This window comes from Pongo abelii, chromosome 11 (genome assembly GCF_028885655.2).
Source record: "Pongo abelii isolate AG06213 chromosome 11, NHGRI_mPonAbe1-v2.0_pri, whole genome shotgun sequence".
Taxonomy (NCBI): domain Eukaryota; kingdom Metazoa; phylum Chordata; class Mammalia; order Primates; family Hominidae; genus Pongo; species Pongo abelii.
In genome coordinates, this window is record NC_071996.2 from 132,325,670 (window position 1) to 132,855,003 (window position 529,334).

Consider the following 529,334-nt stretch of genomic DNA (forward strand, 5'->3'; position numbering starts at 1 on the left):
TAATATATCTATCTATATTTTTATTTAAAAGTTTTCCTGAGGCTAAGAATCACGAGCATTTATTTTTCTAATAAACTTAACCTACCATCTCTTTTTATTTCTAGTGTAAACTAATTTTTCTCTATTTCCAATATACAAAATTTGGTTTCTTTTTTCAACATTTTTGTGGCCTTTTTTTTCCTTAACCAAGACTTTCCCCCACCCTCCATGGCACAACTGCTCTCCCTAACACTATCAGCATTGATCTTCTTCATGGTTCCTGTTTCATGCAGCATGTACATGCACATACACACGTATGCATGAGTTAAGACAATAATTTTTTCAGAAGAAAATGAGGAGAAAAAGTACTGTTTCTCTACACTCTTCATATCAACCACCAGCCTCTTTTCTTTGGAAGTCCATGCAATCCAGCTGAATCAGCTTTTCAGCTTTTGGGTCCAGAACTCCGTGACACTCCCATACATGCTTCAAGACCTGGCATCAGGCTCATAGTTCACATGCCATATTGAGAACCTGACTTACTTGGGTAGACATGGGAGCCATCTATGGGTTTTACATGTGACTGTTCCAGTGTCACGTTTGTCTTTTAATTAAAGTCCAGGGGCTGGATTTAAAACGGATTTGTGGGAGACACATCTGGAGTCCAGAGGCCCTTTGGGACACTGTCAGTAATGCTGAAAATATTTGGTGGGGGTTTAAATTAAGGGAATAGTACAGGCCATAAATGAAAAGAGAAGACAGATTTTTTTTAATGCTTAGTAAAATTACTGAGGGTTAGCCATTGGTAGATGTGGAGACTGAGGAAGGCAGAATCAGAAACATTCCCTAAGCTTCTAGTGTGAGTAAATGGGTAGGCTAAAATGCTCCAATGAAAAGAGAGAATGAGAATATTGAAACAGCAATAATAGCTATCTTTAATTTAGCACCTTTACACTAAGCATTCTTCACATGATTTTCACTTTTTTTAAACTTTACCCTCACAATAACCCAAGAAATCTAAATTCCATTGTTTTCATTTTAGAAGAAAAAATTGGGGTATAGGAATGTTGAATGTTTTACATAACATCACACAGGTGGGAAATGATGGAGCTGAGTTTTATACTCAGGAACTTTAGCTTCAGAACCTACACTGGGACTTTTAGTAAGCACAGTTTATGGGAATATGGAAACAGAATGAGTGGTTTGATGATGAGTTTCATTTTATAAATGCTGGGTTTCAGGTACCTGTTTGAGATCCCAGAGACTTTCATCAAGGCGTTGGGTGTAGGAGTTTAAAACTCTGGATAAATGTACCAATTTGAGAATCATTAACTTAACAGGCGAGGAGTTAAAAAACTGTTGGAGTGAATTATATCTCCAGAGAACAGTGAAGAGTGAGAATATGTGTGGGCTGAGGATACCCAAAGAACACCATTGAAGACATGGCTAGAATAAGAGAACCTGTGAGTGAGAAAGGAGCAACAGTCAGGGATGTAGATGCTGGACCAGGAGAATACAGTGGGAAAGTTCCACAAGGAGGCTGAATGACTATGCAACTGGTAGGTCTAGTAAGATAAGCACTAAAAGAAAATTAAAATTAAAAAAACCTTACTCACTACTCAATGTGAAAATAAAGGATAATGACCAGAAATATGGTGGATGTGAGTGAAGGGGTCAAAACCCAGGTGACAATAGGTTTGGAAATGAACGGGAGGAGGCCATGTGGTTAGGCAAATTTAGATCAATTTTCAAAAAGTTTGGGCAAGGAGGGTGGTTAGATAACACCTAAAAGATGTAGACTCGACACAGTTTATTTACTTTTATTATTCATCTATGTATTTCTTTAGGATGACAGCAAATCATATAGGCAATTGCAAAATTGTCTTTGTGAAGAGGGAGAATAAACTAGAATGGTTATGGGAGGAAAACCCCTCAAGAACAGCAGAGGATCAAGAACCCATGGGGTAAGATAGACTTCTATGTGAACATTCCTCTATGTCCACTCCCATTTTTTGTTCTCTCATTCCAATAGCATAAAGCATAAAAAATAAATATAAGGACAATTTCTTCTCATCTTTCTAAGATTAGATCCTACCTATCTGACCATGATTCTATCCCTACCTCAAGAACTGTGATCCTTAACTACCCCTACCATCCTTCATACTTGACGTTCACCCACTCCATTAACACCTTCCTCACTGTCTTTAAGAATACCCAAGAGATTCTACTTCTTTTCCTCAATACTACATCCCCCTCCAATTTCCAACCATTTGGGTCCTATTGTTCACTGCACTTCCTTTAGGAAGTCTGATCTATAGGCAAAGACTACATTTCTTTCTTGTTCACTCACTCTGCAAGTTTTTAGATCCCATTAAACTAGTAAATTATTCTTTCAAAAGTCAATATTGCTCTTCTTATATCCACATCTGTTGAATTGATTCCTTTTCTTCTTTTGCAACAATTGACTTCCATTTTTTCCCCTGCTTCTCCCCCTTCTAATTGTAAATCTATCACTATTTCTAGCCGTAATAACATTAACTGGAACTTCCTGAGTGCTTAAGATGTCCTATAGATTCATTTAAAGACATTACAAATATTAAACATTTAATTTGTTCACTTATATATAAAAGGTACTATTATCAGTCCCATTTTGTAATTGAGGAAACTGAGATTCTGATTGGTTAACTAACTGACTCAAGGTTACATAGCTAGTGAGTGATGTACACAACTTTTTTCTGGGGTGGGGGACACAATCTTACTCTGTTGCCCAGAATGGAGTGTAGTGACACGATCTTGGCCTACTGAAACCTCCACCTCCCAGGTTCAAGCGATTCTCCTGCCTCAGCCTCCCGAGTAGCTGGGACTACAGGCATACTCCACCACTCCCGGCTAATTTTTATATTTTTAGTAGAGACAGGGTTTCACCATGTTAGCCAGGCTGGTCTCGAACTTCTGACCTTGTGATCCGCCCGGCTCAGCTTCCCAAAGCAATGAGATTACACGCATGAGCCACTGCACCAGAATAATGTACACAAAATTTTAACCCAACAGTGTAATTCAAATCTTATGCCCTTAATGCCTGATCAGTGACACCTCATCAGTATCATTTATAAGGTGACCATATATAATGGTTGCCTAGGACTTTCCAAGTTTAGAGTGTTATTGCAGCATAATTATTAAAACGTACCCCTTTATACTGAAAGTCCCAATAACGGTAGTCAACTACATGGTCATGCTAACTTTATAGTCCCCTTTTCCTGTGTTCACCCAAAAGCTACCATTTCCTAGTAACTGTGTGAGGCATATAACATCCATAATTACTAATCGTTATAACAACACGTTGAACTTGGTTTCCTTATTTCAAAGGGGAAATGGTGAGGTTCAGGTTGAGGTTAATTGCCTTAATTAAGGCCACACATATACCAAGTGGCTGAAACTGGCAGGATAAAAACATAGATGCCTCTGGCTCTGAAATCCCTACTCTGGGTCTTTTCTTCCTTTGCATTGCAATCATTTCAGCACCACTCTCTGGGATGTCTCCAGATGCTGCCTTATCTCCTACCTTATGTCCCAGTTGTATAGCTGTCTATCCATCAGTAAAAAGTGGGCCCTCCAACAAGATGGTCTGAGCCTCAATCATTTCTGTTTCCCCAGGGTCCAGAGCATTGTTTACTCCACATAAGACCCTTAGTTTATTTATTTATTTATTTATATTTAATATTATATTTATTTATATTTAATATTATAGTCTCACTACTGTTTATGTTTAATTCAGGTGTTGAATTTAACTGCCCCATTTTTCTGGCTTTCCTAGGGGGAGGCTCCTCATATATTCATTTCACACACTACTCCATCCTCTGATGTAGTCAGACACAGTCTGCTGAACACAATTTCCACCCGATGATTAGAAAATGCAGTCCCATCAAAAGCACATCTGCCCCAACATCCTCTGTTATAATTTGCTAGCACTGGGTGCCACCTCTTGCATTCTAAAAGCATCGACCCTTTCCTGCTCTCCAAGCTGCAGAGCCACTGATGTTTTTTCCCTCGAAAGAGGAAATGTGTTCCACTTTTTTATACCCACACATTGGGAGTGGATTAGAAACAATATTATTTGATCCTCTGCTCAATGTCTGAGGCTCAGGATTACATGGTTTTAAGTTAATGCAGTGGTTCTCAATGCTGGCTGCACAATAAAATATCCGAGGAGCTTTTAAAAATACTGAAGCCTAGACTGCACCATCGACAAATTACATCAGAACTTTTGGGCATCCGTGTTATATTACACTGCCCCTCGGTGCGAATGTGCAGCCAGCTTGAGAGATACTAAGCGCAAAGAAACTTTTCTGTTCTCTTTGAGATTTCTGAAAACATTCTAAAAGAATCACCAAATAAGAAAATCTCAAAATAAGATAAAGAAACTATCATATTATTTTGGTCCAAATTTGTGGATTTTATTTTTGGTACCTATACAATCTGTGTTTCTGCAGAAATGCAGAATCATATCCATCCTTGCTCCACCAGAGGTCCAACGACATACATCTTTACTGTCTCATTTGAAAAAGACTGTTCACCTTTTCTTCATCCCAGACCATCAACCATTGCTAAGCCATATACGCATTGACTCCCTTTTTTTCTGACCTCAGAACTCCCCCAGGCCTTGTGCACCTCTGCTATTCCTAGGCAACGAGAGCCTTCCTGCAGTAGGAAACACCTATTCCACTCAGTTCTGTTTAAACTCAATCTTTTTCATGTTTCAAGTTCCTCCTGATACAAACCTGACTCCAAATCCCCCAGTGCAGATGAACTTACACTGAGCATTAGAAGCAATCTCCTAAAATTAATTCCCAGTGGGTCAGTGACTGATAGCCCATTAAAGTGTGTGAAGGTAGCTGCATTCTCTGGTGTTGAATGCCTATCAACCTAAATGAACTGGTGTTTCATGACATTTCAGGGGCTAGAAGAGTTGAATTGAGAAATCTGTCCAATTGGGCAGAGCTTTTAGTAAAACTAAAAGTATTCAGCCCAGCCAGGTGGGTGGGCCAGCCTTTTCTTCTAGTTTTATTGCCATCTATTCTCACCTCTCACAGTTTCCTTTATTCTAGTTTCACCAATAAAAATAAATAAATAAAAAACCAAACCCCTAAAATTTTATCTATGGCAGAAGAATCTGGTTATTTAGATTTTTTGTAATTTAGTTCATTGTAAATTAAAGACTGGCTCTCTACACTAGACTCTGCAACACATCTCTGACTTCTACTTTACCTAAATATATATTAAAACTAAGCCAAGGGTGAATGTGACAACCTAAGCAATTAAAAGGCAATCAACATGATTAGAAGTTTCCTTGAGTTTTCCCTAGTAAGATAGAGTAGTGGGCCTTATAGTTAGGGGCAAAGCCAGCTTCCTGCTCTGTCTTTTCTATCTGTGTGACTCAGGGCAAGTTTCCCTGACTCTTCTCTCCACCATTTGCTCTTTGACACATTTAGAAATACTGGTATATTTCCTGCCAGATTCTTGTTAAGACCGAAAAACATAACATACAAAAGTGAGTCACATGTACAAAGTTCTACAGAAGTTGGTTTCCTTCCTTCCAACTCCAGACCTAAGGATAAGGAGTATGCGTGGGAAAGAAGCAGACATCCTCATTCAAAACCCTCATCAAAATGGAACTGTAAGGTAGCATAACTACTGTTGCTATAAATGGGGCTTGAGGCAGGAATATGCCTCTTCTGCTTTTTTTAGCCATTTTTCTGGCTTATTTGGAGCAGGAAGGTATAAAGATACTACTGAAAAATTAATAGCCTTCAACATAGAATCCTGAAATAGTTACTTGGAAAGGATCAGAAGAGCTGGAGCTGAGTGGAAAAGTGGACTGAAGCACCCTCTTTGTTATTTGACTTCAGGGCCTCGGCTGGGAGCCCTTGCCTATTACACAGCCTGAACTCAGCAGTCTGCTTTGATTGATGACCCCTCATTTTCTTTTCCACTCCCTCACTCAAGCTCCAGACCTCGCCTGTCAGGTGAAAGTCCATCTGCATTGACGACCTTGACTGTATTGTCTCCAAATGACTTAAGTGCTATTGGCAAGAGAACCTGGGCTATCGTGACCCAGTAATCCCATTTATGTCATGCAATGCTAAGCTCACGGGCTTCATGAAGAGAGACTCACATTTGGGCAGAATTATAAAAATCATCATCATGTTCCTCAGAGGTCCTCATCCCAATTATGCATGCCTTCTAGGGCCATCATTTAGTTCACCTTCTAGAGCACGCTCAGCTGGGCATGATAATTACATCTGTGTTCTAAAAATGGAATAGGAGGGAGTCTTAAAGACCCATGTTTCATATTAATACCCAATTACATGTGGGATGTGTTTTTCTTAGTTTAAAAAGAACTGGTGAGGAAGGTTAATGATTTAATTAAGTCCACTGCCCACCCCCACAGCAGCCCCACTCTCACCACGGAGAACATAAAGGCGGCTAGCAGCAGACACCAGAAGGAAGGCAGACACAGAACAGTAGCTTGCACTCATCTGCTGATGACAGCTTTATTATTACATTTTAAATTAATGCCATTGGCTCAGTAAGTCGCAGGGGAAAAGTTCTGATTGATCAGACTCAAGGACACCTATGCTAATAAACAACAGGATTACAAGTGGACCACAAGGAAATCAAAACTCTCCTTTTTGACGAGAACAAAGGTCTCAGTCTGTGCATTACTGCACTTTTAATCTAACCACAGAGGTTTCAAGGACATTTTGTAGCCAATCCTGTATTCATGGACAGTAAAAGCGGCTTGGACGTTGGCTCTTTTTTCCACTGAATGCCCAGTAGCATACTTAGTACACATCTACCGAGAGAATAGTAGAAAGCAACTTCAATACAAATCCTAGCTCACCTGCAGTGTAATCATCAGTCAGTTCCTGCATTCATTTATTTCATTCATTCTTACAGCTTTTGCTTCTGTTCTTTTCATTATTAAGCATAGGCATTTGGGATACATTAGAGAAAACAGTCATCGATTTCTATCTTCATGGAGCTTACATTCTAGGCAAGGGGAGAATAATAAGAAACATAATATGTAAATTACATACTTTGTAAGAAGATGGTAGAAGCTGGAAATAAAAGAAAAACCAAAGTAGGTGAGAGGATTGGGAATGGCAGCAGAGGAAAGAGTATGTAGGTTGCAATTTCAAAGCATGAGGGTAGGTTCAATATTATTTAAGAGGTGCCCTTTGAGCAGAGACACAGGAGGTGGTGTATTAACTAGCAAACATCTGGGGGAGGAGCAATCTAGGCAAAGAGAAAAGATCTTGCAAAGGTACCTAAGCCACAACCTAAGAAATAGAAGAGGGAGCATATGGTGGGAGCTAGGCAAGAGGACATAAAGCCCGAGAAGGCACAAAAGCTAGATCACATGAGGCCTGAGAGTCACTGTGAGGACGCTGATGTTTACTTTGCGTGAAAGGAGATTTGGTGCAGGTTTTGAGCAGAGGAGTGACTTAGGTTTTGAAAGACTCTCTCTGGTTGTCTTGAATAGACCACAGGGGCTGTGGCCAAGAATGGAAGCCAACTGGGTATTTAAAGTCTTCAAGACTCAGGTTTCTTATTTAGCCTAGTGTGTAGTAGGTTGCTATTGAGTACCTTTCCATTTCTCCACTAATGTGGTGATCCTTTGGCATCTATGAACATTCGTTGCAATTATCATGTTTTTGGGGCAGCATTATGAGTTAATGTTGTCCTCAGGCTCTCTTTTCCTGAATGCCCCCAAATCTGTTTGGTCTGGTTGACAACACCTGCATGCCACAACTTTCATACTCTGAGATTCTTTGTGGTGTCCCATAACACTCTAGAGTCAGCTTTTTAACTGATACTCAAGGTTATAGATAAGCTTTGCCCCTTTTAGTCTCCCACCCTCCCACCACCATATCAGACCACACTGGCAAGGCAAGATGAGGTTCTTCTCTCCCAGGCAACCTAGTTTTGTGATTCCTTCATCCAAGTAACCTCATTCAGTGTCCTTTATTATGTCCATGATTGCAATCTTTCCCATCTATTTATATGTTATTAGCTAGTAATGATACATTTTTCTTTTCTCAATTCAGTCCTTAATCCCAGAGTGGGTAAATGTTACTTTGAGAGCTTGCTAGACTGTGTGACTATGTAGAATAAAACCATAGTGTTCACTATTAATTATGAATTGTATTCGTATTATAAAATGGCCCTTCAAACACTAAACATGATCTATATCCTTTTCTCTATAAATGGGGTAAAATAGTCCAAATGATCATGATTATAATGGAAAACTTATTCATCTTTGCTTGATCTCATACAATTCCCAAGGTTTGCTTTGTTTAGCATTGATTCAGCGAAGTGTTACATCTAGAAATTTAGAAACTAAGATATTATTTAGGAATTCTGGGAGGTTGTCATACAACGACCTTTACAACTTTTAGGTAACTCTTAAGAAACCAAATTCAGAGGCACGATTTATAGCTCCAGAAGATATCCCAGAAGACAGAAACTCGTGGATCCCTTAATAATAACAGCATAAAAATTCTGGGGTAAAATTTTTGTAAAGAATGTGCTTCATCATATCTTTCCTGAGTAACACTGACTCTGGTTTCTGACTTATATACAACATACATGAGTAAAATTTCATAAATATACATCAGCATTTTGTCCCACCCATACTTAAACTGTTGTTTATATTCTTTGAAGATTAGATTTCTTCTAGTGAAACAGTATGGGCTATGAGTTGCCTTAAGAATTATGAACATACATCCAATAATAAGAATTCAGTAATTATGACACAAGTTACAACAATTTTAAGAATTGTTTTATAATCAATGGGCTGTAATTTAAAACAAGCTTCTCTAATCTCAAATTAGCATCACTACTGGTCAAAATCAGTGTTTGTTGATACAGAGCTTTAAAAGTTGTATGTATCTGATTCATGTGATTAGATGTCAACGTTCCTATCAGATGACAAAATCCATGAAAACCGAAATCGTGCCTTTAATTGTTTTGTTTGGTTTGGTTTTGCTTTCCATAGCAGAAATCAGTTACAAAGGGGAGATATGGTAAGGACTTTATCCTCTCTTATTTTCCTTCTCAACTCATGGTGGGGCTGAGAGAGAAGCAATGGGCGTTCTTAGCATCTGTTTGTGAACAGTTTTCCTTCCCAAAGCTGTGCTCTCCAGACCACTGCCATTTGGCAAACCAAAAAGCATGATTCAAGCTTCACCCTTACCTTTTACATTAATCTGCTTTTCCTTTGAGCCTCTTTTCTCCCCATCTATGTGAATTCCAGGGGACAAGTTCATTCAAGTTCATGTGAATGTTATCAGTAAACATTAAAAAATTAATAATATGTATTATTATTTATAATAAGCTACTAATACAACTATATTCCATCCAAAATAGTTTCCTTATGCCATCAAATAAATCCATATGGTAATTTGTTTCAGTGTTAAACTTCAGTTCACTTGTCTTGTCATTTGATTGATGTTCCTTCAGCACAGCCCAAGAGTAGAGGAAAAAAAATGTAATCCATCCCCAACCTAGGAATTCAGGCAGGTAAAATCTATTTCCCAGGTCAGATTTCAGACACCATTTCAACATGAACAATAACATTAAAAAAGAAAAAGTAAAAATCTGTGGTCTTCTGGCTCACAGGAATATTTGGGGGAAAAGCATGGATGTTGGACGAATGTAAGAAAAATTTTAGGTGGAGTTTGCATAATTGTTAAAACAGAGCTGTATAAGATTCTGACTTATTAAATAGAAATATATATTTTGGCCCATCTAGGAGAAATGCTTCCAAAATGAAATGCTTGATATAATAAAAGAAGAGCAATGCTAGCCATATGACTATGATGTGACCTTAATCGAGAGGATAAAAGGCTCCAAATTGTAATTACAGATGAATTACTCCACAGTTTGCGATTTTCAAGAGGAATCTTGTTTCTAAATCTTGACACAGTGGGACCAAAGAAACCTATCTCTTTCTATTACTGGGAAAAAAGTGAATCTCAAAATGAAAAACAATCTGCGGCTTCAAAGAGAGAGAGCTGACAGCAAAATATTTGAATTAATTAAAGAACTATAGGTTGTTCATTGACGGGTTCTTTTTGCAGGCATATTCTGAAACATCTGTGCTTGTTTCCACGGAGATGTGGTTGGTTTATTTTGTTGTTAATATACCATATGAGCATGAAGGAAATTAGAGGAAGCTACCTGATGGAAAACTAAATTTAGACATTTCCAGACAGTCTGAGAGAAGTTACAACCTCCTGGGCCAGGCAGAGGGTATTTCAATTCCTTGATGAACTATGCCAAGTTAAATGAACATCAGCTATTTTTAGAACACTGACAGCCTTCTTAGACATGATACCAAAGAATATTAGTTTTGATGTCCACTGGATGGCGTGCTCAGGTCTGAAGAGTTCCAAAAAATAAAAATAAGTCCACCCATTTCTAAATTTTAAAAAATAATAATGATTTTCCTAAAGGTGCCAGCTCTGACTCTAAACACCTTCTTTGAAAGGCTCAAATGTCCAAGGGTTGGTATTCTTGTATAGGATTTCTACTGTTTCTCTCAAGGCCATGTTCTCTGTTATTGTTCTCGTATTTCCCCCTACAGCAGAGAGGTCCTTATGTACCATGAGTTAATATTTTTTTCCTAAATTTATTTTAGGGTGGAAAAGATAAATAAGGAACCCTGAAATGCTTCTAATTTGCTTTTGTTTCATCTTCTCTCTTCCTGTTGCAATCTCTCTTTTCACTAACTCTATACCTCATTAAACTTTGCCCATTTGGGAGTTCTATTTTTAATTTTCCAAAAATCCTCCATACTGTTTTCTGAAAGTTCTGTACCAATTTACATTTCCACCAACAGAGTACAGGGGTTCCCTTTTCTCCACACCATTGCCAACACTTGCCTTTTGGCTTTTTGATAGTAGCAATTCTAACAGGCATGAGGCAATATCTCATTGTGATTTTGATTTACATTTCCCTAATGATTGATGATATTCATCATCTTTTCATGTATCTGTTGGCTATTTTTGGTCTTCTTTGTGAAAATGTCTATTCATGTCCTTTACTCATTTTTAACTTGAGTTATTTGGGGTGTTTTTTATTTTTGTTACTTTTTTTTTGCAATTAAGTTATATGAGTTTCTTATATATTTTGGATATATATATATACATATATATATATATATATATATATATATGTAACACCTTACTGGATATATGGTTTACAAATATTTTCTTTTTTCTGTAGGTTGCCTTTTTGTTTCTTCATTGTTTCATTTGCTGTACAGAAGTTTTTAGTTCGATGTAGTCCTAATTGTTTATTTTTGCTTTTATTTTCTGTACTTTTGAGATCAAATCTAAAAAATCATTGCCAAGACCAATGTCAAAGAGCTTTTCCTTCATGTTTTCTTCTGGGAGTGTCATGGTTTCAGGTCTTACATGTAAGTCTTTAAACCATTTTGAATTCATTTCTGTGTATGATATAAGAGAAAGATGTGATTTTAAGGTTTGCATGTCAATATCAAGTTTTTCCAACACCATTTATTAAAGAGTCTATACTTTCCCCCATTATATATTATTGGAACCTTTGTCAAAAATTAGTTGAGCGTATATGAACGGGTTTGTTCTGGGCTCTCTATTAGGTTGCACTGGTCTATGTCAAGGCAGCCAAGATCTTTTTCCTTCAGAGCATTCAGAGTTGAAGGGAATGAAACATTAAGTCCTGTCATTTGGCATGTTCATTTAAATTTCAGCGTATTTCAGAATTTCATAGTCTTATCGTCGGGCTATCAAGCCTACATCATAACATCATTTATTTATATCATTAGCCCATATAAATCTGCTGTTCCAAGCAGAACACATTGTTAGTTCTAGAATTTTCCATGAGATGGGCAGGTACCTACAGATGCTAGACACTTTTGGGTTGTTTTATATCTAATTAGCAACAGAATTATGACACCAAATTAATTTCAGGAACTGTTCTTGAAATGCCAATATACATAAGGTTTTAAGAATTTGATACTGTGCAAGTTAGAGAAACAGATGGAACTTTCTGAACAATAGAATTCATCCCCAAGTGACATTTAATATAAAGCAATACCTGAACTATAATTGGCTTTAAAGTTATTATCTTTGAATTGTTTTCCTTTCAAACACCTACCATGCAGGTAAAAGAAAAAAAAGTGTGTGTGTGTATGTGTAGTGTTAGTCTATATATATATATATAGAGAGAGAGAGAGAAAGAATGTATATGCGTGTGTATATATATATATATACGTGTAGAGAGAAAGAGAGATTAGATTCTGAAATGCTACGTACTAATAAAAATTTGGAGATTTTCTTGAAGAGTCATAATGGCATAATTCCATAAATAGAGCAGAAGACTGAGTATACAGGAAGGAAATTTCGTTGTGTCCTAGTTTGTCCTCTCGCTGGATTTAAAATATTTATTTTTAATGAATAATGATATTATTTTCCAAGTACATATTAGCTAAGCCAAAAAATAAAACAACACAGAAAAGTGACATATTTAGCACTTACAATAAGCTAGGGAAAATGATAGCACTTTATAGTAATGGACATTTTCGTTTTTTGAATAATTCTATGAGATGTATATTATCTTTATTCTCACTTTCTAATGAGGAAACTGAAACAGCAAGCTGTAGCAACTTGTGTAAGAAGCTATAAATGGTAGGTAGTGTGTTCATTATTTTAAACTCATCTCCAGGGTCTACACCATTAACCACAAAATTCCACAGCCTCTTGTGTAAAGGAAGAAAGAATAGTCAGAAATTTAAATCAAGCTATCCTTGTTATTTTTAATTTACAGAGCATACATTTAATTGTATTTAACAGAAGAAAAATGAATTGCAGAAAAAGTGAAGGAACTATTAAAATTAAGATACCTCTTTCTTCAACAAAGAGATAGTAATTGTTCCTGAAATTGTCCCCAAAATTAAAGTAGTGGGAGTTCGTAACAACATTAAGAAGCTGGACATGTGTTTATTATTTTAGTATATATCAATTGGCTTCTTGTTTTGAAGGCAGAGGAAATAAAAAGCTTTACTACTTCTGCTCTTTATCTTGATTATTATTATTATTTTTGGGCTTTATAACATGTAAATTCTGTTCTGTAATCATAATTTCCAAAGTGATTTAATCATAATGTTATATTTTAAAGTGATGAATGCTCATTCCCACTTTGTTTACTTCATCTTTTCTGTTCTTAATTGCTTACTTTGATGCAAGTCTTTCAACTGGAATTTGACAAACAGCAGTGATTTTTTTGTTTTGTTTTGTGAGGGGGGTGATCGTTTCTCAAGAGCTCTCATGTTTATTTCTTGAATTCATGCATGCTTGAGAATCTGTTCTTCGTGTTTATACTTGAATAAAACCTTGGCTAGGTATAAAGTTCTTAGCTGTAAAATCAACCTTCCATATCTGCAGCTTCCACATATGCAGACTTACCCATGGATCAAAAATATTCAAAATAACAACAATACAACAATAAAACACAATAAAATATAACAACTATTTGCATAGCATTTACGTTGTACTAGGTATTATAAGTAATCTAGATGATTTAAAATATATGGGAGGATGTGCATACACTTTACGCAAATACAATGCCATTTTATATGAGACTTGAGTATCCTCATATTTTGGTGTCCACGGAGGTCCTGGAATCAATCTCCTGTGGATACCAAGGAATGACTATTCTTTCCTCTTAGCCTTCTGCCCACAACACTGTCAAATTTTGTTTTTTAAACATTAACACATGTTCTTCCAGCACTGAATGTGGAGAGCACTGAAATGAATGTTTCCTTTTTTTTTTTTTAATAGGTGATTTACTTTTCAGGCCACATGCTTAGACAATTTTTTTCTTTATTCTTGAATTTCAGAATATGTTTCATTGTTGACCATTCTGTTTCAGCACTGTTTCTCCCAGACATTGTGCATTTTCAATTTGCATTTTAACAAATTTATTTTAAGAAAGTTTCGTCCCATTATATCTTTTATCTTATTTTTTCAGTTCTATTGTTCTGTCTGTATGTTGGATCACTGTGTCATATATTCATATATTCTCCAAAATAATTTCAATGTCTTTGTTGTTTATTCGTTTTGTGTTTGCATTGAGAGGCCAAGAGGAAACATTTTAGTTACACTTATTCTATTTTTTGTTGCTTCTAGTGTGCAGTGTGCTTTTTTCATCTCTGTAATATTTTTTGCTTTATTCTTCCTTGGCTTTTCTGTGCACCACTAGCTTGCTTTTTGTTTCCCAGTGTTGTGATATAATCTCTTTTTTGAATCCTTGAGGCTCTTCTTTGAGCTTTCCTTAAAAAGAAAAAAAAAAGAACAACAACAATAAATCATATCACCTGTAGTTACTTTGGAACTATTAAATACATTTTTCATCTGACTTTTGCTTATGTTTCTTTTCTTTGAATTTTTTTCCCCAGTATCTATGCATAGGTCCTATGCTGATTCCTTCTATGTTATGAACAGGAGAATTAAGCTGGAAGAGCCTGCAGCTTTTACTGGTCTCCATCCCTTTATTTTGAGCCTATGCGTGTCTTTGCACGTGAGATGGGTCTCCTAAATAGAGCACACTGATGGGTTTGACTCTTTAACCAATTTGCCAGTCTGTGTTTTTTGGGGGCATTTAGCCCATTTACATTTAGGGTTAGTATTGTTACGTGTGAATTTGATCCTGTCATCATGATGCTAGATGGTTATTTTGCACACTAGTTGATGCAGTTTCTTCATAGTGTCATCGGTCTTCATATTTTGCTATATTTTTGCAGTGGCTGGTACCAGTTTTTCCTTTCCATATTTAGTGTTTCTTTCAGGAGCTCTTGCAAGGCAGGCCTGGTGGTGATGAAATCCCTTAGCATTTGCTTGTCTGGAAAGGATTTTATTTCTCCTTCACTTATGAAGCTTGGTTTGACTGGATTGAAATTCTTGGTTGAAAATTCTTTTCTTTAAGAATGTTGAATATTGGCCCCCACTCTCTTCTGGCTCATAGGGTTTCTGCTGAGGGATCAGATGTTGGTCTGATGGGCTTCCCTTTGTAGGTGGCCTGACCTTTCTCTCTGGCTGCTCTTAACACTTTTTTCTTCATTTTGACCTTGGAGAATCTGATGATTATGTGTCTTTGGGTTGATCTTCTCATGGAGTACCTTACTGGTGTTCTCTGTATTTCCTGAATTTCAATGCTGGTCTGTCTTGCTAGGTTGGGGAAGTTCTCCTGGATAATATCCTGAAGTGTGTTTTCTAACTTGGTTCCATTCTTTCCATCACTTAACCAATCGTAGGTTTGGTCTTTTCACATAGTCTTGGAGGCTTTGTTCATTCCTTATCATTCCTTTTTTTCTCTAATCTTCTCTGTATGCCTTATTTCAGCAAGGTGGTCTTCAATCTCTGATATCCTTTCTTCCATTTGATTAATTCGGCTATTCACGGAGTTCTTGTGCTCTGTTTTTCAGCTCCATCAGGTCATTTATGTTCCTCTCTAAACTGATTTTTCTAGTTATCAGTTCCTGTAACCTTTTATCAAGGTTCTTAGCTTCCTTGCATTGGGTTAGAACATGCTCCTTTAGCTCAGAGGAGTTTTTTATTACCTATCTTCTGAAGCCTACTTCTGTCAATTCTTCAATCTCATTCTCTGTCCAATTTTGCACCTTTACTGGAGAGGTGTTGCAATCATTTGAAGGAGGAGAGGCATTCTCGCTTTTGGAATTTTCATTGTTTTTGTACTGGTTTTTCCTCATCTTCATGGATTTCTCTACCTTTGACCTTTGAGGGTGGTGACCTTTGGATGGGGATTTGTGGTGGGGGTGTGGGGGTTGTTGATGTTTTGTTGCTGTTGCTTTCTGTTTGTTAGTTTGTCTTTTAACAGTCAAGCCCCCTTTTCCTCAGGTCTGCTGCAGTTTGCTGGAGGTCCACTCCAGACCCTCTTTGCCTGGGTATCAACAGTGGAGGCTGCAGTACAGCAGAGATTGCTGCCTGCTTCTTCCTCTGAAAGCTTCATTCCAGAGGGGCACTGGCTTCGTGCCAGCTGGAGCTCTCCTGTATGAGATGTCTATCAAACCCTGTTGCGAGGTCTCTACCAGCCAAGAGGCATGGGGGTCAGGGACCCACTTGAGGAGGGAGTCTGTCCCTTATTAAAGCTGGTGCACTGTGCTGGGAGAATCCCTTGTCAGGATCAGCCCCTGTCTTCAGAGCCAGCAGGCAGGAAAAATTAAGTCTGCTGAAGCTGCGCCCACAGCTGCCCCTCCCCACAGGCCCTCTGTCCTAGGGAGATGAGAGTTTTATCTGTAAGCCCCTGACTAGAGCTGCTGCATTTTCTGCAGAGATTCCCCGGCCAGTGAGGAGAAATCTAAAGAAGCAGTCTGCCCACAGATGCTTTGCCATGTTGTGGTGAATTTCGCCCAGTCCAAACCTCCCAGTTTCCTTAGCACTGTCAGGGCGAAATCGAATATAAAGCCACAGTAATGGCGGTCACCCCTCCCCCAATTAAGCTTGATACTCTTAGGTCAACCCCAGACTGCTGTGCTGGCAGTGAGAATTTCAAGTCAGTGGTTCTTAGCTTGCTGGGCTCCATGGGAGTGGGACCTACTGAGCGAGACTGCTTTGCTCCCTGGCTTTAGCCCCCTTTTCAGGGGAGTGGATGGTTGTCCTGTCTCACTGGAGTTCCAGGCACCACTGGAGTGTGAAAAAACTCCTGCAGCTCGGTGCCTGCCCTAACAACTTCCCAGTCTTTTGCTTGAAACCCAGGGCCCTGGTGGTGTCGGCTCATGAGGGAATCTCTTGATCCCTGGATTGCAAAAATCTGTGGGAAAGGGTAGTACCTGGGTGGGTAGCATAGTCCCTCACTGCTTCCCTTGGCTGGGAGAGGGAGGTCCTCCAGCTCCGTGCACTTACCAGTGAAGCAATGCCCCACCCTGTTTCTGCTCGCTCTTCATGGGTTGCACCCACTGCCTAACCAGTCTCGATGAGATGAGCTGGGTACCTCAGTTGGAAATCACCCACCTTCTCCATTGGTCTCACTGGGAGCTCCAGATCAGAGCTCTTTCTGTTTGGCCATCTTGGTCCCTCCCCCTTTTAGTTAATTTTAAATGTATAGTTAAATTATTGATGATAGTCACCCTGTTGTGTTACAAAACAGTAGGTCTTATTCTTTTTTTGTTAATGCTTATCAACCATCTTCTTCTCCCCTTCCACGCCCCCCAAACTTCCCCTTCACTATCCTTACCAGCATCTGATAACCATTTTTCTACTCTCTGTGTCCATGAGTTCAATTGTTTTGATTTTTAGATCCTACAAATAAGTGAGAACATACAATGTTTGCCTTTTTATGCCTGGCTTATTTCACCTAACATAATGATCTTTAGTTCCATCCATATTACTGCAAATGACACAATCTCATTATTTTTTATGGCTGAAGAGTACACCATGTGTATAAGTACCACATTTTCTTCATCCATTCATCTGTTGATGGATGCTTAGGTTGCTTCCAAATCCTGGCTATTGCAAACAATGCTGCAACAACCATAGGAGTGCAGATATCTCTTTGATATACTGATTTAATTTCTTTTGGGTATACACCCAGCAGTGGGATTGCTAGAACATATGGTAGCTTAATTTTTAGTTTTTTGGGGAACCTCCAAACTGTTCTCCATAGTGGTTGTACTAATTTACGTTCACACCAACTGTGTATGAGAGTTCCCTTTTCTCCGCATTCTCATCAGCATTCACTATGGCCTGTTGTATTAGTCTGTTTTCACACTGCTGATAAAGACATATTCAATTTACATGGGCAGTGTACAAAATAAAGAAGTTTAACAGTTAATTAAACCTCCCCATGGCTGGGGAGGCCTCACAATCATGGTGGAAGGTGAAACGCATGTCTCACACGGCAGCAAAGAGAAGAGAGCTTGTGCAGGGAAACTCCCATTTTTAAAACCATTAGATCTCGTGAGACTTATTTACTCTCACAAGAACAGCATGGGAAAGACCTGCCCCCATGATTCAATTACCTTCCACCAGGTAAGATTTGAGTGGGGACACAGCCAAACCATACCAGCTGTCTTTTGGATATAAACTGTTTTAACTGGTTTGAGATGATCTCCCATTGTAATTTTCATTTGCATGTCTTTCATGATCAATGATGTTGAGCACCTTTTCAAGTGCCTGTTTTCCATTTGTATATCCTCTTTTGAGAAATGTCTTTTCAAATCTTTGCCCATTTTTTAAAATCAGATTATTAGATTTTTTGTCTTATAGAGTTGTTTGAGCTCCTTATATATTCTGGTTATTAATCCTTTGTCAGATGGTTAGTATGCAAATATTCTCTCCCATTCTGTGTATTGTTTCTTCATTTTGTTAATTGTTTCTTTTGCTGTGTAGAAACTTTGTAACCTGATGTGATCCCATTTGTCCATTTTTACTTTGGTTGCTTATGGGGTATTGCTCAATAAATTTTTGCCCAAATCAAAGCCCTAGAGATTTTCTCCAATGTTTTTCTATAGTAGTTTCATAGCTGAAGAACTTAAATTAAAGTCTTTAATCCATTTTGATTTGATTTTTTAATACGGCAAGAGATAGGGGTCTAGTTTCATTCTTCTGCATATGGATACCCGATTTTCCCAGCACCATTTATTGAAGAGACTATCTTTTCTCCAAGGTACATTCTTGGCACCTTTGTCAAAACATGAGTTCATTGTAGGTGTGTGAATTTGTTTTGAGGTTCTCTAATCTGTTGCATTAGTCTATGTTTCTTTTAAAACCAGTATCATGTTGTTTTGGTTACTATAGCTCTGTAGTATAATTTGAAGACAGGTAATGTGACTCCTTCAGCTTAGTTGTTTTCCCTAGGATTGCTGTAGCTACTCTGGGTCTTTTGTGGTTCTATATAAATTTTAGGGGTTTTTTATCTATTTATGTGTAGAAGGTAATTGGTATTTTGATAGGGATTGAATTGAATCTGAAGATTGCTTTGGGTAGTAAAACATCTTAACAATATTGATTCTTCCAATTCATGAACATGGACTATCTTTCCATTTTTTGTGTGTCCTCTTCAGTCTCTCATTAGTGTTTTATAGTTTTCATTATAGAGATCTTTATCTTCTTCAGTTAAGTTAGTTGTTAGGTATTTAATTTTGTTAGTGGTTATTGTAAATGATAATACTTTTTTAAATTTTGTTAAAAAGTGTTCACTTTTGGCAAATAGAAATGCCACTAATTTTTTTGTACGTTGATTTTGTATGCTACTTTACTGAATTTGTTTATCAGTTATAATAGTTTATTTGTGAAATCTTTAGATTTTTCCTAATATAAAATTATATCATCTGCACACAAGGATAATTTGACTTCTTTCTTTCCAATTTGGATGTACTTTATTTCTTTCTCTTTTCTGATTGCTCTAGTTAGGACTTTTGAGTATTGTGTTGAGTAACAGTGGTGAAAGTGGGCATCCTTGTCATGTTCCAGATCTTAGAGAAAAGACTTTCAGTTCTTCTCTATTCAGTATGATACTAGCTTTGGATATGTCTTATATGGCTTGTATTATGTTAAGGTACATTCTATCTATTCCCAGTTTTTTGAGAATTATTATTATGAAGGGATGTTGAATTTTATCACATGCTTTTTCAACATCAATTGAAATAATCATATAGTTTGTATCTTTCATTCTGTTGATGTGATGTATCACAGTGAATGATTTGCACTTGTTGAATCATCCTTGTATCCTGGATATACATTCCATTGGTCATGATGCATGATTTTTTTAATGTATCATTGAATTCATTTTGCAAGTATTTTGTTAAGAATTTTTTCATCAATATTTATCAGAAATACTGGCCTGTAGTTTTCTTTATTTTTGATACATTTTTGGTTTTGGTATCAGGGTAATTCTGGCCTTGTAGAATGAGTTTGGAAGTAATCCCTCCTCTTCTATTTTTTCAGAACAGTTTGAGTATGACTGGTATTAATTTTTCTTTAAATGTTTGGTAGAATTCAGCAGTGAAGCCATCAGGTCCCAGACTTTTCTTTACTGGGAGAATTTTTATTATTGGCTTAAATCTCATTACTTATTAGTCTGTTCAGGTCTTGGATTTCTTCCTAATTCAGTCTTGGTAGGTTATATGCTTCTAAGAAATTTTCCATTTCTTCTAGATTTTCCAATTTATTGGCATATGGTTGCTCATAGTAGCCACTAACAATCCTTTAAATTTCTGCAATATCAGTTGTGGTGTCTACTTTTTCATCTCTGATTTTATTTATTTGGATCTTCTTTCTTTTTTTCTTAGTCAGTCTGGCTAAAGGTTTTCCAATTTTGTTTAACTTTCAAAAAACCAACTTCTTGTTTAATTGATCTTTTGGATTGTTTTCTTCATTTCAATTTTATTTATTTCCCCAATCTTTATTATTTCTTTTCTTCTACTAAGTTTGGATTTGGTTTGCTCTTGCTCTTCTCTTTCTTTAAGATGCATTGTTAGGTTGTTTATTTGAAGTTGTTCTTCTTTTTTGATGTAGGCACTTAGAGCTATAAACTTCCTTCTTTGTACTGCTTTTGCTGTATCTCATAGATTTTGGTATGTGTGTTTCCATCATCATTTGTTTCAAGAAATTTTTCAATGTTCTTAATTTATTCATTGACCCACTGGTCATTCAGGAGCATATTGCTTAATTTTCATGTGTTTCTATAGTTTCCAAAATCCCTTTTGTTGCTGGTTTCTAGTTTCAGTCCATTGTGGTCAGATAAAATGCTTGATAATATTTTAATTTTTTAAATGTCTTAAGACTTGTTTTTTGATCTAATATATGGTCTATCCTTGAGAATGACTTGTGCTGAGGAGAATGCGTATTCTGTAACCATTAGATGAAATGTTTTGTAAATATCTATTTTGTCCATTTTGTCTGTAGTGCAGATTAAGTCCAATTATTTTTGTTAATTTTATGCCTGGAAGATCTGCTCAGTGGGGTGTTGAAGTCTCCAGCTATTATCTGCTCAGTGGGGTGTTGAAGTCTCCAGCTATTATTATATTGGAGTCTATCTCTCTCTTTAGCTCTAAGAATATTTTCTTTATATACCTGTGTGCTCCAGTGTTGGGTACATATATATTTAAAATTGTTATGTCCTCTTGCTGACTTGACCCCTTTATCACTGTATAGTGACCTTTATTGTCTCTTCTTATGGTTTTTGTCTTGAAATCTATTGTATCTCATAGAGGTGTAGTTACTCCTGCCCTTTTTTCATGTTCATTGGCATGAAATGTCTTTTTCCATCTGTTTATTTTCAGTCTATATGTGTCCTTATGGGTGAGGTGTGTTTCTTGTAGGCAACAAATCAATGGTCTTTTTTTTTTAAATCCATTCAGCATCTCTATGTCTTTTTTAAAAATAAGTAATCCTGTATTTTTTAAAATTTTTTCTTTCCATAGGTTTTTGGGGAGCAAATTGTATTTGGTTACATGAATAAGTTTTTTAGTGGTGATTTGTGAGACTTTGGTGCACCTATGATGCAAGCAGTATACACTGAACCCAATTTGTAGTCTTTTATTTCTCACCCACCTCCCAAACTTTTCCCCAATCTCCCAAAGTCATTGTATCATTCTTATGCCTTTGCATCCTCATAGCTTAGCTCCCACTTATGAGTGAGAACATACGATGTTTGCTTTTCCATTCCTGAGTTACTTTACTTAGAATAATAGTCTCCAATTACAACAAGGTTGCTGTGAATGCCATTAATTCATTCCTTTTAATGGCTAAGTGGTATTCCATAATATACACCACAGTTTTATTTTATCCATTCATTGATTGATGGACATTTGGACTGGCTTAACATACACAAGTCAATAAAAGTGGTACACCACATAAACAGAATTAAAAACAATCTGCATCTGCAGAAAAGCATTTGACAATATCAAGCATCCCTTTACTATTAAAACCCTCAGAAAAATTGGCATACAAGTGACATACCTCAATGTAATAAAAGCCATCTATGACATCTGTGTCATCTATGACAAACCCATGCATAATACTGAATGGGGAAAAGTTGAAATAATTACTTCTGAGAACTGAAACAAGACAAAGGTGCCCACTCTCACCACTTCTATTCAACATAGTACTAGAAGTCCTAACCAGAGCAATAAGACAAGAGAAAGAAATAAAGGGCATTCAAATCAGTAAATAAAAGTCAAACTGTTGCTGTTTGCTGACGATATGATTGTATACCTAGAAAACTCTAAAGACTCCCCCCAAAAGCTCCTAGAACTGATAAAAGAATTCAGCAAAGTTTCAGGAAACAAAATTAATGTACACAAATCAGTAGCTCTGCCATACACCAACAGTGACCAAGCTGAGAATCAAATCAAGAACTCAACCAATTTTTCAATAGCTGCAACAAAATTAAAATACTTAGGAATATACCTAACCAAGCAGATGAAAGGCCTCTACAAGCAAAACTACAAAACACTGCTGAAAGAAATCATAGATGACGCAAACAAATGGAAACACATCCCATGCTCATGGATGGGTAGAATCAATATTGTGAAAATGACCATACTGCCAAAAGCTATCTACAAATTCAATGTAATTCCCATCAAAATATCACCATCATTCTTCTCAGAACTATTAAAAGCAGTTCTAAAATTCATATGGAACCAAAAAAGAGCTCAAACAGCCAAAGCAAGACTAAGCAAAAAGAACAAATCTGGAGGCATCACATTACCGGATTTCAAACTATACTATAAGGCCATAGTCACCAAAACAGCATGGACCTGGTATAAAAATAGGCACACAGACCAATGGAATCCAGAAATAAATCCAAATACCTACAGCCAACTGATTTTTGACAAAGAAACAAAAACATAAAGTAGGGAAAGAACACTCTGTTCAACAAATGGTTCTGGCATAATTGAAAAGCCACATGTAGGAGAATAAAACTGGATCCTCATCCCTCACCTTATACAAAAATCAGCTCAAGATGAGTCAAGGACTTAAACCTAAAACCTGAAACTATAAAAATTCTAGAAGACAACATTAAAAAAACCCTTCTACACATTGGCTTAGGCAAAGATTTTATGACTAAGAACCCAAAAGCAAATGCAACAAAAACAAAGATAAATAGGTGGGACTTAATTAAACTAAAGAGCTTCTGCATGGCAAAAGGAACAGTCAGCAGAGTAAACAGACAACTGACAGAGTGGGAGAAAATTCTCATAATCCGTACATCTGACAAAGGACTAATATCCAGAATCTACAAGGAACTCATGCAGATTAGGAGGAAAAAACAAACAATCCTATCAAAAAGTAGCCTAAAAACATGAATAGACAATTCTCAAAAGAAGATATACAGATGGCCAACAAACATATTTAAAAATGCTCAAAATCACTAATCATCAGGGAAATGCAAATTAAAACCACAATGTGATACCACCTTACTTCTGCAAGAATGGCCCTAATCAAAAAATAAAATAAAAAAAATAGATGTTGGCATGGATATGTTGAAAAGGGAACACTGCTATACTGCCGGTGGGAATGTAAACTAATACAACTACTATGGAAAATAGTGTGGAGATTCCTTAAAGAAGTAAAGATAGAACTACCATTTGATCCAGTAATCCCACTATTGAGTCCCACCCAGAGGAAAAGAAGTCATTATATGAAAAAACATACTTGCGTATGCATGTTTATAGCACAATTTGCAATTCCACTCTATTTATTTTGATTGAAAGAGTTTAGTCTGTTGACATTCAATGTTATTATTGATAAGTTAGGACTTACTCCTGTCATTTTGTTCTTTTCTGGTTGTTTTGTTGTCTTCTCTTCCTTCCTTCCTTCTTTCTTTCCTGCCTTCCTTTTAGTCAATGTGATTTTCTCACACGATATGATTTAGTTTCTTGATTTTTTTTTGTATATTAATTGTATTTTTTTGGTTTGAGGTTAGCATGAGTATTGCAAATGCTATCTTATAACCTATTATTTTAACCTGAAAACAACTTAAAACTGTATAAAAAAACAAGCAAAAGGAAAACTAATAAAAACTCTACACCTTAACTTTCCCCCCACTTTTTCACTTTTTGTTGTTTTTATTTATATCTTATTGTACTGTCTATTTCTTGAAAAGTTGTAGTTACTATTTTTGTTTGGTTCATTGTTTAATTTTTACACTTAGGATAAGAGTAGTCTACACATCACTATTACAATGTTATATAATTCTGTTTGTCTTGGTACCTACAATTACCAATGAGTTTTGTAGTTTCAGGTGATTACTTATTGCTCATCAACATCCTATCCTTTCTGATTTAAGTACTCCCTTTAACATTTCTTTCAGGACATGTCTGGTGTTGATAAAATTCCTCAACTTTTACTTATCTGGGAAAATCTTTATTTCTACTTCGTGTTTGAAGAAGATGACCCTGAATATACTATTCTAGGGTAACAGTTTTATTTTTTCCCTTCAGAACTTTAAATATGTCATGCTACTCTCTCTTGGCCTGGAAAGCTTCCACTCAAAAACCTGCTGCCAGATGTACTGGAGCTCCATTAAAACTTATTTGTTTCTTTTCTCTTGATGCGTTTAGGATTCTTTCTTTATCCTTGATCTTTGGGAGTTTGATTATTAAATGCCTTGAGGTAGTCTTTGGGTGAAATCTCCATGTGTTCTATAACCTTCTTGTACTTGATTATTTATACTTTCTCTAGGTTTGAAAAGTTCTGTTATTATCCCTTTGAATAAACTTTCTACCTCTGTCTTTTTCTCTACCTCCTCTTTAAAGCCAATAACTTTTAGATTTGCCCTTTTGAGGCTATTTTCTACATTCTGGAAGCATGCTTCATTAGTCTTTTCTCATTGTGGATTTTCAAACCGCCTATCTTCAAGCTCAGTAATTCTTTCTTTGGCTTGATCAATTTTGCCATTAAAAGACTTTGATACATTCTTCAGTATGCCAGTTTCTTTTTCAGCTCCAGAATTACTGCTTGATTCTTTTTAATTATTTCAAAGTCTTTGTTAAATTTATTTAGAAGAATTCTGAATTTCTTCTCTGCATTATCTTGAATTTCTCTGAGTTTCCTAAAAATAGCTATTTTGAGTTCTCTCTATGAAAGGTCACATACCTCTTTTTCTCCAGGATTAGTCCTTGGTGACTTACTTAGTTCATTCAGTGAAGTCCTGTTTTTCTGGATTGTCTTGATACTTGTAGATGTTCATCTGTGTTTGGACATTGAAGGGTTTGGTATTTATTGTTGTCATCAAAGTCTGGGCTTTTTTGTACTAATTCTTCTTGGGAAGGCTTTCCAGATATTTGAAAGGACTGGGGTGTTGTTATCTAAGCTGTATCTGCTTTAGGGGGCACCCCAAGCCCAGTTACATCGTGGTTCTTTTAGATTCATAGAGGTACTGCCTTGATGGTCTTGGATAAGATCTGGGAGAATTCTCTGCATTACCAGACACTCTTGTTCTCTTCCTTTACTTTCTCCAAAACAAAAGGAGTCTCTCTCTGCATTTTGGACCACCTGAAGCTGGAAGTGGAGTGACACAAGCACCCCTGTGGCTACCACCACTGTGACTGTACTAGGTCAGTCTTGAAGCTAGCACAACATTGGGTCTCACCCAAGGCCTACTGTAACCAATCCCTGGCTACTTCCTCTGTTTACTCAAGGCCCTGGAGTTCTACAATCAGTAGGTGGTTAAGTCAACCAAGCCTATGCCCTTCCTTCCAGGGTGGCTCTATCCCCCAGGTGCCAGGTGTGTCCAGAGGTGCTGGGAGCCAGGGACTAGGCTAAAAAATCTTAGAATTCTACCTGGTGCTCTATTGTACTGTAGCTGAGCAGGCACTCAGTCCACAAAACACAGTCTTTCCCACTCTTCCCTCTCCTTTCTAAAGGCAGAGGAGCCTCACTCCATGGCCACCAATACCACAGGCCCACAAGGAGTACTACCAGACTACCATTTATTTTCCCTCAAGACCCAAGGGCTCTTCAGTCAGCTTGTGATTAATGCTGATTGGCCTGGGACTAGGCCTTCAGGGCAGTGGGCTTCCCTCTGGCCCAGGGCAGGTCCAGAAATGCTGTCCAAAAGCCAAGTCCTGGAATCAGGGTACCCAAGCGCCTGCTTGGTACGCTACCCTGGTATGGTTGAGCTGGTACCTAAGGTGCAAGTCAAAGTGCCCTTTACTTTTCCCTCTGCTTTTCTGAAGCAAAAGAAGTCTCACCCTGAAGCCACAACTGTTGAAAATGTGCTAAGTCTCCCTTGAAGCTAGCACAACTCAAGGTTTTACCAAAGGCCCTCAACGTGGTACTTGGGTATCACTGCTGGTTATTTGGGACCAACGGCTCTTCAGTTAGTAGGTGATGAATGTTGCCAGAATTGGGTTCTTCCCTTCAAGGCAGTGGTTTCCCTCCTGGCCCAAGGGGTATGTAGAAATGTTGTCTGGGAGCTAGGGCTTGGAAAGGGGGCCTCACGACTCTGACCAGTGCTCTATTCTGCTGTTGGCTGAGCTGGTATCCAAGATGCAAGACAAAGTCCTCTCCACTCTTCCCTCTCCTCTCCTCTCCTCAGGCAGAAGGAAAGGGTCTCTTTTGGAGCTGTGAGCTGTGCAGCCTGTGGTTAGGAGAGGGGTGATGCCAGCATTTCTTTTGCCACCTCTGCTGGTGTCTCAGTAGGTCGTGTGCCATCCCTACAGTCTACTAGCTCTGGGTCCAGTTCAGTACTAGGACTTGCCTAAAAATTTCAGTCTTTATGGACCTAGTCCATCTGTCAATTTTATTTAGAGCACCAAAGCACTTTAGCCTGAGGTGGCAAGGCTTGTGGGAACCTAAGTTCCGACAGCTGGGATCAGCGATTCCCCTCTGATTTGAGTTAATTTAAATACTCCCTCCATAAGCAGCTGTCAGCTGAGTTTGGTCTGGTTTTCCTTTCTGCTCTAACAGGGAAGCACTGAGTTCAATGTCCCACAGTTGCTGCATGTCCCTCCATACTCCAGCACACAGAAATGCTCTCCGTGCCACACTGCCACTGCTGGGGTTTGGGGGTAAGGTGGTATCAACAATTCAAAACTGACTTTTCTACATCTTCAGTGCCTCTTTCAGTGATATGAAGTTAAAACCAAGTACTCTGAGTGGTCACTTGATTTTTTGTTCTTTTGGAGGTGCATTTTTTGTGTGTAGATAGTTGTTAAATTACTGTCCTTGTTGGGGGAGATGATTGGTGGAGCCTTCTATTCTGCCATCTTGTTCTGCTTACCTCCAAATTCTAAATAATGTTTAAATAACAGACCAAAATATGCAATCTTTGAATTATTTTCAAAATTGAGATTATTGATTTATACCTACAGTTAAATTTACACTTTGGTTTTATAAACATGGGCTACTTTCTTATCTTCCATGCCACATAGCACTTTTAATCAGTGTTTGACAAGCAAGACATGTACCTGTGCATCTGCCACAGAAAATTTGTGGTTCACATGTCTTTAAGAACATTTCATGAAACCTTTTCTAACACTGTATTATCTTAATCAATTGTTTTACTTATGATAATTCCACATAGATATTAATCTCCTTATTCAATTCCCAAAGTATATATGCAAAACTTATAAACTGTAATTTTTTCTAAATTTAGAAACATAGCAGAAGCCATTTCTAAGAAATGATAAAGAAGTTGTACTGAGAGCACTAATTAGGAACACTGCGAGGTCATTTTGAGTCTTTTACATCAGACAAGTAGAATACATTAAAATTAATGTGATAGAAAATACTCACTGGTATGTCACCCGTTAACTCATTCGGAACACACTAAACTAAACCCCCCTGGCTCTTTCAGCCCTTGCTTCAGGAAGGGTAGGCACTTAGGAGGAAGAATCTCTCACTTCCTGGGCCTTCCAAAGACCTGAAATCACAGCCTGGTCATCAGACACCATCTGCTCCTTCTAACTGCCTCTGACTTCCGGCTTTCAATCTGAGGTGAGCACATGCTAGAGGCAGCAGGTTCATTATGGGACAGCATGGCTTCTTCTGTTTTATGGGAGGTAATCATCATTAAGTTGGTTATGAAATGTTCATCAAGTATGTCTTTTTGGTTTTGTAGCAAAAACAACTCAATCAAGAAAGCTTTCTAGTAATTTCAGAGGGCTAAGTCTATAGTAAAACTCCCTTTTACTTGTTTTTTAAATAAGCACTTTATTTTAGAATGGCTTTACATTTATAGAAAAATTGAGGAGATTGTAGAGTTCCTATATACCACACAAACAGTTCTCGTATTATTAATATTTTACATTTGTCACAATTAATAAGCCAATATTGGTACTTATTAACTTTTTTCAGTTTCCTTAGTGTTTACCTCATCCTTTTTCTGTTCCAGGATCCCTTCTGGAATATCATATTACATTTAGTCATCATGTCTCCTTAGGATCTTCTTGACTCTGACAGTTTCTCATAGTCTCCGTTTTTCATGACAGTTTTTTGACAGTTTTGAGCGGTACTGGTCATGTGTTTTGTAGAATTACCCTCAGTTGGGGTGTGTCTGATGCTTTTCTCATAGTTAGATAGTGGTTTGGATTTTGGAGAGTACGACTGTGGAAGTAAAGTGCCATCTCATGACTTCATGTCAAAGGTATACAATGTCAACATGTCTTATTATTGTTGATGTTGACCTTGATCACCTGGCTGAAGTCATATTTGTCAAATTTCTGTCAAGTGACTCTTTTAGCCCCCTTCCATATTGTCCTCTTTGAAAGGCAGTCACTATGTGCAGCCCACACTTAAGGAGGAGAGAGTTATCCTCCACCTTCCTGAGGACAGATATTATGTCAGTGTTCTCATGCTGCTAATAAAACATACCCAAGGCTGGGTCATTTATAAAGGAAAGAAGTTTAATGGACTCACAGTTCAGCATGGCTGGGGAAGGCTCATAACCATAGTGGAAGGCAAAAGAGAAGCAAAAGCATGTCTTACATGGCAAGAGACAGGAGGGCTTGTGCGGGGGATCTCCCATTTATAAAACCATCAGCTCTTGTAAGACTTATTCACTACCACAAGAACAGTATGGAGGAAACTGCCCCCATGATTCAATTATGTCCACCTGACCCTGCCCTTGATTTGTGGGGATTATTACAATTCAAGGTGTGATTTGGGTAGGGATACAGCCAAACCATATCAGATATTTATTTACATTATTTGCAAATCATCTCCTTGGGAGATTCATTTTTGTTTTAATCTACAATTTTCAATTAATACTTAAAAGGAAAGTAAGACAGTTTAGGGAGGAGACTTGGTCCTGGCAGACAAGAGACATGGTAATTAGGATCCCAATGAGCCTCACGTGTCTGGGCATATCCCCTCCCCTACCTTCTTGTCTCCCTCAACAAGCTGACCCAAATCATTAGCAGAAAGAGAGACTCCTCCTAACCTAGAAGACCAGGCAAAATTCGTAACCATAAAAGGAAGAACTTAACCATTTATCTCCTTGTGTAATGTCTTCCAAGGTTGCTAACGTGCGACTCTGCCATTCCTGATAAGAACCTCACGAGATCCAGCTGGTTGGCAACAAGATGGACTTCAGTGCTGACCTTTCACTGACTTTTCTTTAACCTTTCATTGACTTTTTTCTCATTATAATCTCATTGTAATACTAAAATCTCTGCCCAAGGCATGTCCTATCTGCCATTTTCTGTACGTGCAACGCATGTTAGGGCATGATAGTTCCTATGCAGGTGCAAAGAAGACCCTACCTAAACATGTCTACATGTCTCTCCTTTTTCCCACCTCAACTTCCTTAAAAGGACAAGAGCTGAGCCCCTCAGTGGGGAGCTGGCATCAGGACTCTCCCTGTACTCTGTTCCTTTGTGTAGCTTGAACCACAGGCTTATTATACCTTGCCTTCCTGTTCACCCTGGGGTCAATTTCTATTACCCAAGAGCCCTTAGAAGTAGAAGGTGACTTCAAGCTGGAGTCACTATATATCATAAACTGCCTATTATTGTTTACTACCTCAATGTTTAAAATTTCCCACATTCCTGTAAGATTGAGGCTGCAACAGTGTTCCTGGGGGTCTGAGTTGACTCCTGAGAAGCATGCATCCTCTTTATTAGTTTCCTGTCCATTTGCTCATCCTTTGATAGTGAGTCAGTGAGGAGGCTCTTTGGAATGTTGTAATTTTCTTTATGTTTCAATTTTCAATTTTTCAATTTGCTACAGTAGAGTATAAAATGTTATTAGTCCACAGCTTGTTCAGATTGAAAACATATTTATTCATAATTAGGTTATATACTTGCCAAAGTCTATTAAGAAACTTTCAAAAATAGGTGGACCTGGGAAAGACTCTTGATCTCTTTGCACCTCAATTCTCCATCTCAAAATGGAACTCATAATAGTAATTTATAAGGTTAGCATAAGGCTTAGTGTAGGTAATTTATGTAAAGTGTCTGATGCAAATCAATAAATAGTACATATTACTATAAAGCAAAACATTTTAAAATTATTTTTGTGTCTTTTTATTGGAATTCAAATTTTTTTAAGACAGGATCTCACCTGTTCTCCAGGCTGGAGTACAGTGGTGTGATCATGGCTCGCTGCAGCCTCAACCTCCTGGGCTCAAGGGATCTTCCCACATCGACTCTCCAAGTAGCTGGTACTACAGATGTGCACCACCATGCTTAGCTAATTTTTTTTCTTAATTTTAGTAGAGATGAGGTATCACTCCGTGGATTATAGGCATGAGCCACTGTGCATGGCCCCCCAGCAGAATTTTCAATGTTATACTTTCCATAAATTTTTATGGAGTGTTTTTGTGTGCCAGGTCTTGTGTTACACCGGGCACATGAAGAGGAAACAAGGGCTCCTTTTCAAGGGGCATCAATCTTGTGGCAGCTCAGTTCAGATGATAAACTCTCCATCAACATTTGTCCAACACAATACTCTAGAAGTAATAACTATGCTTACTACATCTCTATAAATTGTTCCCAAACATTTCTATAAAATCAAAAACAAAGAGCACAAAATAATTTTTTATTAAAAAATAATTTTATATTACTCTTTAAAAAAAGGAAGAGGAACAAAATTTTCAATTCACATACAAATAAATGATAAGTCGATTAGGGATTAAAGAAAATGCTTTTTGTTTTCCTAGCAGAGGAGCCTAATAGAGAATTTATTATAATGTTTAAATGCTTTGAATTGTGACCTGCAAGATAAGAACTGAAAGAGGCTAGATTTCTTTACAGTGTAAACTCAAACCATCATTTCCTCAGGCCTTTCATCAGAGCTTCAAAGTTCTGCAAGTCACTATCACATCCTAACAATTCTTGATAAAAGTCTAACTGCTCAGCCTCAGGTTCAGAATGAGGAGAAAGAAACTCCTGTCAGTCTTTCAGCACTGAAACACAATAAAGCAAGCACAAGCAATCTGTGGGGATGCTCTGCGAACAGACACCCAGAAACTGCTCCCTTCCTTCCTCCCCCAGCTTTTCTCTCGAACCTAGATCTGGGGACGTTTTCAGTCCTGCTTCCTTTCCTCTGGTTGCTACCTCACTTCTCAAACTCCTCGGAACGGAGGGATGCTACAAGGGCAGGGCCAGCTGCAGGTGCAGTGAGAAAGGACACACAGGGCTCCTTATTCACAAGTATTAAGAATTTCAAGATGGTAACAACAGAGCCTTTCACCAAGGAACAGAGCCTTCAGAGAGCGTGGCCCTGTGTACTTGTGCAGTCACATGACCATGAAGCAACCCTATAGGATGGATATACAAATTATTCCACAGGAAAAAAAAAATATTCTCCAGAATACCAGAGAGGCTCTCCTTTCTGTTGGAACTGGTGAAGGATTGCAATTTTTAGGTGGTTGTACCCAGTGGGAAAAGTCAGGTGTTGGAATCTTCCTCTAATTACCAGCCCCTTGTTGAAAGGGAGGACTGAGAGCACTGCAGTGGGGAGGGGTCTGCATGGGAAGAGAGGGGAAGACAGCCCCCCAGCTGGGAAGGGGAGGCTTGGAAATGCAGAGAGAAGAGAACAATGAAGAGGGTTTGTTGTCATTGTTGTATCTTTTTTTGTTTGTTTGTTTGTTTAAGACAGAGTTTTGCTCTGTCACCCAGGCTGGAGTGCAGTGGCACGATCTCCACTCACTGCAACCACCGCCTCCCAGGTTCAAGCAATTCTCCTGCTTCAGCCCCCCAAGTAGCTGGAATTACAGGAAAGTGCCACCATGCCTGGCTAATTTTTGTATTTTTTAGTAGAGTCAAGTTTTCACCATGTTGGCCAGGCTGTTCTTGAACTCCTGACCTTGTGATCTGCCTGCCTCGGCCTCCCAAACTACTGGGATTACAGACATGAGCCACCATGCTCAGCCTGTCATTGTTGTTTCTTTCAAGAATATAAGAAAGCTGATAACTGGGAGAAAGTTTACTACGCACAAAGAATGAACTTCCCTTTTAGCATTTTTTTTCCAAAAGACTTAAAATTTGCAGTTCTACAATTATAGGTATTATACCATGGTGAAGTCTCAATGAATGTGATTTTGTACCAAGAAAGGTCCATGTAGAGCCCTCGGTTTCATAAGTTGCAGAGTAAAACTGCTATTGGTTAAATTCCTAATTCATAAACATAAATGTAACTGCCTTAATAAGTATTCACCGGATAGACTTAGAAATACAATTACAATTTAAATTTCGTTAAGTCAATGATTCACTCACAAAGAGAGAATTCTGAGAACATTTTAAATCACAGAATTCTCAAGAATGCCATTCAGAGCTTTATTTTTGATGCTGATGAAACCAGTGGGATAAGTAGACCCCTTCTGCTCTTACTGATGTGTCTTAAATTAGACAACAAAATAATATCCAACAAATAAAAAGTATTGTCAAGTTGAAATAGTTTTACCAGCATCTTAATATATTAACAGCTCTCTGTTGGTGCTACTGAATCAAAGACAAATTTTAGAGAGTCTAGTGAAAAAGGCAAAAGCATATTCTTTAGGAAGTTGTCTACGAATAAGATTCTCTGAACTGGGAGCAGCGAATTTGGGGTTTTAGTCCCTGACAACCCCTTGGAAGAGAGCAGAGCTAAGCCTTGACTTGATGGCCTCTTATGAAAGTGGAGAAGCCAGACGTGAATCCATACCGAAAGGAAGACCGCCTGACCTTCACACAAAGCAGCCCAGCTTTATAAATGTCAAGAAAGGACTGAGAGCTAGCCTATCCATGGCTTCACCTTTGTTGCTGAAATGGACTATTCACAAGGAAGAGGGCAACAGATAGAAGAATATCAATAATCTAGAAATTCTCCAATTCTTTCCTTTATCAGATTGCATTCGCTAAATTGCACTTTGGCTTTTTGGCCCTGGTTTACATTGACAACCAATAAAAATGACCCTTCGTGAACTCTAAGAAAAGAGTTGAAAACAACACTGTTGAGAACAGTCATGTCTCTGACATAATACCCTCGGGAAAAATGTTCCTTTGTCGTATTCTGAATAACAGATATGTTAGGGGGCTCCTACTTCTCCTTCTGATGACATTCAAGAGAGAAGGACATCCCTTTCCTATCAGAATTTTTCCTTTAGTAGAGTTAACATTTCGTATAGGCCTGAGAGGAGAATTCAGAGACCGGCTTCTTCCTCTAGGCTTCCTCTCACATAGAATAGGGACATGGTAGCCATTGTCTGCCAGTGTCAAATGCCCTGATAGAAAGTGCCCAGCCAGCAAAATCACCTTGTGCCACACCACTAGCCCCAAACTGCTCAGCATCTTTTTTTTTTTTTTTTTTTTTTTTTGAGACTGAGTCTCTCTCTGCCACCCAGGCTGGAGTGCAGGGGTGCGATCTTGGGTCACTGCAAGCTCCGCCTCCTGGGTTCATGCCATTCTCCTGCCTCAGCCTCCCGAGTAACTGGGACTACAAGTGCCCACCACCACGCCTGGCTAATTTTTTTGTATTTCTAGTAGAGACAGGGTTTCACCGTGTTCGCCAGGATGGTCTCGATCTCCTGACCTTGTGATCCACCCACCTCGGCCTCCCAACGTGCTGGGATTACAGGCGTGAGCCTGCTCAGCATCTTTATACATGAAACATATTTTTAAAAGGTGACTATCAAAGGCAGCTTTGAAGAGGAAATTAAGATACAAATGGCAATGAGCATCTAATAAATGAGGGGAAAAATGTTCCATCAACTTAAAGATGGATGTGTGTGAAAGTGCACTAATGGGTTGATTGTGTGTGTGTGGTACGTATGTGTGCACACACATATGATAGCATATGTATATATTAAATGATTATATAGGTATTATGTATTTATATATGATTGTATGTGTATATACATTATTAAATATGATTATATATGTATATATGTATTTATATAATTTCATAGGCGTGTGTGTGAGTGTATACTTCCTGTGGGTCTTTGAAAAAATGAAATCACAAGGAGTTCATCATCCTATTTCTGTACTTGGCTACTTCTTTGACTTACCAACCAATTTGTAAAAATGTAGCCCTGATCCCTAGTACGTGCCCAGAGAGCCCTGTATCTCACCATGAGCTTTGGAACTTGTCTGATCAGGGCCATGGGAAACTTGATATTTAACACTGCTGCTAACTCCTGGCTCCTACAGCAGAGTATGTTACTGGGATGGCAGTACAAGTAAAAATGGTATAGCAGTGCGGGTCATGGTGCCCATGTACGCTGCTTGGAACAAGCTTTCGCCAGCCCTCAGGATAAGGATTCATAGCCTACTATCACTTCAAGTCCAAGATGGAAAGTCCTTTTGGTGTCTTCCACATCATGGTTCATGGACAGTTAGTGTCAGCATCACTGAGGAATGTGTTAGAAAATCAGTCTCAGGCCCCAACTCAGTCCTATTAAAACAGAATCTTGCAATGAGACCGAGGAAACCACGATCTGACAAGCTGTGCAGGTGATGCACGCTGAAATTTGGGAATCAAAGAGGCCTCAGAAGTGGGTAACTGTTGTGTTATCAGAAGGTTACTCAGTCTTCTGATTTAGAGCAGGTGGTCAGGAAATATTCAGTCTCCAAGAGAATGAAAGTGGGGGGCTGACTTACTGTTGTAGACTTTTGGGAATTAATAAATATGTATATCTGAAAAAGAGAGACACTTTGTCTAAGTGAATATAGTATTAAGATTCAGTAATTGCCAGAGCATTTCAGGAAGCAACCTTCTGCCTGAGGCAGGACTGTTAGAATGAAGTCTTCTTAGTATGGTTATAATGCCTGCCAGATGCATTTTAAAACACAACTGATTTGACTGGTGTGTAAAACAGGCTGATAAGGAGTTCAGTGCCTGTGAGTCTAAAAAGGCCAATCCTAGAGTTAAAAAACATTCAAAAGCCTCAATTACTTCATTTTGAGACCATATTTTACCTGTGTTACAGTTTCCCAAAATTAGACAGCTTTGTATCATAAACAGCTGAGCAGTCATCCCGAAATTGTTAGGAATGACTGCCAAAAAGAACTTCCTGTTATGTTTTTCATTATTGTGGCTATTGATCATTTATGAGTAACAGCAAAAAATGAGGGATTTTTCTAAACATTGAGATCGTCCCATTGGGATCAAAATGCAAATAAGTCAGATGAGGTTCGGACTGGAAGAGGAAGAGGGAAAGAGAAAGTTATTCATGTGAAGCAACCAACTGCATGTTGTAGCACCTCTAAAGCATTTGGTCCATTACTTGTGTTTTCTTTAATTCTAGTTTGCTAATGTCTTTGGATGCCTAAGCTTCCCTCCTATTTTTATCCTATTAACCTTACATCTCAGTTCAAAATTATTAGGCATTCTCCACTGCTATTCAGTGTGATGATCAAGACAAATTGCCAATCCTATTTCCCTGGTAAAGAGTCCGAGGCACTGACAGTTCAGATAAGTGACGTGTTTCTACAGCAGTCAGAAGTGTACAAAAGTGTTCATCTTGGAGCCCTTAGCTTCTTTGCTCACCATCTCCATTCTTACACCACAACACATTCTGCACATAAAATACTCACATTAATTCAATCATGAAAAAACAAAGTTTACACACTGTCATAGCTCCAGCTGCTATGACAAAAATGCCATAGACTTGGTGGCTTACACAACAAACTATTTCTCAATGTTCTAGAGCCTAGAGCTTTAGTCTCTTAGAAGTAGGTATTTAGTGCAAAAAAACAAGAAACTTCTGGACAAACCAGGATCCACTTTAGGCTCAGGTCACCTCATTTCCAACTCCTTGAACCACTTGTATTGTTAAAGAAAAGTTATTCTGACACTTGCTGAAATGGTAAGGAAAACTTCATTCAAGACTTTTTTCAGGACTATTGCAATAGGTGTCAAGACTGTAGCACGCAACCGGGGAGAGATGGGGCTCCACTTCAAATACAAGAACAAGTGGAAATTTCTAGCCAAGGAGCAGGTGGGATGGGGATGGATGTTGGCAGAGGGAAAATTACTAACAGGAGACATCAAGGATAGCGGGCATTTTTGTTAGACTGACCACACAGGATTCTTGCTAAGAGCAGGCCAGGGTGATCAGAGATCAAGGGCGTGAGGGCTCTTGCTAAACTGACCTAGCAGGATTCTTGCTAAAACTGGATTCTGCCAGGAGGGAAGGCCAAGACCTAGTTGAGCACAGGGTTCAAACAAGCCTGACTCGTTTGGTCAGGGAGAGTCTTTGTCACTATGTACCATAAAAATATGCTGACTGTGTCATAACACTCTGGAAGCAGACAGCATCTATGACTGCCCTCCATAAATGACTGGGTCCCATTCCACCATGAGTTTTATTATCAAATCTTGCCCTTAAGGTCTTGTTCATGTCCTCTAGCTCAGCCTACTCAGCAGGGATATAGGAAGATTTTAAAACACAGACTCCTTCAAAGCAAAGATATGAAAGGATGTGGCTTTGTATCTACTCAGAGCTGGGAGCTGCCAGATAATCTGAATAGAACCAAGGGGCTCAGTGACACCCACCCCCCTCCCAAGTCTTAGTTTTTTGTGGTACCTGGTATTTTCACCATGGAAATAATTACTCAGAGAAATTTCTGAAAGCACCTGTCTACCTCCTTCCTTTGTCACCTATAATTTGTTGGATTTCAAAGCACAGAAATTGAGTCAGGGTTAATAGTTATGATGCTTTCAAAAGTAGCAGAAACCAGGACAGAAACTGGCTTAAACAATAATGAAACTTACTTTTACACATAAAATACTCAGAAGTAGGGAGTCTTCAGAAATAATATGAAGAGTTGCAAAATTATGTAATTTTTTTTTTTAAAAAGTTATATTTTTCTGTCTCTTTGCTATTTTTTCCTTAATACCTACTTCATCCTGGTCTTGTCATGGCTTCAGAATGACTGCCTATGAAAATTTAAGTTATATGCTTCTTTGTGCATGTTAAATAGAAAGCAGAGACACAGTGATATGGTTTGGCTGTGTCCCCACCCAAATCTCATCTTGAATTGTAGCTCCCATAATTCCCAAGTGTCGTGGGAGGGACCTGGTGGGAGGTAATTGAATCATGGGGGCAGGTCTTCTTGTGCTGTTCTTGTGATAGTGAATGTCTCACAAGATCTGATGGTTTTATAAATGGGAGTCCCTGCACAAGCACTTTCTCTTGCCTGCCGCCATGTAGGACGCCCCTTTGCTCTTCCTTCATCTTCTGCCATGATTGTGAGGCCTCCTCAGCCATGTGGAACTGTGAGTCCATTAAACCTCTTTCCTTTATAAATTACTCAGTGTTGGATATGTCTTTTTGAGCAGCATGAGAACACACTAATACACACAGAGATATGCCCCCTACACATAAGTTATGTGCCCACCCCAACCACATTTATCATCACTGGGTTAATTCCATGACAACAAAATTTAGCTCTTTCTGGAGCAAAGGATGAAGTAGATGCTTGATCCCAATCAGGGCTCTGATAAAAAAAAGGAAATGGGAAAGGATTGCAGCTAGGTGACTGTCCTTAAAATCTGTTGTTAGCACATCACCGTCACTGTACCCTCAACTTTCCTCCACAATTCAAAGGCTAAAACCCTGTAACTACATTTTATAGACACCGTTACTTGTATGATACAGGTACAAACTCCTGCAAAGAAAGACAATTCTGTGAAATGTAGAAAGTGAAAGAAAAGCAGAAGCTATAATATGATAGGCAGACTACAGTCATGAGAAGTTCAGCGATTTCCAGAAGTTCTGTGAATTGCCCTCTTCAGCAGGCAGCAGAAATCACTGGAGGCAGCATCCTATGGCCCCAGTAATTCCTGATTCCCTAAATGTTAGCACAGGTTTTCCTCAACCTTCACTTCTCCAACACTTCTGATAGTTCTGCAAACATCTATTTCTTGGTACTAAGTTTTTTCCTGTTTACAATATCTAGAAGAGTGTCATTTTTTGTGACCCTTAACTTACTGCAAACTCAGCGTCCCCTTTACCTGGAAAGAGAGTGACACCAACTAGTACAAATGCCATTAGGTGATCTGGAGGAAGGACTCCCAAAAAGGAAAACAGCATTTCCACTATCATCTCTAGTCTCCTCTTTCATGATATTTTAGATCAGTTTTGAGCATAACCACTTTCTCAATACTTATTTATTGACTAGAGAGATACCCCTCCATATATGACACAAACCTTACAGTGGTGGCCTGGAACATACATTCATGAATTAAGAAATTTACGACTGCCATCCGCTCTGCTTTTGATGAGAGCCTCGGGCTGCTTGTACTCATGGCCAAAGGCATGTGCAGAGATCACATCGGGAGAGAAGAAGCAACAGAGCACGAGGGGAGGTGCCAGGCTCTTTTTAACAACCAGCTCTCACAAGAACTCATAAGATGAAAACTCACTCACTTCCCCCTCCCAAGGAGAGCATTCATCTATTCCTGAAGGATCGCCCCCATGATAAAAACACTTCCCAGCAAGCCCCACCTCCAATACTGAAGACCACATTCCAACATGAGATTTCGAGGGGACCAATAACCAAATTATAGCAACAAATGAAAGAAATTTCCAGAAAGAAATAGTACTAATCATTTCCTAAGAGACGAAAATATTTTAACACCAAAAATATAGGAAAGAGAATTTTTTAAAAAGGACAGTCTTTTAACTTGGATATATTTACTATTTTAAAACAACCGAACAAACAAACAAACAAACACATTTTACTCAGCCCATTTCTCCACAGAGCAGTGAAGCCTCCTTTAACTGAGGAGCCAGGTTATCAGTACATTTGAAGCCACTGTCTGAGTGATGCCAGAACACATACCACCTCATGAGAGAAGCCAAAATTGATTATTTGGGATGTTTCTTAGCCTGTTTCATCATCTAATTGAAACTCTACCACTATTTTTCTTTCATAAAAATAATAGGCCCTTGGAAATCAATATCAATATGATTTGTAACTGCTCAGCTACCGGAAAAAGTTGGTTAATCTGGTCAGCGCTGTTTCAGTGGAGGGGTGATCCTGAATTTTGTAATCCCTTTCTTAGAATACCCCATCAAATTTTATTCAGTTTTTAAAATCCCCAGATATCAGACATTGTTGAAATTTGCTATGAAGTGCTGGAATGTAATAAGCAAATTAAAAGATAAAATATGCTTACTGATTTCTCTTTTATTTCTCAGTATATAACTAAGAAAATTTTCTTTTCCTTTATATTCAACACACAATTTCTTTGAATTCTCCTTGCTTTGTATGACATAGAAAAATTGTGTCACTGAGTATACATGTGGAACCTGAACAGAAAGGAGAGAAAAATAGCAACAGTAACTTTCTTTTTTTTTTTTTTTTTTTTTTAACTTTCATAGTTTCTTAGAAGCTAGTGTGATCTGAAAAAAAATCACAGCTCCACCACAGCATTGTATCTGACTCCTGGGCTCAGGTGAGAAACTTATATCTGATCACAGTTTTGTTTTATAAGTTTGCCTCTACAATTTCTTCCCTTCAAAACATGTTGAGAAATTGATATTGCGAGGGCAAGACTGTGCTATGAATACAAAAAGTAAACAGAAAACTGAAGGGCATGGTTTCATTTCAAGGTCAAGGTGAAAATGTCCTGCTAGTAATATTTTTCTGTTTTTCTCTATAATAATATATAGGCAATAATTCTGAAAAATATTCTACATTTTTACATTGGAATCCACATATAATAGTTACATTGATTAAAATGTTAACCATTCACCTATTTTTAATTAAGTATTTAACTTCCACAAATTACATTTAAATAATGAAGGCTCACAATAATGGAGAAAGATTGTTTAGGGAGTGTATTGCAGAATTTTTTTTTTTTTTTTATTTAAAAGGTGACTAAATATCACTGACTTTGTTTAAAAGCAAAGCCATCAAATATCTATAAAATACGACTTAAAGCATTTCTTTTATCGGGCAAGTCCTATTGTTATCTATTTAAAAATGCTTCAAAAATTCTATAGTATTTGTGCTCCTAATCATCATATCACATTGTCTAAAGGTTACCTTTTATACCATATTGCTCTTCTACTCAAGTTCTCCTGTGACTTTTCTTCTCACTTAGATTAAGATACAGGCCTCACATGATCTAGTCCCTAATTTCCTGTTAATCCCATCACCTGTGAATTTTCTCTTCCTAGCTCTCTCCCATCCACCCAGCCACAATGGCCTCTGCCCTGTCCCTTGAATGCACCAAGAACACTCTGGCTTACTGGTCTTTGAGCAAGTTTCCCCTTTCCTTGGAATGCTGTTCCTCAAGATAACCCTGTGGCTCACAACCTCACTTCCTTTAGCTCTCTGATCAAATATGGTTCGTCTGAGAGCCAGCCCTGACACATGTGCGTGTGTGTGTGTGTATACATGTTATGTACCAAATGTTTGTGTCCACCCCCAAATTCATATGTTGAAACCCTAACTCCCTTGTCTGATGGGATGAGTGTTCTTAAAAGAAGAAACAGCAGCTCTCTCCACCATGTGAGGACATAGCAAGAAGGTGGCCATCTGCAAGCCAGGAAGAAAGCCCTCACTAGAACCTGATTCTGCTGGCACCCTAATGTCAGACTTTCAGCCTCCAGAACTGTAGGAAAATAAATGTCTATTGTTTCAGACAACCAGTCTGTGGTTTTTGTTTTGTTTTGTTTTGTTTTTGTTGTTATGGCAGCCTGAGCTAACATAGTACACATAAACATGCATGTGTATTTGTCTGTCATGTATATGTGTGTGTGTAAAAATTCATGGATTTATTTCTTTTGCTTACATTGTTCTTGCTGCTGCTGCTGCTGCTGTCTATTCAGAATGATCCTTCTATATTTTCCTTCACAGCAATATCCCCAGCATACCTAGTGTGTACTTTACTTGTTAATTTGCTTATTGCCTTTTCTCTCCAAGTAGAATATAAGCTCCGTCATAACTAAAATGGCCATTCCATTGTAATCATTATTCTGAGCTTTTCTTAAAGCTTTTCTCTTCCCTCCTTTGGATACAACTTTTTGTTGGAAAGGCTGCAGTGAGCTGAGGCATGTGATCCACTATCCTTCTCCACCTCACTTGCTCTTTCCCTTCGTCTCCCCTACTTGCTGACTTCCATGTGGACCTGAAGGAAGTGGACAAGGTGGTGAAGAATACAGTAGAACTGGGTGAATACAGCTGGATTCTGACATGTGTTTGAGGCCTTCAAAGGCATATAAACCTTTCTTTTCCTATAGTCTTCATCGAGGTTTCTTAGATATGCTGCTTGGGTAGCCTAAGGCCTTCCTTTACGCTGGCTGTTTTTCCCTCAACCACGGTGCAATGTCAGTCATCCCTCTATAGCATCACTTTGCCTCTCTAGACATCTCTCTCTTGCCAAATCTCTTTCAGGTTGGCTTCTTGGCCTCTTCCCTTCTTCTATCTTTTCTTCTGTCTTTTCTTCTTCAAGGGATCACACATCCTTGTCCTGCACATGCAGTTTGCTCATGTATTGCCCTTTATAACTTTGCTTTGCCACAACCATGTAACTCCAGGTTCAGCCTTTCATCTTCAGTCTTCCACAGGTAGGGATAAAATGTGTTTCTCTTCTAGTTACTGAGACTGCACAACGAATTACCTTAAAACTTACATGTGCCAGATGACCGTACACTATGCTAAAGGATTCTGAGTCAAGGTTTTAAGAGACGATTCCAGGAAGTTTGTTGAGGGGCTCAGCTGCAAGGCTGAAAGCCTAGGGGCCAGGATCAGCTAAAAGTAGTTCACTCATGTCAGTGCCTAATGGAGGCTCTTGACTGGGGTCTCAGCTCCTCTCCAAGTATCCCCTCCATGTGGACTAATTTGGACTTCCTCAAAGCAAGGCGACTGGCATCCCCAGAATAAGCATCCTGAAGAAAGAAAGTTAGACAAAGACGCTTTCATTTTATGATACAGCCTCAGAAGTCACACGGCAGCAGTATTACTTCTCTGTGCTCTCCGGTCAGAGCAGTCACATCACACCCTGGTTCAACAGGAGGAAAAACAGGCTTTTCCCTTGGCAACAGGTAAAGTTCTGGAAGACCGTATTATTATGACCTTGGCAAAATGCAATATCCCAAGAATTTTTTTAACCAAACTGCTAGGGACGGATGTCATATGTTCAAGTCCTTGTTACTTAGCACGAGATAAGGAAAAGCACTTCATCCTCTGTTCCACGTGGGGAGTGAAGGGAGAAAAAAAATGACACAAAAGCCAACAACAGTCTCCAAGGAAATTCTCTTTTATTTCCATTTCTGTCTTAATTTCTTTTTATCTTCAAGAGGTGTGTACGGGCTAAGGAGGCAAAACAAGCCTTCATCATTTCCTTTGCAAACCCTGTATAAGTGGACCAGCACCTCAGTTTGGAAGCTGGGAAATGCACTAATTTTCTGCACGTTTGGCCTTTGAGGAGACTGCCGAAATGTAGAAAGTGTTCCATTTACACATTATATTAAGTATAAAGTCGAATATATCAGCACATAAAAGGAATATAGCCAAATTGAGAGAACTGAATTTTAGAAATTGAAGGATGAAAATTCTTTTCTTTAAGAATGTTGAATATTGGCCCCCACTCTCTTCTGGCTTGTAGGGTTTCTGCCGAGAGATCCGCTGTTAGTCTGATGGGCTTCCCTTTGATGGTAACCCGACCTTTCTCTCTGGCTGCCCTTAACATTTTTTCCTTCATTTCAACTTTGGTGAATCTGACAATTATGTGTCTTGGAGTTGCTCTTCTCGAGGAGTATCTTTGTGGCGTTCTCTGTATTTCCTGAATCTGAATGTTGGCCTGCCTTGCTAGATTGGGGAAGTTCTCCTGGATAATATCCTGCAGAGTGTTTTCCAACTTGGTTCCCTTCTCCCCGTCACTTTCAGGTACACCAATCAGACGTAGATTTGGTCTTTTCACATAGTCCCACATTTCTTGGAGGCTTTGCTCGTTTCTTTTTATTCTTTTTTCTCTAAACTTCCCTTCTCGCTTCATTTCATTCATTTCATCTTCCAGGGCTGATACCCTTTCTTCCATTTGATCGCATCGGCTCCTGAGGCTTCTGCATTCTTCACGTAGTTCTCGAGCCTTGGTTTTCAGCTCCATCAGCTCCTTTAAGCACTTCTCTGTATTGGTTATTCTAGTTATACATTCTTCTAAATTTTTTTCAAAGTTTTCAACTTCTTTGCCTTTGGTTTGAATATCCTCCCGTAGCTCGGAGTAATTTGATCGTCTGAAGCCTTCTTCTCTCAGCTCGTCAAAGTCATTCTCCGTCCAGCTTTGTTCCGTTGCTGGTGAGGAACTGCGTTCCTTTGGAGGAGGAGAGGTACTCTGCTTTTTAGAGTTTCCAGTTTTTCTGCTTTGTTTTTTCCCCATCTTTGTGGTTTTATCTACTTTTGGTCTTTGATGATGGTGATGTACAGATGGGCTTTTGGTGTGGATGTCCTTTCTGTTAGTTTTCCTTCTAACAGACAGGACCCTCAGCTGCAGGTCTGTTGGAGTACCTGGCCGGCTGTGTGAGGTATCAGTCTGCCCCTGCTGGGGGGTGCCTCCCAGTTAGGCTGCTCGGGGGTCAGGGGTCAGGGACCCACTTGAGGAGGCAGTCAGCCCGTTCTCAGACCTCCAGTTGCGTGCTAGGAGAACCACTGCTCTCCTCAAAGAAGAGCTAACTATCCTAAATATATATGCACCCAATACAGGAGCACCCAGATTCATAAAGCAAGTCCTGAGTGACCTACAAAGAGACTTAGACTCCCACACATTAATAATGGGAGACTTTAACACCCCACTGTCAACATTAGACAGATCAACGAAACAGAAAATCAACAAGGATACCCAGGAATTGAACTCAGCTCTGCACCAAGCGGACCTAATAGACATCTACAGAACTCTCCACCCCAAATCAACAGAATATACATTTTTTTCAGCACCACACCACACCTATTCCAAAATTGACCATATCCTTGGAAGTAAAGCTCTCCTCAATAAATGTAAAAGAACAGAAATTGTAACAAACTGTCTCTCAGATCACAGTGCAATCAAGCTAGAACTCAGGATTAAGAATCTCACTCAAAACCGCTCAACTACGTGGAAACTGAACAACCTGCTCCTGAATGACTACTGGGTACATAACGAAATGAAGGCAGAAATAAAAATGTTCTTTGAAACCAACGAGAACCAAGACACAACATACCAGAATCTCTGGGATGCATTCAAAGCAGTGTGTAGAGGGAAATTTATAGCACTAAATGCCCACAAGAGAAAGCAGGAAAGATCCAAAATTGACACCCTAACATCACAATTAAAAGAACTAGAAAAGCAAGAGCAAACACATTCAAAAGCTAGCAGAAGGCAAGAAATAACTAAAATCAGAGCAGAACTGAAGGAAATAGAGACACAAAAAACCCTTCAAAAAATCAATGAATCCAGGAGCTGGTTTTTTGAAAGGATCAACAAAATTGATAGACCGCTAGCAAGATTAATAAAGAAAAAAAGAGAGAAGAATCAAATAGATGCAATAAAAAATGATAAAGGGGATATCACCACCGATCCCACAGAAATACAAACTACCATCAGAGAATATTACAAACACCTCTATGCAAATAAACTAGAAAATCTAGAAGAAATGGATAAATTCCTCGACACATACACCCTCCCAAGACTAAACCAGGAAGAAGTTGAATCTCTGAATAGACCAATAACAGGAGCTGAAATTGTGGCAATAATCAATAGCTTACCAACCAAAAAAAGTCCAGGACCAGATGGGTTCACAGCTGAATTCTACCAGAGGTACAAGGAGGAGCTGGTACCATTCCTTCTGAAACTATTCCAATCAATAGAAAAAGAGGGAATCCTCCCTAACTCATTTTATGAGGCCAGCATCATCCTGATACCAAAGCCTGGCAGAGACACAACAAAAAAAGAGAATTTTAGACCAATATCATTGATGAACATTGATGCAAAAATCCTCAATAAAATACTGGCAAACAGAATCCAGCAGCACATCAAAAAGCTTATCCACCATGATCAAGTGGGCTTCATCCCTGGGATGCAAGGCTGGTTCAATATACACAAATCAATAAATGTAATCCAGCATATAAACAGAACCAAAGTCAAAAACCACATGATTATCTCAATAGATGCAGAAAAGGCCTTTGACAAAATTCAACAACACTTCATGCTAAAAACTCTCAATAAATTAGGTATTGATGGGTCATATCTCAAAATAATAAGAGCTATTTATGACAAACCCACAGCCAATATCATACTGAATGGGCAAAAACTGGAAGCATTCCCTTTGAAAACTGGCACAAGACAGGGATGACCTCTCTCACCACTTCTATTCAACATAGTGTTGGAAGTTCTGGCCAGGGCAATTAGGCAAGAAAAGGAAATCAAGGGTATTCAATTAGGAAAAGAGGAAGTCAAATTGTCCCTGTTTGCAGATGACATGATAGTATATCTAGAAAACTCCATTGTCTCAGCCCAAAATCTCCTTAAGCTCATAAGCAACTTCAGCAAAGTCTCAGGATACAAAATCAATGTACAAAAATCACAAGCATTCTTATACATCAATAACAGACAAACAGAGAGCCAAATCATGAGTGAACTCCCATTCACAATTGCTTCAAAGAGAATAAAATACCTAGGAATCCAACTTACAAGGGATGTGAAGGACCTCTTCAAGGAGAACTACAAACCACTGCTCAAGGAAATAAAAGAGGATACAAACAAATGGAAGAACATTCCATGCTCATGGGTAGGAAGAATCAATATCATGAAAATGGCCATCCTTCCCAAGGTAATTTACAGATTCAATGCCATCCCCATCAAGTTACCAATGACTTTCTTCACAGAATTGGAAAAAACTATTTTAAAGTTCATATGGAACCAAAAAAGAGCCTGCATCACCAAGTCAATCCTAAGCCAAAAGAACAAAGCTGGAGGCATCACGCTACCTGACTTCAAACTATACTACAAGGCTACAGTAACCAAAACAGCATGGTACTGGTACCAAAACAGAGATATAGATCAATGGAACAGAACAGAGCTGTCAGAAATAATGCCACATATCTACAACTATCTGATCTTTGACAAACCTGACAAAAACAAGAAATGGGGAAAGGATTCCCTATTTAATAAATGGTGCTGGGAAAACTGGCTAGCCATATGGAGAAAGCTGAAACTGGATCCCTTCCTTACACCTTATACAAAAATCAATTCAAGATGGATTAAAGACTTAAATGTTAGACCTAAAACCATAAAAACCCTAGAAGAAAACCTAGGCAACACCATTCAGGACATAGGCATGGGCAAGGACTTCATGTCTAAAACACCAAAAGCAATGGCAACAAAAGCCAAAATTGACAAATGGGATCTAATTAAACTCAAGAGCTTCTGCACAGCAAAGGAAACTACAATCAGAGTGAACAGGCAGCCTACAAAATGGGAGAAAATTTTCGCAACCTACTCATCTGACAAAGGGCTAATATCCAGAATCTACAATGAACTCCAACAAATTTACAAGAAAAAAACAAACAACCCCATCAAAAAGTGAGCGAAGGACATGAACAGACACTTCTCAAAAGAAGACATTTATGCAGCCAAAAAACACATGAAAAAATGCTCACCATCACTGGCCATCAGAGAAATGCAAATCAAAACCACAATGAGATACCATCTCACACCAGTTAGAATGGCAATCATTAAAAAGTCAGGAAACAACAGGTGCTGGAGAGGATGTGGAGAAATAGGAACACTTTTACACTGTTGGTGGGACTGTAAACTAGTTCAACCCTTGTGGAAGTCAGTGTGGCGATTCCTCAGGGATCTAGAACTAGAAATTCCATTCGACCCAGCCATCCCATTACTGGGTATATACCCAAAGGACTATAAATCATGCTGCTATAAAGACACATGCACACGTATGTTTATTGCGGCATTATTCACAATAGCAAAGACTTGGAACCAACCCAAATGCCCAACAATGATAGACTGGATTAAGAAAATGTGGCACATATACACCATGGAATACTATGCAGCCATAAAAAATGATGAGTTCACGTCCTTTGTAGGGACATGGATGAAATTGGAAATCATCATTCTCAGTAAACTATCGCAAGAACAAAAAACCAAACACCGCATATTCTCACTCATAGGTGGGAATTGAACAATGAGAACACATGGACACAGGAAGGGGAACATCACACTTCGGGGACTGTTGTGGGGTGTGGGGAGGGGGGAGAAAAAAATAAACAAATAAATAAATAAATAAATAAATAAAAACTCAAATTTCCTTCCAAAAAAAAAAAAAAGAAAGAAATTGAAGGATGGGTTGATATTAGGAAACCTGTTAACATATTTGTCACCCATAAGACATAGAATGCTTTTACAAAACAATATAAAAAACACAGAGAGATTTGTGAGAAAGTCTTATGAGAAATAGGCTAAGGACATGAAGTGACATACAAATTCAAATAACCAATAGAATAATGTACAAGCTAATTGGATAAACAAAGATTAGGTAAGTAATAGCAAGTACTATTTTTAATGTATACAAATTATAGGTAATATGGAATAATATAACTCAGTTTTTGTGAGTTCATAGGTAGATTTTCTTTTCCCTAACGAGCATATAACACTTTTGTGTACATGTGCACACAAGGTGTTTTTTTTTTTCTCCAATTACAAAAATACAATGTGAGCGTAGGACTAGATGATGTCTGAGTCCTTCCAGGTCTAAGGTCTCATTATTTTCAGCTTAATATTTTTATTGCAATATCCTTTCAGCAGCTGGCTTCAAAACTTAGAATATTGCCCCAAAGCCAACAAAAGAAAACCAAATGCTGTAGCTTAATGCTCAAAGGCGTCTACTCTTATTCCAGTGTACCTTCCCATTTCGACTGTGTGTACCTTAATTGCAATCATATCAAGGGACCAATTATTCTTCCTACATAGTCCCATGTCATTGTTCATATTGTTCACACCATAATTTTTACCTGGAATGCTCTCCTCTAATATTTTAATGATGCTTAAATGCTCTGTCAAGATTTAGAAAAGCATACTATCACTTTATTAAAGCTTTTGATGATTCCCCCAAAGAGAAGGAATCCTGAGCCTTTTCCCAACTACCCAGGCACTTTATTAATACCATCCTTATAGAATTTTCTACTATTCTTCTTAGTTATCTGTGTATATATCTCAACTTTACCATAGATGGTATATTCTTTGAAGGCAAAAACCATGTCTTACTAATATTTTGAATCCCTGACAGCATTTGGCCAAATATCTTATACAACAGGTTTCAATAACAAAGACAAAAATAATATTAGTAATAAGGCTGGTATTTAGTGTTTACTATGTGCCCAGCATTATATAAAACTTGACTGGAATCATTTAAGCCTCAAACTTTTGAGATAGATACTGTTATTAGTCTAGTTACAGACTAGGAGTCAAAAGCATAAAGAGAATAAGTAATTTGCCTATGCAAAAACAAATCTCTTTGAGCCCTTTTCTTTTCTCTAATGGGCCCATCAATGAATCCTGGGGGTCTCATAGCATTCTTTCAGTACATAATGACAGAGAAAATTGAAAGAAAAACAATGAAAACAATCTCCAAATAATAAAAATAGAGGCAGATAAATGGTATATACATTCAAAAGGGTAAGCAAGGAACGGATTCTAAAGTAATCTGACAATAAGAATTAGTGAAATAGAAGTAGGAAGGTAAAAGTAGTAAAAGCATATTTGTTATTTAAACATTGCCATCTTAAGAATATTTTGTTGCATGACTTTTTATATTCTTTAAAATGATAGACAAAAACAAAACCACTAATTTACGTGTAGAACAAATGGGTACAAGAACACATTTTGCCCTCTAGTTCTGCTTGAATGAGTGCTTAAATGGAAATTCTCTATTGTTATTGATTACAGCTTTCTGTAACCCAACCATCTTCCCTTTGAAAAGGAATTTTTGTCTGATAAGGATTAAAATTCTGTGTACTTTTCTAACTCGCTTGGCATTTTTTCAAACCCCACAGCCCTAGGACTTTGAGGATATTGAATTTGGATCATTCGAAGGGCAAAAGGACATGTTTAAAGAGGTTAATCGTGACCTCGTGTACTTACTGGAGGCTGTGCTTCTAGTTCCAGAACAAAGGGAAAACCTGGCTGTTTCTGTTTAGAAGTTTAAGGGCTCAGAATGCTCCAGAAATATATAGGCATTCCAGGATTGGATTGGATTGGATGAAATTGAAGCATTGGATCACAATGGAGTGTAAACCTAAACCTCTCTGAATATGGGCAGTGAAAGTGTGTAATTCATGGCAGAAACTTAAATTTGAAAAAGAGGAATGTTAGAAGTAATAAAAACAAGAAGAAATGAAGTGAGAATCCCAGAGCCTTCATTACATGCCAAAATAAAGTAGACATGTATTACATTCCTCCCTTTTGTGGGTCCCTTCCACACCTGTTGTTGCTTTCCTGGGGAATTAGCCAAAGTGATACAATTTCTAAGTTTTAGTGGGGAGAAATATTTGTATCCCAGGAAGAGGAAGCCAAGGTTCAATTTTTCCACCATTGTTCTTGTTTTTTAATATCTTTGACAGAGGACTATTGATTTAGTATAGTGGTTCAGGGAAAGCAAAAGGCACATCATGTACACACAGCACAGGAAACTTTTTAGTATGTGTTTATAAATTGCATCACCCCTGGCTCAGAGCTTCATTTGATTTTTTTTGGGGGGGGCAGGTTGGTTGATTGGTTAATTGGTCGATTGGTTTGTTGGACACGTTATGTTGGATAAATGACCCCTGAGAGGTGAGTCAGCTCTATCTCTGGAAGATTTCACACATACTTAGCTGAAAATGCTTTCCTGGACTCATGGTCTTCAGAAAAATACAGACTTTGATTTTGTTAAAGTGAAACATTATTCTGCAAAAATAGCCCATTTGTTAAGATTTATAGGAAGAATATTTCAGGCATATACTCCTTCATCAATTTTGTTCTGAGCAATTATGTGCCTGGCACTGAGCTTTACTGAAATATTGAAATGACAGAGTATTTATCCACAGGAAATCTAAAAACTAGCATGGGAGAAAAAACAATGACGGTAGTTATCAATGGCCAACTTGAAATCATTGTCACACGTTTTTTATCAAATATCGTATTAACAACAGTATCACTGTCACAAATAATTGTGTTTGTACTCAAGAACAGTAGGTTAATATTTTTTCCCTGCCACAGTGATACTTGAAAGCACAGACATTCATTCATTCCCAGTTCATAAGGCAATGCGGCCACCTACAGCAAGTCATTTAACCACATCAAGCCTGTGTTTTCTCATTTCTAGCATAGGAACTAATGATAATACTTTCTTCTGAGAGTTTATGTGAGAAGAAAATGTGACAATAAAATATGTCTTTTCAGAAAGATTAACAGCATAGCTCCTTTTAAATACGCATGCAAATCTTGATGACCAAACCACTAAGTCATAGACATTGGCACATTAGAAGATATGATTCTAGCTGTCAGAAATTTCCAAAGACAATGAATGCTATTGGGCAGTTGTGATTGCTGCCACTGGGGAGCCTTAAGCATATGACCAATTGGATGAAATGTTGCATGAGAGATGTGAGTATTAGACGGGTAGGTGGACTAATTTCAAGACCTCATTCTCTAATTCTATTATTTATGCCTCACACCCTCTTCCTGGAAGAAGTTTCTATTTTACGTTTTTCCTAGAGTTAATGAAAACAGAAACCAGCAGTGATTTGTACTTTCAGCCCAAATACCCTGGAAAAGGCTGTGTGGAGCTGATTCTTCTGGAGGGCCCAGCCTATGAACTTGGAATATTCAAAAGAATCAGGTGACTCTGATCTCACGCCAATCTGAATAGGTTAGTTAACAATTGAAAGTTCTTTATGGTACTCTTACTTCTGACCAGAAGATTCAAGTACCAGACCCAGGTCAATCCGACTACAGAACCCTTGCCCTGCATTTCTACCCTGCACAGCTTTCCAGATGGGTTTGTCCACTAGCAGGCAAGAATGGCCCAGCTCAGCAACAGAGAAGGAAGATTTCACAGCCAGCCAAATTAACTCAGTAAATAAATACTGGCCAATATTTACCAGGAACCCTGAGATTTCTACCTACATAAGCACAAAATGTGGTTGAGTTTCCTGGGCACTAGGCATGTTTAGATATGAGATATGCCTTCACGTTCTGTTTGGTTTTTTAAATGTCTTTTTATGTGCTGCTGATCTATATTAAAATATAGTAAAAAATATACTAATAAAATAAAATGTCCACACTGGAGGAATTTAACTAAATTTGAATACATTTAGACAGACTCCACACACGTACATACCAGTGAATGTAGAAACTTCTTGATGTCCACTTCATTATGAGATTCGGCACTGTGGTCCTGACTGGTGGTTATTCTGGGGCTGAGCAGGGCTGGGTTTGGCAACGGAGTAAAATACTTCTTGACCACAATTTCAGTTCATAGAATTGATAAGCAATGAACATAAATAATGTCATAAAGGTTATCCATCAGAAATAAAGGTAAATGGTCTGAATTCGACTAATAAACCCAAGAGCAAATGACTGAAAGAGGCAGCCAAGAAATAAAGCCAGAAGGGTTAGGAAAGAAGGGAAACTGACACCACAGGAAGTTTGATTCAGCTGGAAGAAATTTAATTCAGCTAGAGAACTATCCTTAGTGAATTTGATTCAGCTGGAGAAATTCTCTGGCCTTGCGTTAGACATTTACTGTCATTTATTTTTCTTAAGCAGCGTTTGTGGTAGGCAACTACAGACTTCCCTGATATCTGGTTCACTTCTACTTCCAGTTAAAAAAAACATTAGCATTCCCCACCACTTCCCTTGCCCTCTTGCTTTCAGTAGTTAGGTAGGGCCATGAAACTAACTTCAGGCAATGAAATATGAGTAGTTGGTATGTATCTCTCTTCCAGGAAAGCTTTGTAATAATTGCTGGTGGTTGACTTTCCAATCTTTCTCTTCCCGTTTCAGGGAACACTGATAATGCATGTTGAAATCGTAGTGCCGTAAAGTGGTGTAGCATAAATACAGTCATGTGCCACTTAGTAACAGGGTTCCTCCCCCAGAAATGTGTCCTTAGGTGAGTTCATCCTTGTGCAAACATCATAGAGTGTACTTACACAAACCTAGATGGTGAAGCCTACTAAACACCTAGGCCATGTGGCATAGGCTATTGCTCCTAGGCGGTACTGAATACTGTAGGTAATTGTAACACAGTGGTAACTATTCATATATCTAAATATATCTAAACATAAAAAAGGTACAGTAAAAATAGAGACTTATAATCTTATGCAACCACCATCATATATGCTATTCATTGTAGACTAAAACGTCATTATGTGGAACATGACTATATATTGAGCAGAGCCTCCCACTGACCTGCAGTGGACAGAGAACATGAGGGAGAAATAAACATTTGTTGTTCTAAGCCACTAAGATTTGAGGGTTGTTTGTTACCACAGCTAACCTGGTCTATCCTGTTAGGATGTTCACAGCCACTGGTGTGAGCACACCAGAGCTTATTAAAGGGGTTACAGCAAACAGACTGCAACAAACGTGCAACTTCATATTTCTCTCTTTCTCCAAAGCTATCATATAAGGTTTCATTTTTCTAGACATTTCCAGAAAGTAGCAAAATACTGGTGGAGAAATCAAAGATCAACTTATAAAGTATTTGGTTCTTTCATTTCATAATACATCAATCTGTATTACAGTACTTTATAACTAAGTAGGCATTAAGCTGAGTTTTTGCAGGACAGGAAACAAAACTTATTTTTCTTCCAGGTGCCCCAGTGTCTACCACATAACTTTAAAAATAGCCTGCATTGTCCTGGCACAGTGACTCACACCTGTAATCCTAGCATTTTGGGAGGCCAAGGCGGGCGGATCACCTCAGGAGTTCAAGACCAGCCTGGCCAACATGGTGAAACCTCATCTCTACTAAAAATATAAAATTAGCTGGGCATGGTGGCACATGCCTATAATCTCAACTACTTGGGAGGCTGAGGCAGGAGAATCGCTTGAACCAAGGAGGCGGAGGTTGCAGTGAGCTGAGATTGCGCCATTGCACTCCAGCCTGGGGAACAAGAGTGAAACTCTGTCTCAAAAAAAATTTAAAAAATTTAAAAAAAGAAGAGAAAAAAATAAAAGCCTACATTTACTGAATAATTACTGACTAAAATACATGATACACCATTTGAAAAGTACTCTTTACTTCCCTCTAATAAATGTAATGCCACATATTTGAGGATTACTTCCAAGAATCATCTAGCCCAAGCAATGAGCACTTTAGATGCTTAAAAATTACTGGGAATTCAGAAGAGCACTTGTTCAAATGTTTTATGGCTATTTATATTTATTGTGTAAGAAATTAAAACAGAAAATTTAGAAATACGTATTTATACTAGGTATATACCCAAAGGATTATAAATCATGCTGCTATAAAGACACATGCACACGTATGTTTATTGTGGCACTATTCACAATAGCAAAGACTTGGAACCAACCCAAATGTCCAACAACGATAGACTGGATTAAGAAAATGTGGCACATATACACCATGGAATACTATGCAGTCATAAAAAATGATGAGTTCATGTCCTTTGTAGGGACATGGATGAAGCTGGAAACCATCATTCTCAGCAAACTATCGCAAGGACAAAAAACCAAACACCGCATGTTCTCACTCATAGGTGGGAATTGAACAATGAGAACACATGGACACAGGAAGGGGAACATTACACACCAGGGCCTGTTGTGGGGTGGGGGGAGCGGGGAGGGATAGCATTAGGAGATATACCTAATGTTAAATGACGAGTTAATGGGTGCAGCACACCAACATGGCACATGTATACATATGTAACAAACCTGCAAGTTGTGCACATGTACCCTAAAACTTAAAGTATAATGGAAAAAAAAGAAATACATATTTATTAGTTTATTTAAAATAATAAAATAAATCCATTACATGTTAATGTAAATAACACTTTTTGATTTAAAAAACTACAGTTTTCAAATCAAGAACATTTTTATTGAGAAGAATACCATTGCTTTACTTTTTCCAAAATCTCTTTAATGTCTGGCTTAATAGAAGACAGCTGGATTCTCTTATCTGATTCTGCATTCAGGTGGTTACAATATCCTACACTAGGTATCTTGAGAAAAACTCCACTGTATAGTTTTGAAAGCATGAGAGTAACCATGGCAAATGCTATCTTAGTGTTATTATGGATTTGTGCACCCCCTGAAAGAGTCTTGGGGACTCTGAGGCGTCTCTCTCTTCTCTGAATGCTTTTGTGTCAGGAAACGTTATAACAAGAGTTTACCACTTGACTATTATCCAGTTGTTTTGTGTATGTTACATGGGGATCCCAACCTAGATTGTAAATTCTCTGCAGGCAGGAACAATGAATGCTTACCAAACACAGGAAAGGACAAATCCTGCTATAACCAAGGACCACAGAACAAAGATATAGAATTACTAAGTATTAAAGTGCTGTTATTTATTTTTAAAACAAATATACCGTAACATAATAAGTTTTTATTATTATTATTATACTTTAAGTTTTAGGGTACATGTGCACAATGTGCAGGTTTGTTACATATGTATACATGTGCCATGCTGGTGTGCTGCACCCATTAACTCGTCATTTAGCATTAGGTATATCTCCTAATGCTATCCCTCCCCCCTCCCCCCACCCCACCACAGTCCCCAGAGTGTGATGTTCCCCTTCCTGTGTCCATGTGTTCTCATTGTTCAATTCCCACCTATGAGTGAGAACATGCGGTGTTTGGTTTTTTGTCCTTGCGATAGTTTACTGAGAATGATGATTTCCAATTTCATCCATGTCCCTACAAAGGACATGAACTCATCATTTTTCTAATGTTATCTTTTTCAAGTCCTTCTCACCTCTAGAAAAAATGAAAATAATAAAGTGGGTAGTTATCTTTGTAGTTAGTTTTTATACTTTACACAAATATGTCTGTATACAATATTTAGCATCAGTGTTTCCCTTATATAAATAATGTTTTGTGTATCTTCTTTTTAACTCAGAATCGTGATTTTGAGATCTATCCATATTGCTACTTATAAACCTAATAAATTTATTTAAATAGCCATATGGTCTTATGTAAGTTCTTATTTGTTTACATCTAATAATGCAAATTTAAATAGTTCCCAATTTGTCACACATGCTAATGATGCCAAAATAAATATCTTTGTTCATGTTTCTTCAGTTATTTGTTCAATATTTGTTCTAACTTAAATTTTTTTAAATGAAATATCTGGGCCTTTGTATATGTACACTTTTTTGTTTAGCCAGATGTAATCCCCCAAAACTGTATGCACCAATTTAAACTTCTACCAGCAGTATATGAGAGTGCCATTTGCCTTATACTTTATGTTGTCAGGTTTTATTTATGTTTTACTCTGCCCTTCTGAGCCTAGAACAGTGTCAGGGAATAGTAGGCCTTCAGCAAATACTTGTTACCTGTAGCAACTCTAGTCTGAGGCTTGGACATTTGAATATGGACACATTTTGCAAGCATAGACACATGACCTCTTTGTCCTATGTGATCCTTGCAACAGACTAGCAGGCTGTCTCTCATGCAGACCCCACAGAGTATAAAATAAACCCAGAAGCCCATTTGGGTTTATTCCATTCCAAGAAGCACTTTGTGCTCCACATTCTGTAAGTACAGTAGTTCTGTACTTCTGTTCTTCTTTTGATTGTCCACATCCTTAGCCTCCAAGACAGCCATCCTGTCACCATGGAGGTCCCCATTACCATAGCACTGAGACAAGTGCAGCTGAAATGCTTCATCCTGGACATCAGCTGCCAGAACTCTCTTCTGCAGACTTTACTGTGGGATGCATAGCTATGCAGTGACAGACCACTGTCTGCATTCAATTACACTGCTGCAAAGCTAATGTGATTGTTTCAAGACCCTACAAATTACCAGATGTCGACAATCAGCTCAAATGTGTTTCCCTGTTCCTATAAGCTGAGGAAAAATTTAAAAGTTGAGGGCGAGAGTGGTATCTCCTTGATGCCTCAAATATGTATTTTCTCATTTCAAGGGAGTTTTGGACGTGTGTTTAAGAAAACATGATGATAGTACTGTCATAAGCCAGCTTGGCTTAAATACCCATGACAGAATAAGCTTGCAATCGTGCACACTTTATGGCAGAAAATGTGCATTAGAGATATAAATGAGCAGTGTTGAATGATATACACTAGGTATTCTTATTAATTAAGTGAAATTATGGGTCTATAATCACAAAGATTATAAGAAATCTTTGTGATTTTCTTATACGATAAAACACATATATGCAATAAAAGCCAATAAAATATAGCTACAAAGCATGTAGGACAATTGGAAAATACTGTTAAAAATCATTTAAAACACGAATATGGTCATATTCCACAGAAGAACTGAGGCATGAAGTGTGAAAGTCATTTAACAAGACAGTTCAGTAGACAGACCAGAACCCAGTTGCCCTGCCCAAACATAATCTTTGACTACTCCACCATTTCTGTTTCTAGAAACAGAATGTTCTGGTGCTCATTTCTGCTGAGCTCTAGCCTCTTGATAAAGTCCAGAAAAAACACAGAGTTCACAGAATTTGCAAGCTGACCCAACGATTTGCATATTATGAGTAGTTTCTGATATTTCTCTCGTAGCTACTTTCCTAGGATGTTTAGTGAATGAGACAATCTCTAGATTTCAGAAATTTCTAAATTAGGGCCTTATTTTTGTTTAAGTTTCAAATGTGTTTCTCCCGCATGATAGAAGTGGGTATGTTTATTCAGCCCTCTTTTCTCCAAATCTTCTGAAAATGCAGTGAGTTTTAAGTACCAGAATGTCAATTTTAGCTCTGTGCACACGGCATTCAAAGCATCAAAGCTAATAATGTTTGGTTTAATTATTATCCTAGAATATTTACAAATAATTTACCATTCTTTCTCAAAATAAAAGTCTTTCAAGGAAAGCAAATCTGCGGTGGCTCCATGTTTACTTTCTTACTATTATTACGTACAAGTATTTTGTATCCCAAATATACATTAATAGAGTGTGTAAAATATACAGTTCCTTTTGGAGCAAGAATTAGAGAAAGTGCTAAGTTTGGGTTTATGCACTTCGTGAGTCCTTTGAGTTTTGCAGTAGGCATTTGTATGATGGTTAATATTGAGTGACATCTTGACTGGATTGCAGGATGCAAAGTATTGTTCCTGGGTGTTTCTGTGAGGGTGTTGCCAAAGGCAATTAACATTTGAGTCAGTGGACTGGGAGAGTCAGACCCACCCCTAGTCTTGGTGGGCACTATCTAATCCACTGTCAGCTTGGCTAGAATAAAGCAGGCAGAGGAAGTTGGAAGGACTAGAATTGCTGAGTCTTCCGGCCTTCATCTTTCTCCCGTGCTGGATGCTTCCTGCCCTCGAACATCAGATTCCAAGTTCTTCAGCTTTTGATTCTTGGACTTACATCAGTGATTTGCCAGGGGCTCTCAGGCCTTCAGCCACAGACTGAAGGCTACACTATCAGCTTCCCTACTTTTGAGGTTTTGGGACTCAGACTGGCTTCCTTGCTCCTCAGCTTACAGATGGCCTATTATGGGACTTCACTTTATGATCATGTGAATCAATTCTCCTAATAAACTCTCTTAAAAAATACATATATTCTATTAGTTCTGTCCCTTTAGAGAACTCTGACTAATACAACTGGTAAGAAAACACCTTTTGCCAGAGAGTTATCACAAAGACAGATAATCTGGGTGTGTAACACAAAAACATTGATATGATAAAACACATGCCAAAAATGGCAAACTTGTTATAATGCAATAAATAAATTTTATTTAACAAAAGCAAACAAAAAATGAAAAGGAACAAATATAACCCCAAGCTGGGAAAACTCATTTTAAGCTTTCAAACACTTATTTGATATTATCTTTCCAAGAATAATGGATCAAAAGTAATCACATTCCTTTTCCTTTACATACTTTTGCTCAGAGAAACCAGATGCAGAATGCAAATTTGCCTCCCTGCCAAACTGTCAAGTTTGTTTAATATTTAAGTTTCATATGACATAAATGAAAGAAGCAAAAGTATTGTTAGTGCTGAGAGTTCTGAATTTGAGTCATTTTTAACTGATCACTGTATGTTCTAAAAATAGAAATGAATCTCCATCTTCCCCAGCTCGTTTGAGTGTTTCCTACTACAATTCCAGTGGTGATAAAAAGTGGAGTGGTCTTCTAAGTGTGGGCCTGCATTCATGATTTATGTAAATTGCAAGTGGTGAAGTTTTTCATGATTGAAACATATTCATGTATTCTGGAAGAATGTTTTTCATGAATAAACATTGAAAAGCTTTCAAAAAGATGAAAAAAGATAGATCATTCATCAATTTGAATTAGATTGATCTTGTTCATATCAATCATGGTTATAGTCAAAAATCATGCTATCTAAGATTTATTAAGTATTTACTTATTTACTCTGTGCTAAGCACTGATCTAATCTCCTTATCTACATGTATTCATTTAACCTTTACGACGCTTTGATGTAAACACTATTTTCATCTTCATTTTAAAGAGAAAGAAACTGAGGCACAGAGAAATTAAGTAATTTGACTGATTTCATGTGAATCATGAATTGAGTAACCTTTTCATCTCCCTTCCTCCTGAGATCCACTAAAATGGTAGTGAAAAGCTGTATTATTTAGAAATAATAATTATCATTTGTTTGCAATGATAAATTATTTTATGAACAAGTAATACAGGTTTGTATTATTTACAAATTTCATGCCCTGCCATGAGCATGCTTTCCTCTAAATGGACTATATCAAACTGCCATGTTGACTTTGGACTTGGCCATGTGACTTTCTTTGGCCTATAGGACATGGGTGAAAATTTTAATGCCAAGTTCCAAGCAGAAACTTTAAATGGGTTTGTGTGGTTTGACACTATCGCTCCTGTGTTCCTGTTCTCTGCTCTAAGAACAGCACGTCCCAGGCAGGAGCGGATCCTTCACCCTTGAAGCCACAATGAGAAGACATAAGGAGGCAGCCAAGCCCAGCACTGTCAAGCAGGGCAGCCGCTGACCCAGAGCCCTCACACAACGTAAGTGGGAAATAAATCTACGTTGTAAGCCACTGAGTTAATGTAGTTGGTGGTTACAGCAGCAAAAACAAACTGAAAAACAACAATAAAGGAAAAAAAATGCTATAAATCCACAATAATAAAAAGAGCCACAGACAGGCTATCTGAGGTTAAAAAGACTCAAAAACTTCTGAGGGATGGAAGGTTCTTGGAGGAGTACTGACTGGAACAGTTTAAGTGAAACCACAGCTTAAGAAACACACAGGGATGCTGCCACTAGGTTGGGAGAAACCTAGATTGGATCTTGGACCTAGAAAACTATAAGCTCAAAACTTATGAAGCAACTAATTTCACCTTCCAGTCATCACATTACACCTACATTATCTGGTTAAGAAGCCACACTTAGTGCACGATGCTCATGTTTCTTTATTGTCCCATTGTCATCTACCAGGAGATACTAAGCTTTTGATTAAAACCTGCAAGAGAAGAAAGACAAAGACCAATATTATCATGGATAAAACATAACTTTGTAGGAGAAGGAGATATTCATAAACACAAACATATTTTAAAATATTTCAAATTACAATTTTCTAGAGCTATTTGAGAAGAGACTACATAAATATAAATAAGAAAGCAAAAGAGTGTCAAGGAAAAAGAAAAATCAGAAACTAAGAAAGAGGTCTTGGAAATTCAAAATATTGTTCCCAGCATTGGGGATACCGAGTTTGATTACTTGATTACCCAGGAAACAATGGATATATCTATTAAGAAGGTTTGTCTTTTGTAATGTAATTGAGAAATAACTCATGGGTGGTACTTCGAGACTATGAATAGCGGGCTCTGTTTCACAGCCACCTTTCATTCAGTCAACACTAGCATTCATTGACAATCCTTACCTGCCAGTCATCCCATTGAGGGTAGTGAAATGATATTTTCAAATGTTGTCTTTCCTTTTACATTTATTGTCTGACATTGTCTCTATCTTTCTTCAGGTATCATTACAGATTCACGGGTCTTTATGAACTTTTAGTCAATGTCTTGTTATCCACTGTTATCATCTTTATTGTAGATACACAAATGTGTATCTTAAATGTGGCCTCTGGGAGCCCCTACGAACTGGCTGTTACACATGACATGTCTTAAGAATATGAGAACACATTACATCACTAGAAAAATAAATGTAACATACAGAAACCTAGGTACACCATTGTGAAATAAGAATGCCAAAAGTAAAGAGAATCTAAAACCTTCCAGATTTAAAACTAGCAGCAAGCAAATAAATGAACAACAATACAGAAAAACAGTTTTTCTATCAGGTAATGGAATGTAGACATTTTATTAGTAATATTTGAGGAAAATTTCTGAGAGAAAAATATTTTTAATCTTTAATTTTTGGCCAGGCACGGTGGCTCTTGCCTGTAATCCCAGCACTTTGGGAAGCCAAGGTGGGTGGATCACCTGAAGTCAGGAGTTTTGAGACCAGCCTGGCCAACATGGTGAAACCCTGTCTCTACTAAAAATTCAAAAAAAAAAAAAAATAGCCAGGTGTGGTGGTGTGCACCTGTAATCCCAGGTACTGGGGAGGCTAAGGCAGGAGAATCACATGAATCTGGGAGGTGGAGATTGCAGTGAACCAAGACCGCACTATTGCACTCCAGCCTGGCCAACAAGAGTGAAACTCCATCTCAAAAAAAAGAAAAAAAAAAACTTTTTATCTAAAAAAAAAAGTGTTACCTATCCAAACTATGAATAAAATGTGAAGGTAAAATATACATGTGTTCACTATTCAAAGACTGAGAATATTTACCCTGAAAACACCCTTTCTCAGGAAGTTACATCAGGTTGTACACCCGTAAATAATTAGAAAATAAACCAAGAAGACAGAAAGTGGTATCTAGGATGTGGTTGTGCCCAAGAAGGGAAGCAAAGACACAAAATCTTAGCCCATCAGTAGTGCTCCAGGGCAGAAGCACAATGTATCCAGGGTGGAGCTGGGGCGTTGGAGCCTTTCCTCAGGCAGAAATCTGGGGAAAGGGAGCAGATTCATGGCTTGAGTTGCCATAATAAAATACGAAAGACAGGGTGGCTCAAACAACACAGATGCATTTCTCAGTTTTGGAGGCTTGAAGTACACAATCAAGGTGCCAACAAATGCAGTTACTGGAGAGGTTTCTCTTCCTGGCTTTTAGACGGCACCTTTCTTGCTGTGTCCTTAAATGAACTCTTCTCTGTTCATGCGTGGGGCAGGGGTGGGAGCAGAGAGAGAGAGGCACAGATCCCTAGAGTCTCTTCCTCTTCTTACGTACACCAGCCCTAGGAATCTAAGGCCCCATCTATAGGATCTCGTCAATCTTTACCTCTGTATAAGCCCGATCTCCAAACGCAGTCGTATTGGGGGTTAGGGTTTCAACCTATGGATTTGGAGAGGACACAATTTAGTACTTAAAAGCGAGGTTTTAGAAATGTGATATTATCCTTGAAAAGTTGTATAATAATACTAGTTTAAACATACCAAAGATGAAGTATGTACTAGGCATACATATGTGTGTGTGTGTGTGTGTACCAGGCATATATTTATGTGCCTGGTACACACTGAATCCTTTATATATAGCTAGATATAGATATAGATAGGTAGATATAGATATAGATAGGTAGATATATACCATATATAATTTTATATATATATAGCTAACAGCTATATATATACCATATATACCTATATATTAACACATTTAATTCTATGAAGTCAATTACTACTGTAATTGTTGCTTTTATTTTGCAAATGATTAAATTAAGAAATGAAAAATGAAATTGGTAGTCCAAGTTCACACAGCTAGTTTCTGGTACAGCTGTAGTTCAACCTAGGCAGCTTGACTTTTTTTTTTTTTTTTTTTTGAGACGGAGTTTCACTCTGTCACCCAGGCTGGAGTGCAGTGGTGTGATATCGGCTCACTGCAAGCTCTGCCTCCCGGGTTCATGCCATTCTCCGGAGTAGCTGGGACTACAAGCGCCCGCCACCACGCCCGGCTAACATGCCCGGCTAATTTTTTGTATTTTTAGTAGAGATGGGGTTTCACCGTGTTAGCCAGGATGGTCTCGATCTCCTGACCTTGTGATCCACCTACCTCGGCCTCCCAAAGTGCTGGGATTACAGGCGTGAGCCACCGCGCCCAGCCGGCAGCTTGACTCTTAACCAGGCAATGCACTCATAAAGGCATTATACTGAAAGACCTGTAGAACATAGCAGAATGCATTAAGAAATACAGTGAAAGATCAATTATAAATCCAGGGAAAATAAAATGAAATGTAAACATAGTATATTATTTGGTTCTATAGCAAGTGACTCATTATGATCACCATAATTAAAATACCACTTATGAAATTTCAAGTTTTTAAATCAAGCTAATAGACATAGCATAAAAGGCTTAAAGATGTTTAACAGGATACAAACTTGATCACCCTTGGCAATTTAAAAGTAAAATACTGGCCAGGCGCAGTGGTTCACGCCTATAATCCCAGCACTTTCAGAGGCTGAAGTTTGAGGATTGCTTGAGGCCACAAGTTTGAGACCAGCTTGGGCAACACAGTGAAACCACGTACCTACAAAAAAATAAAAAATAAAAAATTAGCCAGCTGTGGTGGTGCCACCTATAATCCCAGCTACTCAGGAGGCTGAGGTAGGAGAATTCCTTGTTGCCCAGGAGTTTGAGGCTACAGTGAGCTGTACACTGCACTGCAGCCTGGGCCAGAGTGAGATTGTGTCTCGAAAAAAAAAGCAAAATGCAGACAGAGGATTTAGAAGAATTTAAAAGAAGGTCAAGGATGTTAACAGTTGTCATCTTATGAAGTGAAGTGTCTGGGGAAAATCTTAGTGGAACAGGAAATAAAGATATAATATCAAGATATAATAATTGTTCTGGGTTAAATTGTGCCACCTCCCAAAATATATGCTAGAGTCCTAGCCCCCAGTACCTTGGAATATGACCTTCTTTGGAGACAGGGTCTTTGTAGGGGTAATCAGGTTAAAATGAGGCCATTCAGGGGATGGGGGTGGGCAATACAAACCCGTGTCTTTATAAGAGAGGGAAAGTAGGACACAGATGCATGCACGGAGGGAAGATGCTGTGAGTAGATGGTCATCTGTAAGCCAAAGAGAGAGAGGCCTGGGGCAGATCTTTCTCTTAGAGCCCTCAGAAGGAACTAACCCTCCTTGATACCTTGATTCTGGACTTCTGGTCCTCAGAACTCTAAGACAATATTTTTTTTCCTGCTGAAGCCACCCAATTTGTAGAACTTTGTTATGGCAGCCCTAGAAAACTAATACAAGCATATTTCTTAATGTTACAAATCTATCAAATAGAGAACCAGGGAATAGTGTTATTTCTAAATTGGGAAAAGGAGGAAGTGCTACACTTACTCAATCATCTTTCATCAAAGCAGGAACCCAGGAGATGACATCTAAAATTAATAGATAAACACGCATTATTAAATGTGAGATGGGACTTTCTGAATTATTAGAGACAGATTCAATTAATTTCCTCTGGAGACAGGACTGGAGGGGGGAAAGAATGAGGCAGCTTGTCAATGAAAGTTTTTTTCTATTAACAGATTTTTAAATCACAGCATATATTACTTTGGCTAATTTTTAAAATGGATTAAAAACAATATTCATTTCAGGGTTTTGGAAGGTCAACATTTTAGATCAAAACCTGTATAATCAACTATCAGTTTTTGTAAAACAGATCTCTTTACCATGTGCAAAGGTAAGTTATAGCTGTCAGTTGATTCCAGCTGAAACCTCTCAGAGAGTCAGCAGATGATAAAGATTGCCCCTAAATCAGGGGCAAATTCCAGGCAAGTGAGGCTCTGTAAGTCCCATAGATCTTTAAAATGAATAGTTAGAAATATTGTTGACTGTTTTAGATGTTTAATTGTAATAAGAGCAGAAATAGTGTCAAGCTTGCAATATGCTGATGCTATTAAGACAGAAGAAAATAAAACAACCTTGGGAGGCTTGCATGGGGCATGAGGTGTACTATTATATAAGGTAAGGTGACAGGAGGAGCTAGCTTCATTTTATTCCACTCTATAATTTAATCATATGTGACTAGAGTTCCCATCGACAGTAGGAATACAGTCTGAAGGATTAATGGGGTCAACGTTCAAAGATAAATGGAGTCATGTCAAAAGGACACAGGAGCTCCCACTGGCCAAATGGGGGAATATATGGGCATCAAGTAGAATGACAGTGATAGATTACAACACACATAATTTTGAAAACCCACGAATGCATTGTTATAATCAGAACAAAGGGAGGGTAGAAAGAGAAAAAGAAAAGAATGTTCTTCTTTACAGAATAATATTAAAAGGTTTATCTTGTTTTTAAATAGACGAATGTGAAAATGATTGCCTTCTCTTAAATAGGAAAACAACAATTATAAATATATCAATTCTTCAAATCCTTATTATGTCAATGTATGAAGAGAATGTAATTAAATACACATAACAAATTAAATACATAAGGGATTTAGCAACATGATATTGACATTTATCTAGAAAAATAAGCTGGTAAGAATTACCTAAAAAATTCTAAGTGAGAGAGAGGGAGGTACATAGTTAGTATTATGTAGTAACTATTATTCAAACGGATTAGAAAACTGCAGAAATTAAAATTTAGATAGTTTTACAGAAATACACAGAACAATCAATGAAGCAAAATTGAGTATAGAAGTGCATCTGGGATGTTGTGCATGTTTAAGTTTGCATTTAAAAATCAATGGAGGAAATAGATCGTTAAATAAGAGAAGCTGGAACAACATCTAGCTATTTAGGACTAAAGGATGAGCAAGAGAAGGAGGAGAAGGAAGAGGAGGAGGAGGAGCAACATTAGCAGCAGCTGGATTTCTTACCTCATGTCTTATTTCCAAATATACTCTAAATTATTCTAAGATTTAAACGTATAAAATGTAACTAAATAACCCATAAAAATAGTGGAGAAAAGTATCAATATATATCTTAAAAGATTGAGTGGAGAAATGTACTAACTAGAGTTCTTATTTTCAAGTAATAACAATAAAAAAAAACCTGGTCATCCAAAGCTATAAAATAATGTATGAAAACACAGAGAATCATTGGGTGAGCTAGACAAGCAGGCTTGGAAAATGAGCAGGAACAAAGGAAGACTAGGCAGACAAAGCACCGCCACATTCATGCCACAGAACCAGTCTGTGAGTCACAATTGTTGTCACCCTGAGCCAGGAATGTTTGCATCACCTTGCTATAGGCACTGGCCATGGACTCTCGTCCCATCAGCACCATTGCCACCAGAGATCCTAAGCTAAGAATGTTGCTGCCGCTGCTGCTCCCATAGGTCTGTGTGTTTACTTCACTGGCTTCTAATGCAAAGTTCTGGGTGGGAGACTCAAATGGACTGAATCTAGATCATATACCAGCACTGTGGCTGCAAGAGAAACTGAAAAAGCAAGTATCTAGTCCTTAGATCTTCAGATTAGGAAGTGGACTCTTAGCTGGGCCTGTCAATGGAGCTTTTATGGTCAGTAATTATCAAGCATAAGAAGGGGGTTCAGATTCTGGGTAGTCCCTGAACTACAAGTATCTGTATAGGAAGTACACAAAGCCCATAGTCATATAGGAAAAGATTATTTCATTTATATAAAAAATGTTCAAAGTTGTGGGGGGAAATCAAAATTAAAAAAGAAAGTGCATGCAAGAGCTCTTTCTAACACACATAAAAAGTACATGTATTTATATAATACAGGAATCAATCCTACAAATGTGTAATTGCACGTGTATGTATACACATGCCTCCAACAGAAAATTGGGCAAAGCAGATATTTCAGAAAAATAAATATAAATGACCGCTCAGGATAAGAATAGAAAACATGATGTCTTCTAATTCAAGAAATGCAGGTTAAAATTAGATTTTTTTTTTTTTAGTAGAGACATAGTCTTGCTCAGGATGACTTAGAACTTCTTGCTTCAAGAGATCCTCCAGCCTTGGACTTCTAAAGTGCTGGGATTACAGGCATGTGCTACTGTGCCTGGCCCAGATTTAAATTTTTTACTAAAATTAAGAATGGCAAAGGATAGAGGGAAATAATGTCTCCACATAGCAGCCACTTAAAATGGGTGAATATGTAATATGTAAATACTATACCAATAAAGTTGATTTCTTTAAAGTTGCTTCTTAAGAAATGCTTGAAACACTCTAGTGTCTTCTTCTTGATCCTCAATCCAATTCCCCTTCCAGAGTCTGTGATTTTTCTTGTGCAAAATCACAAGCTCTGGCTCCCACAGCACTCCAGCCTCACATCATATCACCTTCCATTCCACCCATTTTGTTTGATTCTTTCACACTTGCCACCTTTTCTTCCAGCACTGATATGTGTCATCATCTGTGCAACTTTTAAAAAAAAATCATTAAGTAACAGAATGGCCAAAATTTGGGCAGAACAGGTATACATGAGTAATGGTAATGGATGTAGCTTCTTCTGCTGCTGGTTAAGCTATTGTCAGTGACAAAGTCAGATCAATCCTCCCCTCTCCAGCAGCCACCCTACAATATGCCTGCTGTAAAACAAGGGTGGGAAGGGATTTTAGAGAGACAAGCACAATGTTCACGCACAAACCCATTGTTTGGAGCAGCACTTCACAGAGTATGTTGCCCCCAAATATGAGGCTTCTAAAGTGTTCCACAAGGAGAATGTTTATGAGATAAAAAGTTCTGAGAAAATTTCATATCTTCTCTTTGGAAATTCACAGTAGCACATTTGACAACCTGCTTCATAACAGCCTATTTATCTGTACTTAAAATAGTATTGTCTAACAGTACCTAACTATGCAGACTTTTAAAATAATGCATAATGCCCCATGACAACAATAATGAATTAGAGGAATATAAGAATCACTGTTCTCCCCCTTCTCTGAGAACCTCTTTCAACAGCTGTAATGGCATTATAAGAGCCACTTTTGGAGTTAATAGTGAATGTGCCTGGTTTCTTGACTCATCAGTTCATGCATTTACTAAGACAGCATCACTGCGTTTTTAGAAGGTCATATTCTAGCAGAAGAGGCAGACATATATAAAACTAGCAATACACAATGAATGCCTGTAAAGTAAGTGCATGCAAGGAATTCTAGAAGCACAGGGGAGGGAGAAATTAACTCCACTGAACTTGAAGGAGCTGGTTGAGGGAAGCAAGTGGAGCAATCTTCACAATTACAGAAGAGCTCAATTATAATTGACCTTAAAGGATAGTCAAGAATGGCACAGATGGAAAGGCCATCCCAAGCATATGAAATAGCATGTACAAAAACATAGAGAAGTATCAAGAGATGTGACCCAAGGTTATGAGATAAAGAATTAAGAGAGAATTTGCATGGCATCCAAAGATACTGAAAAGAACAATCCAGGTCAAGCTGTCTAGGGAATAGTTTAGCCTCTAGACAAGTAGTTCTCAAGTTGGAATATGCATGAGAATCATCTGAATAACTTGTTAAAATACAGATTTTCTGGGTCCTAATATATGGATCCAGACTAGGTCTGGTGTAGGGCCTGAGAAATTGCATTTCTAAAGAGATGCTGATGCCCCTGGTCTGGAACCTCATTTTGAGAACTACTGCTGTATGCATTTGCAATGTTCTAAAAAATGGTACTCCAGGGGGTAAGACAGAAAGACGTTTGTTTTTGAAAGGTCACTCTTGTGGTAGATTGTGTGAAGGATGCAATAATTGTAGTAAGTAAAGAGAAGAATTTCAAGGCTTTTGACAATGGTCCAAATGAGAGATAATTAGGATCTGAACCAGGTCTGTTCTTTAGTGGGGGTATAACAGAGGATATGTTTTTGATACATATGGGAGGGAATACAGCTGTGGAGGCCATGATGATCATCTTGACGTGAAAGTGAGAGAAAGAATGAAGTGGAAAATAACCCCAGATTTCTAGGTTCCCATGTCTGGGTGAATTCTATCACCCTTAGCCAGAAGAGATAAAGTAACTGATGATATAGATAGATGGATGGATGAATAGATAGATAGATAGATAGATAGATAGATAGATAGATAGATAGATAGATCGTACATACATACTAGATAAATGGATGGCTGAATAGACAGATATAGATAGTCAGATATAATGAAGAGACACTAAAAGTTTAGCTGTGCATATTTTGAGCTTAGGGTATTTTTGGATTAATCCCTACTTGACTGTGATATTATTTGAGTCAGTCTGTCTAGGCTTTTGGCATCAAAGGATCAAAGTATTGTGAATTACAAATTGTGCATGTTCCATGAATGACCTGGAAAATCAGCTTTAAGTTGAAAAACTGGAATAATTTGAATCCTTACCTATACTACACCCATAGAAGACAGCTCTCATTATCTCTGCTAAGCCTTAACAGAGCCTCAGATTCTTCTCCAGCCAGCCCTCCAGAGGCACCCTCTGTTTACAGCTGGCAGATAATTGAAAATCATTTGCTAAACTTGATCTATAGCCAAACTCCATTTGCCTCATAAAGTTATCCTCTGAGTAGTGTCTTCATATAATTTGTCATTCAATCTAGGACATTGCAAAAATGAAATGTGACATTATTAAGAATATACTAGAACAAAAGGAATGAATCAGGGCTCTCACAAGCAAGCAAATGAGAATATTAGATCGTCCAACCTCTGAACACCAAGAAATTATAATTGTAACACAATCATGTATAACGTCAGTGGTGAATTCCCTTTCTGCTCCCTATATTACAAGTTGTTTCTCTCTCTCTCTCATTCTTCCTATCTCTCTACTCAGCTTCACCTTAATTCTGGCAGACAAAGTACACACACATGGATTGCTATGTAGACTATTCACAAGTAAGAATGAAAACCACTACATCTGGTAAAGACCCGTCTGGCCACATGAAATCAGCAAACAGTAATTTCTCTCTCACCACTGGAACAGTTGCTATAAGATGGACTGCAAGAGAGGACTAGAAGAATATGTGAAGAAGAGTGAGACCACCACACTAGTCCTCCACTTGATGATGAAGGGATTGTGGGGAGACAACTGAGGGAATCTCCCTTGATCTTTTGGTAAATATGCCCTAATCAAGACTGAAAATCAGATGTGTCCCAGATCAAGCCAGAGAGACTACCATAAGCACAGGCAGCTGCACCATGCCAGCACGGGTGGCACAGAGCTGGCAGTTGAACAGCAGACTAAAGTAGACTAGAAAAAAATACATACTTGAAATTGAATTTTTACGTGAGACTATGTTCTAAAGGTTTTCCACTGCTGAACAAGAATAAGTGCTTGTAAAGGAATTGAGAGTTATGAGCAAAAAAAAAAAAAAAAAAAAAAAGGCTTATTCCTAAACACTTCTGACTCATGGCTGTGCTATAATCCTGTGACTTTTCCTCCATTCTCATTTGGCCCTTTCCATGATTGCTTCTTACTGGAGTTAGTGTCATTTTACCTCCTGAAAACAGGATAAGGCCTTATATATTTTTTTCACACCATGTACTTATTGCAATGCCTTACAGATGGCTTGTTCCCAACATGTATCTATCTACTAAATGCATGAGAAAAAGACTATATAACAAGAGTAGAAAGCCTTCTCCAAAGTACAAGTTTATACAAGAATTGATTCAAAGCCTGGGATTCATGTTTCCATTCACTGCCAGGACTTGGATAGTTGAACTGACTGAAGAGATTTTTGTCTCTCTTCCTCATTACACTATTTATGTACACAGAACACTGCTCCTCAATAACAACATCAACAACAACGAAGATTACTTCTCTTAACTTCTGTAGTTGAATATATGAGTAGATTCATTTTCCTCTAGAACCTCAAAAGCCATTATATTTTTTAAAACAAATACAATTTAGTGTTAGAGCAAGCCTTCTGTATAAAGTCTGGTTAAATAGGCATCTCCTCAGATATTGAGAATTTTGATTTATTGAGGAAGACCAAAAATGTTGGTAACCATGACCATACATGAGTGCCTTCTCCGTAATCTGTTGATGAATCCAGATCATGTCCTCATGATTAACCAGCCAGATGAGGCTTGCTGCAAGCCAAATTGTGTTTGGCCTTAATAATAGATCATTATAATTTGGTAAAAAAAAGTCTGATAATTTAAAAGAGCTGAACATCACCAGCAAACACACAAGACCTTAGTATACAATCTTTTTTTCCAAAACATCAAATTGAGAAGATGATAAATATAGAGCATAAAATACCAAATACTTTATCATGTATCTCAGATGTGTATCACATACAAACAGTCCACAGAAACAATTCACAGAAAGCATTCTTAGTGGTCAGAATTAGTAAGAGAGCTTTCAAAAAATACTTTTAAAATACATTAGAAACAAAGAAATTCCAAACAGAGTCCAAATATCAATCTATTCCAGCTGTTTTTATGTTGATGGCTAACATCTCAATAGTAGTGAGTGGTGGGGGTTACAAATAAGATTCTGAAATCTGATTTGTATTGTGTATCAAGTCCTTCCTTTGACTTGTGGCACCATTCCAGACAAGTCGGTCATCTCTCATGAGTTTTCTTATTATTTAAGGATTTCTGATGTTTATTAGTGTCTTGACAATGTTAGAACGACAGGAAAGTTTTTCACAGCCTTGCAGATGAGCCCTTCTCCTATCTTACATGTTGGCTGTTCCATACATGACTTTTATTGGATACCCTGTTTAATGAATCTTGAACTGTTAGAACAGGAAGATAAGGAAAAGTTTGGAGATAAGGGAGTCCAGAACAGTCACGTCACAGACCACATTTAGAGTTCTCATACTCAAAAGCAAGAAGCAAACTGATCACATTATCGTAAAGTCAGAGTCTGAAGGGAAAACCAAGTTCCCTAACACTTGGAGTTTTGTTCTTTCCAAATACATTCTTGTGCCTCCTTGCATTGATGTAAATCATATTCAAATTATGTTGGAACAGGAATATAAGTTGTTCACTCATTTTATCTGTCTAGGACAGTAACAGACTTAGAGTCAGTTGGCCATAGCCTGGACTCTTAGACAATCATTTAAGCTTGCTGAATCTCAGTATATTCCCTTATAAAGTAGTTTATGCTTTTATAAAGTAGTTATAAAAATGCTTAATGTTGTGAAATGGTTAGTGTATGGAAAAACCAAACGTTGACTAAAATACAATAGGAAAGGCAGATTTTCTTCATTTTTATATAAGATTATTAGTTATTCTCTCTCTCCCTCCTGTCTCTCTCATCATTTCTTCCTACCACCAGGACTATTCTCTATGTTTACCCAAATCTTCTCTTCAGTCAGGATCCAAAACTGCATTAGTGCCTAAAATGCTTTTTTACCTTTATAGTTTAAATTACAGGTTGTAATTTAAGTCCTGCAATTTATCCACTCAAAATTTTCTTTGATAACTTCCTTCACACCCCCTCCATTAGTTCAATGGAGGTGTCCATTTAATACCAGCAGCTGAGTGCAAAGGGATTAAGGTAAAAAATTTGGATAAATATGTCGAAATAGATCATTAAACAGATGTGAATCCAGAGTTAGAGTACAACCCAGAGATGACCAGACAGATAGAATGACAGACTCATGAAGTGGTGGGGCAGGAGGGTAAATGGGAGGGTCACTTGCTGAATTCCAGAGAAAGAGAGCTCATTGCAAGTATGGATAGCCTCCACTTAAATGGCCAAGACCAAAGCTGAGCAAATGGAAAATTTTTTTAAGGTAGGAGCTCTGTGTATCTTGTTAACCTTGCCCACGGTATGTATTCACAAAGGTAAGTTGAGCTAAATATGAGAACTACTTGGTATATTTGATTCACGAGAGCTGTGCTTTCTAAGCTGCTACTGCCTTTTTTCCATTCCTTTATTCATGCATTCAATAAGTGTTCATTATGTTGTTCCAGCATATCATTTGAAGGACTAAAAATAGTGGGGGTGAAGCATGAGGCAACAGAGATTCCTTTCTTCCTAACCTTATTTTTAATGTATTTATTACATTTCTGTTTCTAATTTTTTATGCATGCCTTGAGTTGTCAAAAAAGATGATCTTGCAGTTGCCTGTGGACATGCCCTGCTGGCTTATTTATAGGGATAGGATTCCAGGTATGAGGTGCAGTGAGAACCACAAAATCTAGGGACAGAGAAACTTACGCTGTAGCCCCCAAGTCCTAGGACAATCTAGGACAAATCCTAGCTGACTTACCATTTCAAAAGTGTAGCCTCCTGAAGCCTTATTGACATGATGAAATACATCTGGAATTGTCATGTTTTCCGAGCCCCTGGGGACAAATGTGTGGGAAAAAGCATAATGCAGGACATTCTCCCAGAAACTAATGTGTACTTCAGTAGTTGAAGACGTAGACACCTGCGGTATTTTTCTTTTTCTTAAACAGCATTTGTTGACCCCTGCCCATAGGACTTAGCTCTTCAACGGACTTGAATGATTCCCTCTCACTCACACGGCTTTTTTCTTCTTTAAAAGAACAACATAAACTTCAATTTCTGGTAGATGATTGCACTCTGTAGTGACCTCATGCTCACCTAAACTCTTAGAGCTTTTATTTTGTTTATTTTTCAAAATGACAGTAATGTCTATTGAATGCTGACTATGAGGTATTTTATTTTATATTCTACGTGTGTTAACTGTTCTCCTCCTTATAACCACTCTATGAGGTAGATACCATTATTGTCTTTATTTTGCAAATGGGGAAACTGGCTCCAGAGCCCACACTGTCAGCCACTACATGCTGCACTGCCTCTTGCTAGAAAAAAAATTAAGAAAAACCCTACTAATGTGCAGACCAAATACTCCTTGTGTTAATAATATAAACAATTGCCTTTCAGTTTGGGGAACTGTTTTTTTTTTCTATTTGTATATGGTCAGGTCACAAATTCACCCATGAAACACTTAGCATTTCAAAGAAAATGTACCTTTGTTTATTTCATATAATTTACCCAACCTTTTTCACAAGTCCCCATTCACTGAATAATAAAAACAGTCATACTTGCCAATAGATACTATCTCAATCTTCTAGCATAACCAGACTCTCCAATTCTGTTCAGTCTAAAGCAGTCTTATTTGTCTCTATCTTCTTTTCCTGTCTTTTCCAGATAATGTTGGCTCTGTGGGGGAGGTGGGTCTGACATTACATGTAGTGGAGAATGGGAGGTAGAAATGACTCCTGTTCCCTTCAGCCTTCTCTGGAGCCTTACTGGTGGGTGATGCGGAGTAGCTTAGTCTAGTTTGCTCTCTTGAATGGTAAACACTTCGGGGTAACTGCTCTGAGCTGGCCTTCAAGTTTGTTTGTTTGTTTGTTTGGGCCTCCAATGCTAGATTCTGTGGTCTTGGCCAATTGATTGTCCACTTGCAAATTCCCACAAATTGAACATTCTTTGTCCTGAGCCTCACTTCCTAGGGGCCTGTTATCTCTCTAGCTTTCTGCACCTTCCCACTGAGCAATCACTACATTTTAAATTCCATGATTTTCCTGCATACGCCATGGAAAAGTCAGCAGCCCCATTTCAGGCTGATAGTCAATCATCTCCTGCTGCTAACCCTGCATTAATATTTCCATGCCATGCTCACATGGCCATGTGAGGGCTTCTCACAAGGCATTAATCAGTGTGTGGTTTTATAATCGGAACTTTATGCCCTACTTCTGTCCCACTTACAATATCCCTAAGAAAGAGAGAGAACTTTTTCCCTTTGCCTCCTCTCTGATGGGCTTTTCTATGGTACATAGGGTTCAGAGAGAGAAAACAGCATACCCTCAGGGAACATAAATTGGGAGACATTTTGAATGCAAAACTGAAATCACAGTACAGCACATACCCTCTCTAGCACTCATCATTATAATGGATTATACTTCCTGGAATTCACTGAGCACAGAATCAGGACACGGATTTATTACATAGGATTTGTCAAGTGATCCCATTATTCGGAATTCAAGATAAGAAGTAGTTTAGGCTTTTCTTTTAGTCATTTCCTTTAACTTCATCACTAGAATTCCAGATCAGCAATGTTAATTCTACACTAAAAAGTGCAGCATAGAGTTGTTCATACTATGTAGACGTGATCCTTAATTTAAAACATAGGCTTGGATAGCCTTTGTGAAAAAATAAGAGCAACAAGGATAAAACAAATTACCTATGACCCAAGAAAACATTTCCTGGCAAAAAAAAAAAGAAAAAAAAAGGGAGGGATTGTAAAATTTCCAAAAGATGCCTTTGAGACAGTTATCTAGTCTAATCTGGGCTAAGAATGATGCAAAGGAAATTGTGGGTAGAAGTAAGGAAATTGTGATCCCTATGCAAGACTTGTGATGGAAAACCTCAAGGACCCAATTACCATGATTTAAGGGTATTGCCACAAATAGGCACAGGCCAGGCATAACAGTTTTGGTAGTGATGTACAGTATCTGACCATCACCAATGACATGCATTAAATAGTGAAAGGATACCAATAAAGTTTTTTACAGCTGCAGGCCAATATAAATTTTTAACTCTACTAAACTTTTTTCTAAAAATAAAGCAAAATATACATTTTTTAAAAGAAACCTCAATGCACTCCATAATTTTGGTTAGCTGTTAATTTCAAATATAACTTTTGCTCAAAATACGTCCCTATTCTCATTCTTAATTTAGGTCTAATGCTCCAACCTGTAATTCCTCAGTGACCTCTTTACCTTAAAACTGTATCTTCTCTTCCAGTCAGCCCTTACACCTGGTTTCACTAAATGTTGAAAGAGGCGCATCCAGCTATGCATGAGCATTAGTAAATTAGTCCATTGTTTGAGGGATCACTGAGTAATAACTATTTTAAATACTGTATTCAGCAGAAGTTGGTTGCTAGTAGCAGCCTGCTATCAGTGAAATTCACCTTTAGTTGAGCTTTCATCTGGAAATTCACAGATGTCTACATTGCCTTGGAAGCTGCAGGACTGAAAAAGTGGTTCTGAAAGGTAGAGAAACTTCTTTTCTTATTCATATTGAAGCAAAGTTGATTAAAAGGGGCCAAGTGTGAGCACAGAGAAAGTAATCTAGGAATATGCTTCAAATAGAACAACAATTCCACTCAAAATTTGCTTACATAATTATGCCTTTGGTTGTGTTCACTATTTATTAGGGAGGAGGGTATGGGGGTGTGGGAGATTAGTTTTAGGACCTTCTGCAGATACCAAAATCTGAGGATGCTCAAATCCCTTTTATAAAATGGTGTAGTATTTGCACAACCCTGCACGCATCCTCCCATATACTTTAAAGCATCTCTAGTTATTGATAATACTTAATATAATGTCAATGCTATATAAATAATGATGTTGATTTTCAAATTTTGCATTATTCACTATTATTGTTTTAGAGTATTGTCTGTCTTTTGTTAGAATATTGTCTTGTTGAATCCCCAGATGTGGAACATACAAATAGGAAGGGCTGACTGTGCTTTACTTAAAATTATTGGATTAGTCCAAGACAGGAACATCTCCATCAATACTTTTGATGGCAGTAGCAGCCCATCTAGAGTGGCTGCTGCCACAATGCAGGCTGCAGTGGGGAGACTTCCTCAGCCTCCCACTCCACACAACAGACAGGAACCCCACCCTCCCCAAGTGCCACTGCACCTGCCCTGCCACGGCTCCAGAACTGAGTGTCCCTGTGCTCTTGGGGCCCTGGAAAGGCTCCCCTTCCCCCAACAGGCTCGGAAGTGCCTGCTTCTGCCACCTGACCTCTCCCTGCTACCAGTGCCCACTCCCGTCATGAAGCAAGGTTGGGCTGAGCCTGGGTGCCATCACAGCCTGGCTGGGTGTGCACACAATCAGGGCAGGGCTGACACACCAGCCCCCTGCTGCCTCGGCCCCCTTTGGACTTTGGGCACAATGAGCATGGGAGGAAAGCTGAGGAGGTCCTGATGGCAGCTTGGCACTGGTCTGCAAGTGCCCCTTGGTATGAACAGCTTGGACACCATGAATGGCAAGGCCAAGAGGAAAACAGGCTCCTGGGCAGAAGCAGGCATGTCCCCAGTGAAGCCCCACTTTCAGGCAGGGGAAGGCCTGAAGCCTGGCAGCCAGGCTGCCAGTCCTGCCAACTGGAGGGGGGAACTCATGATACTTTTTCCTGAGCCCACCCATGGTGGCTCATGGACCAATCAGCATGCACTCCTTCCCTCTGAAGACCATAAAAATTCCAGACTCAGCCAGAGCAGAGGAAACATCAGGACAACCAGCTGCAGAGAGGAGCTACCCTCTCCAGGGCCTCCCCTCTGCTGAGAGCTGCAGACTATGGGACAACCAGCTGCAGAGAGGAGCTACCCTCTCTGCTGAGAGCTGAACGCTGGATGGGACGACTTGCCTACAGAGAGGAGCTGCCCAGTGCAGGTCTCCTCTGAGCTGTTCTAAAACTCAATAAAGCTCTTCTTCATCTTGCTCACCCTCCACTTGTCTGTGTACCTCATCATTCCTGGATGCAGGACATGAACTTGGGCAAAGGAACCACAGGCCACAGAGGTTTCCAGACAGAAAAGCAACACTCCAAAGATTCCTAAGACTTTTATGTCTGGCCTATGTCTGTATGTAGCAATACCCTTAAATCATATTGGTCCATTTTAGTTGAACAAGACTGAAAATTGATATGATTCATCCCACACTGCTCCTTCTTTTTTTTTTTTTTTTTTCTATAAAATTCCCCCTCCAGGCAACCACTCTTCTGACTTCTTATGTTTTCCATTTCTTAGGATTTTTTCTTTACCCAAGAAGATTATTTAGAATTATGTTTTTAGATTTCCAAATAGTTGGGGATTTTCTAGTTATCTTTTTCTTATTGATATCTAATCTAGTTTCATTTGTCCCAGAACACAAATCTGCAAGTTTTTAATTCTTGGAAATTTACTCAGGCGTGCTCTAGGATTCAATGCATGTTTACTTTAGTGAATGTTCCATCTGAATATGAAGTGTTATATTAATGTCAATTAGGTCAATTTGGTTAAAAATGTTCAAATTTTTGCAGGTTTTTTTTTTTTTTTTTGGGACAGAGTCTCACTCTGTCACCCTGGCTGGAATGCAGTGGCATGATCTCAGCTCACAGCAACCTCTGCCTCCCGGGTTCAAATGATTCTCCTGTCTCAGCTTCCCAAGTGGCTGGAATTAAGGTGTCCACCACCATGCCCGGCAAATTTTTAATTTTTTAGTAGAGATGGGATTTCGTCATGTTGGCCAGGCTAGTCTCACACTCCTGACCTCAGGTGACCTGCCTGCCTCGGCTTCCAAAAGTGCTGGGACTACAGGCACGAGCCACTGCACCCAGAGTTTTTTTTGCTTAGCAATGACTAAGATAAAATCAGTCCAGGTAGGACTGTTGATTTGTGTATTTCTCCTTTAGTTCTGTCAAATATTGATTATTTTTTATGAATATGTGTTATTAGGTACACCTACAGTGAGATTTTTAAATAGTCATGGTGAATTTCCCTTTTATCATTATAAAAGTTACCTATTTATGATCATTTTTCTTGTCTTAGAGTCTATTTTGGTTGATATTAAAATAGCTTCTGGATATTTCTTACAATCAGTGTTTGCATTTTACATCTTTTAAAAATATTTTTATTTTTAATTTTTGTGGGTACATAATAGGTGTATATATTTATGGGGTACATGAGATATTTTGGTACAGACTGCATGTCATATCTTTTTCTATAATTTTACATTTGATGTAAATGTTTTTATATTTAAAATTTCTCTGTTATACACAGCATATAGTTGGGTATGTTTTAATCCACTCCCTAAATCTCTGCCTTGTAATTGGAGTGCTTAGTTCATTTACACCTAATGTGTTTACCTGTACAGTTGAGTTTAAATTTACCATTTTACATTTGGTCACTACCTTTCACACTTATTATGTGCTCCTTTCTTCCTTTCCTCCTTTTTGTTAGATTAGTCATGTATTTTTCATCGGCTTTTTATTTTTGGCTTTTTAGCTTTACTGTTTTTTGCTCATTTTAACAGTTTTCTAGAATAAACATTACAGCATACATTTTAATTCCACCTTAAATAAAAAACTTTAGAATAATGTCTTTTCCTTTGCTCCTCTCATTCCTTCTGTTATCACCATCATATATTATACTTCTATATCTTTTTAAAATTCCACAGCACTTTGTTATTATTTTACCTTTAGACAATCGATGGTCTCTTTTGAAATTTTACTACTTTACAACCTATTCACCATTTCCAGTGCTCTGCATTTCTCCTGGAGATCCACGTTCTCCTATGGTGCTATTCTGATCATCTTTCATGAGCATTTCTTCTAATGCAGATCAGCTGACAAGAAATTCTCTTACTTTTTGCTAATCTAAAAGAGTTTCTATTCTAATGCAGATCAGCTGACAAGAAATTCTCTTAATTTTTGCTAATCTAAAACAGTTTCTATTTTACCTTCATTTTTGATAAATACTTTTGCTAGACACTGAACTACAGGTTAATGTTTTTGTTTTGTTTTGTTTTGTTTCTTTTGCACTGTCTTCTGGCTAATTGTTTCTGTTGAGAAACCAAATTTCATTCTTACTGTTGTTCATCTGAATATGATGTCCATTCTTATTCTAACTGACTTAATGATTTTTATTGTTTGGGGATTTTTTGCATAGGTTTCTTCCTTTTTCACAAGTTTTATTTTGATGTGTCTAGTTGCCTTTATATTTAAACTGACATGCTATTGACCTATTTCTTGAGTTCCTGGTTCTATCTTCTGGTGTCCAGAATTACATTAAACCAATCCAATGAATTCTTTGTTTCATATATTGTAGCATTCTAGAATTTTCTAGAATTTTCAGTTCTAGAATTTTCATTTAGTTCACTGCTAGAGTTAGTTTCTCTGCTAAAATTCTCTATTTATGCATTTTATCCACTTGCCACTAAATGTTTTAAATTCTTCATAACAATTATTTTTAAATTCCTTATCTGCTTAGTGTAAAATCAAGGTTATATATTAGTCTGCCTTAATTGATTGCCTTTTCTCTTGATTATGGCTCATATTTTTTTGTTTAGTTGTAAATCTCATATTTTAAAAAATTATATTGTGCATTTTTTATAAAGGAACAGTAGAAACTAAAGTAGATAATATGTATACATATGTATTTTGCTTTCTTTCATTTTGTTTTTCCCAGAAAGAACACACACTTTTCTTCTCCACACAACTTGGGTGAAGGCTGATCACTAAGATACCCTCATGGGCCACAACTTTAATTAGTTTAAGTTTCTATCTGGTTTCCAACAAGATTATATAAAATCTCTCTCTGCCTTACAGCCCTACTTCTAAGTTGCCCTTATTGCCCTCTGAGGAGCCCATTTATTTAATCTTATCAGAATTTGAGTGAGAAGGAGGTTGGGTTAGTTTTAGTTTACCTCGAGACTAAACTTTATTCTTGTTTGTGATGCAAGATCTCCTGCTGCTCTCTTGCTATTTCCCCACTACTATTCAATCACTGAGATTCCCAGGACATGAGGATTTTCAGAATGAGGGATTTGTTTTTGCATTTATGCTTCCCCAGACTTCTTCTTGTCATGTCAGATCATTCTCTCCATCAAATTTTGGCTCATTTCTCTTTTCCCACCAAAATCTGTCTGCTTAAGGGAGGCGGACTGAACAGCCTCTGCCAAGGCAAAGATTAGAAAAAGGTGCCCTGTATGAAAGTGGCTGCTGTTCTTTACCTACCTATGAAGGCCTTATCCCTGCCTGGAATTTAGTTCACTTAGACTTCTATGCATCCATCACACTGTGTGGCTTAAAAATATACATATATTTAAAAGCCACTCACATATATCAAATATATATATATGTATATATATATAGAGAGAGTATATATATAAAAACTCATGAGAGTTTTAGTTTATATATATAAAACTCACATGAGTTTTAGTTTAGTTTAGTATATATATATATAACTCTTGAGTTTTAGTTTAGTATACATATATAAAACTCATATGAGTTTTAGTTTAGTATATATATATAAAACTCTTATGAGTTTTAGTTTAGTGTATATATATATATATATATATATAACTCATATGAGTTTTAGTTTATCCAGTGTTTCCTCACTGTTATAATGGAATTGACGGTCATTCCATCTTAAATGAAAGTGAAATCCACTGTGTTATTTTCATTATGGAAAGAGATATAAGCCATGAATTGTGCAATGAAAATAAATCACCAGGTATTAATAAAATGGTGGACTAGAATGAAGAATTTAGCATGAGTGTAGATTTAAAACTAACAAGCTTTTTAAGATAGTAAATCTACAGAAGAATAGGTGAGAAAATAGATACCTGAATATTAATAGGAACACCTAAATAAATACATAGAAAGAGTTTTACCAACTAAACTTCAGTGGAATTGCTAATATTCTGTCAAAAAGATAGTTTATTTCAATATCTTTTACATGACCTGAAAAATGTGCATTCCAACTGCTATTGGCTGGATTATGTTTTTCCAAAATTCATATGTTGAAGTTTTAACCTCCAGTACCTCAGAATATGACTATATGAGGAGAGATCTTTAAAGAGGTAATTAAGTTAAAATGAGGTCTCTGGTGTGGGCCTTAATCAGATCTGACTAATGTCCTTACAGGAGGAGGAAACTTAAACACAGAGAGAGACACCAGGTGTGGGTGCACACAGAGAAAAGACCACATGAGGACACAATAACAAGAAAAGCATCTGCAAGCTAAGGAGAGAAGCATCAGAGGAAACTGAGACTGAGGACAGCTTCATCTTGTTTCTAGCCTCCAGAACTGTGGCAAAATAAATTTTTGTTGTTTAGCCACTCGGTTTGTGGTATTTGCTATGGCAACTCTAGCAAACGAATATACCAACCAAGAATCAAAACTATCACGTCTTATTTCAGTCTAAAACCATAGGTATCATCTAATTAAAAGTTCAAGGCTATTTAAATTTTACAAAGTACTGGAATTTGTCATTGTCCTTTAACATGCTGGGGAGACTAATGGCCATTCTTCTCCTGAGAAGATATAGTCTGTTGGTAATAGTAAAATGTTCATGAGAATGTCTTACACTTATATCCCAGACAAGGTGGCCCCGAGGCCAGGGGAAGCATAGCTGTCATTGTCTTTTAATCACACGGAGCATAATTTTTGCTGACTTCAGAGCTAAGAATGTTAAGGCATCACTCTCCTGGAAATGAAATTAGTAGTGACAGGACAAATGGGATTGAGCATGGCTTTATGCTTCTACCATCATTTCCACAAGCTAAAGACAGAATGTATTTGTGCAGCACAAGTCAAAACTGTCCTATAGTTTATAATGCACTCATTCAAATAAAATTAAACTTTATCTACTGTGTGAGCAGTCCTATTTTATCCATCTCTGGTGATCCAAAAAATTTCATTCATGGCATTTGATTGATAGGCCTCATAAGTCTCTTCAAATCTATTATTTCCCCCTGCATTTTCCTGCTTGCCATTTTTTTTGAAGAAAATTTTTTTTGTCTCATAGAATTTCCATATTCTAGATTTTACTATTAGGATGCATGTGGTTTTAAGAAATGTTCCTTCAACCCTTAATTTCCTCTAAATCGTTGTGCGATACTGTGCTTGAGCAACTCAGATAATTTATGTCTCACTACACCACACCCTTTGTTTATTTTTAACGTGAAGATTGATTGTTCAGGTATTGTCAGCACTATTCATCCATAATCAAGATTTCTACCCTCTTTCCACCTAATAGTTTTGGCAGTCACTCATAATCATTACCTGCATCCATTACTGCACTGGGGGAACAAAATCGTTATATTCTAATTCCTTATTACTTCTGCATTTACTCACTGAATTTTTAAAACTTCAAAATATTTAGGGATTTTCTAATTATCTTTTTGTTATTGAAATCTAATATCAATAATGAATTAGCATAGGTATTGTGTTTCAAGCTGCTACAGTTATCTTTATTGATGATGTCTGATTGCCCCTATTTTGCCTGGGAGAACTCTTTCAGATTGACTCCCAACTACTCCTGACACAACCCAGAGTCTTTAACAAAGTCCTTTGCAACTGGCGTGAAGAAATATTCCTGAACTATCTTGTCCTTTTCTCATCCCATACCTGGAATCAGCCACTTCTGCAAACAGGCTGGCTTTTTTTGGCGAGAAATGATATTTAGCAATCACAATCTGGGTTCTACAGGGTGCTTATTGCTACAGATGGATCATTATTTTCATGTTTTTTCCAGAGACAGAGCTAAGAAAAAATGAAAATACAAGAACTAGAAAATGTATCGTGAGTTTATACTGTTATTTTCAATTCAAATTTGGGATTAACTGGTTTTTGCTTCACGTTTTTTGTCTTGTAATATGTCTCCTTTGTATTGAATATTACGGTTCCTAACGGCATTACCATAATCACTTATTTGCTTGTGTGTGTGTGTGTGTGTGTGTGTGTTTCAGACTAAATTCAGAGTTGTTTTTTAGAATCATATTTACATAGGAAAAATATGTTTAATGATATGTACAAACCAGTTAACTCCAAAATACATCTATAGCCCCCCTCCCACCCCACCAATCTAATTTTACAGATATTCCAGATGAGGGAAGAAACCTCATTTTACAGAAAGGGTATTTCATATAAATTTTGTCATATCTATGATAAAAATGAAAAAGCAAAACTTCAGACTAGATAACAGGGGCAGATCTTTACATTCAGATCTCAAGCTGAGTGACTGGGGCTTCTGTTTCTCCAAGTTAAAAAGGAAAAGACTAGAAAGCTAGGAGAATTTACAATAGATTTTTTTCACCGCCTGAAAAAGAAGGCCAGTGAGGTGGTGATGAGGCGTACTCCATGATGTCTGGAAATTTCTGAAGTAGGAACTGTAGAGTAAGTAAGCTGCATAGGAAGTGACAGAAGGAGAATGGCAGATGTAGAGATTGAATGATGACATAATTTCCAGGACACAACAATTTGTATGGGTGTCTAAGGGATGGAGAAGGGAGAGGCCAGTAGAGCTAAGGGAGTCAAGAATTGGGAATCCAGAGCTGGGTGGATCATCCATGTAAGTATCTGCAAAGTGAGATATGGTCAACTCAGGGAGTGCCTTAATTATGATGTGGAACTACATTACCAAGATAAATACATTACCAAGATTTCTCTTTATGCCTGCTAATGTCCTTTAAACATTCCTTTCTAGAGCATGTCTTAAACTATACCTTATGGTACAATACTTTTTTTTCTTTCTTTCTTTCTTTTATTTATTTATTTGAGACGGAGTCTCGCTCTGTTGCCCAGGCTGGAGTGCAATGGCACGATGTCTGCTCACTGCAACCTCCACCTTCCGGGTTCAAGTGATTCTCCTGCCTCAGCCTCCCGAGTAGCTGGGACTACAGGCACGCACCACTATGCCCAGCTAATTTTTGTATTTTTAGTAGAGACAGGGTTTCACCATGTTGGCCAGAATGGTCTCCATCTCTTGACCTCATGATCTACCCACCTCGGCCTCCCAAAGTGCTGGGATTACAGGCGTAAGCCACAGCGGCCAGCCACAGTACAATACTTTTTTTGGGAGTGCCTGAGCCACATGAGCAAGGAGCCTACTAAAGACTGGAGTTGGCAGACGTCTCTGCATCTCCTTCGTATCGGCCAAATTAGACTCAATGGCCTGTTTATGCTGCCCATTCTTTCTTAGGAAAGTATTTGGTTGTTTTCAAAAATGCTAGCTTAAACCCTCTTCTATATGTGTTCCTGCATACTTATTCAACTAGGATAAATTCTTAGAGATGGTAGGTTAAAAGTTATGCATTTTTAAAGGCATATTAACTTAACTGGTACTTTTAATTGGAAAAATGTCATTCTTATTGCCAAAATATCATTGAAAATGTTAATTGGTTTTTATGTAACCCAGGTCTTATTGAGTCATAATTAAAAATATTCAATAGGAGAAGGGCAAAGAAAAAAATGTAATCAGCATAAACAGAGATGAATCTAGATTTAGGAAACCTACAAACCTACTTAAATAAATATATTTCATAGTAGATTATATTTTTATTTTAATAAGAATCCCATTTTTCTAATATTTCCTTTTACATGTCTATTTTTCTGGCATAAACTAGTTTGTGTGACTCTACTAGGTGGCTGATTGGTGTCTCTAGAATCTTGGAAACTTCACCAAGCAGCACAGGAAGTGGTTTATGTGGAGATTATGTGGAGCACAGATACATAAAAGATAACATCAGGTATACCTTGTTAAGCTCAAAGTAGACAACTGGTTCTTAAAAAAACAGCAACAAAACATCAGCTAAAGCCTTCAGTCTAGTTTTTATTTATTTATGTATTTATTTATTTACTATATGACCTCTTTTTTCTATTCAATACTAGTCAATGTTATCTAATCTCAATTCATTGCTTCTGTTTCTATATCTGGAAAAACAAAAAACAAGATTGAGTTGTAGAATCAATGACATTCACCTTTAATATCAAGTTGACCTCCAACAAAATTGTTAGAAATGAAGTTTCATATAGAGCAGGAACCATTCCACTCATCTACGTAACAGCATGAGAATTGGCTTCTGTTTCTGTTGTTAATTAGGCATGCTCTAGTCTTCCAGGCTGACAATGCACAAAGGAAATGACAGAAATCTGATCGTGCAGATGAGAACAGTACAGGCCTTCTCAAAGCATATTAACCAAGGAATGGAATTTCTGTGGTTAAAGTCATAAATGGTCCCCCAGAGAAGCCATTGATAATCACGGTTTTGATTGAATGAGGTCCTTCAGCAATGCATACTGTTTACCTATTTTTAAATTATCTAACAGATTTAATGTTTTTGTTGTGGTCTCATGAGGCTTTGCCTTCTTCTATGGAATTACCTTGACCAGAGCCTCATTAAATGACATTTCCTCTAATTAGATTTCTTGGCTGTTAAAAATTATTATGCTAGAAAACCCACAACCCATCCTCCCACTTCCCTCTTCCATTACTTCCATCTCACTCTTATGTTTTTATTTATGCAAGATGCAAGCCAGATGTTATATTAATAAGAGAGCTGATTTTCCTCAAGGAGCCATTCATCAGCACAGAAGCACACCCTGTTGCAATTTCTGGGAATTCCTTAAGTTTTTTCCTTGCTTTTTTCCCTCATTTTAAGTAGAAAATTCTGGAAGATATACTTAAAAACAATATTATTGTAAGTACAGGATTACATCTGTTTATTGTGAATGCTGATAGAGATTTGGAGTTTTCACAACTAAATTTTGTGTGTAAAGAAGAAGGAATTTAGAAACAGGAAATATATTTTATATAAATGTAGGTAACATATTACAGTTGATGTGCATAAGCTTCTCAAAAAGTTAATTAAAGTGAAACAGAGATTCCTTATCAAAACATTGAATTATATGACATTTTCATTTCTGTGCTAATGAGTGACATTAAAACAAAGAAATAAGGAGCTTCTAATACTCTTCAGATGAATACATCATCTAGAACACAATAATATTTTTTTAAAAGAAAGGCCACAGTTAAATTCATTATGATTCCAAAAATAATCTTTTAAAATTGACATGAAATCCTTCAACAACCAAACTCCCAGGACTATTCAATAATAATTTTAAAAATATTTTTAAAATACTGAAAGGCTTAGTTCTAAGCCTCCCCTCATTCCCACACTGGATTTGTTTCTGCAGCTTAGATGAACTGACCGGATGACAGAGGTCACCTTGAGTCTGAGACCACACAGATAAGACTTAATCCTGGAAAGCCAAGCAGTACTTCTTCTTTTAAACATGTTGTCCAGGCACTCATAACCTATCTGTATATTTGTAAGTGGGAGCACACTTTGTTTTTTTTCAGTTGTACCCTTTAAATCAAAATACATGTATAGCCCTAGCAACCACTGCTAACTCCCCTAGCACCGTCATAGGTGGGAGCTGATAAGACAAAACCTTGATTTTACTAAGCCAGTTCTAGTAGTAGTAATTTGCAACTAAAAATCAAGTCCTCACTGATGCCATCAAAACTTTGACCAATCAAAGGAACAATGATCTTGCTACTTGAATTGATTTGAACCTCAAAGAAATTATGTGTCCCATGAAGAAGGAATACAAAGAGTAAAGAAGTTCCATGTTACTGAATAATTTTTAACATTAATTAACCAAAATAAAAGAGGTATGTACATGGACCAATGATTATCATGCATAATAAAAACTATAATTAATTCAATTTGAGACACATGTCCAAGTAAAAAATATGAATTAATGAATTATTGAACACTTCACTATAGGCCAAGCATCCTCAGATAGTTGATAAATTGTACTTATACAATTTGGAATATGTTTCATTGCAAAAAATAGAAAGCCCAAATTATGGTAGTTTAAACAAAGAGAAGTCAAGTCTATTTAACAAAATAAGAAAGCCAGAGATATGCAAAAATCTAGCCTTGGGAACTCAGGATCTTTTCATCTTTCCTCTCAAAACTTTTTTATGTATTGGCTTTTATCCTCATCTCATGGTAACAATGGAACTCCTCTAGTTTGAAACACAATTTCCATGTTCTTGTGAGGAGGAAAAGGAGAGAGAAGAAAGAGGGAACACCTGCCCTATTCTCTCTATTATCAGGAAAAACAAAAAGAGCCTTCCTTAAGCCTCTAGTAAACGCCTATTTTTTTTTTCTAATTGGCTGAAACAGATGGCATAGATACTCCTAGCTGCAAGGGAGCCAGGGACAATGAGTATCTCACCAGGGTTAGGAACTCTGACTTGCCAAAAAAAATATAGATTTGTTTTGGACAAAGAAAATGAGAAAAGATATTCGGTGTGTGCCCCAGGTTATGTCTAATACTTAGAAGAATACTGCCAATTGGGTATTTTCTCCATTTACTTTTGAGGAAACTGAGGCACACAGAATTTAAGTTATATGTTGCAAGGGCTCACAGTTGGTAAGTACCAGCCATAACTCATGGCATGCAGGCCAAACCTGGTCCATGGGAGCATGTGGCATGACCTTTAAGCCAGTCACTGACATTACCTTCTCCTCTTTAATTCCTTGTGACAATCAACATTAATGCTTCCTAATTGCTTATGAGGATGTGCACAGCATCTTTATTTTTATCCAGCTAGAACAGTGCATAAGTGATCATTGTGGCACCTCAGGGAGAATACAACACTGGGAGATTAAATAGAATTCCTTTGGTATTCTCTTCGCATTTCTTTGATAGCATCACCCAAGCCCAAATACCATCTTTACGTGCTGACTCCAAAACTTAGACCTCCATACTGTACTTTCCTCTTGAACTCCAGATTTGTATATCCAACAGCCATTCAGCATCACCATCCTAATGTCTAGAAGGCCTCTCAAGCAGTACATACTCTAAATTTCACCTGATTGCTCACACTTCTCACCTCCTCTACTGATACCACCCACATCCAAGCTACCAATATTTCCACCTTGGACCACTGCAATAAGAATCCAAACAGATTCTCCTGGCAGCCCCTTTCCCTCTTACAGTGTACCATAGACATGCCAGTCAGAGTGATCCTGATAAAACATGATAGATTATGTCACCGGTCTATTCAGCATCTTCCAAAGTCTTTCCAGCTCACTTAGAATGAAGCTCAATCTATTTGTGCTGACCAAAAAGACCTGACTTCATCCCCTAGGATTTTGCTGACCTCAGCTCCTACTACCTTGTGCCTCATTCAGCTTCAGTCACACTGACCTCCTTGGTTTACTCAAGATTCTGCCTGCCAGAGAGTCTCCCACCTCAACCCCTTTGCACATGCTGCTTCTCTGCAGTGTTCTTCCAGTATCTAGGTGGCTTGCTTCCTAGGAACCATGGGCTCCTACTTTATTTTTCACCATCACCCTTGTTGTCCAGTCACATACTCGATGTTTTATTTATTGCCTGATACCCTCAAATAAAGTTTAAACTCCCTAAAGGCAGAAATTTTTGTCTGAATTGTTCACTGATATTCTACGTTCCCTAAAACAGTACCTGGAATATAGTAAACACTCAATAAATAAGTGTTGAGTAAATGAATGTCAAATAGTCCCACCAGTCATAGATAGTATCAGTCAATCGGTTGGCAAACGTACAACATAGACCTACGACATTCATGGATGTATGTTTAGTGCATCGTGGACAAAAATAAGAAAATTATATTCTAGTTGGGGAGTTTGAGAAACATGTACATAGAACCCAAATAATCAAATACAACACAAAACTGTGGCAAATCAAATAAGAACCACATTTACTTAGGCCACTGCCATCTTCTGAGACAAGACATACAAATACATCATTATTAAATTCATTTTTTTAAAGCAAGTTTCAGGTCTATTTATTTATTGAAAATTTTCATGGTAACACAGGTTGACTTCAAAATAAATATTCATTTAAACATTCAAACATCCATTCTTTCAAACATTCATTCAAAAAATGCTTACAGTGAATGTCTTAGTTCAGGATGTGATAACAAAGTATCATAGACTGGGTGGCTTATAAAGAAGAGGGCTGGGTGAGGTGGCTTATGCCCGTAGTCCCAGAACTTTGGGAGGCTGAGGCGGGTGGATCACTTGAGATCAGGAGTATGAGACCAGCCTAACCAACATGGTCTAACCTTGTCTCTTCCAAAATTGCAAAAATTAGCCAGGCATTGGGGCATGCACCTGTAATCCCAGCTACTCAGGAGGCTGAGGCAGGAGAATAGCTTGAACCTACGAGGCAGAGGTTGCAGTAAGCTGAGATGGTGCCACTGCACTCCAGCCTGGGTGACAGAGCAAGACTCTGTCTCAAAAACAAAACAAAACCAATCAACCAAACAAACAAAAGAACAGAAATTAATTTCCCACAGTTCTGGAAGCTAAAATTTGGGATCAGGGTGCTAGCATTGGTGGGATTCTGGAGGGCTCTCTTCGTGTTGCAGACTGATGGCTTCTCATCGTGTCCTCAGATGGTGGAAAGAGAACAAGAGAGGTCTCTGGGGTCTCCTCACAGAATTTCTTCAATGGGCATGAATCCAGTTTAATTATAAGGGCTCCACTCTTATGATCCAGTTACCTCCCGAGGTTCTCACCTCCTAAATCTTCACATCGGGGATTAGGATTCCAACATATGAATTTTGGGGAGATGCAAACATTCAGTCTGTAACAATGAGCCTCTCCTGTTCCAGACATTGTCTAAAGGAGGTAGGCTCTAATTGTGGATAAGTAGAGACAGGTCACTGGCACTTAGAGAGTTTATCATCATTTACTTGAATTTTGACCTGACATATGTTGAGAAACTGCAAATTATTTTTGTGATTGTGCTCCATAGAAACATGCTTTTTCTTATGCCTGGAATTCCATTCAAAATATTTTTCCAATTATAAGCTATATGAGGAAGAGGAATATGGGCACAGGAAAATTGGGGAGGCAAAAGACAGGATATTTCATAAAAAATTAAATATATACTTACCATATGACCAGGGGTTTCACTGCAGTAGAAATGTCTTGTACACGGAATCTCATTAATAGCTAAATCAGTAATATCTAAACACTGAAAATGATCCGATGTTCATCAGCAATTCACTGGACAAACAAACTGTGATAAAACCAAACAATTGGATACTAATAAGTAATAAGAAGGACAAACTATTGATGCGCACAACAATTTTGACGGAAATCCTAGTTGTTGTGAAAATAAAAAAACAGACACAAAAATGAACTGCATTAATTCTATTTATATAGTTTCTAGAAAATGCAAACTAATCCACAAGGACAGAAAGCAGATAAGTCATTGCAGGGAGACGTGAGTGGAGAAAAGGACAGATGGCTAAAGGACTCAAGGAAATGTTTTAGGGTGATGGGAATATTTGTCATGTTGATCATGGTGACTGTTTATGAGAGTATTCATCTGCCAGTACAAATCAAATTGAACTCCTTATATATGTCCAGTTTTTTGTATTAAAAAAGTACCTAAAAAAGTTGCAAAAAAATACATGGTACAATTTATTAAAAAAAAAAATTGGTACCTCCTGTCACCCTAAGACAAAGCAGTGGCTGAAGCACATAGCAAAATATTTAGTGTATATTAACTACTAAATGCATCCTTGTTGAATTATATGTATTTGTGAATGATAGTAAACACATATAATGCTTATAATGTTCTAGCATCATTTGTCAATATATTTAAATTAATTCAATCATTTAAAATTAATTTAAATATGTTATTTTATAAAATTAATTGAAATATATTATTTAAAATATAATTTTAAAGCACTATGAAGTAAATTATACTAGTGTTACCCATTTTAAAAATAAGAATAATTAGGCATAAGTGTCCTCTATCTAGGTTAGAATATTGAAGCACTGAGAGAAGCTGAGCCATAAAGTTTACCCAGTTGGTGTCTCACAGAACTGAGACTCCTATGAAAGCCATCTATCTCCAGAGACATATTTTTAACCCCCACAACATACCACCATAAAGAAGGATGGGAAGAAGGAATTCAGGAATTCAGAAAAAAGAGAGTGCTCTGTGTGCTTGGAAGTTAGAGAAGTCTTTATCAAAAGACAGGATGTTTGCTGAGCTATGAGAGCTAGGGAAGCTCTGGAGAAGGAGGAGGGTGGACGTGCATCCCAGACAAGGCTGACCTCCAGGCATGATTGGGCCTGAGAAGCTATTTGTCCAGTCTTTGGTCACATTTCCTTAAAGGATGAGCTAGATCAAGATCCACTGACATTTTATCTTATAAATATTGCATGTAGGATATAAACAGCTGGTTCAGTAAGGAAAAGGACAGAGGAGGTGGTGTCTCCTCTGGCAGAGGCCCAGTGACAGGAAGAAACAGAATATGGAACTAGAGCTGATTGTTTAATGATTAATGAGACAATTCTTTTATTCCATGTATTACGTGACTAGGGAAACTGATGGGACTTGGCTGCTCATACTAAAAGAAAATATTGCTTTCAAAAGTGTCATTTGCCAACACCAAAATTGGTTTCCAGAATTACTGATGTGTAACAACAAAAATATTACTCTTGTGATTTTACCATGGTGGTAAAGATGGCATTGACCAGATGTCCAGGAGAACAAAATCAGTACATAGACTCAAGTCCTAAGACACCAAGAAACATCTTTTATACCAAATAACAAAATGAGAGAAAGGCAGTCAGATGAAGTAAAGGTCACACAGGGTTGCAGGAAGAAGCCAAGAGGGCATCAAGTGCACATTTGGAGACAGCTCACAAGGCAAAACCAACAAGTCTCCACTCTGAATGAAAGGAGAGCAGGGTTGCAGTGAAGCTGCCCCAAACCCTTGCTGATACAACAATGATGAAAAAAACGTGAGGCAGTAAGAAACATTGCTCATACGCCATGCTTGCAGGATGCAGTCTGCCAATGAGGAAGTGGGAGGAGACATACTCTGCATTATGAGTAACGCTGTTGCTACAGTTTGATTGGGAAAAATAGTGCTAAGATAAATTCACTCTCACATACAACCAGATGTCATAAAGAGAATTTCTGCCAGCCTAAAGCATGGCCCTCATTGCCACAGCCTCCTAAAAATAGTAAGTCTAGAAGGAATTTAACTTATTCGGATATGTGCAATGATCAAAAAACTACCCTCACCTAAACGGAAGATATTACATGCCCTCAACCAAGGGAATAAAAGAATGGAAAGTGACAAATAGAAAATTCAAAATAATGTAAAAATGGAACTAATTTAAATCGTTATAAAGACATCACCCCAACCTATAAAAACTTAATAAACAAAAGTCATGAACTAAATGCTGTCTTAAAACAAGAGCTTAAAGCAGACATATGAAACAGAAAGCCATCTCAGAAACAAATGTCATTGAAAGCAACAGAGGAAAATAAACACTGCTAAACACTTGATGGATAACTTGATAGCATGGATTATGAAAAGCAATAAGCAAAATGAAATTGAAATGAAGAAAGTCGAAAGTAAAGAGAAAAATGGTAGCTGTAAAAGTAATGCAAAGATAATCTGACAGATAGTTAATTGGTATCCTTAACAGAGAGGACCAAAATAATAAAACCAAATATATTCAAGAAAGATAAAATTCAAGAAAACATTCCAATTTACTTAAAAACATACATCAATTAGATTTTAAATATATGTAACAAATTCAGATTTTGTGGAGCATAAAGGCTAAGTGATCAAGTTACCTCTCAGATGAAAAATATCACGCTGACTTAAAATTTTCTCTCAGCACATTAAATCAGACAAGGCAGTAAACAGCATTCACAGAGTCCTTAAGGAAGCTTATGTCTATCCAAGGCACCACTCAAGTATAAAAGCAACAGACTAATATGTTTTAGATATGCGACAAATCAAGAAATATGATTTCTATGAGTCCTTCATAAAGAAACTAAAGAACTTCCTTTATCCAACCTAAATATAGATGGAATGCCATTGAACTCATTTAGCACTATGAATAAGACTAAAATAAATGTAAGGAATGTGATTAATGATAAACTAATAACAAAAAGCTAATATTTAGTCAGTGTTTAATAAATGTCAGGCACTGTTCTAAGTCCTTATAAAATTTCTGTGAATTGTATAGTGGGATAATAATAATACCCACTTCACAGAAATTTTATGAGGACTTAGAACACTGCCTGACACTTATTAAACAATAAATAAACATATGTGCACTCAGAGGTTTAGTAACAGAATACAAATATCTACCCTAATAATATACAAATAAGATAACTGAAAGAATTAAAAATAAAGGAAAAGACATTGCTCATGTCTTCACCTTCTATAGTGATAGGGAAATGACACGATTTTAAATTGATAAACTAATGTAACTCTAATTAAAAGTATAAAAGTAATCACTAAGGTAAATAATAGTAATTATTAAAATCAATTGGTTGAAAGAATGGGGATGAATCAGAAATATAATTATTTTAATGATTGATTATAATAAAAGATAACTTTTATTATATAACAGTAGAATTATGAAAATTATTGCTAATGTAAAAAGGCAAGCTCTCCAAATTATTGGAAGGAATACATGCACACAAACCAAATCAAAGACTATGCACACTACGAAAAGACTGATACAAGAACTCCAAATGCAATCAAAACAGAAAGCATAGAATAAAATATGCTTCTACAACTAAACAAAACTCTCATATCATAATTATAAGCTAATTAAAATCACATATTTAAATAAATAAAACATCTGATTGAATCACAAGGTAAAACTATTTTATATTCAAGAATCAAAGAATCAATGTTACATTCAACATTTTGTTATATGGAGGACGCATAGTGAAACAAAATTGCAACAAAAAAAAATTGAAAATAAAAGAGCATTCAAAATAACTCCTGAAAATACAAGACCAATGAAAGCAAGGTAAGTAACTTTCATATCAGACAAGACTGAATTTAGGATAAAGAGAATTAATAAATAAAATGTGAACACTTTATTGCCAAATGACTACACAACATATATCAACCAAATAATATATAACCAATCTTAAAAATAAAGTTGAAAGAAAATACAAAGAAAACTGACAGATTATATTTCATCTCTTCTTTTCTGTGAAAGATTATCAGTGGAGAAACACAAGTAAAGTTAAAGGAGATTTAATTAACAAGTTAATAATATAAATCAAGCTAATATGCATATAAAAAACTATACTTCACAAATAGAAAATACACATATTTTTTCAAAGACCCTTGGAACATTCAGAATATATTAGATCACAAAGAGAACTGCAATGAATATAAAATTGTAGAAATAACGTTTGCAATAAACTCATGAACAGAAAGAAAAGCCTACATGGGGAATTAATAATGAGCCTGAGATTGTTTCACATGGAATCTTACCAAACCTTAATTGGTTTGGTAACCAAACCAAACAATTCCAATGCTACTTAAATTATTCCGGAGTGGGAGTCTGCAAACCTTTTCTCTAAAGGGCTTTGTGGGCTACCCGGTCTCTATTGAATCTACTCAACTCTATGTCCATGCAATGAAAACAGCCATAGACAATATATAAATTAATGGACGTGGTGTGTTGTGTTCCAATAAAATTTTATTTACAAAAACTTTATTTTTATTTATTTATTACATTTTGGCAGCAGGCAGCAGTTTGTCAACCTCTGTTCTAGAATATAAGGGGGAACATTTAAAAAATTATTTTTATAAATATAATGTAACATTGATAACGAAATACAGTAAAGCGTCACAATAATCCTAGTTCTTTCTTATGAAAATCTACACAAAAATCCACACCAGAATCAGTAATAAAAATTCAGCAGCACTTTAAGAGAATAATACACAATAACCTGGTGGTCTTTATTCAGTAATGTAAGTATGGCTCAATGTTAGAAATCCATTAGCATAATTCAGTATATTAATGGTTCAATAGTGAACATTTTAACATCCATTATTTATGAAAAAATTATTTAAAACATAGTAATAGAAATATAAATCTTTAATATGTCTTTATCAAACTGGCCCAGAATTATGCTAAATAGGAAGCGGTGAAAGATTTATTTTTTAAAAATAAAATGTCCATTATCAAAAGAAAAATAAATGAGGTATGAAAATTGTAAAGGATGGAAATACATGTGTCATTATGTGCAGATGATATCGGTTTACCCATAAAACTCAAGAGACTCCATTAGGAAACAATTAAAATGCCCTGGTACTTTCTATATCTGTATCTATGTATCTGTATCTATATTAGTCCATTCTCACATTGCTATAAAGAAATACCTGAAACTAGGAAATTTATAAAGAATAGAGGTTTAGTTGGCTCATGTCCTATAGGCTGTACAGGAAGTATAGCAGCTTGTGCTTCTGGGAAGGCCTCAGGAAACTTCCAATCATGGCAGAAGATGAAGGCGAAGCAGGCACATCTTACATGGCCAGAACAGGAAGAAGGTGCTATATACGTTTTTCTTTTTTCTTTTCTTTTTTTTTTTTTTTTTTTGAGACCGAGTTTCGCTCCTGTTGCCCAGGCTGGAGTGCAATGGTGCCATTTCGACTCACCACAACCTCCACTTCCTGGGTTCAAGTGATTCTCCTGCCTCAGCCCCCCAAGTATCTGGGATTACAGGCGTATGCCACCTATCCCGGCTTATTTTGTATTTTTAGCAGGGACGGGGTTTCTCCATGGTGGTCAGGCTGGTCTCAAACTCCTGACCTCAGGTGATCTGCACGCCTTGGCCTCCCAAAGTGGTGGGATTACAGGCGTGAGCCACTGCGCCTGGCCATACCATACACTTTTAAACAACCAGATCTCGTTAGAACTCTATCAGAAGAAGAGTACCAAAGGTATGGTCCTAACTATTCATGAAGGATACACCCCCTTGATCCAATCCCCTCCCACCCGGCCCCCAATGTTGTAATTCCCCAGTGTTGGGGTTACAATTTTACATGAGATTTTGGTGGGGGCACAGATCCAAACTATATCAGTATCTGAACTTACATATATGTTATATGTAATAAGAATCAGGTAGTTTAATAGAAGAAACAGCTACAAAAGATAAAATAAATTACCAAAGCCAAATCTTATCAGAAATGTGCAAAATCCATATTAAGAAAAACTTTAAGGCATTAGCGAGGTACCCAAAAGACTGAAAAACAGTTAAAAATACACCATAATCTTAGCTAAAACTCAATGACATTATTCGATAATTTTTTCCTAAGTTACTTGATAAAGTTATAACCTTCCAAATAGAGTGGCTGGGGATTTTAAAAAATAATCAAGCTGATCCTGAAGTTAATATAGAAAAATCACTAGCAAGAGGAATCAACACCTGAAAGAAGAGGGTAATGAGGTGACACTAGCCCTGTTATAAAGGCTAATTAATTACTATAGTGTCTTACTGTGCCTGGATAAATAGATCAAAGAAAGAGTATGTAAATAGACCCAAATACATCAGGGATTTTATTTTAGGATATTCATATCATTCATATTCACATTATTGTGAATATCCTAAAGTAAAATCTGGATCTGGATTACTCAACAAATGGTAATGAGGCAATCAGGTAGCCATCTAGAGATAACAAAAACTAAATCACTATATCCCTCTCCAATAAGAGTCAAATGGGTAAAAAAATTAATTCCAGCAAGTAAAGCCATAGAATCACAAATATGTATACAGTGCAGAAAAGGCCTTTCTCAATCAATCACAAAATCCAGAAACCATTTATGGAAAGGCTAATTATTTTGAGTATATAAACTCCATAATGCATGCATGAACAAAAATATTCATAAACAGAGGCAAATATTTAAAAATATTTTTAAAAGCACATAAACCACAGTCTTTAGAGCACATCATTACAAATCAATAAAAAATTCAAATGACTATGACTGAATAAAGGTATGCCATTTTGTTATTCATTTTCTGTTTATCCCATACATCCTTTTTTGTTCTTCTGTCTCTTTTTAGCCTTCTTTTGGGTTGAGTATCTCTTAAAATTCTGTTTTAATCTCTCTATTAGATTTTTGCTTATTTTTGATAGTCAAAAAATATTGGTGGTTATTTTGGTGGTTAGCATTAAAAACAAAGTGCAAATGACTCTTATACATATTGAAAAAATGCTCAACCTCACTTTTTTATTTCATTAATTATTGCTCTTGTCTTTATTGTTTTGTTTCTTCTACTTACTTCGAGTTGATTTATAGGGTTTTTAAGATGGTTTATGCTCTTACTAATGTTTTACCTGGCTGTTTCATCAATTACTAAGAGAGAGTTGTTGAAAGCTTCAACTACGGCAGCAGATTTATACAAAGAGACACAGAGATTTTAATTCATTTAAATTATGTCAATGTATACTTCATAAATGTTGAAACTCTATTATCAGACACACACATATTCATAATTGCTATGTATTACTGAGGATCTACCATTTATTAGGATAAAATATTCCTTCTTGGTTTTGATAAAACTGTTTGTCAGTAAGTCTACTTTATCTACCATTAATATAGACATTCCAGCTTTCTTATAAGTATTTTCAGGATATATTTTTCTCTCCCTGTTTAAAGTGAATCTATCTGTGCCATGATAAGGTGTATTTCCTCTGGATCACATATACCTGCATCTTGATTTTTTGTTTTTATTGAGCCTAATAAACTGCCTTCTAATTGGAGTATGAAGTTCATTTGCATGTAATGTTAATTATCATTGAATAAAGGTACGCCATTTTGTTATTCACTTTCTGTTTATCCTATATGTCCTTTTTTTGTTCTGTCTCTTTTTAGCCTTCTTTTGGGTTGAGTATCTCTTAAAATTCTGTTTTAATGTCTCTATTAGATTTTTTGTTTATTTTTGGTAGTTAATTGGAGATTACAGTACTGTCTTTTCACAATCTATTTAGAGTGAATATCACAACACTTCAAGTAAAATGTAAGTACTTTATGACCACATAGTTTCAATTTTCCTGATCCCATTTGTTTATTTATTATGAATATATTTTCTTATAAGTCCTTGAACATCATTATAACAGCTATTTTACAGTCTTATCTGCTTATTTCAATATCTGGATCATCCTGGAGTTGATCTCAGTTGATTTCCTCTTCAGTATGTGTCACACTCTCCTTTTTCTTCATATGTCTAGCAATTTTGCATTCACTCCTATACATTTTAAAGTAAAGATTGTAGAGACTGTGAATTCTGTTGTGTTCCTCTTAAGAGAGCTAATTTTGTGGACAAGTAGGAAGTTAACTTGTTTGAACTCAAGTTCCACACTCCGTTTTCCTTGTGTTGGAGTTCAGTCAAAAATCTTTTTTCACTTCTTTTAGCCTTAATTGGTCTGCTCAGAGTCTTCCCCATGATTGTGTAATTCAAAGATACATTCTTATATTCAAAGATGTAAGAATAACTTATATCCAAAATTTAGGGCTTTCCAATTTTGAATGTCTGCTTTCCAGGGTTTTTCTCCTCGCCTTTTTAGCTGTTGTGGCCCTCAACTCTGTCCTGTGACTTGATTTCCATCCAGTTTTAGCCACCTTGAGAGGTGATAACTGGGACCTGCCTTTAGTCAAAGAATCATTAAAAACAGCATAATCACTCAGTGTCATTCTTTTCTTCTGAGTGTCCACTCACTTCCAGTTTCTTCCTGCTTTTGTCACACTCCAGGACATACAGATAGTAACAATGTTTTTACAGATTCTCTAATTATTTTGCCCAGAGTTTATTATTGCTATCTATGAAAAGCTTGGTCTGATATGAGCTATACACTACTACTAGTGGAAATGGAACTCTACCAGGTTCCCTTTTAATTTTTTAAGTGGATATTAGGATTACAACGAGATAGTGGTTTTGAAAGATAAAAGTGTATGTAATAGATAAGAAAAGATAAAACTGTATGTTGACTGCGATTGAAGGAGTAGGTATTTTGTATATTGTTAGTGGAGGTGAATTATTATGAACCATTGGTACCTAGTTGTGTGAAGTATAAAATTTCTTATTAAAACTAAAAATTTATGTTTTTGAGTGAGTAAATCCAAGTCAAATCCATTCCACAGATATCCACATGCAAGTGCCAGTGGTAATGGGTATATAAGGATATTGATTACAATATAGTAATTGCAATGGAGTTGAAAATCTTATACATCTAATAGTGGGAACCTAGTTGAATTAATTTCATTGCATCAATTGAATATAAAAATTACCATGAAGACAGCTAACACATATATAGTGGTTTGTCATACCACACAGCATTCTAAGTGCTTTACATGTATAATCTCACACAGTTTCCAAACAATAGTACTATTATCCCATATACATATGAGTCACAAAGTTCAGCAACATGCCCAAGATGACACAGATAGTAAATGCCAAGATTAGTATTAAAACCCAGGGGAATCTGATTCCAAGATCATAGAACTGACCACAATACTGTGCTGTCTCACCATAGTATAGTAATGAGCAACATAATGAGAATGAAGCAGTTTTCCAGGTACTGATATGGGACACTTTCAGGATGTAAATTTAATGAAAAAGGCAAGGTGAGGAATAAGTTTATAGAATCCCACCAATAATAACTAAACAGTAATTTACTAATTAAAGGATGATATACACACATTTTTATATATTTGCATATACATAGATTATCCCTGAAAGTGTACTTAAGAAACTGGTACTTGTGGAAATAATTGGGTAGCTGAGGCACATGGTAGCAAGGGAGAAGTTTCACTGCATACCACTTTGTGTCTTTTGAATGTTGTGCCATGCCATATGTTACCTAATGAGGGAAATGAATTAATCTTCTTTCCAGAATAACACATGTTTAGTGCTTAGTGCAGTATATGGTTTACTGTAAACACTCACTCACTTTGTAATGGAAGTGCTTATAAAGAGTGAAATGGCTGACTCTTTGTACATAGGCAACACAAGAAAGCTTCAGCCAAAAGTCTGTTAGCAGCATTGGAACTTTCCTTTTCTCCAGCGCCCTCTAGACACAGCCCACACAGAGCTGGGTCTAGAGTAGACAGTGAGTAAACACTTGTGCCCAACCAAAAATCTCAGTGCCCAACTTGAAATTGATCACACTAATTCCTTTAATTCTTAAGTTGACACATTTGAATTTTCCTTTTCCCTTATCACTTTCTGTCCTTATAATATTCATTTTGATGTTATTTACTGTGCTGTTAACCTCAAATAATATTGAAGAAAGAGATAAAATACTTATAGCTGGCATATACAAATATACAAATTTAAATGCCTGTTTACCAAGGCTTTCTATAAAATAGAGAGAATTTATTGCTCTCACAAAACATCGACACTCAGGCTGTCCATTCAACCTAGTGAAATCATTTACCTATGGTAATCTGCAATTTGCTAGTTCTGCCAATGCATTTTGTTTTTCTCTAGTGTCTGTAACATAGTAATTCTCATTTCCCTCAATGTGAACTCTAATCCAAATGATCGACCAATATGCTCCTTAAAGCTTAACTTGGAAATGGTAATCTCTTTCTAAAAACATTGCAAAATAACAAGATCCTGTCTTAATGCAAAGGCTGAAGTGTAATGAAGGATTTGTGATACTATTTGTGAATTGCTTAAGCATCTGTCAGTAGTTTGAGTTTTATGCATTCTCAGGCTGCTAAATTATGCCTTTGTATGTACCAAGAAAACATGCCTAACATTTTTTACGCAGGGGAGATAAACCCAGTTTGTGGGCTCTGCTGTAAATGAGACTGCACTCAATACTTGTTTATGGTCCCTAAGACTGTGCAAGGAGCCTGAAATTTATCAAGTAATTATATAGTGGAAGTAGAAGCTGGAGCTTTATGTTGATTGGCTCAAGTCAATTATAACTTCTATAAAACTGCTCCCATCAACTTTTGCAATTTGTAACATATATTACCATGACAGAAAGTAGGCTCATCTGTAAATTGCTTTTTTCCCCCCAAAGTCTAAACAGAAAATTCTGCCTTGACTCATAATAAATGCCTCTCTCTTTGGTATATGACTGGGACACCTAAGGATACCTGCTTTTCCTCCCTTTCATAAAATGAGAGCCTTAACTATTTCAAATAAATTGAGTTTTCCTTTTATTTTCTTATATCTCCATAGGTGTGTAAATACATCCAGTTATTGCCTATCTGGCTATTCAAGGAAGCACTGCAATTTTCTCCATAGACACTTCAGGATCAGCCTGACACAGAGTCATTAAATGCAGAAATTAATTATTTCCCCATTGTCCTCATTCTGTCTCTTGACCACCAGAACACTTGCTCCAGAACCCACTTAGACTGTGGATTATTTAGCTCAGCTCTTGCTCATCAAAACTCATCTGTCTTGTTTCTCATTCTTTCGGGCATGCATGAGACTAGCAACTCATTCCACTCTGGCCAAGCTTGAAGAAGGGAGTGAACAGCTGGTTGACTAGAACTATTATACAGAAAAAGCTTATGAGTTACATTTCCCCAGCATGGGAATGGAAACCACTTAATCCTCAGAGTTACAGTATTCTGGACATGGAAAAGATTTTTGAAATTATGCATTTTCCACATGTCATAGATCTGGAGACGGATGTTCAAAAAGACCACCTAGTATTACAGAGCTAGTTAATTGAAGATCTGGAACCAGACATCAAATCTCCTTTTTTTTTTTATAGCTTGTTTAAGTTCAGGGGTACAAGTGCAGGTTTGTTACATGGATAAACATGTGTCTTGAGGGTTTGTTGTACAGATTATTTCATCACCCAGGTATTAAGCCTAGTACTCATTAGTTGTTTTTCCTGATCCTCTTGCTCCTCCCACTTCCCACCCTCCAAAATATCCCGGTTTATGTTGTTCCCCTCTTTGTGTCCATGTGCTCTCATCATTTAGCTCCCACTTATAAGTGAGAACATGTGGTATTTGGTTTCCTGTTCCTGTGTTAATTTGCTAAAGATAATGGCCTCCAGCTCCATCCATGTCCCTGCAAAGGACATGATCTCATTGTTTTTTATGGCTACATAGTATTCTATGGTGCATATGTACCACATTTTCTTTATCCAGTCTACCATTGATGGGCATTTAGGTTGATTCCATGTCTTTGCTATTGTGAATAGTGCTGCAATGAACATACGTGTGCATGTGTCTTTATAATAGATCTTTTTTTTCTGCACTAATTTTCTGACCTCAAACCCTTAATATTTTTTGAGGTTTTGAATTGCAAAATAACCCATAAGAGAATCATTTCTATTTGAATCTCTGACATAAATCTATCAATTAATAGAAGATACAATAAAATAATAGAAAATATGTCTGCATCTACCTATCTATATATTTCCATAAAAGAATAATCAAAGATATCTGTCAGATAATGAAGAACACTGGGCACGTAGAGTAAGATGAAAATTGTCATGTTGTGTCTGCTTGTTGGAGAAGAGGACTGGTGGGCAGTAAGACCCTTCCTCCCCAATGGGAGTATGCTGTGCAAAGATATTTACACTGTGGATCACCTTCTCATATTTTAGCCAGGTAAAATTGGGTGCAAATAATCACCATGTTTATTATTAAAAGAAGAGAATCTGTTGCTCTCCTCAGGCATCAACACTCAGGCTGTCCATTCAGCTGTGAAATTGTTCACCTATAATAATCAGCTATTTGCATTTTCACAAAGATAGACTGGAAGAGGAAGACATCACAAAAGGCTTATCCTCTTAATGGGGGCAGAAAATAGTGGATTTTAGGCTTCAGCATAAAAGAGATGTAGTTGTGAGTGCCAGTTGTGCCATTTATTAACTAGGCATCTTTGAACATTTATTTTCTCATCATTGGTGAGACAGTCATCACAATGAAACCACCCCACAGAGGTTTTCCAAAGATAAATGCAATAATGAATGAGAGTGCCTAGCACTGTGCCTGATTCATAGTGAGCCCTTACTGAATGCAGCATATAATAGCCAAAGGGTATGTGGGGAAGAGAAGGAGATCTTTACAGGTTGTTTCTAGCTTTTGTTTTTGTTTTTTGTTTTAGGGTTTCTTTGTGTGATAGAGAATATTGGAAGAAAATATGTCTTGAATAGAGTTTGTGATATAAAAACATATTTATAGATGAGGCTCCATAATGTCATCTTTAATGTCAGGAATGAATGAGTCACCTCCAAATCCACCCTGAGCTCTTTCTAATCAACATTTAGTCATTTTACTTGGTTTATCTTCAGAGTTTTTCCCCACCCTGTGCTAACTGTCTGAAATGCCCTCTGCCTCTCACTATCACCCTGACTCTCTTAGTAAAGTCAAATGTTCATCATTCCCCTTTCAATTTCCCATAGCATATCCTTGACAACACTTGCCAGCATATAGTGTTTCAAGTCCACCACTTCAGGGAATCAAGCTCTTTAAGGAAATGGACTATGACAATATCTATTATCTTATTCATCGCTTTATTCCTACTACTTAGCAGAGAGTCTGATAAATAATAGTTGTCCAAACATTATTTGATGAATAAATGAATGTATGAATCACTTATTCCTCAAGGTCACTGGATTAGGACCACTAGGAAAATTCTGCTGATGGTGCTGATGTTTTTCTCCCTACAAGGAAGAGCTATTCAATTTTCTCTTGAATGAGTGTGACCAGGCACTGGTTATTCTTAATGCCTATTTTTTTTTAAACAAGCATAATTCCTCTCCTGACCAATAAACAAAGAAAAAAAAACTAGGTAAGTACTTTTTCCATTTAGATGCATTTTAAGAAACAACCCTTTATAATATAGCCAAACAAGACAGAAAAAGAAATGTAATGCCTAACCAATTTAAAGGATTATTTTACTCAGTCTCCAGAATTCACCTCTTGTCTAGATGGTCTGTATACTCTATAGTATTACTTCATCAATGTTAAATTTCTTGCATATAACAATGTTTTATATCTTCTAATAGACTCATAGCTGCAACAGTCTATCTCCAGAGACTTCTTTGAGTAAGTACATCATCTACTCCAGATTCACTGTTCTCACCTAGAAAATGAAGATAATAGTAAGACATACTTGATAAGGAGATTCTGAGGACAAAATTGCATAATACAAGTTAATCAATTAAAATAGTATTTGTTATATAATGAACAATTAATAAAGTTAATTATGATAGTATTTTAAGATTTACACTAATATACAGAATTTTAGGGTCATAACTGTGACATAACTATGCTATTTCATAACTATGTCCCTGTGATCATACACAGGTTTGTAAATAAATGACTCTTATAAAAATGGAATATTTCAGTCTGCCAATCCCCACATCATAGCTCTTTCTTATTCTCCCTTATCCTTCTTCCATTTTCTCTCTTGTTACATTTCTATCATGCACGCTAATTTACAAGTAAAATTCATGTGAGCAAGGATATATTAATAACAAGACGCATAGGTTTGAAACACCTCCGTGTTGCCTCTTGATGGCACACCCTCTCCTCTCCCTGTTACCTCTAAATGGTACACTCTCTCCACGTGGATGCAAACCATTCTTTCTTCCATATTGCCTTCTGCTTTCTCACCCTTCTTCTCACCATGTTGCCTCTTGGTGATGCACCCTTCATCTCTCCCCTCCCGTTGCCTCTTCATGATACATACTTCCACCTTTTGTGTTGTCTTTTAATGATACGCCCTCTTTGCTCCATGTTGACTCTTCACGGCACAGCCTGTCTTCTCCATGTTGCCTCCTAATGGTAGACTCTCTTCACTTCCTATTGCGAAGGGTACATTGAGGTGTACCCTTCTCCCCTCAATGTTTTCTTTTGATACTACACCCTTTTCCCTTGTGTGTTGCCTCTGATGGCACACACTCTCTCCTCCTTAGTGCCTTCTGATGGTACACCCTTTTCCCCTTCATGTTTCCTATTGATGTCACACCCTCTACCCTCCATGTTGCCCCTTGGTGGCACACCCTCTGTATTTCATGTTGCCTCTTGATGGCACACACTCTTCCCTTCCCATTACCTCTTGTTGGTACACACTGTTTTCTTCCTGTTGTCTCTCGATGGTTCACCCTCCACGTTGCTTCTTCATGGCAAAACTTCTCCCCTCCACGTTGTCTCTCGTTGGCATGTCCTCTTTCATCCGTATTGCTTCTTGAGGGTACACACTGTACCCCTTGCCTTGCCTTGTCATGGAACACTCTCTCGTCTCTTTCTTGCCTCTGGATGGCCTTTTCCTTTCCGTGTTTCCTCTTTATCTCACACCCTCGCTTTTCTGTGTTGTTTCCAGGTGGGAACCCTTTCCTTTCTTTGTTGCCTCTTGATGACACACCCTCTCCCCCACATGTTGCCTCTTGATGGCACACTCTTCTTCCTTCTATGTTTCTTTTTTTTTTTTTTTTTTTAAATTGGGACAACTTTCTCCCTTCCAGGTTGCTTCTTGATGGCACACTCTTCTTCCTTCTATGTTTCTTTTTTTTTTTTTAAATTGGGACACGTTTCTCCCTTCCAGGTTGCTTCTTGATGGCACACGCTCTACCTCATGTTGCCTTTTGATGTCAAAACCTCTTCTATGTTGTCTCTTGATTGTACACATCGTCTCCTCCATCTTGCCTCTTGATGATATGCCCTTCTCCCTTCCATGTTGCCTATTCATGGTACACTCTTCTCATCTTTATGTTGTCTCTAACGGTACAATCTTCTTTCTCCCTTTTGCTTCCTGATGGCATACCCTTCCCCCTTCCATTTTTCCTCTTGATGGCACACGATTCTCCCCTCCATGTTGCCTCTTCATGGCACACCCTCTCTGCTCCATGTTGCCTCTTGTGGCATACTCTCTTCCTTTTTGGTGTTCCCTTTTGGTGGTACACCTACCCCCCTCTGTGTTGCCTTTTGGTGGTATAAGTTCTCCCCTCCATGGTTCCTCTTGATGGCACACCCTCGCTCCTATATGTTAACTCTTCTTGGAACACCCTTCTCTCTTTCTTGTAGCCTCTCTTGATACAACCCTCTCACCTCCATGTAGCCTCTTGATGGTACACACCTCTTCCCTCTATATTGCCTCATAATGACACCAACTCTCCTCTTCATGTTGCCTGTTGATGCCACAACATTCCCTGCTCTGTGTCGCCTGTTTATGGCACACACTATTCCCTCTTGGTTGCCTCTTGGTGGTATAACCTTGTCTTCTCCATGTTTCCTTCTAATGGTACAATCTCTTCCTTGTCTGTTGCCTGATTACGCCATTCCTTCATTTCCCAGTTGCCTCTTGATGGCACACCCTTCTCTTTTCCATGTTGCCTCTTGTTGGTATGCCCTCTAACCTCCATATTGCCTCTTGATAGTAAATGCTTTCCTCTCTTTTTTGCCTCCTTGATGGTACACCTTATCCTCTCCATGTTGCCTCTTGATGACACAAATTTGTCTCTTTCATGTTGCCTATTCATGGTAGGCCCTTCTCACCTCCATGTTGTCTCTAATGGCACAATCTCTTGCCTCCATGCTGACTTTTGATCATACACCCCCTCCTTCATATTGGCTCCTGATGGACACCCTTCTCCCCTCCAGGTGGCCTCTTAATAGCACATCCCTCTTTCCTCCATGTTGCCTGTTTGTGATATACTCTTCTACTCACTATGTTGCCTCTCTTTATGTCATACAGTCTCCCCTTTTTGTTGCCTCTAGATGTGCACCCTTTCCCATCTATGTTGCCTCCTGATATGGTTTGGCTTTGTGTCCCCATCCAAATCTCTTCTAGAATTGTAATCCCCACTTGTCAAGGGAGAGGCCTGGTAGGAGGTGATTGGATCATGGGGGCAGTTTCCCCCATGTTGTTCTCATGATACTGAGAGTTCTCATGAGATCTGATGGCACTTTATAAGGGGCTCTCCCTGCTTTGCTCACCACTCTCTCTTGCCTGCCACCATGTCAGACAGGCCTTTGCTTCTCTCTCACCCTCCACCATGATTGTAAGTTTCCTGAGGCCTCCCCAGCGATGCAGAACTAAGTCAATTAAAACCCTTTCCTTTATAAATTACCCAGTCTTGGATATGTCTTTATAGCAGTGTGAGAATGGATGAATACACCTCCTAATGGTACACACTTTTCCCTTCCTCATTGCCTCTTGATAACACAATCTCTCCCCACCATATTTCCTCTTGATTACACAACCTCTCCCCACCATGTTTCCTATTAATGATGCCACAACATTCCCCACTCCATGTTGCCTCTTCATGGCACACACTATCCCCTCCCTGTTGTCTCTTGGTGGTATAATTTTTTCTTCTCTGTGTTGCCTCTTGTTGGTATACCCTCTCCCTTGCCAGTTGCCTCTTTAAGCCATGTTCTCTTTGCTTTGTTGACTCTTGATGGCACACCCTTCTCCTCTCCATCTTGCCTGTTGATGATAAACCCTTCTTCTCACTATGTTGCCACTGGATGGCACACCCTCTCCAGTCCATGTTATCTCTTAATGGAACACTCTTCTCCCCTCCATGTTGTCTCCTTATGGTACATCTTTCTTCCCTCTGTGTTGCATCTTGATGTTACATGTTCCTCTCTCCACGTTCTTCTTAATGATACACCCTATCTCCTCCGTGTTCCCTCTTGATGGTACACCTTTTTCCCTCCCTGTTGCCTCTTGATGGCACAACTTCTCTTCCTATGTTGCCTCTTGATGGTACACACCTCTCCCCTCCATGTTGCCTCTTGATGGTACACCCTCTCCCCTCTCTGTTGTCTCTTAATGTTGAAACTTTTCCCCTTCATGTCAATGAAACACCCTTCTATTCTTGGTGTTGCCTCTTGATGGTACCCTCTTCTGCCTTCTATGGTGCCTATTGATGATACAGCCTTCTCCCTTCTATGTTGCCTCTTGATGGCACATCCTTTTCCCCTCCATTATGCCTCTTGATGGCACGTCTGCTCCGCTCTATGTTATCTCTTGATGGTACACAATGTCCCCTCCGTGTTATCTCTCGATGGTAGATCCTTTTCCCTTCCATCTTGCCTCTTGATGGTGCATCTTTTCCCATCCATGTTCCTCGTGATGGTACAGTCACTCTTTTCCATGTTGCCTCCTGATGGTATGCTCTCCTCTCTCCATGTTTCCTCTTGATGGTACAAACTTCTCCCTTTCATCTTGTCTCTTGTGGTACACCTGCTGTCCTCTAAGTGGCCTCTCGTGGTACATACTTCTCCATGTTGCCTCTGGATGGTACTCACCCTCACCTCCATGTTGCCTGTTAATGGCACACACTTCTCCCTTCCTAATTACCTCGTGACGATCTATTCTCTCCCCTCCATGTTCCCTCTTGTTGGCACACCGTTCTCCCCTTCATGTTGCCTCTTGATGGTACACCCTTTTCTTTTCTATGTTGTCTCTTGTTGACACAGTCTTTTGCCTTTATGTTGCCTCTTTAAGGTATACACTACTTCTTTCCCTGTTGCTTCTTGATGGTGCACTTTTCTTTTTTTTAAATGTTGCTTCTTGATGTTACACCCTCTCCTCTCCAGGTTGTCTCCCGATGGCACACCCTTCTCCCCTCCATGTTGCCTCTTGGTGGTCCACCCTTTCTCCTCTGTGTTGAGTCTTGACGGCATATCCTCTCCCCTCTGTGCTGCTTCTTGATTGTCACATCCTCTCCCCACCATGTTTTATCTTGATGGCACAAATTCTTCCCTCCATGTTGCCTCTTTATGACATACCTTCTTCCCCTCTATATTGCCTCTTCTTGACACACCCTCTCCACTTTATGTTGGCTCTTGATGTCACACCTTCTTTCCTCTGTGTTGCCTCTTGATTGTAAACCTTCACCTCTCCATGTTGCCTCTTAATGATACATCTTCTCCCCTTTTTGTCGCCTCTTGTTGGCACACCCTTCTCCCCTCTATGCTGTCTCCCAGTGTTATACCTTCTCTACTCTATGTGTCCTCATGACGGTACACCTTTCTCTCCTCTGGCCTTTCACAGCTCTCTCCGGCCCTCTCACATCCAGTTAAATTGTTACATGATCCCTAGCTGCCACCTTGTAAAGGTGGAGATTGACAAAGGCTGAGAGACAGAGCCTAGCATCCAAACCTATAATTTGCAACTTTATTATTCAATCTCAGCAGGGTGTTTCCTGTTGCCAAGATTCCCTGCTTTGATATTATAGATGAAATGGACACTTGCAGAATGTGTTCCTCATTCCAGGGAAGAAACTGAATAGAACAGGGGGAAATGCTTTAGAGGAGCATAGGGGAATAATATTCTGTGCTAGAAGAGACTCCTGAGGTGAATGCCCAGATGATTACTTTGTTCAAAAGTCAATTGTGTCCCCAGTGGAGAAAAAAAGACAACCCATTCTTTGAAGAAAAATCATTTTACTTTCAGCCCTTTTTTTTTTCAGTTTATTTGATCAGGCCAGACATTTTCTTCCATTTTTTATTTATTTTGTACTTTTTTTCTGACAGATTTAGTTGATCTAGGATGACAACACATTTTTATCTTTGCAGTTTCAGGTTTAATTAAGCACAGAAGTGACAATTCAGTTTTTCAGGATACCCAACCTCAAAAAAAACAGGTTCTTCACCTAAAGTTTTTAGAGACAATAGCCATCTAACTTTACCCTTAGAACTTCAGTTTCTTATAAACCCAGTCAGATTCATCTTCATCCATTTATGTTGTCCAGTTTACAATCAAAGTACAAGAGACTCTTCTTTTTCCTTCTTACCACTAGCAAATTTTCTCTAAGCTTAAATACAGTCGGAAATGCACCAAGTGATATCAAAACAGAATATTATATTACATTAATTATATTATATTACATTATATAATATTTATCACAAGCAGTATTGAGGCACACCATCCATCAATCAAGAAAGTTGTTATTATGCTGTAGTATTGAATGATTAAAGTCATTGAAAAAATGTTTGTCAGGGAAATGATCTTCAGTTATGTTTAATACCAGAGCTTTTCTGCAAAGAAATTATGCATGTAATCTTATCTATAATAATTTTTGCCATCTATGTATTTTCAGTGCTTTATTTTTTTGATGTTTTCTCACAACTATCAAAAATGTAAAAATAGAAATATTCTGCTCCCATTCAGCTCAGAATAGAAAGCGAGGAAGAAAGGACACTAGTGTGGAAAAAAATGCTTTGCTTATTTATAAAATTTTATTTCTTCATTTATTCAGTAAACATTTATGGAATGCCTACTGTGCCATGTGTGGTAATAAGTCCAGTTTATAATGGAGAAAAAGACAGAATTCCTGCTTCACGAAGTATCCATTTGTCAGCAGAGGGGAAACAGAAAATAAACAAATAATCTGTGAACATATCAATTTTACACTACAGATTCTCATAGACTATAGTCAGCTCTATGAAGAAAATAAGACAGAGTAATGTGATGTGGTGGGAGGAGGGAGAGGAAATTTCAATCGGAGTGATAAGCAAAGTTCTCCCTGAAGTGGCATTTGGCTGAGCCATTAAGTTTAAGAAGAAGCCAAACGTGCAAGGTCCAGGCACAGAGTGTCCCTAACGGAAGGGTCAGTGAATGGAAAGCTCTAAGGGAACAATCAAGGCCATGGTGTCCAGATCAGATCTAGCAGGTGGAGAGGGGTGTGGGAAGAAACCTAAGAAGTAGCCAGGAGCCAAATCACATAGCCCAAAAGAAGGATGTGGCCAGGACACTCTCTGTTTGTGAATGGGCAGGAGGGCAGAAAGATGAGTGTGAAGGCAGAGTTAACAGCCTAAAGGTGTGTAAAATCATGCAACTCCAAGGGAAAATGCAGTCATCAGATGCATTTTCCACTTTGAATCTACCTCAAAAAAAAAAAAAGCACAAAATTGCGCTACACTATTTATCAACTGTGTGCTTGGTATTCCAGTGTCTGGAACTCTGAACACTTTAGATTTTTTAAATATAGGATATTGTTGCCTTGGGCAAAGTTACTTTGCAAATCTGGAATCCTCTTATATATGTAGATGTAAGCCTTTCCATGCACTAGAATGTTGGAAAGGCATATTCTAAAATACTGTTTGAAAATAATATTGAGGTTATGTGTAAAGCCACACATGTATGAAGCAAAATGTGGAAAGGAATGTGCAAAATGAAACATTTCATTAAGGTAGTAAATAAGGGAATATTTCATTTTCTTCTCTAAGGTTGTTATGATAACATTTTTATAGTAAAGAAAATCCATTTTTGGCTCCGAGGGTATGAAAGCATACATTTGCAACCAGGCGGAAAAGCTTTAAATGCTTAAAAGAGAGAAAGTAACTTTTATTTTTATTTTTATTTTTATTTTTATTTATTTTTTATTTTTTTATTTATTTATTTTTTTTTCTTTTTTTCTATTATTATTATTATTATTATTATTATTATTATTATACTTTAGGTTTTATGGTACATGTGCCCAATGTGCAGGTAAGTTACATATGTATACATGTGCCATGCTGGTGCGCTGTACGCACCAACTCGTCATCTAGCATTAGGTATATCTCCCAATGCTATCCCTCCCCCCTCCCCCCAACCCACAACAGTCCCCGAAGTGTGATGTTCCCCTTCCTGTGTCCACGTGTTCTCATTGTTCAATTCCCACCTATGAGTGAGAATATGTGGTGTTTGGTTTTTTGTTCTTGCGATAGTTTACTGAGAATGATGATTTCCAATTTCATCCATGTCCCTACAAAGGACATGAACTCATCATTTTTTATGGCTGCATAGTATTCCATGGTGTATATGTGCCACATTTTCTTAATCCAGTCTATCATTGTTGGACATTTGGGTCAGCCCAAAATCTCCTTAAGCTGATAAGCAACTTCAGCAAAGTCTCAGGATACAAAATCAATGTGCAAAAATCACAAGCATTCTTATACATCAATAACAGACAAACAGAGAGCCAAATCATGAGTGAACTCCCATTCACAATTGCTTCAAAGAGAATAAAATACCTAGGAATCCAACTTACAAGGGATGTGAAAGACCTCTTCAAGGAGAACTACAAACCACTGCTCAAGGAAATAAAAGAGGATACAAACAAATGGAAGAACATTCCATGCTCATGGGTAGGAAGAATCAATATCATGAAAATGGCCATCCTTCCCAAGGTAATTTACAGATTCAATGCCATCCCCATCAAGCTACCAATGACTTTCTTCACAGAATTGGAAAAAACTACTTTAAAGTTCATATGGAACCAAAAAAGAGCCCGCATTGCCAAGTCAATCCTAAGCCAAAAGAACAAAGCTGGAGACATCACGCTACCTGACTTCAAACTATACTACAAGGCTACAGTAACCAAAACAGCATGGTACTGGTACCAAAACAGAGATATAGATCAATGGAACAGAACAGAGAGGTCAGAAATAATGCCACATATCTACAACCATCTGATCTTTGACAAACCTGACAAAAACAAGAAATGGGGAAAGGATTCCCTATTTAATAAATGGTGCTGGGAAAACTGGCTAGCCATATGTAGAAAGCTGAAACTGGATCCCTTCCTTACACCTTATACAAAAATCAATTCAAGATGGATTAAAGACTTAAATGTTAGACCTAAAACCATAAAAACCCTAGAAGAAAACCTAGGCAATACCATTCAGGACATAGGCATGGGCAAGGACTTCATGTCTAAAACACCAAAAGCAATGGCAACAAAAGCCAAAATTGACAAATGGGATCTAATTAAACTAAAGAGCTTCTGCACAGCAAAGGAAACTACCATCAGAGTGAACAGGCAACCTACAAAATGGGAGAAAATTTTCGCAACCTACTCATCTGACAAAGGGCTAATATCCAGAATCTACAATGAACTCCAACAAATTTACAAGAAAAAAACAAACAATCCCATCAAAAAGTGGGTGAAGGACATGAACAGACACTTCTCAAAAGAAGACATTTATGCAGCCAAAAAACACATGAAAAAATGCTCACCATCACTGGCCATCAGAGAAATGCAAATCAAAACCACAATGAGATACCATCTCACACCAGTTAGAATGGCAATCATTAAAAAGTCAGGAAACAACAAGTGCTGGAGAGGATGTGGAGAAATAGGAACACTTTTACACTGTTGGTGGGACTGTAAACTAGTTCAACCCTTGTGGAAGTCAGTGTGGCGATTCCTCAGGGATCTAGAACTAGAAATTCCATTCGACCCAGCCATCCCATTACTGGGTATATACCCAAAGGACTATAAATCATGCTGCTATAAAGACACATGCACACGTATGATTTTTATTTTAAGTCCAGGTAATAGAAACCACCATAAGATAGAATGCTGGTAATCTGAATTAATAGGTATCACTTTAGAGAAGTCTAAGAGATTTCAAAAGGGGGTACAGGATTAAATGAACACCAAGCTGTTCAACAGTTAATTGACTTCTTTAAAATATTCAGTAAGTATTAGGGACTGTTATAAAGTTGTTCTGTATGGAACAGTCACAAAGAAATAGCACACAAGACCCCTACTTTATGAATTTGAGCTCAGCATGTTTTCCAGCTGAGTTATACTCCGTTAGAGATAAGATTTTTCCCAAATAATTAAGCCCTTATGTCTTTAATGTCTTTTTGCAATCTAGCATAATGATGTGACCACGGGAATGGACAAAGTGTCATATGGCCTATGGATATGAAAATTCCCCAAGTGAGTGCTACTGTCCCGCCATCAAAATTGCGCTACACTGTTTATCAACTGTGTGCTTGGTATACCAGTGTCTGGAACTCTGAACACTTTAGATTTTTTAAGTGTTTCTATCAAGAGTAGGAGTTCATCATAGGTATAAATCTTGTTGAGGTAGTTTCTTAGATATGGCATCAAAAGCACAAGCAACAAAAGGAAAAATAGATAACTTGGACTTCAAAATTAAAAACTTTTGTGTTTCAAAGGACATCATCAAGAAAGTGAAAAAAACAATCCAATCCAGGAGAAATTATTTGCAATTTGTGTATCTGATAACATATCTAGAAAATACAAAGAATCCTTACAACTCAATCATAGACAGGCAAATATTTACTGATTTGAAAATGGGTAAAAATCTGAATAAACATCACTCTAAACAAGATATAAAAATGGCCAATAACCACATGAGAATATTCTCAACATCATTAGCCATCAGGGAAGTGCTCATCAAAAGTACAATGAGATAACACTTCATACTCACTAGAATGATATTACTAAAAAGACACAATAACAAATGTTGGCAGGGATGCAGTGAACATGAATCCATCATACACTGAGTGTATGATGTAGGGCAGCTGCTTTGGCAAACAATCTGAGAGTTTCTTGAAAGGTTAAACATAGAGTTATGATATGACCCAGAAATTTTACTCCTAGGTATCAATCCAAGAGAACTAAAAACATGTCCACACAAAAACATTTATATTCAGTTCATAACAGCACTATTTATAATAACCAAAAGTGGAAGCAACCTCATTGTCCATCAATGGATAAATGGATAAATAAAATGTGATACATTCATATAATGAAATGTTATTTTGCAATAAAAAGGAATGAAGTACGGTTAGATGCTACAACATGGGTGAACATTGAAAACATCATGGTAAGGGAAAGAAGGCAGTCATGAAAGATCAAATACTATATAACACCACTTACATGAAATGTCTAGAGCAGGCAAATCCATAGACACAGAAAGGAGAATAGTGGTTTTCTAGGGGTAGAGATGGGGAGAATTCAGGAGAAGTGACTGCTAATGGGTAGAGGGCTTGGAGGTGATGGAATATTCTCATATTGAGTGTGATGATAGTTGTACAACCCTGTAAATATACTTTAAAATATTGAATGATATACTTTAAAAAGGTGAATAGTATGATGGTATGATATGTAAATTATATCTCAATAAAGCTGATGTTTTTTAAAATGATAAAAGTTCTTAACAGAGATGACTACACGATGTAATTTCTACCTTTGCACATTTCTCCCCAAAATGAAGAATACTGACATACTAAGAATGAAATTGTCAAGTAATAAGACTAGAATTAACTGTCCTTACATTGAGCTACATACGCTGCTAATTAAGCTTTTGGCGTGGATGTGAAAACCAAATGAGCCAAAAGCTAAGTAATTTTCCAAAATATACAATACTAGCAGAATTAAAATTTACTCAATATTAGTTAACTCCTCAATTACTATCAGCTTAAGACTCTAGAATTGTAGCTTCAGAAGGCACCTAAGTAATGAATCTCCACACTGTAAAACAGGGAAACAGGGCCCCAGAAATTTCAATGTTTTGACCCTAGTTCACACAGTAAATCCTAGACTGAGCAAAGAAAAAAGCCAGATCTTGTGAATTTCAGTTCAATAGAAAGCCAACTACATAAACAGTTTGTAGTACACAAACATCTTAGATAATAAGTTCAGCCATTATTTAAAGAAAAAAAAAAGGAGGTTATGTCCCCCATAATGTAATTATTTACTTTAACAACAGATATCAAATTCATTGCCTTATATTGAAAGAAGAACAAACATTTCTCCTAGGAGTGGTTGACAGTGTTGTCCTAGTGATTGCTGTCATGTGAGATTCAACCCAAGAACCAAAATTTAATGTCTCCAGACACATAAAAGCCACATTTTGTTTTCTGCTTTCTAAGGAATAAGAGATGGGCTGTAAGAATTCCAATGGAGGAGTGTTTTAGGCCTTGGACAAATCACCACTGTGATCCTTTCATGTTGCCCTGCCTCTTCCATCCCAGGATAGCACAGACAACCAGTGAGGCCAAGGCAGGAAAGGCACAATGGGGAGAAGGACGGTGACGAAAGGGAAAAGTGCCCTCTTGCCTACTTTTTGTTGGTGTGGGAGCTGGGTAGGAGAAGTGTGGATGAGACTCCAGGTTCTTCTATCTCTAAGAAAGAGTCTAGATTGCTAACCGAAGTAGGGACCAGCATCACCTTGTTAGAAATGCATACTCTAGCCCCACCTCACTGCCAAACAATCAGAATCTGCCTTTTCACAAGATCCTGGGTGATTAATATCTGAGAAGTGCTGGATACCCAGCCAGTCTGCGTCAGCTGTTCTCTGAAGCACTGCTCAGCTGTCTGCATCTTGGGGACCCAGGTGGCAGTGTCCAAGAAGGTGGGCAGCTCTAGTTTCTGGGCTTGCATGGATGACATCCATTTTTGTTCCAATTGGAAAAGAAACTATGTTAGAAGAAGTGTTAAGTCAGTCAGCTGCCTCAGTAACTCGACTCTTAGCCCAAAGTTAATGTTCCAGTTTTTTTCCATTCTTACGTTGACCTTTAAAAGCTCTCAACAAGCTCCCTCAGAATCTCTATGAGTGCCTTTTCATTACATTTCTGTGCCTTCATCCATGCAAAATAAGGAAGTCCTCTTTTCCCAGAAATTAATGTATCTCCTGTCAAACTCTTCATTTTCATGAGTTCAAACTAATTATGGCTGCAGATGGTACTGCTAAATAAGGTTCTCTATTGTGGACATTTAATCAAATCAGTGTTCCTCATAGAAATATCTGTCTTGTGGTAGAAACCTGTTGCAGGAGTTTAGTTGAGACTTTTAAGTCATTCTAGGAAGTTTTTAATCCTAATTTTATTCTGAAGCAAGGATTGCTATCAAACTCCTGTGCAGGCTTAGAAGTGTCTCATCAGGGTTTCTTTTGTCTAAATAATAAATAAAATGGTGGCATTACATTTGTATTTAAACACTACCTGGCTTGTACAGAGGAGTAAACAGCAGTAGAGTTGGTGAAGTCGCATCCGTGTTGAGCTGACTGGTGCTGTGTGGATGCGCACTTCTCCTCATCTTCAGTTGATCTAGAACTCTTCTTCCAGCTATTAACAGTCTTGAGACAATCTCATAGCAATTTCACCAGAGAGCTAGTGGCTTAGAGAGATGGTGGCGGCAGGGGGCGGGGGGGAAGAAAACAGAAACTGCATTTTTGAGTAATGTTTTACTGTGGAAAGTTAAACCCAAGGGCTGAAATGCATCTTTAAATGATCAACATTTCTCAAGTGTTCTTCCTTCCCTCTCATTGTCCGTGGAGGCAATAGAGATCTGTCTTCTCTGATTCAAAGAAATCAGCCTCAATGGCACTAAATTGTATGGGATTTCAGAACTTAATTATGGTTTTGATTTTACACTATAGTGGCATGAGATGAATCTAAGGAGAAATGCAAAACTGTACCAACTGGCAGCTCTATGTAAGAAAAGAAAATGTTCAGAGTTTCCAACCAGAGCCAAATCAAGACAGCATTTCCAGCTTCAGAAATTACTAATCACTGCCAGGGTCTCATTTTCAATGGAATAGATTTGGATGATGTGAAAGAGAAGGGTTGATTTATAGCTTAGATGGAATCCAACTCTAGCCAACATAAAGAATCTCATTATAAGCAATGGTCACATGTGTTCCCCCACTTACCTGAGTGGCCACTTGCTTGCTGGCTACACAATGACTGCAACCTTTATAATTTACAGTTCATCAAAAACAGTTGATTCCCAGACCTAACATTTTACTGTGTCCTTCTCTAGGTTCACACTGGTCCACTAGGCTTTCTCCCTGATAGTTCCAAACCCCCAAGGGGTGTCCTCAGATATTCCCACCCTCCAAGGAGTGGCCATGAGCCTGCTAGAGATGTGTGTATGGTAAATGCAAACGATTTTTATTTTATTAAAATTATCTTATCATTTTCATCATAGTAGTTAACCATCAACAGCGGTGCTGAGAGCTAAGCAGTCTGTATGGAGAATTAATTCTATCTCACCCAGTGAATGTCAAGCATTCTGGCACTTCCTTATTAGTTGAATTTAAATGAAATCACTCATCCCTCTGGGTTTCCATTTTCTATTTCTGCAAAAAAGAGCCAAGCATTGTGGAAGAAGGAACTCCACCTGCCTTTGGAGCCAGATACCTCCTCTGGTTCCTGGCTTAGCTGCCAAAAAGCACGAGCTCTGGTCAAATCCCAAAAGCTCTACACATTTCACCTATCACATAAAATGTTTATGTTTTATAATGGTATAAAATGATTAGGTTAAATTTATATGTAAAATGCTTACTGTGTTCTTTCATTCTCAAAAGTGGTTCTCAGCAATTAGATCATTCATGTGTATTTCTTTCTAAGGGAGCTTGCAATTTCTGTGCTCTTGGCAGGCTCTGTAGGCAGCTTATCTTACATTATGAATAAAATTTTGTAAACAGAGATGGACTTACTTTCATGTAAGTTCATGAATGAGAATAAAATATTTTGTTGTACATGAAAAATTATAAATCTATACTATACACAGATATATATATCCATGTCTATCCCTGTTTCTATTCTTATCTCTATCTCTATGATCAGTATATCTATGCACAATTATATCTTCTAGAGGCATGAAGATCGTGCTGTCATCTGGATTTTTCCCTTTGCAATAAAGGCTCTACTTGAAAAATCAACCTTGAATAATATAGAAAATAAGTAGAAGCATTTTTCTCTGCTAGTGAATAGATAAAACTTTTTCATTTTTATTTTTATTTTTTATTTTTTAGAGACAGGGTTTTGCTCTGTCACCCAGGCTGGAGTCCAGTGGCGTGATCATAGGTCACTGAAGCCTCAAACTCCTGGGCTCAAGGGATTCTCCCTCCTCAGCCTCCTGAGTAGCTGGGACTGTGGGTGCGTGTCACCATGCCCAACTAATTTTTAAATTATTTGTAGAGACAGGGTCTCACTATATCGCCCAGGCTGATTTCAAACTCCTGGGCTCAAGCAATCCTCATGTCTCAGCCTCCCAAGGTGCTGAGATTACAGGTGTGAGCCACCTTGTCCTACAGATAAAAACTTCTTTCTATGATAAGAAATATAATTAATGACTTTTTCCATTTAACCTGTAATGTATACTCATTTGAGTATCAAAAAAGATCGCTACTTTAGATTTGACTCCAAAAGCGCATACAACAAAAGAGAAAAGAGATCAATGGAGTCATATCAAACTAAAAATCTTCTGCACCACAAAGGAAACACTCAACAGAATGAAGAGACAATCTACAGTATGGGAGAATATATTTGCAAAACATGCATCTGACAAGAAGTTACTACCCAAAATATATAAGGAATTCAAACATCTCAGTAGGAAAAAAAGAATAACCCAATGAAAAAATGTGCAAAGGACCTGAATGGACATTTTCCTAACAAAAGGCATAAAAATGGCCAGATATATGAAAATATCCTCAACATTTCTAGTCATCAGAAAAATGCAAATTAAAACCACAATGAGATATCATGTCATGCCTATGAAGATGACTGTTATGAAAAAGACAAAAAAAAACAGGTGTTGGTGAGGATGTGGAGGAAAGGGAACCCTTGTATGCTCTTGGTGAGAACATACATTAATAGAGTCATTATGGAAAACATTATGTAGCTTCCTTAAAAATTAAAAATAGAACTACCATATGATCCAGCAATTCCACTTCTAGGTATATGTCCAAAGGAAATTAGTGTGTGAAAGACAGCTGCACTTGCATGTTTATTGCAGTATTATTTGCAACAGCCAACCTATGGAATCAACCTAAGTGTCTATCAAGGAATAAATACATAAAGAAATTATGGTGGGGCCGGGCGCAGTGGCTCACATCTGTAACCCCAGCACTTTGGGAAGCCGAGGCAGGTGGATCACCTGAGGTCAGAAGTTCAAGACCTGCCTGGTCAATATGGTGAAACCCCCTCTCTACTAAATATACAAAAATTAGCCGGGCATGGTGGTGGGCACCTGTAATCCAAGCTACTCAGGAGGCTGAGACAGGAGAATCGCTTGAACCCAGGAGGTGGAGGTTACAGTGAGCTGAGATCATGCCATTGCGCTCCAGCCTGGGAAACAAGAGCAAAACTTCATCTCAAGAAAAAAAAAAAAAAAGAAATGACGGAGCATAGACATGATAAAATACTATTCAGCCCTATAAAAAAGAGGGAAATCCTGTCATTTACAACAACATGGAGGAAACTGGTGGACATAATGTTAGGTGAAAGCCAGACCAAAAAAAAAAAAAAGACAAATACTGTCCTTTCAGGGACATGGATGAAGCTGGAAGCCATCATTCTCAGCAAACTAACACAGGAACAGAAAACCAAACACTGCATGTTCTCCCTTATAATTGGGAGTTGAGCAATGAGAACACATAGACACAGAAAGAGGAACATCACACACTGGGGCCTGTCAGGGAATGGGGTCAAGGGGAGGGAGAGCATTAGGATAAATACCTAATGAATAAAGGGTTTAAAACCTAGATTACGGGTTGATAGGTGCAGCAAAACACCATGGCACATGTATACTTATACAAGAAACCTGCATGTTCTGCACATGTATCCCATAACTTAAAGTAACATAATCAAAAAGACAAATACTTCATGAAATCCCTTATATGTGAAATCTTAAAAAGTCAAGCTCATAGCAGCAGAAAATAAAATGATGGTTATCAGAGGATGGAAGATAGGAGGACTGGGGAGATACTGGTCAAGGGATACAAAACTTCAGTTAGCAGGAAGACGCTCAAGAGCTCTATTGTATACCATAGTAACTCTTGGATTTTTTGTTTGTTCCTGTTTTTTAATTTTAAGTTCCAGGGCACATGTGGAGGATGTGCAGGTTCGTTACATAGGTAGACATGTGCCGTGATGCTTTGCTGCACTTACCAACCTATCACGTAGGTATTAAGCCCAGCATGCATTAGCTATTTTTCCTGATGCTCTCCCTGTCCCCGCACCCCCTGCTCCCAACAGGCCCCAGTGTGTGTTGTTCCCCTCCCTGTGTCTATGTGTTCACATTGTTCAGCTCCCACTTGTAAGTGAGAACATGCGGTGTTTGGTTTTCTATTCCTGCGTTAGTTTGCTGAGGATAATGGCTTCCAGCTCCACTCATGTCCCTGCAAAGACATCATCTCGTTCCTTTTTATGGTTTGATGGTTTTCCATGGTGTATATGTACCACATTTTCTTTATCCAGTCTATCATTGAGGGGCATTTGGGTTGATTACATGTCTTTGCTATTGTGAATAGTGCTGCAATGAACATATACACATGCAGATATCTTTATAATAGAATGATTTATATTCCTTTGGGTATTATAGTAATGGTATTGCTGGGACAAATGGTATTTCTGCCTCTAGGTTTTTGAGGAATCACCACACTGTCTCCCACAATGGTTGAACTAATTTATATTCCCACCAACAGTGTAAAAGTGTTCCTTTTTCTCCGCAGCCTCACCAGCATCTGTTGTCTCCTGACTTTTTAATGATTGCCATTCTAACTCGCTTGAGATGGTATCTCATTGCAGTTTTGATTTGAACTTCTCTAATGATCAGTGATGTTGAGCTTTTTTGCATATGTTTGTTGGCCGCATGAATGTCTTCTTTTGAGAAGTGTCTGTTCATGTCCTTTGCCCACTTTTTAATGAGGTTGTTTGCTTTTTTCTTGTAAATTTGTTTAAATTTCTTGTAGATTCTGGATATTAGACCTTTGTCAGATGGATAGATTGCAAAAAGTTTCCCCCATTCTGTAGGTTGTTGCTCACTCTAGTGACAGTTTCTTTTGCTGTGCAGAAGCTCATTTAATTATATCCCATTTGCCAATTTTTGTTTCGTTGCAATTGCAACAAAATTTCAGCATTTTCATAATGAAATCTTTGCTTGTGCCTATGTCCTGAATGGTATTGCCTAAGTTTTCTTCTAGGGTTTTTATAGTTTTGGGTTTTATATTTAAGTTGTTAACCTATCTTGAGTTAATTTTTGTATAAGGTGTAAGGAAGGGGTCCAGTTTCAATTTTTCTGAATATGGCTAGCCAGTTCTCCCAGCACCATTTATTAAACAGGGAATCCTTTCCTCATTGCTTGTTTATGTCAGATTTGTAGAAGATCATGTGGTTGTAGATGTGTGATCTTATTTCTGATTTCTATTCTGTTCCATTGGTCTATGTGTCTGTTTTTGTACCAGTGCTATGCTGTTTTGGTTACTTTAGCCTTGTAGTATAGTTTGAAGTCAGATAGCATGACGCCTCCAGCTTTGTTCTTTTTGCTTGGGATTGTCTTGGCTATACAGGCTCTTGTTTGGTGCCATATGAATTTTAAAAGAGTTTTTTTTCTAATTCTGTGAAGACTGTCAATGGAATGTCAATTAAGGGGAATAGCATTGAATCTATAAATTATTTTGGGCAATATGGCCATTTTCACAATATTGATTCTTCCTGTCCATAAGCATGGAATGTTTCTCCATTAGCTTGTGTATTCTCTGATTTCCTTGAGCAGTGGTTTGTAGAACTCCTTGGAGAGGTCCTTCACTTCCCTTGTTAGCTGTATTCCACCATGATCAACTCAGCTTCATTCCTGGGATTCAAGGCTGGGTCAACATACTGAAAATAAATGTAATTCATTACATAAACAGAACTAAAGACAAAAAGTACGTGATTATCTCAATAGATGCAGAAAAGGTCTTTGATAAAATTCAACATCTCTTCATGTTAAAAACTCTCAATAAACTAGGTATTGAAGGAACATACCTCAAAATAATAAGAGTCATTTATGACATACTCACAGCCAATATCATACTGAATGGGCAAAAGCTGGAAGCAATCCCCTTGAAAACTGGCACAAGACGAGGATGCTCTCACCACTCCTATTCAGCATAGTATTGGACATTCTGACCAGGGCAATCAGGCAAGAGAAAGTAATAAGTGTATTCAAATAGGAAGAGAGGAAGTCAAATTGTCTTTATTTGCAGATGACATGACCCTATATGTAGAAAATCCCATCTTCTCAGCCCACAAGTTTCTTAAGCTGATAAGCAACTTCAGCAGTCTCAGGATACAAAATCAATGTGCAAAAATCACAAACATTTCTATACACAAACAATAGGCATGCAGAGAGCCAAATCATGAATGAATTCCCATTCACAATTGCTATGATGACTATAGTTAATAGCAATGTATTCTATACTTAAAATTTGCTGACAGAGTAAAATTTAAATGTTCTCACCACAAAAAAAGATAAATATGTGGTATGGTTTGGCTCTGTGTCCCCACCCAAATCTCATCTTGTAACTCCCATAATTGCCACACGTTGTGGGAGGGACCCAGTGGGAGATGACTGAATCATAGACACGGGTCTTTCCCATGTTTTTCTCGTGATAGTGAATGAGTCTCATGAGATCTGATGGTTTTAAAACAGATATTTCTTTGCACAAGCTCTCTCTCCTTGCCCTCCACCATCCATGTAAAATGTGACTTGCTCCAACTTGCCTTCCACTGTGATTGAGTTCTCCCCAGCCATGTGGAACTGTAAGTCCAATAAACCTGTTTCTTTTGTAAATTGCCCAGTCTAGAGTATGTTTTTAACAGCAGCATGAAAACTAACTAATATGGTATGTGAGGTAATTAATATGCTAGCTAATTAATTTGATTTAGCCATTCCACAATGCATATGTATCAAAAAAACACATTGTACACCATAAATATGCACAGTTCTGTCAATTAAAAAAATTAAAAGGCTGATAATTTACAATAGAACTAAAATTTTGAACTGTTCTAAAAATAACATTTTTTGTTTATTCTGTTTGGCAGATTGGCCTGGTCCCCTTATGCTAAGTACCAAGATTAGGTGATTAAATTTAACATATGTGCATGTAGGCATAGTTCTGGATGTAAACGTGACCATCAGAAGTTTAAACCTAAAAGAACAACAATAGAACAATATTGGAAGAACAATAATGTAATAAGTAGGGGTTATGGACTGCATTGTGTTCGCTCAAAATTCATATGTTGAAACACTAACCCCCAACGTGATTGTGTTTGGCCTTCTAAAGAGGTAATTAAGGTTAAATAATGTCATACAGGTGGGGGCCTAAGTCAACATGACTGAGACACCAAGGATGTGCTCATACAGAGGAGGGGCCATGTGAGGACATAGCAAGAAGACAGCCAATCTGCAAGCCAGGAGAGAGGCTCAGGAGAAACCAATCCTGCTGGCACCCTGATCTTGGACTTCTAGCTTCCAGAAATGTGAGAAAATAAATTTCCATTCTTTAAGCCACCCAGTCCATGATATTTTTTTATGGCAACTCTGGCAAATGAATATAGTAGGTTAATATCAACTTGGAGTGGAGAAACAAACTTGGAACCTGGAGTCTTTCATTCTAGTACAGACTCAGGGAATATCTCTTTTCTCACCTTGAGCAAGCCTCACATTCTCATCAGTACAATTTAAAAACTTAGCTGAGAGAACTCTGATATTTGCTCTTGTTCTCATATATTTTGTCCTATTATAATGACAATAATAATAATAATAAGAGGTAACTTGTATTTGAGGTTCTCTATGCATCTGGCATTCTTCTATTAGTGCGTTCTGGCACAAGGATGCTGAAACCATTGCACGCTATAACTCTCCCAGGCATCCAAGGGCAAGACTGCAATACTATTCTTCATGGTGTTGCAAGCATGCAGAGGAGGATAGAATGCTATTGCATTGATTCTATCAACTGCAACTCTGCAACATCTGTTTACATTGTATTAGAATCTCTGAAGGATTACCAACAGCTTTTATTTACATGATTTCATTTATTCCTTTCAACAAACATACAGTGCCCTTACTCATCTACTCCTCAGAGCATTCCAAAAGATGAGTCTCAATATTGCTATTTCATGATTTTAAATTTCGTAAGGTCTCACGGATATACACATACACACTCCCTCACATTATATAAATATGCTTTTGTGTAATATATTTTGAAAAAATAATCTGTACACATTCATAATGGTAGCTAATATTTTAGGTACTAGAAACTTTATTAAGCAATTGACATGCATCATCAGTTCTTTGAATCCTCCCTACAATACCATAAGGTAGGAGTGTCATCAACTTCATTTTATAGCAGGAGAAAGCAATCATTCACTCAAATAATTCAAGGGAAATTTTGCTAGCAAAAGAACAGGGACATGAACCCAGAGCATCTACGCACTTTTAAGGCATACATGCTTAATAAATTATGCAATCCTGCTTCTTTGGAAAGCTACTAATTTCTGTACTGAACCACTTTAGGTTAATAAGTAGAAACAAGCCTTCAACAACAATAAAACTCAACAAATTCCTTTCCAAAATTACCGCTTCCAAAAGAATGTTTACACAAGTTTTTTTTTCCAAATTGTGACAATTATCATTTAAGAATCTAAACTAAATTCACATATAGTTCTTTCTATGTCTTCTACATATAAAGTCAAGGCCTCACTGCTATGATTTCCAACAAAACCTCAGGCTGACAGTTGTATTTAACACTTCATCTTCATACAAACAGTGTAAGCCCTGCTGGAACATTCAGTGAAACAAGGTCCAGAACTTGCCACGGAAAAGAGAAATTATCCTTCTTTATCCAGCCAACTGAACAGGCAGGCAATATCATGTTTAGAGGTGAAACTGGCACTGGACATTTTACCCATGGAGTCAGAGTTGCCTGTTCTGGTCATGACTTCACCAGAAGAAGCATAATGTCCCCAATATACAATGTGTCCTGTATTAGCCCACTAGCCATTGGAAAACATTATGACTCTTTATGGCCTATTTGAGAATAACAGGTAGCTTGAGCAAATAAAATAGAATGCTCCAACCAGAATGCTGCATTTATTTTGAAGAGTTATAGAATTATTTTAAATCTACATAGGAATGTTTTAAATCTGCATAGTAAAAATTTCTAATTTACCTGAAAAAATGATATTCCCTTAGCATCATTGCCCTAAACATTAAAGTAATACTTGCCTATTGTTTTAAAGATAAAATAACGTTAAGACTAATAAGGCATATAGTAGCATCTCACCACATCCCATTCTACTTTCCATTTGTACTCTACTGAGAAAATCATATATAGCATTTAGCTATTGCTTCCAACTAACGTATTTATACTTCTAATATATTTTCTTTTATTTTTCAGTTTTTGATATTACGCAGGATTTTCTGTTGCTAATTCATTACCACTATTATCACACACATTTGAAGCCAAAACTATGTTTCCTGAGTCTTGTTTCCTATGTGGTCCAGGTTAGAAGTTGTCATCACATAAAACTTGGAAAACATAAATGTACCAGAATATGGTAAATGGGAGGAGGCAAGAGTGATCAGTTGTGTGTGCAGACATGAGCTTCATAGTGGCTTCCTGACATGCTTGTAGAAGTCACTCACTCCACTGCTTCAGAAGAGATTCTCGCTGTCACCTTCTCCACCTTTCTGCAGCTGCTCACCAACTTTTGGTAGCGTCTTTACCAATGCTTGCTCTTTCCCACTCAACCCAGCTCTTCTGAAAGTACCACCATCTCCCAATTCTATGTAAATATTTTTTGTTCAGAATTCAGAGCTTAGTTTGTTTATTTGACCAAACCTAGACTGATATAGTTATTGATACTGGAATTAATTCCAAAAATACAGAGTTTTGAATATAAAAATCTAAATTTTGTTCTCTGATATGACTAGATATAAAGATAATACTGTCCTCTGTCCAGTGGCATATTAGTTCGTTCTCACACTGCTAACAAAGACATACTCAAGACTGGGTAATTTATAAAGGGAAGAGGTTTAATTGACTCACAGTTTCATATGACTTGGGAGGCCTCAGGAAACTTACAATCATGGCAGAAGGGGAAGCAAACACTTCCTTCTTCACACAGTGGCAAGAGAGAGAAGTGCAAAGTGAAGTGGGGAAAGCTCCTTATAAAACCATCAGATCTTGTGAGAACTCACTCACTATCCTGAGAACAGCATGGGAGAACTGCCCTCATGATCTAATCACCTCCCATGAGGTCGCTCCCTCAACACATGGGGATTACAATTCAAGATGAGATTTGGTTGGGACACAGAGCCAGGCCACATCAAGTGGCAAATGGGAAATTCTATGGTCTTCAGGGGCTACTTACCAGTAGTCACCTGGAATAAAAATGCCTAGTTGAAGATACATCCTTGAAAAATCATATAGCCAACTCAATAGAATACTATAGTGGAAATAAGGAGTGTAAATAATATAAGGTTGATTTATTACTTCTGAGTAAGCCAGTAAATGTGGAGTTAAAAAAAATGATATCAGGACCAAAAATTTCCAGGTCTACTTTCAGGTAAAAAAAACAAAAAACACAGAACTTTTCTGTGACTATCCTAAATAAATTATTTATCTTCTCTAATGATAGGGTCAACATTTCTGAAAACCAAGCTCAGAGTGTGATGTTACAGGTGAACAAATTAAATTCAAAATCTTGTGAAGCCCCTTATGATGAGGTTAAAGTTTTGATTAGGAAGGAGTAAAATTCTGAAAATTGGTATGGGATATATGGGCAGATTCTGATGAAACTAAAAACTGTGAACACTCAAATCCACCATGCCATTTTTTAAATAGAAGTGGTACTTTCTCTCTTATTTGAGAGCATTAGCCTCTCCTTGTCTTAATGACTTGTATTAAACTCTTCTGAGGTAACTGAGTTATACAGGGAATAATGATCCTTCTCAAGACCCACTCTTGTCACCTCTCATAGCTTCTAGACTTATAACAGACTCAAATCTCAGCAAGTCCCAGAAGGATAAGAACAATGCATAAGCTAGCTGAAGCCCCATATGCATGAAAATAATTTTAAAATTTTGCCAATGTATGCTAGTACAAATCTGAATAATATATATGGGAATGAATTCTAGAGATAATAGACTATGGTAGAAAATGTTAGGATATTGGATTGGGTTGAATTTATTGATGTAGTACACACTTTGAATATTCTGGATTCTGTGGCATAGCTTGAGTGGCAGGGAGTAGCTCTCACAATTTTCTTGAAGACAACAGCAGCCTATACCAAATAAAGTTGTAATGCAAGAAATCCCATGGTATGCTCAGTCTAGAGGAAAGCATGTAATACTTTAGGATGGAATCTAAAGGATTAGAGAGATACAACATGTAGTAATATTATGTACCTACTCAGTCATACTTTATCCAGGTACCCTAGAACATTCAGGATATTACCCTTACCAGAGTTTCAAAAAACACATTTTTGATGGAAGCATCAGAATCCATGAAAAGCCTTCTAGTGGATGATATCTTTAAGCCAGGAATAAGAATGGGAGATGCTACTATAAAAATGGGGTTTTTGAATCCCATGAGGTTGATGGCATTTCAGAATGGTGGGGTCTATGTGGTATGATTTAACACATAGAGACAAGGTGGACATGGACAAAATTACTGTAATGGATAGCACAGCTAAAGCAATAATGATTTGTCTCATGAGATTATTGGTATTGTCCTCAGGATTGAAATATATGAACACTCTTTTACTTAACTTCTGCAAGTGAGGAAATTTAAGTTTTGTGAACAGAAATCTGACTTGAATCATCACAAGAGGATCAAGACTCCCCAGTAAACTTCAAGACTTGATGCAGTTCACTGATTTAGAGCCAGTTGAATGGAAAGCTGAATTCTTCTAAAGAAATCTGATACAATGCCAACATTTTGCACTATATATTTTCTTCTTAGTTTTCTCCAATGAGACCTTACTTGGGATCACTTACCAAAGCAGTAAATTGAAGAAAGGAAAATACTCAGATGTTGGGGGGATTACTAGGCACCGTCTTTTAACTGACAATAATTCCTAGGAACTCAAACATTATTAAGGTTTACCAGACAGAGTAGGGGTTTACAAAAACCAGGTGATTAATGGGATTTGCCTTTGATCCCTCTAACGATGGGTCTCTTGGGTTCCTAATCCACTGTGTGGTTATTTTAATAATCTTGGAAATTATAGTTGGAAGAGAAATAACCAGCAACTGGCAGAATCCCCATGTTGTTCTCCTGACCCATAAAGTGAGGACTATTGTAGTAGGAAAATCCAAGAGGAAGCCTCTAGAATTGCCACTGTGTGCCAAAATAGTAATCAGAATCAATACTGCCTTCCTGGGAGAATTGCAGAGATACCAGCCACATCCTCATTCAATTACCCTATTCAGCCTATGTGGAAGAGAGACAGCTCTCAAAGAATGACAATGGATTACTATAAATTTAATCAAGTGGTAACTTCAATTGTAGATCATGTTCTGTATGAGGTTCTTTGCTGGAAATAATACAGTCCCTATGACCAGGCACATAGCGAGTAGTCTAATGAGTGTTTTTTCCTCTATAACTACTAGACAAACACACAGAAATGCTTATTCACTCTCCTACTTCAGGGATATATGAAATGTGCAGTCCTGTGTCATAATCTAGTCCAGAGACACTTTTATCATCCTGCATTCCACAAGATTCCACCATGATTAAAAGATACACAAGATACTATGCTAGTAATCATACTGGTGATAGCATGCTGACTGAATGTGGTGAAAAGGAAGTAGAAATATTCTGGCAAAATACATGCATACCAGAGAGTAGGAAATAAATCCAACAAAATTTCAGCAATCTGCTACTTCAGTGAAATTCCAGGAACTTGAGAGTTCCGAAGCACGTTGAGATCTATTCTCCAAAATTAAGGGCTAAATCTTGTATCTGATATCTTCTACCACTAAGAAAGGCACATAATAGCTAGCAACCTATTTGAATACTGGAGGCAAGATATACTCACATAAGTTGTGTATGAAACAAATAATTTACCAAGACCTCTGTTAGGCTTCCAGTTTAGAATGTTTGAGTGGGGCCCAGAGTAAAATACATCTCTGTAATGTGTACAGTGTACTGTGCAAGCTGCTCATTCACTTACACCATATGACCCAGCAGATGGAATAGTACTTGCAGTACATGTAGCAGACAGGGATGCTACCCCATTCTCTTTGACCAGTTGGGTAAATGCCTTTTGATTCCTTCACTCTCTTTTCACTGAACTTTTCAGAGGGGAAAATAAAAGTATGTCTTCAATCTGCCCTGTTTAAGCATAACACCCTATCATTTTACAAGAGAACTGATCTTATGGAAATTCAGGACTGAGATAAGTACCAAAATGTACTTCTTTATATTTACTTCTACGATTCCTATAACTCTCTAAAATCTAATTCATAGTCAATTATTGAATTAACCAGTGCCAGTTCTATGAACTACACTGCACGTGTGATAAGTACAATAGTTACACCTTTTCTAAACGGAACTCTGCTAGTACACCCCTAATTTGGAGGACTTGAAAACTAGAAATTTGACCTCAGAAGACCTGAATATGAGGTCTGGTGTTTCCATACTATAGGACTCTGGACAAAATCACTTCAACTCTCTGTGAACCTCAGGTTTATCTTATTTAAAGAGCAGGTGATAGTACTTGTTTTACAAAGCCAATATGATAATTAATATAAGATAATGCATATGAAACTTTCTGTAAGACCAGTCACTCAACAAGTAGAATTATAAATAGGAAATGGCCAACATCACCTGGTAATGCAAGTAAAAGTTATCTTTATTGGCTTAGCTTCACCTCCCAGGAACCATCTAATAAAGAATTGTCATTGTCATGTGCAAAGCCCTGTGGAAGTAAAATTAATCTTTTGGATGGGAACATCAGCAGAAACAAGAGATCCACCAATTATCCCCTGGTGATGCACAACATGGAACATCACAAAGGGTTTAACCCTTCTTGGCTTACAATTAACCTTACAGCTAAGAATGGTGTATAAGAAAAACAGAGATTATTAGAAACCAAAATGAATAGGTCAGTAGGCCATCAGCAAAAAGAAATCTTAATATTGAAAAATAAAGTATTACATGTCTACAAAAAATTATCTCAGTTCTGATACTATACATAGGGAGCCAGAAAATCACTGCCAACTTTGATATTACAGAAGAAGTTGTGAAAAAAAAGCTTGTCAATATATTTTTAGAAAATTTAAATTTTTTAAGTTTGAAAAATGACATAGGACTAGTCCATTAAAATATATTGTTAGAAAAAACAGCTGCTGACAATTTGATAAATTATTCATCCAAGTTGTACATTCTTGGATGTACATTCATCACTAATGTAAAACAACTTCTCCCACATATGTTGACAGAGGAAGAGACTATCTACCAAAAACGATGAAACGGAATAATTTTAGGACACTTCTAAAATGATTAGAAAATCCATTTGTCTTCTAAGTCTCTGCTCTTAATTTTAAACTAAAATTATTGGTCATTTACGCCAAAAATTTGATGCAACGTTTAAAAAATACTTATGGAACACAAAAATGCTATTTTGGCAGCATAGCAGAATTCAACATACACTAAGTGGTCTTTTGTAATAGAAATGGAAAATTTGGGAAAAGAAAACAGCAGAATGTGACTATGATATTGCCTTAACTAATATTTTGGTTGAAAGAAAAAGAGAGACTTGATGGACACAGAGATGCACAACCCAGATCCTGCTACAGGGAAGGACCCCTTGTCAGCACCTTCAGGGATTTCTTTGTAGCAAACAGCAAGTGGGCCCAGACCACACCCTGCCCATGATGGCCCACATCCACTGATTCACTAATGGAAGAGGGATATGATGGCATTGCCATTTCAATGCAATATGGGCAACTCCTACTGGTCATTTTGGCTTCAGAGCTTTGTGCAGGGTTAGCTGGGGTCATCATAGGGAATTTAACACAGCTCAACAACTTCTAGGCCCAATCCCACTTCCTCCTTGATACGATTTGTATCTGTGTCCCCATACAAACTTCATGTCTAGTTGTAATCCCCAGTGTTGGAGGAGGGACCTGGTAAGAGGTGATTGTATCATGGGGGCAGACTTCCCTCTTGCTGTTCTCATGATAGTGAGTGAGTTCTCACTAAATCTGGTTGTTTCTAAGTGTGTAGCACCTCCCACTTCCCTCTCTTTCTTCCTGTTCTGGCCACATAATACATGCCTGCTTCCTCTTGGCCTTCCACCATGATTAAAAGTTTTCTAAGGCCTCTCCAGCCATGCTACCTGTATAGCCTGTGGAACCATGAGCCAATTAAACTTCTTTTCTTTATAAATTACCCAGTCTCAGGTATTTCTTTATAGCGGTGCAAGAATGCACGAATACACTCCCCTTATTTTTCAAGGGCACTCTAATAAACATTCTGCAAACTAAACTTCATCTCATAGTCCACTTCGCAAACAATTTGCAATAAAGAGCAAATAGCAGAAGTATTAATTATTTCACCATTTCCTCATTCATTTATCAATTCAACAAGCACTAATTTAGTGCCAATTGTAAAGTAAATTAAATTGTGAGAGTTTGCAGGAAAGAAAAGGCATTTATACATCAAAGAACTTTATAATCTAATGAAGAAGATTATAAATTGCAATGAAACTATAAATTGCAATAAAAGAGGATAAGTGCTATAAAGTGGATATGAAAAGCCCCCTACAGAATAACAGAGAAGGAATGGACTTCCTTGCCCAGGAAATCAAGCAAAGAAAAAAAAAACCCTAGATTTGTATTGACTCTGGTTAGATAAGCAGGCATTTTGGGTTGAACTTAGGAAATGGTGCCCACTCTCATTTAGATTCCAAGACAACACTACGGCATTTGTTAAAGAAGGTGTACCCTGTTCCAATGCATTTGAATAATGCACTGTATAAATATTCTCCCTTACTCACCAGTGACAGAACTATCATTTTGATATCAATAGAAGTTCCAATAGGTTTTGAGTTGCTGAGGGTGGCAATCAGTGGTTAAATAAACTCTCATTATATAGAACTAAACATTTATGCCTTTGCCAAAAAGGAACTGATTTTGGCTCCTGAAGTCTTTATGAAGTCCTTTTGTGGCCAGTATATAGGGGCATAATTTTGCCTTTTTGTGTTTTAATTGGCTTGTTTTTCTTGTGTTTTTATTAGAAAACTACAGGGCAAGCAAGCAATCTTTTGACATTTATTTAAGGACACCTAGCATGCAAAAATTGACTACCAAATTGGTTTGCAAAAAAGGAGCCCACAGCATAGTGCAAAGTACAAAACCTATATTTCTAATTCTTGTTCCCAAGGAATATGATTAAAAAGATATGATGGTGCAAACCAGAAAGACCCTAACTAACATAAGAGAGCAAGGATGGAGACCCCTTTAGATGCAGACACCCAGACATGTTGCCTATGTTCTAGAAAACAGAGGCCGAACACTCAAGGTGAAGGTCAATATATAGAGTTTAATTAAAGGATCCCGGCAATTAGGGGATGAAACCATTCTCACTGACAAACTACAACAGACTAGGAGGATAGCTGGAAAAGTGAACCATAATTGAAGCATGATCTGAGACCGGACCAGCTCCATCTGATGAAGATGGAAGAAGCAGTTTCCAACACCTGAGCCAAAGTCAGAGCGTCCCAGGAGTGGAGGGACCATACCCTAGAGTGCTCTTCATTTGGGTGTGGAAGTCAAAATAAACTAACAGGCACCCAAACACCATGTTCCTCCTTGGAATACAACCTGATGTGGAGGAGGATATCCAGGTAGAAATATTGAACTTGCTGAGTAAATATAAAATTTAATCATAGCCCAAAAGTGGAAACAACTCGAAGCCCACCAACTTGTGAACAGATGAATGAAATATAATATATCTAAGCAATGAAATACTATTGGTAATAAAAAATAACAAACTACTACAGCACAGATGGTTCTCAAAATTATGAAAAGAAAAAAGCCTAACACAAAACACCACATAGTGCCTAATCCATTTATATGAAATATCCACCAAAAAAAGTAGATTAGTGGTCACCAAAGCTGGCAGTGGGAACTGGGTTTGACTGCAAATGGGATGTAGAATCTTAACAGGATGATGACAATGTTATAAAATTGTAGTGATGGTTGCACAACTCTGTAAATTTACTCAAATTTATTAAATAATTGTACACTTTTAAATGGTTGAATATTACGATATATAAATTATACCTCAAGAAAACTGTTAAAAATAAGAGACATTTGACATTTTTTCTTTAATTCCATGCACTAGATTACAAATGATTTCTGTAACTTCATTAGTCCTCAAGACCACAAGAGGAAAAACTTATTTCTTCTAAAGAATGATCTGACATAGCCATGGCCTAGGATATTTGACAAGAAAAATAACGTGAATTACAAGTTAAATGTATAAAGACCTTTAACCTCAAAAGTGGGCATGTAATTTACAGACAGCTAATTCTCAATTAGCAGGAAATATATTCTTTACATGGTCCTAACCGTAAAAATCGTCATGTTGTCTTCCCAGATTAGTTCCCGGACAGATACTATTATTTGTCCATTAATCTCTGCTGCCATTTCTTTTAGCATTTCATTTAAGACCTATCAGTACAAAGAATCTGTCCTCCCATGAGGAGGTTTTAAAAGAAAATATTAAACCTGAAGTATTAATTTGTCCCAATAATAATTATTCAGGGCTGCTTGTGTTCCCAGAGTTATAAATCCAATAATAGCTCAAAAAGAGAATATTATTATATATTTAGTTATCAAATACTTTGTTACTAGACTTAGAAATATCTTAACAAGCCTAAGGATACATTTCACCACTTCAGAAAAGAAGGATTTATACCAGTGGTCCCCACCTGTTTGGCACCAGGAAGCAGTTTCATGGAAGACAGTTTTTCCATGGATCAGGCAGGGGGTTGGAGGGAATAGTTTCAGGATGATTCAAGTGCATTACACTTATCATTAGATTCTCAAAAGGAGTTTGCAACCCTATGCAAGATCCCCCATATGCACAGTTCACAACTGGGTTTGAGCTTCTATGAGAATCTAATGTCACTGGGGGTCTGACAGGAAGTAGAGCTCAGGCAGTAATGCTCACTTGCCCATCGTGGCTCACCTCCTGCTGCTCACAGCAGCAGGTTCCTAACAGGCCACGGACCAATACCGTGGTTTATATTACCTATAATGCTGATTTGTCTAATATATTCTCTCTCTTTCTCTCTCTTCCTCCTCATAAATAACATTTGACAAACTAGCATTGCTCTATTAATTAGCTCAAAAATATTTACTGGGCTGCTACTACAAATGAGTGCTGGCATTTAATGCTGAAGACTTAACATGACATTATCTCCGACTTCAAGAAGCGTTCAGTTTAATGATTTTTAACCCAATTTTGTTTTATGATCATGCATATGTAATAGATCCATTTAAAATGCATTTTCATTGGAAAGTGATACGGTTCAGCTATGTCTCCATCCAAATCTCATCTTGAATGGTAGTTCCCACAATCCCCATGTGTCGTGGGAGGGATCTGGTGGGAGGTAATTGAATCATGAGTGTGGTTACCTTCATGCTGTTCTCAAGATAGTGAGTTCTCAGGAAATCTGATGGTTTTATAAGGGGCTTTTCCCCGTTTGCTCAGCACCTCTCTCTCCTGCCACCTTGTGAAGAAGGACGTGTTTGCTTCCCCTTCTGCCATGATTGGAAGTTTCCTGAAGCCTTGCCAGCCATGCAGAACTGTGAATCAATTAAACCTCTTTCCTTTATAAATTACCCAGTCTTGGTTATTTCTTCATAGCAGCATGAGAAGGGACTAATACAGAAAGTGAAAAATAACTTTTTGTGTAAAAGATTTTTTGAAAAACTTTAAGTTTCTTATATATGATTATTATTATTAATTATATGTATATGAATATATATATGATTAATCTCCCTGGCTATTTTTCTATGAAATTATTTAGCTTTTATTTTGCGTAGATCTCATCATTAATAATATATATCTAACATCATATCATATTCTTCATTTTGTGAGGGGATTGTAGAACTCTTACTTTGCACAAAGCATTAGGATTTAGCTGTACTTTGAAGGTGAAGAAACTAGGGCTGTAAGAGTTAGAGTCTAATTTCCTGCCCTTATCTATTGACTGTCTTGCTCTCTTCACTATTACATACATTTTTCTCTGCTCTCCTCACTCTCAGTCGATGACATGGAAAATTTAAGCAATCTTTTAAGCAACCAGGAAAGAATGTCAACAAATTCCACTACCACATCTGCATGCTTTCCAGCATCTGTTCTCACAAACTCACCATCCTTTCTATGATCAGAGATGCACTATCCATGCTCCAACCCAAAGAAAATCTCTTAATGTGTGCACTTGATTCTACCTCTTCTTGCCATCCCAAGGGCATTGTTTCAGAAATTGTTCAGTCAATTTCCTATATAATCCATATTTCCCTCTCTAATGCATCATTCCCATCAATACACTAACCTGCTACAATTTATCCCATTGTTTAAAAAGAAATCTCATCTTGACTTCTAAATATTGCCTCATTTCTCTGCTTCCTACTACAGCAAAATGCTATGTATATTGAATGCTATGTATGCCATCCCCAAAATGCTATGTATACGAAGTCTTTAATTTCTCTACTCCATTTCCTTCTTAAAATCCCAAAAGGCTTTCTGTTCCTGCCACTTCACCAAATGATCAAGTCACCAATGACTATATATAGTGAAATACATTAATTAATTCTTGGTTCGCAATTTACTAGTTTTTTTTTTTAACATTGTACACAACTGATAAACAGTTCTTCTTTAAAGCGCTTTATTCACTGGGCTATCAAGGATTCTTTTAGCTTTCCTCCAACCTCACTGATTGTTCCTTCTATGTCTCCTTTATTCCTATTCTGCTTGATGCTTCAAGGGAGTGTTCCGAGACTTGAGGCACTATCTACATTCACTCTTTGGGTCATTCTTGGTGATTATGCTTTTTGTTGTTGTTGTTCCAGCCTAAATGCAGGAGTACAGAGGCATGATCATAGCTGACTGTAACCTTGAACTCTTGGGCTCAAGCAATACTTCCTCCTCAGCCTCCCAAGTAGCTAGGACTACAGGCCCTTGCCACCATACCTGGCTAATATTTTAAATATGTTGTAGAGACAGGGCCCTGTTATGTTGCCCATGTTGGTCTCAAACTCCTAGCCTCAGGCAATCCACTTGCCTTGGCATCCCAAAGTGCTGACATTACAGCCATGAGACTGTAATGACACCTGGTCCACATTCTGTTTGGTGAAGCTGGGACAGGAACTCTGCAAATCACACTTCTCTTTTGTCTGCCGGTCCCATTTATGTTATGCCATTTGGAGGTGCGACAGGTAAATCAAAAGATTGGGAGAGGGAGAAGAAACTTGAACCACAATGGCCCATCACATTGGAAGACACAGCTAATTCCAGTAGTGGCAGTTTTTCAAACTTTCCCTGGGGAGATTGTAGGGTCCTCACACCCTACATTACCAGAATCAGTCTCCTTATGCCCTCTCAGAAACACCAGGCACATGGTGTCACCTCCTCAGAGGTCTGAGCCCTAGCCCCATGGACTTCTCTTCCAAGCCTTTAAATTTGATTAATCCCAAACTCTGTTTTGCTTCCCCAGCCAAGATGTGAAGTTATTACATATGTGATTCCTTATTAGTGTTTTGTTGTCTTCTTGTTGCTCTAATACCTAACATCTATTTTAATTGCATCCTCCAGTTAAAATAATGGTATGGTTTCTGCTTCCTGGTTGGACAGTCACCATCACAGTGATCTGCTCTTACAATACAGTTTGAAATATCACCTTACGCTGATGATTCCCAGATCTTTCTTCTAAACTCCAGAATTTTATTACGTTGAATGATGCTAACTTGATAATTTTATAGTTATATGAAATTAAATATCAGCAACTTCACGTGTTTTAACACCAATATAAAACTAATAGACATCGCATGTCCAAAACAAAACCCTCCATCAACTTTTCTGACTCTCCCATCTCAGTTTTATGGCATCATCACACCTTTCAGTTGCTCAGGCAAAAACTATGGAGTTGTCCCTAACTCTTCTCTGCCTACACCCCACATTCATACTGTAAGCAAATAATGTAGGCTCTATTTCCAAAACATACACAAAATTTGGTCATTTATCACTACTACCAACACCAACCTGAACTGAATATCAACTCTCATCTGGTTTATTGTGATACATCCTAACTAGTCTTCCTACCTCCCCTTACAGTTATTCTCATCAAAACACCCAGAATAATCCCTTTAAGTCATTAAATCAGATGATGTCACTCTTCCACTAAAAACCCTACAGTGGTTTCCCACTTTAGCTAGGATAAAAACTCCACCAACGGTGGTCTCCTTAGTATGACTTGAACATTGCAGGCAAGCTCCTGCCTTATAGTCATTATGCTGAAATTAACAGAATGTTCTTCCCAGAGATATCTGCTGGAATATCCTTCATACTTATTTCAAGACTTTGTGAAATACTACTGTTATGAACGGAACTGTTGCCCCTGCAAATTCATATGTTGAAGTCCTAATCCCCAGCACCTCAGAATGTGAATGTATTTGGAAATATGAGTCTTTACAGAGGTAATTAAGTTAAAGTAAGGTCATTGTTGTAGGTCCCAATCCAATGATGCTGGTGTCCTTATTAAATGGGGGAATTTCGAGACAGGCACGCACATGGGGACAAGACCGTGAATGTAAAGATGGCCATGTACAGGCCAAGGAAAGGGGCTTGAAACAGATCCTTCCCTCATAGTCCTCAGAAGGAACCAAGCCTGCCAACACTTTGATTTAGGACTTCTGGCCTCCAGAACTCTGAGACAATACATTTTTGTTGACTAAGCATCCAGTTTGTGGTACTTTGTTACACCAGCCCTGGCAAACTAATACATCCCCTCACAAGAGTAGATGGACATTAGGCACTGGATAAAGCCCATACTCAATCTGGCCTTTGGGAGCTGGGGACATTCAGAAAAAAAATTCTGTGAAGACATAGGGGGAAATGTCCATCTACATACCAAGTTGAGAGTCTTCAGAAGGAACTAATCTTACCTACACCTTAACCTTGGACTTCTCAATTCCAGAATTGTGAGAAAATACATTTCTGTTTAAGCCATCCAGTGTGCGGTATTTGTAATGGCAGCTCTAGAAGACTAATACCTTCACCTTCTCAAGAAGGTGACCCTAACCATTCTAATTAAAATTGCAATCAACCAAGCCTTGGTACCCCATGCCCATCTACCTTGCCTGTTTTTGTATTTCTCTTTGCAAAGAATACCTTCAAACTAACCATATGGTTATTTTACTCAAAGAATACTAGATTGCAGTATAAATAAAGCCAATGCTAGATTGCAGTATAAATAAAGCCACTTAAGAACCAAACACAATACAATTTTATTTGTCACAGGTGAAACAGTCATTGCTGCGTTTCTGGTCAGAGGGCAGCTTTTCTTTACATAGTGATTCAGTGTATGGCCCCTTCCATTCTGTAGCTCCGTCATTTCCTGGGACCTTGTGATGCGTGAAGTCAGAAGACAAATGCAGGTGAACATGCAGGGTCATGTCAGCCTTGGCCAGAACATGGCACCCTCTGCCTCCAGTCTCACTGGCAAGAATGTAGTCATAGAGGACATCTAACTGCAAGATGATCTGGGAAATATAGTCTAGCTATTTGCCCAGGAAATACAAAAATAGAATAGATAAACATCTCTTCCATGATAGCTTCCTGATTTCTCATGTTTATTGTTTAGCCATTGTCTCCCTCACTAAAGTGCAATCTCCACGAGAGCAAGAGATTTTGCAGGCTTTGTTTATTGATGTATTCCATGAAACTGGACTAGTGCCAGGTACAGAGTAGTCACTCAAAAATATTTGACTAATAAATTAATGAATACCACGTTGTATGGGATAGAAAAGGAGGAAGGATTATCCACACATTTGGAGAATTTGCTTTCTTTGGGGAAGCATAAAACATTCCTACAAATATGCAGTTAAAAGGTAAAAAACATAAGTTGAAAAGTGGGTATAGGACACACTGTGTGCATAAGCAATAAGACAACTCATTGCCAAGGGTGGAACCAGCTTTGGTTTAGATAAGAATTGGGAGTAGTGGATTTAAATTAGCTGAAAAATATGAATGTCATTGTGTGGTTTATAATTACTTAGAGGAACTTCAGAGCTCTTAGGAGGTATTTCATAAGTTCTTAAAATAATGAACTATTTTTATAAAAATTTATTAAACCCATCTTTTTTTAGCAATTGTTTTGCAAGGAACAGTGTGAAATGGTTTATACATATTACATCATTTAATCTTCAAACAATCCTAACAAGTTGGTATATTTATTTTTTTCCCAAGGAATTTGAGGAAAATAGGACTTTTAATTTAACATATTTTATAATTTTCTCCATGAGGATTTCTAAAGAATTTATTGCTAGTTAATTCACTGTTTTTTGTTGCTATTATAAATTACACTTTTTGTGCTTTAAGCTTTAGGTACATTTTTAACTTGACTACATAACAAAAGAATATATAGATATACACAATACATATACTTTTGTAACCAGAAACACTTTAAGCCAGTTCATATATTAATTTGACAATATATTCTCTAATACATTTTATGCAGAGGATCATAATATCTGCAACAAAGTTTTTCTCCTTCTAGCCAATCCTTACATTTTATTGCAGGTTCTTTCTGTTCCATTTCAGATATCTGAGGAGGAATGACAGCTATTAAAATGTTTAACACAGGTGAAAATAGCTGGCATCTTTAATCACTTATGGATGTAAATACTTTTTAAGGTTTTGGAAGATAGTCTTTAATATGTTCATTTATTTCACTTTCTCATTTTTAAATGGGTTTTTATTGTTTTTACTCTGTAATTAATGTTGAATTTCATCCATTGTTATTTCTATAACTATGAAAATGATTTCATATTTTCCTCTTTGTTAACACTGCAGGCTGTATCCAAGACATTATTTCAGGTCTACCTTACTAAGAGAACATTGATTGTGTTCAAGTATAGATAGGTCATGTAGTTCATAAGCTGGACTGCTCCTCAATTTCAAGGGTGAATTTTGATTAGTCTGAATTAACCATGGTAATTCTGTTATCTATCTCAGTGATTGGTTTAAATATAAATGAATGACATGACCTGGCCAATGAGATATAAAATGTATTCTTGCTTGGGGATTCCAGAAACAGAACATTGAAAGAACTAATCTACACAACTGTCCTGGGAACCATCACACACTAAATATTGCAAAGAGTTAAAATAAATGGAACCTAAGTCCCTGGTAACACAGTTGTGCTCCTAAGTTAGCCCTAAACTCATCCAACATCTTGGCTTCTTGTTTTGTAAAATAATACCTGCTATTTTTGTTATCGTCCATCTTACTTGAAGTCAAAAGCATCCTAACATGCAATGAATTGCCCATGTAGGCTTTCCAATGCCAAACCATTCTTGCGTCACAAAACACACCCGACCTAATCTTGATGGTATTTATTTTATGTCACCCAGGATTGGGGGTAGCTGGATTTTATTTAAACATGTGTATCTACATTCAGTTGTGAGATTGCTGTATAATTTCCCTTTTAATATTGTCAATGTACAAAGTAATAAAAGCAGCATAAGATGAGATGGGAAAATCTCTTTATTCTTTTGAAGAGCTTGTATCCAGTTTGAATTACTTATTCCTCGAACATCTGCTGTAACTTGGCTAACAATCTGAACCTAGTAGGTATTTTTTTGGTTTAGTTTTATTAGTTATGTGTGTGCGCATTTTGTGGGAGGAGAGAGAGGTGATTTATTAACCATTAATCTGATTTCTTAAGGGTCATAGAGTATTAGATTTTCTGTGTTCTTTTGAATTATTTGTGGTAGCATATATAAATGCATATTTTTACAGAAAATTATCTAATTCCAAATATGTTGGCAGAGAATTCTTTAGTATAAACACACTATATTAAAACATGGACACATTACCTCTTGCCATCCCCTGTACATTCTTAATATTCTTCTTTCTCCTAGATCAATCTTTTCAGACAATGGGGAGTTGACCCTATCCTCTCTATTGTTCTTTTGTTTCTAACTCATTAATTTTCACTTTTATTTTTTTATTCTATAGTTTTATATCGTTATTTTTTGACTTGGATTTTTAGATGATTAACCTTTTATCTTCTTTCCAAATACATAGATTAAAAACAATATATCTCTGCTTGTGTAGCACTTAGACTGTATGACACTTAATTTTCTTTGTGCTGTATACGTTTTTATTCATTTTTACTTACTTGTCAATTTCTATTAAAATATCTACTTTTGTCAATGAATTACTCAAAAATTGGCTTGTTGTTGGTGTTGTCATTAATATTGGAATGAATCAGCAAATTACACTGAGGATTTAGATCAGGATTTCTAATCACCAGACTACACATTCTCTCTAAAACATCCTGGCTTTACCGTATCTCTTCATCTATGGAATATTGGCTTTCCATTCATTTCTTTGAAAGAAAGCTTACAAATATTTTTTGATACAACTTATCCATAATTTCTATATGTATGTTGCAAGAGATAGGATTATGTTAAGTCAATCACTGTGTGGCAGAAACTAGAATTTTCTTCCAAATTATATTTTATATATTTTTTCTATGACTAGCAATGCACTTATCCAGATGGTCAAAAATTGTTGCATTCTTTGATGCTATTGTCTAGAAATTAATTGCATAGACCCAGTGGAAATCTAGTAGAAAACCAAAGGACAGTTTTTCTTTTTTTTTTTAATTATACTTTAAGTTCTGGGATACATGTGCAGAACGTGCAGGTTTGTTACACGGTGTACACATGCCATGGTGGCATGAGTACAACCCATCATCTACATGAGGTATTTCTCCTAATGCTATCCCTCCCCTAGCCCCCCATTCCATGATGTTCCCCTCCCTGTGTCTATGTGTTCTCATTGTTCAGCTCCCACTTATGAGTGAGAACATGTGGTGTTTGGTTTTCTGTTCCTGTGTTACTTTGCTGAGAATGATGGTTTCCAGCTTCATCCATGTCCCTGCAAAAGACACGAACTCATCATTTTTTATGGCTGCATAGTATTCCATGGTGTATATGTGCCACCGTTTATTTATCCAGTCTATCATTGATGGACATTTGGGTTGGTTCCAAGTCTTTGCTATTGTGAACAGCGCTGCAATAAACATACGTGTGCATGTGTCTTTATAGTAGAATGATTTATAATCCTTTGGGTATAATAGATATATTTTATATATATATATATATATATATATATATATATAAAATAATCCTTTGGGTATAGTAGAATGATTTATAATCCTTTGGCAATCCCATTACTGGGTCAAATGGTATTTCTGGTTCTAGATCCTTGAGGAATTGCCACACTGTCTTCCACAATGGTTGAACTAATTTACACTCCCACCAACAGCGTAAAAGTGTTCCTATTTCTCCACATCCTCACCAGCATCTGTTGTTTCCTGACTTTTTAATGATTGCCATTCTAACTGGCATGAGATGGTATCTCATTGTGGTTTTGATTTGCATTTCTCTAGTGGCCAGTGATGATGAGCATTTTTTCATAGGTTTATTGGCTGCATAAATGTATTCTTAAGAGAAGGGTCTGTTCACATCCTTCAAGTACCTTTTGGTGGGATTGTTTGTTTTTTCTTGTAAATTTGTTTAAGTTCTATGCAGATTCTGGATATTAGCCCTTCTTCAGGTGGATAGATTGCAAAAATGTTCTCCCATTCTGTGGGTTGCCTGTTCACTCTGAAGATAGTTTCATTTGCTGTGCAGAAGCTCTTTGGTTTAATTAGATTCCATTTGTCAATTTTGGCTTTTGTTCCTATAGCTTTTGGTGTTTTAGTCATGAAGTCTTTGCTCATGCCTATGTCCTGAATGGTATTGCCTAGGTTTTCTTCTAAAGTTTTTATGGTTTTAGGTTTTATATTTGCGTCTTTAATCCATCTTGAGTTAATTTTTGTATAAGGTGTGAGGGAAGGGTCCAGTTTCAGTTTTCTGCATGTGGCTAGCCAATTTTCCTAACACCATTTATTAAATAGGGAATCCTTTCCCCATTGCTTGTTTTTGTCAGGTTTGTCAAAAATCAGATGGTTGTAGATGTGTGGAGTTATTTCTGAGGCCTCTGTTCTGTTCCATTGGTCTATATGTCTGGTTTGGTACCAGTACCATGCTGTTTTAGTTACTGTAGACTTGTAGTATAGTTTAAAGTCAGGTAGTGTGATGCCTCCAGCTTCGTTCTTTTTGCTTAAAATTGTATTGGCTATATAAGCTATTTTTTGCTTCCATATGAAATTTAAAGTATTTTTTCTAATTCTTTGAAGAAAGTCAATGGTAGCTTGATGGGGATAGTATTGAATCTATAAATTACTTTGAGCAGTATGGCCATTTTTACAATATTGATTCTTCCTATCCATGAGCATGAAATGTTTTTCCATTTTTGGGGGTCCTCTCTTATTTCCTTGAGAAGTGGTTTGTAGTTCTCCTTGAAGAGGTCCTTCACATCCCTTGTAGGTTATATTCCTAGGTATTTTATTCTCTTCGTAGCAGTTGTGAATGGGAGTTCACTCATGATTTGGCTCTCTGTTTGTCTGTTATTGGTGCATAAGAATGCTTGTGATTTTTGCACATTGGTTTTGTATCCTGAGACTTTGCTGAAGTTGTTTATCAACTTAAGGAGATTTTGGGCTGAGACAATGGGGTTTTCTACATATACAATCATGTCGTCTGCAAACAGGGACAATTTGACTTCCTCTCTTCCTATTTGAATACTCTTTATTTCTTTCTATTGCCTGATTGCCCCGGCCAGAACATCCAATACTATGTTGAATAGGAGTGGTGAGAGAGGGCATCATTGTCTTGCACTGGTTTTCAAAGGGATGCTTCCAGGTTTTGCCCATTCAGTATGATATTGGCTGTGGGTTTTTCATTAACAGCTCTTGTTATTTTGAGATATGTTCCATCAATATCTAGTTTATTGAGAGTTTTTGGCATGAAGGAGTGATGAATCTGATTGAAGACCTTTTCTGCATCTATTGAGATAATCATGTGTTTTTTGTCATTGGTTCTGTTCATGTGATGAATTACGTTTATTGATTTGTGTGTGTTGAATGAGCCTTGCATCCCAGGGATGAAGCTAACTTGATGGTGGTGGATAAGCTTTTTGATGTGCTGCTCGATTCAGTTTGCCAGTAGTTTATCAAGGATTTTCGCATCAATGTTCATCAGGGATATTGGCCTGAAATTTTCTTTTTTTGTGGTGTCTTTGCCAGGTTTTGGTATCAGAGTGATGCTGGCATCATAAAAACAGTTAGGGAGGAGTCCTTCTTTTCCTATTGTTTGGAATAGTATCAGAAGGAATGGTACCAGCTCCTCTTTGTACCTCTGGTAGAATTCGGCTGTGGATCCACCTGGTCCTTGGCTTTTTTTTTTGGTAGGCTATCAATCACTGCCTCAACTTCAGAACTTGTTATTGGTCTATTCAGGGATTCAACTTCTTCCTGGTTTAGTCTTGGGAGGGTGTATGTGTCTAGGAATTCATCCATTTCTTCTAGATTTTCTAGTTTATTTGTGTAGATGTGTTTATAGTATTCTCTGATGGTAGTTTGTATTTCTGTGGGATCAGTGGTGATATCCCCTTTATCATTTTTTATTGTGTCTGTTTGATTCTTCTCTATTTTCTTCTTTATTAGTCTATTTTGTTGATTTTTTTAAAAAACCACCTCCTGGATTCATTGATTTTGTGAAAGGTTTTTTGAAGATTTATGACCTTCCTGACAAAGAATTCAAAATAACTCCCTTAAGGAAGTTAAGTAGGCTAGAAAAGAACACAGTAAATCTCTAAGAAAATAACAGAAAAACAAAACATGAACAAAAGAAGCTCAACAAAGAAGTATAAAATACAAAAAAGAACCAAATAGAAATTCTAGAGCTGAAGAATACAATAACTGAGTTGATCAATTCAAAAGAAAGCTTCAACACTAGGCTCAATCAAGCAGAAAAAAAATCAGTAAACTTGAAGACAAGTCATTTGAATTTATCTAGTCATAGGAACAAAAAGAAAACAGAATAACATAGGGTGAAAAAAGCCCATGAGACGCCATCAAATAAACCAATATACATATTATGAAAGTCTCAGAAGGATAAGAAAAAGAGAAAGGGTAGAAAGCATATTTAAAGAAATAGTGGATGAAAACTTCTCAAATCTAACCAAAAAAATAGACATCCAGAATTACGAAGCCCAAAGAACCCAAACAGGTTGAACTAAAAGAAGTCTACAGTAAGACACATTATAATAAAATTATCAAAAGTCAAAGACAAAGAGAGAATTTTGAAAGCAGCAAAAGATAAACAATTCGTTACATGCATAGGAAGCCTCATGAGAATATCAGCAGATTTCTCAGCAGAAATCATACTGTCCAGGAAAGAGTGAGACACTAAATTCAAAGTGCTAAAGGAAAAAACTATCAGCCAAGAATACTATCCCTGTACTTCAAACATGAAGGTTAAAGATATTCCCAGACAAACAAAAATAGAGAGTTAATCATCATTAGACCTGCTTTAGAAGTCCTAAAGGGAGATATTCAAGTTGAAACTAAAGACTGCTAAACAGAAACACAAAAGCATATGAAACTACATCTGCACTCCTATATTCATTGCAGTATTATTCATAATAGCCAAGATATGGAAGCAACCTAAATGACTCAATGAATGAAGAAAATGTGGTATATACATATCATATATACTATTATTAATAGTAAATATTATTTTAATGTTATAATTATATAACACATAATTATATCTTCTAAACATAGCACATATATAGGTTATATTACAATATATACTTATATGTTATATATATAATATATAAATAATATCATATATTAACATATGATATTATTCAGACTTTAAAAAGAAAGTCCTGCCATTTGTGACAACATGGATAAAGTGAAGTACATTACGCTACATCAAGTAAGCCAGACACAGAAGAACAAATGCTTTATAATATTATTTATATGATGAATCTAAAATAGTCAAATTCATAGAAGCAGCGAGTGGAATGGAGGTTTCCAGGTGCTGGAGCGAGGAGATGGAAATGGGGAGTTATTAGTCAAAGTACACAAAGTTTCAGTTATACAAGATGAATACATTCTAGGAATTTACTGTACATCATAGAAACTATAGTTAACAATACTGTGTTGTACACTTAAAATTTTGCTAAGAGAGTGGATCCTATGTTAAGTGACATTATTACAAAAATGCAACAAATAACTAGGGCAGGAGGAACATTTTGGAGCTGGTGGATAGATTTATGGCATGGATTATGGTGATAGTTTCATAGGCATAGGTGTATACTTACCTTCAAACTCATCATGTTGTATACTCATCATGTTGTTCATGAATGTATAAAATATGTACAACTTTTTTGTATATTAATCATACTGCAATAATTTTTTTTAAAAAAGAAGGGTAGTTCAGGTAAATGTGGGTAGGCCCAATGCCAACTTCGCAGGTCAAATAGAATGTACTTGGCCCACTAGCTTCTAAAAAGCATTCATAAAATTGATTTCAGATGAACATTCTTTTCCACAAGGAAATTAAAAACACATTCACAGACCATCTCATTTCCCTTCAGAATTTCTCTAAGCAGGCATTTTAAGGAGTTTACTTTCCCACTTTATTTCTAGGGAATCTGAAGTTTAGTATCTGAGGCCCAATTTCTGATGAAAATCCAATGTGCTATTTAAAATACAGCTTAGTGTTACAGAAAGTATCACTCTAATATTGGATTTTCTTTATGAAACAAGATATTCTTCAGGAATATGTACTGAAAGAGGCAGCATATTTCTGAAGCAAAATTTGAGCCTTCTTTGGGTTTTATTCCTTCTTCAAATAAGATCATATTTAGAATAAGGCTACGAAAGTGTCATTATATTATTCTATCCCAGTCTGTGCCATGTCTTTATGTAAATAGTTTTAAGTGACACTGTTGCTGGCCACACAGACAGAATCTAAAATACTGGGGGAAATACTTTTTCTCTTAAACATTTTCTTTCATTTTTACTGTAAGGATGATACATTCTGCAGTTACAAAGATGAGAATTACATAGTCTTAGGGATAGTGGAATAATGGCCAAAAGTCATATTTGATATAGCAAAGCTTCATTTGTTTGATCTGTAATAATTTTTAAAATTGATGAATAGACAGTGATTAGCCTTGTGTTTCTTCTGTCCTATACATCAGGAATAATTTTATTAAGTAACTTCATAGTGCAAAACATATGTAGGGAAAATACTCAAACTCTATAGGTAAACATATTTCCTTCAAATCATTCTTATCTATTCATTTAAATGTATTCCTTTAGCAATATGGTAGTCCGGATATAATTTATTAGCTATATCTAGAAGCAAATAATTGGAAATGCTTTGAAATATATTATCCTTCAAATGTCTTATTACTTTAAACTGACTATAAGTTTCTTGGCTTATATTGTATTCGCTGACATTGATCCATAACTGTGACCCAATTTCTTAAATAAATCATTATTGATTCATTTTTTGTTGTAACTCAAGAACTCATTGTGGGTGAAAAAAACTAGTTGTGGGAAAGACGAAGGAAACTTGGGCCTTCACTCATTATTGTCCTCCAGCTTGTCTCACGATCTACTTTGTACAGAGTTCAGAATCAATATCTAATTAGATGTAGTCAAATCAATGAAATAACAAACACATCATTTCTGCCTTCCTACATCAGAATGACTCTAAATAAAAGTAAGAAAATAAGCCATCATCTTTCCCGTTACTTTAAGGGTCTGTTCACTAAAAATCAATACATATTACTAAAGACTTTATAATCGTTTATCTTTTAATTACCTCTGGAATGTGAAAATACTCTGAAAACAAGACATAAAAGCTTTCCTCCATTTGTCCGTCTCTAATTCTCATGCTACAATTTTCTGTCAAGGATCTTCTGATTTTCACTAGAATCTTACATAAAGAACAATTTAAAAATATGAGCCACTTGCAGCCTTTGCAAAGAATTCTACAAATCACAGATCTGTTGGGATTTGGGGGCGATATTTGATGCTATGAAAAAATAGCAGAGCTGTTCACACTCCTGTAGTATTTGGACACATTGCTCATGCCAGGTGGTGCAGAATAAATAAAGCAAGATTGTTGACAAGAGAAAGATTACTGTAACAAAAATTTTGCACTAGTAGAGCTGCCATACCCCAGCATGGGAGATTTAGGCCATTCAGTAATATTTATAATGTTCATATTTCAGCCAAAATTAATAATAATATTTTTATGTCTTCAGTCAGTCTTTCAGGAATTAGAGAAGAAACAGTTTATGGATGGCCTTATTGATCTGCTTAGTTAAAACATTAAGAAGGCTTTTATAAGACAGCATACAGAAAAATCTCTGTTTGTGGCACCAAATGGTATTAAATATGCCCACTTCCTGTTCTAATCATTTGCCTATTTTACCTGTTCTAAAATGTTTAAATAAAGTAACTGTACTTTTATTCTAATAAATGTTTCCTATTAAAATATTCTTCTTTGTTCCCCTTTTTCTGTTGGATTTATATCACCATAACTATGTGAGAAGCTCATAATAATCATGCACCCTCCATGAATGGTACTGCAAAATGAGAAACAGCCACTTTGATTTACTCTTCCACTCAAAATGAAGGCAGCAATTTTTCGGAAAATGTACATACCAATATGCAGTTTTGGTTGATCTCATGTGATGTTTTTAGCATGAAAATAGTCATAGGTAGATTAGGTTACATAATTGTGGGAAGAGGAGGAACAAGAAAACAAAAACTATATTTTGTTCCATGAGGTAATTTTTTTGTGATAATAACACAAAACAGTACATTTTACATTTGCTCGTAGAGTAGGCATGAGAATCAGCCCTACATTGTCACACGAACTACAACTGCTCCCACCAAATGAGGTAGTGGAGGGGAACATTATTTGCTTTAGTGAATAAGTCACTCTTGCACTAGAATAAACAGTGGGTGGAAATCCACAGCAATGCATCCGTACATAAATTCCATCCCAGGCAACAAATTGATTTGAAAAGCTGTGGTGTTTAGAATAATAAAAATGATGAAGAAAGTGAAGAAGTCAGATAAGCAACATTCTAAAAGTTAAGAGACATGTGAGTAAATTAGATCAGCTTTTTAACTGGGGTAAGGAATTGAGGGAGAAAGAAGGGGCTGCCCTGTCTTGCCTGCTGACACACAGAGAGCCCTCAGCATGAAAGAAGTGACGAATATCGTGCAGTAGGCATCACAGAAGTTAGGAGCACAGACTCCAGAAGTGTTCAGTGGGCACCAACCCTACCTCTGCCACTTTCTAGCTGTGTCACCTTGGCTATGTTGTGGTCTCTCTAAGTCTCAGTTTCCTAGACAGTAAAATGAAGGTAATATTGGTACTAGGGACTTCATCGTCCACCACTCACCCACTCCTGAACATGTCAAACACCCCCGGCCTCAGGGCTGTTGCTTTTTTGTTCCATCAGTGTGGAATGTCCATCACCCAGAGAAAATCAAACTCTACTCCCTCTTATACATTCTTTGATTTTTGCCCAGATCTCTCCTACCCTATCTAAAATGGCGCTTCTTTCTACTTCCCACATTCTCAATACTTTTTCTCCATAATGTTATGCATTTATTTCCATTGCCTGTTTCTTCCACTAGAACATAAGCTCCAAAGGACATGGACTCGCTGTATTCAGTGTTGGAGCACTACCTGACCCATCATGGGTGCTTGGTTAATACTTATGGAATGAATGAATGAAAAGCTGATGAATGAATGAATTAATAAAAGGAGGGTTGTGGGTGAGGATATAATGTTTTCACTGGAGGCTTCAGTGGCCAAACCATACAAGCCATACAGAATGAGTTAACGAATTTGGCCTTTACCTTCCCCAAAAAAGGGATGTGATCTCCAAGCATTATTGTGAAAAATAAATGAGAGAGGTAAAGCAATTCAGCCCAGAATCAAAAACATCTTTTACTCAGTACATGTTAGTTACCACTGTAGTATGAGTGTAAGTCCCAATTAATCAGTTGCACGATAAAATCACTATTCAGGTGTTCATGGGAGATACCACTTCCCCTTGTAGAACTTTAGAATTTTTACAAGTAAATAGATTGTGAAATCCTCTGGCCAATTGCCTTTCAAAACTATTTTCCATTTCCTGCCTCCTAAGCTGGCTAATTGCAATGATGGTTTTATAAAATCTGACCTCCTGGGTGCTTAAAACCTCACATGCATTTGATTAGTTAAAAGAAAAAAAAGGACTCTGCAGGCATGAACAGATTGTTACTTTTATTCCCTCTTCCTTGATAAGCCAGAGTCTGCTAGGTTGAGTAACTGTACCAGCTTCCGTGTATGGCTCATTTACTAAGTGCTAGGCATTGTGTTAACCATTTTTAAATAATATTTCTTTTAGGAAGATAATCCTCACAATGACCCTCAGAGATAAATATCATTATTATGCCCAGGTTACACATGAGGAAACAGAGCCAGAATGTCTCTGTTTCCCTAGGCGCGGCAGTCAGCCACAGTACACGGCAGAGCCAGGCTTTGCAGGCATGCAGTTAGCTTCCAGAGCCGGCACTCATGAGCTCCCTGTTAGTCTCCTCCAAGGAAGGAGCACCAGAGAAGTCCAGCAAATGGTCTGCCACACAGCTGGGAAGACGGCCAGCACGGATTCAAGCCTGAGTATACAACACCAGATCCCACATTGCCAAACTGCCTCTAACTATTAATTCTTTATTATTTCTTAACAATTTAGATACCTTGGCAATTCCTCCCCACTTCAATACAGGTGTGATGCATTGCCTTCCAGAGTTGTAAAAAGTGAGAATCTGCCTACAGATGAAGTTTTCTGAAACCTGGGGTTGGAATGTTTATGATTAAACTTATGATTTGTATAATCTGGGAATTTTTAAAGTTTTCCCTTCCTACTCACATGATATAATGCTTGCACATGCGTTTGCAAATAACTGAGCAGCTTATAAACACCCATGATCAGTTCCTCTTTCTGCTTTGAATGTGATCATTACAATTAATCCTCATCACTTCTTTCTTTAAAAGGGCTAACGGAGCACAAAAGAAGAAGGGAAATACCAACTTTAGGTGACAGAAACTATTAAATCAAGTAGTTCTTTTACTTCTGGAATGAGAAAATAGGAAGCTTAGAGACACTTATTTAAATGAACTATATCATAATGCCACTTCTGATTTTTAAGGATCTGAGATAGGATGTTCATTTGGAACTTAACTGGTAAAGGGAAAAATAGCAGGAATCCAATTTCTTCAAGAAAATACTTAATGTGAAAATTGGCTCAAAAACATGATAATTGTGGTTCTGTCTTTTCAAGCCAGCAGAAATGGTGTATAATCTTAGTATCAGCTTCTCAAACACACATGTTTTCAGCTTGCCTTACCGGGCCCCATCTGGTCCTTATTGCTATAAGGTATATCCAGATGCTACTGTTAACCATTGTAGAGTTATGAAAAGTAGAAAAGTATAAGCTCAAAAAAGGATTCTGATCAATTTTTAAAAATTGGCGCATTACCACTTCTTTTGATATATCATTCTAGGCTCCCATCAAAGGTTATTAGTTCTCAAGGCAGTACCAAGCCAAGCCAATGCTTTAAAACATTTCCCAGCCATATGCTAACAATTAAGAATGGGTCTTCTCATTGCAAATAACTGCCATTACCTCATCTTTTCTAAATATAAGGTTTTCTCATCCTTTGTTGAAAATAGTGCTAAGTATCTTAGTCTAGTATATAGCATTGCTTTTCCCCTCTATTGATCAAGATGACTATCTATTAAAAAGTGTTTGATTTGGATTCAGAGAATGTTGATACATGTAGCTGCCACTGAATCACAAAGCCAAGATGTCACATTGTATATTAAATCCGAGACAAATTCCCAGCTAGAGAAAACCTCTTATTCAAGAGCAGTCAACCTCTGAATGTCTCATTCTCCCAGTTACTCTCTAGAATAGTGTGGGAAGCTTGTGGTAGCAAAAAAGAGAACATGGAGGCATCCTTTCTGCACATAAGCGTATGCCTTACTTTTTTGGAAAAAGATCCTATCATACTCCACAATGAGGGGATGGATGCAATCAATGGAACCAGAGTCTAGCTTTTTATTTTAGAAAAATCTGGAATTTGGTACTGTTTTAAGGAATGAGCATTCCATTGGCCCTAATTACCGCTGGAAACAATTCTATTGGAACTAGTGTAATTCAATACAGAATTTCTCTCCAGACCACCAGTTCAAAATTGGCTCCAATGAGAAAGAATTCAGAGTTATTATCTGATGGCTGTCTGCCTGCCAGAATGAGATGGGTTAGGGGAATTGACTACTTTCCATGTAGGGATGCAGGGCCATGTGCGTCAAACATTGTTAGTATTGGTGCTTCATCACACACCCTCTCCCCTCCATCTCCCACTGCCCTCAGCAGCACCAAAGCCAAGAAATGGTTGAGATAAAAACTATATCATTAGTTTTGCTCCATGTGTGGTCCTATCTTTCAGAGATAGCTTTAAGTCCAAAAGAACCAGTGTTAACAGTTATCACTGGTATGTAAGTCCCAAGAACTTGCTTCTGCCAAGCCAGTGTATGGGTCCATGTAAGGTCAGATTTGGATCTTTAGAGAGTCTAAAGACTGAAAAATATTGCAGTGCCACTCACACACATGCCAATGAAAGTGAAAACAGACAAAACCATAAAGCAAGTATAGGAAGGTTTAACAAAATAAAAAACTGAAAAGTGAAAAAAATTAAATATCTAATTATTTCCAAATAGTTTTCTCATTTGTGGGGGAATTTCTGTTTTATGGATGCCCTAAGCAAGTGCATAGGCTGTATATGGAGTATTAAACAAAAGGTGTGAAACAGCACAGCGATGTTCTGAACATGGTGTCCAAACATCTGTGTTTAAAATATGACTCTACCTGTCAGGAGCAAGGAGCCCTGGACAAGCCTATGAACATCATAGCACCTCCATTTCCTCACTTTTAAGCCAATGGTAATATCTGCTCCTAGGGATGTTGGCAGTGTGATGTGATTTGCTACAAGGATGTAGTTTTATAAATGATATAGTATTAAACACATGTTAGGTCTTAATATTTTAGTTAGAATTGAGATCCTTCTTTGTATCTTACTTTTCAGAAATTTAAGTAAGACTATTTCAATGTTTTCCAGTTTGTTACATAAAATTATAAACAATGCTCATCAATTTTGCCAATAAACTTTTGTTAGATTCATTTTAATATACACTCAGTAATATTTACACAATAGTAATGATAAATACTGGGCACTGGTTGTGTGTCAGGCAGTATCCTCAGTTCATTATTTATGATAACTCATGTAGCTCTTGTAACAACTCTATAAGGCAGATATTACTGTCTTTATTTAAATATGAGAAAACTAAGGCACAGAGTAGCTCAGGAGTACATCCAAGTTTATACAGTCAGTAAGTATAGAAACGGGATTTGAACTCAAGTGCCCTTGCTCCAAAATATGTATTAATTACTCAATTAAACTTACTTTCCACAAGGTGTAAATTTAAAAGAAAGATCCAGGTTGCGGGGGCAGTGCTATTTTAATGCTTTTCTTCATTTACTCATTCTTGCATCATGCCAAACACTGAAGATACAGTCACACTGCTCTTTCTAATGGGGAGACAGACAAGAAACAAGAAAAAAGAAAGATATAAATACTATTAGGAAAACAAACTGAGATAATATGTTGGAGAATGATTCTTTAGTTGGGGAAGACCAAGAAGATGATATTTGAACCAAGATGGGAATGTCAATGATGAGTTCACCATGTGAAGATCTGAGCATTCCAGGCAGAGAGAACTGCAAAGGCAAAAACTCCCAGTTGAGAATGAGCTTTGGAAATAAGGCCCGGTGTGAGTGGAAGGAAGTGCGTAAACGAGGAACATGGAGGGAGGTGAGGAAGAAGCATAACTTTTTTTGAGGAATGAAAAGATGGCTAGCATGGCTGGAGAGTACATGTGAGAAGAAAGCAGAAGGGTGACCTAAGCCACAGAAAACAGGCCTAAGAGGCCATGCCCAGCATTCTCCATCACTGAAGGACAATGGAAAGCCATAGTCACATTTCCAGCAGTTGAGAGAGACGATCAGATATGTCTGGCATGTTTTTGAAAATTATGCTGTCTGCAGAGCAGATAAACTAATGGAAATCACAAGAATGAGAGAAGAGAGAACAGTCAGGGACTACTACAATAGCACGGGCAAGAGATGACTTCCTGGACTAGGGGTGGTGGTGATGGAGATGCTGAGAAATGGATGGATTGGAGATATATTTTTGGATATAGAACTGACAGGACTTGGCAAGACTGAGCAACAAGATGGTGTAGAGGATGACTTCTAAGTATCTGGTTTTAATTAGGGAATAGATAGATCATTCCTTGAGAGCACTAAGATGCATTAGAAGATTCCAAGTTTTACTGCAGATGTTTTGAGGCCAAGAGACATACAATAATGACAGATAAAAACAAACAAAATCCAATGAAATATTTAATATATATTTGTTGAATGGTTAAAACAAACTCCTGTCCATTTTTCTGACCATGGGTCACCAGCAATCATAGAGACTCACACACAGAAAATCTACTAAAAATACAAAAATTAGCCGGGTGTGGTGGCATGCACCTGTAGTCCCAGCTACTCAGGAGGCTGAGGTAGGAGAATCACTTGAACCCAGGAGGTGAGGCTGCAGTGAGCCAAGATCACACCACTGTACTCCAGCCTGGGTGACAGAGTAACACTCTGTCTCAAAAAAAAAAAAAAAAAAAGAAAGAAAAGAAAGAAGAAAGAAACGTGGTTGTCTCTTTACGTCATTCCCAAAGTGACTTTCTCATTTGTCTGGTAAAAGTTCCCAGTTTGCTTTCAGGAAGCCATTCATACTCATTGCCTCCATCCTACTGCGGCTCTCATAGTTTGCCTGCCATTACCGCATGAGTGTCCTACACAGGCCAAGCTAAGTATTTCATGATCGTAGCACACACACATCCACACACACATACATACACAAAAACAGCTTATGGATGGCGCCAAGTTAAAATGATTTGATGACTGATATTGGAAGAGAGAAGTTTGTTCTTTTTAAAATGTCAAGCCATAAAGATGATATAATTTGGATTCTAGAGTCATTTTCCAAGGCTACATAAATGAAGTCATCTGCAGTATCAGTGAGTGAGATCAATGAAATGAGATCAAATAACAGAACAAACATCTAGCATTGGGATGACAGACTCAGGCCCAGGATCATGCCCTCAGTTATAAAAGCAAAAATAAACTCTCCTTTAAAAAAATCTACTTCAGTTGAAAGTGGATTTCTAATGCTTTCAGACAAAGGGATTTGGAAAAATAAAATTTTACTGTAAATATGACAAAATCCCAATGAATTCAGGCAATTTCAAAATGTAAGACATGGCACTATTACAAATACACCAGTGGCCAACTTGATTAAGAAGAAAATAATGAGTAATTTGGAACATAGGTTTGTCAAAAAAAATACAGAATGCCAAGTTACTAGGAAAAAGTTTTAGCATGTCATAATGCAGCATCTGAATTAATATTTTATTTATTTATCTATATTTTTTATTTTATTTATTTATTTTTGAGACAGAGTCTCACTCTGTCACCCAGGCTGGAGTGCAGTCGTGAGATCTCGGCTCACTGCAACCTCCACCTCCTGGGTTCTGATTCTCCTGCCTCAGCCTCCTGAGTAGCTGGGATTACAGGCACGAGCCACCACACCCAGCTAATTTTTGTATTTTTAGTAGAGATGGGGTTTCACCATGTTTGTTAGGCTGGTCTCGAACTCCTGACCTCATGATTCGCCCAACTCAGCCTTCCAAAATGCTGGGATTACAGGCATGAGCCACCGTGCCCGGCCCTGAATTAATATTTTAAAAGGGCAGATGACTTCATGGACACAATAGATCATGGATAAAAGAATCTTTCTAGTTGAGTGTAACTCTATGGACAAAGAGAGAATGTTTTGGAAGTATTTTGGAAGTACAAACAATGTAAAGAAAAAAATATGCAGTATGCCTTAAGAAAAAAGAATGGTCCCCAGATATGAAAGATTTCAATGTAGCAAGATTGACTTCACTGGCATATCTAAAAGAAGAATGTTTTCATCTGTAGGGGAATGTAGCAAGCCATGGAAGCAGAGTAAATGAGACTTACAGGGAGAAAACACTGTCAGCCCTCACTCAAGGACAGCACAGAGAGAATGAAGGAAAACGAAGATTTAACCTTATATTTTCCATTGCCTAGTCCTTTTGGCAGGTGTTGCCAATGTTGAGATAGTGACAAGGAATGGAGGATCAATGCACATTGAAAAGCCACCCCTATTGCTAGATGAGATGAATCCTCATCTAGCCTTCATCTCAGATGAAGCCAGTGTATAGTCAGTCCTTCTAATTCCATCCAACCACACACAATGTTTTGCCTGATTCCAGCTTAATAAAGAGACTTCAAAATTATTCTCTATATTATTGCCCAAAAAAGGTTTCCCTGCACAGAGAGAATTTTCTGATCATCACAGTCTTTGAGCATTTGAATTATAGTGACAATGATTTCTCACTACAATTTAATGAATCAAAATTCTGATTTTATGTGTCAATCAAATAGGATGGGCCAACATGAGTCTGCATCTGGGAAATGAAATTATTCTCCGTGAGTCCGTAAAATCAGGTTTGTGAGTCTCTGAAAAGTAAGATCCAGACTGTGAAACATGGTGAATCCATGAAGCCAGCAAACATCTTATTTTCTCTCTCCCTGACTCCTCAAAGCCACTTACCAGGGAACCTGTTTGGTTTATCAGGTGGAAATTTTCCTAACAGAAACACACTATTCCGTGTCTATTCATGTGTCTCTTGGTTTTGTCCTCAGGGGCCTTGGTTGCATGCTCTGGGTCATCCCACCTTTTTCTTGAAAAATAGCCTGTATTTGAAGAAGTAGCTTTCTCATTTGTTTTCCTGCCTTTGGGTCATTAATTTAGGAAAGGCACAGAAGGAATGGGCTCCTCACTTCTCACAATGAGAATATCATATACTTTCTGGGCTACAGCTGAGAATATTCAAGTATCTGGGAGTAACTCAAATGGATGGAAACAGAAATCAATTGGAGGCTACTTCAACATCTGGCATGTGGGCAGCAGTGCCCTGAAGGCTAGGCTGAGCTGAGATTACTTTACAGAGCACCTACACGTGGTCTCTCCATATTGCTTGGGATTCTCACAACATAGAAGCCACATTTCAAGAAGAATCATTCTAACACAACAGGTGAAAGATCTAAGGCTTCTTCTGACCTATCCTTGAAAGTCATGCAACTTCACTTCTATCACATTATACTGTCCATTATAATCTGAAGTCTTGTATATTTTATGGAATTTTTATTCTGTGAATAGAATTCAAAGTAAATCCCTGAGTCCAGCTGTTTCAAGGGGAGAGAAAGTAGATTCCACTCCTTTAACAAAGAATAGGAAGTTACATCTCTAAATAGAAGGTCAGTAAGGAGATATTGTTAGGCTATCTTTGTAACTATGTCATAGACCATTTAATAAAATTGCCAAACAAGGAGCAAAAATATGAGGAAAGTGACTTTAAATGCCATAAGCTTATAAAGAAAAGAAAGGCTGCTAAGAAACTGAACTGTAGCTTAGAAAAGAAGTATTTGTTCGAGTTTCACATTTCCTATACTTTGCTACAATATTCTGTCCCTAAAATGAGGCCAGCATCATCCTGACACCAAAGCCTGGCAGAGACACAACAAAAAAAGAGAATTTTAGACCAATATCCTTGATGAACATCAATGCAAAAATCCTCAATAAAATACGGGCAAATCAAATCCAGCAGCACATCAAAAAGCTTATCCACCATGATCAAGTGGGCTTCATCCCTGCAATGCAAGGCTTGTTCAACATATGCAAATCAATAAACATAATCCAGCATATAAACAGAACCGACAAAAACCACGATTATCTCAATAGATGCAGAAAAGACCTTTGACAAAATTCAACAATGCTTCATGCTAAAAACTCTCAATAAATTAGGTATTGATGGGACATATCTCAAAATAATAAGAGCTATCTATGACAAACCCACAGCCAATGTCATACTGAATGGGCAAAAACTGGAAGCATTCCCTTTGAAAACTGGCACAAGACAGGGATGACCTCTCTCACCATTCCTATTCAACATAGTGTTGGAAGTTCTGGCCAGGGCAATCAGGCAGGAGAAGGAAATAAAGGGTATGCAATTAGGAAAAGAGGAAGTCAAATTGTCCCTGTTTACAGATGACATGATTGTATATCTAGAAAACCCCACCGTCTCAGCCCAAAATCTCCTTAAGATGATTTCAGCAAAGTCTCAGGATACAAAATCAATGTGTAAAAATCACAAGCATTTTTATACACCAATAACAGACAAACAGAGAGCCAAATCATGAGTGAACTCCCATTCACAATTGCTTCAAAGAGAATAAAATACCTAGGAATCCAACTTACAAGGGACATGAAGGACCTCTTCAAAGAGAACTACAAACCACTGCTCAATGAAATAAAAGAGGATACAAACAAATGGAAGAACATTCCATGCTCATGGGTAGGAAGAATCAATATCGTGAAAATGGCCATAATGCCCAAGGTAATTTATAGATTCAGTGCCATCCCCATCAAGCTACCAATGACTTTCTTCACAGAATTGGAAAAAACTACTTTAAAGTTCATATGGAACCAAAAAAGAGCCCGCATCGCCAAGTCAATCCTAAGCCAAAAGAACAAAGCTGGAGGCATCACGCTACCTGACTTCAAACTATACTACAAGGCTACAGTAACCAAAACAGCATGGTACTGGTACCAAAACAGAGATATAGTCCAATGGAACAGAACAGAGCCCTCAGAAATAATGCGGCATATCTACAACCATCTGAACTTTGACAAACCTGACAAAAACAAGAAATGGGGAAACGATTCCCTGTTTAATAAATGGTGCTGGGAAAACTGGCTAGCCATATGTAGAAAGCTGAAACTGGATCCCTCCCTTACACCTTATACAAAAATTAATTCAAGATGGATTAAAAACTTAAATGTTAGACCTAAAACCATAAAAACCCTAGAAGAAAACCTAGGCAATACCGTTCAGTACATAGGCATGGGCAAGGACTTCATGTCTAAAACACCAAAAGCAATGGCAACAAAAGCCAAAATTGACAAATGGGATCTAATTAAACTAAAGAGCTTCTGCACAGCAAAAGAAACTACCATCAGAGTGAACAGGCAACCTACAGAATGGGAGAAAAATTTTGCAATCTACTCATCTGACAAAGGGCTAATATCCGGAATCTACAATGAACTCAAACAAATTTACAAGAAAAAAACAAACAACCCCATCAAAAAGTGGGCGAAGGATATGAACAGACACTTCTCAAAAGAAGACATTTATGCAGCCAAAACACATGTGAAAAAATGCTCATCATCACTGGCCATCAGAGAAATGCAAATCAAAACCACAATGAGATACCATCTCACACCAGTCAGAATGGCGATCATTAAAAAGTCAGGAAACAACAGGTGCTGGAGAGGATGTGGAGAAATAGGAACACTTTTACACTGTTGGTGGGACTGTAAACTAGTTCAACCATTGTGGAAGTCAATGTGGCAATTCCTCAGGGATCTAGAACTAGAAATACCATTTGACCCAGCCATCCCATTACTGGATATATACCCAAAGGATTATAAGTCAGGCTGCTATAAAGACACATGCACACGTATGTTTATTGCGGCACTATTCACAATAGCAAAGATTTGGAACCAACCCAAATGTCCAACAATGATAGACTGGATTAAGAAAATGTGGCACATATACACCATGGAATACTATGCAGCCATAAAAAATGATGAGTTCATGTCTTTGCAGGGACATGGATGAAGCTGGAAACCATCATTCTCAGCAAACTATTGCAAGGACAAAAAACCAAACACCGCATGTTCTCACTCATAGGTGGGAATTGAACAATGAGAACACATGGACGCAGGAAGGGGAACATCACACACTGGGACCTGTTGTGGGGTGGGGGGAGGGGGGAGGGATAGCATTAGGAGATATACCTAATGTTAAATGACAAATGACGAGTTAATGGGTGCAGCATACCAACATGGCACATGTATACATATGTAACAAACCTGCACAGTGTGCACATGTACCCTAAAACTTAAAGTATAATAAAAAGAATGTTCATAAGTGTCAATATAAAATAACACACTGGGGCCACCATAGAATAATTCTTGACACACTATTTCTCATAGAACTAGGCATATTTTGCCTTTCGTAAGAGATACGGAAATATAAATTCACCTGGGGAGAGTCAACTCCTTTTTTTTTTTATCCTGCCACTGAAGATTGGTTTATAGTCCATTTAAAAGACATGTCACACTTTGGCAACCAAGCAAGACCAGGATCAGCCTCTTGGGAAAAATAATAAAATTGGTTAATCAGACAGGGTTCTGGTCAAGATGCTGCAGGATAAAGATAGAACTGTGCATTGTTGGGGATTGGCAAGTATTGGGAATGATCATCCGTCATGGCAAGATCCAAATTACAAAGTATATGAACACATAGGTATTTGGGTTAAACACTGCCCGAAGTGCTTTCTTTGCTGGTGCTGTTAAAAGCCTTTAAAAAGCTAACCAGATGGCAAATGAGTGCTGTGGAGAGGCAAGAAATTCCCAGTAGTGGAAAAGTTTGGCTAAATGTGCCTTTTGTAAGTGTAGTGCTCTCTTAACTATTCAACTGTTTATTTAATGTTTCTTAAAACTTGGTGTATTCACTGAACACAAAAGGTAAATGCTGGGTTACACTACCTGAGTCAGGTGGTTTCTCTAAATCTAGACCCAGGTTGTATCTGAAGGGGAAAGTTTGGCTAGTTTTTCAGTCTTTGAGTCTTGGGCTCAATAGTTGATTAATGAAGTCTGACTTCAAACTCCTAGGATTCCTTTACCTTGGCCATGTGGTCAGAACTTCCCATCAATGACTATTTCCCCATTCGTTATCCTGCAGTATAATTCCCAGTTCAGTCTTTATACTGATAAGTTGATGATCATGATGATCAGAATAAAATCATAGACAGATGATAATTTGGCCATTGAAATTTGAAATTGTATGCTTTTTGTGGATATACAGAAATAACCAGAATCCCAAAGCTTTCCTTGCCATAACGCTTTGTTTCTTTTTCCACAGAGCATTATGTCTCTGAGATTACATTTGGATTTTTGTTTTATTCCCATGCCAAAACGAAATGTTTACAAAAGAGCCTAAAAAAGTATGCTAGAGAGATAAGTTAGCTGAGTTCACAAGTTCAAGGAGCACAAAGGCAGGAATATGCCAAAAGATGTTTTAAAATCCATAATATCTGAATAAAAAGCTAATATCCTCATATATGTGTACAGCAGATCAAAAGCATTCTTACCAATAAACTAATTATAATTTGTTCTCTGTTATGAGAGAATAAAATATTTTGTTTCTAACAGCATTAAACTGTCATTGAGAGTTTTATTAAGAAAATGGTAATCATTTCCACAAGGTATTCATTGTGATTTTTATGATAGACATGTTACTATATTTACACCAATCCTTACTAGAGTTGGTATGGAAAAGCAAAAACAGTGGAAGAATGTTCTGAAACCCATATGAGATACATATCACCTGAGACTTCTTCTTTAAGGCCATATAGATGTAGATATTGGCTTATGAACAGCATTTTATTATCTGTTCCAGTATTTATAGCCAGTTCACGAGTGCTGTCCTCCCCAACTCCATCTCTACATCTCAACTCCATCTTTTGCCTTTTACTAAAAAAATAGTCTTGAATACATGTTTTCATTATATCAATAAAACCCCTCACCTCTGAGGTAAATATAATGGTTTAAGGTGGCCAGTTCTGGTACGGTTTGAATGGAAATGAAAAATTCTTGTCAGTCTACTCACCAAGTGAGTCTTCTCACCAAGCCAAAGGTGCAAATGAGTCCCAGTGAAATTTCCAGGGACTCTTTTAAAATCATTCCAGGACATGTAGGTGTCCTACATGTGTCCTTAAATATCCTTGGTGAGGTAGTTTAGAAACGCCATCTTAAAAAGTGGCCAAACTGAAAGAGTAGCAAAGTTTGCAGCATATTATCCACAAAGATGATGCATAAAAATGTGATGCTACCCAGTCTCAACTTGGGCAGCTTTAATTCACTACAATTATTGCCTTGTCCCTTCTGCAGCGACTTTCTCTGCATTCTACTCATTTATTCTACAAATATTGTTGAAGTGTCTTCTATTTTTCAGATACTGTTCTGGGAACATGGGATATGATCAATGATCAGAGCAAAGATCCTTGCTCTCATTGAGCATTCACAAATAGATCAGAGTGAAGTGAAGAAGCCCTCAGTAATCATAAATGTAATAAATAAGCCATATGACATTTAAAATGATGTCAAGTACTATGTTAAAAAAAAAGTGAAGTCTTTGAAAGTGCAGGGGCTGGGGCAAATAACACTTTTAAATAAGGTGCTCATGATAGGTCTCATTGAGAAGATAAAAGTAAAGCAAAGATTCAAAGGGTTAACAGTAAATTAGGTGTACATGGAAAGACACTGACGTCATTAGCTTTCAGGGAAATGTAAATCAAAACCACAATGAGATACCCTTGCACACTTTTATAATGGCTATAGTCAAAAAGACAGACAATAGCAAGTGTTGACAAGGATGGGAAGAAAGGCACCTGCATTTACTACGGGTGCAGATGTTAAATTCATAGCTACTTTGGAAAATAGTCTGGTAGTTCCTCCAAAGTTACACACACCTACCCTGTGTTCCATCAAGTTTATTCTTAGGTATATGCCAAAGAGGAATGGAAACCTAGGTCCACACAAAATTTGTAGACAAATGCTCATAGCTGCATTATCCATTATAGTCAATAAGTGAATGAACCAAATATTTTTCAACTAATTAATGGATAAATAAAAAGTGGTATATCAATATAGTGAGATATTCTTTGGCAAAGAAAAGAGGTACTGACACATGCTGCAAAATGAATGAATCTAGAAAACATTATGCTAAGTAAACTAAATTGGTCAATAAGCACCCCATATTATATGATTCCATTTATATAAAATTAGCACAGTAGGAAAATCCACAGAGATAGAAAGTGAATTGTTAGGTTCCTAGGGCTGGGAGTGGAAGGGCATGGGCAGTGATTGCTAGTAGTTACAGAATTTATCTTGTGCTGATAGTTGCACAACTCTGAATATACTAAAAATCATTGATTTGTATACTTTAGATGGTTTAATTATATGTCAGTAAAGCTGTCATGTGTATATACATATATATACACATAAATATATAAGACGATCCACAAGGTGAGTATTTCAGAAGATGAAAAGAGAGCATTTTAGGCAAAATGAACAGCTAGAGCAAAAACTCACGTCCAGAGAGGGAAAAGAGGGACGGCGGCCAGTGTGGCTGATGGAGATAAGAGTGAGCAGGATAACAGGAAAAGAGGACAGAGAGGGCTTGGGGAGCTAGACCATGTAGGACTAGTAGGTTCCAGCAACGAATGTGGTTCTTATTCTGGATAAAATGAGGGAGCGCTGCACATGTTTGAGGAGAGGTGTGCCATGATATAAATCATGTTTTCAAGAGGATATCCTTGATCTCCCAAGACCTTTCCCAAGGATAGATACAGAGCAATCTGTCAGGAGGCTATGAGATAACCCAGGCAATAAGTTAGAATCTATAGGATTTGTTGGTGGATTGATGTCAGAGATGGAAGAAAGTGAGGAATCAAGGATGACTCCAAAGTTTTTTGTTTGGGCAACTGGCAGGATGGAAATACCAGCAACACGAAGAAGAAAGATACAGATGGAGAGGTGTGAGAGGGGCAGAAACCAGGGATTTGGCATACAGAACATTAAGTTCCATATGCTCTTAGTAAATGTCCAGGTAGAGATATTGAAGAGGCAGGTGTTGCAAAAGTTTGAATCTTACTGTATTTTCTCCTTTTATAGTCACCTTAATGGCCAGAAATCACAGTTCAAATTTTCTTTAAAGAGGCCGGGTGTGGTGGCTCATGCCTGTAATCCCAGCACTTTCGGAGGCTGAGGCAGGTGGATCACTTGAAGTCAGGAGTTCAAGCCTAGCCACATAGTGAAACCCTGTCTCTACTAAAAATACAAAAATTAGCTGGATGTGGTGGCAGTTGCCTGTAATCCCAGCTATTTGGGAGGCTGAGGAGGGAGAATCGCTTGAATCCGGGAGGCAGAGGTTGCAGTGAGCCGAGATTTTACCACGACACTCCAGCCTGAGTGACAGAGTGAGACTCCATCTCAAAAAAAAAAATTCTTTAAAGATAGTTAAAGTTCCTCAAGATTAAGAGAACAATCGATTTAGATTGCACTCCTATAACTAAACCAAAATGTTGCAAATTCCCAAGTGATGAGAATTGTTATAATCATGATGTGGGCACTAAAAATAAAATATAATAGTAATGATGATTTTTAAAGCACATATTATGTGTATTTCATGGACATTATGTCTTATTCAACTACTCCTCATGAAATTATCAGGATGCAGAAAAGTTACTGATCTTGCTCAACCACACTAAGCTAAATGAGTGGTTAAGCCAAGATTTGAAAACAAATCTGTCTAACACTGTTCAACACTTCCATTCTTACCCAAAACTGCACTGCAATATGAAATATTAAAATATATAGAAGTGCTTTAAATTACTTTTAGCATTACACATGTCTAAACTATAATCATTGAGCTTGGAAACCTAAACAGTATTGCTCTTGGTGATAACAACAGCAAAATACCTCTCTAATGGACCGTCTGGCTCTACTGCTATTAAGACTTTGTGTCATAAGGAGAAGAACTTTCAAAATAGCAAGCTTCCTTTGCCTTATTGGCCAAAAAAAAAAAAAAAAAAAAAACCAAGAAAAAAAGGAATTTTTAATGACAAATAATGACAAAAAGATATAGATAGAAACAAAGGCAAAGTTTAGAGAAAAGAGAAACCTTACCAGAAAAACAGAAGAAAGCTGGCTGGTTGAGGCATAAAATTAAATATAAAGTAATAACACATATTTAACGGAAAATACATTTATTTTCAGGTACACATTTAAAACAATTTTAAACATTAGCAAGGGAAATGTTTGTGCTATTGGAGATTCATAAATTAGACGAAACTGGAAGTCAAGTGTTCTGACATTAACAACATGCATTTATCTATTACTGATAATAGGTTACCTGAGAGAAACCTTAAACCCGGGGAGCTAGCAACTCAAAAGAAAATTAAGAAAATAAATGAAAAGTGAAATTTTTAGTGTTGAAAAGACTACAAGGAAGTAGAAAAGAGGAAAGCTTTAAGTCAGGAAAGCATAAAGAAGACAAAATTAAAGAGATGATTATAGGTACAAAATTATCACTTCCCAAAGCATATGCCATAGTTGAAAATATCAGTTTAAATAATAATTTAGAAATTTGCTTTTTTAAAAATATCTTGGTGCTTATCTAGTGATTCTCCTTGAAATTTCTCTAGGCACATCCCGGGACTGCAAAGGACATCAGCCAGCTCCACACCCAGATGCTAAACACATCTCCACTGGGCATCTGACCACTACCAAAAAGGATTCACTTGACATTTTGTTGTGTGATTACAAAATGTATTTACTTATTTATTTGCTAACTGAAAGACAAACAAATTGTTTCTTGAATACGATGGGCCTCCTAGGATAAATTTGGCCTATTATATACTTAGTGAAGTCCATTTTCTTTTAATTATTTGGCTTACATTCTCACAGAAAATAAATCTAGTGCACAAACAGCAAATTTTAAAAAGATCCTTGCCATCTGATATAAAGCAAGCTGACAGGTACAATATTTACAAAGTGCCCATATTATGGCCATGTAGTAGCACATCCAAGAAATTGGTTATTATATTCAAATTGTTATTTGATGATGATGGTGATGATTTTCATAATACTTATTGCACTGAATCAACATCTCTCCAATATGATATGCAACCAATCTCTTCTATTTATTAATAGATGAAGTTAAATCTCAATATCTATAGGAATCTCTATGAAAGATGAGCTGATTACAGCAGGCAATTTTTTTAGCAATCAGTTGCCAAACACAAAAGCCCATTCTGGCTAATGAAAGCACAAAAATAAATTATGAAAATAGTTTGGGGGTACTCACTTAATCAAATAGAAAGTTGAACAATTAGGTCTGGGGAGGACAGGCTCCAGGGCAGCTCAGAAAGCCTTAGTTCCACAAAGTCTGGAGGAAAATGATGTACATATCAAAGCTTGGGTCTTATGTTCAACTTTGGAGGAGAGGAAGGTCAGGGAGATAATTCTGGGATTCAAAGTCCCTGTGGACCACATGGAAAAGATAAAGGGATGTTTTCCCCCATGGAGAAATGATGTTTTATAATCAGAATAAGGAGGGAGAGATGCTGGCAGGACAAAAAACAGATAATGGTACTCACCTCCTTTACTCTGGCACATGCATTTATCAATGACAAGTTCTGTCTATACTTCAGTGCCTTCACAAGTTGTTAGCCTCCCTGCCTGGAATGCAGATCTTAGCTTGGCTGGGCCCATTACATCATTTAGGATCCAGCTAAATGCCCCCCCACCCCATACAGAGAGCTCTTTCCTGATTATCCTATCACAAGTATCCCCACTGCCCAGTCACTTCCCAGACCCCAAGATCCTCCCTTATTTACTTCAATGCACTCATCGGTACCTGACTTATCAGATGCTCTACTGAGATACAGATTCCATGACAGCATGGATAGTCTTGAAAGTCCAGAATGAATGAATAAATGAACAAACCATAAAAAATGAACTATTAAGGTCATTGGACATGCCTGATAATAGCTTTGCTGACTTCTTGCCTCCTTTTTTGAGCCCTTTACCCCACTCTATTGGACAGAAAGAGATGCTCTGACAGCCATGCTATTTATCCCTGCTCTGTGGACTGTTCAATATGGTCAAAGTTTGCATCCGGATGTTCCATGGCAAGAGTTTGTTTCAGAGAAAAGGAGGCTGAGGATGGGCCAGGTACTGAGCTGGCAGAGTTGATCTCTGGCTCTATTTCCTGGTGCACCTACCTCCCTGTGGGCCCTGGGGCAGGTAATCAACCTCTAAAATGAGGAGTGGAGACTGGCCCAGTGACTGGCAATGGGAGTAATACAGGCCCCTATGGAGTATTATGGGAAGCTGTAGCAGTGTTTTGTTATTCTTGTTGTTTTTATCTTCTAGTATAGTCATTTACAAGTGGCTACATGTTGTAATGCATAATACTGTCAGTTAATTTACAAAGACATCTACTTCAAAGTACAGTTTGAAATTATGTTTGTGTGTAGGTGGGTTACACAATCTATTATTATAATTCAGTAAAGAAAACCTCTCAAAATATTTGTTTTTTAAACAAGGCATGGGATTTAGCGGCTGGATAATCAAGAGACCAGGCAGTCTCTACGGTGAAACACAAAACATGCTACTTTCTATCTCCTCTTCCACAAGGTCGCCTCAGCCTGGCATCATGGTCTCATCTGCTGCAAATTCTCAGACAGGACACACTCAAGTGCAAAAACAAATGCAATGGTCCCGGGGCATGGGGAGGAGGATAGCAGGACTAGTCCACCAGCCAATTGTGATGATGTGTGGCATCTTGACAGCTCCCTTCTCCAATACAGACCTCCATCTACGCTCTCCCCTGCTCTCTCTCTCCGCCACTGTCCTCCAGACATAAGCAATCTACTCTGAGCCTCATCTACCTTCAGGATGCTTACCACCACTTTACCTTTTCTATTCTCACTGCCACCATCACTGAGGATAATACGGGAGCCAAGAGTTCTGCATTAAGTAAATAGCACCATGGCTTGTACTCTGGACAGTAAAAGCTCTTGTCTTCTTCTACTTCATTCCACCTGCCAGAATGTTTCTTCTAAACCACGAATCTTATTTTATCACTTTTTCAAAACCTTTTAAGTGCTTCCAAGAGCTACAATGAAGTCTAGCTCTCCAGACTGCCCACTGCTCCAGACGAAGCCTCCTCCAGATGAAGCCTCCTGGTGTAAGATTGGAAGCCAAGCAGAGCTTGATGTCTGGCAGTTACTTATAGTCTAAAATATACTAAATATGATTTTCTGTAGGAAAAGGAGATTTTCCTCATCGTGCTAGGTTTTATCTCTCTGATGATGACCTTATCAAAGTCCCTAATTCATCCTATAGCTTTATACTCCTCTGACAAACCAGTGGTAACCATGCAGATAAATCAGAGATCTGCATTCCTTTTTAGCTCTTAGAGGGTGCTAATAAAGAATGAAATCTCCTAAAGAAGGGCACTAAAGCAAACAAAAATGAAAGCACCCGAAGTATCTGCCCCATGTAGATGGCATGCCCTATGCAAATTGCAAAGGCGATGCATACTCTTAGATGGCTCTGAAGGGGTGTTTCTGAATGTCACTGGAACAAACGTGCTTGCAGCCGGGGTCTGGGCCTTGCTTGCCAGGAAAGATTTTCATTATCGTGGTGTTGACTGTGCTTTGATTTGATTTGTGCTGTGTGCAAACAGGAGTCTTAGGTTATGGGAATCACTTGATAAAGACTTTTTGGCTACTGGCTGATATGAGGCAAATAAAGTGAGCTCCTGCAGGAAGATGCTCTTTCTCAAAACCTTCCCGAATACATTTGAAACATATTCATATACATAATTTATCACATATTCAATACTAAATTGTAGAAGGGGTGTTGCAAGGCTTTTATTCCTCATTTACTGCCAACTATAGGGTTCAGTTGTATTTGTTAGCTTTTGTCTGCCTGGAATCTTTTTATGTGGGAACTTTCCTTTTACCCATTCTCATGGTGGGGCTGTGAAATCAATGATCCTATGATCAGTCGTCCTCATCAGAAGGGTAGTTCCATGACCCAAGTCAAGCAATTAGTATGTTCCCCTGGTAGGACCTTTGTTAGATCAATCAGGAAAGATCTGCTTATTTTAATCTGGGACCCTGTGTAGAAACCCTGCCTGAGATTAAAGCCAATCAAACAGAAAAACTCAAAGGAGAGCAGGAAAAAGAACAATTGGTGGCATGATTTGACCCTCTGAATCGGACCTTGCCTGAAGCCTGTGACCTTTTTTTATTTTACTTAAGCTAGTTTGAGTTTTGATTTATCATCTATCACTCACTATCAAAAAGAAATATTAACTAATAAATATGGATTAAATACTGACTAGTAATATGGGGAAATAACATTTACTTTAAACCATTGAAAATTCATCTTCACTCTTTAAACTCTGTTGTGATACGAAAAAGGCTCACTGTAGTGCAGGCATGAACCTACGCATTTAATGTATCAATTAGTCCTTAAAATATGAAGTAAATACTATTATTATCTCCATTGTTACATGACACACAGAGATTTGCTGAACTGCAAAACTCTCATGCAACTTGTCATTTTCAGAGCTGGAATCCCTTCCACTCTTCACCATTATGCAAATTTGCTTTCCGAGATACCATCAAAACACTAGACTCTTTCTGTGCTCAGTGGCAAGGCTTTTCCAATTCTTCCACACACGTGTTTCCCAGTTGCCTTCCTACAGTATTTACAAGCGCATAAGGGAATGGCTGGCTGTGTTCACTCTAGGCGTCCTCAGATCCGGGTTGAAACTCTGACTTTATTAATGGCATTACCTGAACCTATGTCTCATTTACCTTTTCTAAAAAGAATACAATGCCAAAGGCTCTTACCTACCCCATGGGTTGCTGTGAGTGTTAAATGAGTCCATGCACACGAAGGATAGAGCAGACCGTGGCTGGGACTCAGCAAGTGCTCAACAAAGGCCACCAGCAGGACCCAGACCATGTGTCCTGCCAGCATGGTCCACCTCTCCAGGAGCGTCCGCCACACTTGCCACACACTTCAGGAGCCATCAGTCATCATCTTGGACCAGTGTGAGGTCACTCCTCATGGATTTCTCCCAATCCATTTTTCTCATCTCAATTCTGCTGTTGAAATAAACTTCAATCACATATCCTGGAGGCCTGCCCACCACACTTCCTCAGTGCCCACCCATGAATCCTTGTCACTACTCAAGCAAGGAGTTCACCTCTGGAGAGCCAAGGGCTTCCTCCTCCCAGTGCTTATTATCCAAGTTACGGACTCTGTTTTCCTTTTGCCAAACAACTCAACTGTGCCATTAGATAAACACTATCTGATTTAGAAACATGCCAGGAGAGGTTACAGAAGCCAAAATTCTTGCAGGGAATGGGATCTGACTAAGGTTTCCCAAACCTCATTTACTTGCTGACACCATTTTAAGGTAGGTCAGATCCAACCTGATTCAGTCTCTTCTAGTGTAGATTACGGAAACTGGACAAGGCAATTTTTCTAAGTCCCTGTAGGCTATAATGTACCCTAAGTCTTTTTTTTTTTTAGTGCAGCACGCTAAAGGAAGAATTAAACTACAGGATAACTTACTCAGAATACATTGAGGCGACCTTGGCTGGATCTGTAACAGTCAGGTAGACACACAGGGAAGGACATCAGGTGCCCACCAGCGTGTGCCAGAGCCATGCTTCAGCCTTGCTGACGCCCACAGATCCCTCTCCCACTTCCTTCTGCAGGAGTTGTTCACAGGTCACAGAGTCTTTAGTCACCTGATTACCCTATTTAATGCACCTTTGCAAAGGCAACAAACAAGCACTCCTGAGACCTTAGGATCCGGATGCTTTCATAGCTGCCACCTCCTGAGAATGTGTTGTGTTGTGCAAACCTCCCCTCTTCACCAGTGACTTCCAGATTGATGACACCCTGCCTTTGGCTTTGCCTTGTCCTCAGTTACTGAGCCCACTGTACTTGTGGGCTGACACTCTGCAGAAATCATCCCATCATTACAGCGATTTCTACATTTTCCAATTCGTGTGAACGCCTCTGAGGCTTGAAGCATCTAACTTGCATTAAATCTGTGAGGAACTCTGCTTAAAAATAAAGGGCCTGTGTTTTCAATTATATGATTCATTGCATTACCTGAACCTATGTCTCATTTACCTTCTCTAAAAAAAAAAAAAAAAAAAAAAAAAAAAAGCAATAAGGCTACTACTGACCCCAAGGGTTGCTGTGAGTGTTAAATAAGCTCATGCATGTGGAGCACAGACCAGACCGTGCTTCTGAGGGTGTTATTTCTAGGTTGCAGTGTATTAATTTTATTATATAAAATTATTATATGATACATAATTATATATTTAGATAAAAATTACATAATAGTCATTAAATGAGTGAACAAGTGAATTAATGGTCAGGAGAATAGATAAACAAATGACTACACAAATAAATGAAGATGGAACCATCCCAGGAGCAGCCCACACCCTGTATCCATTACTGCATTGATGACTTACATAGATACTATCTCAATCACGCATGACAACAACCTTCTGAGGCAGGAAACTTTAATTGTGCTTCCATTTTAAAATCAGAGAGCTGAGCTTCAGTTCATTTACTTTACTTATATTATCTAGAAAGAAAATACACTACTTTGCCCACACAATTACCTAACTCAAAAGGTTTTATTTTTACCACTATTTTGGTGCTTTTTCCTAATATTGAACTAAGCTACAGCTGCTTTCCCATCCAAATAAAGAGCGAATAGTGAGCTCCCAAAGGCACTGGGAGAATAAATCAAAGCAGCCAGTGGCAGGATAATTTCCCTTAAAACCTCATATTTTACTTAAAAACTTACGTAAATTTTTCCTTTTACCTCAAAATAGGAATGAATTTTATTATGATCAAGATAATGTGGTTTTGCTGTTTGCATTAGTCTGTTCTCACATTGCTAACAAAGACATACCCGAGACAGGGTAATTTATAAAGGAAAGAGGTTTAATTGACTCACAGTTCCACATGGCTGGGGAGACCTCACAATCATGTTAGAAGATGAAGGAAGAGCAAAGGGATGTTTTACATGGCAGCAGGCAAGAGAGCTTGTGCAAGGGAACTCCTCTTTATAAAACCATCGGAACTTGTGAGACTTATTCACTACCACGAGAAAAGTATGGGGGAAACCACCACCTTGATTCAATTATCTCCACCTGGTCCTGCCCTTGACACATAGGAATTTATTAAAATTCAAGGTGAGATTTGGGTGGGGATACAGCCAAACCACATCACTGTTGCTTTTGCTATTTTTTTCTCCCAGATTGTCTACTAAAAAATCATTGCCCCTTAAAGAGAAGCCACCTTTGCAGTGTGGCTCTACATATTCCCATCACTCCAACAAGGTACACTTCAGGTGGAGAAGCAGCTGATGCACTTGACAGGTGCATTTTGATGGGAGATCAAGGAATATGGTGGCATTTCCCAGGGATAATTGAGCCCTATGGGGTGCCACACTCGAGGGCTCTGTACACTCAAGACAGAGATCAAGAGCCCTGAGATTCTGAAAAAGAGGAAACAGCACAGAAGTGGAGAGTAAAGTGGGTTAGTGTGATGTGCAGAGCAAAAATATTTTTTCTCCCCTTCATTTATTTTTATCTTATTTATTAAAATGTTTTTTATTTAATGTATTGGTTTTGCTGCTGTTAAGGGGTAAGTGTGAAGTGGTTGGCAGGGACCTCCTCCCTATATCTGCTGGGTTCTTCCACATACAGGGGCTTTGTTATTATAACATTTCCACCTTGCTCCTTCCCCAGGGGAGGAAAGCTCTTACTGATGAGGTGAAGAGAGGGACTGGGCATTTGTAAACATGCCTCTTTCTCCCCCTTTGTTTTCCAGAGCCAGCTGTGCCCAGAAGCATGAGTTCTGGTCTGTTCCGCCTTGTTCTAAGTTTTACAGTGGCCTGCGTGGGGATACCTATGATGATCCAGCTTTCCTGTGACCAGTAGGTACAGCTGAGGTTGGGGTTCAGTTTGGCAAAGCTCACTTGCCCCCAGGTATATGCTGCATTCCTCAAAATCAGCATTATTGCAAATTAAAATAGCATTTTCATTTCCCATCTGCCTTATTTTTCAGTTGGTTCAAAACTCGGGTGAGAGATTACTGCTTATTGGGCCTTTCTCAAACTCCGTATTTATTATGCAGGGCCAGAGACCTTGAGAAAGAAAGACTGGAATCTGTGGACCAAAATGTAGGTGAGTTTGAGGCACATAGCTTTGGATCTTGAACTTCAGTGTGCAATGTTCGAGTGGATGTCTAGACTTTGCGATTTGAGACTTATATTGGGCCATGAGGTTGGATGCAACCTGAGTTTGCAATAGACCTTTGACTCTTGATACCTGGTGGGTAGGTGTAAGTTGAGTTGTGTGTCAGTCAGGACTCTAGCCTTGGCAGCTCACTGCAGCCAGATGATGGCCATGTCCGCAGGCAAATTGCCATCTTAATAGAGTCAGGGCTGTGGATGTTAGGCCTGAAGTAAGTAGCTTGCAGGCCTTACTTGCTTGAAGCAAATTTGAACTCTTCAGCAGAGGCCTCAGGGAACAGATCAGATGCTGGCTAGGAAGGAATAGGGCTATAACTTGACTTATAAAGATATATAGTCCTTTTCTTAAGCTTTTCTTAAGGTGGTATAGCTGAGACAACAATCTATTATAGACCAAAAAAAAAAGTGTACGTTTCTATATATGGGACTTTCAGGCCTTAGTGAATAGAAAAGTATATGCCATTTTTTAGAAGGCAAGGCCAGCTAGTTTTTCATGCCCTATGATGCATTCATTAGTGAGAATCAAGCTCAAACTTTTAGCTCTGGGCCTAGAAAGCTGTATCAGTTGCCCCAAATTCCATTCTGTTTGTAAAGCCATGGAGGGAATTATGGCAGAATCGATCTTTCTGCCATGTGGCTTCACAGATTGGGGAGTTAGGAAATACTCCAAATCAAAGAAATATACAAGGAAAAAAAAGGTACTTATTCCAGAAGACAGCACCTGTGTTAGAGAAGGGAGAAGGCCATCCACCTTAGTAGGCAGGTTAAACCTTTATCATTTCGTCTGAATCTTTCTGAGGGAAGCATGGAAAGAGCAGAAGAAAATCAAACCAGAAAGGCATGTCTGTCTTCTGCACATGTGTGTGACATACTGAACAGAAGCTGGGTCTCCGGGCACACACGCCACCCAGCTTGAAGCTTCAGAAGCATCAAGAGCAATATGAGTTCAGGGATCAGGACGCAGCCTTTCCCCAGCTGAAACACATTGCAAGGTGAGACGAGCCTTCCCTCAGAGGCGGTTTCCTACATCATAGTGAGAGAAGCCTAGGATGAAAGTGCCCACTGATACGGGTGGAATTTTATTCTCCCTCCTGAATGTGTATGTTGAAGTGCTAATGCCAAGTACCTCGGAATGTGACTTTATTTGAAGATAAGGTCCTTATGGTGGTAATTAAGGTAAAATTAGATCATTGCGGGGGGGGTCTCTAATCCACCATGATGGCATCCTAATAAAAAGGGGGGAATTTTGAGACAGACAGACAGACACACACACACACACAGAGAGAGATGGCCATGAACGTGAAAATGGCCACCTATAAGCCAAGGAAGAGCCTGGAACAGATCCTTCCCTCACAGACCTAAGAAGGAACCAGTGCTGCCAACCAGGACTGCCAAGTCCTTTGATATAGGACTTCTAGCCCTCAGAACTTTGAAACCATGCATTTTTGTTGAGTAAGCACTCAGTTTGTAGTGCTTTGCTACAGTAGCCCTGGAAGACAAATACACCCCCTCACAAGGGTGTGTGGACGTTAGGCCCTGGATAGAGCCCATACTCCATCTGGTCCTTGGGAGCCAGGGGCATGAGGCTTACCAGAGAAATAAGAATTAAGAGATTTTAGATTAAATCAATAAAGAAAATAAATGCAAATTAAATCTTGTGATTGGAGCTTCTACCATTGCAAATTTCTGGTCTTTGCAAGAAGGTAGCAGTTTTTAATATTGCCCTTTGAATGGGTTTGTAGAAAGATTTCCTCCTGGGTAAGGTAAGTGCACAGTACTTAGGTTCCTTACATATCTCTGAGTACTTAAGTATCTAATTAGTAAGTACTTAGTATCTCAGAGTACTTAGGTATGTCTGCTGAGAAGCTTCTCTTAATTTATTTTAAGTTCACAGATCATGTATTCTGGCTGGTCACTAAGACTGAAAATCACTATGGAGAAGCTAAAACCCAAGATGTTCTCTTTCTACCATTGTTTTGAACTTCAATTATTATTCTCATTGGTAACCTTTCTGCAAGGTGACTTAAGGTTTTCATAAAAATTAATAATGAAAGAGGATTTGTATTCAAGTTTGGGGCATCTAATATTGACATTTTAATACTGAAAAATACTTATGAGCTCTTCGACAATCTCTAAACTCTAGGCTTACTTGTAGGTGGCTGGACATAATTTGGGATCAGAAATATAATAGGATGTGAAATTTTAGCCTTGAGCAACAAATGACCATGGGTTTTGATTTGAACAATACACTGTTCTAAAACCCAATACCCATCCTAAAACTTTCTGGGGGAAATCTGGACCACTCCCAGAGGTCCAATTAGGGTAACCAACATCAGGTATTGGTACTGGGAAGTGGACTCCTGGAACAGCCTCGCTCTTTAGACCACACAGCACTAGGAGTAAGCCAGCCTCTCTAGATTTTTCAGAAAGCACCATTTAAAAAGCCAGGAGCAAATTCCATTAGAAGAGACTGTCTTAAAGTGACTCTATTACTGGAAGAAATTAGATTAGACATGCTTCTCTAATCTTCTCCACGAAACAGTGGTAACACTCTTCCCAGGAAGCCAAATTGACTCTGTCACCCTTCTCCGTGTGCAGCAGCTGTTTAAATTCACAGCCAGTTTTTAAAGAAGAGTTATAAGACACTCAGAATTGCCTGTGATCGATAGAAGGGGAGATGAGCCACATCTCTGGAATTGCTGTGCCCGAATTGAAGCACACCTCAAGAAATGTACAAAACCTCATTTCATGCAAAGTCAAGGTCCTTACTATCCTCCAAACCAATTTTCTTCTGTTGTCAAGTGTTCAGCTCAAACAGACATGCTGAAGTCTGCTGGAGCTCTGCCTGCTGATTACGAAAAGTCCTCTGTTTGCACCAGCATGCATAGGAGAGACTGACAATCCACCTGAAGTCAATTGACAAATGATGTAGAGCTATCCCTGTTTCTAAATTTGACCAATACCACTCAGCAGAGCCATCAAAAGAGGCAAATGAAATGCTCATGGAAATCTGGTCTGCCCCTGTGGTGCCTCTCCCCCGACAGAGATGGCCAACGTTGAATAGATATGCATTACATCAATGTCACTTTCCAGTGCAGGAGTGCAACAGAACCTGTATCTCAGAAACATGCAAAGTGTGGATGTTTTTATGTCTGAAGTTGATGGGGTTGAACATAAACGTAAGGGAAGGTGAAAGAATGCAAAGAGAATGCCATCAGCTTCCAGTGTGGCCAGTTCAAACTCTTACCTCAGCATAGTAAAGGCAAACATGTACAGGAGTAAAAGCAGCAAAAAATTACAATTCAAAAATGAGCCCATGAAAATCTGTGTGAGTCCTTCAATTATAACAGTATAACAGAAAATAAATGGGGCAAGCATATACAAATTTGCAAGAAACCATGATTGTCATGACAAGTCGATTCTGCAGCTGGGGCTCCAGCATCAATCTAATCACCCAAAACGAAGCGCAATAATGATTTCACTAGCTCTGAATCCTGGTCTGAATTATCCTCCAATCATTGTGATCATCTCACCAAGAGAAAGGTAATAGAATAATGAAATGCCTAAGAAATGTTCTTTTTCAACTTTAAGGAGAAAGATTGTGAAGCAACCATTCTGGGGATCTTATTTATAAACAGAGATGTTTGGGTTTTTTTAGTCCAAAAAAGGTAAATTTAGAAAATAAAAAAGTGAATAACAGAAAAAAATTATCCATTTGCAATCTCTATGATTAACATTTGTGTGAACTTCCATTTTCTCATATGCATGGAAAATCTAGTGCATATGCTGGTAGTAATGTAATATACAATATCATTTGTATTTTTGGTTTTTTACCTAACAGTATATTATTAGCATTTTTAACGTTTCCATGTTGTCTTCCTAGCCATCATTTTTAATGGTTGCATAGCACTCCTCTATAAATATGTCTAATTCCCTCCTATATTGGATAGTTTCTTCTTCTTTCTTCATCATTTTTCCATTGAAACTTACAGAGCTGATAAATTTAATAAAAACAGGCATGCATATATACCAGTTAGTAAATGAGATTTACTATCCTAAGCACTTTACATATACTAACTCATGTAATACAGTGGGCGGTGGGGGGACTGTGAAGTGGAGGCTTTTTATTTCCATTTTACAATGAAGAAACTGAGGCACAGAGAATACACCCAGCTTCTGTAGCAAACCAGAGTTTCTGACCCAGACAATCTGGCCCTTGAGTCCAGGTTTTCAATTACGACTCTTTACTACCTCTAGACATGAAGTCTTTATCCCCTCACTTAGGATTGTTTTTCTTAAGATAGACTTTCTTTTCTGAGAAGGAAAATAAGTGAACCAGGAAGTAAGAGCACTTCAAAGATTCCCAAAATGTAATTGCTGAATTGCTTCCCAAACCCGTTACAAATATTGTACCTGTCATTTTCTCCTAAGTCTATACATTGTGAAGTCATCATATTCAGTTTCTAAAGCTTCAAGACTGTTTTATCTTCAGCACATTTTTTTAGTCAATAAAACATGACTCCTCATATTTCCTGTTAGATATTTCCCTCATAATTAACCCTTTTGGTCAATTTTCATGCTATTAGCTTCAATTGGTTTTTTGGTTGTGTTTGTATTTGCCTGTTACATGGTTGTCCATCCTTTCACTTTAATTCTCCAGTATCTTTTTGTTTTCAGTGTATTTCTTATAGGAAGGTAATTGCTGACTTGATTTTCATAGTCTGATAAATTCATAGGCTTTCCATTAATACACTACTGGTATCCTTCAGACTACTGAGTATATATTTATAATAAAAAGGCATTGAAAAATTGAATAATTTTCTACTACTCTCATCATTTGGATACCTGAGTTTTAGTTGCTTCTTAACATTAATTTGTAACTTTTTAAATGTTCTGGATCATTTTAAGTAACATGAGAATGATCAACTGACAATATCTAAATGCAAAATTAAACTTTCCAGATCCAGAATAATTTGGGGAAAGGAGAGAAGACTTTTTTATAATGATTTTCAGTTTCCTTCATAGTTACAGGTCAATTCAGATTTTAAAAATTTCTTCTGAAGCAATTTTACAATAGCATAATTTTAAATACTGTTCTTTCATAATTAAAAATAACTCTATCTGTGGTTGTATCTTTTTTCACATTTCTAATGCAGTGTGTTTATGGTTACTCATTCTTTCTCTCTGAAGTTAGCCTACTTTCTTGGGCCTTCCAGAGCACTGGGACCTTATTTTTTTATTTTTTATTTATTTATTTTGAGATGAAGTCTTGCTCTGTCACCCAAGCTGGAGTGCAGTGGTGTGATCTTGGCTCACTGCAACCTCCCAGGTCCAAGAGATTCTCCTGCCTTAGCCTCCTGAGTAGCCAGGATTACAGGCATGTGCTACCACGCCCAGCTGATTTTTGTATTTTTAGCAGAGACAGGGTTTTGCCATATTGGCCAGGGTGGGCTCGAACTACTGACCTCAAGTGATCCGCCCGCCTTAGCCTCCCAAAGTGCTGGGATTACAGGCATGAGCCACTGCACCTGGCCAGCACTGGGACTTTAAATTAGTTCATATAGTTCAATATTTATTTTCTTTTATTTATTTATATACTTAATTTCTGCTTTGATCTTTGTAAACAATTTTTCCCTTCTATGAATGTGCTGTTTCTGCTTTTCTTAGCCTCTTCAACTTAAAATTTTATTTCCCTTTAATTCTTCTTCATTTTATCTGGTTAAATAATAAAAGCTTCCATCACTGATGTGGGTTGACTGTCCCCACCCAAATCTCATCCCAAATTGTAATCCAAATTGTAATCCCCACGTGTCGGGGGAGGGACCTGGTAGGAGGTGATTGGATCATGGGGGCCGTTTCCCCCATGCTATTCTCATGAAAGTGAGTGAGTTCTCACAAGATCTGATGGTTTTATAAGGGGTGGTTTCCCCTCCTCTCTCTCTCTCCTGCTGCCTTATGAAGAAGGTGTCTGCTTCCCCTTCTGCCATGATTGTAAGTTTCCTGAGGTTTCCCCAGCCATGCAGAACTGTGAGTCAATTAAGCCTCCTTTATTTATAAATTACCCAATCTCCCATAGTGTCTTTACAGCAGTGTGAAAATGGACTAATACAGTCACACTTCACAAATATTGATAAGTATTAAGATTATAATCTTTAAAACGGTGTAATGTAGTATAAAATATGTTCACAAATTTTGAGACACTCTCTTCAAAAGGGGCCACCTAATTTATTTCCTAAGTGTGGGCTGTTCTCAGCAACCCACCATTAATAGAATAAGACGCAAGCGACCATGTATACTTGGATTAGGTCATAAAAGACACAGACGCTTCCTCCTTTCTCTATGGATCACTTGTTCTAGGTAAAACCAGCTGCCACGTTTCATACAGCCTTATGGCGAAGTACTAGACTAGGCCCTATGGCTATATTCTGAGGAGTCCTGCCAACAGCCATCTGTTGATCACAAGTGCACCATCTTGGAAGTGGAACTTCCAGTTCCAGTCAAGCCTTCAGATGACCAGGGCCTTAGCTGACATCTTGACTGCAAGTTCAGGAGAAACCCTGAGGTAGAACCACCCAGCTAAGCTGCTCCTAAATTCTGCCCCACAGAAACTGAGAGATAATAAATGTTTGTTGTTTTAGTCTTGAAATTTTAGGGCAATTTGTTATACAGTAGGAAATAATACATCAAATATCACAGTTTTTTATTTTTTTCTTTGACCCTGAATTTGAGTTGCTTTCACTCTACATCATTGTATTTATTTTTGTCGTGGTTCTGGTTGTAACCTTTTCTAAGGCGTTTGTAATTAGAAAGTGGAGTTTATACAATTTCAGCTATTTAGGACTTATTAAGATTTTATTTGTAGCTTAATATATCACTAAATTTTGTCAATATAATGTAGATGTTGAAAAGAAGTGATGTGACTCTATACCTATGGCACGAATCTGATAAATCAATCTGATAAAGTGTATTAGTCAAACCTTATATAATCTCATTTATGTTTTATTTACTTCATCTTTAATAACTGAGGATGATAGGGTAAAATCTTTCATCCTTATGGCATTTCTGTTCACATTTTATCTTAATTTTTAACAAATTTTTATGTATGCATTTTAGTGGGGTTTTTTTGTTAAAAAGTTTCTTAGTCATTATATATTTATTATAAATTTAATCATTTAGTTTTATGAGAGCCATTTTAAAAACTAGTTTAACGAAATCTTCCTGTAGACCTTTATTATATTTATTGCATTCCTGATACTAATATTGTAGTGCTCTATTTTCTTTTTAGATTTTGCTGATATAGCTTTCTTCATTTTTAACATTTTAATCTCCTTTCAATCTCTGTTATGGGTTCATCTTTTGTACGCAAAACGCAATTGCTATTCTTTGATCTGAAAGACTTTGACTTTTAATTGGGGAATTTAATTAATTTACTTTTTAAATTATAATCATTTTGTTCTAAGCTTTTCTTTTCTTCTTTAATTTTTCACTGGTATCTTTTGCCCTTGTCTTTTAATGTGTAAAATCTGTTGGTGGTGGTGGTGATGGTTGTTTTGCTTAAATTAAGCAGTATTTTTGAAGGTGATTATGCCAGTGATAATTTTAACAGTTCCCTGTAAGTTTGTCAGGAGTACTCCTCAACTTATATGCATGTAAATATCAAAGACTAAAATGAAATGTTCATTTTGGTCTCTTACATGAGATGAACTTTATATGAGCGTGTACTTTTACTCTCCTTCATCTATTAATCTATTTGAAGTTTTGGATCAAGAATATCATATTTGTTTCATGACATGGAATCATACTGTGCCCCAAGATGAGGTTTTCCAGAGATTTTCTTAACTCACACTCTTCCTTCAAATGAGTATCACTTCTTTTTAGATTCTAACTTTCAGTATTAGATTCTTAAAAGTTGCTATTTTATTTTTCACATATCATCAGGGATTCTGAGGAAAATTTGCACTGGAGACTGCTAGTGAGAGTTCATTTTAGACTAGATATCTACGCTAGAACTTAAAGTATATTAAAAAAAATTTTTTTAAAAAGACTATCCCAACCTCTTCTGCTTTCTTCAAACGTCCGTCCTCTGCTCTCACATCCCCATTCACTCTTAGCAGATAAAGTCATCACCTACTTCACAGAGAAAAGAGAAGTAAACAGACAGGAATGTCCACTCTTTCCTGTAACCATATTGATCTTTTTGTTTTCTCATGCTTCCTTTTCATTCTATCCTTGCAACAGAGTAATGTTTTGTTTGCATTTATCTTCTGCAAAAATAAAGTTAAAAGTAACTCCAACTGGTAGGTCCCATTAAAATTTCTCAAAGTAACTAACATTATATCACATGTATCTAATATTATATATATTACAAAACTGAGTTAGCATCCATTTTCAAATAAAAACATTAAGTGTTTTAAAATATACTATATACATAATATCATAGATAAATAATAAAACAATACATTTTGATATCCATTCCCAAATAAAATAACTTTAATGATTTTGGTACTTCTGACTTGGGTTTATATAATCCCATAATTTTAAAAAATAAAAATAAATAATTATTCTCAAATGTGAACATTGCTTAGATACTAGATAAGTTTAAGAAATTACTCTAATTGTGTGGTGTGATTTTTCTACTGTGGTTGTATTTGCCTTAAAAGTCCTTATCTTTTTAGATATGCCTATTGAAATAATTATTAATGAAAGTATATGGTCTTCAATTTGTTTTTAAGTAATCCAGTGATTGGTGGAGTAGGGGGCTGTTAGGGAGACAGGGTTCGGATATAGAGGAAACAAACTTGGTCCTGGATTAGCAACTGTTGAAGCTGAGTGGTATGTATATGGGAGTTCATTATGCTTTTTTCTCTCTTTTGGTATAGTTTTGAAATTATCACTTTAACAAAATTTTAATTGCTACAATTGTATAAACACATATGAAGCTGATTTTAACAATCACTGCCAGTCTCTGCTACAACTTCCTTTCCATTTTTCTAATGATGTGGGAATAAGTATATCTTTTGGGATAGCCTTTTTCAGGAATTACTAAGGGTAGTATGTTTTCAGGGAAGAAGAACAAGATATATTTATGAAAGCTAAATATGAGAATATATCTATTGTCTTCATTTGGCCTGGATATTCGCGAACCCAAAAAAATTTTATGCTGGCATCTGCCTAACTACAAGTACCTGCCACTAAAATACATTTGACTTACTAAAGTACGTGTGACTTGATGTAATTTTTTTGATTTACAAGTAATAGAAACTACTTCAGCTCTGATGATTTCTTTGAACAGTGGTAAACACTATGAGTTTCTAAATCAAGTCTTATGGATCACAAAAGCATAAACACTGTGATCTAGAGTAAGCAGGGGAGTTACAGGAGAACACTTATTCCTGTTTATATCCCTTGCTTACTGAACTAAAGCCAGTTGACATTTTTTCCTGTGGTATTACTAAGACTTTCTTCTGCTGACCCACAAATCCTAATACTTTGGTTGACTTGACCAACACTAAGAGTAGAAAAATATTGTGAAATGAAAAAATTATACTTCTTCATCGTCTCATTCTATAAAATCTTAGAAATTGTAGGATTTTTATTTTTTATCACTGTCCTATGTTAGTTTCAGTTTTTCTATGAAAAGTTGTAAAAATTATGTGTCTGTGTATTGTTGGTGTTGTCAATATGAATCTAACAAGAAAACTTACGTTGAGTCCTACTGCATCCATACATCTATTAATCCATTCTTTTATTCAAACAAGTTTATTGAGTGCTTAGCACACTCAAGACAATGTGTTCAGCTTACAAATATTCTCCATCCCTGACTTCATGTAATTTCCATCTCAGAGCTAGTGGCTTTTTGGAGGGAAGATAAGAGGATAAACACTTAGCCTGACAGGTCATGATGGAATTAGTGTCTACTTCTCATAGGTTAAGAGAGGGAAACCCAAGTTTCTCCATCTCCCTGGCTCCAGGCTTAGGTATGGCAAATGACTTAGACTAATCATTTTTAATGTGGTGCCCACGGATTCTAGGAGGGGTCTATGTTGCCATTTTGTGCTTCGCACATTCTATCTATTCATAGAGACTTCCTCAAAGTCTCAGAATAGCTCATAATATTAAAAGGGTTAAAAGCCACTACCTTGCTAGCCTATTCTAATAAGACATGAATAAATATGAGTCATAAATGATGATGTATTAATTTTTCTCATCCACACTATGTGGGAATTCTGGAAGACTGCTGGTGTGTTATAGGAGCAGACTACAAGGAGATCCATTTAGAATGATAAGTGGCTTGCAAGACAAAGACTTCCTAATCAGTCCTTTCTTGGCATGGCACATGTTCTTCTGCAGTTTAGAATCAATTATTAGAATTATTGATACCCATGGAAAATGAAAGAGATTTTGCTCATTCTAAAAAGCTGGAGAATTCTTTTGTTTGAGGTGATGATGGTCCAGTTTTAGTGCAATGGTCCCAAAGAATAATGGATGAGGTTTATTTCTCTTTTAAAATTTAATACAGAACATCTATTTGATAGCTACTAAACTTAGTTTCTTCAGAGATGACTTGACATTATATAAAGCATTATTTTATTTTATTTATTTCCATAGGTTTGTGGGGAACAGGTGGTGTTTTGTTACATGAGTTAAGTTCTTCAGTGGTGATTTGTGAGCTTTTGGTGCACACATCATCCGGAGCAGTAAACATTGTACCCAATTTGCAGTCTTTTATCCTTCACCCACCTCCCACCCTTTCCCCCAAGTGCCTAAAGTCCTTTGTACATTGTATCACTCTTAGGTCTTTGCATCCTCATAGCTTAGCTCTCACTCATTCTTAACGACACAGTAGTGGTTAAACAGAAAAAAAAAAAAAAAGACTTTACAAATTGAAATGCAATGCCCTTGTTTCAAAATAGTCTAATGTCCATAAATGTCTTCTTAAAATAAACACTAAATGCATGTTTGACACTTTAAACTTTGTATAACTTCAATACCACAAAATATGCAAATTATATTACATAGACGTGGAAAAAGTGGGTTGTATATAAGCAACACTTTTCACTACTAACAATTTGATAATATGAAATGCACATATTGACTTAGAAATCTAGTTTTGAGCTCAAAAAGTAACTTTGAAATATTACTGTATTGTTACAATAGAAATAAAATAAAAATTACAGAATATCATTTAAAATGTTTTAAAATATCAGCTGCCTAGCACTGGGTTATAACCCAAAGCATAAAATAAATATCCATGAGTTATTTCCAATATAAATAAGTTGTTGCATAAACAAATAAATAAATGAGGGAGAAGAGACAAATCTCCCATGCAAAATAATTTCATAAAATTATGTAGATGCTCCACCCTCAAGGAGGAGGAGTAACTCCCCACTCTGTATGGTGACTTTCTTCTGGAGAGCACAGAATGGAAAGAGAGAAGTTAAAAGGGTAACTTTACAGTGGAGAAACCTGGCAGACACTCATTCAGCAGGTGATCAAGGTCAACATCAAGAGTGAAAAGTCACATCGATAGAATGTACCCTTGCTGTGGCGTGATGAAATGACATTTTACTTGTGTGCTTTCCCTACCAAAACCCCATGGCTCCAGTCTAATCATGAGAAAAATATCAAACAAACCACAGAAGAGATTTTACAAAACACATGATCAACACTCCTCAGACTCAGTTATCAAAATCAAGAAAAGTCTGAGTAACTGTCACGACCAAGAGAAATCTAAGGAGACTTGATGACTAAATGTAATATGGTATCCTGGATGATATCCCAGAACAAAAAAAAAAAAGAAGAACATTAGGCAAAAATTAAGGAAATTTGAATAAAGCATGGACTTCAGTTAATAATAGTATGCCAGTATGGATTCATTAATTGTGACAAATGTACCATACTAAATTAATATGTTAATAATAAGAGAAACTGGATATAGAGGAACTATAAATAGTCCTGGAATACAACTGGAAATATAGGAGAGCTCTCTGTACCATATTTGTAATTTTTCTGTAAATCTAAAGCTATTCCACAAAATAAAGTTTATTTTAAAAAATGTCATCTGCTTAGAAATACTTTGTATATAAGAAATGTCAAACAAAAATTTGATCACGTACAAAATGGGAACATTCTATCAGTCTTCAGCAATACTTTTCAGCCAAATCTTTAAAGAATTTTAATGACTATGTAAGCACTTCATCCTTCATATGCATAACTTTCTAAAGTCTTTCAAATAAGAGTCTAGATAGCAATTTCATAACTGTGCCTACCTACCCCATACTGGATTTCAGGTACTGCTGCCAATCCAGCCAACTCTGTGGGTGAGCTCCCAACCTTTATCTCCCAACCTCGGTAGTGTTGAAAGCTTGCGCCAATGATTTGTCAGTTGAGTGCATAAAGTCATGAAACAGGGATCCTTCCTGAAAAGCAACAAAAACTCAATGGTATAAATAATCATGGCATTGATTTGAATTACATTTTCCGATAGGTTTATCTAGAAGGAACTGAGCAAGTAAAGAATTCTAGAGACAGGAGAATTGATTGCTTGATTCTAAGAGTCCAAGGCTGTAGTGTGCCATGTTAGTGCTTGTGAATAGCCACTGCACTCCAGCCTGAGCAACAGAGTAAGACCCATCTCAAAAACAAACAAACAAACAAACAAAAACAGTAGAAAGAAAGTACATGTGGAATCAGTAAGAAATCTGAACTGAATATCTTTACTAGAATTTCTGGAAGGGAGCTTTCCTACACTCTTGTAGAAGGCTTTGTTTGTTAATTTTAAGAATGTCATTTTATTCTTAGCTGGGTAGTGGTAAAAAGAGAGGCCGGGTGCGGTGGCTCACGCCTGTAATCCTAGCACTTTGGGAGGCCGAGGCAGCGGATTGCCTGAGCTCAGGAGTCAGAGACAAGCCTGGGAAACACGGTGAAACCCTGTCTCTACTAAAATACAAAAAAATTAGCTGGGCGTGGTGGCAGGTACCGTTAGTCCCAGCTACTCAGGAGGCTGAAGCAGGAGAATTGCTTGAACTCAGGAGGTGGAGATTGCAGTGAGCCAAGATTACGCCACAGCACTCCAGCCTGGGTGACAGAGAGAAACTCCATCTCCAAAAAAAAAAAAAAAAGAGGGCAATCAACATACATGAACATATGTGTACATATGTCTTTTTGGTACAATGATTTATTTTCCTTTGGGTATACAACCAGTAACAAGATTGTCAGGTCAAATGGTAGCTCTCTTTTAAGTTCTTTGAGAAACTGCTTCTCAAAGTAGCTGGACTAATTTACATTCCCACCAACAGTGTACAAATGCTCCCTTTTCTCCACAGCCTTGGCAGAATCTATTGATTTTTGACTTTTTAATAATAGCCATTCTGACTGATGTGAGATGGTATCTCACTGTAGATAAAGAAAATGTGGTACATATACACAATGGTATGCTACACAGCCATAAAAAAAAATACAATCATGTCCTTTGCAACAACATGGATGCATCTGGAGGCCATAATCCTAAGCAACTTAACACGGGAAAAGAAAACCAAATACCACAGATTCTCACACATAAGGGAGAGCTAAACATTGAGCACACATAGACACATACTTCGGAACAGTAGACACTGTGGACTACTGGAAGTGGGAGGGAGAGGAGATGTGGGTTGAAAAACAACTTAGTATGTACTATACTCATGACCTGGGTGATGGGATCCATATCCCAGACCTCAGCATCATGCAATATAATCATGTAACAAACCTGCATATGCACTCCATGTATCTAAAATAAACTTGAAATTTAAAAAAATAAATAAAGTAAAAGATAGTTAAAAAGACACAGAGGGCCATCATACTGTCATTCCTAAAAGACAACTTCATAATATGACAATTCTATGGTATTTTAGGATGCTTATAGATTTACATGACTTAATTTAAACCAAACTCTGATGTCTTCATAATCTATCACCAAATTGCATAGAAAAGAATGCTGCTTGACCAGGCACGATGGCTCACGCCTGTAATCCCAGCGCTTTGGGAGGCTGAGGCAGGTGGATCACAAGGGCAGGAGTTTGAGACCAGCATGACCAACATGGTGAAACCCTGTCTCTACTAAAAATACAAAAATTAGCCAGGCGTGGTGGTGGACGCCTGTAATTCCAACTACTCAGGAGGCTGAGGCAGGAGAATCACTTGAACCAGGGAGGCAGAGATTGCAGTGAGCTGAGATTGCACCATTACACTCTAGCCTGGGTGAAAGAGCAAGACTCTGTCTCACAGAAAACAAAACAAAACAAAAAAACCTGTTTATTTTAAATATTTTCCATTCCTTTTCTCAGAGATAGCAAATTCTTTTTACTGAAACAAAGGAGTCATTCTCATTAGAGTTTGGCAAGACCTGCATCGACTACCAACCATTAGTAACTTCCTGTCCCTGGGTAGCTTGGCTTCAGGGTCTAGAGGTCTGATATGAGATTTTCCATAGGTGAATTTTGTGAAGATATGCTCATAAACTTGACCAGTTTGGCCTGTTGTCAACATACAACACAAGTCACTCCACTAATAGTTATCTCGTCTGTTACTTATTTAATAAGCAAGCTTAGATGTCCAATATTATTCCTTATTGAGGGAAGAATCTGCCTCTTCAATGTACTGAACAATTAAGCTGAAATATTACTTGAGGTAATTTGTTTTTTTCTCTATGTTTGACAGAATTTTAAATTTACATAAGAGTTGTAATAAAGTACAAAAGCCCTCTGATGCCCTTCATTCAGTAATTTTCTCCTTCTCTTTTCTTTCTTTATTCATTATCCTTCTCCCTTTTCCTTCTCTCCTTCTTCTTCATGTTCTTCTCTCTGTTATTTTTTAATAATGCATACATAAATGTCTCTTTATCCCTATACTATAATGTATATTTTCTCTCTCCATTGTTTTTGTTTGTTTGTTTTTGTTTTGAGACAGGGTCTCACTCTGTCACCCAGGCTGGAGTGCCCTGATGCAATCACGGCTCACTGTGACCTCAACCACCTGGGCTCAATCAGTCCTCCCGCCTCAGAATTCCAGGTAGTTGGGACTACAGGCATGTTTGACTGTACCTGGCTAATTTTCATATTTTTTGCATAGACAGGTTTTTGACACATTACCAAGACTGGTGTTGACCTCCTGAGTTCAAGGGATCCACTCGCCTCGGCCTCCCAAAGTGCTGGAATTACAGGCATGACCCACCACACCTGACCAAATACAGAATTTTTTTACCTATCTGTAGGAAAATTAGCAAAATCAGGATACTAACATGGATAATATATTATCTAATTCCACAGAACTCATTCATATGTTGCCAATTCTACAATAACATGTCCTTCATTGCAAAAAAAAAAAAATCCAAGATAATTCACTGTATTTATTTTCAGTCATCCTGTCTCTAATCATTTTTAATTTGGAGTGTTTCATGATTTTTTATTTGTTTTTTATGACATTGATAACTTTGAGAAGTACAGATGATCAGTTATTTCATGTGCTGCCCCTCAATTTATGTTTGTTTGATGGTTCCTTATGGTTAGATTCAAGTTATGCATTGTTGTCAGAAATACAATAGAAATCAGACTGACATCTTAGTGTGTAATACCAGGATGCACATGCTGTTGATTATTCCATTGCTGGCAATGTTAATTTTCACGATTAGGTTAAGATGGTATCTACTGGTTTGTTTAAGCTTGGTTTCCACAGTAAGGAAGAGTTGTCTTTTCTCTGTCAATTATTTATTGTTTGTTTTTCTATTTCTAAAATTTCCCTTAGTATGTAGGAAGCTTTGTGTTTTGGGCAAGTGATAACCTTTGTATTTATCTTTCTGATGTTGTTATTTTATGTTTCCTTTTTTAACCTTTAATATCTTATCAGTTTTTAATGGTATCCTTAATTTTCACCTATTGCCTATATAACAATCGATGACTTCACTCCAATTTCCTTTTGCCCTGAGACATTTCCTCCCAAATTTTAGTTGCCCTAATTCTATCAGAACGTACAACATGTAACTTATAGCTTGTGTTGTATAACATTTCACCCTTGACTGCACCTTCATCTTGGTCTCATTCCAACAAATCTTTACTCATTATCTGTCATTTTTCTTAATTGATTGAAGTTCATCTTATAGTAGATTCTTTAAGATGGGATAATGAGTATAAAATTCCTTGATCTCTTGAATGTCTAAAAGTTTTTTTTATAGCAATAATACTTGAAGAATGGCTTGACTGGGTATGCAATTCTTAGGTCATTTTTTCATCCCTTGAGGCTTTTGAAAATGCTCCTCCATTATTGCCTTGCCTTGTATTTTGTTTCTGAGACAGGTGATAATAATCTTTTCCCCTTGTAAGTTATTTGATCTTTTCCCTAGAGGTCGGCAGGCATTTTCTTTATCTTCCAACTTTAATATTTTTTCTAAGATATGGCTTGGAGTTTAACATTTTGTTAAATTTTCCTGGTAGTAAGATGACCCTATTGTTACGTACATTCAGGTCTTCTCTTTCCAGAAAGTATTATTAAATTATAGTTTCCTTTCAACACATAAAAAAAATGTTGTTCCACTCTCCTTCGAGATTAAAAATTTCTGATATCACCACTTGATATGGTTTGACTGTGTTCCCACCCATATCTCATCTTGAATTGTAGCTCCCATAATTCCCATGTGTCATGGGAGGGACGCAGTGGGGAGTAATTAAATCATGGGGGTGGGTCTTTCCCATGCTGTTCTCATGATAGTGAATAACTCTCATGAGATATGATGGTTTTATAAAGGAAAGTTCCCCCGCACATGCTCTCTTGCCTGCCGCCATGTAAGACATGCTTTTCCTCCTCTTTTGTCTTCCACTATGATTGTGAGGTGAACTGTGAGTCAATTAAACCTCTTTCCTTTATAAATTACCCAGTCTTGGGTAATCTTTATTAGCAGCTTGAGAACAGACTAATACACCTCTTAATCAAATTATCACTCACTTTTATGCAACTTGTCATCTTTTTCTTGCTCCTCTCAAAGTTTCTTTTTTACGTTGGCTTTCAGCAGGTTGACTATAATGTGCCTAGGCATAACCATATTTTTTCATCTTTTTCATGCTTAATGTTTGGTGAGTATCTCAAATATGTAAATGTCTTTCCCTATTTGGAGAAATTTCAGCCATTATTATTTTCAAACACTTTTTTTCTGCCTGATAGTTTTTCTCCTCATGACAAGGGACTCTGGTTACATGTATGTTTGACCTTTTAATATTATTTAACAAGTTTTTAATGTTCTATTTATTTTTTAACGAATTTGTCATTATTTTCAAATTGAATGCTTCTTTTATTTATTTTAAAGTTCACTGAGTCTCTCCTCTATCTTCCCCATTCTGCTATCTGGTAAGTTTATTTCAGTTCTAATGTTTTGATGAAGTTATCTCGTATCCATTTTTCTGCTGAGATTTCATATTTTTAAATTGATTGAAAACATACAATCCTTTACATTATCAAGGATATTTATACAGGATTCTTTGAAATACTCAAACGTTATTTCTAACATTTATTCTATCTCATGTCTGGCCTTCATTGATTTTTTTTTCCATTGAGAATGGATTCTATTTTCCTGGTTCTTCATATGTCAGGTAATTTTGAATTACATCCTCAATATTCTAATGTTAAGCTATAGAGATTCTGGATTTATTTATTTTTATCTGATAACTGGTTTTTAGGGGTATTGTTGCTTGTTCTAACAGACACTTAATTTGGTTGGATTGAACTACAAATGCACTCCTGGGAGTTAGCTAAAATTTTAAAATAAAAATTTTGTAATTAAGCTGTCTTCAGTCTAATGCTCCTCCAGCTGAGCTATTTCAGCAAAGACAGTTAAACTGTTCTGAGTATGCTCCAACCATGCATGTTTCAACAGTCATTCAGAGATGCAGGTAGACATAAACCAAATAGTCCTTGGCTGACTCTTCCTCATCTGTGAATACTCCTCCCTCTCCAATGGTTATGGTTGTCTCATCCTAAATCTTCTAATTAACCAGAAAGATTGTCATTTTTCCAACAGTGCCCTGACAACTGCACCTTCTTCAGGCTAAAAGGATAAAAATAGAGATTTCTTACTATACAACTCCTGCTTACAAGCATGGACTCCACTAGAATCTGCTTCCATCTATTGTTTTCCAGTAACTGCCTTTTGTGTTTTTTTTTTTCAGAGTTTATTTTTACCTGCAGTAGAGTTTGTCTGTTTAATTGGAGTTTCCTCACCCATTACTGAAAGTAGAACAATGGATAATACTTTTAAACATTATTTCTGTTTTCTTGTTTTTTTTAAAAAAAAGTCCTTTTCAGTACTCCAATTATACGTATACGTTATTTCTTTGCTTGTCCTTCATTTAAACCACTTTCTTTCTGACTCTTTTTACTGCTTTCTTTACGTAATTTTTATTATATTTTATATTTTCCTGCTTTTACTCAATGTTTTTCATATTGTTTCAAATTGTTTTTATCTTCCTTGGGCAACTTCTAATTTAATCTTCATTACTGGTGTATTTTGTCTTTTTAAATTTATTTTTTGAGTTCAATTAATTTTAATTTCATTGAGAGAATTTTCCTGATGTGAAATGTTTAGATTTTAATTTTCTAAGTTGTTTAAAGTACTTATAGATAGATGAATAAATGGATACTGGTTTTTGTATCTGCAGTCTGTGGATGGAGCTGGTAGTTTAGTGTGGTTTATGAGGTTCCAGGCACAAAGCATATCTTCAGCCAGCATAGAAAAAAAGGGTTTCTTTACTGATTTGGTAATGGGAGATAAATAAATGAGAGAAAATATATAAGAAGGTGTTTTGTGTTCCTCTTTATTTGATTTAGTAATCTTGCAGGATAATGAATTGCCTCTTCTTGCTTATTTTTTCATTTTCTACTCGATTTCTAAAAGGCACCACTCCACTTTTTCTAAAAATATTTTTCCCTTCAAACAATATTTTTCTAAGGCTCACTTTTTAGGTTCTGGATGCATTTTTAGTGTTTTTCCTGTAAACTGTGCCCTGAAGAATACATTATTTCAGCGTTTTTTACATCTGTGCCTACTTTCTTTTTTGGTATTGTTTTTCTGATCAATTTTAGGCTTGTCATAAATTTTGTATACTCTATGTCTTGCAATTTTTCCAGAGCTATTTTTGTATTACCCAAAAGCTTGTATCAAGAATGGTAGGAGACACCTTGCTAGGATTTGGTATTTATTTTTCTACTTACAACTAATTTGAGGGTTGAATGGTCTCTGTTTTTTTGTTTTGGGTATAAGTTTTACATAGGTTTTTTTTGTTTGTTTGCTTGAGAAGTTAGGAATGACCTCCATTGCTTCCCCCACTAATAATTTTACATTTAGTATATTGGCATGAAATTAGAGTTTAGGTTACAAACATACTACTCACTCTGCAGATCAGCAAATGAGTGTGAAAATTCTCATTTTTGATGAGGATTTATATATCTGCATTCATCAACTGGAGAAATAACTGTAGGATGAACTGAGAGGTGGACCTCTTGGGAGACAGCCTCAGTTCAAAATTTTATTTATAACTTAACCCATTAAATCCCAAATCACTGAAGGTTTGTTCTAAGTCTCTCTATGACCAGGTTAAACAACTTCCACACGTCTAAGCATTACCGTCTAAATGGATGCAAGTTCTTCTAAGAAAGGCTGAATGAAGATTCACATGACATGCCCGTTATGATATTGTGAGTTTCTTCTTTTTGAGTTCCTGGCATTCACTTTATTAGGGCTTTGGATATGTGAAAAGACACATCTATTTGAATTTGATAAGAAACTATGTTTAAGGAGATCTCAAAATTTTTGGTTTATATTTTTTTAATGTGAAATAGCTGTTTAGTAAGTTATCCCTTGTTTTAGCCCCTAGGAGTCCGTGATCAGAAAGTCATAATCGAAGCTCACTTGGAGTCAGGACGTTTAGTTCACCCCCTTGGTCTCAATATGTGGGTACCTTTTCCACCATGCTTGTAGTGATCCCATGCTACTTATTGGTGTCTGCCATCCTACATAGTTTAATGTCATTAAAATTAGATAGCCCATTTGAACTACCTTGTTGTCCACATGCATCATCAGCCCAGAGAGAACCACTAAACTATTTTAAGAAATACTAATATTCATAAGAACATATGGATACAGGGAGGGAAACAACACACACTGGGGCCTGTTGGGGTATGGAGAGCAAGGGGAGGAAGAGCATTAGGACGAATACCTAATGCATGTAGGACGTAAAACCTAGATGACAGGTTGATGGGGCAGCAAACCACCATGTCACATGTGTACCTATGTAACTAATCTGCACATTCTGCACATGTATCCCAGAACTTAAAGTAAAATAAAAAATAAAAAACTATAAAATTAATATATTCAAAGTGATAGTTATCTACAAAATAAATTCCTGTTGACAAAAAAAGAAATACTAATGTTCCTTTCACTAATGACTTCTTTAAGGTTTTAGAAAAGTCATGTCTTCTGTGTCTTCCTATAGACTATAGGTGAATAATGAATGGATTACACTCAATAATTCCACCCCAGCATTTTTCTCTTTGTTATCTGAAAGAATTTATGGTATCTCAAATTAACTTAGATTGTGCCTCTCTAGTAGACCAAGCAAACCTTTAAAACTACTCCTACTGCTCTAAGTAGCATATTGAATCCAGAATCTCATATGCCTTCCAGATTTTAAAATAAATTAGTCTGATCTATATTTATATCCTTCCCTATTTGTTCTAGCATCCCTGGAATCCATTCCTACACATACTGCTCAGATTGTTTTTGCTGATACAAATTAACAAAGAACTGACTTCTTCAGACCTCTTAGGCATGCATGCTGCAATGTGTCTGCACCTATGTATCTGGAGGAAATGAGGGTTGGGAGGGAAGGGAAGGAACAAAGTTGAGGTTCTTTTGCAAAATCGACAAGGGAGACACAATGACTTTAAGCCAAGCTGGAACAGACTCTTTAGACAAAAACAAGCTTGCTTCAGCCAGCAAGGTAGGCTCAGCAGTGTTAGAAGCTTGGGTAGCTCCAATTTTTTCAAATGCTACTACGGCAATTCTTAGAGCCCATTCTTTCTTAATCAAGTTCCTAAGAGATTTGGAAACACTATATATTTAACCAATGTTGTAATTTGGCAAAGCATATAATCCTCGACGCACTTGTTTTTCAGCTTACGATCTCAGCACTTAGGTATAAAATGTATTAAAGATGTTATTTTAGTAGTTATAGAAAGTTCTTAGTTTTCAGTTTGTGCTTTCATACAAGAATATACTGATTTCAGCATATTATTCCTTTTCAAGCTATCCAGTGCTCTTAGATGTGACCACCCCACATCTAATAATGAATACTTTATTCATTCTTTGAATAATGTATATTCTTTATAATACTTTATAGCAGTAGTCAGTTAGTGGCTTTCAGTGTGTATTCCAGGTTACAATTAGGTAATAATTTAACAAATTATGTTGCAACTATATATCATAGGCTGCTACAGGCTCATCCTTCAATGCTCTGGAAGGCACTAGATTTTCATTGCCTTCTTTTCCACACAGGTCAGATAACAATGTGAGATTCCCCCAAACCCAATAAGGAAAGACCATTCACTCCCTTAATAGTCCCCATACTATATATCAAGGTTCTTTGTTACAAGAAGCAGAAGCAAACACTGATTTAAGTGGAAAAGACTTTTGTTGGAAAGATATTGAAAAACACATATATGGTCATTTGCTTTACCTTCCTCATTTCTTCACCCTTCTTCGTGTTCACAGCCTCAGCTTTTGTAATATCCACTCCCTAAGATGTTACATTTCTTTCCACTAGAGGCAGCATATATTCCTTACCCCATCGATTTTGGGCTCAACCATGGAATTTGCATAGTCCAATCAGGCATTAGAAGGTGTGACGTAAGCAGAGACTTCAAATGTGCTTGCTCGCTTGGGCCTTCTGTCATGCATTGTTACCTTTCATCATCAGAAAGACATCCCTCCAATAACTGGTAGTCCAAGAAACATAAAGAAATGTGGAGGAGACCTGGACCTAACCACAGCTTGTAGCCACACCCTGCAAAGTCCAGCCTAGAAGGGCTGATCTTCTATCAACCTGCATCTATAAAAGTTTAAATAAAAGCTTATGTTGAATGTGTTAAATGCCATTGATTTTTTTTTTTTTTTTGTAGGGAGCAGGGAGTATTGTGTTGAAGAATTTTTGTGGATATAGCTGATGGACACATCACGAAATCATAGAATCACCAGAATTACTAGATAACCAAGATTGAGAATGGAGGCAAGAGCCAAAGGAAACTAGGAATAGCTAAGACTCCACCACAGAAGGGGTTTCTTGGGAGGGTACTATAGGTCTCGTCACCACTGGATACTCCACTCTCCCAGCATATTCTGCAAACCTCAGGTACATGCTGAGAGTTTACTATTCAGCCACAGCTTCAGAAAACAATCCCTAGTGACCTCTGCTCTCTTCATCACTCTTCCATATTCAAAACCCAAGTAACTAGCCAGCCAAGGTCACGTGTTTCCATTCTCATTGCCAGAAAGTTGGGAGAAGGAATATCCTCCTTGCTGTGGCTTATAACAATCATGTGATTCCTGAAGCATGTAAAAGGTATGTGAAATCTGGGTAGCTATAACATGACAAATGTCTATTACAAGTCTTTGTCTGAAGGGGAATGATAACTCAGTGGAACCCACAGTCATATTTTCAAGCCAGACTATACCTAAACATTACAGCAGTAACAGTAACAGCCAACATGCATTTACTTTGTGTTAACCAATTGTTAAAAGAATGATATATCCTTTTATTGTAGATAATGTATCTCCTTTATAGAAATGAGAAAAATGGGGTTGAAGATGGTTAAGTAAACTGCTCAAATTCATATAGCTCAATGTGGCAAAGCCAAGCAACAAACCAGGTTGGTCAGATTACTAAACCCTGACTCTTAACCACTGGGATGCACTATTTCTCAAGAACTAAAGAACCATTTCCAGGACACAATGAGCTCTACATCTTGTTAAGACTAAGAGAGTTGATTACTGCATAAGCATCATCAATATCCTCCTTCGAGTCTTAATTCCATCGCTAGTTATTTTGTTATTGCTTTTATGCTACATTTTAAGCCAAGTTCCTCCTCTATTTTTTGCACAGATGAAATGGGAAATAACTGATCTTCCTCGAGTACTTGAAAACCTATTATAAAGCTTCCTCTCTGCTTCTCTCAACCAGTCTCTCGCAATTTTTCTGTCTCTTAACGGAGCATGCTATTTTTTTCATTTCGTTTTCTTTAATATTTTGAGTGGTTAGTGCTCCAAATATTTTCTAGAGAAAAGAATAGTTTTACATTTTCCCTAAGCCCTGACAAGCTATGAAAGCTCTTTGAGGTTTGTGGTGTATGTATATGTGCATGTGTGTCTCTGTGTGTATGCCCTACTATTGTTGTTAACAGAGTCTCTTAGAGGCCTGACAGTTACACTGTTCTCCACAAATACCTTGACAACTTACTAAAAAAAAGGAGTCATGAGAGACAGAAGGGTGGAGAAAACCATCTAGTGACCAGAGTCGTATGGTTGAAATTCTCACTTGGCCATTAACAAGCTATGTGGCACTGGCAATGCACTCAGATTATCTCAGCATTTATTCCACTGTTTACATAAGAGGATAAAGAAGAAAGAATGTTGGCTGTGCGCAGTGGCTCATACTTGTAATCTCAGCACTTTGGGAGGCCAAGGCACATGTATCACCTGAGGTCAGGAGTTCAAGACCAGGCTGGCCAACATGGTAAAACCCTGTCTCTACTAAAAACACAAAAATTAGCCAGGCATGGTGGTGGGAGCCTGTAATCCCAGCTACTTGGGAGGCTGAGGCAGGAGAATCACTTGAATCTGGGAGGCGGAGGTTGTAGTGAGCCGAGATCTTGCCACTGCACTCCAGCCTGGTGACAGAGTGAGACTCCATCCAAAAAAAAAAAAAAAAAGGCAGAAGAAGAAAGAAAGAAAGAAGGAAAGAAAGCTGCACACAGTTCAGAGCCTAACAAAAAGTAGGTACTTAATGACTTAATGGTGGCAACTATCATCACTATTGCTGCTGTTGCTGTTGTAATGGTGGTGAAAATATTGATCTTCCATACATATTCATTGGAGACCATTTCTTAGCATTTTTGATAATTACTACTAATCATATTAATAAAAACCCACATCTTAAGCAATTCAGTTTATTTTGAGGAATAACAGTAAAATGTATTCCTGAATTTTAAAAATTACTATCCCATGAAATCATTCTCAGGGATCCTTTAACAGTTAGATATTCATGTGGGCATTATTTAAGTTGTCCATGGTGCAGTTCTTGTGTTACTACCACATAAGTGAGTTGGCTATAACCACTAATAACCTACCTGAAAGCCAGGCCCAGGATTAAAACACGTCTCATTGTGTTCTCACTACTTACCTCACTTCCCTAGTGTTTCCTACCCTTACAACAGGCTCTCAATTTTGAAGGATTCCTTGCAATGTGAGCACTGAAATATGACCGAGAGGAGGAAGAAGTGGAGTTCACAATGCTTGGGCTAGAAGGATTGAGGGGAAACCATTGAGGAAACACCTATATATGTTGGCCAGAAGCATTTTTACATGTGTTATTTTCATTTTTTTTTCAGCATCTGAAACCTAAAATATATGGTGTTTTTGGGCCTTGAAGTCATTGTGTTTCCTATAAATGATCTTTCAGACAATCTAGCGTGATATGTAACAGAATTACTGAGTAAATAAGGAGCCGGCAAACTCAAAGGGTATCATAGTTGAAGGACTATCATGTCATATCATGGCAGTGTGGAAAGTCAACTTGATGCACGACTGAGATTTCTCGTCTTTCAGGAAGTCATCTTACATTGTGAATGCCAAGTATTAAAGAGGCAGGGAATTAGTGATGTCGGTTTGAAGAACTGGGAAGTGATTTTCCTTTCATTTTTCATTACCTTCTCATCGGCTGCAGAAGCAGGAAGTGAGATCATTTGTATTCGTAGAGACAAAGAGAATGACATGTCATAAGCAGGGAGAAAAATTACTATGGCCTGGTTATACTCATACATGTTTCTAGCTGACTTGAGCCCTTTTAGAAGTTAGTGGGATATAAATCTTTAGTATTGTATGAAGCAAAGTTTATTAGGTACCATAGCTATGCAATGAGTAACTAAGCAATACTAAAGTATTTGGGTAGGATTGGGATGGGGACAAAAATAATTTTATTATTGAATCAGAAATGAGCTAATTAGTTGAAGGACTTCAAAAATGGTCTAGATGATTCATGCTCTTAACTAAAAATAACCAAAGAAAGAGAATTATAAACTAAAATGTCTGATATTGTTTGGTATTTTTCACCTTGACTATATATTATTGTCTATCTTCTACTTTTTTTTTTACTTAAAATGATATACAGTAGAAAGGATGCTCTCAGACGCCATTTGTTTGTTTTCTGTAATATAAATAACAGAGCTAAATATGTGCACTAAACAAAAATAAGTTATTTGTCTCCAAAACACATTCCATTAGTCATCTGGAAAACATCCGAGGTCACACTTCATGATCCTCAGATGAAATAAGTGATATGAATGAAAAATGATGGGGTTTCTCCAAAGGATGGCAAAAGAAAGATTTGAAAATGAGTTTTTAATCTTCTTTCTTTGGTGCATTTCCTGATCCTTATTAAAAGACAACAAAATGAGCTCAAGACTCCCTGGCAGGGCCCACACATAAATGAGCTGGGCTGGGGCTTCTGCAATCATCAGATACTTCAAAGAAGTGTTCTTGATGTTCATCTTACTCAGTGCATTTTACACCCAGTTGTCTAGTACCACATTCCCAGGGGGAAATTTGGGTACTTCCATCACCACCTGAAATTACAGCTCCAGCTGTCAATGGACATAACAGCCCATTCTACTGTGACCAGATATATCAGCCAAGTATGCCATTGTGCAGGGGTCAAAGGAGGCTGGGTAGACTCTCCATGCTGGCTGGCTGTGGAACTGTTTCTTGCATACTTGCTACAGGAGGGTTCTCAACCATTGGTTATCCATGAATACAATTATATTCATTTAAATGGAAATAGAATTATTCCCTCTCTGCCTCTCCCCTAATTTCTATCTGAAATTATTCTCTGTCTCTCTCTCCCCTGATATCTATCTGAATTTCTCTCTTTCTCTCTCTCTCTCACTCTCTCTCTCTCCTAATTTATTTCTGAAATGTAGCAATTGCTTCCATTCTATTTTCATCCTTGAAATACTGTTCTAGGTCAGATTCATGATTGAATTCTACCAGATGCCCAAAGAAGAGCTGGTACTATTCTTACTGAAGCTATTCCAAAGAATTGAGGAGGAGAGTCTCATCCCCAACTCATTTTATGAGACATTATCCTTATACCAGTACTTATAGGTATCATCCTTATACCAGTACTTGGTATAAGGTACTGGTATAAGAATCATCCTTATACCAGTACTTGGCAGAGACACAACAAAAAATGAAAACTTCAGGCAAATATCCTTAATTTATATAGATGCAAAAATCCTTAAAAAATACTAGCAAACTGAATCCAACAATACATCAAAAATCCAATCTACCACAATCAAGTAGAGTTTGTCCCTGGGATGCAAGATTGGTTCAACATATGCAAATCAATAAATGCAATACATCACATAAACAAAACTAAAGACAAAAACCACATGACTGTATCAATAGGTGCAGAAAAGACTTTGAATAAAATTCAACATCCTTCATGTTAAAAACCCTCAAAAACTAGGCATTGAAGGAACATATTTCAAAATTGTAAGAGCCAAATATGACAAACCCACAGCCAACATCATACTCAATGAGCAAAAGCTGGAGGCATTCCCCTTGAAAACTGGAACACTGGAAAAAGACAAGGATTTCCACTCTCACCACTCCTGTTCAACATAATATTCGAAGTCTTGGCCAGAGCAATCTGTCAAGAGAAAAAAAATGAAAAGCATCCAAATAGAAAGAGAGGAAGTCAAACTATCGCTGTTCACAGATGACATGATTCTATATCTAGAAAACCCCTTAGTATCTGCCTCAAAACTCCTCGAGCTGAAGTAGCTTCACAAAGTTTTGGACTACAAAATCAATGTACAAAAATAAGTAGTATTCCCATATACAAACAGCACCTGAGCCAAGAGTCGAATCAGGAAGGCAATGCCATTCACAACTGCCACAAAAAAAGAATTAGATACCTAGGAATACAGCTAACCAGGGAGGTGAAAGATGTCTACAGTGAGAATTACAAAAAACACTACTCAAAGAAATCAGATATGACACAAACAAATGAAAGAACACCCCATGCTCATAAATAGGAAGAATCAGTGAAATTAAAATGACCATACTGCCCAAAGCAATTTACACATTCAATGATATTCTTATCAAACTACCAGTGACATTCTTCACAGAACTAGAAAAAGCTATTCTAAAATTCATATGGAACCATAAAACAGCCAGAATAGCCAAGGCAATCCTAAGCAAAAAGAACAAAGCTGGAGGAATCACATTGCCTGACTTCAAACTGTAGTACAAGGCTACAACAAACAAAACATCATGGTACTGGTACAGAAACAGACACATAGACCAATGGAACAGAATAGGGAACCCAGAAATAAGGCCACAAGTCTACAATCATCTGATATTTGAGAAAGCTGACAAAAACAAGAAGTAGAGAAAAGAGTCCCTGTTTAATAAATGGTGCTGGGATAACTGGCTAGCTATATGGAGAAGATTGAAACTGGACCCCTTCCCTACACCACATACAAAAATCAACTAAAGATGGAGTAAAGACTTAAATATAAAACTCAAAACTACAAAAACCCTGGAAGACAACCTAGGCAACGCCATGCTGGACACAGGAAAAGGCAAAAATTTTATGATGAAGATGAGATGCCAAAAACAATTGCAACAAAAGCAAAAATTGACAAACGGAACCTAAACTAAAGAGCTTCTGCACAGCAAAAGAAACAATTAACAGAGTGAAAAGGCAACCTACAGATTGAGAGAAAGTATTTGAAACTCTACATCTGCTGACAAAGGTCTAATACCCAGAATCTACAAGGAACTTATACAAATGTACAAACAAAAAACAACACCATTCAAAAGTGCGCAAAGGACACAAACACTTTTCAAAAGAAGACATACATGTGTCCAACAAGCATATAAAAAATGCTCAATATCACTAATCCCTAGAGAAATGCAAATAAAAACCACAATGAAATACTATCTCACACCAGCCAGAATGGCTATTATTTAAAAGTCAAAATATAACATGCTGGTGAGGTTATGAAGAAAAGAAAATGCTTAACACTGCTGGTGGGAGTGTAAATTTGTTCAATCATTGTGGAATGCACTGTGATGATTCCTCAAATAACTAAGAATGGAACTACTATTTGGCCCAGCAATCTCACTACTGGGTATATACCCAAAGGAACATAAATTGTTCTACCATAAAGATGCATGCACGTCTATGATCATTGCAGCATTATTCATGACAGCAGGGACATGAAATCAATGTAAATACCTATCAATGGTAGAGTGGATAAAGAAAATGTGATACATGTACACCATGAAATACTAGGCAGCCATAAAAAAGAATAAGATCATGTCCTTTGTTCAAGAATATATGGATGGAACTGGAGGCCTTTATCCTTAGCAAACTAAAGCAGGAACAGAAAACCAAATACTGCATGTTCTCACTTATAAGTGGGAACTAAATAATGACAGCACATGGACAGGAAGAGGGAAACAACAAACACTGGTGCCTACTGGCGGGAGGAGGATAGGAGGAGGAAAGGGTTCAGAAAAAAAAAAACTGTTAAGTAATCTCCTTAGTACCCAGGTGACAGAATAATCTGTACACCAAACCCCTGATTCACGAGTTTACCTATATAACGTACCTGTATATGTGCCCCTGAACCTAAAATAAAAGTTACAATATTAACAAAAAAAAGTTCTAAGAATTTTAGAAAATGAAGTGTTGCCTCTACTCCCTTTTATTTTTATTTCTTTTATATTTTCTCTTCTGTCTTCTCCGACTTCTCTTATTTTAGAGACAAGGTCTTGCTCTGTTGCCCAGGCTGAAATACAGTGGCACAGTCTTGGCTCACTACAACCTCAACCATCTGGGCTCAAGCAATCTTCTCACCTTAGCCTCCCAAGTAACTGGGACTAAAGGCACATACCACCATGCCTGGCTAATTAAAAATAAATAAATTTTAGAGACAAGGTTTCACTATATTGCCTTGGCTGGTCTCAAACTCCTGGCCTCCAAAGTGCTGGGATTATAAGAGTGAGCCATGCACCCAACCTGTCTTCATTTTTAATCATATTGTGCAGTATCCTTGGGGTGTCACTTTTCTGGCAGGAAACCTCTATGGCTGGTGGCACCTTTGCCTGAGTTTTGCTTGGGCCCACTGAGCTGGTTCCACCCACTCAGCCTGGCAAGGTTGCACTTGGCTCACACTACCAGCCTGGATCCCATGCCTCACAAGGGCGAGCCAGGTGTGGAGTGGTGAGGGGTGTGTGAAAGAGTGACTGTGGGGTCTGGCCACTGCACAAAGTCAAGCGTGCTGGCTACTGCAGTAAGGCGGGCAGCTCCAGGTGGTGGCATGGGCACTGGCTCTCTGGAAAACTGCAGCTGGACCAGGTGCACCGCAAGCAGCTTCCACAAATGCCAATGGGAAATGTGGTGGCACCCAAAATATTGGAGACTGCAGGAACCGCTGGCCCCAGAAGAGGGAGTCACAGCCCTGGTTCAGGGGGGCTCCCATGTCTGCACTCCGCAAAGGGACACAGCTCTTCTCATTCTCTTCACCTGCAATGTGGCAAGCAAGGGGCGTGTTTCGGCCATTTGTGTTACAACTCTTTCACCCTGCCATTTGGCAGGTCTTGGGTTCTTGTCCTGCATCCAAGAAGAACAAGGTATGCAGACAAGTGGAAGGTGAGCAAGGCGTAGAGGAGCTTTATTGAGTGACACAATAGCTCAGAGGAGGCCCAGGAGTGGGTAGCTCCTCTCTGTAGGCAAGTTGTCACATCAAGTGTTCAGCTGTCAGCAGAGAGGAGGCCCCTGGAGTGGGTAGATTCTCTCTGCAGGCAGATTGTCCCATTGTCTCTGCAGAGAATTGCAGAGAGGAGGCCCTGGAGTGGGTAGCTACTCTCTGCAGCTGGTCATCCTGACATCTGCAGCTCTCAGCAGAGAGGAGGCCCTGTAGTGGGCAGCTCCTCTCTGTAGCTGATCATCCCATCTGCTCAGCTCTGGCTGAGCCCAGGACTTTTACGGGCCACAGATTGGAGGAAGTGCATGCCAATTGGTCCATGGGCAGCCATGAGCAGGCCCAGAAAAGGCACCACAAGTTCCCACTCTGGTCCACGGGACTGGCAGCCTGATCCCCAGCCTTCAGTTCCTCCCTGGCCTGAAAGTGGGGCCTCACCAGGGACCCACCCCATTTTGCCCTGTCTGCCTCCCATTGCTGTTCATGGTGCCCAGGCTTTCATGCCAAGGGGCACCTGCAGGCCAGAGCCAAGCTGCCCTCGGCACCCCTTCAACTTCCCTCCCATACTTGTCAGCACCCGAAGTCTGGAGGGGGCTGAAGTGGCAGTGGGCTGGCGTGTCAGCACTGCCCTGAGTGTGCACATGGCTGGCCAGGCTGCAACAGCACCTGGGCTTGACCCGAACCTTGTTCTAAGATCAGAGGGGGTGCTAGAAATGGGGAGAGGCCAGGTAGTGGGAACAGACACCACCAAGCCTGTGAAGGCAGGGGGTGGGTCCTTCCTGGGCCCCCAGAGTGCAGAGGTGCCCAGGTCTGTAGCTGTGGCTTGGGTGGATATAGCTTCCCCAGGGAGGGCAGGGCTCCTGACTGCTCTGTGGAGCAGGAGGCCCAGGTCTGCAGCCACCACTTGGGTGGTTGCATCTGCGCCCAGCAGGGCAGGACTCCTTCCTACTCCTGGCACCCCCAAGAGCACAGGGAAGCCTGGATCTGCAGCCATGACTTGGGCAGCTATAGCTGCACCCAGAAGGGTGGAGCTCCTGTCTGCTCCATGGAGTGAGAAGCCCGTGTCCACAGCCACGACTTGGGTGGCTGCAGTTGCACCCGGGGAGCTCCTGCCCCACCAACTTGGAAGGGGCAGGGCTCCCTCTTGTCCCTGGCTCCCACTGGCTCTGTTGATGGAGTGTGCAGCCCTGGCCATCCTTCCCTGCTGCAGCCAGAGTGATGGCAGCAACCACTCCAGATGGGCCACCACTGCCATCAATATCATTTCAGCCAAACTAAGGGAACCTATCCAGTTTGAACTCAGTTCTCTTTTGTATTCTCTAAGACAATTGCATTTCCAAATCTTCAGAGTCATGTTCATTTTAAAAGGTTTTCATTGTAAAGGCTCGTGTTCTTTAACTTGAATAACAATGTTATACTGTGGAATGGTCTCTGACTAAATTTTATCCAAATATTGATCAACATAAGATTAAATAGAGAGGATATACTGTAATGCAGATGTAGTTGTGTGTATACTGTAATGTAGATGTTTCAGTCACCAATATAACATGTTGCTAAACTGTAGACTTATTTGATAGTTGGCCATTTATGTTGTGTAATAATCTGTACAGAAAACCGTAATCATGTGGAAGAGCATAGTTTAAATGTACTATACAAAATGAGGTACTAAAACTTATTCTGGGAAGAGGCCAATAAGATTCACCATATTGCCAAAGAATCCATGGAATTAAAGGATTTGGAACTCTGCTCTAAGTCACAAACAGTGGCTTGTACTGCATGAGGAGATAATGGAAGAGCTGATGAGGTCAAGGACACACCTGAAGCAGGGCTAGTATCATGGGCATGTGGCCACTACAGTTACACAGGGCCCCATACTCAGAAGGGGACATTATGCTTGGAGTTAATGCTCTGCAGTTGTCATCTTGAAATTCTTAAACATTTTATCTTTGGGTTTAATTTTGCAAGTGAAGTCAGTTGAAAAAAACAGAACATGTGCCAGTGGCCTGGAGACTTGGTTCATCCACCTACTGCTTCCTCCTCACCTTCCTGCCTCTCTAGGACAGGTTCTTGGCCATCAGTTCCCTCAACACTGCACAAAGCCTGCTGCCACCATATACCTGGGCTACAGCTTAGGCATTAGTGCAGGGAGGGTTGATGTTAGACACCACCAAAGGCTGAGTCATGGGATAAGGCCCTCGTGCCTCAAGAGTATTCTATACCCAAGGGAGGAAGACATTTAAACAGCAAAAACATCTTGACAGATCAAGGCTTCAGACTACAGGGAAAAAGAACAAGCACTTTTCTCCCCCTGCTTTTTGAACAAAGGAAACTGTATTAAAAAAAAAAAAAACTATGAGGATGTTACAGAGAGGTCTCATATACCCAACCCTTAGCCAACTAGTGATGAAGTTGGAATTCAGACCCAGTTTATGGGGTCCCAAGACTCACAATTATGTAAGTTGATGGAGCCATTATTTGTTTTCTAGCCAAGGGCATTGAAAGGTTATGTTGTAGGCCATCTACATCTCATTGAATTTCCCCAAACTCAGCTTCCTCTTCCACCTAACATCACCAAATGCCACACTCCTTTCTCTCACGACTGAATTTGGAGGCCTTTTTTAAACCCCTGTAATCACCATCCTGGTGGCACAAGAGTTCAAAATATTCAGTGGCCAGGCACTTAAAAATACAATTATCAGACCTTGAATTTGAAGGTGAAAGTCAAATTTTCCAATTCTGCTTTTTAAAAATGCAAAGGTCTGCAGCATCCCCTAAGAGAAGAAACTTGGTAGTTCACTTTTCAAATAGGGATAAGGAATGTTCTACCTCTGAGTGAATCCTTATAGAAATCTAGCAGTTTCCTCTCAGCATCTTATTCTCCCAATCAAACTAGTTTTCTCTGGCTCCCTTAAGTGTTGGCACTATTGCTTATTTTATTACCTACAGCAATAGAGTTTGTCATCAGTCTTATATCTGTGCCTAATTACATCTATTCCAAATGTAAATCAAATCCAGACTTACCACAGTTGCCAGCCTCCCCTGAGCTCCTACCAAACATTGAGAGTAAGAAGCATGAACAAGGCTGTCCACAGGAGCCCATAAGCCCTACTTGGCCTATCCCCCTCAGTGCTGTGGTCCTGAACCAGGTGTTGCTGTCACATGAAGAGCACAGTGATTGAACAATATGACTGAAACTCAGCATGGCACCCATTTTACATTCACCATAGAATGATCAAAATTAATCATGTTCCAGCTCTAGAGTTGGAGAAGAAAAGAAAAAATCCACTCTAAGTACAGCAAAAAAAAGTATTATATTATGTTAACTATCTATTTTTTTTTAACTTGTTCCTATGGTTGAGTAAGGCTGGCCTTTCTCATGGTTAGAAAAATAGCCAAGAGAGATCAAGATGTGAATTTGAGTGTTTCTTCTTGGGGGTTTGCTTTGAAGTGTTTCTAGTATTTAATTATCCTCTAGGGTTCTAAAACAGGTTATGTTTCTTGAAGCTGCACTGAATCTGGAATTCATTACATATTTTTTTTGGTTTGGTGGAAAATAATTTAACAACAGGTAGTATTCGAAATTAAGACCATGTTTGCTAAGGCTGGAACACCAGAGAGAAGCAAAGGTGGACAATCTAGTGAAGCTATTCTGAATAAATACTATTTTAAAATCATGCAACTTTTCTTTCCCCTTGTAAACATCTCTAAATCATTTCTTTCCCATCATTTCTACATATCTTGCTGTAAGAGACATAGCTGAGGTCAGATGAGTGATGTGATTTCTGGGAAAGTAAAGGAGACATCCAGTGTGGAACAAACACTGGATGGTAACCTTGGAGTGAGGCTCAGCAGAAGTTCCCAAAAACAGGATTTTGGGAGGAAAATGTTTGCTTTGCTTTTTAGTTTCCATAGAATATATGTGGCTAGACTAGAGAATAGTGACATAAGCTGAAACCAGCTTAGGTTCTACTTTATCCTTAGCTTGGTGGAATAAAAATATTAAGCCATAAACATAATTTCACAATAAGAGACAATCTTTACATCACTCTTCTCCTAGAGTTGTCTTTTCATCAGCTCAAAACACATATTTAGAACATGAAAATAACATATGCCATGAGCTGTGTTAACATAGAATTGCTAATATTAAAACAGCTGCCTAGTCTTATCAGTAGAATAAAGGTTTGTTTGTTTGCCTTAAATTTTCCTCTTGAAAATGTCCAAAAAGTGGCAAGAAGGAAGAGATGATGAGTGTTAACATGAAATCCAAAATACATCATTGATGAAACTAAATAAAATTGGTCTCTCTGAAACACATTATCAAGAGAAAGCCTGGCTGATTCAGGGAAGACCAAAGACCCTCTTGGCAGAAGAGCCAGAAGAACACAGTTGTTGAAAGAAAGGAACATGTCCAAAACTTTCCTCCTGGGTATGCCAAGAATGGACGCACATGCTGGCAGTGGGAGGATCCTTGAACTTTTATAGCATAAGGTTTTGAGGAGCAGGGAAAGTAAGTATGAATGAGGGATCACCAAGTAAATCAAATAATCCCAAGGCCACTCACCAAGGATGGCAGATGGAGGAAAAACATTGCATACTAAGGAATTCTGCAGTAATTCATCCCAGCTGGGAAACAGCAAAGGCTAAAGGAACTCACATGCCTAACCTGAAATTATGAACAGAATTCCATGTAGTTTATGGCACGGGCTTTGCTCCTTCCCTAAATAAATTTCACAAAATATCTATCCAAGAATACATAATGTAAATCAAATCTAAATAATTATATTTGTTGTCATGAATCTGATAGTAACATATATAGATCATACTATCTGCTAGGCAAAATGCTATGCATGTTACATGTATTATACTTAATCCTCAATATAATCCATAGGTTAAAAGCTCCTATTATCTTTATTTAACAGATGAGGGAACTGAAAGCACGTAGGGGGTTTAAATAACCTAGTGGAGTTAGGTAAATTCCTTGAGGTCATACAACTAGAAGGAGGTAGTCAGAATTTGCATCCAAGCTATCTGGCCCCGGAGTCTACACTGTTAACCACCACACCAGCCAATGTCAAACTTTTTGGCCTCAGGACTTTGTCATGCATGAAACATTATTAAGGATACCAAAGGACTTTTGTTTCTGTGGGCTGTATCTACTGATATTTACCATATTAGAAATAAAAAACAAGTGATTTAAACATATTTAACAATTTGTTTAAAATAAGACTCATTAATTTTTAGCATAAATAGAAAAATGTTAATAAAGTATAACGTATTTTTCAACCCCCCAAAAAAATTAGTGAGAAGAGTCATACTGTTTTACATGTTTAAATCTTTTAATGTCTGTCTTACTGGAAAAAAAAGTTGGATTCTATATCTGTTTCTGTTGAGATATATTGTTTTGGTTAAAGTATATGAAGAAAATTTGGCCTCACACAGATATGTAGTTGGAATAGGATTTTACTATAAGCTTATTCAAATAATTGTGGAAAAACGTCTTTAATATCACAAAACTTGAAAAGTAGTTTCCTAGAGGATGGTGTGTGGAGTATAAATCCATAACAATGAAGTTCTCTTACTGTAGTACAAACAAATCCATTGGTCTACCTTACCCTTTGAATGAATCTTACTTGACTTTATAGTATCATGAATTGCTCATTTGGTTCACCAGGTATGTAGATCTTTTAAATGTTGACACATTTGATTGTGTGATATTAAGAAATTATATTGTCAACATACCACTTAACTCCTCATAAAAGTCAGTAAGTGTTGGGAAGATGTCAAGCTCAGAATGGTAAAGATTTTCCATACTTGTCATTTTGACTTGAAAATTTGAATTTTATTATTGACAAGTGTTGTCAATTACCTTCCTTGATATGACAGGCTTACTTAATTCATTTTTGAGAAAATATCTGCAAAATTCCCAAATATGAATAACCTTAGTGATATGGTTTGGCTCTGTGTCCCTACCCAAATCTCATCTTGAATTATAATCCCCACATATTGAGGGAGAGACCTAGTGGGAGGTGATTGGATCATGGGAGTGGGTTCCTCCATGCTGATCTCATGATAGTGAGTGAGTTCTCATGAGATCTGATGGTTTAAAAGTGTTTGGTAGTTCCCGATTGCTTTCTCTGTCTCTCTCTCTCTCTCTCTCCTGCCGCCCTGTGAAGACGGTAGGCACCTTCCCCTTCACCTTCTGCCATGATTGTAAGTTTCCTGAGGCCTCCTCAGCCATATAGAACTGTGAGTCAATTAAACCTCTTTTCTTCTTTAATTAACCAGTCTCAAGTATTTTTTATAGCAGCATGAAAAATGGACTAATAAAGAGAATTGGTACTGGGAGTTTGGGTCACTGCTATTAAAATGCATGAACATGTGAAAGCAACTTTGTAACAGGGTAATGGGCAGAGGTTGGAACAGGTTGGAAGGCCTGGAAGAAGGCAGGAAGATGTGGGAAAGCTTGGAATTTCCTAGGGACTTGTTGAATGGTTTTGATCAAAATGCTGATAGTGATATGGATAGTGAAGCACAGACTGAGGTGTTTTCAGATGGATGAGGAACTAATTGGGAACTGGAGTAAAGGTGACTCTTGCTATGCTTTAGCAAAGAGACTGGAAGCATCTTCCCCCTTCCCTAAAGATCTGTGGAACATTGAACTTGAGTGAGATGATTTAGGGTATATGGTTTTGCTGTGTCCCACTCAAATCTCATCTTGAATTGCAACTCCCACAGTTCCCACATGTCATGGAAGGAACCTGATGGGAGGTAATTGAATCATGGGGGCAGGTCTTTCCCATGCTGTTCTCGTGATAGTGAATAAGTCTCATGAGATGAGATGGTTTTAAAAACAGGAGTTTCCCTGCACAACCTCCCTCTGTTTGACTGCTGCCATCCATGTAAGAAGTGACTTGCTCCTCCTTGCCTTCCACCATGATTGTGAGGCCTTCTCAGCCTTGTGGAACTGTAAATCCATTAAACCTCTTTTTCTTCTCAGCCGCAGGCATGTATTTATCAACAGTCTGAAAACAGACTAATACAGGGTATCTGGCAGAAGAAATCTTTAAGTAGCAAAGCATTCAATATGTGATCTGGCTTTTTCTGAAAACATATAGTCATATACATTCACTAAGAGATGGTCTGAAACTGGAACTTATGTTTAAAAGGGAAACAGAGTGAAAAGGTTTGGAAAATTTGTAGCATTACCATGTAGTAAGGAAAAAAACCAAACATTTTCTGGGGAGAAATTTAAGCCACAGCTGCAGAAATTTCCATAAGTAACAAGGAGGTGACTGTTAATAGCCAAGACAATGGGGAAAATGTCTCCAGGGCACATCAGAGATCTTCGTGGCAGCCCCTCCCATCACAGGCCTGCAGGCCTGGGAGAAGAAAATGGTTTCGTGGGCTGGGCCCAGGGCCCCACTGCTCTGTGCAGCCTCAGGACATGGTGCCCTGTATCCCCACCATTCCAGCTCCAGCTATGGCTAAAAGGGGCCAATGTACAGCTTGGGCCATAGCTTCAAATGGTATAGGCCTTGGTGGCTTCCATGTGGTTCGGGGCCTGTGGGTGCACAGAAGGCAAGAATTTAGATTTGAGAGCCTCTGCCTAGATATCAGAGCATGTATGGAAAGGCCTGGAGGTCCAGGAAGAAGTATGCTGCAGGGGTGGAGCCCTAATGGAGAACCTCTACTAGGGCAATGCAAAGGGGAAATGTGGGATTAGTGCCCCCACACAGAGTTCCCACTGGAGTACTGCCTCATGGAGCTGTGAGAAAAGGACCACCATTCTCCAGACCCCATAATGGTGGATCCACTAACAGTTTGCACTATGCATTTGGAAAAGCAGTAGGCATTCAATGCCAGTTTGTGAAAACAGCCCTGGTGGCTGTACCCTGCAGAGCCACAGGGGTGGAGTTGCCTAAGGCCTTGGGAGCCCAACACTCATGTCAGCGTGCCCTGGGTGTGAGACATGAAGCCAAAGGAAATCATTTCAGAGCTTTAAGATTTAATGATTGCCCCACTGGGTTTCAGACTTGCATGGGGCCTATAGCCCCTTTGTTTTGGCCAATTTTTCCCATTTAGAACCAAAGAATTCACCCAATGCCTGTCTCCCATTGTATCTTGGAAGTAACTAGCTTGTTTTTCATTTTCAGTTTCATAGGTAGAAGAGGCTTGCTTTGTCTCAGATGAGACATTGGACTTGGAATTTTGAGTTAATGCTGGAATAAGTTAAGACTTTGGGGGAATGTTAGGAAGACATAATTGCATTTTGAAATGTGAAAAGGACATGAGATTTGGGAGGGGCCAGGGGCAGAATGATATTGTTTGGTTCTGCATGCCTAACCAAATCTCCTCTTGAATTGTAATCTCCACGTGTCAAAGGAGGGACGTAATGGGAGGTGGTTGAATCATGGGGGCAGTTTCCTCCATGCTGGTCTCATGATAGCAAGTGATTTCTCACAAGATTTGATGGTTTAAAAGTGTTCAGCAGTTCCCGCCTCATTCTCTCTCTTTCTTGCCACCTTGTGAAGAAGGTGCCTGCTTCCTGTTCTCCTTCCATCATGATTGTAAGTTTCCTGAGGCTTCCCGAGCCATGAGGAACTGAGTCAATAAAATCTCCTTCCTTTAAGTTACTCAGTCTCAGTTCTTTATAGCAGTGTGAAAATGGACTAATATATTCAATTTCTCCATCAGTTATTTCAATGTAAAAATGATATTCCATTAACAAGGAGCTCGTTTTCTTTGAGATGACCATTATATTTTCATATTCAGCAGAAGTGCCTTATGTGTAATTCCCATTTCATTATGCAGAGGATTGTAAAGCTATGTACTCAAAGAACAAAATTTAATAAAAATTAACCATAATTTTCGCTTTATTAAGAACATCTAGCCAGGTGTTCTGGTGCATGCTGGTAGTCCTAAGTACTTAAGAGGCTGAGGTGGGAGAACCGGTTGCAACCAGGAGATTGAGGCTTCAGTGAGCTGTGATCATGCCACTGCACTCCAGCCTAGGTGACAGAGCAAGGGCCCTGTCTCAAAAAAATTACATATATATATAATATATATAACATATATATATCATATATGTTATATATATGTATATGATATATATGATATATATGTTATATATATTATATATATATATCTTATGGAAAACTAAAACTGGGAAGTTTCTGAAACTGTGAATTTGTGGCTGTGAAGGCTTCAATGACTACTGGTACTTTTTGGTGGTACTTCCTAAATTGATGCTAAGACATAAGCAATTTTACTCACCATTGCTTTTGCAACATCAGCACAAACATAAAAACAATAAAAGATTAAAAAAGTTTCAGCATTATTATCAAAATAGTTTTGACCTTGCAGATCCCCTAAAAATGTTCTCAGGAAACACCAGGATTCAGCAAACCACATTTTAAGAAACATGGAGAGAAACATGTGGTTAAGAAACCACACTTTAAGAAACACATTATACTCAGTATAAAATTAAAAATGATTAAGTATAGCATATATACAAAGATATGGCAAAAGAAAAACAAAGTCTTGCTTATTGAATGTTTGTGATCCCCCCACAACTCATATATTGAAGCCCTAACATCTAATGTAGCAGCATTTGAAAATGGGGCTTTTGGCAGATAATTGGATTTAGATGAGATCATGAGAGCAGCAACCTTATGAGATTAGTGCCCTTATAAGAAGAGAAACCAGAGAGCTTTCTCTCTCAGCCATATCAGGACACAGTGAGAAGGTAATAATCCACAAGCCAGGAAAACAGCCTTCACCAGAACCTGACCATGCTGGTGTCCTGATCTCAAACTTCTAGCCTCCAGCACTGTGAAAAAGTAAATGTCTGCTGTTGAAGCCAGCCAGTCTGTTGTACTCGAGACACAATTCACTCTGAGGAGAAATTTCTCTCCTGCTGTAAACCTGTGACACAAGACAAGCACAAGTTATATGCTTCCAAAACATAATAATGGGCAGACATAGAATATAAATATTCCTATTCCAAAAGGGAGAGATGAGAAGAAAAAAATGGGTAATTGATCCCAAGCAGGATCCAAAACCTTTCAAGGCAAACGCCATTATATCTTAATGTTTGAAAATAATCTTCTTTGGCTTGATGCCCTGCCTTCTGGACATGTTGGGGTGACAATCCCACCCCTGAGGCTCTGCCAAGCTGTAAGGTTACATCTCCAAGACCTGCTGGGTAGGGGTCTTGCATCCAAGGCTCTTCCGGGCATAGTCATGCTCTCAAATCTCTTCTGGGCAGGAGTTGTGTCCCCCAGGATCTTCCAGGCAGACCTGCCTCTACAGATTTGGACAGAAGATTTCTAGCCTGTTGAAACCAAGGTGGTGGCTGTGATGGTCTCTGAATTTCCTTTGGTCTAGTTGGTCTTCTTGAAGAACAGCACATGTTCATAGCCAAATAGTTCTATCATCCCATCTTGTCAAATCCAAGAAGCCTGACAGCCTTCCTTCATTCACCCCCTTTTCTGTTATCTTTAGTGGCAGCTAGTAGTGTTTCTGCTGGTAAAATGCAATCTCTATTCTAAGTCACTGCTGATATAGCTGATTAGATCCACGGTTCATACCCACACTAATCATCTTGAATGGTTATTCAGCCACACCCTTCGTATTCTCTTCAGAAAAAGCTTTCTCATTTTTTGCAATATAGGCAGGCTGAGAATTTTCCAAATCTTCCAGTTCTGGACCGTTTTTGCTTAATAATTCCTTCTTTAATTTATTTCTCTCTTTTTGCATTCTACTATAAGCAGTCAGGAGGGACCAAGCCACTCCTTCAGTACTCTGCTTGGAAATACCCTCAGCTAAATACTCAATTTTATTGCTTGTAAGTTCTAATTCCACAAAACCCCAGTACATAAATGCCACTTAGCCAAGTTCTTTGCCATTTCATAACAAAGATTGCCTTTTCTACATTGCCCAATAAACTCTTCCTCATTCCCATCAGACATCAGTAGAACAGCCTTTAACATCCATATTTATATCACCATACTTTTCATGATTACTTACATAGTCTCTACGATGAAAACTTTCTCACCAGCTCTCCTCTTTTCTCTCTGAGCCATCACTAGAATCACTATTAACATCCATATTTCTGACATGCACCTCAAAACTCTCTCAGACTTTACCCATTACCCAGTTTTAAAGCCTGTTCCATATTTTTAGGTGTTTGTTACACAGCATCCCACTTCTTGTACCAAAATTTGCCCTACTTAGCTTGAACTGTCATAACGAAATATCACAGTCTGAATGGTTTAAACAATAGAAATGTATTTCTCATAGTTCTGGAGGCTTCTTGGGAAGTCTGAGGTCATGGTGCTGGCCAATTTTGCTTCCTAATAAGGAATCTCTTTGTGGCATGCTCGTGGCTACCTTCTCACTGGGTCCTGATATTGCAGAGAGAGGGAGAGATCAAGCTCTCTGGTTTCTCCTCTTATAAGTGCACTAATCCCATCATGAGGTCCCTAATCTCATTATCTCATCTAAACCTAATAATCTCCCAAAGGCCCTAACTTTGGGAGTTAGAGCTTCAACACACAAATTTTGAAGGGGGCACACAATTTAGTTTATAACACACAAATATAAAACCAAAAGAAATCAAAAAAGCTTTTTTGTTGATATAGCATATATATACACATTATGTATTTATACACACACACACATTACATGTATATATGGTATCACTTCAAATTAGAAGGTGAGAACTGTGTAAAGGATGATGGGCTCTTTCCTGAGTGGCCTGAAGTGATCTGTAAAAATGGTCCACTATTCGCTTGACCAAGAAAACCCCACAAAATCATGCAAATCAAGAGGTTCAAATCTTCATGTTCACTCTAAAAACACCCATGAAACTGCCCAGGCCACCAAGGGTATGCATATATAAAAAGCCATCAAGTATCTGAAAGATGTCACTGTATAGAAACAGTCTGTACCATTCCAGTGTTACAATGGTGGAGTTGGGAGGTGTGCCCAAGCCAAACATTGGGGCTAGACACATGGTCAGTGGCCCAAAAAGAATGCTGAATTTTTGCCGCACATGCTTAAAAATGCAGAAAATAAGTCAGAACCTAGGGGTTTCGATGTAGATCCTTTGGCCATTGAGCATATCCAGTTGAACAAAGCACCCAAGATGCTCTGCCAGACTTACAAAGCTCATGGTTGGATTAACCCATACAGGACCTCCCCTGCCACATGGAGATGATCTTTATTGAAAAGAAACAAAATCAGAAGAGAAAGATATCCCAGAGGAAACTGAAGAAACCAATACATAAGGCACAGAAATACATTCAGAATAAAAGAAATGCAATTAAAAGTTAATAAATAAATAAATAATGATGGGTCAACTATTAGCCATACAGAAAAAAATTAAATGGATCACTACCTCATAATTTACACAAAAAGGAAATCGAATGTAAGGGAGATTGATATATACAAAATAGTAGTATGAAAATAAAGAGCTGGGGGAAATTGTTTCTTAACTTTTGGGTCAGGATGACTCTTCAGGAAAAAAGTCAGGGAAGAGACATCCCCTTCTACCACTCTCCAATCTCCAGCCAGTGCTCCTCAGTGACTGAAGCCAGGTGATGTGGATGACACGTGAGCATGTATGTGCAGTCCTTCATTACAGAAAAGGCTGGAGAGTTGATCCAGGGGGAAAAATGGAAAGTATCTAGCCCATTTAGTGAGACGGGTTCCACCGTGTCTTCCCCAAATGTATGTTTAAGCCTTAACCCCTGGTACTTCAGAATGTGTCCTTATGTGGAATAGGGTTGTTGCGGATTTAATTAGTTAACATGAAGTCATATCGAAATAGAAGGAGCCCCTAATCCAATATGACCTGTGTCCTTATTATATAAACAAGAAATTTGCAAAGAGACACACACAGAGGGGAAATGCCATGGAAAGACTGGAGTAATGTTGCCACAAGTCAAAAAAAAAAAAAAAAACAAAACACGGATTGCCAGCAAACCAGCAGAAGCTAGGAGGAAGGCATGGATTCACCTTCACAACCCGCCAATCCCCCGCCAAAAAAAAAACCCTTCCAGTATCTTGATTTAGGACATCTAGCCCCCAGAATTGTAAATGAATTCCTGTTGTGTGAGCCACCCAATTTGTAGTTCTTTGTTATGGCACCCCATCAAAATAATACACAAAGTCATCACTGCATTTTTCGTAATAATGAGAGATTGGAAATAGTGTGTCTATCTACCTATGTCTTTATCTACCTTCTGAGTTCTATACAGTATTTACGCAGGTGGGGAAGAGGAGAGCCAGGGTTTGTGAAGCTTAAGCCTGTGCAATTTTAGGCGGTCAGTTGAATTTAAAGGAACACAGAAATTTCATAGTTTTGCAAAGTTTACAAAAACTCATGACACAGTGAACACATTGTTAGGCCTGTCCAATGGCCATGTGCAAGGAAGGGCCCTAAAGCTTAAGCCTCATTATCTCCTGTATACAGTTCCTATAAATAGTAAATAAAATAAATAAATAAAGATACAACATAAAACTTAACAACAGAACTAAGACACAACAGTTTTCTTATACACATGAATTTAAATAACTATGCTTTCATGTTAAAATAGACCTTTATATTGGATAATAAAATTAAAAATGCATATAAACAAATAAGTAAGTAAAAGAAGACAAAATTTAAAAGGCCTGACAGATTGGACAACTGAGTTTACTAGCTTTGCCGTATCCCCATCTCCCTAACCATAAAAACCACCCCATGGGAACAAACACAACTTGGCATTTTTCATTTCTCTGAAGTGAGTGCCCATCATTTTCTCATTTTTACGACTGAATTTTATTAATTTGCAAATGAAAACAAGGAAACATTAAAAGATTGGCTCAGCCATTAGCCATCCCAATATAGTTGAGGTTTAGTCCTCCTAACTGAAACCAAGCTTTCGGTTTCCTGGAAAATGTCAGAAATTGGCAGCTAAATACTAGACTGTTCATTTCTCAGGGCCTGTTATCTGTCCATCATGAGGAGGAGCTGGAAATCTGTCAGATCAGATGGTTTCATTTTTGAGTACTGATGCCCTATGGACATCATCAGCCTCACTCACTCAGCCACACAGAGCTCAGAAGCTGACCCCAGCCAGAGAATAGGTGTTTGTTTTCTATGATTGTTTAAGATTTATATGATTGTTTATAATTTTCCAGTTCTTTGCAAGCTTGTATCTTTTCCTATTCTTTTTAAAATTGTATATACTCCTAGGAAATGAAATTTTATTTGTATTTAAATGTCTTGATTCTATGTGACACTGGTTTTCTTTCCAAATGAGCTAAACATTACCCAGGAGGGGTGTAGGAATGGAGTTGTAAGGATGAGGGAGGAAAAAGTATTATTTAAAACAAATCTTTACTCTTGAAACATGTAAATCCATTATGTAGAATAAGATATTCAATTGAGCATCCCAAAACAACTCTGGTCATGCTAAACCACTAGGGATTGTCATTTACATGGTAGTTCATTCAGAATTAAACCCATGAAGTCAATATGACACTACGTCTCAAGACTAATTCATCTTGAGTATTCTATATGCTAGAGCTCCTGTGCTATATGAAGCATTCAAATTTCAGCATTTGTCAGAATCACCTTCTTATAGCACAGATTGGTCTGCCCCATCTCCACATTTTCCGAGTCAGTAGGTTTAAGGAGAGGCCCAGAAATCTGTGTTTCTAACAAGTTGCCAAATGATGCTGCTGCTGCTGATCTAGATACCACACTTTGAGAACAACTGTTATAGGCATTTTGTTGGGTTCAGGCTACCAGAGTTATATTTGGATGGGAGACAAGATACTGGATACCCAGAGGGTGGGCCACGTAGATCTGAGGATACAGGAAGATAATCAGTTGATTTAAAGACGTGTGAACATTCTAAATCATTGTGAAGGGTTTATGGAAAGTGAAAATTCACAAATGAAGCTTGGAAAGACAGAGACGAATGTAAAATCTGTTGAAAGGAATGGCATGAAGAGTCTAGAGTGTCTCTGGAAACTTAGCTATTCCCATTCTAGCACTCATCAAAAATTTTTTACCCGTTTTTGTAAGATTATTTGGTTAACCTGACCCTTTATTACGTTCCCCCATGAAGAAATGAAGAGTAACTTCTTACTCACAATAGAGTGCCTGTCACAGAGTTGGATAAAGAAGTGAGTCTCCAAATACTTGATGAATTAATGAAGTAGTGAAAAATGCATGAATGAACACATGAATAGCTGTAGCAAATGTGGGGGAGGTTGCTGTAGCCAGAGGCTGGAAAAGACTACATGAAGATGAGCTCTTAGTAGATGACTGCACAGTAAAAACCACCTTCTTGACCATGAGGGCTGTTAGGCTGCAGGTTTGAAGAAGGGCTTGTGGTATATTTTGTCCTTAGGGATAAAGAGGGGGTGGGCATGGGGGTGATGTAAGAACCAGAATTGATATCCAGATCTTGGAGGAGGATGTGAAGGCACCTAGGTCTATCTGAAGCTATGGATAGGGCTCTCACATCGTGGGTACCAGTCTTGTCCAGAGAGTCACAGTGGACTCTGGAGCTTCAGAAATTCAACAGTCTTGCAGAGGACAAAAGAAGACGGATCTCATAATTGGCTAGGTTTCCCTAGTTTGCCTGAATTCATGTGACGAAAAAGAAAAATATAGGAGAAAAAAAGATAAAAGAAAATGAAAGTGGGTAGAAGACAATACCTTTTTTCTGAAATTCCTGAAACAATATTTTAAGGATGAAAATAAAATTGAGCTCCATTTTAAGAGTTTAGGGAATGTCTCTCTTGACCAAATGGCTTTTTTTTGTTCTGTTTCATTTTGTTTTTTAATATAACGGACTTCATTCCACTATTTTGCTTGTTATCAGAATAATATGTGGAGATTCTTTAAAATTTTTTTCCAATTCCTGTCTCACATAGATGAAAGTTTCCAGGTGGTATTCTTTCTTTCTTTCTTTCTTTTTTTTCCTTTCTTTACATTCACTACTAGGACACCCAGAACCACATCTAGGAAAGTGTTCCAAAGACTTTTGGTATTGACCCTATCCATCGACTTTCCTTCCCCTTTATTTATTCATAAATTGTGTATGTGGTATAGTGTATACATCAGTAAATTACTACTAATCCTTTTGGAAAAGGAGTAGTATATAAACAAAAATATAAAAGGCAAAGTCCACTTTGCACAGACAGTTGTCTGTAAATTAAGTCTGTACGGACTCTGGAGACAGACTGCACGTATTCAAGTCTGAGCCCTACTGCGTAGGATCTGTGAGACCTTGTGTATGACTTTTAAGTTTTCTGTATGTCAGTTTTCCCATCTGTGAAATGGAAATAAATACTAGTCTTTCCCATAAGGTCACTGTAAGTATTAAATTAGTTGCTATATGTGTGTCTAGCATATAGTAAATGCTATATTTACACTACTGATTATTAATGCTGAACTTTCATATCACACTAAGTGGGTTTGGAAATGATGTCCAAGGCATCATGCAGTATGAGAAGAGCAGAGGGTTTGTTGATAATAACAAAAAATTTACAATTCAAAAGGATTTTTAGACATTATCTAGCACAGCCCTGTTCTTTTACATCTGGGAAATAAAAGCCTGAGGTCCCTGAAGGTTAAGTGGTTTTCCCAGGTCACCTGCTCCTAGGTAGCAAGGCATACGAGTGAGTGGCTCCAGGTATATAAGCAGCAGACTTGCTGTAGGAAAAGCAGGCAAGTAGCCTGATAGAAAGAGGGCTGGATTCCAGACCTGATGCTGGTGTGTGGACAGGGTCAGGTCTGGAATCCAGCACTCTTGGTGACTGTGGGCAAGTCACTACCCTTCTCCAGGTCTCCATCTTGGGGAAAAAAGCATTAAACCGTTTTCTAAGGCTTTTCCCAGTTCTTACAATTTATATTTCTAGTCATTACTCTTGTCTTTGGGCACATGCCTAGAACTGAACTGGAAACATTTGCAATATGATAGAAACAGAGCTTCATAAAGTCAGAATAGAAGATTTAACGTTTCCTACATCCAGACCTTCATCTTCCTCGGAACTCTTGCCCAATTTTCCAATACAGAAGTTTATTTGAAGTCCTTCTGACTGGGTTGATTAAGGAATCAGTTGCTCTAATTCTTCCCACCTACTTTGATCTCCACACAACCCAGATAGTTTCAAACTGATGAAATCACTATTCCTCAGTCCCTAGCCATGCTTGAAGGCAGCCAGCAAAGCGTGCCAACCACCAGCTGAACCACTGCTGCTTAGTAAAACTAGTGGTGAACTTCAGGATGGTGGTCTGTAGCCACAGTCATCACTACTATAAAGCCAAGTCGTTGATTCTTTCAGAACATATTTATGAGTCCCTTCTAAGTGGCAGGCATTGAGTTAGATACTTTGGGAACTTAAAATCTAGCAGGTAATGGACAACCATTATTCAAAAAGTCCTGCCAATAGAACACAATTACAACTGTGATAAGTGCATAGAAAATGCTCACAGCGACATGCAAGTGGTGTATAGTAAGGGCTTTTTGATCCCTCCTCTAGAGGCTAAAGCAGTATTGCTTATGTCATAGGGGTTGGGTTTAAGACTGGGGAACTGGGGCCAGGAAGCTGGAACTGCTCCAGGCAGAGGGAACAACAAGTGTGAAGGCCATTGGTGTGAGTATATGAGGAACTAGGAGATGACCAGGACACTGAGGCACAGAGAATGACATGGACATTGGGTCAAGCTCATCACAGGTTTACTTAAGGATAACTCTAAGAAACAGAGTTTTTTCAGTCTTATTAAGCCTCAAGGCTCCCCCATCCCTCTTCCCGCATTTTATCCAGCACATGGAAACAGGCACATGGTCTTGGTTCAGTTCCTCTTACTTTGAAATGCATGAAGTCATAGCCAGAAAATATAACCAAAGCCTGTTCATAATGACTCTTTCCAAATGCTCTTCCATTTTCTACTAAAAAACTACTTTGTTGACGCAATTACTATCATCATTAACCTAAGATAACATAATCATACCGACATGCATTTCCACAAATTGTCTTTTTCCAGATGGTATATTTTCCAGTAGAAATGGCTTTGTATATTGCCTGCTGTTAGTGAATATCTCATACCATATTGTGTCTTCTGGAAAGAATTTTCACCAGGGAAACCAATATTGTGTTTCTATTTTTTTTTCAAAAATCAGAGAGCAACAGAAGTTTTAAATGAAGCACTTATGCATAATGTGCACATATATAAAATGTTCATATATAATTTTCATATATTTATTATATATACATATGAAAAGCATTCCATATTCATCAGCAAATGAGGAGAACTTTGGAAGCAACAATCATTCCCTAATCACAACAGCATGAGAAGGTCACTGTCAACATGAGATATATTAGGACTAACACTTCCTTTTCTCTCTGTTATAAATGTGTTTTCTTAGATGATGAAATGAAGTTACAGGAGAGAATGCCAAAAAATAAAACCACAATTGTTATATCTCCCCCTGGAATAACAATCTGATTGTAAATTGTAACAACTTCTTTCAAAGTTGTTGAAATTTCAAAGTTGTTTATCTTCTCTTTAATAAAGAGAAGATAATACAAAAGAACATAAGTGCACTCTCAGGATGATTTTCACAAAAATACTGATATTAAACAGACGTAATGGGTCCTGAGTTTTAAAAACTGAACAATAATTATGATGCAATGGCCTACATTTTTACTGATGTTATGAAAATTAGTGTTATACCATTTATTAAAGTAAATGGTACATTTGATTAAATGGCAGTGCATGAAATAACACATTTGTAATAATGAAAGGGCTCAGGAAACCATCAAAGATCCAGTTGTCTCATTTGACTATGCTCAGTATAGATTCAGTACTTTATTTTGTTTATATATGTTCCAATTATTTGAAGAGTGTCCCTAGACAGGGTGTATGTTATCTCTGTAACCTTAGAGTTATTGATTCATGATGTCTTCTGTATTTCCAGTCTTAAAGTCGCTGGATAAGAAATTAACATGTTAAGAAAAAATAAAAAGAATGATGTGTCTAAGACACGCTCCCAGTAATTTAGAGATCATCTCTTGTTTTATCATAGAAGGTGCCCCCCATGCAAAGAATTGGGAGGAGTGTCTTGAGTGTCAGTCTAGCTTTGTGTAAAGTAGAAGTCAATCTCTCTGGGTCTCAATATTGATATCTGAAAAATGTTTTAATAACACCTGCTGTTTAAATAAATAATATGTAAAAATGCCCAGTCATAACCTGACTTGTTAGTTCTTCTCTTCCTTATTGGAGAAAAGAAATCTTTGAAGCGGGCTCCCAACTGTAACTTATTTTACCAATAAGAAAGGTGCTGGCCTGACAAGAGTGGCTTAGAAGAGAGACTGCAGAAACATTTTTGTGACTTAACTGAGCTAAGCGTGCCTTGCGCCAGACACCAGCCAAGGGCCTTCATTCACCTGAAAGGCTGGAAAAGATGTCAAACTAAGGGTTCAGACAGCCTCAATAGGGTGGTGACATTTAGCAAAAGGATTAACATCTCTGCACTTAATTGTCTTCAACTATAAAATAAGGATAACAATAGTTCTCTCTGTATATGGTTTTTGTGAGGTATAAAATTAGGGAATGACAGTAAAAAGCTGCAAGTGTGATACATGGTAAGTACTCAATAAATGCTCACTTCTTTTTTTATCTCATTTAAATCTTACATGACTTAGGCTCAGCATTTAGATTGTGACGTGCACATAGGAAAAGAAGGACTGAAATGTATTTTCTGATTCGACACTGGGTGCCCAGGAAGGCATCAGAAAGAATCGCTGGAATAGTCCATGGGAAATTTTGCATTTTGACTTCCTGGGAAGGGGCTCTGATGGGAAGGGGCTCTGGGGTATGTCTTGCAGCACAAGCGCTGGGGGTGAAACTTTCTTTGTGGCTGGCTCACCAACAGCTGGCCAGGGAGGAGGCACTATGTCCTCTAAACCTGAGCTGAACCTCAATCTGTTGGAAAAGTTTGAGGCCCAACCTAGAAGTCCAAAATGCCATGTGGAAAAAGCTAATCAGGGTGGGAGCAGCTCTGGGGTGTCTGTGGGACATGTAAGCACATCACAGGCTTTCGGATCAAGTGCCCTGAGCTCAGACTTAGCTCTGTTTCTGAGTCATGGTGGGCTTCCACCAACTTCCTTAGGCTTTTGCAACGTCAACCCTTTACCCATAATGAGTGAATGTTAATTCCTACTGTCATAAGGTTCTGTCATCTTAAATGAGATGATGTATTTAGGGTGTTACGACCTTGCATATATGCTCAAAACTATTAGCTCTTATTATTTTGATTCCCTCGAAACTCTCTTCTCTCTTTAATCCTCATCCCCAGCTCCTACCCATGGGGGAGCCTAATGGAGCAGCTAGTACATAGTGTTGAGCCTGAATGAAATGACTTGTTATTCACCATCTTGTATCTAATTTTCTCTCCAAGAACAGGGGGACCTACAGAAGTATTTTCTTGATTTCTTTTTCTAGTATATTCTGAGTTTATAAAGAAAGCCTGGAACATATTACTCCAAATCCCATGTCCTAAATGCTTAAATAACTCCTGAAATAGTCTCCATTGGATACTCGATATATTACAGTGTCAGTTGGATTTGCCTAGAAACAGAAAGACAAATTTTAGCACTACCAAAATTATTAGGTTGAAAGGAATTGCAAAACTCATTATTTTTTCAGAGAAAAGGAGAAATAAAAAGTTTTCCAAGTCCTCTGACAGGAGCCCATTTTGGCAAAAAAAAAAAAAAAAAAAAAAAAGGCAATTTAAAAAAGGAATCTTTAATCATAATGTAACAAAGTCTGACCTTTAGAAAAGAAATTAAATAATCGGTCTGGAAAATAATTTTTAGTAATAAATTCTCCCAGCTGCACAGAAGTTCTTTGGTTGCGGGCCAATTGAATGCTGGTATGGGCTTATCTTAAACAAAGTGGCATTGAAGTAGCTTTTTAAATGCTGGCAAAAGATGTTCCTCCACAGTGAGGCAGAGGAATAGGATTCCTCAGTGTGTTGCAGAGGGAGAAGTAACCACATGACCTGGGTCTGCAAACGCAGCAATGCACCACAGTCCCGGCATTATTGGCAAATCCCAGATTCCGGCCTTCAAAGCCTTCTCCTCTTTGTGACGTGGAGATTTTAGCTAGATCATCACGCTGAGATGCCTAAAAAACACCCATGCCCAAAGGAAACAAGGGACACCACGAGACGGACTGTGGCATTGGCTTAGACCAGAGTTGGCCCTGTCTGGGAAACTTGACCTCAAAAGAGTTGGCTAATGTCATTACACAGAGAAAGGGGCCATCCTGCCGACTTGAAACCTTCTTATTTCCTTCATTCTCAAACTGCTTCCCCCTCATAACCTCATTTTCCTCAGCAGACAACCCAAGCCAGTGGTTGGCAGACACCAATGCAATAAAAGGAAGCAGCTATGATGGAGAAATGAAAGACGACAAAGGGCAAGTTCAGGGAAATTTCATCTTCTTGTAATGTGGGTGTATTTAGATCCATGTTAGTTTTATTTCACGAAATATTTTTTGAAAATTAAGTAATAATAGGCTTCAAAGAAACTGTCTGCTCTGTCCTTGATAACCCAACCACAACCCTGGCTGGCCAGGAGAAACCAAGCCCAGACACTGAGGGCTCCCCAAAGTCGGGAAGTGGGGATTTGGGAATCACACAACCTGGAGAGAAGCCTGCGGTGCCCCTCCAAGCTGTGAGACCTGAAGCAAGACTCAGCATTAATATCTGCCTTATTGTGATGGGGTGAATTGTGTTCCCAGCCACCCGGATTCATATGATGAAGCCTCAGCCTCAGTATCTCAGAATGTGGCCTTATCTGGGAATAGTGTCATCGCAGATATAATTAGTTAAGATCAACTCCTAATCTAATATGACTGGTGTCCTTATAAAACAGGAAAATTTGGAAACAGTCAGACAGACGCAGGCACAGACACAGACACGCACACAGAGGAGAACATGATGTGAAGATGAAACCAGAGACTGGAGTGATGCAGCAGAAGCCAAATGCAATCAAAGATGGCCAGCATGCGCCGGAAGCTAGGAGACAGGCATGGAACAGGTTCTCCCTCACAGCCTCAGAAAGAATCAACTTTGCCAGCACCTTGATCTCAGCCTCCTGACCCTTAGAACTGGGAGACAATACATTTCTGTTCTTTATTTTTCTTTTTTTATTTTTCGTTTATTTATATTTTGAGATAGAGTCTTGCTGTGTTGCCCAGGCTGGAGTGCAGTGGCACAATCTCAGCTCACTGCAACCTCGGGCTCCCGGTTCAAGCGATCTTCCCACCTATTTCTCAAGTAGCTGGGACCACAGGCATGTACCACCACGTCTGGCTAATTCATCTCTGTTTTTTAAGCCACACATTTAATGGTACTTCGGTACAGCAGCGCCAGAAAACTAACACACTTACATACTCGCAGGATTTGTTCATGTTCAACACTTTACTGACTAAACAAACATTTACGAGTCCCTCTTAAGTGTCAGCCACCGGGATGGGTTCTGTCAAGGAGGGAGGATCAGGATGTGGTTCTCACCCTCTTGGGCTATGCAGCTCAACACAATAGCCACTAGTCATATGTGGCTACAGAGCATTTGTGCTATACAGTATAAAATATATCCTCAATTTCACACAATACAACAAGAATAAAATATCACATAAATAAATTTTATATTGATCATGTGTTGAATGGCAACTTTTTTAATATATTGGGTTAAAGTCTGCTATTGAGATGAACTTCATCTATTTCTTTTTACGTTTTTAATCAGGCTGCTAGAAATTACACATGTGGTTGGCAACACAGAGAGATTGGACAGCATTGCCCTGGGAGCTCTCGGACTAGGAATGAAAGCTTTATATGAAGGTGGTGGTGGGCGTGTCTTCACATGACTGGAAGGAAGAGCTGAATAAGCAAACGTGGGTTCGTTATATGATCTAGGAGCAGGGCATGTCAAGGTGAGTCCAGCCCTTTGGAGAAATTGAAAAGTGCTCTTCTGGTGATCTGACAGGTATCCATTGAGGAGTAAAAGAAGAAAATGAAAACCCTAACACAGGCGGCATTGACTGAACACTCAAAAGGCACCAACCCCTAGACTAAATGCTTCACATATATTCACTCCTTTAATTCTCATTGCAGCTCTGTGATTTAGGCATCATTTTCCCCATTTTACAGATGAGAAAACTGAGGCCCAAGTTGTTAAGTTCTTTGCCCAGAGCAACGTAGGCCCAGGGTTTGAACCTGAACCTGGAATTTCAGGTGAGAGGCAGCTCATGCATATTTTTTTATAAGCAGGTTGCAGTGGCTCACGCCTGTAATCCCAGCACTTCAGAAGGCCAAGGCGGGAGGATCACATGAGCTCAGGAGCACGAGACCAACCGGCACAACATAGTGAGACCCTGTCTCAAAAAAATTATTTATTATAATAAAATATAAAATTAGGGAAGGGAAGCAAGCAGGGAGGGAGGTAAAATGTTAATTAGTTTCTCTTGCAGACAAGAAGAAGGCCACGAAGGAGTTTTTTTTTTTTTTTTTTTTTTTTGAGACGGAGTTTCATTCTTGTTTCCCAGGCTGGAGTGTGATGGTGCAATCTCAGCTCACAGCAACCTCCACCTCCTGGATTCAAGCAATCCTCCTAGCTGGGATTACAGGCGCCCGCCACCATGCATGGCTAATTTTGTATTTTTAGTACAGATGGGGTTTCTCCATGTTGGTCAGGCTGGTCTTGAACTCCTGACCTCAGGTGATGTGCCAGCCTCAGCCTCCCAAATTGCTGGGATTACAGGCGTAAGCCACTACGCTCCGCCGCCATGAAGGGTTTTAAGCGAAAGTCTGAGGTAATCAAATTCGGGTTTTAGAACAACAGGATCTTTGGAGGCTGAGAAGAACGGTGGGGCTAGAGGCTTTGTGTTCAAATTCCTTGCCCAGAAATATTAGAATAAACCAGACAGATCCCTGTTACTATGGACTTTGAAGGATATAGCGCCCTCAGGAGGCATTTTCCAGAGAAAAGACAAATGTCACACAAATGTCTTTTCCAGAGAAAAGACAAATGTCACACATTGAGAAGATCTGAGGGCACAGAGCTGGTTCCACTGAAACTAAATTGTGGGCAATGCTGGGCCCCTTCCTTCCTTCTTCAGGAGTTCTGTTGTTTGGCATCAGTCCATCCCTGCCACGACACTTCCGGGGCTGGGAAAGCGTGGTCAGTGGAAGGGCTGAGACAGAAGAAATCAATGAGACATCTGCCCAGGATCCCACCTTGGGAAATGAGTGTGACGCCAGGTTTTCCCTTCAGGTTTCCGGGCTTTCTGGCATGGACTTTAGAAAGCTCATCCCTGGGTTTCCCCAGAATGGATTTTATCTCATTTTCTGATGTGCCTGATGCGTGTGTTGTGCCACACTTTCCCTCGAGAGTAGCAGAGAAGAAATATCACTAAGGAAACAATGATTTTGGTTCTTTAAAAAAGCCATTTTCATACAATAGCATTAAGGATGTGATGGGCCAAAGTTCTCAATTGTTTTGATTCTGAGGGTTAGAAGGAAGACAACCACCACTGCGTGAGATTAGATGGCTTTTCTCCAGAAGATGACCTTTGAGTCATCAATGGCTCCCTAGAGGTCCCTGGGTCTCCCTCTGTGAGCTCTTTTGTTTGTGAAGCATGTGTCTAGTGAAGTACCCAGCCTTTGGTGTGTTATGCATCTGAGCTTCGGTCCTGATCCTGTCTCTGACTGGCAGTACAAACTTTGGCAAATGTCTTAACTTCTTTCAGGCGAGATGCCTCACTCTCATAAACTTTAACACAGTGCCTGGCCCAGCGTGTGTATGCGTTCAAAATGTGAAGTCCCACCTTTTTCCCATCTCCTTAAGCACAGACCATGTGAGTTAATGATAGGCAATAAGAGAAGAAGAAAAAAGATCAAATTGTAATCACTTTTAGGAAAAAATTATATAAGTATTAACCAAAAACTCCTGAAAAAAATTACCCTAAGTACCAATATATGGGTCAAACTCATGCCTGCTATTTCTAAGGTAAAGCACACCCTCTGGAGAGATAATTACACAAAGGCACTTCTCTTGGCTGATGGGTTGCAAAAGGGTTCCTCTTCCTCTGGCCTGATGCCACCTCACCCCAATTTCCAAGGCACAGGCTCTGCTAGAGGAGGTGGTTTCCAACAGCCACTTGGCTATGTTCACTGTGGCCCTTTGGTCAGGGCATAAGCTGCGTGTGCATTCATCCTCAGAATCTCATACATTATTTGGATGGAGCTAACATATAGTAAATTGGCAGTGGAGCAATGCAATCACAATAGCAGACCCGAAAAATCACAAAATACTGAACTTTAAATACAAAACAGACCACTACAAATAATTGTCATAATTGTTTTACTATATGACTTGATAAGTTATTGGACTTCTTAAGGTGATCTACAATAATGCTGGGTCTTGATAATTTAAGAAAAAGAAGGAAAAAAAAGCGACTAGTAGCAAAGTGAAGACTATTACAGGTTGGTGATCAGAAAAATAATTTCAACTGTTTCAACAGCTGTTTTTATGAGAAAAAACAATACTTCAGTCATTTTTAGTTTTTGTTTTTTGGTTAATTGAACCAAACATTTATACAAACTAAAAGGGAAGATGTATATAAATTATGGATATTTTAAAAGAAGAGGGCTTATATTACTTTCAAGACTCCAAATCCTAGAATTACATTAACCATCTGTTGCTCCATTGAGAACCCGTTTTAATAAATAAAGAAGAATGGCTTGAAACTAGCACATCAAAGCCACAATTTCAGTCATGCCAACTTCCACTTATGCTGAAATTACACTATATCTAGTAAATTGCTATTTTAATATGTGAAAGCAGTGTTTTCCCAAGTAGGCAATACTTCCAATAGCAGTGTTATTCATCCTATTTATTTGCTTATTAAAATAAGCATAAAATTTAAATTTTCAAGGCTAAAACCACAAACTCATAATTAGTTTTATCTAAATTAACGAGGTTTTACTTTCAGTACTAAATTCTAGGAAAAGCTACTGCAATTAAAATGGGAAAGGCAAAAAGATAATTTGGCAGAAGGCTGATTAAAGGTCCAATTCCATCTCAAGCCCCCCATTTAAGATGTTTCTATACTGATAATACCATCTATGTGAAGATAATCTAATTATGAACATAATGAAATTTGTTAGATTTTGTTTTCTGTGCAAAATTGGAATCGGAACCATTCCATTCAGACCTATAATGAGCTTTAGTCTTTGTTGATCCCAAATTTACTTTAAAAATGACCATAGATGAGGCCTGGCACTGCGGCTCTCGCCTGTAATCCCAGCACTTTGAAAGGCCAAGGTGGGTAGATCACTTGAGCCCAGGAGTTCAAGATCAGCCTGGGCAACAGAATGACACTCTGTTTCTGAAAACATACGAAAATTAGCCAGGGGTGGTTCTGTGAATGTATAGTCCTAGCTTCTTGGGAGGCTGAGGAAAGAGGATTGCTTAACCGCAGGAGGTGGAGGCTGCAATGAACCAAAATCGTGCCACCACACTTCAACTTGAACAACAGATCGAGACCCTGACTCCAAAAACAAAAACAAAAACAAAAGACGATGGATGGACACAATGCATTGTTATCAACTGTAGTCAGCATGTTGTACAATGTTCTTTTGAACTTATTCCTCCTATTTACCTAAAATTTTGTATCTTTTGACCAACATCTCCTCAACTCCCAAATCCCCAGCCCATAGTAATCACAATTTTTCTCTCTGCTTCTGTGAGTTTGACATTTTAAGATTCTACACATATGTGAGATCACGCAGTATTTGTCTTTCTGTGTCTGGTTTTCTTTACTTCATGTCCTCTAGGTTAATCCATGTAGTTGCAAATGACAGGATTTCCATATTGTTTAAGGCTGAATGGTATCCCCTGTGAATATGCACCACATTTTCTTTATCCATTCATCCTTTGATGGACACTTTGTTCTCACATCTTGGCTATTGTGATTAGTGTTGCAATAAACATGGGAGCTCAGATATCTCCTTGACACATTGATTTCCTTTCCTTTGTATATATACCCAGTAGTGGAATTGCTGGATGATATGGTAGTTCCACTTTTAATATTTTGAGCAACTTCCATACTGTTTTTCATAATAGCTGTACTAATTTACATTCCCACCAAAAGTGTGCAAGGGTTTTTTCTCCACATCCTTGCCAGCACTTGTTATCTTTTGACTCTTTGATGATAGCCATCCAAACATGTGTGAGATGATATCTTATTGTGTTTTTAATTTCCTGAAAATTGCTGAGAGTAGATTTTAAGTGTTGTCGCCAGAAAAGATTACACGTATGTGAGAGAATGTATACATTAATTAGCTTAGTCATTCCACAATGTATACATACTTCAAAACATAATTTTGTACACTATAAATATATACAAATTTTTATTTGTCCATTGAAATAAATTAATTTTAAACAATTAGTGACCTTGGATGCATCCAACTCTTGGCTCTTCCTTGAAAGTGGGTATTTCCTTAAGTGTTTCTCTTAAACTTTGCTTCCAGAGGATAAAGAATGTCTAGAATAGCAACCAAGGCCATGTAATGACAGGCCTTTTATCGAGCAGATCTCAAATAGTACCATGTTTTATTTCACAAACCTCAGAATGCTTTTGAATAACCCAATTTTAATATAAATGCTTAAAGAGATGAATACATCCTCATTAAGAAAATATATTATCAGGGAGGGTGAGATGGCCAAATTTCTTGAGCTCAGGAGTTTGAGGCCAGCCTAGACAACATGGTGAAACCCCATCTCTACAAAAAATTAAAAAAATTAACTAGGCATGATGGCAGGCACCTGTAGTCCAAGCTACTCAGAAGGCTGAAGTAGGAGGATCGCTTGGGCCCAGGAGTTTAAGGCTATAGTGAGCTGTGGTCAAGCCACTGCACTCCAGCCTGGGTGACAGAGTGAGACCCTATATATTAAAAAAAGTGTATATATATATATATATATATATATATATATATATATATGTATGTGTGTGTATATATATGTGTATATATATATAAAATATATGTGTGTGTATGTGTGCGTATTTTTAAAAAGGTATAGACATAAAAGTATTGGTAATTATTGGTAATTCATTTACTAGCACATTCCAAAAAAAACACTTTCCCCATAAGATTGTGTCTTAGATTCAACAAAAAGGGTTTATTAGTATATGTCCAAAATAAGGTCATTCAGATTTTTCTGCTTCTTAGCAATTCGCTTTTACCCATCCAGATGTTTTTCTTTCTAAGCTTGAGTTTCAGCATCATACGTAGTTTTCTTCTGGTGACTAGTATCAATTGGTGCCACTTCAGAAGGAGCAGCACAAGTTCTCAAGCTGGACAATGTATCCTATAAAATTACTCCAAGAGCCAAATCTTGGCATCTCACAGGAAAATTTCTTGAAGGTCAATAAGAATCTGGGAGTTACCTCTGACAATTACGGGAATCTTTACCTTCACTCTAGGTTAAGGTGTAGCTGGGAGATAGAAAGATACTTCAAAAATTACTTAAGTAAGCTATGAAGAAGCAAGTTGTCATCAAGTCCTACCTGACTGAAAAAACAATAAATCCGTAAAGGGAATTTAGGATAATCTGCAGTGTTCCACAATCTGGTCTAATTTTGTGTCAATGGATCATGAACCAAAAATGTGTTCTCTGGAATTCAGAGCACAGATGCTCTTCCCTTCTAAAATGTGAGAAAGTCTGAAAAGTGTCATGTAAATAAACACCGAAGGCAGAAAAAAAGAGAAACAACCCCATCAAAAAGTGGGCAAAGGATATGAACAGACACTTCTCAAAAGAAAACATTTATGCAGCCAAGACATGTGAAAAAATGCTCATCATCACTGGCCATCAGAGAAATGCAAATCAAAACCACAATGAGATACCATCTCACACCAGTTAGAATGGCAATCATTAAAAAGTCAGGAAAAAACAGGTGCTGGAGAGGATGTGGAGAAATAGGAACACTTTTACACTGTTAGTGGGACTGTAGATTAGTTCAACCATTGTGGAAGGCAGTGTGGCGATTCCTCAGGGATCTAGAACTAGAAATACCATCTGATCCAGCAATCCCATTACTGGGTATATACCCAAAGGACTATAAATCATGCTGCTATAAAGACACATGCACATGTATGTTTATTGCGGCACTATTTACAATAGCAAAGACTTGGAACCAACCCAAATATCCAACAATGATAGACTGGATTAAGAAAATGTGGCACATATACACCATGGAATACTATGCAGCCATAAAAATGATGAGTTCATGTCCTTTGTAGGGACATGGATGAAGCTGGAAACCATCATTCTCAGCAAACTATTGCAAGGACAGAAAACCAAACACCACATGTTCTCATAGGTGGGAATTGAACAATGAGAACACATGGACACAGGAAGGGGAACATCACACACCAGGGCCTGTTGTGGGGTGGGGGGAGGGGGGAAGGGATAGCATTAGGAGATATACCTAATGTAAATGACGAGTTAATGGGTGCAGCACACCAACATGGCACATGTACACACATGTAACTAACCTGCCCGTTGTGCCCATGTACCCTAAAACTTAAAGTATAATTTAAAAAAAAAGAAGGAAAGAGGAAGGAAGGCTGAAAGAAGAAAAAGAGAAATGAGAAAAAGTAGGAGAGAGTGCATAAGGAAAACAATGTTTTCTAACGTATAAATTTGGGGAAAACTCAGCTGAATTCATATGCTTTATACTGTCAGAAAGTAAAAACACCCTCTCCCAACATTCTCTCTCTTCTCTTTCAGCATCAGAAATGAACAGGAGCAGACGCATGACAGGAGTGCTTTAATCTGCTAAATGCAGGTGTCTTAAAATGCAGCATCTGTCTGCTTCCTTGGGATAATGTTCATTTCATTTCAATCATGTGGCATTGAGTAACATTGTTTTTCTATGTATAAGCAGCCATAATTTCCTTTTGGAATTAGGTAAGGGCCAAGGTTTTTCTTCAGTAAAAAGCCATTTGCTAACCTTTGGAGAACTGAACAAGGAAGTCGCTAGGATACCTTTCAGGGTTTCAATACTCTGTCCTAGAACTTGCAAATCGACGAAACACATGGTGATTTTCCTTCCATCTGCCTATCCCTCCATCCATCCTGCCAGCCAGCTAACAGAAACTAAATAAGTTCTTCCCACGTTCCTGGTCCTGCCATAGGAGCTGGCAATAAACATGAACAAAAGAGATAAAACCCTCATCTCAAAAACGTTGACACCCAAGAGGTTTAAACAGACATTTACATAATTATACAAATAAATATGTAATTAAAAACTGCAATGAACGACATGAAGGAAAATGACAAGAGGGCATAGAATCCTGTAACAGAAGGACTTGATTGAGAATTTTAACATGTCCTCAGAGAAACAAAACAAACAAAACAGGCATCTTGATTTTGTAGAAGTAGAAAAATGTATCGATTTTGCCTATAGCCATTAAAATACTTAAGCAAAACTTCATATTTTGTTATCTGGGCTCAAAAAAAATTCTTGGGACTTTGCTTTTAATACTGTTGGTGTCAAAAATACTTCAAAAATGAACAGCAAAGAATGCTTATTTTTAATGGTTTAGTGTGCTTCTTTAAAATAAGCTAGAAGGTTTTAAGAGGAATAGAAATGAAAAATCGAAAGGAGGTAGATCTTGTCTTGACAGAGCCACAGCCCTGGACCAGAAGTCAGAGGTTTCTAGTCTCATCAATCATGCCCTAGCTGTGCTACCATGGCCAAGTGATGTAACCTCTCTCAGGGTGAGTTTCCTCGTCTCTGAAATAACTGCTACGCTTGCCTATGAGGTTCTTTTCAGGAGCATCTGAGTAATGTACATGAAAGTACTTTGTGATCACTAGCATAGAAAATATAGTACAGAAAGTGGGTATACAAAGCATAAAAAAATAATAATGCAAAGCTGAATCACCCTTCAGAGAGGAATTAGGATTGGCCATCCCAAAAGACTTCATCAGCTAATTGGAAAACATCATTATGTGTCTATCTTTAAATTGCTACCAATCACCCCAAGCAAAAACTTATGCCAATATTATCAGAGACAATTACTTAGCAAGTCACACTTGGTAGTCTGAAAAAAAACTAGCAAATGCTTCCTGCAACAAATAACCACGTGTGCACTTAGGATTCAACTTAACTTTTACTCAGTGAGGAAAAGGGCACTGTTGAAATACATGCTGGCTGTTTTTTTTTTTTTTTTCTTTTTCTTTGTTTCTTCTTTTTAAATGTATATTCAAGGACAACACAGAAACTGAAATTGGGAAAAGTTTGACCTGAGAGAACTGCCATTTCAATCAGAGGAGTTAGGTTATAATTCTCACTTGAATTCATCTCTTTATAACAGGCACCTATACTTTTACTTTGGAAGCCTTTATATTTGTTATTGATTCCATGAAGGGCATTGCTCAAAAAACACAGGCTCCATGGCCACCTGTCTTGCTTGTTTAATGGGGCCATTCTGAGATATCAAAGCCTGGAGGAGACATTCTTTAACCAGTCCCATCAGAAAAAAATCACTCAGTGTTTACTTTTCAGGATTTCAGTCTAGGTTCTTCAAAGACATACACGAGATTTTTGTAAATAGCAATCATTTGCAACATGTTCTGGAAGACCCTGCACTGAAACAAACCCATCATACTATAGAACTATTTCAACTGTTGCCACTTCACCATCTCAGGGGCGTGCAAAAATTAAAAACAAATTGAGCATTTAGAAAATAAAACAAGATTTTTAAACGCAATCAAGGAATAGTTTATTTATGACCCAGTTTAAAAATATTTTTAATGGAACTATTTGATCTAATTTGTTCTTCATGTTTTTATTACTTGAAAGAGGACAGACACATAAAGTATGAAACTCCTCAGCTTTATTAATGCAAACATATTTTTATTAAAGAATGAATGCATTTATGCTAAAGAATAGCTTACATATGTTGTAAAGCAACAAGCATATCTTCAAGAAGTGAGTCCTCCTCAATATGACTCCATGCTTATTCTACATGCCTGAAAACTGGGCCCACACACAGGGGCACACGTACACGCACACAAACGCAGATACGGACACGCAGATATGCAGACTGAAATGCTGACACCATCGCTCTCTAGATTGGATTAGCTCTCATTTAAGGCTTCTTAGGTGCCTCAGTGCCCCTAATATTACCAGGATTGAAAACAGACTTTTAGGAAGGAGCAGCATTACTTGGAAAAGTAGTCATCTGCTCTTGGACTCCAATGTATGTATTTTAACAATTTCATTCTATGTTGACTGTGTTTATAATATTTAAAGAACCACGAAATTAAGAAATCTCAGGATTTTTTTAGTGAGAACTACTCATTCAAAATTAAAAAAAAAGGGCAATTCTGACCCTAAGATATCATCAATTGTATGATAACGCAATAAGATTTCCCTTTAGGTTAAGATGGCATGGGTCTCTAGACAAGCCAAGTTTATCTAACTCATTCTCTATCTAAGTGCAATGCTGAGTGATGGGGGCAAGGCTTCCTTGGTGATACCAAATCGGATTTGAAGCTTGCCATCAAGGATGCATCAGACAGGACCATTAATTAAATAAGTTACCATAAATCTCAGCTGGATAAAAGGAGAGCTGACATAGAGTGTGTTCACTTGCTGATCACTCATTCCCCTTTGCCAAGGCTTCTGTTGTTGGGGTTGTTGTTTTAAACTCCTGGTTTGTTTAACTGTTTATTTTATTTGCTTGATTGTTTTCTTCCTTTTGGTGTCCTGCAATGTATGTTGAGATTTCATCCCTCTAGGGATGTTAGAAGGGGAAAGAGGGTGGACAGGGTAGGAGGAGGGAAAGGGAAGGGGTCATTAGTAATTGCAAGTATTCTAAGAAAATAGATGAAGCGAATACAATAAGAGGGTACTACTTGGTATATTTATGTAAATAAAAGCATTATCTGTAACTGTGAATTAACTGCCAACTATCAGGTTGTTAGTTGTAAAGCTCAATAAAGGCTGTGCTGATTTGCATACAGAGAAGGGCATCTGCCGTGGGAGAGGAACAGAGGGCCCTCCCGAGATGTTCCTTCCTCCCTGCGGCCAGCATCCCCATCAGCACCCTGCCCACCCCACTAGAGATTCCATAGGTGCCCCTAACATTCTTGTGGAATTTCATAAGGCAGATAGGAATGGCCCCTCCAATAACAGCTGCAGAGTATTCGCCTGAGAGTGGTGAACACTGGCATGGAGCTCTCCCACAGAGAGGCATTGGGAAATGAGAAAAATAAGAAGAGAGCCTAGAACCTTCCTCCCCATCCACACTCCCACCCTCCTCACAGTCACAGCAGCAGCAGGTTTCAATGTAACGTAATTACTTTAATGATACATTTCTTTAGATTTAGAATTGCTCTTCTGAATTTAAAAAGCTTGGTCAGCCAATAGTTTGGCAGTCTTTTCATCCCAAATTTGAAACGTTGCTTACTCATCTATTCCCTTGAACTCCATGACTGGTGCTGCCTTTGCTGAAGCGTCTCAAGTTCATTCAGCCATCATCGGATTCCAATTCCTGGGAAACCTCTTCGGAGGAGCTGTTGCTGTGGATCCGCCCGTCGCTCTTCATACTGTGGAAAGTCTTCCTGAAGGCCTCCATCATGGCGTGGGCCAGTTTCTTGGCCTCGAGCTTGCTCTCGCACTCCACGGCGTGGCAGTCCATCTGGTAGGACAGGTCGTCATTGATCTCCCTATAGACCCAGGCGAAGATGTTGGGGCTCACGTTGTGGTCGGCAGTGCAGTAGGCGATGCGGGCCACCTGGAAGGTATCCATGTGCACGGTGGCCTCCCCTTTGTGGTCGAGGTGATGGAGCCACACTTGGAATGGCCGAATTTCCAGGAGGGCATTGGCTGGAAAGACATCCTCTCGGGCTAGCGTGTGCTTCTTCCAGAGCTCAATGACTGGCTTTTCTGTGCAGCCTGACAAAAATTGCATGCCAGTAGTGGAGACTTTGCCCAGGTAGGTAACCTACAGATGCAAGAGAGGAAGAAAAGGGAGGCATCAGCAGAAGGCTCTTTGTTCTGATAGACTGAATGAGCAGGTGTTTCACACAGTCATGGTGTCACATTGGGAAGGTGAAGACACTTCTTTCTTGCTCCCTGAAAGAATAACTCATCCAAATTTCTACCTTTTCCCTCTAATGAGTTGCCTACTTGGCAAATGTATTGAAATTATTTGAATAGAGTTGGATTTTAAAATCTAATTTCTAGAGAACTACTCTCCCCCTCCTTACTCCTTTTTTAAACCCCAATTAAAATGAAGAGTATGATCTTTTACATAATTTGGCATTTCTTTAACATCATAAAGTCACTCAAAGTTTATTTTCGGCCAAACACACACAGAATTGAATAATAGGAAGGAATCAAAAGGACGCTGTGTTGGAAAAACAAAATCTTTATTAAACTTATCTCCTAGCCTGGGTCTCTTTCCAAATCTCTCAATGTTTGATTTCACTTAGGCTGCCTGCTTCTAATGCCAAGGACGCAAAAACTGTTCTCTTGAAATTATGGCCTAAAGCATGATAGTTTTCTTTCCCAAGATAATTTTTAAAAATAACAGCAGTGCCCAGTTCTTTTTGAACCTAAACTGTTTTTGAACTGATGAGCATCTGGTGATCTGATAATAAATGAAAGATCTACAGATGAATCAAGAGTAGAATGCTGGCTTATCACGTGGCTAGGTAGGTAGTATGAAAACTAAGAAAAACAATTCCAAACGATTCAAATACTGTCTTTTTAAAAACGTGTTTATAATATGCCAAGAAGGGATTTTCATTCTTTCATTGTTTTATTCATCCCACAAAATGCACAGAATTACTATTATTGGGGCATAGGCATTATGGAAAGGCATAAAACTTCAGAGATCATCTAAGAAATAAAATGAAATAGTACATACTTACATTTAAAATTAGTGACACAAATAGAAATACTATGAATGCAAGGAGAGAAAGACCAGAAGAAGGTCCGTGGAAACCGTGAGAACTGAGAGGGGACATTTGGTCAGAATGATTCCAAACAATGTTTATATTTAGTGGGACAATACAGGCCACATATAAAAAATTAAAACACAGAAGTTAAGGACTATTGTATTTTTGTGACAAGAGTAGTCCCTTTAAGAAGGTAACTTTTTAATAAAGATGTGTAAGTGTGGTACATTCCAGAAGTATTTATTGGGAACCTCTTATACACAATGGCAATATAACACATAGGCATGGGGGTTGCTATGAAACTGGGGAGGGCCGAATATCCACAGGAAAGAAATACTTGAATATTCATTCAGAGCACAGTCTTTGAGGCAGGGTGAAGTTGAGGTTTAAATCCTAGCTCCACAGTTCACCAGCGCAAAACTCTCACCCTTGGCACGTGCACAGCTATGACTCTGATGTAAGGCAGGCCATGGAAAGGGCAGGAAGGGGAACAGCAAAGTACTGTGAGTGTTCAGTGGAGAAGGCAGTGATATACTGACGACAGAAGGCCTCAGGAAGAGGCACTGAATTTCAAAGCGTCGGCCTCCAACTACATAGGAGCCCAGTAAGTCAAGATGGCTAAAGAGGAGGAGGGAGCAGTAAAGGCAAGTAGTAGAGGAAGTCTCAATCAGCTTGGACAAAGAGGCTGTGCTAACCTGAGCACACGTAAAGCGGTAGCCTAAGACAGCCCTGGAGCAGAGGCTGTGTAAGAGGTCCACGACCTCTGGATAAAAATAGGCTGACGTTTGCAGGATCGCCCCACATGCGGTCTGAGGAATCGGGGCGTCGTTGCTCCTGCTGGAATGCCACTGAAGGGCTAAGGTCCAAGGAGTGCCTGGATGTGACACAGGCTGTGAACTCAGACTTTCCTGATGACAGGAAGAAAGGTGGATGGGGAGGCCTGACTTATAGCAGAGACACAGCCAGCAGGCAAGGGTGGCCTGAATGAGGAACAGAGGCAGTGGGAAAGGACAGGAGGAGGCAGAGGGAATAATATTGCAGGATGAAAACTAACAATACAGGGTGAGTATCCCTTAGAGAAAATGCTCGGGACCAGAAGTATTTCAAATTTCAGCTATTTTCAGATGTTGGAATACTTGCATATACATAATGAGATATCTTGGGGAGATAACCTAAGTTTGAACTGAAATTTATTTATGATTATGAATCATATATACCTTATACACATAGCCATTAGTTTTACACAATATTTTTAATCACTTTATGCATCAAAGTTCATGTAAATTGAGCCATCAGAAAGCAAACGTGTCACTATCTCAGCCACTCATGTGGACAATCTGTGATCGTTTGGGACCAAATAAATTGTGGTGCTTATGCACCAAATAAATTGTGCATAAGCAGAAAATGTCAACATATTTAAAAAGGCAGCCCACCCAATGGGAGAAAATATTTGCAAATCATATATGTAATAAGTAATTAATATCTGGAATATATACAGAACACCTAAAAGTCAACAACAAAAAGTCAAAAACCCCAACTTAAAAATGGGCAAAGGCATCCACAGTGGACCTAATAAAGAAAACGTGGTACATATACACCATGTATAAATACTATGCAGCCATGAAAAGAACAAAATCATGTCCTTTGCGACAATATGGACATAGCTGGAGGCCACTGTCTGAAGTGAATGCAGGAACAGAAAACCAAATACCACATGTTCTCAGCATCCAATTCAAACTATGCACTAATTAGCGCATTACGAGCTCTTGCCCAAACAATTTCATACGAAGTTACCCTAGCCATCATCCTATTACCCTATTATCAGTTATACTAATAAGTGGCTATTATCAGTTCTACTAATAAGCGGCTCACTCAATTTATATATACTTATCACAACACAAGAACCCCTCTGACTACCCCTACCACTTGTTTACTCACTTATAAGTAGGAGTAAACATTGAGTACACATGGACATAAAGATGGGAACAACAGACACTGGGGACCACTAGGAGGGGAGGGTTGTGGGGGTGAGGGTTGAAAACTACCTACCAAGCATCACGCTCACTACCTGGGTAATGGGACCATTAACACACCAAACCTCAGCAACATGCAATTTACCCATGTAACAAACCTGCACTTGTACCCCTGGACCTAAAAGTTGAAAAAAGGCTTTAAAAAAATAAAGTTTCTGTATGTCAATCCCTGGGGAAAAAAATGGGCAATGGAAATTAATAGATATTTTTTGAAGCCAAAAAAAAAAAAAAACATGAAAAGATGCTACCATCCTTAGAAAAATGCAAACCAAAACTACAGTTAAATACCACTTCACATCTGTTAGGATGGCGGCTATCAAAAAAGCAGAAAATAACAAGTGTTGGGAAGGATGAAGAAAAATTGGAATTGATGTACCCTGTTGGTGGGAATTTAAAACAGTACAGCTGCTGTAGAAAACAGCATGGTGGTTCCTCAAAAAATTAAAAGTACAGGCTGGGCGCGGTGGCTCACGCTTATAATCCCAGCACTTTGGAAGGAGAAGCAGGCGGATCACAAGGTCAGGAGTTTGAGACCAGCCTGATTGACATGATGAAACTCTGTCTCTACTAAAAAAGCAAAAATTAGCCAGGCATGATAGTGTGCGCCTGTAATCCCACATACTCAGAAGGCTGAGGCAGGAGAATCACTTGAAACCGGGAGGCAGAGGTTGAAGTGAGCTGAGATCATATCACTGCACTCCAGCCTGGGTGACAAAGTGACACTCCATCTCAAAAAAAAAAAAAAAAAATTAAAAGTAGAATTACTATATGACTCTGTAGTTCCACTTCTGGGTATATACCCCAAAGAATTGAAAGATGTATATCAAAGAGATATTGTACACATGTTTATAGCAGCACTATTTACAATAGCTAAAAAGTAGAAGAAATCCAAGTGTCCGTTGATAGATGAATGAATAAACAAAATACAGTATATATGTATAATGTATACTGGAATATTATTCAGCCTTAAAAAGGAAGCAAATTCTGACAGATACTACAACATGGATGAATTTTGATGACATTATGCTAAGTAAAATACACCAGCCACAAAAAGACAAGTACTGTATGATTCTACTTGTATGAGGTATTTAGAGTAGTTAACATCATAGAAACAGACCAATTAGAATTGTGGTTGCCAGGGGATTGGGGGAGGGACGAATGAGGAGTTACTGTTTAATGGGTGCAGAGTTTCAGCTTCGCAAGATGAAGACGGTTCTGGAGATGGTTGGTGGTGATAGTTGTGTACATTATGAATGTGTTTAATATCACTGAACTGTGCACTTAAAAATGGTTAAGATGGTAAGTTTTATGTTGTATGTATTTTACCAAAATAAAAATAAATTAGGGGAAAAAGCATATGGAGGAAATTAACTTTAGTGCCTGAAATGAGGTATATTTATTTTTATTATTCACTGAAACTAGAAATAACTGTTTTTATGTTTGGTAGAAAAAAATCCTGATTTGCTCTAAAGGCACACTCTCTCTCTGATATTTTTCTAAAAAATTACATACAGAAATATATATCATGACATAATTTAAAAATACTTCTAAAAATACAAAAAAATTAGCCTGGCGTGGTGGCGGGTGCCTGTAGTCCCAGCTGCTCGGGAGGCTGAGGCAGGAGAATGGCGTGAACCCGGGAGGCAGAGCTTGCAGTGAGCCGAGATCGCGCCACTGCATTCCAGCCTGGGCGACAGAGCGAGACTCCGTCTCAAAAAAAAAAAAAAAAAAAAAAAAAAAACTTCTAAAAAACTTTATTGAAAGTTGTAGATGATTCACTCCAATGAAAACCAATTTCATAGTAGTAAAATTTTGATAACTAAGAGAAAATATCTTCCTCTTTATAAATATGTATTACTTATAAAGATTTTAAAAGAAATAAAGTTGTATTTTGGAGGTGTACTGGAGAGACGAGTGGCGCACAGATGTGTAGCTTATATGAGATTATATAAATTCAAAATATATTATTTATATGAGATTATATAAATTCAAATATTGTTAATGGCCAGGTGCAGTGGCTCACGCCTATAATCCCAGCCCTTTGGGAGGCCGAGGCGGGCAGATCACGAGGTCAGGAGTTTGAGACCAGCCTGGCCAATATGGTGAAACCCCATCTCTACTAAAAATACAAAAATTAGCCAGGTGTAGTGGCAGACACCTGGCTGCTGGGTCCCAGCTACTGGGGAGGCTGAGGCAGAAGAATCGCTTGAACCTGCGAGGCAGAGGTTGCAGTGAGCTGAGATCGTGCTACTGCACTCCAGCCTGGGCAACAGAAGGAGACTCTGTCTCAAAAAAAAAAAACAAAAAAAACAGAAAGAAAAGAAATATTGTTAACAAGTTGGCACTTCTTAAAGAAATATAGGGGCTGGGCGTGGTGGCTCAGGCCTGTAATCCCAACACTTTGGGAGGCCAAAGCGGGTGGATCACTTGAGGTCAGGAGTTCAAGACCAGCCTGGCCAATATGGTGAAACCCATCTCTACGAAAAATACAAAAATTAGCTGGGTATGGTGGTGCATGCCTGTAGTCCCAGCTACTCAGGAGGCTGAGCAGGAGAACTGCTTGAACCTGCAGGAGGCAGAGGCTGCAGAGGGCTATGACTGCACCGCTGCACTCCAGCCTGGGCAACAGAGTGTGACCTTGTTTCAAAAAAGAAAAGAAAAGAAAGGAAAAGAGAAACATAGGAAAACAATTATCTGAATGGGGTTTCCTAGAAATGGAATGGAAAGAATTCTTTAAATAGCGTGTTCCTAAAAATGGAATGCAGAGGGATAAAATGATGTAGCAAGACCGTCTCCCCTCAGAAACTCTTTTAAATCAGCCCTGCTGTTATCCATAACGGCCCAAGTTCCGGAATCCTGACCTATGACTGTGCACTTTGCTCTAGGAAGTCAATTTTTTACTGCCTGTCCACATATTTCTTAATTCTCCCATTAAATTCTCCAGAGTTTGGCATTAACCCATAATGTTGACTGTAAGTCACTGAAAAACACTATTCAGACCTTTTTTCAAAAAGTGAACTTCCCTCTTTATTTTTTTGCATACAGTTTAATAGAAATGCATCTTATGGCTCTGAGTTTCAAGGGAAATTGAGTAAAAACTTAAAAAAAAAATTAATTGTCTCAAAATACCAATGATTCAGTTATGCTCTGCATGCAACCATGCCCCCTGTGTATTTGGGCCATGGAGTTCCCCCATCTCAATAAACAGAAACCCTATAATGTGGGCCATTATACCTGTATATTTCTATATCAACACTGTTACAGGGACTTACTCTAAACATAGAGAGGTCTCCTCCTGCCATGGTTTCTCTCTTGTGGGAAAATTCCCTTTAATATTCTTCTGTGGGCACATCCTCCTTATGAGTAAGAACACAGAACTCAATGTGTAAGGCTGCTTCTGGAGGTTCCGCAACCAACATAGCTGTGCACCAACGTCAGGTTTGGTTAAGGAGAATCCTGTTATCCTGTCTATGAAAGAGGTGGATACTTTCTAGATGAATGATAGGCCCTGTCTTTAAGAGTCGCAATCTTCCAGAGCCACAAAGTAGACAGAAAACACCAACTTATAAAATTGGTCACAATATGTGTCCAAAATGATACACAGATTTTTATTTGAGCCTTCACCACCCAGGGTGCTGGAACAAAGGGACGTGGAAGATGACAAGAGGAATCTTCAGGAAAAGTAACAACGAGCTGGAAATTGCAGTAAATACCAGCATCTTTTCTATGGTTGCAGAAACAGGCCTTGGGCATGAAACTTATTACAAATGAATCATTCTGAGAGAAATAAAATGAACACTTTCCCCATGTGTCATTCCATGGCATAAACTGATGTCCCAAACACAGACATTTGCAGTGTGTGTAAATGGACTTGCCCAACCCCAACTGAAGAAGTTATTTGAGAATATCCACAGCCTGTGAAAATACAGAGAGGCTGTGAAGCCAAGGGACCCGCCAGAGTGTCTGCAGTGTTAACAGCGTTGGATCAGGAGAGAGCAGTGTCCTCAGAATCTCTCCTTCCAACTCATGAGTTTTCCAACACCCCAGCCAGCTCTTCATTCATAAATCACCATTCCCTGCTCATCTGTGGCAAAACAAACTTGATTGCCCGACATTTATCCTTCTGGTTGAGCAGTACCATTTGTTTCCCTTGGTGGCCGGTCCCTATTTCATTCTGGCCTGAGAAGCCGCTGTTTGGAACCTGACTCACCTCACGCTAGACTGGAGAGTGGGATCAAAAGGGTAATGTCAAGGGTTCCCAAACAAAGATGGAAGATGGGATGGATGATTGTGCAAGAACCCAAGCACCTGCTTTCCTGGAGTTCTTCGACTTTCCAAGCTGGATGAGCCCAGCTTCACAAGCTTAGCTTGGGTTCCACTTACTGCTGGGCTTCTCAAGAATGACAAGCCAAGAATAAAGACTTTCTAGAGGTCTCTCTTGAGATATAAAAGACTTTGCTGTGACTAACACAAGAACAGAAAACCAAACACTGCATGTTCTCTTTCATAAGTGGGAGTTGAACAATGAGAACACATGGACACCAGGAGGGGAACATCACACACCAAGGCCTGTTGGGGGGCGGGGGGCTAGGGGAGGGAGAGCATTAGGAGAAATACCTAATGTAGATGACGGGTTGATGGGTGCAGCAAACCACCATGGCACCTGTATGCCTATGTAATAAACCTGCACGTTCTGCACATGTATCCCAGAACTGAAAGTACAACAAAAAAATTAAAAAAATATTTTGCTGTTTTTCCATTGTCTGTAGGACATAAAATATGTACCCAGCTGACATAAAATAGCATGATAGGAAAAGAGAATGGAGGAAACTTTGCTGGGAATCCTAATAGCCTTTGGGTTCCAAGGCAGAAGATGAGAAAAAGAAAAGCCACTCTTAACCCTGGGCAAAATACCAGAGTCAAGCTCTTCTTCCATCACATGGATTCCCACCTGCGCATTCCAGAGAAAAGGCAAAGGGTGCAACACAGAGATTTATGACCTCAGCTTGAATCTGCTCCTTTCTTGCTGGCCACAGAGGCACAGAATCCACTGGGCACTTTGAAGAGTGGAGATGGACCTGCATGCCAATTTCCCAACAATCTAAACCACAAACACTGATTTGATAATTATGACCATGAACCTGTATTACAAGCTTTAAGCCATGAAGAAGGTATTAAAGGATAGATGCTGTTCATAGTGAAATCTATGAAATTATTGTCGGCACAATAATAAATTTTGGAGGTCTAGAAGAATGCAGAGGGAAGACCCAAAGGGGGCTACTAGAACCAATTCCTGGTTCCTGGGAATCACTAACAGGAACAGGACCAGCAACTAACATTTATCCAGGACTTACTCTATGCCAGGTACTTGGCTAAATGCTTTATATGGATCATTAATCCTCATAATAATTCCATAGGTATGTACTAGCTGTTTCTATAGATTAGGGAACTTGTAAGAGGTTGAAGTAACTTGCCCAAGGTCACAGAGTGGCCAGAACTTGAACCTGGATAGTAGGACCCAGAAACCTGGCTCACATTTGCCACATCCCAACTGCCCTTCCCAAGGCTGGTCCCTTTAGACTTGTGGTGAGCCTGCCAACAGGATCCTGTCTGGCTCCTCCTGGAGCTCTCTGCCCAGTTTCAGCATCAGCCATCAAGGAATTGCAGGGTCCTCCATCAGTCTTCCTGGACCCTGAAGAAACCTATAACAATAGCAAAGGGGAGTGGTAATCTGGGAACTATTTTCAATACTTCAAAAGGGCCAAGAAAAGCTGTTTTCTGACAGTGTCTCCTTTATTGTGTGTGTGTGTGTGTGTGTGTGTGTGTGTATAAGCAAAAAATGAATTCACATTTACATAATGGTGATTTATTGGGCAAATAAAATTGCTCAAAACATGGAGCCTATGATGGAAAATGTGTACCTGTCAGTGATCACATTGGAACTCAGTGATCAAAACTAGGCCACTCATTTTCCACTGAGAAGTCAGTGGCAGTCCCAGAGCCCACCAGTGAGAGAATCAGCTCTTGGGCCCATGTCTCCCAACTCTAAGAAAAATGTTCCTTCCATCTCAGCATGTGACTCCTTAAGCTAACTTCTATAATAAGGCATATCATTAGATACAGTGATGGCTGATTTTATGCATGGATTTGGGTAGAGCATGGTGCCCACTCTTAGGTCAAACACCAGCCTAGATGTTGCTGTGAAGGTATTCTTTTTTAGATGTGATTAACATTTAAATCAATAGACTAAGAATAAAGCAGATTACCCTTCATAATGTAGGTAGGTCTCATCCAATAAGGTTAAGACCTTAGTAGAGAGAACAGATGCCCAAGAAGGAAGAAAATCTGCTTCTAGACTGATTTCTGACTCAAGACTGCAACGCCTCTTCCCTGGATTTCCTGTCTGCCCACCTTCCCTTAAAATGTTGGGACTTGCCAGCACCTACAACCATGTGAGTCAATTATTTTAAAGACATGTCTCTCTCTCTCTCTCTCTCTCTCCCTCCCTCCCTCCCTCCCTCTACTCACACATACACATATAAATGGGGTCAATCATTTATATATGTGTGTGTTTGTGTGCCAACCTAACACCACTCCTTTGTTGCAAATGCAATGATTCTGCCAAAGATCTGAGAACACTTGCCCCAAATCCCACAGCTGGTCTCGGAAAAGTGAGATGTAGAACCCAAGTCCTCCACCACAAAACAAAAGCTCTTTCCACCGCTTTAATTTCTTCCCTTGAAGAGGATTCAGACACCTTAGTTTCCATTCTTATATCATTTACCTTTTCTCTGGCCATTTCTTCAAATGTCCATACTGAGACCAAGGCCTGGTCAGGGACAGCAAAAAGCAATAGGCACCCTACCAAGGCTTTTTAAACATCCTGCAAGGTGGCTGGGGTCAAAGGCAGTTAAACTGTCCTTAACCAGAGATGTGTTTGCATAGCCCAAGGATTTTAAATTATAATGCATCAATCATTGAAAGAAAAAGACAGTGTGCATAGTTAATATTCAGACATCATATTCCTAAAGAACTCTGAAATGGTGTTTAACAAAGCAAACCATTCCCACTTCAAAGAATAATTCCAAAAAGCAAACATTAAATCTGTGCCATGTTTGTTATTACCCTGCCTCTCGTGCATTGTGTATCAACATACTAGACAACACATGTTAAAAAATTGCTCTTGGAGCCCAACACTATGGTGGGTAGGACTTTGCACATCCCTCAATAAAGGCAGTTGAAACCCTCAGAAGGCCAACCCAAGAGGCTTGGTCTCAGCTCAGAGCAGGCCTGGGCATCCTTTTTGGTTGCAATGGCTCCAGAGTCCTACTCCTCAGTCCTACAGGCTTGTGTGTGTCATCCTCAGGAAGCTCATATGACTCTGAATCAAAGCCAGGGTTTTTTCTTTTGTTTGGTTTCTTCCCAGAGTGAGTCTTTGATACCATTTTGGGGTCTGCCTTTTGGCAGACCTACTTCACTTCATCAGGATAAAAGTGGATCTAGGCCGGGTGTGGTGGCTCACGACTGTAATCCTAGCACTTTGGGAGGCTGAGGCAGGCAGATCATGAGGTCAGGAGTTCGAGACCAGCCTGGCCAACACAGTGAAACCCCGCCTCTACTAAAAATATAGAAATTAGCTGGGTGTGGTGGCAGGCACCTGTAAACCCAGCTACTTGGAAGGCTGAGGCAGGAGAATTGCTTGAACCCGGGAGGCGGAGGTGGCCGTGAGCTGAAATCACGCCACTGCACTCCAGTCTGGGCAACAGAGCTGGACTCCGGCTCAAAAAAAACAAAACATAACAAAACGAAAAAACGAAAATGGATCTAGCTGTCCTATGGCTAGACTGGGATGAAGTCTACTAATTGTCATTCACCATGGGGTTATCCCTCCAAGTCTTCTGCCTAATGTCTGCTTAGCCAGGTTTACTTGCCTGACCATAAAGTAGAGGGTAAGCTTCGCTGCCTAAACAAGGCCTTCCTCTGACTTTAACAGTCTGTCTTGGTTTGTTTTTCTAAATGGAATGATTATGACCCAGAAAGGCATACAGACTTACTCTTAATTTTTTTAACAGTATCAAACATGCCGATTTTATAAAGTACACAATCTCTAGGGCACATTTACACACATGCCTTGGTTGGGAGATATTTATTTCAGTAACTTTGCTAAGGCTAAAAATATTGAGAAAATTTAAAAAATGTGTAGCACTTTTCCCCAAGTATTTGCACAGATTATGTTGATGTAATCTATAAAAATATTAATAGAAATTTTCTTAGGAAATACATTTTTTATTATAGAAATATATACCATGGAGGAAAAAGCAAATTTACCAAGACCCAATATCAAGTAATAACTAAGTACTACTTTTGAACTCTAGCAAAGAGGTGAACATTCCTTCAGCTGTTAAATACAGCATGTGTCCCACAATTAGGTAGTAAAGTGACAGGTTTATTTCTGCTACTTGTATTATAACTTAGTTCCAATGATGCAGAGTGACTTGAGATTTTGTGCCCCATTTTGCACTTATCAAGCAGTCCCCATGTGCAATTTGTCCTGTCAATTGGCTCTTGGATGTGTGAAGCTTGGAAATATTGTCATGCCACTGTCAAAGACAGAAGCGATTCATCTTGAAGGTACTGAAGTGTGCCCCTGAAGACAAAGTCACTTAATAAAAACGACACCACATTGAAATACACATCCCCTCATGTGGCCCCTTCTGGTGAGCTGGCCTTAGGATGATAAAACCTGGAGCTGTTCCACACAGAGGCCCAAGAACAATTTATTTCCTGACAGGTCTGATACCTCTCCCTCTGCTTTCTAGTCAGAAGAGTATACTGAAAAGCGACAGAAATTCAGCAGAGCTCTCTAGGCCATAACATGTTCACAACGAGAAAATTCTCTAAATGACAAATCAATATCAAGCACACTGCTTGAGAGTCATCCTGACAAATGGATTCAAGGGACAAACAGTGTGGCAGGTGAAAAATGTCACCAATTTTAGTCCTTGTAGCACTTTATCAATTCATTTTCCTTCGTGCACAACTCATTAAGAATGGATCACAGAAGGCACTAAACATTTAGAAAGAATAATGTTGCGACAGCGTGTGGTTAGAGGTCATAAACACACAAATCTACTGGCTACAAGTCTAGAGATCCTAGTAAGCAACCAGTGGAGATTTGGAACAAAAGAAGGAGAGGTACACTGAGGCTAATTAGACCTGGAATTGTCATATATTCTAGAGAAATGAAGACATATTTAAATAAAAACCTTTACATGAATGTTCATAACTTTATTTGCAATAGCCAAAAACTAGCAGTCCAGATGTCTTTCATCAGATAAATGGTTAAGTAAACTGTGGTACATCCATATCACGGGATACTACTCAGCAATAAGAAGGAATAAACTTTGATATGTGGAACAACTTGGATGAATCTCTAGGGAATTATACTGAGTGAAAGTCATCCTCCAAAGGTTACATACTATATGATTCCATTTATATATAAATTTTGATATAACAAAACTTTAGAACTGGAGAACAGATTACTGGTTGTCAGGGATCAGGGATGGGGACTACCTTTTATTTATAATTATCAGAATATATCATATATTTATGTTGTTCTGATCAATGGATATTAATACTAATTGTAAGGATAACTCAAACCAAAGAAATATTTAAACTTAAAGATGTATTGTTACAGAAAATAATTTTTGAAAATTTCAATTGCTTATATATTTATCTTGCAGAGAAAATATGACGTGGCAGACAATAAATGATTAAGCAACAGTTATGAAATCCACTGTCTCCCTTTATGAGGGAGAAAGGGAGGTAACCCTACAGAAAGAAAGAACCTAGTCTAATCTTATTGTCAACTTGTTAATGACTGCAACTTCTGCTGTTTGCAAGTAAGCAAATCCTTATCTGTGGAATTCTTTTTGTAGGATATACCTGTTTGCCTAGAATCAGTAAACAAACCTGAAATCTGTGGATTTATGGCATATAGCTTCCAAGAAAGAATCTCACAATGTAACTAAGTATAAAATGGAGATGTTTCAAGATTAAAAGGGTGCCCTCTACTTAAGTAACGCCACTGTATACAGTATTAGGTATCTTCTGTGCTGATTTGAGCCAGACCATGTATAATGCAGCGAGAAAGGACTGAGGGTGCTGTACTGACAGTCCTAGCTCACATTCTGTTTTGCTTGTGCTTTATAATTATTTGGTTATTTGTAATTATTAGTAAAGTTTGGTATTAGATGAGCTTTTTGATTTGAATATTCAATTCTCTGTGTAATCTCACAGAGTAATATATAAAAGACTGAACCACAAACTTATATTAGGTTGAAATTCTGTGTGGAAAATAGAAGGGCTATTAAAGTTCAAGGAAAACAAACATAAAATTTATGATTATTAAAGAAGAGCTTGTTTGTGATATTTTTAAAGAGATGCCAGCTTGGTGTTTAGATTATATTAGCTACATTTAAAACAGCCATGTAGAAAATTATTTAAAATGACAGTCTTCAACATATGCTAGAAATTATATCCCTTGCAACTATTTAAACTTAGAACAAAAATATTTGATATATACTTAAAAATGTGTGGTTAACTAGAATATTAATATATTTGGTAGAAAACTGAATGAAATCCTTAGATTATCTCTTACCTGATGGATTCTTATTTAAAATATCTACTCATAGTATTACATAATTAGAGAAACGCAAATTAAAACAACACTGAGATACCTCTCTCACCGGACATACTAATGAAAAGTAAAATGTATGGCCCATATTCTGTTAGCAAGGCTGCAGAGAAACAGACACTCATATATTGATGGTTAGAATGCAACTTAGTACAACCCTTTTGGAAGGGAACTGTCATTCTATAACAAAACTCTATATGTCTTTTGAATCATTAATATCATACCTAGGAATTTATACGGAAGATACTCTTCAATATGAAAATACATAATCACAGTTCATCCAATGTTGCATTATTTGTAATCATAAGATACATAAAACAATCTAAATGCTCATACCTAATAAAGCAGTTGAATACATTACAGTAAATCCATCTAATCTACTATTCCACCTGTGTGAAAAGGAGCGAGAAAGAGTATATGTACTTATATGAAGTGATTTATTGGGTATATTGTTATGTGGGGAAAAAAAGGCTGGGCACAGTGGCTCACGCCAACAATCCCAGCACTTTGGGAAGCTGAGGAGGGCGGATCACCTGAGGTCAGGAATTTGAGACCAGCCTGGCCAACATGGTGAAACCCCGTCTCTACTAAAAATACAAAAAAAATTGCACCCCAGCCTGGGCAACAAAGCAAGACATCGTCAAAAAAAAAAAAAAAAAAAAAGTAAAAAAATTTTTTTTTGTGTAAGCAAGTAGGAGAAGTGAAAGTGTATATTTTTATATATTTGTGAGAAAAGAAACCAGAAGAAAAAAACCAATTACCAACATGCAGTGGTTGCTTGGGAATGGGGTTAAAATAATGGGGATGTGGGAATGGGTAGAAGGCATGAAGAAGTGATACTTCTTTAACTATACCTTTTTGTATAGTTGCGACTTTCAGAATCATGGATACAAAAATTAATACAATCAAGAGAAACAGGGAGAAAATATTGAACATATAACCAAAATAAAAATGAGTAAACCTAACCGGATTGCAAATGAAAAACATAACTGCAGTGAAGAGAGGAAAAAACAAGCTGAAATAACATTTTAACACAATATTTGGACAATATTCCCTCTGGCTAAAGACAGAAAAACTATAAACCATTATTGTACTTTAGTTAGTAGGTTTGTTTATCAAAGTGCCATAGACTTACAATGCTGAACTTACTTCATGCGTATTAAACAAATAAGTTAAAAAGCTATATAGTAAATGTTGAGAACCACGTTTCTCATTGTTAAAGAGAGTTACAAATATGCAAAGTGGGGAGGCTACACAGAACCCTGGGACATTAGAGTGGAATTGGAGTAATTCCAAATCCATGGTTTCAATATGTATAGAAATGTAGACACTGACATCAATATACAGGTGAGTTTGTGTGTACGTGCATATATACATATACTTCTTAGCTGTGCCTAGCACCCTGCGAGCAGTAATGTGCCAGTCACTGTGAGCATAACTAAAGCCCAGATCTTGGTTTCTAAATATTGTTCCCCACTAAAAGAAGCCAGCCCTACTCAGACACAGCTGCTTTCAGGGCTGTCACACAAAACAGTGACATGGTCCTGGAACATCACGCTGTACCAGAAAGGAGGAAAGTGCTCAAAGAATGATATAAACATGTGCAAAGGACAGAGGCACTTGAAGGGGCTCCTGCTGGCCAAACTGGGGACAATTAGACCATCAAAGTAAATTATTATAGTAATGATTACAACCCACAGAATGGGTAGGAATCCATGAATCAATATTGATCTAAATAGATAAATGAATAAGTTGTACGAAGAAAAAGAAAAGTTCCTATACTAGAGCACAAACTAATAAGGTAGAAGAGGCGATGAGACTAGAAAATCACCGTTTGACTCCCAGTGAAGTAATAAATGTTTCAGGCAAGAAGTATCAGTGGATGCTAAAATTTGGGACTAAACATGATGAGAAATCGGATATGTACACAGAAACAAAGTACCTCCACAAGACACCTATTATTTATAAATGGAGAGTAATAAATTTTCAATGGACAAATCTAACACACCCCATCACAACTAAGTGATAAAGTCATATACACTGTGAAGAATTCAACATTACTTTCATTGCTCCCCTGCCAACCCCGTGAACCCAATCTTATGGAAATGTTGAACAAATCCAAATGGAAGGGCATTGCTTAAACTTCCAAAGTTATAAAGGTCAGAAAGACTGAGAAAGAATAAAGATCTGCTCCAGATTAAAGGACATGAATGAGACCAATCTCATTATCCTGGATCAGTTCCTGGGCACTCATTTACCTTTAGTTTGATATAAAGTACAATAGTTTACAATTGTGAAAATATGATTAATGTCTCTAGATTATACAATAGTATTGTATAAACGTCAATTTTCTGATTTTGATAACTGTCCTGTGGATAAGAGAACCTCTTACTTTCTAGGAACCACACTCTGAAGTACGGAGACATCATGTCTACATTTTGCTATCAAACAGTTCAAAAGACAATAATTGTGTGTCTGTAAGAGAAAAAGATAGAAATATACACATACATATAGAATATAAATGATAAAGTAAACAAATATTGGGGGAATACGGGAAAAAGAAACCTATGTATATTGAAATATTTTATAATAATTTTTCAACATTTTTGTGTTAAAATTATTTCATAATAAAAAGCTAAAAAGAATATCAATGAAGACGTGTCCTTGGCTCAATCCTAATTTAAGTGAAAAAGATGAAGATTTTCATGAGCATATACAGTTGACTAAGCAATGTTCATATCCTGAAGAGTAAATTTAAGATATATTCAAAAGACCTGTTTGTGATCAAGATCCACCTTCTCATGCTGGCTGGATCAATCTATTTTAGTGATATGTGACAAATTCTACTCTGACCATACTGGAGCATGCACGTGTGTGGTGAGGGGAGGGCCGAGGGAGGAGGAGAGTGTATCCAGGGATTTAACTGGAAATACACCAGGTTAAAAATAATACCTTTGGCAATAAAATCTGTGACCACTCAAAAGCTTTCAATGTCATATTCTACATTCTCTTTCCAAAATAGAACCCAATGCATGATGCGAAAGTAATTTTTAATGACTAGTCCCGTACATTTTCATATTCTTAACATAATCTTGGAACCACAGATTTTCTGCTATTACCTAATGAGCTGATCAAAGGAAATAGTGACAATTTGATAATATTGTTACTATTCATCTCCATATTAGAGTTACTACATTGAAAAAGATCCTACAGGAGTTTCCTATTAGATTTCTTTTTATTTTTTTTTAAATTTTTTTTTGAGAGAGAGAGGAGAGAGAGAGGGGAGAAAGAGAGAGAGGAGAAAGGGAGAATTTTTTTTTTTTTTGAGATGGAGTCTTGTTCTGTCTCCCAGGCTGGAGTGCAGTGGAGCGATCTTGGCTCACTGCAACCTCCGATTCCTGGGTTCAAGCGATTCTCCTGCCTCAGCCTCCAGAGTAGCTGTGATTACAGAGGCTTGCCACCAAGCTCGGCTAATTTTTGTATTTTTAGTAGGGACGAGGTTTCACCATGTTGGCCTGGCTGATCTCAAACTCCTAACCTCAGGTGATCCACCTGTCTTGGCCTCCCAAAGTGCTGGGATTACAGGTGTGAGCCACCACACCTAGCTGAGAAATTTCTTTTTAAGAAAGGAGAATGATATCAAATATTTAGAAATACAGAAGAAAGTACTGATAATATAGAGGCTTATGGATTGTAATTTGAAGGGTGTCTAGTTAAAGTCATTGCCAAGTGTATTCTTAAGGGAAGAAAAAAAAAGAAGTTTTTCTCTTCTTTAACGTTTGGAAAACAAGAATAAAGAACGAAGCGGACTCAGGATATTTTGAGATGAATGGCTACTTCAGCAAGCACATTTATTTTTAGTGAGAGTGTACTTGCACTGGTGCAAAGGTTTCAAATCATGATGGATTAAGGAAAAGCATGAAGCTCTTTCATTATTTTTCAAGAAGCACCTTCTCAGTGTTCCAGGGACCAGTCTTATTTCCTTATTTTAGGACACAGTAGTACATTACTAGCAGGGCAAAGCAGGCAATCACTGTCTAGTAGACAGATTCAGAATTGCTTCCTTCTGATTCACTCAGAAGGAGAGAGCCATGCCTGACCAGCCATGGAAGCTGCCGGTTTAGGTAAGCAGAAAATGCATGCTGGCAATGCCTGGGGCAGACCTGTTCACCACATTAGAAGGAATGGCTCTGTGGCCAGCCAAGGAAGAGCAAGGACCACATCCAGCTCAAATCCTTTGAAGTCCTTTAAAAGATGATTATCTGAATCTCTGGGCCCCTTCCATATTTCAGGACCTCGTATGTGTAAAGCAAAGATACAGAAACTGTGACTCACAGATTTAAACCAGGAAAGCAGATCTCTTTTTAAAGAGAACTTTATTTTTATTGTTTTAGGAAATGTCCCTTTATGATGAATGTCCTTGTAAACTCAGTGGATTTTCCATGTGGCCATTTGCATGTTGACTTTTTCGACTGTGCTTTTCCCAAAACCCTTCTGTTGGGCTGGAGTGTACCTGAGTGTTCCTGCTTTCCCCCATCACCTGACTCATGAGGATGCTGAGATGCTTGTGTGAGAAGATCTACCAGGACTTAAAGGGCAATCTATATCCTGCAGGAATACAGAGGCAGATCATTGACAGAGCTGGTGCTGGGTTAGCTCCTCTCTGCCTATCCCACCAAGAAGAAGGAGGGATCTGCACTCCACCACCACCTGGCCCCTCTCCCCTGCTTCCCCCACAAATGCTCTCCCTCACTATCCTAGTTGAGAGACAGCCCTGCATGTGCCTCTCCTTCCTATCTTAGAGACAGTTCCAAATGTCCCTCCATTATTGCCAGCTCTCAAACTCTACACTAGTGATTTGATACTGAATCTAAGTTGGAAAGTCAAGCTTGATTTCCCTGTAACACCAAGTTCTACAATGGACAATAATGAAGATAAGTCTTTGTGCTCATCATTTCATGAGGAAATGGCCATCACAGCCTCGCTCTGCCCCTTGGACTCAGGACTCCTTTATGCTTCTTGCCAGGCCCCTCCATTTTGCTTTGTGTACGACTGTCTAGGAATTCACAGTAACAGCGCATGCTAAAGTGTAAATTCCTAGAATGTAGAGATGTGAGTCATAGTAACAGCATACCACACACTACTTGAGCCCAATAAAGACTAACGAATAAAAAATAAATTAATTCTCCTTAACGTCCAACATTTTAATGGCATAAAAACATATTAGGTATTACAATTTTTAAATCTTTTAAAATTCAGGCTAGTTTTTTTTTAGATGGAGTCTCACTCTGTTGCCCAGGCTGGAGTGCAATGGTACAATCTCCGCTCACTGCAACCTCTGCCTCCCAGGTTCAAGCAATTCTCCTGCCTCAATCTCCCAAGTAGCTGGGAATACAGGCACCCACCATCACACCCGGCCAATTTTTGTATTTTTAGTAGACGTGGGGTTTTGCCATGTTGGCCAGGTTAGTGTCCAACTCCTGACTTCAAATGATCCACCCACCTTGGCCTCCCAAAATCTTGGGATTACAGGCCATAAGCCACTGCGCCCAGCGATTCAGGCTAGTTTTATGCGGAGAGTTTATTTTTCTTTTTGATGATGGTCTATTGGTAATGGTGAATAAGTGATAATAGTTGATTAATAATAATTTCAATTAATAAAGTGAATGACTGATATCCTGATAAACATAATAAAGATGTCCATGTAACCTAAAATGTGGCCAACCTGATACTTATGCTCTTTCCTAAGTTAATTTTCCTTAATGATTGCTTCAAATGAACAGGAGCTGCTGGTGGCTTGACTTGTGTCCATGGTTCTGTTCATTTGTTCAAGGTTTCTGGGCTGTCAGGTCTCTACTATCACAGGTGGCAGTGATGTCTTATTTTACTTGGGGAGTGCTTTGCACAAAACTTGTGAACATTCTCAGAAAGTAACAGTGAGCAGTGCCTTGCATGGGCTATACAACAAAACAGAGTTTGGGATGGGAGTGAATTGATGAGGAAACCTTTCTTTTGTGAACATACTGATGAATTTCAGGAGACTTCAATCAACAGCAAATGTCTCAAGCCAAGGTGCTGCATTGCCTGCCCAGCACACTGTCATGGAGTGTGCCCTTCTGGGCCACTCCCATAGCCTTCTCTGTCAGTCACTGTCGCTGTGTCTGTCAAGAGCAGAGAGCCCTTGCCTGGTCACTTAACATGCTTTGATTTGGCAGTCACAGAATAGGCTGCAATTGCTGAGGCTCATTCTGTGACAGGAAGGCCTCCGCTGCCTGCCTCAAGTGCCACAGCCCAAATTAAACTTGACATAGCCCATCTCTGACCACCATCGTTCTGCCCCTGGTTGGTAGCAATTCAATCAGGGCCTAAAGGAAAAAACGGCTTTTGCAACGTCTCACATATTCCATCAACGACCCCACCGACTCTGCAGGGAACCATGCTGCAATAAGGCAATATTTCCTCATCTTTAACTAGTAGATCGTATTAAAAAAATAAACAAGATGAAAGAATGCTACATTTTCTCAGCAAAGCTTAGTCCTATAAATAATACGCAGACATACACATATAACTAACTTCCTAAACATCTTTTCCTCCAAGTTTTTCTTGTTTTGTTTTGGTAAATGCTGAAACTTTAGCATCCCTAAATTAGGAAAGTGCGTGTGTCTGTGTGTGTGTGTGTGTGTGTGTGAGTCAGGAGAGGGAACCAAAAAATGCACTTTGTGGTAAAAAAATTTAAAACATGCCTCAAACAGCTTTTCTTTTTGGAGAGGTATATAGAGGAAAAATTAATAAACTTGGCTAGATCTTATGGTGAAAAATCTTAAGTTCTTTCTTAGTTTACCTTAATTTCTTTCAGAAAAAGTAAAAAAAAAAATTATATAATTTAAGCCCTAGATAATGAAAAACTATCCCTAAATGAATTAAATTCACCCCTACCCACAATCAGCTTCCAAAAGCAGATAGGTGAGGTTTTTATTCTTCAGACTAGAACCCTAGATTCAAAGAGGAACCCAAACAGTCACTCCAAAAAACATTTGATCTCGCTGTTAGATTTTGGTTTAGACAAAAATTACAATTTGATGATACCATCTTGCTTTCAAAATGCATAGAAAATCCCAGCAATTTAAACTCAGTGTTCTACAGTCCAACGGTCTACTCATTCTTGACTGCACATGAACCTTCAATCTCCCAAAACCCCCAGCCTGTGCTTATAAAAATTGAATCACTCTCAGTTTATATACACCCAAATAATGTGGCAAGATCTCCTACCATCCTGATAGCTGCAAAATAGCTCCCAATAAAAGAATAGCCAGTTAATTCAGGGTGTCTCCAAGGAAATGTCCTCTATGGCCCCACAAAGTCTGTAGTCACCATTTAACACCACCATGTTCTTCTTCCCCAGTCCTGTCTGCCGCTGCTCATGCATTTTGGAGCAGCATCACATCCATGAGGGTAATACCAATGTTCATGCCAAGGATACAGACCCCGCTGTCAACCGTTGGCCTTCCAGAACCATGTAGAGTGAGAATCAACCCTGGAAAGGGCTTCTGCCCAGGTTCCCTTGAGATGATCCTTCCATCTGGCCCTCACTCTGCTAGCAAAAGGAATTTACACTCAGGCCAAAGGTCTGGACAGAAAGCCTAGTTCAGCCAGGTATAGATGGTCTTTTGGTCCCACAGTAAGATTGAAACAAAACAAAAACATAATCCACTGGAAGCCAATATCACAGTAAGTAATGATCTAATTAGAAAACAAAGGAATAAAAACAAAACAAAAGTTAAAGAAAGTTTTATGTCACCAGGTAATTATATTATAATGAATTTATAGGACTTCTATTTATTTTATGGATCTCATCCAAAATATAAAGATAATAACATTTAGCATTTATTGAGTGCTATTAGACACTGTTTTATACGCCTAATGTATGAAGTCATTAAATTCTCACAGTAGCCTTGGAAAATAAGGACTGTTATACCCAATTATACGCCAGTTCAGGAAATGAGGAACAGCGAGGTTAAGTCATTTGTCCGGTGATACACAGGCAGTTTGGAATCAAAGCTCTTACCCAACTCTCACAACACCTCTTAGAAACAAACTGGGATCTGAATTCAGACACTCTCCCTCTGAGCCCAAGAGCTTGAACAAAGGTTTTTGAATGGCTTAGCTTTAAGAAGCTGTTCTACATCTTGCTGTAAGATCTCAGCCAGAGATGCTGCAATCACAAAAGAAGAAAAGCAGGAGAGTCTGCATAGTAAGACTGCTGACATGAAGAAACCAAGATGTCCCTTTATGACAATATACTGTCACTTCCACAGATTTTGCTTTTCAGGGTGAGCCTCAGAGTGGCAGATGACTTCTTGATACATTCTACTCATCATACCAAGAGCTATTTTCTAACTCTGAGACAGTTTGTTGGGTGTGAATAAATCAGTTACAACAGCATGGTATAGGATCTAGTGATTTTCCCCTCATTCTAAAATCCCTCTGAATTGGCTTAAGTCACAGATGTTCTCCTAACTCAGGAAGCCCCTTTAAAGCAGCACCGTCTCAGCCTTTTTTACTACCTACCAAGCTTGATCACCCCATTGTTCCCATCTACATTGTGTCAATCTGCACTGCAGCCCTCACTCCCTAAAAACATTAACAAAACGCTGCACTTGGCCCAGGAGGAGGGAATCCTCTGGAGCGTCTCTCTATTGCAAAGAAGAGTTGAATTCCCTCCTGTGCGGGCATTTAATTTTGCTCTCACAAATCCCTCTCCTTGGTAGAGGAAAGAGAAAAAGCAAAATTTGCAAGTGGAAGGTGCTGGCTAGAGCAAAGGAGCAGCCCAAAATTTGGTTCTTAAAACTCCACTCAGAGGCACTAACCATGGCAGGAAGGGACTGAAATTCCATCAGCTCCATGCAGGCTGCAGCTCTGGTGGGGTAGTCTGGAAGTCAAAAGGAAGGGCAGACAGCAGTGGCTAGTAATGTATGTTACAACGATAATATGTGCTTAATTTTTTAACTTTTCTAAATGTAAAATTTTACTTTGTGCCTTGTTTTTATAATTTAATATATGAAATGTATTAAATGTAAAGTTTCCCAGACTCGAGTTTATGGATTCCTTCCAATTTTTAAAGTAACAGTATTTTGGGTGTTATGCAAAATCAATATTGCAATAGAGGGTGCTGTGATTTTGCTGGGGTTTGGAAATCACCACAGGGCCTGAGAAATTAAATGCAAACTTGATTGTATATTTGCATTTTTCTAAGAGAGAATTCATCACTTTCATCAGATTCTCAAAGGGAGTAGCAATGCAAAAGAAGAGAGGAGACACTGCCGATAGTAAATTCCTAGAAGTGGAGCTGTGGTAGCAATGACTATGGGCATCTTTAAGATTTTGATGTATATATTAAATTCTCTTTCAGAAATAATTTTCCCATCTTTCTTTCCAATAGCTACATAGGAGACTCCCCTGACATACCACATGTTTTTCAATAATGATGATCATCATTTTATCGTCTTTGCTAATTTGACAGATAAAAAATGGTATCCTGTTATTTTTTGATTGCTAGTTAAGATTACATTTTTTTCACATGTACGTTGGCAATCTGTATTTCTTTTTTGGTAAATGACCTGTTCAATTTCTCTGACCCTCTTTGTTTCCACAGAGGGTTGTTTATCTTCTTTCTAATATTTATAGTTCATTTTGTTTTATACCACACTCCATTGGCCAGAATGTCTAGAACAATGATAAATAAATAATACAGGGTGGTAATGACAATCCTGGTCGGTAGCTGAATTTATTTGAAATGCAAGGCAATTCTAGAACATTAGAAACACACCATGAGCAAATATAAGCACCCAAATACATTTTACCAACTTACATGTCACCTAGTAATTTATTAGTAGTAGCTCAGATAACTGATAACCAAGAGCTTAATATAGTATAAGATGATATAAGAGACATGTTCTCATTTCTATCCCAAGTTTAACAGCTCAGAAATCTAGAGGTTAACCTCTTTGCATTCAGAAGACCATAAAAAACTTTCTCACTGTATTTATGCTGTTTTGAAATTCAATCAGAGGGGCGAAATCAGGAAAAGTCATCTACACAGAACACACGTAACTCTGGAAAAAGTTTGCTGCATTACAGTGTCATGATATTGAGCTGCCTTTTCCCAGAAGCACCCAATTCTTTTATAACCAGTTTAGTTTACACACCAAGAGATATATATATACACATGCATAGAAGTATTTATATATACACATTTATATCCACATGTACACACCTACGTATAATTAACCTCAGGCAGTCAAAATTTCTATAAACATTAATTATAACAGAGAAAAAATGTGAAAAAATGTCCAAATAATAAGTCATTTGTCTATAGAACTTTTCCTAAATGACAGCTCCCGATTCTTTAGGTTATCTTTCTGCGAATCTCAACAGAAGCACAATCCCTGGGGCAAGACAAGAGACTCTAAAATCTTGGCCAACCATACAAAAGGCCCACAGCTATATCTGTACAATCCCCCATTAGAGCATGTGGTCATTAGTTCCGCTTCTCTCTCACATATCACAATGCAAAATGAGGGCCATGACTGATGAAAACCATGGAGATGGCTCTGGCTGTCAAAATGTATAGCCTCTCCAGCAGAGCTCTAGTGCTCTGTCGATCCTAAATCAAGGGCTCAGGACTGCTGCAGCAGCAAACCCCTTGTTCTGTGGTGAAACAGATGCTACACATCTGGAGAGTGTTTTCGATTATACTGAATTGAGTCATGGGCCCTTAACAATATTTCTTTCCTAAAAAGTCTTTCTTTCCAAATGTTTACATGATTAGTATACCCTCAGTTCACAGCATGGTAGCTGCCAAATAATGGTGGATTGGGAAGAGTCCCATGAAGCTGTGGCCACTCTACCTAGTACAGTGTGTAAACTGGTGTGTACATGCAATAGACTTGCACAGGACTCCCACAGACACATACTTGTTCTGCCATTAGCCATCTGGTCACTGAGTGTCCCATCTCAAGCTCTGGGTGTAGCTCAGATGGAAGTCACTGTAGGCCTTCTAGTAAATAAGCCACGATACCCTACTGTCTTGGGAGTGGCATAAAGGTCATATGCCAAACAAAAACAAGAACAAAATCATATGGTTAAAAGCCAATCACTGCTCTTCAAATGATATGCCTTTTATGCATCTCCTAATATTTTCTATGAAGAAAATAGCTATTTTCTATCCACAGTAGGCCAGCAATGCATACAATGAAAGAGAAAAGCTTAACAAAACTTAGGTAGGAAGGCCAGTTGAAAAGATGATATGAATCTAGTCTGAATTCTGAATTTCTTTTAGGATTCTCTACGTGTACTCTCAATGATCACCATAACTCCTGGGCTCTGTAGGAATTCTAGTCTCACTCCATGACTATTTCAGGTGTGAAGCCCTGTACCTTTCCATTTTCCTACTGCAAGGAGGAAATTAACGCAAATTCTCCAGAGAATTTTATTAGAAGAAAAGGAACACAAAGGTAAACAAATAGAAAAATTTAATCTACTAAAACAGATAAATAAGCAAAAAAAGATTTTGGATCCTAAGATATCTGATTGTTATTATCATGTGAATTATGGTCTTTTCTATTTTAATTTTTTGAGACAGGGTCTTACTCTGTTGCCCCGGCTGTAGTGAGTGAGGTGATCTCAGCTCACTGCAGCCTCTGCCTCCCCAGTACAAGCAGTTCTTCTGCCTCAGCCTCCCAAGTAGCTGGGATTACAGGCATGCACCACCACCCCTAGCTAATTTTTGTATTTTTAGTAGAGACAGGGTTTCACCATGCTGCCCAGGCTGGTCTCGAACTCCAGAGCCCAAGCAATCTGCTTGCCTCGGCCTCCCAAAATGCTGGGGTTACGGGCATGAGCCACCACACCACGGACTTTTTAAAGCTAACAGTCCACCACCATTACATAAGAAAGTAACAATATCTAAGGTGTAAGTGTGTTGCAGGGAACAAACTTAATGAGGTAACATGCATAAAAAGTCAGCATCATGTCTGCCTCATTGTAAAGTCTCCAAACTGTTGTGCCCCAGCTTGTCAGTCCAACTTGGATTCTTCTGCAGCTCCCAATTCTCTTTCTCCCTGCCTTGTGGTAGGTAACACATTCTTCCTATAACATTGGCCTAAATTCTTCACATCCTGTCTAAAGCCAGACCTAGACTAAATATCTCCCTTTAGAAAAGTCCCAGCTGCCTAGTATTCAGGTCAGGAGTGTCCTTTGGTCCCCAGCTCAACTGAAGAACAGGGAAATGTGTGGGCTCTGGGGCTGACAGACACTCAGAATGTCCTGGTTCAGGCTTTCGTTGCTGGTCTTATCCAGGGGACACCGGATAGTTGACACCCTCCACTTCACTATTTCCAAATTTTACTAAAGTGATTTAACAACATTATAGTGCCAAAATATTCAGTGACAGGAATAAACATAATTTATATATGAAGGCATTCTCATAATTCATATATGTGGACCCAAAGGTTACAACCGCCCAGAGGAAAGTACAAACTACAAATCATCTTCTTGAGGCCCCTGGGGAAAAAAAAATCCCATAGAATAAAATATACTATGAATGTTTGCACCAAATAAATTTCAGACTTCTTTATAATACTGGATATAGGCAGAAATTCTCCAATTAAATATTCTGTTTTGAAGATAGTTTAATTTTAACTAAGGTGTTTAGCAATAAAATTTCATAGTAAGTTTTTACTGCTCTAAAGAGCTGAAAGACCATTTCTACTGCTACCAAGGATCTTTCCACCTATTATTTTAGATGGGACTTGGCTTAGAGAGCTTTTTTTTTCAACAAATGGGGATCAATAAAGTACTTGCTTCTTTTAAGACAGATTTATGTGTCGGTTTACTTTCTCCTCCAGAAGCCCTCATACATGAAATAAATTTACTTGGTAATCTCTTGTCTAATTTGACTGGTGGGAAATGTTCATTTCAAGCAGAAAGGAAAAAAAAATTACCCTGAAAACTACTGGAGGCAACCTGGCTTCTAGTTGACATGAGGAAAAAAGGTATCCAACAACCAGTTCAGGAGCTAGCTCAATGTGGATACTGATAGTGGACCAAGAATAATTAACATAAGCAGATTTTTACTTTGAGTCATTTGAAAGTTTCTTTCATAAGTAGGATTTTTTTAAATAAAAAGTTCCAATACTAAAACACAGCTTTGTCTCAAATGACTTCTATTCTTCCATATGCGCCATGTATAATTATTATGAAAGCTGTATTTAATAAGTAAATAATTTTGTGAGATTTTAGTCAATTATAATTTACAGCAACAAAAGCCTGTGCCACAAGAACCTAATAGAACACTTATAAACGTAACCACTTATAGGTAGAAGGCAGAGTTCTATCAATTAAAATATATGTGAGGCATATAAATGTATGTAAATATGTAATACATGTGTCATATTTTGGCTGTAATTATATTAATTCCTTTTTTTCTTGACTGGACATTTCTCATACAACTGGGTTTCTTGAGCTTCTCGATTAGAGAAAACAGTTTCATTTGAATTCCACCAAAATGGGATTTTCAAAAACTATAAACTCAGAAACTATAAATATGTTACACTGATTAGAGAATGAAAAACAAGCATTTGTTTATTCGAAAGCAAACATTTACTGAGCACTTAAAATAAGCCAGAACTGTTATAGGCATGTGGAGACAGAAGTGAATAAAACAGACACAAATTTCTGCCTTCCTGAAGGAAGAGAAAAATCATATCCTCTCCTTTGCTGTAATCCAAACTAGAACTTGTGGCACCTGCCAACCCCAGGGGCCGCATGGGGCTTCAAGGGAGGTCTCCCCCAGCGAGCCCGAGGAACAGCCTCAGTTTCCCTCTCTTGGCCTGCATGGAGTTCCCAACTCACTTCACTTTGGGCTGAGAGAAGTTAACTTTTTGCCTTCCAAACTGGTCTATTGTTTTTGGACACAATATAAAATGTAATTTTGTGGTTTATAGTTACTTGAACAGTTGCTCTGAAGGGGCTTAATGATAAAATATCAAATGATTGTCTGTTCCCATTAAGTACATTCTTTCTAAAATGAAACCCAGCAATCAGGGAGAGCCCAATCAGTCAAGACAGAGTCATGACCAACGTTTTGGGATCTCCTGGGGGCAGGTTTTAGAATTAAGATTCAGGTAAGTGCTTTGAATCTTAGAGAACAACTTTAAGAAATGAAAATTTTCCCTGTCTCTCCTCATTTATTCAATTCTTGTTCTAATCACACAAATGGAAGGTAACCAAAGACTGGATCATTACAGAGCAGGAAGTATATAACAGGTGGTTTTTATATGCTCATAATGCTATTAGGCAGGGTGGGATATTAAAAAAAGAGCTCGCAATCAAATTGAAATCAGCAAACACAAAGTGAACCCCAATAATGCAAGAAAGCAGGTAATTAAGCAATGGTTTGCTCAGTACAACTGATACTCCCAACAGGGGATCAGAAAAGACCAGGCTTAATAAGGCAGAATAAACTTTTCAACAAGGGAAAGATCTGCGTAAAGCTTGGCTGAAGGAAGAATTGTGCAAATGTAGAGTGGAGAAGCCCATCTGACTGGAGTAGGGTTTGTGTTTTCAGGAGAAGTGGCATGTGATGCTGAAAATGGAAGCGATTATCAAAGGACCAGATGACTGGGAAGACTTCACACTAGGTAGAATCTATGATGGAAAGCCAAGGAACATTTGGTGGGAATGAGTCAAATGTTGAAAGCAGTGTTTATACAAGTTTATTTTGGTGGTGGTGGTGGTCAAAGTCAACCGCAATGTGACTAGCCAATCACAGGGAAAAATGTTACGTTGTGTTTCCATATAATATGGTACATTGTCTAGACCCTAGAGAACCCCTCCAGGTTATCTGATTGTGGTTATATGGGAGTATTTTACAACTGCTGCAATTCCATAAGCTCTAGGTAAATGACAGTAACGCAGTGTGTGTGTGTGTGTGTGTGTGTGTGTGTGTGTCTGGTTTTACTCAATTTGTACATTCATTTCAATATTCCTGACCTATCAGTGAATCTGCTTTTTGGATTTTCCTTGAGAATTTGTTATAGCATCTGCTTGGCTCCCTCATGGATTCGTAAGTATTAACAGAAAAAATTACTAACTCATGTTCATTTCATATCTGTATAAAAGTTAGGATTTTGTCTTTTTCTGAAAGTTACTGTCTTTTAACACAAACTAGAAGATAAAGTCAAGTCATGGTGCAGACATGAGTACCTCAACAGAGGTCAGTATCAGTTCAAATGAAGAAGAGGGAGAATACCAGATTCTTCAAATAAAATGATGGACAAGACATGGTGACTGACTAGGTACTCTGAATTCGTCCATTGTGGTCTCAACACCTGCCATTCATCATTGGTGCTCACACTCTCAAAGTTTACAGATCCTTCAATAACAGGTGAAACATGCATGGGTGCCTGATGCAAGAAGAGAGGTGAAGCAACTCAAGCAACTTAGGCTCCCTCGACATGGCCTCCTTTTGCAACCTTTCCTTCTCCTCATGGGCAGCTGACTTCCTACAATTTATTTCAAACACCAGCCTTTCTACCTGTGACTTCTCTCCTTGAACCTTCCCTGAGGAAGGTAGGAAGGTAGGGTGAGAAAAATAAGGGTAGTTTAGCATGTTTAAAAGGCTTTTCCTTTTGTCCCGCCAAACCACAATTTAAAGGAGAAAACTAAAAGATAAGCAGAGGAGAAAATACTGTCAGGAAAAAGATAAAAAGTGGAGTTGCCTTGGGTACGTGCCCATTTGATTAATCTATATGTGGATAATTGGAAATTGATTCTGATTATAACTATGACTTTTCCTATTCATAAAAGCCCCAGATATTTGTATCTTTTAAGTTCTCTGTACATATAATATGTTTTTGGTTTGATACACAAAATACAGCATGTGGTAAATTCAAGATAACATTATACTCATATTTAAGCAAACAAACTTACAAAGATATCTACCAATTTTGCCGTGTAAAGCAGGATAAAGCCTGAGAATATGGCCATAAAGGCCGGATTTGAACATTCTTAGGCATACAGCCTGATTTCAATAAAATAACTCATCTGTAGTGCTTTAAAAGTTTCCAGAGCACATCCACATAGGGCATTATACTCAACTGTAATCTTGTAAATCAAAGCTCCCATTTCACATAGGAGCAAGTTAAGGCTGAGAGGATGAATTGCCTGTCCAAGTGGACACAGCTGGCTGTTAAGAGCTGGAATTCAAATCCTGAGAAACCTCACATTCAATTAACCCTTCATTAACCAGAAAAGGCAAGTCATTTGTGTACTATACATAATCTGGGTATTTTGAGTGGTAGAGTATATCTATTCATGGGTACTGTTCCCCATTTCCAAATGAAGTCTCAGTGGCTGGTCTCAAGAATGTTTTTCACAGCTCCTGGATCCAGATTAGCCAAGAGATAAGAATATTAACAAGAGTATAAAATCCACTGAATAAAGCCCCAACCTCTGGAAGACTAGAAGACTAATGACTCATGCCCTAATTAACGGCCAAACCCTTGCCATTTATGGTCACGAGAGTGCCACATAACAAGCCACTGAGTTTTGGGGTGACTTGTTATGTAGCAATATTGTGGCCTTAGATAACTGATACACACTGCTTCTGTTAGGCACACTACCAACTTGCCTTTGATCTCTGAACATATCCCTCTTGCAAGGAGGAGTAATTTGTAGGATTAAGTCATCTGTCTTTAGGAAACTAAACCCTGACATGCCAAATGTAACAAATCAATAAGGCCTCAGCATAATGTAGTATAAATAAATCTCTTTCAAAAAATATAAAAACCATATTTCTCTTTGACTACAGCCCAGAATATAAATAAATAAAAATAAAAAATATATATATTTCTCTTTGACTGTAGCCCTTTCACCTGATCTGGCTTTTTTTTCCCTCCCTTCCCAATGCAACCACCAAGCAATCTGATAATCAAAAGGTATTCACACATTTCTTGCTAAAATCAATTTCCAGGGTAATAAAGGGCATTGCCAGTATGATTAAAATAATTCTGCCTCAGTGTCCCTAGCAGTTCCTCCTCTAATACACTCTAATATTAGAGATTCATATTTCCTGATTTTTCATGCCCTGAGGTGAAGAAGAGAGAGGCAGGATCACCTAGTCCTTATGTAGCTAGAAGAGACAAAGTATCTATTCCAACAAAGGATTGTCGGCTTTACCTGACATAGTATTTTTCTAGGATTTTAAAAATTCCAAAAAGAAAGTAATATAAACCACTTTATCATAACAGAAAGAAATTATTATTTTTGCTGACCTCAAGATGTGTTGAATATCACTGTTACAACATAAGAAATAATAAACAAAACATCCACAACAAGCTAGAAGAACATAAAAGTTAAAAACAAACTACTGGCCAGGCCTGGTGGCTCATGCCTGTAATCCCAGCACTTTGGGAGGCCGAGGAGGGCAGATTATTTAAGGTCAGGAGTTCAAAACCAGCCTGGCCAACATGGCAAAACCCCATCTCTACAAAAATACAAAAATTAGCCGGGCATGATGGTGGGTGCCTGTAATCCCAGCTACTCAGGAGGCTGAGGTGGGAGAGTCGCTTGGAGGCCGGAGAGTCGCTTGAACCCAGGAGGCGGAGGTGGCAGTGGGCAGAGATCATGCCATTGCACTCCAGCCTGACTGACAGGGCCAAACTCTGTCTAAAAAAAAAAAAAGAAAGAAAAAACCTACTAATTTTTCTTCTTTCTGCAACTGCAAAGAAGCTACTGCATTTTGCCTTATCAAAATAAAGATACACACTGCAAACAGAATTGGAACTGACTGAGAAAATTTTTGATACTATGATAACTAAAATTATGAAAAAATAATAATTTAGCAAGTAAAATACCTAAATAGTGTATCAGAAATATCACCAACATAGGAGAGCCTAATTAAAATAATATTGCAGATTGTATGAGTTGGTAGAATTGGTTAGCTTTAAGAATTATCAGTGTGGGTTTTTGTTTCAACTTTCCAGGGAGATGTTGACAAGGCATTTAAGATTACATACCTATGAATAATTCTCTTCTGAAAACTATGATTGCAAAGATAATGGACACAGCATTCTACCTCCACATTCCTTAAAAGCTGGATAGGAGCAGAAGATATTAAAATCAGTATTCAATACATGTCAGCAATGGGACAATGACATTGTGCTGACTTAAATGTTTACAAAGGAATTAGAAAGCAATTAGAAATGCAAAGCCTTTCTTCCTCCAAGGCAGGATACAATTCATAAGGTTAATTGTGCTATGGTGAATGGCTGTGTCCCCTAGGTAGAGGAGAAGCCAGAATAAGTATAATTTTCATGGCTTGCAAGGGGCTGCTTCTCCGTGGACACCCAAATACTAGAGAGTTACTTCTTAATCCTACTCTACATTACATCATCCCAGGATGAATATGCAATGAACTATTACTGGAAGTCTGCTTAGAAAAATCAATAAAAACACAACCAGCATTTTTACTGACAGCTTTCAGTATGTTCTACTTCTTTAATGGAAAATACCACATTCTGAAAAGGAGAGAAGAGATGAGTTCACAGCAGGAACTTTCCAATGGTCTTCGTCTGTTCGTTTGTTTTGGTGTCTTGTCCTAGCTGTTGGTTTTCCAGCAGAGAAGGTACTCTGCAGCACGGATGCTGGTTACACCTCAGGTAAGTGCTAGAGTGGAGACACAGGATTCTCTTCTGGCTACGTGAAGGTTCAAATGCATGAACTTGTTACACCGTGAAGATGCCCATATGACAACCGCCCCTGCTGGCATGCATCATATATTCTGTAACTCTCTCAGCAGTTCTCTTGAGTATGTATTTTAAAACTACAGCTCTTGGCCAGCATCTCATTTTTATTCAACCTCAGCATCATTGCACTTTCAAAGAAACTTGGTAAGAATGCTAAGTCAATAAATGTGGCTTTGATCACATTCTTTATATTAATTAGAGAGTAATCATTTTAAAAAAAAAAGTGAGTTCCATGAGGGCAAAGACAGAATCTATTTTTTTCCCTATCACTGATGGTATCATGTCCTTGAGATATATTTGTCAACCACGAAATATACTTACAGAGAAAAAAAGCTCCAAAACCGCATCTTAAAAGAGCCTCAGAAGTCTGTGGAAAGTGAGGCAGCCCAAAGAAAAGTGTGATAATACTTCAAAAAGGAGACAAATGTGAAATTACCTGTTAGGGGAAGAACAATAATGTGTTTCTTCAGTGTCAATATAAATTTTGTAAATATAAATTTGAAGTTATTTCAAGATTCTTGAACTCAAAATAAAAAAACAAAATGAAAAACCCAAGCTAACTTAGAGACAGAGTTATCCCTATCCTTGAGTGTTTTCTATAGGATAAAATACAAAAAAACGAAATGGATGAGACATGAAGGAGTGGATGAGAAACAGAATAGAATTGATGGAAATGGGCGGGTGTGTGGCTGAGTTAGTTAAAGTTGTACTGTACATTTTTAAAGTAAAATTGAGCACACAAAGTTAAGATTGGTAAATTATGTCCCATACAGTGACTTGAATTCATGAAAAAAAAAAACTAAAGCATCTTGACCAATATGAAACATCAGTATATCTTAGCTCTCACTCATGGCAATACATGAAAGCATCACTGAATACCTATTATGTGCTAGGCACAAGGTCAGGTGTTTTCACATATAACCTCATGTGTATATGTCAGTGTCATTATCAACTCCATTAAACAGAGGAAAAATCTCAGTATCAGAAAAGTAAACTGACTTGTCCAGTTCCACAGTCTAAGGGATACCACCATGGCTTGAACCCAAAACTTTCTGGATCTAATTTTAGTGTGCTTTCCACCCAGCTATGATACAGGAGTTCAAAACTGTACACTAAATTAAATCAAATGGTCTCAGCTAGCAAGTTTACTGTGTAAGTGCCATGATGTGCTTACTTCTTATGAGAATTCTAGCAAATATAATTTGATAAACCAATTGCAAAATCTGTTAAATGACATTTTTACCTCACCTTGTGACATGCCCCAAAAGTGAACATTCTTTCACTCAATATTTACAGAGCACAGACCATGTGCCAAGCATTATGCTAGGCGCTAGGGATATGACAAGGAACAGAGTCCCTGGTCATATACAGCTTATGTGGAGGGGATGATGCAGAGTTACAAACAACACTTACAATCAGTTTCTCAGGTCCTATTTTTTCCCACCAGTTGACTTTTATTTATGTATTTTTTTTTATTTTTAATTGACAAATAATTGTATATATGTATGGGGTGGACAATGATGTTATGATATATATTTACATTCTGCAATGATTAAATCAAGTTTATTCACAAATCCATCACCAGGCTACATATTTTTGGTGGTGAAAATATTTGAAGTCTACTTTTTTGGCCATTTTGAAATATACAGTGTATTATTTATTATAGTCGCCATTCTGTGCAATAGATCACTAAAGCTTATTCTTCCTGTCTAACTAAAACATGGTACCCTTTGATGAATATCTCCCCATTCCCTATCTCCCTTCTCAAGCCTCTGGTAACTCCCATTCTACTCTCTACTTCCATGAGATCAACTCTTTTTGATTCTACATATGGATGACATCATACAGTATTTGTCTTTCTGGGCCTGGAAATAAGCACTTCACATAATGTTCTTCAGATTCACCCATGTTGCTGCAAATGACAGGACTCCCTTCTTCTTAAAGGCTGAATAGTATTCCATTGTGCATATATACCACATTCTCTTTATCCATTCATCTGATGATGGATATGTAGGTTGGCTCCATATCTTGGCTATTGCGAATAATGCTACAACGAACATGAGATCACAGATCTCTTTCGCACACTGATTCCAATTCCTCTGGTTCTATACCAAGAAGTGGGATTTCTGTATCATATGGTCATTCTAACATTAGCTTTCTGAGGCACCTCCATACAGTTTTCCGTAATAGCTGTATTAACTTATATTCCCACCAACAGTGCACAAGATTTCCCTTTTCTCCATACCCTCGCCAACACTTCTTATCATTTGTCTTTTTTTAAAAATAGTCATTTTACCAGGTTATATCTCATCGTGGTTTTAATTTGCATTTCCCTGATGATTAGTGATGAGCGATCCTTCATATATCTGTTGGCCATTTGTATGTTTTCTTTTGAGAAATATCTATTTAAGTCACTTGTCCATTTTTTGATTAGGTAATTTGTTTTCTTGTTATTGGGTTGTTTGAATTCTTTATAAATTTTGGCTTATAGCCTCTTATCCCACAAATGGTTTGCAAATATTTTCTCCCAGTCTGTGGGTTGCCACTTCATTCTACTGATTGTTCACCTTGCTGTGCAGAGGCCATATTGATGCAATCTTATTTATTTTTTGCTTTTATTGCCTGTGCTTTTAGGGTCATATCCAAGAAATCTTTGCCCAGATAAATGTCGTAGAACTTTTCCTTTATGTTTTCTTCTAGTAGTTTTAGAGTTTCAGGCCTTTCTCTTTAGTCTTTAATCCAAATTGAATTGATTTTTGTATATGATGTGAGATAAGGGTCCAATTTCATTCTTCTGCATGTGGAGAACCAGTTTTCCCAACAGCATCTATTGAAAAGATTGCCTTTCTCCATTGTGTGTTCTTGGCATCTTCATCAAAAAAAAAAACAATTGACTATAAATTGGTGGGTTAATTTCTAGGATGTTTATTTTGTTCCATTAGCTAATGTATCTCTTTTTATGCTGGTACCATGCTGTTTTGATTACTACAACTTTGTAATAGATTTTGAAGTCAGTTAGTGTGATGCATCGTTTTGTTCTTTTTGCTCAAGATTGCTTTGGCTATTTGGGGTGTTTTATGGCTCCATATGAATTTTAGGATTATATTTTCTATTTCCTTGAAAAAAATGACATTAGAATTCTGACAGAAATTGTATTGACTCTGTAGATCACTTTGGGTAGTATGGAGATTTTAATAATATTAATAGTTCCAATCCATAAGCAAAAGAGAACTTTGCATTCATGTTGCCCACAATTTCTTCCATCAGTGTTTTATAGTTTTCAGCACACAGATCTTTCATCTCCTTGGTTAAATTTACTTCTGTTTTTTTGACACATATTGTGAATAGGATTGATTTCTTAATTTCTTTTTCAGACAGCTCACTATTAAAGAAACACTATTGATTTTTGTGTGCTATTTTTTATTCTGAAACTTTACTGAATTAATTTATCCATTGTAACAGTTTTTTTTTTGGTGGAATTGTCAGGGTTTTATACATATAAGATCATGTCATCAGCAAACAGAGGTAATTTCACTTCTTCCTTTCCTATTTCAATGTTTTTAATATATTTGTATCTAATTATTCTAGCTACAACTTTCAGTACTATGCTGAGTAAAAATGGTAAGAGTGGCCATCATTGTTTTATTTCTGATTTTAGAGAAAAAGGTTTCATCTTTTCACTGTGGGGTATGATGTTAACTGTGGGCTTTTGTATATGGACTTTATTATGTGGAGGTACATTCCTTCTGTGGCTAATTTGCTGAGTTTGTATCATAAAAGGATGTTGTTTTTTGTCAAATGGTTTTTCTGCATCTAAGAAGATGACCTTATGGCTTTTGTCCTTCATTTTGTTAATATGTTGCAAAACATTTATTGATTTGTGTATATTGAACCATCCTTGTATCCCAGGAATACAAGGGATAAATCCTGCTTGATCACGTTTAACAATCCTTTTAATGCACTGTTGAATTCCATTTGCTAGTATTTTGTTGAGGATTTTTGCCTCTGTTTTCATTAGGGATACTGATCCATTATTTTCTATTCTTGTAGGTCTTGTGTGATTCTGGTGATGATGATTACCAAAATCACACAAGGCCTACAAGAATAGAATGATGATTAATGTTGGCCTCATTAAATGAGTATGAAAGTATTCCTTCTTCATCTTTTTGGAGGAGGTTTAAAATATTGGTATTAGTTCTTTAAATGTTTGGTAGAATTCAGCAGCAAAGTCGTCTGGCTCTGGGCTTTCCTTTGATAGGAAATTTATTTATTACTGATTCAGTCTCCTTACCTGTTATTTGTCTGTTCGGATTTTCTTTTTCTTCTTGAATCCGTCTTGGCAGATTCGAGGAATGTATTCATTTCTTCTAGGTTATCCAATTTGTTGGCGAATAATTTGTTCATAGTAGTATTTTATGATCCTTTGTATTTCAGTGGTATTTGTTGTAACATCTCCTCTTTTGTTTCTGATTTCATTTATCTGAGTATTCTCTCTTTTTTCTTAGTCTGGCTAAAGGTTTATTGATTTTGTTTACCTTTTCAAAAAACCAAACTTGTAGCTGCACTGACCTTTTCTATTGTCTGTCTAATATCTATTACATTTATTTCTACCCTTATCTTCATTATTTCCTTTCTTCTATTGACTTTGGGCTTAGTTTGTTCTTCTTTTTCTAGTTCCCTGAAGTATAATGTTAGATTGTTCATTTGAGATCATTTTTCTTTTTTGATGTAGGCATTTATTTCTATAAAACTTCCCTCTCAGAACTCTTTTGTTGCTTCCCACATGTTTTGGTATGTTGTGTTTCCAATTTCATTTGTCTCAAGATATTTTTTCAATTTCTTTTTTAATTTCTCATTTGACTCACTGGTTACTGAGGAGCATGTTGTTTAATTTATTTGTATTTGGGAATTCTCCAAAATTCTTCCTGTTATTGATTTCTAGTTTCATTCCATTATGGTCAGAACAGTTACCTGATATTATTTTAATCTTCTTAAATTTGTTGAAACTTGTTTTGTGGCCTAACATATGATCTATCCTGGAGAATATTTCATGTGTGCTAAAGAAGAAAGTGTAATCTGCTGCTGTTGAATGGAGTATTCTATATATATCTGTTAGGTCCATTTGATCTATAATGTTATTAAAATCCACTGTTTCCCTGTTGATTTTCTGCCTGGACGATCTATCCATTGCTGAAAGTAGAGAACTGAAGTCCCCTACTATTATTGTATTGCATTCTATAGCACCCTTTAGATCTATTAAAAATAACTTTATATATTTATGTGATTTGATGTTAGGTGCATATATATTTACAATTGTTATATATTCTTGGTGAATTGATCCATTTATCATAATATAATAACCTTCTTTGTCTCTTTTTACAGTTTTTTTGTTAGGTCCTATGTTAGGGGAAGCAATGAGTGCCCAGGGCCTTAGAGAGCTCCAGACTCAGACTCAGGAGACCAGAGAATCATCCTGGGGGAAAATATTCAAAGCTAAAGTCTAAAGAACTGAAAAGGGTGAGAGAAAATGTTGAGGCTGGAGAAGAAATATGAGTGTGTAAGTCACCTAATTGTTCAGCCATTCAAGTGTTTCAAGAAGGCAAATAATATGCACAGATCTTTTATTTTCAGGAAGATCCTTCTGAATGCAATGAGGTGAATGGATTGGGGAGATTGGAGGCAGCGAAGCAAGGTAAGAGGCTATTGCAGTAGTTACAGTGAAAGAGGATGATGGTACAAAATAGAGAGCCAGGAACAAAAGAAAGTGATGGGAAGTTAAAATTGAGCTGGTTCATGATTGACAGAATAGGCATGATCATGGTGGTTGGGATTTGACTGAGTGGGGGGTAGTGCCACTCACAGAAGAAAGAACAATTTAGGAAGAAAAATGATGAATTAAGTTTTGGATGAGATGAGTTTGTTTATCAGCCATGAAGTTTAGGGCACAGGGAAATGGTCTGAGCTGCATATAAATTATTGTTTTTCAAGAAATGTTTTGAACAACAGTAAGCACTGAACTTTCTTTTGACTTCCTCAAAACATAAGTAATTGTCCCAAGGATTAATTCATTAAATTCATAAATTATCCAATTTTTGATTAAAAAAATTGCCATATTCGAAAGTGAAAAAGCATATTTGTTTGTGTTTTTGAAGAGTCACACTGCAACTGCCCACTACTGTAATGACTTAAAATTATTTAAACTGCAGCCATTTTCCCTTTGATAAAGAGAAGTTTGAGGAAATCGTGGAACATGATCATACTGGAATCTTCTAAGCTAAAACCCTGGAGTAAAAGCATAATTAAGGAGAAATGAAACCTACTTGTCTCGGATGCTGATGCCAAAGACAGCCCATAAATGTAGACTATATAAAGCCAGCATAATGGAAAATATGCTGGAGTCATGGAATGGTATGGCAATTTCTTGTAGCGAACAGATGGTGGCTATGAAAACTGTGAAATTTAATGAGCCTGGAGTAGCCTTTTAAGTGAGGCAGGCTCAAGAGAGTGATAACCACATGCCAATCACTGGCCCCATATTGATACTTTGCTTCTTACTTTAACAGCTTGCACAGATGAACAGCACATTCTCAAGGTGTTTGGCAAGAAAGACCTTGGCTGAATGGTAAGTACCCAGGACTTTCAGAAACTTTGCTTTCACTTTAAACTATTCATTTGAGTACCTGAAGGAAACTCTTCTTTTGACCGCCAGCCAAAATCCAGGATTCTATAGCTGCCTTCATTTGAGAAATACTGTTAAGTTCTAGTCTAGTTTTTAGGTGGGGTAGGAAAAAAATTCCTTCTCCAAAGCAGAGTAGATATGACATACGTTATAAGCAATGCTAGTGACTTTCTCCCACTGTTGTGACCAGTTAGATCCTGCAGAAAGATTAAGTGAAAAGTAGAAACTGTTGGCTTCATTGTCTGCTGGAAGTATTTGCTGTCATATGGAATATTAATTCCATTTCTATTACAATTTTTTAAATGCTTCTCACTTTACACTCTCACATCAAAGTAAAGTACAAATACACCCACATGCACACACACAGAGACACACACATGCACATCAATTTTTAGATGTAAAGAATTAAAACCATAAGGGAGCTTGTTCAAGGTTTATTGAGGTCATTATTTCCTCTTAAGAAAAGTTTTTTCATTGTATTTTTTTAAACTAAAGCTACAAATGGGTCTTTTGTGATTTACAAAAAAAAAAACAGGTTGAAATTCAGAGATTTATGTAAGGCATGAACCTGCATAATAAATGCAGCTAACTGCAGCTACCATCTTGACCACCACATAGTCTATTGCAACACATTTCCAAAGGTTCTACTCCAGTGGTCAAATGGATTCACCAGTAGTGGATGAAAATAATTTGTATGCTTGACATTAAACTACTGATATAAACATAGACCCCCAAGTAAAACATTTCATAAGTATGGAAATAGTATAGTTTATACTTCTTTACATAATCCAAGGAAAGCCAAGTGATTCACCAACAACCTTTCTACTTCTAACACAATTGCTGTTGAAAGGAAACAAGCATACAGAACTATGTTTTGAGCCACACACACAAAAAAAGGGAAAAGAAAAAAACATCAACCAACCAACCAAACAGAACTAAACTGTCAATGGGCACAATAGGAGCTGGCATACGGCAGAATCCAAGATTCTATCCATTAATTTACCTAATGCTTAATCTACACCAGACACTGTTCTAGGTGATGAAAGCACAAAAACTAAACAGTCCCTCTCTTCAAAGACCTCACAGTCTAGTCAGGAAGACAGATGACAGGCAATTCAATACAAATTGCCAAATATGTGACAAGAGGGGAGGTATTTCAGTGGGATTAGAGGAGTTGAAGGAAGCCACTCAGAGGACGTAACACATGTGTTGAAATTTGAAGGATGTGCAGGAGCTAGCCAAGAACTTAAAATAGCCAATTTTTGAAAACCATTCTAATTTTTATATATGCAAAAACGGTCTCAAACACTGGGAATATAACAACAGCTTCCATATCCTGGATGAAGTCAGAGGCACCATGACTCTTTCATTATGCTGAGTCATTTTTACAAAGTGTGATAATGCTTGGGCTGGATTTGAAAACATTCAGAATTTTCCACCCCTGATCCTCTGGTCCCTCAGAGACAGATATTTGAAAAGGAGCAAGTTTCTATTTTGAGGACATAGCATATGCCTGCTGAAGACTCCATTCTGGATATTAAGCTGTAATCCCCCTCCATTAAGTAATTAAATGGCTAAAGTTTCATCACAGCAAACCAGCAGGAAAATCACTGTGTTCATACCAAGTGTGATCTGGCCAATCCACTCATATGAGGTTCATTAACACCCACAAACCTCTCTACAGGTTTCTTCTAACTCCATAAGAACGGATTATAACCAAATTTTTAAATATATGCCATCGTTACTATCTTAGTCTGTTCTCACACTGCTATGAAAAAATACCCGAGACTGGGTAATTTGTAAAGGAAGAGGTTTAATTGATTCACAGTTCTGCAGGGCTAGGGAGGCCTCAGGAAACTTACAATCATGGCAGAAGGGGAAGCAAACACGTTCTGCTTCACATTGGGGCAGGAAGGAGAAGTACCAAGCAAAAAGGGAAAAATCCCCTTATAAAATCATTAGCTCTCCTGAGATCTCACTTACTATCATGAGAACAGCATGGGGGTAACTGCCCCCATGATTAAATTATCTCAACTTGGTCTTGCCCTTGACATGTGGGGGTTATCACAACTCAAGGTGAGATCTGGGTGGGGCCACAGAGCCAAACCATATCACCCTTAAATAATTCATTTTCTTAGTATAAAATCATTACAAGAATGATAAGCTTATGAAAAGCCAGAAAGGATTATATATGATGTGTCAGGTACAGACAAGGAAGGGAGAGGTGGGGAGAATGTGAAGTTTATACTCAGTTGTCCTTCTTATGTGAAATTGAGGCCACTGACTTCCCTCCATTGCAGCTTGTACAATTCTCTTTACTCCCATAGCCCCACCAAAGGCCCTCAATGCCCATCCCCTGGAGGATCGCCATGCTTTTCTAACTGGTCACTCGTCTCCCTGCCTCCATCCATACCCCTCTGCCCCGCCCATTACCAATCCTCCATGAAGTCGCCAGTGAGAGAGATCTAACATGCCTCCCCGATAGGATAATGTCTATATTCCCCAGTATGGCAAATAAGACCTTCCTTAGCCCATCCGTAGGCTGCATCCATCTCCCCTCCAAGATGTGACCTCACACAAGAAGCTCTGTGGTGCTCTCCCACCTGCTGGGCCCCACAGTGCTCTGTCTTGTTATCTTGGCTTCTGGTCATGCTATTCCAGCTACTGGAGCAGCCTTGCGCATTCTGTGCAATGGGGGCAGGGCGAGGTCTCTCTATTCACCCTTTAGAGCAAAAGTCAGTTCCAAAGCTTTCCTTGAAGTCTCCAAGAGGTCTCCATTCTCTGTACTCATGTAACTTCCAGGGCTACAGTCTCCCTCTGTCTGCACTCAGTACATTCTATGGACAGTCTCTGTCTAGCTGCTTTTCTCTCACATTTGACTGGAAAACTTGGATACCAGGGTCTGGGCTTTGGTCAGCTGTGAAGCTGCCCACTGCAATGAGCTCCATGTAATGCACAATTGTAGAACCAAACTATCCACTGCCCTGGCATTGAGAAGGGAGCTGTGCTCGAGGGGAGTTCCGGGGAGGACTCAGTGTGGCTCAGGGTGGCCTGGTGTGTTGGGAAAGTCTCCACAGTGCCAGAAACTTGGTGGCTTTCAGGCTTGTCTTTAATGCTTGGCTTGTGAGGTTTGTCTCTACCTCCCACTTTTATTTATCAGGGTGTCACTTGGCAAAACCCAAAATGTCTTACAAAAGTAGACTGTCCGGGTGTAATGAATACTGTAGTTTGTCTTCAACAAAAACAGGATTTCCTCTGGAAAACAAGCACACTTTACAAAAATTGACAAGTAATTCAATCAGGGTGTCAAGGTCCCTTTCCACCACGTTATTTTGTCAGTTACAGGTATTTGGATAGAATGAGTACATTCGTTGCCCTTCCATTTGTGGGGAAAGTTTAGTTGGAGAGCCTTCTGACTTCCTTGAGGTTAAAAGCGAGTTTGGGACTGAAGGCTGAGCTAGTCCACATGTTGTCAGCATGGAGCGGATCAGAGCAATTATGTTCCATGGACACAGGAAGCCACCCGCAAGGGCTTCCAATTTTCTCCTCACAACCCTGTAGGTAAGAATTGGTGTCTGTTTTGTAGATGAAGAGAAAGACACCCACAGAGGTTAAGTCACTTGCCCACAGAGGGTCTGCTATTTTTAGTAAAAACTGGCATTCCAACCCAGGACCAACCACTGACCACTGGGTGTAAACACTTTCCACGATGTGGTGCAGGCAGTCCTTTGCCCAAACCCTCTCTCTCTCAGTGTCTACAAATTCTGCCCAGCAGCCCAGTGTCTTCTGTCCTTTCTCCCTTTGAGGAAGAATATCTTTCTTTTCCTAACCATCTCTACCTTCAGTTTGAAAAAGAGTTTTTAAAATTTTATCTCTCCTCAATAATAATAACAATCAAAATTTCTTTCCTTTCTTTAACGAGAAGGGTTTTGTGTGTGTGTGTGTGTGTGTGAGATGAGGGAGCAAGTGGGGTCAGGTAGAAAAATTACATATTTTCTCCCATATTTAAACAAGGATTATCAGGTCAATTTGTAATAAACTCAGCTGAGGACATTAAAAAATATCACTCCCAAGGGTTAGTGAGTTTTAGGTTCCAAGATTTGAACTTTAGACAGTAAGGGAGAGAGGCGCCAGGCACAGTGGAGGGTATGCCTGTTCTGTTGGTGTGAGGTTGATGGCTGGAGATGAGTCACAGGGCCAGAACTTACCATCTATGGGACTTCAGGCAATGGAGAAAACAGTCCTACCACACTGCAAGGACCACAGTAGATAAGCACAAAGCAAATACAACAAGAAGGTACTTGGTGGCTATTTCTCCAAGACACAATGTATACATTTTAGACTTAGTTGAACAATATGTAATAACTTAGCCAACATATATTGAGAAATGCCCCATATGTGAAGGCTTCTGTTAGAGCAGCGGGGAAGAGGATACAGAATTCAGTAAGATGCTGGTTTTGTATTCTTGGGCATCAATACCTGAATGGGAAAAGTAGGTACATGTACAAACAGGTGTAATCCAATCAGCCTGTATTACAAGCTACCAGAGAAGTGCTAAGCACTAAGATATTATTACTGCTTTATCAAAGAAATAATATTTTCCTTTAAATGTATACTTTCTTAAAAATCCTCTATTATTCAAACTGACTTTTCAAGACTCACATTTCACACACAAGCACAAATCAACAGTTTGACAAAAGAAGTCAAGAGGGGGAAGAAAATAGAAGAAAATAGAAGCACTTATATCTGAACATCTGCATAGTATTTTACTTTTAGAAGCATTTATTGGTCGCCTGCTAGGAGTCAGACCAGTGCTTGCTTTGAAGAAAACAAGCCAAAGAAGCCAGCCCTGCTCTCAGTTTGATAGGATTTGCTGGAGATCACAATATGCACAGAGCTTTCGATATGCACTGTAATCTATTCTAAATATGTGAGAGCTGAAAACAGGAAATGCAAAGATGACTGTTCCCATAAAGTAGTTTGTAAAAATTGTATAGTAGGTTTATATGAAGGGGGAGGCATTGAAGCCATGCTGCCTGGGCTCAAATCCTAAGTGGCCACTTACTAGTTATGTGACATTAAGACTGCTACTTAATCTTTCTTTGCCTTAGTTTTATCATTGAAAATGAGACAATGAGAATCTCTTTATCAATGGCTCTTGAGGGGATTAAATGAGATAACCCATGTAAAGGGCTCAACATGATTCATAGAGGAAGTAAGAATTTGCTTATTATTTTTCTTCTGACAATATTTAGAACATACAAACAGCACACAAGATGTAGCTAAGAAGCTCTGATCATAAACTTATATCCAGTAATTTTGTGGCCCCTCCGAAGGAAGAAGATGGATGTCCACCCAAAATTTGGTTCCAATGTTGAGACTGATGATGCCTCCCTGCACCCTCATACCAAGAGGAATGAAAATGTTTATGATTCACATAATGAGGCCTTCTGGGGGAGCAGGACAGGCATCAAAAGCAGCTACAGAAGTGGCTTGAGAGAGCAAGACAAGGAACCTAGGCTGGAGTTTTAAAATACTGATTAGAGGGTGGGATGAGGATGAGAATTCCCTGTGTGGCTTTTCACTGGCACAAGGGAAAAAGCACCAGGGCTTTCTTATCAGCTTACCCACATGTGGACAGAAGACTTAAAAGTTATGAATGATCAAACATCAAGAAATGGTGTCAGATTCTTCATTACTGGTATCTACAAACCTCCTAAAACAATCCAACTGCAGCTCACTAGTACATGTTTCACATGTTTTAATTTTTAGAAATCTACCTCTATATTTAGATTATATCCCATAAAGGAAAGTAAATGTGTATATTAATATTTAATTTTTTGGTTCATTTTTTAAGCAAATGAATGTTACTTGATACTGACAAAGAGTAGAATATGATGTTCTTTCAATGTATTTTCACTATAATTTTTAGAAAGAAAAAAGTCAGACCAGAGACATCACTGAGTTGAAAAGTTTCATCCATGAGCTTGCAGAGGGTCTGACTCTACACTGACTCTGAGAGAAGTTACAATTCCCACCTGCCACAGTCCATGGTATCACCTCATACTCCTCAAAGTGACATAACGTTTAAATAATTAGACCACATTTGCTTCAAGCAAGAGAATTTTCCTCTGTCCAGGTGTTGTTGTTGGGGTTGTGGCTGATGCCTTTGGTGTGGTTACTGTTGAATATTCTCTGAGCACTTGCTAAGCGCCAAGCACTCTGTTAAGGACTCTGCATGCATTATGTCATTTCATAACAATCCTATGAGGTAGATACTGTTATTATCCCATTTTACTAATAGAGGAAACAAAACAGATGGCGCCCAGCTGGCCAGTCCATGATATCTTCTATATATAAGTAACAATGCTTTGTTTTATCATCTTTCTGCCACACATGGATTCACACATATTAAGTTCTATTTGGTGTAATTAAAGTCCCAGGATAAAATTTTAACTCTACCTTGGAAATAATATAGTTAGAAGAGAAGAATCTATTGAGGAAAGCCCATAGTAAAAGATAAGCTTCAGCATTTCCTAGTTTATCATCGTAACCATGTTTTTGAAACCACTGAAATCTATGGTGTAAAAGATGTTATGGTGAAAAATAAACAATGACTCATTCTATCTGTATTGGCTCTTTTGAAACAGAAATTTTTGTTTTATTTCTAAACATATTTTCTCATAGAATGGAAATCATTTTCTATGCCATTCCCTTATAAAAGTAACTTAAGTAACAGACATAATATAGAAATTTTCTTATTGTATCTTCTCAAATGGCCCTGTGTCATTCTATAGTTTTGAGTACTCATGGGATCATATACAAATCTGTAACAAACAATGAATTCATTCTCCTCTTGTCAGCAAAATTTGCATTTTCAAAGGAACAATACGATTTAGTCCATCAATCTGAACCAAGTAGGATAGCTCACTGTTTCATTATGAACCAGACATTTTTCTAGACTCCTAAAATAATAATAAACAATAATCAAATAAGAAAATAATGAATAGTTGGCAATGGGAGTTTTAAACTATCTAACAAGTTTTGCTATCACAATGTTAATATCAGGAGGTATGCTAATTGTATAAAACTATAGGCCAGGCGTGGTGGCTCATGCCTGTAATCCCAGCACTTTGGGAGGCTGAGACAGGTGGATCAGGAGGTCAGGAGTTCGAGACCAGCCTGTCCAACATGGGGAAATCCTGTCTCTACTAAAAAATACAAAAATTAGCTGGACATAGTGGCGCATGCCTGTAGTCCCAGCTACTCAGGAGGCTGAGGCAGGAGAATCACTTGAACCCAGGAGGTGGAGGTTACAGTGAGCTAATTGCACCACAGCACTCCAGCCTGGGTGACAGAGTGAGACTCCATCTCAAAAAAGAAAAAATAAATAAATAAATAGTTTGTCCAAATCTAGTGGTAGATTTTCATTTTCAGTGATGATTTCAGCTGTGGCTTTCCTTTAAAGTTGTTGTATTAAAAACATGTATTGCTATCTATTCGGCAGTTGTGCTTTGCTGTTGTCAAAGCCAAGGTACTCATCAAATTTGATGTAGGCTTTACATGCCCCCATGAACACCTAGAAAGGAGTTTAATCAGTGGGAAAGATCATAACAGGGTGCAAAAAGATCTTCTGAGAAAATAAGAACTTCTAGAAGGTGTTAGAGTGCTTGTGAAATTGGAAGCCAAGCTTAAAAACAATCTTTGCATCATCCCAGTGTTATAAGATGAACAAACCTACTCAGCAAGGTGATTACAAACTGCAGGGCCTAAAATGAGGTTATCCTCACAAACTAGGTAATTGCTGCCATTTTTTTTTTTTTTTTTTTGAGACGGAGTCTCGCTCTGTCGCCCAGGCTGGAGTGCAGTGGTGGGATCTCAGCTCACTGCAAGCTCTGCCTCCCAGGTTCATGCCATTCTCCTGCCTCAGCCTCCTGAGTAGCTGGGACTACAGGCGCCTGCCACCATGCCCGGCTAATTTTTCGTATTTTTAGTAGAGGCAGAGTTTCACCGCGTTAGCCAGGATGGTCTCGATCTCCTGACCTCGTGATCCGCCCGACTCGGCCTCCCAAAGTGCTGGGATTACAGGCGTGAGCCACTGCGCCCGGCCAATTGCTGCCATTTTTAAGCTAGGGTTTGACCAACTAGCTACAGGTAATCACTTGAGAGACAATTTATTGTGAAAACTAAGCTTCATCAAAAAATGAGAGGAGAATTATGGTGTAGTTGCATGAATTGCCACGCTCTACGCTTCTAGAGGAGTTGGGAGAAAACATCTCTTCTCACACAATCAATATTCTCCTGTCTTCAACAGAACTAACCCTATCCCCCATGTATTTTGGGGGATTTACAAGTTAGGCTAGACGAGTCCTAGCCTAACTGGTAAATATTCAGTAGGAAATACAGACATCACAGAGGACAACAGAACTATAATTACTTTTTAAAGAAATCAGTAAACATTATTACGGATCCAAACAAACGTTTATTGAATTTAACTAAAATTAAGTTAATACAACTTGCTCAAAGTTGGTGAACATATTTTTATCATTTAGGGCAATTATGAAGAAAGCTGGGGCATTTAGATTCTCAAAGATTTTGGCTACTGGGAATAAACCTGAAACAAAATAAGTTTCTATTAAAATGAACTTTACTTTCTTATTTTAGAGGCTGCACAATGGTCCAGGGAAATCAGTATGTGTAAATACACATAAACAATGTCATTTCCACACAATTGTAAGAAATGGTATGTTTTCCCATCCTGGGGCCATACTTACCTCCCTGCATCATCCAAGTTAAATGTATTCTTGTAAAACTCCCTCAAAATAGAAATCATTAAAGCATAAGTCAACGGCTTGCAGACTGACAAACTGTCAGATTTACATTTAGGTTTTATAGGGCTTGTAAAATGGCAAGTCAGATGGTAAACCTGTTTATGAAGACAGCACAAGAAGCTTCAACAAATGCCACAATCTGTTCCGTTAATGATGTTTAAGATACTTGATTTCTGTCAACAGATACCCACTCCTCTAGGTTTTCTGGGAAAGAGACGTGTCCCCAAAAATCCAGAGCAAAATATGCTTCAAGAAATAAACATTTCTTAAAAAAAAGATAATAACAAAAGAAGAATGCAGCCGCAACAATAAGATGAATTTAAAATGGAGACAAACAGAAATGAGGAAAAGGAAAGAAGAGAGGGAAGAAGGGAGAATGAGTCAACTAAAGCAACATCAAAATACATAGGGGACTTTAGTAATGCTTTTAAATGTAGTATTCTTAATTAGTAAAACTAATACACAATTGTGCAAGGAAATAATGACCTTAGGAGATGATAACACTTTTATTGATTAAATTCTATCTCATGATTCTTCATAATTCTTCAGTTAGGTATGCCTAAATAAATCCTCAGTGTTAAAAGACACTTACATATATTTAAGTAGTTAAGGTAGAAATGAGTTAATTAGCCTGGTCTAAAATATGTCTCAAATATCAAATAGATTTCAGAAATATAATTTTGATCATAAACTACATAAATAAATTATGACAGAATACTTTATTTCCTTTAAATGATCAACAGCCTATAAATTGATGGCAAAATATATTTCAGATTTCAAGGTGATTTGAGCTTTTTGTTGAGAAAATTTTAAAAATGCGGGGACAAAACTAGTTCAACCAATATTATATATTTTTTCTCTCCAGGTAGCTAAAAGTGTAGAACTTGTAGTTATGTAATATACAGGGCTCCTTGACTTACAATGGGGTTGCATTTCTAGCAATCCACCATAAGGTGAAAAATATCGTTAAATCAAAAATGCATTTAATACACTTAACCTACTGAACATCATCACCTAGCCTACCATAAATGTGCTCAGAACACTTGCATTAGTTTACAGTTGGGCAAAAGAATCTAACACAAAGCCTATTTTATAAATAAAGTATTGAATATTTCATGTACGAGAATCATAATGCATAATGCTACCCCAGGAAAAGGTCAAAATTCAAAGTATGCATTTCTACTGAATGTTTATCACTCTTACACCACAGTAAAGAAAAAAATCGTAAGTCAAACCATTGTAAGTTGAGGACCATCTGTATACGCATTGAGAGATTTTTATCTACATTAGTATTCTAATAAAATATACTGGTATACATAATTTGCAGTCACTTTCACATTTGTCACAAAAGCCTGGCCCATCTGTCATGCCCACCACATATCAGTGAACACTGACTACTTTTATAGAAAAAAACAAGACAAACACAACAAAAAACTCCACAACTTTATATGTTTGGATTTTAAAGTAAACTCCATAAATCCAGTGAAACTCTAAAAAGTGACTTGAATATGTTTGTAATCAAGATGACCTCATGACTATGCAAATGCACAAATGAGGGGGCTAAATGTGCTCTACACAGAGCAAGGTCACAAACACAACAATCACCGGGAAGTCGGTCACCATTTGCCACACTTTCTCTGATGTTTACCTCCATTCACTGTCAATTAAGCTGGGTCCCCCAATCTCACTAAAGATTAATTTAACTGCTATGCTCTTCCTTTTTTCCTGAGAAGTACTGTAAGAATACTGGTCTCACACTTGTCCCTGCCCTCCCTGGTATCTTGCCGTGTTCCAATACTACTGGTACTTTCCTCTTTGTTTTTAAATCAGAATCTCTTCTTCAGGGTGGTGGCTGGATCTTCACATCACCTTACTACTGCTTCTACTCACCACTTTGTCTCTTACTTTCCTTTCCCTTGCTGCCCTTCCAGAAGCAGCAGGATACATTGGTTATCTATGCCATACCACTTATCAAAAGGTGTTCTATAGACTACCTATTTTTCAGAATCAGAAGGAATACTTGGTTAAAAGTGTTAATTCACTAGTCCATACCAGACCTTCTGGATTGAAGTTTCCTTGGGGAGGTCCCAGTAATCTATATTTTTAACAAGTTTTCATGATGATTCTTAAGTAAATTTTGAGAACCACTGATCTCTTTCCTCAACACCCAATCTCTTCCTAATCTTACAGTTGTGCTGTCTATTCCAGAATCCTCTGAATCTTCTCCTCAGTCCTCAATCACTTCCCCACTGTCAAATCCCAAGCCAATTTTGCATTTATGGACCATCCTGCTGCCGTTTGTGAAACTCTTTCTTGGTTTTCTTTTTTTGTTTTACTTTTTTTATTATTATACTTTGAGTTCTGGGATAACTGTGCAGAACGAGGAGGTTTGTTACACAGGTATACATGTGCCATGGTGGTTTGCTGCACCCATCAACTCGTCATCTACATTAGGTATTTTTCCCGATGTTATCTCTCCCATTGCCTCCCACCCCCCAACAGGCCCCAGTGTGTGATGTTTCTCTCCCTGTGCCCATATGTTCTCATTGGTCAACTCTCACTTATGAGTGAGAACGTGCAGTGTTTGGTTTCCTGCTCCTACGTTAGTTTGCCGAGAATAATGGTTTCCAGCTCCATCCATGTCCCTGCAAAGGACATGAACTCACTCTCTTTTATGGCTGCATAGTATATTTCATGGTATATATGTGCCACATTTTCTTTATCCAGCCTAACATTGATGGGCATTTGGGTTGGTTCCAAGTCTTTGCTATTGTGAACAGTACTGCAGTAAACATACGTGCGCACGTGTCTTTATAAAAGAATGATTTATAACCCTTTGGGTACATACCCAGTAATGGGATTGCTGAGTCAAATGGTATTTCTAGTTCTAGATTCTCGAGGAATCACCACACTGTCTTCCACAATGGCTGAACTCATTTGCACTCTCACCAACTGTGTAAAAGCATTGCCATTTCTCCACATCCTCTCCAGCATCTGTTGTTTCCTGACTTTAATGACCGCTATTCTAACTGGCATGAGATGGTATCTCATTGTGGTTTTGATGTGCATGACTCTAATGACCAGTGATGATGAGTTCTTTTTCATGTTTGTAGGCTGCACGTCTTCTTTTGAAAAGTGTCTGTTCATATCCTTCGCCAACTTTTTGATGGGGTTGTTTGTTTTTTTCATGTAAATTTAAGTTCCTTGTAGGTTCTGGATATTAGCCCTTTGTCAGATGGATAGATTGCAAAAATCTTCTCCAACTCTGTAGGCTGCCTGTTCACTCTGATGATAGTTTCTTTCGCTGCACAGAAGCTCTTTAGTTTAATTAGATCCCATTAGTCAATTTTGGCTTCTGTTGCAATTGCTTTTGATGTTTTAGTCATGAAGTTTTTGCCCAGGCCTATGTCCTAAATAGTACTGCCTAGGTTTTCTTCAAGGGTTTTTAGGGTTTTAGGTCTTACATTTAAATCTTTAATCCATCTTGAGTTAATTTTTGTATAAGGTGTAAGGAAGGGGTCCAGTTTCAGTTTTCTGCATATGGCTAGCCAGTTTCCCTAACACCATTTATTAAATAGGTAATCCTTTCCCCATTGCTTGTTTCTGTAAGGTTTGTCAAAGATCAGATGGTTGTGGATGTGCGGTGTTATTTCTGAGACCTCTGTTCTGTTCCATTGGTCTATACATCCGTTTTGGTACCAGTACCATGCCATTTTGGTTACTGTAGCCTTGTAGTACAGTTTGAAGTCAGGTAGCATGATGCCTCCAGCTTTGTTCTTTTTGCTTAGGATTGTCTTGGCTATACAGGCTCTTTTTTGGTTCCATGTGAAATTTAAAATAGTTTTTTTAATTCCGTGAAGAAAGTCAACGGTAGCTTGATGGGAATAGCATTGAATCTATAAATTACTTTGGGCAGTATGACCATTTCCACGATATTGATTCTTCCTATCCATAAGCATGAATGAGCATGTGCATGGAATGTTATTCCATTTGTTTGTGTTGTTTCTTATGTCCTTGAGCAGTGGTTTGTAGTTCTCCTGGAAGGGGTCCTTCACATCCCTTGTAAGTTGTATTCCTAGGTATTTCATTATCTTTGTAGCAATGCTGAATGGGAGTTTGCTCATGATTTGGCTCTCTGTCTATTATTGGTGTATAGGAATGTTTGTGATTTTTGCACATTGATGTGGTATCCTGAGGCTTTGCTGAAGTTGCCTAACAGCTTAAGGGGCTTTTCGGCTGACACAATGGGGTTTTCTAAATATACAATCATGTCATCTGCAAACAGAGATAATGTGACTTCCTCTCTTCCTATTTGAATACCTTTGTTTCTTTCTCTTACCTGATTGCCCTGGCCAGAACTTCCAACACTATGTTGCATAGGAGTAGTGAGACAGAGCATCCTCGCCTTGGGCGGGTTTTCAAAGGGAATGCTTCCAGCTTTGCCCCTTCAGTATGATATTAGCTGCAGGTTTGTCATAAACAGCTCTTATTATTTTGAGATATGTTCCACCAATACCTAGTTTATTGAGTGTTTTTAGCATGAAGTGGGGTTGAATTTTATCGAAGGCCTGTCTGCATCTATTGAGATAATAATGTGGTTTTTGTCATTGGTTCTGTTTATGTGATGGATTATGTTTATTGATTTGCTTTCTTGTTTTTGTTTCACAGATGACATCATCTTCATCTTACTTCCCACCTCTCAGAACATCCTCTCCTGTTCTGCCATATTTCCTATTTGTCTTCCCACTGTGAGTGTTCTCTGTGGCTGAATCCTGCTTTTTCTTCCAGGTTATAATAAATTTTTACTCTTGTTCCTCAGCTGCTTTGCAATGAAAAAAAAAAAAACTTTTCAGAGAATAATGAGGAAAATGGAAAAGAATGCTGAAGTAAGTGTAGTTTAGATAAAAATGTTTTATAACATTGCTTAAGCAAAACAAGTGATGCTATGTTTCCAAAGTAGAACTGTATGTAATATCAAGTTCCTGTGGAAACAATTTAAAACAAAAAGGGAGGAAATACATTGAAAAAAGCAAAAAGTAGGTTATTTAAAAGACCTACTTCTAACTTTTTGTCAAGTTATTATAAATCAGAAACGAAAGCAAATTTACTCATCAAAGACCAGGATGAGCATGGGTCCAAGTGGGGGCTAAGAAGGCTGGCCAGGAAATTGTATTTTAACTCTAAAAAAGCCTCTTTGGGACATCCTTTATTTGCCATGACTGCTATATGGTTTGTTTTATTCAAAATATTTATTCATTGTGTCTACTTATCCTAATTCAACAGGACTTCAAAGATTTGAAGATATTTTTATTTTTAATTTAAAAATAACATATCTATTAAATCATTTTGCAGTTTGTCAAGAATATATCCTCTGAGGAATCAAAGATGGGAAACCTCTAAAAAGGTTTGAGTCTCTTTCCTTAAGCTGCTATACTATCTGTCTTTCTATCCTCTCTAGTTCCATTTTGGTTTCTACAATTTGTTTCCCCAGTTCTCCACTGAGGCATGAGCCACTATTAAGTGTCTATGGCACTCAAGACATGCCAGGGAAGTGAAGTACTACAAGTTCTTTTCTGTCCTGTAATTTCAAGAACTGGGTTTTTAGCAGCTCCAGTTGTTCCATTTGAGGAGATAAATAGTGGCATGGAAAGATGTAAGATGAGACCAATCTTTCTCTGTGTTCTGTCAAGCATCAGTTAAATCCAAAGTTAAAAGAGCAGAGCCTGGGACCAAGGGGCTGAATCTATCCAGTAATTATTGTGCCCCCATTGTACTATGGGAAAAAGAAGACGTTTAAGCAGAAACAATCTCAGGTATTCTGGAGGAGAGCAGTGAGGTTGAGGCCGTGGCAGGGGAGGAAGGAGATGGGCATGGAGCACCGGCATGGAAGCTGTGAAGTGCGTCCAGGAGGGAGGCTTGCCTGGGACTCTGCTGATCAGAGGCAGCAAGGCAGCTGCAGTCCAGCAACAGGGGAGGGGAGCAGTGAGGCGGGGCCTCTCCTGCCTCCCTGTCCTCCAGTCCACCCTCCCAAGGCATGACCTGTGAGCACTTCAGCGGCTGCCTGGTCAGGAGGAGACATGGGTAAAACTTGTCTTCCATGGTTCATGTGAAAGAATCAACAAACAAAAATAAAATACAAATTTCATCAGGTTCCTTCCTTAAAACTCATGGCTGCTCACTGTCTTCTGGACAAAGTTCAAGGCACTTGAAGCTTTTTGTAATCTGGCTTCTACCTACCTTTGTAGCCTCATTTGCAACCCAATACTGAGGCTAACAAATCAGGTACCCTTCCCTGAGACAACACACCCTTACATACCTCTGTGCTTGTGCACATCCTGCATTCTCTCCCAGGCATGGCTCTCCAACACCCATCCTAGCTTCCTGACTTACTTTGTGAATGACCCCTCACACTAAGACACAGACCACAAGTCACCTCCTCACCTCCTAGCCTTTTCCTAACCCCCCAGGTGAAATTAGGTGCTCTAAATTCTGTGTTCAACCCTCATATATACACTAATTAGAGTTCAGATCACAGAATAATTTAATGCATGTCTTTCTCTAGGAACCCAGGATTTTCTCAAGGGCAGAAGTCACATCCTATTCATCTTGCATCTTTCAGCCATTAGCACGGTGCAGGATGCAGTAGTGACTCAATAACTATTTATTAAATAAACTGTTGTGAATGTTGCCCAAATCAAAATGCAGTCACAGATGTTTAAAACAAACAAAAAAACCTCTAACAAATAGAGCTAGGGAAGGCCATGAGAAGGTTATCACGCACAAATTCCTGATAACAAGAACTATCATAAAAGACTGTAGAAAACACAACCTCGCACACAAGCCATCTCAATCTTAAACAAAATACTTCTGTGAGGACATCTTCCCAGTACCTTCCTGTCCAGCCTCAAACTGGAGCCACCCTTGTTATTGCTGGATGCTAGTGGCCAAGGATAATTATCTCAAACAATAATGCAATCCCCCTCATTTTTTTTCTAAAAACTTTTGCTTTCCTTCACCTCCCTGAATACATACATAGTTTACTATGTTACACATATTCCCATTGCAATGCCTACTCCTGAATAAATATCATTTTCTTTTAGAGAGCCTCTCCCTGTTTATTATTTAGGTTTACACTGTTGATATATACATTCAAATACATTTAACCATTGTTTTCTGAAAACTTACCACACAGCAGACCTTTACAAGATCCCGAAGCTATCAAGGTAGTTAAAACATGATTACTATGCTTAAGAAGCTTGGAGTCTTGCAGGGAAGACCAAATATCTAAAGACATAATGATAATGCAACATAAAATATACAGTGCTTAGGTATATAGTAGGTTCAAAACTATGACTCGAGAGAAAAATATTGAGATGTAACCTGTCTATAGCAGAAGCTTTAATGAAGGGAGAAATAAATTTGGCCAGGATGCTTCAAGCTGATTCAGCAGCCAGCAGAGAGCCACTGAAGGGCTTGGGAGAGGAATGGCATGCTGATGCAGATGGCATTTTAGAAGAACCATTTGGCAGCAGCATGATGAAACCACTGGAGCAAAGAGAAGGTGCAATATGAGATGCCCTAAGCTTCCTTGTTCTGAGTTACAAAATATGACTTCCTACTTTATAAAGCTGCTTTAGTTCCTTCCATTAAAGGTGTCTATATCATCAAGGGAAGCCAAGGAGTGCATGCCACAAAGAGTTAAATGCTGGACAAACAAAAGGTAATATGTTTGCAGAATATGATGCATGTTGGCATTTACTGGGAAGTGCAGCTAAAAGCAGAAGAATTTGCCAAATAGCTCAGGAAAGTACCATAGAATTCTCAAAGTCAGGGGAGTTCAAGAAGAGCAAACTGCATCATGAAGAATTCTCAGTCTAGTACTTCCAGCTGGCTTTTCAGAGAAACTGTTTAATCTCAGCAACACTTAAATCGAGAGAGTGAAACACAAATTATAACCTTAACCTAACAGAAAATGTGCATAACACCTCAGTATTCTTTAATATGTCTCAAAATTATATTTTCAAGCCCAGAGCTGCCACAGAGTCAAGATCAGATGTTCTAGAGATGTCACCATGATACTCGGAGTAACTGCTCAAGTTTATCAATGATTCAGAGCCTTCTTCAGACTCTGGAAGAGGACAAGGCTCCAACGTGGACTATGATGCCAAAAAGAAGGTGTAATGTTGCATGGAGAAATGCACACCACCACCAGTCAGTTAAAAACAAACAAACATGCCTGTACCATAAATTTGGTATTTCTTTTCTCCCACCTTCTGTGATAGGCAGAATTATAACTCTAAGGTGGACTCACTGGCTTTTACCGCATGGTGTTACTCCAGTGATTATGTTATGTCACAAAGTGAAAGAGAGTTGCCAGTGTCATTAAGGTTACTAATCAGTTGACCTTAAGAAAAGGAGATTATGCAAGTGGGTTTAATCATATGAGTTTTGTTTTTAAAAACAGAAAGTTTTCTCTTGCTGTAACAAAGGGGGAAGCCAGAGAGATTGGCAGTGTGAAAAGGACTCCAACACTATTGCTGGTTTGAGGATGGACAGAGTCATGTGAAAAGGGATGCAGTTGCCCTTTAGAGCAGAGAGTGGCTCCTGGCTAACAGCCAGTGATGAAACAAGGATCTCAGTCCTACAACCACAAGAAACAACTCTGCCAAAGATCTGAATGATTTTGAAGTACATTCTTCTTCACATCTTCCATAAGAGAATACAGCTCAGCTGACATCTAGATTTCAGATTTTTAAGACTCTAAGCAGAAGACCCAGTAAAGCCCACCAGAATTTCTGACCTATAGGACTGTGAGATAACCAATGAGTGTCATTTTAAGCTGAAAAAGTTTGCATTAATTTGTTATAGTGGCAATAGGAAAGGGATGTACCTCCAAAAACTTATTAAATTGATGCCCATAAATTGACGGACATAAAGGTCTCAAAACTAAATAAATACTTCCATCCTAATGTGATTTCATAAAGTAGGGGAATTGTACATTAAGGAAAACTATAAAGAAAAAAAAAAAGCATGTTGAAGAATGATGAATTTGGGAAAGGCACCCAAGAGATTGTAGGAACAATCTTTTTCCTGCTGTTCAGAGAACCCACTTCTTTCCATGGCCCAACTGAACACCTTATTTTCCAGTAACATGAATATTATAACTATAACTCCATCTATTCAGTTGATCATTCATTCATTCAATCCAATACGTACTGGAGCGGCTAATGTATGCCAAGTAATGGACTGCCCAGCACACCCAGGCCAAGAGTGCAAGGGCATAAAAAACTACTTGGCTGTGCTACAATTCATCACTGCCCATGTCAGGCAAAACATTAAAAGAATTTTTTTTAAGATCCAATGTTACTAGCAAATAGGATGTTAAATTAGACAGGGAAAAGGAGCCTCTGCCCAAATTTTGAATCAATATTGGCCATAAACACTAGTATGACACTAAAGAACTTGAGGCAAGAGAAAAACATCTGTTATTTGAGAAATAAGCGAAAAGGATGATACCAGCAAACAAACACTTGATTCAGAACCACCTCTTCAGTTAAGCAGTGAAAATATATGGGTGTATTCTCATTCTGTAGTGAGTGTCAGAAATAATTCCATTATGAAAAGATCTCTTGGTTTGATGAGAGTGAAATTGACCCAGGGAAGCTCTTGGGACTCAAGGGTTACCTGTTCAGAGCTAACATGTTTATTCCAAGTACAACTTTGGCAAGCTGTCAAAGGCAATTCAGATTATAATACCCTTGGTCACGTGCAATAGCTCAAAACAGCCAACGCCACAAGAGAGCTGCCACAGGGGCAACCTCATGACAGAATGATGTAAAGGTTGACTGAATATTGAAGAAGTAGCTAAGGAGTTCAATGGCTGCCAGATTTTTACATTTTTTGCATTACTTTAACCAGGCAGTGAAGTTCAGTAACCTACCACATGCCGTCTATATAATAGGAAACATTTACTTCAGTGAATGATTATAAACAGAAGACACTTGAGACAGCTCACTGCCAATCGGACCCTTTAAATATTTACATTCTGCTGGCTGACACAGTGTTTATTACTGTGCTTGCTTCAAGCAAGCTCTAAACTAGAACTATACACAAGGAGGTACTCTGGCTTTCCTGGTCATGCCACTGGCTATTTCAGGGATAAAGAGGTGACAAGGTCAGACACGAAGCCAAAGGATACAAGTCTTCTTGCTATTGGCCACCTCCTGTATTATTTATTATCATTATTTGTATTCATCGCCTATATGGCCACCACTTCATACAAAGTGGAAATTTTATCTTGGCATATGCATGGGGATACTTTAATTGTTCCTTATGCCAATAAGTGGCAGGAAAAGTCTTTTCTTTCTAACTGGTAATGGTGTTGACAGCTCTGTTTCACCTCCAGGTTAACCTAAAACGATTGAGCTGGCAATAGTTATTTGACTTAGCTGGTGGGTTTAAAGGCATATGAATTGCGACTGTCTCATCCCATCCTGCCAAGATAAATGGTTTCTTTTCTATGCTTCAAATATAATTGTGTTCCGGATTAATAACAAATGTGATGACACAGACTCTGAAGCAATGCGAAAGCAGCCAACTTTCAACCACTACAATATTTGTTGTAAGACCATTAAAAATGGATTCACCAGACTCACAGCCAAGATGGCAAGCCTTTTCAAGAACAAAGGGCAAGTGGGGTCTGTGAAGCAAGCTCTAACTTAACACCACATGTGAGAAAAAATGCACAGCATTCACTCTCAAGTCACTTGAGAAAAGCACACATTCTCTTTACTGCTTTAAAGCTTCATAATTCACAGCGAGCAAGCAGTTAGGATATGGCCTAAGAAAAATATTGCTTTATTTTCCTTAGATAGTTCACGTCAGTAGAAAATCGAGTCACCTCTTTTTAAAACTATGTTTTCTTCTTCTTCCTTCCTTTCTCCTTATCATTTCTGGATTCTGAACACCTCCCTCTTTAAAGAGCTGAAGACAAGGCTTTCTAACTAGGAAAATGATATAAGATAATGCACCATATTTTTTCTTTAAATAAACTATGATAATTGCAACTATTTTATTACCAGTATTTTAATTATAGAGATAGCTTAACAATGATAAACCCATTGCATACACATCTCTCTCATCCTCATACTACATATACTTGTAAAAAAAAAAAGAAAAGAGCAAGTACAGGTATTGTCTTCATGCAAATGAGGGAAACTTAATCACACAATTTGATGTGACTTCCTTGGTCTTTCAAGAAGTCCATGAAAGATCTCATCAATTGATTCTAGAGTCTTCTGACCTCCGTAAGATCATGACTCTTTCAAGTCAGGAAAGTCATTTCATTTACCTTTGCATTTTACCATCAATCCCATGCCTTGTATTCAAGAGGTGTTCAATAAAGCTGTGTTGGATTGAATTGAATTTTGAGAGAGCTGGCTGGCTAATTAATCGTGAAATTCAGGTTCTGAATCATTTCAGAAGCTTTAGGATCATTTGATGACTATTGTAGAAACATCAGTCAAAATGGTAGTTAGAAGATACCCATTAAAAAACATTGCTTAAATATATATGACATATACTTGTGATACCTGACAACACAAGTAACCTGTTACATAAATAGAAAAGTAGATTCCATCAATCAAGTATGCCCTTTGTCCTTCAATTAGTCAATTAAGTATATGGTTCATCAGACCACAAAATTCAACTCAATTTCAGCTGATCTGCATCATACCAAATAATATTAATCCACATGATACTATAAATGAGACAAACTTGAAACTACTGGGAGCATGAGGAAGCATTCAAGAGACAGCTGATTAAAGCTTCTGAAAAATCAGTTGAGGGGAAATCTGTCTATTATTATACAAATTATATTAAGATTATATTCAGATTAACAACATTTAAAATAAGGCAAATGGATTTCCTTAAAAGTCAATATTTTACTGACCCTATAATACATACCCTATTTTGCACTGCCTAATTATATTTAAATTCAGGACCTATTCAAAACTTGTAATGGACATGGAAAGAACAATATATCTTTATTTTTAAAATATAATTAGTTTTGGGTGATTTCTTATTTGCATTTTCCATTAGCTTAAATTTCTATTACAGAAGCTCCTCAACTTATGATGTGGTTACATTCCAATAAACCCATTGTAAGGTGAAAATATCATTACATCAAAAATGTATTAAGTACATCTAACCTACTGGACAGCATAGCTTAGCCTACTCTAATGTAAACATGCTCAGAACACTTACATTAGCCTACAATTGAGCAAAATCATTTGACACAAGGCCTGCTTTATAATAAACTGCTGCATATCTCATGTAATTTATTGAATACTGTACTGAAAGTGAAAAACAAAATGCTTGTATGGGTACACAAAGGACAGTTTCTACTGAAGCCATATTGCTTTTGCATCAACATAAAGTCAAAAAATCATAAGTCAAACCATCTTAAGTCAGGACCTTCTGCATTTTTAAAGGTTTTATAAAAGTAAAAGAAGGAGAGAGTAAACTTAAATGATATAATTGCTGATGCATCCAAACATTAGGCAGCTCTTTCATTTTACTTATGTGAAAAACTTAACTGAAGGCTTGATGGCAGTGAGACAGAGGGTGGAGTAACAACTAGAAAAAGATCACATAAGCTAAATATGTCAATTAAAGTCTCCTGGTATGAGTGGTAAGACAGAGACAGCGATTTATACATAATTTTTGTAAAGCTTACAACTGTGAGCAGCAATGCCGTCTTTCAGTATAGCATGCTTCATATTTGCAGAGCATCCGCATACACATAATATTCTTACCATCACAACACAGTTAAGTATGCTTGCACATGTGTGTACACACACACACACTGAGAAGGCAGTCAATGACTACCTTCCATTTTCCAACCACAAACTGCTGTCAGAATGAATACTATGTTTTAGCTTTTCAAATAACTGGAAATAACACCAGATTAAGTAAAGAAGACAGCTGCTGCATTCAAGGATTCACAGTCTGAGGCATACATATTGTGCTCAATGTTGATCAAATTCACTGGGTAACTGCTTATCAAATTACATTAATTTTTTTCACCCTGTGGGAAGAGTTAAAAATCATAATAATGTTTATCACAGCAGACATTGACTATTAAAAAAAGATCTATTGTGGTCTAGAGCACGCATACATTTTTCAAATCAGGTGCTGTGGAACTCAGCATATTTTTAACAGTCACTGCTAAGGACATGATGTTAAATAAAACAAACCAGACAACGAAGAGTACTTGTGGGATTCCAGTGACATGTAGTTGAAAAACAGGCAACACCAATCTATGCTGTTAGAAACCAGGACAGTGCCTACCCTTGGGAGATAGTGACTGGCAGCCGCATAAGAGGGGATCAAATGGCTCCTGAAAAGTTTTAAGGTTGTTTCCTGATCCCAGTACAAGCTGCATGGGTGTGTTCATGAAAACTCAGCAGGCTTTATGTACATTTACAATTTCCATGCATATCAGTGTGCACATTAGACATCAATAAATGTTCCTCAAAGACAGTTGCCATTGTGTAACGAAGTCTACAACCTTTCTGCTTTTCTCCCTTTCTCCTTAAACACACACATGATACAACATGCACAAGCTTTAAGATCATTTGATGACTACTGTAGAAACATCAGTCAAAATAGTAGTTAGAAAATACCCATGAAGTAGCATTGCTTAAATATATATGATATATACTTGTGATACCTGACAATGCAAGTAACCTGTTACATAAATAGAAGAGTAAATTCCACCAATCAAGTATGCCCTTTGTCCTTCAATTAGTCAATTACGTATACGGTTCATCAGACCACAAAATTCAACTCAATTTCAGTTGATCTGCATTATACCAAGTCATACTAATCACACATGCACCCCCCACACACAAACACCTGCACTCTGCAGAAATCCCAGAATAGAAGCTTCTGAGAGGACTTCTTGTTCCAAGTGGTCTCTAAGAACTGCCAGGAGCAGGAACTAACTCCCAAGAGACAGAACTGAGCTCCTTTCACTAACAGCTCCTCACAAATAGGTCTGAGAGTTTCTAAACATGGTGTATTCTGAAGAGTATAAAGATTCTTGATGAAACAGGTGAGTCCTTATGAACGGACAGGCACCTGAGGAAGGTAGGCAACGATTTTTTGGGTTTTGGTTTTGCCCTTACATGTGTCTTCATTTTTAAAACATTTATTGAGCAACTACTGTAAGCCAGGCCCTAAGGATATGATGATAAAGAAGGCAAATGCCTTGGATAAGAAATCCCTCCCAGTAAGATGAGGACAGGGTTTTCATACCTCAAAAATGTGGCTTAAAAAAGGAAGAAAAGAAGAAAGGAGGAAAAAAAGAAAGGAAGCGAGGAAAAGAAAGAAAGTGAACAGGCAATGGAGTATTCATGATGAAATGAAGGACTGGACAGAATACATCCTCCTAACAGAAACCAGACCCCTTCACAGTAAGAAATACTCTTTTGTTCTCAACCTTCAGTCATTAGAGAAAAAATCTGGTACTACGGACCTGAAATAGAGACTAAATACAGATGGTGTCAGTGGCAAGATACACAGCAATTTGATCATAGTTTTCACATTCACACCACGCACTTACTTCCAGTTGTGTCTCATTGTCATAAACTACAAACGAAAAAAAAAATCAGAGGCAAAAATACACTGGAAGCCTGCTTCTGCTCTGCTGAATAATTATCAAAAGCCAGTTCACTACTTTCCATGAATACTGCCTGAGATTTGTAGGAATTCATCTTTGTCCAGGTTCTCCTCTGTTTATATTTAAAAGCTACACAGTAGCTTATACTGTTAGAGTCACTGGAATAAATTATTTTTTTGCTTGCAAAGTATTGCTGGTGACAGTGATTTCCATAATTTTCTCAGGAAACTCTTAAATCTCTCCTACTGAAAACCTGTTTAATATTTTAATTCTAACTTCACATTGGCAACCAGAAGATAGGAAATAGAGCCTTACTTTTATACTCTGAGACATTCAGAAGTAAAACAAAAGAGTGAAGGAGAGAGAGAGAGTGGAGAAACTTCATAGTTGTTCATTCTTTTTTAACACATTAGCAGAAGAAGCTGGTCATCAATAACTTGCTCTTGCTGCTTGCCTGCAGCTATTACTTGTCTGATATTGGTAAAGTTCTCTATATCTAAAGGTGTCTGAAAACACTGGCTTATTTATAAACTTTGAAAGGCAGTAGTTAAAATGTACTTTGGCATATTCTGTTCCACAGAGCTGCATTTACTCCTCAAATGATTAAGCCCTATGAGTTTAATCTCTACTGAGATTTTAGTTGTATCAACCTTGAATAGACTAGACTCCTTTAAAAGGAAAAGAAATAATCAAGTCATTGGAATAACCTTGATCCCTAGACTCCGCCATTTCCCTCAAGTGAGTGATTCTTATTGTCACACTAATTAAGTAAAAACATAAAGGCTTTCCCAATGCTTTTCACAAGAGATCTTTCCTCGCAGATTTCATTTTATGAAATCTGTAAAATGCTAGGAGGCGTATTAATTAACTGCAGTGATGCTAAACATATATGGAATACATAATTAATTACCACATGATACACTTAATACTGGAATACTAAAGAGCCAGTTCTCAGAAATTTGTCTAGAAAGGGAGTCTTTGTTTCTCAAGAAAGGCAACATAGACTTCAGACTGTGGTGTTGATTTCTGTTTCACTAGCTGGAAAATGTCAGTTATCAGCAACTAAAAGGTACATTTCTATATGGATGGCAGTAAAGTACTCCATAGTAGATAAATGAGGCCAGAGAGTAGAAAGAAGAGAAATACATGAGAGATAGAAGAACTGAAATTGAGATTGATTGTGGCCTGTGGTTTTCTAAGTAAGTAAAAAACCCATTTGGTTAGAACAAGTTACGTATCCCAAATAAGAAACATACGTGAACAGGTCCTGCTGTTATTTCCTGGTCATCCGATCTCAACTGTAATTACCGTGCAAAGCTCAAACTCAATCTAGATCCTTCATTCATATCTCCCTAAAATAAAGACAATGATCCCAAACAATTTGCTCATCCACCCGCCAATCAGAACACCTGCCTATTCCTAATGTACTCTTTTTTTGTTATTTTATGTCTCATCAAATAAGTTAATCAACATAGAAATTAAAGAACGTAATCTGGAAAAAACAGTTCAGTAAAGCAAAGCAGGAATCTACAGAATAACAGACTAATTTAATTAATGCCATTTGATTAAATAACTGTCTTTTATTGAAAACCTGAATACACACAAGGCATTGAGTCAGGCACTGATGAAAGTCATGGCAGGGGGAAGGGAGGTGAGATCACTTCCTGCTGCTGTGGCTGCGCCTCCCTGGAAGGTCAAGAGAGTCAGGTGGTTGTCAAAGGGCAACTGCAGTGTCCAGTGTTGTGGCTTGTAGCTTCCAACTTCCCGATGCCCAGACCAGAGTTTTCTTGAACTTAATAGTACAAGCAGGCCTTAGTCCTACTCCTCCAGCTCTTTGAGTAATTTTTAAGTACCCAATTCCCTGTCTTATATCCCATAGTTTTTGTTTTCTGCAACGAATCCTAGTTGATTCATGAATGCTCTATTTCAGCAAACTAGGGCTGAAATGGAAGCCAGGTAAGAAATGAGAGAAAAATACATGGATGAGTCATCATCATTCATTCATTCATGCATGCATTCATTACATGATTCACACATATAATTATTTATTGAACATGTACTATGTGCCAGGCACTGTGTTACTGCCAAAAAGCTCTAACCTTTTATGAAACCCGGGCAGTGATGGGAGTAAAACAGAGAACCGGGAACATTCACTAATGCTAATCCCTCTGGCTCAGGTTCCTCTATTGTTTACGATGTTTGAAATCTCTGATAACTGTCTGAAGGGCCTTCATCTCTGTATCTTTTACCCATTCTTTCTGTTATCTATTACAGTTTCTCCTGTGTGACATTAAGTTCGAAGAGATATTTCTCTTTTAAACTTTTATCTATAAATAATTACTTATGATATGCATCCTATAAAATAAAAATAAACATACTGCCATCTATATAAAATTTGCATAATACTATTATGCAAATAGGGTTAGAATATATTGTTACTGTAGAAAATAAGAAATTATTTTCTAAAAATATATATTAAAATTCATATAAATGATTACTAGCAAAATGGGCATGCAATTCCCTTTCAAAGCAATGGGTTTAGACAGACACAAATAGGTAAGAGAGTCTATTCAAATAAGTAAGAGATTCACAAAAATTCCCTCTGGTAAAGAAAAAAAAAAAGCTGATATGTGATTACATTTCCAGGAAACATCATCAAACTCCTTGCTATGACCTGAATGTGTCCCTGCAAAATTCATATATTGAAATCCTAACCCCCGAAGTGATGGTATGAAGATGTGGGGCCTCTTGGAAAATGGTTAGGTCATGGAAGCGGAATCCTGATGAACAGAATTAGTGCCCTTCTAAAAGAGGCCCTAAAGAGATCCCCCACTCCTTCTGTCACTGCAAAAAGACAACAATCTAGGAAGCAGGCCCTCACCAGCACCTTGATGTTGGACTTCCCAGCCTCCAGAAAGGTGAGAAATATATTTCTGTTGTTCATAAGCTACCCAGGCTAAGGTATTTTGTAATAGTAACCTGGATGAACTGAGACACTCACAAAAATTTATCAGTCATGTCAATTGGATAATTTGAGCATCAGCCCTGATACTCACAGTCAATGGCAATGGTAACCCTTTGTCCAGAATATCTTTGGATTTTTCACTGCCATCTGTGAGTAGCAAGTGTCTGCTGCCAGGCCTTATCCTTATCCCACAGACTTGCTCTGTCCTTCATGAACAAGCTACCCCTGGTACAAATACTTTAGCTGAATGTGTCCCATCACACATTCAGCTAAATGATGTCTAACCTTGAAAGTACAGTGTACGTTCAACCTCTTCTTGAAGTTAATGCCAATCGTCCTGGCTTGCACTGATTTCTCGTTGATATGAATGCCTACTGCATTTACACACAGAACCAACAAGTTTACTAGCAAGGTGTTTCCTACTTCTCTTGAGTAAGGGCTTATAACCCTCAAACTCATATTTTAGCTCAGCTCAATCTTTAAGCATTTCTTTAGTGCCTGGTCATCCAAGGGTCTCCAATGTACGGTGGTGGTACAAAGGTGGAAACACATCACAGCATGACTTTAAGAAGTAGACAGTCTATTCTGGGAATCACTTGAGCATAGAGAGCACTTATCTGAAACAAGTGAAAAGCAAAGATGAGAGAGGCATAGGCAACTCAACTAACTACTCAATCCTTGTGTTTTCATACTGCAAAAAGGAAAACAGTGATGGAGAAACTAGCCAAAGAGAAAAGAGAGCCACTATGGTGCAGCTGGCCTTCCTTGAGGAGTCTCTCTAGTGGCACCATCATGATAGTCCAAGCTGAAAGGCAGTATGTCTAGTTTCTCACTCAACTAAATTACTAGGGACTGTGCATGATGACTAAGACCCAAGAGCACTGTCAATTAACTAACAGTTTCACCTTTCCTTTTTCCCAGTGCTGACCGAGAGCTCTTGAAGTCACAGGCACCTTTGGCTCACATATCTGAGCTGGTCCCAAAAGTGCTCTTGGAGGTCCCAGAAAACCAAAGAACTTAGACTCATGCTTAAATGCATCCTCTCAAAAAATAAAAACTTAATACACTGCCCATGACACCATTTCATTTTTATAACAGATCTTTGTCCGTATACCTCTCTCAATCCTTTTGTTTCTTGCCAAATTCTGGGTAAGAGAAGTCTACAAATCATGTTTAAAGTTCTTCATCATTTGTTCACTCTCTTATAACCTGACTCATGCTCCAATCCCAGCAATCGACTCCACTGAATGCCATTCCCTATCAAGGCTAAGAACAATGCCCAAGTCAGACTGTGGATCCTCTTCTCACTGTCAGTCTCCTTCATAGTTGGTGATGTTCTGTCTCCCATTAGTTTTCCTTTCTAAATTCTGTTTCTTCCTCGCCTTTGCTGGTCTGGTCTTTCTTTCTTTTTCTTTTTTTTTTTTTTTTTTGAGATGGAGTCTCGCTCTGTTGCCTAAGCTGGAAAGCAGTGGCACCATCTCGGCTCACTGAAACCTCCACCTCTGGGTTCAAGTGATTCTTGTGTCTCAGCCTCCTGTGTAGCTGAGACCACAGGTGCATGCCACCATGCCCACCTAATTTTTGTATTTTTAGTAGAGATGGGGTTTCACCGCGTTGTCCAGGCTGGTCTAGAATTCCTGGCGTCAAGTGATCCACTTACCTCGGCCTCCCAAAGTGCTGGGATTACAGGAGTGAGCCATCGAGCCCGGCCCCCTTTTCTGGTCTTTCCTCTCCAATCCTCCTTGTATCAGCTGACTTTTGCTGTGTAACAAAAATGTCTGAAGCACCAGTGGTCTGCAACAACCTTTACCCATTACACATCTACAGAGTTCAGCTGGGAGTCTGTAGATCTCGGTTGAGCTTTCCACATATCTGTGCATTGGCTGAGGGCTCTGGGTTTCATCCCAGGGATTCAAGGATGATTCAACATATACAAGTCAATAAATGTGATTTACCACACAAACAGAACTTTAAAAGAAAAAAATCATACCATCATCTCAATAGATGCATAAAAGGCATTGAATAAAATCTAGCATCCCTTTATGATAAAAAAAAACAAAAAAACAACCCTCAACAATCCAGGCATAGAAAGAGCATACCTCAAAATAATAAACGTCATATATGACAAACCCACAGCCAGCGTCACATTGAATAGGAAAAAGTTGAAGCATTCCTCCTAAGAACTGAAACAACACAAAGATGCCCACTTTCATGACTTCTGTTCAACATAGTACTGGAAGTCCTAGCCAGAGCTATCAGGCCAGAGAAAGAAATAAAAGGCATCAAAACTGGAAAACTATCTCTGCTTGCCAATGGTATAATCTCATATCTAGAAAGACCTAATGACTCCTCTCCAAAAGATTCCTAGATTTAATACATTCAGTAAAGTCTCAGGTTACAAAATCACTGCAAACAAATCAGTAGCACTGCTATAAACCAACAACAACCAAGCTGGAAATCAAATCAAGAACTCAATCCACTTTGAAATAGGCTGCAAAAAAATAAAATACCTAGGAATACACTTAACCAAAGAGATAAAAGATCTCTAAGAGAAGAGAACTACAAAACACTGCTGAAAGAAATCAGAGGTGACACAAACAAATAGAAAGCCATCCATCCCATGGCCATGGATTAGAAGAATCAATATCATGAAAATGACTATAATATCCAAGGCAATCTACATATTCAATGCAATTCCTATCAAAATAATGTCATTTTTAACAGAATTAGGAAAAAATCCTAAAATTCATATGGAACCAAAGAACAGCCCAAATAGCCAAAGCAATCATAAGCAAAAAGAACAAATCTAGGGGCATCACATTGCCTGACTTCAAATTACACTAAAAGGATATAGTAACCAAAGAAGCACAGTACAGGTATAAAAGTGACACACAAACCAGTGGAAGACAATAGAGAACTCAGAAAAAAAGACAGATACAACCAACTGATCTTTGACAAAGCATACAAATACATAAACTAGGGAAAGAACACCCTATTCAATAAATGGTGATGGAAAAACTGAATACCACTTGTAGATGAATGACACTAGATCCCTATCTCTCACCATACACAAAAATTCCTAAAATATGTACAAACTATACATCTGACAAAGGCCTAATATCTACAAGATCTATAAGAAACTCAAACAAATCAGCAAGAAAAAAAAACAAACAAAAGAAAAAAACAAGTACTATCTTAAAGATTTTAGTGAAGACACAATTTAGTACGGGCCAAGTGCCATGCTACACGTGATACGTTGCATGTATTATCCCCACCACACTCTAATAACAGATAGCGTGAGCCCCATTCTACATACGAAGACAATAATGATTTGAGTAATTAACTAACATGCCAAACACACGTAGCTCCTGAGTCACAGTCCCACTTCTAAGGATAGCAAAACTACACTTCCCATACCTATCCCTAACCTAAACCACACAAACACAGAGAGACCCTGGTTTCTCCTCTTAGAAACACACAACTGGAAAACATTTAGAAAGGTTAGGGTAATAAAGGTTTGATATAACACCTCTAATTTAGGTTTTTGCATTTCAAGGCCAAAATAAGGGAAAAATGCTTAACACAAATAAAATGAGACTTTCAATTCTCTAATGGCAGAAATTAAATGACCACTGAGGTTTATAGGTTGTGGTAGGTAAACCTCCCTCAAATTATAATATTTAGGGAAAATTGCCCATTTTGCATTTTTGGACAAAGGCTACATGGCCTCATTTTTATTGCACAAATTTGGAGTAATTTCTGATTAACAAATTACTTTTAAATTGCTTTCTATGCATATTCCTTCAGAAATCCAATTACCATTCCATTATTGGGAGGAGTGAATTAGAAAGTGAAGAGATGCTTGCATAAAATTAACATACCAATGGTTCTCCTTGCATTGATAAGCAAATTTCTTTTCATATCAGAAACCATTCATACAAAGATACTCATTATAGACACTGGAATCTGTCAGCATATTGCACACAGCATAACATAATCATGCTGTACCCAACATTTGTCCAATTTCAAATTAGACCTATCAGTCATTCACTGAAGGGTACAGACTGAAAAATGTTTCTTCTGGATATGAGCAGTCATAAAAAAGTCTTTGACTTACAGCTACAAAGTTATTGTCTACTCTTAAATGTGTGATAATTAGTAGATTTTCTGATAATTATTGGATTGGGTTCTACTCAATTTGATTTTCAAGTTTTGAGATTGAGAAGAATCAAATATCTTTGCACCAATGTAGGAGAAAATAAATGATGAGTTTCACCTTGTGCATGACTTTTAATCTGTGGGAAAATATATAAGCATGTCAAATGATGTTGGAGAATAGTCATATAAGTAACAGATAGAGAAATGTCCACAGGCAAAGTCTGTAATTTTGTCTACAAGCAAAATTCTCTAATTGTCTGTAAGCAAGGTAGCTATATTCCTATTAGAATTACACTTACAAGTTAAAATAGACATTCATCTGGAGGTTGGAGCTAAGTAAATATCATGTACTCACCTCTTTTACTTTGGAAAAAAAATGTGATTAATCTGAAATAGAGAAGGGAATCACAATGCTACCATTTGCTAATTTATGCCTTTATATTCTCATTTTACTAAGTAGATGTATGCCACTTTTGGACAGTGTCAGCATTAGTCTAAGTAATTTGTTTTGGAGGCAATATCCCTGCTAAATACAGTGAAGACAATTTGTAGTCTTCACTCAAAAGAAAGAACTCAGCAATTTTCTCGTAACATACTAGTAAAGATGTCTCAGTTTCATACACCTGAGGTCCATGTCACTAAGCTTGACCATGTGACATAAAGAAGATAGCTTTATGATTAAAGCTCTGACTCATGGATACATTATAGGTCTTGGCTTAAGCTTTTGAATTATTGGTATTTTCCATCTAGTGGTTGAGCTAGATGATAATAATATAAATCTCTCTAAAGAGGATCAGACAGATAACATCAAAAGCACCAGGGTCCTATATACTCAGAGCTTTCAGAAATTCAAGATTGGCTTCTATCTCTTTGGGAGGAAAAACATCATGCATATGTTTGGTCAGAAAAGAAAATAATTTCTGAACCATGTCTCTTAACCCCTCACTAAGGATCCCTGCAATGTGCCCTTGTAATAATAACCCCACAGCTGGATCTCAAGACAAGGGCCCTGCTTACAAGAAGGCATTCAGATGTGTCACGAAAAATAAACAAATCGAAAGTGAAGAGCAAAGCAGGAACATACAAAACACACTAGAAATCTCCAGCACTGGGAAGTCAGCTGTGAAAATAGCTTGTTAATGTCACCCTGGGTTTGATTAAAGAATAAAACATTTCTACAAAAACAGCGATGTTTGAAGTCCACCACTGCTACAAGATAAAATAAAGCCTTTAAGGAATTTTCAAGACAGAAATATGTGACATGTTTATGCAAATGAAGTTCTACTGACCTCATGTGTGAAATCACTTTAAGCTGGTATACAAGTGTCTTACTGTGAACTTCAACTGAAGAAGTCACACTTGTTGGGAGAGCATCGTAAAAGTAACAACCCCCACCGCCCGTCTTACGTATGTGCTATGTTCTTTGTCGCATATGAGAATGCTGAGCTTTGAATGCATTAAAGAAAATCAGACTAGATATAAATCAGGGTCCAGAATATTTTGACTAAAAACCTAAGCACAGCAACTTGGGATATCATTGCTAATATAGCTGTCTCGGATTGTATTTGCAGTAAGGAGGGAAACTATATTCTTTTGATTAGATGTTGTTAAGTTTCCTTCCGTCTCTGTTACCTCCACTGAAAGCATAAGAATCAGATATTATATAAGCCCTATAGCTTTTCTGCTTGTATAAATTCATTCGGTTGACAATGTCAAATACAAATGTCAATACTGAAAAATAAAACAGTATATTAAAGACTGAAGCATAATTAGGAATAGTTCCCAACTGATGGTTTATATGTTGTTTGGGTGATTCTGTAGAAACACCTTTTAATCACTATTTCCCTTGTAAGTGACACTTATAAATCCCTCTTTCTTTTCTTAACCGAAAAAGCTGAAAGTTTTCCTCCTATTTTTTCCAAAATGATAATGAATAGGACTTGCACTGAAGCCACAATAGTCTGATTCTACAGAGAAGACAAGCAAGGAGAAATTCTCAGAAGATTTTCTTTCAATAAGCAAACTCACTGCCAGTTTGATAGAGCATGAGATTTATCTGAATTGTTCTGAAACCAGAGCTAGGAATTCTGGGAGGTCAAACTCTTGTTACACTTCTAGAATTTCTTAGGTCTCTTAACACAGGCATGAGCTTTAGGTCTAACAAAAGTTTTGTTCAGTGCAAAACCAACATTCAGAGGCCCATTGAATCATGAGCCCATGCCATAGAACATTCAAAGAGTGCTCCTGCTGCAGCAGGACTTTTATCAGTCTTAGAGGACAACGGCTAACAGGTGCGCTCTGTGCAAAACACTGAGGTTCTAATTTCAGTTCAGTCCTTCCAGAGAAAAGAAGCTTGGACAATTTTCTTTTGGCTCATGTCCTTATTTGTAAAATGAGGGAGATAGACAAGCATTCCTTCTAAGTTTGTTTCACCAATCAGCACGATGTACAAAGCAAAAGATAAAAGGAGGGGAAAGGAATATTATGGTGTCAGGAATTTAGCAAATGTTCTAATGGGAAACAGTTTCTTTATGACAGGACTTCTCAGAGCCTTGAAATGAAGCTACTTTGTCCAACTGACACATATCTAAAGCACAGTAAATATTCTTAAGTAGTTTCCACTTGTAAAGTGCCCATCGTGTGCCTGTAATTTTCTATATCTCTCAGAAGAAACATAGCCTTTATTTTTAAAAAATAGTAGCTGCTCTTTCCTGGGGCTTGGGGGCAGGGGAAGAAATTAGGATACCATTTCATCCCAAGAAATATTTAATATGCGAGAGTGCAGTTCCTTTCTCAACCCATTGTCTACTCCTCGACTGCATGACTATTCTTTCTGAGACCAGGTTCAAGCAGGCTTTCCAAAGCTCTGCTCCTCCATTGTTTCTGAGACAGCATCTCTCCCGCTAGCTATTTGCACCACAGATTTCATATTCGGAGCAAGTGAGGAGTTAATGGATTATTTTCTTTGGCTGCTCAGAGCAATCTGCTCTCGCCATGTTCATGCTTTTTTTCCAGTTTTCTTTATTCCTTTTCCCGACTGAATCTCCATCATCATTTTTTGGCTTTCTTCTCTACCACGCTTCTCTAATACTAAAGAGACGGTGAAGATTTTCTCTTCGTTCTGCCAGAGCAAACAGTCAGAGGATCACGCCTGGCCAAGTGCACTGAGGCTGCACTGGGGAAGTTGGTTTAGGCCTGGGAACTTACAAGAACCAGAACTCTTTCCCAACAATTTCTGCATCTTTCAACCACTGACACGATTTTTCAGAGACCAACATACCCCTGAACCCCAAATCTTGTGCTGTATAATCAGGGAGTTAGAAACAAGGTAAGAACTTTTTAAAAATACGTGTTTCAAACAGTAGAAAATTTTAATTTTAATTGAAAGGCAAGTAAGGGATTGAGGAGAGTAAAAATAATACAACATACTCTGATTTTATGCCCTACTTTCCCACGTATTAGGCAGCAGATGTAATTTTCATCAACCACTTTACATAGGCAAATTTGCACCCCCTGGCTTTGACACAGACCATTTTGAGGCAGGAAACTCAGTACCAGAAGGCAGGGCACCAACAACTTAGCTTACTGCACAGGTTTCCATGAATTTCTAATTGAACATGCATAAAGATGCATAAAACATTGAGAGAAGTGGGAGAGTTTATTTGATTAGAACTTGGGTAAACACATTCATGTCACATGTAAGTCCCATGTTAGAATGGCATTCTGAATGTGATGCTCCAACAGTGAATTGAAATTCAGCCCAAGAGGAAGTGGCACTAAGAGGTACACCATGTGATCAGTACTTGAAAACTAGGATTTTCTCCCTAGAAGACCTATCTCTTGGTCAAGAAATGATTTCATTGCCTAAAAGAATCAATTGGAAAGAAGTAGAAAGTGATTGGAGGAAAACCTCATTGATTTCACTCACATTTGAAAGAATATAATCATCCCCTTTCCCCTTTATAGAAGTTTTTATTTTTACATTGCATAATTGGAACATCATACCTTTTGCTACACACTTAATGTTTGTGTCCCTCCAAAATTCATACGTCAAAGCCTAATCTCCAATGTGACATTGTTAGGAGATGGGGCCGAAGGGAGGGAATTAGGTTATGAAGGTGGAGCCCTCATGATGGGGGACAAGTGCCCTTCTAAGAAGACACACCAGAGAGCTTGCCTCCTCCTTCTCTGACCTCCAACATGAGGACACAAGAAGCTAGCCATCTGCCAACTAAAAAGAGGCCCCTTACCAGACACCGGACCTGCCAGTACCTTGATCTTGGACTTCCAGCTTTCAGAACTGTGAGACACAAATTTCTGTTGTTTAAGCTACTCCATCTATGGAATTTGTCATAGCAGTCCAAAGTGACTAAGACACCTTTATATTTATTTCATACTCCAAACTCAGTTTTATTTAATAATAGGATTGTAATAATTTATAGTAAGATTATATATGTTAATGTTTTAATTCCCTGTGCTAATTTACAATTTAAAATAGGTTCTTTTTATCACATCAAACAACATTTCAATGAAACTATTAGAAAAACTACAAAGGAAATTATGACTCCCTAATGATCTAGTTCATTTTCTCCCAGAAGATAAAAACCAGGCTTCAGGCTTCTTACGTAGAACAATGGTGCAACTTATATTAAAAAAAAAAAATATATATATATATATATATATACACACACACACACACACACACAAAGCACCATTGCCTTCTTCTTACTTCTGTTGCACAGGCAAAAATCTAATACACACAGACCAGATTCCCTGGTCTTCTGTTAACTACTTCAATAGAATATAGAGAATTCACCCTCTATACCCACTCATAAGGATGCAGATCCAAGGTCCCTTGACTCCCCAGATGGTTTGGCTCACTAAAATCCCTTGTGCTCAGATAAAATCCATCCCAGGCCTGCTTTGGTGATGGAGATGTATTCAAGTTGAAACAAAGTCAGGGCCCCTCTGCAAGCAATGATCAGAAACAGAAGGTTCCAAGTAGAAAACCCTTTCCTGCTCTTACCTGCTCCTGGACAAGCCAGATGCTCAGGGAAATCTGACATCACAGCATAAGGTCTGGCGACTAGTCAGCCCTTTGTCCCTTAAATAACCCACTGAACTATCCACACTTCTCAGCAAATAAAACTGCTGTGTTCCTACTGAATACATCTTCAAGTAGTCTGTTACCCAAGAGACAGTGTGTGTTTTGCACCATCCAGGCAGTTGGTGAAATTGACTAACTAGAGCCCTCCTCCCTACAATGGAAACTTGGGGAGGATGGAGAAAGGATCTCACCACGGTGTGAACACAGGATTCCTATGAGGGGAGAAAGCATCAATATCCAGTGTCAGGACAGAGTGGCAAATGAAATTAGAGAGAATTTTCATTTCCAAATGGATTTTTTTTTTATCTTTTTAAGTACCAGGGTCCATGTGTAGGATGTGCAGGTTTGTTACATAGGTAAAACGTGTGCCATGGTAGTTTGCTGCATTTATCAACCCATCACCTAGGTATTAATCCCAACATGCATTAGCTCTTGGGTTTTTATACTTTCTTGTAAGCAACCTTGAAAAACCACTCTGCCTTACCTAGAGAATGCAAAAGCCAGTGTAGGCATGTGCAGAAACTGAGCTGCACAGCACACTGCCATGCCTTGAGTGATCAACAACAGGAACTTGATAATTACTAACAGCCAGTATATTCACTCTAACTACGGGCCAAATGCTATGCAAAATGTGTGCATTATCTCATTTAAATTTGCAATGACTTTAGGAGGGCAGTCCTATTATCACACCCATTTTACAAAGCAAGAAATGGAAGCGCAGAGAAGCTAAAGAGTTTGCCCAAGGTCACAAAGATGAGAAACTATTAAAGCAAAAAATCTCAGGCAATCTGATACCAAAGACCTTGATCTTCAGATCACCAGCTTCAATTGCCTTCTCTTAGTCTCAAACTCGGGGGTTTGCAGAGCCTATGGTGGGCAGATTAAGAGCCTCCAAAAGATGTCCATATCCTATTCTTCACAACCTACTAATGTTATATTACATGTTACAGGGAAGTTAACATAGGAGATAGAATTAAAATTGCTAATCATCTGACCTTAAAATAAGATTAGCCTGGATTGTCTAGGTGGGTCCAATGTAATCATCAAGGCCCTTAGATGTAGAGAGGAAGGGAGAATACTCAGTATCAGAGTGTTGCAGCGCGAGAAACATTTGACTGGCCACTGCTGGCTTTGAAGATGGAGAATGGGCCACACACCAAGGGAAGGAGGAGGCCAGGCAAGGCAAGGACACAGATTCTCCCTTACATTCTCCAGAAAGGAAGATCACTGAGCTAACACCTGGACTTCAGTTCACAAAGACCCATCCTAAACTTCTCACCTGCATAAATGTGTAAGAACAAGCTTGCGTTTTCCATAACACTATATGGAACACTGTATAGAACTGTTCTATAACAAGTTAAAAAATACATTTAAAGACTCATCACAAATAAAAAAATAAGTAAACAAATTTGCACTGTTCTAAGCCATTATGTTTGTGGTCATTTATTACAGCAGCAAGAAGAAACTATTGCTAATAGAGTCCAAGACTCACTAGTTAGAGTCCTGAAGAGAGAAGCTGATCAAGGGGAAGAACCATGTGCGCCCACAGGTAAAAGGAGGAAAGTGAGACTTAAGCGAGACAGTTCCTCTCCAAACTAGCTCAGAGCTTGCAGCTTTTCCTCAGGGAAGAGAAATAGAAGACTGACACCGGAAGCTGGTCTGCATCGTTTCTGGTGCTGCTTATAACTAGGCAGGGAGATGTTTGTTGTTCTTATCACAGAGTGAGGGTTCATTCTCATCAAATCCCTCTGTCATCTTAATAGAACCCTCTAGGTCCTGTTATAGATGGCATCTGTCCTGAGGGGCCTCTACCTGACAATTAGAGTGAGTCAAGACTGATGCCCAGAGTGGGCAGAGCTGGTCACAGAGTGCCCTGGAAGGATCCAAGCCCAGCAAAGCTGATTTCCACCTGCCATGCGGCTCATCACCCAGGACAGCCTCCATGAGGGTTTGGAGAAAATGCTGTCTTTCAGGTACTAAAGCCTCAAAGTCCCTCCCAATCTTAGCAGAAACTTTATTCAATCTCTCAGGACCAAGGAAGCTGATGAAGAGGAGGTTACCTTGAGATTCAAATTTCAGATCGTATAGGCAGGGAGAATAAGGCTTGCTCATCAGATATCAAATATTAACAGAGCTTAACCTCTTCAGGGCAAAGGTTCCTCTTTTTGAATCAGGGATGATAATCATAAGATGGCCATATTTCCATTTTTTAAAAAGTCTTTAGGTGTGGGAGAAACTTCTGGTGCCCACCAACATCAGAGTCCCCCACTTAGGCCTGGACAGCCTGCTAGATGACAGTCCCCAGTACCTGCAGCAAGGTAGGGTCATGTGACTGGCACTTGTCAATGGGATGAGGGAAGGGCTGATGTGAGTCACATTTCGCACAGGCATGTGGTCCATACTCTCTTCCTTTGTCTACTGGATGCTGAGGATCCAGGGAAGGAAGACAAGCTCCAAGGCATGTTGGATGAAGTGATCAGATGGCAAGAGCTGAAACCCTGAACACTAGCAAAGAGCCCTCTCACTGACAGCCCTACTGGACTTCACTGTGTGCAAGAAATAAAGACTCATTGTGTTAAGCCATGGGAGTTTCAAGGTCACTGGTTATGGAAATTAGCCTAGTCTGTCTAGACTTATATGCTGGATTTCTTTTTTTTTTTCTTTGTTTTTTTTTTTTTTTTTTGAGACAGAGTCTTGCTCTGTCACCCAGGCTGGAGTGCAGTGGCGCGATCTTGGCTCCACCTCCCAGGTTCCAGCAATTCTCTGCCTCAGCCTCCCAAGTAGCTGGGATTTCAGGTGCCCACCACCACGCCCGGCTAATTATTTTGTATTTTTAGTAGAGACTGGCTTTCACTATCTTGGCCAGGCTGGTCTTGAATTCCTGACCTCGTGATCCACCCACTTTGGCCTCCCAAAGTGTTGGGATTACAGTCGTGAGCCACTGCACCCGGCCTATGCTGGATTTTACAAACCCAGGAATTCTCCAAGATTGGTGATTCTGCAAGCTGTCTCTCCACTGCCTATGTTTGGATCATCAAAGAAAACAAGATGCTTCTTATTAGGCTTTTAGGCCAATAGGTTGATGTTTCTTATTAGGCTTTTAGGCTTTTGATCTCAGTGTACAAGTAATTCTACCTTAGCTGGTTTACTTATTTATTTATTTTTTTTACAAGAGCCTGAGTTTCTAGAGGCAGCTATCCAATTTCTCCTTCCACATCCTCCTATAACGCAACGTTACCAAATGAGTCAGTCTCAGTCAATAACAAGCAAAGCAAGGAAATTCACACAGCCTGCCATGTCATTGGCTTATCTGGTTCAGCCTATGTTACAGACAACCTTTCACCTAAATTGCCCTTGAACCACCACAGCACATGTCTTTGTGGGACAGCTATGAATTAGCCTGACAAAGCCACACTGTAAATGTCAATGTTTTCAGGAAATGTTTACTATGAATAGCATATTGAACAATGCAATTAAAAACAGATTAAGAATTGACTTTGTGGTAGAAAATTATAGAGGGATGTTAAGCTGATTTTGAATAACCAACTATATGTTTTATCTAATTTTTAAAAATACAAATGTGTACTCCTATTAGTTAGAGTGCATATAGTGACTACTGACTGTTTCACTCATTAGGAATTAATCATACATTATCTTTTGGCATCTCTTCTGTTGCCTTAACCCATAGTAAATTGTTAATTACCACAATAAGCTTCCAACTTACATAATCCCAATTTAGGCAGTGCTCATTCAGAAATGCCCTCCTGAGACTCTCAGTTTCTTAAGTTATCTGTATGGATTCCCAGATATGGAACCTGGGAGAAGTGACTCTATCGCTTCTGAACTTCTGCCTCTCTGGGCTGACATTCTTACCTATGAAACAGGTGCAATATTAGTGCCTGACTTATAAGGATGGAATGAAAAGAAATAACCCACGTGAAGCATTTCACATCCCACCTGGCACATAAGGAGGCAAGCCACATTGCTAGCTATAAACAACATAGGTTTTAGGCAAGTCCCCAACCCTTTATAGGCCTGAATTTCTTCACCTAGAAAAATAAAGACAGACACAGACACAAATGTTCCCAGAGACAGATGCACTGCTCTGACAAAATTCCCAAACAGCAAACAGCATTTGTGGTGCGCCAGTTAGGTGATGGCTGTAAGCTGCTCAATGGTTATGTAGCAAGTGCATTTTGTGAAACGAAGATTTTTTATCATTATTATTGGCCAATAGACTTCCCAAACATCCTTACGCAAGAGGGATCACCACGTTATAACATGCTATCACAAAATTTATCTCCATTTCAGAATAATAGGAAGGAATTTCCATGAGCCAGGGAGATTGGGGGCACTTCCTTTATACTGGTCTCTAATCTGATCTGGTCCCACGTCACTCAGACCAGCGCCATGTGGAAAGGAAGCGGCCCATCCTCCCCAGGGGAGATTCAATCACCGACAGTGAGTTTCCTTCTGCTGCAGGCAGCTAAAAGCTGAATAACTAATTCAGCAAGGCTAAACCCAATCCCTCCCGTCAAGAGAGAAGGAAACAGTCCATTTGAAAATGAATTTGATCCTGGGATCTGAGATATGGAATTTTTTAAAGTTCTTTGTAAATGGGTGGGGCTGGGGCAAGGAGTGTGAAATTGCCAGCTCTTACAATTGTTCAAGTGCCACCAGCGGCTTCACCTGCTGAGTACTGTCAGTGCCCAAGTCACCCTGAACTCTCATGTCTACAGTACCTAGCAGAATGCTTGAGAGAAAGGTCAGACCCTGAGCTAAGTGCTCTATGTCCATCATTTCATATCAGTTCTCATGAAAGACTACCATCCCAGTTACAGATGAGGAAACTGAGACCCAGGGAAGTACAGTAAACAGCTGGAATTGGCATTTGCCCCAATCAATACCACTTCCAAAAACGTGGCTGGGCACGGTGGCTCACGCCTGTAATCCTAGCACTTTGGGAGGCCGAGGTGGGCAGATTGCCTGAGCTCAGGAGATCGAGACCAGCCTGGGCAACATGACAAAACCCCATCTCTACTGAAAATACAAAAAATTAGCTGGGTGTGGTGGTGCATGCCTGTAATCCCAACTATTGGGGCGGCTAAGACACGAGAATTGCTTGAACCCTGGAGGCAGAGGTTGTAGTGAGCTGAGATCATGCCAGTTCACTCCAGCCTGGGCGACAGAACGAGACTCTGTCTCAAAACAAAACAAAACAAAACAAAATATGCTCTGCCCATTATCCAGCATAGCATGGAGATCATATGCAGTAAATATTATTTTGCAAATGCACTTCCTTTGAAGAAGAACACAGGAGAGGTTAGAATCAAAAGATGACTTGGGTCCTTAGCATATTTCCAGGAGGAGAATCATATGTCTGCTTTCCCTTGACATTTTCACATACTTAGGAATAACTAAAAGTTCTTCCCTTCCTGTGGCATTTTGCACTTTATAATACATTTCATCACCAGCATTTGATTCTTATCAATATAATTGTGAAATCATTTCAACCAATAGCATCATTCATTTGGTGGGTGTGTGAAGATGATCTGCTTAGGACAGGGGTTTGTTTCTTAGTCTCTACATGAGCATCAGCTGCGGAGCCCTGCAAGCACACCCAAGCCAGAGCTGTGCCCCAAACCAGGGGAATCAGAAACACCAGGGGAGAGGCCAGAGATCAGCAAAATGATAGATCACATGAATAATTTGTATATTGATTACATGTTGAAGTGAAAACATTTTGAATATATTGGGTTAAAGAAAGCATATTATGAAAATTAATTTATACTTCTTTTCACTTTTTCAATGTGTCTGCCAGAGAATTTAAAATTACCTATGTGGCTCATGTTACCTTTCTATTGGATGGGGCTCATATGACATTTCTGTTGGATGGTGCTACCTTAGGGCAAGTCAGTGCTCACTACTTCACTGTTCCTACTTAACCATCATGTCAACTCTACAGCAGGGAAACTCTAATTAGTCCCATTTGCAGATAACTGAGGCACAGAGGGTGGAAGTACTTTGCCCCTAGCCATGGAGCTGGTAAGAAGTGGAACCCAGGGCAGGGCACAGTGGCTCATGCATGTAATCCCAGCACTTTGGGAGGCTGAGGTGGGCAGATCACGAGGTCAGGAGATCGTCACCATCCTGGCTTAACACAGTGAAACCCCGTTTCTACTAAAAATAAAAAAAATTAGCTGGGCGTGGTGGCAGGCACCTGTAGTCCCAGCTACTCGGGAGGCTGAGGCAGGAGAATGGCGTGAACCCGGGAGGCGGAGCTTGCAGTGAGCCAGGATTGCACCACTGCACTCCAACCTGGGTGACAGAGAAAGACTCCGTCTCAAAAAAAAAAAAAAAAAAGAAAGAAAGAAAGAAAAAGAAAAAAAAAAAGAAATGGAGCCCAGATTTGCTCCAGACAGACAGAGCCCAGTATACTCTTAAACACAACCCTGTACAATACTTTTTTTTCTGTGCCACCAAATTGGTGTAGGTTAAATGTGTAATAAAGTGTCTAAATAAATAAAAGGCTTTCTATGATTTTTCTAAAGGACTGATAGGGTGTGGAGCTTTGTCCCCTCTAAATCTCAATGTTGGAAGTGGGGCCTAGAGGGAGGCATTTGGGTCATGGAAGCAGACCCCTCATGAAAGACTGGGTACTGCATGATTTCTCCCTGTATTAGTTCTCGGGAGAACTTATTGTTAAAAAAGAGCCTGGCACTTCCTTCCTCTCTCTCTCTTGCCTCCTCTCACCAACAGATCTCTGCACACACCGGCTTCCCTTCACTTTCTGGCATAGGTGGAAGCAGCCTGAAGCCCTCACCAGAAGCAGGTGCTGGTGTCATGCTTCTTGCACAGCCTGCAGAATCGTGAAGCAAATAAACCTCTTTTCTTTCTAAATACCCAGCCTCAGGTATTCCTTTATAGCAACACAAATGGACTAAGACAAGGACATACTACCTACACGTAAATTCGTGTTCAAAGGTCAAGGCAAAATAATTTGAAAAACCAAAGTAGTATATTTTTTCTATTGATGGAATATTTAATAATAAGGCTGAAATGAGATACATACTCTCATTTTCAAAGGCAGCCATTTAAAATACAGGATTCTAGGTTAGTTCTCATTGTCCACCAAAGAATAGACTGAATATTCCTTTCTGTGGACACAATTACAGTCTTGGAATCCTATTTAAGCGATGGTTATTAATTTCTGGAAAATTTAGTTACAACTGATGCCAGATTCTGAGAACAGAGCCCAGAATAACACAGCTGATAATGTGAAGGTAAAGAATTTCTGAGGCAGTTGAAAAAGATCATTCAATTGATCAGAAATTCAGTTTATACACAGATTATCAGTTGTGAGTTGACTCCAGAAAGTGGGATGTATTTCCTTTGCATTAAGTAAGTTTCAAATTTCACTAGCTACCTTTACAGGGAGCGGGATGGTGGATGGAATGTCCACCAAAGAAGAGATGAATAATCCTTTCAATGGACACAATTATAATCTTGGAATCTTATTTATGCAATGGTTATTATCTCAAAATTTAATAATATGGACACAAATGGACTAAGGATTTACTGCAGGATGGCTCAGTGAGAGCTGGTGGTCTCTCTGTTAAGGCATAGTGAACCATCCTAGAAGGCACTAACCACTAAATTCCATGAGTTTTCCAGTAGCTGCCTGTAAAGTCATCGGTTAACCAGCCATTGCTTTGAAAGATAAGACCAATTTCTCTATCTATCTAATGGCAAGCAGCAGCGGGACATTTACTGACAGTCTCAAGAGACTGAAAATGTCATACAATGGAATTTACATTCCATTCAGCATCCTGCCCCCTGTAAAGCTAGCTAGTCAAGGAGAGAGGTAGTGAAATTTGAAACTTAATGCAAGGGAAATATATCCCACTTTCTGCAATCAACCAACAACTGATAATCTGTGTATAAACTGAATTTCTAATCAATTGCATAATCTTTTTCAATTGCTTCAGAAATCCTTTATCTTCAGATTATCAGTGTTGTCTTCTAAAGTCTTCTGTATCTAACTAATTAATGAATGATTAATCAGGACTTACAAGCACTAATAATTCATATTCTTGAAGAACGCCTTAGTAGTTTCTGGAATGGGACTGAGTACAAATAATTAAATAGGTCAGTAGACTATTTAATTCTACCAGCTCAGTAGCCTGGTAGAAAGCTAGCTAGTTCAGTCATTCACTAGTCAGAAAGGGAGGAGGAAAAGGTAATAAAGAGGCTAGTGTAGATTTGGAGAAATAGATAAAAAGGGGAAAAGAAGCCAGGCACGGTGGCTCACGCCTGTAATCCCAGCACTTTGGGAGGCTAAGGCAGGCAGATCATGAGGTCAGGAGATCGAGACCATCCTGACTAACACGGTGAAACCCCGTCTCTACTAAAAATACAAAAAATTAGCCGGGTGTGGTGGCACATGCCTGTAGTCCCAGCTACTCGGGAGGCTGAGGCAGGAGAATGGAGTGAACCCGGGAGGTGGAGCTTGCAGTGAGCCAAGATTGCGCCACTGCATTCCAGCCTGGGCAACAGAGCGAGATTCTGTCAAAAAAAAAAAAGGGAAAAGAAGAAGAAAGAAAGAAATAAACAGAGGCCAATTATCTAAAGAAAATATATTATAAATGAAGGAATAAGTCTGTAATATCATTTAATAACAGGTTATCTCATATTTGGAAAGATTAAACAAAAACTTTCAAGAAAGCCCTTTTATAGACTATCACACACAAAAATCCAGTAACTATTCATTATTTCTTCTCTAGTTATCATGATTACCACTTTGAGGGCAGAGACTATGGCATAGACACCTTCCTAATCCCTCCCTTGAAACTCAGGGACAAAGCATCTCTTACTGTGCTCTGCAAAGAACAGGGTATTTGCATGAATTATTCTTTTGCAGCAATTGTAGTCTGAATGTTTGTATCCCTCCCAAATTTACAGGTTGAAATCTAATCCCCAATGAATAGTATTGATAGACAGGGTCTTTAGGAGACAATTAGGTCATGAGAGTGGGGCCCTTATAAAGGGGATTAGTGCCCTCACAAAAGAAGCTTGAGGGAACTTGCTCACCCCCTCCACCATGTGAGGATGCATAGAAGGCGCCATCTATGAAGCAGACAGCAACTCTTTATCAGACATTAAATCTGCTGGTACCTTAATCTTAGACTTCCCAGTCTAGAAATAAATTTCCATAAGAAATGTATTTCTGTTGTTTACAAGCCACCCAATCATTGTATTTTGTTATAGGAGCTCAAACAGACTCAGACACCAGTCTTGATATTCTGGATCCATTATGGATTCAAGGAATTAGGATGCAGTGGATTGCATGATGTCCACCAAAAAGATATGTCTAATTGCTATCCCCCAGTACCTGCAAACATGATTTTATTTGGAAATAGGGTCTTTGCAGATGTAACTGAGTTAAGGATCTACAGATAAGGTCATCCTGGATTTAGGGTGGCTTCTAAGTCCAGTGACTGTTTCCTTATAAGAGACAGGAGAGAGAGATTTGAGACACACAAACACATGGAGAGGAAGGACCTATGGGGATGGAGGTAGAGATTAGAGTCATACTTCCACGAGCCAAGAAATGCCAGAAGCCACCAGAAGCTGGAAAAGGCAAAGAAGGGGTCCCCCATAGAGCCTTCTTGGGGAAAATGACCACGTGACTCTGCTGTCACCTTGATTTCAGCATCTGGCTTCCAGAATGGAGAGAATAAGTTACTGTTGTTTTAAGCCACCAAGTTTGTGCTGCTTTGTTGCAGTAGCCCTAAGAAACTAATGCACAGGGGTTTTGGGGAACCAGTGGGAAAGACTTCTTAATCTCCGGGTACAAGGATATTCTACTCTTCACTCAATGGGAATAGGAGACAATGAAATGGTTTGGGAAATGCCACAAAATTGCCAGCTCCTCTCAGAAGAATTTTCTTAAAGAGAACAGTAAGATGTGTCTCCTTTCACTCTAAATATATCACTAAAAAAAAAAGAAAAAAGCTGAAATTCATCAGGATGCAGCACGTCTTGTTTATGTCACATAAACTTGCCTAGACTACAAAAAGGTCCTTCAAAAGCCTAGACAGACAGCAATATGAGTTTTACTTGGGTTTCTTATAATCAAGTTGTCGACGGTGCTTTTATGTTTGAGCATTTTGAAACAGGAGAAAACAATTTGGCTTTAAAGTCTTACCCACTGAAAATAGTGAGACATCCTCAGCATACTAATGCATCTCTACTCTAAATGTGTTCTGCGGAACGGCAGCATTGGCATCCCCTGGAAGCTTGTTAGAAAATGCAGGGCCCTTGCCAGAGCTACGGATCCAGAATCTGCATTTTGACAAGAGTCCCAGGTATTTGGCTGGCACATTAAAGCTTGAGAAGCTCTCATCTAAAGCATTTATGAGACAACTGTTTCAAAGGCTGTGGAATTTTGCCATCTTAAAACAAGAATGACCAGAAATCCATGCAACACACATACACACTGACATCAAATTATTGAGCCTTCTCAGCTCTCTTGACCTTGACAAAAACTGTACATGGTCTTGAAATTTAAAACAAGAAAAGAAAAGAAAGAAAAAAATGAAAAAGAACATTTACGTGTTTCACTCCATTTATTGAATACACTGTTTGCTAACTGGGTTAGACTCCTATGTAAGAGTTAGTCCCAGAAATCCAAGAGATCAGAAGCAACCCTTTTTAAAAATTATCTTTTTCAGCTGTGGCTTTAATGTATTTTTAACTCAGTTTATTAGTTTATTAGGAGAGTCCAATGTTTCCAGTAGAGCTCAGCTAGTGATCACTACGCACCCTGTAACTACTACTTTGAGCACAGAGCACTGAGTGACAGATGACACCAATGCATGTGGGAGCAAACAGTGACCCAGCACTGCACAAAGCAGAGGAGAGAGGGACGTGGCTTATCTCAGCACGGGGAGGCAAGAGATATTCTACAGGGTGTCCCCGGGATTACATAGAGTCTGCCAGCCCCACCTGGGAGGATCAAAGGGCAATTCCTGGAGGATATGGTGTCTATGCAAAGTCATAAAGAATGAATTATAGGAATGTTTCAAAGAAGGTAGAAAAAGACAGTCTAGGCAGAAGGAATAACACAAGTAAAGGCACAGAGGTGTGAAAGAATCTGGGACTCTAGCAACTACAGAAGATGAAGTAGGAATCAGAGAGGGATGGCAGGAAGCAGGGAGAGGCCAGCCCATGGGAGATCCCTGTTGTCTAAGGAGCCTAGACACTGTCTTCTGAGTGATGGGCAGCTCATCTTCTGCTACTGCTGCTGAGAAGAAAAAAAAAAAAGTGCCTAAATTCTCTGAAGTCTCTCATAACCCAGGCTCATTAATAGAGCAATGAGGCTGTGAGTATCTGAGTACTCTCTGTATGATATTAGCAAAAATTGGGATACTTCTAAAAGGCAAAATGCATTCTATGAATTAGATTTTATGATGATGAGGTACAGATCAGAGGAGATATTTGGGTCATATCACATGGTTAATTCAGTGCAATCATAGCTCTAGAAATGAAATATGAGAGGAAGCTCACTAATATCAAGACTTTTAGGTGATTACATAGCTAAAAATGCACAGAGTAGATTAAATCCTTAAAAGACATTTTCTGCTGAAAAATCTTCATGAAGATCACCTTGGTAATCTGGTAGCCGAATCACCTACTTGGGAGATTCTCTGAATCTTCTTCAACATAAAATATTAAGAGCCTTTTGGGTTACAGGTAATTTCAAGCTCCTTGGGCTGCAGAAACCCCCGAGTTCTAATATAGTGTATTTGTGTGTTCATGGCAAGGAGTCAAAAAAAAAGCATGAAATGTTCTAGGCAATTAGGGGAGCAGAAAAACCTGTGTATGTCAGCCACACACTAGTCAGCATGTTAATACATTGTTGGCTGTGGTGCGGAATCCCACATGGGCCAGTCCACAGGTACAAACTGCATGATTACCTCCCACCCACTGTTTTGCAAATGCATGCTCCCCATCACAGAAGGCATCAGGCCAGAGGAGATGGATGACTTAAGACCTCTGTCAATATAACTTCCAAAATCACCACTGTTACTAAGGGAGGGCCAGTAGAGCAATCCTCATAAACAGGAAACTGAGATATTGTCTACTTTTGTTACAATTATTTGACATAATCATATTTTATGTTTTTAATTAGAACGCATGCATCCAAAAGAAATCGATGTAACACCTGGAATGTACGAAAAAATGTACGAACCCAACAGATCCATATCTGGAGAATAAATAGCAGCTGCATATATTGTGTAGTCAGGGCTGCAGTGCATCAGTGAAGAGCAGATTCAATCACTGCAGCTATCCCATATAACAAACCACAGCTTTTTCCCTTTAAATACCAAAGCTGTTTTAAGATATTCCACCCCTATCATACAGAACATATTAAAGAGGACTCCAATTAGTTACTCAGTAATTGGAGGAGTCACTCTACCTGTTTCTGTCTGCTGAAAGGAGGTTTAAGACTGCTGCCTCCTCTGCTGGGCAGATGCCTGGACTCCCACCCTACAAGACAACTTCAGACCTAAAGACGCGGTAACCTAGTAGTACTCTTACACTGATGTGAAAGCCTGACAAGCGTGTTAACAAGACTTCTAGGTTTTACGTGATTTATATCCTTGTTCCTTGTTCCTTTTCCTACGACATGTGCCATGGATGTCCAAGCGCCTTCCTGGCTGTGGGGTGAATCAGGACTCAGAGATAGGTGTGGAAATGATGAAAGCCCACCACCACTGGGAAGAAAAGCTAAGAGGACCCCAAAATGGGATAGATGAGGACAAGAGTCATCCTACCCAAGCAGTAGTACCAAGACAAGAGTCCTAACTAACAGGAAGTGTCTGTATCTGAGGGCTGGCAAGATCAAGTGAGGGAAGAGGAGAAGAGGTTCTCTAGGAATGGGAGGTACAGCCAAGGGGCAGTTCACAGAATATAGCACCAGGGAGGACATTCTTATGGGGGCAGAGATTGCACGCTGAAAATGCTGTAAGATCAGCCATCAAAGTGCTGCCAAACCTTAGTTTGATATCAGAGATGGCAACAGGGAATCATTAACTGTATGGGTGAAAGAGGAACTCTAAAAATCTTGATGAAAATGGTTAGATAATATAGTAATTATTATATACAATATATGATAATATCTAGAATGTTATCTCTAGCCTGTCACAATGCAATTATGGTCCAGTCCTTGGCTGGGATGTTAGTGGTACCCACAGGACAGGAAGGATGCATAGTCAATGCCATGACACATCTTCCTCTTCTGCACATCCTGTGCTCTCCTCCATGCTCACTCACCTAGGCAGATAGGAGGGAGGCTCATATGGTTTGGCTGTGTCCCTACCCAAATCTCATCTTGGATTGTAGCTCCCCTAATTCCCATGTGTTGTTGGAGAGACCTGATGGGAGATAACTGAATCATGGCGGCAATTTCCCCATACTGTTCCCATGGTAGTGAATAAGTCTCATGAGATCTGATGTTTTTATAAGGGGTTTCCCCTTTCACTTGATTCTCATTCTCTCCCTTGTCTGTTGCCATGGAAGACTTGCCTTTTGCCTTCCGCCATGATTATAAGGCCTCCCCAGCCACATGGAACTGTGAGTCCATTAAACCTCTTTTTCTGTATAAATTACCCAATCTTGAGTATGTCTTTATTAGCAGTGAGAATGGACTAAATCAGAGCCCAAGGCATGGAGGGATGGCAAAGGAGCAGCAATGCCACAGGCAGGGGCAGAGGCATCCTGTCTGGATATTGACCCAGGTAGGAGTCAGGCAGGAAAGAAGTTCCAAATAAAAGTACTGAGGAATGTCCTGTACATCTACATTACAACTATTACATCGATTAGACTGGAGTTTTCATTGTCTCAGGAATTAAGTCATAGAAACATATAGTAATATTGTTCTGACCCAAAAATCTACAATTCAGATATTTTATATTTATTTGAAATCTGCCTTCTAGAAAACACAAAGTGATGGGGGAAAGAGATGGGATTAAGGCCAAGGAATTCAAACAAGATCACGTTTTACTCCCTTTATCCCAATTTAAGTAATAGAAAATGAATACTTTTACTTGTCTTTTTTTCCATACAAATTTAATATTCAGTGTCCCTGAAACAATAAAAACAATTCCAAAATGAGACCTAAAAAATGGTAATGGACTTATTTTAAATACTTTTAAGCCTTTTAATAAAGAATATACTGATAGAGAAGTAAAGTGGATTTAAAACAATCTTTCCAAGGCAGCAGTGAGCCTAATGTTCTGATCATGTGATAAGTTAAATGACATCAAAATAGGAATGAAGGCAATTTGAAATAATTTGAAAATAATCTTTCAAAAATTATCTCAAAATGCCAGAGATAACACTCTAGAGGGTTTAGCACAAAAAAAGAAAGGCTGGCTAAAGCTTCAAAGATGAATATCCTGCCTGAATTGCTGTGACTGAGAGAAAAGATAAGTGTCTGAATGTCATAAAATCTTTAGAGCTTCATGACAGTAAATTAGCGCATTGCTCCAACTATTGAATAGCATGTGATGGCTAATTCAAGAATGTCCACTGGCCTTGTTAAGAACTTTTTATCCATTATTTCGATGTTAAAACGATTTCAATCATGCAAAGTTCTCAGTTCACACTGGTCCACATAAACTTTGTATTATTATTATTATTTCCTTATATGCAAAACAAAACTAAACAAAACCACATTCTAGAGAGAAAGAATTATTTTTAAGTTTTGATTCTATTGGCTATTTTTTCTAGTTTCTCTACTAAGAAGAAAATGCTGTTGATTATTATTTTGCCAAGTAACTTACACTATCATTAGAGTTCACCACTAAAACGTTAAACGCTCCTTAGCAATGTACTCAGCTGTATTAGTGAACTTCACATCTAGAAATGCACCTCCTAAACAGAAGGGGTAATGTGTTTCTAATACTTTTTTTTTTTTTTTTTTTTTTTTGAGACAGAGTCTTGCTCTGTCAGCCAGGGTGGAGTGCAGTGGTGCAATCTCAGCTCGCTGCAAGTTCTCCCTCCCGGGTTCACACCATTCTCCTGCCTCAGCCTCCCGAGTAGCTGGGACTACAGGTGCCCACCACCAGGCCTGGCTAATTTTTTTATTTTAGTAGACACGGGGTTTCACCATGTTTCCCAGGCTGGTCGCAAACTCCTGAGCTCAGGCAATCCACCTGCCTTGGCCTCCTAAAGTGCTGGGATTACAGGCGTGAGCCACCATGCCTGACCTCTACAACTTTTTTTTAAGAAAAATGAGTCACTCTCTTTCTCTGAAAACCCTACACCTGATGGGGAATGACAAAACCCTAAAATCAGCTCACAGATGCTAGTGCTGCTCAGAAAACAGTCACGAACAACGTTTTCATTTTGCCTGTGGCTTAGAAGATTCTCTCTATATAGGCGAGTCTCATACCAAGGCCCTATCTCTATCTACCTCACAGAAATTCACTAATGTATGCTAATATCTAAATTCCCACCAGACTCTATGTGAGAGTTAAGTAGGAACGTCTCCTGGAATGTTTCAAACAAGATTGAAGCTATGGAAATTTGATTTAGTGCACTTTAGGGAAAATATCTACTGCACAGCATGGCATCCTGAAAGAGAACAGCATAGTTACCTATTTGTATGAATGGAGCAAGTTACCCCGAACTCCTCATCTACTATATGAATTTGTTGGAGTAGATGTCAAGGGCACCTTGTAGATCTAAAATTTTAGAATCTTAAAATAAATTAAGTAATACTCCTTAACTTGTACGTAACCATCACAGTAACTTAAGGCCTAGGTGACCTTAGGCAAATTATTTTAATGTCTGGGGCCCCTACTATTTTTTATATATGTTTATATATATATATATATTAACACACACACACACACACAAACACACACACACATATATATGTGTGTATATATATATGTGTGTGTGTGTGTGTGTATATATATATATATTTATAAGTACATAACCATCACTGTCACTTAAGGCCTAGTTGTTTGTGTATGTGTGTATGCATATATATGTGTGTGTGTGTGTGTGTGTGTGTATGTGTATACATATTTACAGATGGGAAGACTGAGGCACAGTGAGGCTAACTAACTGGTGCAATAACCTGAGGGTAATAATGGGCTGAGATTCAAACCCAGGTCCTCTGGCTCCCGTGTTTAAATTCTGGTTCTCAGTCAGCCTCAGAGAACCTCAATCAGCTAAACAAGAACATGGAAGATGATGGTTAGTTTTATGTGCCAACTTGGCTAAGCCACCGTACCCAGAGAGTTAGTTGGTCCAACTTTATTCTAGATGTTTCTGTGAAGGTATTTTTCAGATGCTAAATGAGCGAAATTTCTACTTAAATGAGTAGATTTAGAGTAAAGCAGATGACCTTCCATAATGGGAGTGAGTCTCACCCAGGCAGCTGAAGGCCTTAATAGAAAAAGGCTGATGTCCCTGGAAGAAGAAGTAATGCATCAACATTACCTCTTCCCTGGGTCTCGAGCCTGCTGGCCTACCTTGTAAATTTTGGACTTGCCAGTCTCTCTCTCTCTTTCTCTCTCTCTCTCTCTCTCCACACAAACACACACACACACACACACAAACAACACAACACAACACATGCATACATCCAGTTGGTTCTGTTTCTTTGAAGAACTCTAATATAGTTACAAAATTGAAACTGGAATCCAGATCTATATTTTTTTCAGGGACGCTTCTGTTCTATTTGAGAAGTGCAGCTGTCTTTTTACGGGTAATTTTCTCCTGTGCTTCACCTGGACCACTGTAATGGTATCTTAACCAGTCCCCTGCCTCTAACCCTACTCCCTATCCTAAACCTTGCCAGAGATTGTGCCCTGTAATACAAAAATTACCTGTCAATCATTTGAAATTGCTCAACAGCCCCCTAGCTTGGCAGGCAGGTCCTTCACAATTGGGGTACTCTCCACCTTGACAAATTCATCTCCCTGTATTCCACTAGATGCAACTTCATGCTAAGCATTCCAAATGACCCTTTCCTCCTCCTGCAAGTCTTCACTATTCGCATCGACTGTGACTCAGTTCACTTGATTATATCCTCTGTGCATCCTCTCCCACAACATTCTACCCTCCTCGAGTTTCTAAAACACATCTTTGTAATAAAAATCATCACCTCCTTGTTTTATAATTATTTATATACACTTGTCTTCTTCCACTCAACTATGAGCTCCCTGAAACAAAGACCTGTGTCTTATGAAGCTCTAGAAATGTGCACAATGGATTTTCCATACACTTTTATTGGATCTATAAAAACTAACTATCCTGACTCTTAGTCAATGATAGACCTAATTTCACTTGAATGATAAAATTTTGTTATTTTTCTCCAGATCGTTTTTCACATGTTATTATTGAACAATGAAAAAGTCAGAGTCTATAACATCTTAATTTTTTGCAAGAATAATAGAATACCTGAAATTCATATCCAACGTAGAATTCAATTTCCTATCTTACCTTGCTCTTTTATGTGACAAGCTCAACCAATCAACCAAAACAAGCAGCTACACTCCTCACTGAGGGTCAGGGTTAGGGGTTAAGGTTAGGTACACTCCTCATTGAGGTGTGTAACACCTAAATAATAATTAAAGAAGGCTCTGGGCCAGGCACTGTGGCTCATACTTGTAATCCCAACACTTTGGGAGGCCATGGCAGGAGGATTGCTTGAGCCAAGAGTTTGAGACCAGCCTAGGCAACATAGCGAGACCCTGTCACTACAAAAAATTAGAAATTAGTCAGACATGGTGGCATGCACCTATAGTCCCAGCTACTCTGGAGAAAAAAAAAAACAAGAAAGAAAAGAAGAGAAAAAGAAATAAAGGAAAAAGAAAAAAATGAAGAAAAAAAATTAAAAAGAAGAAGGTTCTATAGCACTAACTATAAAAATTTACTGTAAACTACACATCTTAAAGAAGAATTTAAGTAGAGGAAACATATGGTTTGAATCCCTCAAGTGGTATTATTTCCTAACCTGTGTTTCTAAAATCTTTCACCTAAGTCTCATTTTTTAGACTCCACTCCATTCATATTGAAGACTCAAAAAAGTCAATCAGGAAACTGCATGAACATCAATTTACAATACTGACACATCATGTGTGCCCCACACGTCTACTCAGACTGGAAAAGTTACTTTCAATATTTTAATTTGTTAAGGCCTTGAACTTGGCAATACAGAAACAGTATTGACTTCAAGTTACTACATTGGTTTTCTACTGCCCCAAAATCCAGAGGTGAGTCAGCGGAGTTCATTTTTTAATTGCTTCATGGGTTTCATTCTATTTTCAACTAGCTTCCAGGTGAAATATTTTTAAAAATCATTTTAATCATTAAAAATATTCAGAAGATCCCAGCACTTTGGGAGGCCGAAGTGGGCGGATCACGAGGTCAGGAGATGGAGACCATCCTGGCTAACACGATGAAACCCCATCTGTACTAAAAACACACACAAAAAAATTAGCTGGGCATGGTGGCGGGCACCTGTAGTCCCAGCTACTCTGGAGGCTGAGGTAGGAGAATGGCATGAAGCTGGGAGGCGGAGCTTGCAGTGAGCCAAGATTGCGCCACTGCACTCCAGCCTGGGCGACAGAGCGAGACTCTGTCTCAAAATAAATAAATAAATAAATATTCAGAAGAAGAAATTCTACAAAACTTAGTAATGAGCCCTTTAGTTTTTAGGACAAAATTGGATGCTGAGTCTTTATGCTTTAGTGTTTCATTCAGCTTGAGGTTGGGTTACCCATGATCCTCATGGCACTTCATCCTGCCCATGCACTCGGCAGCATCCACACACATCTTGTGTTGCTGATATGGTTTGGCTGTGTCCCCACCCAAATCTCATCTTGAATTGCAGGTCCCATAATTCCCATGTGTCATGGTAGGGACCCAGCAGGAGGTAACTGAATCATGGGGGTGGGTCTTTCCCGTGCTGTTCTCATGGTAGTGAATAAGTCTCATGAGATCTGATGGTTTTATAAATGGGAGTTCCCCTGCACAAGCTCGCTCCTGCCCACTGCCATGTAAGAAGTACCTTAGCTTTTCCTTCATCTTCTGCCATGACTGTGAGGCCTCCCCAACCATGCAGAACTGTGAGTCAGTTAAACCTCTTTCCTTTATAAATTACCCAGTCTTGGGTATGTCTTTATTAGCTGTATGAGAACAAACTAATACAGTTGCCTTCCACAACATCACACTCTTCTGGCTTTTCACCTTCCACCCCAGTTGCTTTTTTTCAGTTTCCTCTGCAAGGTTCTCCTCCATATCTCTAAACACTGCTTTCAACTTTGCTGTCCCCACCCTAAACTTTGTCACTGATGATCTCCCGTAATGCACATCTTAAGAGGCCAAACAACTGCTCCTTGGGACTGCTCCTGGGACCTCTTCGCTTCTCATGTGTCCTTTCTCTGTTGACCTCGTCCTCCCACATGCTTTTATATGTTATTTATATGTGAACAGCTCAGATACATGTCATTTCAGTCCAGTTCTCTATTCTGAGCTCTGGATCAATACAGCCAAGATCAACATCTCTATTTTGATGACTCACATACCAAGGTTAGTATGCCCAAAATATAACTCTTGTACCACAACCCTCCAAACAACAAAACAAAGAAACAAACAAAAATGTGTTCTAATGATCTCATCATCAGTATGGAAACATGCCATACACCAGTCTCCCATGCCCCGGTCTGGGGAGTTATCATCAAAATCTTCCTCTCCCTCCAGTCTTACCTCTAATCAAATCTGCCTTCACAATCTGGATCAGATGTACCATGCTTGTATCCCCTACCAGCCACCTTCCCAGCCAAAGACAACATTATTGCTTGCCTGGATTATTGCAAAAATCTCCTACAGGGTCTCTCATGCAGTCCTGCCCTTCTCCATCCTTCCTTTCTCTGTAGCCAGGCCGATAATGCTCCTGTCTGCTTAGAAAGATAATTCTAATAATTTTCCATTGCTATGTGAAAGAGGTCAAAATAGTCTGTGTGATTTCCAAAGCTCTTCTAAGATCAAGACCAAAGATCACCAACAACTCCTCTTCCCATCCCCTTTATGCCCTTCCATTTGCTCTCTCACTTCAAATCTCTGTTTCTCAAACATGACAAGATCCTTGCTGCCTCAAGATCTTTGCTCAAACTCTTGTCTTTGCCTAGACTCTTCCTGCTTGTCATGTCCCCAAGCTTCCACCGTCTGCCACACTCCTACCCATGTTTTTAGTCTTAGCTAAGGAGTCCTTTTTCAGGAGACTTCCCTAGACTTCTGCACTCAGCTGAAATGTCCTGCTATAGGAGCTCATGGTACCCTGTCCTTTTCTTTCAATCATTTATCCTCATTGCAATCACAGTAACTGGGTGATTTATGATGCATTGCCTTTCTGTCTCTCTCAATAGATTGGAAGGTTCATGAGGCGGGATACTTAGGATTTTCTTTACCCCTGTATCTTTGGTGACTAAAACAGAACCTAGCACATAGTAAGTACTCAATAAATACTTGAGGAGTAAATTGATAAATGAATGAATACATGACAAAGAAAGTGATTTGCTCATTATTTTTCTGCTTTCATTCTATTATACATCCAAACCATCCATCTCTTTTTATCCTCCAAATGTAGACACAGAATAATGACAGGAAATGGAAAGCAGTAGCTTATTTGGAAATGTTCCCACACTCAGGATTGGTGCTACTAAGGTTATTTTAGAGAAGCATAAGCATATTACTCTCCTCTTCTCTAGGGTTGGCAAAGGATTCTTCATTTCTGCTATTCACATGCCTATATGACAGAATAATACCAAGATAATGCCCTTAGTATTATGAGGAAAGAAAAAATCCTGGCTCTGCCACTAACCAGCTCTGAGACTACACGTGAGTCATTTAATAGCACTACATCCTAATCTTTCTTCTATGAAGGAAAAAGACAGTCCTGCTGATCCCGTATCTTGAGATGCTTTACAACAAAGTTTTCTAAGAGCAAAGGGAATGATGAATAGGGGAGATAAAATGCTATCCATCCCACACAAATGAGAAAAGAGTCAAAAGCCACAGACATGCTTGCTGGCTACTCAAATAATGCTGACGTATTGTTCTTGGGGGAAAGTACTAAACATGAAAGGACTTTAAGTAAAATACATTTGGAGAGCAAAATATATCAATCCTGCCTAAAAGGGCAGGATCTTTGCCAATGAAGTGCTGTCTTTTTGAACAAGAGAAAAAAAAAAAAAAAAAAAAACTAAGATCTTGACCAGTATAACTACGAAAAGAAATCGATCTCTCAGGAGTAAGAGTCTGAACTCAGGTCTTTAGCCAATTGTTTGAAATGTACCTGCTCAAAAAAATTCCAACTGGGGCAGGCTATTCCTCAAATTGCCTTCTAAGTTACTACACATAATTTGTTGTCTTTACCTGAACTGCCTTTTGCACTCCAGAGAGAATATCATTTTCAGGGTTTCAGCTACTAAAGAATGTCATTGGCCAGGGAGCTTGGGGAACTCATGCAGTCACTTTCTAAAGAAATGAAACTACTGTAAACATGTGTGCTCACACAATAGTGGTATTATTTGCATGTAGCCGTCTAGAACAAACCACTTTCACATGTATTATCTCATTTATTAATACCCTGTATTCTTTTCTCTTCTACAATCAGGAAACTAAATAAATCAATTAATTTGTCTAAAATTATATAGTTTGTACATATCAAGGCCAAGATCCCCATCAAAGTCTGTGTACTTTCTACCATACCCTTCATTTCTCCAGTAACTATGGACAATGCCTGAAGAGTTTAAATATCTTAAAAGTCATTTCCTTAAAATAGTAGTCAGTGGGTGAAAATAATTCAAATGCTTTACCTCATGTCATCTGTTCTTTATTTAAAGCCATCAGTAATGGAAGACACTCTTGCCTCTTAAGGGAATGATACAATTTCTCCTCTGGTTTAGCATAATACCTTGATAGACTACTTGGTAACAAGGCAAGGTGTCAAAGGAACGGCATATACACAGAAAATCAATGGCCTTACACTAACTTGGAAGAAGCAGGATATGATGGTTAATTTTATGTGTCAAGTTGACTAAGCAACAGGCTGACTAAATACCTGATCAAACATTTGTTTCTGGGGATGTGTGTGAAGGTATTTCTGGAAGAGATTTTCATTTGAATTGTGGACTGAGTAAAGTAGATGACCCTCCTCAATGTAGTCGGGTATCACTTAATCTGTTGAGGGCCTAAAAGCAAGAAAAATGCAGAGGAAGGTTGGATTCCCACTCCCTCTGCCTTAGTGCTTGAGCCAGGACATCTATATTCTCCTGCCTGTGATGCTCCTGGTTCTAAAGTCTTCAGACTCGGACTGGCCGCAATACCATCGTGTCTCTGGCTCCCAGACCTACAAACTACACCACCAACTCTCCTGGTTCTACAGCTCACAGACAGCAGACCGTGGGACTTAGCCTCCATAATCATGTGAGCCAACATCTTATAACAGATTTTTTTTCTGGAAAGATATTTCTTACAAGGTATTGCCTACACAACAGCTGACTCTTGAACAACACAGAGGTTAGGAATGTCAAGCCCCCGTGCAGTCAAAAATCCACATATAACTTTTGATTCCCCCAAAACTTAACTACTAATAGCCTAGTATTGACCAGAAGCCTTACCAATAACATAAAAAGTTGATTAATACATATTTTATATATGTATTTCATTCTATATTCTTGCAATAAAATAGGCTAAAGGAAATAAAATGCTATTAAAAAATCATAAGGAAGAGAAAATACATTTACCATTCATTAAGTCAAAGTGTGCCAACATAAAGGTCCTCATCCTCATCGGCTTCATTCTGAGCAGGCTGAGGCAGAGAAAGAAGAGGAGGGGTTGGTCTTGCTGTCTTAGGGGTTGGTAGAGGTGAAAGAAATTCCAAATACAACTAGACTCACAATGTTCAAACCCATGTTGTTCAAGGGTCAACTGTGTATATATATAATATCTATATTATATATAGATATATACAATATATATGTATAATGTATACACACAATGAGATTAATCATTGCCATGGTTTGGATATCATTTGTCCCCACCAAAACTCATGTTGAAATTTGATCCCCAACATGGAGGTACCGGGGTGTGGGCCTAGTAGGAGATGTTTGAGTCACGGGGGCAGATCCCTCAGGATTGGCTTTGTTCCATTCTCGAGGTGATGAATGAGTTGTTGCTCTTGAGAGACAAGATTACTTCTCACAGTAACAGGTTGGTTCCCAGGAGAGGCAGTTGTTATAAAGCAAGGTTCCTCCGCCTGTCCCTCTTTGCATGGGTCTACTCCTCCTTTGACCTCCCACCATATGATGCCACACAAAAGCCTTCACCAGAAGCCAAACGGATGCCAGCATCATGCCCATTGAACTTTCTAGCATGAAGAACCGTGAGCTAAATAAACCTCTTATTTATAAACTATCCAGTCTCTGGTATTATGTTACAGCAACACAAAATGGACTAAGACAATGACATATTATATTGGTTATAAGTCCTATTGGTTCTGTTTCTCTGGAGAACCCTGAGCAACACATAGGAATATAGAGCCACCTGTCCATAAGCCTGCACATTCATCTCTGGAGGGAGTACCACATGGGAGATGGGGTCTCAGACAGTAATTTTTGAACCTCAAAGAAGCAACACTCCCTAGTTTATATCTGGGTTATAATTATGATATAATCCTCATGCATACTAAATATTAGAAGGGCTAAACCTTCCAATAAAACTTTTGTCTACACATTCTGACATTGGGAACCATGTGCCTAGGAAGCACTTCATCCGAGCTATAGTCTTTGCTCTGTCTCTCAATTTTGTTCTGACCATGAGTAAGTTCCTTCATGACTTGGGACCTCAGTCTCCTAATCAGAAAAGGGAGTTGGATACGAGTGCTCTTACAAACTCCTACATTCTCTCCACTTTTTTCTGCATGACCCTAGGTTTTTAGAAGCTGGGTAATGACTAATTACCATTGGAAAATGGGCTTATTCATTTGCTATGTATTCTGTGGGGCTCTCCTCTCAAATTATGCTTTGGAGAGAGGAGTATGTGTATGGAGGGGGGAAGTATTTGTTTATTCATTCAATAAATATTTATTGAGTAGTACCTACAAGAAGCCATACACTTGATAGAGGTCTAGGGACAGAACAGTGAATAAGCCTGACATGGTCCTTTTCTAATAAAGTTTACATTCTATGAGGGAGATAAACAATAAAGAAATAATACAATGGAAAACAGAGAGTGATTATGGCTATAAAGAAAAACAAAGGAGAGCAAAGAGATTGACAGTAATAGGGACCCTGTGGCTTTTGACAGGGTGATAAGAGAAGTCTGCGAAAAAGTCTCTTTCTAGAAGAGGCCTGAATAAAGTTAGAGAATGAGCTATGAAAATATCTGGACGGTCACTTTTACTAAAAATAAATTTTTCATAAACATCATAAGAGAATTATTAATAGCTTTTCTTATAGTTTACAGAAAATCCTGGTTGAGGTGAAGAGTTTCTCTACTAAAAAGTTAATGGAAAAGGTTGTATAATGTACAGTAGTTCAGGTCTCTTTTGTAAAAAGTGGCAGAAAGATGGTTTTTACACCGTTAATAATAGATTCAACAAAAATGTATTATGTGCCTAAAATGTTTAACTAAATATAGTCCATACAATATTTCGCTTAACAGCCTTAGCAGGCATATCCCTGTGGGGCTCTGGTAGGGGAAAATCCAGGGGCATTGCATAGAGAGGATAAGGGAACCCAGGGATAGCTGAATGATTTGCCCCTGGAATCCCAAACAGGACGTTTCTCTTCCCTGTAAAACCCTGGGGTTTTACAGCTTTTCCCCAGGGACACAGCGCCTGACCCTGCAAGTGTGTGTCCCCCTACAGTGAGACCAAGACCACACCATGGCAGGCAGATTTGATAAAGCTCTAGGTGGTTCCAGCATCACACAGCCAGTCATTTACATTGTTCAAGCAGGTAGCCAGCATTTGTGGAACACATTGAAGGGAAGCAAGCCTACTATCGTCATTAGTGGATATCAGGATTGAGGACTTTCATACAGCATTTCAAACAAGTTTATTAGCAAATATCATGAACTTTTAGCCAACCCTATGCCCTGAAGCAAGAAGCAAGAAATGAGACATCTCAGTGTAGGTGGTGTGGAACGGAGGCAGGGAAAGGCCTCCAAAAGTTGATCATCGGAACAGTTAAGAGCTGTCATCCATTCCTTGGACAGACACTGGAACCCACTGTACAGCATTATAAACTACTGAGTTAGCAAACCCTCCCAGGTGGCATTATGTTTCAGTACTGGAGCTGAGTGAAATCTACCTTACTGTTTTTCGTTTTTTGTTTTTAACAAAATACCTTTATTGAAATAAAATTCATATAATATAAAATTCACTTATTTAGAATATACAATTCAATTGCTTTTAGTTTACTTCCAGAGTTCTGTAATCATCACCACAATCTAATTTTAAAATATTTCTATCACTCCAAAAAAAAACTCATATCTATTAGCAGCCACTCCACCCTACCACCAGGCCCCACTCCAGCCTAAGGGAACCACTAATCTACCTGTCTCTACAGATTTACCTATTCAGGGATATTTCAGGTAAATGGAATCATATAATCATATAATATGTGGTCATTTGTGACTAGCTTCATTCACTTAGCATGATGTTGTCAAGGTTTCAAGGATTGAGGACTTTCATACAGCATTTCAAACAAGTTTATTAGCAAATATCAAGAACTTTTAGCCAACCCTATGCCCTGAACCAAGAAGCAAGAAATGAGACATCTCAGGGTAGGTGGTGTGGAATGGAGGCAGGGAAAGGCCTCCAAAAGTTGATCATTGGAACAGTTAAGAGCTATCACTCATCCCTTGGTAGAAGACCCGGACAGACACTGGAACCCACTGTACAGCATTATAAACTACTGAGCTAGCAAACCCTCCCAGGTGGCATTATGTTTCAGTACTGGAGCTGAATGAAATCTACCTTACTGTTTTTGTTTGTTTGTTTGTTTTTTAACAAAATAGCTTTATTGAAATAAAATTCACACAATATAAAATTCACTTATTTAGAATATACAATTCGATTGCTTTTAGTTTACTTCCAGAGTTGTGTGATCATCACCACAATCTAATTTTAAAATATTTCTATCACTCCAAAAAAAAACTCATATCTATTAGCAGCAACTCCACCCTACCACCAGGCCCCACTCCAGCCTAAGGGAACCACTAATCTACCTGTCTCTACAGATTTACCTATTCAGGGATATTTCAGGTAAATGGAATCATATAATATGTGGTCATTTGTGACTAGCTTCATTCACTTAGCATGATGTTTTCAAGGTTCATCTATGTTGTGACCTGGATCCATGCTTCATTTCTTTGTATTGGCAAATAATAGTGTATTTTATGGATATACTGCATTTTGTTCATCTATTTATCAGTTGATAGATATTTGAGTTCTTTGTACTTTTTGGCTATCATGAATAATGTTACTATGAACATTTGTGCACATGTTTTTGCACAGGCATATGTCTTCATTTGTCTTGGATATGTACTCCTAGGAGTGGATTGCTGGGTGATACGGTAACTCCAGTTTAACTATTTAAGGAATTACCAAAGTGTTTTCCAAAATGCCAATACCATTTTACCTTCCCACCAGCAGTGTTGGGGGGTTTCACTTTCTACACATCCTCACCAACACTTGTTATTATCTGTCTTTTTCATTCAACTGGGTATAAAGGAGTACCTCATGGTAGTTTTGATTTGCATTTCCCTAATGACTAAAGATGTTCATCATCTTTTCATATGCTTATTGACCATTTGTATATGTTCTTGGGCAAAATGTCTTTTTAAATCATTTGCACATTTATTAGTTGGTTCTTTTTTTATTATTCAGTTGTAAGATTTCCTTATATATTCTGGATACAAGTTCCTTATTAGCTACATTATTTGCAAATATTTTCTTCAATATTTTAGTGCACAAAGTAGGCTAATGCTGGGTAATGAACCTGCTTTAGGGAAGGCTGTCTTGGCAGGTCAGATCACTGTTAGGTTCTGCTATATGTTAAAATACAGCATGACCAGAAGGCAGTATGAGAGACCTTCTCTGTATGTGTTTGATAAATTAAAACCTGAGGCAAAAACAAAGTAGAATGAAATGTTTACTCTTCAGGCATCATGCTGAGTTAATTTTATTATTTTCTTTTTGACCTAACAAGGAGTTTCACAAGAGAAGTCTGGGGTTTTGTTTTTGTTGGTAGCTGCATTAGATGGATATTAGCCGATCTCTTTTCCTCATCATAATTTATCCATTTGTCCTGCCTTCCCACAACCTGGGATAGCTCCATTTTATTGCTGTGTTGTCTCTTCCAACTTCTCCAAGGCAACTGGCATTTTCCCTATTTTGGGTAAAGAAAACTAAAAAAAAGTTAGAGGAAAGAAAAAATGAAAATAACACTAAGAGGTTACTTAATGTTGTAAACAGTTATAAACAAGAAAGAACTGAGATAATATCTGTGGCAATAAAATCAGATAGTACCACCCTTAATTCTCCCTAATCACAAATTAAAGTCTTTTTCTCACACTTCATATTTGCCTTTATTCTACTCAACAGACGTTGAAAATGGGTTTCAGTAACAATGTTTCACATCCTTGGATGTATTTCTCACTGATATTTGACCTGCTGTTCAAAAAGGAAAAAAAAACTTTAAGTCAAAATTTAGTCTGAACTGTATTCAATTTATTTTTGAATGAGAAGACTAAATTAAATATTCTCAGTTCAAATTATATTGTGCTACTTTGTAACAGAGTCTGGGTGTACAAGTGACCCCTGAATGCATTTCTACTACCTGTTGACTAACAAGTCCTTAACCAGCAGAAGAATCTTATTCATTGTGTATCTCCCTATTCTGAGCTACAATTCTAAAACTGTCCCGAATTAAATGTCTTTATTTTCCTCTGCTCAATTTCATATTTGAACTTAAGGCTAAATGTCTATACGTGTGTCAGTGTGTGTCTGTTGGTATGCAACAATGAAATGTGTATGACTATTTACCAATATCGAGGTCCTATTCCAGGTATCAGGATGATCAGACTTTACTCTTTGAAGTCAGCTTTAGCTACAAGACTTGCTCTGGCCAATAAAACTGAGCAAAAATGATGTGTGTCTCATTTTTGCTACAGTGTTGAAGAATCCATGTGTGGGCCTCCATGGTTTTTCCCACTGTTACTGAATTCTATGACATTCTAAATGGAAGAGCCTTCATCAGCTTGGGTCTCAGAGTAGAAATGACATGAATCAGAGCCCTCCAGCAATGAGTATGTCATATGAGTAAGAAATAAACCTTCATTGTTTTTGGTTACAGACATTCGGGGATGTTTGTTACTGCAGCATAACATTTCACCTAACTAATTCAAGCACCAAAAAAAAAAAAGCTGCTTTTATTTTCAGTCCTGTTCTTCCTCAACATACTTAAAAGTTCTTCTCTATTAATCATTGACGCAACTAACAACCCAAATCCAATTTGGTCTGACCATGTTGCAGAATCTGCTGCTTGGAACAGGACAAAAACATCAAGAAAAAACTGTTCAGATTACAGAGTTTACTACACTGAAGTATATAAATGTCTTCCTCCCTCCTTGCCCTCCTGTGTCCTAGTACATTCATTGGAGTTTCATATTCATACAAATAAAATAAAAGATGAGAATACACAGTTTTGCTGAAAATCTTCCCATTTCTTAAAGTTTTTAATATGGAACATTGCATGTTTTTCATACTTGATATGCACAATTCATGCACATTTTCCCATGTGTAATACATGCTTGTGGGAGCCTGGCCTTCATGCAGGCAGCTGGTGTACCACAGAAGGATTCCTCTATTGAAGAAAATTGAGCATGTTGAGCAAATATGAAGCTTCTGTTTCTCGGCAACAAAGTTCCTGCTTAGGTTCTGAAATAGCTATGGATTGTACGTTCCTCAGGTGCTATTTAGGGAGCAATAGAGGATAATCCACCTCTAATGTGTTTATCAGGTCAATTCTCTACATAGTTATAAAGCCTAATTTCTCCTTACAGCCATCCCGCAAAGATCCTAAAATGTGACTACATCACGAGTTTGCAACACTCCCAGAAAGAGCCACACCACTTGCCAGATGCAACAGTAAATGCCTCTTTAAAAACACAAAAACAAAAAAGTTTTCATTAAAAGATGCTCCTGCCCAAATTTCCTATGAAATAATGATGCTGCAGTCCCAAAGGAGGTAGGCTTTTGGAGAAAGAGGAATTCTTAAAAATGCATTTGGAGCCAAGGCACTGAGTTTTTCCCATTGTGCTACACGAAAAAGACGGGTCTGGAGGCAATTTAACAAGTTTAAATTACCATTTGGAAAGTAACAAGCTTTGGCTCCTGAGATGCGCAACCAACTGGGAATGGTCTGGCAAAAAAAAACCCTGTGTATTACACATTTCTCAGCTAAGTCCCAGACTCACATGCAACGCTTAGCTTTTAGGAGATAATATGTGAATTAATGACTCTTCATGCATAGTTTAGGAACCTGAAATCACTAAAATGGCTGCCTCTGAGATAAATAACCTTTCCTCCGTCATGTAAAATACTGATAAAGGGATTTAATGTATACTCTGATTCTTAAACATGATTCAGAAGAGAGTACATACAAACAAAAACAGCAGCATTTTCAGAGCATCATCAATTTTGTAAATTTCTTCGTACCTTTGCTCAAATTTGATCAAAGTGAATTTCTTCACATAATCCCAGTCAGCTAGCCACAAGCCATGTCACCTCATGTCTACACTTGTCTATTTCATTGTTTTATTAGTCAGAGCAGGCTAACTTCTTTCACAATTACCTCAACATTTTAGTGGCTTAACACCATCTAAGTTTACTTCTTGCTCATGCAACACTCTAATAAGGCGAAGCTTTCTGGTCAGGCTCCTCCAAGCAGGAAGTCAAGAATCAAGGCTTCTCCCAGCCTATGGCTCCGCCATTCCCCAAGTCCTCAAAGCCCTGTCTATTTGGATGCCAGTGGGGAGAGAGAATAAAAGGCCATCAGCACATTTAGTGGGCCTCGCTTGGACTAGGAATTCACCACTCTGCCCACATTTCATTGCTCAGATCTCAATCATTTAGGACACCCAAATGCCAATGAAAGTAGGAAATGTTGTTAAGCTGTGTGTCCAGGAGGGAAGGGGAAAGAATTTGGGGATTCCCCCTCTCTCTTGCTGGCTGGTACATAACCTCTCTGTTTGTTTTCTGTTCTGCAAAGTGGGCCTAATAATTGTACCTACTTATGATTATTCCTACTACATTTTTTTCAGGGATCCAAAACTGGCCAGACTGAGAATTGACTTGAATTGTAAGAGACCTGTGAATCAGCAAGATTGCCGGTTTATTTCCAGTAGAGGCTATAAACTTATCGGCCACCAGCTAGGACATCTCGTTTTTGACTCAAGCTGTGTAAACTGCCAAATAAGCCATCAGAAGGCGATATTCTGAGTAGAGGGGATCAGAGAAAAGGACATAGGACAGCCTGAAGGGGTGCTTTTTTTCTAGACCAAGTGACCAAGGTTTCTGAGCCTTGTCACTACTGACATTTTGAGCTAAATCATTCTTTGTGGCAGGGCCTTCCCATGAATCAGAGGTTGTACAGCGGCATCCCTGGCCTCCACCCACTAGATGCCATTAATACTCCCCCAGTTGTGATGAATAAAAGTGTCTCCAGACATTGCCAAATGTTGCAGAGGGACTAAAGCACACTCTTCTCCACTTGATAGCTACTGTTCTAGATCATGAAAAAGAATAATGAGCTATTTGACTGGAAAACACCTATATGCAGAGACAGTGCCTGTCTGTAGGTGTTCCTATCTGTCTGTCTGTCTCTCTCCCTCTCAGGCAGTGCTGGGAAAACTGCCAAATACCTGCTCTTTGGCTTCCCTTTGTCCAGCCACCCTGCAGCTCATCTTCCTCAAGAACATTTGCTTCCTTCAGCTGTGCAGGTGCTGCTGACGGAGCTACAAGCCCTTTGTGTGCAGGGAGATGACAGGGCTGTGTGTGTCTCCCATTCCCCCAGGGCATTCTCCTTACGAGATTTTAGGGGGAAATAACTAAACAAGCCTCCAACCAAAGGTAAATGGATTGGGATTTTTGTACCAGAGTCCACCAAACTTCAAGTGTTCTCAGCAGCTAAAGGTATTTCCAGGGAGGCAGTAAAAAAGATGACATTTGCAACCTCTCAGAAGGCACTTTTCCAAGTATAATCCAATTTAGAAAGTGCATTTGCTTTAAACTTCCTCTAAAAACCTAAATAGAAAACATATTTCTAAATCTTGGTCCAAATAGTGACACTGCCTTTTCTCCCTCCAACTAGCTGTTGTATTCCAGTAATTAGGGAAAGGCTCTCTGATGTGGGTATAACTGTATAAAACTCCAAGTGTTGCAAGTTGAAATGTGCAAATGGACTTATGACTTTTGTTGCTTTGATACGAAAAAAAAAACTGTTCAAAGCCAAAGGTTTTTTTTAGTTGAATACAGTCAACTTACGCCAGATAACAACAGTTGAAAAAACTAAGCTATTTAATGAATATTACACAAACGCTATACTAAGAACCATGAGGATTTCTTCATTTCATTTTTAAGCTAAAAAAAACTAAAAAATAAATAAGCTAACCAACATACATTGGATGTTTATTATTTCTCAGGGCATTTATGTTCATTTTCTGTAATCCTTATTTATTCCCTGTAAAATTGGTATTCATGTCATAAAGAGATGAATAAATTAATGGGTAAAAAAATAGAAAGAGTAAAAAAGACCCACAATTTGATACCACGACAGGGTGACTATAGTCAATAATAACTGAATCGGACATTTTAAAATACAGAGGGCAATTGGATTGTTTGCAACTCAAAAGATAAATGCTCGAGGGGATGGATACCCCATTCTCCATGATGTACTTATTTCACATTGCATGCCTGTATCAAAACATCTCATGTACCCCATACATATACACACCTATTATATACCCACAAAAATTTAATAAATAAATAAATAGCAAGATAAATAAATTGAGGCTTGGAGAGACTGAACGATTTGCCCTGAGGCATACAACTGTGTACAGCTTGGTGAATACAGAATCAGGACTTGAGCCCAAGCCCCCCTGTCTCCAAAGCCTGCCACACTTGTGCTAGTTTCCCACCAGGCTGTAATGCCTCCTTAAGAGACTCATTTACAAATCCCGTCTCTACTAAAAATACAAAAAATTAGCCGGGCATGGTGGCGGGTGCCTGTAGTCCCAGCTACTCGGGAGGCTGAGGCAGGAGAATGGCGTGAACCCGGGAGGCAGAATTTGCAGTGAGCCGAGATAGCGCCACTGTACTCCAGCCTGGGTGACAGAGCAAGACTCCATCTCAAAAAAAAAAAAAAAAAAAAAAGAGAGATTCATTTATTTCAAATTCCACATCAGCAATCACAGCTACTTTTACACACCCAAACCTAAATGTGACTATGGTAATAAGTATCTTAATTTTCATTTCATTGCCTGGCAGTTCTCCTCAACTGGATAACATATTGGGCTCTGGATAACTATATTAAACTGAATCCAAATTGCTTAGAAAGCATTTATCATTACTATCTCAGAAGAGTAGTTATGCACAAGTATGATCAAGAAGCACATTTCTAGCAACAATCTATTTGTTTCTTTTCCCCCCAATTAGTCATGGTTTCTTCCCTAAGATGAGCAGAGGGAACCAAACTAGATGTTTCTCTTGCTCGTGTACACTGTGTACACTGGGCAGGGACTGCATGAGCTAACAAGGGAGGCGGCTCCTCTGGAGACTGGCATCCACGGCTTGCTTGTCGTGTTCACATTCACTATAATGAAAATCTGTCCTGCTGCCCAGTGGGTTCAAGTAACCATGGCAACTTACCAGCAACATCGCTCACACAAATTATAGCAAAGAAGCTATGACCAGCTCCACCCAGAAACTGAAACAGTCACACCAAGAAGGAAACATTTCTCAAGGACACTTAGCTCTTAAGGAGCCATTGGCAATCCTGCATCTGTTCAGCTTTATCACCAGAATAAATCTCAGCTCACTTTTACTGAACAGCGTTGAAAGCTGTTACACATAATACACTTGAACTTTGGTTGTAATTAAACTGATGAATCACAACTTTGACTAACTCTCTGTGTCACAAAGAGCATTGATAAGGAGTTGTCTGGAGAGCCAGACAGCCCTCAGCCCATCTGGAATGCTGCAGACACCCGTCCTTGCATTCTCAGGGCAGGCAGAACTTTCACTGCAGAACGTGCAAGTCCCAGCGCTTCTGAGAGACCAGAAGCTTGGAGCAAAGTGATGCCTGGGGGACAGTGACAGCAAGAAAAGGAAACTGCCTTTCTGGAAAGTTCCGATTATACTTTTTTAAAGAAAACATAGAGAAGTCTTTAAATAAATTATTTTTTAAAACTACTACATGAGAGGTAGGAAAAGGTCATTTGTTGAGTGGTGATTTGAACAGTCACTGAGGGATGTGGCTGAGCAAGTTAATAAGGAAACTCGTAGGCTTGTCAGGCAGTTTCATGGGTCTAGTTGAAGCTGGTGACTATGAATTTAGAGGTTCATCAAAGTTCTCAATCCATGTCTGTTCACCTCCCCCACTAGACTGTGTTCCTGGAGGGCTTAAATCATCTTGTATCATCAGCACCCAGCTCGGCTCTGATACAAAGCAGATGCCCCCAGTGTTAGCTAAACTCAGTGGCAACATCTGCAATGTCTGATGGGTTATTTCCTGGGTCTGCCAGAAATGAAGTTTATTTTCTCACCGTTCCGGAGGCTAGAAATCCAAGCTCAAGGTGTTGGCAGGCCAGGGCTAGGGAAAAACCTGTTCTGGGCCTCTCTCAGAGCTCCTGGCAGTTACTGGCCTGTAGCTGTGTAACTCCAATCTTCACATGATGGCATTGTCCCTGGGTGCACGCCTGTGCCCAAATTTCCACTTTTTATAAAGATACCCATCATATCGGATCAAGGTCCCTCCCTACTCCAATATGACCTCACCTTAACTTAATTACATCTTCCGTTACTCTATTTCCAAATATGCTCACATTCTGAGGTACTGAGGGTTAAGACTTCAATTCTGAGGGGTCACGATTCAGCCTATAACATCTGAGCATAAATACTTTAAATACTACATTTTTCTTTTCTTTTCTTTTCTTTTTTTTTTTTTTTTTGAGACAGAGTCTCACTCTGTCTCCCAGGCTGGAGTGCAGTGTTGCGATCTCAGCTCACTGCAGCCTCCACCTCCCGGGTTCAAGCTATTCTCCTGCCTCAGCCTCCCAAGTAGCTGGGACTACAGGCATGTGCCACCACGCCTGGCTAATTTTTGTATTTTTAGTAGAGATGGGGTTTCACCACATTGGCCAGGCAGTTCTCAAACTTCTGACCTCAGGTGATCCACCCATCTCAGCCTCCCAAAGTGCTGGGATTACAAGTGTGAGCCACCACACCCAGCCACATTTTTCTATGAGAACAAAGTCATGTGAAAACAGTAAAGAATCTCCACATGCGAAAATCACCATTCCGGCTAGAGTTTGGAAGTATTAATAATTAATTTCATAGCTTAGGCAAAATGTCCATTGTTCCAAAAGTCATCATCAAATTTTCACACTAGATACGAATTTCAGTAATTAATCCTATTTGTAAATTAAAAACCAAGATTTCAGCTTGAATAAACGATGAAGATCAGCCAAGCAACGTTCACTTCTTAAAAGCGTTTGTTTTGTGAAAAATGCAACAAGACTCCATCTAGGTGGAAAGATGGGCTAAATATTCATTTATCTCAATATCAATCATTGTTAAACAACAGTGACATGAGGGTGGGCAGAAGGTTAGTTCTGATCTAGTACTATCATCCTCCTGTCTGGGAGCAAACCCTCTCTAGAGTAGGATTAAGCTATCTTAGAAAAGAGCAATGTAGACAGTAACAATCTTTATAGTTCTTGCATCCGGTTTCTTGAATATTCACTTCTTTGTTTCCAGGGACTCCAGATGATGGCACTTGGTGGAACCATCTCCTTTTGAAGGTGTATAGACTGCTCACTTCTGGGAGATGGAAGGCTTAAAATTGGCTATAAGAAAGGAAGGATACACTTATTATCTCAGGGGATAAAGAATTAATAGACAAATAAAGCCTTGTTCTATCTCCTCAGGGTCATGGCTCCAATGATCTTCTGAGGACCACAACCATCTATGTTCCATGTGTGACATCAGGAAAAAGCGGTCCCCTTCAAGCTCTGGCTCCTTTGTACTTACGTGATGGGCTATCACAATTCCAGAGAAAACAGTCAACATTATAAAACCGCCTTTTGAACCACATGATTCAGCATAAGAACATGAGAGATCCAGCTTTTGGTGTCACTATCACTGCCTGCTTTTCTGGCCTTGAAACTGGCCAGAAGTCCTCCTGCTTATTACCGGCATGGATTGCTAGAACTTCAAAACAAAATTTCAAGTGCTAGAAATTCTTAGTTTCTCTCTCATACATACCATTTTGAATTTTATATGAATTAGCTTTTAGATTCAGGTTACAAATTAATCCAGGCTCATTATGTAATTAAATGTTTGATTAGGAACATGAATTAACATATTACACAGAGGCATATAATTTTATAAGACAAACTCTTTAATTCCAATGAAGAGATTCACCATGGTAACAAATTATCTGACCCATCCAATTCAATATGTAATTCAAAATGATTTTTCAAATTAACTAAAAATGCAGCCATTATTAAACAGGTATATTACAATGTATGCACTGCACTATAGAGATTTTTTTTAAATACTTAGGCAAAAGATGACAGAATTCTAAATATTCTTTCATAAATACACAAAGATCAAAGCTGAAATTCTGAAAAAGGATAAAAATGTTGACAATTTTGTTGTAGCCAATGCTATGTGCTTTAACCTGGCGACATTAGGAAATGGTGCATTTAATGCATTTTTAATCTTTCTGTGTTATCTTGGTAAGATGGCTCATAGCACTCTACCTGGAGACGGATTTATTTTGATTGCTAGACACAATCTGTATTAATCAATCCAAGGCCAAGTACAATTTAGTTTGCTACTTCAGGAGCTGGATGGTATGCAATTGTTCACAGCTGTTTCTAATTACACTTTGATCCAATAATAACTAAATATTGTTTAAAGTTCTGGCAGTGACTACTTAAGGAGATGTGCAAGATCAATAAAGGAAAGTAATACTTCCAGGCATAAGCCTGCATAAATTAGAACCTGTGGAAAACACAAACACAGTTCAGTAGGTGGCACTATTCCCTCAGCCAGAACTCTCTTCATTCCCTGTGACTTGAGTAGTCCTATGGCAATCACCTTTACCAATTTCTTCCATGGAATTTTGTGACCTAAATTAGTATCAACAGACTAACCGCAAATATATTGCCTGGCTTCTTCCCTTTGAGATACACAACCCAGACGAAAACTATGTGAATTGCAGATGTAAGAGTACAGAAGTTTGATTTCATCTCAAATCCTTCGATAATTAGGTCAGCATATTGTTACAGGTCACCTGAAAGTAAATTAATTCTTCACGCCCAATATTGACAACTCAACTGATTTGACCTCTTCCATTGATATGAACCAATGAGATAACTTAAAATATTTAAACCAGCCAATGAGCAGGTTTTTCAATCTCAGAATTATTGACATTTGAGCTGGATAATTCTTTTTCTTCTTTAATTATTATTATTATACTTTAAGTTTTAGGGTGCATATGCACAACGTGCAGGTTTGTTACATATGTATACATGTGCCATGTTGGTGTGTTGCACCCATTAACTCATCATTTAGCATTAGGTATATCTCCTAATGCTATCCCTCCGCGCTCCCTGAGCTGGATAATTCTTAACTAGGGACAGGAGGATGCACTGTAAAAATTTTAAAATGTTGAGCAGCATCCCTGGCCTCTGTCCACTAGAAGCTAGTATCACTTCCCTAGTGTGACAACCAAAAGTATCTCCAGACATTGCCAGATGTCCCCTGGGTGGGGACAAAATCATCCCATTTGAGAACCATCAGTCACCTAGTGATCTTCCTTTATACTAACGGCAGATCTCTGGCTTCATTGCCAAAGATTGAAATATTCCACTAGCATTCTTTCAATAACAATGTTTACTACCCGTTTTTTTTTTTTTTTTTTTTTGAGACAGAGTCTTGCACTATCACCCAGGCTGGAGTGCAGTGGTGTGATTTTGGCTCACTGCAACCTCTGCCTCCCAGGCTCAAGCAATTCTCCTGCCTCAGCCTCCCAAGTAGCTGAGACTACAGGCACCTGTCACCACTCCTGGCTTTTTTTTTTTTTTTTGTATTTTTAGTAGAGACAGGGTTTCACTATGCTGGCCAGGCTGGTCTCGAACTCCTGACCTCATGATCCGCCCACCTTGGCCTCCCAAAGTGCTGGGATTACAGGCATGAGCCACCATGCCTGGCCACCGTTTTTATCTGATTCCAAAAGTTAAAGCGTGAGCACTGTTGAAAAATGTTGAAGCTAAAAAAAGTACAAAGAAAAATAAAAGCCACCAGGAATGGTCCCAGACTATGATAATAGCTGTTCTAACTTCAAGGGTATCACCTTATTTTTTTCCGGCACACAGATGAATAAAGAGTACATGTAATACTATTTGATTTATTAAAATCTTACAGTCATGTGGCAGTATTAAGCATGATTTAATGACTATATAGTATTCTTTCCAAGAGATATGCCATACTTATTTTAGCTGATCTCTTATGTCAATATATAGAACTTTTCATCTGATCGCAAAGGTTAATGTATATTATTTTTACTATGTCCGTGGGATAAATCCCCACAAATAGGAATTTTAAGTACTAACCTATTTTAGTTCCGCCCTCACACAAAGGGAACATAAGAGAGAATGAAGAAACAAAGAAGAAAAATGAAGATGGGGAATAAAGAAGAGGAGAAAATAAGACAGAGAAGGCAAAAATAAGAGGAGATGGGAAAGAGAAGAGGAGGGAAAGATGTGAGAAAGGAAGGAGGGAATGATGGAGGGAAGAAGTGGAAGGGTCTTGTTTCAGTAGAGGCTAATCTAGAAATGAACTTGACTGGCAAAGCCTCTACTTGCTTTTTCTCTTGGGTTTTGCATCATTCACGTGATTTGTTCCCCCGCAGAGATGACAATGCTCTTGTCCACCGTTCAGGGGGCATACACTTCAAGTTATCCTCTTTCAATTCTTCCTGTGAGTAGCATGCATTCGTGAAATGGCATGTAAAAGTAAAGTGAGAAACCTTGAAAGTATTATGCTAAGTGAAAAAAGCCAAACTCATGAGGCCACAAATTGCATAATTCCATATGTATGACATATCCAGAATAGGCAAATTCATAGAGACGGAATTACACTTACAGAAAAACAATGGTACATCATAGCTGTGAAGTGAGAGCTATGGGGTCTGCAAATGGACACCCAGATAGACTATTGTATGAAAACAGTAGCATTCTCCCTGGATGGCACTGATGCAAAGTACTATATAGAAAGGTTCAGAAAAAATTACAGTAAAACCTGAGGCTATAGAAAAACCACTGTTCAGTACATCCAGTTATCCAAAACAGCGCTGGACTGAGGGATGTGTGGATGGGGAGTGATGCACAGCATAAAAACATGTCATGTCCAGAAGGAACCTGGGGGCAGCAAAAAAGACTTGAAGCTAAGGACAGGCCATGTTTAAGTGGGGAGAAGAGCAATCATGTGACATGCAGAACTCAGATTACTAGCAACATGCTCAATTTGTGCCTGTTGATTAATTAATGGAATGAGGTCTGAAAACATGGTCAGTAAACATAGTAGGCAGTTTCTAAGATGGCTTCTGACAATGTTAGGGTGGCTCACCACCTAAAATCCACACCTTTTTACTCTTGCCTTGAGTATAAGATGGATTTGGTTATGACTTGCTTCTAAGATGCCACTTCCAAGTTTAGGTTACAAAAAAATGCTGTTGCCTGTCTTGCTCACTCACTCTTGCTGTCTCACTTGCTTGCTCAGATGAAAGCCAACTGCCATGTTTTGAGTTGCTCCAGGAAAGGCTCTTGTGGTAAGGAACTGAGAAATCTCTGGCCAACAGGCAGCAAGAAGCTGAAACCATCAGTTCAACAACCTGAAAGGAATTGGATCCCACCCACAATCACCTGAACAAGATTAAAAGTGGAGTCTCCTTCAGTTGAGCCTCCTGATGAGACAAATGCCCCAGCCAACAGCTTGACCACAACCTCAGGAGAGACCCCGAGACAGAGGTGGTCAGATAACCTGAACTCAGATTGCTGAACCACAGAAACTGAGAGATAATGTTTATTGTGTTAAGCCATTAATTTTGAGTTAATTTCTTATGCAACAATATGTAACTGGTACAACAGGGTTTTCTGGTATTTCACTGGTTACCAGACAAAGAAAATTGTTTCAAAAATGTAATTTTCCCCCTCTCAAACTTAGCTATATATTAATGCCTCTAAACAAGTTACCTACATATGAAAATAACTTCTTCTGCTCTTTACTGAAGTAAGGATAATGAACTGTTTACCCTCCATTAAAAATCAATTAAGGAATGGCACTTTCTCTCTTTGATTTCAATCTATTGACTAGTTATCCAGAACCTCAGGGACACAAATTGACAAAGGAAATTATTAGTGCTATGTCATCCCCCGAGAAAATTCAGACAAATCTTCTCTTGAAATTCTCTGCCCTCCTTTAACTTAAAACTATTCATAGCCGTAATGGACAACAGCACTGATGGAGAACACTAAGTAGCAGGTTCATATATTCTATGCCAATACTTACCACGTATCTTTATGGTAAACATGTTTCTCTTGGAGAAATGAGCCATAAACTAAAGTCTATGCAGCAGAAAAATCCAACTCCCTTAAGGCAAGGGGGTATTTCCTACTACTAAGCTTTACTTTGCTCATCATAATGAGGGAGAAATGCAAGGGGAAGATGAGAGACTATTTTTATTTTTTATACATTTAAGAACACTAATAAAATCAAGTTCATGATCTATTTTCTTTAATCACAAAATCTCTGCATACATTATCAGTTTCAAGTAAAATAAACCGCATTGAGGAATGCAGTTCTCTGATTCCTCATAAATAGCTGCTCTGTTTAATACATTTGAGAGGATCCCAGGAACAAAAGAGCAGAGAGAATAGAATGATTTCTGTCAAATACGCTACACTCATTTGTATGAGTAAGTAGCTTAATTGTGACATGTGTGTTTTAACAAAAAGGACTTGAGGTCCTGAGTGTGGAAAATAGAGCATCACTACTTATCCTTTAATCACTCTTTACCATAAGACATATTTAAGTTCATTTCTCACAGTAAAGATGACATTTATCTCTTACCAGAGGACTAGCTTTTAATACTGACTACATTTCAAATCAAGGACACTAATTTCAATCTGATGTTTCCAATCAGATACTAATGGTTTAAATAAAATATTTCATGAATCAAGGCAAAAAATGAACAAAGTCCTGAAGGCAGGTAATGCACTGTAAAGTAAATCAATCCCTAGGTGCTGAAAGACTCAAAAATAAACAAAGTAACAATAAAGATAAGCAGCCTCTTCTACTTGGAAGTGCACAGAATAAGTGAATTTATGTCAAATGCATCTGCCTCAATTATGCATGTAATTTAAGCTCCATAAACCAGCACTAAGAGTTATGCTTTCTATAAATGAAGCACTTTGCTTGGCTAATTTTTAAACATACACACATCAAGGCCATTGAAAGCAGGCTGAATGAACTCCCCATTGTTCTGTTTGAGAAACTGGAATATGCACAAGAGAGACTTTGCAGATGACAAATAAACCCATCGACAGTTCCCTACGTAGAACAGGTGAAGAGTTTGCTTTGTGCAGATGTTCAAAGAGGGCCAAATTAAAGCAAAGGGGTATAGATTCCCTTCACACTACATTCCCCAGAAAACACTGGACCCTTAGCTGGTAGAATGGAGAAACCACGTTCCTAGAGAAAGGCAAACAAGTTCCTGGATCCCTAGGCGATAAATGACAGCAAATTTGCAGGTTCCACTGTCTGATATGCAGCCTTCACCACCAAATCAGGGAGCAGCCCCTGCCCTCTCTCCTGGACCCTCAGAAAGGGGAAGAAAACAGCAGTGATATTCACATCACCAGGTGTAAAAGCACATCTGCTGTAAAAACTGTGCTCTAAAAACACTCAGTGCTTATAAAAATTGTACTAAATTTTAACTCATGCAGTTTCCCTCTTCTATCTGTCCATCACCAAAATCTGATTGAAATCCCTGCTCTTCAATATAGGTACCAAGAGCGTCTTGCAGAAGTCCCTGCGTTCCCTCTAGTACTCAGTAAAATACCCATTTGACTTGGGTGATCATTGAACCAAGACCTGGAAAAGAAACAAGATACCCAGTGGCCCAAGGTCTAATGTTCTACATTGTGGTCTCATGGTGTATAATGTATACGTATAAGGACTCCCTCCTCAGAAAAAAAAGGTGATATTTGTTGTAGACAGTATTTTTTTGGTTCTCCAGTGTTCATTCCCCCACTTCTTCACTCTCAACATATCTAATTTCCCATTGGGAGTCCATGTAGTTTGAGCAGACGGACTCCATGCCTGGATCCATCACAGGAGAAACATCCCCAGCTAGTGTATTTCACTTCCTGGACTGAATTTATTTGTTTGGGGCTAGACAAGTTACTTAAACCCATCAAATCAAAGGACCATCAGTGCTTTTGCTAGACAGATGAGACATACGAGTGTAGAAGGAGGAAAAATAATAGAAAGCAGGTGGGGAAAAGAGCATAGAGGGATAATGGAACAGGGGAAGAAAGAAGTAAGAGAAAAGGGGTACTGAAGAAAAGAGAAATAAATAGAAAAAAATAAAAAAGGAAAGAAAGAAAGAAAAGAAAAAAGAAAAGAAAAAGAAAAGAAAAGAACAGAAGAGCTTCCCTTGACCAAACACTCCCTTGGAATACATGTATTTTTAGTTTTGCTTTGCCATCATAGTCAGGGCATTTAACCTGTCTTTAGCTACACTTAAAAGAAAGAAAAAGGGATACAGTGTCACAAATGGCACTTCCTTCACAGTGATGATACAATCATGAATGAGTCAAATGCTGTAGCCTAAAGACAAACCACTACAGATAAACGAGCTAGATGAAGAATCTACCCTACAAATACAATGAAAATACATTTTGCTCCACACATAGAATCTAAGATTTTCCATATTTCACACAGTGCTGATCTTAGCATCTTTATCCTCTAGGAACATGTGAACTCTTCTAGCTGTGAACTACTGAACAAGGAAAAAACAAACAACAAACAGAAAAGCCTCCTAAGTCTAAATATCCCAGCACTGAGAAAGTCACTTTTCCTTTCTACAAAGAAATCTTGATCTAAGAATGTAGAGTCTGCCCTAGCTAATGAACCATCTTGACTATCATAACTGGCTGCTAGTTGTCAATAAATCTCAGACCGTGGCCAAAGATACACGAGCTACATTTCATTTTAATGTCTTTAACATCCACACAAATGATGATGAGTTCTCTCCTTATCTCTCCCATGATATAATAACGAGGAACAGTCTCAGCACTGGAGGACTGGCCCAAGAATGAAGAAAGAGAAATACCAGTTCTGCTCCTACACCTGTTTGCTAAGAATATAACTTGGCCTGATAGGTCTAGTTTTTCTCACCCTCCACATGGGGGCCAAGAGAGGATTCTGGTCTTGATCAGAATATCTGACACCAGTCTATCATTTTCCCCTCCTGAAACAATAGCAGATATTCGTGAATGAGCTTGGCATGCTTTTCTGCAAGGCCAAGAAGCAGCCTCCATGTCCTTAGCGTGGTACTCCAGGACCTCATCCCCAAAGTATGCTATGTACACCGGGGAAGCTACATAATAGAATCACCTAGGTTGGGGACAGAATATATTAAAATTTCTATTTATAGTTATTTTTATCTTCAAAAATATGAAATAAATTCAGCATTACTAATGCTTAATACACAGGCTGACAATGGCATCCTCCACCAATCCATCTATCATATAATCAGTGTCACATACAGAATTAGAAGTATCCTAAGGGAGGGTGGGCATCCTACAGCGGGAAAGGAGTTGATGGGACACTTCACCTGCAGGATCACTCAGAGCTTTACAGTTCACATTCGCTCACTGCAGTGAAGTTATGGATTACAAGTCTTGTTTTAATAAAATCCAGCTGACATTCCTACAAATAAATGACAGATTTAAGGTAATTAAAAGAGTGCACACACACACAAACAAGAAAATGGTAGAGCTGATGTATTTCCTTCTCCTGGCATATGATCTTTTCTACCTTATTCCGGGGTGAAAACTGATGATCCAATTGCATCTGACAAGAAGTCAGCCAAACAATATTAAAACTATCAAAGCCATGTGAAATTCAGTTTTATATCCATTATTGTTAAAGAAGAGCCTTGCCTACACTAAGAGAAATCCATCATAATTAACAAGATATACATACAATATTGTTTATTCCTAATGTAGCTCATGCTAACATTTCTACTTTATATTTGTTTTAAAATAGACATAACAAACCCTATCTCTAAAAAATATATATTTAATAATTAGTAACTATTATAGTGATTTAGCCTATGTATTAATACATTTATAATTATCAGTAGTGTTTATTTTGTTTAAAGGGGTCTGTAATTTAAAAAGAAAAAATGAGTAGGGTTCCTAGCAGAGGATTTTACTGACCATGAACAAATAAACTATTTTTTTTTGCATTGCCCTAATAGGTCTGCACGTTTCCTTCCTTTGACTCTCTTTGTCTCAGACTGACTCTAGTATATACGTGGCAGGATGACTTCTCTTCCTCTCTGCTCTTTCTCTTTCAGAAGATGACTCTTGCTATGGAGCGGAAATGAAATTAGGGTTCTGTTGGCATAGTAACTATGAAGACACCAGGTTTTCACATAAAACATAAAGCTTTCTTTTTTAATCTTCAAGACTAAGGTCCATTTCTCCTATTGACGATTAATGCTGAGGATCCTGAAGCTCCCTTCCCCTGGAGCTCCTTCTACCTCCAAACCAGGTGTTCCTGATAGACCAGGATCCTTGGGGATGGGGTTGCAAGGAAGGGCCAAGAAGTAAAAAGACTTTAGGAAATCTCTGGAAGGAGAATAAAGAGGGGAGAACAGAAGAAAAGGGACTTTTATCCACAAGCAAGGTGGACTCTGAATGAGCTCTCTGGTAAGTAAGCACCTGTTTTGCACCATCCCATGAATAGACTAATAGGAAAGTGTTTCCATAATAGTGGATGGCACTGCTCCTGCTCTAACATTTATTGCAGGCATACTAGGTGGAAATATGAGAATTCTAGCACTGCTCATAAGTGTCACGAAAACAACTCTTAAAGAGAATGCATTCATCAATCAATGTGGGGGGGGGGAACTAATTTCAGTGGGATTTTTAGCTTACAGCGTAACTTTCCTGGCTCCTAGGATGATGAATTTCATTTATCCTCATTACTTCCTGAGTAAATTATTTTATAATTCCTGGATTTGGCTTCTGAAGATGCCTGGTGACTCATAAACGCCAATCTGACTAATGTCTCATTTAGAGCACTCAGTACGCACAGAAGCCCAGACATCATTTCTCTTGCCAAGAAACGAATGTATAATATTTTCATTAAAAACAAAGAAATGAACAACTGGCACACCAAGGAACACATCTGCACCTGTTGTTACAGTGGTTTTTATATTCTACTAGCTGGATAAGTCAGGAGCTGAAGCACCCAGGGATGTAATGAAAAAAAAATCCCTCTTCATATTTAAAAGAGGATTTTATGAAAATTTTATGACCCTGTGTTATTTATTGCCACTTTTTGGTCATATCTTATTTGTCACCATTTTGTCTATAGTTCATTGACCTCTACATTCAAACCCGGGGTGGGGGCTGTATTTGAATGGCAGTATTTTATTTACATAGTACTGCTCCCACAAAAAAGTTCAAAGTACTTTACAAATATCTCTTTAAACTTGAAAGTAACTTAAGTGTCACTGTCTTCATCCTAAATAAAGATACAAGAAAGGAAAGTTCAAGTGGCTAAAATTAGCAAGTTAGAGAGGATTTAACAATCCAGAGAGGATTTCTGGGAAAAGATGGCAAATTGTCCTTCAATATGTATCTCCTCTCCTTCTCAAAATCCACTAAATTGATCATAACAGAAAATGTTCAGTTGTAAACAAAAAGGAAAAAATGAATGAGAGAGAAGATAGTAATATACCAGGGGTTTCAACCAAGATATGGCAGTTTTAGAAAGCCCACTGACTCTACATACCTAAGCTACATTTTCCTAAGCAAATTTTATAAAACTGATATTTTGACCTAATCTACATTTATCATCTGTCCTTATTTCTTAAATGGTTCCCAAATTAGGAGGCAAGTTAGGATTTTCCTTAAGGTTGCTGAACTATTAAGAAATAAGAGTCTCCAAATTAAAAAGGCCCACAACCATTAACTGGATGAAGTGGGTGAAAATCCACACCAAGGCACGTAACCATAAAATTAAAGAGGACAAAAAACAAAAAGATCTTTAAAGTTTGCAAAGTGTTGCAGGATGATACGGTTTGGCTGTGTCCCCACCCAAATCTCATCTTGAATTGTAATCACCATGTGTCAAGGGAGGGATCTAGTGGTAGGTGACTGGATCATGGGGGCCGTTTCCCCCATATTGTTCTCGTGATAGTGAGTTCTCACAAGACCTGATGGTTTATAAGTGTGGCACTTCCCCAACCCCTGCTGCTATGTAAGATGTGCCTTGCTTCCCCTTCGCCTTCCGCCGTGATTTTAAGTTTCCGGAGGCCTCCCCAGCTGTGTGGAACTGTGAGTCAATTAAACCTCTTTCCCTTATAAATTACGCAGTCTCAGGTAGTTCCTTTTAGCAGTGTGAAAATGGACTAATACGGGGGAAAGTCACATACAAAAGAATATTAGCATCTGAATAAAATGGGATCAGGTTACTGAAATGTAACAAGGGATCATAGAAGTCAATGGGTAGTGCCTTCACAATGCTTAGTAGAAATTATTTCCAATCTACATTTCCATACCCAGCCAAACTTTTGAAAAGGTGAGAGTAAAATAAAGAAACTTTCAGATATAAAAGGCATACAATGTTTACTTCTGGGAGATGTACTCCACCATAACACAGGAGTAAACCAAAAAAGGGTAAGAAAACAGAGGAGCATCCAACACAGCAGAGCAACAGAGAGAAGTCCCTAACTTACAGAAGGAGTGCAGCTGACCCAGAGACAGAGCCTCCTCAGGAACAAGAGGACAAGGAACTCTCAGGGTGAGATCCCCAGGAGGAGATGAAGAATACACTATGTCATATAACCGGGTAGTTGGGGAACATATTGATAGTCATACGCCAAATTTGATAAAGCATTTGTGGAAAATCAAGTGTAGGTGTATATAAAACTATACAATTCTAAAAATAATATATATTCTAAATTCAACAATAAAGGAAATAAAAATTATGCTGCACTGATGGGCCCTTTAGTTATCACACAGATATTGAGTTCACTAAACTTTCAGAAGTAACTATATTAGCAAAACAGAGGAAAGAAAGTGAGTATAGTCATTATGGGCCTAAATCTACATCTACCAAAACAGAAAGCTAAAAAATATTATCTATCATAATGGGATAAAGTGTAGTGTTTGGATATGTAAAGGTAAACACAAGAAGAAACTGCCAAAATAAATAATTACGATCACTTCTTCAAGCAGGACTGAGGTGTGCAGAAGGGATGAAAGAGACAGCTAAAAATATTTTATGTTTAGTTTTTTTCACTGTTATTTGATGTTTTCATCTCTGCAAGTATTGCTTTGATAAAATTTAAAACTCAAGGGAAAAAAAATCACTTACAAGGAAAGTCTAGGTTTATATAAGATTACACTCACCGTCTATCTTGTTTAATGCTTTCGTACCTAAAGCATATTTTTTTCATTTAATAAACAATAAATTACACTACTCTTGGAGTAGCAGGTAGACTTGTTCTCACATTTGGTTCCCTCAGTACAGATTCCTCTAATGCAAAAGGTGAATAGAACATTGAAAATAAGAATGACATAATGAATGCTGAGTTTAAATATATATATATATATATATATATATATATAAACTCGAGACAGCATTTTAAAAGTTAACATCTTATATTTAAGTATTATATTTGTATAAACCAGATTTTAGTTTTGAAGTTATTATAATCTTTGGAGAGTCTCTAAGAAGTTATACAATCTCCACTGGAAACCATAAGGCACATTATTAATGAATTTCTACCAACTTAATTGGTTTTCTGTGGAGTGTTTCTATGGTTGGCTAACAAGTGAAGTCTACCACAGTGGAAATATATTTTATTCACAAAACCAACCCAGAAAAATACGTGGAATAATTAAACTTTTTTCTAGATAAATAAACCCTAAATTCAGATAATAATTAAACTAAATTTTCAGAACTAAACCAACAAATTATTTCAAAGATGAACTCTCTAAACAGGAAATCCTAAGGGGAAAATAACTGCATAACAAGGTACTTCTCTCAGACATGCATATTATACTCATATTTCCCACATCGTTTTCAAACTTATGCTCAAAGCTTTACTCAAAATGAGGAGAAAAGTATCTATTCACTGTCCCTGTGACAGTACCGTGAATCTTTTATAAACACTGTTTAATGTGCCCACTATATTAGAAGATAACAAACTACTAATGTGAACATTTGTAGTACAAAACCTGTGTAGAACAGGTTTAAAAAACCCACAGGTTTTGTGTAAAAAACCTATATTCTATATAAAATGTTAAAGTATCTCTTCTTTTTCAGAAATTTTGATTAAAAAATGAATTTGGCTCAACATATGAGTAAGATGCTACCTTTACAGAGCAATTTTCTTTATTTTTCGATTTTTTAGTAGCTTTCTGAATTCCACGGAAATAATTTTCTTAGGCTTAAGAAAAAATAAACATAACCTAAAAAACTGATGAACTGAGAATGATGGCTTCCAGCTTCATCCATGCCCCTGCAAAGGACATGAACTCATTCTTTTTTATGGCTGCGTAGTATTCCATGGTGTGTATGTGCCACATTTTCTTTATCCAGTCTATCATTGATGGGCATTTGGATTGGTTCCAAGTCTTGGCTATTGTAAATAGTGCTGCAAACAGAAAACCAAACACCACATGTTCTCACTCATAAGTGGGAGTTAAACAGTGAGAACACATGGACACAGGGAGGGGAACAACACACTCCAGGGCCTGTCAGGGGGTCAGGGGTAAGGGGAGGGAGATCATTAGGACAAATACCTAATGCATGCAAGGCTTAAAACCTAGATGACAGGTTGATAGGTACAATAAACCACCATGGCACATGTACACCTATGTAACAAACCTGCACATTCTGCACATGTATCCCAGAACTCAAAGTAAAATTTAAAAAAAATTATGAACTATGAACATTTTGTGTGTGTGTGTGTGTGTGTGTGCATGTTTGACAATTTTTGCATTTTTACAATTCCCCAATTATAAGAGAACCATCTGTAGTAGGGTGAATAATGGCCACCCAAAGACATTACATCCTAACTCCTGGAAACTATAAATGCTACCTTACAAAGAAAAAGCCTTTTTACAGATTTGATAAAATGAAGGATCCTAAGATAGATAGATTACTGGATTATCCAACGGGCACTAAGTCCAATCACAAGTGTCCTTATAAGAAAGGAAAGCAGAGGGAGGTTTGATAGAGACAGAAGAGAAGGCAATGTGACCACCATGCAGAGACTGCAGCGATGTACCCACAAGCCAAGGAATGCCTGCAGCCTCCTAAACTGCAGGGGGCAAAGAATGGATTGTCCCTCTAGAGCCTCCAGGAGCATGATCCTGCTGATACCTGGATTTCTGTCCCATGTTGCTCATTGTGGACTCCAGCCTCTAGCTCTACGAGAGAGTAAATTTCTGTTGTTTTAAGCCACTAATTTTGCCAGGAAGGAGCCTTCAGCAAACCAGTATGTCATTCTTTCAAATGTGTTTGAGAAGGTTTACAATTACTATGCTGAGCACATGAGGCAAGTCTGACACCACACAAATCACAAGTTAAATGGAAAAACGTCACTTTCCCTGAAATTTATGAAATTCTGTTTGGGCACAGAGAAGAAACAAATGTCTAAGTCACTGACTTGGAGCTTTTTTCCAAAATGTTCCATTTAGACTGGAGTTTCCTATAAATTTTCCAGACAAACTTTTAACATCCAAATAAATTTTTTCTTTAATTATTACTTTTTAAAGCTAATTTAAAAAGTAATACTCATTCAGCGTTAAAAATTTAGATAATGCAAATAAGCAAAAAAGTAGGAAAATCAAAAGTTTATCCCTAGTTTTATTATCCAGGGATTACTTCTATTCATATTTTAGTATACCTGTCCAGCGTTCTATTACAAATGTCTACATATAATTATTTTATTTTATATTATTTTATAAAAATGGATACTAATAACATGTTATAATCAACTTTTTTATATACTTAATACATTATAAATATTTTCCATATCAATATAATTTCTATAACAAAATTTTTGATGACTGCATATTTTCCATAGCATTGCTGAACAAAAATTGTATATTATCTTTTTCATACATTTAAACACTTAGTAGGTTTTCCCATTTTTTTCACTAATGAATCTTTGCTGATCCCCCAGGAGTTTTTAAAATCAAGAAGTAGACTAATATTGTCAGTAAGAAAATTAAAATATTTGTCATTTGCCCAAAAGTTGGGCTTTAATGTCAAATCTGATTCTCTAAAGTAAAAGGACCACGATTTACAGCTATAGCCCTCACAGTGTATGGGGCACATGGAAATAAGTAGTTTGAAGCTTTCAGGTATCTCCAGAGAGTCCCTCCATGGGACAACAGCTCTACTGCACCCACCAATCATAAGAGTGACCCCATAAACAAGTCTGTCATCCAACTCAACAAGCATTAAGCGAGGGTCAATTCTATGTGGCAAACCAGATAAATCAGGCAAAGTTATAATCTTCACTCTAAACACCTGTATCAGCTGGGCAGTTTTAATTCCTAGTATGAAAAGATTTTAGTCCACAAATAACAAAAGTGAGGTCACAAAGGATAAAGAGCTTTGCCGAAGCCACCACAGCTGTCGGTGGAAAGACTATAGTATAGAATTCAAAGTTGTAAGTTTGGACCTGCGGCGAAGAAGTTGACATTAAAACCACATGTATAATATCCTTCCATGCTAGGTACATTACCAGTAGCATAAGGAGTGTGTGTTTGAACATATATTTAAAGATCAACACTAAAACAATAGATGGAGGCTTCAGCTACCCCTGGAGCCATATCCACTTTCTCTCCTGACTCCTCTGAGACTGGAACAAGGAGGTTAGGAGAATGAGCACTGGACACGGTGAAGAGGGAGGAGCAAGGCTGAGGGTGGCTTCAGTTCCTGCTGGGGAGGGGAGATGCCTCCGGTTTTCAAAATCTTCATTTCCATTGATTCTGCTAGCTCCTTGGTCCTTAAATATCAGAGACAGGTAGATGTTTGTATGTAAGTGTACAATCCTGACAGTGTGCAATAAATTCTTGTGGATGTAGAAAGAAAGAAAAGTAGAAAAGAAGGAGGAAGGGAGAAAGAGAAGGAGGAAAAAAGGGGAGAAAGGAAAAAAGGAAGGAAAAGAGGGAAGGAAAGAGGGAGAGAGGGAAGGAGGGAGGGAGGAAGGAAGGAAGAGAGAGAGGAAAAATATTTACAAGTCTACAAAGAGCAAAAATTGCAGAAAAATAAAAGCTTGTCTCTGAAACAACAAAGGTTAGCTCATATAAACTTTTAGCTTCCTGCATTTGAGGAGACAAGCAGAAGTGAATGTTTTGATTTGTTTACAGGAAAGTATAAGAAAGAATAAAGAGAAAATAAGTATCAATGACTCTGAATTTAGATGAAAATATCAATGGAAACCACAGGCTTGAATCTAATATATATATATTATATTAGATTCTATATAAATTATATAGAATATTATTTGTATTCTGTCTTGGTATTGAAGTCAGAAACTTACTTTGCAAAAGAAAGTCTGTATAATTGGCATAGGATTCAAGAAATGCCCAAAATGGCCAACACCAAGAAAGAGCTGTAGAGATGCATGTGATGAGGATGGTCACATAATAAAACTAACATTTTCATTTGTGTTAAGGAGTAAAAAATGGTCGTTTGTCTAAAATGAGAAAACATGACTGTATTTCAAGTTAAATACATAATTGATCAATGGAACCCAAAGATTTAGGTGTAGAAATCAGATACATGTGATGCTAATTTCAAATACACTTACATTCAAATCAAGAGTCCTTATCATGAGATAAGCTGGATTACTGGAATTCATTTCTAAGACTGGCTATTTTATAAAAGCACTCCCTGATAGTATTTAAGGGTTACCTGCAAAGACTTCAGCTCAGAAACATCTCCCCTCCCTTCGATGAAACTGTAATCAATCTCTTCCTTCCTGAGAGCTAAGGGACTACTACTGTTATACCTGAAGGCATCTCAAAAAAGGCAATATAAAACTTGTTATGGTTTACAGATCATTAACTCCTTCTTGGAAACTGGTTTGTTTGACAGTTACCCTCACAAATGGGAAGATGACAGTAGTGGCTTTAGATGGGGCTTCACATCAAGCCAGGCCAAGTGCCTCACTCAAGAGGAGACAAGATTTGGGTACATGGAGCCAAGCACATGGTGAGCACAGGCCTAGGTGAGGGGCTGGTGGGACTCTCGGCGAAGGACAAAGGAACAAGCACTGCTGGATAGGCTGCAGAATCAAGACATGGACACCTTCAGCCTAGGCTGGGAGGGAACAGAAAGGAAGTGGAGCACAAAGAAATATCTCATTCTGGCTGGGTGGTGGCTCACGTCTATAATCTCAGCACTTTGGGAGGCTGAGGCGGGTGGGTCACTTGAGGTCAGGAGTGCGAGACCAGCCTGACCAACAAGGTGAAAACTCCTACTAAAATTATAAAAATTAGCCAGGCCTGGTGGTGGATGCCTGCAATTTAAGCTACTCAGGAGGCTGAAGCAGGAGAATCGCTTGAACCTGGGAGGTGGAAAGGTTGCAGTGAGCTGAGATCACACCATTGCACTCCAGCCTGGGAAACAGAGCGAGACTCAAAAAAAAAAAAGGAGAGAGAGAGAAAGAAAGAAGTAAAGAAAAGAAAAGAAAAGACAAGAGGTCATGCTAAATTAGCCCTGTTCACCTCTGACATCCAAGGTTGCCTCAGGGGCCAGGAGAAGCATCCCCCTGAAGCCAACCCTCAGGGCTGACCTCAGACGCTGACCCCACCAGCCATACGAAAAGGATGTTGTGGAAAGACAGCCATGTACTCTCCCAATCAAGGCAGACAGATTCAGTCCCAAACAGGAGGCCCATGTCAACAACTGCTAATGATCCTGCTTTTCCTGTTCCTACACACACACCTCCCCTTGGTATTTCTTCTTCTGGGTTACTTCCCTTTTGTAACTCAGAGAAATCCTCATGCTCAGAAATTAGCACCAATCACAAACTTTATAAAACATTTTAAATAAAAGACATATGTTATGTGCTAAATCCCCAATTATGTGTCAGTTTGTTTGTTACAATATTGCTGCTATTTTGCTTTAACAGTATAAGCACTGCGGAATGGGTATTGTACAGCACCCACACGGCCAAGGAGGAACTCAGTGGGCATTTTGTGTTGATTATATATCTACACATATAATTTTTATAAGGCATATGACTTTTCATTGTAGAGTGCCTTTTTTTTTTTAGAAAATCAAATTTGAGAATCTGCGTGGTATATCTGGGGTAAAATTATATGATATTTTTAGTACTTTCCTTATGCTTTCTGGTTTCTGTAAGAAAAGATAACACTCCAATCCAATTAAACAAGGTAAATCCTCCAGCCTTGGACGTTTGGATGAAAGAGAGCAGGATGGGATGGTAGGCACGGAACTCAGAATCCACTAAGGAGTGTGTAACAACTCACCTGCCAAATCAACTAGCCCTTAAATTTTTTTTTTTATTTTGTATAGTCCATGAGATCCTGATACTGACCTATGAAAGGTGCAGAAGCAGAAGTCTGCAGAAAAGAAACAACTTGCTCAAAATCACATGACACAACTGCCACACCTGTTTCAAAAGGTACCTGTGGATAGACACAGAACCCACCCAATGGCAGTGGAATCCGGTGCGGGGGGGGAGCACAGGCTGTGGAGTCAGAATGCTGCAGTTCAAATCCAGGCTCTGCTAGTTACTAATGAGGGACCCTGGGACAGTCAGATGAACTTCTCTATGCCTCAACTAGTTCATCTGTGAAATGGGGCTACACCTGGCACTTAAACCGTTGGGTTGCCATGAGGATGAAATGGCTCTATGCCATGAAAAGTGCATAGATGAGTGCTTAATGCATTAATCAACACCTGTTCTTTAATGTCAATTCTGTATTATTAAGACTTCTATTTCTTTTTTTTTTTTTTTTTTGAGACGGAGTCTCGCTCTGTCACCCAAGCTGGAGTGCAGTGGCGCGATCTCAGCTCACTGCAAGCTCCGCCTCCCGGGTTCACGCCATTCTCCTGCCTCAACCTCCCGAGTAGCTGGGACTACAGGCACCCGCCACCACGCCTGGTTAATTTTTTGTATTTTTAGTAGAGACTGGGTTTCACCGTGTTAGCCAGGATGGTCTAGATCTCCTGACCTCGTGATCTGCCCGCCTCGGCCTCCCAAAGTGTGGGGATTACAGGCGTGAGCCACCGTGCCTGGCTATTTTTTTTATTACTATGGTCATCATTATTATCACTACTTTGTGAAGGCTTTGAGGACGTCAGTGAATGGGCCTGCAAGTCTCAGTGCAAAGGAGGGCAGCTCCTGCTGGAGGATAAGGCGGCACATACAGTGCTTACATCTGATCCAGTAATTCCAGAGCCCAGTTCTTCCTTAGAAGCCAGCTTTCTGGACTGCGATAGCAAATCCACCAAATCCCATTTTCCATCTCACTCCCCACATCCCAGGGTACGTGTCTGTTCATGTCACTTACATTGCTCTTGTCACATTACTCTGCAGCTCAGAACTTCAACCTCCAAACATGGTTTGCCTTCATGTAAATTACACGGTATAATTTAAAGTGCAGGCTCCTGTTTCCCACCACTAAGCTGAGTGCCTGAGTCAAAATCTCTGGGAAGAAGGTCCAGGAGTTTGCTTGCCAGGGGATTCTGATACTCACACAAGTTTCAGAAGTACTTGTGATTTATTTATTTGGGCACTTGTCTTATTCCTTCTACTTGGGTATACGTTGCATCCCCCACAATACCTATTTTTATTCCTTTTTCCACAATGCCATGTACACAGTAGGTTTTCAATGACTATTAATTCAATAAATGTTTGCTAACAAGCTGAAGCCACCTAGGATTCCACCTTGCTAGATAGGAGGAGAAAGGTGTGACAAGCCATCATTGCTGCAGCAAAATCACACACAGCGTCTGATACTCCAAACAGCTCCAACAAGAGTCCTAATGCACTGCAGTGGGTTGTACAGTTAAATAACTCTACTCCAGGAAAAAAAAAAAAAAAAAAGTGGCTGCAATAGAGGAGAACACACAAAGACCCAGCTGCCCGAAACATGAATAGCCTAGCAAGGCAATCCCGTCAGGACCCATGGAGAATACAGATCAGCAGAAAATGGGAAATCTGAGATGAGCTAGGGTCTCAATGGAGCTCGCCATAACCCATTTTCAACTCCCCCTTTCCTTTGCTTCCTCCTGCCTCTTTCCCTCCCCAAACCCAAAGTTATAAGAGCTATTAGGAAAAAAGAGCGACTACTGTGTGAAGGCGGAGGGTCCCGTGAGCTGGCCCTGCAGCTGGGCCCGGGCTACATTGTGTTCATTATTCCTGGGAGGCGTGAGCCCGAGAGAGCGTTCCTTCTGCAGCTGGCATCTTGTGAGCTAAGTTACTCGCAAGAATCAGAGAGGAAACACTGGACTTTGTTCTTGAAGATGATCAGAAAAAATCGGGGAAGATCTAAAAGGATTTTAAACCAAAATTTCAAGGTTCAAATAGTTTTTTTTTAAACAAAACTCAGAACACAAAAGTGACACTGTCCTTGAGAATTAAAGAATAAAACACCAGTACATTTCCAGTCAAAACTTAAGTGTATTCTGTCGACAGTATACAATTTGGAGAATTACACGTTGCAGGTTTTCTTCCTTCAGATAGAATAATAACGCTGGAAAAGCCCTCAAGAGGTGTTGGCCCAGATTCCTGACTCCAGGGTTATGATTATCTATGCCTGGAATCGCCTCTTCAAGGTTTCTAGGGATGGAGAGTCCATAAATTTTTTATAGCCCAGTGGAATGTGTTTTTCTCCTTGAATGCAGAAGTTCTTCCTGGCGTCCAAATGAAATCACTGTCGATTTCCTTTGTCTAGCTAGCCACACATACCGAGGCCAGCGGAACCCTTGCCCTCTTTGGCACACTCTTCTGAATTCCTACTATTTTTTTTTCAACATCCTTTTAAAAGTAAAATAAATGAGCACAACCTAAGGCAGTACACAGAAAAAATTAGTTCATGAGACATGAACCCTATAATCCTTTTCAGAAAAATGATGGTTTTTATTCTAGCAAATATTTTTCTCTCTCTTACAAACACACACACATTTATTTAATATCTAAATTAGATTGTTAGATTGCTAGGTATTTTTATTTTAAATCTGTGTAGTTTTTGCCCTTCTCGTTTTAAACACACTTTATAGGCTTTATCACACTTAATTCTCCTCCATATACTTGTCCCTACTGATTTCATCTTGCTTTGAGGCACCATCTTTCCTCATAGGAACAGAAATCAAAACAGCATTAATAAATCTCCTGAAGAATGTATAACGAATTTGATCTCATATCACTTTCAAATTTATAATTCCCTTGTATCATCAATTCACCAAAAGCATTAAATGCAATGGACCTAATGCCAGTTCTGTTGATTCACTCTCTCCTGTTAAGGCAGAGCCACTGACAATAGCTCTTGGGAAGTTGGAAGTTGTCCTTATCAGTATTACCATTTAAAATCACTTTAAAATGAGTCACGTAGCTCACTCGCCTTATCTCACTGATGACTCCCCCATCATAATTAGAATGAAACCTAAACTTCTCGCCATGACCACAAGACTCTTTCCCCCCCACCCCCAGCGCCACCACTCATCACAACTTTCTCAATTTCTCAGGTACACTGGCCCATTCCCTGTTGTTCCCAAACACACCAACACCACCCACCTCATAGAATTAGTATGCCCTATTCTTTCGCCTGAAAGATTCTCCTGTAAGTTCTTCACAAATTGGATTTCTCGCTAATCATGCTTGTTTACCTAGATTTTCTCCTGCCATGCCCCTCAGTGAGCAGTTAAATCCCACAAAGATGCTGGTGGGTTTTGCCCACACTGTGATACTGTGCTGGTCAGACAGTGAGCACCCAATGAGTATGTGTGGAATGAATGAATGTGGATGAGGCTTTGTGCATACCACCATCACCCAAGATTGCTGTAGACGCCAACCTGACCACAGCTATGCGAGAACTGATTCCTTAACACTAAGCAATAAGGAAAAGGAGTATATCTCGAAAGGAATAAGGAAAGCATCAAGGAGTGTATCTACAAAGTTATGAAAGAAATCCATATACGAATGCACTTTCCTTGTCTCTGATTTTATTTCCACTACTCAAAACAAATTTCTAATGATAAAACATGCGTAAAACATATTTTCTTTGTGATCTCTAAATTGATTACTATATTCATCAACTCAAGCAAAAGAGAGTATCATGTGAGAAAAAATCCAAAGCTTACCAAAATTATACATTTCATTTCTAGTTTTGTTTCCACATTGGCATTAAAGTTTGCATAAATGAAAATGCTTTTTCTGGATTCTGAGGCATGAATATTAGTATAAATTTTGAGAGCTGAAGCAAAGCAAAAACTGCAAAATTATCCCTAAAGGATTTGGAGAGTATAACTGTTAGAAAACTTGATTTTTTATGTTTTTTTTTCATTCTTCAAGATATGTTTTATTCAGATTGAAAGAACAAAGGGAAAAATTATCATTAAGAACAAAACTTTTCTTATGAACTCCAAAGTTCCACAGAGCTACAGAAATCACAGAGAGAATACAATTTTATTCATATATACTAAAACCTAGGTCTTTAGGCCGGGCGTGGTGGCTCACGTCTGTAATCCCAGCACTTTGGGGGGCTGAGGCAGGCAGATCATGAGGTCAGGAGATCGAGACCATCCTGGGTAACATGGTGAAACCCCGTCTCTACTAAAAAGACAAAAAATCAGCCGGGCATGGTGGCGGGTGCCTGTAGCCTGTAGTCCCAGCTACTCAGGAGGCTGAGGCGGGAGAATGATGTGAACCTAGGAGGCGGAGCTTGCAGTGAGCCGAGATCACACCACTGCACTCCAGCCTGGCGACAGAGCGAGACTCCGTCTCAAAAAAAAAGAAAAAAAAAACCCTAGGTCTTTAATGCATGTCCAAAAGTGATAGTGTCAGGTCATTCAGAAAAATAAAACAGGATATGAATTCAGTCTACCATCACTCTGTGAGTTTATTTTGTTGGTCATTTTATATTTTCATTCTCAAAAATGATTACCATTGTGAAACATAGGTCTCAAGCCCACACATCTTTGAGGCTATCTCACCAAGAGGACCCCTGCCGGCCATGGGCCCCATACCTTGCAGCCACTGTGAGTCCTTGTCTTCATCAGCGGTGTGGTCGTGCACAGCTCAATGGCCTCCGGCTCATGGAAGATGACCGCTGGGAGAGGTTCCTTTTTCAGTGTTAAGACATTCAATTTAGACTTCAGCATGGTCTGAAAGTGCTGAAAAGCAGAAAAATAAGCCACATGTAGTTTAATCACTTGGACTTACATGTCCCACAATTGTACATTAAACCCAGTAGCAACTTGTTTTATTGACTCTGTTGTATTATGGGAGGCTAAGAGATATTTAGTAAAACAGAGGAGGGGGAACTGTGTCCTGTCAGGACGTCACTCAGATGAAACTGTGGAGACAGTCAATTCCTAAGCAGAGTCCACAGAAACATGACTTAGTGGTAAAGTCACCTCACCCAGGACATTACGTTCTGAGAAGCTCTTCCAATGTACTGTATACAGATGAAATTGTGGCAATGGAATCCATGCAGATTCAGCTACATAAGATGTTTGGAAGAGGATGTTATAGGGGTTATTTTAGGAAAAGTCTAGACATTGTAGAAGGAGAACAGATGAAAAAGTACATAAGACTTCTGTTCTCTGCCTTCCCGAGCTCTTTCATGCACTGGCTGTAGAACCTTAGGAAACTCACACTTTATGATAGACCATTTTTATCTGCTGTCTTAGGCCAGGACCCTAGGTAAATATCCATTTCATATGCAACATCCATTGGCTCTTGTTGTGAAAAATGCTCAGAATCCAACCAGATTCAATTACTGCTATCCATACCACCCAGTCTAAGACCCTTCTTTTCTTGGTCTATGATAATGACATCCAAACTGGTCCCATCACTTCCAACTTTGTCCCTATACAGAGAATTGCCCCACTGTCACCAGAGAGATCCTTCTAAAATCTAATCGTGCCATGCCACCTCTGCTCAAACCCTCCCATGTCTTCCCATCTCCTCATGGAAAAATTCCAAGTTCTTGCCTTGGCCTTTGAGACCACACATGATGCAGGGAACCTACTGCCTCTCATCCTCCATCCCCATCCTCTCATGTAGGGGTCCAGGCACAGTGTCCTCCTTACTATTCTGAGAATAAACCAAAGACACTTGTGCCTTAGGACCCCTGATCACGCTGCTCCTGTCCTAGGTATCTGCAAGTCTTGCTTCCTCGCCTCCTTGAGGTCCCTGATCAAATGTCACCTCATGAGACAGCCCTTCCTCATCAAAATATAAAGCAGCCAGGATACATATATACACACACAAACACAGACTCATGCCTGGCTTCATGTGCCTACAGCCTGTGCTTAGGAAGGCCTCACACTCAGAAGGACTCCATGCTTGGTTCAATGCCTTTGGTTTAATGTCCCCATCTTGAAAGTGGGAGGCCAAGGAAAGGGGATCACGTGAGGTCACGAGTTCGAGACCAGCCTGGCCAACATGGTGAAACCCCGTCTCTACTAAAAATACAAAAATTAGCCGGGCGTGATGGCAGGCACCTGTAATCCCAGCTACTTGGGAATCTGAGGCAGGAGAATAGCTTGAACCTGGGAGGCGGAGGTTGCAGTGAGCCGAGACCACACCACTGCACTCCAGCCTGGGCGATAAGAGCGAGATTCCATCTCAAAAAAAAAAAAAAAAAGTCTTAATAATGTTATTTTGAACTTGTGTTCTGTAAGGAAAATCTGATGGGACAGTGGAGCACAGATGTGAGTGGATAAGAAACATACAGTGTGTGCATCCCCCATCCTTACCACCCACCTTCAGAGAGCATTAGTGATGCCCCATAAAGACAGAACTCTGTTGAACTCTTGACGTATAGGAATTTAGCAAGAGTCAAAGTGAGTACAAGGTAAGTATTTAAGCCTATGACTTAAATAAGCAGGGGCATGCACAGCCGCAAGAGGCCATGCATTGGAACCGGAACTTGCTTCAAGTTCAGAAAGAAATTAGCCTTGTTCTAAGAAACAGGAATGATCATGAAATCCTATCACATCCTTTCCCACTTGTATTATTTCCCTGTACAAGGCAACCACCTACGTACTGAAATGATAACACAGAAGGAAAGGGAAAGGTGGGGCAGACACAGTTCCTTCTCCTTTCAGTCCTTCCTAACTCAGCAGTAAGATGAAGGCAAAGTGATGAGAGAAAGTGCACGTATCAAGAAGTGAGATAAAAACAGGTAAGTTAGTTTTGCACAGCGTTTTCACTGTTCCGATAAAAACAAAATACAGCATGAACTAGAAAATGCAAATTGGATAATTTCTATGATCCCACCGTTACATTTGCATTTAAAGTAGGCACTGCACAATATAAATTCATGCTCAGAATCTAAATGTTTAATTTTTCTTTATTTAGAACAGCATTAAATGGCAAATAATAATTTAAAAAACGCCAGGACTATTCCAGACAAAGATTTATTTTTAAAAAGCTTTATGTTTTGGTACCTTCAATGGTACGTTTCTTCTGCTTTTTGAATAAGAAACACTGAATTTTCATTTTACACTGGGCCCTATGAGTTGTGTAGCCAGTTTGCACACATATATACTCATCTCTGCCTACTCCTTGTCCCTGCTTTATTGTTCCTATAATTTATCCCTACTTATCGCCACTATAAGATTAGGTACTTGCTTTGTTTACTTTATTGTCTTCCAGTAGAATATAAAAGCACCACAGGAGCAGAAACTATTTTATTCAAGGACGTATCACAAGGGCCTAAAACAGTTCCTGGCACATTTCAGAAGTCCAATGAATATTTGTGGAAGGTAATGAAGGTAATATAATTTAAAAAAACAAACCACAAATATTAAAAAAAAAAAAACTAAATCAGGATTCATAGACTAGATCAGCTCACTGCTTCGTCCAAGTTGACCTTAAGGACCTGGTATGGTTTATGAAACAAACGCAAGACTGAAAGAAGTGGATAATGATACACACACACAAGTACCTTCGCCTCAGTAAAAATTGCCAAAAACAGTTCTTTAAAAAGTAGAGATCATTATGTTACATGAAATAAGCCAAGCACAGAAAGACAAACATTGCATGTTCTCATTTATTTGTGGGATCTAAAAATAAAAACAATTGAACTCATGAGCATAGAGAGTAGAAAGATGGTTACCAGAGGCTGCGAAGGGCAGTGGGGTGCTGTGGGGGAAGGCAGGGATGGTTAATGGGTACAAAAAAACATAGTTAGAAAGGATGACTAAGACCTATTATTTGACAGCACAGCAGGGTGACTATAGGCAATAATAACTTAACTGTACATTTTAAAATTAATTAAAAGAGTGTAATTGGATGGTCTGTAACAAAGGATAAATGCTTGAAGGGATGGATACCCCATTCTCCATGATATTATTGTGCATTTCATGCCTGAATCAAAACAGCTCATCTCATATAAGGGCAGTAGAAGTTTTGGAATTTGTGGCAAGACAAAGTGTCTTTTTCACAAGTCCACTAGGACTCCATCTGGCCTCTCTGGTGGTCCATTTAAAGCACTGACTTGGCTAGGCTACCATGCCCAGTTATTCAAACACCAATCTATGTGTTGTTGTAAAGGTATTTTGTAGATGTGATTAAAGTCCATAATCAGTTGATTTGAAGTAAGGGAGAGTACGCTAGATAATTAGGGCAAATTTGATTCAATCGGTTCAAAGACCTTAAGAGGCAGCCCAGACTTCCCTGAAGAAGAAAATATTCCTCCTGTGGATGCCAGCTTCAGCCCACGGTTCCAGCCCACCCTTTCTGACAGTCTCCCTTGCAGTTTTGGACTTTTCTTGCCAACCCCCACAACTGCATATGCCAATTCCTTGAATAAACCTCTAAATATAGATGTCCTACTAGTTCTGTCTCTCTGGCTGAACCCCAATTGTTACAGCCACCTTGTAGAATAAAAAGTTGCCAGCTCTGAGGGCAACTTCTTTTTAATGGAAAAGAGACTTGCCCTTAAGTTTTCCAGAGTGTTTGACTTGAATTTTAAAAAGAAAAGTAAGGGCAAGTCTTCGTATTAATCTGGAACTTTCTGTCCTTGCTCCTAATAGATTCTAGCCCAATGCAGCGTGTAGGGTTTGGAGTTGCCAACAGGGGACAGCGGTCTGGAAGGAGTCACATAGGTCACTGAGAGTGAGATCTGAAGGTGGTTTGCCAAGTTGGTTGGGAAAGAAATTGGGGCCAACAGAGGAACAGGATAAAGGAAGAGGGAAGCTCCAAACGTGAGGTTTGAGTAAGTGGGGGTATCTCCCCTGTCTGCCATTTTCCTCAGGCTCTACAAGACACTCATAAAAGCACAGATCATCAGTTCAACTTCTGCCACACAGCAATTTTCTGAAGAGGGCACGAGAAGTGGCCCCACTTTCAGGAGGTTGAGACAACCACACTGCCTGGAAGTTCCGAGACGGTCTTCCCATCCCTGTTGTAAACCAAATGCCGCAACCATTGATTCAGTCACTAAGCAAACAGAGACTGAAAGGTGTGGACCAGCACACCTGCCCCTTTGATTGCTTGGCTGAGGAGCCAAGTGAAATAAATACACAGACAAACAGAAAAAGAAAAAAAAAAAAAAGCTAAATTGGAGACAGGAAGATAACAGAGTTCAAATTCCAACTTCAACACAATATGTTGTGCAACCTCAGCTACCTAAATCTTCTGAGCTTGCCTTCTCCAGCCAGGCAGGCATGTGCCACACATTTGCCTGCTGATTCATTCCACCTTCCCTGAACACCTATATGCAGCCAAATACTGTGGTAGGCACAGCTGCAACAGAAATAAAACATTAGTCTCTGCTTGAAAGGGTTTCTCACAGTTGATGGAGACCGTTAAGTCCAAAGACAACTGCAAATCTGTGTGAGAAGTTCTATAGCAAAGCTAGAGAGAGACTAAGAAAATATTTGAGGTGAAATAGAGAAAATTATTCTTTTAAAATGGGTAGCTTCAATGGCTTTGTCCTCTTTGCCCACTATCAAAAGATGACGGTTAAAGAGGGAAATAAAATGTGGATTGCTTGATGAATTATTTAATCTATAAGAATACATCTTCCTACGGCAAAATTAACATTTTATGTAACTCTGAGTGGCTCTGGTACATTTTCGGTGGTTAAAAGCATGAGAGTTATAGCTGCTTCTGCTTTGGAACACTCTTCTGTCCTCTTCCTTGGGGAAGCTTCTCCACTACTGCATGCTGCCTTGTTGAATGAGGCTCTCAGTCACAGTTCCTTGCCCCCGACACTGAATAATGTCCTTGCCCTCTTTACACAAAGAATATGCAACATGACACAGGCTGACCATCTGAGTGTCTCACGTCCCTGCCCAAAAGCATTGGTTCAGAGGAAACTCAAGACTGGCTGAACAGAATGTCCTGGAGATGGGCGTGCAGGGTTGTGGACTGGGGTGATGTGAGCCCAGAGCTGCTGCTGGCCTCCTTCCCAATCGAAGTCAGCCTGAGAGTGAGACCACACTGAGACAAGGAAAGACAGAGATAAACAGAGAAATTTCCTGAGAAATGGAAAGACAGCCTTCGCGTCATTGAACCCCTGGATCCAGCTGTGTCTAACTCAGATCCATCCAGGGACCCACCTAGAATATGAACCAGTGCATTCCATTTTATGTTTAAACAAGCTTGAATTGGGTGTCTGATCCTTGCAACTAAGAGAATCTTGCAGTACAAATATATGGTAATGAAAAATCGCCTGTGAAAATAAAAAGAATCCATTAACAAAAATTTTAAAAAGACGTCATCAATTTTAAAACTGCAGAAATGCATGGTAACATTATCTCTTTTTTAAAAAAGTGAATCTTGTACTTATTTGAATAGACTAAACCTTAACGATAAAGTGCCAATAATCTGAAGTAGGTATTACGGTCCCCAGGTTATCCATATCTAAGATAAAGCCCTCTGAGGTACTGCCAAATGAAATGAATTCCACCTGTCAAGAAACAGCCAAATAGTGTACCTGCAGTGGCATCCCACCTAGGTGGCACGTACTCTTACTGAATAACAGAGTCCTATATGCCATACCCAGTTCTGTGGCCTTGTACTTCCTGGTCCTGTTTTCTCATCTGTCAACTTTAAAATGTTATATTAGCCATGTCAAAAACAGTATCACTTGTACACTTTGCATGCACAGGCAAGTGCAATACAGACAATGCACCTTAAAATAGCATAAAGAAATAGCATTATAAAAAGGCAACAAAAGGAGAATCTAATAGAGGAGCTTGGAAAAGCTAATGCTCTCAAACCAAAGGTGCACAGAGTTCCATAAAGAAAATGTGTTATTCATTTTTAAAGAACAGAAGTGAATAGTGTTGTAGAAAACTAGGGCGCTGCCCTGGACAAATTAAACAAAGGTTGGCTTTCTGCATTGGGTGTTTTATGTGTGATCCCAAAATAGAGCCTCTAAATCAAGCCCCATTATGCAGATGGGGTAATCACCATGCCCTGTATAATTTTACAGTTGGCACTGCTTCCTACCCCTATTCAGACATTAATCTCTGACAGTTTAGCAAGTGGCAATTTACATATTTTACCAATTCAAATTGGTTGTATCTCACCTTTGTATTGATTTTGTATCTAAAATATAAAGCATCTTTGGAAGGCAAAGCCTGCTTAATGTTTTTATAAGATAACTGGAACACTACCCATACTTAAAAGAGAGGGAAGGCATTAAGATTTTAATCTTTGATTGATCCTCACATGTTGAAGACAGACTATAATGGTCAGTTTTAACTTGCAAATTACTGACTTAGTAATGCCCTAATCGAGCTTCAAAAATATGGCAAATGTTCATCTTAAGAGAACCACAAGGAACAATTGGGTGAATCAGATTAATGAAAAACTTCAGTCCAAATAAATGTTAATTTGTACAAGTGCACAGAAAACACTAGGGCTTTGACATTCTATTTATAATCATGCTTCATTTTATTACTTTGGGGATTCGAAAGGATTAATGGAACTCACCTGTGGTTTTCTCACATTCTATACCACTTATTTTAAATAAGGTATATTCAGGCTCCAACTATGAGAAAAGAAACCATAGTGACACTTTTTTGTGGCCTTTAATAAGACGTCTTCCTTATTCTTTTTAATGAAAATTCTTAGATTTCTGCTTTTAAGCATTTATTCTAGCATTTTTCACAGAAATTAATGACATAAAAGCAAAATAAAACTCTGTTAAACAATTTGTATATTTAACAACTAATTGTATATAATTAAAAGTAATGATATGAAAGAAGAAAACTTTTACTTAAAATGACCTTTTATTTAAACTTTTTAAAACTATTTTTCTCTTACATATTAGTTCAACTTATAACCTATAAACATTTTTAATGCTGAGAGTTTGTCTATTTTTTCCTTTGATCCTTTTTTAATGCAAAATAGGTTGAATAATCTCCAAAATCTAGCAGGCATATACAAAATAAACCCTTCTTCTTCAAGAATTAACCTTCTTATGAAGTTTATGTCAATCTGGTATCTCAAGAAAAGAAAAACCTACACCAATTTGGCATTTATCTTCTTCTTACAATTCATCCTAGTCACTGTCTTATTCAAAATAGTTTCAGTTTAACTTTAAAGGCCTACATCCAAATCCTTATAAATGTAAAAGGCTCTCTATATCTATTAAAGAAATGGCTATTATTAAGCTAACTGAAAATACCCATGTTCACACAGCCATATTTATTCATGCAGCTTTGATCACGGAAGCATTTTTTTTTAACATCACAGAGTCTCTGAAGTGATTATGTGGGAGAGGCACCAAAATAACTCTGTGCCCAAGGAGTATGCAAAAGCCCCCAAGGCTTGTGAAGGGCTCACTTACTCAGTGGGGAAGAGAGAGAGAGGGAGAGAGTGTGTGTGTGTGCATGTGTGTGTATACTCACTAATTCATTGATTTTCTTTGTCACTGACTTGAAATACACACACACACACACACACACACAAATGTGTTATGTTCCTAGTTAAGTAGTTTCTGTCATCTTCTAAACCATTTTACCATATGTAAACAGTTATTTTTCCATTTTTCTAACTGTGAACAGTTAAACAATTCATTGTTAAACATGGGTTACAAGCTGCCTCTAGGTAAGTTTTATTTAATTCACAGACTGCTTTGTTGTTAAAATTTGAAGTGGTTTTCAAAAATTGAAATACATACATAGTTGAAATCTATATTTCCATGTCTTTTGAAAAATCAAGTTCTGCAAAAGGAACATTCCCTCACGGTAACAATTAGCTCCAGCTGACTGTTGCAACTGCCTTATTGACCTAGGGGCTTTCCTCTGCAATTGGCCATGGTCTGTGCCTGCCCTCCTGCCAACTTTCTCGTTTATACTAAACACCATTTGCTATTTTTATAGTCATTGTATGCCTTACCAAATTCACTCCTATACATTACTTGCTTGTCCCTTTTAGGCATTTGAATTTGCAACCCCTGATGTAAAATGCCAAATGCTAGGAGTACAGAACAAAAATTTCACCTACTCATGAAAAAAAAAAAAAAATTCAAGTATAGCTGAATTGACTCTTACCTATATTTAAATTATGAAAATTGAACTAAGAGGGTGTGAGTCAGTGAATGACAGAATAATAATATAACATAATACAAACAGGTCAATATGTCTGTCTGTCATCGCACTCAATGAGTATGGGACATGAACAAGTACTTAGAAATCTGCTCCTCTCTGAGTTATTCCCACATGCCCTTTGTGGTGTGAGTAATTTGTTGAACTAAATACAATTAAAATGCTAACAATCAATACTGTTTACTTCCACTTTTAATCAGGATGAATTAACATGAACAGGGATGACCCTCCTACTTAAAATAACCAAAAGTTATGAAACAACAGTTTGTGACCCTGGGTATGAAGCAATGAAGGACAGTGGCCCCTGAGAGATGTGAAACAAATGAGGTAAGATGTACACCTGCCCAGCCTCCTGCCTTGAAACAGTTTGCAGGCTGCAGAGCAGGGAGGAGAAACACAAGCAGGGTGCAGTGGAATCCCTGAGCTGAGACAGAGATGAAAGCCTGGGGGGACAAACAAGAGAAGAGAGCTTCACAGAGAGAGGATTCTGTAAATTTTCAGAGGGTCTCCTTAAATATTCAGCTGACTACTGATCAGCATATGCATAAAAGAAAACTCAAGGCTGGACAAAATCCACTGGAAAGAATAAGAGATTACAGTGCTGGTGCTCACACAGGGCCAGTTACATTGCCTGCTCACATCAGCCAGACTGAAAAAGCTCATGAGTCACAGAGCAATGAGTAGAGAAATAAAGAAGTTCTAGTGCCAGTAGTGGGGAAATTAGCACTAGACTACACGTTGCTCTGGTCTCACCTACAAATCTTAAAAGGAAGAGTCAAAGGATCAGATTGCTTCCGAGTAATTTAACAGAATCTAACAACAACAAAAAGTTGAAGAATATAGGAATACAAAAATATCCAGTATCCAATAAGGTAAAATTTAAATGACCTAACATCCAATCAAAAATCACCAGACAAGGCCGGGCACGGTGGCTCATGCCTGTAAACCCAGCACTTCGGAAGGCTGAGAGAGGCAGACCGCTTGAGCTCAGCAGTTCAAGACCAGCCTGGGCAAGATGGTGAAACCCCATCTTTACTAAAATTACAAAAAATTAGCCATAGTTCCAGCTACTTGGTAAGCAGAGGTGGCAGGATCACTAAGCCCAGGAGTTCAAGGCAGCATGAGCTATGATCAAGCCACTGCACTCCAGCCTGGGTGACAGAGTGAGACCCAGTCTCAAAAAAAAAAAAAAAAAAAAAAAAGTCAGACATGAGACATGCAAAAATGCAAGAAAATAAAATCCATGAGGGTTAATAAACCAGATAATGAAAGCCTACCCAGAACTGACAACAATGTTATAATAAACAGGCAATGACCTTAAAACTATTTTCAATATTACACTGATGGTTTTAACCAGTGCAATAAGGCAATAAAAAGAAATAATAAGAATCCATATTGGAAAGGAAGAAGCAAAATTGTCTTTATTCATAGAAAATCTGATTATCTTTGTAGACAATCCAACAATTCTTTTAGATAACCTAAAAAAAAAAACTACTAGCATGGATGAGTTTAGCAAAGTTGAAGGACACAAAATCAATATACAAAATTCTATTGTTTTCTATTGTCTAGCAATGAAAAATTAGCAATGACAGCAGATGTCCTTATAAAAGACTTGTACACAAATGCTCACAGTAGCTATATTTTTAATAGCAGAAAATTAGAAACAACCTAAATGTTTCTCATCAAACGAATGGACAAACAAACTGTGGTATATCCACACAATGGAGTGCTCCTCAACAAAGTGATAAGGAATAAACTACAGATGCACACTACAACATAAATTATAAAACAATTATCCTGAGAACGCAAACAAAAAAAGAGAACATACTGTATGATTCCATTTATATAGCATTCTAGAAAATAGAAATCAATGGATAGTGACTGAGAGAAGATCAGTTGTTGCCTGGGGACAGTGAGGAACGAAAAGAGGGGAGTGAGGTACATGAAGAAAGCTTTGTGGCAATGGTCTCATGCAGGTTTACAAATATCCAAATCTACCAACTTGTGCACTTTACATATGCATGGTTTATTATATGTCAAGTATACCTCATTAAAATTATTTTTCACAGAAAAAATAGTTTCAAGTAATATGGCCCTTTAATTCATTCAAATGGCTTCATCTGATTGCTCAATGCTAGAGGGAAAATTTGCTGAGTGGAAGAGACTAAGAAATAAATTCTGACCTCTAACATCATGCCTTCCTAAGAGATTCCCAAGTAAAATTTTGCCTCTACATGATTTTTATCTCCATGCTGACTTTGAAACTTAACTGTTGCATTGATATTACTCCCTATAAAATTAATAGTCAATGTCCTTCTCCTTGGATAAATGGCTAATTCTAGGACTGGGGCAAGAAAAGCAAAAGATGATCCTAGGGCATCTTGTTGAGCTAGAAATGAAGACAGTGCTCATAAAATGATGAGGACTTGTTGGATGAACGCTGGGAATAACCTGAAGTAGCTCTCAATTTGGCCAACATTAGACAATTTCAGTAACAATAAATAATGGTTGTAATGGATTATAACCCTAGACCAAAAAAAAAATCAATGAACAATACTGAAAAGAAAAGAAAGGAAAGGAAGGGGAAGGGAAGGGGAAGGGGAAGGGAAGGGAAAGGGGAAGGGAAGGGAAAGGGGAAGGGGAAGGGGAAGGGAAGAGAAGGCAAGGGAAGGGAAGGGAAAGGAAAGGAAAGGAAAGGAAAAGAAAGGAAAGGAAAGGAAAGGAAAGGAAAGGAAAGGAAAAGAGAGGGAAGGAAGGAAGGAAGGAAGGAAGGAAAGGGAGAGAAGAAGAAACGAAAGAAGGGAGGAAGGAAGAAACTCATCCTTACAGTAAAGTTATACTTTTATAAATATAGAAGAAATTATCAAAATCTAAAGTTACCATATTGCAAACACTATAGCAATGTTTTAGGCATGAATCATTGTTTAAGGCTAAAATTAGTGGGCTAAATATGATGAGAATGAAGATATTTATATTGTCACAAAGAATCTTTCCAGAAGATACTTATCTTACAGAGAGAACTTTACTTTGGCAAAACCTGGCAGACATCACCTTGACTGAGTGACCAAAATAACCACCTCTAACAATGAGAAATATTGACATAATTTGTCTCTAAATATAATATACTGAGAAGGTTACAACGCCGCTTCCGTAGTAGTCCTGCCAAAAATGCATAACCTGAATGTGATCATTAGAAAATACAGACAAACCCAAACTGAGAGACACTGTCAAGAATAACAGGCCAGAACTCTTCAAAAATGTTACAGTTATAAAAGGCAGAGAATAACAGTAGAACTGACGAGATTAAAGAATACCAAAGAGATATGACTACTAAATACAATATATGATCTTAAATTGACATATACCTCACAAAAAGGCATTAGTGGAACAACTGATAAAATATGAATCAGGTCCTAAAATTACAAAATAGTATTTTACCAATATTACTTTCCTGGTTTTTATTATACTATGATTATACAAAATTTTATCATTTGGGGATGCTTGAAAATTCTTTATACTATTTTGTCACTATTGAAATCTAACATTATTTTAAAATGAAAAGTTTTAAAAATGGAAAGTAGTCTTTGAATTTTTGAATTTCTATTTTAATTATTGTTAAACATCACTTGTACATTTTCAAATAATACTTTTTAGAACTAACTTTAGATTTAACTTGTGTTCATATTTTAGCATCATACAGCTACTATTCCAGTGTAGAGTAAGTTATATTCTAGTTTCCGACAAGAAGTCTGTTATAATTCTTAATTTTGTTCCTTGTAATATGTCTTTTGTTTCTGACTGCTTTTAAGATTTTCTATTTATTTTTAGTTTTCAACTGTTTGGATATAATGAAGCCAGTTATATAGCTTGTTTCAGTATTTGTCATGTTTAGTGTTATCTTGAATCTGTAGATCTGTGGTTTGATATCTTCCATTATTTTTGGAAAATTTTCAGACTTTATGTCTTCAATAGTTCTTCCATCCCATTCTCTCTCTCTTCTCCTTCTGGCATTTCAATTACATATATTTTAGACCATTTCATAGTATCCCACAAATCTTGTATGGTCTGTTCTAACTTTATACACTCTTTTTTCTTTTTGGATTTCAGTTTGGGTAATTTCTCTTGACCTATATTCAAGTTCACTTATTTTTCCTTTGGCTGTGCTGAATCTACTAATAAGCTCATTAAAGGCCTTCTTCATCCCTTTTACTTTGTTGTCATTGTTTCTGCTATTGTTACTGTTTTCCCCAGTAGTCACATCTGACTGTTTCTTATATGGTTTTTATCTCTGCTGAAATTCCCTATATGTTCATGCATGCTTTCCACTTTTTTCAATAGTGTTTGATATATTAAATATTAATCATCATTATTTTAAATTCCATATCTGAGTCTACTCAGTCTGGTTCTATCAACAGCTTTTTCTCTTCACAATAATTTTTTTCCTTGTTTCTGTGTGTGTGTCTCATATATTTTGGTTGAATGCTGAGCATCACGTCCAATATAGTCTAAGGTAAATAGCATTTTTACATTACATTCTTCTGCCCAAGTTAATTATTGTAGGGTTTCAAGTCAATCTAGTCTAGAACTGGGTTGAGTTTGGGTTTTATTACTCTACCACAGGCTTCCATTTCTCTAGCACTAGCTTGTCCTTAAGGTGGAGTCTGGTTTGCTTAAAAGTAATCATCCATTATTGCCTCAATATTCCTATGCTACTCTCAGCTTTCTTTGTACACCTGAGACTAGCAGAAGGTCCCTCTCCTCACTCTTGCCTTGTCTCCAAAGGCTGATTGCAATCGCTTGATACCAGCCTGTGAGTTAGTATAAACTCTCCTTGGGCATCCAGCTCCCAGTGGTTCTACACTCTCATGCTAGCCCACAATTGACTTTTAAAAACGTAATAATTGTAGCTGGATTTTTCTTACCCATCTGTATTGCAGTCCATTGTCTTCCTGCGATTTTCCATGAGTGAGTCAGAATTCACTTGTAGCCTCTTTTGGGAGCCCCTGTTTTCTATGTATCAGTCTAGCTGGATGTACTATATGATCCCAGATCATAGTACATGATTTGATGGGTTCAAGGGAAGTTATGATTGTATAAATTATCTACATTTTCCTTTTTTTAAGTTTTTAAACAGGCTCAGAAGGTATGGATTTTTCTTATTGGTAAAATGAAAGCAATGCTTTCTCTAGCTTTCTACATCCTAGGCAGAAACTAGTAGTAAAATTCATATTTTTAATCAGTTAAAAATTAATACATTGAGGAATGCTATATGTTTGGCAGATACAAATAAAATGTTCTGAAATAGGCATTAGTATTATTTATCATTTCCAAAGGTCCTAAGATCCTTTCTCTCAAATTCTGTCTCTTTCCAACTCAGATAATTACGCTTTCATGCATACTGACTATCTGGTTGTGGTCAGCTTCCTATCTGCCTTCTCAGACATCTCCTCTTACAGATATATTAACCCTATCCTCCCTGACAAATAAATGTGGAAACATGAACCCTGCAACTCTGTAGGAAAAACTATCCAGAATTGCAGAATATTCAGAATAGAAGCAATGTTCCAGATGACTTAGACAAACTCCCTTATTTCACAGATGAAGAAACTAAAGTCCAGAGAAGTGAAGCAATGAGTCCAAGGTCATCCAGAGCCACAGGCTTCAAAGAAAACTAGACTCACAACCCCAGACATCTGGTGACTGGCTCAGTTCTGAAGACAGCACGCCATCCCAGATCACTTCCGAACCCCTGTCAAGAGCTGACAAGGTAGCTGCTGCATCTTCGCTTAGAACTATGAAATGGAAAGCTTTATAATCAGAAAATCCGAACATTTGACTTTGGCCAAGTTGCATGTACTTCCTGAGCCTTGGTTACCAATAATACAAGGCCAATAATACCCTTCATGAAAAATTGATATAAATATGTGTGTGTATGTGTGTGTGTTTGAGAGACAGACAGAGACAACATGAGTGTGAATGATATCTTTCTCATCGACTGTCTGGCACTTTACAAGGATGTTGTTATTTACCTTCCAATACTACTCTAAAAATAGCAGGGCAGATTCATTTTGAGGCATTTGAACGTCAGAGCCCAGATTCTCTAACATCTTGCAACATTTCTCCCGACAATGTACATTAAGTACATGGAAGAGTAACTGGCACATGCACACATTTACAAAAATTTTTATTCTTTTCCCTCCTATTTTCTGCCACTTAAATATAGACAACCATTTAAAAATGTGTAAAAGCATATATACAAAAGTGTTAACAGCAGCTATTATCAGGTTGTGGAATTGAGTATAATTTTTTTCTCTTTTCTCTTTTGCTCTCTTTTTGATAATTTTCATTTTCTACCAACTTAAAGAAAAAAAGTGTTTTCATTTTATGGGAAGTTTAATGTAAGTGATTTGTAATTAGATGGAAGATGAGGCACAGATCAAGTAGATGCCTCTTCATGACAGTCTTTGATGCACGCACGCGTGGGAGTGCTCCAAGAAACACAAAGCAACCTCTGAAAACCTGCCCAAACCAAGTGCAGAGGGAGAAACAGCCCTGAGTGCTTATCTTCCTCCGGAGTAATAAATGAGGACACAGAGCAGAGAATAAAAACAAAATAGAGTAAACATACTTTCAAAAGAATGAAAGAAGTCAGACAAAACAATGTAAGATTTAGAAACCAGACCAAATGTTATGAATTTAAGAATCCAGGGACTGTTTCTCATTTTGTCCCAAGGGACTTCATTCAGTCCCCAAGTATAGCCCAAGGGCACCTTGATTTGCATTTGGAAGTGCTCAGCTTGACAGTATCAGAGTGAATACCCCGCTCATCAGAACATAGCACGTACATGTTATAAACACTCACATATTTATGTCCATGCACATTCGGTTTTGCTTTCATTTCACTTTTGCTAGACATAATTCCTTACAGGAGTTTGTTTTGGTTGATGCAGGATTGAACATCATCTTGGCAGTTTGGGAAGAAAGTAAAAATAATTTTATTCCAGGGCTTCAAGTGGTCAGGAAGGTGACATGCCAGAGCTTTGGCAAGCCAGAGTTCACTTCAGTAAGAGCTCAGTGGACAGCATTATGTCGCAAAGTCATCTATGGAGGACAGAAGTTATCTGGTCTACACGTTATCTTTAGGAAGGTTAAACAAAAAGAGTAAAATTAATCTTCCACATCTAGGGAGACAGCAATTCTAATATTTTGTGGGCATTATCATCATATCTAGAAAGGCTTTTCTGAAACTCCCAACCTAGAACTAACCCCTCTCTCTGCCTTATGCCTGAACTGTACCTTGTGCAATAATTCATACTTTCATAGCATTTGTAACACCTGAATACATTGTTTAGATGATGTTTCTTCTTTGTATCCTCAGTACCTACGAAATGTCTGGCACATAGTAGCTCCTAAATGTGTATTTGATTAATAAATTAATGAATAGGTGAGTGACAAAAATATTATTGGAATTTAAAAACAATGTCTTCAAACTAAACACATGCCTAAGCCATACTGTTCCCATCTTGCCTCACTCCCTTCTGTTCCTTGACTATATACCACTACCGGTTACCATCAACTCCATAGCTTCAACCTGGACACCATCTTGCAATGAGCTCTGGTCTAAATCCAGAGTCAAATATCCATGCTCTTTTGTGGGATGTTGACAATCTTCAGCCATGAAGATTAACAATGGCCACACTGGTTCCACTGAAATCACACAACTTTCCTTGGACAGAAAGTGTTCTGTGCCTGCAGTATCATAGTGAGCTGTGCACAGGAGTTATGGCCTAGGCTGGTCTCAGCAAATTACAACAGCAGAAAGGGCTCCTTCCCCCCAGATCCTACCAAAGAAGTCTAAGCATTCCAATGAGGAAAGTGACGTCCTTTGAGTAACAGCTAAAAGGTCCAAACATCTGAAGAAGGACCTCTCTACCCTCCTCCAAATACTTTCAGTGTGGAATGTCATTCCTGACCAGAGGGAATGCACAGGCAAGTTTGAAATATTGATCAATGAAGCATATATAAGAAAGTACCAAAAACCAGGTGGTTTGAAACAACAGAGTTATTGTCTAACAGTTCTAGAGGCTAGAAGTCTGAAATCAAGGTTCCAGCAGTGCCATGCTCTTTTTGATGGCTCCAGGAGAGGCTGCTTCTTTGTCTCTTCTGGCTTCTGGTGCTGCTGGCAACCTTTGGCATCCCTGGGCTTGTAGCTGCATTGCCCCAATCACTTGCTATCTTAGCCCTACATTTCTTCACACCCTCTTTCCTCAGTGCACGTCTATCTCTGTGTCTTAATTTCCTTTTTTCTAAGGACAGCAGTCATATTGATTAGGGCCCACCCTAATGATCTCATTGTAATCTCTTAATTACCTCTGTAAAGGCCTTATTTCCAAATAAGATCATATTGTGAGGCTCTGGGGATTGGGACTTCAACACAATTTTTTGTTTGTTTGTTTTTGTTTGTTTTGAGACAAGAGTTTCACTCTTGTTGCCCAGACGGGAGTGCAATGGCGTAATCTCAGCTCACTGCAACCTCCACCTCCTGGGTTTGAGCAATTCTCCTGCCTCAACCTCCTGAGCAGCAGGGATTACATGCCACCACGCGTGACACCATGCCTGGCTAATTTTTTGTATTTTTAGTAGAGATGGGATTTCACCATGTTGGCCAGGCTGGTGCAGAACTCCTGACGTCAAGTGATCAACCCAACTCAGCCTCCCAAAGTGCTGGGATTACAGGCATGAACCACCGTGCCCAGCCTCAACATACTTTTTGAAGGGGCTCAGAAGACACTATTCAACCCAAAACAGAAAGGAAAGGAGCTCTCCATGTGTCCACCTGAGCATAGATATTTCACCAGCCACTGCCAATCAATATTTGTTTTCATTCTACCTAAACCCAGCATAATTCTAAACAACTCAGGACTAGATATCAATGTACATGGGTAGGACCTAGCATGGGGTCTGTCCAAATTCAGTAGACCTGAATTTGACTCAAGGATGCATGGTCACCAAAATGCCAATGGTTTGATAAGCAGTTTGGGCTACTCCCAGGCACAATTCTACCTTGCGGTTGGTCTGTTTGTTTTCTAAGAGTCATGAAGGCAAACAGCACTTGACATCTGTCAAGTTCCATTTCCAGCTTGTGTCTTACCTGCTTTGATCTATTTTGAATTGAAACACAATAAAGACCCTACCTCTTAAATCCTACTGCTGGGTTATTCGGCCATCTATTCATTAATCTTCTTATTAATATTGAGTCATGCACTCTACTGAGTATACAGTGTTGAATAAGACAGGCATGTTTCCTGCCTTCATGGAGCTGAACTTGAACCAGGGACACTGACATTGAGAAAAGAGTTTCCTGTTTCAAAATAAAAGGCCAGTCATCACATTTCTGAGACCGTGTGCTAAGGAAGCCTAGAGCTGGTGCTATCAGTGCTCTTCCCTTATCCCTCAGGCCTCCCCACTTCGGTGTGCCCTGAAGCTTCTTCCAAAGCCAAGGGAGAAAAGTGCAGTGGAATTAACAACCCCTGGAAGCCCCAGTTCTCAATCAATGAGTAGCAGAGTTAAAATATAAACACCTCAGCTCCCTGGCCCTGCAAGTGGCTTAACTCTGAGTTGGGATGGGGAGGGGTGGTTGTTTCCATTTCTGAGAATTTCCACACAGGACTAAGCTCCACTTACCTCACTCCTGAGAGCTAACTAGGAGACAGCACCTTCACTGGCCTCTTCCCCTTCCCTGCTCCACTTCCCTGACCTCCATCAGTGTTTCTGCATGCACAAAAGGCTACTTGCACATAATTCCTTGTCTCTGGAGACCTCAAACTTCAGAATTTCTTGTTTACTCAGTGTTTGCTCAGGTTTCTTGGTATTTAAACATAGTCAGAAATAGGGAACAGAGCTTGATTCAGACTGTGGTGTAAGAATCTGTAGTGGACTTGCTGTGTGTGCGATTTGGTAGGCTTGAGGGATAAAGACAAAACTTTACTTTCCCTTAGTCCATTTCAATTCAATTCAATAAGTAGTTTATGGACATTCCACGGGTAGATGATACAGGTACCTACAGAGCTCATGGTCAGGTAAGGTAGAAAGAGAGAGAAGCATTATACAACCAACATAAATACAATGCAGAATTACATGAAATGGTTGTAATTCTGTGAAGTGAACAATTAATTTTGACTGCTGGGGTTGGGCTGGGATAGGCATTATGGAAGAGAGGACTACAGATCTGAGCTTGGAAGTAAAGCAATGTTTCCCAAGTATTTTTTACATTATCACCCTCCTAATGAGCCTTTTTAGACTTTCCTCCATTACCTTCCCCAACCCATAAAATGTCAGTACCACAGATATACTGTGTACCTATTTATGCTGTATGGTACAGAGATTTTTTTGCCCCTCCCCAACCCCAGAACCAAGCTTCCTCCCATTGAAAATGCATGAAGAAAAGAAAAAAAGAAAGAGAGTACAGGTTTAAATAAAACACTATGATAAATGCTAAAAGGTATGAAAGTGAACAACTCATAGAGGCAAAGGTAAATCGTTCAATTTGGCCTCTGGTAGATTAACAATGATTGCAACTTCTTTGATACTCCTACCTCAAGAGGAGATGTCTATGTCCCTTTCAGTTCAACCCTTAAGAGTCTGGCAGCTTCCACTTGCTGAACACTAAGCCTTGGCATCCAGCCATGCTGCGAGGAAGCTCAAACATCCCCAAGGAGAGGTGTATATGGAGAGAAAACAGGGCAGCCCAGTTGCCAGCTTGCCAGCCATGGGAATAAGCCATCTTGAAGTGGATCCTTTAGTGCCAGTTGAGCCGTTCCTGCTGGCGCACATAGCCCTGTCCAAATTGTAGATTTACAAACAGAAAAAAAGTTCTTGTTTTTTTGAGCAACTAATTCTGGGAGTGATTTGTAATACAGCAATAAATAATCAGAACACGACACAGACACTACTCAAAGCTACTAAATCACACACACGGCAAGTCCACTACAGATTCTTACACCACAGTCTGAATCAAGCTCTGTTCCCTGTTTCTGACTATGTTCAAATACCAAGAAACCCGAGCAAACACTGAGTAAACAAGAAATTCTTAAGTGACTGATTCATTAATTAAAGTCACAAGGTCATACTTTGCTTGTCAAATACAATTTTTTAAGTTTTAAGCAAGGCTGTTGTTTTTTATGAGTCAATTAGCTTGTAAACAAAAAGTACTGCAAGTCTCCATGAACAACATTTTTGTATTTCCAAGAATCAGGAAGACACTGAATACATACTTTATCATAGTAAATAAAATAAACAGGCTGCTCTAAAAGAATAGTTCAGACCAGAACTGAATGAAGTGAAAACATTTTCAAATGTGAGTGGCAGGCAAACTGCCCCACTCTATCCTGGAAGACAATATAAAGAGGGATGAGGGAGAGAAGAAAATAAGTGATTCTCCTACACACCCAGCCCATGCCATGCTAATTCCTTTTTGAGGACCACTGGTTTTAAACGAACTCTCTTTTGCTCTAAAACAAAGAAGGCCCTTTCTTATCATTGCATCCACTCACCATATTTAAATATCAACCTAAACACAGACTACCCAACACTAAGATTCGCAGTTAATAGAAAAGGTATTTTTACAGTCCAAATGATTTGTGATGAACTTCACCATCCCCACGGCTGCTGCCTCCCATAATCTGCCTCAAGTACAACACAGGCTCCCTGCACTTATTCCACACTTATTCCACACTCCCTGCACTTATTCCAAAAAGTAACATCTATCAAAGCTACAAATTTGAAACAGGTGCATATTTAGCATGTAAATGTAGAACAACTTTATATTTCCTTAGCTGCATTCAACACGCTCATACAATTTAGATTTCTACAGTTTAGTCCAAAGTTCCTACAACCTTCAAAAATTTAAAAAAAAAAAAAAAAAAAGATTAGCAAATTGAATTATAAACAAGGATATGGAAACTTGACTTCCCACCAGTGAATGGTCTCAGTAAACAAACCCTAAGTCCACATGCAAGCCTCCATTAATTGGTTCCTTTTGGCTCAGAGCTCCCCTGCTTGCCTCAGCTCATAGTCACACGCCCAGCTGACTTTGCCCAGGGGGCATATGATTTTCAGTCCCTGGATTCAGCATGCATTCTCCATATAGCCTGTGCTGTATGTTGTTTCTATTAGGGAACCAGGCCTCCAAATTCAAAACCTTACATTCTTACAAATTTTGAAAACCCTAGTCAATGCTGATGATACTTAAAAGTACAAGATCTTTTCCTATAACATACAGTCTGCAGATTAGTCATGCCTGATTTCAACAATTCTTGATGGATGTCTACATCTACTATGTTGTCTGTTGCCATTAATATTGTTTTTCAACCTTATCATGAAAAAGAAGACGGCATTGTATAAGCCCTATGCTCCCAACTATTTCATCTGTACGACAGACATCATCATATGCTTTCTCCTTCACCATGTAGTTAACAAAGAGAAGCCAAAAAATCTACTGTGGGCCAGAAAGAATCCAGCAGTAGGTCAAGAAAGAATTTAAGAAGCTCTATTTCTTCCACAACAGCAAGGGTTGCCTGAATTTGAATTCTGGTTCCACCTCTTACTAGATGCATGACCTGGGAAGCAAACTTAACTTCCTGTATTAGTCTATTTCCACATGCTGATAGACATACCCAAGACCGGGCAATTTACAGAAGAAAGAGGTTTAACGAATTCACAGCTCCATGTGGCTGTGGAGGCCTCACAATCATGGCAGAATGTGAAAGGTACATCTCACATGGCAGCAGACAAGAGAAGAGAACTTGTGAAGGGAAATTCCCCTTTAGAAAACCATCAGATCTCATGAAACTTATTAACTATCACAAGAATAGCATGGTAAAGACCCACCCCCATGATTCAATTACCTCCTACCAAGTCTCTCTCACAACACATGGGAATTGTAGGAGTTACAATTCAAGATGAGATTTGAGTAGGGACACAGCCAACAATATCACCTCCCAAGCACCAGTTTGTTCAGCTGTAGATGGGGACGATTATATATAACACGTGCACTTCACAGGGCTACATAAGGATTAACTGGGTAAAATAAGTAGAACAGGTAGCCCAGGTCCCAACACCAGGCAAGAGCGTCACAGTTAGCAATAATTTTTATGTGAATTATTCCTATGTAATTAATTGTTATTGTTATTTTCTTTTTTTGTTGTCTTTTGCTTTTCTCATTCTCTCAATTCTTCATCACATCTCTTTTCTCCCCCTCCTTATTTGCACTGATTTCAACCTGTCTACCTTTCATCACTCTCATCTCACCAAATGACTTATTTCCATGAGTGACTTATTTATTCATGGGTGAATTCTACAGATTGTTATTTTAGACTTCTGATAAGGAAAGGATTAATATGAAAAAATGTTGATCAGACAGACTAGGGGAACAACTATCCAATTGAACCTCTGGCATCTTTCATCATCATCATCATCATCATCATCATCATCATCATCATCATCATTGTCAGTCATTCTCTTGGCTAGTATCTATTGAGCTGCGCCTCCAGAGCTATGTCAGGTATAACGACTCAGGAAATGCTCACGACAATGCTCTGAGGTAGGAACTACAATTAAACCCATTTACAGTGGTCAAAACTGAGGAACAAAGAGGCTTAATAACTGAGCCCACAGGTGTGCAGCTCAAAATCAAAATGCCCCAAACGGGGCCACTTGTCCTCCAGGGTCTCCCCCCACACAAACCTTCCCCTCTTTCCAGAGTGCCCGTCAGCCCCAGCAGCAGCTTACAGGCCCAAGTCAGAGACTGGGGCTGCAGTTTTTACTCCCTTCTCTTTCTTAAACTGTACATCTACTTAATAAAAATAGCCAGTTATTTTAATCAAATCCCCTTATTGCTATATTTTTATTTTATCAGAAGCTGAGGAAAAGAAATGGAAGCTTTCATACTTAAGGTGAACATGAATTTAAATTGCAATTTCCCCATCAGAGCTCTCTATCCTCAGGAGAGGGACCACAACAGAACCAAAACTTCCCAGTGGGGAAGGCCAGTGCTGTGGGCTGCTCAGGACAGGCATCTCCTGGGTGTGTCCCTCCTGGCAGGCATTAGCAGTTGTCTAACAAAAACCTCCCCGTAAGCTCATGTCAAAAGGCATCTTAATCAAAAAGGTGTACATAGAAATTTTAGCTTATTTTCTTCAATTAGTTTTTTTTAAGAAAAAGAAAATACAGGTAATAATTCTTTTGTTGATGATTATCTTATTGTCCCAACATTAATCTGACTGTAGTCTTTCTCAGTGACTCTAATCCTCCTGGCCATGGCGCCATAAATTTTATGGTCATTTTCTATAATTAGCCACAATAATAAAAAAAAACAGTCCATTTCTTCTGAATGCTTTACTAATTACATCCAATTAAATATATTCTATTATTTATAAAGGCACTTTAAATGACCCATATTGAAATTAATCTTTGCCATTTTAGTGTCAAATTCTGTACAGAGCTAGACTATGTGATCGAGACTACACACATCCTCTGACATTTCAGAGGCGGGAAGTGTCTCTCGTGGTCTGGAGGAATCAGAAAAAGATGTGAAGAAGGAAGTGGGACCGTCCCTGTGCACCGAGCACAAGTCAAGAGAAGCAGGGACGGCGGACACATGGAGACCATGTGAAGAGCAGAGCTGACCCCAGGGTGAGGCCCCAACCCAAAGCCAGATCCTCTCTGGAAAGGTCAGATGTGAAAACTCAGTCCAAAGAAATTGCATGTGATCCCTTTAACCACTAGCTCCTTCACTACTCGCCCCTCTGGTTCGCAAATGTTTAAAAAGAGAAGGTGCAAATTTCACTCACCTCTTGGTCCCAAGACCATCAGCAAATCTTACCCCTCATGATCTCAATTCTGTGTCCCCGCAACCTGAGGCTCTGTGCCCCTCCCCATTCATACAGAGAAGCTGTGAAAGTCCTGGGTTTCCCACAAGCAGAGGCCAAAGAATGGCCAGTCCTCGCAGACAGAGCCTGCAGGCTAGGGACCTCCATGGCTCCCATCAGCCCCCACCCCACCCAGCCTACAGAAAACAGAGCCCATCCATGTATATTCCCTTCTAAAGACATTAGTGGATGTCTGGGTTCCTCTGGCTCCTAATCTTATGCCACATTAGGAAAATGCTTCCCATTCAAAACAGTAAAGCCCACTCTTAAAATGGAGTGATGAATAGAAAACACCAAAAAGAGAGAATTTGGAGGAAAAAAACTACTCAAAAGTAAGTTTTAAGTAAAAGACACCCTTAAATTTTCATACCATTTAAAAAGAGCTCATAGCATCCATTTATGAAAACTGAACCATTTTCATTACTAACCTATTGGAAATTGCATATGCCCTTTAATGCAAAATTATAATAAAACCCAATCATACAAGATTCCCAACAACAACAACAAAAAAAAGCAGCCCTCCTCAAAGCAAAGGTCGCCAGATACAAAGTAAAAGCCAGATTTTATCTAGCTGTTTGAGAACACAGTCTGCTGAGCTGATTTAAGCAAAGGCAGCTGCGTGTAGGTCATTTGTTTGTCCTGGATTTAGCCCTGAACTGAGTAGCACGAAGCAAAAAAGAGGCTGGACTCTCCTTGGCCACAAGGACCTTTGCTCAGAAACAGGCCAATCTGCCCAGACTCACCTTGTCCCTTTTGTCCTCAACTGAGTCCCTCATTGGACATATCCCCCACCCAGCACAAGCCCAAATCTGCACCAAACACAAGAGCCAAGTGAAAGAGACTGGCTAAATCTCCTGTAGTTCGAATAAGTGCCAATAATTACAACCACATGCACTGTGTATACATGTCCCAAATCTGAAGTCTCCTTCATCTTTTAAACCTCTACTTGATGAGCCTTTGCAGAAAGTTCAAGTGACCTAATTTTTTCTAGAGTACCAGAAGTGATTGATGTTTATAAGGTACACCTTAGGCAATGCACAGAACAGAGATATTGGTCGACTCATCAAAGATTAAATTATGTCCTACATAATTTTAAGTGTTGTAAATATTGCAGTTAGTTGGGAATTAGTAATCCATCTAAAGTGCATATCTGTATGTGCATAGAAGACATTATTTGATAAATAATTATCACTTAATAAGTATGTGCTAACATTATGCTTCCAGTGACAGAATGAAGCTTTAGGAATGAAAAAAAAAAGTCTCAAAATGTCAATGTAACTAAGAAAAAGATTTCAAACCTTCAGCATGGTAGTTCTCAAAGTCTGGGTTCACAGCATCAGCATCACCTGAGAACTTACTGGAAATGGAGGTTTCCATGACCCACCACGGACCTGCTGGATCAGAATCTCTGGGGATGGGACCAGGTCTCCTGCCACCTAGCAATCTCTCTGAAGAGGTGGGTTGCCCCTCCAATTCCATCACAGGCTTTTACATACTCTGAGATTACATCTGATCCTGCGGGAACCTTTCCTTTTAATGGCTTAATGACTGATGGACACTCAGGATTGGCGTTTTCGTATGCCATCAACTCCACTACGCCCATCTCCGCCACTCCGGATTCGGGGATCTGAACCTGACTCCCTTTCGATCGGCTGAGGGCAATGGAGGTCATTGCCCGTCCCTTCGGAACAGCGCTCGCCCATCTCTCAGGACCGACTGACCCATGTTCAACTGCTGTTTCACCGGACGCCGCCGGAACCGCGACGCTTTCCAAGGCACGGGCCCCTCTCTCGGGGTGAACCCATTCCAGGGTGCCCTGCCCTTCACAAAGAAAAGAGAACTCTCCCAGGGGCTCATTTTTCTTTCTCTATACTTTGTCTCTGTCTCTTTCTTTTCCAAGTCTCTTGTTCCACCTACAAGAAACGCCCACAGGTGTGGAGGGGCAACCCACCCCCTTCACCCTCCAGCTAATTCTGATATGGGATAATGTTGGAGAATCTCAGGACTAAAGGGAAGCCTTATTAGTGAGAAATCCTCTAAGCAGGGCCTTGAAGGTCAGGTGAGATAACAGGATGCTAACAGATGAGGCCCCGAGGGGAGAAAGAGCCCAGGGGCAGAAAGCAGATGTTGTATTTGAGAACCAGCAAGAGTCTAGTTTGGTTGAAATATACAATCCAAAAAGGTGAACAGCAGAAGTTGATGCTGGAAAAAAAAATAGATATAGCTCAGGTCATAAAAAACTATATTCTGCAGGCTATGAGATGTCAACGAGAATCTTAGAGTACGGCAAGATCAAAGCTATCCATCAGCAAATATCTTTTGAAATCAGATTCACTACCACCTTATAAATAATACAAGATGACAGTGAAGCCAGGAAATTACACTGATCAGCCTTTTCACCAAATATTCCTCTAAGGCTTTTCTACTGATAATCAAAAGATCCAAATTTATAACTACAATATCCTTAGCATCTTAATTTTACATTTAGAAGTTCTGAACCATTTAACTGCAATAGAACAGCTAGAAATGACATGCTGCTTTATTTCTCTTTGTAGACATTATCATTATCAGAGATGTCTCTCACCTAAGTGATGAAGACTTAAGAAAGCATCACCAGTATGAACAGATTACTTTTTTGTAATGAAAATTAATAACCCTCTGAATTGCCTCCAGCAATAAGATTGAATAGCACAGTTAAAAGTAATAAAGAGAAACTTAAATGTATATTACTAAGTGAAGCCAATCTGAGAAGGCCACATACTGTATGATTCCAATTATATGACATTCTGGAAAAAGCAAAACTATGGAGACAGTATAAAGATTAGTGGTTGCCAGGGGTTTGAAGGGAGGAAGGAATGAATAGGAAGAACACAAAGGATTTTTAGGGCAATGTAACTACTGAGTGTGATACAATAATGGTGGATACCTATCAAAATAAATGTGCCCAAACTCATAGAAGTACAACAGCAAGAGTGAACCCTAATGTAAACTATGGACTCTGGGTGATAATGATGTATTAGTGCAGGTTCATGAAACATAACAAATGTGCCCCTCTGGTGAGAGATATTGATCAAGGGGGAGGCTGTGTGATTTGAAGTAAAGAGTAGAGAGCATATGGAACTTTCTAAGCCTTCCACCTCAATTTTGCTGAGAACCTAAAACTGCTCTTACAAAACAAAACATATTTTTTAAAGTATTAAAAAAAAGCCTCCCTAGAACAACAGTTGAGTGATTTTAGGAAATTTACTTAAAATCTTAGGTACTTAGAGGTCACTTGTCCACAGCTCCATTTTAAGCATCTAACTCTCTGACCATGAGCTTTTAGTTTTTCAGCTGAAGGCCATGGATTCCCACCATCTTCAACCAGACAGGGACCTCAGCCCATTCATCTGCCATCTGTTCCCTGTGACTCGCCCTCTCACGTCCCTTGGTCTTTCTTACCCAGCTTAATTTCCAAGGTCAATCATCATGACAGTTCCCTTTCATACAGTTTGATTGACTACTTCATCAGCTCTTTTGAAAAACTAACCATGTAAAACTCACTTTCTGATCAAGTCATGGATCTATGCCCAGGGCTGGGGAAATCCACATGACCAAGCTGGCTGTTATGTACACTTCATGCCTTAAACCCCAAGTGGGCAGTTCAGGCTGCTCAGCATTCTCACTGTAGTCCCTTAATGCACTCATTTACATGAATGTTTAATACCTTCTCCTCTTCCCCATTCTCATTCTCAGCTGAGGGCTTTGCTTCCCGCTATAGGTTGAACTGTGTTTTCCAATGTGTTTGATGTTCTAACCATGGAACTTGTGGATGTGACCTTATTTGGAAATAGGGTCTTTGCACATGTAATCAAGTTAAGGCAAAGTTATACTGGGCAAGGATGGGCCCTAATCCAATAACTTCTGTCTTTATGAGAAGAGAGAAATTTGAACACACAGACGCATGGGAGTACACCATGTGAAGATGGACGCAGAGGCTGGAGGCAAGTGTCTATTATACAAGCCAAGTTGTCAGCAACCCCCCAAAGCCAGGGAGAGGTATGGAACAGATTCTTCATTAGGAACCAACCCTGCTGACACCTGGATATGGGACTTCCAGCCTCCCAAACCGTGAAAGAATCAATTTCTGTTGTTTTAAGCCCTCATGATAGTTAACTTTATGTGTCACCTTGATTGCGCCATAGGGCCCAGGTATTTGGTCAAACATTATTCTAGGTGTGTCTGTGAGGGTGTGTTGGGTGACACTCACATTTGAATTGGTAGACTGAGTAAAGCAGATTGCCTCTCCTAATGTAGGTGGGATTCATCCAATTAGTTGAAGGCCTAAATAAAACAAAAGGACTGACTCTCCATCAAGTAAGAGGAAATTCCTCCTGCCTAACCTCTTGGAGTGGGTACATCAATCAGTCTTTTGCTCATTTTGGACTCACACTGAACCACCAGCTCTTCTTGGGTTTTGAGACGGCTGGCTTTGGGACTAGAATTCCTACCATCAGTTCTGCTTCCCAGGGTTTTGGACTCAGACTGGAACCACATCATTGGCTCTCCTGGGTCTCCAGCTTGCCAACGATAGATCTCTAACATCACAGCCTCCATCATAGCAAAGCCAATTCCTTATAATAAATCTCTCTCCCTCTCTCTCTCCTCGCTCCCTCACTCTCTCTCTTTCTATATATATATATCTCCCATATATATATATATCCCATATATATATCCCACATATATATATCCCATATATATATCCCACATATATATCCCACATATATATATCCCACATATATATATCCCACATATATATATCCCACATATATATATCCCATATATATATCCCATATATATATCCCATATATATATATCCCATATATACATCCCATATATATATATCCCATATATACATCCCATATATATATATATCCCATATATATACATCCCATATATACATCCCATATATATACATCCCATATATACATCCCATATATATATATCCCATATACATCCCGTATACACATATATCCCGTATACACATATATCCCGTATACACATATATCCCGTATACACATATATCCCGTATATACATATATCCCGTATATACATATATCCCGTATATATATATATCCCGTATATATATATATCCCGTATATATATATATATCCCGTATACATATATATCCCGTATATATATATCCCGTATATATATCCCGTATATATATATCCCGTATATATATATCCCGTGTATATATATCCTGTATATATATATCCCGTGTATATATCCCATATATATAATCCCTTATATATATCCCATATATATATATCCCATATATATATATCCCACATATATATATTCTATTGGTTCTGTTTTCCCAGAGAACCCTGACTAATACAGCCTCCCAGTTTGTGATACTTTGCTATAGCAGGCCTAGGAAACTAACACACATCCTATCTCCGAAAAAACTTATGCACACAGAAGAGAGCTTTTCTAAGCTCACATCCCTCAGCATCTGTCTGCCAAGACTCCGCCTTGCCTCATGTTTCTCTAGATGCCCTAGCTATAGTCCTATGGATGGCCAATTGGTCCATGTGCACACTGATCTCATCCCCTCCTGTCTACCTAGGGATGCTGCTCCAGGAAGTCTTGCCCCCTGTACTAGTCTATTTTCATGCTGCTGATAAAGACATACCCAAGACAATCTACAGAAAAAAAGAGGTTTAATTGGACTTGCAGTTATACATGGCTGGGGAGGCCTCATAATCATGGGAGAAGGTAAAGAGGAGCAAGTCACATCTTACATGAATGGTAGCAGGCAAAGAGAGCTTGTGCAGGAAAATTCCCCCTTATAATAACCATCATATCTCATGAGACTTACTCACTATCACAAGAATAGCACAGGAAAGACCACCCCCACGATTCAATTACCTCCCACTGGCTCCCTCCCACAACACGTGGGAATTCAAGATAAGATTTGGGTGGGGACATAGCCAAAACATATCATTCTACCCCTGGTCCCTCCCAAATCTCATGCCCTCACATTTCAAAACCAATCATGTCTTCCCAACAGTCCTCCAAAGTCTTAACTGATTTCAGCATTAACTCAAAAGTCCATAGTCCAAAGTCTCATCCAAGACAAGTCAGGTCCCTTCTGCCTACGAGTCTGTAAAATCAAAAGCAAGTTAGTTACTTCCTAGACACAATAGGGTACAGGCATTTGATACATACAGCCATTCCAAATGGGAGACATTGGCCAAAACAAAGGGGCTACAGGCCCCATGAAAGTCTGAAATCCAGCAGGGTAGTCAAATCTTAAACCTCCAAAATGACCTCCTTTGACTCCATGTCTCACATCCAGGTCATGCTGATGCAAAAGGTGAGTTCCCATGGTCTTGGGCAGCTCCACCGCTGTGGCTTTGCAGGGCACAGCCTCCCTCCCACCTGCTTTAATGGGCTGGCATTAAGTGTCTGCAGCTTTTCCAGGTGCACGATACAAGCTGTCGGTGGATCTACCATTCTGGAGTCTGGAGGATGGTGGCCCTCTTCTCAGAGCTCCATTAGGTGATGCCCCAGTAGGGACTTTGTGTGGGGGCTTTGACCACACATTTCTCCTCTGCACTGCCCTAGCAGAGGTTCTCCATAAGACCCCTGCCCCTGCAGCAAACTTCGGTGTACTAGCAGGCTCAACACAAAGTGGAAGCTGCTAAAGCTTGAGGCTTTCACCCTCTGAAGCCACAGCCCAAGCTCTAAGTTGGCCCCTTTCAGTCACAGCTGGAGTGGCTAGGACACAGGGCACCAAGTCCCTAGGCTGCACACAGCACAGGGACCCTGGGCCCGAGCCACAACATGTTTTCCTCCTAGACCTCTGGGCCTGTGATGGAAGGGGCTGAGATGAAGACCTCTGGCATGCCCTGGAGACATTTTCCCCATTGTCTTGGGGATTAACTTTTGGTTCCTCATTACTTATGCAAATTTCTGCAGCCAGCTTGGATTTCTCCTCAGAAAATGGGACTTTCTTTTCTATTGCATTGTCAGGCTGCAAATTTTCCAAACTTTTATGCTCTGTTTCCCTTTTAAAGCTGAATGCCTTTAACAGCACCCAAGTCAACTCTTGAATGCTTTGCTGCTTAGAAATTCTTCTGCCAGATACTCTAAATCATCTCTCTCAAGTTCAAAGTTCCACAAATCTCTAGGGCAGGGGCAGAATGCTGCCAGTCTCTTTACTAAAACATAGCAAGAGTCACCTTTGCTCCAGTTCCCAACAAGTTCCTCATCTCCATCTCAGACCATCTCAGCCTGGACCTTATTGTTCGTATCACTATCAGCATTTTTGTCAAAGCCATTCAACAAACCTCTAGGAAGTTCCAAACTTTCCCACATTTTCCTGTCTTCTTCTGAGCCCTTCAAACTGTTCCAGCCTCTGCCTGTTACCCAGTTCCAAAGTCACCTCCACATTTTTGGGTGTCTTTTCAGCAGCACCCCACTCCTGGTACCAATTTACTGTATTAGTCCATTTTCACACTGCTGATAAAGACATACCTGAGACTGGGCAATTTACAAAAGAAAGAGGCTTAATTGGACTTACAGTTCCACATGGCTGGGGAGGTCTCATAATCATGGCAGAAGGCAAGAAGGGGCAAGTCACATCTTACATGAATGGCGGCAGGCAAAGAGAGCTTGTGCAGGAAAACTCCCCCTTATAACAACCATCAGATCATGTAAGACTTACTCACTACCATGAGAATAGCATGGGAAAGACCAGCCACCATGATTTAATTACCTTCCACTGGTCCCTCCCACAATACCTGAGAATTCAAGATGAGATTTGGATGAGATATGGAAGGGAAGCCAGACCATATCACTCCCTTATTTCATTTATGTTTACCTCTCTCCAGGATCATTTCCATAAGCATAAAACAAGCTATAATTTCCCCTGGCTAAAAACAAAACAAAAATCCTCTTTCAAATCCACACCTCCTAATCTCTCCTCCACCACAGCTATTTTCCCATTTCTCCCATCCCCTCTACAGAAAACCTCAGTTTTAAAGTTGCTTCTCCCTCTCCTCCAGTATCCCTTTTTCCCCTCTCTCATAAACCCATACTAATCTGGCTTTAGCCTCATCATCCACTGAAATGACTCAAAAATATTTGCTGAATTACAGACTGGTACCACTGCGTCACTGGGAATATTTTTACCCTTCACATTCTTATCCCTACTTATTCCTATTGACTTTTAAACCCATAGTTACCCTCATCAATTCTGATCCATGACACAAATTACACATTACAAATACACATCATCACAACCAAACAAGTGGTGTGGCTGAAGTAAGACATTCATTCTCTCCAGGTTTCTTCATCTTTAAAACAGGGGCATTAAAAGAGTTGACTCTGACCTATCCTGCTTTGACCTTGTCCAAGTGGCTTCCATTTATTTCTTGGTGGTCAGCTATGGTCTAACAGTGTCATGACAAATATTTGCATGATTTAAGACTTTGGGATGCATTTGCTTCTCCCCTGAAAAAAAATAAAAAAAGGAAAAGGCAGAGAAAGAGAAGAGAGAGAAGGAAAAGAGAAGAAAGGGGAAGAGAGTGACTGGTGGAAGGAAGAAAGAGAACCAAAAAAGAAACAGAAGAGATTGTGTCTGTTAGGCCAGGCGTGGTAGCTCATGCCTGTAATCCCAGCACTTTGGGAGGCTGAGGCGGGTGGATCACCTGAGGTCAGGACTTTGAGACCAGCCTGGCCAACATAGTGAAACCCTGTCTTTACTAAAAATACAAAAAATTAGCCAGGCATGGTGGCGGGTGGCTGTAATCCCAGCTACTTGGGAGGCTGAGGCAGGAGAATCGCTTGAACTCAGGAGGCAGAGGTTGCAGTGAGCTGAGATCGTACCACTGCACTCCAGCCTGGGCAACAAGAGTGAAACTCCACCTCAAAAAAAAAAAAAAAAAAAAAAAAAACAGAGAGAAGGAAGGTAACACCACTTAGAGCACAGTTCTGTTAAAGAAATATTGATTTTTAGATCCTTACTCTACAGCATAAGATGATTATGTGAACTAGCTGCTCCTTAAATCTCCTTGGTCTTTAGTAAGCATCTTTTTAAATATCTATATAAAGTCTGTTTTTCTTCTATATTAAATTTTTCTCAATGACAATTACTGGTAACGTCTCCTTAAGTGCTCCTCAGATCAAAGAGAATAAATACATCTAAGGCACGCCTGAAAAAAATTGAACTTCTTAGGTTACCCTTAAATCATGAGAAGAACTAGTGAATGAAAGTTCTCTTTGCATCTATTAACCACATCTCATTTACCATCATACATAGCAGCTGGGTGTGGTTGTATAGATTGTTCTTGCAAAAGAGTGCCTTTCAGTCAAGGGCAGGTAGAGGCTGAAATCCACTGAATCCTCTGCTCACCAAGCATGCACACATGGAGCTGCACCCAACCCTAAGTCACACAGAATCAATTTACGCACTACCTGGGCCAATGTGAGGTCAATGCACAGCCCCAGGTCCATTAGATCATGCAAGTGGCAGAGAAACACTGCGGCTCTGTGTCAGGCATGGTGCTTGGCACTAGGAGCCCAAAGAGAAGTAAGAAACCTCAAATGGTGGCTGGGCACGGTGGCTGATGCCTGTAATCCCAGCATTTTGGGAGGCCAAGGCAGGTGGATCACCTGAGGACAGGAGTTCAAGACCAGCCTGGCCAACATGGTGAAACCCCATCTCTACTAAAAACACAAAATAAATAGCTGGGCATAGTGGCAGACACCTGTAATCCCAGCTACTCAGGAGGCAGAGGCAGGAGAATGGCTTGAACCTGGGAGGCGGAGGTTGCAGTCAGCTGAGATTGCACCACTGCACTCTAGCCTGGGTGACAAGAGCAAAACTCCATCAACAAACAAAAAAAAGAAGCCTCAAATGGCTCATAGTTGACTGTTGATAATAATCCATAAGGCAGAACAGTCGAGGGGCAGGCAAGGGAGGGGCACAAAGTTAACTGGACTTAGCTTACCAGTGTTTCCCAAAATGTGGGAGCACCTCATGGGGTGCATGAGATGATTTAATCTAGCTCACAGATACAGAATTATATAGTATTCATCTCCCTTAAATAATGAGAAAGTTATTCCCATTTGAATTATCTTTCAAATTGCTAACATCAGTATCAGTGAGAAAGCCTCAGTTTGATGCCAGTATACTTTCACCACCTTTCTTACACACTTCTCTTCCTTTTAAGCTGAGTGATTACTGACTCCAGGCTCAAAGCCCTCAGAAAGCAATAACAGCTCATGAACTTTTTTTCCACTGTATTCATTTTTATTGTTTCCTTCTGGTTATGGCAAGTGACATTGGTTCGCCTCTACGGCAACGGCATAAATATTCCCTTTTAAATAAATGTATTACCTAACAAGATGTGTCAATTTAATAAAAAGAGAGAGTAAATATTTCAGTTACCATATAGCTATATAAAAATTGTGGAGATGGCATAAGGTATCAAAACACTGGCAACTGTATTATGCAAATGATAGAGTTGAACCAGCCCCGAGCTATACCCCAGGCTGCAGGAGAGGCAGGACCCAGTCTGTCTATCCCAGTGGAATTCCTGGCATTTGGCATGAGCCAGACATGGAACAGGCATCCTTGAAGACTCCTGGAAGGAACTAGGGGAAACAGAGATGGTCACCCACTGAGCAACTACAGAGGAGACGGGCACAGAGAGAGAGGATATGAACATTAAGTCCCTGTCTATAGATTGTTTCTGTAGAAGAAGAGTCCAGGGCAGGGGGCCTGCCTGTTGAGAGGCAGAAGAAAGATTGAGAATCTGTTTTATCGGTCTATCTACAGCTCATAGTTGACTGCTGATACTATATTGGGCAGACATTTTGCTTCCAAGCATCATTACTAATTTCCTAGGTATATCGGCTCTTCTTGGGTTTTTTCTTTTTCTTTTGTTTTCTGTTTGTTTGTTTGTTTTTTCTGTCTCATTCAACAATTTGTTGTGGACTGGGTTAGTTACAAGCCTCTCACTTCCCAAGGAGATCCACTGGTACATGCACTCTCAACAGGGACCATATCACCCCCATAGAGGCAAAAACTGGTTCTTGATAGCTAAAGTAACCCATTATTTTTCTTATGTATAAACCACAGATAAAACAACAGTATATAAACCATTATAATACAGCACATTAAAATTCCATTGAGGAAGATGTTACTAGGGAAAAAAAAATATCTAAAAGGATCTTTAGGGGAGCAACAATGAAAAAAAAAGATTGGGAAACCAGAGTTGGGTTTCTCAGCCTCAGTACTACTGAAATTTGGGCCACATAATTCTTTGTTGAGGGACCATCCTGGATGCATTGGGTGTGTAGCAGCATCCTTGGCCATTACCCATTAGATGACAGCTGAATCTCCCAGCTGTCTTTAGAAAATGTCATGTGTCTTTTGGGAGGAGGGCAAATCGCCACCGATGGAGAACAAGTGGGCTAAAGGAAACTGTTCACAGGTATCAGATGAAGGCAGCCAGCAAGTCAGCCACGTGGCCCAGTGCTCTGGAAAGAGGGAGCTTCTAAGGATGCCAACACCCTCTCTCAAGAGAAAGGAATGAAATGCTCATATAACCAGGGTCCTCTCTCAGGGCTCCCTTGGCATGGCACAGAGCCCAATTCCATATACAAAATGGTTCCCAATAAATACCATGAAGTGATACATCCATCAGTGCCTCAAAGAGATCTTCGTCATGAATAAATTTGAGTTCAACAGCTAATACACACCCTGCAACTAAGCCCTAAAAGAATTAGGGGTATTTTTCAATCCACTCAGCAAGTTCATTCATGAGATTATATTTAGACATTCTTAATACTTCAACAAAAATTAACAGGTTCAAAGCATCAGGGAATGTTATGCAATATGTGAATCAGCACTCTTAAATTGGATTAAGATTTTTTTTTTAAATTGGTAAGTCAAATTTAAGTAAAATAAATCTCATCAACTAAAGAGCAGGCTCATGAGAGATAGTGAGGAATACTGTGTATCACAAACAGGGTTAGAAAATGGATTCAAATCCAATTTCACTTTTACTACCCAGGTGGCTTGGGAAAACCAAATCAATCTAAAACATTTACATGTTAAATGCTTAAAAATTTAAACCTGAAATAGCAAGCACAAATTAAAGGCACCCAATTAATGTTAGTAGTTTTCCTAATTTATCTTATTCCTTCCTTCCTTCCTTCTTTCCTTTGTTCCTTCCTTCCTTCCTTCTTTTTTAAGTGATAATGAACACACACTATACAAGTATAAAGGGAAAGAAAAATTATTGGAAGAAAATAGGGGGTATAAAAAAGAAAGCCAAACCAAAAAAATACAGAAAATGTAGGGCAATTTACTTTTTGCCAGTAATTAAGGGGAAGACTAGCTCTTTCAATACACAAGACAGTTTGACAGTTATCCTAGGAGTACCTTTTTTATCCTCTCTGTCAAGATCTGTTTCTTTAGAATATGTGTCAACTGTTGTCACTAGTATGTTCCCATTTGTAAGGTGCACCCTACACTTTCTAGTGTGACTTCCTTAGAACCTGATTGGGGACCAAAAGAAGAACCTTTTGACATTTCTGGTTGCTTCTACTGTCCCAACATATCAAGAGTATCAGGATAAATCGTACTGTAGACCCTTGTGATCTCTTTATGTAATTGATTTTGTCCTACTTCATAACTATAAAATTTATTTTGGAATAACAAAAAAGAAATTATTATTGAGCTATCACAAAGAGGAAATCCTAATTCACAAGCAATAATCTGAAGAATCATAGACACCCAATAATCAAAGACTGAAGGTTAACAACAAAAGTATCTTATGGAACATACAGAAGAAGGTTCCTGCTATCTTCAACCCTGTTTTTCCATCTTTAAATTGCTAATAATCATAGTGATACCTATAATTTACAAGGATGATGTGGTGTTTAAATTAGATAATGCATTAAAAGTCTTACTTCAGCACCTGACATAATGGCATTCAATAAATGTTTAGTTTTATTGCATTGAGGTTTATTCTTATTATTATTAGGCCAATTCTCTTTTACAACCAAAAAAAAAGTTGAGAGAAACAAGGTAATTTGCTCTCAGCCACACAGGTTATTAGGAACAATACCAGAACATAAATTTCCAAGCTCCTAATTCCATGCTGCTTCTATAATGTGCTGTTTCAGTCATCATATCCAAATTGCACTTCAGAGATTAGTATAGATATGCTATTTTGGTTATCTCTTACTGTATAATGAATTACTCCAACATTCAGTGGCTTCAAGCAGCATCCTTATTTTACTCTATGTTGTGATGTAATGGATCAGGAATATGGGCAGGGCTCAGCTGGGTGACTCTTTGACTACACAAGGTATTGACCAGGATCACCCGGTGATATTCAGCTGGTGGACAGGCCAGTTAAGATGACTTCATTCACAGTTGAATCTCTTGGCAGGGATGGGTTGAAGACTGAGTCCGAGTGAGATTCTTGGCTAGACCCCTTTTCCATGCCTTTTCCAGTGGTCTTGGGATAGTCAGACTTTGTTCATGGTGGCTCAGAGCTTCCAGAGGCTGGGTTCCAGCTGGGAAGAAGCTGATGCTGCTCTAAGGCTTGTTCTGAGCCAACATCAGTCTCAGAAAATCACTTCTGCCACATCCTGTTAGTCATGTCACTAAAGCCAACCCAAATTCAAGAGTGGAGTTAAACTCCATCTCCCTATGGAAGAAGTAGCAACAAATTTTCAAGCATTATTAGTCTACCACACACAGACCACATGTAAAGACAAATGACAATATTGTTGTTCTTGTGAGGCAAGTCCCTAAGATATTACAGAAGAGGGCTGTATTTTTATTGTTATTGTTACTATTTGTTATGTCATGTGTGTGTGAGTGTGTGAGAGAGTATGTGTGTGTGAAGAACTTAAATGACACATAATTAATAAATAATATATACTTAATAGTATGTACTTAATAAAAATTATATCATAGCCTTATTGGAAAAAAAAATGACCTTTCAAAGTAATTTATCCAGAAAGAAAAACAAGTAAAATCGATGTCAAGTAAAATTTGCTCCCAGCCGAATTAAACACTGGCTTCACAAAATGAAGGGGAAAGCCATATGTTATTTTCAAAATGGCTTCCCAAGAGGGCAAGCAATAATGCAAAGAGGTATTGAAGCTGCAGAATGGGGGATATTGTCAAAGAGAATTTATTATCCCATGTATAACAAGAATAATCTCCAGTCCCTTGCCACCAAGTGACGGTTCGGAAAGCCTAATGAAAATTCTGGGAGGGAATTAAATTTAATTTGTTGTTCTGGGTTTAGAATTGACCCATAGTTATTCTAAGGATATATTGAACCTTCTGAGTTTTCAAAAAATAATTTCTAGATGGCTAGTTAATCTCAAAATCAGAAGAGAAAAAAATGCACAGTTAAAAACCCCATTAACTAACTGGATTGAAGCAACAGAAGACCTAAGATTTATTACTATCTCAATCCTTATGAATTTTAGGCAATTCTCTTTTAAAAAGAGAAGAAACCAACACAGAGCCTTTGAAAAATATTCTAGAATAAGATAAAGACAATGTCATTCTAAAGACTTAATGTAGAGGCAAGCTTTCACATATCATTACTACAAGAACTTAAAAAAATAAAAATCGTTTTCAAATTCAATAACATATAAGATGATATTACCTCTAAGAAACAGAATTTTTAAATTAAGGAGAATGTGAATTGAAAATACAATAAGATTACACTAAATACAAAAATATTTCCAGATCAAATTTAGAATTACAGAATGTTCTTTTAATCCTGAGCTTCATATTAACTCTAGGTTCCTTAATAAAATGAACATAATCACCATTTTTAAAAATTTCATAATGTATATGAATATATATAATAGAATGCAATACATATCGGTTAATGTATGTGAGTGAGTGTGTGTACACACAGGATAAAGCAAGTAAGTAATAGAGGATAGAATACTGCCTGATAGGATATTTTAGAACAAAACAATTAACATTCCTGTATTACAAATATATACATATGCAAATGTACATGTATATAGTATAGATATATACCCATACACACACCCAAAAAAAGCTCAAAATAACAATGCCAGTCTCATTGCTATAAAAAATTACTGTAAGCAAATGATTACTAAAAAGCAGTTTATCTTTGCAGATTTTTTCTTTGTTTTTAGTTTATATCTTACTAATGACAGTCAGTGAATGTTTTACAGTTACTTGAAATAATTCTTGTCCATGAGGTTGAATCATTAACTTAATACAAATTTATCTGCATCATTTAAATCTTGATTTCAGGTTTTAGAGATTATATATTATATTTTGCTTTAATTTTATCTATAATTATGGAAAACATTTACATGGTTTCACAAAGTTTTCCTATATTTAGAAAATTCTAGTTTCTATACCAGTCCCCTCTACCCTTCTGCCCTGTCCCTTCCTTCCCCCATTGAAACGTCATTTTTTATTCTTCATATATACATATGGTTTATCCTTCATATACATAGATATATGAAGTATATATATACACACACATGCACATACACCCACATATATATAAACACACACGTATATACATATACATACATAACATGCATATATACACGTATAAATACATATACACATATTACACATACATATACACACATCTATTCATATTTTTCCATTCATATTGTATCATTTTTTCCTTAAACACTAGGATACTGTGCACAATGTTCCCTACTTTGTTAATTTTTAGCTTAGTGATAGATACTGTACACAATCTTCCCTACTTTGTTAATTTTTAGCTTAGTGATATGTCCTAGAGATTTTTTTTTTCATAACTGCAGAATACCTAGAACATGGACAAGCATATAGACAAGTATATATACATGGAGAAGCATACGGACAAAAAGTGTTCCATGGTTTACTAAACTGGTCCCCTTCTTATGGGTTGTAAGATATTCCCAGGCTTTTGCTAATACAGTGTTGTAATGAACAGCCCTGAGATTATGTCTTTTCACATTTTCAGAGCATTACAGAGTTTTAATCAAAACAACAAAGAATCCATCCAACACATCATTTTTATAGACTGCAAATGCTCAGAATATATAGAACCCACATTTCTTTCTTTTCTTATAAATGTATTAAATGATGCAAACTGAGAGAAGTACCAACACTAAGAATCCAAGAATTGTAAAAGCGTGATATAGGAGAACTGACCACTAAACCAGTTAAACATCGAGGTGAATATAAAGAGTTACTAATATATGTATACAACACTAAAAGTAAAAGTCAAAACTGTTTCTTGAAAGACACTATATGGAATCTAAAAATCATAACTCAGTAATAACCTGGTTATAAAACCCTTTGGTTACATTTTCAAAGACTGTAAAATAGTGAGGGAGAAGGAAAAAGAAATTCATTATATTCCATTTTATACTCAGAGGCAGTAAAAACATACAGTTTCATTGTTAACCTTGATAAAAGAAATACAGGTTAGCTTTTTCAAACATATTTTTCAAAGATAATCAAAGAATCTACGCCTTCAAAGACTAAAAGTTATCCCTTTTCAAAAATATTTTTCAAAGATAATCAAAGAATCTATGACTTTAGTGACTAAAAGTTATCTATACTTTCCAAATCAATGGAGAAAACAAAATTAAAAACAATTCATTAAAACATGCAGTATAAGAAATCATAAAAACAACAAAGCTCAAAATAAGATGATAAAAATGTTTCTAAGTACATCAGTTACAACAATGCATGTAAATCAGTCAAATTATCTTGTTAAAGCTTCTCAGACTGGGCTACATGTAATGCAGTGTCATACTGCTTATGAAACTGCCTGCAGGGAATGAAGGGCAGACTTTGAGGTCAGACAGACCTGGCTTAAAACCCCAGCTCCATCATTATTAATTACTTGATCCTGTGCACGTCATATTTATGCTTTGGGTCTCACTTCTTTTATCCATAATACTGGAACTAATAATATTTACCTCTGAATGTTTTTGTAAGGATTAGAAAGAATGTATGTTACATGCATTTCCTAGGGCAAAGATCTATCTTTTATTAAAGGCTTACTGTTAGAACATTAAAGTAAGTAAGTAGCATTGATACACTAGTATATCAATGAGCTAAAAATAAATGGACAAGCATATAGACAAAAAAGTAAGACAGTATCAACTGTAGAACACAAGGCAAACACATTTATCACTGTATACTGACAAAGGGCAAAATTTTCAATAAAACTGTAACCAGCATGCCCTTTTATGCCTCAAATAACATACTATCAAAATAGTCAACAAAAAACATATTAGGATACAAAGGTGAAATAACAAATAATACTATGAGATACTAACAAGCCACTTTCCATAACTGAGAAATGAAGGCACACAAATTTGAATTATATAAATAATAGTGGCAACTTAATTGATATAACCCAAATCAAAGTTCATAACCCTTGATGGTACATAAAACCTTTGCAAGAAAAAATGTAATAAAATTCCTAAAGAGAAGAAAAAAAATTGACATTATTTTTTGTTTTATAGCATACTCTGGAAATTACATCTTCTATCCAGTGAAGGACCACTTAGCGTTATCATCATATTAATCTAACTAATAAACTCAAAAAGAGAAGATACATGATACATAGCACCACTTAAAAACAGTAATTCAGGTTTATTCTTTACCTATCTTATGTAATCGCATACTATAAATCACATATTTCTTTTTCTAAGGTGCAGATAACAAAATTTTTATCATATGCTTCAAGTGCAGCATAATTGTATTATAGAAATAATGCACGTTTAGTGTTATACATTGAGTGGTAAACAATTACAAGTTGGTACCAGGATAAAGTAAAAATTTCTTACTAAACCCTAACTGAGGTCAAAGCAATATAATCCCTCTTGCTTTTATTTCTGAGATTCACAGCATGGTCAATAATGACACCAATACCTTACCGAGGCTGTATATGTTTTAAATTCTTCAAGCAATGGAATGTTGATATTTATTGGATCATCATAATTTTCCTTTTATGACTATGTTACAACCATTTCAAATGCATTTCATTCAAATGCATTCATCAAAGACAATGCTCTGAAAAACTCAACCAACTTAACATCAGTATTCTGGCTCAAAACCTAAAGTTTTAAAGTAGTAGTAGCAAAATGAACAACTCAAATAAAACTTTTTTGAGTTCTTGATGCAAATCCAACTAATTACAAAACTACTGATAGCTTTCAGGCTTAAAGTAACAGGAGGCTATAAAATATTGGCACATTGAGAAATCAGTCTTAGCTTTTCAAACAAATATTTTTCTGGAAACTATATACAAAAATCTTCCTGAAATTTATGGTCTTTCCCATTGTACTAGAAAGATACAAAAGAAAACATGTAAGATTTTTTTTTTTTTTTTTTTTTTTCTTTTATTATTATTATTATTATTATTATTATTATTATTATACCTTAGGTTTTATGGTACATGTGCGCACAGACTTCATAATTTAATTGGAATTTATATATGTAACATAAATACCTTTCAAACATTCACCAACTGTAAGGCAATTATCTGTTCTCAACATCTACCCTCAGAAGCAGTTGATACGACAGTCCACATTTCAAGGTCTCTGGTACAGAAGGAGCTCTGTCCTCTGCCCACACTCTCTCCTCATCTATGGCTTTAAATTCCAGCTATATTCCAATAACTCTCAAACACATACGCCTAGATGAGACCTATCCTCTGTGATCCAGGTTCCTATCCTATATACACTTGCCTTCTTCATGTCTTTACCTAGATACCTGAATCAGGATCTCAAAATTGATATGTCCCATATGGAATACACAATTCTTTCTCCAAAATCCATGTCATTCATCTCTTCCCTGGAATCCTTCCCATCTCAGTAAATGGTACCACCATTCAGCTATTTGTTTCAGCTAAAATTCTAGGAGACACCCTTGATTCCTCTCTCTGAGAGTTTACACCTTACCTACTGATAAGTCCTATTGGGTCTATATTCAAAACATATTGCAAATGCAACCACTGCTTACTTTCTCCTGTGCTATAGCCATAATCTCTTCTCTAAACCAAGTGCAACAGCCTCATAACTGGCCTCCTTGCATCCACTCTTGTCGACTATAATCTGTCCTCCAAAACAACAGTCAGAGATGTTCTTTCTGAAAGATCAGATTATATAATGTCGACTCTGTTTTAAGATCCACTACCAGCTTCCCGTCACTCATGGGATAAGATCCCAAACTCCCTACCATGGCTAACAAGGTCTAACTCCTGATTTTTCTAACCTCATTTTCCTCCTCTGTTCTGTTTCCTCGCAATATTCTAGATACTGTGGCCAAGCTTGTTCCCAAACTGACACCCTTGCCAGTGCTGATCCTTCTACCTGCAATGTAACCCCCACCCCAAATATGCCTAAGACAACCTCCTTATCATCATCCATATTTCAATGAGCACCTTCTCAGAAAGGTCTTCCTTCTCCTGGGCTGAAACGGCCCCCAGCAAGTATCACGTTGCTTTCTTTTTATCTTCTACCCAATACTAGTACCAACTGATGTTATGTTATTATACTATACTATATTACGTGGTATTTGATTTTAGTTTTTTGTTGGTATATTTATTGTATGCCTTCTACCGTGGGAAGGGCTCTCTCATCACCCAGAGAGCAAGAACTCTCTCCTCATTCTCCACCACAATTGGATGGGTACCATTGTTCTAGTACCTAGAGCAGTATCTGGCTCGTGGCCAACTTTTAATAAATGTGCCTTATTGTGGTGGCTACAGCAAAGAACAAAACTGTTCTTTTTCAAATAATAAGAACACACATAAAATAAAACTGAGGTGAATTAGAGGATATCTCCTTAAACTAGGAAGCACTGGATTTATGAAATCTATAAACTATCTTCATGATTGCATTTAAAGGAAGCTGCTTAATGTTCCATGGAATATATGTCTTCAAGACAAATGGGAAATATCTAATTTATATATATATATATATATATATATATATATATATACATACACACATATATATACATATATATATACATACACACATATATATACACACACATATATATATATCACCCAATCTATTCCAACAGTTTTCAAGAATATTTGAGAATTCTGCAAGTCAGAGCTTGTCTGTATAATGAAACACATAGAGCAAAGAAATTTAATTTTGAAATCAAATAACAAAATGTTTCTACATATATGTGTGTGTGCATATACAGATACTTTTAATAATTTTAACAATTGCTAATAATTGTATTTCACATCAAGACTTTTAGGAGGTCAACTTGAAACTCATGCCTTCTTCTCCTTGTTCTGAAAGAAGCACAGGTTCCGGCACTAAGAGAACTTGAAGAAGGCAATTTGGTTCGTTTGTGAGGCTATTGAATTAAGTGATGACTCTGCTGCTGCCCTCCCCTGACTCATCCTGGGTCCAACAGGAGGGGAGGCCATGGCCATCTGAGGAGTTATTTGGTTGGTGCAAAAGTAATTCTGGTTTTTGCCATTAATACTAGAATTCCTTCTCAGGTTCTCAGGTAGGCACATCGCGTTGCCTCTCTGTTCTTTAGAGGAGCCAATCAAGTGAATGTATACAAAGAATTGCTTGGGGGGAGTGTATCCCAACAGTTTGTTTTGTTTTGACCAAAAAGACACTGAGGAAACAGTATGTGGCTGAAGTAACATTAATATGGGCCCCATGCTATTTAGCCACTATAAAAGAACCCTCCCCTGCCTGTTGAGTTAGCTGTTGAGATGCTGGTCAAATCTCCATGTATCATATATCCCACGGTAGCATAATTGTGAGCAACTGTATCTGCCACCCCCACTACACTGGCAGCTTGTCGGAGAAAAGGAAAATGTCTCTTCCTCCCAACCACTGAGCTCCCACTATGCTACCTGTCTACCCAGCACCTCCATCTTCTTCCATCTAGGGCTTTCAACCATGTTGCTCTTGTTTTTCATGATTTAATTTACCTCCACCACTAAAATGACATGATTTTCACAGAAACATTTAATAGTCTCTTCAATTCCTTCCCAGTCATTAAACATGCAAATAGAAAACTAAGCATATTATCATGGAATTACGTGAAATGATACAACCTAAGTCAAATGAGCAGGTCACAAAGGGGAATGCCTCACCTGTTCCCTGCTGTGTGAAGGCATGTGGGTGCCTGTGTATGTATGTATGGAGAACACAATGCAGAATGGACACCAATGCATTAACAAGAGAGTCTGAATTGGGTTTTGCTCTCTTTCTGATATGCTTCTATACCATGAAACCTCTTACTATGAAAATACCACCGTGTTCAAAACAAAAACTAGGAAAGCCATTTTTTAAAACTGTGTGAAAACCTCTAAATCATCTTCCCTTTTTCTATTTATTTTATTATGGTAAAATACAAATAACTTAAAATGTAATATCTTAACCATTTTTCAGTGTACAGTTCAGTGGTATTAAGTACATTCAAATTGTTGTGTAACTATTACCACCAACCATCTCCAGAAGTCTTTGTCTTCCCAAACTGAAACGCTATGCTTATTAAACAAAAACTCCCGTTTTCTCCCTCTCCCTAACTCCTAACACCATCATTTGGCTTTCTATCTTTAGGCTTTTGACCACTGTGAGAACTTCATAAAAGTGGACACGTACAGCATTTGTTCTTTTCTGACTGTCTTCTTTATTTCCCTTAGCATAATGCCCTCAAGGTTCATCCATGTCGTAGCACGTGTCAGAATTCCCTTCCTGTTTAAGGCTGAAGGGTATTCCACTGTATGGATTTACCACATTTTGCTTATCCTTTCACCTGTCAATGGACACCTGGGTTGCTTCCATGTTTTGGCTATTGTAAATAATACTGCTATGAACACGGGTATACAAGTATTTCTTTGAGATCCAGCTTTCAATTCTTTTGTGTACATATCCAGATGTGAAATTGCCAGATCATATGGTAACCCTATTTTTAGTTTTTTGAGGAACTACCATGCTGCTTTCCACAGCAGCTGCATCATTTTACATTCCCACCAACAGTGCATCAGGTTTGCAATTTCTCTACATTCTCACCACCAAGACTTATTTCTTGTTCTTATCAGTAGGCTTCCCAATAGGTGTGCGGTGGTATCTCAATAAAGTTTTTATTTGCATTTTCCTTATAATAAACCATATTCACTCTGGCTTCCATGGCATTTTTTTTTTCTTTCTGGCTGTGAAGATAAAAATTCTTCATGTCTCAACCAGCCAAAGCCACATTCCTATGACTTCCACAATATTTTTTAGGCCTAGGCTTTCCTCCTGCCACCTATTATGTGAAAATAAATAGAAGTGAAGCTAGTATTTAAATTATGTTTTTAAAATATTATTTTTTAAAGTATTTCTTCACTCACAGAGAAAACTCTCGCAATTCTGGGAATCAATTGTCAAACATTTCTTAAACAGAAAAGCACACGTAATCCCTAAAGAAAAACTACTCACTAATTTGACCGTCTGGAAGTGTAACAAAACACATCGGAAGAATATGAGGTTCTTATCGCTACTCTGCAAAATGTCCTCATTATCAAGAAGTTTTAAGGAACTGAAGAAGCTATGAATCCAGGGCGGGCATCGATTTGCCTTTTATTCACTCCTTTCATTGAGTCTTAAAGAATTTTTCTTGGAATTCAAGTCAATTACTTTGATAACATCATTATTTTATTTATACTTGCACCATGTCTGACCTGAGTTATCAATGCCTGCTTACCATTCCATTCCTATAAAATGAATGGCAGGTAAGGGGTTTGGCATGAGCTGAAAACTTCCAGGAGCATTGTACTGGGATGGCTAATTGAAAGAGTATTCCAGTTGCCTGATGTACTATTCATAAGATACTTTCAGATTCCACCATACCAGCCTCAGGTAAGGCATAAATAATGTACTTCTGCATATATAATATAAACTAAATCTTCCTGTCACCTGGTCATTAACTATTATTATCACTTTTAAGTAATACTGACAAAGTACATAAAATAGCATTTCAAAAGCAGTACTTTTTATAAGCTTGTAAGTGGAAATGGTTTACTTTAATAGTGTTCCAATTACAATAGGATTTCATCACACTGTCTGTGAATTAATCCATTTATCTCCAGAGCTCAGAATAACAGATATATGGTTACCATTAATGTCCTTCATTCCATCCTAAGAACAGTGGTTCATAAATTCTTTTTGGATTTCAGGCCTCTTTGGAAATCTAAACAAAACCGTGGATCCTCTCCTCAGAAAATAAGCACAATTCAGATTTAGAAAACAGTTTCAGGGGTTTCTGCTCATGTCTCTTATAAAGTCCATATACATAGCCAGCCAATTCAGTATCAGAGTCCTTTGGGGTACCGGTTACAAAAGAAGATCATTCAGTAGGAGAAAGACATCTCCACTTTTAACAAAACCCCTGGTGATTCTAGTGAATACCAGTACTTGAGAGCCAATGTCCTTGAAGTTGATAGACTCCAAGTAAAACATTCCTGATATAGATGGTAGGGCTACAAAGTAATAGGATCAGTGTTCAGCTCTCATTGGCAGTCAATATTATCAGAATCACATCTACAAAGGGGACGGGGGAAGGAAATCCTTAAGCCAAAATATATTAATAAAGTGTAGTAAGTCTTCACCTAATGTCATCAACAGGCTCTTGAAAACTGCAACTTTAAGCAAAACAGCATACAGCAGGTCCTCAAGCAGCATTGTTTTCCTTAACAACTTTTCTTTATAACATTGATGAGGAAAAAAAATGGTTTTACTATATATCATTTCACTTAAAGTCACAGTTTCCAAGAATCCATTGACAATGTTAAGTGAAGACTTACTGTATAAGAAAAATAAATGATATAATTTCATATACCTTCTCTACCACCAACAATATGCTGTACTACCCTAATCTAGCATTTAGAGTCAAGTGTTCTTACCTTGAAATGTTTATTGTATCAAAATTCAAGGGATGGAAATGTGAGCAGCAGAATATGAAGGAGTCTGCACACAGGTGAGTCATGATCACCATCTACACACAGGTGGACATACCCATCTCCTTAAGCATTTGGCCCAGGCTTTGCACATCTTCCCTTCTCCAAGCATGGAGACTAATGCCTTGTGCATGGTAGATGCTCAACACATTACCTTCAGATTTCATTTTAATGTGTCTCTGCTGAAAACTCTATGCCAAATCCAACTGTTTGCTTAATGATAACTGGACCTTATTGTAATGGTCTAATATTTAGACCATTAGACCTATTTAGACCTATTAGACCCATAGGTCTAATGTAATAAACCTTACTGAGGTCCATTACAGTATTAAAATGAAATTTAATAGAGCTGAAAATCTGGCAAACTATACTTGCTGCTCTCTTAATTCTGGAATAACCCTGATCAATACACACCATGCCTGAACTCAGTCCCTTCTACAGCTAATGAACTGTAAAATGGCAAGAGGAGGTCAAGTCTATTTATCTGTTGTTTATTGCTAGAGCTGCTGATCAGGGGAGGAAAATATAGTTTATATAGAGCGTGACAAGCAAGAAATGAGAGTGACTTTTAAATGAGTACTTAGGAACATTAGTTTCTCAACTTCAGAATTACGTGTACTACATACAAAAAATGATAATCATAACAGTGAAAAAACACATCTTAATCCACTCAAGTATGATTAGACATATACTAAGTTAATAGTTTGAAATATGGTAAAATGATCTTTGCAGGGATCACTGACCTCTTGAAGAATCAGATAAAACCCAAAAAGCACAAAATTCATACAAGACTTTCACATCTTGTCAAGGAGTTCTCTGATCCCTGCAAGGCCATCTGTGACCACCATTTTGTTTCAATAGCATTTGATTAGTTTGTCCACCTACCTAGACAATCATGAGGGCAATTTAGACAAGAGGAGAAAACACGAGGGGTGAGGTCACACAAGCTTTGATCCTGCTGTAGACTGTACAACGGAATGATCATGGGATCTGGACCCAAATGGTCCTGATGCGGGGCTCAACCTGTGGCTTTGTAACCTCAGAACAGTGAGGACTGCTATAAAGATCAAGTGAATGAATCATTATGGGTGGTATGGGTGGTCTTCAGTGAATACATGCAGAGGTCATTGTTATTAAACAAATATATATTTTTTCCTGATTATCCAGGAGCCTAATGCTACTATTCTCTAGGTCAGATTTATGGTGTGAAACTTCTCAGATTACAATGAGAACTAGAACTTTACAAAAAGTGACTTTGGTATTTATGTTATTAAGACCTTTTGGATGGAATTCAAGAAAAACTTGACTCAGCTAATTCTATCCCAAAGTGAAAAGAAGAAGGTAATGTTTTTCTACATAAATAGAATAACATTTAACTTTAAATTTCTTCTCAAGAGAAAGCCAACATCATCCTTCCTGAAAACATAAATGTTTAAAAAGTAGCTAGAATACACATCATTAAATTGCATCCTAAACATTTATACAGCCAACCTACACAGACACACGCACACATACTACACACACACAATCACACATACATACTACATACACACACATACTACACACAAACAAACACACATATACTATATTTTTTTACAGCTATCTACCTGTGTATCTTTCCATCTGTATATGTGTACATATATGAATCACTAAGTAATCTTGATTTATTTTTCATTTCCTAGACTCTACTTGGCAATAATTAACACTTTTATCTACCAATTAAAACCTGCTGCAAATTCACATCTTCCACAAATTAAAATACACTTCAAAAAGAACACACAGTCTGGTGGGTGAAGGTCGTGGGGACTTTGCTCAGCAGGAGATTTAATTAAATTATTATTTTCTCACCACCTTTTACACACACGCACAAAAAACCCAAATTATATTCAACCCTAAAAAGATATTCTTTCTCCATATTATGTCAACAAAATGTAGAGTTACAAGATCAGCAGCAGCGGTCACAGGATTTGGGGAGGTCAATGCCACCATTTCAAATCTCAGAGTCAATTCACAGTAGCTACTTAAGAGATGCAAAAGGCCTGGCAAGAGTATTTATTTCCTGCAAGAATCCTCTGCAAGCAAACTGTCCATTCAGCAGTTCTGCAGGCTACTGTTTCACCATGCGACAGGCCCACTTATTCATAAACAAATCATTAACATTCTTGACATAAATCCATAGTGGACCATTAATCCCAGCTATGATAATGTTTTCATACATTTGCTCTGCCCATCATGAATAGGAGTGTTGTTTCGCAGAACCCATCCCTGACAAATAAGAGACAAATTATGCCCCGTGAGAAAACTTGGAGAATGAACGGCTTACACACCAATTACTGTCTCATTATCTGGCTGATGCAGAAATAGATCCTGTGTGCTTTGGGTGAAATGTAGATTTTTCTTACTCAGACCAAAAAATATAAGTATACACAAAATCACTTGCCAAGGTAATTTTTGTTGCTCAGATTCATCTGAAGCCACACTCTGGGAACATTCCTCATAAAAACAAATCAATAATTATTGCTTAACAAAAAAACAAACAAAACCCTTGTATAAGTACAAAAAAAAAAAAAAACCCCAAAGATCCTAGCAACTATCAAGACCAATGGTTAATATGGTTTGTTTTTTTTTTTTAGCATTTCCATGTTCATTGAATATTGAAATATTCTGCCCAAGAGTTATCAGGAAAGGGATATGAATGACAGAGAAACAATAAACAATGTATAAGAAAGTAAGAAACTCATTTAAGTGAAATGGACTCTATGGCCTGACAAGACCCTTAAATTCAGTTTCTAAACTCTCCCCACTGAACTTGAACAAGAAACCTCTTCATGATCAAAACACATTGGATAAGCACCCATATATAAGAAGGATTTGCTGTATGTTTTTATGTTCTAAGCTAAACAGACCCAATTCTAGCTCTTTAACTGTGACGTCACAAGTTAAATAAATATACTAACAACTCCACAAAAGCGACCAACTCAAACATTTTATTTTATATATTGGTACCCATAGTTCTATCTACAAACCATCTGCTGGGCTGAAGCCAAGTCTCATGCTCTGTCAACCAGCACTTCATATATTTGCATTGGCAGGGACAACACTAAGAGCCTATTTATTTCTCTGTAAGATATCTGTCTTCCAACAGCCATTGGGTAGAACAGTGCTTCTCAAACTTTATGTGTATAGGAATCACCAAGGGATTTTGTTAGAATGCAGATTCTGGGTCAGTAGGTCTGGGGTGACGCTTAATAGCTTACATTTCTATCAGGCTCCCAGGTGATGCAAATTCTGCTCTCCTGGGACTACACTTTGATAAGCAAGGTGGGAGATGACTAAGTTTTGATTATGGTTTAGTAGACCGATAGCTTGGCTCTCTATAAGCATAAAATGGAAGCCTCCTCTTCTGTTCAATTTTGCTTTCCCTACTACTAATATAATTATTAATTTCATCAATAAGCATAAAATTTGAAGTCACGTTTTACACAAGTCTTCATTTAGAGTAAGAATGAGAATGCAAAAATCTAGACAAATACTTGCGTAACACTGGTGTAGGGGAAAAGCACCCTACTAAGGACCTGGATTTCAATCTTATTCTACCCTTCCATAAAATAAAACCATGAGGCCATAAGTATGGGACTGAACTTCTCTTAGCCTCAGTACCTTGGATCTGTAAAATGGGAATTGAAAATACTCACCACACAGTATTAGCACAGGATGAAATAAAACATGCAAAAAGCACCTTAGCACAACAGGCCCTCAACAAATATGAGTTTCTTCTCTTGCTTTCTTTGTTATCCAACATTAGTAGCATAGCTTGGATCTAGTAGGATGACCTCAATCTGATGTAAAAGAGCCAGCTGGGTTTGAAACGTTGCTCTGCTCCTTCTTACCTATTTATCTGTAGGCAGTCACTCAGCTGGCAGTTCTCAGATGCAGACAGTCAGATCCATACCAAGTTGCCTGGGTAATGATTACTTGACAAAAATCCAGATTCTTCTGCCTGCCACCCTGTAATTCTCACACAACAGGCTTGAGATTTCAATTTAGAATCCGCGTTTTTAAATGCCTCCCTAGTGAGGATTGAAACCACTGCCTTCACCTTTAGAACCTCAGATGCGTGGAGCACAATGATGCCCATGACAACAGTGATGCCCAACCACCTACTGCAATGGGGCTCTGACAACATGGCTTGGTAAATGGCAAAAGGCTAACACTGTGTTGCCACTGAGACCCCTATACACAGGATGAGAGGATTAACTCAGTGACACCCCTAGCTGGAGATACTGCTTTCCCTGAATTTATCCTCCATTTTACAACTCAAGCAATAACTGTATCCAAAGCAACTGCAACCTCCAGCTCCTGATTTGTTTTTCTCTTTTAATCACCACAAATAATCGGTTTGCTTTTCCCAGGCCTCTGGGTTGTAAAGGAGATGGCTTCATTGACTCTTCCTACCAGGTCAATGAATGAGTCCATTTCTGGTTGCCTCCAGACCCTGATACTTCCTTGTGAAATAGAAGAGCAAGTGCCCAATCACTACCTGAAAACTCAGTGCATAGCTAGTTCAGTAACTTCATCAATCACTATGAACAGCCTTCTCAATCAGAAAGGAAACATTTTTTTCTTAGATCACCACTTTATCTTGCGTCTTTTACCACTTCCCATCTGGTTTACCTTCGATATGTATAGAATCCAAGTAACAATTGTCTCATAAAGAAACATATATCCCTGCCATTTGGTTTTAGAGGATAAAGATCCCATTTGCAATTATAAATTTTAGATCAAACAGAATAGGGATTATGAAACATATTCATGCAAAAGGCAGCTACATTTTTATGCAGAGATCTAGGAGCTTTTCTCAAAAGCATAGAAGGCATTCCCTTCACTGTTTCCTTTATTCTCCTCTTTCCTTTCCGCCCTCCCTCCCTGCCTTCCTCTTTGTCTTCTTTCCTTCCAGTAGCATTTGTAATTCTATAAACTCACTGAAATATTTCTTAACTAACAAAACTATTATTTATTCATCCTCAGTTTCAAAGCAAAATGTGTCCCTTAACTCCTGTGGTATAATGAGAGAGGGAGGGAGGAGGCAGGAGGAGAAAGAGGAAGAGGGAGAGGGACAGGGAAAGGGAGCGAAAGGGTATTATCAGTGCTCTGGTTTCCAATCCTGGAGTCTCACAGTTAATCAAAATTAGAGAGGAGCCCTGGTGTAAGATGATAAATGGCAAATGATACTTGGTTTTCATGGCTGGAGAGTAAGAGTTTGGGGGTGATAGGAAGTGGCCAGAACTGTGGCAAACAAAAGAAGTGCATGCTCCCTTTGAAGGTAGAGTTGCTGTTCAATTCTAGGCTAGAGTGGCAAATAGAAATGTGGGATTAACACTGTCAGACTATCAAAGGTTTCAAAAAAGGCCACACCTGAGAGGGCCACATCTTATGCAAAATGTCCTGATCTTTTGGTGCTTGCTACAATTTTAAAATTCTATAAGCACTGTGCTGGCCAAACGAACTATACCAGCAAGGCAAATGTGGGTTGTGGGTCAACCACTTGCAAACCCTCACCTACATAGTTTCTGTGGCTGGGATGCTGGCTGGTCACCAGAGTCTGCTGCTCTTTTTTGTGGGCACTCATCTGGGCCACATTTCTCCACTTACTTTGTAATTAGGTACCAAATGATGACTGAGTTCTAGCCAATGGAATGTGAGCAGAAAGAACATCTGCCTCTTATGAGCAAAATCTTTAAGGAAGTAGTTGTGCCTCTTCATGCTATCTTTCCACTTGTGCCAACTAGGTGCAGTCAATGAGGCCATAGGGGCAGTGGAACCACAGTGGGGAAGAAGCCTGGATCCCTGAATCACCACATGGAAGACAGCCACTCAATTGTCCAGGAACACAACTTTGAATCAGGACTTGGAAATTAAACATTGATCACGTTTTGTCCATTTCATGTATTAGGTCCTACTAATTACTGCAACCTAGCCTGGAATCCTCTGGCTTTGAAAAATAGTGATCCTTCATCATCCTTGAGATGTCCTTACTTCTAAGTGGAATGCTATTCTTTTTCTCTCCTAGATAAGTTTATTTTTAATGTCAAGTATAATAGGCCCTCCATGCCTATTCAGGTTCATTTTCACTTGTCAATTGCTTAAGGGCAGAAATTCTGATCTTCCAGAGCATTCAAAATTCAAGCACTTAGGAACAGATTGATAGGAGGCTACCATGATAGCTCTATCAAGGAAAGGTTATTACCGATGAAAATGAACATACATTTTGAAAATCCTCACCATAACCACTTTTTTTCAAACCACAAAATATCTCCCAAGAACAAGGTCATTACTTTTTATAAAGCCCACTTCCCTAAATTTTTGTTTATTAACCTTTCTTTCTCTTGAGATGACCTCTGAGATGGTTTAGTATCAGACAGCGACTACTTGAACTTAAACAAACAAAAAAAAAAGGTAAAATGTGTAAAGGACGGGGAGGATCCATTCCAAACAGGAAGCAAGGAGGTGACACAAAAACCTAGAAGGCAAGGCCAGGCACGGTGGCTCGTGCCTGTAATCCCAGCACTTTGGGAGGCCGAGGCAGGCGGATCACGAGGTCAGGAGATCGAGACCATCCTGGCTAACACAATGAAACCCTGTCTCTATTAAAAGTACAAAAAAATTAGCTGGGCGTGGTGGCAGGCACCTATAGTCCCAGCTACTTGGGAGAGTGAGGCAGGAGAATGGCCTGAACCAGGGAGGCGGAGCTTGCAGTGAGCCGAGATCGTGCCACTGCACTCCAGCCTGGGAGACAAAGGGAGACTCCATCTCAAAAAAAAAAAAAAAACCTAGAAGGAAAAAGTCAGAAGACTTCAAGTCACTTTTCTCAGCATCTTTTGCTACACAAGTAAAGATAAAATTCAAAGAATGTAGCTTTTTGTCTTATAAATTCTTTATGTGCAGATATTTTGTTGAGAACATAGGAAAATGAGTGAATGTAATGTGCCAATATGGTGCTAGAAGCCAGCAGTGAACTTTGGCAGTTCAGGAAAAAAGCTCCATCCTTCCAGGCAAGCTCCGGTATCTGCCAGCAGCAGCGGTCCCCTCCAGGGGGGACACCTAAAAGCTTAGGGAAAGCTTGGTGAAAGCTTGGCAAAAACAGTCAAGGACGGTTAATCACTTTTTCCATTTATTTTGAGCCAATAGGATTTAATTAAGTATACTTTAATTAAAATTTAATCAAGCTTTCTGTGGCTGCAGACAGTCAGTGCTAAAATCTGCATCAACTACTAGTTTCTAAAGCCCCTTTCCAAATAAAGCTGCCTTAAAATGAAGAAATATTTATTGTGGCAATGTTGTATTCTGTCCCCAAAAGTGAGAAAAGGAGAGCAACTTGAGGACAGTGAAATGATAAAAGAGATTATACAAAGAAATGTGTAAACAAATAGGAGAGGCTGGTTTAGGGGAAATAAGTTGAGTACAAATCAGAGTTGAGCAAAGGAGCATTTACTTGATTCAAAATTACAGTAACACCTATTTTGTGCAGGTTGCTGAGAAATGGGGCGTCCCACATAATCTAATGCCTATAACCCTTCTGTCCTTCACTTACTTGTTCATTCAGCACTTTGAACAGTAACTGTTCTGGGGACAGTAGTCTAAATGCAAAACTGATCTCTCCCAATTCCAAGTCTTAAATTGACAGTGATGAATGAAAAATCTTTATTTGCATGCTTGTGGTTTTCTTAAACAGACTACACGAGTAAAATTTAGCTGTTTATTGGTCATATTTCTTACCCATTTGAACATAAATTTTGTTACTGGGCTAAAATGGAGAAATGCTCTGCAGGATATTGAGAAATGTATATACTCTGCCGTTAGCCAAAAAAGCACCACATTCTCTTTTTAATGTACATGTGTGAGCTCTCTATCTCTTCTACAGAATGTGATGCAAGGGCTTTGTGGCAGCTGTCTGAGTTCCAGAGAACTTTCCTTCCCACTATTGCCAGACTCTGGCTATGTTCTGGATAAATGAGGTTGTCAGAAAAGAAAGTTTCTGGGAAAGAAAGCATCACAACACAGCCATACACATCCCTTCCAACAGTAGCCTGCAGTGAAATGTTTGGGACAATATATTCGCAAATTCCGATTAATCAGAATTTTAAGAAAATTTTATGTTCTAGACTGAATTTCTTACTCATCTTAAGGCTGGACACAATTCTGAAAGTAACTGCATCTTTCTCCAGTAAATCAGAATCTTACTGATCTCAAAGTCATTCTTCTAAAATCAGTTTTAACTTTACAGTTGCACAAAGATAGGTGGTATCAAACTGGTTTAATGTATAACAATTCCAGACCTACTCAGTTTGTTTGTAAAGTTAGGTCTTTATTATGGTCTCTTTATCTTTGAATTTGCATTTTTGGAGGGAGGGGGTAGGACAAAGAAAAAACACCTGTTTGACGGTTCTGCTTATTTTTTCCTAAGTCATGTTTAAAATACAATTTTCCTCAATGCCCTTGAATCAGGCGTCTAAAAGTTTCTTCTGGAGAAATTTATAATTCCCTTTCAAAGGACAACTTTTTGAAGTTCACCAAGAATAAGCAGTAATTCATCATAGAGAGATGTTACAGCTGCCACATATTGCACAATGTCTTTATTTTTCCCTCTTTTGTCAAAGGAAACACAACCCAGGTTCCCATACAGCAGGAACAGGAAACTCCCATGAGAATGTCACTAAGAAATGAAGGCAAGTGTGAAGTAGGACTCTGTGTTCTATCTAGAGCTGAAAGGGCAGCTGGATTTGGAGAAGTGTCCTCTCTGATGTCCTATTTTAGATTGTTATTTCCATGTTAAGGTATCCCTCTACAAATGCTCATAGGAGTAAGGCACAAAGATATAACAAAAGGTTTCTTTGACAAAGACTGGGCCTTGTGCTTATCCCTGCTATCTGAAGGTTTAGAATGCAGTTGGGAGGTGCACAGATACTCCCATTAGGTAATAATAGGTAGGTAATAATTAAGTAATATTGTCCCCATTTCATATGTGAGAAAATTGAGGATTCGTCACTGAACTCAAAGCACAGCAAGGCAGGTGGAAGAGACAAATTTAGAATGCAGGAGCTCCCACCCCCAGATTCCAGCCATTCTCCTGTCCCACACATCCCGGCTGACCCACCTGAAGTACACCCTCTCACCCCATCCCCATCCCGTGACTCCGAGCTAGTTCCTCAAACTTACTCTCAAATTGAATCCCCTTTGTAACCAACACAAATTAATGATGCCAGAGGAAGGGGTTAAAAATATACTCTGTGATTAGTGAAATAAAACAAAGTTAACCAAGGAGACCAGAGATAGCAAGAAAAACGGAGGAGTTAAGGAGCAGGTCAGGCCTGGACTCCAATCCAGGCTTTGTGACTTACTACCTTAAAGCTTCAGGTGGGGAAATTAAACCCTCTAAGCCTCCATTTGTCACCGGTAAAATGCCCAACTTCCAAGATAATTCATGAGAATTAAGTTAGATAAACAGGCAGAGCATAGGGCCCAGCACACAGAGGGCAGCCCACCCCCTTGCCCTCCACATCCAATGCACCATCCAACCATAACCCTCATTCAACTGCACCAGGCTCTCCAGCCATTTTGAATGTCATTTCTTTCAAGGATGCATCTGTCTACATCATTCATCTGCATCCAAGGTTGGCTTTTTCCAATTAGGAAAATTAAATTCAGAGTATACGAGTCAAATACAAAGGCAAAACCTAGAATCCAGAAAGCTAGAACAAGCATTGATTCAAGGAAGGGCAGTTTCCATATTCTAAACTCTAGGGTTCCTTGCAAGAATAGCAAATTGCTCACAATTCTTCCAATCAGTTTCTCAGTCAATAACATGTTGACCAAAACAGTCCATTTTATGATCAGTACCTTTCTCAAAATTCTTTAAGTCATATACCCCTGTGCCTCTCAAAGGTAAACATTATATCTTCCTTCTATTCTCAGTCTTCAGCACAACAGATATGTGACATTGACTTGGTACAGATGTATATAATTTCTGTCAATGAGAAAAGAACCCACAAATCATGCAATATGTTGTCTTCATTTAAGCTACCCAACGACCCTTGATTAAAAACAAATGAAGCAGTAAATTCACAATCAAATACCACAAACAACACTACATAATCTTAAACTATGTAGAATTTCATTCGGAGTGCATCAGAAATACAAATATTATATCATTACACTTTGAAAGTGAAGAAGACCTTCCATGTTATCCCATTCAGCTCTCTTTAATTACAGTTAAGGAAACTGAAACATGGAGCAGAGGTGGGCATGTCTATAAACAAACATAAATGAAAGAGTGACAACATCTGATATAATCAGGACTGTGTTCCAGATTCCCTTCTAAGTAATGTTTGTTAGGTAGCATGACTTTTCATTCATACCATCTTGTGTAGTTAACATCAGTAGTCCTGTTTTACAGTGTGGAACAGAGGCTGAGAAAGTAGCTTGCCCAACAGCATAACTCTAGCAAGTGGTAGAGCAAAGATCTAAACCCAAGTCATCTAACTTGGGGGTATTTTCCTAACCACTGCTCTTGACCGAGAGCCCGGAGCAGAGGATCCCCCATCCGGAGCAAGCGTGGTATTCTTCCACCCTGCCCTTCCCTGCTGCTGAGGGTCCAGTGAGCTGTCAAGGCAAGTCAGCCAAAATATACTGACTTCTTAAGAAGTAGATCCTAAGGATATTGAAGGCTTCATCAATTAAAAACAAATCTACAAGTATTTGGATTTGAAAAAACAGGATTCTAGAATCAGATATGAGGGAAGATTAGGACATTATTAGAGAATGATTGAGAAAGAATTGAGCACTGTTTTATTAATAAGTTTTCTTTTCACTAAAGATCTACCTGTTCACTGTAAAAAATAAAATTAAAGTGATATAGAAGAACATATAATGAAATATAAAAAATTGATCTTTATGCCTTAAATATCAGTGTGCCACCCCAGAGTCAACCACCATCAGCAGGGTTTTCTGTTGCTGATTTGTTTTATTTTGCTTTTGTTTTTGTTTTACATCTCACTCCAGAAATTTCAGTGCATTTGTAAGCACAGGAAGACTCTTCTTTCATTTTTTATATAGATATACACATACACACACACACACACACAAATATATATAAATCTGATCATACCATATGTACTATTTTACAGCTTACTTTCTATTTTTACTATATATCCAAAATTTTTCACTAACAGCATATCCCCCCTTCTCTCTCTCTCCTTTCCTTAGGCTCAATAGTGTTGTAATAAATCATGATACAATTTTACTAATCACATATGGATATTTAGAAAAATTAACACTCCCACAAATAACAACAATGTAGGAAAGCCCCTGTTATCCCTCATCCATCAGCACAGGCTTTATCCTACTTTTAAACTGCTACTTGCCTGATACGATAGTTGGGTCTGCAGCAGAGGGGAGTGGGAGGCAGGCAAACTCTAACTATTGTTATATTTTACAGTTTATTAACTGAACGAGGCTGAACACTTTTATGCATGTTTATTGAAAATTGGTACTTTCTGTGACTCTATTTGAGTCTTTTGCCCATTTTTATACCGGATTGCTTGTCTTTTTCACATTGATTGTGAAAGCACATTGCATATTAAGAGAATAGAACCTTTGTTAGTCAAATGTCTTGCAATACATTTTCTTCAATGTATCATTTATTCATTTATCTTTTGGTGCTGTTTAGGGTAGTTCTGCCTTAAAGTTTTAAATGCTTACTTAAAATACACTAGGTTGCAGCATGTTTCTTTAGTCTCACAATTCCCCTTGACCATGAGCAGAGCAGTGACCAAGCAGGTGCACCTGGGCGTTCCTACACCAACTGAGCACTCAAACTTACTACAGTGGGGAGTTCCCATGAAAAGGGTATGTATAGACAGGTGTAGGCTTGACTCCAAAACCAAACAGTGTTAGCATCTAATCGGGAACACGTTTTATCATAAGTTCAAATATGTACACAGATATGGCAAAGAAATGTTATGATAAAATCAGAATAAAGTAAATAAAAAAATTAAATTCTTACCCGTGATCTCCAATTAACGTACTGGTGGTTTACCAACCAACCTGTTAAAATGTAATGCATAACACAGTAAACGATTTGTGCTGCCTTGTATTATGGTTTCTAACTAATGAAAAGATACTTTAAAAGTATAATCAAAATCAAAATCGTTTGTGAGACAGCAGAATCACCTCTGCAGAACGTGGTCTGGAAATCACTGAATACCAGGAGGAGTTCAGCAAAACCTCATTTTTCCTGTGGAAGAAGATGTCCCCTTCAGCGACCCAAGACTTTCTGGCTTGATAGCCAGACACTCGGCTTTAAGAAGAAGGGCTCTCGGAAGGTGAAGCCATCAATACTTGGCCTTGTGCCTCCACTGGCAGACTCCTAGGCAGCAAAAGAATAAACTACAAAGACAGCTTTTTAAAATAGCTAACAGCAACTATGATGCTTGCCACGTGGTCCCCCCCAACATGCCCAGGGGGCACATGCATCTACAGCTGTGGAGGAGAAGTGGACGCTCAGATTCATTGGAAGGCTTCTCCTCCCAATTCAGAGCTTGATACTGACAGTCTACTTCTCACCTCCAACATCCAGCATCATTGTCTCGGGTGTTCTGATGGTTTTCCTTTCCAAAACAGTGGGATGAGAAAGCTGCATAGATAAGGACTCACAGGAAGAAGAATATACTACCACCATGATAACCAGCAGCTAAATGACCATGTCTCACAGAAAAGAGCAGAAAAATGATGGAGATGCTATGAATTAGAGTTGGTAGATTAGGGTCTTAGGTTTTAACCTTTTAAAAAAATGTGTGAGTAATCCTCGAGTTATCAAGCTCTTAAAAAGTAAAAAAATAAAAAAACTATACAGGTTTTTATGAAGTATTTCTTAAATATGCTTCTCATATGAGGAGGAAATAAACCAGAAATAAAACCCATAAACAAAACCAAGAACGTGGCATGCCACTTTCAAAAGAGAAAACTAATACAAAAAAGTGACTGTTCCAGAGCTGCAAATGATGTTATTACTGTCACTGTCCTTTTAATTTTCAAAATTCTCTCCTGAAAAAGGCACTTTAGAACTCTCATTTTATATATACATATATATTTTTTAAAAAAAGCAAAGGAGAAGGAAGATTTCTTAAATAAGCAGATAACTGTTTTTGTTTACTTAGAATTTTATTGGGGTATAATTTACACAGTGAAATGTACACATCTCAAGTACTTTGAAATAGATAAGTAGATAAAATCACTATACAACCATGGCCCAGAGGTCCACATTCAAGGCTGCTGGAATTGGCTACCAGTGTCCTTTACTTTCCATTAGCCTCCTTGCTGGAGCAGCCAACTGGGGACAGAGCCCATTTTTGTCCAGGATCTACAGGGAGCCCTGTCTGAGCTCTGGATGACTTCACAAGATTCTATCCAGAGCATGGAACACTCCATCAAAATGAAAGTGTGCACTTGGTAAGCTCCAAATTTAATTTATTTTATGCTGCTGAGGTTTATGGGTCTTTTAAAATATGAAGCTCAGCTGCTTAGGATTTGCTTTGTTTACTTTGCTTTAATTAATGATAGTGCCTTTCTGGAGAGAAAACAGCATCAAGAAGAAATACAGTCAGAAATTATTCATTCAAAGCCTCTCCTTGGCCCTGGCTGTGAAGTAAACAAGATTCATTAATCTCACTTGGGATCAGAAAATGGAGAGAGATGGAGGGTGAGAGAGGAGCAGGTGGCTCCACCTGTAGACAGGGAGGATGCTACAGAAAACATCAGACCCAGCTCAAACGCAGGGCTGGTTGGAGAAAGTCAATGTATAATTGGTAATTTACAAAGAGGAGCCAGAATTACTAGTCCTATAAAGAAGGTCTCCAAAATCTTCAAATAATACAGAGATACTCAATGTGAAATGAACAATCATTATTTCCCAAGTTCCTCATGGTAAAAAGTCACTTAGAGTCAATTCATTCTGATTTTGTAAGAATTTCCTATCACCACCAGACAATCTGCTTCTCATGGCATTCCAAGGTAGGTCTAAATATGGTCCTAGTTCTACCCTTCTTACTTAATCTTCTCCTCATGCACCCTCCAACTACCCCAAACCAGTCCATTTCTAACACATATTTCATTCCTCTGAGCCTTTCACTATACTGTGTTCTCCCTCTATAATGACCTGTAAGATTCAGCCTAATGGTCACTTCTGATGGGAATCCTCCCCAAGCCTAACTCCAGACAATTGAGTGTTTCCTCAGCTGTGCAGCCCAAAATCTTTGTACATATCTATCTCTGTAATAGTCCTTTACTTTCATTAACCGGTTATTATTTTTATCCTCCACTAAAGTACTAATTCTTTTTCAATGAACCAAAGAGGGCCTGTGAGAGTGCCTGGAATATAGCAGCTGATGAAATGATTCAACATGAACTAATACAAAAGTTCACAACATAAGTTTGTATAGATTCATGAATTTTTTATCACTTGAAATAACTTCTCTATAATTTTGTTTCCTGAGCTAAAAAAAAAAAAAGCATGACAATAAAGGAAATATAGAAAAGAAATCACTGACAATCTTCACTTGTTTTACTTCCTTTTGTGCCCATTCAACCCTTGTCCATATACCGTCAAGTTGCACAAGTCGTAATCACAGAGTAACTCTTCCTGCACACGCTGCAGAAATCAATAATGGAACCAAGCTGAGGCTTTGCCAGCAACAGCACAAGGCAGGATACAGGCCAAAACCAGGGTCAGCAATTACCTGGAGGATAGAAATGTCACCCAAAGGCAGGATGGTGCAGACAGGTCTCAGAGGACAGATAAGCAAATAGGTAGGATGTCCAGCATTTGAGAGAAAGTGCATGAGCTCAGTCTGAAAGCAGATTCCATATACAGAGTCCAGGTTAGGAGCCCTGGGATTTAGGGAAGAAGGAGTGGACTGATGGCCAAAGTCCAAAGACACAAGCCAGACTGCAGAGTGGGGAAGAAGGAGCTATGGTAACAAAGAAAAGACAAGTAGCAGGGATGCAGGCAAACAAGCCCACACTCTGCCCAATTTATTGATTTACTCAACAGAAACCCTCTGCATGGAACTGCATAAAGACAGACTAATCTTGATCCATACTCCTTTCTTTGTAGACCCTCTTAAAGTCTTTCATCCTCAACTACATTCTCACTTTCAAAGGTCAGGATATGCTAAATTGAAATCTCCTGAAGCCAGTCTCTCAAGCCACCACACTAATACACATATATTAACCCTCAGCCCAAGCTTCAGTTGATGGTACAGAAAACACAATGTTCAAAAGCTGGGCAAGACTACAAATTACCTAGTTCAGGCCCTTTTAATTAACTTATTTACTTACTTATTTATTTTTTAGAGACAGGTCACTGTATTAGTCCATTCTCACACTGCTAATAAAGATACACCCGAGACCCGAGACTGGGTATTTTGTAAAGGAAAGAGATTTAACTGACTCACAGTTCCACAGAGCTGAGGATGCCTCAGGAAACTTACGATCATGGCAAAAGGGGCAGCAAGCATGTCCTTCTTCACATGGCAACAGCAAGGAGAAGTGCAGAGAGAAGTCGGGGGGAAGCCCCTTATAAAACCATCAGATGTTGTGAGAACTATCACGAGAACAGCAGCATGAGGGAAACAGCCCCCATGATTCAATCGCCTCCCACTGGGTCCCTCCCACAAATGTGGGGATTATGGGAACAATAGTTCAAGATGAGACTTGGATGGGGACACAGCCAAACCATATCAGCCTCACTTTGTTGCCCAGGCTGGAATGCAGTGGCACAAACATAGTTCATTGCAGCTTCAAACTCCTAGGCTCAAGGGATCCTCCCACCTCAGCCTCCCAAGTAGCTAGGAGGACTACAGGTGTACACCACCACACCTGGCTAATTTTTTTTATTTTTCATAGAGACAGAGTCTCAATAAGTTCTACTGGCCTCAAATGATCTTCCCACCTGGACCTCTCAAAGCACTGGGTTTATAGGCATGAGCCACTGTGCCTGGCCAAGCCCCTTTTATTTTTATTTTTTTTGTCATTGTTGTAGATAAGGAAATAAAGAGCAAGAAAGACACTTGTCTAAGGTCACATAGCTAGTAAATGGTTGAAGAGGGACTAAGAATAAAAATGTGGGAACACTGAGCTAAGCACTGTATATATGTGAACGACTGTAAATTCCATGACACCATTTGTCCTTTCGTTTTGAGGACTCTTTTTTGTGAATCAAGGCCTCATTCTTCACTCAGGCTGGAGTGCAGTGCCACAGCTGCAGCTTACTGCAGCCTCGATCTCCCGAGCTAGAGCGATCCTCCCACCTCAGCCTCCCAAGTAGCTAGGACCACAGGTACACTCCACCATGCCCATCTAATTTCTTATTTTTTGTATAGACAGGGTCTTACTATGTTGCCCAGGCTCCCATGACACTTTAAACCTCATTTACAGAGAAAACTGAGGCATGGAAATGTTGGGTGACTTGTCTAGAACTAGCAAGTGGCAAGCAGCCAGGTGAGAGAGCCCCAGATGGAGGAGCATCCTTACTGCACAAACATTGCTTCTACTTTTCACAAAAGGACTGTACAACTGACAAGGAAAATGAGTCACAGAGACCCAGAAGTTGGCCCCAAGCCCACATGGGTTGGACGCCAGGACTCCAATGGCCCATGCTCTCCAGTGAACCAATAGGGAATGCGATTGGGAGCCTGTGCCAGGAAACTGAACCAGGGGTGGGAACTCCAACACCCAGGGATGGCAGCAGGCAGGGCCCAGCCTGGCAAACAAGGAGGTGATTCTATGAGTTCAGTCGGCCCCAGTGCACAACTTGGGTCTTTTCTAGGATGGAGGGGCTATTAGCATTGAACTTCTGTAAACTCAGTGTTTGCCCATATCAAATAGCACTCCACCTCCCCATTAATGCAAATTAATGCTGTTACAGGTTTTTATTCCCTTTGGAGTAAAATTAAAACTAAATAAATCAAACAGTAATTAGAAAACTCAATAAAGAAGCTATTTAGCTTAAAACTGACAATGTTTATACCGGTGCTTTATTTGCTACAGTTTTATTGTGCTATTCTGTCTTGATATTTTAGTGAAAAAAACAAATTAAAAAAAAAACTCGGCTTATTTTTGCCAAAATTTCACCAAATTGCTTTAACCCATAAATATTTTCAAAAACATTCCTAAACTTTCTGTCCCACTGAATTGGCCAATCGGTGTAGACTTGCCCCCTTGTATTGCTGTTTAACTGCATCATGTACATACATCTGGTATCCCCATCCAGTTTTAACCTCTTAGAGAACAGATATGTTAGCTTACATACTTTTGAGTAGGGTGGCCAACTTGTCTTGGTATGCCCAAGACTTTCCTAATTTGGGGAATGAAAAGTCCACATCCAGGGAATGCCCTTAGTATAAGGCAAAGTGGGACAGTTGGTCACCCTATGTTTAAGCCTCTGAAAGTCCTGAGTACTTTAGAGTCATGTATCTACTGCATCACTTTCCTTTAGCTTCTCACTCCATGTTCTCTGGTTCCTTCCTCCACTTCTGTCCCCACTCCGTGGTCCACTGTAACCTGCATGGTCCAAGATACAACAGGCTATCCAAAGCCACCTAAAGACTTTAGCCTTCCAAATCTGCAGCCCTCTTTGGCTCCACCATCTACTCCCCCTTCTTGAGACTTTCTCTTCATTCCATCTGCACATCTACCTCAAACTACTCCTTCCCCAGCTGTTCATCAATGCCTCTTTCCATCTTTAAACCTTAGATTTCCCCACAGTTCTGCCCTCAGTCATCTTCTTTCCTCCTGATATTCAGTCTCCCTAGGCATCCCACTCTCCCAATTTCATCTATGGCCACAAATAATCATGCTCAAGTTCCACCACCATTCCCTCTCTCCCAAGGAAAAGACCTATATTCCAACTGTCTCTTGGAAGAAACACAGGATGCCTCTTGATGACCTGACTCCCAGTAAACTCAACATGGAGCCTGGCATGTTGCCTCCCTCCCCATTCCTCTTAACCACATCCATCCAAGCCAAAAGAGTGGCAGTCCTGCTTCCCTCCTTCCTTTCCCACATGTCCACATCTGAGCACTTGGCAAATGCTGGGGATCCCCCCTCTGATATTCCTGTCAAGCAACTCCACTCCTCTCCATCACCACATTGCCATTACCAGTTGAGGTTCTCACTTCCTGCCTAGACCATTACAAAGTCCTCCTAAGCACCCCTCTCCCACTCGGAAGCCTTCAGTGCTGTCAGAATTCCCCAAATATAAATTTACTTATAACATTTTAAATGGCTTTCCAATGTCTATAAGAACAAAGTTCAAACTCTTTAGGATGGTATCAAACAATTTTCCTACTTAGCTCTAACTTCTATTCAACCTGATCTTGGAACACTCCCCTTCACGCACCCAGAACTCCACTTACCCTGAACCACGTGCCAGTGCCACAAAAAGCCCATGTGTTCGCCGGTCTACATGAGCCATAACCTCCCCATCCTGTTATGGTCACTATTGTTATTTTTATTTTTCTGTACTTAATACCAATCTACATGTGGACATGTTTGCAATTAAAAGCATAGTATAAATATAATTTTTCTCCCTTTTTCAATTAACATCATTAGTATTTCATACTACTATATGGCTTTTATAATTACTTTGATGGTTACACAGACTGTAAGAGTTAATTTTATGTGTCAACTTGACTGGACCACAGGGTGCCCAGATGTTTGGTTAAACATTGCTTGTGCCTATGAGGGTGCTTCTAGATGAGACTAATATTAGAGTCAGTAAAATTGAGTGAAGCAGGTTGTCCTCCCCAGGGTACACAAGCCTCACCCAACCTGTTGAAGGCCTGAATAGAATGCAAAGTTGAGTAGGAAAGAATTAGTGTCTTCACCTGACTGTCTTTGAACTAAGATATCAGTCTTCTCCTGACTTACAACTAGGACTTCTAAGGAACCTACACCATCAGCTCTGCTGGGTCCAGATTTCTCAGCCTCCAAAATCACATAAGCCAATTCCTGATTTTAAAAAGTCTCTTCACACACAAACACACACACACACACACACACACACACACACACACACACACGTACCCTATTGGTTCTGTTTCTCTGGAGAACCCTAATACACAGACCCATAATTTACCAAATCACCTCCTGTTATGAGACCTTTAGGTGACTTCCAATTTTTACTATTATAAATATTATTGCAGTTAACTTTTTCCTACACATGGCTTTCGTTGTCTTTTTAATAATTGCCTCAGGACAAATCCCCAGGAGTGGGATGGCTGGGTCAAAGTATGTAGAAATTTTATGACTCCTTAAAATTGCTGCCAAATTGCTTTTCCAAAGCGGCTGTTCAAATTCCATTGCCACCATACCAAGGGCCTAGTAATTTCCCTAGCATTAGCCTAAAAAACAACCAAAAAGCCCCAAAATTATCCATTTGAAATATGCAAAATGCTCTCATCATTATTTTAATCTGCATTTCTTTTATTATTAATAAGCTTAATTTTTTTCAAATGTGTTTACTAAGCATATTCTAATGTTTATTCATATCCTTTTGTCCATTTATCAACATGGTGTTTCTTATGCATTGGTTAAAACCTTTGTTACAAAATTTAACCCTTTGACTGTCATATTCAATGCAAATATTTTCCCAGTGTCTTTTATTATTTGCTTTCAGCTACACTATTGTTCACCTTATGGAAATCTAACAAGTCTATAAAACAAAGTGCTAATTTCTTCCTTCACTGTATTCTAACAGTCACGATGGAAATTATTCTAAGAGCACAGGGTGGTTAGTGATACGGAGTCTGGAGTCAGAACAGTGAAGGCTCCTACTGGGCTACAACACTGTCTGCCATGGGGCTCTAGACCGGATTCTGCACCTTGGTTTTCTCATCTGTGAAGTCGATAGTAACCTCCAGCTAAAGCTGTGGCAAGTGTTAGATGGAAAAACACTTTCTATTTTTCTTTGATTTTAGATTCAGGGGATACCTATGCAGGTTTGTTGCATGGTTATATTGCGTAATGCTGAGGTTTGGGTTTCTAGTGGACACATCGTCCAAATAGTGGACATAGGATGCAATCGGTAGTTTTTCAACCCTTGATCCCCTTCTTCCCTCCTGGCTTTTGGAGACCCCGGTGTCTACTGTTTCCACCTTTATGTCCATGTGTACCCATTATTTAGTTCCCATTTATAAGTGATAACATGTGGTATTTGATTTTCTGTTTCTGCATTAATTCACTTAGGATAATGGCTTCCAGCTGCATCCATGTTGCTACAAAGGACAGGATTTCATTCATTTGTATGGCTATGTAGTATTCCAAGGTCAGAATAGCTATTATTAAAAAGTCAAAAAATAACCAATGTCGGCGATGATGCAAAGAAAAGGGAATGTTTATACGCTGTTCTTGGGAATGTAAATTAGTTCAGCCCCTGTGGAAAGCAGTTTGGAGATTCCTCAAAGAACTAAAACTAGAACTACCATTCAACCCAGCAATTCCACTATTGGGTATCTACCAGAAGAAAAGAAAACTCTTTCTGAGCCCCTACACTGCAACTGGTGTCCAGGAAACACAGACCAAACAATGTCGGCTGTTTCCTTCACATTATCTTTTGGGTGTCTCTCCATCTATTAAGCATTTACATTTAACTCTGTATCTGGAATTAATTCTTGTATTTGATATATTATATAAATTTTTAATTAACTTTTTTAAGAAATTGCTACCCATTTATTCAAATATTTTCCTTCCTCTTATTTTTAGTCATCTATTATTTATTCACTTCTTTTACAATGGACCATCATTGTTGGTAGGCTTTTCAAAATGGACAGAATTAAAAATAGTGATCCATAAGGTAAAACAGACATTAGTACTCCACCAGAATATCTACATAACATGGCTTTTGTTTTCCATTTGGTTTGGGGTTTTGGCTTAATTTAATTAAACTGTCCTGCTGCCAGCATTTTCTAATTAGCAATGTGGTATACTTGACTGACTGATGGATTCAGAATAAAAAAAAAAAAAAAAAAAAAAAACCTATACTCAAGTGCCAGCCCTGAGATACTGTTTTGTAGCAAGTCATTTGGCCTGAACCTTTGCTGTTTTTCATCTGTAAGGTAAAGTTAACAATACCTAACCTTTTTAATTCCCAAAAACATTGTGAGATACAAGTGAGATAATGTCTCTGAAATGTCAGGCAGGGGTATTCTTCCCATTACTATGATTATAATTGATACTATAAGGTTAGTTTCTAAATTCCTTCTACTTTTGATAAATCTCTACATCCTTCTCATATCATAAAGGTAAGAGCTTGGACTGGGAGTCTGAAGACAGTTCAGGCTACTGACTTGATCACTAACCAGCTGCTAGATTCGAGGAAATTTGCATAACTTCCCTGAGCTTCAGTCTTCTCATTAGTAAAATGGAGATTGTAGTGGGAATGAAATTAGCTAATGTGTATGGAAGTACTTGGCAGCCTGTACCCACAGAGAAGCACTGGATAAATTAAAGTAATGCGTGGGCTATTCTCCTTGACCCTCAAGGGTCATTCTCCATCCTCTATGGATTGCATCCTTCACTTGCTCTCAGGCTTCTGAGAGGTGCCAGACAATAGGAGACATGGGAAGAACAAAGAAGCAACTGGAGAAAGACATAAAGGTGTTATTTATTCTCCCACCCCTCCTCCAGGGCCAGGGTGTGTTCACTTGGATGCTTCTCCTGCACCCAGGGACATAGCTCCTCTTTGGTGGCCTCTCTTCCAAAACCAAGGCTCTACTGAACCCTTTTCAGGATGAGTGGATTAGTCTCTTCCCATGCTGCTAATAAAGACATACATGGGACCGGGTAATTTATAAAGGAAAGAGAATTAATTGACTCACAGTTTAACATGTCTGGGGAGGCCTCAGGAAACTTACAATCATGGTGGCCAGGGGAAGCAAACAGGTCCTCCTTCACATGGCGACAGGAAGGAGAGGAATAAGAGCCAAGAGTGAAAATTTCCCTATAAAACCATCAGATCTCATGAGAACTAACTCACTATCATGAGAACAGCATGGAGGTAATCAGCCCCATGATTCAGTTATCTCCCACTGGGTCCATCCCTGAACACGTAGGGATTACGGCAACTGCAGTTCAGGATGACATCTGGTTGGAGACATAGGCAAACTATACCAATGAGAGACCATAAGAACATCCCGTTTATGCTGGCCTTCAGTGCTTCATTATCTCCTATTAATTCCCTTAATCCTATCCACACATCTGTAAATAGTCTCCTCTTAAAGTCACTTCAGTTGATCTTTGAGTATGCCATCTGTTTCCAGCCAGGATGCTGATGCAAATCTTAGTTCTTGTTTTAATTGGTGAGCCAACCCTTCAGGGTTCATTGAGTAGTATGAGTCTGACACTTAGGCAGCAGTATCCACAACTCACCTAGGTCTGTGGCCCAGTCCAAAAGTAAGCACTTCTCACACTTCCCAACTTTCCAGAATTGGTTTAACAGTTGCTTTTAAAGGTACAGAATTTCCCACCAGAGCATTTCATGGCTTTTGTTCTGAATATCACATAAAGCAAAAGATGTTGTTGAACCCAGCAGTAAAATGAACATTCTAACTGGAAGATAAATTGACTTGTTGATGTCATATCTCCCGACAAAACTTAGCACAGGATGACACCTCCCAAACCCATGGGACACCACCCAAGATGCAGGACTTCCAAGCTCCAGTGATGTTTCCTATTAGCACATTTGAGATCTGTACTCTTCCAGCTTGGCCATGTTCATTCCATCAGAGCTTTGGCCAAAGAGCACTGCCAGAATGTTCACCAACACCCAAGTGTACGAGGAAATCAGAGCCTGGAAGGACTCATGATACTGAAAGTTCCCTGATCTCCTCTGATATTTCTTTCTCATGAAACTTGCCAGAAATAAAATTAAATCCAAAATAAACTCACACATTTCAGAGACTGAACCATTTCATGATGGAAAAATGCATTTACAGTTTATACAACAGCAGACAGAAAGGAGGTAAACTGTTAGATGACCCCCTTTAAAAGTCATTTTGTTCTACTGCCACTGAAATAGTACTGTGAAAGAAAATGGGGTGTTTAGAATTTTTTTAAAAAATTCTGTAGTGTCAAACTTTCATAACTATAAAAGAGCAATCTCCACACAAAATTTTCAAGAAATCTATGTTTAGGCAGAGAAATTGTTCTTCTGGTTGACTTTGTGAAGAAAAAACAAATAAACGCAAACTAAACACAAAATAAACGCAAACTAAATAAATGCACAAGGAAATAACATTTTGATATTTTGATTTTTTAATGAAATAATCATAAAAGGACTTGACCTCCCAAATGTCAACCTTCCTCTCCTCAATAACTCAGATGATCAAACTTATGTTGCCTAATATGATAGCCACTAGCCTTGCAACATATGACTACTTGAATTTAAATTTACCAAAGCTAAATTTTAAAATCTGCACTTCAGTCACAATAGGCGCGTTTCAAGTGCTCATTAGTCACCTATGGCCAGTGGCCACCATATTGAACAGTGCAGATTACTGAACATTTTCATCATCACAGATAGTTCTAATGGACAGCATTGGGTCAAATTATTTATGTCTATGCATCTCAACTATTTCCAATGACAGCAGATCAGTACCAGCTATCACAATTTACTGAAGTTACAGACCTTTCAGGGGTAGCAATTATCCATTCCCTTAACCTCAGCCTTCCTCTTCAGGGCTGGAAATGCTCAAGAGGCTTGGTAAGCTTGCCATATAACTCTGGCAAGCCCACCATCAAACGGGTGCAGATAGAATTCTACTGGGACCTCCTAGAGAAAGTTTTATTTCCCTCATAAGGGTACTGCACCTTGCTCTTTCTTCATCCCTAAACATAAATATAGTTGGCCCTCTCTACCTGTGGGTTCTGCATCACTGGATTCAAGCAACCAGAGATCAAAAGTACTGGGGAAAAAATTGCACGTGTACTGAACAGGTACGGACTTTTTTCTTGTCATTATCTCCCAACCAACACAGTATAACAATGATTTATGTAGCATTTACACTATATTAGGTATTGTAAGTAATCTAGAGATGATGGAAAATATACAGGAGGGTGTGCATCAGTTGTATGCAAATACCATGCCATTTCATACTACGGTCTTGACTATCTGTAGATTTTGGTATTCACAAGAGGTCCTGAATTGATTCCCCAGGGATGCTGAGGGACAAGTGTATTGTGACTGAAGTTGCAGCAGCCATCCTGCAACCAAAAGGCAAATGCGTGAGAATAAAGGTCAACACACCAAATCCAAGAGAATCGAGAGAAAGAACCTGCAATTTTGATGGGATCTTTGTGGAGCAAATAAAACCGATACAAGCAATTATTCATCTCTACTTTTCATTAAATGAGAACTTGTGTCCCCACTTGTTTATATGACTATGAAAAGGATTTCTATAGGAGCAGTCATTTTCTGTTACAATTGTTAATCCGCAAAAGGGAAGTTCTGTAAACTAAGTATCCTAAAATCAAAGATAATCATTACATCTAGAACAATCCAACTGGTAATAACAATTTATATTTATATTTACCTTCATGTCAAGCCTCACATAACCGTAACATAATCACAAAAAGAATTTGATTGATTTTACCATTATGTAATATATGTGTGTGGAAATATATATCCTGCAAATATATAAATTTATATTTTTTAAAAGCATGGTGAGAAATTATAGGTTGAATGGCAATATACTGAAGAGTTTTAACAAATAGCTTTGGATGTGAGGGTATGGATAAATTTTCTGCTTTAAATGTGTTTTTTAATGGGCACATCCTCCTTTTGTGTGTATATATGTGTAGTTTATAAACATCCAGAAACTTATGTGGATAGATAATTTAACACTCTTTCAGATTTAAACAAAAAGGTATCTGCTAAAACCATGTTGGTAGTCATTTTCCTGAAATGATATTAGAGGTTAATGAAAATATCCTTTTATCCACAAAAATACCATTTGTTCCTAAAATCCCACCATAAGAGATACTTCTAGCTTAAGCAACACAGGAGTTTTGAAGCCTGTGAAAAATACAATTCTCCTTGAGGAGAGAACATATTCCTTGTTGGTTCTCTACATGACCTGGTGTGAGAAACACACCTTATCTCAAAGAAATGCCTTTGAGATATGGAAGGCTGTGGCTTGGAGTCTCATCAAATTAGATAATGGAGACATGGTCTGCTGACTTCCCTTTCCAACCTAGTCCCAATGTCATCTAGGACAGCCTGGAGCTATCACTAAGTCTATGTGTGCAGTGAAGACTGTGACTTTTACTGGGAGCTGAGTAACAATTTGTGAGTAAGTGAATGAAGGAATAAATGACCAGAAATAAAGTCCACCCTTTGCTCTAGAGCACACACTTTCTCCAGCAGTACCACCTTCTCTCAGAAAGTTGCCAGCAACCTCACCTTGAAGCTACTGTGGCCTCCCAAACTCCACATTGCAACGCATTTTTTGATGCCATGCATCATGTTTATTTTCACTCCAACTTGTAATTGGATTGCAATTGGATGTTCTTGCATTGCCCCCGAAAAATAAAATGTTTCAAAGCAATGTTCCAGGAGTTCAAGATAAGCCTGGGCAACAAGACGAAACCGCATCTCTACAAAAAAAAAATATGAAAAATTAGCCAGGTATGGTGGTGCATGCCTGTAGTTCCAACTACCTGGAATGCTGAGGTGGGAGGATCGCCTGAGCCCAGGAGGTTGAGGCTGCAGTGAGCTGTGATTGTGCTACTGCACTCCAGCCTGAACAACAGAATGAGACCCTGTCTCAAAAAAATAAAAATAAAGCAATGTTAATAGTGATTTTAAACACTGTTATATAACTTTCCTTATATCAAAATGTTCTACCATACAGACAACTCAAACGTCAGAAATCCACAGGCTTTCAGATGGCTCTGTCTCTCATCTCCCACCCGTCTTCTCCCTTATGTGCCCCTTTCCTGGTGGAGCTGGGTTTCAGCTACAAAATTTCAAAAGTAAGAAGTCCTCTTTGCTTCATGTACCCTACATCATCACATGCTGATTCTACAAAGAGGACATTTGAACTTGGCTTTAGAGCAGATGTTTTATTCAATAACTTGACTCAGGTGATCTATTAAGTTTTATTTAGTTCTTCTATTTACACATATGGTCCATATTAAGACTTTTACAAAGACACAAGGCATGCTGGGAGAGAGCTCTGCTAAGACTTTATGAAGTAAAACAACTGTCCCAGTTTGATATTTTTCCTGACATTTTAATCCATTGCTTATACACTTCTCTAATTGCAATGTTTAACCTTGGCCTGGGAAAGGGTGCCAATCTAAAAGAGAGTAATTGTTTCTAATATGTTGTCAAGAAGTTTTTAGCTGTATTCATGGGTAAATTAAAGGTGTTCAGAACTGTAATTTGGTGCCAAAAGCAGATACCATATTGCACTTCACCATCAGAAAGAAAGAAGCGAGAGAGAAAGAAAGACAGAGAGAGAGAGACAGATAGAGACTGACTGACTAGAATAATAAACTTTGGTCAGTGAAGCCAGGACCACTAAGGTTTTAAAGTGCTGAGATTCTTTGGTAAGTTTTGCAATATGAGCCCTTCTTGGCCCTTATGCACACTCAGATTAAACACCACTCAGATCCAAAGCTTGTTTATCTCTTTTACAACTGGAAGTTCTTCTGTGAATAACTCCTATAAGCCTCTTTGGTATAAAGCCCCCTTAAAGTCATCTGCTTTGTCAGCTATAGGATTTTCAACATTTGTTTCATAAGCGTGGACCCTAATGAGATTTAAATCAAAAGAGGAATTTACTGCCGCCTTTAGGTCTTTGTAGTACCAGCTTGTGAAGGTTTGTCTGAGTTACTGGGAATGAAAAAGAAGTTAGTTTTTTAATTTTACATATCAAGTCACAGTCTACTTTTCAAAATACAGCACACTATAATTTCCAAAGGGACATATTTTATACACACACACACATATGTATATAATGTTTATAGAGTGTATATACTTGTCTGTGTATATAAACACAATATAAAATATAGAATATAAGTATAGAAAATATATTACTCGTTTCTCTTGATCTGTTTCTTTATTTAACACTAAGCAGTATTTATTAAATGTAAAAGTTTCCTCAATACCTCCTAAGAAGACAATTACGGAAATCAGTCAACTCCTCTTACTTTTTTAATGGCAAGGCACGTCCAGCCACGAAGCAACCACAGCCACATGAGCTACTAAGTTCTCACCCCAGCCAGTGTCCCAGCGGAAGCCTAACCGCCCAGGGCCAGGAATAGTGGCCAAGACATCTGTGCTTCAGCCCGCCTCTGTCCACCCGGAGATGGGAGGAGAGGCCACCAAGATCTCAGAAAACACTCACAGCTCACTAGCAGCCAATGCAATCCATGAGGTCAACTCAGGTGCAGATTAGGTCTAGTCAAGTAAAGCACACAGCCCCTCATCCAGTGAACTCAAACCCAAGCTGTCCCTTTAGTCTATGGGGAATTCATCCAAGCACCACAATTGGCCTTCTACAGTAATTTTCACAGTCAATTGCCCCATCCCCTTTGAAGCAGATCCCTTTGCACATAAAGTCGTTCTGGGAATCTACCATCAAATGACTATGTCACAGAAACAATGTCTCCCACTTACTTAATATCAAGCAGTAGCAGGCATTTAACCTGTGCTCTCTCTAGCCCTTCAAGGCAAGTACTATCAGCCCCATTTTACAGGTGACGACAATAGAGCCCAGGCACTCTGAGACATCTGTCCAAGATCACTCCACTGATAAAGTAGCAGACTCAAGGCTAAAACCAAATGTGTGTGGCTTTGGAGTCACTTGGGGCTACTTCAGAAGAACAGAAGAACACTCTCTCAGCTATGCTGGAGTTCCCAAACTTTGGTCAGTTCTCTCCTATAATCAGGTTTCTGTCATTCATGTTGCCATGGATGTGTCTCAATAGTCCACATGTGTGATGGCATTTTATGAAACCTACTTCCCACTCCTCTTCTTTAACCTCCTTATCTTAATCTGTTTGTGCTGCTATAACAAAATACCACAGAGTAGATAATTTATAAAAAAACAGAAATTGATTTTCTCACCATTCTGGAGGCTAGGAAGATCAAGGCCAAGGTGCGGGTTTGTTTGATTGTCTTGTGAGAGCTGCAGCACTTGGAAGGAAGGAATGCTGTGTCCTCACACAGTGGAAGGCTAAGGGGCAGGCTGAACATGGCATGAAATCTCTTGTACAAGGCTTTTCATTCCATTCAAGAGGGGAGGAGCCCTCATGACTTAACCACCTCTTAAAGGTCCCTCTTGGCTGGGCGCAGTGGCTCACGCCTGTAATTCCAGCACTCTGGGAGGCCGAGACAGTCAGATCATGAGGTCAGGAGATCGAGATCATCCTGGCTAACACAGTGAAACCCTGTCTCTACTAAAAATACAAAAAAAAATAAAAATTAGCTGGGCATGGTGGTGGGCACCTGTAGTCCCAGCTACTCGGGAGGCTGAGGCAGGAGAATGGCCTGAACCTGTGAGGCAGAGCTTGCAGTAAGCCGAGATCATGCCACTGTACTCTAGCCTAGCCTGGGTGACAGAGCAAGACTCCTTCTCAAAAAAAAAAAAAAAAAAAAAAAAGGTCTCTCTTAAGGTCATCACTTTGGCCATTAAGTTTCAACACCTGAATTTTGGAGGGGACACATTCAAACTACGGCACTCCTCAAACATGTATGCAGAGAAGGAAATCAGAGATAGGAAGATAGTGTCACCTAACGTTCCTCTCCCTTTTCCAACCTTACCCATCTCCACTCAACAAATCACATCAATCTGTGTGTGTGTGTGTGTATGTGTGTGCTATGTATGTATACATTCATATATATATATATATATATACACACACATTCCCATATGGTGCATTGTTGTTAATAATAAATGTTTGTTGACTGACTGACCAAAAATGGATATATATATATACATACATACATATATATACACACATATATATATATTTACATGCATGTGTGTGTACGTGTGTGTGTATTCACACTTATAGGAAAGAAACTGCTGAAGAAAGTATATGAGATATGAAATGCAAACTAAAGCAACAGAAAGTCACTCTGAGTTGAGACTGGAGGATGTGTCTCTCAAGTCTGCTTTTCCATAACATAGTATGGCCACTAAAACAAGGGAACAAGTGTGTGTTCCATTTCTCAATAAAGTAGAGCTGTAAACTGTTCAATGGGAAGTGCCAAGAGACTCTTATTAGCAGAAAGGGCAAGAGAAGAAGGCAGTGGATGTTTTCATAAACCACATAAATTCCTCAGTTTAATTTTTTTAAATAAGATCTTTATTAGAAAATAAAAGATCAGAATGGTTAAAATTGCCTTATGTCTTTCACAATAAAATATGAATTATTCAAATTGGATTACTTGTTCAAAGCTGGAGAGGTTTTAGATGTGCAAAGAGAACAACAGGATGGGAATAATATATTTCGTAATATGAGAACATTTAGAAGCTAAAGCCCAGCTGGCATGTCATCATAAGGTCTCTTGAACTACTTAATAGTTCTAGATGTACATGGGCAGGGTGGGGATGGGGCTGGGAGACCAAGATGAAAAAAGAGGTATAGAAATGAAGAGTCTTGAAATCCAGGTAATTCAAAGTAGTCAGTGTGCTAGATTTTTTTTTTTTTTTTTTTTTTGAGATGGAGTCTCACTCTATCACCCAGTCTGGAGTGCAGTGGAGCAATCTTGGCTCACTGCAACCTCCGCATCCCAGGTTCAAGCGATTCTCTTGCCTCAGTCTCCCAGGTAGCTGGGATTACAGGCACCCACCACCATGCCTGACTAATTTTAGTATTTTTAGTAGAGACGAGGTTTCACCATGTTGGCCAGGTTGGTCTCAAACTCCTGACCTCAGGTGATCCACCCGACTCCGCCTCCCAAAGTTCTGGGATTACAGGTGTGAGCCACCGCGCCCAGCCTTGTGCTGGATTTTTTATAGTTATTATACAATAAGGAAACCTCTACTACCAAGCATGTGTCTCAGTTATTTTTATAGAATTGTTTTTAGCCAGTCAATCAACAAACATTTATTATTAACAACAATGCATCATGTTAGGATAGGCACAAAAATATCCTTAGTCTCAAGAAGCATATGACTTGGAAGGCTAAGACATACAGAAAATACCTAGAAAATAATGTATAATCCCTAATAAATGTGTTGAACACCATATGCCAAAGATTATCAAAGCTGTGGGGAGAGGCCAGCATGTTGACCAGAGTAGCCAGCGCTTCATGGAAAGGGTATGGCTTGAATTTAACTTTGAAAAATGGAGAGGAATTAGAGACATTGAGCCGAGACAGAGAAGACAAATAAAACATAAAACCATGGAGGGCCCTGAAAGAAATACAAAAAGAAGATCAGCTAGACTTCAGGTATAGGATTTAAAGTTGGTCAATTAAAGTTGTTAATTCCTTAAAGTATGGGCATTATAGTGGGTTAGCCAAGTGGGTCCAATGTAATTCAAGGGTCTTTTAAATGTAGAAGAGGGAAGAAGACAAGTCAGTCTCATAGTGATGCCATGTGAGACAGATGCAAGTGCCTTTGAATATAGAAGGGGCCACAAGCCTAGAAGGTGAGCAGGGAAACTTCTGGTAGCTTGAAAAGGAAAGAGAACAGCATCTTCCCTAGGCCTCCAGAAGTAACTCAGCACTATCAATACCTTGATTTCGGCCCACTGAGATCCATTTGGGCTTCTGACTTCAAAATCAGTAAAATCATAAATCTGTATCATTTTAAGCCAATAAATGTGTGATAATTTATTAGAGCAGTAAGGAAAACTAATGTATGGAACATTCTCAAATTTCAGGTATTAGGGTGAGAATGGGGGGCCATTTGCCTACTAGACATATACTCATCTCTTTGACTGAAGAGAAAGCTAACAGGAGGTTAGGTAAGTAAATAGTAGGTAAGTCTGGAGTTTCTGATAGCCACTGACCGTCAAACAAGGACCTATTTTGAAAGACCATAGCATTTTCAGAGCACCTAGCATGGTGCCTGACACTAAATATTAAATATAAAAACTCCCTTCACAAATATTAATAGCAATTCTTACATCATTAGTGACTACAAGTCCAGTTTTCTAAATCCTGGTAATCAAATGCATCATGCTTTATTTTGAGTACTGAAATAACAGTTGTGATACTATTATCTCAGCCTCTGACCAACAGCTTTTTGTCCCCTTTCTTGTCCCTCTCCAGTGTTTCCTCCTTTCTCCCACCCTCTCTCTAGGCTTCTCTGCTCCTCTTCACCACTCAGTTCCTACAAGTACAGCTCTCTCCCTCCAGCCCCTCAAAAGCCATCAAAAGTTTGACCCCTGTGGCGGGAGGAGCTCTCAGAAACAGTGAGTCTCTCCACTGGAGAAAAGGAAAAGTAAGGCAGATTCAGGAGGAGAAATCAATCAAAACCACAGCTACTCTACTCAGAGCCTGAGGCAGAGCAGAGGAGCTGCCCACAGGCTGTGGTCCTGAAAGTTTACACTCAAGGGAGCAAAACAGCAGGAAGAGTCTGAAGTCTATTGACTAAGACCTCAGAAGGTGGTGACTTCCAAGGAGACACAAGAGGGGGAAAGGACACAAGAGAGCGAACGGTAACTAGATGGGTGATTTGTAATATGTTTATGTGTGTTTTTTTTCTATTAGAAGTTTGTTTAAGATTTATTTTCATTTATTTTTCCTCACTTTTGAACTACTTCTTTCTAGAAATCCTAAGGTTAATCCTTGAAATAGTCACTGGAACACTGGCACCAACACTTTCCTCCACTGTTGCAATCACTGACAAGTATTACTGTTGTTCTTGAGCAAGGAAAGGGTGAGCTCATGTGGTGACATTGTGGTCCTATTAGCTACTTCAAATGGATGGGCTGGAGAGATGAGAGATTAAAATCATTCCAAGAAACTGGCTAATCGGCATTCCAGTCTGAAGCAAGAAGAAACGCCAGCCAAACAGACCTCCATGAAAGAGATTCAACATGATGGCTTCCAGGCATCTCGGGACGGGGGGCCAGGCAGGAAGGAATAAAAAAGACCTGTGGCCAGCTGGATGCAAAAAGCAGCTTGTGGCAAAGTTGGCAAAACACATGAAGACATTTATTCTTCAGTAGTTCTTCAATGGAGTGGAAAACCAAAGCGTGTATTTTGAAGAAAGGGGTATGAATATTATCTTGGAACAAGATTCCCTGAGATGTGAGGCAGCACATCACCCGAAGATGACCTGTTGAGGCTAGATAAGCATCCAAGTCTACCAATGACTTACTCTATGACCATATTAGCAATGGTTTTCGGCTTTTGAAAAAAACATGTTACATTTAGACAGTCACCCATAGGGTCAATTCAGGTACAAACTTTTAAGAAAGAGGCCCTCTTTTAAGCACCGAGGTCTCCTTAACATAAACTCACCCCCAAAGAAAAGTGAAGAACAGAAGGAAGAAGAGGGAGGAACAGGGGCCACCTCATGATGGCAGGCCAAAAAACTTGCAAGAGATTTGGAGAGTTGGGCATCCATTTCCAGGTACAGTGGTCAGTCAGAGCTTCATAAAGATGGTTCTCCCACTTTAAAAGAGCAAAGCCACCTTCTTCTGAGGAGGTCACCCTTTTCTGCTGGGAATGAAATTTCAGGAGGGACTTTCCTGAAATGGTAAAGGAGAAAGGAGCAGCCTACTCTGGACAGTCAGTACAACTGAATAAAGCCTGGTTATCAGTGGGGAAACAGGCTGCCACCAGGTCATCTTCACATCTTTCAGAGTTATCTTCAAGGAAGAGCAGAGAGATAGCAGATAAGAAAGCATGCAAAGGTGGAGAGCATAACTTAAGGAAAAATGAAGAAGAAAGCAGGCGATTATCTCCAGGTAGAAGGAAGAGGCTAGGAGGGTGATGTGGAAGAAGGTGGGTTACAGAAGGCAGATAAAGCCATGGTAATTATCACAGAGCAGGGTAGGCAAATTACATCCAGTTCCAAACCAGCACAATACCTCTTTATATATTAAAGGTTTATGTAAATGTAGCCACACTCACTTGCTCATGTGTTGTTTATAGATAGCTATTTCATACTACAACATCAGGGTAGTGTGTCCCACAAAGCCTAGCATACTGCCTTCTCCTTTACACTTACATACACACACACACACTGACTTCTAATATAGATGAGGATCTAAGTATTTTGGAAATCTTGTAAAATATTACACCATATTAAGAAATTAAAACAAACAGAAGAACTACATGATAGATCATGAGTAATCAAGAAAATTACCCATTTTGGGAGCTAGAGAATCTTTTTGCATCCAGAGAATAACAATAGAAACCCAAACTAAACTTTATTCTTTCTGTGAATATGTTCAAGGACTTAGGAAAAAATATGCAGTCACCAACACCCGTCGGTGTTGCAGAATGAGGCAGTCAACACATAAAAAGATATCTACAGTTATGAATTACTTTGGTGGACAAGAGAAGCAAACAAATGTTATGTGAACATCTCCACTTACAATTTTCATTCATTCAAGCGTATTCCCTATAAATATTGCCACACCAAACTGACCTAACAAGCATTATTCTTTAGAGAGAACACTGTTTTGATGGAAGAGATAGCAATTGTTTGCACAAAAATCACCTTGTACAACAGAAAAAAAAAAAGGTTTTTTAATCTCTGGCAAGTGCAAAGCTGTTCATTTGTTTCTAATTATAAGTGGTGTGAGAAAAGGGAAAGGGACCTAGGTAGAGAAGGAGATGAAGGAGAAACATTCTAAATAGGTATTTTGCTTAAAATTGAAGGCTATCCTAACATAAATAAGAAATTGAAGTAAAAGTGACATTTCTTAAATATCTATACATTTTCATGTCCTTTACCCACCCCATACACACAAGCACGTATAAATGCTTATTTGAATTCTGATATCAGAATGACTGATAAATTCTCAATTATTGAAGCAAACCATGGAAAGGAAGTCTATGGAATTACTAACACTGGAGTTAATTTATACTGACACTGGAATTAATTTATACAGACACATAACAAAATTAATCATTCCAATTTTAATTAATGTTCTTCTTTTACTCTCCTCTACTAAATGAAATCTACATGGTAGAAAAAGTGGAGCTAGTATCAAACTAATTAGTAACTCTGAAGGTTACTTTAAGTTTTCACTTTTATGTTAAAATATGACCCCATTAAGTTTCAATTTAGATAGTTCTTTTCCATTTAATATGAATTGCCTTACTTCTTTAAAACATTATATGTCCTTGGTGGTCAAGAAAATAAACATATCTTGGAGTGCAAGTGAATCCCTCAATTATCAAGAGTGGAATTTGAAAGGCTGCCTCTAATCATCCAACGAAGTTTTTTAAAAGGGTTGGGTGGGAGACCATAACTCAGTGGGATAAAGACTTCATTCGAGCATGAATTGCTCTCAAAATCATCCAACTTTATAATATATTCGCGGTTTAAAATGCCAAATCACATCATCGCTCAGTTGATCTTGGAAAGTTTCAAAAACCGCAGGCCAGAGCCCAAAGATAAATTGGTCAGTGAATTCAGTACTTCCAGAAAGAGATAAACTTTTGAAAAAAAAGAGGCCATAGTGGCTCTAGCGGCGCAATCGATTAGCGTACAGTACTTACAAGAAAAGAGGCCATAAACATTTGTTTGCCTTATGAATAAAGTACAGCATTCCCTCTCCTTGATCAAGGTAGCTTTGGCTACTGGTTTGGGAGGTGGTATAGTCTACAAATGAGTAAGAAAGGCCAGAGTTAATCTACAAAGACATGAACTTTCACTCCACCTCTTGCATTTTTAAAAAGAAACAAGTAAGTCTCTGGCCTCACAGGGAAGATATGGGCAGGGATAAGAGGAGACAGCCATTATCAGGCATCTCAGAGAGCATTACCAAGTGGGCTGCAGCATGGGTGCTAGTATCAGGTCAAACCAGCATCATCATCAAGGCTCCACTACTAAACACCTTGACTTTGGCTACCTTCTTTCCTAAACCTGTTTCCTCACAGTAACACAGCAATAGCATTGGTAATGACCTCAAGAATATTGTAAAGATATTACTACTAATTACTGTTATTATTTAAAATACATCACTTAATTTGAAAAGTGGTTTATTCAACACCCCGCTACCATCACCACCAAGAACTCTTTGATTCTGCTTTATCTTTGTTGTCAAATAACCAAAAGGATGAGAAAAACATGATTTAAAAGTTTTTTCTTACTATAGAGAACAAGTTCTCAAACTTCATAGAGCCTCAGAATCTCTGGGAAAGCTTGTTAAAGCACAGATTGCTGGGCTGCACTCCCAGAGTTTCAGATTTAGTAAGCTGGTGGGAGGGGCCAAGAATTTGCATTTATTACAAGTTTCCAAGTGACAGATGCTGAAGAACTGAGGACCAATTAGAGAGCCACTGCTGTAGAAGTTTATAGTCGTTGGTTGGAAGCCTTTGGTTGAGAGGGAAAAGAGACTGAGACTCACAAATTCCTGGAGGAAACGAGTAAGGGAAAAACACAGAGAGAGGAATGTCCACCTTGCCCTTTACAGCCACAGACAAGAAGACAAAGCCCAACCCCCCGTGTCAATCAACACTAATGCGGTGGGAGCCTGAGAGCCTCAATGTTGGCTATGTAGAGATTTCAAACTCTGCTGTGGAAAGGAAATATGTTAGACATCTTGGGGGTTATGACTAGATTTAGGAATAGGGGATGGAAAGAAAAAAATTTCACAATAAACCTTTTAAATGATGATCTCTTAAGCTCCATTTTCTAATATATTCAAAAAGAAGGTCATGTTCAGCAGCGATGAAATTTAAGTCACTAATCCTTCACTGAATTATTTCAAGACATTGAAATTTTATTTTAATTAGATGGCTTAAGTCATTTACAATGTAATTCTGGACTACTTTTACAACTTGCTTTTGGTAGCATTAATTTGTAACACTCATGTTTAAACTACATGTAAGAGTACACATAAATACTCACAAGACAGAGGCATAAAAGATAATGATTTTATTGTAATCCAATTCAACCTATATTCCTGGCACTATTATACTCATAAAATATGCATTGAAAACTCTAGGTGGGAGTTCTATTTTCATCTATATCTAAATAGCCCAACAAGGCAAGACTGAACCATTAGGCCTGCTGGAAAGTATTTCACCTGGCAACAGCCCAAAGCCATTCAACTCCGAAAGTGTTATTAGAAGAAAGAAAAGTCAATGTAGGTAAAACATCACATTTTCATTATTACAGATGCAAACAGATACATTGCTAATTATTTTCCAAAATCACTTCATCCTGGCAATATCATGAAAATAAAAATGAAGACTAAATATCAAATTCCATTCCTGAAGCTTAGTATTTCCAGACGTGTTTTACAAATAAAATGAATCCCCTGAGACATTCTGTGAATAAAGGATTTACGGTCAAAAAAAAAAAACTTGGATATCAGTGAATGTGACATCCTTTTCTTAGAACTTCTCTATTACTGAGAAGTCATACAGTACAGAAATCTACTTAGCTTTGTGTAACTCAGAGGTTCCCAAACCAAGTAAGCAAAACATCTTGTTTTCATGTCTGTGCTGTATCTCTCCTGGATATAGAGTTCTGGGTTGACAGATTGCTCTTTTCTTTCACCACTTAAAACAAGTCATTCCCAGTGCCTCCTCCTTTCCATTATTTCTGATAAGTTAGTGAACATTCATCATTGCTGTGTATATAATGGATTGTTTTTCTCGCTGTTGTCATGATTACCTCATTGCTTTGACTTTCAGCATTTTGACTACGATTTGCCTAAAAAATAAAAGTGTAGTTTTCTTTAGATGTCTCCCACTTACAGTTTACAAAGGTTCTTGAATCTTCAAGTTAATATTTTTCACCAAATTTGGGAAATTCTTATCCATTATTTGTTAAAATATTGTTTCATGTGCCAGTCTCTTTCTTGTCTCTTTCTGGGACTGCAATCACATGTATCTTACATTGCTTGATGTGTCCCATATGGGGCTCTGTTAATTCTTTTTATTTCTTCTACATTCTTTAACTGGAGTAGTATCTATTGATCCATTTTCACATTCACTGGCCTTTTCTTCTTTCTTCTACAATTTGCTGTCAGGCCCATATTGCAAAATTTTCTATTTTAGATATTTTACTTTTCAATTCCAGAGTTTCTATACTTTTGTATACTTTTGTATACTTTTCATTACTCAGTTGAGATTTTCCATTTGTTCACTCCTTATGACAAAATCCTTAGTTCCTCTAACAAATTAATAGTAGCTGTTTTAAAGCATTTGCTATTCCCACAGTTGTGTCTTCTTAGGGTCTATTTTTATTGACTCCTTTTTCTCTTGTTTATGTTTCATTTTCCTGCCAGAATTTTTTTAGTTTACACTGACCACAGTGGATGATACATTTTAGGGCTCTGTATTCTGTTGTCATTCTGCAATAATAGGACTGTTGATTTGCATTTTAAAAAGCAATTAAATTACTGGCTAATCACCTTTAACATGTGGAGGCTTGACTTTTACACTTTGGTAGGCTAGGTCTGTTTCCATTTTGCCTTCAGTCCAACAGAAAAATTTATTTTACCCAGAAAAGCCTATAAAACACTATTAACCTAGCCACAGAAATCTGAGTGTTGCGCAAATAAAACAGAATGAAAAAGTATTCTTTATGAGAGCACAGGTTTTTAAGAGGTCCAATTCTTTCTTTATAATTCTGAAAGCTACTCAAACTATATCTTTTCCTGAAAAGTTAGTGAGTTATTAAGTAGTACAAATTCCCAGCATTGTAAATCAAGCTTTATTTTCCCCCATATGGTCAGAAAAGTTATAATAACCAACCTAGATCACCAAATAAGAAGCAAAGCACCTAACCACTTCTCTGCTGAAGTTAAAATGAATCTTTTCATTTTTTCATCTATTTTCTTACAAAAATTACCTTTTTTCAAAAATCAAATATAACAAAATACTTACATATAATACAGAACTGTCTTGCTCCAATCTTCACCACTTTTGATGAATTCGTAAACCTCTATAAGTACCCTTTTTCTCCCTTGTAAAATACTAGTAGCAACAGTACCTCTTAAGCACAGCATCAGGTACAGAGCTATCACTCAGTAAATCAGTGTTTTTGTTTTTGTTTTTGAGATGGGGTCTCACTACATCACTATTTCACCCAGGCTTTTCTCAAGCTTCTGAACCTCAAGTGATCCTCTGGCCTTGGCCTTCCAAGTAGCTGAGATTACAGGTGGGAGCCAACATGCCTGGCTAGTAAATACCTATTTTTAAAGTCAGAGACCTCTACCTCTAGATCATGAGGTGGAAAAATATTTAATCCGACAACTAAAATAGAGTTTTCCTATTCTGCCTAATTAGAGGCCAGCTAAAATCAAAACTCACAGCACTTGCTATGACTCAGCTCACTCCACATAACAAGAACTGCATGTCCACAAGCTAAAATATAGCTTAGTTATAGGTCCAAAAGAAAAACCCGTGATTCTACACCCACCCTATCCCACTGTCACCTGAAATATGCTGCTTCGACTGGTAAAACTGGCTGACTCCGTATCTGGCCTCATGCTCCACTCAGCTGCCTACGCTGGGAACCTCAGGACTCTCCTCTACATTTCCCGTCCTCTCTAATCAACTGTCAACCCATTCTGCCTCTTCACCCTCACTCAAAAGCTCTGCCACCTCCTCAACCCCAAAGTCACTGCTTTAGATGATATCTTCATCCCCTTTTGTCTATACCATTTCCAACAGCCTCCTTAAAACATTTCCCTGCTTACAATACATTTTCTATACCACCAGCAGAATCATCTTAAAACCAGTCTGAGTCCTCTGTTACCTATAAGCTCCCAATAGTTTCCCAATGCCTAGAAGATGAAGTCCATGCTCAGTAACATCCTATAAAATGTTGTGCTACAGCCCAGTTGTGCTTCCATACTCTTTCACTCCAGTCCTTCTCTGACCCTTCAGCCTCATGTGATGCGCTCACTCTTGTCTGGAACAGCCTGAGTTCACAGCTCTGTGAAGATTCTTCCCTATGCCTAGGGTAATCTTCTCTACCTACTAAATGCCTATTCATCCTTATATTAGTCCATTCTCACATTGCTGATAAAGACATACCTGAGACTGGGCAATGTACAAAAGAAAGAGGTTTAATGGACCAACAGTTCCACATGGCTGGGGAGGCCTCACAATCATGGTGGAAGGCAAGGAGAAGCAAGTCATGTCTTACATGGATGGCAGCAGGCAGAGAGAGCTTATGCAGGGAAACTAACTACCATTTTTAAAGCCATCAGATCTCATGAGATTTATTCACTATCATGAGAACAGCATGGGAAAGACACACTCCCATGGTTCAATTACCTCCCACTAGGTTCCTCCTACCACACATGGGAATTGTGGGAGTTACAATTCAAGATGAGATTTGGGTGGGGACAGAGTCAAACCGTATCAATCCTTAAATAGGTTACATCATCTTCTTTGTGAAAGGTTCCTGTCCAGGGCAAGGTTTATAATTCCCCACTCTGCTTTTATTATAGCACTGATTCCGCTGTACTGTAGTTACTTATCCATAGGTCTATTGCATCCTCAAGACTGTGCACTCCCAGAAGACAATGACAATGCCTGGTATGGTATCTGGCTCACAGTAGGTGCTCAAGAAACATTTGTTGAATTAATAAATGAATATCACCTTTAAAAAAATTTTCTGTCGCTAACATTCTACAGGTATGTGGCATCTGAATATGAAGCCCAAAGATGAAAAACAAGAATGAAACAAAGTATCTGCCTCACAGTCAATCCCAGCACCGAAGGGAACTAATCAAATAAAACAATAAATAAGGAGGCTTAGTATTAATCTCAATCATCTTTATCTGTATTCTTCTAATACCAAGAGAAATGAAAATCTTTTATTTTTACACAATCAAAGTTACATCTACACCATTCAAAGCTCAATTTAGTAACTCTAACCTTTTCCTAGCTCATACATTTTTGTTATAATGCTTTCTTTTCAGATCATCTAAAGTTTTTTTAAAAAATCATCTTAACTTGGTTTTTGTCAAGCAAAGGTTAATATTGGATACTTTAATCACAAAATTCATGTTTGGCACTGGGTCTTGGCAGAAAGCACCACGTGTAATTTCTCTGGGACTAAATTACTCATTTCTAATATAAACATAAGAATAAAGCAAAAACCAGCATTATGTAAACAAAATATGTTATTTTTTAGCTCTCAACTGAAAACTCATGCAACCTCATTTAACCACTATTTCAATGAGACATGAGATTTTAATGTGAGACAAGACAAACCGGGATCCCTTGTTAAGCAGTCAGCATAGTCCAAAAGAACCCCATACTCAGTAGCCTTTTTCCAGTCAAATTTTTAAGCAGTCTGGCTTCATTTTTTCCAAATACAGAACCAAGTATCCCTGATTCTTATCGTCATCCAAACAACTGCAACCAGCTGTGAAAACTAGAACTAGGAATCAAGTCTGTCTATAGGGAGTCCCCTCAAAGCTACTAAGCATGACTGTTTTCATCAACAAATATTCATGACCCTATTTTCCAAAATTCCAACTCTGCCGACCATTTCATTTTAAAAAGAGAGAAAGAAAACGAGACAGAAAGAGAGATTCAATCCTTTAAAATCCTTTAATTTTTCTTCCTTTTAACTCGGTCAAAATTAGGTAACCTCTCATAAGAAAGTTAATTGTCTTCTCCTCTTTTGGGATTTTATTTTGTAACCCCCCAAATAATGCATTTATTACAAACACAAGATACCTGTTTTATTGCCACAATCCTCACATATTGTCTAATCTGCAAAAGCAATTCCCTACTTTTTAAAAGTAAAACCATGGACTCTTCCTTTCTCACTTCCTTATTGAGAGCTTCATGTCCCAGGCTTTGCTCTCTGGATTCCCATCAGAAGGTTCCTACAAAATCCTCCCTACCTTATGCTCTGCTTCTGCAGCAGTAGGTATGACATCTGCCATGGCATTAGCCACTTCAGTGCTCAGAGAAATAGAAAAATCATCCTGGAGAACTTCAAAACTCCATAAGCAGAAGCTTCAGGTAATAGAAAGGGAGCGTTACTTGCTTTTCAGTTGCCTAAGATCAAAATCCCACACACAGGTCTGTTGTGTTGCAAAGCCCATCTCCACCAGTAGACATGTTTTTCTTTACACTTAAAAGAGCTGTCCAAACTAATTAAGGCATTTGCATCTTCTCCTTGACAACACTCTTAAAAGCCCACCTGTTGTGTGAAACTCTTCTGCATGACTAAGTCTCTTGCACTCCCTTTTTTCTGTGTTCCCTTTGGAGCACATGACTTCATAAAGCTTGTCTCTTGGCCATGTGCCTCCCTACTCCCAAACAAGGCCAAGATGAAAATGATGCTTCTTGTAACACTCCAAGCCTCCTGGTAAAAGATGCAGTGGTGGATATAAGCTCAAGTGCTTCTTACTCTTCATTCCCAAGTTCAAGTGAAAAAGGCAACTTGTATTGCCTTGCCTACTTTCCCTTCCCTCTCATCAGCCTTTACTAACAACAACTATAATCCTGAAGGTATGAAGATGCTACTTGTTTTAATCAGAATAGATTTGTGCACATTACATTAAAAATTCTGACAAATTCTTAACACTTACTATTACCTAGAGTGCAAATTACAGTGCTGCTTACCAAGACAATTTGCACTGGGGGTCTGGGGCAGCTATGCCACACCTTTGATTAGCTGACCGATAAAAAATACTTGAACGTATTTTATAGTTTATGAAACACTTTTACATATATGATCTCATTTCACACTCAGAAGAAGCTAATGAGGTAGATTTTATTAGACTCATTTTGCTGAATGGGGAAATTGAGGCTCAGAAGTTTGTGTAACTTGCCCAAAGTTATAAAGACAGTACTTAGTAGGGCTAAAACTTCCATGAAAATTTCCCAATTCCTAGTTCTACCCTGTTCCCATTATACCACGTTCACTTAGGCCAGGAGAATGTTTAAGTCATGTTTTATCCTGCATCCTTCATTTTGGCTGTAGTTTCGTTGGTTGTTGGGCTGTTTTTCGTGTTCTGTTCATTCCATTTTGCAGACCAAATTGTGACAGGCACTTCTTTTGTAAACCTGAACAAATAAGAGTTATTTCTTCTCTTTTTCTGTAGAAATAAAAATAGAATTCGCAAATAATAGCAATCGCTGATTCCTGTCTAGGCTAGTTAGAGTTTAAAAAGTTGGAAGACCTCACCCACAGCAGTTCCAAATGCAATGCTTTACATTTAGGTAATTATCTATTATCTTTCAAATTCATATTAGCCAGGGAACCAATACAGCCAGACTACCAGAAGGAAATGATGCTTCAAACTGCGGAGCTGCTGGCATTCCCATCGTGAAATAACGTAACTATGAAATTATGCAAGTAAATACCATCCTCATTCACGTAACATTTGAAAAATAATTGCTGTAAAGGAAATAATGGAATATCATGCAATATCCCTGCAAGGTCCATTTTCAGGCCCATATTTCAGTACACAGAAACACACATACACATAATTGAGGAGTTAGGCTTCCTTGGTTACATACCCATCTAACAATAAACAAGCTGGAAGTCAGTCACTCTATTCATGTTGAGCTGTGGGCACACACACCCATTTATTATCTGTGGGACTGACTGTGCCGCAAACCTTAGCGGCAATAAATAGTTGCAGAGGAAGAACCATCCACGGAACAAATAAAAACATGAGTGGATTCCAAAAAGTACAAAGATTTGCTCAACAAAACTCACTAGGCAAGGCCAGCACTATAAAAACCTGCCTCCAATCCTTCAACTGAAGTAAAATGTCTCTGGCAACTGGGAATAGTTAAAATTTCCTATTTTCTGATTATTCCAAGTGCGTACCTCTGCACATCCGGTCTCCAGCTAGGTTGGTCAGGACAAGAAATCGCCTAAGAAAGCCAGTTCTCAAAATCTTTTCAGACCAATTTAGCAATTTGCAAAATGGAGAAGGTTTACCATGATGGAAAAAAAGTAAGGTAGCCTCAGCAGTAAAAACACCCAAAGCCACAGACAGTGACCCACCAGCTCAAGTACGAAACAGAATCCACATCACAGTAAGAAAAATTCTACTCAGGGAAAACAGAAAGGGAAAATAAATAAAACCAGAGAACTTCTATCATTAATGTGCATATGGGGCAAACTGAATACAAAGCTCCATAGAGGAACAAAAATTTAATAATGATGATTTCTAGAAAGCATGGTGTATCATTGAGAATTAGCTTCGGCTGCAAATGAAAGAAAAAGCAAAAGAACAATGGTTTAAAGGACATAGACGTTTCCATCTCTCACACAGAAACAAAGCCTGGAGTAAGAGGCCCAAGGCTAGTATGGCAGCTCCAGGACTCACACACCTTTATGTTCTACAGTTCTTAGCACATGGCTCCCCTCACATGGCTTAAAAGGGCCTCTCAAATAACCATCACATTTATTCCTGCTAGATTACAGGAAGAAGAGTACAGAGATGCACGCATCCTGCCTATAAGATATCCCTGCTTATGTCCCACCAGCTACAACTAACTTGTATGACTAGTGCAAGTGAACTTGGAAATAGCAAAACATCTCATAACTAGTGCAAGTGAACTTGGAAATAGCAAAATATTTCTTTACAATTGGCATTTGCAATTGTTGGAAGATAAATATTTTACAGCTCGAGGGAATTCAGGGCCTTGGGGGTCCATGCAAACATCCAACAGATATTTAGAAACTACCTACTTTTGCCAGATACTAGGCTCTGCACTGGAGAACAGCCCTTGCCTTTAGGCATGGACAGTTCAGTGACCACCACTCCCTAAAACAACTAGAAGTGATGTTTATGAACATGCATGCATAATGTCTTCTTCTTTAGCAGTTTACTTGGAAATAGCCTCAAACATACCAAAACACAGCAAGAATAAGACAGCTTTATCAGATCTACCAACCAACACTTTATCACATTTGCTTTATTATATATTGTCATTCTCACTTATTCACTTTCTCCCTCCTCCTTCCCTTACTACTCCTCTTCCTTCTCATCCTCCTCATCCTTCCTTCTCTCTCTTCCCTTTCCTTACCTTTTTCCCACATGCATTTGAGAGTAGGATACAGACACTATTTCCCCTTCATCCCTAAATACATCAGTATATATTTCATAAGAACAAGAACATTCTCTTGCCTAACCATAGTAAAATTATGTCACCAACTAACTCAGTGAAGTCATTTATACTAATGTTTTTCCTGGTCCAGGATCAAATTCAAGATCATGTAGTGCACTGGGTTGTCATGTCTACTTAATCTGGACCAGTTTCTTAGCCTTTCTTTCTCTTTCATGGTACTGATACTTTTGAAGAGCCTGAGACAGTTGTTTTAGAGAATACATGCTCCTGGAACAGGAATATGATGTGAGTGAGCCTTCTCAGTGCATTGTATCAGTAGGCAGACGATCATGGTTTGCCTCATTATGGGTGCTGCTAACTTTGATTTTTGTCTGAGTTAATTTCTTCCATCGGACTTTTCCAGTGGAAAGTTAGCATCTTCCTGTAGTCAGCTGATAGTATGTGGTGAGATCTTTGAGATTCTATAAATAACCTGTCCCACATAAAACATTCACACACTAGTTTTATAATCACTTATAATCACTAATGATTCTTGCCTGGATTATTATGTATTATTGAAAGTATTATTATGATGATTGAAAATGGTGATTTTCTAAACTCCATCATCCCTGCTTTATTTATTAGGTAACATTTTATTGTAAGGAAGAGCTTACCTTTCTCACCTATTTATTTGTTTGCTTATTCCTTTGTTTAAATCAGTTTATATTAGTATGAACTCATAGACGTATTTTTTTTTCAAAGGGCTAAAATCCACAAAAGTTGTTATTTATTTTGAGGTGTACTAAATTTGTCCAGTGAAAGCCAAGGGGCCTTCTGTGTCATGTCGAAATAACTTTTTTTTTTCCGAGCAATTCCTTGCTTTCTAGAACAACAGATAATGTGTTTAGCAATCTTAGAGACCTCTGGCTTTCTTGATGATGCTCAGATGGAGCTCACTTTGTTTTACACAAGGAAAAGCAACCTAAAACTTTCTCCCCCATCTGAAAGCCCACCAGAACACAGATGCAACTCTGAACAAGACAGATTCTATGTTTTACATTTTTAATTAATTGCCATTTATGAATAGCTCCAACTATTGACATCTCTTGCATTCCTGAAATTAAATATAACAAAGGGAAGGTCCCTAATAGTAAGTAGAAATAACTTGGGTACAAGCTATCTGCAATGTATAATATTTTTATTTAAATGTCAAGAAAATCCAGAACACATTTCAAAGAGTTTAATATAGACACATAGAATTGTGCATTTTCCCCCATTAACATGTGGCTCTAAAGAAAAATGTAAGAAAAAGTATCTCTCTCAATACAAAAGTAAAATTCTTCTCTTAGTATGCTCATTATGCCATTCTATCTCTTACCTTTCCATCCACAGAAATTGAGATGGCAAAAAATAAATTATAAAATATCATTAGTTTATTGAAGCATGACATAAATATATTCACTGAGCTTGTATGGTGTTGCCAGCCTTGTATTCCAGTATTATTCCATGTGCAATGGGGCACACAAAGATGAACAAAGACCCAGCCCTCAGCTTCTAGGCTTTTAGAAGATAGAAGTCCACACATAATTCCAATAAAAAGAAAAACAAGAATGAGCTGAATGGTATAACTGAAACAGAAGAACAAACTGTGGACACCCAGAAGAAAGGGATGACTCATTGCAACTGGATACCAGGAAAGACTTTGGCAGAAGAGGGGCAACTTCAACTGCTATGAGAGGAGTATGATCCCCCAGGCAGAGCAGGCGGCTGACAGGAGTATGATCCCCGGGCAGAGCAGGCGGCTGACAGGAGTATGATCCCCCGGGCAGAGCAGGTGGCTGACAGAAAAGCATATTTCAAAGTTACAAAGCAACATTAGCAAAAGCATCAAACATCAAAACATACAACTGTGGAAGATGGTCTGGAATGTATGGAAGGATGTAGAGAGAGATGAAGAAGATGGTTTACGAGCTTGAACCAAAGCATCAAAGCAACTCCTTAGCATCTGATAAAGGCACTTCTTTATAAACACTAACTACAGAAAGTGGAGGGAAATGGTTTCACCTAATCACTGATATTTGAGTTCATTTGGCCTTATTCCCTACAATCTGCTCACATCCAATGTGAAAAAGACTGCAGAAAAATGAAATAAAAGGAAAAGAAGGTATAAACCAAATGATATTTTCCCAAATAGAAAATTATCCAAACAGCATCTGTCCAAACAAACATAAAAATTCCCAACTTCTGAGTAGTCAGATACAATTTTTTTAATCACAGAAAAGAGTCTTTCTTTCTTAGGACTCTTGGCAGTTTTCAACAAATGCCATTGGACAAAATGTTTTTATTTAAAGATGGGCTAGAAAACCATCTGATACCATATCAGACCCAGTATCAACTGACTGTTCAAATCAGAGGACTGTGTTGCTTTCAACATTATTGCACCAAACCACAGGAAAAAAGCACAAAGGTTCTACAGCAAATAAAAAAGCTCACAGCATCTGGGGATATCGCATCTTCCACATCTGCCGTTATTTTAAACTGAGCACCTGTGGTAGAGGTGGCTAGTATGATGCTGCCAATTTTCTCGTTTTCCTTACTGACAGAACTCCGATTTGGTTGGGGGCAAAAAAGTGCCCAGTTAAAATATTTTCTTTCCCAAGCAAATATTTGGGCACATGTCACAGTTCTCATCCCTGAGGTGTTAGTATCCTTCTGGGTAGGACTCGAGGGGAAGCTTTTGTTTACCTAATAAAAACCCAATGACGATGAAGACCCTCATCTTTGCCCTTTACAGCGTCTTAGGATGGAAGTTTCCCCTGTAGTAACATGGATCTACCTGGCATTTAACTGACTGAAACCTTCTTGAGCACAGGGACCTCTTCTTTATACCCACCTTAAAACTCAGTTTGGCTCCTCACTCAAAAACAAAAGATCAGTCAACATTTGCTGAAAGTAAAGACTATGGGAAATGAACACGAGGAGAAGCACTTTGACAAATCCAAATCACAGTCAGTGCACTTTTACCCTACGGTAATCTGCATCAATCAATTCAAGAGTGCCCAAATCTTTCAAGTATCACTATCTTTTTAAGTCCAAAACGTTGCTGACCCACACATAGTACTTTGATGCTCAATGACTGAAAATGTGCTTAAAGTCCAAAAGCCACTGTGAATCAATAATGATTTCAAATAAGTATTTCTTCTAATAAAGCACACAGGATTTGAAAAGTTATTACATAGTTGCAAGGTACCGTAATTTTTTTTCAGTGTATAAGAAATGTAGAATGCACAGAAAGTTAACAGTGGCCTGGAAATAATTCCATGGCCCTCTTGAGTTCCAAGATCTGTTGGTCAAGAATTACTAATCAATACTAAAAGCACCGTATCTGAGTCCATTCCACTGTCAGTATACCACCCAGAACCCCCAAAGATGTGAGTTTTAACATAGCCATGACTGTGCCTTTCATTTTGGCCAAACTTAGTTTCCAATTTCTAAAGCAGGCTTCTGCTCATATTTATAATGTGAAAATTTTCTTAAATGTTAACACTTATGAAATCGTTATGCTACGTAAAAATTCCCCTGAGTGTGAGATACACGAAGAAATGCAAGAGATGAAAAATAATTTGCTCTATCAAACATTTTCATATTTACCATTAGGCATTAAAAGCTTCAAATCAAAATTAAATTTCCTATGTAAAATTAAAAAGACAAATAGCATCAGTTCCTTAAATTAGCAAAAGCAGGCGTCCGCTAAAGTTCTGAGGTAGACATTCAGTGCATTTTACAAGAAATCAACAATATGTCCATTTCTTCCAGTCCTTGGATCAAAATAAGTCCATTCGTTCTCTTCATCTATAACCCAATAAATAAGTTTTGATGGCCATCTAATGCAAAGATAATGCCCTCTTAACCATAAGCTTAAAAAAAAAAAAAAGAAAAGCTTAAAAAAGGAAAGGAAAAAAAACACACAAAGAAAGCAATGGCTTTGAAGCAACAGCCAAATTTGTTTTTGTCCAATTCATTTATGTCTTCCAGCCCACCAAGAGCTTACAGCCACTGAAAAAGGAAGACGGAAGAAAGAAGAGGTGGTGATGGCCCCTTGGGAAAGCCATAAAAAAATGTCTAAAAGGCTCAGCAGTCAGCAAGAGAGTTCAAAGAAATCAGGAATGGAAAGAACTTCACTCCCATTAATTATAGGGAAAGGAGGAAGAGAGAAGCAAGAAAGGAAGAAAGTTGTTTTTGTTTTTGTTTTTTTAAGTTGGGGGCAGAAAACACAGATGTGGTCACAAGTAACAGAGCAATTCCACCTTACTTGGAAAGTTGGGATCCCTGTAAATGCAAATTAATTTTGATTTCCAAAAGACTCCCTCTAAGTTTCATCGACTGCTTGCCTACTCCTAGGACATGCCAGCACACATCCTTTCCAGTGCAGAGCAAATACATATCTCATGGGCCAGCTCCTGTTCAGCAAGGGCATTGAATTACATTATGAAGAAAAATGCCAATTCTCTGGGCCAAGGAATAAAGAGATCAGCATTGAGCTTGAGCTATTTACCATTAACACAGTAGAAAGGAGACATAAATTAGTAGGTTTTTTAAACTCTGTATTCTTCTTTCCCTAGACTGCCTTACTTCCAGAAAACCCCTGAGCTGTATCACTCAGTCTGTCAACTTCCTAAAACAGATATTGGCTGTACTCTATACCTGAATATTTAAATATAATTTCTCCAAGAAGATTCCCACAAGGGGAATACTAATTTGGTTGCACAACACTTCCCCAAATTTGCACTTTTGCAAAGCCATTCATTTCCTACAAAGCATCAAGTTCCTAGAGAAAAGACAAGGAGGTGGGTGGGGAAGGGGTTAGGGGGTGCCAAGCTAACTAATGCCAGATGAACTTTCCTGGATCCAGAGGGCTTTGTTTTGAAGATTTCTGCCTTGTGTTAAATCAAAGTAGCAAAGCAGGTCTTGAAAACTGGGGAACTACATTCTCTACCCAGAAGGTCAGGACTGCCAAAGTTGGAGGTATTTCACTTTCTGAGCTAAAGAATCCACATTGTCCTAGAGTGAACTTACAGAGCCATTCACATTTTTAACCAACAACTACAAATGTTTCTTAAGAAATGAAGCTCAGACAGACTAAGGCCATGTCTTCTTTGACTATTTTGGCCAAAGCAGCTATTTGCATCCCTGACACTATTTCCACTCTAGGCTCAGAGATAAGAGGGATTTGTTTCATAATGTGTACCAAAATTACTTTATTTGTTTTGGATGCAGTAAAAGCATCATTACTTAAAATGACACTCTGCTTTTTCATGCAGCAATTTGGCAGGAAGGTGAGAGTGACATCCAAGTTATAAAAATCTTAAGATTTATAGGAGATGCCAATAGCAGGACTACACCCTTATAAACAACAAGGACCAAAAAACCTTTCTCCAAAGATGGGCCAGAACCTGGAAGCTATGGGCCAGTACTATGGTAAAATGAGGATTATCTTCATTCAAAGTCACTTAATAAAGTAAGGGTATGTGCTTAAGAGAAATTCCAAGCAAAAAAAAAAAAAAAAAAATTGCGCCCTTTCTCCATCCCCCAGTTAAGCATGCACAGTTTTTACACGGAAGGGTATCCATATACAAGGACACTGTGCGTCCATGGGTTTCTGGTATTTTAGAGAGCTTTCAAGCATGGCTCCTTCACTTTTCCCCAGACATATGCTCTGCCCCACATATCACCTTTTGTGAAATAGAATTTGAAGACTGAACATCAATTGGTTCAAGGGAAATGTTACCTGTATATCATTCAGTTCTATGGTTGCAAGCAATAGACACCAACTCTGGCTGACTTAAGCAGAAAGAAAAAATATTGGAGTAACACTGAATTGAAAGGAGAGGGAGAGGATCCAGCTCAGAAAGGAGAGGGATAGAGCCACTACCAGGGTCTGGGCAGCAGGACGACAGACCCTCTTCGGAAGTGGTTGCCAGCATTATCAGCTCTGACTACTTCGTCTTTTTGTCACCCTGCTGAGGATTCCAACTCCTGGGAGAAAGTGTCTAATCAATCTAGTTTGGGTCACACATAGTCCCCGTGGCTAAAGAATGGCACATTCATTAAGAATAACAACAACAAAAAAAAAACCTCCAAAATTGAATGGAGTCTCCCTACTGAAGAGGGATAGAATAGTTCCCCAAAGCAAAATCAGGGTGTTGTTACCAGAAGATGGGAAATGAAGCTGAACAAAAACACAAAAACAAAAAAAAAAACACAGATGTCCACTTCTGCTTCTACATAAACAGTCTTAGCATTCCTATTGAACTGTTTATTTTTTCAACTTCTAGGGACAATTTTGGCAAAAACTACAACTAATGCTATTACCCAAGTCTGCGTTACAATGTCCCATATGAAGAACCACATGATAAATTCCAGGGGCTTCAAGTTAGAAAAACATCAGGGTTCCAGATGAGCCAATATACATTCTTCTATTAGGCCATAAAGGTTAAGTAACTAATCATGTTTCTGTTTTTCCTTGGGCTGCTAGGAAGCTCAGACCTAAAAGTTTTAGGCTAAGTTATGACCTTGGTTATAATTCTAGTCTAGGTTTTCAGGCACAACTAAATTCCTCCTTTCATCATATGACTGGTGTTCAAGGGGTTTTATGTTTAAATGATATGTTTTAATGTTTAAATGATATGTTTCTCTTTTATTGACAAGTACTTCAAAAGCATGTGAATTTTTTTCCCTTACTAACCAAAAGCCAACCTTTTCAGAACTATATAGGGGTCTAATGTATATTTGTATTTTCTGAGTTTGTAGTTTGGCCAGGACTTTTATATTCTGTGGGCAGCACCATCCCTTTCATTTTCTGCTACTGCAGAAATAATAAGCTTCTGCAGCAGAAACTATTTCAGATGAATTTCTGATTTTAAAAGGGGCTATAGGAAAAACAGATTAGATGAGAGAGAGTATGCACACTAAATCTCAATGTGATTAGAGTGTGCAATATTTTTTCAAATAGTTATCAATAGAGTTCACTTTTTACGGGAAGGGGGTCGAATGGAGAGCAATAGACAACCGTCTCAAGTCTATAATAGACAGCCTCATCCAACTCAGATGGATGATGGACATCTCGGGGACTGGGATGCACAAAGCATCCCTGCTTTCATGAATCAAGTGGATGGGTTGAGGGTGGGAGATCTAATTCATTGTTTTATAGCTCAAGCCACTGTGTGAGTCAATTCCAAGAACCTTCATGCTAAAAGTCATCAGAATCCTGTAACTGCAGGAAATGGGTAGCGTTAAGCAGACGCGTTCCACACCTGGCAAAGTAAATGAAAGCAGCAGTAGGTTTGCTCCCAAGATGACCAGTAAAATGTCTGCAAAGTGCTTTTGAGTGTTTTTTGGTGGAAACGGAGATTCTCTAAATAGAGAGGTATTACCACCATTATGGATGTTTTTCAGTTTGGGTTTTCTGAAATGGCATTTGAATGGTTCTTCCATTGGCTGATAATCTGTGAGGAATATGTTGAAATCCATTAAATTAAAAAATTATTCTCCACCCTCTACATGTCCTCCATTTTTGGAAGTAATCTCTTCCAATGTTTAGTGGTAAAAATCCCCAAAATAAGCCAATATCATAACAATGAGAAGTTTTAGTTGCCTGGCGTGGGATATATAGGAAACAGCGATCTGCATTTAGTTAAAAGTAGAAGAAGCCTCCCACTTGTGCCTGGAACCCCTCCCAGATGCTCTAGATTAGAAAATAGGATAAGCCTCAACACTTCTAGTTCCTATGCATCGGTTTGCCCAGGAGACAAGCAATGACCACGGCTCCCCACTCCAATCACGAAAACTCCATCGCACAGCTCTCAAAAGAGAGGGGACAGAAGTTGGCCTCCATGCACCTGAAGGTGGGCTGCCAGAGCTGTGCTTGGAGAGCAATGAATGGTGCTAAACAAGTATAATCAGTTACCACCTTGGCCTTTAAGAGTCAGAAGACCAAGGACCTGGTTCTGATTCCAACACAAGGTGAACTTGAGAGGCAGCTTTTACATTGGCCAAATGAAGAAGCTGAACTAGATTGGTGTCCCCAATTCAAGTATCCACAGGGCTCAGCAAGCTGGGTGACTCAGTGAGATGCACCAAGGAAAGCTCAGAACCAGCTGGAGGCCACATCCCATCCAGATGGAACAGCAGCTGCTCAGTGGTCGCTATTTGAAAATTCAAGCCCTCCATGATCTGACATTTTTCAAAAGAATTAAGAAGTCCAGATTTTCTTATAAATTTCCCTAATTTTCAAATCCTGGAAATGAATTTGTAAAGATTTTATATATTGAAATATTTCTGCAAGCTAGAGCCAAACCTCAGGCCCACAGTTTGTCAACCTAAAGGAGTTCAAGTATTGAAGCACCCTGGACAATGGAATGCTTCTTTACAAAGGAGCTAAAGCTGTCTTCTTCCTTCACTTGGAAACTCCCAGGGCACTGGCATCTTAAATGCTACAAGAAGTCTTGCACTAAGTAATCAGCCAGACTTTGTTTCATCTAAGGCTTCCCAAAATTATTTAAAGACTGAAACTTCTGTGGCAAGACTTATGAGCAACTCACTGAATTCATGGAACACGCTTTGGGAAACAGCAAACCTCTATTATTCACATGGCTATAAAGTTCTATGCTTTTATTCCTAGGGTACCCTTGGATCTGAAATAGGGGAAGATATTAGTATTTAACTGATCCCAAAGATGTGCCGGCTACTAAGCTACGCTCTTTGTAGTCCATATCTCAATTAACATTCACGGCAACCAGGAGCTAAGTGTTATAATATTATCCTTATTTTTAAGTTGAAAAAATACAAATACAAAATACATATCAGAGGCCCTGAAATAACTCCTAATAAGTGAAGCAGCCAAGATTTTTATCTGTGGGTGCCTAATTTAAAAACCCATGGTCTTTCCACTGTTTAACAGTCTGAATGGGTTACAAGTGGCCTGACTTGTAACCTAAAGAAATATTCTCATTATCCCCATTTCCCCCAAACTGCTCACCCCTGTGGCTTTAGATCTGCTTTTATGATCCCTCAAAGTGTCCAAGCTCTTCCTCTAAAGGGCATTGTTTTTCCAATTGAGTCAGATAATCCACCAAAGCATTCAACGCCTGAGCAGGGTGAGCATGTGATGTCTTGGGCCAAGTAATAATGTATTAGTATCCAACAACTGCATTCAATAGCTTATAGATAATTATGGTGGAGCACTCATGTGCCACGGACAGTGCTAACTGCTCGTGTGACTTCCTCTAGCCTACCATTTCTTTCTCTTTCTTTGTGTACACATCCTTTGCCCCTCCGACTCTCCTGTCCCCTCTTCCTGGCTTTCTTGTCCACGTGATGTCCCTCACTTCAATGCATTTCATTTCTTTTCTGCACCCTCAAAATAGAGTTAGAAGCAGAAGTACAGTAGTTTACTTGCTGTCTCAGGATAACCACACATGCAGGTTGACAGGGGATTCTCGGTTTACGCCTGCTGTTCCAGTTAATTTACAATGCATTCATCACCTCGACAGGGCCCCAGACTGGACAATAAGCCACATCGTTTCCTTACATATCTATTGAACAAAGTCTTATATTCCTGACCCTTGACCTTAAAAGAGATTGAGTTGAATGTCTCAAATTTTCCTCCTTGAGGGGCAAAATGTTTTTAAACTACTAGGTTAAAGTCATTTTGTGAATGTTTCTCATTAGCTTTTTACTGAGGGTCAATTGCCACTAGTGAAGTTATTCCATCCTGTCTAGTTTTCAGTTGCCATATTCCTGAGAAAAACAATTGTCTCACAAGGAATCCAGACCCTACATCTGCTACACACATTACTCTAATCCACAAACTAGAATCAAGACCCACTAATGGTTTTCCATGATGGATTTGCTCTTTGCTTTCTGTCACGGGAGGAAAAATAACAAGAAGGCAGCCCAGCCAGTCACAGGGGCCACATCCCAGAAATTTACCCTTTCAACAGCAATATCTCCTGAGTCTACTGCTCATGGAGGTTGGAGCCAGGCACTGTGATACAGGGCTGGAAAAGGCCTCAGAGGACTGAGCCAGATGGGAGAGTCAGCTGGAACACCAACATGCTAGAAACAGGAGAAAAATGCATGAACTGGGAGCATGAACGAGAAACAGGGCCATCCAGAATGAGGAAGAATCAACAAGGCAACGTGAACTTTCCACCCTTTGGTCTGGATTTGTTCTCTTGCTCAACCACTAGTTTGACTAAGATCCCTAGGCAAACTGAGATGGATGAAAAATGTCATTTCAAGAACTAAATGAAGAAATGTTTTAAAAGAAGGGAATGCCAAGAAAAATTATAGAGTTCATTATTTATATTCTGGGTTAGAATTTTTATTTCCAGTAAAAAGGAAATGAAAATGACAGGGAATTCTCAGGAGTGAGAACAGAAACAGTGTATTGTTTAGTTCTCCCAACATCTAGCACTATGCCTGGCAAATAATGAGGATTTCACATACACATTTTTAACAGCTCTGTATAGATATAGTTGACATATAATAAGCTGCACAATTCGATTTGTTTTCAATGTATGTATAAACCCATGAATCCATCACATAATCAAGATGTTGATCCTGGCTAACATGGTGAAACCCCGTCTCTACTAAAAATACAAAAAATTAGCCGGGCGTAGTGGCGGGCGCCTGTAGTCCCAGCTACTCGGGAGGCTGAGGCAGGAGAATGGCCTGAACCCAGGAGGCGGAGCTTACAGTGAGCCGAGATCGTGCCGCTGCACTCCAGCCTGGGAGACAAAGCGAGACTCCATCTCAAAAAAAAAAAAAAAAAAAAGATGTTGAACAAATCCATCACCCCCAAAACTTACCCCAATCCCCTTTCAGGCCCCTCCCTCCAAGTCCATCCTCAGGTAACTACTGATCTGAATAAATCATTTTACCTTCCCACCAGTAGCGTATGAAAGTTCCTGTTTTTCCACATTCTCATCAGCAGTTAGCAAGGTCGTAGTTTTTTTTTTTTTTTCAGTAGTTCTAATAATTGTGTAGTGATACCTCATTATGATTTTAATTCACATTTCCCTAATGACTAATGACATTGAACATCTTTTCAGGCCGTGTATAGACCTTCTTAGTTCAAGTCTTTTCCTGGTTTTTAAAAATTGGATTCTCTTTCTTATTATTCAGTTTTGACAGTTTATTTATCCTAGATCTAAATCCTTTAATACATACATGAGATGCAAGTATTTTCTCCCAGCCTGAATCTTACCTTTTCATTCTTTTATCCATATCTTTTAAAGAGCAGAAGTTTTTAATTTTGATAAAGTCCATTTTTTTCTTTGTTGATTGCATTTTTGTCATTGTTCTAAGGAATCTCTGCCCATCCCAGAGAAACTCTGGGATGTAATGAATATGTTCATCATTTTGATTGCAGTAATGTTTACACAGATACACACAAAGTCACAAAGACTTTCTGCTGTTTTTGTCTAGAAGTTTTATAGCTTTAGGTTTTATATTTAGGTTTATGACCCATTTTGAGTTAATTTTTGTAAATGGCATGATGAATGGATTGAAGTATCTGGGTTTGTTGATGTTGTCACTGTCATTTTGTATATGAATATCCAATTGTTCCAGCATCATTTGTTGAAAACACTATTATCCTTTCTCCAGTTGCTATGGTCTAGACTCATATGTTAGAATCCTAATGCCCAAGGTAATGGTATGAGGAGATGAAACCTTTGGGGAGATCACGGGTGCGGAGCCTTCATGAATGGGATTAGTGACCTTACAAAATAGGCCTAAGAGAGCTCATCCAGCCCTTACCTTATGTGAGGACACAGCATGAAGGCACCATTTCTATGAATCAAAAACAGGCCTTCCCCAGACACTGAATCTGCTGGCATCTTGATCTTGGACTTACAGCTTTAAGAACCATGAGAAACAAATGTCTGTAGTTTCTAAGCTACTCAATCTAAGGAATTTGTTATAGCAGCCCAAGCAGACTAAGACACTAGTGAACTATCTTCTCTGCACCTTTGTCAAAATCATATATATTTCTGATCAAAAAGCATAACTCTCAATAAAAGCCCTCATTGACAGCTGCTGAAATTTAAAACATGTATACTCTGACTCAGCCATATCAATTTTGGCAGTTCAGCCTAAAGAAATAAACAGGCACCAGTAGGTCAGGATATACACAAAAATTTATAGCAGTATTATTTATAGGGAAAAAAACAGAACATGAATACAACCCAAATACTCCCTCATGAGGAAACGGGGGAATGAGTAAATAAATTATAGTCCAGCTTCACCACAAAATTCTACACAGGTACTAAAAGGAATGAGTTGGATCTACATATATTGACCAGAAAAGATACCCACAAAACACTGTAAAGTAGAATTTTTTAAAAAGTTGCATATATATATGTATATATGTATATATGTGTATGTGTGTGTATAGATATACATATATATAATTGAAATTCATGAGAAAAATTAAACATGTGTTTACACATATGTATACATTTGCAAAAGCCTGGGGAAAGTATGTGGAAAAATAACCACTAGATAGAAGGAAACCATGGGTTTCCTTCACGGGTAGAATTGGGAATTGGAAAAGGCACAAAATTACTAACTTCTTTACATACTTCTAAACTGACTGATTTGCTACCCTAAGCAGACATTATTTTGGAATTTTTAACAACCAAGAAAGTAGTAGACATGACATGGAGCAGATGTAGAGAAACTTCTGATTGCCATTTTTTTTTTTTTTTTGGCGGATGGTCAAGTAGGGATAAATATCTTGGTGACTGGTAGATACCCAAAATAAAATTCTATACTATTATAGATTAAATTGTGTCCCCCTAAAATGTACATGTTGAAATCCTAACCCGTAGTACCTCAGCATGTGACTTTATTTGGTCAGTAAGGTGGGCTCAGCCACTAACCCAATATGACTGGTTTTCTTATAAGCGGGAAATTTTGACACAAAGACACGCACACAGGAAGAACATCACATGAATACTGGAGTGATGATGCCACAAGCTAAGGAATGCCAAAGGTTGCCAGTAAACTACCAGAAGCTAGGAGAAAGCCAAGAGCTCTGTCTCCCTCACAGCCCTCAGGACAAATTAACCCTGCCAGCATCTGATTTCAGACTTCCAGCCTCCAGAACTGTGGGACAACCCACAGTACCAGTACCACCCGGTTTGTGGTACTTTGCTATTGCAGCCCTAGGAACAAATACATCAAGCTACCAAGATTTTATTTCCAAAAGCAAAATAGCTACCACCAGGACCAGGCCCCATAGCCTCCAGCTCACTTACTAGGAAACAACCTCAGAAGACTTAGAAAGGAAACAGCAGTTGCCACTGCCCACATTATAGGTGGCTTGTACAGCAGGATTCTGCTCTCACCTGAGGAAAAGTAGGCCCACTCCTGACGTGAAACCATCAAAGCATGCAGTGGGTGAATCTGTGAATTTATTCTCAGACCCACAATTACAAAGCAACTCTGAGGAAAGGTTTGTCATGAAAGGATTAGGATGGATCTAACAATTATGCAGCTCCTTTCCCCTGGTAACTGTCCATTTCCCTCCTGCTCCCATGGACACAGGGGATATTCCTTCTAGAGAAGAGAATGAAAAGCAAAACAGCATTTTAAGACCAGAATGACTCTTCACTCTCAGAAAGAGACACTGACAGAGCAGTTCTGCAGTTGGACAGGCTCCCTGCCTTCGTCTCAGATGGACTGGAAACATTTGTGCCTTCCTGGCTGTACCAAAAAAAGACAAGCTTGCCCAAGAAAATAAGTATTATGACATGGCTGACTTTTTTTTTTTTTTGTCTTCAAAGTGAGTTCCAGAATAAGAATAGGCTCTTCACTAAAATAATTTATACAGTTATCAAGTAAAAAACAAAACAAAACACCAAACCAGGTACAAATAATCAACCTGACATACCATGAGGCTCACCTGGAGGTCAATTAAAATATATTTCTTTGTCAGCTTACAGGTTTTCCTAGTCAGGAAGAGGCAAATCACAGAGGCTGCTACCCAGAGAGCCTACAGGGACTCTGACAACCTAGTTTGTTTTGAGGATAAAATCGTTAATACTAGTCTTCCCTTGGTCTCAGCGTGTCTGGAAAAGTTTCACTGAGGTCCACCTCAAAGTGACTGTGTTTCACATTCCAGCCCATAAGTTTCATCTCCAAAGTGAACCATCTTCAGGCCTGAAGCTCATGTACCATATTTTCCAGAGGACCTTCCCTGAGCAACACAGCACATGTTACACTCAAGGTTTGCCACCTTTTCCTGGATGTTGTCCACCAGAAGGAAGGAAAGGAGAAAGAAGCAATAGCTTAGTTGTTTGCTGTTTTCAGTTTTTTTTTCAATCCACAGTAGATAAGCTCACACTCGGTATTAAAAAAAGGATTCCTTAGAGACACATGCATTGTGTCCCAGTATGTGAAAGTTGGGGATACCTACACCACAGAAGTAGAGTGACCAAACATAGTCAAGAGGCTATATGGTTTCACTGGTGTAGTAGCTACCTAGGGCTGTTGTAACAAATAACCATAAACTGGGTAGCTTAAAACAACAGAAATTTAATCTCTCACCATTTGGGAGGCTGGAAGTCCAAAATGTAAAGGTTGGCAGGGCCACACACCATCCAAAGGCTCTGGAGAAGAACACGTCCTCCACTCGTCTAACATCAGGTGGTTGCCAGCAATCCTTGGCATTCCTTGGCTTATGATGCCATAACTCCGGTTTCTGCCTAGATCTTCACAATGGCCTTCTCCGTGCCGCTTCTGTGTCTTCAAATCTCTCCTTATGAGGACATTAGTCATTGGCTCTAGGGTTCACCCTAATTCAATATGACCTCATCTTAACTTGCTTACATCTGCACAAAACTTATTTCCAAATAAAGCTACACTCACAGGTACCAGGGGTTAAGACTTCAACACATCTTTTGGGGGAACACAATTCAACCTTCAACAATGAATAATATATGGAGGCTTGGGTTTGAATCTGAATTTTGGTCCCTTAGTAGCTGTGTCAGTTAGGAATGTCAAAGATACATGTAACAGAAGTCTCAATTCACATATTGGCATAAACAAACGAAAGGGGGTCACATTTTTCTCATATAACTTTTGGTTAGGAGGTAGGTTCAGGTGCTGCTTACTGATCCAAGTCCTTCCATCTTATCATGCCAGCCTTCTTAGTGGACTGGTTTTAAGGCTTGTCATTTATTGCTGCAGAATCACAATATGGCTGCTGCAATGCTAGACATCACATCTATGCTCAGGACAGCAAGAAGACAGAAAAGGGGGAAAAGCCTATTCCCCAAGAAACTTCATTTGTTATTCATGAAGGTAAAGTATCTTTAGTAGATATCCTCTCATATCCCAGTGGTTAAAAACTGGTCTCTGACAATCCTTGGACCGGTATGAGATTATTATCACGGCTGGGCTAGAACACCCACCCTCAGGCCAAGGTATGACCATCTGCTGCCTGAACAAGCTGGGGCTTCATCCTCAGAGAAAAAGATGAGATGCAAGATGTGTAGTTAATGAACTCAAGCAAAAGTTATCTGTAGTCTCTGGACAATTGTTACATCATCCAGAAAAACGAGACAACAAAATCTCTGTCCCTTAGAATTTTCTCAAGGATTAAATATGCTTTTCATATAAAACAAAATGTCTGCTCCATGACACAAGGGGCACAGTGCTTAGGAGTGCAGACCCTACAACCAGTCTGCTGGCTATGAACCCCAGCTCTACTGCCGAAGGCTGTTGCGAGGACAGGTCAGTGCTGGGAACACAGTAAATGCTAAGAAAAAGTTGGCTGCTATTGTTATTATTACTGATACTACTACTAAATAAGCCTGCAATGAATGGTAGCTGGTATTTCTTGATTTTCTCCATACTTGGAAATGAGCATGGCTGGAAAAGTAAAAATCATCAATAAAACCCCTGATTAAATGAGATTCTGCTAGCAGCACTGCTGGAGTGGAAGGAAATGTTGCTTCTGGGACCCTGACCACAGCACCCCTTCTCTGTGCACTGTTTGAGAATACTTGCCACGCTATATAACCTTCTAGCTGTGGATACTTGGGAGCAAACATACATTTGATGGATTCTAGAATGGCTTCACTTATCTAAAATTTCTTTTGGAGCAGTAGACTCTCAACTCAATAGCATACATGAAATTTCCCAATAGTCAACTTCAGCATGACTTCCCTTACTACATTTATAACATGAGAGAACTAACACTTCTTCCTGACCTGGAGACCACTGCCTGGCAGAAACTGAAGGAGATATAAGAGGTATGTCAACTCAGACCATTTTCAGGATAGTCACACCCAGGCGTCTCTAAAACAGGGACCCAAGTGATCAAGGGCCACAAGGTATGTGGCCCCCAAGCCCCAGCCCAGCTCACCCATACCCTAACACCCACTATCATATGTGAACCTCCATCATCTTCACCCCCAACTGTAAAGACAACTGCATTCTGTGCATCACACTTTCCTATACATCGAGAATAAAAGGAGCTTCCCCAAGTGAGGAGACAGAGACAAGTGGACAGTGAGCAGGTCATTAACATACTGGTTCTGGCTTATAAAGCTGAGCTAGCTAGGGATCTTCTTCATATGAACAGAAATACTGAAAGTTACAATCATACTAGGAAATATATATTAAGCCCAACTTTGAACAATAAGGAATAGGATTGTGAGTCCTCTAAGTTTACAACTATGCCCTTCTCACCCTTCACCCACACCCAGCATAGTACTCGGGACGTAGTAAATGGAGAAGAAAGATGGACAGAAGAGAAGACAGGAGCTTAGATCTAAACTCAAAACTCCACTCCTACAGTGACCAACCATAACAACATTAAGAAGTGCTTCTGCTTATTGAGCACCTACTATACACTACGTACCAAAATCTCTGCAAAGCACATCTCTCTATTTTACAGATAGGGAAAGCAAAGCTCAGAGAAGTTACAAAACTGAAACATTGCTAGCAAGCGATCAAGTCAAAATTATTTATAAAGAGACAGATATGCTTTTTTTTCGGTTCTTTTTTACCCAAATGATTTCTTATTCAGGAAACAACCTGGCTAAGAAGACCATTACTGGAGCCTCCCTTAGCAAAGTAAGAACTCGGTTGAAACATAAGAGGGCAGAGGAATCCTGGGCCATCAGGCATGGGAAAGAAGACCTCAGCCAGATTATTGATCCACGTAGCATCAGCATTAAGTGGAAGAGCATGTCGAGATGCTGGAAGCATTGAAATATGCCAAAGTCACAAAACAAGTCTGTATCTTTTCCCTGACACCTTCCTTTTGCAGTCTTTGGCCTCAAGGGTTGGACCTGGTGAATACACTGATGCTTTATCACTGATTAGCAGCTAAATAGGGATCACAACTTTTTTTTTAAGTGAACACAAAATGACAGTAGACTAATTCCACTAGACTTTAAGGAGGTCTTTGGACAAACGATTCAACTATTTCTTCTTGCTCTACTTATATAAAGCCTCTGTTTAAATTTGTGTTCATGGGGCTGAAAGAAGCACACTACAGTCATTGAGTGTTCTGGACTAGTTTTATTTGCTGACCACTAACAAGTCCCTGAACCGCTGCTATTCACAGAATAAAATACCTTGTGGAAGGCAGCCTGATCTCCAGTACCGTTGAAGCTACAAGGCTGATTCTCCCAGAGTCTCCTCCAGGGCTATTTTCATGGTAGAATGGGGTCAGTGTGGAGGGGTATGGGAGGGACCTAATCTGGAACATCAAACAAAATGCAAAAGTTGCCTAACACTCCAAGATAACTCAGTACAGTCAACACGAAACAGCCATTAGGCCATGGTTAAGCAAGGAGCACAGAGTTTGTTCCCAGGCTAAGATTTTGCAAATCACTTGGTAGAGATTTGCTGACAAACTTGGAGAAAGACTCAATGATGTAAGATAGCATTTTATTCCTGAGGGAGACTAAGGCCCCGGATTAATGACGACTCCAAGTTTTCTTTATGAACAATAGGGCCTGATGTTTTGTGCTTACTCAACTACAATTGATGAAAACAACAACAAAATCTAGAATGGGTTTAGTGAGAAACCTGTGCCTCTGTAATAATAGCTGTTGCTTTTTTCTAAGCAACCGCTCTGAAAATCTCCAACCTCCTCCCTCCTTCTCCCTATTTTTTTTGTCTAAACTTGGAATGAATGTGTACGCAATCCACCCTAATCACCGGCTTTCAAGGTCTCTAGTTTAGATAAATGCTATGTGCTTCAGCTGAAAAGCTCTTCAATGGCACTTGTGAATTTTAACTTCAATAGGAGACAGCAGCTTATGTGCCACCAAAGATTTGAGCCACCAAAAACAGAGTAGCCTTTGGTCAACCCACTGCTTCAGCAAGAAATAGGACAGCAGCCTCTCTGAGCCCACAAGACAGTCATTGCTCTAACTGTATTTATTAATAACAACAGCACCAACATGTATATTGCACTGTGCCTGTCTTATCCTTCTGCACTATGGTGAAGCACTTAAGAAGTAAGGATTGGAACCAAACTGTCTGGTTCAAACTCCAGCTCAGTTCATTTCTAGCTGCTCAACCCTGGCCAAATCACTTCGACTCTCTGGCCTTCAGTTTCTCTCTAAAATGGGGATAAAAGTGGTTACAGGATGCAAATGAGCCAGACAGTTAAAATAAAGCTCCTCAGCACAGTGCCACACACAGTGCCTGCACCACAAAAGCAGGTTACTAGTATCTTCCCATTCTTAATCCTTGTTCCTTTTGTCAATTTGGCCAGCCTGGAAAAGTGTCAGATTTGCTGGTTTTCACCCTGCCTGATGGGCCAGGGCTAATGGTCTCCAGTTGATGTTTTAGAGGGTTCTCCAGTCTCACTTCTCAGGGGAAAAGTGAAAGTGGCATCATCATAGAGAAGAAAAATCTAGAACGATCCACACTCCAAGTCAAGACAAGATCTGCCAGATAGGACAAGGCAGAGAAAGGGTGAGATAATCCTCAGAGGAGGACTTCGCCTCCTAAAATCCCCAAATAGTATTTAGCTGTAAACTTCAACCACTTCATCAGCCAAAAGTTTCAGAAGAAACCAAAAGAAAGCGTTTTCAGGATCTGGGGTCCTCCCTACTCTTCACTGTGTTTCTCCCTCTTGTGGAAGTGCTAGTACACAGACACTGGCCACAACAAGGATGAAAAAGGAAGTAACGGAACAGAAAAAATTGCCCCGGCTGCAAAACTCAAATCCAGCTTTATGAATAAAAAGCTCTGTTTTTTCTGAATCTGCCACGGAGAAATGATAATCTCAGTGAAGACAGCTAGATGATTATATTGGAACCTTTATAGAATACCTCATGAGAAGATGGTTACATGTAAACTTCACAATTAGAATCTGCTAGAACACATATGCCTATCACATTCCACTCTATCCTAGTAATAACTACACCAAAGACCTTTAAGGATGTGTTGACCTCCTTCGTTTCTAACTCAGTCTTGATTCATCTTTCTCCTCCCATCAAGGCCTCCAGAAAATGCACCTCGTAGCTCAGTGAAGACATTTGCTCTGAGAAAATACTTGTTCCTATGGATGGGACACACTCTTGCATGGATGGGTTTGTTACTTCTAAGGGATCCACCCAGTACAATCATTAAGTCAATCCAGAAACTCATACAAATTTTAAAATTTCAAGGCCGAGATAATCTCATCTCTATTTCATAAAAACCAGTAGGGTTTTTATTTGTTCTGAAAAGTCTCCTTTACTTTTCTGAAAGGAGTCTGTTTCAAATCTGCTTCTTTAAAAATGTATAACTCTCCTCAATACCTCCAAGAAAAAAAAAAAAAGTCTGCTGTGCAGACAGGAAGGTGAAAAGAGAAGAATTCATATTTATTCACTGTAAAAAGTTAGGGTGGTAAATTAAATCTTCACATCCCTTTTGATCCGATTATATTTTTAATGGCAGAAGCTCCCAGCGAGGGCTCGAGTGGGATGCAACAGAAGTTTTAACATTCAAGGGAGCAGATGAACTTGCCTCGGTTTGTGTGACTGAATGAGAAATTACCCAGAGCAGCTCTGCTCAGGGCAATAGGTCCCTTTGCCTGTGCTGGATTTGGGTCAAACAGCTAAACCTCAAATCAGAAAATATCAGCATCATTTTGTGGGGACACAGAAGTGTGGGTAATGATAATGATAATCAAACCTGATCAAAGATGCCATTTCCTGAGCAAGGGAGCCAGTTGCTACACTCAAAAGTCCATTATTTAGAGGGTGACTGGTCTACGCAAAGATCTGTCACACTCCCCTGGGACACAGACTTCTCAAACCAGCCTCATCGAATATAAACTATATCATCAAGAAAGGGTCTGGTTATTTTCTTCCATCCCCTCTTTTGATTCTAGGTATTGATAAAATAAATTGACTCCTTAGTCCTATTAGGAAGTTCTGGGAATGTTTCCTTGAAGAATTTTCTTCACTCTGGCTCATCTAAATTAGAATGTTTGTATGAAAGATTAATGAGAAAAAATTAATGAGGTTGAATGAGAAGGTTTAAAAAGATTTGTGAAAGGCACATGGAGCTCAGACATCATTAAAGAGCAGGGCTCATTCTCAAGTTTCCTATCCAGCATGATATCCACTGCTATCCCTGTGCCCACAGAGCCTGGGAGTGGCAAAGTGGCCTCTCACTGAGGAATCGAACAGGCATGTTTCTATATCACGGTGAAAGGAAAAGAAAAGGGAAAAAAACCCAGACAGCAAACAGAGATTGTGACAAAGATAACCGCAAGGAATGTAAATAAAATATGATAAGCAGCTCACTCACCATCTCATCCTCCACAGCTCTCTCAGAGGCAAAAGTAAAAACATATAAATTATGTGTTTTCAAGAAGAGTCAAGCCAAACTCTTTGGGAAGAAGCCACGGACATAAAAAAATTTGTCCGCATTTGTCTCACTTCTCTAATCTCAAGGCTTGAGATGTATGTACTTTTAAAAGAGACTCATTGAAATTTGGGGAGCATGAAGTTGAGCCCCCTGTTGGTAAGGACCTTCCAACAGTGACTCGGTCTTATCGGTGATAAGCCCTGTTTATCTGAGCTTTCAAAAGCCTAAAACCAGGTTTTTTCAACATGACACCTTGAAATAAAATAAACGCATTGCAAACACAAACTGCAATAAACCAGGCTCACGCCAAAATGCACACGTGCACATTTCACAAAATAAGGGGGAGACATTTCTAGTGAGAAGCAATCTCTATGGGAAGGCAAGTGAGAGCGCCCGCCTGCCAAGGGTCACATGCTCCAGAGCGCACAGGATTCCCTAAGTGAAACAAGCCAGTAGGAAGAACTTGAATAGTCAAAAATCTACAAACTCTTCAGAGGTACAGATCATCAGGCCATAAAAGCCACCTCAAGGAACTCTGGTCACATCTCTCTAAGGACTTCCAAAAGCTACCCTCTGCACTTGAACAGGAAACCTGCCAGCTCTCCTCAATCATTCTGCTCCTTTGAAATAGAAGTTACGCCTTTAACCGAAGGAGAACTTCAAATGCGCCACTGGTATCTGGTGCCACTGCCAAAATACATTTACATCACCTTCTGCCAGTCATTCAGAGCCCAGTGTTGATATTCTCTTAGTAAGACAAGGAGAGGGTTAGGAGGCTGGTCATCCACCTTCTCATCTGCAAGGCTAAATGCAGGTTTTCTTGTTTATTCTACTTGAGACCCTGGGGAACTGGTCTGGTGTCTCAGGCTCTGATAAAGTGAACACACTCCCCACAAATCATGGCCCAGGGAGATTTGGAAAGGAGCTGTGGGGCATCTGTTTCTGCTAAATGCAATGCCCTCTGCAGGTTATTCCTCTGTGTGAGGACTCCTAGACAAAGGTTAGCCTCTCCCTGCATCTGAGAAACTGTGCTTGGGGCTTTAAATGTTCATTGAGAAGCCTCCAAGCTAGCCAGGGCCTGGCCTCACTGTCCTAAGTCTTCAGACGCACTCAGCCTCCAATGGTGCTGTATTTTACCAGTTAAACACTTCTGCAAAGTTTACTACGAAACAATGTGGCTCCAAGCTTGCCAAAAGTTTAACTGCAGGATTCAGTGGATTTTATCTGGCAGAGTAGCCGCCGTGACTTTTGACAACATTTGCCAGCAAAAGACAGTCCTCAGACCTTGCAACCAGGGCAATCCCAAGGCCCAACGTGTCACTGAAGGAGTTCTTCTGGGAAAGGTCCCTCTTTCTCTTCAATCGCCTCCCGCAAATCCCCAGCTTCCAGAATCCAATTCAAGGCAGTCTGGCATTTCAGGAGACAGCAGTAAAAAACTTTTGATGGGATGACCCAGGACATAAATATTCCTGGCTGAACTTACCTTTGATTCTTAAATATCTGAAGGAGCTTGGGTTTAAGGAAGATAAAGGGAGAGAACCAATGAATAGGGAAAAATAAAATAAGTAGCATACCATGACAAGCCAAACCAAGCTTGATATTTCCACATTATATTGGCAAATGGATGCTTTCACATATCACTTGTTCTGTCTTTCCTGGAGACCACAAAAAAAAAAAAAAAAAAAAAATCTGGATTCAAAAATTCTAACCCCAGACCACTACATTGTGTCAGTGGAATGCAATCTAAATTGCCAGTCAGAAAGTCCAACCTTATATGTACCAACCAACACGCACACAAGCACCTCCAAGCCGAAAGTTGTAACGCCTGAATCCGTGCGTTTATCAATTTCATCATCCCCATACCCCTGCCGGGTTCCTGGCGCTGGGTTAAACCGACAGCATCATGTTGCCATCGATGCGTCTTACAAGATGGTTTTGGGCAAATACCCTAAAGTAGGCAGAAGCAAAAACTAGGTTCCTCTGCCCGGGCACCTCCTCCTCCAGGCTGGCCCCCGGCCTCCCGGGTGCCCCTTACCTGCAGGCGCTCCGTGGCCGGCTGCCACATCTTCCAGCCCTGGGTTTTGGCAGAGGAGACGCTGGCGAGACTGTCGATAGCGCCGCGGGGCGAGGGGCTGGGGTCCCGCTTTACATCTGGGGTCGGAGTCCGCGGGATATGCGTCCTGGCGCTGGCCACAGCCGCCGGGTGGGCGTAGGGGGCTGCGAGCAGGAGGAGGCGCGGCGCTCAGCTGCCGGCAACTTGTGGGCACGGCCGCGCGCCGGCTGTCCTGGCGCAGCTGCGAGAGGACTGCGCAGCTCCGCCCGGGTCCGGCGAGCGCGCGGCGGCGGCGGCGGGGGCGGCCGCTCCCTCCTCCCCCGCCGCCGCCGCCCGGACCTGCGCGCTCTGAGCATGCCCGGGGCGGGCGCCCAGGGACCGCGCGGGGCGGGAGTGCAGCGCGGCAGACTCTAAATCCTAGTGAGGGGTGAACGGGGAGGCTAGAACAGCCGGCCCTTCCCTGCAGGAAGCCCCCATTGGGTTGGGGTCTGGGAAAAGGGACAGACTGGCTGAGGGGGGAAGGGCCTGGAGCCGAGGGTGGTGGGGATGGCGGGAATGTCAGGGGTGGCGGGGGTGGGGGAAATTCCTAAAATAAAGAAACCGTAGCCCCGGGGGTCCCGGGTTTCCATATAACAGGGATCTCTGAAGTGCCTGTGCTGTGCCTGGCGCTGTGCTAGGGAGGCACTTCCTTTCATTCTTCCCACTCCAGTTAACTGAGCATCTATTAGGCTCCAGCCCTTATGCTGGGTTCTGAGGATGCAGCGACGCAGAATAGAAGACAAGAGAACGTTCCTTCTCTCTGGAGCGTACCTTCTGCTTTGGAGAGAGAGTCGTGACTGAGCAAACACATCAACAAGCCAGTGCTATATCGGGTGGTGATAAAACAGGGCAGATGTGGGAAGAAGGGGAGAGGAGAGCTTCTTAGACAAGGGCACTGGGGAATGTCTGGAGTAAGACCTGAGAGACGAGAGGGATTGGCCATAAGGAGGTCATGCTTCCTGATGGGGAGAGGACTCGACTCCTACCTATACAGGGGTGAGGAGGGCCATGCAGACTCCCGCATCACTAACTCATCCTGAGATCTGCCAGGTGCAGCAGGGGGCTCTGAGAACCCAAGGGAAAGCCGCTCTGGGCTCACAGGCCTGGAGGCTCCCCGGCTAGTGCTGGCCACCATGAGATGACTTCCTGTCCTAAACAGGCCAGCCCTTCCCATTCTCTTGACAACTCTGCAAAATAACCATTAATATTTTCACCATGTGGATCAAACAAATGAGGCTTATAAGGTTTAGGTCACTTGTCCAGGTCACACAGCCAGTGAGTGGCTTAGAGAGTGCACAGTCAGATGACTTCAGGGCAGGAGATCTGGCCCTGCGCCTCTAACTGACCATGGAAACCCAGTGGAAAGAGCATCCGTCTGGGGCTGGGGGTTAAAGGAACTTGGCAAGTCAGGGATACTAAGCTGATTCTGGAGCTGATGAAGAGTGGGAGAGGAGAACATGGTGGGAAGAACTCACGACATAGAATGACCAAATAGAGCAGCAGAGAGAACACGATGTTTGTGGGGAGCCCTAGGCTCCTAGAAGGCAGGGTCCTGAGAGCAGAGGGGTGTGAAAGAGAGGCATTTCATACTGACACAGCTGCACAGCTTGGGCCCTGAGCTACCCATGCAATGTCAAAATCCACACTCCATGTCTGGAAGGAGGATCTGCCCATTTTCCCTGTTCTGCATGACTGCAATGATTTCCAGATATGGAACCACTCCAGAATCTAACCCTCAGCTCATCGGACCCTCGCAGCAACTCTGTGTGGGACAGAAGCCCCTATCTCCCAAGGCTTAGGGAGCACAGGGTTCACAGAGTCACACTGTGGGGAGTCACAATGGCGATTCAGATCCAGGATTCCAGGCAGATCCTTCTGGACCCCGCGGTTGCTATGTTGGTGCCACCAGCCTTGGCAAGCCCAGGACCCTCAGTGCCTCTAGGAGCCTCTGGCAAAGCCACAGAGCTGCCTCTGAAGAGCTTGTCTCTGTCTCCCTGGATATCCACAGGCCCCTCCCACTCCTGCCTGATAACCACCTGAACCTTCTCAGCCCCTTCTCCAGTTCCTGCTACTTGCTCTGAACTTATTAATAAATCTCTTTTCATGAGGTGTTTGCGTGTCAGCCCTGCACGGACGTGTGCCTCACATGCTTGGTGATATGGTCTCTGTTTGCTTTTCCAGTAACTCCTCCTGCACACCTCCACACCTACAAAATTCCTCATGACCTTCCCAGCCCTTAGTTCTCTTTTATCAAATCCCAAAGTAGAAAGAAATGCAATTCATTACAAAAATCTAGAAAATCCAGACATGCATATAAACCCCACCCCCCAACCCCCCCAGGAAGCTAAAACAGGAATATTCAGTTGCCAGGGATGTCTTCAGACTTAAGCTCTGAAACCATCCTTAGTTGCAGATGCTTCCGTGGAAAAGTGATTTTGTTTTAAATAGCAGTGGAATGAGATAAAGGCCTAAATTCAAATCGCATTAGAGCGTTAAATCCTGTCTTCTCACCTCCAAACGTAATTAATTGTTATGACTCAGTAATACAGCTTTTAGTACGGAGTATGGTGCTATTTAAAGAGAAAAAGCTTTGGCTCTGTAAAGATTGCTTTCAGTTGCCGTTCCCACTTTGCAAACAGATTTGGTGAAGTAAAGAATGTATTTAAACTCAAATGGCACTCCTGTTTCAATTACCTTTATGCCACGAATCAGGAAGCTAGGGGAGGGGGTGGAGGAGGGGCAATTGCAGGCCTGTGGGAGGTGACAAAAAGATGGGACAACCTCCCACTCATAGATTTTGCTCCCAAGTCTTCCCATTCAGGAGGAGCCTGCAATGAAGGGTGAATGAAATAGAGACATCTGCTGGCTAGAGATGAGACCTGCATGCCAATCTCTCCCAGCTCTATTCTGTGACATTGGAACCTCATCCTTCCTGGTGAATCTGAAAATGCTGCCTTACGATGTAAACAGGTTTGTTCTGAGCAAGAAACCACCCTTAAAATGAGCAGAAGGTGTTTTTGTGCAATGAGTAGAAACATTAGGCATGTAAATGTGTGCCTAATTTCATGTACTTTGTCTCCTGCAATTACCGAAACAGGTCTACTCTTGTTAATAAATACCATTTGAAGGGAAATGACAGAAATCAAAAAAGCTTGACAAGGTGCAGATGCATTATTCACACATTTGGTTCAGAAAAATAATTACAGCAGCCCTAGAAATTGTGTTAAGCCAGATTTGATCTAGTTCATGGTTCTGAGCCCTAGCATAAGCAACCTCAATGTCCAAATCAGAGTAATGGTGAATGAAAGTATGGTCCAGCATATCAAAGAAATATTAAAATATTATGCACCATTTAAAAGGATAATTATAAAGTTGTGTTGCAACTGAAAATGATACAATTATGGTTTTTAAAGTAGGATAAAATGTATATAATTTGAATATATGTATAAAATATGTATCAATCTCAGTAAATATTGGAAAGGAGCTAGGACAAGCAGAAGACTCAGGTTGAATCCTGGCCTTCGAACTGTCTACCTAGGTATCAGCTTTTCACAAGTCATTTGCCTTGCCGAACCTCAGATTTCTCTTCTATAAAATGGGTGATAGTATTACTTAGGATTTTTGGGAGGAGTGAATGAGTTAATATGTGCAGCATGCCTGGCACATGGTAGGTGTGTGGGAAACATTCGTTTTCATCCCCATTATGTTTCTTTCTCTTTTTATTATTGGAATGATCCAATTCTCACAAAGCGGCCCATGCTTCCTGTGGTCACACTATTTCCATTTGGCATATTTGTGGGTTCCAATTATTTGCTTTATATTCTCAAATAAAAATGACAAAGGATATTCAAGCTCACTTACGATTCTTTTTTCTTTCCTTTCTTTTTTGAGATGGGATCTCACGCTATCGCCCAGGCTGGAGTGCAGTGGCACGATCTCAGCTCACTGCAACCTCAACCTCTCAGACTCAAAACAATCCTTCCACCTCAGCCTCCTAAATAGCTGGGACTACGGGTTTGTGCCACCACACCCAGCTAATTAAAAACAAAAAATTGTATAGAGATAGAGTATCGCTGTGTTTCCCAGGCTGGTCTCAAACTCCTGGGCTAAAGTAATTCGCTTGCCTTGGCCTCCCAGAATGCTAGGATTACAGGCATGAGCCACCATACCTGGCCCACTTACGATTCTAACTTAAGCAGATGACAGCAAAATTTATTATGGTTGTGTATTTAGCAGAATTATCATTAAAAAGCCCTTGTTATGGTATCACTAACCTTATTTCAAAATCACCAAAACAACTGTATATAAATGAGCAATATAAAAAAGTCTGAATATTCATTTGACCATTTAAACCTCCCAGTAGTGATGGAACCACTGGCTTTTGTCCCTACAGAGTGATAGGAATTTATTGGGATGTTAAGATGAAGCTTAACATGGTAGGACTTGCTCATTCATGCGTCGTGACTCTCCTACTCCTGACTCCTCATATCCTCACGAACCTTAGACACCTGATAGATTATTTTCAAAAATGGCCACAAAAATCTCCCCTCCCCCAGGAAGACATGCACATTTGCACTGTAACTTACCTGTTTCTCTCATCATGAGATGAAATCTGTCCACACTCCTTGAATCTGTGCTGGACTTTTGGCACACTTGACCAATAAAATGCAGCAGATGTGACACTGTGGAACTTCTGAGCTTGGGCCACAAAACACTTTGCGGCTTCTGCTCTCACCCTTTTGGAACATAAGTCATCCTATGAAGGAGCCTGGACTAGACTCCTTAAGATGAGAACCACATAGAGGGAGGTCAGGCCATGGGTTAGCACCCACAGCCAGACATGTGAGTAAGCTCATCTCATAACACCCAGCTCCAGCCACTACACGACAGCAGCCACATGGGTGATCCCATGTGGGTCCCATCAGCGGAAGAACCACCCAGCTGACACCTGCCAATTGCCGACCCACAGAATCATGAGTACATAACAAGGTTGGGTTTTATCCCTTAAGTTTTGGGTGGTTTGTTAGGTAATAATAGAAAACTGATAGAGAAAACATCACTAATAAGTGTCTTGTCTTTCCCGCTAAATACACCCTTCTCAACATTTCCTAACAACCGATTGATCAGTGTTAGCACTAAAATGAAGCTTAATAGTCTAACATAAAAACTTATTTCCTCTTTTGGTTTTATTTCTGCTCTCACAATTCCCTCATACACACCTCCATCCTGGTCTCAGATTGTGTGGGCCATGTATCCAAGTCCCATCTGTTAAATTTTCTAGTAAGTCCCTCTGAAAAGAAGATGGGAATTGGGCTAGGCGCCAGCCATATAATGATTAAGATGAATTTATTTTCTGGAACAATTTGCAATAAACATGAACATATCTGCTCTTTTACAGCCCTTCTCACCCTCTCAGCGACACTGTCTCTAGACAGCTATCTGCCCATCATTTTGGATGGGTAAATACAGCTCCTCTTTCACTTAGAGCCTGGGGGAATTGAGAGTGAAATGGAGAGTGGTGTTTAGATTTGCCTTCACCACATTTAGCCCAGAAAGGGGCAACTCTGCACTATTAATGTTCTCTGTGGTTTCTAAGGGTTCTTGTCCTCATCTGTATTCGTGATGAAATGATTAGCTCTGTGATCCCAAATACATTCTCATGGGGACTTGTGTGAAGCCACACCTTATGCTATCTTCCCACTTCATCCTTTCTCCATCTGAGCTGACTTCACACAAAAACCAATCTTCCTTTGCTTCTATTTTTTTCTCCCTCTTCTTCCCACTTTCATTATCAAAGCCAAGAATTACTTATCCTAAAACCTATAGGAAATGTTTGGGCATAACTTATAGAAATTAGGTTGTCTAGAAAAAAAGTCTCCGCAATAAGAAAGATGATCCCTGATCTACCCTGGCCTTTGCTTAACTCAAAACCTCCATGTACAATTCTGCAGTGCACAACCTGCACTGCAGAACATGGCAGCCCTGGCTAGACTACTTTTTCTCTGCATTTCGTTCAGAGATCCACAGGACTACTCCATCATAAAATCATAAGGGAGTGGCATAGATAAAGCTGGTGACCTTATGGATGAGAATTGGAGAGAGGTAAGGATAAATGAAATCTTCATCTTTAACAAGCTCTACCTGGATTGCAGGAAGAGTACTGCAAAAATGATGGCTATGTAGTCTGTCCTCTGTTTTTACTGGTCATATTGTAAGTGGCAGCAAGAAAGCAGGAAATCATCAATGACTTCTTAAAGTGCTGAAAACACTCAGGATTTATCTGTTAGTAACGGTGTAGTGGATGTTGCAGTGTGCCATCCAGATACCCCCTTCAGGAGCACTGAGTTCATTGCCACAGCAGCCAGGAGCATCAGATGATGCTGGGAGTGTGAGCCAGTGTCCCCATCTGAGTCCCTCTCTTGGCATTGCCTTCGGCCAAAGAGAGCTGACTTGCTCAAGGTTTTGCTCCCTCCCTTGATGCAACCCGCCTCCAAAGGCCAGCTAGTGTGGGGGTGTGAAGGCCTCAATGGGGGACACTCATGGAGGGCCATACCTACTCTAGAGCCTACTATTGGATCAGCCAAATCTCAGTTGCAGCTGCCTCAAGAGTCCAGCTTCTCTTCTCATTCAAACTTCCTCACTTGCTTCCAGATTCTTAAGTAGAATCTGGAGTACTGGAGTAGAGTACTGCTCACTGCTGGGAGGTGGTAGGGTAGCAGGGCTATTGTTAAACTTTTCACCAGTGGTGAACCGAAATGGAATACAAATGGAAGGAAATGGGCTGATAGGTGCAGTGCCCCAAGCATTAGAGAGACTTAGGGGAAATAATAATTATAAGGATTACAGAGTCAGATGGTTATTGCTGAGTGCTATGGATGCATCAGAGAAAGACATGGAAATGCTGCTAGTGATTACGGCTCGTATGAAAGCCAGGGTGCTCCTTTGCAGCATATACAGAGACCCTCATTTCCTGCAGCTAAATGAGGGAGAAAGCTGAGGATCAGGTCCAGGAATTCATTATGCAGAGAGTGGAGCTCCAGAGAAGATAGCATTCACCAGTCCAGTAAGTGTTGTGGTAAGTTCAGAACCTTTATTGGGAAGGAGTGAAACCCTGAGGCTTAGGTTGGGAACAAAGGTTTCTGCCCTTTGGAAATCTTGAGCTCCCAGGTTCTTCAATCTCTCTGCACCTTAAGAAGTGGCCCACTTCTCTATTGAGAGAAGTGCCACTTTCCTTGCTCGTGAAAGATGCATCTAACTCTGCTTTGCAAGATAACTATTTTAACATAATTGATTTTTATAAAACACTGCACATGACAAAAGCAGAATACACACTCTTTTAAAGTGCAAATGAACATTCACTAATATAGACCATACACTGCTTCATAACACAAGTCTTAGTAACTTTAAGAGAATTGGAGTCATACAAAATATGGTCTCTGACCACAACAGAATTAACTTAGACATGGATAACAGAGAGATGCCTTGGAAAATCTACAAATATTTAGAAAGTAAACAATACACTATTAAATAATCTGTGGTTCAAAGAAAAAAATCACAAAGAAAATTTTAAAATGTTTAGTTAAATAATAATAAACACTAGCCTATCAGAAATGTTGTATGCAGCAAAAGCAGTATTCAAGAAGAATTTAGAACTTATATTTAGAAAAGAAAAGATGTCTACAATCAGTTATCTAAGCTTCTGCCTTAAGAATCTGGAAAAAAGAAAGAGCCAGCTCATGGGGACTTTTCAGCATTGCTGCTTGGAACATAAAATGGCACAACCATTTCAGAAAACGGTTTGGTAATTTCTTATAAAGTTGAGCATATGCTTATCATATGACCCAGCAATTCCACTTCTAGGTGTTTAACCAAGAAAGATTAGAACATATGTCCGCACAAATATGCAAGTGTTTATAGCAGCTTTATTCATCATAGGCCAAATTGGAAACAACCTAAGCATTGATCAACAGGTAAATGGCTGAACATATTGTGTTATGTCCTTACAGTAGAATACTTCTCAGCAGTAAAAGGGAACATGCCACGGGCAAATGCAACAACATGGATGAACTTTAAAAACATTATGCTGATTATTTTAAAAAGCTCAACATCACTGACCATTAGAGAAATGGAAATCAAAAGCACAATGAGATACCATCTCACGCCAGTCAGAATGGCTATTATTAAAAAGTCAAAAAACAAGAGATGCTGGCGAGGCTGTGAAGAAATAGGAATGCTTTTACACTATTGGTGGGAGTGTAAATTAGGTTAATCATTGTGGAAGACAATGTGGTGATTCCTCAAGGATCTAGAACCAGAAATACCATTTGACCCGGCAATCCCATTACTGGGTATATAGCCAAAGGAATATAAACCATTCTATTTTAAAGATATATGCATGCATATGGTCATTGCAGCCTATTCACAATAGCAAAGACATGGAATCAACCCAAATGCCTGGCAATGATAGACTGGATAAAGAAAATGTGGTACGTGTACACCATGGAATACTAAGCAGCCATAAAAAGGAATGAGATCATGTCCTTTGCAGGGACCAGGATGGAGCGCGAAGCCATCATCCTCAGCAAATTAATGCAGGAACAGAAACCCAAACACCGCATGTTCTTACTTATAAGTGGGAGATGAACAATTAGAACACATGGACACAGGGAGAGGAACAACACACACTGGGGCCTGTGGGGGGTGGCGGTTGCAACAGGAGGGAGAGCACCAGGATAAATAGCTGATGCATGAGGGGCTTACTACTTGGTGATGGGTTAATAGGTGCAGCAAAGCACCATGGCACACGTTTACCTATGTAACAAATCTGCACATCCCGCACATATATTCTGGAACTTAAAATTATTTTTAAAAACATTATGCTGAGCAAAAGAAACTAGATACAAAAGACTCCATATTATATAATTCCATTAATATTAAATTCTAGAACAGGCAAAGCTTATGTATAGACAAATAGTGATGGAACGAAGATTAGTAGTTTCTTACGACTGGAGGTGGAGAATCCCAGGGGGCGGGTGGTAATTGAATACAAGTGGACATGAGGGAGCTTTCTGAAATAATGGAAATATTCCTGATTTTTATTGTGATGGTGATGAGTCAAAACTCACCAAACTGTACACTTGATGCACATGCATTTAATTTCATGTAAATTATACCTCAAAAAGAGTTTATTTTAAAAATTATTTTTGATTTAAGTGATAGCTATGCCCAGTTACTTCTGATTTCACATGCTGAGAGGTCAGCAGTCAAGAAAAATACTGATCCTGCTGCAGGGGTCATTGACCTGCATTATGGAGAGGATGTAGGGCTGCTCCTATACACGCAGGCAGGGAGGCCTTCATTTTGACATTCATGTGATACACTAGGGTGTCTCTTAGAACTCCCTTGCCCAGTTATAACAGTAAATAAATAAATGCAGCAGTCATGGCCTGAGAAGGACATGGTGACCAGGAGTTGAGCTCCCTTCAGGTATGATGGCCCGGGTCATCTCATCAAGTAAACTGCTAAGACCAGCTGGGTTGCCAGCCGAGGTTGAATCAAACCTAGAATGGGTAACTAAGGAGGGAGATGATGCGTATCAGCGGGGCCTTGACTCCAGGTCACGGGGCATTGATGAGGCTGTGCTGACTCCCACTCATCTGTTCTCTTATAAGCTTCCTCAGGAAAAGAGACCTGTAAGAAACCTGGAGCCTCCAGAGTCAGACAGACCTGAGTTCAATTATCATTCCAAAAGCTCACCGGAAACTAAAACCACAGAAACAGTCCCGCTTAATCTTTACATAAATACAATGTTCTGGATTTTTAAAATTTTGAATATTTTATTGGAGGGTCATATTCTGTCCTACTGCCAATACATTAAACATTGGGCACTCCATGTTCCCACTACGATTGCTGTAGTCAGCAGGCAGTCACCCTTGCTTCCTTGGGCTACCTACAGTGAGTCAATGTTTTCATCTTTCCTACTCTGATATATAATTTTTCAATGGAATTAAAAATCCGATTTTAGAACATTGTGTTGAATTAAGGGATACAGTGGAAATGTTTCCAAGTTTTAGTCTCTGGCGAGTTACTGAGCCTTTCACTATTTAGCTTCAGGGCTGAGATCCATCATTTTGCAATTCTGAGATTCCCCTCCACCCACTGAAAGGCTCATTAATATTATAAGAGTGGATAAGGAAAGAGCCCTTGCTTTGTTAATCTGCAGTATGATTAACATGAATTTATAAACATCATAAACATTTCTCCTTAGATAATCACTATCCTGTGATGTCCTCATGAAATGTAAGAAAGCTTATGGTCTTCAAACGTCAATAAGGACAGGCGTGTGTGCAGAGTCCGGGTTTGGATACCAGCCCCAGCCCTGCCACTACAGTACCAAGTGACTTTGAGAAAGTCACTTCACCTCTCAGTCTCATTGTCTTCATCTGTAAAATAAATGATTTGGATTAGTTTACCTCTAAGCTTTGCTCAAGCTTTAAAATTTTATTATTCTATTCTTTGGCTAATGATCCCATTAAAAGTATATAATGTGGTACATCAATAACACTAATGGAATTCTTTAAGGTCCATGACTGCTTCACATTTCTTCACCATCATTCAAATCTATTTTCAGAATAGGAGTAGCTGTGTGATTTGCCCTTTGGGGATCTCCAACACCAAATATGGTGCATAAGGTTAAGGAGTGAGATTAGAAGTTATTTTATATCCTAACATGTTGGTAGAAGGCAGAAAGGAAATCTCATGTCATAAAATAATGAATCCTTGGTTGCTAAGAACATCGTTGTTATACCGCTAGTGGTGGTAGTATCAGTTCCGACAAGTTTCCCTAGAACTGGATAATTTCAAACACGAACCACTTCAGTGGGATTCCACCTAATGGGTTCCATTTGTGAGTCCAGTTCCATTTATCCTGTCGTATTTTCCATAGGATGTTATCATCCTTGACCCTCATTTCTGCCTAACATCCATCTAGCTGTCCTCTAGCCATGGTTTAAATGTATAGCGAGTGATTGCTAAGAACAGTAACCTTATTTTCTGAGCCAAAAATCAGAAAAAAGTAACCTTATTTTCTGAGTATTGAGATTACTCAGAATTCTGTACCTACCTAGTAGCAAGAAATTTTACTGTGAAATAGTATTTGAATTCTCAGCACAGATTATAGTTTATGTGGACAATGGATAGAATATTTGAAATCAGAATGATTGTATTTCTAATGTCCCTACCAATGCCCAGAAACTGTGGTAGTGTGATTCTAACCATGTTCAAACCATAATAACAATAACTATTAGGTTGGCACAAAAGTAATTACAGTTTAATGGCAAAACCACAATTCCTTTTGCACCAACCTAACAGCTATTACATTTACTTTTAATCGCGAAACTGCAATTGCTTTTACACCAACCTACCTTCTGGTGAACCCTTATCTTTGCAAGCCACTTGGCTCTGCATCTTACTTCTACCACCTCTTGGATCCTCACAACAACCCTATGATGTAGGCGCTCTTATGAGTCCCATTTTGCAAATGACAAAACTGAGGCACAGAAGCATTAAATAATATACCTCAAATCACATTGCTAGCAAAAGACATAGCTGGAATTCATATGTAGGCATGTCTGGCTCCAGTAGTTCAAGTTCTTAGGCACTAGGCTAGACAGGACTGTCTCATCAACAAATTTCTAAGTCTAGAGGGACCTGAGAGACCATCTAATCCAGTCCAACTCTCTGAAAGATTAACTGATGTGTAAAAACTCAACTGGCTAGTTAGTGGTAGGCTAGGACCAGACCTCTAGAATCTCTGGCAGATATATTGCAACAAATAAGACACAGGGTTTATCTAGTGGTCAAATTGTGCCAGGCACTGAGCTGTGCATATCTGAAATATATTATCTCATTAGTCCTATCAATAACTCCAGGCACTATATTACCTCTACCCTATGAAACAGGTAATTGAAGCACAGTAAGTTTATACAGAGTCACACATAGCTAATAAGCCAGGATTCAAACCTTGCTAGTCAGTCTCCAAAGCACAGGCTGTTGACTACCATCTACCAGGGCTCAGGTAAGGAAAAGGGCCCAATGTGGTGGTTCCAATGTCTCCTCTACTCTTAAGACCTGCACTCCACATCCCTGGGTTGAGTCTTGGCACTGGCCTTTCTTTTATCATCGTCTGAGCTCACTCCCTTTCTGTGGTTTGGCACTGACCACAGACTGTCTCTTGAGCCAGTTCCTGAGTGACTGTACGGAATCCCTTTTCCACTTAAGCAATTCCTAAAACTACCTTGACGTAAATCCAGCAAAGAGTACGAGAATAGTCATCCCCCAATTTCTCAACGTGTTTTAATCTTAAAAAATACTCTCCAAGAATTATGCAAACAATATGAATATTTTTATGACTCTTAGTACATGTTACCAAATTGTCTCCAAAAAACACTGTGAAAATGTACAGTCAGCAGCAAAATATGAGAATATCATGTCATCATTAGCATAGGATATTTTCATTCAACTCTATTAACAAATTTAAAAATGAAATGCTTTATTATTTTAGTGTGCATTTCTTCAGTTATAACTGAAATTGAACATTTTTCTGATATTAAAATAGTTGTATTTCTTTTATAAGTTATCTGTTCATATCCCTCTTTTTAATGCAACTGTCTGCTGCATATATAATTTCAAAATTTATTACCATAGGTAATAAATATTAAATCTCTATCTTTATGTGCTATTCCCTTTCCAACTTCTAATTTTGCTTCAGTTACTTATTGATTACAATGGTCAGAGAATTTTTGGTTTTATTGTTCATCTCCCTTATACCATCCTCTAATAATATTTTTTCACTGTAAGTCACAATTTTATTCTTTTAAGATTCCTATATAAGACAAATAGTTTTAAATATGCTTACTATTGAATGCCAAAAGCCTTTAAGGCAATAATTTTTTCTGATTATACTTTTTATACATCTCATACATTTTAGTTAAAATGTTCTTCATAATTTTATAAAACATACACTTAATTAGACAGCATTTTTGGGCTTGAGTTGTCAAAATGTTTAAAGTTTATATTATTTATTTCTATTTTTATTGTATTACAATCAGACAATGTTATACTACTGTATATTATAATAAATTATTATTTATTACTGTTTTGTATATGTGAATATTTGGCCTGTTATGAAAATGCTTCACATATGCTTCAGGAGAAATATACTCTTGCTTTTAACAATACAAAGTGTAATATGTCTTTTAATCTTACTTTGTAATTATTTAATTTTTCTGTTTCCTTACTTTTTCTTCCAGAATGACTTTTAGAATCAAAATGTCCCATTTCTATCATATTTATGCCATTTTTCTCCACATATGTTAAACATTTTTTGAGACATAAATGTCATTGCAATATTACTTGGATCATAGTTTCAGTACTACAGTTATTTACTAGTAACTCTAATTTTACAAATATAAAATAATTATGAAATTTAAGATATCTTGTTAGTTCTTATCTAATTATATTTACTTTGATTTTTTGCTCTTTATTGTTTATAGTTCACTGACATATTACTATTACTGTTAATATTTTAATATCATTTTCCTTCTTTTGCAATTTCAAAAAATCTGAAACCTGTTATTTACCATAGACTTATTAGTAAATAAATAGTATTAAAATTATTATTATACATACTATGCATATGTTATATTTGTTTGACTTCTGTATAATTTTTAGCTTGATATTTACTTTTTCATTCAATAATTTGTTATAGATATTTCTTTATTTTTACCTTCTTGATTTTTAAAAATATAATTTGTACTGCTTTTTAATTCTGCTTCTAATTTCATGAAAGTTTTTTACATACATTTTCAACCCACATTTATCCTACTTTAAAAACTCATCGTTTTCATGCCAGTCATGGTGGACAAGAAATTTAGTGTGTAGGTTTGTATTTTTCATCCTGATATTTACTAGATGTTAAATTATCATTTGAAAAAAAATAGGAAGAAAATTTCTGGGAAAATATAAGGCTGGGAGAGAAGTCTAGCCTTAGCAGATATTAAAACATATTATAAAGCCTCATAGCATTGACTCTTAAACATACAATAATACCAACAGAACAAAACAACAAATCCTGAAACAGACCCAAATGTATATAGAAATTTAGTGTACAATAAGGATAGCACCTCAAATTGGTGGGAAAATAATTAACTTTTTAAAAAGTGGTACTTGAATATCTGAGTAGCCATATGGAAAAAAGATAAAAACTAGATTTATTCTTTTTTGGTATATTAAGATAAATATAAAATACAAGAGAGATTTAAATATGTAAAATATAAAATCTATATGAGTATGGAAGAAAATATAAATGAATTTCACTATAGGATAAATGTTCTATGATTCAAAATTTAGAAAATAAAAAAATTATAAATTTGACAAGATACAATATCTTTATAAAATTTTTTATAGCAAAAAGTTTTGTAAGCAAATTGTTTATTGATAAGTGACAAAAACTGAAAAACATATTTGAAAATTAACCACAGAAAAGTGCTAATATTCCTAATGTATAAAGAACTTATAAAATAGAGAAAAAGAGCAATAACCCAAAGAACACCAAACAGGATATAGGAGCAAACTGTTCACAGAAAAAAAAAATGTAAATGGCCCTTAAAGTGTGAAAATATGGTCAATCTTGCTCATAATGAAAAAAATGAATTAAAACTATGTAAAGATATCACTTGTCACTATTAGATTGGCAAAATAGAATATATTTTTGTAATATATTGATGAGGTTGTAGAGAAAAAAGTATTTTTGTGCTTTGCTGATGGGAATGTAAATAGCACAATCCCTGTGTACAGGAATTTGGCAACATCTGCCAAAATTATATATCCATATAGCCATTGACCCAAGAATCCTACCTCTGGGATGCAATCTCAAAGATATCCTGGCAAAATATGAAAAGATACATACACAGGTTATTTATGACAGTGCTTTTGTAATGTGAAAAGAAAGGAAGCAATTCAAATGCTTATTAATATGGGATTGATTAATAAACAATGGTACATCCACACAAGGAAATACTATACATCTGTAAAAGACTATCTCTATAAGCTATGGTGTTCTCCAGGATACACTGCTAAACAAGAAAGAAAGAGTAAAGAACAATATGCATAGTGTGGTGCCAAGAGACAGGGAATACACACATACACACATATATATATAAGTGCTTACATTTTTAAATGAAAGATATGTCAGAACCCTTCTTAAAGTCTTCTGACAGGGAGAATGAAGAAACTGAAGTGGATAAAGCAAAATTTCACTAAAAAACATTAAATCAAAGAGGTTAAACTTAAGTCTTATATCTTAAAATTGAATTTGAAGTAATTTGGATGGTCTTCTGATGTATTTTTTCTTAGGGAAAAAATATACATTTCCTGGTTCTGTTTACTCAAAAACTGAGAAATGATGATCATCTCAGTAGCAATGAACACCTCTAGTGCTCAGATTGTGGTCCCTGAATACCATTTATAACTGGAGTAACCAGGACTCCTTGGAGATGGCTGATGAAAGAAATGTACGACATAAGCCTGGAATATCTTATCATACCAGAAGACAAAGATGCCATCAGAAAATCTTCATTTGTGGACACAGGAAGGGGAACATCACACACAGGGGCCTGTTGTGGGGTGGGGGGAGGGGAGAGGGATAGCATTAGGAGATATACCTAACGTTAAATGACGAGTTAATAGGTGCAGCACACCAACATGGCACATGTATACATATGTAACTAACATGCACGTTGTGCACATGTACCCTAAAACTTAAAGTATAATAATAAAAAAAAGAAAGAAAATCTTCATTTGTATCAAAATGACATAGGAACTAATTTGGAAAAGTTTTCACTGTCCAAAGATGGAACAACTTGAACATCAACAACTAAATAATTACAATCAAATATGTTGAAATCCATAAGTTTATAAAGATTTTTTTAACGTCCTTGTTGTTTTACTTTGGAGGATGCCAGAGAATCAATTTATAATTATAAAAATGTAAATATTTAAGTGTCCTTACCATACACACATATACACACACACACACGAAATGGTAACTAATTGTGATGATGGATGTGTCCATTAATTTATTTATGGTAATCATTTCACAATGTATACATATAACAAGTCTTCTCATTGTATACCTTGAATATGTACAATTATATTTGTCAATTCTACTTTAATAAAGCTGGAAAGAATAATAACAAAAAATGACAATTGGTAAATAAAGAGAAAGAATCAAGCATTTCTCTTGACTTACCTACACAAACTATAAAGATAAACAAATTGTTGATGTGGCTAAGGGTTTTTGTTGTTTTTCAAGCATTTCAGCTAATAAATAAGAAATAACATTTTTCAATCCTCAATGAAACGATGAATCTAGAAAAAAATTTAGTTTCTGCTAAAAGCATTACATAAAATACTAATGAAGGATTTATAAGGTATGATCCAGTTTGTTAGCATCTGCATACACCAAATAAACTAAATACCATAAAAGAAAGACACCAGAGACTCATCTATAGAAGCAAACACCAACAATTAAGGATTTTTGTCTTAAAAAAACAGCGATCAGATAAAGCATCTAGATCAGCCCTGTACATTATTTTCTAAGAAATTGAAATGTGGCTAATTTGAACTGAGATATGTTATAAGGGTAAAATACACATGGGATATTGAATACTTAGTATAAAAAGTAAAATATTTTATTAATAACATTTTAATATAGTATATATTAAAATGATAATATTGTGGATATACTGAGTTAAAATACTGCATAATATTAAAATCGATCTGACTTACTGCTTGTGGGAATGTCAAATGGTACACTCACTTTGGAAAAGAGTTTAGCTGTTTTCTAAAATCTTCAACCTATACCTACTGTATGACCCAGTCATTTCACTCCTAGGTACTTACCCAAAAGAAAAGAAAGATTGTGTCCATAAAAGACTTATGAACAAATGTCATAAGTAGCTTTCATGGGGGTGGTGGATATAGTCAATATCTTGGTTCTGGTGATGGTTTCAAATTGTACACTTTAAATATGTTCAGTTTATTCTATGTCAATTATCTTTAATAAAGCTATTATGAAATTAATTCCATCTGATCCTTAGTACTCTCTTTAGATATCTACTGGAAAATTTGCAATTACATATGTGGCTCGAATTACAATTCTGTTGGACAGTGCTGGTCTAGACCTAACCACCATTTTGTAGAAAATATGGGGGACAAAAAAGCACTTTAAGCAAACCATTGGAATTCAATCAACAAAGCTCAGAATGTGGACACTATAGAACAAATGACCAGATTTCTTCAACAGTTATATGACAAAGGAATTATGAAAATTAGATTAAAAAGGGAATAATGAAAATTAGCAGTGTGTGAGCTTTTTTGACACTAATCTGAACATTCAACCCCAATAGAAGATTTGACTACTGATTTTTTGAAGCCATTAGGGAGTTAACTATTAATTATTTGGGGTATACTGGTTCATACAGACTCTCTCATCTCAGCCCACCAGAGAGGACAGCTCTGCTCTCCATAATGTCCACAAATGACAGATTGAGTAGCTTTACTTTCAAAATCCTCCTCACAAATTCCTGATTATTTGTCCTCCAGAGATGTATATAGGTTATCCCAGTAAGTGCTGAGGAAAAGAGACAACATCACAACATCAGCTATGACCATCCTCAGAGAATTAAGGATAAAGTAACACTTAGTATCCATGGGAAAGTTACCAGTGACTGTGCCAATATGATGACTAGATTCAGTAGTAACACCCAGTAACTTCCCACTTTATTGTTTCACTTCCTTTTTTTTTTTCCTGGAGTCTTCAGGCATTAATCTTGTTCTCCTTCACTGTAACAACCATTTATTCTTCCTCCCATAACTTTTCCCTCAGTCATTTGTAAATAAAACTTGGGTACTCAGTTGTTTTTCATGTCAGCACAAGCGAATAAGCCCATACACTGTTTTCTAAGCCTTCATTTGTAGTGATATACACAGGGCTCAGATCTCTTTTAATGAAAAAAAAGTGAGGTTACTAAAAACAAACACAAATCACTGAGTTCCCTTTCATTTGTGCCTGCGTCTATTCTTTTATTGATGCAAGTCCTTTAGTTTTTCAAGCATATTACTATCACAAATGTGGTCCATAAACAGACAAGTCCAGAAACTGAGAGTAAGAATTTTGATATACTTGTATAGCAGTTTGACAGAGTAATTCTATGTCTTTTAAATCTAATAAAAATGGGGCTTATATTTTATATTTTATGTTTAAATATTTACTTTTCTGGTAATTCATTTTTGTTATATTAATCGATGATGGCTTAGAACTTAAAAAAAAACTGTTCCAAAAAGAAGCAAATATTTTTAACCCTAGTGAATAATGTCTGTCAAAATCTGGTTGGTAGACCATCTGCTTCTGAAACAGGTGCTTGTGAAGCTATGATTGCTATGGTTCATTTAAATCAGAGAAAAGGGGGAGATGTAGGGAGACCCCCTGAAACTATTGCTATGGAATAAAAGATGAAATGATCCTGATTATTGAAAATACAAAATTGCCTGCAGGATTGTGTGAAGACAATGCCACGTTGGACTGCCAGAATGAGCCAACAGTGTGTGATGTGCTTCCCCCTGCAGAGAGCCTATGAATGGATGTGCAGTCAGGGAGGTTTCACATCACCAAGATTCCTTTCCCAGAAAAGCAAATGTTCATAGCTCTGGGAATGGAATGAGACCCTTGTGGAGAGCCTATAAACAGACGCATGAGGGGCGCCTGTCCATATGGATAAGATAGGGCTATAAACGCCCTCATCTTGCCACGGCTCTTCCAGGCCTCTTTAGGGTGAAGGCACACTCCCTTCTGAGAATTTCTGGTCTAACCAGTTGTCTAGCTTCACGTCCTGTTTCTATGGATTGTTTGTAACCAGCTTTTGCTGCAACTGTTACTGCTGATTAATATCTTGCTAATCATAGGTTATGGAAAGACTGTGTTTCTGTTTTAAGGCTCTGTTAGAAATTATTGATGCACACACTATATTGTAAATTCTTATCTCTGTATGCTGTACTTCTGCATACAGACATTATGTTAAAGAATTACTTCATCCCCATGTGACCATCTCACCTCATAATCAAATGACCCTAAATCCCTCACTAACCTACCCCCACCCTCACTAAACTTAATAATAAAATAATAAATTCTGGTATATCCACTGCATTGGTGGCACCGCGGACCAGAAGGCAGTGACCCCCCTGGACCCAGCTTTCACAAAAAAAAAAAAGGAAACAGGTGCTTGTTACAAACACAGATTCCTGGGCCCCACCTAGGACCAACTGAGAAAAGATTTGAGAATCTATATTTTTTACTTCAACATTTACTTATTTCTTAATTGACAAATAAAAATGGTATATTTTGATTGTGGGGTGGCTAAATCAACCAAATTAACATATGCATTATCTTATTTTTGTTGTGGCACACTTAAAATCTACTCTCTTAGCAATTTTTTTTTTTTTTGAGATGGAGTCTCGTTCTGTCACCCAGGCTGGAGTGAAGTGGTGTGATCTCGGCTCACTGCAACCTCCACCCCGGCTGGGGTTCAAGTCAAGTGATTCTCCTGCCTCAGCCTCCCAAGTAGCTGGGATTACAGGTGCCCACCAACATGCCTGGCGAATTTTTGTACTTTTAGTAGAGATGGGGTTTCGCCATGTTGGCCAGGCTAGTATCGAACTTCTGAACTCAGGTGATCCACCCTCCTTGGCCTCCCAAAGTGCTGAGATTACAGGCATGAGCCACTGTGCCTGGCAGCAATTTTCAAAAATACATTACATCATTTAGATATAGTCACTATATTGTAAAATAGATCACTTGAACTTCTTCCTCCTTTCTAACTGGAAATTTTGTGTGCTTTGACCAATATGACCTCAATATCCCTGACTCCAGACCCTGGTAACCACCATTCTGTCCTCTACTTCTATGAGTTTAACTTTGTTAGCTTCCACATATAAGTGAGATCCTGTGGTATTTGTCTATCTGTGCCTGGTTTATTTCACTTAACATAATGCCCTCCAAGGTTATCCATGTTGTCACAAATGGTAAGATTTCTTTCTTTCTATGGCTGAATAATACTCCACTGTGTGTAAACCACATTTTCTTTATTCATTCATTCATTGATGGACACTCAGGCTGTTGGCATACCTTAGCTATTATGAATAATGTAATGAACATGAGAGTATGGACATCGCTTAGATATACCGATTTCATTTGCTTTATATAAGGGGTCTTCAAAAAGTTCATGGAAAATGTGTGTCATGAAAAACTATGCATGGACTTCAAATTTTTTTGCACCAAAATAAACTCAAGCTAACTTGTTATAACATGTCTGAACAAGATCTATTCTGAGGCACTACAAAGGATAAAACATCAGTTTGAAAAGAGCCCATAACACAAAATAACATGAATTCTGCTAAAATAGAAGCAAGAACAAACATCAAAGCTATGGTGAAGCTTGGGTAGAAGCATAGTGAAGTCATTGATGTTTTACAAAAAGTTTATGAGGACAATGCCCCAAAGAGATCAGCAGTTTATAAATGGAAAACTTATTTTAGGAAGAGATGAGATGATATTGAAGATGAAGACCACAGAGCAGACCATTCACATCAATTTGTGAGGAAATAATTTTGTTTGTGCCCTAATTGAAGAGGACCAATTATTAACAGCAGAAATAATAGCCAACACCATAGACATCTCAATTAGCTCAGCTTACACAATTCTGACTGAAAAATTAAAGTTGAGCGAATGTTCCTCTTGATGGGTGCCAAAACTGTTGTGTCCAGACCAGCTGCAGACAAGAGCAGAGCTTTCAATGGAAATTTTAAACAAGTGGGATCAAGATCCTGAAGCATTTCTTCAAAGAACTGGAACATGGCTTTACCAGCACAATCCTGAAGACAAAGCGTGACCAAAGCAACGGTTACCAATATGGTTACCAAAAGGTGGGAGTGGTAGAATCAAAGCAAAAGTAGACTGGTCAAGAGCAAAGGTCATGGCAACATGTTTTGGGGTGCTCAAGACATTTTTTTGTTGACTTTCTACAGGGCAAAATGATAATAATAATAATGTCTGCTTATTATGACAGTGTTTTGAGAAAGTTAGCCAAAGCAGTAGCAGAAAAAAACACCTAGGCAAGTTTCCTCAGAGAGTCCTTCTCCACCATGACAATGGGTCTGCTCATTACTCTCATCAAACAAGGGCAACTTTGTAAGCATTTCAATGGGAAGTCACTAGGCATCCATTTTACAATTGTGATTTGGTTACTTTTGAATTTTGTTTCCTAATCATATAAAATCTTTAAGAAGCCCCATTTTTCTTCAGTTAATAATACACAAAATACTACATCGACATGGTTATTAAATTTCCAGGATCCTCAATTCTTTTTTTTGTTTGTTTTTTTTGAGTCAGAGTTTTGTTCTTGTTACCCAGGCTAGAGTATAGTGGTGTGATCTTGGCTCACTGCAACCTCCACCTCCCAGGTTCAAGTGATTCTTCTGCCTCAGCCTCCCTAGTAGCTGGGATTACAGGTGCCTGCCACCACGCCCAGCTAATTTTTTTCTGTGTATTTTTAGTAGATACAGGGTTTCAGCTTGTTGGCCAAGCTGGTCTCGAACTCCTGACCTCAGGTATATGCCCACTTCAGCCTCCCAAATTGCTGGGATTACAGGCGTAAGCCACTGGGCCCGGCCAGGATCTTCAATTCTTAAAGGACTAAATAGCTTGTGTCATTGCTTACAATAGTGCCTTGACTTTGATGGAGCTTATGCAGAGAAATAAAATTTACATATATATATTTACCTTAAATATATATAAATACATATATGTGTATATGTGTACATATATGTATATATGTATATAAATACACACATATTTGTATATATATAAATATATATATATTTATATTTAACTACTTCCATTTTTCCACAAAACTTTTGAAGTCCCCTCACTCTGTAGATTGTTTCCTCAGCCGTGCAGAAACTTTAGTTTAATTCCTAGGCGATCCTTCTGCAAAGCAACATTTAAGAACCACTAATCTAGACCAGCCCTGTCTTTTTGTAGTAGACCATCACTTTTTGTAGTGATGAAAATGTTCTATTTCTGCACTCTTTAGTATGGTAGCCACCAGGCACATGTGGCTATTAAGCACTTGAAATGTGATTAGTGTTACTGAGGAACTGAATTTTACATGTTAGAAGTTTAATTTAATTTGCCAGGTGTGCTGGCTCACACCTGTAATCCACGCAGTTTGGGAGGCCAAGGTGGGTGGATCACTTGAGGTCAGGAGTTCAAGACCAGCCTGGCCAACATAGCGAAACCCCGTCTCTACTAAAAATACAAAAATTAGCTGGGCATGGTGGTGCAGGCCTGTAATCCCAGCTACTTGGGAGGCTGAGGCAGGAGAATCACTTGAACCCAGGGGGCGGAGGTTGCAGTGAGCCAAGATCATGCCACTGCATTCCAGCCTGGGTGACAGAGTGAGACTTCCAAAAAAAAAAAGAAAGGAAAGAAGGAAGGAAGGAAGGAAGGAAGGAAAGAAGGAATGAAGGAAGGAAAGAAGGAAGGAATTTAATTGAATTCAAATTTAAGTCACCGTATGTGGCTAATGCCTACTGTACTGGGCAATGTAGCCCTGGAGCATTACCTGGGTCCCTGTGACTGAAAATGATCTGTCTGGAGAATGTTCAGCCAGGCCTGCTGATGTTCATTAAATCTTTTTACACACACATAAAATTATATTAGGTTATTCTTTGAGAGTGATTCCCCAGGGTGTTTGATCTTGGAGCTAAAGTGAACATTGTCAGATTCAAAGAAAGAAGCATTTCAAGATACTTGTTTGTTCCTGTCAACGTGGGTTCACTTTGTCCACAATAAAATTTAGAGGCTTTGTTAGTTATTAACTCACATGGAAATCATAAAATAAATGATAACTTAAAGCAGTTATACTGTCTTTATATGAATTTGAAGTGATTGTTAAGCAGCTAACTCTCCTTTCTGTTTTGGTTAGTAAGGAAATTTAGGCTAGAATCCCGGTGCAAATGTGGCTCTAATGCAGAAAAGATGTGGAGATTCTCATTCTAACCACTCCTTAAGCTATAGGTGGATATCAGCATGTATAAATTATTTCTGTATTTATAGCACAATAGGATAATATGACAAGTTTAACCTGGTTGATAAAGAGAGCCTAACATATATGAAAGGCCTCTGTGTATTTCCAAGTATAAAACTGGGAAACTGGGATATGAAGTGGTAAGTGTGAAAATAACAGTCCATGTGACAACGATTAAAACACATACCTTCAAGTCATTCTCATATTTAAAAAAATAACTTTTGGGTAAGCAAAGGGTTATTATCCATAGTTTTAGTTCTATCCCAGTGGCTTTCAAGGTTAAAAAAAAAAAAAAAAGAGGCTGGGTGCGGTGGCTCACGCCTGTAATCCCAGCACTTTGGGAGGCCAAGGCGGGCAGATCACGAGGTCAGGAGATCGAGACCATCCTGGCTAACACGGTGAAACCCTGTCTCTACTAAAAATACAAAAAATTAGCCGGGCGCAGTGGCGGGCGCCTGTAGTCCCAGCTACTTGGGAGGCTGAGGCAGGAGAATGGCATGAACCCAGGAGGCGGAGCTTGCAGTGAGCCGAGATTGTGCCACTGCACTCCAGCCTGGACGACAGGGTGAGACTCCATCTCAAAAAAAAAAGGAAAAAAAAAAAAAAGAAGGAGGCATGGAAATTCTTCCCATAGTGATAGAGAGGTCTATTATGGAGAATTTCTTTTCCTGATGAAGAGGAAAAGAAAATAAGCAAATATACTAAGAAGTTTTTCAAATAATGTTTCATATTGAACTTACCAGAAATAGTATTGTGTTGAAAAAAATCAAAGAAGAACTAAATAAATGTAGACATATTTCGTGCTCATTGATAGGAACCTTCAATATTGTCAAGACATTAGTTCTTCCAAACTTGCTATAGATTCAATGCAATTTCAATCAAAATCACGGCAAGTTATTTTCCAGATATTGATAATTTGATTCTAAATTTATCTGGAGAGGGGGAAAAAACATGATTTCCAAAACAATACAGAAGAGGAAGAAAGGTGGAAGACTGACATTACCTGGCTTCAATACTAACTATAATGTTATGATAATCAAGACAGTGTAGTATTGAAATAGTATCGTGAAAGTTTCCAAACTGTTCCATTTCTAGCATTCTTAAATCAACTGTTCTTTCCTCCCTCTGATATTTCCAAATCAGACCTTGGAAAAACAATTTGTGGAGGCAGAAAAGAGGTGAGAAACTCGACTTCAACCAGATGGACTCAGAAGGCTGTTTTTCAACTTTTAAGGAAGCATGTGTAGAAATGCAAATCAATGCACTGCTTCCTTTATTGAGAAATCCTTACTATGAAAAAAGAAATGTCTTATAAACTAAGTAGTGTGCTTAGGGATGTGATTTGTTTATAAGTTCTTTACCTTTTAAACAACAGCCTTCACTTCTCCAATCACACTCTGAGTAGCACACTATAGACACTATAATGCTATGAATAAGAGCATGCCCTCTGGCATGGGATTATGTGGACTTTACCCAGGGTTTGCCATAAACTAACTGTGTGACTTTGGGCAGGTTATTTAAGCTCTCTGAACCCACTGCATAATTTATATAAAGGAGGTTATAGTATTTTGTACCTTTTAGGGATATTGTGAGGATAAATGAAATTATATTTAACGCACACACACACACACACACACACAACTAGTGCATAGAAAGGCACAAAAATACTAAATAAATGTTAACAATTTTTATTATAACATAATCTACTGAGGGTTACATTGTTAGATTCACAAGTAACTAGATTCACAACTCTCTGTCTTTGAAGCCTGTGCTCTTAACCATTGAGCACACTGCCTCTTGAAAAGCACCTGCTGCTTCTCTAAGACACTAGGGCTAAGTTTTGGTCACCCAGAGAAGATTTGAATCTGGGCACTACAGGCTGTGTCTAGCCAGCAATTGCAGAGTGCAAGAATATCTGCATTCTTCTGAACATCCTTTGCAAAAAGAAATAAGATCGTGAGCCCTTAAACAAGCCTCCACAGTCTGGAGGATGAAGATTTGGGACTCTGTATACCAGCATCTGCTCCAGGAAGGCTCACAACACAGAGTTTTTTATGTTTTTATTTTTATTTTTTTGAGACAGGGTCTCACTCTGTCACCCAGGCTGGAGTGCAGTGATGCTCACTGCAGCCTCAAATTCCTGGGCTAAAGGGATCCTCCTGCCTCAGCCTCCTGAGGAGCTAGGACTACAGGTGTGTGCCACCACACCAACTTATTTTTTTAATTTTAGTTTTATAGATGCAGGGTTTCACTGTTTCCCAGGCTGCTCTCAAACTCCTGGGCTCAAGTGATCCTTCCCACCTCAGCCTCCCAAGGCACTGGGATTACAGCAATAAGCCACTGTGCCTGACCACAAAATTTCAAAATAGTCAAACATTAACAACGAGTTCTTTTGTATAGTCTCTCCAGATAGAATCATATGCATTTGCTTAAAAGAAAAAAACAGGACTCTGTCTATAGCTTTTAACGTGCAGAAAATGGTATGCTTCCTAAAAGAAAAAGTAGCAAGCTCCAATTTTGTTAAAGACCGAAGACCATCTTTGGGGCATCATAAGATAGAACAAGGGCAGGTCAACCCTCTGCCTTTATTCTTGTCAGGCACCTTTTGGGTGGCATGCGTTGGGGAGGAGGAACACTGATTCCTTCAATCACAGTTGGGCAGGGTAGCTCTGCAGTGCATCTTGGAAGGATTTCCCCCAATGATTTGTCAATGAGCAGATGAAGCTGGCTGTCCTCAACTTGCCTAAATTTGGTCTAACAATTACTTGTAAAAGTTAACTTCCTATTCTAAGTGAAAAAGCCAAGTAAGAAAAGAAGACATAAAGCTCCACCCTGGCCAAATCCCCACTGATGTCACAAGACTTGGCTAAAACGTGACCATGGCTTGGGGCATGGGGTATGATTATGGTGAGCCAGCTGGAAAAGCAGACTCTCTTTATTTCAGTGCATACTGGCAGAGCAAAAGAAGAGGGGCTGATAAAATATTTTCCTCATAGAAAATTTCTTTGTGTGCTCCTGTTATTTAAATTTCCAGACACTGAGTTCTGGAGGTGACATTGCTAATGTATGTTCTCTTTTGAAAAAGAATGCCACATCTAAATTTTATATTTCCATAATATTTCACTAACTTCAACTTTTCCCAAATCTTTGTTTCATGCCACAGGCCTTAATCTTATTTCAACCAAAATAGAAGCAAATAACTTGAAACACAAACTCTTAATATTTTTGCATCTCTATGTCATTTTCCAAAAAGTCAGTATTTTACATGTGTCAGTCTTTCACGGCAGACACCAGTAATGTATCTACTACATTCTATGTTCCATTTTCTAGAATTAGCTGCAATTTACATGAGGTCTGTCTTGTTGAAATGCAGGCTGGCTGTGTTCCTTCCTTTGATTCAAATAACAGCAATTTGCTTCCTTTAATAAGAATATATTCTCTCTTCAATATTTTCCTTCACTCTACTGGAGAAATAGTGGTTAAATGAATGTTTAAAAGTGAGTTGAGGCTTCTCTGCCCAGACTGAAGGGTTGGCAAACAGGCTCTGCTTTCTCTGTCGAGTCCTCCCCTGTGGTTTCAATTCCTGTGTTCTCCAAAGGAAGTGGTGGAGCTAACAGAGAGCCGTAGCAGCAAGACCATGATAATGACGTGAGAACATGAGAGAGGGACAAGCATACCAAGGTGTTCAAACGGAGCCTTGGTGATGATTTTTTAATGGACATTCTGCCAAGTTCCAGCAAACAACTGCAGGCTTTCTTTGGTTGTCACCTAAACTACATAATCTCAGTTCTATGTAATCAGGTATCCTGTAATCACCTGTCTTGTTGTGCCAAAAATAAAAGGGTTTGAATTACCTTTGATTCACTGGGAAACTAAAAGCAGCAGATCCCAGGGACAGAATCTGTAAAATATACCTTCCTCATATGAAATTAAAATTATTGGGAAGAAATGTTTTCAAACAGCTCAACAAAAAAATCTGAGGCATCAAGAAAGATTAAATAAATGTTGAGCTAAAAGAGATCTGAAACTCCTGGCAGGGCTGTCTTAACCCTCAGACCTCAATTTCCCTATCAATAAAAGTAAGAGGAATGATGATATTGCTTCCCAATAATCCTTTTCAAAGATTTTTTTATTATGCATGTTTCCTGAGGAATACTTTTTGAAAATATTTTTCAACAAAAGAATTGCTTATAAAATAATAATTCACATGTTTTCTCATTTTTTTTTATTCAAAGACTTATATAACTGCTAATCAGAGCTTCCAGTCAGCAAAAGATAGACAAGGTTGGCACACAAAGCTGAGAAAATACTTGCCAAAGGCAAATAAGCTTAATATGGTTAGTTTGCATGATCTTATCATAGGAAAATATATGGTTTCTGCTAAATTCTTAGAAAAACTGAAAGTAGCTTATGGACTCCTTTTGCTATCTGGCAGACCCTGAAGTTAGAAGACTTTGGGATAGTGATTATCATGTTTCTCCTTCACTGGTGATTTCTGCAGTTCTATTATTCTTCTATTCTTACCGAATTGGACAAGAGAAATAGAGACTTAAAGAAAACTTCACAATAGAAAATGAATCTAAAGAAATACATTAAACCATTCCCTTCTTCTAATGGCCAGAATAATAATCTTTATTATCAGTTGGCAACCAATCATTTGTTTTTGTAGATATTTTAATGTTATAAAATAGCGATTTTCCTCAGAGTTTAATAAGCATTGTTGTACCCACTTTCTTTTATCAACCAAAGGACAGCTTCGAAAGAAACTTTAGCTTCTGGAGTTTCACCCTTGACTGGCTCTTGACATCATAACCAGTCATCAAAAACAATAGGTAAAGAGGATATTCATGAGACAAAGAGCTGAGTTCCCTTCAACCTAAGCTTTAAGATATAACTCTTACCTGCTGGGGGCTTATCAGTTGAGACAAGCAGGATGTACTTCGTTGATCAAAAACCTCCCACACTGTTGACCCACCCTATCTCATCTTCAGTCACTCCAATAATTAAAGATGAAATCCAAACTTGCTTTGTCAATCAAGGCTCTAAAGCCTAGCTTCAATCCATATCTTCAGTCATATCCCCTTCTCAGTTCAGTCATATCCCCTTCTCAGAACAAATATTCACAAGTCCCTTCTGTGCACCAGATACTTGAATGAGTAAGATATGAACATAAATAAAACACTAATACTATCCCTGCCCAAAAGAAGCTTACGGCCTCTTGTGTAAGGAGGAAGGCATTGACACGAATTTAACAGAAAATACACTAGTCCTGCCTTCTTGGATTGTTGTGAGGATTAAATGAAATAACAGATAGAAAGGGCTCAACATGGCATTAGGCACAGAGTGACATCTGGCTAAAATGGTGTAATGGGACTTGACAGGTCTCTCATGTGTACCTTCCACTTCCCTGCTACTCCCCCACTCACACATCCTCACACACACCCCCCCTCCACCATGAGACCAGCAGCCCATTGCCCCATCTTCCAAACAGATCCAACCACACAGTACATTGACAAGTTATTTTGATTCCACTGAAAATTTCAGGAAGGTTTGAGGAAGAGGATTTAGAGACAAATGTAATAAAATTCTCCATTAGACATTTCTGTGTTTCCTCGGAACTTTTCCCCTCCAGGTTCTGCCACTCATCTCTCTACTCTCCCCAGACAAATCCATTCCACTGGGCTGAGTTCCAGCCTTTCTCACTCAGGGAGAAAAAGCAGCCTAAGAGTTTAGGGGCTGTGTCCTCTTAGAAATCACTTGAATTTCTATGTATTATCCAAGCATGCCCCATTGCTGTTGTTCTAGAAGTGTGTGTAGTGTTTGGTAGAGGGGCTCTCTCCCTGTGATGGTTAATACTAAGTGTCAACTGATTGGATTGGAGGATGCAAAGTATTGTTTCTGGGTGTGTGTGTGAGGGTGTTGCCAGAAAAGATTAACATTTGAGTCAGTAGACTGGAAGAGGCAGACCCACCCTCAGTCTGTGTGGGCACCATCCAGTTGGCTGCCAGCACGGCTAGAAAAAGCAAGCAGAAGAAGGTGGGATGAGCTGACTTACTGAGTCTTCTGGCCTTCATCTTTCTCCTACTCTTTTCATCCAGAAAGGATGCTTCCTGCCCCTGAACATCAGAATCCAGGTTCTTTGGCCTTTGAACTCTTGGATTTACACCAGCGTTTCGCCAGGGGCTCTTGGGCCTTTGCCACAGACTGAAGGCTGCACTGTCGGCTTCCCTGCTTTTTAGGTTTTGGGACTTGGACTGAGCCACTACTGGCTTCCTTGCTCCTCGGGTTGCAAATGGCCTATCGTGGAACTTCACTTTATGATCATATGAGTCAATTCTCCTTAATAAACTCCTTTTCATATATACATATATCCTATTAGTTATGTCCCTCTAGAGAACCCTGATGAATACACTCCCTTACAAATTTTTCACACAACAAAAATCAGATCTGTGCTAGGCAACAGAGGCTAATATTGCCCTTCTAAGAGAATAAAATTTTTTTCCACACTTTTGGGATCAATAACAATAAGCACCTAATTTACTTGAACCTGAAAAATCTCACCAGACAATCTCTGTTATTAAATGTCACAGGGGCAGAGAAAGAGATGGCCAATGGAAAATTTATTTTCCTGAATTTTAACACCTCAACTTTGGCTTTAATACTGCTTCCAAGATCAAGAGCCCAGTTTTTCCAGCTTGCCCAGAACTTCACTTTCTGTGCTATCCTTGTCCCTCAGATACTCCCTGGATACGTCCTCAATCTCCATGGACGTCACTCCACTCTCCATGGTTTGCTGGTACAAACAAGTAGAACCATGTTGCTTAGAGCAGAAAAGGGCATAGTCTTCTTAAAGACATTCTTTTATTTCTCTTGTTCTATATATTCTTCCCTTCCATTGCATGGAATCATAAAGTTACACCAATACTACATGTAACTCTCGGCAACACCTTCCTCTGCAAGTAACCCCATCTCCATGGGTCCAACCATAAGCTCTTGGTTCCCTTCACAACTTCCTCAGTAGGGAAAGGATTAACCCATCATGAACACCACGCTGAATGTTGTGGTTTTGTTTCATGCTATTACTCTATATAGCTGTATTTCTTCTTCTAGTATTGAATCATTGAAATATTATGCAATAGCACAATAACTAGTAAGGTGTCATTTTACACTTGACTAGATTTTGTGATTGCTATATTCATAATAGGAAAGGTCACTTTGCTGTGATTTCACATGCTTCTCACTCCCGGATGAACCTCCCTCCATTTGGACTCCAACTCCCTCAACAGGGAGACCTAAAGAGAGTTAATATATTCTGCCAGAGAAACACACATTCTTATTTGGAAGCCTCAGAAGGACAGAATGTGGTCACCACTGTCCCTGGGAGTCTTTGCAAACACAATTATCCTAAAGAGAAAGCTTGCTTTTTTCTAAACCACATGGATTCATGTTCCAGCACCTAGAACCTCGCAGGAGCTCTGCCATCTCATCTCCTGGAAAGTTCTGCTAAAACCCAAACAGTGAAAAGCAGTTTCCCACATGTCTGGCAGCTCAGAGATCCATGTCTGCTCCACACAGCTGTTTACTTGGCACCCAGGCAGAGTTGGTTCCTCTTTTTCTCATTCTATCAAGATGTTCCTTGTTTCTGATAATGACTATTAATAATAATATTTACACAAACAAGCTCTTCATTTTGCCAAAAGATCTCAAAATGCTTCAGAACTAGTCTGTCACAAATTCAGGGCCACATTCGTGGAGTGGAGCACCCAGAGTGGTCTCTGAGACCAGCTAACTGATTGTTGAGGGAGCACAGCAGAAGGAACACTTCCTGTCCATAGGACAGTGCGCATGGACCAGCTGCCATCTGGAAAGGAGCACTGACTGGGACACTCTAGGGGATGCACACTAATTAAACTGTGCACAAACTAACATGGTATGCTCACATATAACTCTGCCATAATAAAGAAGCTCATGTTTCCATTTGTTGCCTTTGGGTTGCCAATTTCCTTCTCTACCTTCTTTGGAAAATTACATTCTGATTTTCTTTTGGGGAATGGGCTCCACCTCATTGAATACAGTTGGATGAAACAGTTACCCAAGGTGCTTTGTGCTCTCTAGACAAGGAGCAGACAGGTAACCCAATATAGGTCAGAAGCCCAACCCTTTCCTAGAAGTAGAATCAGATGAGAGTGATGGAGACAAGAAAGCTTGTTGAAGCTGATGAATTCCAGCAGCAAAGCCTGACAGTACTCACGTAGTTCTACTACCGAGACTCTTCAGAGTCACTTGTTTTCTCTTCTTTCTTCGTCTGGTTCTTTAGTCATCGATGTTACCTTGTTCCATGTTGCTACATTTTTTTTTGTTGTTTAATATTGTGACCTTCCCACAGCTTTCCTATAATTTGTTTGTGCTTAGCTTAACCAGAGTACACTTCGGTTACTTGCATCAGGTTGCTCTAACTGATGTACGGGATTGAAGTGTTTTGTGAAACACTTGGGAGATCTTTTATTTCTTACTTATGCTGGACTATATTGATAGACTACAGCAGGCAGTTAAATGTTAGGATGAATGTGCAGCTGGTAGAAAAGAAAGTGGAGCAGTGTCAGAAGGATAGGGTCACCTGTGCTAGATGCCTAGGAGTTGGAGATGGTGACTGATATCACCAAACCTGCAAATGTTCTACAACTGTGGAGAAATTTCTTGGGGTTTCCTTCTTCTGTAGGCACATGCCAAATCAAAAGAAAAATTAGAGACCAAAAATGAATGCTTAGTTTCTCTGGAATACAGGTGAACTGTAACCCAGCATGTGAACCACTCTGGCTTAAGACCGTGGAGACAAAGGGCTGAGGCAATCATGTAAGGCACTGATGTCCATGGATGTAAGACGTTTTCCCATGTGGCCTGTTCATGCCCACACACCACAGACTGTCCCTGAAGCAATGGCCTAGGACTATACTCATCAGCCACTGTGGACCAGGAAATTCCAAACAGTGGACCCTTATGCTCATTAAAGTGCTAAGAAGAAAGCTGACCGATTACAGGTGTGCAGACAGTAAACGCTCCGTAAACCAAAAATGCTAGTGCTACATACAACTGACATTACTCTATACAAGGAATTTTGTGTCTTCATCAGACGAAAAGGATGAAGGTGGAATTGGAGGTTAGTTTCATTGAAAATAGACATCTTAATTGCCGCCATGACTCTCACATAAATTGACTAGAAGAAATAAGTTTCCAAGTCCAAAATTTTTAGTTCATTCTAAGTATGGTCCGAATGTGTCATATGCTGGCCATAACTCAACACATTTTGATTAATGGATAAGATCAATCAACAGCTGATATAGGTAGGATATTAAACTGCTGGGAAAGTCTTAGCAAAATGCCACAGGCTGTGTGGCTAAAACAACAGAAATATTTTCTCATAGTTTGGAAGCTCAAGATCAAAGTGTCAGCAAATCTGGTTTCTCCTGAGGCCTCTCTCCTTGGCTTAACGGATAGCCACCTTCTCATTGTGACGTCACACAGTCTTTCCTCGTGTGTATGCATCTCTGGTATCTCTCTGTATGATCTAATCTCTTCTTTTTAAAACAATGTCAATGTTTTTTTAATTTTCAGTGTTAATAGGTATTTATTATGTGTTGAACTGATATATTATTACATTATTTGTCTATTTGTCTACCTATTATTTTTGACTTATCATAACATCATAAATTTTTAAAATTAATTTTTGACATACAAAAAGCTGTAAATAATTAATATACAACTTGATAAATTTGGAGCTAAGTATACATATATCTTATGAACCCAGCACCACAATGTATCCATCAACCTATCCATCATCTTCGAAAATTTCCTCCTACCTCTTATTTATTTATTTATTTATTTTTGAGGTGGATCTCGTTCTGTAATCCCAGCACTTTGGGAGGCTGAGGCGGGCCGATCACATGAGGTCAGGAGTTCAAGATCAGCCTGGCCTACAAGGCAAAACCCTGTTTCTACTAAAAATACAAAAATTAGCCAGACGTGGTGGTGGGTGTCTGTAATCCCAGCTACTTGGGAGGCCGAGGCAGGAAAATCACTTGAACCCGGGAGGCAGAGGTTGCAGTGAGCCGAAATTGTGCCACTACCGCTTATTTATTATTGTCATTATTTTATGTGTGATAAGAACACTTAACATAAGATCTACCCCCTTAGCAAATTTTAATCATACAGTATGATTAACTATAAGTATATTGCTGTACAATAGATCTTTAGAACATATTTGTCTTGTATAATTGAAATTCTGTACCCCTAGACTATATCTCCCCCAACTCCAGCCCCTGGAAGCTATCGTTCCATTCTCTGCTTCTATGAATTTGACTATTTTGGATTCATCATATTAGTGGTATCATATAATATTTGTTCTCCTGTGTCTGGCTTACTTCACTGAGCATAACATCCTTCAGATTAATCTATGTTGTCTCAAATGGCAGGATTTCTCTCTGTTTTAAGGCTAAAAAATATTCCATTGTGAATGTACCACATTTTCTTTATCCATTCATCTGTTGATGAACATTTAGGTTGCTCCCGTGTGTTAGCTATTGTGATTCATGCTGCAATGCACATGGGAGGACAGATATCTCTTCAAGATCCTAATTTCAATTCTTTTAGATATATATCCAGAAGTGGGATCAACAGATCATACGGTAGTTCTATTTTTAGTTTTTGAGGAAGATTCACAGTAGCTGCACCAATTTACCTTCTCACTACAGTGTACACAGATTCCCTTTTCTCCACACCCTCATCAAAACAAATAAGGAGATCCAATCAGTAATTTAAAAAAAAAAAAAAAACCTTCCAACAAAGCAAAGCCAAGGACCAGATGGTTTTACAGGTGAATTCTACCAAATATTTAAGGAAGAATTAATACCAATCATTCCAAAACTCTTCCAAAAATAGAAGAAGGAACGCTTCCAAACTTTTTCTATGAGGCCAGCATCACCCTGATACCAAAGCCAAAAATACCACAGGAAAAGAAAACCACAGGCCAAGATCCCCAATAAATGGGGATTAAAAAATCCTAAAGAAAACCTTAAAACTGAGTTCAACAGCATATTTAATATGAATTATGTGCCATGATCCAGTGGGATTTATCCCTGGGATGCAAGGATGATTCAACATATGCAAATCAATGAATGTGGTATACCACATAATAGAATGAAAGATAAAAATTACATTATTATCTCAATAGATGCATAAAAATCATTCGACCAAATTTAACTCCCTTTTAAAAATACTCAACAAATTAGATATAGAAGGAATCTAGCTCAACACAATAAAGGTCATATATGAAGAGCTCATAACTAACATTACACAATAGTGAAAAAGTGAAAGCTTTTCCTTTAAGATCAGGAAGAAGATAAAGAGACCTACATTTGCCACTTCTCTTCAACATGGTTCTAGAAGTCCTAGTCAGTTAGGACTTTCAGGGGCAATTAGGCAAGAAAAATAAATAAAAGGCATTCAAATTGAAAAGGAAGAAGTAATTATCTCTGTTCGCAGACCGCATGATCTTATATCTAGAAAAACCCTAACAACTCTACAAAAAAGTTGTTAGAAGCCATACATAAATTCAGAAAATTTGCAGGATACAAAGTCAATATACAAAACTCAGTTGCATTTCTATACACTAACAATGAATTATCTGAAAAGAAAATATGTTTTAAATTCCATTTACAATAGCATCCAAAAAATAAAATACTTGGGAACAAACTTAACTAAGGATGTGCAAGACTTGCATACTGAAAAATATAAAACATTGATGAAATGAAGTAAAGTAGACACAAATATGTACATGGGAACACATCCATGTTCATGGATTGGAAGAATTCAAATTGTTGAAATGTACTTACCCAAAGCAGTCTACAGATGTAATGCAATTTCTATCAAAATCCCAATGGCATTTTGTACAGAAATAAAATAAAATTATCCTAAAATTTATATGGAACCACGAAAAACCCAAAATAGCCAGAGCAATTTCAAACAAGCACAAAGCTGAAGGCATACACTTGCTGGTTTCAAAATAGATTTTAGAGCTACAGGGATTAAAATAGTATGGTACTGACATTAAAAAGACATATAGACCAATGGAACAGAATAGAGAATCCAGAAATAAACTCCTGCATATATGGTCAACTGATCTTTGACAAGGGTTCCAAGAATACACAATGGGAAACTGTGGTCTCTTCAATGGGAAAACTAGGTATTTACACACAAAAGAATACAATTGGACCCCTATCTTACACTACTCACAAAATTTAACTCAAAGTGGATTAAAGACTTAAATATAAGACCTGAAACCATAAGACTCCTAGAAGACAACATAGAGAAAAAGCTTCTGGATGTGTCCTTGGCAATAACTTCTTGAATATGACACCAAAAACACAGGCAATAAAACAAAAACAGACAAGTGGGAGTACATCAAACTAAAAGGCCTCTGCATAGCAATAGAAATAATCCACGAAATTAAAAGGCAGTCTTCAGAATGGGAAAAAGTATTTCCAAGCCATATATCTGGTAAAAAGTTAATACTCAAAATATATAAGGAATTCCTGACCTAATTTTCTTACATAGACACCAAATTGGATTAGGACCCACCCTATCAGCCTACTTTTAACTCAATTACCTCTTTAAAGGCTTTATCTCCAAATTCAGTCACAGTTTGAGGTACAGGGCATTAAGAACTCAAACATGAATTTGGAAGCATACAATTAAGTCCATAACAGGTAGCAAGGAAGAATTATAAAATGAATGAATGTCACAATTTTCCTATGAAAGTGAATTGAATCCTAATGTAATTCCTCCTATTTTGATTGTTATTAGCTGTATTCATTTCTTGTAGCTTCCTTAGCAAAATGCCACAAACTGGTTGGCTTTGAACAACAGAAATCTGTTTTCTCACAGCTCTAGAGGCCAGAAGCCTCAAATCAAGGTATCAGCAGTCCATACTTTCCCTGACAATGATAGGAAAGGATCTGTTCCAGGTCTGCCTCCAAGATTCTGGAAGCCTTAGGCATTCCTTGATTTCTGGATGGGCATTTTCTTCCTGTGTCTCTTAGAAGGCATTCCTCATGTGTACATGTCTGTGTCCACATTTTCCCATTTTATAATGACATTAGAATTAGGGGCTTATCCTACTCCAATACGATCTCATCTTAAATAATTATATCTGCAATGACCCTATTTCCAAATAAGGTCCCATTCTGGGTGACTGGAAGTTAAACTTCATTATGTGAATATTAAAAAGGACAAAATTCAACCCATACATCATATAAAATGTTAAAAGAATTCAATGTCATAGACTAAAATCAAGAAGCCTGAACTCTAAACAGACTTTTACCCCTTCTCCCCTACTCACTCCTACCAAAAACAACCGACAACAACAACAACAAAAAACAAAACAAACAAACAAAAAAAAAAAACAAGAAAAAGAAGAAATGAAGAAGAAATAGTCTGAACTATCATTCATGGATCAATCAGGTCCAAATCCCTTAGCCAAAATTAGTTTACTATGTTTGAAGTTTATGTAATTGCATAATTCATGAATTTCCTAAGTCATCTCCTTGCTGGAAACATTAATGTAGTATTTGATTATACTAAACAGGTAAATGGTTCACATGAGAAATATGAGAAATTCTGTGGATCTTGTGATCTATCACTGACCAACTAGTTGGTTTCTCCTGAAGTCCAGAGAATCTTTATTCATTATAGAAATCAAGTCAAATCAAAACCAATTTTTTCAGTGAACCTAGAGCTCTGCATAGGTAAATTCTTGCCTGTCTTGGGCTAAGCACACTAAAACATATTCTTTTTTTTTTTTTTTTTTTTTTTTTTTTTGAGACAGAGTCTTGCTCTGTTGCCCAGGCTGGAGTGCGGTGGCTTAATCTCGGCTCACTGCAAGCTCTGCCTTCCAGGTTCATGCCATTCTCCTGCCTCAGCCTCCCGAGTAGCTGGGACTACAGGCGCCCGCCACCACGCCCGGCTAATTTTTTGTATTTTTTTAGCAGAGACGGGGTTTCACCGTGTTAGCCAGGATGGTCTCGATCTGCTGACCTTGTGATCCGCCCACCTCCGCCTCCCAAAGTGCTGGGATTACAGGCGTGAGACACCGCGCCTGGCCAAAACATATTCTTTAAAAGCATTGTATTTAAGCTTTACAATCTATATTTTGAACATCTGAAAGGCAGAAAGAAAAGGTGTTTGAATTAGTTCCCATTTGGATAAAGTAGCTTAAGCAAAATAACAACCATCTAATTTTTAACAGCTGTCAATGGCTCTTCATGGTGACTCTTGAGAATTGTATGTAACTTGGCTTCGTAGTTATTTTTAGTCACTGTGATCCCATTTCCCCCGAGATTTTACTCTCTAGAATCAGACTTAATTCAATGCCTAAAATACCTTGCTAAGACAAACAGAAAACAAAGAAGCAAAATTTTAATCATCCTAATAAAAGATGAAAGAATTCGGCTGGGCGTGGTGGCTCACGCCTGTAATCCCAGCACTTTGGGAAGCTAAGGTGGGAGGATCTCAAGGTCAGGAGATTGAGACCATCCTGGCTAACATGGTGAAACCCCGTCTCCACTTTAAAAAATAAAAATAAAAAAATTAGCGGGGTGTGGTGGCGGGCGCCTGTAGTCCCAGCTACTTGGGAGGCTGAGGAAGGAGAATGGTGTGAACCCAGGAGGCGGAGCTTGCAGTGAGCTGAGATGCGCCACTACACTCTAGCCTAGGTGACAGAGCGAGACTCCGTCTCAAAAAAAAAAAAAAAAAAGATGAAAGAATTTGAAAATATACATTCTCTGACTCAGCAAAATAGAGTACATAATCAGAAATGATGCCCCACAAGATGGAAATCCAAACAGACACAGGGGAAGAAACTTTCAAGGCCATCTGGCCTGGCTTAGATTATAATTCACCCAAGCCATGTTAAGATTAAGGGAATAAGGAAGACAATATTAATCATCAGAAATGAAACAAAGAGCCTACATTATCTATTTACTTATAAAATTTTTGTAAAGTGTGTAAAACATCAACTTTGGAAGTTACATTCTATATATTTAACTTTGACTTGCTATTTTAAAAGGTGTATCTGTATATTCATTATATTAGTAAATACTTACACGTAGGAAAGTGGAAATCTATTTTTTTTTTTTTTTTTTTTTTGAGATAGCATCTCACTCTGTCGCCCAGGCTCAGCTCACTGCAACCTCCACCTCCTGGGTTCAAGCGGTTCTCCTGCCCCAGTCTCCTGAGTAGCTGGGATTATAGGCATGTGCCACCATGCCCGGCTAATTTTTGTATTTTTAGTGGAGACAGGGTTTTGCCATATTGTCCAGGCTGGTCTCCAGCTCCTAACCTCAGGTGATCTGCCTGCCTCGGCCTCCCAAAGTGCTGGGATTACAGGATTGAGCCACCGCGCCCGGCCAGGAAACTGGAATTCTGACTGATGTTTAAACTTTGGGCAGTGCCTCCAAATTACAGTGATAGAGAAAGAAAGCACCCAGATTAAAAGTCATATATGGGACAGTTTCGTGACAAACTTCTAAATTCTACAAACAAATGTACACACACACAAAAAGATCACATATTGACAAATGAGTGTGATCGTGATGGCTTATATGTCACTTGGACTTTGTTACTTTTCTGTTAAGTCAGAAAGGGCTTCCTAGAAGGTAGAGCAGAAATAGGGACAAGGTGGCACGAGTAACTGAGCCCTCTGGCCCTTCAGCATTCATCAGCTTAAATCAAATTCAGATAATTCTCACTACTATTTGCCTCTGCACACATATGCACACAGCCCATGTGATCCTTAAGTGTGATGGTGGGAAGGGCTGAATCAAACATACCTAAGACATCTTTTCACGAGATTTTACCCCTTAACTAGAATTATTGGAAAAACAAGGATCCGCTTTTCTGTGTGTGTGTGTGTGTGTGTGTGTGTGGTTTTTTGTTGTTGTTGTTGTTGTTGCTGTGATACTTCAACATGTCTTTCCTGAGATATATAAAGTTTGTGCGTTATGGTTAAATGCTGAAATTGCTCTTTGACTAACAAATCCTCCTGGAAATTTTATATTATTGACTTGATATGACAAATATCAAGTCATTTCTTCTTCTTATGTCAACATAAAATTTTGAAAGTTTATAGAGTTATTGTTATTGGTACAGATTTTTCATCTTCATTACAGCATCAGAGCACACTAGTGCCTCTATTTGATTCTTCTGCTAAATGTGCCTTTACTAAAATTAATTTCAATAAATTGATGCTTTGAGAACTTCTGATCAATGACTGTTTTAAGTATATAGCAATGAAATCAGAAGATTAAACAAGATGATTCTTGATCAACTTGATGAGGGCAAGAAGAAGCAAAGCAAATCCAGCAGACAAATATGTGCATGGAAAAGATCCCAGGTGAGTCTTTAAGCCATAGAAATTACACTTAATTTTTGTGATTTTTCTTACATAAATATTTGTTTGTGGTACCCAGCCCTGTAGAGAATGGTTTTCCTAAAGTCTTTGTTACAGGGGGAGGGGAAAAAAGAAAGTAATTCCATCAAGCAATAAAATTTGCAGAACTTAAAAATATTTTTTACATTTACCCCAAGGATTATGACAGCAGCAGAATTGTGAATGCCAATTGGGGAAGTGACTAGACAATTGGCTTTCTTCCCCCACCAAAAAGAGAAATAACAGATTATTCATACATGCAGTCAGATCAGATTATCTGCCTTGCTTTCCTGCTTTCCTTTTTTTTTTTTGAGACGGAGTCTCTCTCTGTCATGCAGTGGCACCATCTCGGCTCACCACAACCTCTGCCTCCTGGGTTCAAGCGATTCTTCTGCCTCAGCCTCCCAAGTAGCTGGGATTACAGTTAGGTGCCACCATGCCTGGCTAATATTTGTATTTTTAGTAGAGATGAGGTTTCACCTTGTTGGCCAGGCTGGTCTTGAACTCCTAACCTCAGGTGATCCACCCACCTTGGTCTCCCAAAGTGCTGAGATTACAGGTGTAAGCTACCACGCCCAGCCTGCCTTCCCTTCTAATTTTTCTGTGGTTCTGATTCCTCCAGGACCCAGCATAGAGTTCACCAATCACACTGACTAGGGTTAGAGGTCACTGGGTAAAGCATAGTATGGAGGTTGCATTACAAATTAATAGTGGGAATGAAATTGAGCCAGGCCAGGGGCTTTTGCAGGGTAAGCCTATACACCCAGAACAATCGACACATGGAGTCTTGGTTGACTGCACTATCAGATAAATAAAGAAGGGTTGGCCAGAAGTCAACAGGTCACAGCCATAAAAGTTCTTGGGTCTTTTCTCCTACCACTTAAGCCATCACAGATGGATGGGATGCTGTTCTCAAATCTCTTCCTGACATATGTTTTGATGGGGTCATGAAGTGTGGCTACCCTGCCTTCACCACAGTGGTCATCAGTGACTACACATTTATAGACCAAAGACTCAATAAATAGATGTTGAATAAAGAAAGCAGAATTTCAAATGAACATTGGATAATGGGCTAAAAGGGAAACAGGCCTCAAAGTTAGTAACATTTTCAATAAAAAGGCAAAATAACACCTGTACTGACTATAAAATATGGCACAGATTCATAAAGCCACACTAAGAAGTATGTTATTTTTTTTTCTTACCGGAACTTTTGAACCCAGGGGAGGAGGGAGATATACCTTCTTCTCACTACTCCTTAGCCATACCATCCCTGTTGTATCTATCTTACCTCATTCTCAACACTGTTTTGGGTTCTGAGAGGCAGAGGGAGGAAAAGATGAACTTCAAGAAGCAGAAAGTAAAAAAGAAAGTGGAAAGAAATATGGAAAGGACAATTCTACCAGCCAGTGCTCAAGGAAGCAAAACTTAAAGTGTTTAAAATGCTTAAAGAATGTGCTTAAAGCATTTAAAGAAAAAGACTCACTCTCTTTTTTTCTCCTTATTTTATTTTATTTCATTTTTTGAGACAGAGACTAGATCTGTCACCCAGGCTGGAGTGGAGTGGCATGATCTCGGCTCAATGCAACCTCCACTTCCCAGGTTCAAGTGATTCTCATGCCTCAGCCTCCCGAGTAGGTGGGATTACAGGCACATGCCACCACCACACCTGGCTATTTTTCTTGTATTTTTGGTAAAGACGGGGATTTGCCATGTTGGCGAGGCTGATCTGGAACTCCTGTTGCATCTATAAACAACAGCAAGTGTGCACACTCACACCCTCCACCCATCTAACCCGGTTTCCCTTTCTGGCTACTGCTCTTATTATTCTCCTCATTCCTCTCCCGTTATTCCAATGTGCAAGTGATCCCCACCAGCTCCATTTCTCCAAACCTCTTACCTCTCCGGCTTTGGCCGCCAGACTTCCCTCCATTTCTCCCCCAGAAGTTGTATTTGCCAATGTCACTGGTGATCCAGCTTTTGCTAAATCTAACTGAAATACTTTAGATCCTCAATCCTGTTTGACACCATGGCAGCACTTAGCACTGTTGATATTAATTCCTTCTGAAAATTGTGTTCATCTCTGTCCCCCTGTGATACTAGCTTTCCTGGTTCATCTCCCGCTGTGCTGGCTGTCCTCTTCTCCATGTCTTTTGCAGGCTTTCTTTATTCTAACCACAACTCTCCTGTTCTCTTAGATCCTAATTCTCAGCTCTCTTCTTCATTTACTCTCCACCTGCTTCTGTGCAGATTACAGGCACATCTGTGGCTTCAACTTCAACCTAGCTGACCACTTTCTTGCCTTGGTCCTAAATCTACATTTCCAACCAGTCCATGAGAAGAAAGAGCTTGAAGTGCATACAAATATTATATCAAATGTAGAAGTTATATACCATAAACAATGGCATGAACAGAACCCAAGATCAAGGACAATTATTGAAGTAGGGCTAGTGTGGAGACTTCACTGATTTCCATACTCTCAACTAGACTGAAGATCCAAATGGCCAAGTGTGGAGCAACAGATTCAGGGGCACATCCAAGAAGAGATGAGAGATCAGTGCTGTGGGATCTGGGATAGAAGGGAGGATTGAGTTATTGTGGATAAAAGTATAAATCAGTATTGTGGATAAAAGTATAAATGGGTTTTTCGCTTATAGTGAAAAACACAGTAATAACTTCAGGGCTAGTCCAACAGCATGGCTTAAAATGTGGATAAAAGATTACCAGAATTCCTACTAAGTCCAGAGAAATTTAAGGGGCATGCCAGTGGAGCATACCAGCAGAGATACATGAATTCTGTAGCCACAGTCTAGAGGCTAAGGGGTCAGAAATTTGAGCAGATCATTAACTGTTCTATTCTTTTTCCATGAAGTTCTAAGTATAGAATTATACATTTGTTTTTGTTACATTTTATCTTATTGGTTTCTGCCTAGTGTTCTAGATGTCAAAATAAGTTTGAATCTCAGTTCTTTCATCTGTCTATATTAGCTCTTCTTGTCACTTGGCTCTGTATCATCTGCAAATTTTATGTGGCCTTCTATGTCTTAGCCAAGCAATTGATAAAAGGTTGAACTCAGCCAAGAATCAAACAACATGATGTTTCCTCTTCACCATTTCCTCTAGTTGACAACAACCCATTAGTCAATACTTTTTTGGAAGTTATTGTTCAACTGGCCAAATTTTAATGGATTGACCCAATACCAAGCTAATATTTCATTATTTTATCTACCAGGCTATCATTTGTCTTTGGCAAATGCTATTTTGAAATCAAGGCAGGCATTTTAAACGTTTCCGTCAATTTTTCCTGCTCCACCAATGTAGAAGTGTAATGAGGAAAGAGGATGATTATGAGTTTGGCATGACTTTTCCTAGTGAGTCACTGCTTCCTCTTCTCTGCTCACACGCCATCTGTTTAATATTCTATTTTAGAAACTTTCCCCAAAATGAAATCTGATTTGCTAGTGTGTTGTTTGCAGAATTCCTCTTTTTCAAAAGTGAGAGAGGCTTTGTTCATCACCAATATCCTGGTCCTGCCTTCCCCTTCCAGGGTCAGATGGTTTAAAGATTCCTGAAAGGGACTCTGAGTTCACATACAGGTCTGCTCCCTTTAACCCTTATAAAACGGAGTCATCGGAAATTCCGAGATGGCCTTAGTATTTCCATATCTATCCTCTGCTTTTTTTCTTCTCTGATGATGAAAATATAGAACCCACCAGTTTGATTACCATTCTTCTTGTTGGAGATGGTAGAAACAAAAGTGCTTCTCCTTTGTCATCAGTTACAATCTCATCATCTGCCTCAAGCAACTGGACTTCGTCCAAACTATTGGCTCTGGACATCACATCTACACCCTCTATCCTTCTTCATTTACTCAGATCTCAACAAATTCTGACCTTTAGTCTGTGACAGTATTTTCACGTGCTCCGGCTGCTCTGTCTACTTCTCATACAAGTCTTTTGTAAGCATGATG

General features: G+C 38.5%; 2 protein-coding genes and 1 long non-coding RNA gene across 9 annotated transcripts; all 3 read right to left on the reverse strand.

Annotated features, from left to right (window-relative positions):
* Positions 1–57,486: 57,486 nt before the first annotated feature.
* Positions 57,487–186,344, reverse strand: LOC112132334 (uncharacterized). Of its 2 annotated transcripts, XR_010136115.1 has the most exons (5): positions 186,203–186,344; positions 90,009–90,134; positions 63,998–64,038; positions 61,938–61,991; positions 57,487–60,056 (listed from the first exon to the last, which is right to left on the reverse strand). It is a non-coding gene; the product is annotated as an uncharacterized LOC112132334 (long non-coding RNA). The 2 variants fall into 2 exon arrangements; XR_002914145.3 differs by lacking the exon at positions 57,487–60,056 and having other exon boundaries at positions 60,140–61,991.
* A 49,619-nt stretch (positions 186,345–235,963) lies between these two features.
* On the reverse strand, positions 235,964–485,964 carry PID1 (phosphotyrosine interaction domain containing 1). Of its 6 annotated transcripts, XM_054549920.2 has the most exons (4): positions 485,627–485,927; positions 443,953–444,146; positions 370,943–371,089; positions 235,964–238,095 (listed from the first exon to the last, which is right to left on the reverse strand). In XM_054549920.2, the coding sequence occupies exons 2-4, from the start codon at positions 444,142–444,144 to the stop codon at positions 237,619–237,621; spliced, it is 816 nt and encodes a 271-aa protein (XP_054405895.2). In that variant the 5' UTR covers positions 444,145–444,146; positions 485,627–485,927; the 3' UTR covers positions 235,964–237,618. The 6 variants fall into 6 exon arrangements, with proteins under 6 accessions (XP_054405895.2, XP_003776150.3, XP_063569156.1 ...); XM_003776102.4 differs by lacking the exon at positions 443,953–444,146 and having other exon boundaries at positions 485,627–485,964; XM_063713086.1 differs by lacking the exons at positions 443,953–444,146; positions 485,627–485,927 and adding an exon at positions 485,166–485,182.
* On the reverse strand, positions 485,737–486,000 carry LOC134759546 (serine/arginine repetitive matrix protein 1-like). Its single transcript, XM_063712596.1, has one exon. The coding sequence runs from the start codon at positions 485,998–486,000 to the stop codon at positions 485,737–485,739; it is 264 nt and encodes an 87-aa protein (XP_063568666.1).
* Positions 486,001–529,334: the final 43,334 nt, after the last annotated feature.

What these genes read in the sequence shown, in the direction of transcription:
- PID1 (XM_054549920.2), bottom strand. Translation starts at nt 444,144, where the DNA reads ATGCGGTTTCGTCTTGTTGCCCAGGCTTATCTTGAACTCCTGGAACAT. An exon ending in GAGGCCACAGTAGCTTCAAG is followed by an intron (nt 371,090 to 443,952) that starts GTGAGGTTGCTG and finishes TCTGCTTTTCAG; the next exon opens with CACTTTCAGACCATGCTGAA. An exon ending in GGACTCACAGTGGCTGCAAG is followed by an intron (nt 238,096 to 370,942) that starts GTATGGGGCCCA and finishes TTGCATCTGTAG; the next exon opens with GTTACCTACCTGGGCAAAGT.
- LOC134759546 (XM_063712596.1), bottom strand. Translation starts at nt 486,000, where the DNA reads ATGCTCAGAGCGCGCAGGTCCGGGCGGCGGCGGCGGGGGAGGAGGGAG.